This window comes from Scomber japonicus, chromosome 1 (assembly GCF_027409825.1).
Source record: "Scomber japonicus isolate fScoJap1 chromosome 1, fScoJap1.pri, whole genome shotgun sequence".
Classification (NCBI taxonomy): domain Eukaryota; kingdom Metazoa; phylum Chordata; class Actinopteri; order Scombriformes; family Scombridae; genus Scomber; species Scomber japonicus.
In genome coordinates, this window is record NC_070578.1 from 7,238,727 (window position 1) to 7,815,442 (window position 576,716).

General features: G+C 39.1%; 3 protein-coding genes across 4 annotated transcripts; 2 read left to right on the forward strand and 1 right to left on the reverse strand.

The window, feature by feature from the left end:
* The first annotated feature begins 19,883 nt into the window (after positions 1-19,883).
* Positions 19,884-41,326, forward strand: znf507 (zinc finger protein 507). The gene is made up of 7 exons (XM_053317990.1): positions 19,884-19,971; positions 21,399-23,807; positions 26,318-26,435; positions 26,614-26,722; positions 34,209-34,313; positions 35,737-35,871; positions 39,036-41,326. Exons 2-7 carry the CDS (start codon positions 21,402-21,404, stop codon positions 39,505-39,507), a joined length of 3,345 nt encoding a protein of 1,114 aa, XP_053173965.1. The 5' UTR covers positions 19,884-19,971; positions 21,399-21,401; the 3' UTR covers positions 39,508-41,326.
* A 14,592-nt stretch (positions 41,327-55,918) lies between these two features.
* Positions 55,919-114,066, forward strand: dpy19l3 (dpy-19 like C-mannosyltransferase 3). Of its 2 annotated transcripts, XR_008321189.1 has the most exons (20): positions 55,919-55,996; positions 56,643-56,772; positions 57,926-58,053; positions 67,590-67,680; positions 72,134-72,255; positions 72,817-72,962; positions 76,603-76,726; positions 76,905-77,039; positions 77,406-77,537; positions 78,113-78,214; positions 78,654-78,727; positions 80,445-80,603; positions 83,008-83,139; positions 87,278-87,389; positions 88,661-88,717; positions 89,031-89,113; positions 99,406-99,538; positions 107,658-107,816; positions 111,061-111,440; positions 113,904-114,066. XR_008321189.1 is itself a non-coding variant. In XM_053316843.1 (19 exons), exons 2-19 carry the CDS (start codon positions 56,652-56,654, stop codon positions 111,262-111,264), a joined length of 2,214 nt encoding a protein of 737 aa, XP_053172818.1. In that variant the 5' UTR covers positions 55,919-55,996; positions 56,643-56,651; the 3' UTR covers positions 111,265-114,066. The 2 variants fall into 2 exon arrangements, 1 of the variants encoding a protein (XP_053172818.1); XM_053316843.1 differs by having other exon boundaries at positions 111,061-114,066.
* A 4,361-nt stretch (positions 114,067-118,427) lies between these two features.
* On the reverse strand, positions 118,428-452,526 carry si:ch211-186j3.6 (neural-cadherin). The gene is made up of 37 exons (XM_053316841.1): positions 451,464-452,526; positions 362,625-362,822; positions 360,533-360,758; positions 352,084-352,288; positions 332,306-332,417; positions 314,816-315,065; positions 301,428-301,570; positions 288,449-288,621; positions 282,534-282,702; positions 281,549-281,719; positions 281,288-281,460; positions 279,310-279,477; positions 276,801-277,050; positions 271,584-271,711; positions 271,227-271,413; positions 266,221-266,364; positions 260,217-260,337; positions 259,750-259,912; positions 257,046-257,714; positions 255,960-256,151; positions 254,119-254,562; positions 253,556-253,886; positions 252,187-252,280; positions 246,692-246,876; positions 238,831-239,060; positions 225,396-225,673; positions 208,598-208,812; positions 195,297-195,424; positions 186,371-186,498; positions 185,310-185,433; positions 179,958-180,138; positions 175,894-176,060; positions 162,633-162,897; positions 150,075-150,255; positions 141,951-142,195; positions 120,393-120,547; positions 118,428-119,173 (listed from the first exon to the last, which is right to left on the reverse strand). Exons 1-37 carry the CDS (start codon positions 452,524-452,526, stop codon positions 118,556-118,558), a joined length of 8,874 nt encoding a protein of 2,957 aa, XP_053172816.1. The 3' UTR covers positions 118,428-118,555.
* Positions 452,527-576,716: the final 124,190 nt, after the last annotated feature.

Here is a 576,716-nt window from a genome sequence, read left to right on the forward strand (position 1 = left end):
AGTAGAGTATTGACTGTATGTCACCTGATAAATGTCAGATATTGGCATTTACAAGGACAATTACGACAATAGAGGCAACGGGTTGTTTCTTAGAATTTTCACACTGCACTACCATTCGAGGTCAAGGTTCAGGTTGCCATTGGATACAAAGACTGTACTAAAGGCATTCGATATCCAAAGATTTTAATAATTATCCAAACTCTTTAAGGATTATCTGCGTCTCATATTAGAGGAAGGACGAGTTGGTGAGGTATCACACCTGCTTTCCTTGCGCTGTCATCAGCTGTGCGTGCGCGTACGTGCACTTGCGTTTTCCTCCAGCTTGTGCGGTTTTTGTCTAGACATGAATGTGAGTGGCCAGTGTGTGCGTCAGCGTGCCTGACTCATTAGGACACATTCACAGTGATTTCATTGGGGCTGACGCCAACGTCTCCGTCTCATCCCCAATGAGAAGGGACGCGATGACAGCGCGCGCTCACGAGAGAGGGATAGCTCCTCTGAAAGACGGGGGGAGAAAAATAGTCCAAGCTGATGAAACAAGATTTTGTGTGTGTGTGTGTGTGTGTATGAGTGTGTGTGTTTCTTTTTTCATCTCTAGATAACAGAATTGCAGTGTGACAAACTCAAAACCCCTCGCTTTCCGCCCAAGGCCACGTTAATTGCATTAATTTGCTCTGACAATTGCACAACAGGAAAAGAAAAGACAAGGGAGTGGGAGTGTGCTCGGGTTTGACTGCGCGCGTGTGTGTGTGTTTGTTACAGAACTGTTCTTGTCATTTTTCAGCAACGATTAAATTAGCAACTAGAGTTCTGTCTGGCTATAATCAATCATTACTCTCACTCCCATGCCACCCAGTATCACCAAAACCATATTTCCTCCACTTGAGGACAAAACGTTTCTTGATTGTGTGGCACACTTGTCTATAAATATATCAGACAGACTGGTCGCTCCCTGCAGTATTGAGTTTGAGGGGGATTTTTTTTCTTTCTTGCAACATGATTGTGTGTGTGCGTGGGTGTCTGTATGAACCCCTCTGTAAATGTGTTTGTTTGGAGTGTGTCCAGGGTTCTTTAACAAGTAAACATCTCTTTCTGCCTTTCCACAGACAGATCAGGGGCCTGAATACAGCGAGGCTTCAGAGCATTCTGTATTTGTTAAAAGCATTAACTGCTATAAATACAAAGTAATCAATAGTTGCAAATATTAGAAAGCACTACAGAATATTCATACTGTGCTAATGTTGTCTAAAATCCTAATAGAAGAATCATACAAAAAAAAAATCATGCAACACTCTCTACCTTTACATGTTCAATTTGGAAAAGGAAAACTCCACAAAATAACCCTTTAATCCTCAGGAATGAGAATCTTTGATCTTTGGATGGATATGCAATAGGTGCGGTATATAGGTAGCAGAGAAAGAGAACAACATTAGGCCTAGCCCTAGCTAGATAAAAAGTGAAGAATAATATAAAGCATGTAATTACTTTCTATCCATTCTATTCCACTGTTCCATGTATCCATTTGTTTTAACAACTTACAGTATCATTATCAATTATTTTAATCACTTCTGAAGGAGTGATCTGCCAAATTTCAGGCATAATATGAGAATTCACACTTGGCAAAAGTGCAGTTTCAGCACAGAAAAAGAAAGAAAAACCTGAAACATGACAACAAAACTCAGTCAAGCAATTCAAAATGAAGACAATAAGACAAAGGTTTGCCGCACATCAAATTCTCATCTTGAAACATACAACTTGATATTTACTAATGGTTAAGTTTAGGAAATTATTGTAGTTTTGATTACAGCAAACATTCAAATAATGTTTTGGTTATATACTGAAATGCATATTTTGCGACTTTCCAGATATGTTCATTAAACTGTTTAATCATTATTTTTTTACTCAAAACATATTTGTTGTCAATGCTAGTATATAAACATTAGTTTTGATGACATGCTTTTGCAATTCCAAACAGTGTGTTAAATCAATTACATTACTTTGCTACTTACTCAACAGAAAAAGTAATTAGTTATATTACTCATTATTTTTGTTAGTGTCCAGTTCCGTCAAATGTGCTAGCTTAACGTTAGCTAACTGCATTAAGTCCCATCTTCTCAGTGAAGCTGCTTTGTTCTCACAGCCTCTAACTCTGAACTAAATCAGCGGACTCCTAAATGTAACGTTAGCAAGCCAGCTAAGAATTCACAACAAATATGACAACTTAGAAACTGCCTGGAGCCACATTTCTTTTCTTTTTGTGGTGGCTAAACATGTCCCTACACCTCTAGTCCCCGCACTAAGCTAGCATGTATCGCACCAAGCTGATATCAATCCTCCATCAAACAATAACTCCCCAACTGTCAAAATAGCAGAGCATTACTGGGATTAATGACTTTAATGTAATGACTGAAAATGTTCATGAAAAAAATCATCAAATACAGTAAAATATATATATATATAGCAAGAAAGGTGCAATGTACATTCACCCAAAAAAGTTTTTAAAAAAAGGTTGATACATAAGCTAGCAGCATATCCTTTTCACATTTATGAAAATAAGTCTGTTGTTGATGTGATTTTGAGTACTTGGGTCCCATTCTGGGTATTCCAAGTCAGATTTGTTTTACAATTCAAACTAATCTTTATGGGACTTGCTTTATCATACTTGTAATGTGTTTTTTTTCTTTTTTTTCTTCTTCACGTGAATATAACACAAATCATTTGGTGCAACTAGTGTGTCCCAGCCAGCAGCGTGGCGCTCCTTTCTCCTGAACCTGCACATAATGTCGCGTCAGAGCCCGTATCAACTTGATCGTTGTGTTCAGGGTCATTGCTGGTGGTGATAGTCAGACAGGGGCCATTGCTCGCTGTGGTGCTGTGGTGCTGTGGTGATTTGTAAGCCGATTTGTTCCTTTATTTCCCCTGGCCATACACATGCAGTCACAGGGCCTTTATACTCACAAACACACACACACACACACATACACACACACACATAAATAGCACGCAAAAACACACAAAGGCCCTCCCAGAGGACAATCTGTTCTGAATCGCATTACAGCCATTTCCCATTCTGTAGGTGGGGACTGGCCCCAGCAGAAATCAAATATTTATCATGTTGTATTAACCCCCACTGCTGCCCTACACTCACACACAAACACACACCGTTGGTCCTTACACTGCGTCTACACACTGAATTCATTATCCTATTAGGCCATAGCTCAGGCACTGCGACTGGTGAGCGTGCAAACAGATGCACGTTCATGAGAATGTGTGTGTGTGTGTCAGCACGGACGTGTACACACACATACTCACACACTGAAATTCTCATATTGCCAGTAGCCTGCTGTTGTTGGGTCATTTAGTTTTAATGCAGTATATGTTATAAATAATATAAATCACATCTAGTTTTTCCACTGGGTCGACATTACTGTCTCTTTACTGAAAGAGTGATTATTTTACTTCTTGACTGTCATGAAGACTTAAAGAAATACGCCACGATTCTAAGATATCAGCATGTTTGTCACACATTAATCAATGATATTATAGGCACCACTTACTGATCACTAATAATATCCAATCTATTTCAGGTAGTTTTTAAGGTGCTGTGTTTTGATAATCATACTTTTTTTGTTTAGTTCTGATCTTGTGGCATATTTTGATTGATCAGTTTTGTGTTATTAGTCTGTAACTCACTATATTTTAATGTCGGGCAGGTTTTTCTGGTTAAAGAAAGCTTAAATTAAAAACTGTTAATTTGGTACTCTACAAAGGAAGACAAAGACTCACACACATCCATAATTGCCAAGAATGACACATTTAGATCCAAATAATTTTTTTTATTGCTGTCCTCATAAATCATGTAAATCAAACAAATAAGTAAAGAAATAAGGTTACATATCTCTTTCTCATAATGATTTGATGTTATTAGCCACAATATTAAAAAGTGTGGTTATTTTTATATGACTCATTGACTACTGACTTTATAAAACAAATCAATAACTCTCAACTGATTCCAATAAATCTAAATCTCTCCTCTAGTTAGAATTGGTATGATTGAGATTGACAGAGCACTTCAAATTCTGTTAACTTGACATGTAGTGACAATTAATGAGTACAAATTCATACGCTTTTGTGTTTTTCAAGGAAAAACTTAAATGTAACCTCAGTGAAAAGACTTGGTGGAGCTCATTTTTTCATTACTGTAACTTTGGTTTTGGGTTCACCTAAGCATATAGTATATTATATTTAGAAATGCCAAAGATCTGTCTTAGGACTGAACACGTTTTTCTTCCTGCCCTTATATTCCTTAACAAAAGGAAAAACACTAATGGCTACGGCTACTACTGGTCATACATTAAAGTACATTAATAATTAAGGTAAAGTGTTAACCGTCTAGATGCAGGCATAGTGTTTGCAAACAAGTGTGTGTGTGTAATTTTAATAAATTATGATCAAATACCTCTTCAAACTTGTAAAGAATAGCAATTATTATTTCATAGATGCAAACACTTGAAGGACTGAAAAACAGTCCCTGTAGTATTTGCTGCCTCTAGGAAATAATTGTATGCTTGCACCCTAAAGTCTGGCAATGACAAAAGCTCTTCTTCTACCAACCATGCTTCTATGTGTTACCACACAGCTACAAACTCACTTAACATTTTGTGACAAACTTTAGCTTTAAGCCGTGCAGGTAGTGACTGACTGATACATAGGCCTGTCACAATAATTACATCATCAACTTATGGTACAATAACATAATTATCAACATCATGTCTATATATGAACTTATCGTATGATACATGGACATGATCATTTTTTACCTCGATATTGCCACACTTCACATTATCAGATAAGAGGCTATTCATGTCATATTGGCTAAGCAAGTAGTGTCCTTCATTCCTCACTGTGTACATCATGAGTGGAGACTGCAGAAGTGAGCAGCGCCACCTATATGGAATTATAGGTAAATAACTTTGTCCCAGCCCATTGTGTTTTTACAGAATACACCCCCTGCCCCCTTGCATTATTATACTATTATATTATCATTATATCAGTGGTAGAAAATGATCTTCAAATGACAATAATATTGTTTATTGCGTTTATTACTGAGACGATATATCGTCCAACAAAGGTAGTTATCATGAAAGGCCTACTAATACATGTTTTTCCATTTGAGTTTAATTTAGCTGTACATGCCCGCTGCAGTTCTAGTACAAACCCGTACCTGAATCCACTCTGCTGGTAATACTGATACCAGCTATTGTACATACTCGCCATCATCAATGCGAAGAAAACCATGACACCTCTTGGAGATTTCAGGGCTTGCCAGATTTATTCATGTACCAGAGTCAAAGGGACTACTTAGCTTGTTACCCTGTTAACCTGTGGATACTCTTCCTGCCACCTGCTGTAGTGTGGTATTTAGTATCAACACAATTATCAGTTAGTAAAACATTCGCTAATTTTAGAACTTAAGTCCTGAAAAATGCACCGCCCTAAAACTTGAAAACTGAAAATATTTGAAAAGTTTGATCTATTTACAGATCCAGACTCAGGAAGCAGGATTGACATTGCATTTTCCATCATGCTTTGTTACTTGTTTTAAATGCAAGAGGGCTGCTTTATTATCTAACCAGAGCCAACAATCCACCAGAGACACATGGATGATTTCAGTGTTTAAGTGATAAGTTCAGCAAAGGGTCCATCTCCCCAAAACACTTACTCTGTATTCATTTAGCTTTTGAAGCAACAATAGAAAGTTTGTCCAGTTTGGCTGTTGAATACATCTGAATGTCTATTGGATTTCTGTGAAGCGGACATTTATCTTCCTCTGAGAGCTCCTGTTGCGACTGGAGAGAGAGAGAGAGAGAGAGAGAGAGAGAGAGAGAGAGAGAACGACAAGATATGAGAACTCAAGTTGTGCACACGCAAACACACACTGCTGTACTCTTTTTTCATGCTCTTCTGTTCTTCCCATACAACTTTTACTGTCATTTTATACTGAAATTTATTTTGCATCCTTAGGCAGTACTGTTCAAGAGATTTACACACATGTTGAATATACAGTTACAAATATGACCATTTTTATAGAATAATAGATATATAGAATATAATACATAACACATCAGTCATGACAATCATACATCACATTATACCCCCTGATTTCAGATCTCAGTTAAAAGCACACTGATTTTGCAACAGGACAGATTGACATTTAAACACATTCTTGAGCCTGTTGTGTTTAAATCCCCTGTTAAAGGGCAGAAGTTGGTACTACATTTAAAACATGAGGAGTTAGAAGAGATACTGAGCATGCTCAAGTCTGAGCTTGAAAGGAGAGTGCCACAGGTGGGCCAATAATCTTCACACAAGTTTGGATTTGATTATATAGTTTAGTTTTAATTTCACAGGTCAGCTGCTGAGCCAGGCTGCACTGCAGTACAGCATGACACTATGAATAACTGATTTAAAAAACAGAAAAATAGTCTGGCTTCTGGCTCAAAAAGATCTGAGTCTGGTAAAGCATTTGAAAACATGAACGCTGCTTGAGTCAGGGTCATGGGCTTTTGAGGGCTTTCGAGTTGATACACTAAAAGATGTACTTAGCTTCATCCACAGTAATGCCAATCCAGTATAATATCCAATAATAATAATAATAACTGTATTTGTATAGCACCTTTCATACATAAAATGCAGCTCATAGTGCTTTAAAACACAAGAAATTGCTTTACATCAAAAAATGACTGAAAAATGATGAAATGTACATGTACATAAAATGGAAAATAAAACATAAGATAAAATAAAGTGAAGATACAATATAAAGAATGTGTGCTTCTGTGGTGGTAATATGAGACCTAATCAGCAAAAACGTAAAAGTATTTCACCTTTGTGTACACAATCTGTAAATTAGTGTCTACGTTCTGAAGCCATAAGCAAACAGAACCTCCCCTTTCTCACAAATGGGTGTCATGTAGATCTGCATATTTCTTTGAGTTGTCAACAGAGTCAAAAACAAGAGAAGAAGCAATTTTAGATCATTTGGAAAGTTCATTGCCCATCACAGTAAGTTTATTTGAAGATGACATTCCTGTCATCCTCTTCCTGTCTCGACCATAATGGCAGTCTGTGTTTATACAGAAGCATAGCGCCCCCTCTCCAATCCCACCCCCCACCTCCCTTGCATTATTATGCTATTATAGTATATGGTATATAATGATCTTCAAATGATCTTCAAATGACGATAATATTGTTTATTTTGCGATTATTTCTGAGACAATATATCGTCCAACAAAAGTAAAAAAAAAAAAAAAAAACTAGTTATCATGACAGGCCTAATTGTACGCAAAAATGAATATGGTCACTGGTTACAGTGTTGGTTTTATCTAAGGAAATATTATGAAATATTCCCCGATCAGTCCAATCGAAGCATGCTTTGAGCCCTTCCCTGCTGTCAGAGGATCATATCCTGACACACTGGAAGTGAAGCAATTTCTGATTTCACCTCACCGTCTCTTTCAGCATCAGTGGTGCATACATGACCCCAGCCACATGTTGTTATAATCAATATGCTGGTTGTTATGGTGATCAAACTGCATCTCTTTTTTTCTCTTTTTTCTTTTCCCCCCTGTAGCAGGTCAAGACTAATGCACCTTGTCACTGCATGTGATGATAAAGTGTCTTATTACCCAACAAGCAGGAATTTTAAGATTACCATGAATATCTTAAGGGATCAATCTGACTCTGTACAGTCGTTGGTGCTTTTGACCTAGTTGGGATAGTTCGTCTGTGTGTGTGTGTGTGTGTGTGTGTGTGTGTGTGTGTGTGTGTGTGTGTAGTGAGCATACTATTCTATATGAGGCCAAGAGAATGTGTGCTTGCATTGTTCTGCGAATGAAACAAATCAAATCAAACAGTTTTGTGTATCTCTGCATGTTTGTATGATTGTGTGTATGTGTGTGTGTGTGTGTTTCTGTAGTTGGGGAAGTTTCCTCCTCTTTGTCCTAAACTCTCCATACTGGAGGGTAAAAAGGCAATTAGAAGCAGTGAAAAACAACAGCCGCGTCTCCCGCCAACATCCATCTCGGTCCCGCTGCCACAAAAGCCAACTGGTCGGGCCGTCCACCCCTGTTAGCTCCGAGGTGTTAAGGACAGATTTATCGATGTAAATATTTTGACTCCTTGACTTTGGAGATAACTCGGGCTTTACGAGGCAATATTTCCACCCCGTTCTTTTTCTACATTAGGTGAATATTGCACTTAAAACTCCACCATTTAATTATTTGCACCGGCTCAATAAACATGACTTTATAGTGTCCATAAATCAACCAAACAAAAACACACTTCACACTGTTAATCTCACATATTCCACCATAAAGCACCGTCTATAAAAAAAGATGTGTTTTACACGAAATGTGTGTCGCTGAATACCTTAAGTAAATGTAATAAATGTGGCAAGCATGGTGTATAAATCTCAGATGCTGCATGTTGTTAATTTGATACATTAGGCAATCATTTGTTATAAATAATTGTTTATTAGCCGGACCATCCTGTACTAAGGCCTAATGATATGTACTTAGCAAGTTTTAAGGGAGGTTCCAATCACCGCACAACTTTCTAGCAGCAGGGACGATTATTAAAAGGAGCGATAAAATTGTTGCCGTTTAACTATTTGTATAATTCAGCACCACTAATCATTAAAAAGGAGGGAATTTAAATTTCAAATTGCTCCTTTTAAACACGGACTTTAAAGCAATGCTGCAGGATTATTCGGATGTTTAAAATTCAAATATATACCTTCAGATTTTAACAGATCAGCATGGTGACCTGAAATTCCCAGTTTTTGCCCCTTTTAAAAAAAATGTATAATATTTGAGCAGAGTTCCACTGTTTGCAGAGCCTGTTTTGGTTGTAATGAAATGGAAAACAAATGGAATCTGCCAACCATGATGTTTGCAAAAGTGAACAAGTAGCCCACCTACGGCCCAGCCTCCACTATCTATTCACTTATTTATTAATTTGCTTCATTTTATTCACCCACTCTCGTGATCAATAAGTAATTAATTTTCCTGGCTGAGGGAAAACAGGCCCTATAATGTCGCTAATGTCGCTCCAGCCTCTTGACTTTTTTTTCTATTTGAAAACTTCCTTGATTTCCCTGAGAAGGGAATGAGTGTTTCTTTCTATCACTATCACTGTTTCTTACTATCTGTGCTTCCCCACTATCACATCTCATGATCATATTGCATCCAAAGATTTTTTGGATCCATATGCTTTTTTTTTACTTCTTTCTGGGTGAAATACTATGTGTAGGTAGTATAGTGCAGTACCTGTATTGTGCTCAGGTATGTAATTAACAGTTTACCCACCTTCTTAGGTTAATTTAGTACATAGTCAATATTGAAATAATTTATAATACAATAATTAAGAAATAATACATCTGTAAAGCTCCGATAAACATTTTAATAGTTTTTTTAATGACAGTAATTTCATAAAACAGCTGAGCTGCATAGTTTTTAGCAAATGTTACAATATAAAATGGGAGTAAATAGTACATTTGGGATCTATTTTCAACTGTGGATTCATATGTTTGGTGCACTACAGCAGCCGTGGTAATAAAGATACAACAGTGTGGTTCAATGATGTATATTTAATAGTTTTTGGACCACAATTAAATGGACATATGAATAAGAGATCAGGCTTTAGATAAACAGACAATACTTGTAGTAGTAGTAGTAGTATATCAATTCATAGTCAGTTTACATCATGGGTGTTAAACTCATTTTAGTTCAAGGGCCACAAACAGTCTACTTTGATCTCAAATGGGCCAGACCAGTAAAACCATTGCATAATAATGTACAAAAAAATATAATGTATATGTATATGTATAAATAGCACATTTTCAACAATATTATGTCTCAGTTTTTTACAGATAATTTTGCACAGAAGCTGCTGATTGACAACATTTTGCACTACTTTCAATATATGAATGTTTTAAATATGACCACAATATGTATTCATTATTTTTTCAGAGAATCGTATTCTGGTCAGGGTGGGAAAAAACCCTCTAAAGCAGCAGAAAAATTTACTTTGCAGAGTTATCCAGTGGGCCAGATTTGGACCCCATGAAGGGCCGGTTCAGGCCTGCGGGCTATATGTTTAACACCCCTGGTTTAGCTGTTTTCAAGGACTTTGTTACAGAATATCTTTGTTTAGTTATTCTCTCTCAGCACCTAGAAAACATTTCTGAATTCACATAGTAACACCACCACTCATGGTAAAAACAGCTTGGCATACACGCTGGCACTTCTTCCAGCAATCACCTCCACTGCTGCAACCCCACACAGCCCGCTCTCCTCCAATTCCTCCGTAATAACATGATTCATACATTTGATATGGCCTAGATAGATCATGAAGACACATTATTTCCCATTCCTCAAGTGAAAGCATTATTATGCCATGTCGTTGTTGTTCTTAGCGCTGGTGTGTTGTTGTAGTGGTCACACTATTTTTCTTTTCCAGGTGAACCGTGGCTGCGAGATTGGCCGGGGCAACAGAAAGAGAAATCACACTGGAGAGGAAGGGAAATCGGATCAGCGAGCACAATAAAGCAGCAACTCCAAAGAAAATGACCTGGGAAGCAAGCCACATGCCCACCTCTCACTGTGTGTGTGTATGTGTGTGTGTGTGTGTGTGTGTGTGTGTGTGTGTGTGTGTGTGTGTGTGTGTGTGAGTGTGTTAGTGGAATATATTTTTAGGGGAAGAAGGACTGCGATACATATAACTACAGGCTGTCGTTTTGTTTGCGCACTCCCGTGGCAAAATGGAGGACATACATCGTCTCTTATTGCCTAAAAGAAGGAAAGAAGGAAAGAGAAAGGGGGGAAAAAAAGGGGGGCGGGGGGGGTGGGCCACAATGCAATTCCAGTTGCCCTTGGGTGTGGCGTGGCGTTGGTCACTCAGGGAGTGTGCTGGGGGAGTCACATGGTTCAGATGGATCACATCAATTTTCCACAAAAACAATATGGGCCTCCCCACCTCCCTTTCATATATTCTTCCTCTGTTCTACCTCTTTCTCTACCTTCTCTAAGCTTTCAGTCCATCATCACACAACACAAGAGAGGAACCAAATCCACTGCCTGACCTCTCTCTTCATCCCCCCTTTATTCACCTTCTCCCTGAGCTACTCTCTCACATCCACTCTGCACATTTTACTTCCAACATTTCCCATTTTCTTTACTTCCCTTCTTATTCTCCCCCTCCTTCACCCTGTATCTCCCTCCCAACAATATGTAGATTTTAAAGGAATAATGCAATATATTCTCCATCCCTTTGTCTATTTTTTGTTTTGTTTTTACCGCTATTTTCTCTGTTCTTGCAGTTTAATATCACTTCATTTCAAATGTGTTGCAATGGTATGTTAAAGAAAGAAAGCTATTCTACTGTATTAAATTCAGGGTTAATATTGTAAACAGATAATTGATGTTAATTTTAAATAATCTTTAAATATTAGTGTTATTAGAAATAATGTGAAAAACACTCAATAACAATTTCATTCAATTCAAATTTTCTTCTATCAGTCTGTCTTTTGTCTCCCTCTCGCTCTGCTGTGCATCTCCCACTGACCAGCAGGTCACTACTGCCACCTTGTGGTGATTTATTAAATGGCACAAGAAGTACACTAAACTGTAGCAGATGAAGACGCTGTGAAGGGGAGGAAATTTGTTCCATTGGACAATAACAATGATGTAATTTTGTGTGGACATGATGAGAGTTTCATTTAAATAATTCAGACTGAGTGTGTTCAAAAAAATATTTATTATACATTCACAGTAAGTCTGACAGCTGCATTTCCTGCTAGTTTATTTTGATTATAGGGTCAAACAGTATCTAAATATTTTCATCCAGTGAATGAGCCAAACATCCAAAACCAATTTTCATTGGTAAATTGTGCCTTCTGTATAATGGTTTAGTGAAATGTAAGAAAAGAACCAGTATTGTATGAATTGTGGAGAGTGTTTGGAGTTGTGGTCACTACATCTCTGCATTTATCTTCAGTCGTAGCAATACACCTGAACAATAGGAGAAAACTAAGTTATGGCACATTTACAAACTCTGCTCAGTTTCTTTAAAGCACAATTTTACATTTGAGCACCTCTCTACCAGCTTCTTCCTATCCATGATGTAGGCATACTGTGCATGAATACATTTTCTGCCAAAGTTGAAGCAGTTTAGGTTATTTCAGGGTTTTAAAATCACACTTGTGGTTTAAAGTAGGTATAGGTTTCAGTAGAAAAAGCATGATGTCATGTCCATGGTGGCCTTCATGCATTCTGAAGGCCTTCATGGACATGACATCTTTAGACTATATTTGTAATTTTCTCCAATTTTTTCCTTAATCTATTCTGATACCAACAAGTTCTAAGGTCTTAATTCCAACAAAATTTAGCGGCCATCTAAACAGACAGAAGAAATGAGGATGGTGACTGTATGTATTCATCTTTGACATCGCAGTCTCAAAAGACCATCGATTTCTTGCGTTTGGGAGTGAGGTTTTTGTGCAGCATGTACTGTGGCTGTGAGGTCCAACCCATGAGAGGCAGACTTGGCCGCAGATGTTCCATTTTTAGACCAGCCCAGTGATGTTGTTGATGTGATGGTGTCCTGTTATTGTTGCATCCGCTTGGTTCTGTGTGCTTCTTGGTGTTGAGCCAAGGTGGTTTTGTATGTCAGCAGCCCACAGAGGAGCGCCTGCTGCCATTGAAGACAGTCCTAAGTAGTATCTTCCCCGGTTGCAGGGTGGATGTTAAAGGGCTCGAGGTCTTGTTTATAGTCATCCTTATAGCATATCAATAGGCAACCAGTTTGCCTCTTGCCAAATGACAGTTCCACATAGAGAATGTCCTTGAGTACATGTACATATTCACTATGCAATAATACAACACTGGGGCAGTGATGAGAATAAAACCAATTATTGAAATAGTGTTTATCCTTTACTGAATTAAAGGGGAACTCAATTTTACACATGAAGGTCAGGTTATGCATTAGACTGTGAAACAGTTGTAGGCATATGTCTTCTGTGGCTCTGGGGGCTTTTCAAAGTCTGGGAAAATAATCCTAATGATGTCATGTATGGAGACTACTAATTTTTAACAGGACTGCCAAACGGGGTTTAAAAAACATGCATAGGTATTTACCAGGCTTTAGATGCTATCAAGTTGCATGACAAATTAGCATTTTGTTTTGTTTTTTGGAGCTTTATCCATGCAGGGGACCATATGTCAGGATATCTCCAATTTTATCGGAGTACACACTATATCTACCCAGAAATGCATATTTAATTCACTGACTTACTAACAGTTTAAAACATTCTCAAGGATGTCCATTCCAACCAAATTTCTGTCTATGTCAGAGCAACACTAAAATCTATGAATAGAAATATGTGTCCTTTTTCTAAATAATGTATAATTTGAGCATGACAGTTGATTCTCTACCTGCAAACAATGGTGTTTGCTCAGTTTTCATGAGATGACCTAGGTTTGGAACTGAACTGAATAGTTTGTTGTATTCATACACAAATCGGCTGAAAGCTGCAGAAAAAGCAAAAAAGTAAGTGGACCTCGAGTAAAGTTGTTTTTAATTATCTTAATCAAACTCGTTTTGCTTATTTTAGGGCCACCTTCCAGCCACTAGTCCAATGCAAAACACTCAACTAAACACAAGTGAACGGAAACTTCAAAACAAATGGGACATAAATTGGCCCACACTTTTGCACATTTCCCTTTTTCATTCTCCACATGGTGTCCTTTTTTCCCCTCTCATTCACATTCAGTCAATCCCCACTCAGCCCTCCAGTTGGAAAAAAAACAAACCCTGAATAATAGCTTAAACTGAAGTATTACTTTAATACTTCAATAGAAATAACCTGGTTCCAACATTTTGAAAGGAGCAGGCTCAGTTGCCTGAGGCTACACTGTAATGTGTAAGTGGAAGTATATGGGCTGTCACTTCAGATTAGAGAACAGCCTCAGTGTGCCTTTGACGGAGAGGCAACAAGGGTAATAGGAGGTGGAAGGGATTACAGTTCATAAAAATCACATGTGAATGGAGATAGCCAACAATGAATGATGTCTTTTTCAGCACAGGCTTGTTTTACACCAATTTGGCTTGAATTGTGTGTGTGTGTGTGTGTGTGTGTGTGTGTGTGTGTGTGTGTGTGTGTGTGTGTGTGTGTCCACATCTACCTGTTCCAAACTAAATTCCTCAGTGAGACCCTTAAGGGTTTAATCTAATCAAAAATGTATAACTCTAAACACCCAAAGTGAAATTACTGCAGTTGAAGTTTAATATTTATCTGGGGTGTGTGCAATTTTGAGATTTTGAGTATCAAATATTTACCAGAACACAACAGCAGAAGTGTATCTATGAGGAGGTACCCTTACTGGTATAAAGGTGTCTTTAAAGAATGCCTAAATGTGGTATACTTTAAAAACTTCAGAAAATAGCGGTTACCTTGCCTCTTGCCCATAGGCTGCAGAAAATCTTCAACAAATAACATACCCTCATCAGTGTCTTAATGGTCTCCCCTCTATCCGTACCTTTCTGTGTGAACATTTTAATGTTTATTCCTATTTCATAGAATTCCTCAGCAACCCAGATCAGCTGAAAAAATGTCAGTTTATGAATGCATTGGTCGTGACCACACTGCAACATGAAAATGTTTCTTTAGAATCTTAAGTAGTAAATGTCTTCAGTTCGTCAGGGACAAAACAATTTGGATTTTCTTCCAGTCCACATGAATTCAAACTGAAACATATCCATGAATTGAAAGTTGCATGGCATTGACAGTTGCATGTCATTGAATCTTATCCATAGTCTAGTTCTTAAAAGAGAAATATTGGTAAAAGAACTTAACCAACCACTGAGATTCAGAGCAAATTTCCTCATTCACAGAACTAGACAAAATCATTACCTCCACAGTGCACTGCCAACTAGCATATAACAAGCAACTAGCAAATATAACTTCAAATCCCCCATGGGTGAGTTGTGCACTAACCCAGTGGTGCTGTTCTGAAACCTCTACAGCTAATCAACCAGGTCTAGAAGGTCTACTGCCAGAGCTCTACTTGTCTTTTTGGCCCCAGTTGGAGCCCTCTTGAATCTTGAAATGAATCATATTGCTATATTTTTCTGTGATAACTTTAATAACAATACAACAATAGTAGCTTCTTGAATGGAAACAAGTATGCCCTCTTTGGTACATGAGGACCAAAAGGGCTTTCAAAAATGGTCTCACCTCAGATAATATACATCACTTTCTCAGTGTTATGGAAACATCAGATTCTGTGATTTTGTCTCCAGTTGTGGAGAACACCCCTGAATGACTCTACCAGACATTCAGCTACTAAACATCCCAGTGGTTCAGAGCCATAAATATGCGGGGGTCTCTATTCACCCCTCTGGCTCCATCCAGTGGTTTTGGAAGAAAACTACATTGAAATCACTAATTTTATGTAGGGGAAAAAAAGAAACACACTTTCAACACTTTCACCCCAGTCTGACTCCTGAACTTCCAGTGGTACTATTAGTCATTTGCGCTGTATCCTCTTTCTAAATGGTTGGATCCCACTGTCTCTGTATACTGGTGCCCTACAGAGCAAAACATTCATCTCCCTCAAAGAGTACAAGAGATAATCTATTTCAACATTTCTCTTAAACACTCTAAAACAAAATTTGGCTCTATCATCATTGAATTGATTTCTGCTTGGCAACCTATACACAAATGTAGCAAAATTACACCCAAGTGGTACCTTCATTCTCCCATATTCCATAACTATGGTCTCCAGCTGGGAGGACGCCCAATATCATTCCCCCAGTGGAGTAATAATGGTGTACGCACTCTTTATTATATTTTTGGCATGGTCAGTCTCCACTCATTCCAAGACATTTAAAGGCAGTTTAATTCAACTAGATTTCAGTGTTTTTTTTGTTTGTTTTTTTCTATCTACAACTGCTCCTACCTTGGGACAGACCATTAGATACTCATCCATTTCAAACGGCATTGGACCCAGTGGTCTAGTCTCTACCATTCATGCTATCCTGGTGAAGGCATCTTCTAAACCTCTTTCCATTATCAGTGTGTGGAAGTGCGGCCTGTCATCTATTGCCAGCAATGTTAATTGGCAACTTATTTCGCAAAATATTTCGCTGTCCTCCAAAAACCCGAACCACCAAGTTATTTACTTTAATTTTATTGATCGAACATACTACACTCTTCACACATTACATAAAATGAAAGCCTTCCTATCTACAATAACGGCTGTTTATTCTTCACATGGTATGGAAATGCCCAAGTGTTGCAGACTTCTGGAAGAAGGTTTGTGACATGTTGTTCACCATATTGTCCAAACCAATCCTCACCATTTGTTATCTTACTCATTGATAGATAACTTAAATCTTTCTATCAGACAGATGCCTGTGGTTGGCCAGCCTCACAGTTGAGAAAAGACTCACAGCCTGCAGACGGAAGCCTCTCCACTCTCTTTCTGTACAGAAGTAGACTTTTTTGACAGCCAACATGGAACACTAGGCGGCTGAAATGCATCATGCTAAATCTGACAATGTTACATCCTGGAATCATATCATTAATACTCACAAGTCTTTTTTATAAACTTATTCTGTTCATCCATGGGATCGTCAGGGTTGGATTGGGAGGTAGGCAAGAATGAGAGGCATAGGGGGGTAGAGGGATAGTGGGAACTAGGGAGGGGGGAGTAAGATATGGTTTTGATATGGCTAGTACTTTGTTTTCCAGCCTCTGTTTAAACTCTCCTTGCCCCCCACCTCACTCCCACTGTATCATGTTTATTTATTCTCTGTTTGTACTGACCCCTGGGACTCCGTCTTTCTTTCCCATTTCTTTTTTTTGATGTTGCTGTTGTCTGTTCTGTTATATATCTTGGGACTTGTGTAATGCAATATGAAAATGTATACTTAACTTCTTTTCTCTGTGAACTCTGAGTTCATAACTAGATCCATGTATCTTTACTCTGAATTTCAATACAAAAAAAACTGATCACAAAAAATAGTAAATCCCTTCTTGGGTGGATTTATGAGGAAAACCCACAACTATGCCAACCTCAACATATGAAAGTTTAACCTCAGTGTTACAACATGAGACAGCTGCCTTTTGGCTTCATAATAACTTTATTGGGAAAACATGTCTTTCTCACAGTACCGTTACTTTCATTTTAAGATGCCATTGTCATCTTGAAAAATCACATCTATAATGATTATCAGCTTGTGTAGCTTTTTCAAAGTACATATTTTATTGTTTAATGCAATTAAATAATAAATCTACATTTTAATTTGTAGTTTCTTGAATAGTAAAGTCAGCTCCATCACTGTAAAACTACATTACAATAATATGGAGTTTAAAAAGCCTAACAGCAATTATGCAAAGAAATAATATTACAACATGGAGATGCTCACAATGTTTAAACATTATAATTGAGTTTTACACATTTATTTCCTGGAATTTGCCCATTTGCTTGTCGCAGTGGAAAATTTATTTGACATTTTCTTGGCCTTCGTAGCCTTTACAGGCAGCAATTTGGAAAATGGAAATATAATTCAATCCATGAAAGAAGCCGTCCTGTTTGATCTTCAGCTGATGTCTGTTTCTGCTTTTGCATCCTAACGAGATACACAAGTTGAGATGTGGATATAAATACAAAGTGAAATGCTCTTAAATTCCAATGGAATTGATTGATATCAATAAATAGCATCAAATAAATGTCTTTTTTTTTTTTTTTTTTTAATCTCAGCCAGTTTGAAACAGTAAATCTACTACAAGGGCATTTTTGAAAGAAATATGAGCTAAAGTCAAAAGTACTTGGATGGTACACCAGTTCAGAAAATTTGAATTCATGTTGTATTCATGTTGTAAATCTAGTAGGCATCATATGAATTATGGCTCTGTGCATGAAATAACTCACTCATTAGTGGATTACTGGGGAAAAAAGAAAAGAGAATGACAGTGGATGTTTTGTATTTAGTAACTTCTCTGTGTCCTGTTCTTTACCATTTATTTTGTGTTATTTAACACTTCTGTAATTGAGTTATATTATGTGATTGTTATTTGATGCAGGATACAAATGCCCCTGCATATTTAGTGAAATGTGGGGTTCTCCTGTTAGTGTGGTAAAGAAAGGCTTCTTAACAGCAGACAAATCAAAGCTATAAAAAAAGACATTTGAGTGGAGAGATTTATGTAGAAAATGTGGCTACAATAGTGTTATTGATAATTGGTAGGACAGGTTATGAGAGATTAACTTTTTACTATCCTGCCATGCAAGTGGTTGTTCTGGTGTGTTGAGGTGCATGTGCATCATGTCATCAGTCACTAGAGGGCAGTGTTCAGTTTGTAACAGACAGAGCTATATGTCTTCTTAAAAGTACCTTTTATATGTAACAGTCCTGCATGACAAATCCTAAAATGTACGAAAGCGAAAGTAGTGGTTTGGTCCCTCTGGCTGACATATTATTATATATGACATCATTAGATTATTAATAGTGAAGCATCAGTGTTAGAGCAGCATGTTACTGTTGCAGCTGCTGGAGGTGGAGCTAGTTTACACTTATATACAGTTAGATAGTTTAGGGCCCCTACAAAATGTCACTAGATGAATGTGTTAGGTCGTGAAATGAGTTTTTAAACAGGAAAGGAAAGAAGAAAATAATATTCATAATTAAAATATTAGATCATTTGAACCTTTACTGAAACCATGTGAGAAGTTTAGAGTTTTGGTGGAGCTGTTAACAACTCATAGACATCTGAAATGTGACCCCCACTACACACTGCTTATTGTAAGATGCAACAGGTTTTTTGCCATTTCTCTTTCTATATGAAGGGTGAGGGTGTCTTGGTGTTGGTTTTAATTAACAGCTGGACGTGACAAATCCTATTTGCACATAATTATACTAAAGGGTTGGCAGGGTGAAGAAAAAGCAGAGGAATACACAAATAAATATCATAATATATGTCACTTAGGCTTGAGCTAATTGCAAGATAAGTTTTGCAGTCAAATATTTTTTACTGTATTCATTGTTGTTGTTTTTTTACTGATATACTGCAGTTATATCACTTATCTTTAGTGGTATTTTTCTCTTTAACTTCCATTTGTTGACTGTTATGCAGCAAAACACCAAGGCACATTCCTCCTGTGTGTCAGCCTACTCATCAACAAACCTGTTTCATTCCCATTCCTTTAGCATGCAATCTATGGCCTCAGTCGGTTAAAATCAGTCTGCGTTAAGCAATTCCAGTGGATTAGTGAGACTTGTGAGCAGCTGGAGCTCAAATGATGAAATAATGATGTGAGACAATCCAACTTTAGTTCAATTTGAATCCCATTCACTTTGTATTGGCCATTTATTAGCAACATCCAGCCTGATATTTACAGTAGACCTATTTATTATAATACAACAAAACCACAAATTGACTTTATTTTAACCTAAACCCATTAAAATCATCATAACATTTGTGAAGAAAAGGCAAGCAACTTGATTATTGGGATTTTTAATTGGACTACTTTAGAAAATATTGTTTATTACTTATCCATTTGTATTTTTTATGTCAAATTGTGTGAATAATTCAAAGCATAAAGGCCTGACAATGCAACGCACTGTGGATGTTCTCTGCTTTATTTATAACATCTCTCCTCTAACAAACCCCTTAAACACACCGAGAGGTTATTTTCCGAGCGGCACGTGAACGCACCATCCCCCAAAACCTGTCGATCATCGGTCCGCGTCGGTCACCTGATCTAAACTGCGAGTCACGTGACTGATATTCCATCCTCGCCATTTTGCAATGTGGGACAGAGAGGGAGGCCACTTTTTTATGGCTAACGAATAAAACAAAAACAGTTTTATGTGTTGAGGACAAAGAGCGTCGAGCCGTGTTACGTCTCAGTGAGTATATTTTTATTCACTTACAGCCAGGCCGTCACTGATTAACCGAAAACACCAGTAAAATGCCCTTTTTACATTCATGTGTGTCACAGCTAACAGTCTCTCTATGTGTGTGTGTTAGAGACAGAGTGGGTGAATAGCAGGCAGCAAGCTATGAGGCTAACTGTGAAGCTAACAGTAGTAACAGGCTCCTGTTGCCTTTTTGCTCCATTTCTTTCCACACACAGCAGCCTTAACATGTCAGCTGACAGCCGGTAAAGAGGTTATTCGGTGTCTCAGTCTGAGTTACAAGGCTGTGCTCAGACTCATCCTGCTGGGGGACTGAAAGTGGCTGAAATATTTTTAGATCCTGACATAACAGGTGCTCATCTGAGACTGGCTGAAGCACATGATCGTGTCTACAGTCACAGCCACGCTGATGAAAATGTGTCAAGTGGATCACAGAAAGCCAAATTGGACCTTTTTGTGTGATTATAAGTCAGTTATTTCCCATTGTTTTGGTCATCACAGTCATAATATACAGTGTTAAAAGGATACAGTCTGACAAAAGGAGAAGTGGGAGAAAAGGGAACATAAGTTGTGGTCAGAAAGCGAGAAAGAGAAACGAGTGGGACTTGCAGAGATGACAGGAATAAAAACTACTATGGTAAATTCCCTCCAGCTCAGTTTGTAAACACATGCACATGGTGCACGTGTGTGAAAGCTTGTGCATTGACCAGCAGTGGCAGGGTTTATTATGAATGAGTTAAGCTGTCACAAAATGTATGGTTCCCCTTTTCTTCTAAAGAGCCGATTTCCTTACTTAACCATTTGTAACTACTGTGGTCCACAGTGTCAATACTGTCTTTTAATCTATATTTAAAAATTACAAATCTTTCTCATTAACAGGAGTAGAATTGCTTTGCTTTCTAGTGTAAATTTAATACCCATACTGTTATTGAACTGCTTCATTCAACAGACTTGAATCACAAACCAGCTTGTTGATATCAAATGGATCCACTAACTAATGTGATAATAAAGTATTTTTTTTGTAATTCATCAGCAAAGATATCAAACATTCACTGACTCCAGCTTTGGCTGCTTTTGTCTGATTTTAATATTATTGTAGTGTAAGTGAGTGACTTTAATTTTTGGACTTTTGGTCGGAAAAAAATAGCAAATTGAATGTCAATTCTCTGTACATTGATGTATAAGAAGGTCATTGTTAAATTCACTCCAGAACATGAGCAGCTAGAACTTTTATGAAAGAAGCTTTTGTCGTGTGGAGTTAGAAATTTGTGCATATGACATGAAAGCACATCAGGAAGAATACTGAGATTTTGTGCTCTACGAAGTTTGCATATCAACTGTAAAATCAGTCAATCAAAACCTGGTGTAATATGTTGTAGTATTGCACACTAAGGTCTGTATTTTCTGTTGTCTTCCAGGTCATGGAGGAGATCAGCAATGTAGCTGTACTCATCTCACACTCCTCCGCTGCCTCGTCTTCCTCCTCCACGCCGGCAGTACTGGGATCTCACTCACAGTCCCAAACCCAGCAAGCTGTTGTGGAGGATGCCTCCCAGAGTTTTCAGCAGAAACAAGCTGCCGATTCTCTCATCCAGGTCATCGAGAAACTCAGCAAAATCGTGGAGAAACGGCCTCAGCGCCGCTGCTCCTTGGTGGGACAGAAAAGAGTGCTTCAACAGGCTTCCTCTGCAGGGGGAGGACGTGAGGAAGGGACGAGAGGGAGCAGAGGAGGCTCCCCTTTTAAAAAACTTAGGAAGGATTTTAAGGAGGAGGAGGAGGACACAGAGGTGGTGAGATTGGATGTCAGCACAGCTGATGCTGCACTTTCTCCGCTTGTGTCAGGTGACACTAACAATAACAACATCACCTCCACGGTGACAGAGGTAACCAGCAATGCCAACAGCGGTGACAACAAGCGGACAGTGACATGCTATCAGTGCAGCCTGTGCCCTTATCTCTCCCCAACGTTACCCCTGCTGAAAGAACACCTGAAACAACACAATGAACAACACAGTGACCTCATCCTCATGTGCTCAGAGTGTCGATTTACCTCCAGGGACCAAGGTCAGCTGGAGGCACATGTCAGGCTGCACTATGACAACGGGGGCAACCTGAGGAGGGACTCCTCTCCATCTGATACCCACAGCGAGGGAAAAGAAGAGGTTTTGATTAAGCAGGACAGTGACTGGTCTGGGAGCGGAGGCCATGTGGGAACAGACATCACCAGCTCATTGGGCGGCTCTAAGGAGCTGCCACAGAAGAAGAAATGGTATAGCTATGAGGAGTATGGATTGTACCGCTGCCTAATCTGCAGCTATGTGTGCAGCCAGCAGCGAATGCTCAAGACTCATGCATGGAAGCACGCTGGCCTGGTTGACTGCTCCTACCCTATCTTCGAGGATGACGACGGGGCTCCAACAAGAAGAGAGGCCCCAACTGCCAACACTGCTTCAAGCAGAGAGGAAATAGTTGTTCTCTCTCCAGTTGTCCAAGATAAAAGCCTACAAAAGCTCCCCACTGCCTTCAAACTCCAGCTGTGCGTGCCGATGGCTGTTGAGAACAAAAGGGATGTTTTAAATGAAGTTTCAACTCAGACTGGGAGTCTAAAAGTAGAAGAGGAAGAGGAAGAAACTGTATACCCCATCAAAGACCTGACCTCCGAGGAACCCATGGTGGAGGTGCAGGTGACGACAGAGGCGGAGACCGAGGTTGAGATTCATAGTCATGATAATGCGTCTGTCACAGACAGCTTGCTTTCATCAGCTCAGAAAATCATCAACAGCGGTCCAAACAGTGCCGGCCACATCAATGTGATTGTAGAGCGCCTGCCCTCAGCTGAGGATTCAGTCATAGCGACTAACCCACTTCTTCTGAGCCCGGACGTAGACGGGGATAAAACCTTACTGGATGCTGAGGAGGAAGAGCAGGATGATGTGGGAGCTGCACATCACAACAAAGGGGGGGATGAGATGGTCCTCAGCAGCAGTACTGGCAGCCCGGATATTAAACCCTCAGTTGTTATTAGTAGTGATTCCCCACGGGATGAAAACATTCCTCCAGCCGGTCGCAAAAGGACTCATTCTGAGTCTCTCCGCCTTCACTCTTTGGCTGCTGAGGCCTTGGTAGCTATGCCTATGAGGACCCCTGAGCTGCCCACATCCAGCACCAAGGTAAGTCTGAAGACCATTACCTCCCCAACACAGAGTCCGAACACAGGCCAGAAAATGGTAGATGTGACTGCAGCTGGTCAAAAGGCTTCAGAAGTAGGGACAACGGCAGCCCTTTTGGACTTTGAGCTACATGGCGAGGGCAGAGAAGGAGGTTTGGCTTCCCTTGGTCTGGGTGAGGGAGATGAGGAGGGTCCTGCAGCGAAAGCTGGCATCAGCCTGTCTCTGCTCACCGTCATTGAAAGACTCAGAGAGCGCTCTGACCAAAATGCCTCAGATGAGGATATCTTAAAAGAGCTTCAAGATAACGCTCAGTTCCAAAACGGAGGTGTGGCTGGTGTGGTTGCAGCGGATGGAGCTGGGAGCTACGTGTGTAGCATTACAGGAATGGATGGGTTGGTTGCTTCCCCAGACGGAGGTTTAGTGGACTACATCCCAGGCAGTGAAAGGCCATACCGGTGTCGCCTATGTCGCTACAGCAGCGGCAACAAGGGCTACATTAAACAGCACCTACGGGTGCACAGGCAGAGGCAGCCGTATCAGTGCCCCATCTGTGAGCACATTGCCTCGGACAGTAAAGACCTGGAGAGCCACATGATCCACCACTGCAAGACAAGGATGTACCAGTGCAAACAGTGTCCAGACACCTTCCACTACAAGGTGAGGAGACTTTAACCCTCTCATGGAGCATTTCATCCCCCCTTTTATAGGACTTAAATTACAAAAGTTGTATATTATAATTTTGAATCTCTCAAGAAAGCTGGTGTTTATGTTAATCTGGACTAGACTAAGTTTTGCCAAGCCATGTACTTGTCAGGGACATTGTTTAGATATTCACAACAAATATAACACTGGCAGTCCACCACTTTGTTTCCCTAGGCTCACTCTTTGTCATTTTTTACACAGGTACTCATTGTTAAAGAGAAATATTTTCAAGAAACACAAACTGGAATGTAAATATTAAGATAAATCAGTGTTAGGCAATGTACACTAAGCAGTTTATGAGGTACACCAGATGTACTTGTATCCCAGGGGATACGGGATGCCTAACTAAACTCAGCTAACATAACTAAGAAACAGAAATTGTGATTTCATTACAACAATGTCCAGCTGCCCATCAACCAAAGTTAGTTGTTACACATTAACACCACACATTGCAATTGAGTGTGAGTAACTAAATGATAAATGGTTGAAATATATCATAGTAACATAATGAGTAATCAGTTCATAGTTCACTAAAGGTAATGAATAAACTGTTGAAACTGAGAGATGGATAATTAGTTTTACAGTTAGCTAAAAGTAATGGATAAACAGTAGTTAGCTAAAGGTAATGGATAAACAGTTATTAGCTAAAAGTAATGGATAAACAGTTATTAGCTAAAAGTAATGGATAAACAGTTATTAGCTAAAAGTAATGGATAAATAGTAGTTAGCTAAAGGTAATGGATAAACATAGCTAAAAATAAGAGATAATTTTTATCTCTTTATTTTTTTAGAATATTTTAAATCGTTAGCTAAAAGAGAGGGATAATTAATATAGTTAGCTAAAAGTAACAGTTAAACAGTTGAAATCATTAGCTTAAAGTAAAAAATGAACAGTTGCTGTAGTTAACTAAGAATAATAGATAAATAGTCAGCTGAAAGTAAAACAATTATCGTTAGCTAGGAGTTACAGCTTGGTTGTATATTGTATAAAATTTACTGTAACAATATCCACTTATAGGTAATAATAATGCTAAATAACACCCGGTATGTAACCCATTCATAAGCATATATTTGAATGCTGATGATGTAGGGACGTTTGAGCTTTTCTAATAGATCTATGAGGGTAAAAAAAGTTGGAAACTGCCAACCTAGATAAAACTAATGCAGCATGATTCAACAGTCCAGTCATAAATCCTAGCTTCATGAAAATTACAATGTTCAGTTTGTCTTTAATCTGTTTCAGAGAAATGTTGATTTATTTTAGAGGTTGTAGTTTGTGGTGCTGTTACACTGCATGGTTATATGGAGAGGTAATATTTTGTCCAACCCATATAAATTAAAAGTAGAGTAGATATTAGAAACACCTCAGTATAACTCCATTACAATTTTAAAGGATAACGCTGGGCTCTACGTATTTTAAATTTGTTGCAGTGTATTACATATGATGATGGATTTTCGTGAAGACATCTTGAATTGTTCTGAATACCCACGCAGAGAAAAAAATACTCTTAAGATTTCTTTGTCTTTGCTTTGTGTTAAGACAGTAGTGGCTTTTAATTAGGTATGATGATCAGTACTCCTCCCAATGCCCCCCAAAAACAAAAAAAGCATGTGCCTACACGTTGAGACAGTATGCAACTGTGTAAAATCGATCCACATCTCTAATGTAATGTTTACTATGACTATGTCTCTCCTGCCTCCACATCTGCTTCGTTCCTTAGCAACCAAATCAGTAAAGTTGACGTAAAGCCTAAAAAGATAACTCAAATGTACCTGTGTGAGGTGATACACCTTGTCAGTGAAAGATGAAAGTTGGAAGAGACTGTTGCAGAGCTCCAGTAAGTTTGCCTCGGTTTGATGATAAAGGCCAAGGAGAAAACTATTGATTCCACTGCTATCATGGGACTCCAGTGCTGATCTGCAGCTGAGATTATTAAGTTCATCCTATTATCCAACAGATTTGGAGTTGGGAGAAGAAAGTTTCTAATTGTGAAGGGTGAAGGCTGGCCTACCCCTATGATATATGCTCCAGAGGTGGTATTACTGTGTCAAAATGCCTATTAAACCTGCAGAATACATCACTGAGCTCTCTGCACGTCAATCAACACTCTGACACAGTCTCAAGGTTTAGTGAACTGTCCCTCAAAGATGACAAGGACCTGAAAAACTGCCATTTGTCATAGAATATTAAAGTATAAGACAATTAGTCTGTTTTTTTCTTTAACCTTGTGTGCTGTACCTTTTTAAAATGTAGCTTCTTATTTCCATGAGGCCTGAAATTGAACATCCTGGGTATTTATCCAATTTACCCTTTCTAAAACAAACAGCCTCTCTTATCTGCAATTAGTCTTATTTGCCTGGTTTTGGTTCTGCTAGCAAGAACTTGGCTGGTTAAAAAGTATGTTTCAAAAGGCTTTTTTAATATCAGCTGAATATATTATCATTTATGTTTTTTCCTGATACAGAGTCAGTTGAGAACTCATGAAAGAGAGCACCATAGCTTCAGTGGTGACGTGGTAGCCCTCACATCAGTCAATGAAACTGTGGCCACGGTGGAGGACACTGAGCGGGTAACAGATGAAGGTAGGAAAGATTTTTATGGCGTCATTATATTTAGATATGCTAAGATTGGTCTAGAAAATGAAATGGGCTTGCTGACACTCTCCTCTCTCATAAAAGCTTTGCTTCCATGCGACAGTATCTACCGTTCCATTCTGTTTTACGAAGGTTGTACACTATTTAATTTGTCCTTTTGATGCAGAATGTGGTGTGCAGAAGATGTTCAAGTGCGATGTGTGTGACTATACAAGCTCTACGTATGTCGGGGTGAGGAACCACCGGCGGATTCACAACTCTGACAAGCCTTATCGGTGAGTTTTTGAAAAGGCTGTAACAATGCACCACTATCACCAAGCTGCAAGTACTCATACAAGTCACTGACCAAACCTGAGTAAATGAAATGTCCTGAACAGGTCCTGAACAAAGCCTTTAAATTAAATCATGTTTGACATTTATTATATCTGATTATGAAGTATTAAATACACTTAACTAAATAATCCTTTTGAATTCCTTATAAAATGAATTTAACTTTTGACTATCTTCTTTACAAATCCTACTTCAATTAAATCTGTGGTTAAAAATTGTTGAATATTCTTAAAGTGTCAGTTCATAGTCAGTGAAAATCTCTACACTATGTCCCTGCCATGTTTGTTCCCATGTGAGTTCCTTTTCTCTAAATTGTCCAGTAGGTGGCAGTATATACATGAGAATAACCAAACCAGTGCAGAGATTTCACAGAGTGGGCACAATCACATTTTCTCACACGGCACCTACACTGTGTCTCCTCCACACTCTGTATTAACACTTGGCCTTTGTGTTAACACATAGCTAGCTGCCGTGAGGTGTGAACACATATGGGTGTTTGTGCCAGCTCTCATGATGGTACGCGGTCGCTTGTGCTCTAAGGTCAAATGTCTGTACAAAAATACACACAGGATTTCTTTCTTCTCTGGAAAAGGTTAGATGGCATCTAATTGCTGTTTCTATATGCTGTTTTCAGCCAGAACGGTCAAAGTGGAGTTATGAAAAATGTTATGATTGAATATAAATATTCCAAGGAGTGTGTTTGAATAGGTAAGGATTGAACAAAGTGAGTTTAATGTCTAAAAGAACTTCAACAAGGACTGTAGTTATCTTATCTGCACCCTTTTGGGGCTCTCATCCTTGAGCTTTCACAAGTCTTCTTGCCTTATATTTTGTGGTTTTAGGGTGTAATTAGAATAGAATACAATGTATTTTCACTAGATTGGAAAATATCTCCTGGCTCAGCAAAACCTTAGAGCTGTAAAAGATCTTGAAACAAGAACAATTGTGGTAACAACATATATGGTATGATATACCTGTATTGGTTTTGTTATTTATGTAGTGTTAAGATGATGGATATCTATGTTGAACATGGTCAAAGTTTGGTCACTTTGAGATGAACTTATGTAGAAATGCTCCCTGCAAGTAAATATAAGATAATATATAACGTAAAATTGTGTTTGCAAGATTTTTGGTTCCCTTTTTTCCAATATAAAATGTTGATTTGGCTCAGAATAACAAGACTTGGAGATATTTTTGATAGACAAAGGCACCCCACAACTCCTCACAGAGCTCAGCGTCTCAAACTGAGGAAATAAAGGATAAGATCTGCCTGTCAGGATGCTTAAGGCTAATTGTGTACAGTTCACTTGGTTTCATCTTGGGCTTGCCAGGTATTTTGCTGGCAATGGAAACTATTCTAGGCTGTTGACTTCTAAAAATCCTGATTTTCAGGTGACAAGGTAAATGCTAAAACTCTCAATCAGGGATTTGGTTAATCAGTATTTTCAGAAAAGCTCAATTGATGATCAGAGCTCTACCAAGGAAACTGTTTCAACAAACTGGCTATCAAATGCAACAGGCACTGCTTGCCGAAAAATATTTCCATCCCCTTATCAACATTAATCTCCAAATTGCTGCTATTTACATTAAGCCTGAAAAGCTTATGTTTGAGCCAAATACTCAGTTTCCCTGAAGGGGTCTGTTTTCTGCAGAGGGCCGCAGAAGAACATATTTACTCAATTTATTCAAACACATTTGCAACATGGAATTCTACACATTTATAGATTTACATTGTGCACCTGAATGGATTAATATCAATTGTGTCAGAAAAATATTTTTTTCTACTGCTTTGGATCTGTACTCCAGCACATTTGAATTGAAATAAAGACTATGAGGTTAAAGTTCTGACTTTCAGCTTTCAAGTGGATGATGACAGGGCCACAGTTCTGCATTATTTTACACTCAGTCTGGATGTAAACATCCTCAAATGAATGCTGAAAATCAATGGTTTACCCTCATAAGTCATTATTTCATTTAATATTTAATGTGCTGTTCAGATCCATCGTCACTCTCCATGTACTTCATTCACATTCACCGCACTGTACTTACAAGTAGTAAAAACATTGGGTCACATGTACTGTCTCTGGTCTGTCGCTTCAACAAAACTGTTATAAATGTTATGTGTGTGCACTGTGCAGTGTGTCTTTAGTTGGCTGTAGCCTAGGAGGTAGAGCATGAGGGATGTCTGTCGAGTAATCGGAAGACTAGCAGTCGAGCAGGCTGGCACCCTGCATGGGAGCCTCTGCCATCAGCATATGTGTGACTAGAAAGGTGCTATATAAGTACAGTTCATTTACGATTTACCATTCAGGCACAATTAAACAATAATAAACAAACATTAGTTGCTGTGTGTCTGTGTGTACCTGTAGTTATGAGACATATGTAGCTGTATGTTAATTATTTCAGTTAAAGGCTTCATGTGGGAACATTACTTACATTACTCCATTACAATGGACTTGGAGCCATAAAGAACTATGAGCTATGGTTAAGGTAAACTTAAAAAAGGGAGTTAGATGTATGAAAGTAAAATGATTTATATAAAGCAGTATAAGAACATGCATGTTGAATAATTTCTGTGTGCTGATACCTTACTATGCCCCTGGGTCAGCTCTGCTACTGCATGAATATTGTTCATTTAATTTAGGGATTAATGACACCTGATGAGATGGGGGGAGCAGACTGCAAAATATAGAAAGGATACTGCTGAATTATTGATAAAGTTTTGTTATTTTTGAAAGTCAGTTGAAGAATATCTTTATTTAAATCTTTTTGAAATACCATTGTTGACTTTGGATCTGCGGTGGCTTAGTGTTTGGATTGCGTGCCGTCAAACCCGCTCAAACAGTGGCTGAATGCTGAATGTGGGAAACATTGGAAGCCATTATATCAAGTCAAAAAACTCCACCAAGACTAAGAAGAAACACGCACTGTTTGCATTTGAAAAGAGGAACACACCGAAGCTGATAGATTGGGCCGGTCATGAGTAAATGAATCCACATACTACACTATTAATGCTTTGTCGGGATGTTTGATGAACATGAACTTGCAAAAAGAAATTATGATGGTGGTTTGGAAAATGGAATGTAAATATCTGGCAACCTGAGCCAGGCTGTGGAAATGTGTTTGTGCAGCAAAGGAGGTTGACAGTATTTAAGTATATTGTTAACTGCTATTTGAAACTGTATGAAAAATGTATGCAACACACAACCTAAAAATAAACGTTCATAATGAAGATTAGAAATATGACTGACAACACTGAGACCTCTGCTGAGGCAGAAGTAGTTAAAAACTAAGATCATGCACAAGAAGTGAATGAAGTAAAACTGGTGGATGGTAGAAATGTTCATCATGTCACTGAAAATTGGGAAGCGTTTAATCAAGCTGTCAATGATTTCAATAATGGTCATCAGTCTGTGCAAATGCTCTTATCAGAGGAGGATCATGTGGGCTGGTGTGAGTCAAGAATACTTAATTTCAAATGCTTTGTGAAAGAGGTTGAAGTATGGAAAAGAGAACAAATTGCACATCAAGGATTGATCCCCCCCCCCCAGGACAGCATTTCTAATATGTCATCAAAAGGATCAAAGGCCTCCTCCTCAGTCTCCTCAGCATTTAAAAAAGCAGCTGCTGCTCTGCCAGTTTCAGCTGCTGCATTGAAGGACAAACATGTACTGCAACTTCAAGAAGCTAAAGTAGAACGAATGAAGCTGGACATAGAAATTGCAACATCGATTGCGAACATAAAAGTTCTCTTAAGACTTTAAATGGATGATAAAACTAGAGGTCAGTCATCTCTCTGACTCCCAGAAATGAATACACACCTCAGGTTCGAGGGGGGCATCTCCCAACCTCAAGCTTCAGCTTTTTTAACAGACGTTCAATGGGATTGAGATCTGGACTCAAGGCATGCCACTTCAGAACAGTCCAGTGGTCCACTCTTGAGTGCTTTTTGATGTATGTTTGGGGTTATTATCCTGCTGGAAGACAGCTTTCTGTCACACTTGGTGAGATTTACCAAAAAGCTCTGATTTTGTTTCATCAGTCCAAAGTACAGGTATGCATCTTTACTGCCCCCACGATTCGATTACGGTTCACCAGTCTACGATGCGATTATACAATGCATCAAGATGCATGTTCTTGATGCATCGAGATGCATTACATCCTCAATTTTCTATATTACCACACATGGCTTTTTCATCAATTAACACAAACGGTCAGATAAATATGCACTCTTTATTTAGAAAGCTGCTTTAAAATTCAGATGTAAACAAATGTCACATGTTTTGTTACATTAAGTTGTAAAGAAAAATAATTCTAGGCCAAGCCTACCAACATGTGTGTGAAATTAAAGCGCAAAAAAAATGCATTTTTCCACCATACAGTAGCTCCAAGCGCACTCTATGAACGTGGCAAACATGACTCTCAGAGTCTGAACACAGCAGACACATCGTCTGCAGCACTTGAGTGATGCTCTGCACTTCCCTTCTTTTCACATCTCCTCCTCCGATCTTTGGCTGGGCTGGGTCAGTAGGTTTCTTTCCGTTGTGACCAGAGGCTAACATAAGCTCAGCGTGCCATCGGCTAATGTGGTTCCTCATATTAGTGGTGTTACCCAAGTATTTGATTTTAGCATGGCAAGTTTTACAAATAGCATGGGTCTTGCCCACTTGTCGTCGCATCCCAGGAATTTCATAAAATCCGAAATGTTCCCAGATGTCCGCTTTTAAGTTGTGTGGATTTTTTATCGCACTACCGCTACTGCTTTCCTTCGCCATGTTAGATGTTGGGTTTACTGTGCTCGTGCACGCGCGAACGTCCGTCGTTCACTCACAATAGAACTTTATTGTCCAGCAGAAACGCAAACAACAATCACCCATGACCCCCCCCCCCCCCCCCCCCCCCCCCCCCCAAGTAAATGGGGTCTTCCACCATGGAGCCCATTTTCATTCAGACAGCATGGTGCGTCTTGAAACAATTGTACTTTAAGATCAACAAGGATCTGTATCTGTAGTTTTCCTTGGTTCTTTCCTGACCATTCATACAATCCTTCTGTTCAATCTCAGACAAATGTTCCTCTTGCAACCACGTCCAGAGATGTTGGCTACAGTTCCATGGGACTTTAAACTTCTTAATATTATTGTCACAGGAACATCTAGCTCTTTGGAGATAGTCTTATAAACTTTATGTTGACCTGTATATTGAATGGTCTACAAACATGCAATGTTAAATACTGTATGGTTAGATATGAATGTTGAATAGTTTCCATGTGTTTATGCATTGCTCTGCCCTTGGGACAACTTGGCTACATCATGAATATTGTTTATTTAAGTAAGGGATTTATTATTAACCTTTACTTCTACAGAAAGAGGCCATTGAGAGCATGCTCATTTTCCAGAAAATAAAAACAGTATTTACAGAATACAAATTCAAGGTAACAAACCAGATCTACAGCAGACATACGAATAGAGACAACATTCAACCAAAAACATTAACATAATTCGTAGAAAACGCATCCCAAAACTGCCAGATGTTTAAAAAAATATTTAAAAGCCAAATGTTCAACCTTAGTACTAACCAGGGTTTTCCAGGTATTCAAGAAGAAGCCAAACTGAACAGGACAGTTTAGTTTAGTCAATCCAGAAACCAAGATATTTCTAAGAGGATACTCTTAAACAGCATACATTTAGTCTTATCTGAGTTTAACAGTAATTTAAGTCAATTTAAAGTTGTAGAAAAGTATTATTTTGAAGCACTTGAGCAGCAGAGGGTGCTAAGGTATAGAGCAGGGGTCTCCAAACTATTCCACAAAGGGCCAAGTGGCTGCAGGTTTTCATTCCAACCAAGCAGGAGCACACCAGACTTGATTCATTTAATCAGCTGATCTCAGTCTTCAGACAGCTGATTGGTCAAATGGTGTGCTCTTGATTGGTTGGAACTAAAACCTGCAGCCACATGGCCCTTTGTGGAATAGTTTGGAGACCCCTGGTATAGAGAATAGCGTCATCTGCATATAGATGAATTGCACTGATCCTAAGGTTTTCTCCTAATTCATTGATAAAAATTGTAACTAAAAGTGGTCCTAAAATAGAGCCCTGTGGTGCACCTATGTTCACATTCATAAAACTGGACTGGTAGCCATGAGCTGCAGTGACTTATCATTTGCATTGCTTGCTATCAATCACCCTTAAACAGTCCTTTACTGAATGTGAAAATTGTTGAAAGCCACTATATATAGTCTCTGAAGGGATGAAACCCTAACAGTAGAACATGAAGGCCAACCACAGACAAATGCTCATGTGGTTATCGAATGAACATTACAGGCATTGAAACTCACCACTACTGCAATCAAAAAACACAAAACATGTAAATGCTCAAGATTCATGCTTAAAATATGAACATAAGACTTACCAGAAAACCAGAGTAAGTGTACTGAATGTAGCAACTGGATTTACTTTGGTAAATCTTGTGGCAACTTTTCTGAATACAGATATTTTTGTGGAATACACAGATTCAGATACTTTTGTGTAACATCTCTACTAAATACAGTGCTTCCACATTGTGCTGTCGTCCTCTTTAAATCTTTCAATCTCTGCTATAAACAGCGTCTATAATCTGTAAATTCACTTCAGTTTCCTGCAGGCAAAGCCATTTTATTCTTCAGATACTACAGCACAGTGAATACACACGGACGTGTTTGTGATGATACAGAAGCTATTTGTTCTCCCTTTGCGTTCCAAATGATCCACAGGGGGACATGGTTGGAATATTAAGATGTGGAGTTATATTAACCCATGTATCAGAAAAGTTTCTGTAACAGTAAAATAACAAATTTGACCCGCAGACTAGTGAACGTGCTTACATTTCCAATTTTTCGTACGAATTAAAATATCTGTTGCGTTCATAATTAGGCGTAACTCAAATTTCTAAGCTGTATTTGCATGAGTAATGCTTAATCTTATTTAGTCTAAATAAAATAAATCCAGCAATGTGCTGTAAGACTGTTTGTTCTAAATAGATTCTACTTGTCTTCAGTTTGTCAAATGTGTCTTGTTGATATTCTGGGCACAGTAAAGCTCACATAATAAAATGCAGCTCTCTTTGTTTGTCTGTCACTGTATTTCTATGCAGTAGGTCCGTGGGTTAAGTGCAGCCTCTGTCTACAATCTTTGTACAGCATTGCCTCTAAGCAGCTAAAAAGCCAGTTTTCATCTTTCAACCGCAACATCTAAAGTGCAACAAAGTCGAAAATGTAATTTCTTCTTTTTTCTTGAAGTGGCTTTTCCCTCTGTGTTTTTGCTGTAAATCCCCCATGTCCCTTCAGGCCACAAGTAAAAAGAAGCAACACACTGACCTCAAAGAGCAGCTTGTTAAACTCTCTCCATGTCCTCTCATCTTTTGCCTCTCCTCTCTCTCTCTCTCTCTCATCACCAGGTGCTGTAGCTGTGATTTCGCCACTACCAACATGAACAGTTTAAAGAGCCACATGAGGAGGCACCCTCAGGAGCACCAGGCTGTGCAGCTGCTGGAGCAGTACAGGTGAGAGACATCAAACATGCATCCTCGCCACAGAGAGAGATGATATGAACCTGCCGTGAGTCCATGTGGGGCCTGAGCCTGCGTGTGACCAAAGCAGTGCCATCCTCATGACTTTCAAGGCTCCTGATTGGTGGATTGAGAAAGTGAATTGGAGTGTATATTCTGTCCTCCTTAAAAGGTCAGGTATATTCAACCCTGATTTGCATTTGAGTGGATGGTTGAGCTCAGATCTTCAGTGGTAAAATAAAGAGAAGGTAAACATGACCACAGCCCAAGAGGGCCGTGATGATGCACAAATCAATACATCAGTCTCTATATCAGTGTCTGATGTGGAATTGCTTTGAATAACTTTAAACCAAATAACACACACGTACGAAAATAGTTTGACTTCTAGATCGACTGAACTGAATTCATTATAAAATTACAATTAGGCACTGGTCTACTCCAAGCCACTGGTGCTCCGGGTGTAAATTTCAGAAAAAAGAAGTATCTGGCTTTTTTTTATCATTAGTCTCTTCCATTTCTCTAGCTGTTCGACATGACAGCAGTTAACAAGGAATGACTTTATACCTGCTCAAAGGAGGTGTTAAGTTTAAGTTATCTCTTAATTGGCTGCAGACTTTGGTGCACAATGCTGGTGGAGTACCACTTCAGTTTCCACTGTCATAACAGGGTTTTGACTGTGGATTAGAAGCAAAAGATTTAATCTATTTTGAATTAAGTTTCATCATTCAGAAACATTTTATAATATGTCATACTTTATCTTCGTGTGTGCTGTTGGTTTGAAATTGAAATCACTGATAGTTGGACTGGCTTGTGGTACCAAAGGGGCCTGACTGATGGAATTAGTGCTTTTATTGCCAGTTGATTTTCTTTAATTCATTGCATTGATTGGATGTGCTTCATTTTGCTTATTCATATTTCTGACTGTTGAAGCCTTCAATAGGCAGGAATCAAAAATATACTTCTAAAGAAGCTCTTTAGTCTGTTGTCTGTGCACGTTTGGAAAGCATTGTAACAGCGTCACACATCAGCCTGTTGGATTACAGCCTGTTCTCATGAGATCATGTCCAGTCTGCTTCATCTTCATCCTGAATGTAAATGAGACTGCCAAGTTCTTCAGCGGATAATTGCTACCTCAAGAATTTGAACTGTTCATAAAGAAAGTATCCATAATTCTATTAGTTTTTGACAAATACGGTCTCCATCCTGCTGTAAATCCTTTCTCCTCTCTCTCTCCACCTCTTGTCTCTGTCTCTCAAACTCAGTCTCCCCTGTGGAGTCTTGAGTCGGGGATGATTCCTCTTGATAGAAAGTAGGAGCCGGATTAGTCGAACCTCTGTGAGCATATTAAATCAACTTAGACTTGATCCTCTCTCACTTGTTTTGCTCATCTCGCTTCTTCTCCCCCTTTTTTCTCCAGGTGTTCTCTGTGCGGCTACGTGTGCAGTCACCCTCCATCACTCAAATCCCACATGTGGAAGCACGCTGGAGACCAGAACTACAACTACGAGCAAGTTAACAAAGCCATAAATGAGGCCATCTCCCAGAGCAGCCGGTAAACATTACTGTAACTCTGCTTTCTTTCTGCTTTTTCTGTATTTGCAAATAGAAACTACATCAGAACTGGAACTAACTAGTATTTAAAAACCCTAAATGTAATTACAAGTTAAATATATTTTTGGAACTGGACAGTCTTTTATAACCCCTTTTTCTTTCCTTTTGTCCACACTACAGGGCACTAAATAATCTAAGTCAGTTATGGCACTTTTCCACTATATAGTTCTAGCATAGCTCGACTTGTTTTTTTTTTTGCGTTTCCATTAGGGATGGTACCTGGTACTTTCTTAGTACCTGCTCTGGTGAGGTTCCAAGCCGAGCTGATACTAAATGTGATGTCAACAGACTGCCCATTATATGCAGTAGGTCATTCTGATAGATATTCCCTACCTGACAGTGTGTCCTACCCATGGTTTTAGCACGATATGATCCACTTCGGCAAGACGATAGACTATCCTGTAGATCCATTTCGGCAAGATAGACTCTCCAGGGTAGGTTACAATTATGGGCGGGTCCTCTGTGAACTGTCAACGCACTGCACATGTGCACATCGTGTAGGTAGGTCATTCTGAGAGGTAGGTTACATTATCAGAACACCGGCAACAGCATTACAGCCATTCAGCAATTTTCTTGGTTTTTGTGTGACAAAAAGCCACACAACAGCAAATACACCATCGCCTCCATGTCCTCCATTGCTTATGTGTTTTGTGTCGTGTATAAAACAAAGCCGTGCTATGACGACCCAGGCGGGGAGTTCCGGTCCTCTGAAATGAGGCCAACACGGAAGTAACTTAGAACTGCATTCTAGCAAAAGGCCACCAGGGGGCGACCGTTTTGGTGTCAAAAGGACTCCATACAAGTCAATGGAGAACTCACCAACTTCTCACTTGATTTCTAACCTCCAGTAAATGTTTTCAAAATGCGTTTATGCGTTTATTTTATATTTGACGATAAAGCAGGGTATGCATTAGGGCGTGGGTACGTCGTGATTGACAGGTTGAATGCCCTATGTCCTTGAGATCTACCCCTCGCAACCTATTGCAACCTCCCCGCTCTGCCCATGGCCCCGCCTCATGCCCATATAAGTAGAATCTGTGTTTTTATTTTTCCCATCATGCACCTGAAATTTTCAAGATGGCACTGCCTAGATTCGAAACTATTGGCTTCCGAGCAGCAGTCCACAAACCAATGGGTGACATCACGGATGTTACGTCCATTTCTTTTATACAGTCTATGTGACGACCCCGCCCACGTTGAGTAGGTACTTTTTCGTAATGGAAAAGGTCGTTCCTGGAACCAAACCAAGTCGAGTCCAGCCGTGTAGTGCTAGAACTGTATAGTGGAAAAGTGCCACTAATGATGGTATATGCAATAAAAATGGAAATATCCTGACTATCCAACACATCCTCATAATTAAACAACAGTATAAGTCTTAAATTCAGCCAGCAAAAAGTAACCTATAGTTACGTTTAGGCCATCTGGTGGTGATAGTAATGGAGAGACAGCACTGTGGTTAAGGTTGGGTTAGATTTTGAGGCACAAAAACCACTTGGTTAGGATTTAAGAAAGATCATGGTTTGAGTTAAAATGATCACATGAAAAAGTTATGCAACATTTGTTGTCATGGCAACAGTAAATACCGCAAGCCATCAAGACTCAGCTCCTCCTACTAAAGCAAAATGGCCTACTGTCACAGCAGCTACAACCCATCTGTGGTGAGTTTCAGTTAGCACGCTTCAGCAGCCAAGATGCCACCTAAACGCTCTAAAGTGTGTCTACACTACACACCTCTTACACCGGATAAAAGCAAGTGCACAAAATGTGTAATGGGTATCAAATGAAGTATTCATGGTATCAGTATCATTTTAAGGGTACTTTATTGGTACTGGTATCATAATTTTTTTTAAACCATGCCAAGCCCTTATGATGTAGTTTTTCTTGTGAGGACTGGCTGGAATATCTACACACTGAAATTAAAGCTCCCATGTGAAATGGTGATGTTTTTACTAGGCAGATAATTCAAAAACCACATAGCCACATACAAAATTACATTATCACCTAACCAATGTGCATCTCTGTCAAGAGATGCCAAAATTAATTTAAATAAAACATAATACATTATATTGTATTGTTTAACTGGAAGAATGTGGCTCCTGAAACGTAAGCCATCAGGCATAAACAGGAGACATCACTCTGTTGAAGTTTTGGGAACTGTTTAAAATCGTAGTGTAGGGGTTGAGCATAGCTCAGCGGGTAGCGCACCCGCCCCATGTCTTGAGGCTACAGTCCTCGTTGCAGGCGACCCCGGTTCGAATCCCGAGCCGAGCGGTCTTATCCTGCGTGTCATTCCCCCTCTCTCTGCCTGTTTCCTGTCTCTCTCCACTGTCCTGTACATTAAAGGCAAAAAACGCCCGAAAAAATATACTTTAAAATCGTAGTGTAATGTTACAAAATGGAGTTTCTGGCTTGCCGACAGCACACAAACCTGACAACTGCCATGTTTAATTTTGGCCTGTTGTGAAGTTACTTACAAGATTAACGTTCATTAGCAACAGCTGATATGATCTGCTGGCGGCAACGTTTGACATTTTAACCGGAGAAAGCGACGGTCACTGTCAGCTGAAAATGAGAAGCTGCTACCTGAACGGTTTGTATTCATCTCTTTGCTGTTAAGGAAAACAGAGGAGAGATAACAGATTTGTCAATGTCAGAGTTCAGCGAATCCGTGGATTTTGAGCCGATTCAGTTTAGCTGATACAGATCTTCTCTTTATTTTTTAATTTGCTGTCATAAGCTGCCTTACAACTATGCACTGCATCATAGAAATGAATTGTGGGTCTTTAAGTTCACTTTTAGTTCAAAAGAGCTGTCAAAGGCAAAAAGGTGAGATCATTTAAAATGTTCAATATGTGCAGAAAAACAGGCACTAAATGGCACCTGGATCAGCAGCTACTCACACTGTTTTCACTATCATGTTTTCAGTGCTTGCAGCATTAAATATGTCACATGTCGTAGGGTAAGTTAGTAAAGTAACTACAGTATAAGTAAAACAACATAAGCCATTTTACTTTTTAAATGTGTGGCGAAACATTAAGAAAAACTCAAACAGTGCTCAAAGAAATCATTTTATCTTGCTCCCTCTCCCATTATGTCTTTCCTCAGTGCTCCTCAGAAGTTGTCAGCAGTTCTGGAGTCAGTGGCAGAGCGTCGTGCAGTGACCCAGCCCTCACAGGACAAAGCCAAGAGCCCAGCAGAGCCGCTGCCAACACCCACAATAACACCACCAACGACAACAACAGCAACCCTGGCTGCAGACAGCTCAACAGGCCCCCCTGCACCCACTACAGATCCTTCCCAGTGGTCAGGTGAGTCTCCAAGCCCCCAGGGGAAGGATCCAGTACAGCCCCATTCCCAGGGCCAGACACGCACAGGCCAGGCCCCTGGCCCAGGCATGGAGTATTGCGTGCTTCTGTTCTGCTGCTGTATCTGCGGCTTCGAGTCCACCAGTAAAGAGCGGCTGATGGATCACATGAAAGAGCACGAGGGAGACATCATCAGCATCATCCTCAACAAGGAGCAACAGCAGCAGCAGCAGCAACCAGAGCCACAAGCTAGCCTGCAAACAGCAGAGTGAGAGCTGCTCTTCCTCTGACACTGCTCCTCTTACAAACCATCCGCTGCCCATAAAAGTATTTCATGATGTTTCTTTACCTCAAAGTGGATATCAAGGTGTTACCATTTCACCATTTTACCATAATGGTAAGGCTTTTATTGTCATTTCTCCGAATGTTTTCTGGCTAGGTGGGTTGTCGTGTCAAAAAGGGTAACAACTGGTGAGGCTGTGATAACAACTGTCCAACCTAGACACCTTGAAAATGAATGAAATGTCTTTGACTAAAAGGAATGTTAAAAAAAAGAACAGTTGGCATCTGTCTCAAATAATTTGACATTGAAGAGACACTTCTGTAGGGAGTGATTTTTGATTCCGAGGGACACTTCAGAGCTCTAATCCAAGTTAGATATTTCACTTTACAGGGACAAGTTCATACCTCACAAAAACCACACAATCCCTCATGAGAAATTGAGTAAAATTCACATATTTTCCAGTATAATTCATGATATCGACCACAAGGCAGCTCTTTTATTGCTACTGTAATATTTAATGTATTTAATCTGACACCGTTTGGGCTCTAGCCAAGTTAAGGAGGTACGTGTGCAAATTCACCATTGCCTAAAAAAAGGGCATGTATCACAGCTTGAATATGATTTAATATTTATCAGTTTATTTGTATGCATGTAAGTTTCCGTTCAGCCGGTTTAAAGAGGCAATGGTTTATTATTATTTGCTGTTTTTGTTTGTTTGTATGAGTGTATTTTTTTAAATTGTTCTGATCATTTATAATTAGCACCTTTTTTAGCAGAGAAAGGAGGAATCGGTTCTTAAAGGTTGACCAGAGAAAGTAGAAATTGGTCTGCAATGATTGTAGTCTACCAGCGACAGAGGTGTTAGTTAAGAAGTGCAAGGTATGTTGACTAAAAGGAATGATAGATGATTTTTTGAAAAAGGGAAGTTGGCATAGGTAATCAGTTCCAGGGTTATTTTAATTGAAAGGTGCCTCGATATATGAAAGCGGTAATATGATGTACAGAATCAGTCACACCTGTTTTCACCTGTGATTGTGGTGCTAGGCTCACTTTAAGAGTATCGTTATGAAAGAGTTATAGTCCGTTTTTATAGCCCATGCGATTTATCTTGTATATAATAACATTTTTTATATAACCTTGTTTTTGTCAGTGTTTTTAAAATACAAACTTTCTAGTGTCAAACACGAGTTGAAATGACGAAACATGCCTGAAAAAAGGAGACGTGGATGTTGATAATAAAAGTTTGTGAGGCGACACGTTCTCAAGGTTTCTTGTTGATTGACAGGATGCAGGAGTGTAACACAATTACTGCAGTTCTCATATGAAAACACTCGACTCAGCGGAATGTAATAAGGGTAGAGCAGAAAGTTGGATCAATGAAGGCTTGTTTGCTGTGATGGATTGCTTCATGAATGGCAGCAAGTTTCTTTTTTTCTGAAAGGAGGAAAATTGAGCTCTGATTTCTCAAATGATGCTGAGTATGTGCAAGAATGTCAAGACGACTGTCAAGGATTTAACTGTGTAGTCACTTGGTTGCATGTTAGAACCGTTGACTGTGTATCAATATCAATGACAAGTATCCAGTTCTTACTGCTCTGCAAAAGTGAAGCCAAAAGATCTCCTTTCCAAGAGTTACCATCTTGCTTGTGTGACTACATTTGGAGCCAGACTATGTACAGTAGATTTGGGTAGCAGGATGATGACAGACAGGACATGCCCCCTTAGCTGTCCTGCCACCTGACGGAGTTCTGAGAGTGGCTATCAAATCCGTCAATCATGATGTCACGCCCCCTTTTTAATATAATCAAATAACTTATAATATAATAAACAAACTTATCCAAAAAATGACCACTTGGAAAACATCAGCTTGATAAGAACGTCAAAAAATGACAGATATTATATTTGGGGAAAATGTATTTGGTATGTACTTTGATATATTTAGTTTGGTTCATGTTCCATCCACTAACATGGAGGGGGTGGGATTTATGACTTATACTGCAGCCAGCCACTGGGGGGCGAATGAGATGTTTTGGCTTCACTTTTGGGAAGCTGTCATGACGTCCATCCTTATCCATATGCAGTCAATGGTTAGAACCCAGAGGTGTTCAGTAAATTTAAACACAAATCTTTAAACTCAACTGACTGCTGAATTAACATCATCACTGACTGAATCTGTAGCTTTTAGCTGCGTAGCTCCACTGACTTACAGACGGCACACAAACCCGACAACTGCTACATTTAATTTTGGCCTGTTGTGATGTTACTTACGAGATAAATGTTCATTAGCAACAGCTGATATGATCTGCTGCTGGCAACGTTTGACATTTTAACAGGAGAAAGCCACAGTCACTGTCTGACTGCTGAAAATGAGAAGCTGCTACCTGAACATTTTCTACTCGTCTCTTTGCTGTTAAGGAAGAGAAAGGAGAGATTACAGATTTGTCAGTGTCAGAGTTCAGCGAATCCATGGATTTTTATCAGCTTTAGTTTAGCTGATACAGATCTTTTCTTTTCTTTTTTAATTTGCTGTCATCAGCCATCAAAGGCAAAATGGTGAGATAATTTAAAATGCTCAATATGTGCAGAAAACAGGCACTAAATGGAATAAAGAGTACAGAAAAGACCTGAATCAGCAGCTACTTTGGATTGCAATCCCTTCCTCAGACAGTGAACACTCTTTTAGTTCACTATCATGTTTTCAGTGCTTGCAGCATTACATATGTCACATGTTGTAGGGTAAGTTAGTAAAGTAACTATAGCATAAGTCAAACACCATAAATATTACATAAGCCATTGCGCTTTTTAAATGTAACTCAATGACAAACAGTGCTGGAATTATTCTAGTTTTGTTCTGAAGTGAACGTAACATTGAAATCAACAGCAACATTGAACTGAGGGCAGTCAGTCAGTGGTTTGATAGGTGATCCTTTCACTTACTGACATACGTGCTGAAGTGCATTTGAAGCAGTGGTTCTATCGCTTAGATAAGGGCACAAACTACACATTCAGTAACTATGAATGTTTGAATAGAACAGAACATCATCAGCAAAAGATATTTCTCACACCTTTAAAGATCTGAATAAGATTATATACTTTCCTGCCAAGAGTAAGCTGAGAAGATTGATACCACATTCATAAATGCCATGTTAAAGCTAGCAGCCAGTTAGCTTAGCTTAGCATAAAGATGGGCTTGGCACATAACCTCCGGTGAAACCACAACATGCTGCTTTATACTTCCTATTTGTGCAGCTTTAACAAGATATGGCTAGCTGCTTCTAGTCTTAATGCTAAACTAACTGGCTTCTGGATGTAGTTTTCATGTTGAACGGACCAGATATAAAAGCGGCATTGCTAACATGCACATTTCCCCCAAATTCTGAACTATTCCTTCTACTCATTATTGAAAGAGAAAAATCTTGTGCTATTCATTCAGGTCACAAATTTAAAAAAAGATTGCTGACGTTTTAATGCTAATAACCAGAGAGCCTTACTGGAGAACATTCCCGCTTCTGCTACTATCTCACCTTGCTGACGAAAGGGAAATAAAAATAGATTTTAAACGTAAACACCCTGTGTGTCGGTCTCACACCATCCAGTGTGTCATACAGAACACGCTGTCATGTTAAATCATCAGTATGCCATCCGTTACTTACATCCACACAGGCAGCGGCTGAGGAAATTAAGATAAAATGGAATATCCATAATTCATGCCCCCACCCGCCCCACTCCTCAAAACGCCTTACATAACAGCTTGAAATTGTGTGTGTGTGTGTGTGTGTGTGTGTGTGTATGGCGTAGTGGATAAAACTAAATTAAATCTCTATCTCAAAGACCTGTTACCTGGCCAGGATTTCTCATTATCATAGCAAATAATTATTGTCTGGCTTTTAATTTACAATCCTACGTGCCAGAATTAAGGAGGATGATGACAGGTCTGAATGAAAAGAAAAAAAAATAAATTAAAATAAAAGCGGGACTCGAGGGTCCCTCCTGTCTGATTAACTTGGCGAGTATTCAAATGAACAGTGAGAGCTAAACACTGGACCATACATGCTGCCTGTCTGTTTTCTATCGTACAGATGTTTTATTGTGACAGCTCGTAATTATTCAACCCCCAAAAATGAGTGCAGCTTTAAAGGATGATTCTGCTTTATTAGTACCTGGAGTCAGATGATCAGACATGTTGTAATAAACCTGTGTACGCAGCTGGTTCTTCAACGGTTGGAGGGATGATTCCGTCATTTCTGAGTTCTTGAATAATGCTGTGTTCATGAGTGGAGAGCAGAAACCAGCAGTCATATGATTAGACAGTATGTGTTCAACACTTCCATGCTTTTAAGTTAGTAAATGACAATTAGTGAAGCTCTCTTATACTCTCGTATACAATTGTTTGCAGTAATGGTTTTTTCTCTTAATTGGAAATTGCTGCTCACCACAATACAAAGATTCAAAGCAATGACATGAAATGCTGCTATTATAGAGTAGATTAGAGTTTACAGCAGCCAAGTATTGCAATCAAAGTGTATAGAGTTGGTATTTATGACAAATCTTCATCATTAAATGTCATATTATCTGGCTCAACAGGTCTAATAACACCTTAAGTTTAGTTTCAAGGGTGAAATTATTCAGGATCAAGCTAATTGTGAATGTCTGCACTTCACACTTCCCTGCTTGAAGGTTTGGGTTTAATTTCATTTTTAATTTGTCTTTGAAAAACCTGAGCAGGGCTCCTTGTCAAATCATTAACAATCAAATCAAGCTGATTGATTTATCTGCTCACAAAGGACTGGGCTCAGGTTAGCTCAACTTATTCGGGACTGAAAACAAAAGACAAATGTTCAAATGATGACTCAAACTGTCAGCTATAAACATCAGCTGACAGTCGAATGTGTGCACACTACTATTAACTGTAGCTGTGCAATGAGGATTCTTAACATTACTTAAGGTGCTCTCATTTTCAGTTTTACCTCCCAATAAAGTGGTTTAGATACTGTACAGCTTGCTTGATTACAACCTGTCTGATCATCTGTCTTTTAGTTGTGTTGTTGCCGCTCCCAAATCTCAGCATTTATTTTGTATAATATTACTATAACCAACAAATTGTCCTTTAAATAATATAATTATACAACTGACTGACTGACTGACTGACTGTACAGTGTTTGTAAGCTAAAAAATAATAACTTGACATGTTGAGATAAAGGTTGCTCATATGTTGTTGTTTTTTCACTTTTACTATCAAAACTGACATTTTTTAGTTATATAAAATATTTAATTAAAACTATTTGCAAGGAAAAAAGAAAGAATATATCAAGTTGTCTGCCTCTGAACACCAGAATCACAACAAGACTAAAATGCAAAACACATCTTTTTTTTGTCCTCAGAAATAAATAAATTCCATTTTGCATTTTTCATAAAAAAAACATTCAGTGTTGGTTAGTAGAAGTCAGGATGGCATGATTTAACTTTTCTTTGGAGCTTTTTGACACATTTGAGTTTGTGTTTTACAGCAAATCAAGCACTGCAATGTACACCAGAAGTGAAAATATAACAAGTAGTCATCTGGCCTCATATTCTGTCATTATAAAATGTAGAACTATATACTATGTACAGTATTACACTATTGTCGTGAATATTCATATACTGGAGACTGGAATGCATATGCTTAACAGCTAATGAAAGAAGAGAAAAATCCATCCCTAATCAAGTCATGTTGGAATTAGTATAAAAATGTGTGCTAACAGCTGGGAAACACATTACATCTTTGGGTCACTCCCCTGGTGGAGAACGCATGTAGGTCAAGTGGGATTTTGCAGGCTGCTTCAGATCCCATTTGCTGCCACAAATTGCAAAAAGTGTGTCAACTCAGCCGGCACTCAACCACAAGAGTTTGGCAAAGAGAACAGATCTTCCCTTTTACATTTCCTGCAGTCCGTTTTAATTTACGCCACAACTATAGAACCATCAATGTGTGCCATATTAGATTATTTAAAAGCAGTAATCTGTGACTGTCATAGTTTTTTTTTTTTTTTTTTTTTTTAGCGTTATTGTGCCTTTATCATTTATGTTTTCATCAAATGAGAATACTGACTTTTCTGCCAAAACTAAAGTCAAATAAATTAAATATATAAACTTTTTTTGTGACAATACTGGGTATCATGTCAAACATACGTTTTCTGTATAGGAAAGTCTTCATTTTCATTTCATTCAATGGTTTTAGGGAAACAGAACTAACAACAAACCAAGTATGTGAAACCGCCCTTTCATATTTTTGAAAGACATCTTACCCAGTAATGAGCTCAATCACTTGGTACTGTATTTTAACTATGTACATATTGTAGAGGAAGACTGTAGAACCATAAAAACTGACTTTTTAAAAGATAAATCTATTTTTTAATGCTCTTGTACAAATAATAATAATTAAAAAAACAACATAAATTAAGACAAAAAAATCCAGTTTTAGGTAGTCTTGGGGCTGTTCTTATTCACTCACAGTCTTTGCAAGGGATTTTAAGGGTTTTAAGCTAAACGCAGTGAAATGAGCTGCGTGCATTTAAACCAAAGGAGGTGGAGAGGATGTAACTTGTCTGTCCTGATCTGTGTTTTTTTTTTTTTTTTTTTTGCTCATAATCACTTTTGTAATTGAGGTTTAATGTGGAGTTGTCTCGGACAGCGGTGTGACGCTCGCTTTATGTTTTATTTATTTCTAGAACATCATAGGCAGTATTATGTCACTATTTTGCCATTGTATTTTTGGTAATAAAGACTGAGAAATAAATGAATGCTTCTTGTCCTTTTTTTATTATTTATGAGATGATAAAAGTTGCATTTCAAATATAAAAGTTGAATTTCAAATATAAAAGTTGCATTTCAAATATTTTACTAAGAATATCTGACCCAGATATTTTTGTTTTATTTGACATCCAAATGTTTTTTCACATCTTTACAATCAGAAACACATTTATTGACCAACTATTTTGACACACTTGTTTGTCGTCATCTTTATTCCACGCTTTCTTCTTCCTTGTCTAAACGTGCCATCGTTATTCACCATTGTAAAAGAGACGTCTGTAAAACTGTTGAAAGGACGCCTTGAACAGCAGACAAAGTCAATTATGAAAACCTTCCTCGTGACGAGAAAAATAATTTAAAAATCCGTAACGTCAACACAATGTGAAGTCTGGGCTGATCAGGACGCTAGAAACTTTTTTGGTGAATGAATCAGTTGAGCAGTTCTCATAGGACTGAATTGACACCATTTTTGGTATTCAGCTCTTATGACACATCCATGGTTAGGCCTAAAAAAGAAAATGGATGTTCAGGCAGGATCAGGTTCTACTTAGTACTCTACTCTTTGCTTGGAGACCAAACTGGCAGTGATCACTTTGATGTTTCAGAGAATTCATTATTTACCATTAAAAATGTTTGGAAAATTAATAAATTAGTTAATATTTGGCAAATGACTATTCAGAAGTAGCCTAATAATTATGCATCTCTCTTCTACTGTACGTGATCCTACATCAGCTTCTATTAATAATAGGCTTAGTTTAGATCATTACAATTGGTAAACAGGGCTGATATTCTTGTATAAATTGATATAAGATAAGAGTTTGATTGGGACTCGAGAAATAAAACTAGAAAGAACATTTTCTTGTGTCTGGTTGCTTCAGCCTTTAAGAACTTTGATATTGGACGCTTCTGGAAAGCCCCAGGATATGTACAGTACAGTAACATCTTCTGATGTCCATTTCTCACTTCTTACACAATCTGGGACATGTGCAAAGTGTGACGGGTATTTCTCTGCCCTAGTTCTAAATACAAGGCCAAGACATCACACTTTGCATGATGCTGTTCCTTTACAGAATTACTCAACAGGCTTATCAGGCAAAGGTCCGAGGGGTCTGGGCCCTTTTATGTGTCTGTGCCTGGCAGGGGCCCATTAGTGCATGTCCTATTTTCATCCATGCAAACCTATTTGTTCTTTGCCTACTTCATGCCACCCCTGGAGGAAGCTCTAACAGAAAGCTTGGCCTCTTGCAGAGACATACTGTGTGGGTTTTATCAACCCTTTAACAAGTTGCAAAAGGGTTAGGATGAAGGATAATGTATGTGAACTCTGCAGTTTTCTGCAGGATACACTATATGTATCCTACAGAAAACTACCTACAGACCTTTGTGCACCAATGTTTGAGTTGAACTCATAAAAGATAAAAGATTTGTAATGTGCTTCAGTGTAACATTATAAAACTCTTGTACAAATATAGTGTAAGGGGGAAAAACTTGTTTGTCCTTACTAATTGCGGAGGGAGTGAGGTAAGCTTTTGTCTTTTCACAAGGCCATGCAGTATTACTTGAAAACATTTGAAAACACTTTAAGATAATCAAGAGAACACTGCATTACATCATCATGTTATGGTTAAAACTTAATGAAATCCATCAGACACATGGGGAAACAATTCAAATCTAGTTCAAATCTTCCTGACAAGGTTAGAGTTAGAAATCAATTGAGGTAAATGTCTCTAAGTGTACTGAAAGCAAAGACAAATCTTAACATTTCTGTAGTTTTTAGTAATTCATTATGAAGCACAATAATTCAAGGTCCAGCGGTGCAGTGGTATGCCAAAATAATGTCCTCCATTACTTCACACACATACGCACAAACACAGAATACACACCCACATGCACATTCTCTCATTTTGAAAAGAAAAAAAAATGTTTCTGTAATCCCTTCACTTTAACACGAAGGCCTGACTGCACAAGCAGGGGAAAAAAACATCATCCCGGTCTATTCATTTCTTTACAGGATCAAGTTTTCTACCTAAACCTTTTAAGGACCTACCATGAAAGTGGAGATCAAGGCAAAAAAAGAAGAGAGAAATAAAATGAGGCAAGGAAATAAAGAGGAGAGAGGACAGGGCGAGTATTCGGAGATAGAGTCTAGAATCAATTCAAGGGACTCTCACGGCCGGTCTCCTTTTCAACTTGTTTAATGGTTAATTCCCTGATTTTCTTGCTCTATGAATCTTGTTTTTCGTTACAGTGAGTAAAAAGGATGAGGATTTTCAATCCCGTGCTGGATGAGGGAGGCCAATTGGGCACACTGGGAGAGGCGAGGGTTATCGTTAATGGGCCATCTTCCTGTGGTCTCACTCTCTTGCTCTGTATGACGAGACTTAGCGAAATGAAAGGAGGGAGGAGTACAAAAAAAAAAGGACAGATTTGGACTGTGTGTCTCTGTGGCCACAAGTAAATGATCCAAGGAGCTAAAGGCCCACCAAAGAGAAGCTAAGGAAACTTAAAAAGAGAGTCAGAGAGGATGGCCATTAAACAATGTTTTCTTCTCCAATAATCCCTCTCTCCAACAAAAATCCTGCCAATTTATTTTGGTAAATCTCTTTGATAATCTTCAGGAACTGTACAAACTCTCTGAGCCTCTTCCCCCAAGTCTGGTTTGCTGTCTTGGGTGCTTGTCTTGTCTAACACTGACCTGTTTTTAAGTGATTGATTTTCTTTTGTAGCAGTTGGGGTTGTGTATGAAAGAAAAGGCTATTTTAAAGGATAATCCACAGAGCAAAGTAAAAAGTAGAAGAGTTCCAATCAAGCTAGCTATTGAAACATTTCCTCCTCCTATGGTTTCAAATTCAGTAGTTATCACTAGGTAACTACTTAAAGTGGTCCTTCAATGATTTACTGCTGCATTTCAATAAAGTCCGGGGTTTGTAAGAGACAGACTTTTGGTCTCTTTTGGTCATAGTAAAAACACTGGATCCTACACTTCCTGTAATGCAACTACATAGTCTTTTTTCAGATCTTTCCTGTAAGGTAAATAGCCTCAAATAGACATGACAAGTAAACATGTGTAAAGTCTGTGGAATGTCTCTTTAATAATAAGCATTTATCAAGACAAAAGTACCCAAATTAATGTGCATTGTCATTTGTCCCCATGATGTAATATGATTTATGTAAAAATGGGATGGTTAGCCTATTTCTAAAAGCTTGTCTTACATGGTTAAAGCCCCTCTATCATTGAACATTGATATATTCCCAGGATTGATTACATTTAAAATAAATGGTATTATTTTAGCACAGTTAGGCTAAACTACCATGTTGCCAGTCTAGTTTGCTCAACTTAAGCACCAATATAATCAAAATGTTCATCACTGTTGTTAAACCTTTTAAAATATTTGTGTCCCTGAGTCAACTGTCCCCCCTGTTACTCTGAGTCTCCCATGAATGCGCTTCCTGTTTATTCCTCTAGTCATGTAGCTCAGGAAGTAGCAGACATTTTTGGCGGGAAAAGTGGGGTACAAGAAGCAGAGTAAGTATCAACCGTTTTCTTCAGTGTTTTAATGTGGTACAGCATAACATGTCCACACTGTTATGCTAATTTCTAGTCATATTTGATCATTTTGGTTGTAAAAAATCTTTTTGTCACCAAGTGCTAGCTTGTTTTTCATCAAGAGTAGTAGGCTAATAGCCGACTTTAGCACAAAATGTCCCCCGTTACTATCCATCCTGCTGCTGTTTAGCACAGTAAGAGGGCTACATGAATAAGTGTTTCCAGCATGTGTTATAATTTGCCATGCATTTATTTGTTATTTACTTTTTAAAGATTTGTTAAAATGGTATGTGTTGTGTGGACATGTGTTACTCACATTGTGGGGACTGCCTTCCTTTTGGGGACAGAATGTAAGTCCACACAATGAAAATCATTACATTTTAGGGTGAAGTCTTGGTTTAAGGTTAGGTTAAAAGAAATGTTAAAATTACTAATATTGGATATAACACTGTGTAGCTTTATAAAGGGATGCTCTTACAATAACAGGTATAAAGCCCAACTCACTTTTGTAAATTGTGACAATATGCTTTCTGTGTTTTAGGCGATATGTTGCTGGCTGGAGGAATGTCAAGCAGAGGAAAAGGAGGCTCCAGAATGTAACTGAACAACTAAAAACTCAAATCGCCACATTCTTCATTAGATGCACTGCATCCTCTCACCCAGGAGATGTGAGAAAAAAACTTACTGCAAAGGTAAGGTGAATAAATAAAGAATGAAATACAGGCTACAGAAAGACTACAGATGGACCTTTTGAAGAAGGGAGGCCAAATAGCAGATGTAGGGTTGATGACCTTTGAAAGAATGTTGAGCCACAGATTACCTGCTGAATGCAAACAGAAAGCAAAGGCTTTCCTTTTAAGGGAGAACAACTGTGGGCAAAGGTAAATTGTCACTCTGAAAAGAAAAGAACAGGAATGTTTGCTAAGCAACAGGATAAAGAATCTGCACCAGAAGTTACTTTCAGAAAATGAAAATCAGGTCTCATGCTCCTGCACCTTAAGACCATCTTGGGTTGTAGTGTCCAGAGGCTGATCACGAAACCTGTGTAGCACTCATGAGAACTTACAGTTCATGACCAACACCCTGTACAGTCCAGGTCTATCAGCTGTCTGTTGAAAAACCTGGAGGAAATGGTAGATAAAATAATCTGTGATTTCCAAATTAAAAGTCTGTGCATATGTCAAATAAAATATATAAAGACTCAATACTGAGAGCTCCTGCAAACACAGAGGTAACCCTTATGCAGTGATCTCGGGAAGATAATGCCAGAGTGACTGAGTGAGGTAACACTAAATGTATTTATACAACAATTAGTTTCGACCAAGTAATTTGATTGGACAAGAGATGTTGCATATGTGCTGATATACACTACAACAACACTGGGACTTTTAACTGCTGATTGTTTAACAGCTTTATAAATGTTCTGGTAACTGTTAATGACATTAACTGTCGTTAATTAACTTAGATTGTGACAAACTTTGTAAGGATAAACATATTTCCACAAATAACATTTGATTTAAATTATGAATGATCATCAGAAGAGGAGGAAGGGTAGGACAGAAGCATGGATACCTCAGTACAAACCTCTACAGTGTGAGTTAGAGTTGGTATGCTCATATGAGATCAATCATCCTAGACAAGATGAGGAGGAGCAAAAATGAAGCTGAAGAAAATCAACAGGGGCTTTGAAATTTGAAATATAAACATCAACATTCAGTCCATTAAGAAGATTGATCTGAATACACTCTTGAGGCAGTTTTATGGATCAATCCGGACAACTAAAGGAGAGCTCTACAGTATCAGCAGATACCTCAGGCTTCAGCTTGGTTTAAATCGTTAAATCAGCGAGCCTCCAGTTAGCCAGAATTTATATCAGCTAATAATGTTTTCAAAGGTGGTGTAAGAGATTAAAAGGGAAGTGAAAGAAAAATCAACAGATGCATAAATATGATATAAAAATGATGTAAATATACAAAACACTACATTTTTCTCAGTCATATTCTGTAAATGCCACACAGAAAGCGTACCAAAGTCAAATACCCTGGATTAGTATCATTACAAAGACAAAACATGTAAATAGTTTGTAGTTTGTTAATATCATGTTAATGTTTCTTTCTTTACATCAGTTTTACACTCTAAACACTAACTGATAAACCCTTCTACCATCTGATACAATACAAAACAATAATATAAAACATTGCTGCAATAAATAGTTCAGTTTCGGTTTAGTAACATTTCATTCATTAAGTAGGAAAGGCTCTATTTGTCACTTCTTGAATGTGCAACCATGGATCCTGTTGTATGGCTAAATGTTACAGTGTGATACACAATATGGCACATGAAACAGTTAGCTATGGACTATGAACTATATACACATACAGTCAAATTAAGATGTGATTACTTGTTTTCTACTGTCATTTACCAGATTTATAAAATGTATCTGGTGGATATCACTCTGGTATTTATTTTGATTGAAAATGTCTCATAAGGTTAGAAAGAAATGGCTTTATCCAAAACATACCCCATAACAGTCCCCTAAAAGTTCCAAGCCCATTGTAGTATTCAGACCATGTACCTATCACAGACTGTTTAGCCGAAGCCGTTGCAGGATGTAAGTCACTGCTCTACCTGGAAAAACACTCTCCTTTTGTTTGTTTGCAGTATTGCTGACTAGCATGTTAAGTATAGTTTACCTTACCAGTAGACAAGAGTCTGGCATAATTTAACACACACACACACACACACACACACACACACACACACACACACACACACACACACACACACACACAACACACAAACACGCAAAGAAACTTTTTTACACATCCACCAACTGTAGGAATATCACTACTTTCGCATTACATTTTGCACTCGTTAAGACATTTGGGGCACCACCACCATGCACAGAGTTGGACATGCTAAGTTGATCACACAATAATAAAAAAAAAGCTGTCAACACATCAGATACATACATACTAACATGCTATATTAACTGTCAAACATCAACATAATCTAAACTACATTTCAGAATCCAGTCCTCTGTACTCTTTGATCTGACTGCACCCAGCAGTTATCTAGTCATGTACTCTGTTTGTGTGTACAGTATGTGTGTGGTGTATATGTGGGTTTAACAGAGAGAGAGACTGGGGAGGACGGCTGTGTGTGTGTGTGTGTGTGTGTGTGTGTGTTAGTATTCGGTTTCTCAGGCCCAATCCCACTGTTCACACTCACAGATTTTGAGGCTGTCAAATCTTAAAGTGCACGAGGGCTCCCTTGCAGGCATTTTGAGACCTTTCTGCACATTTTCTATGTGCTTGCATCTCTGCACACTTTACCTTAGGAAATTACCCACAATTCATAGTGTTGCGATGTTCAATCAGTGTTAAAAACGGAGTTAAGGGGGGGAAGCCCACAAGCACATGCGTGTTCAGCCTGGCATAGTGGGTTTGCTGGTATGCCTACATTTACAAAGAGCCACTACATTAACAAAGATTTAAGATGGTACTTAAAAAAACACATGAAATCAGAGAGTAAAGCAGCATAGGTTATATTACACATCTAGTTTATTCATCAACCTTTTCTTGTAATTTTTGCTCATTGATGGTGTTTTGACAAAAACTAGTAGATTCCTTATTTGACAGTTACCTTTTGTCAGTCTGTTACTTGATTGTCATGCATGTGATGATTTTATGGCAGCATATTCTGTTTAAATATTTTGAATTTGGCCTTATTCTGGATGTAGCATTCTCTGATTGCCACATGTGGGATATGGTGATATTAGTCAGGTTTTGGACAAGTATACTGCTAATTTGGAAGATGTATCTCATTTCAGGTTTTTTACCAACATTTTAGACACACGGCCTCTTGCTTATTTATAGTCAGCTCTGCGCATTGTAAACATACCAACTAACCAACAGTTTGCAAGGTTGGGATTGAGATGCATGACAGGCTGGTTGTTGAATGCAACCCTGTGCAAACAAAATTACATATGCTCTAGCAAGAAAGGTAGATAAAGGAGAGGAATGAGAGGAGAGTGGCAGGTTGGAGAAACAGAGAGCACCTTCTCCACGACATGGACAGAGGGGATTGGTTATTATCCTGACATCCAGCCAGTCTGACTGACAATGACGACTCAGTGTAACACACCAAAACCACTCAGCAGTGTAGTAAACATCATGGGACAACCTTAGTTCTGGATGTGCCTGTAACTATAAATGTATAATATCAGTCATATCAATATAACTTCTAAATATTAGGCAGCAACTTCCTCCTGTTTTTCACATAGCTGGTTTACTTCACTGCCTGCAAATATCTTGTGATTCCCATTCACACAAACCCTGAACACCCTCTGCATGTAAACAGGAATATTAGGGGATTATTCATTTTCATTAGCCATGTAAACAGATTTGTAGGAATAATGTATTTTTCGGATGAAACCAGAATATTTTGTGCATGTAACTATCACTGAAAATGGCTTTTAGATTTGTATGGCTGTGTATTGTAGTGATTTATCACTCCCTGCACCTTTATGGTTAAGATCCTACCTCCTGGTGTTAGATTTTTACTTTACTGGGAAGAGACGCAAATGCTGCAGGGGGTGACAGTAGGGGTCAAGATATGTGGCCCCTATGTGGATTTGATATACTTTGAACCAGACATTAAAAGGACGGAAATAAAATGTGGTTAGCATTTCTAAAAACTTGCCAAAAATGCTCCTTATTTTTTGCATTGCTGTGAGAATCAAATACTTGTAGGGGTTGAGACTACTGAGATGAACACAGGTTGACTCAAAATGATTCCACAACACCTCTTTTTGATCAGCAGAAAGGTTTTCTTAAGACAATTCTTCATTTTAATTTTGGTTCTATTTGCCCTCTATTTCTGTCCTTTTCTAGCCATATCCTCACATATGCTCCAATCTAACAGACATAAAACACAACTGTTTCTGTGTTTCGAGTAGTAGTTTTATTGGCATTTTGAATCCAGATATATACAAACGTAACCCTCCCAAACACCCTTGTTCCTTCCCATCTCCCTCCCCTGGACTAGCCTACAAGAGGCACACGATTTAATCATTTTATCCCCATCCAGATTAGCAGGAAGGATAAACCAGAAGTTAACGGTTGGTCGACATCTCTAGTGAACATGCTTTATGTGGGCATAGGTCTGTGCAGTATATTTTCATGAAGTGGCTTTTTTCTCTTTTTTTGGCTTCATGCTCCACTGAGGAACTTTCACAGGGATGAAGGGGGCATTGCCTCTGACACTATAGCCAATTCTCTTTATACATCCATGGTGGAAAAACTGTAGCTGTTACATCTTCTTCACCAACAACCCCACCAGTTGGAGTGGAGAAGAAGTTGTTGGTTTGTTGTTGTTTGTTGGTGCTAACTCTAGCTAGCTAACTAGGTTAGAAAAAGTTAACACATTTCATTTAAAAAAGAAAAAATTTCTTATTGTGCGTGCTTAGGACTTTTTTTCTTATCAAAGGAAGTATTGAATAACGTTTTTTTGTACTAGTATTTACCAAAGTTAAAAAATCTGGTACTGCAACAACTTCAGTCTTAGTAGCTAACAGAGCAATATGGAAAGAGACAAGAAGGGATGCGTTTGGATGTCAGTGGGAAAAAACAGTTTTCATTTATAAAACAATACTGAGGTCCAATTAATGAATGTGTCCCTTCTCCTCCTGGTCTGACAACAGGTGAGAAGGTGTGTTTAGCTCATTATCATGCTAAACTATGTAAGCCCCGCCCACTCATTTAGCAGTCCAATCATATGCGAATGATGTGATTTAAAGCCCTCTTTTTTCCCCCTCCCTAAATCCTTCTTTTTCAAAATTCCGTTCATTGGGAAATACGTCACAGCACAGAAGCATAAAAACGCTCCAACTTCCGTTTCACTGCGACTTCAAAGTGATATATATTTACTCTTTTATTTTTGAAGGCGGGCTCGCTCGTCTTCCGGTGTTGTGCCACCACAATAAAGCCAGTGCGGTAAGAAGCGGACCGACGAATGTTAACCAACAGGAGAGAGAGAGAAAAAAAGAGGAGAGGAAAGTAAGAGAGAGCGAGGGAGGTAGAGAGGCAGAGAGAGAGAGAGAGAGAGGGACGGACCATCCTACCAGCCGCTGTAGAGGAGGGTGAGGCTTATAAATGTACCGTTGGCTCTAAATCTAATTCGTCTTTGTTGCTGTCAAGACAGAAAAGAAAAGCTGGCGTCCATCACGGGAGCGCGCCTCCGTTAAAATGCACATACAGTTCATTATAAAGAGGCTGTAGTAGTGTGTCCGTACCAGCCACACAATAGGAGTTTGCTCCCATCCTATCGCACTTTAAGCTATCCTGCGCCTCACTGTATTGACAGTCTTTCCTAATATGTAATGAGGGACTTGTAGATATGCGGTAGTGAATGGCATCGCCTATCACCCGCCTGAAAACACGGTAGGATGGATGTAGTTGCCGGTGATGTGGCTGCTGTCGGGGTCGGTAGATGTGATCTGATGTTTCACGTTATTCTGTCAGCGACGTGAGCAGGAAATGCCGCTGTAATGCAGGCCTGTCCGTCCCAGTCTACAGTCTGTCTATGATATGAGTGTTTGACTGAATGACAGAACACAAGCAGGAGGAGGGGGGGCAGGTCTTTGTATGCTTTGGCTCAGATTGCAGTGATGTGCACACTGCAGTGGACATGCTGTGTGTGTGTTTGTGTATATGTAGGATAGATGCCTGTGTGTGTGTTCATCATATCAGTGTGAGTAATCAGACTCACTCCCCCCTTTTCTGCAGTGTTCCAACATGACAGCGTTGCGTCAGAGGAAGGGCAGCAGGGGGAAGGAGCCCCCTCTCGGTGTCTCAGAGTTTCAGTCCCAACAGTCCAACTGTTGCACCGATCATCACCCAGAGAAGATCTTGCACGGTGAGTGAGCCGAGCCATCCTTCAGTCTGTCCCACCCGGCTGCTCTTCCATACGAGCAGATTTGGGATGTCCAAAAGTGCTCTTTGACCAATGGGTGAGCGTTTTTGGCAGCCGCCTATCCCGATGAAGTGTTCAGATCCAGCTGCAGGGGTTGATGCACTGTATGTGACCGTGACCCTGACCTCTGACCTGCTGTGTGTACACAACCAGGAGTTTCCACTGGGTTTTTTTTAATGAAATCACATTTTCATATCTTACCCTGCTGGTTAAAGCCCGAGCTCTTACACCTTTTGCGTCCTCAGAGGACATGAATGCAAGGGGAGGGAAAGCAAATTTATTTGTACAGCACATTAGTCAGTAACAAGGCAATTCAAAGTGCTTTACAGAAAATGCATCAAGAGAGAATATAAAAACAATACATGGCAAAATAAAAACACATTTAAATTCTATTAAAAATGTTAAGTTAGTTGCACATAACGCCATGTTTCCTGAGTGTTAATGTTGATTGACTCGTTCTGGCTCCTCAGTTAAAGATCATGAACAAGACATAATACTGCTTTTTATCTGACTAAGATTGTGGTAAATAAGGAAAAAAATGATTTAATTTATCATATTAGAAAACTGGATTTCAAAAAATAAAGTTTTTCTACTCTCAAACAAATGACACCCAGTTTGATTTCTTCTAGAAGATGTTTTTAATGTGTTTCATGATGTATTCATTTTTCATTCAGCTGGAATCAGATCATTTTTGCATTTTTTTTCTTACAAAAATGTCTCAAAATGACTAATTGAGTATCAATAATGGAATCAATAATAGTTGCAGATTAATTTTCTGTCTAGCTCTAACCACATCAAACCGTATCAAATAATATTCATAATGTCTGCAATCCATGTAAGTTGACCTGTTGTAATGCTCAGATATTGCTCACTCAGCAGTCTGGTTTACTGGGGCACATAGTGGAATGGAGCCATCGTTAATGTTAAGAATGACACCTGTGCTTCTCTGGCTGTGTCAGGCCAGATACATCACACTGCTGAGACAGATGGTGTTAATTTTGAGGAAGAACATATATGTTAGTGTTGCTGTTTTTATAATGTATGTGTTATTTTATTTTTATTACAGTAACATAATAAAATGTTAATGTTGATGCAGGTGATTGGTCATGGGGGGCAATAATCTGGACGTCGGTTGGTTGGTCTGTGGCTGTTGGCCTCGGCCTGCTGTGCTGCATTTACGTGGCGACGCTGCACGAGAACGATCTGTGGTTCTCCAACATCAAGGTAAGCAGTCATTCACTGTGTAGTCTTTAAGTATTCAGGTAGAGCAAGTAAAGACAAGTGAAATGTTGAGAGGATCTTGGTTTTCTTATATCCAGAAAGATGTTTTTCTCTCACTAACTACACATCATTTTTTTCTCCATTTTCTATTTCCGGCAAATTAAACACCACTGTTTTTGTGAGTCACAAGTATTGCAGCAACGGTAGTGTCACTACAGGTGGCAGCCAGCTATCAAAGATCAGCCAGTAATACCATCATGGTTGCTATCTGTGACTTAATGTGACAAACAGAGCAGAATCAGCCGCCTCACTCACAATCTCAGTCAGTGATGGTAGCTGAACAGTTAAAGAAGAGCTGAAAAAGTTGATCATTTTAAAAGGTTGTAGAAATGCTATCTCTTATCAGCTGATTGCTTTTCTGGCCTAGACTGTTGCGTGTATATGTTTTTTTTGTAACTGCATGAGAGCAGTTCAAAGTCACACTTTAGGAACGTAGTATATTGAAAAACTGTGTTCAGAGAAATAAATGCAGTTGGTTTGTGTGGTGACATTTCAGGAGGTGTATTCGTGGGTTTAAGTATGGAGAAAAATCCTGTGTCCCATAAAATATTCTGTGTGTGTCATGTTGTGCTGCATTTGGGGGATATATATATAACGACATATATTTCATCTGCCATAACTGTAGGCTACAGGTCTTTGCTTTCATTAGGACTAATAATACAGGAGCTATTCTTGTGTGCCCTTCACAACAGGTTTTTGTCTGTTCAGCACCAAGAATGAAAAGCATTGTGTAGCATTAATGCTTTGAGGCTTTGTACACTAAAGCAGGAATGAAATGTTTCTAGCTATAACTGGAACTACCTCACACTTACGTAATCTTAATCAGGTTAATTTGTCACATCTGTCTTAACAGTCAGGAGCCCAAATGAACACTGAAATAGGTTTTTCCTTCCATAAACATTCCTCCTCTTCATACTGACCATAAGAAGATCTGTTCATAATGCTTTTACAGTGTTAGTGATGGGGGACAAAATCCAAAAGTTTATCTGTAGCTCATATGAAGCTTCAGTCGTCCAAATGAGTCAAATCAACTAGATATCTTTCAATGTTACAGTCTTTTTTGTGGAGGACTGATTATAGCAAGGAAAACTTCTTTCACTGTTCATATGGACACCTGAAAAAATGTGGACTTGTCCTTTTTAGGACTGGATAGCTGACAGTGTTTCATGGGCACAGCAAGGTGAATTACTGCTAGCTGTCTGAAGGGAGTTTTACTGAGGAAGGGATGACGTCTTAGTGGTTAGTAAGATTAGTAAACTACTGGCTGGACATCATAGTGATTATAGTTAACTGAGCTTGTGCCATCCCAGCAGGACATCAGGGAATGCTGAAAACACATGGAGTCAAACTCTTTTATAACACTCTTGTACGTTTAATAAGTAGCAGAGATGCCTGGATTGATGCAGCTGACGCATTTGTGTGGAGGTTATCTAAGGATTTGACATCCATGTGAGAGACTCATCAACCACGTAGCAGATGTGGAAATTTGCAGATGGAAAATGTCTCCCGGGTTGAACCATTTAAAAGCTAGAAAATTCCACACATCTTTCCTGCTTATCTCAAGAGGAAATGTAGCTTTACCAGGAGTGCCAATCACACCAGTTCCCCTCATTCAGCCCCCTCATCGCCTGGACACACGTCATAAACACTTCATCCTGAAATGGGATGATTGTTTTTCCGTGCGCTGCTGACGATACGATTTTCAGGCCCATTAAATGGTCCACATGAAGTCCTGAAACACTGGAGCGACTGGTTGTTACACTGTTTTCTTTTTTAGAGTCTGTTAACTGTTGTACGGCAACAGAACATTGTGCCCCGTCAGATATGATGTAATTTTTAAATCTCCCTTCCAAGGCTTCAGACTGTGATACACACAGCAGATGTTAAACTGGCTGACATGGCAGAACAGATTGCTCTGTCAGAGTTCTAACTGGGGCAAAAAATTATGTGTATGCTGATTTTTGTTGGTTATTTATGACACATTTAGTGGAGTAGTCATTCTTTTTGATGGATGTACGAGGCAACTTATGCAATAAATAGTCTTATGTATTCTTACTCCATGTAACCGAAGAGTCAGAGATATGGCTACATCGATATATACAACCAAAATTCTGTGTTAAAAAGTTTTTTTCCAAGAAGCATCATAGCTCTTCCTCTTTTTCATAATCTGAGATGGGGCTTTTGACCGGACAGAATGGGCTACGGTGGTATCGGTGTGTCTACATTGCAAACCCTTCTCTGTTAACTTAGCTACTAACCAGAGCACTAGTCTAGGATTTCAGCTACAGTTGAGGTATGCTTCTTCCAGACAAGGTGTGTGTCTTTGCTTAAAATGTTTGTCACCACATTGGTGCAGATGAATCCAGAATCTTCCTTCTTCATGGTGGTAGGCAGCTCAGCAACTGTATCTGTTAGCTAAAAGAGAGAAATGATCTGGAGTGGTAATCGTTAGCTTGCTGGCTCTGACTGAGAACAGGCAGTCCATGACGTTAGCTTGATAGATGAAGCAGAGTTAACGTATGCTAGCTGGTGAAGAAGCAACTTTGTCTTCCAGAAATTAAGTTTGTATACAATTAAACAGTTTGCCCAAATATGCTGCATTAGTTAATGTAATCCTTTTTTCAAATAAATTATTCTTAAGGTGCATGAAGGAGCTCGGGAGTCAGATGGCTAAATTATTATGTTCGTTATTGCATTAAAGTCTAGGAGACTCAACATTAGCTTAACTTATGTTATATCACTGCAACAAAGTGCATTATTCTGGACTTATCTGTGGTGAAACTGGGCATGTTTGTCACCGTAGAAACACCTCATAAGACTTTGATGTTTTTAAAAATTCAGGAGGATTGTGATGTTTATTGCAACTTCAGCAATATCTGCTGCCTTCTATTATCAGGTCTGAGAATAGCAGCTAGTTAGCCATATACTGGTTGCAACTCAGACATTATGACTGCTAAACTATAATGCTACGCTGCTAACAGCTAGATTTGTAGTGCCAAAACCAACTTGCCCATTTAAAAATATTGCCTGTAGGATTTCATGATTTCCTTTGTGATTTTCAGCAATGTACTTTAAAATTGTATTATTTACATATAATATCGTAGTTAGGTAAATTAGCTAACTACACAGTGTTACATAATGATGATGGTTATTAAGAGATATTAATAAGAGATAGGCTGGAGATGTAACACTGGTTAGTTTAGATTTGTCTGAATGTCCTACAATGATTGACAATTTCTCAGTTTGGTGGGAGGTTCTCTGTGTCTGCAGGGAGTGATCCATCAAACCTAGCAATGACCTCATCAGAGCTCAGACCTTCACCTGTACATATCGGGTCAGGTTTGGTAAAAGCATTAAATCACAGAATGGATTTGAATCAAACACAACAACTGAGCAGACTGGCCCTAATAAATCTTTGACTCATCTGCAGAAACTGGCAGAGCCAACAAGTGCTTCATCTGTTTCTTATGCAGATGTGCAGCATGTCTGGACCACAGAGCAAATCTGCACACCATCCACCATTTGTGACTTTTTGTCAGGGAGACAAAGCAGCACATTGTTAATTGAGTGGAACCTGCGCAGACACAGTTTGAGGTCCTATGCTGGGTTGTTTCAGAGTGTGTATGTGTGTGTGTGTGTGTGTGTGTGTGTGTGTGTGTGTGAAGAGAAGAGACAGACAGACAGATGCTTTCATTCATAATAAATGCAGGTCACTTTATAGGCCTGGCTAATATTTCTCTGCAATGTTCCCATAAGTGGGGTCCCGGCTGACATCATTGCACATTGTGTGTGTGTGTATAAAGTGTTTCCTTCTGTTAATGCCATCACAGTCTCTGTCTTAGACTGTGTACACACAAATACAGCTAAGGCTGGCCTTGACTGTAAATTACTCTTCAAACTATTTCACTATGGCAGACAAATTTCCAATACCGGAATAAAATCATGAGCTTTGTTACAGTTGAGGCGTCCCGTCATCTCGACCGTTTGGTATAACCCTTTCAAAAGTCTTAATTTTTTTGCAGTTAATCATTTATTCCCTTCGTCTTCTCCCACTACAGTAGGGCACTAACAGAGGCTGGCAGCCAGTTGAAGTGACAAAATCCAAAATGTGAAGTTCATACGGAAATACAGTTTATCTTTAATGGATTATACTGCTTTCAAATTGACAAGACTGCCGACTTTTGACACCTTTTATCTTGTACTTCTAGAGAGAAGTGTTTTTGCAGACATGTAAGTAATTGTTAATATGACATATTTCTTAAAGGGAGTTTGGCGAGCGTGGGGAGCTTCAGTTGAATTCAAACATTTTCATCACCATCACAGAAACACCAGCTAACTGCTTAAGTATAAGTTTGTCCGACATTGACTGCTGTTAGTTATTGGTTTGGTATTTTACAGTCTAATAATGTGTGTTTGTATTGATTACTGACAGCAGCTGATTGTACTGAGTTTCTTACAGCAGCGTGCAGTAAATGGTTGCCCTTTTGTGCGCGCGTTTTTAAACCACTTTCCCGATTAAACATGATACGCTTGATGGTGTTATTAATGACTCCTGATGAGAGCTCGGCATTCTCGTTGCCCTTTTAGCTCAAGTCGCATTAATATTTATTCACTCAGAAAAAAGCTCATAATTCTCTGTATAATATGACCTCCTCTCTGGCTCTCTGTCAGGTGCAGTGTATTTACTGGTGGTTCACACATGATTTCAGTTAAACCTGTGACTTTCTCCCGCTGTATAATTAGGAAAGCTGCTGCTGTTTCTACTGTATTTCATGCCGTTTGCAGGGTTTCCAAATAGCAGCAGCTATCCAGCAGCTAAGAGTACTGTGTCCAGATAGCTAATGAGTTTATGGATGAAGGTGGTTTCTGTGGGCAGCTGTATAAATTGTGTAGCTTTGTGTAGCTCCTGGAAAACCTTTAAATTTTAAGTCTTTGTTTTTTTAATGTGATTGTTTTAGAAATGTTCACCCACATTTTATTGGTTAAAAAATGAAAATGAGTTAATAACAGCAAAAATCAGTGTTGGTTGTTTGTCTTCACAGTTGTTCATCATAATTGAATGAATTAATTCACATTTTCTTTTTGGCAGTTTTTCCCCCTCTTTTTCCAAATAAACCCACTACACACGCACAAAAGCAGCTTCTGTTTCTGCTCCATCGTTCAACAGTTCTTCTTCTCGTAAATTTTCACCAGGAGCAGCAGGTCGAGAAATCATCTCAAAAAGAATCTAGTTATAGTCTTGCAAATAGTGACCCTGCAAGGTCCCTGGTCTTTGCAAAATTTATAGCCTGTGACAAAAAGACTCAGTGACTTATGACACTTTATCTGCAGATGCGAGAGGGTGTCAGACTATTAAAAGTCTTTTCAAAGTCTTCTAGTGTGTGGTAGGTATAAATCTGAAAAAACATCACCAATACAAGCATATTCAAGCAGTTTCCACACGGACACACCCCAAAAAGTGGGGGGCAAACAACTTAAATATGTGCATTGCATAGGCATAGACTTAACATTAAAAATGAGTTCATTCAGAGAGGGTAAGAAATCTGTGGAAAAAAAGTTAAACCAGTTTCAACTGTTGCTGCAATGTAATCCGACATGATCCGACAAGATCGTAACATGACCGCAGAGTTCCTACTGTTTACCCCGGGATTGTCATAACTTTCCAGAGTTGTAAACTGTCAGTGAGTATTACAAACCGCTGTGCTGTGTTTTGGCAATAATGTTAAGCCTTTAAATGCCTTTAAAATCTGTACCTCCAACAGGATTTCACAGATCACATTTCATCGTCTCACCGGTACCTGCTTTCAGTCTTAATACAGTTTTAAGAAGGGACAGAGGCTGCTGCTGATGCCGCAGTCTGACCTCGCCTTGAACCTCTCGCTGTTGCTCTCTCAGCTAGTTGAGGTAATGTATTTAATTTCCTGCCATCCGAGATCCACCGTCTCTCTCTTTAACTTCCACTCTTCCTCTTACCGGCTCTCACGCACACATGCTCTCTCAAGTGTCTCCAGGTCAAAAAGGATGGAAGGGACCGTAAAAAGAAAGCATGCTGGAAAGTGATTTGTGAGTTTGAGAGTCCCGCCTGCTCGGTGTTGGTACTTTGCGGTTGTTGCTTGGACCCGACCCTATGTCTTTGATGATATCAGAGGGTTAACGGTCTGTGGAGGAGCTGTCATTTAACAGAGAGTGGGACTGGTTTTAATCATCTCACATGTGGTTTCCTCGCCCTTTTTTGAGCGAAGGTGCGAGCAGCGTCAGCCCTGAGTTTAAAGGGTTATTCTTGTTCTTTTTCACTCTTCTTATCCGGCTTATTATCACCAGTCCTCTTACACATGCAGTGAGTCAGCTGGTTTAAACTGGCCTCTCGAATTCATCAGGTGTGAAGTCATATACACGTGGGCTCCCGGTGCCTAGCAAAGTTTATTTCAGACATGTGCTCACAGCTTGATGTTGCTTCCAGATCCGTGAACCCTCTGACAAATGTTCCCTTCTTTTTTCCGAACAATGTTCCAACATGTTCCCCTCACCTACGCCCCCTCCCCTCCCCCATCTTATTCTTTTGCCTTGTGCATGTGTGTTTTTATAGACATGGGGTCACCAGTAGTCAACTCCCCCCCCCCCCCCCCCTCGCTCCCTCTGGCTGCTGCAGTTATCTACAACCCATTCTGTTGTTCTCAGACTTACAGAGGCTCAGTCTTTCTCCTTCATAGTGGCTGCTTCATTGAGGAAACATTGCTGTTGTCTCTGTTCTGTTGGGGTCTGGCCGTGTTTAGCCCTAAAGCGGAGGCAAGACGAAGCAAGGCCAGTGCTGGATGGACTCTAGCTTGGATTCTTCAAGCATCACATCAGAGAGATGGGAGTCATACAAAGACCCATAAAGAGAAAATGGTAACAGAGAGAAACAGAGAAGAGGATCACTGCCTTCTGAGATGTAAACTAGCTTTTCGGGGTAATGAGCAATGTGTGAACTTGTTAACCGAGCCTATTCTCTTTGACCTTAATTTAAACTGAGGATTAGCCATCATCATCAGAGTTCTTGGTGTAAAGCCAAGGCTTGTTTTGTCTCGGGCAAACTCAAAAGGAGGATTGGGAAGGAAAGTAGCTGCTTGCTCCCTCAGAGAAAGCTTTTGCATATTTCCTTTGGCAAAGAACTTGAAGCGATTAAAAGGCAAATTTATTTGGACTGACTTCAAGAAAAGAGAAACACTGCATTTATATTTATTGCGGTAATGGATTTGGATCAGTTCTGTAGCTCAGCCCTGGAGCGTGCTGTTTATCTACCTGGATCCAGCTCATCAAAGGATCCAAGAATTTATTGATAATCTCCGTCTTCTCAGGCGATGGAGCTTCGTAAGAGAGTTAAGTTGAGCAAACTAGAAAATGATTTGGGCCTTTCACAAGATGGGTCGGCTGAGAGGAGATGCAGCGCTAACACGATGTGGGGGACAGCAACGTCTAATGTCACACCGGAGGGGGATTCAGGGGAGGTCTCTGTGCTTGGAGGATCCGCTAATTGTTCCGGTTCAGGCATTCTACTCCGGTGGCCTTGGCGACAGTGTGTTTCCATGGCAGCGGGGCTGTTATTGGCTGGGCTGCTGGCACTGACTCAGGCCTGGTGTGTTAACGCCATACATGAGAATCTGCTGTGGTTCTCTCAGCTAACGGTAGGAGTTATTACAAGTATAATTGTTACTGTTTTAATCTGAATCCTTAATTAACCAATTGCATTGAAGAAAAACTCTCACTCTCAGTAACAGCCTGAGGAATGACCTCCAAGGGTTCAGTTAGTAATACAGTGAAAATATAAACTGTCTCACCTCTCGGCAGTCCAATCTCACCTCCCTAGTAGAGTCAGTCTGGTGACAAAATATATTTATTTCTGAACTGCTATTGTTCATTATCCTCCAATCTCCTCTTCTTCTTTACTGTGATCTGTCTGGTCAATTCAATTTATGGAATATCCTGTAAAATGTTCTTTTTTAATTTAAAAAGCACCCTGCTGTGCTCTAGTTGGGGACAAAGTGGACACATGGTTTCTATGGTTCAAAAAGGTACTGTCATTTTGAAAAGACCTGTATATCCTCACATCCAGATATCAGCCATCACAACAGTATTGCAGATGGCAATTACAGGATAACCTGACATATCACCACACAGGCAGTTCTCATTCTTCAGATTTAACATGTTCTGTGAAGATTATTGATATTCCTATCAGTAATATATTCAAAGAGGGAACAGGTGGAACCGTTCTGGAAGTATGGTGAGGTGACTAAAAAAGGTGTACTGTACGAACAACAGAATTAATGAGAAAGTGAATTAGATGTTGATTAACTTTCCCACACAGTCGTGAGAAGACATCTAAGTAGACACTTTAAGTGAAAACACTTGTGTGGGTTGACCATGACTGTGCAGGCCCATAAGGACAGCCTCACTCAACAGCAGTAGTACCATTCACTGCCTAGAAACTTGTGCAAAATACAAATATGCCTGTAGCATATTGGGACTGAGATCTCTCTTAATGGTATAAACCAGTGCTTCTTTATTTTGCTCCACAGAATTGAATGACTTTCACTCTATTCATCAGGTAGTGGTAAACGAGGTGAATGTGGTTAACTAGCTGGCAGGAACACCCGTGTCTTTTTGGGGCATGATTGGAAACCACTGGCCTGTAGCTACTCTGGATATGGGTGTAAAGTGGAGTGAGAGTCTGCAGAAGGACATTTGGTGACAGATGGTTAGAATATGGAACATTTTAAATGAAATTGAATATCTTTATGGTGGATTTAGTCTTTCATACAACTCTCTCTGTTCCCGTTTTAGCATAACAACTTGAGCTGTAATGCAACTGGAATTAAGCAAGGCTGTTACCTCTCAGTCATTTAGATATCTTGTCAGTCATTAGGGGTTTGGTTTCCATCTGCCACTACAATAATGGTAAGAAATATGCTTTGGTTGTTCATAATCACTAGTTTTTAAGAGATCCCTATGCATGACTGCATTCATCAGCAGAGGAACGATGACACTGGAGAAACAATTTGACTTTTGTTTAAACCACCCCCACCGCAGCAATATGTCAAAGAAATATCTGACTTTATTAAAATGTATGTTTAGTGAAGAGCAGCTGTAAAAACAATTCAAATGTGATAGATTGATGATTGGCTTAATATTCTGCAGGTTGTACTTCAGTGGTTGCTTTGTTTTTACCCCTCAGTGGGAACAGTAATCATGCGTGGCAAGCGGGAAATCTCTTGGGAAGACACACTCAGAACACGAACACACACACACACGCACACGCACACGCACACGCACACGCACGCACTGTGTACCTGTCTTATTGTTACTGTTGAGGATTACCAGTGTATTAGCTGCTCTGCCTCTCTCCTCCATGTTTCTGTCATGTCTTGCCAGGATATCTGTTTTCCACATTACAGACAAAATTGTGTGGTTTTATACAACCAAATTCCCCTTTTTGCTTTTAGGAGGTGGAGCGGGAGATCTCCTTTCGCACAGAGTGTGGACTATACTACTCCTACTACAAACAAATGCTGCAGGCCCCGTCCATACAGGAAGGTATGCACTTTGTTTATGGTCATATGGAATTTTCATATATATATTTGAGACACAGCATAGGTCACTATATATATGTATATATGCACCTCTGTACTTAAACTTAATATTTTGAGAGCATAAGTGTGTTAACAATGAAAAGTATGGAAAAATGCAGTGCACTGAGTACCCGGATGATGCGGAGAGGGACCACTTTTCAAACTGGAAATAGCAGCTGAGGACGTAACTACAGTGAACATCGCCACTTTATACCACTATATTGTTGTCACATATAAGACATCAGTAGGTTTATTGGGTTAATTTAGCAGTCTGTAATGATTTATTACAGCGAACGATAATGTGAGTGCTAACGCTAGCTTGCTAATTAGCTAATCGTCATTTATGGTAAGCGGGCAACAGCCATGTTTGATTTGAGACAACAATCTTACAAAATGTTCACACTATTCAAGTAAGTACATAGTATACACAGTGTACTACACAAAAATGTACTAACTGAAGTATTTTTAAACATAGGGCAGGTGTTACTTCCATGCCCAAAAAACATATCATCAAATAACTACATTGTTTTATGGGGTTATAGGTTTTTAAAAAGCCTGGTTTATGACTTGTACTGTACATCCAGTGTGTAATATTTACTCACTGTGGTGAAGCCTGTTCTGGATGCTACTAGAGTTTAAGCTAACATTAGTTGCTCTGTCGTGCTCTGTATTGGATTAGGGGAAATGTATACCACAGGAACTCTGGTCAGTCAAACCGAGGAAAGCATTTAGCCAAATTTGTTCATATAACCTAAAAGCCCTTTCTATTGTAATGTTACATGTGAAAACATACGTTTTGAAAATGTGAAAAAAATACGTTAGCTAAGAAAGCCAAACAGGGTTATGTTAAGGAAATAATGGTCTGTTCTTGTATTTTTCCTTATCATACTAACTAGCTCTGCACTGCGATAAAAGAACAGTGCTGTTTCTGTAATTCAGTGTCATCTTCATAAACATGTCAGGAGGCTAACTTATTTTTCCTGGACAAACGGCTTCAGCCTCAGTCTTTTAGCGTGTTTATGTAGCTTGTGAAATCACTTTCACATGGTTCTTGTTTTAAAATGAGTCAGCGGGGAACATTAAAAAGCCAGTTAAAGACGACGTTTTCGACAAACTCATGGAGCTATCGCTTAATTAGTCCGCTAGCTGCAGCTGAGAAGAGCTGCGGGGCTCACAATTTCAGCTGGAAAAATTGACGATCACTGGCAAGAGACAAAAGGCTTTTGTCTCTCTGTGTGAAATTAAGGAGCCATTGTTTCAGAAATTAAAAAGGAATTTAAGTGGTAAATCTGCCTCAGACGTTATTGTAAACAGAAAGCTGTAATATATAGTAACTGACGCGTGTTAGAGCCACAACCAGTGGCTGAAAAACATCTAACCTAGAATTTTACACATTTTTATGAATGATTATGTCATGAAACTACTTTAATTATTGAAGAATGAACTTCTAATAGCTCAAAACAACCAATCTTGAGAACATGTTCTTTTCTTTACACAGATAGAGACACCAGATGGCTGTCTCTACCCACTCTTACAAGCAGGAAGAAACTTTTCCTCCCCTCTACATTTTCCAGCCAGAGCAAACAAATCACCACAGTTACTCGTGACACACAGTCTGGTCCGAGGGAAATTAGTTTAATTATTTTGTTCCCATTATCATGTAAAATTCCTAGTTGGAACCGGGCCTAATTTTCCACTAAGGCAAATAAATGAGCTGTAGGCTAATCAGCTGAGGGACTGGCCGACCTCCCCCTCCGTCTCAATCTGTGTGTTCACTTCTTTTCTCGTCACACTTATAAACCACAAGAGACAGCAGAATGTGGAAACTACAGTAGTGTAAAGCTATAAGGTAGGGAGGAGGAAAAATAGGGAGGGAACAACGAACTGATGAGATAAAGGAAGAAATTATAAGAGATTGATGTGGGAAAAGAAAACAGTCAGGTGGGAGAATGGAAGCAAGGATGGAAGGAGGCATGAATAGAGAAAAAAGAAGGAAGATAGAGAAGTTTGAGGAACAGAGAAAGGAAAGAAGGGAAGGGTTTATGAGCTAAAATAGGAAAGAGGGAAAAAATGAGGGAGGAGAGGATAGAAAGGAAGCTTGCAGCACAGGATAAAGCAACCAGTTTGTAGGAAAGAGATAGGAATGAATGACTGTAGTCTAGTGGGTTGTGTGTGTGTGTGTGTGTGTGTGTGTGTGTGTGTGTGTGGGTGGGGGGGTGGGGTGGTTATGTGTACTTTGTTTATAGAAAACAGTGCTGGTTTTTATGGCCTTACATGGATCAAGAACACAGCAGTGATCAGGGTGACACATCCCAGCCTTGAGCAGAAACTCAGCTCTCTGCTGCTATTTTAGTGTCGCACTTTGTTTCAGTCAAACCAAATATATAGTAATGATACTGCACCCAATGACCAATTTGGTATAATGACACCAATGTATGTCCAAGCTCATACAGTACAATGTCAGAACCAGTCTAGATAAAGGATAATTCTGGCTTGTTAGAAGTTAGGTCTCATTTTCATAATGTCAGTAATCATACTGTTGGCTTACTACTGGATGTAAAATAGTAGTCATAATTCATTCAATTCAATTCATTTTTTTTAATGCCAAAACATTGTGAATCAGCCAACATGTCAACTCAATGTAATACTGTCTTTCATTTCACTCATCATCATTACTTTACATGACTAGTTTGAGGTTTGCCCAAACTGCAAAACACCTCTGCCCTACATTTACCCACTTCATACGTGAGTGGCTTTTGGTAGTTTTTCATTAGTTTATTCCTGTTGTCAGTTGTTCACCTTCACCATCCTGTGTCAGAGATGTAATAACGACACATTTCTTTATTTTCATGCAATGTTTCAAATGATCATCCTCTGACCTCCTAAAAAAAAAAAAAAAAACTCTCTGTCTTAAGGTCAACCTTACAGAGTTATGAGTCAAGTGTTTATTATTAGCTAATTTCATTAGCCTTGTCAACTAGTGAGCTTTGAGCTACTCCTGCGTGAATAGTTTTTTCTTGTTTGTTTTCACCTTGAATATTTATCTAAACCATTCAGCTGATCTGTGTAACTTGGTGTAGACACATTTTTCAGAGAATAGCAAAGTGTTAAAGGGACATTCTACCTATTCTTGCACTTCTGAGGGCACAGTGCTGGTGAAGGTCTGGGCTTCAGCTCTCACCAGGTTCAATGATGTACTGGAGACCATGATCTGGACAAAGAAATCCACAGACTTTGCAGGTTTTTGGAGAAGTCTGTTATTAAGGACTTAATATTAGCGTAACTAATATTTGCTTAATGCAGCAGTAGGCAAGGAGGTGAAATCTGTCATAATGAGACGATTGATCAAGACGTAGTGAATAGAGTGAACCATGTAACTGGCTGCGACTTCAAAACTGATGTGAGGTGTGAACTAGGGGTGTCGCAAAATACTGTTATTGACGATAACCATGATGCATGAACAGTTACTATCATTTTAATGATATATGACAATACAATACAACAAATACAATATGATAATATGTTAATAATCAGTGCCTTAAATCATCTCCATGTCTTTCCGTTCTCACTTTGTTTCCCTGTCCCAGTTGAACTGGTAGACTCAGCACAGTCCTGAAGGCTCCATCCTGCTCCTGCACAGAGCAGAGCAGCTCACTAATTGCTGGTGTATTCAAAGTTTATTAATATTTAACGTACTGCGTGTCCAAATTGCAACAAATTGAACACGACTCTCCCCTTTTCCCCCAGCGATGCCCCTGTCAATCTACAAAAATTAGATTGAAACCTGAATTATTTTCTAAAACATCATTCATTCTCATACAGGATTTCCCCTAGAAATGATTCTAGCTGAGATTACAACGCATTTCCTCTTGTTACCAATTTAGTCTGTGAATCCCTAAACAATTGCCATGCTAAATGAAATATATGGCATTTGCTGTATTGCCTGTGTGAAATCGTTCCTAAAGGTTAATACTTCTAATAGAAATTTCCCATCATCAGGTTTCCCATCTCTGCTATAAAACTCTGTGAGAAAACCCTGTCGTATTTAGATGCTGTATGTACTACTGTATGTTCAGGTGTTATGTTATGTAGAAAAAGCAGCTCCACAGAACAAAGGAAGCGATGTCTGAACACATCAGTGCGTTCAACCTGAGCAGACTTCAGACATCTTTTTGTGCTTTCAGCAATTACGGTATTAAATCCCAACTGGTCTTACTGGTTGACAGACACTTCAAACGTCGTTATTGTTCTTCAATAGCCACCAATGCCCACCATACACAGTAAATGAGAAAAGTGAGCTTTGAGGAACATTCATTTCTCTGTGGTTGTCACAAAGCCAATAATAGTTGTTATCAGTCAATGTCACTGTGAAGGAATGGTGGCATTTTTAAAGCGTGTATGTGTGTGTGTGTTTCTAGGGCTCTCGGATTTGATCCACGACAACTTGACAGAATCCAAGAGGACCATTAATCTCCTACAGCGAATGAATATCTACCAAGAGGTCTTTCTCAGTGTTCTGTACAGATTGTTGCCCATCCAGGTAACACATCACTCAGCTGTCAGCTATGCACAGTTGGGATTGTACAACACTAAAGATGCCATAATTACTAAATGATTAACCGCCTCTGTGCCTTTTGTCATTTCTCCCCATGAAATAAAACTTTCTTGTTGTGTACAAAATGTAATGTCACATAATTTTTCTCTCCATTTTTATTAAGTGCTAAAGTTACTGTGATGAAGGATATTCATATTAGAAGAGTGTCAGGCATTTGATGTACTGTGGCATTTTACATGTTGGTCTTTTTAACCGACATGGCTCGGAACACTCGCTCTTGTCACACTCTGGAGGAAAAGGTTTCCGTATCGGCACATCAATTAACCGAGAAACAGCCACTGAGCTTCATCAGCGGCCCCACTGTGTGACAAGTGAAATATCAGACTAAACTTTGAAAATGTCACAGTGCCAGAGTCAGTCACTGTCACCGCAGTCAACTGTGCGTCTTCGTTTACAGCGGCTAATGAACTAATCGTTTCTGTGTGTGTGTGTGTGTGTGTGTGTGTGTGTGTGTGTGTGTGTGTGTGTGTGTGTGTTGTGGCCCAGTCGTATCTGGAGCCAGTATATTTCTACATTTACACAGTGTTCTCGCTCCAAGCTGTGTATGTGATCGCTTTGTACCTCACAGCATGGCTCCTGTCGGGTTCCTGGCTCGCTGGTGCGCTTGCCGGGGTCTGGTACATTCTCAACAGGTGGGTTATAATATTGTGTGTGTGTGTGTGTGTGTGTGAGACACTGCGAGGAGAAAAGGTGTTTCGCCCATTTCAGACATATACTTGACACTTGAGTTATACCTGTCATTATAAGAGGAGGACTCTCATCCCGCTTTGGGATCACATTCAGGAGATTCCTCACTCAGGCTTGACAAACTATATATTGTTTGCACAAAGCCTTATGATCTGTATAAACCATTTTAAGATTGCTGATGTTATTGTGATAATAGGAGTGCACACACAACAGAACAGTACTCTCAAAAGCCTTACATGTTTACCATGTCTCTGTAAATATGGTTTATCACTTCAGCTACTTCTGACTTATTTGCTGTAAAGTCGAATGAGTTGCCTAGAAACTGGGATCATTACTGTAATCAAGTGTTCAAAGATAGTAACCATTTTACTTTCTTTTCAGTCTTCTGTCTTTTCAGGCTTGAGAAGACTATTAACGCTTACTCCACTTATCTTCACAGTCATATTTTCAAGCAAACAACCAAAGATTTGAGTTTTATGTAGAAAAAAGCTGTACTAAGCAAGTTATTTCATATGGGGTCAAAATTAAAGGTTGAATATGTAGAATATTTATTAAATGCTATATTTAAAAAAATAATAATACAGCCACGGGGCGTTTTGAGGGGTACAGAATGAAAGTATTGCTTTTCCATTAAAAAAAAATTTAGTCTGAATTAATATTTTTAAAATTTTTTGACGTGTTCGACAATGACGTTCTGACACGTTGTGTGTACATTGTACCAGCCAATTAGCGGCAGGAATTACGGGTTGCCAGGGTTATCTGTTGTTCCCGCGCAGCTACTGTAGGCTGGCACTGGGTGAAATGGAGTTGTAAACAAGCAGAGCCGTGTTGGACTCACTAAAACCAGCGTTTTTTGCTCTCAAGTACAACTTTTCATCACAAAACTTCGAAGGTAAGACAGAATATCTGTTAGTCGCTGTAAATAAGTGGTTGTTTACCTTTGTATTCTTTGGCTGCTGGTTCACTGAGTTTTTAGCGTAATAATAGTGGTACTGTTGAACTCGGCAGGGTCTTAGCTTTCATATGAGATGCTATTTGTTTGTGTACCATGAAGTATCAAAACGGTAGCAATGGAAATGTGGAGAGTGGGTTGACTTTCTGATGCTATTCGGATTTTGATATTTGATCATTAATATGCTTGGTGTTTGAGTTGTGTTTGGTGTGTGTAAAAATGACGTGCTTGTAGCGGAGTTTCTCCTATTTAATTTGATGTGCAGTATGACAGTATTGCTACATAATTAGGGGATAATAAAAGGCAACGGGAGTTTTATTTTGTGAAAATGACCGGAAGTGCGTTACTCGCTACGGCTAACTTGAGTGGCTCCGAATTCGCAGGAGCAAAACTTTAAGCAGATGTTAATTGGACAAATTAGCGTCACATTGTGGATCTAAAGGGCTACTTCTCGCCTAAAAAGGTTAGACATGTGGATAAAGTGGTATATTTACAGAGTTAGAGCTAAAATAAAATCCGCTTCAGCCTGCTGATTTCAGCTTGGGTAGGAACAAAATGCATTATGGGTTATCGTGTAGTTTACTGACTGGTAAACTACAGGGCTACAGAAACTACAGAAACAAGCAATCATTTTGAGTTGGGAGCTAGCTAGCTAATCGATTACACACCACTCAAAGAAAGACTTCCAGTTGAAGACTGGCTAACGTTAAATACTGTTGTAAAATTAATTGGTCGAAATTAGTCGTTACCCTGTATGATTAATCACTTGACATGACGCTGGCTAATCGACTGACGCACTCGGCACCGGACTTGGCAACCCGACTGCTGGAATTACTTTTTGGTTGTTGCGACTACGATCTCGAGACATTAGATGGCGTTGTTCTGCTCATTCTACATATTCTACCTTCAAGTTACATGAAAAATTACACTAAACTCAATATTTTTAAGCCAATTAAATTTCAGAAGTTCTGCATTACAGTATCTGGGCCCAAGAAAAAAAAAAGTGTTTTTTCGTACTCCAGTTGTAGAAAATGTTGACATAGCCTTTATGCTATTGCATACAGTTTTTGATTGTTTATTTGAATATGGTTATTGCAATTAAAAGAGATACAGCTCTGTGTCATCAGCATAATAATGATCCGGATATTCAAAGAGGCTAATTACACAGATACATCATAAACACGCTCCTTCTTTAAAATAGCAGATCAATGAAGTTCACATTCAATCCTCATTCGTTTTGCGCAAGGAACATAAATCAGTTTGATAAAACTAAACTCTATGAATGATCCAGTTTTAATAGATGTTCTTCCTACATCAGGTAAGATTGTGTTTAGATACCCATTTTTTCCCCCTAATGGTTTAGACCTAAATAATAAAACAATCTCCTTGAAAAATGAAAACCCTGCGAAGCAATCTACTCTCACAATCAATAACACGAGTAGAATATGAATTAACTGAGAGCTAAAACTAAACGTGTTGCCCTTTTTTTTTTTTTTTTACCGTGGCAGCTCGTGACACTGTTGGACTGTGTGGAACAGGCAGTAAAATTCTATATGCAACTTTAAGTAAAGTATTTAATTGATTAGGAACTTTATTGGGTCCTTAATGCTTTGGTATAAAGTAGTATGAGCAGGGTTAAGCACTCAGTGTGAGTATGAGTAGAGTAAGAAAGTAGTAAATGATTCAGTCTGATGTAAACAGGTGAATGATTTGATCTATTAAACAAACTCAGTGGCCTGTCTGCAGCAGTCTCACCTCTGTGGTGTTTGATGGTCAGTGACCGAAAGCAGACTGACACACTAGCAAGTTTTAGTCTGATTTTGTAGTAAAAAGTACATTTTTTGGTTGTGCATTAAATGTAATCTGAATATTTAGTGTCTTCCTGGAGTCTTGTCAGGTGAGGAACAGTTAAAGTGCGTTCTTTACCATAAACCACGACTTTTATAATATAATCTGTTAAAGGTGCAGTGTGCAGAATTTACATCTAGTGGTGAGGTTGCATATTGCAACATATTGAATACCTCTCCCTTTCCAAGTATATAGATATAAAAAGCTCATTCTAAGGTAACAAAAACACCACAATTGTTATTGTCAGGTGATTATACACTAATTAAAACATACACTGCATCTTTAATTAGTCAAATGTAGAGTTTCTGGTAGGTGGTATGTTGAAACTTGACAAAGCCATTTTTCCCTGTGCGGTCACTCTTTATTCTAAGCTAAATTCATCATCCGGCTTCATTCTGAGCATACAGGCATCAGAGTGTTATCGATCCTCTCGTCAAAGTCTCTGCAAGAAAGGGAATAGACGTATTTCTTTTAAAATGTCAGACTGTGGCTGTACTGAGTTAGCGGTGTGAGCTGTTATTTTTGCATTCATAAGTGACATTTTTTGGAGAGAGGTCCGAAAAGTCAAAATAAGCTCCGATACCCTGCTGGCATTTTCTCCGCTGTCCTTTTGGATCAATACAGAAGCGAGATTTCTGTACTGACCCTTGTAAACAGTAAAAAATTAGGGTCACCAGAGAGTTACAGTACAACCTTAAAGAAGTTATGCGAGGAGCTGATATGATGTAGAAGAAAACCGCAAAGCTCAAAGTATGAAACTCTTTTCTGTCTCTCCCTCCTTTCAGGGTAGACACTACTCGTGTGGAGTTCACCATCTCCCTCAGAGAGAACTGGTCTTTACCCTTCCTGGCTTTGCAGGTCACCGCTATCACGTGTTATCTGCGGCCTCAGCTCACCGCCTTACAGCAGGTACGCGCACACTCAACAAACACACTCCAGATCAAAGATATTGGACACTGGCATTGATCGGCCTTGGACTTGACTTGGCACATTCAACCCAACTGCTCAGTAATCTACGGTCTGTATGCTGTTAGGATGCAGGTTAAGTATCTAACCTCTGTGTGTGTGTGTGCCTTTGATTCCTCAGAAGGTGATGGTGTGGTTAATGTACGTGACGACCTTCTGCTTCTGTCTGACGTGGCAGTTCAACCAGTTCATCCTATTGGTTCAGGCTCTCATCATATACACCCTGGACTGTGCTGATTTCATAACCACTACGCAGGTATGGCTGCAACAAGGCAAAGGCACATTTATTTGTGTAGCACATTTGAACAACAAGACAATTCAATATAAAAGCAACAAATGCCAAAATAAAAAGACATTTAACATGATTAAAAGTGTTGCATTGGAAATTAAATGAGAGTAAATTAGAGCTAAAATAGAGTAAGACAGATAAAAGCAGGAGAATAGAAAGAATGGCCTTTATGTGTCATTTCTGGTTGTTGAACACATTTGCATTGTTACTTTTGCTATTAACCCTGGGTGCTTTTGACTGTCATCGTCGTCTTTGAGTCCAGGTCTCCACACAAGACTTTACAAAAATGCTTTTTGAAAAATGCATCATAGTCCTCTGTGTGTGTGTTTCCAGGTGACCACGCTGTACCTTGTTCAAGTGAGCGGCCTGCTGAGTGTGTGGCTCCTACAGTTCTGCAACTCCATGGTACTGGGATCACTGGTTCTGAGCTTCATCGTAGCTGTGCTGTTCATCAGGCACTGCCAGGTCAGTTTGTGTGTGTGTGTGTGTGTGTGTGTGTGTGTCAAAGTCAGACAAATAAATCAAGACAGTTGTGGCAGTCTGTTTACAAAACGCAGATGAGAGATTAACTCGAATCTCATCTGATGTAAATTGGCCTGCGTGACATAAGTTTTTTGTGAGAGATAATTCCACTTTGTATGCCGGAGATTGATTTGATGTGCAATTTAGTTAAATTAGATTGTATCAGTAACAATTACAAAGAAATGTAATGTGACAGGATGAAAGAGGAACGGAGAGAAAAGACGGAGGAAGGTTTAGAATCAGAAATGACACAATACTTGTGTGCATGTGTGTAACATTCTAGTATGTTTTTCAGAGTCTAAACTGATTAATTTGTTTTTTAAAAATGTGTATTTTACAATATGTAATGTGTTATTTTTCTCAGTTTTGGCATTTAATGTGTAGATGGAAAGAGACCTACATGTACAGAACACTGTGTATGCAGTGAATGTGTATGTTGCTTTCTTCAGGGTTCTACATGTAAATCAGTGTTGACAATATTACAGATGTATTAACTGATCCCTTCTCTGCTCACCCAGTCTGGTCTGAAGACAGGAAGCCTGCCAGTTCGTCTGGGCAAACTGCTTCTCCACAGCGCTATGGTTCTCCTCCTCACCCTCACCATCAACTACCTAACCAAGGTGCTCCTCTTCTTCCTCCTCCTCCTCCTCTTCTCTGGCTTCTTTCCCTTCTCCTCAGCTTTATTTTTCCACTTTTCTTCCCCTTATCCTCTTGTGTTTTCCTGTCACTCACCCCAGCCCTCGTTTCCCTCCATATATCCTCTCCTGTCTCCACCTGTCTTCTTTGCTCTTTTTGTTCTCTGCCTCCTCTCCTCTCCTTCCTTTGCTCCACCCTTTCCTCTCTTACGGCTGCTTTGCGCTCTCGTCTTACCACGTTCTCGCTTCCCTCACCCTCCCTTCCTTTACTGCAGCCCCCCCCCTCCTCCTCCTCTCATATGTCTGAAACTCATACGTGTGATGTAAACCGGTTTATTTATTTTATACATGTCAGCGTGCTGATCTTTACACCTGACAAGATGACCTTATCTGTGTGTGTATATGTGTGTGTGTCTATTTACAGAAAGCGCTCCAGCTCAGATCAGATGAACACATCTTTAAATTCATCAAGTCCAAGTTTGCCTTGGGGCCTACGAGGTATGAACACACTCTCATTGAAGAATACGCACAACACAAACATGCTACATTCACTCACTTCTTATGTCGTACACAGTCACACAGCGCTCGTATAAAACACATACGCATATTTTGACACAAGGATGTGCATATGCAAAAGTCTACAGTCTTCTTATACCTCCCCGCACACACGCATGCATACACACATGCCCGTAAACACCTCTTGACTTGATCCAGCGTGACTGTATTATTCACTAAGCGCAGTGTTGTAGCACCTGGAGTGTTAGCGTGTGTGAATAATAGATGGCAGGGGTAACGCCAGCAGCCCTCCCATCGATCAGATACCGTGTGTATGCGTGTGTGTTTGTTGAGCAGCTCAGCCACTGGATAGCTGCTCCGGGGTGGCAGATAACACGGCTCACAACCCAACGCCACACAACTGGCCCTTCAATTATTCAGTAGGCTGTGGAAAATGAAATGCTTACTCCACACTCTGTCTCTGCCCCCCCCCCCCCCCTTTCTTTTTTCTCTCTCAACTTGCCGAGACTTATTTCTTTCACCCCCGTCTTTTTTTTTTTTTTTTTTACTTTTACTTTTCAGTTTTGTGACGTCTCAATTCTCAGTTTAATTATTTATCACCGCAGCTGTTCATCACAAGCAATAATGTCAAGGTATTATGCAAAAGGTGTGTTATAAAGAAAACACAAGTTAATTCATTACTGTGCATTCATGCTATGTTGAGATAATATATGCTGAAGCATTTTCTGTGTTTTTCTGTTATCTTAACAGCTGAAGAAACATGGAGATAACTTGATTTTATTTTAGTTATGATTATATATTTCATTGTATCATTGTAGGAACATGCAAGAAAAATGTGCAACATTTTCTTATTAATGTCCATTTTTCAGCTTTCTGACTCATATAATATAACTCAATTGGCATTCAATTCATGAATGTTTTATCTGTCTGTTGCTGTTCTGTCAGGTAGCTGTCTCCTAAAACCCAAATATGTTTTCAGTTTGTTTGGAATGAGAAAGTATAAGTGCCACTGACAGAAACGTTAAACTTTAAATGACACTGTTACTTTTCAAAGAACCGTGGAAAGTTTACTTTAGTAGCAATAAAATATACCTCTGCTCAATCCACTTCAGTCAGTTCTGTTGTTTCAGTCTGACTTGGTTTGGTGTGATAAGTAGTTTATATTAGCTTCAGCTTTAATGGTTTGGTGTGACCAGTAGCTGATGTTGGCTTATGTTAGCTAATATTACCTTCAGTCTTACTTGGTTTTGTATAATCAGTTGATTATGTTGGGGGATGTTAGCTAATGTTAACAAACTGTAGATACAGTGTATGTTGCTGAATAGCTGACATTACTGAGTTGCTTTGCTAGATTTATCTTCACTACTTGTGCTACTGTTATACTATGTTTTATGTCACAGATAGACATTAAGTATTTTTATATTTTATTTATAGTATATTTTAATAGGATGTAAATGCAGTGTATCTCATTAGGGGACAGAAACATGAGAATCTTATCAAATGTAGGGAAAATTCAGTGTGTAGTTATACTGTGATTGCTTCATTATGGACACAAAGCCACACATTGTCTTTAATATATGGCTATAATGATAGCAAGTAAGACATTTTCCTTTTGTCATTTCTTGTATGCCCCCTTTCCTTTGTTACAATCCTCCTTCTCTCCCCCTCATCACCCTTCCACTGACCTCCACCCCTGCAGAGATTTCGATGCCAGTCTGTATCTGTGTGAAGAAGCCTTTGGCCTGCTGCCCCTTGACACACTGGAGCGGCTGGCCGGCACTCTGCTGCTGTACCCCTACATCTTCACACTACTGCTGCTCAGCGGCACGCTAGCGGTGGCTGTACTGCAGAAACTGAGGTAGGTGACGGAAGAAACACAGAGGGGAGGGAGAGAAAGTGTTAACCTACTTGTGCAACTTCTCACCATCACATGGAAAAAAGCAAATGGTAGCTCTGTGCTGTAGGTCATTTACCTGTAATGTTGAAATGAATCAGTTGAAAGAAAAATCCCTGCTTGATTATTCAAAACTAACTTCAGATTCATTGATGTTGATTATCAAGTGGCAGTTGGGTGATTTCCTTTATTTATTTTCCTGCAATCCTCTGACCTTATTATAGTACAACTAAGGCTGTCAAATGATTACTTATAATTTTTTTGCATAATATAGAATCTTATATAATTATTTTGCATTTCACAACAGTTTTTAAGTCCACATTAACAATGTTACCAGTGTATCTCGTTTGGGAATCAAATTAATTCAAAGAAAGTTACTTTATGAACTTGACTTTTAGATTGATTTCAAATCAAAAGAAGTGTAATGAGTCTTAGGTAACACAATGTCTACTTAAAAAATATAGCTTGCCTTAAACTGAAAAGCAATGCTACAACAACAGTGTGGTCTTGAGGTAGGGGACAACTTCAAAGTGCTTATTTTGTGAAAAACTTTTTTTTTTTTTTGGTAGGATTACACTGTTCCAAAATGAGAAATATGCAGAAGTGCACAAAACATACAGCACATTATAATAAAGTGCAGAACAAACAAAAAATGCTCCATAGCTCCATTATCTTTGAGTTCAGTTGAAAACTGAGGAACTTGCCACATTGAGAAATGAGCACGACATAATGTGGAAACATGAGCCCAGCAATTCTCCGAAATTATAGAGCGATGGGACATTTAAGGAAAGTCACAACAATCAGTGTAGACAGTGCAGGAATATGACAGCAGCAGCAAGACTCCTGCCATACAAACGCATGTCGTGCTTTGTGGACAGTTTACAGAGGTCGATTGCAATGGCAATCTGTGACAGTGGTTTAGAGGGAGGGAGTAAGTGACAATTAACACAATTTGCCCTTAATTGCATTGCGATTAACGCGTTAACACAGACAGCCCTAAGTACAACCTTCAGGTCATACGTTGGCTTTCCTATTAAGGCTCTCCAGTAAAGTAACGTTTATTGGAGACAGTCCTCCCAAGAAAAACGACACACTGTTGTATTGTCAACAAAAATGATTATTATTATATTTCACTAACAGACTCCATCTAGCAGCTGTAGTAATTATGACCTGAAGCAGTGCCCCAGTTCATATAATCATGCATTTTTTAAACATATTTTTAATGGTTATATACTGTACTAAACTTCTTACCTATTTCCTCTCTTTATACAGTATTAATATTCTATCTTACTCAAGTCATATAAATTACATTTTACACAGTGACGACAAACTGTCTGATCTATTTTATGTATTGGGTCATTTGTAAATTAAATCTCCTATTGCGCTTATTGAATCTTGGTCCCTGTTTTGCCCTTGGAGGTTGAAACATGCTTCTTTCATATTCTTGTCCACCAGACAAAAGATGCATCAAAGGTCCAATCTTTAAACCGAATTGAAAAGCGTGTTCTTTTCGAACATATGTGGAATTGTTTTGTTCACAGAAATGATTCAAAAAGTTACAGCTCAGATTGGCTCTGTGTCTGTCAATATTTACTATTTGATCCTCAAACTTAGCGAACAAGTTCGTGTCCATCCTTGTTAGGAGAAGTTGGTCAAAGGAGGTGATACTTTGTATACAAATGAAGAGTTTCAGTCCTGATAGATAATAAAGCTTAGAAGAAGACATCAAGATGTCCATTATGAAGTAGAAACCCAGTCACAGTGGTAGTCTAGCCTCCATATGCCTCCCCTCCACATCACTGCAAAGTTAAGTAATGGCATTGTTGCTTCATATTCTGAAAAACAGAATAGTCTACCCGCAGCCTCTCAAAGCTTTATCCGCCTGTGGTGCAAGGTGAGGGGCCGCACTCAACTTAATCACATTAGCACATCAACTCTCCCTTTGCTGTTGAAGGGCTGGAATACAAACCTCATAGAACAAAGGGCTATTTGCCAATTCAAGAATTAATGTAATCCAGTTTACCCCACCTCACATAGAAGGAAGAGCCAGATTGGATTTGTATTCAAATGGAAGCCGGTGTCCGTCTGGTTAGGTGCGGGAGGCCAGATTGTAGGAGTGACATCATCACCCTCGGGCCTTGTGTTTGTCTACGCGTTGACTCCTGCAGACAGAAAACGTCCGTGGGCGTGCATCATTGCGTGTCCGCTTATGTGCATACAGCTGATGAAAACTGAATAATAGCGAGTGGAATCTGAATAATCTGAATATCAAATCCACCCACTTTCCTTCTGCCTCTCTTCACAACTGTCTGGCTGTAATGTTTTATGTATCGTTGTTGTCTTTTGTCTCGGTTTTTTTGTTCCTCAGCAGGACTAAAGTAGGTTCAGTAGAGGAGAAGAAAGGAGCTGGAGAGGGGCGAGCGGTGGCATTTCGTCCAGATGTGGCCTATAATGTATTGCATTCACTGTTCTTTGGACTTCTGGCTTTCAGCACTATGAGGTGAGCTCATCATACACATGCATGTGTAAAAGTGTGTTCATGTACAGGCAGATACCCAAATTCACAAACAGTTGTCAGTAGTCACATTGGTTTAATTCCTGCACAGGGACTCTTAGTACGTACTTTTCCTCTTGACTGCTTGATTGTGCGTACTCATGAGCAGATACTGAAATCCAAGCGCCACTCAAAAGGCTGTTCATCAAGAGTCTGAATGGTCCACTTTAGCCTTGATCAGCTCTCCACACCAAGCGCCATCCCACAGGACCTCAGTCTATTGGATGGTTACACCACTCACAGCATGAGCTGACAAACCTGGGCAGTCAATAATTAATACTATATATATTATATATTGACCAACACTAGTTTTTTTTACACTACGAAGACCAATATTGATCATTCTTTGACTCCAGCTCACTAACCAGTATCAGCAATAGACTTAGATATTGTGAATATTGACATTTTGTTTTGCCTCTATTCTAAAACCAAGAGCAGAAAAGCAAAAATATAAGGAATGGATTGAATTGTGCGTTTCACTATGCAAACTGCCGTCACAAGCATGCCTGGCTAACCAACATGCAAAAGTACCCCAGTGTGACTTTCAAGGCCAAGAAACATTATCCAACTACATTAGTTTGTGAAAATACAACTTCGATAAAAATACAAGAAGACCAAAAAAAGTAGTAGTATTTTTAGAAGTTGGTCCTGGATGCTATCAGAGTTTATGCTAATGTGTAGCAGCTTTGTCCTGCATTTGGGGTATGCTAACATTTGCAACAAACCTGGCCAACGTTAGCCAAGATAACATTACGTTTTCCAAACACAATTAGTTAGTGCTCATCCTCAAAGTCTTCATCTTGAAATGTTAAAAGTGAAACGTGTTTGAAAATACAAACAAGTATGGAAGTGTGCTACATACAGTCAGTAAGCTAAGCAACGCTAAACAAGTTCATATTCAAATTAAATATCGGTCTGATTTTACATTTTTCCTTCAGATATGGACTAACTAGCTGTACACTTCAATAGAAGCACAGTGTTATGTCTTTATTTACGTCTTTTGAAGAGATTATCGTTAGCTTAATCAGAAAGCTAATTGCAGCTAAAAAAGTCTGCTAATAAAAGCGGTCATTTCAGAGGGAAAAAATGATGGTTGAAGGCTAGAAATGAGAAAGCTACTTTTGTTGTGTGACATTGTTTTTTAAAAAAAGAGAAAAGAACAGTTCCAAATTAGCCTCTGTTGATCTAAAACTTAACAGGTGTAGAAACAGTAAGTAAGTAAGTAAGGCTTAATGGATAGTCATTCTGGGTTATAAAACATGTTTGTTCTTTTCAAAACCTTTTCTTTGGTTGCCTGCATACACAAAATAGGTCATGTGTGAAAAGAAGCTTGTCAGAATATGCACACCTCTGTGGAAATTGACCCACAAGTGCGAATATTGTGGAGTTGGACTGGAAACGGCAAGGAAGTTATCCACTGAACTCAAGTCTGTTGTGCTATTTTTTTGGCACAGTTACTGCATGTCTCAGCCAGACATACCCCTCTATGGATTTTATCCCAAAGTTTCAACTCACTGCAAATATCTTCAGGAGTAGATAGAGGAGAATATTGGTGTTCTGAGGATGTAAAGAAAATATTACTTATATTCACTATTTTTCTGGTGCTGATTGTAATTTCTTGCAATTTTTTCTGTCAGTCCGCAAGACAAGCTGCTCTGTATCGTCCACAGTTGTATTTCTGTGAATTTAGAGGATACTTGAGTAGCAGCATCATACATTGGCAGGTTCCCACTGCTGAGACTGTCTCCAGTTACAGATGCCAGGCCCCAGCTGTGGGGTAAGAGCCCTGACTCCACCGCTGGCACTTGGACTTTGCCATAGAAGAGAAACATCTTTTTCGTGGTCGAATTTCATGTCCAGCCGTTTTTTCTTAATTCCAGATTCAGCTTTCTAAACTGGCAGCGTTTACTGCTGCTGTGACCTGCTGGCTCTTGACGAATTTGCTCTTATTGATCACAACAGGACTTTGACAACCAAACTAAACAGGTTGACTGACCATGACTACTTAAACAAGTCTCTCAGTTTTATATTTGTCACTGTTCTGTTTTCTTTTGCAAAATTAGTTGTTTAAACTAATCTAATATACATTTTCTAATATTGTTTAATATTTTGATTATTTATGTTTTTAAATAGATACATTGATTTATCAGTCCTTCACAATTAAGAATGTGGAATTAGATCATGATTGAGATTTTTAGTTGAGAAATGACTTGGATGATTAATCCATAATCAAAACAGTCAATGAGCTAATTGTCTAATTTGTCTTATCTTTGTAGTTCTAATCAGGAGTCACAATGGACATGTCAATAGCCATTTACAGTTCAAGTGACTGGGTGATATGTTGCTTAATCAGTTAATTATAATCTGTGAATTTTGTAAAGATTTAGCCTTTTTTGTAATAGATATTGTATGCTAAAATTGTAGCTGTGGTTAATCACAAGAGCTAATGAGGCAGGATATTAACTTCACGAGTATTATTATTGCAATTTTGTTACAAATTACATTATAAATGGAAAATTGCTCATATATAGCGAAACAGTTTTATAAATTTGATTACCAGATTATGTTACCTAACGGCAAATCTTCAAAATATCTGCGTACCTTGCTCATCATATCCCGCCTCTCAACAAGGTGTCAATTTTCAGATAATTTGTTAATTAATCAATTTATTAGTTTGCATTGTAGGTCACATTTTAAACAAGCTCACACTGTAGTTCCTCTCCCTGGAAGTTATAATACCAATAATAACTATTCTTGTTTTACTGTCTCACAAGACTCTTAACCTTTAGTAATCAGAGGCTAACATTGTACTTTATTTAAGTTTAGCTCTTCACAAATCCAGACTATCATTACTGTTAATAATTGATTATCAACTAGTAGCACATCCTTTTATAAAAGATAAAACACAATGAGTGGAATACAGTATTGTATTTATTTGCACATTGCCTTCTTATTAGCTCAATAATGTCACACAACTTGATTGTATGCCTTTAATAATGCCTTTTTACATCTGTAATCCCAAGTACAACAACCCTCCCAGTTCCTTCATCTGTGATATTGTCAAGCTGTATTTGCTTCTCACATCATCAGTATACTTCCCGAGCTATGCACATTTCAAAGCTGAATAATTGCCTTTAAGTTTGGGCTCTTTCTGAGGAGTGTCAAGAAAATCCGAGCCATTTTATAGTTGGAATCATTGCTGTATTAAAAGAAACCCTCAATTACTCAGAAGAAGAGAAGAGTTCTGGTGTTTGGTTTAATAATAGCAACATGTAGATGAAGGTTAGCAGTGGTTCTATACATAGTTTAATTTGAGTCAGATTTTGAGTGTGTTGTAGGCAGTTGGGTTTATGTGGTGTGCAGGGTTTGGAAACGCAGATAGTATAAAATGCATTTAATTCATAACGTTTATGTATAATGTATTCCTATTACAGTCACGAATTAAAGTATAGCATGAATTCAGCCAATAAAGGGAGGAAAAATGAGCACTTTTAATACACAGCAGCAGGCAGGTACAGTAGTGCAGAAACTGACACATTTGATTTCAGCACTTTCTCTAAAGTGCTGAATAAGAGGGAAAGGCCAAAAGTGCGGAAAGCCATTCATTTCTGTCAGGCAGCTCCTTTGCATTGAAGAAAAAGTATTGAGATTAATTTCTGTGAGGCTGCACTTCTCTATGCCCCCCCGCCCCCTCTCTTTCTCTCTTATGGCTCCTGTACCTGTCAACAATTTTTCAGCTCATTTCATTCTCTCGGCCTCCTCTCCGCCGCTCACTCCTCTCCACTTAATCTTTTTTCTATTTGTTTTTGGGCTCTAATGTGTGTGCTTTGGATCAGAACTCGGATAATAAGCCCATATTTTAGACACTAAATAAAGCCTAACCACATTGCAACCTTATCACTAAGTCATCCTTTAAACTAAGCATCCTAAAGCCCAGAGGATTAAAAAATAAAGATTATGTCTCTTTAATCTGTCTGTCCTTCTCTCATGAAGATGGTTAAGTTTCTTTTTTTTTCTCCAAACTTTTTTAACACCAAACACAACTTGACATTTTCTCTCCCTCTTTCTCCCACTCTCTAACCAGGATGAAGTATATATGGACCGGCCATATGTGTGTGGTAGCAGCTTATGGCGTGTGTGGGACGGAGCTGTGGACTCTGCTTCTCAACACCCTCCGCTGCAACAGTAAAGTTCTGGTACGAGCTCACAGCTGCACCTCTGTCTCCAGACATCTGCTACACCGTTGTCAGTTTGATATGAACAAAGTGGGACACTCGGTTTTAAAAACTAGATTTACCGCTGTTTGATTCCGTAAAGCTGCACTAATCAATATTTTCTATATTATCTATGGTTCAGATGATTTTAATGTGATAGGTGTGGTGCATTTTTAGCTTCTTCTAGCACATTGTTTTGGTTCTCTCCCCACTCTAACGCACCTGATTTTAAAAATTAGCTTGTTGTCATGCAGCTGAAGTTTGTCAAGGGCTTGATAATGAGTTAATAATCGGAATCAGGTGTGTTAGAGTGGGGAGGTAGCTAAAACATGCAGGGCAGTGGCTCTCCAGGAGCATGATTGGTGACGACAGGGGTAGATGTTCGGTTCACCAACAGTTCTCTGTTTGACAAATCAGTACTCAGTGCTCAAAGACTCTTTTAACAAGATGTTTTTTAATCAATTTGACAGATTTTTTACCTTCCTGTTTTCAACCCACAACCTGTATATGCCTGTAGTGTTTGGATTGAGCAGCTTTTTAAAGTCCCAAATCAGATTTTCTATCCATCAAAGCCAGCCTTCCAAAAACCAAGAAAGTTTAAATTTGTAGCTCGACCAGCTATGTGTTCAGTTTCCCTCATCTGTTACAGTAGAGAGTTACAGGATTTTCTCAGTGTGTTAGCTTTAGAAATATTAAAAAATGTGTTTCTATAAAAGCCTTTTTTTTTTTTTTAGATCAGTACTCACTCAGTTATCAGGACTAACCTCAATACTTTCTAACATCTGTCAGCAGTGTTCAGTGAATCACTCTCTTGATTTTTGATTGAAGAAAGGTGCCTTCTCTTTTTTTTTAATATGCTGATTTGACATGAAAGATGTCAAATGACCAGTTGCATGTTAATCTCCATCTCTGCTGATAACATTGCCACTGAGGCCACTAGGTGTCAGTGTGGTCCTAACTTGACGAACAGCAGGAATCAGATAAGAGAATGATACTTGTGAGCAGTGCTGCCCTGTTTGTCTGTTATCTCATTCTGTGCTTGTCTTCTTTTTCTTTTCTTTTTTTCTTTAGGTCTCTCTCTCTCTCTCTCTCTCTCTCTCTCGCTCTCTCTCTCTCTCTCTCTCTCTCTCTCTCTCTCTCTCCTCTCTCTCTCTCTCTCTCTCTCTCTCTCTCTCTCTCTCTCTCTCTCTCTCTTCCCCCCCCCGATACGATTATATTCTTATATGGCTGTTTTCTTTCTCTCGTTTTTGCAGTTGAGGCTTGTCAGATATGCAGTCCCACTGGCAATGATCGCTTGCCTGTATTACAAGGTATGCCCATTTGTTCATCACTGCATTGTCGGCCTCATTACGGAGCCGAGTCACTTTGTACAAATCTCGTGTGACGATATAAAAAGAAGGAAATGGCAGAAATGGAAGTTGTGAAATCACTGAAATCATTGCCTTCCTTTTATTTATTCTGCCAATGAAAGAGTCTAAATGGTTGTCATGCACGCTATTATGCTCAGGGAAGAAATTAGATGTTATTTAAGATACATCAGTAGTTGTGATACTGTTTTATGGCCTTAATGAATGTTAACGCTGTTCTTTTTCCATCACTTCTTGCCTCTGTTTCCCTCTATAGTTCTGGCCTAAACTGATGGAGGAATTGTCAGAACTGAGGGAGTTCTACGATCCAGACACAGTGGAGCTCATGACCTGGATTAGGTACACACACACACACCAAATCCAGAGCTCACATCAAATTGAAGCAAATCTGATTAGCTTGTTTCCGCAGATCAAGTTTCACTTTGCCTGATGTCCTTGATTAGTCTCTGGGTGTGTTTGTGTGTGCGTGTCCATGTACATGTGCATGTGTATGTGTATGTGTATCAGCGCTTGTTTGCGGGGGAGTCTGGCCGATGAGTGATGAGAGCCGATGGGTCTCCATGAATAAGACATGGGGGTGCTTGGAAAGGACCCAGCTGTTGGCAGAGCTCTAACCCACCTCAGGGTCTCCGTGGCCGGGCTTTCGATCAAGAGCATCAGCCTGATGGGATCTGAGATGGAGCTGTGATTTGGAATGGCTCCGTACTGCGGCTGCGTGTGTGTGTTTTTGGGTTTGCACATCTGTGTGTGTGTGTGTGTTTGTGTGTCTGTCGTTTTACGGTCCTCAGGTTGGATATGGAGCATGGGGCTAGCTGTTGGCTTTAGCTTGTCTGCGTTGCATACCATGTAACTATGTAACCATGACGTCTGGCCAAGGACACATCACATCACAGGCTGTCTCCTGTCCTATATTTCCCTGTTATACTACATTCACATCAACACAACAAAGTGAATTTCAACTGGATGGTCGGTCCATCTGGGAGTTCATCCATACTGAAGCCGATTATATCTGCAAACGCCTCTTTTTATTTCTGTTATTTATGAGCCATAATTAAATCACCCTTTCACCAAAAAATACATAATGGAGAGCAACTAATTCATGAATTTAGGTGTAAATGATCACAGAGAGCTGGAGGGGACTGAGCGGAGGTTGAACAGACCAGCTGTGTTTGTAGCTGGCCAGTCACAGTTGACTGTGTGGCTGTTAAGTTAAGAGGCCAACACTGTGTCCTCTCTTATTAATCTATCACACCGCTGTTTGAATTAACCTGCAGACAGTGTCACCACTGTAAAATAATGATTTGATCAGCAGGATGGTGACTGCTCTGCTGGTGTTGGCTGTGATGATGATACCCTGGAAAAAACCCAACAGAAACCCATTAATCTTTTCAAGTGTAAATGTTTTAAAAATATATTCAGCATACTGTACAGATTTGATTTATTGATGATTTCCTCTTCTTTGCTTGTCACTTAGCCAAAGTCTATAAAAATCTACCAAGTCTCATGACAATAGAATTCAGATTTGTGCTTTCAGTAAAGTGTGACACATGTGGGCGTCCTGTGTGACAGGATGATTGAATATGAAGGCACAAATGTCATTAAAAATAGCTGTAAATATATTAGTGTTGGCAGTCAATGATGAGAAGGATTGTCCAATTATTGTGCTGTTGTTTTAGAGGAAGTTTCACATTATTTTGGACTTCATTGTGCATATTTGACAAGTATATCCAGTTTTGCAGTATGAGTATGTGTGTGGATTGTGAGGTTATGTATGTGTAGTTTTAATTTAAGTCTATGTGTGAAGCTTTGATACACTTGACATGATCAGTCTTACTCACAGGAGGATGTATTCGCCACCCAAAACACGCTGAGTGAGGTTAAGCTGATTTCAACAGCTGATCCCGATGCTTTGGAGTCATTGACGCTGATTCTTATTTAGTACCAAAAAGCACCAAAATCCTATAAGTCTCTGTTTTTTATAGTTTTTTCTTCATGTGATTCTTGTCAGGATTGTAAATCATTTAAAACAGAATCCTGATAATTGTACAAACTTCTCCATTAAAAGAAAATACACATTAAAAAAAGTATAAAAGTGCAAAATTAGAATCATAGATGATAAATCACAGATGATGACTGTACTTCACTTCTACACTGAATAAGTCATAATTCAAAGCTCATTATTCCCATCCGATCATCATCAGCGTGATGACACTAAGTGGACCAGATGCCATTTTTTAAGAAATGGCCAATTTTGGTCTAATCCTATTAGACAGATAGTGAAACGACACAGACCGACAGAGAGAGGAATAGAGAGAGAGATGGATAGTGAGACAGAGGAGGAGAGGTTGGGATTTTGGATGTATTTGTGTGTGTGTGTGACATGGGTTCCCTTCCCTCCGGAGCTAATCCCATTAGGCTCTGAGGATTAGGGGCTGCCTAGAGTTACCTTGGTTTGGGGCTGAGAGCAAGGCGGAGCGCTAAGCTTCTTGCGCAGTGCTAATTACATTCCAGATGAAAGTGTTAAAAACGAGGGAAGGGGGGAGGGGTTTCACGTGACACCATATTCTATCGCCTACTGAGGCCGAGGTTATGAAGTTTTTATATGTAAAGATCACAGGAGATTCTCAAATGGTAGCATAATGAGGGGCAGAACAAAGATGGACACACACATATAGAAGGGGAGTGTATTTCTGGGCCAGCACGTGTATTTATGTAAAGCTGTCAGGAGTACATTGTGGTAATTCTAGCTGCAGGGGATGTGATGCATGTATGAATCATGTACGACTGATAAAGGTTGCAACTGTTCAGAAAATGATTTAATGCGGCCTTCCGTCAAAATCAGAGGAAGAGGGGCGGGGGTTTTAATCTGTGCTGGTGTATGAGGTTGTTTAGAGGCTGAAATGTGTTAAACCCTCCTGTTATTTTTCTGTCGACTGCAACTTTTATCCTCCTGGGTCAAAATTGACTGTTTAAAATAAATAGGCCTGTCACAATAACTATCGACTTATCATACAATAACGTAATTATCAACATCATCATGTCTATATATGGACTTATTTTATGATACATGAATATAACTGTGATCATTGTTTTGATCTCAGTATTGCCACACTTCACATTATCAGCTAAGAGGCTATTCATGTCACATTGGCTAAGCAAGTAGTGTCCTCCATTCCTCACTGTGTACATCCTGAGTGGAGACTTATATGGTATTAAAGTTAAATAACTCTGTCCCCAACCATAATGGCAGTCTGTGCATTTACAGAAGTGTAGCCCCCCTTCTACAATCCCACCCCCGCCCCCCTTGCATTATTATGCTATTATATTATCATTATATCAGTGGTAGAAAATGATCTTCAAATGACAATATCGTTTATTGTGATTATTTCTGAGACAATATATCAAGAACAAAAGTAGTTTTCGTGATTTATAAAGCATATAAAGGTATAAATGATCACCCAACTATGTGTTAGATCTTTTGAGCCAACTTATTACCACAGGTTTTACACTTGAAATTCTGATCAACCGTTTTTGGCCAGAGTTAACGCCTGCTGTTCTCATGGGTCAAAACTGACCCAAGGATACAACATTCTCTAAAATCCTCTTGTGTTATTTGTGAAATGAGTGTTTTAAATCAGAATTAGGATGAGGTTAAGGTGTTGCTTTAGTAAATGGATTTAGAGATTAGATTAGGATTAGATTAGAGCAGAACTGATACATGTCCTCAGTCCTCGTGAGTATAGAAAGAAGTGCACTAAGACAGGTTGATGAGAGGATTATCCTGATTCCCAGGCCAATCATTATGACCCCTGGACTTCTCGGTCTTGAAGAACTATAAGGTGTAGGGTTAATGTGATAACACCCAGTAGAGGTTCATCTGTATGTGCAAAAGCGTAATTCTCAAGTTTCCAGTTGAGGACTCAGCTGTAGGCCGACACTCTCTTCTAAATGGACGGTCAATAAATCCATAGCCATGCCCGGTCGTTCCACCGCCTCCATGTCTGAGTTATAGTTATGAGTGTGCAGTTTTTAAAGTCACAAATATTGTTTCTGTCTTTCTTCATCTCTCTGCTTCTACCTCAATGTTCATCTTAACTTCTTTTTTTTTTTTAATTCAACATGGCATCAATCAAAGAAGGCTACCAGAGAATAAGAAGCACTGATGATGATGATTAGTAGTAGCTTCACTGCTATGCTCTCTGACATATGAAGTGAGTGCTGAGCATGAAGAGTTCAGTGCAGGGAGGAAAGGGGGGAAAGTACATGTGCAGCATAGATAGGAGCAGCTTCAAGTCAGACACATGTTGTAATATCAACAGCTGCTTCTCACTGATCACTGTGGGATGTAGTGACAGAGAATAGATACAGCAAATGTCAAATGTCACATTTGGGTTTTATTGCTTTCCAAAACCAAAAATTGTGTGTCAATGATGCTCCATGTCAAAGTGAATCCGCAAATATAAGCTCCCTTTTTTTTCTCATGTTTTGAAGAATTCCTTATATCACCCCCCCCATTCCTCCTTCCTTCCCTGGGTGGAGATATACAGACTGTGGTCGAGAATTATGAAGGCTGCAGTGGAAATTATTAATGAGAGCTTTGACAGCAGTTTTGCTGCAAATTCAGAAAGGCACATCTAGCTACTCAGCATGGAGACCCATTCAGAGAAGGAGCCGGGCTCAAACGAGGAACGTCAGCACATTTCGTAGAGACGTTGACTTTGTTTATCCCACAAGTCCTCACACCTAAACAAGCAAATACTGTAGGGTTGTTTGTCAGCGCCTTCCAACACGACCCCTAAGACCTTCCCAAAAAAAACGACTCGCATGAGCTCTAGCTGTTGGTTAGTAAAGCTGAGAGGAGAGCTTATTAAACATGAATACAAAACCTTTTTGTTTTTCCCTTTACCACCAATAAGTTTTATCTTTTTATTTATCTTTCACAAACTCATTTCCTTCTTTTTCTGGTTTTAGCACGCATTAAATTGATTAGTTATTCCCGATTCTCCCCACCCAACATTTCCCATGTTCCCAATATACATATGTAATGAAATATATTGTCTGGAATAAAAACAAAAAAACCTGTCTTGCTCAGGATAAAAAGATAATGGTTCCATTACTTGATTATCAAACACAAAAAAGCAGCATGTACAACAACCTTTTAACAGCACTTTGGCTGACCGCCATTTAATGTCAGCATCAAATTGGACTATACTCTATTTGTTTCACCCTTTATCAATGTTAAAATGCTAATGGTGGTTACAGAGGTCTTTATACAAATGTCTAGTAAGATTGAAGATAGTTATATTTGCTCAGTAAAAATGTAATTTTACACTCTTTAGCCCCGTTTAGACCAAATGTTCTGTACACTTTGGAACCAGAGAAACTGATCGCAGGAATTAATCTTGGGATTTAAAGTCCCTGGTGTGCAGTCCTGTTTGCGTTTCCACCACATCTGAGGAACCAGGTAGATCCTGCAAATTAGACCCATGAGGAATTGATTGGAATTGAATTTAGATTTTGATTCCTCCAGTGGAAACGCAGGGAGAGGAAAAATGTTCTTAGTCCCTGGTGTAAGTCCCTGCAGTTGAAGAGCTTCTTTTTGAGTTTCTTACTCATTAACTAGTATATTTATGCACAGCAGTTAGCATTCTTAGAGAAATGAGTTAAATTAACCATAACAGTAGGCTTTTATACTTTTTAAGTGCATATCAGTGGACTACACTTTCATTTAGCAACAGAGGTGTATTCTTAGATGTAATTGGTGCACAGGTGGAGGTCCATTCAAATGAATAGAACCATGTCTGCCTCTGAGGTCAACCTGCAGCCAATCTGTTCATCAACAAGAGCAAATTTCGCACTTACAGCAAATGTGCTGCAACAGTGAAATAATGCCAGAGCTCAGCGCCGTTCGCCGTGTTTCCCTTCATTAAATCACGTGCAGGTGACACCGAGCTGCAACAAATAACCACACACCCCTATGCACACATCACACTGGTCAGTTACAACTCGATATCATGCCTGTTAATGCCGGAGACATAGGATTACAGGAGCTCAACAGCTTTCCATGTTTTATTCTTGAAATGTGTGACGGTGTAAACACTGCTGTGTCACATTTTGCAATATGATCTGACACTTTACAACGTGAGATTCAGTAGGATTAAGACTGAGAAAGCATTGGATTAATGCGACCATATAAACTGCTGTCCATTGCTATTGTAGTAATACCATTATGTTCAACCACCAGATTTTATAGGCTCACCAAGCATGACGTCCATGCTTCTGTGGTAGAAAGTGAGAGAATGAACTCAGCTGATGAGTTGAGAATTTAGAGGGCAGACCTGCTGTCTTGCACGAGGTTCCCTGATAACTGTAGTCCAGTGTAACTAAGTCTCAACCCCCTTTCCTCTCAAACCTGTTTTGTAGATCTGTCTTATTGTGTTCACTTGTCTGTCTAATTAAAACAAATGATTTCCTGTTCACTGGAAATGTGCCAGTGTCTGTATATCTGTATATTAATCCTTCAGTAAAAATCAATTTTTCTTTTCCCTCTGTCAAAGTGTCTTGACCCCCCCCCTTTTTTAAAAACGTTTTTACATCCTCTGTTCACTCTTTCTCACACTCGCTCTCCCGCTCCCTTAATTGTCTTCCTGTCATCCTGCTCCTTGTCGTGTTTTAAATTGTCTAAATTAGCAGCGTTTGGCCTCATACTTAAATGGGGAAAGTGTTCGTGAGTGTCTTTCTTTGAATGCTGACTCATCCAGAGGTAGTTCAGAGAGAGTGAGAGAAGTCCTTGACTGAACTACACACCTCTCAGTCAGAAGTGAGACTTCAGAAAGGCTACAGGCCGGCACGTTTTGTAAGAACACTCCCCATCACTTTTTCAGTCTAGCCGTTACTTAATTGTTAACACAATTTCCACTCCACACCACTTCAATGTGTGTGGTTGCTGGTGTCTCAGTTATTTGCATTGATGCATTATAAGAGCTGCATAGGCCTATCACAATGATTGCTATCAACTTATCGTACAATAATGTAATTATCAACTTCATCATGTCTTTATATGGACTTATATGATTCATGGATCATGATACATTTTTTGACCTCAATATTGGCACACTTCACATTAGCAGATAAGAGGCCTCTGGTCAGGTTAACATTGGTTAAAGCTGTGCTGGGAAATATAGGAGTGCATCTGTAATAATGCAGAGTATGCAGTAATGTCACAGTTATACCCAAGAACACCTCACCAAAGTATAAAGATGCCTGCTCTGTTCTTATTAAAAGTATTTCAGTTTTTAGGTTTAATTCAGAAAAGCTTACTTAATTTTATGCAGCAACTAAGAAAATGGTCAAGCAAGTCTTCCCAACTGCACTTTTTTCCCAGAACATACTGTTAATCTCAGTAGCAAAGCGACCACATATCTGCTGTTTTACTGATGGGGAAAAGGAAGATTAATGAGAGCGGTGAGAGGGAGGGGGCCAAAAAACAGTGAAGTTGCAGGTCATAAAACTTATAGAATGAGTTAAAAGAAGTTAAATGGGTAACTGCACAGTCGGACTATAACTCTCCGTGACTCCTAATATAAGAACATTGATTAAAGCAGATTTAACGTTTGTAATTACACCTGCACTCCTCCTGCGACAAAGATGCAACATCTGCCGTGGAAAAAAGTCAGTTTCTCTGCTGAAATGCTGAAAACTCCAATATGGCTGCCGCCTTTTTAAATTGAAGTGTTATTAGGTGTTTATGATTTGATGCTATTCTATCTGTAATGTTTGTCCTTCGTGGTGCTCTGGAAGTTGAGCAACAGGTGCTAATGAACATGTTTCAATTCAAGTGTATAAGCCTGACTTCATGCACCACTGACTTTGTTAAGAGAAAATACAAACAAGCCAGTAACAACCCCCCCCCCTCTAAACACACACACACACACATACCCCCCACCACTGTATCCTACTATTAATGTCATTATTTCATTTTTATAATGTCAGTGGGGTGCATACTTCTGGCATTTACATATGAGAATATAAACGTGAAATTAAATGTAAATCAGCTTTGGGAGGGGTGGGGGAGTGGGTTAGGAAGCTGCTCCCCAGGATGCAGTGAGCAATCAAATTTACACACTCGCTCTGAGAGAAGATAGACAGGAATGGAAATGACCCACTTTCTAGAGCAGGTCAGAAGGCCAAGACATCACCCACACACCCGCCTGCCTGCCCGCATCAATACACACATTCATATCATTACAGCATTAAGTACTTATATGCCTATAGCCACTCGAGCGTATGCCGCTTTTCATTTATGAGAATATTTCACACATAAAGCAAGTGAGTTGGTCATTATTGTGTCACACACATACTGTATACAGTAATATACAGTAGCCGTACTCTACACTTTGGAACCAGGCAATTTACTGTAGATGTGTGTTACACCAATAGTACTAGAGCACGTTATGTTTGTAATAATTGCATGTGAGAACACTACATGTAACACAGCATTATACCGTGGTGCTGTATTACTTGTTTTTGTGAGCAAATAAAAGCTTTTAGGACAGTAGGGAAAGCATCATTTTGAGGCTTTCATCCATTCAACAATCACCATGGCTAGTTCTCTCATGTTGATTAGATTTCTGGCTTCAAGAAAAAACGGACTAGGTCCTGCCAAAAATGATGTCCTCTGTCTACAAAGTCACTTTTATTTGAGTCCTATTTGTTAGTATCACTTTTTTGTGTGTCTTTGTCACGATTTTCAGAAATGCTCTTTGTTGTTTGAAGAGATATAAATGGTTGTCATGCACACGTGATATATATACGTGATATCATAAATGACATGATAAACAATTTCTGACTTGAAAATTGTGTTCATGAATTTTCCTGAAACCTGTCATATGTCCAACTTGGTGCTTAATAACAAGAAAGTCAAAACCAAGCAGACAAGGATGTCTAACATGAGCCAAAGTCTGTCATTAAGGGTAATTGCTGTCACATTTTCACCATGACACAGCTAACCAAATAGGGGAAACCTTCCCATCTCTGCCATCCATCGCACATCAAGTGTAGACATGTAAAGACAGGTATGTCTTGGGGGGGAAAAATTGATTGATTCATTCTCACCACAGACCTTAATGACAGCAATCAGTGAACCCAGACTCCAGGCTTTCTATGTGGAAATGTACTGTATGGGTCAAGTTACAGAAAATGGCTGAAATAGTTCACTATAGTCCACCTTAAAGGTTATTTGCCATTTGGTAGAGTTGTCTGTTAAAAATTACATCCCAATCCAGGGACAAAAGTGTTTTTCTACTTGTTCCTTCACTGCAATATTTGAGCTTCTCTGTGCAGAATGATGTATGTGCACCTTGTTTTAGAAGCAGAGTGGAGGTTTCTGGCACAACTTCACCTACTTCCAAGATGCATGGAGAAGGGAAAACAGTCTTAAAAAATAAGTCTTAAAAAAGGGTCTAAGCTGCAGCAACATTTGCAGTATACAACAACTTTATTGTTAGTCCAACGTGTTTGGGCTTGCGGCCTTCATCAGGGTCATCATAACACACATTGCAAACAGCATTTTGTGCAGTGTGCTTTCACATTCATCCACAGAAGCAGTTCGTCTGTGCTCACCTTAAATGTGATTGTGAGACATGTTGGATACAAATGCAAGCAGAACAATGTATTCCCAAAAACATATCTGCACAGTGAGATAATATAATTATCACTTCCAAAGTAAAAAAGTAGTGTACAAATGATGAACATGAACCAAGATTTCAAGATAATGCATCGCACTGACGTCTGACTCTAATCCCCTACTTAGAATTCCACACGTAATGGACAATGAATGAGTGATTTCGGGCTCTGTGGACATTCCCATTTTTTGTAGTAATATAGTTTCATCACTAAGACTGGGTAAGATACATCATATTTGCTGTTTTCCAAACTAATACAGGACTTGCGCATCATCTAACTAAAAGAGCAAGGACTCTGTCTGTATGTCCTTTTGGTTTTCTCAACCACAGACACCAACCAACAGATTAAAAGTGACCCCTAGGTTAACACCTTAGGTTAGATATGTGTTTCCATTTGTAAAAGAGGCCATTTGAGGTCAAGTTTGGTTAATAAGCAGCATTTCATGTATGCACATACACCAAGATGTCTTATAACTTGTTAACAGGGCAAAAACCCTCACAAGGCCTGCCCTCACACTGGCAGATTCCTGTCTTAGAGTTACTGCACATCTATTTCCATCTCTCTTTGATTTCATTTGTCTGTATGAAGAATGTCTTTATATCGACTCCTGATGTGGATAGCCAGGCCGTCCTTGAAACCACATCTCTAAAAGATGCTTTTTAAATGCCATCAATATGTCCCAATTATTGCGTCGAATGCAGAGAGCAGCAGTGTGTGGACTGAATAACAAAGCTGGAAGATAAACTGAAGCAAAATTCAATCAAACATTGTTGATGACTGGATGCACCTGTGAATACCAACCCCCCCCCCCCCCCCCCCCTTTTCTTTTCTTACTTTCAACAAGCTCTAAGCTCTTTGAGCAAGCTTTTTGTATGTATGTATGTATCTATATATTTATATTAGTAAGTGATGTGTCTTTCTCTTTCTCTCTATCTGTTTGTCCACAGCACAAAGACCCCTAAGCGGGCTGTGTTTGCAGGAAGCATGCAGCTGCTGGCTGGCATCAAGCTGTGCACAGGCAGAGTTCTCACCAACCACCCCCATTATGAAGATAAAGACCTGCGGGAGAGGACCAGACAGGTACTGTAGGCTGCACTATACTGTCAAGCATACAAAAGGGTGTGGAAATTACCAGAGGGGCTGCGAGATAAGCCAAACACAAGAAATGGAAAAAGTGGAGGCAATGATATGGTAATTACAGTGTCAGCTGTACAAGTGAATCATGTTGATTTGAATGTCAATTAGCAACAAGATTTTTTTCTTTTAATTGTCTTGAAATTCAACCAGGCTCTAACGTGTAACAGTCAATATTGACAATGTGGCAGCTAAAGAGGATGAGCAATTATGAATTTCATTGTTTTCACCTGTATATTAGAAAAGATGACTGAACAAATAATGACAGATAATACAAAGCATCCTATAGTGCTAGTCCTATAGTGCATATCCTTCAAAAAGCAATTGTTCAATCATAGCTTAGCAACTAAGTAGGGACAGCCAGTCAAACTCCAGCTAAAGTGTAGTCAGAATGATACTCATTATTTACAGAATGTGGAGTTTAGTATATTTAAGTCTTTCCAAAATCAAGAAGAGTATACGTGTGTTTGTTTTCTCTAAGGTGAGCTACATTTGTTGCTTGTCTAGCTAACTATCTTACTGCCTCCATAGTAACCTAGCATAACTTCCAGACCTAGATGCTACTAAATCGTACACACTAGTATTTTAACTAACTATATAGTATATAGTATATAGTTGTAACAGGTTATGTTTTTAAAAAAGAAAAAAGAGAGAGAGAGAGAGAGAGAAAGAAATAAAATAAACCCCTGTTCACAACTAGCACATCCAATGTGGAGGACTTTACACACAGTGGGGTAAAGTGCTAACGTTAGCATCTAATATTAGCAGCCATGTCCTGTTCTTGATGTCCATTCTCCAACAACCCTGGTCCCAACATATTATCTGAGATGGTGTTATTTTGCCAAACCAATTAGTTAGTCCTCACCCTAAAACATCAAGATACAATACTGTTACATGAAGATATGTAGAGATATGTAGCTTTAGAATCAGTGTCATGTATGTAGCCATCAGTAATTAAGGGGGAATAGTTTAATTAATGGTTAATTGGTGTTTAAAAGTAAAATAGCTTACATGACAATTTAACAAAGATGGATTCCATCCATAAAGGTGTAGCAAATATTGTGATGTGATATTTAATCCAAAACACAAATGTGGTGATTTTATATTACAAAATCGAAAAAATGGCTCGCAATATCAGTTGATCTACCTATGTGAGCTGGGTGGAATGGGAGGAGTGGCATAGAGCTATTTTTGGCTGATTTTGACAGCCAAAATGGTGTTTCTTTCTTTTGGCACCAATCTTTTGTCTGATAGCATTCAATGAAGGAGTCACCCAACTGAAGCCTAATGCGATAGTTGAAACTGCCAAGCTTATCTTCTTTCTCGTTCTTTTGCTACATTTATGATGTCATTGAATGTTGGAAAAAACACACATTTCCAGCCCACGCACATTTAATGTACCATTACTTCAATTTGACATACCTAGATTGAACTTTTTTCCGTTTGTCTCTGTTCTTGTGTCTCTGTTGACCACATGTGGAACCACATTTGCACTAAATATCACTTTGTGAGGTAAAATGCTACCGAGCAGCAGTATTCACGACATTTGCTAGCTAATGGCTTCCGAGAATATAAGACCAACCAAATTTTTCACTAAAATCTAATAAAAAAACAAAAGTGAAATTCAAAGAGTGAAACTGAAAACACTTAGGCTAAAGCTGGAATTAGTTTCTCCTGTCTGCATATAGGTGAACGTGTGTGTGGGTTGCTTGGAGACGTTGGCTTGTTTATAGAGATGTTCAGGGCCGAACCTGGTTATTTGTATCAATGCCAATACGGACACATATTAATGGACTGGTATCAGCTAAAATAAACACAATGAAGCTCTGATCCTTAATTTACTGTGGTCCAGTGTTTGTCCACTTAGGTCTGTAGTCTGTTGCAATGCAGCTCCTTTACGACAGCCAGGCTCCACAGCGTGAGCCTATCGCATGCGTATTGAGAGAAAATTGAGGTCTGACAGCCTCATTAGCAAAACACACCAATTAGCCAAACAAATCTGTTACGGAGCCATTATCTTTCCACCTGCCGTATTAGGAAAGAGCTTCACGCTACACAGTCACTTAGAAGATTGTAGCTGACAATACTGCCCCCTACTGTTGATTTTGAGGACTGATATTTTGCATATGGGCTTGTTTATCAGTTGTGGACTTAATATAAACATTAATTGGGTTTTTTTAAAATAAGGAGATAAGCAGCACATAAGAGTTTAAATGTATTATTTTCACCTACATTTATTGTTTAGTTTACAGATGTACAAACAGTGCCAGCAGCTGTAGCACAAGTACAGCCTACATTATCTGTCTGTTCACTGTCAGCTAATAGTGTCATATTTTCCATGCTGCTCTTCACCCTTCAACATTCAATCATGCAAATAAACTGTATAAATGAAGTGGCAAACAATCTGCTTGATGTCAGGACCTCAATGACAATGTCCAAACCATGTCTGTGTTAATTAGGGGCTGCGAGACCTCCTGAAACATCCCTAGTAAAGTAAATGATAACTACAGTGCTGTTCATTTTACTGCTATTTGGTATTTGGTCGGAGAAATCAGAGAACTCTGTATTTTACCTCACATTGCCTCTCCCATCCATCTCACTCAGCTCTGTGCTAATGTCTTGCGTGAGGGACCAGGGGAATTGTCTGTAGATGGGGGCCAGTGACCTGCAGTGATTGTGTGAATGAATATGGGATCAGAAGATGCTCTGAGTACAGTGTGCATCCATTAAGACATCCAATAGCAACGTAGGAAAAAAAATGAAGCCTAAAAGCTGCCTTCCAGTAAAGGAGAGATGAATGGTGGCGCTTGCAGTCGAGTGCATCTCAGTAATGTATGTGAGAAACGCTGTAAAAGAGCATTACTTTCTTTTTGTTTTCTGTCATTAATGGCGGTCCAAGCTGAGTAAACCGCATGTTTTTCCATTTGAATCTATTTTAGTCTATACGGCATATTTCACCAATTAAATGATGCTTTTAAATCATGTAAAGATTTGATTGTTTCCTCTTTGTGTTACATTTTCTCTGCACCGTGTCTTATTTGGATTGTGTTTAGCACTTTGTCCTTCAGGTTGCTGGTGTTATTACATCTCCATCAAATATGCATGAATGAGGATATTAGATTAAAAGATTGTGATGTTAGAATTCTTCAAAACTTAATCACAAAATCATATCTAGGTCTGACCGTGCTGTAAACATAAGCACAAATGACTGATGAAGAAACACTGTACCCAATTAGGTGTTCTCATAAAATTGGTTTGTCTCCTGCTTCTGGATTTTGTGTGTGTCCTCTTCAAAATGAGCAGGAAGTATGTGCGGGTCATCTATTGGGTAGCTGAGCCCATGTTTTGCCTCCCAGCGGGGAATCAGCCATGCTGAGCCGCTGGCGAGGCCGGAGCTTAGTGTGGAGCTCATTAATGATCCACGACACTGGTGCAGACCTTCTGGGCTCTGTGTGTGTGTGTGTGTGTGTGTGTGTGTGTGTGTGTGTGTGTGTGTGTTTGTGGTACCAAGAAAAAAAAAGTAAATCTATTTTCAAGCATTTGTAAGAACATTAATGATGTTTCCAGTTTTTCTCAGACTTTAATTTGTGTGTTGCTGCAAAATAATTAATTTTGAACAAATAACATGGATATTCATGGCACCTATGTGGTTATTTTTCCCTTTTTTGAATTAATTTCCATGTTGGCAGGGAAGTAACAGTCAAATTTTAGTTATATATGTGAGTGTGCATGTGTGTGAACCCAATCTCAATAAGGCTACATGCACAGGGTTTCCTCAGCAGAAGATGGAGCAATTTTTGAATACAATTTCAAAACATGAATCTTAGAATGCAGAAGTTTATTTCTAAGAAAAAAGTTTGAACAATAATGCTGGTAGTTATTCGGTTTTTGCTTTTCTAGCCTATTGATTCCTGCTGAGAAAGTAAATCTCTCTTTTTGTAAGTCTGGGCACAAATACATCATCTCTTGTTTCAAAGGCTTGGTTATTTCCTAAAACAGCTGGGTACTGTAGTTTTAGTAAACATCACTCAAACTGGAACAAGTAGGATAAGGAGGATGGCATATAAAGGATTGATTGAAAATAAATGACATTGTATGTGTGATGGAACATTTCATCCATGAAGGCTCACTGATGTCTTTTTAGCCATGAAAGCTTCGTAGCTCTAGGGATGAGCAGTGTCATGTTTGATCCAGATGGAAATATCTTAACAACTGTTGGATGGATTGTTATGACATTTTTCACATATATTTATATTTATTAGGAGGAGCTGTAGTGACCACCAGACATTCTATCATGCGTCATCACAAGGTCAAAATGTTAGTTTACGTGAAAGTTTGATTTATAACTAAACACCTGCAAAACAAATGATCTTCTCATCACCCTCAGCTGTACTTGAGACTGTGCTATGGGCAATCTAAATTTTTTTTAGATTGACAATGTTGTTTTCACCGTCCAGTGCTGCTGCTTTACATTACAGTAATGTTAATGTACTATAGCTTGATAGTTTAGATAATGACTGCTTATACATTCCCACTGTATGTCATTTGTCTACAATTACTGTAATTACCACCACAGGCTACAAGTTAAAATTCTGCGTCATGCTCTTAAAGGCTTTTTACACTTTCAGAGTGAGTGAAGGAATCCAGAGAGAGGAGACAGAAGGAAGGAAGAATTGCAGGATGTAATGGTAGTGAAAACAAAACCTAGGAGAAATTAAAGAACTGATTAAAGAGGGAAGAAGGTGCAACTAATTCAATATTTAAAGAGAAAGGATTGAGGGAAGAGAAACACATAGATGCAGCCCAGGCATCAGGTGATGTAGAGACATGAACACATTCTGTATATAGATGAATTACTGTTCTGGTTAATATTTTTAAAGGCATAATCTGTTATCCAAATGTACACTAAAGGGCATTCCCACTAATATTTTTTTTTTTATCAAAGAACAAGGTTGAAACCTGCTATAAAACTGTGTGTTTTGTGAGGTGTTTAGGGCTGCCTTTAGTGTTGGCCAAAGCAGAGAAAATGATAACAACCAGCAGGCTTAGTGGGTTAAATATAAGCACACCCAAGAAGCCACAAAGGGCAGGCAGGAAAAGGCACCTGGTGATTAGATCTGTGGAGCTGAGAGAGGAAACCCTTTCCATAATTTAAAAATTATGGTCAGATGGAGTCTGGGAAAATCTCCCTTATTTTCAAAGCCCAGTGTTGACAGATACGACTATGAATTGTGACAGCTCAGACTGCACACACACAGACAGGGCAAAGCAGGTAAAAGCACACAATCACTCTCACACACACACACACACACACACACACACACACACACACACACACACACACACACACACACACAGACAGGGCAAAGCAGGTAAAAGCACACAATCACTCTCTCACACACACACACACACACACACACACAGACAGGGCAAAGCGGGTAAAAGCACACAATCACTCTCTCTCTCTCACACACACACACACACACACACACACACACACACACACACACAGACAGGGCAAAGCGGGTAAAAGCACAAAATCACTCACACACACACACACACACGCGTGCACACGCACACAGTGCCACTGCCTGTGAAAAATCCCACACTCAAACTCAACCTAACCTGCTAGTACTCCTGAATGTATTGGATCAAATGAGTGTTGTAAATGTTAGTTTAACTATGGTTAAGCTTTAGTTTATTGCACTTTTTTTTGTCAGGGGTGATGTAGAAAAACACTAATTTCAGAGAGGAGCCACATTTAGCTTCACATGAGTTTCCATCAGCAATCCATTTACATCAACTCAAATTTATTCAATGAAGGGAGAATGACAGACTGAGAAGAATGATCTATGTCTGATAAACCCCCTACCCATCAGCAGCAGAGTACCGTTCCCCACCAGTCAGTGAATGCCATTGTTCCACATATTAACAGATACCACACTTCTACCTTAGAAAAGATATAAATTGGGGTGACTTTGCTAGAATGTTGACCCATCTCTCACCTTTCAGTGGAAGCTCATATGTTGACCCACATTTCTTTTCATTCATTGACTTGATCCAATGTGACAACACAAGCTATGTGATGGATTGTGTGTTTTTTTAAGTCTATAAGCAAACCTAGTGCTGCTTTTGGCTCTAGCACGCAAGTCCTAACCACCTTTACCTATCACCTATTTGCACCATGATACATACAAGACAGAGAAATGTTGTCCATGAGAAATCAATAACGCATGTCTTAGACATGGATGAATTTAAGAGAGTGATGGAGGTAGGTGTAAAGAAATGGTTATATGACTGATTATAAAGAGACAATTTTATAAATGTTCAGATTTTGCCTTGTTGAATGATATATGGTTACATTGAGGTTTGAGTATAAGCTTGATTTAGTTTGTTTTTTGTCACTTTTCAGGTTGAGTTTGAAAAGCCTACCTTTGTTTTATAAGTATTGACTATGGTAAAAAGTCTCCCTTTGATTAGGTTTGAATTGTATTTAAGAACTAAGCTCATCCAATGAAAATAAATGTTATGGAGTTGATTATGTTAAAGTCTGAGGGAAGGATATATTTTTCTTTAATTTTAGGGTAAATCAATCTGCCCTCCGCTGACTCAAGTCTCAAGAAATGCTGCTTCACTACCTCCCAATTTCCCTGCTTCAAATTGTTCTTTATAATTCAGAAAAGAATAGAATAGACTTTATTAATCCCCATGGGTGAATTAATCCTCTGCATTTAATCCATCCAGACACCCTGTACACAAACACACAGCCATTAACTGGAGAAGGCCTGGAGGCACAACAGCATCTGATCTCCACTCTGACAACCCTCCTGTCGCCAGCTGTCATTTTACTAGATTTTTGTGACATCTGGACGGGCATTCGAGGCGTCAACCTTCAGGCTACTATTCTGCTTCTCTCTAACCTCTGGGCTACTTACCGCCCAAGTCCCCCCCCCATATTATTTCTACCAGCCCACCCTAATATAGCAGGCAAAAACCGCCCCTGGTTAGCAGTGTCTTTATGAGCACATTGGCATGTTGGTATTAGCATTTAGCCTCACAGAGATCCTAGCATGAATGAAGACTCATAAACTTGTTAGATAAAAAAAGTCACACTTTGGTTACTACCCAGATGTGATTCTGTAGTTTATTGACATGAATGAACTTCTGGATATAATTTAACTTGAGTTGTGAATTGCAGAACAACAGAACAAAACTCCTTCCCAAGTCTAATGTTCCACTTCCTGTGTAGTACACTATGTACTTACTTGTGTAGTACGCACATTTCACCATACTTCTAATTGCGAATGCGCTTACACACTCGAAATGTGAAGTGTAAGTACAGAAGTACAAGATTTGAGACCAGCACACCTCTTTGAGCACTTACATGAACTCTTTCACTACTCTCTATGATTGACACTCAGTAGATGAGTTTAGTAAATGCAGTAAAACTACCATTTTTGGGTACACTCAAATAAAAAGGTGGAGGGTAAATGTGGCAAACAGGAAGTGATGGACACAGTTATAGTCTATTTTTGCTGTAGAAACTTTGTTTACTTCATTCATGCCAAAACCCGTCCAAAGACTTCTATTTGACTGAGTTTGTCCTCAATAAACATCTGTTTAAAAAACAAACCAAAAAAATCTGTTCTTTGTTGCATAATTTGTCCATTTGGATCTGTGATTGTGTGAAATTGGTCAGGATTTGTATTTCATCTGCCACAAATAAAAAGATTTACCACCACAGATTTTGGAGAGCTGAGGTGTGTTACAGTTAACACTTTTGTTTTTGTTTTCCCTCTGATTTCGTTTCACTCCTAATTGCTTTCATTCAGATTTGTTCCTCCAGTAAACATGATACAATTTAATCTAAACAGACTTTCATCAAAACTGTAATTCAGAGGTTTCCCCTTCTATTGGTGTTAAATTGTGAAGCTAGATTATCTTTAGCCACCAAAAAAAGCAGAGAACCTAAATAAATCCTCTTGTATTCTGTGTGTGTGTGTGTATGTGTGTGTGTGTGTGTGTGTGTGTGTGTGTGTGTGTGTGTGTGTGTGTGAGTGAGCAGGTGTATCAGGTGTATGCCCGCCGCTCCCCAGAGGAAGTCTATGACATCCTGAGAGCTGCGGGGGCCGACTACGTGGTTCTGGAAAACAGCATCTGTTACGAGCGGAGGCACAGGCGAGGCTGCAGACTGCGGGACCTGCTCGACCTGGCCAACGGACACGTGGGTACCATTTATTTAACACTATCCACCGTGGCAGCGTGTGAATGTGTGTGGTCATGTCCCTTCTGCCAGTTTGTGTGACTGGGTGAAAGCTCTCAGCCCTCCACCAAGATCAATAGTCTCACTCTTCAGCGGGCACATCACTGTCTCTCACTCTCTCGCTGTCGCACTCGCTTTCATTCCCCTCTCCCCCCTCCCCCCTCCTCTGTCTCTCCTCATTTTGATGTGTGATACGGTGCACTGGCTATTTGGATTACCAGAGGCAAGTCAAGCTTCAGTCTGGCTGTCTGGCTCAGTGTGGTGTAAGACACATGAAACACAGAGTCTGTAGGTGTCTGTGTTTGTGACGGAGTGAAGTGTCACACAGCGCGCGCAACATCTGACATCTTGACGGCTTTATTGAAGCAACGCTGTGTTTCTGTTTCTGTTTGTTCTGTGTTTATTTCTTTCTTCACTTTGCTTTTTGTGTTTTTTCTTTTCCCTCTTTGTTTCTTTGCTTTCTTTATTTGTTAGTTTCCTGCCTTCCCCTTGATTAACCCTCCTGTTGTCCTCGAGTCAAGGGAGGAAGAAGGAAGGAAGGAAGGAAGGAGGGAAGGAGGGAGGGAGGGAGGAAGGAAGGAAGGGAGGAAGGAGGGAAGGAAGGAGGGAAGGAAGGAGGGAAGGAAAGGTGGAAGGAGGGAAGGAAAGGTGGAAGGAGGGAAGGAAAGGCGCAAGGAGGGAAGGAAAGAAGGAAGGAAAAGAGGAAGGAGGGAAGGAAAGGAGGAAGGAGGGAAAGGAAGGAGGGAAGGAAAGGAGGAAGGAGGGAAGGGAAGGAGGAAGAAGGAAGGAAAGGAAGAAGGAAGGACGGAAGGAAAGGAGGAAGGAGGGAAGCAAGGAAGGGGGGAAGTAAAGAAGGAGGGAGGAAGGGAGGGAGGGAGGACAGAAGGAAGGGAGGAAGGGAGGAAAGAAAGAACAGTCAAAACAGACAGGGTCAATTTGACCCGGGAGGACGACAGGAAGGTTAAAGTAGATACATGGTTTTCTTGTGTTTCTTGGGAGCATTAGTTGTACACATCCTCAGGAATGAAGACTCAGATCATCATATGATGGAAAGTTCTGGAGAGATCCTCACACAGTTTGTCCAATCACCTGCATTCATATGTCTTCATGCTACTTCACAGCACCACAGTTATTGAGGTCAGACCACTTCAGTGTTGCTACTTGTTCTGATGTGATCAACAATATGGTAACATCCTCAAGTGCTTGTGCAAAAGTGATAGTTTATGAGGAAGACATTCTAGTATCAGCCTGTGTGTTTAAATCCTCCAGGTATATACACAGTGTGCAGGTAGACATGTGAGTACAACAGGTGGTACTGCAGCTGTTTTCTACATGGAAAGGTTGGTAGAGAGCAAGTATATCATCAGTCTGAGTCATCCAGGACATCATCATATATCCAATTAGAAAAACTACACATCAACTCCAGCTGCTGTTGAGAAATTGTAAGACGTTATGTTAACACTACTGAGCATGTCATTCATCTTTCATTACTTTCACACACTGATCACTGATTAGTATTAGTTAGAACATTAAGATTAAAAGTTAATTCTTGATTGGAAACAGCAGTAATCAAAACAGGCTCACTACAAGCTCTATTTTTGTATCTGTTCTGTCAACTCATTTGACAACTGCATTAACTCCGTGTTTTGAAGAGCTACAAATGGACCTTGTGATGAGATTGTTTTGACACCTGTTGGAACATGATTCATGTTCTCTAAAGGGTCAAGACTGATAATCAGGGCTCTAGACTCACTTTTGTTCACCATTGTCCTGAAAAAATGAATTTAATCGCTCCGAAGTGAATGTAAACTGTCCCCACATTTGTCTGGGCCCCCCCTCAAATCACTAAATGTGCCCCCCTCTGAGTGTTTTCCTTGCTGCTTTCAGTAATTGTTAAAGTCTCTATAATGCCTTTGCACCACAGTTTGATATTTATGTAGCATACTATCCCTGCTGCCTGCTGCCTGCTGCCTACTGCCTGCTGCGGTCCCATTCCTGCTCTTGGTAACTCATGAGGTCTGGAAAGATAGTAGCCTGCTGAGTGCACCACTTTCTCCAACAATCTCTTATATAATTGTATAAATGATTGTTATTAGTGTCTGTATATATATTTTTAGTATTCCACATTGTTAGTTTGTTTAGTTGTGAGTCAGTAATTTGTGCCTGACAGCAAATGAAGCTGTACAACTCTACACTCTGCTGTGTTCACATTTTAGAGAATTAATATTGTCCTTATTAATAATGTATTTTTTTTCCACCACCCGCGACCCATCAGCTATTAATCACAATGTCATTTTTTATGACCTGACCGGCCCGATTCAGAGGAACCATTGATGCCTGCGGATAGAACTGCAATCCTCACATCACTGCTGTCCACAAACAGTTTTTCATGTTTAAGGCTTAAATTTGAACAAAAAGGACCACAATACTTATTGAGATTGTCTAAAGGTATCACACATAGCCAGGGCAGTGGTGGGTTTTGTTAATCCAGTGCAACATCTTATTATTATTATTATTATTATTATTATCATTATTATTATTATTTTGCATTCATATCCCTGTTACATTAGCCACTGTAACGGGGGATATATGTAGCGGTACCTGAGTAACCGTAGTAACAGCATGAGAAGACGCGCTCTGTTATAGTCAGCTTTCTATTCATTTTGTCACTTGCTAAGCAATACAAATAAATAAATACATTAAAAACATAAAATAAAATTCCTTTTTTCCTGTCAGTGGGACAACAGGACGCGGTTAGTCTCAAGCCCTGCATGAAGAACCATTTTCTTGCATTCTCTTCATCCTTTCATCTATTTTTCCATCAACTTCAATCCATCCTCTGCGGAGCTCTCTTCATATTTTGTTAAAATAAGTCTCGTCTTGTTCCTTCTGTACATTGTAGCAAAGTAGACGTTTTATCAATACATCTATCAGTAATCAAAAGACTTTTATGGAGACTCAGTCATTCTAAATGCTCTGAAGCAGTGTTGCAGAGATCCAGCTGGCAGGGCCACAAAGTGAAATTATTGGCTGTGAGAGACTGTCAATCACTCTGTAGATATTTACAGTGATGATATCTGCACATAAATAAACCTTAGTGATGTATTGATGAACACTGGGCACCCTTTAGAGATGACTTCCAGCCTTCTGTAAGTCTTGACGCTGTTAATGATGACACACTTCATTTTTTCCCCTGTACCATCAGATCATGGACGGATCAGGAGAGAACGAGCCAGACCTCGTCCCCGCCTCCCACCCACGCTTCTGCGAAGCCATCAAGACGGAGGCAGCGGCCTACACCGCCCTGTTCAACTTAACGTTCCAGAATAAAACCTTCCACGTTTACCGGGTCAAGAAGAAACGCAAGAAAAGTGCCAAGAGCTCATCTGAGCCCAGCGCCACTCCGTAGCAGGAGCAGGGCGGCGACAGAAACCCCCGCCAGAGGGGAGAGGGGAGAGAGATGGAGGAGAAGAAGAAGAGATAAAAGCACTGAATCCTCGCTGTTCCTCTGTCTCCTCTCTGCGCTGTGCCCAGCTGTGATCATGCCCATTATTTTTTCAACACATGGTTGTGTGAACTGTGGTGGTGAGCAGTGGGCCTGTTCAAGCTTGGGGGGGCTGCATTGTTTTAGTTTGTGGAGTGTGGAAGCACCTATAGGAGTCCTGCTTTGGGGTGTTGTGTCTCCAGCCAGCCTCCTCCCAGCCCACAGCGGTGCAGAGGAACACACACAGAAACATTTGAACTCTAAGCAGGGCCCAAATACCACGAGCCACCACTAATAATTTAGTTTTATTTGATGTAGTGTGTGTCATTTCTGCACAGCAGCATGAAATGAAGTAAAAAGTAGCAGTCATCGCTACATAGAAACACCTAGAAATCTAGTTCAATAGCATCTATCAAAGCAAGAAAAACCAGAACTTCATATTTAAAAACTACAACATTCAAATACTATATTACATTGTAATAAAAAAGCAGCTTTTCTAGATATATATTACACACTACACGTTTTGTACGTTATTCATCGCCACTGAAAATAGGAAAATAAAAGATTATAAAAGATTTGTTCAGTTTAACAAATCTGAGGATTTTAGTCCATTTGGAACCGGATCTAAAATAGAGCTGGGCCTCATTTCCAATAACAATCAATCCTAGAAGCTGAGAGTGTTTCTACAAATACTCCGTTTCATGAACGTGTGCATCACTCTGTCATCATTTCTGTGTTAGATTTTCTGAAAAACTGTGAGAAGAAACATCATAAACACTATAAATAAAAAGAAGAGCGGATATATACAGGATATACACCTCTGGGGGAGTGATAGTTCAGCCTGAAGACATGAATACATAAGCATGAGAGGATGGTGAAGATCAGTGTACACATGTTCAGTGTTCTTGATAAAATATAATAAATAATGAGCCAAAACAATAAAAGTTACAATGCTTTTGGGAAACGCTTCTTCAGCTTACAAATGTTTGTGAGATGGATTTTTATGATCTTTTGGGAAATGAGGCCTGGCTCTTAAAACAGAAAACTCTAATTCAGTTTTTCAGCTCATGAACTTAATACTTTTTTTGGAAAGTGCAAGTTGCCACGGTAACGCTGACTTATTTCACTCATAAAGTTCACATAGGGTACAAGTTAGATGAAAACGTGCACTGCCAACTTTCTTAAAGTGCTGCTATATTTTAACAGAGTCGATTACATATGAAGCTTTTTTTCTAATTTAAAAAGAAGTTAAAAAGTTTTGACTTTCTTTTATGTAAATGACACAGATCTGATTGGCTGAGATCTTTTATTATTCCAAATGTCAAACCATTCCTTACCATCTCTCCTCAAGTTCCACTTATCAGCTTTTTCCCCCTGCAGCTTTCAATCATATCATGCGGTCTTCACTAATGGGTGGAGCTTACTCAGTTGTCATGTGAACACAGTAGACAGCACTTTTAGGACTTCTTATGTCGGCTTAAAAACTGAGTGTTAAAATGAATTCTCGGAAATAGTAGTTGTTTACAATGACACCAACTCAAAGGTCCCCTTACTCGCTTTTTCCAGAGTTTTCAGCTGTATCACACACTCTTCTAAAAGTGCCATGGACCAACAGATTACTGCTGAAGACTTTTCTATATGGTCTGAAAAAGCAAGTAAGTGGACCTTAAGTCAGGATTGTGTGAACTTTGATGCTAATTCCTCACTTTTTAAATAAGGACATTATGTGACTAATGTGCTAACGTGTCAAAAACTTGTTAGTGTGCTGAGAGAGCTTGAGGTATATTAGTATATAGATATAGGTATATTAGATTTTATGGAGACAGTTTGGAGAGAAGTATTAGTTTAACCTGTTGTGTGGGAGGGAAAAAAAAAACACATTAAATAAGTTTGACCGGCCTGGAGCTCAGATCAGTTGACACCTTTTTTTTTTTTTTTTAGCTTGGCAATGATAGATGTTATCAATTACTGGCCTGAAAAGAGAATCGAAATAATGTTATTAGTTTCGATTCCCCACCCGGGTGGAAGCGAAGCAGGTTCCACTTCTGCTTAAATGTGTTGTTGCTGTAAAACTGAGGTCAGAGCTGCTACCAAGTGATGTTTGTGACAGTGTTGTTGTTGTTGTGAATGCTGTCATGTTTTTCTTTCTGTTGGCTCTGTGATTCTCATCAGCAGCAGTCTCAACCTTTTCACTCTCTCCTCACACACACACACACACACACACACACACACACACACACACATGAATAATGTAAGTGGCTAGGAAATTGCAGCAAGCTGACAACGACGCTGATTCCCCGCCGCAATCCAAAATAGTTTGTGGGAGAGAGAGAGAGAGAGGGAGAGAGAGAGAGAGAGAGGGAGAGAGAGAGCCAACACTTGCATATCAAACCAAGGCTTTATGGTTAGAAAAGAAAATGGGGAGGAGGAGTGGGGAAAGACAGAAGAGGCTCATGTTTAAACAGAAGCAGAGATGAGAGAACATCAGAACACAGATTCACAACGATCTGTACCCTCCTTTCCTCATTTTTTTTCTCCTTTTTTTTTCTTCTTCCTAACCAAAGGGGAAGCAGAGGAGAGGAGGTGATTGAAAGGCTGGAGCTGTGTCATTAATTATGGGTTGGCCAGTCAGAGCCAATCAGAGCTGCCTGCTACAATGAGCAAATGTGGGGTACGACACACACACTCTCAAACACTTTTAAACCCCCTACACACACACACACACACACACCCGCCCCCACCCTCATCTGGGGATATCTGCCTATATTTGTATACTTGTTAATAAGGACCTCTGTCTTTGATAATCCACACACCCGCAGATGCATGAACACTCAGTTGTTGTGCCGCTTCTTTATGAAAACATGTTCGTTAACCGCATGTCCTCATTGTAATGCATACCAATCGGATCACTGAGGAACAGCACTGCTTGTTCTCTGCCTGTAACCACCCCCCCCCCCCACCCCCCCTCCTCAACCCTGCCTTCACATTGGATGTTTAATTTAGAAGATGTCTGATTGCTTTATTTGAGAGCGAAGTGACTCCATTATGTTTGCCTAATAAGAGTGTACTAATGTAATATTTTCTCAGCATTGTTAATTTCCATACATATTGGGATTAGTGGTTTAGTTTGGGGGTACGCTGTCTGACTGCGCCTCTCTTAATGAAAGGGAGATGGAGGAAGCCATTAAGTCGTGTGCATGTATAGAAGTCAGCTCAGATGCTGTATTTAGACTTGTTTTTTAAAGAACTGGTGGATGCTGCTGAAACAAACGCACACACTTGAGGAGGTGAATGGTTTTAAAGGTGCGGAGAGATTTCTGTTGCCTCAAACCACATTTAGAGCAGGACTAAAGACCCAATCACACCTAAGCTTGATTATTCTAAATAGAACGTGTGATTCCCTTACAGAAATCTGCCATAACAATAACACTACACACTATATGGCCAAAAGTACATCAACATTGTCTCATTACCATCTCAATACAATAATGTGTAAAAAACTTCGATTCCATCAGCAATTTTAAGCATATCTCTATCCACTCCTTAATTCTCCTCAGATGTGATTGACAAGAAGGCGCTCCAACTCTCTAGTTTTGTCTTTTGTTGTCACCTGGTGCCAACATTTTAGCAAATATCTGACCAGTTTTATAATAGAACACACAATGTGAAGGACTGACAGACACTTTATTGTGATAACTACACAGCACTGCTATTTTTGGAGAATGCAACAATTGCAAGAAATAATCTGCATCATCATACTGATACACTCTTTTAAAGTTTTCATCATAGAAGCAGCTACACCCACACAAAGCTGTAAGCTACTAAATGCCAAACGTAACTTTGTGCCAAAAATCAGCTTTTTAATCTGATATCTGTGCCGGGTGAGGTCGTGTCAGGTCACAACATTGTAATTACTGTAGCCAGAAAAACAAACAGCAACAGAACAAATGACAAAAATGAAGTGGCAGCATAAGCTCAATAAAGAAGGTTTCCGGTGCAGTTTGATTGGCAAACAGGATGGAGGCTGCAGCTGAATGCAGAACATTCATCTTAAAAGCTACATGATTACAAGAAATAAGCTTGTGACCCTGAACCTTTTATTATGTTCAATATAAGCAGTTACATGTACATCTGATCTCTGGCTAGAGCAGAAACATCCACTTGAGTTTATTTGATTTAAGAGAATAGTATTGTGTGTGAGTGCCTTTAGTTATCTTTTTATTTAATGTTTTTCTTCTAAGGATCTACTGAACTCTGAACCTTTTTCATATCACAAATGATACAAACCTGCTTGTTCTCACACCGAGCATGTTATTGGTTGAATGGATGTGTAAACTATCTTTGTTTTCCATTGCAAGTTATTAGCATTTTGACACATCCATGTACACCGGCAGTGTGAACAATAAAAGTTTTTCTTTTCCAATGATGTAATTCCCTCGTTTGTAATTATGTAAAACCTTTTTTTCTCCCATTTCTTTGAATTCTTCAGTTTGAATTTAGTCACGATTCATCACAGTCACTGGTGCAAATAAATGATTTTTATTGAGAAAAAAAAAAGATCAAAGCAAATACAAAACACTTACATAACTGTTCAAAGCTCATCACCATCATGATGATTAAAAAAAAGATATGTTCTGTTTTTTTTTTTCTCCGAAGCTGCAGATTTTTGACCTATGGTGCTTTTTCTTGACAAAAAAACGATAATCTATTTCTGTATTTACAAATGAGGTAAAAACATTAACTTTGTTCACGACATGTCTGCACCCAGAACACAACATTTAAGAAGCTGTTTTTATGGTACAAATGAATGATGGTGCGGAGGTGGGGGTCGAGTCGGAGAGAGAGGTGAAGCATGAAAGCGTCTTCATCCTTCACCGCTCTGTGTGGTTCAGGCTCGCCGCGCTCTACAGAGGAATAAAAAAACAAGCATCCCTCTCTAGGAAATCCTCATTGTCTGTGTGTGTATATTAAAAAAAGAAAAAAAAAGTGTGTGTCTTACTTTCAGGCATCACCGCACAACATACTGCGCCTTCGCCTAAAAAAAAAAAAAGCTGCATTGTTGGTTCAGCTTTTCAGGATGTTTCTGGAAAGCTGCGATCTGGGAATCGACTCCGCTGCTCGACTTTGTTTTTCAAAAGTACCCACAATCCCTTGGTTCTTTTTCTTTTTTATATATCCAGCACGACAGCAAGCCATCAACTCCTATTAGGATTAGCGGCCTGACGTGCTTTCACACACTCCTACCCTTTAACTGCTCTCTGCTGACAGACTCCGCTCTGGAATACAGTCACCAGAAACGCCAGTAGAAGCCAAGCTGCCTGGTTTTTTGGAGGAGAAGGTGACTTTTGTACCATTTTTCCTGTGCAACAAACAGAAAATCACTCCCAGCACCTCTTCAATCCCTGTGGAGCCACTGAGCTCCATGGTGCACTGGTGGCATATTTTAACCACAGTACCAGGCACTTTGTTAAGATGGTTCCTCTCTAGCTCTGTTTCAAGCCCTCCATCCTGCAATCATCTCTCTTGACTCCTCTTTGCCCTTCACTTCTTTATTACTGTTCTTTGCCTTTTTGGGTCTTATTAGACCAATCGTTTGCATTGGCTCCACAACAGCAGGAAGAAAAGAAAGGAAAAGAGGAGAGAAAAAACAGAAGTCCATCAACCTGATGTGACAAGAAAGCCAAACTAGAGGAACACTCGCCGACCGCGCTGACAGTTCACAGCTTGGATAATAACTGCAGTTATTATTTCCCTGCAATTTTCTGTCAGTCCATTTTCCCCCACAATCACAATTAGAACTGTTTCAGCCAGGAGTGTGCAGTCATTTAGCAAGGAGACAATAGATAAATGTGTGTGTGAGCTGCTGATGGCACAGGTATCACAGCTCACAGTTAGATTATTTAGAAATCTCCTTCATTCCACCGTCACCCTCCCCATTTTTTGTGTGTTTATTGAGTAGTCACCTTGGAAAAGACGTTTGACATAGTTGGTATTCTACCGAGCCGTGGTCTGTTAAAGTAGTCTCTCCTTGCCTGCAACGTTTGGTATGCCTGAGGAAGAGCAAACGTGGAACAGAGACACAGAGCAAGTATTTACTTCCTCTCGCAGTCCACACGTCCACTTCCATTTCTTTGTAATGAAAGCTGTTTGAATCTGTGTGTGTCTGTGTGTGTGTGTGTGTGTGTGTGTGTGTGTCCCTCCGGCGGGGGAGGAAACTGAGCGGCGGGGGGCAGGGACGAGAACAGGAAATCAAATGAAGATGAGGGGCGCGGCGGTATTAAGTAGCTTGATGTCGTACAACCCACGGAGCGTTGAAAGTTGAAACATCCGACCGATACAGAATTACTCAACCCTGCGAAGGACACATTACCAGAATAAAAAAAAAAAAAGAATAAAAAAAAATAAAATCTCACCCTGCAACCCAGTGATGGTCAAAGCACTTTTTTTTCTCATACAAACATTGACAGAAGCTGTGTACAGCCAGGCAGCGAGGACACAATGTGTCAACTATACAAACTCCACTGTGCACTTTATGGGCTACTCAGTATGATCCCCCCTCTCATCTTCAGTCTTCTCGTGGTTATTTACAGCTAACTCACCAGCAACGGGATATAAAGACTTTTTAAGGTGGTTTAGATTTGCACAGGTGTAAAAAAAAAAAACCAAAACCCTCAAAACATTTTCATTTCATGTTTTTGGGCCTTCAGATGATCCGTAGAGCCTCACAATGAGTGTTAGAAAATAGAGCGAATTCAAGGTTTCAGTGGCTCTGACTGGAACAGATTTTTCCGACAGTGAAGCTAAGCTCCATCATGATGAGTAGCCCGAGTAGAGAGTGACGTTCCAAAAAAGCCTTTAACCTGACTGGCAGGTTTGATAACGTCCGCTCCGGCAAAAAAAATTGTCACCCAAGGTAGAAGGAGCGCAGAGAGACAGGCTCTTTTCACAGGGACGCTTTCATGTGTCTGTGAGGCGGTCGTGTTGATTGACTGAGCTCATCGTCCAGTAAATACACCACCGCTGCGTGTCAGTCGTCAGCCAGCGAGTGAGTTTGTGTGGCGAGGAACGCACACAGGGCGAGTGTGTCTCTGTCAGTCGCTATCTTGCTGGTTTCCCGCCTCGCTCGCCGCTAAAGCGTCCGTCACAGTTGATTGTTTTGGGGGCGGGCCGCTAGCAGGGTCCAATCAGAGGGGAGGGGGTTTCGGTCTGTGCGAGTTCAGAGGTCGCTGGCCTCGGCTCGCTCGTAAAGCGCCCGTAACTTCTCGAAGCGAGGCCCCCACTCCCCGAGCGTCTCCTCCCTCCTGCCCTCCCCGCCAGCGTCCCCGCCGCTCCCCGCGTCCAGCCCCGCCGAGCTGAAGGAGCTGAGGGAGCCGGCGGGCGAGCCCCCTCCCTCTGTGGAGAACACCTGCAGGGAGTCGAAAGGCCCCGTGTCGGGGTGCTGGTCGGCGTCACGGATGATCTCGCACAGGTAGCGGGCGAGATCCTGGCTGGAGAAGGACAGGGAGCGGCGGGCCAGCTGAGAGGGCCGGGCCTGACCCTGGGCGGGGAGTCTGGTGGGGGGGACGTCCCTGCGGAGGCTGGTGGTGGTGGTGGTGGTGGCCGTGGAGGAGGTGGAGGCCGCCGACGGGGGCAGGGTGGTGGAGCTGGCCGTCCGGCTGAGGGAGTCCAGCTGCTGGACGGAGGGCGGGGCGGGGGGCGCCTGGTGGAGGAGGTGATGGTGGTGGTGGTGATGGGGAGGCGGAGGGTGGTGCAGGGCTCTGGAGCGGCAGTACTGGACCGACTGGGCCGGGCTCGGCTGGAGAGACTTCTGAAGCTCTGCCATGTCGTAGGCGTTCTGGGCGCACACACACACACACACACACACACACACACACACACGAAAAGTTACAGTTAGCATAGAAAGTGAAAGAGTGAAAGAGTGAATATTTCAGTGGGAGAGATGAGGCAGAAAAGAATGAAATGTGACAGAGAGCGAGCTGAAAAATGAAAAGAGGGCAGAAAACAATCAGGTCTTCCCGTTATGTTTACTGTGAATGTTCCACCTATTTAAGTTTCCAATCTATCTCCATTTACTGTCTCTGAGTAGTCACTGTAATTTAGAGTATCTGTGTGTGTGTGTGTGTGTGTGTGTGTGAGACCGTTAAAATAAAGAACTATGTGGAGGTGAAGGAGAGAGGAGATGAAGGGGCGTCTCTCTTTTCTCTTCATCTCTCATATACAGTGGTGTGTTGAGGGTTTCTTTCACATATACTCTTAACAGCCGCTCACTTCAGTACCGATGCCACTAAAACTGTAACCACGGCAGCAGAGACGAGGAGGAAAAAAAAAAAGGAGGAATGTGGGAGGAGGAGGAAGAAGAAATGACACACGGAGGAGGAGGTGTGGGTCGCTCTGTAAAACTGATTATGTGATGAATGGAAAGTGCTGTTTTTATTCCTCCGGAGAGCTTTCAAACAAGACTCTTGAGAATTAACTGAGGACTCTACTCTGATAGGGAGTGTGTGTGTGTGTGTGTGTGTGTGTGTGTGTGTGTGTGTGGCTGCAGGCGATTTACAGTAGGGAGGACAAGACCTTAAGGGTTTTTAGGGTACTGACAAGGTGTGACAACAATCTGTGCATGTAAGTCTTTTTCTGCTCTCTCTGTGTGTGTGTGTGTGTGTGTGTGTGTGTGTGTGTGTGTCAAAGAAGCCACATGTGTTTGTTGCGATGAAAGCTTGATATTATGCAAGCTCTTAAGTACTGTTGAGTGCTTGTGGGTTACAGTGGCTGTTGGAGAGAGAAGATAAGGATTTTGCGTGGGCCTAATTAAAATTCTAGAAAACACACACACACACACACACACACACACACACACACACACACACACACACACACACACACACACACACACACACACACACACACACACACACACACACACACACACACACACACACACACACACACCAAACACACACAGAGCAGAGGATTTTATTCCAAACTGAACTGACTGGATCGCCTGCTAAGAGTTGGAAAAATGATGTATTACAGTGTGGGTATGTGTGTGTGCATACCTGGTCTTCCTCCCCGCCCCCCTCCTCGTCATAGTTGAGGACGTTCTCTCGGATGTCCTCCCAGCCGTCGTGGTGGGCCGACACGTGGTAGACTCCCTCCTTCAGCCCTTTGTAGCTCCTCCAGCGGGTGTAGAGGAAGATGCCCAGCAGCAGCACTGCAATAAAGATGGAGGAGGCTCATCAGCACGGGCACCGGCGTTACAAATTAAATGATTAAGATCCTTCATCCAATTAAAGGCAGGGCCCCGGAGAGAGGTGGTGTTTGATGGAGTTGGCCTTGAGCATCGTTTGCCAAAAAAGATGTGCGCTGAAATGTGATAAGTTGTAAGAGTTCAGCTGATACTTATGGATTAAGACTCCAGCTAATGACTGGTGATTTATTACTCACATTTGATCACATACACTGGATTTGAGCAGCAGCAGCCTCCTCTTACTCTGTGTGCTGCTGGAGTGAAATGTCTGAGAGTCTCTGAGCTGGCAGAGTTGGCAGAGTGTGCATCTGCATCCCTCAGTTGAGTTTTTTTCTACCTGAGCAGCTGAAAAATTAACTGCACATGACTCACTCATACCATACAGTCTGATCATCCTCCATGATAGAAAATGTGTCTGAACATCAGAGGAGACTGTTTTATGTTAACATTATAGATTTTGTCATTTGGCTTTTATCTAAAGTGACTTTCAGACAAGGCAAATCCAGACATGTTATTATTCAAATGTCAGGTATCAGATGATTTTATATGTTAAATGTTTTGTATATTTTTGACATGTCTTGCAAAATGTAATTTTACTCAAAGTCTCATACTAAATAAAAGCAGTATACTTTGTTAGTACACTGTGTACACCATGTACTTACTGCCGTAGTGCACACATTTCAACAGGTTAGTGTTGTCTTAAATCAAACATGGCTGTTGTGCACTTACTGGAAATGATTAGCTAGTTAGCAAGCTAGCGTTAGCAGTTGTGTTAGCAAATCATTACAGACTACTAAATCAACCCAATAAACCTACTAATGGCTTATATGTGTAGCGCTTAGTGCAGAAAACACACATATATCATGTGTTTCTATAAGTTGGCAATGGTGTGTTCCAGTTGTACTTGGAAGTCGGAATTTCCAAATTCCAAGTCAGAAATTTCAACTGGAATGCCTCCTGAAGTCAGATTCCTAACTCAAACGAACCTCACCAGCCCGACCATTTTCCATACTTCTAAGTGTGACACACAAAAAATATGAAGTGCAGAAGTATTTGAGACACAGTAATAGATTCACAATTCCAACAAAATGTAGTTTAGTAGTATTGTTACACTAAGGAACCCTGGTGGCTCATTTCCTGTCCAGTTGGGAAGCTTTGTTGCATGTATAGATAGGTGGTAAATCAATCAATCAGTCGCCAGAAAATAAAGGAGGAACTGTTTTAATAATCCATTAATGTTCTTTCAAGTTTAACGGCTGCTGGCTCTCAAATGTGACAATTTGCTGCCTTTCTTGATCTTACATTATTGTGATTTAAAATGATTTTTTTGGGATCTGTTGACCAGGTCAAATAAAACATTTGATGACATCACCTTCCTTTAGGAAACCTGAGTTTTCTCATGTTTCACTGACCAATTAATCCATCTATTAGTCGAGATAACTGGCAGATAATCAGTGATGAAAATTATCATTAGTTCCAGCACCATGTAATTCCACATCTCTCTCATTTACTGTCATCTATCCACTGTTACTGTCTAATAGAGGAATAAACTGTCCCAAAATGTATCTATTATAGTCAAGTTTCGCATAAATTTACGCAGAAATATTCAATGTTTAATCATTTCATTTTTGCCTAATGTAATTCGCATTTTACTAATATGTATGATCAATTGATTACAGACCATTAACATGACCAACTTTAAGGAACTGTTTTTCATTATAGTGTATAACATACAACCACTGTGGACCATATATATATATATATATATATATCTTAAACAGCATATAGCTCATTCCAGTCACTCTGAGCAGTTATTAATATGGATTTAAACTTGATTACATCAGCTTTACATGACTATCAAGATTTTCAATAAAATACTAATATTCAATCTGTTGGTTGGCCTGCATGTGGCTAATTATGATGATTCACATCCTTATACTGTACATTCAAATCTGTCAGCATCTCAGCAGCTAAGGGTAATTATAACTGTGGGGTAGTGTGACAGGCTTTGTAGGCACAGAACAGAGATGATCGTATCTGCAGACTGATTGTCAATTAGACCCAAAGACCACTAACGATGCCCTGGCCGACAGCAGCGTGGACAATTAGTGGCCTGATGGCTTATTGGAGTTAGTTACACTGTCATTGCTCTGTGGATGATTAGCATTTCACATGGGTACACTATAGATTGTGAGAGGCGTTAACACTCATTTAAAAAATTTATGTGAGGGGAAAGAAGTGAACGGCTCAGAGGAAGTGACTACTTTCTGTAGCACTCCAGAAAAGAAAAAAAAAAGTTGAGGTGATTTGACTGAAGTAAAATGCAAATTTGAAGGATCACACACACAGACACACAGACACACACACACACACACACCAACCAATCTGCATGTGTTTCTCTCTCTAGCATCGCTGCAACCTTTTCAGTTGTCTAACAAATCTTCTGTGCCTCGTCTCATCCCCGTCACCTCCATCGCCTTTGTTAACACTCTCACAATTCACTAGCCTCTCCATAATATTAACCAACCTGCTTCACACCCACGCAAACTCCGTGTTTGGCTGCGCTCTTCCTCCTTTTTAAATCAGCTGTGCTTTTCTCTCAAATCAAACAACTGAATCAAAAGGAAGTGTTTCTGCAGCGCTGCAAAAGGCGCAGCTTGTAGAATCTGGAGTGCAATGTCGAGATAATACTTAATAATTTACAAACCGCGTGCCATTAATTGAGCCGAGCGGAATTATATTCTGAGTCATATGCTATCTTCAAGTCCCTGTTTAAAAAAAAAAAAATGTATTTCACGATGATTTTGAGTATAAAAATCACATTAGAGAGCAGCAGTGTTAAGACCTGGCTCGGGGAAGTAACATGAACTGAAGTAGATAAAACAGAAGTCGGTTTGTTAGACACACAAAGGAAAGCAAAGAACAAATATGGTGGTGTGGAGGAGACTGCTGCTGCTGCTGTCTCAGAGAGAGGGTGAGGAGGTGGAGGAAGAGCTTATCTGTAGGTTGTTGAGCTGCCACTGATCAGACGGGACCAGTGATTTGTCTCAGCTCTCTTAAACAAAGGGCAGGTACACAGAACACACACAGGACACACACAGGATGCGACAAGCAACAATCACACACGGCAAGCTATTCCAACTGACAGCACTATAAATACCCCAACTGCTCAAATCCTATTAATCCAATGTAAGACCTAACTAGGACCCCATGAAAGATTACAGGTTGTTTTAAGGGGAAGAGATGAGTTGTTCATGAATGAATGAATGGTCACCTCTCCTTGATTATCTCCCTGCAGACTTGAATAACTTACTGTTAAATGGAAGGCTCCTGTCTGAGTGGAGGACATCTCTCATAACCCCAATCATGGGACGCAAATGATATGGTAACTGATGACTAGTAGCTCTAAAGTTAAACTGTCATCCGTAGAGCGGATTGGAGACAATGTTGTTGCTGATTTTTAAATTAACTTAAAAAAAAAAGTTATTTCTTCATTTATTGTTCTTCTCTTTCTTCTGTTGGGTGTGTTTTGTTTAAACTCAATAGAAAGTATCCAAAAATAAACAAAAAAACTAAGTATGATTTCGATACAACAAAAGAAAAAAAAAGAAAAAGGTAGTAATTTTGGTTCTTAATTTTTATAAATGTATTTATTTTAATTTAAATTGAGTTGCTGCAGTGGAAAAAGAAAACAAGCTGCTTTATGATCATATAGACTTAACTGTATATAAAGTAGTCTAAACTAGCTAACTGTATATAAAGTAGTGTAACTAGCTAACTGTATATAAAGTAGTGTAACTAGCTAACTGTATATAAAGTAGTATAAACTAGCTCCACCTCCAGCAGCTACAACAGTAACATGCTGCTCTAACACTGATACTTCACTATTAATAATCTAATGATGTCATATATAATAATATATCACTACTTTTACTGTAATACTGCATACTACATCACTCATAATACTGCAGTACTTTTACTGTAATACTGCATACTACATCACTCATAATACTGCAGTACTTTTACTGTAATACTGCATACTACATCACTCATAATACTGCAGTACTTTTACTGTAATACTGCATACTACATCACTCATAATACTGCAGTACTTTTACTTTAATACTACATACTACATCACTCATAATACTGCAGTACTTTTACTGTAATACTTTAACTCGTTTGTTTTTATCCTTGTTCTGAGCGACTTCACTTAAAGGTGGATTGACCGTCACATCTCATTTCACTACTGAGATAACGAAGCATATTTTAATAATAGTGTTGCTTTCAGTCAGTGTTATATGTCATCAGTCATTCTGACAGCAGTGACATTACAGGGTAAGCAGGCTACCTTGGCTAAACTGGTTAGCATATATCAACACTACAGTTAAGTGGTTCGCCGTCAAAAAGGTTCCAGGTGGAACTATAGCACTCTAGAATCATTGTTCTACTCGTCAAATACTACAGTACAATTACACTACTAGACATCAGCGTGAAACATCTGTGATCTTAAACAAGCCAAACACATCTTGTCTCTCCTCCTCCATCAACCCCTGACTTTTTTTTTCTCTTTTTAATTCACACATCTGCCTCCTACATCACAACTAAAAACACATCAGCCAAATCCATCATGTAAGCACACCAACAGACGGCACTCAAACTCTGCGTGAATCCTTGTGAACACCCCATTAAACAGCCTACCCTCTGACAACTCTGTAAGAATAAATTCACTCAGCCAGAAACTAGCTTCACAGTACAGGAGAGGGAAAAAAAATCAATATTCATTTACTGTCAACTTGTCCCCCTCACCACAACTCCACTGTCTGGCAGATTTATAAGATGATTCACTATTTCATTTTTAGAGTGGCGTTATGGCTTTTAATGGCACTGAACAAGAGGCGAACAAAAGATAAAGAAACTGAAAGCTTTAGTTTTTGTAGGAGACATGGCTGACTGCTGGGGTGGCCTTGATGCTACAGTGGCAGTGAAGAAAAACAAGGTTATAAAAGCAGTCCCCTGGCCCCACGGCAAAGGTCCTCATTTACCTTGGGATACCCCGATCTTTCCAAAGACAAAACACAGAACAGTGTTAAGAAGCAACTGGTCCAGCAGCCTGGAGGTTTCCAAAGCCAATCACAATATGAGGCTTGAGGCTTTGTGCTCTGGGTCACATTAAAGGACTAAAAATAGAAGCATTTAAATAGTAAAATCAATGCCAAAAGAATCCACAACTTACACATTTATTGGTACCGCATTAAAGGATGGATTCATATTTTTTCACATCTGTCTTAAAGGATCAGTGGCATTTAGAGGTGTGAATATCCATCTTCCTCCACTTACAAAACATGCCATGAAAGAAGTGCAAGGCCCTCTCTAGAGCTGTGTTTTTGGTTTGTTCAATCTGGGCTACTGTAGAAACATGGCAGCCTCTACGAAAGAGGACCTACTCTCTCTGTTGATATAAAAGGTTTATTTTAAGGTAACGAAAACACAACCATTCTTATTTTCATGCCCTTTTCACCTTTTCACTTCTCCACTAAATTCTAGACATTGCACCTTGGACATAAGATGTGTTCCTATATGGTCAGTACAATGCTATCATAGTTAGCATAGCCTAAAACACTTGTTATTTGTTCGTTATTTTTTTCTGTTTGAACACAAAAGAAACATCAAACCTGAAGGTGAATAAAAGGATAGAAATCAAGTTCTAGTACAACACCATTTAAGCTACATGGTTGTACAAACAAACAGCAAGACTTCACATGGACTTTCTTTTTCTCACTTGGGTGAAAAAAACACTAAAAAAGCCATGATGTGATATGAATGGAGGCACTGAAAGAAGTCAGATATGGAGCTGCTGTGTGGGCTGTATGGATCAATACCTTCTTTGCATCATGTCTTGGGGCCCATATATAAGTAAAAAACAGAGTCTATAGGTAGACTGTGGCAGATAAACCACAAATATGAGAAGTGTGTTACTGCTTGGTGGTGAGGTTTATGTTTTTTATGTGTTTACACTTGCTTTCTGCTGCTTCCATCTGCTGAGAGGCATGTGTGTGTGTGTGTGTGCGCGTATGAAGAAGTGGCTAGTGTGAGCTCCGTGGGGAAGTGAGCAAGGAAGCTGGAGGTCAGGGCGTACAAGATGAATCTGCTCTGTTCAAAGGCCCTCTCTAGAGGGCAAACAAAGAAATGGAGAATTTGATCGTTATTTCTGACAGTGTGTGTGTGTGACTGTGAAAGAGTGAGGCTGAAAAGAAAGATTATGTGTTTATTTGTTTACACTGCCTCCAAGGTCCCTTACTCTCTTTGACCATCGCTCCGTTTTTTTGATTTAACTTTCTCTCTGCTTAACTCGTTCTCTTACTTCATACTTACCTTCCCTCTAACTGCCTTTAACTATTTTCTTCCACTCACTCCACCTTTATAGCTAGTTTCTATCAATTCCATTGGCCTCTAACAGGAACCACTACATGAAGTCAAACCCCTGAACTACTCCCACATCTCCAGCAAGTATAGGGTATGTGCAGGGTTAGGATAATACCACACTAACACACACACACACACAAATGTCACAGTCAAAAAAATGCACTGGCACTGCTTTAGACAACTGATTTTAAGGGGAGTACGTCCCAATTCCCAATGACTTGTGCAAGCATTGCTAACTACTAGAGGGAAAATGTCTCACAAATGAAAAGACACACGTCAATTGAAAGCCCTTTGAGGAGTAAGCAGTAAGCTGGGGCCTCTCAAGACTCCCATCCTACTCCTTTATTTAAGAGTGGATGGACAGTGAGGCGGCACACTACTATCTAATGAACAGAGAAATCCATTGTACCTTGAGCAGTTCAAATGGCGCTGCATGAGTGTGTGTGTCTGTGTGTCTGTGCGTGTAATGGGATTTCCAGTCAGACAATCAATATCCGAGCAGCCCTGCAATAAGATCAGTGTCTATGAGTACATCAACACAGGTCAATAATATGTTATAGATTTAAGCCTCATCAAACTATAATTCTGTTTACTGCAGCCATCTTTCTGTATGTGCTCCATCTATCACTACCTCTCTGCTGCTTATTTCTTTGCTTTGACCGATACTTGTACTAATAGGTAGGGCTGAAAAAAGTGTCTCTAAATCTTCATTGGTGCAAGTAAATGTGTCCTTGAAATCGTTCTTTAGTCTTTTTTACCTCTAGTAGCGCTATAGAGCAGTTTTTCCTATGAGTGAGTCCAGGTTTTGTTTGTCTCATGCATGTGCTGTTGATGTGTAACAGCCTGCCAACAGTTTCACAGTATTCCACTGACCTGCAGGTGGTGGTTAACGTGCCAAGAAACACAGCAGTGTACCAGCAAAGGCAAGTGAGAAGAAGACTGCAAGCTAGTAAACATGATGAGTAAACACTGATGTAGGGATGCTCGACATTGGCTTTTCTGAAGATATCCGATATTCCGATATTGTCCAACTCTTAATTTCTGATACCGATATCACCCAATACCAATATATGCCCCACTGGATGCATACATAAATGTAACATGGCTTTCCAAATGTAAACACTGTCTGTTCAAAATAAGAGAACAACTTCAACTTAAGTTATGGAAAAAAGTGCCAATATGGCACTGCCATATTTATTATGCTGCTTTGCAGTCATTGCAAATTGCAAATTTACTATCCGTAAGACACATCTGGAAATAGTTCCAAACCACAGACATAAGCCCTGTTTCTGGAGGTGGGACCTTTACAGGAAGTAACATCATATCACTCGGTCCTCTCAGCTGTTGTGTCTCCATCCCTCACCGAAAACATAACAGAGAAAATGACAACGAGGAGGTAAACCTCGTTTCTGGTTTATGTGTTACGCTATGAACTTGTTAGCCACGGTTAGTGACCCACGAGTTTAGCATGTTGTTGTTGTTATTATACGTCATCAAGCGCATGCCGGTAAACGTCCCATGCTGCGTTCATGCAGGCTTGGAAATGCTGAAAACCTACAGAACAAAAAATGGTTATAAAAACCCGATACCCATACTTCCCCATATTACATTTTTAAGTAAATATCGGCTGATAATATCGGAGGGCCGATATTATTGGACCTCCCTACACTGAAGGTTTCAAAGTTGACTTTTCAAATGTTTTATGAGGAAGGAAATGCATCCAACATGTTTGTTAGACTTGCAGGGATAAACTGATGTACACTGATGATTAGTTTTAAAGGAGAGTAAGAACACAATTCTGCACCTGAAGGTAGAAAAAAAAGCAAACAATTATTAATTTCTGTTTTTATATGTAGCTTTGTGGTGAATATACAGTACCAGTTAAAAGTTTGGACAAAGTTTCTCATTCAAGTGAATGTGTCCAAACATTTCAACTAACACCGATATCTGCTCAGTATTTCTGTCAAAATCTGTTCCGAGGTAACAATGCTCAGTGTCTTTCTGTCTTTTTCTCTCTCCATTGGCCTTGTTAAAGATCTAATCCGTATTCTTTATTTAATACACTGCTCATCCTTCTCCTGTACAAGAACTTCAATAGAGTCAAACCTCAATCCGACTGTATCTCTGCCATGATGAAGTGATGGATAGACCCTCACCTTCATAGCACACCACACCCGGGGCATTGTGGTAGTATACCAGGCAGTTACATAAATGGACTTGCACAGTGAGGATGTGAGGTTTTGTTCTTAACTTCACATAGTGCATTTGTTGCTGTGTGTGTGTTCTCTATATACCTCACACCAGCATGTGTCTTGGATCAGTGAACTTTGTTACTGTTACTGTATGGCCACATTAATGATTAAATATAAAAGTAGCATCCAATGCACAACTGCAAAGAAAGACTGTACAAGGATTGGTGAGTTTTAACAAACTGAATTCTAGGTAATAGAAGAGGATGGTGTGGTGTGCAATGAGAAGTTAAATCTGTTTTTCAAGCTGCTTTAACCGATGATTGTGATGTGCGGGTGACTGAGCACTCTTTTGGACGAAGGCATCATTTGGAGTGCTGTGGAGAGCCACAGATATGGGAGGATGTTGCCTTTGTTATTGATGCCTGCTTTGTGTTGCACAATTTCTGTGAGACAAAGAGACTGTCCCTGAGCAAAATGTGCAGCTTTGCAACGTGACAGAGACTTCCAATCACCCACATAGCTCACTAACTTCAAAACAGACAAAAATGAGACTGAGGCCAAAAGAGTAAGGAATATACATACTCAATTCCTTGATCCTTAATGAACCATAAATAAACACACTTATTTTGCTCGACTTTTTGTCCGTGCCTGTTTTGATGGAGGTGGTGACAGTAACAATGCAACTACCCAGGTATACATTGTTCAAATGCAAGTATATAATTCTGAGATGTAACATTTTATAAATTGTCATTTATTGTTGTGAATCTTTGGTAATTGTCAAATCTACACTTTGAGTGTTTAAATATAAACATTTGTGCAAAAATGTTTATATAAAGTTTAATTTTCATTTCTGAGTCCGTAGGTTGTACGCTGCCATTATAAAAATATAAGCAGCTCAATTAAATAAAGTCAAAGAGAAAATAGCTATATCAAACATTTAGTTGTAAAAGAAAACTATTGTCATTTGAAACCTCCATATTCCCTTTAATCAGAGAACCTACTCCGATTACAAGAACAATGTCCAGTGTGACAGTTGTGCACCCGCCTATTAAAATCTTGATAATGTGCCTCAAAATAACAGTGAAATATGCACCAGCGACCTGACCTGTTTTTTTTTTTGACAGTAGCGCAATGGCTTTCCTCTGCCTCAAAATAGCAACGCGCCTGACAACAACTTATTCTGAGACCAACACTCTCTATAGGCTCACAGACTGGTGCAAGTGCATTTGCTATTTAGACAACGTGGGCGCAGGGCGAGAAAATGACAACTGCATCGGGGGAAACTAACAAAGACACATGTGTCACGCCCACAATCCGCTGTGCGCCAACCGCAAGATGGGGCCCTACATGTCCATTGTTGTTAGTGTGTAAATTGGTTATGAAGAGTATTGGGGTTGAACCATCTTCTGCCACATCATATTGTAGTAAATCCCTTCGCAATATGGTTAGCCAGTTTTTCAATACTAGATTCCAACCAAGTAATACTATCCATGAAGTCCTTGTCCGTGGCCTCTATTCGTTCCAGTACATGTTTGTTTAATCTTTAGATCATCCTGGGAGAATGCCATCGGTTGTCTGTTGTTTGGCATTTTTCTTTTGGTCTCTCTACCCTGTAACTGGCAACCTCATGTTCACCCGGTGAGATTAGACCACTTCAGAAATGTTGCCATCATCAGCTGTTGCTTGGTCCAAGTTGGTGCAGCATATTCATCAAAAAAGCGTGTGAAGAGGGAAATTATTTCCAAAGTCGATCATTGCAATCATTATCTGGTCTGTCCTCCATATCACAAGATGCCACTTGGAATGGCTATTGAGGCTGGTGAGTCCACACACAACTCAAAAAATGGTATACTTGTTGGTAACTCTCAAAACTAGTTTGATGTCATTGTCTAACCAGATAATAATTCGGTCAGAGAATCTTTTCTGGTTGTTTTGTGAGAAAGCCATAACTCAAAACATTCTTTCATTGATATTGTAATCTGATAGCAATAAGAATTGAATAATACATTGAAAATAGCAGGAAGCCACCACAGAAGAAGTTGGTCAATAAGTTAACTTAAGTCTTTCTTTGACAGTGTTTTTGGTGCCTGCTTTGCACAATAGCCTTCCACGAGGGTGTGGGTTAGAGTTTCCAACTTTAGCATTTTAATGTGGCGAGATATCATTTCTGAAATGAACTTAAAACCCTGGTGTTTTGCATGAAAAGGGTGTTGAGGCTAGCAAACAACAACCAACACACCAGGTTTGTCTTCCGATGATTAACAACCAAAGACATGATGGACATATCCCTGTCATACAAAATTCTGATCTGGCAATTGTCCAACACTTAGGTGAAATGACATTAACTAACTGCCTGACACAAACCCTTGATATTTATCCAAGTGAACTGTGACAAGCCATCTGCAGAGAGGGGCACCCACTCATTAACCTTGGGCAGTTGAAGTGTGAGCAGAGTTTTCATCAAGCATAAAGCCAATTTATGAAAAACCACAAACTTGTGAAGGTAATAATGAATGAAGTGGTGAAGGTAAGAACAACTTGCAGGAGACAGTGATACCAGTGAAAAGAAATAAGTAAACTTAAGGGAAAAGAATAATCTGTGCCATACAAGATAGAGACAACACAGTGTGTATTTGCAATACCAAGAAACCCTCATCCAAACGCTGAAATCCATAGATCCATGGCCTGTAATCATCCAAAATACCATGTGCTTTTGTCTATTATCCAACACATTCTCTATGGTTCTTTAAATAGTTACTCAGGTATGTGGTGGGGAAAATAAAAAGGCAGAAAAAAAGCCATTCATGGGGATTAGGGTATGGATGATAGTAAACATTCTCAGACAGGAGATGGACATACACTGAACTAAAATACAACATACGTTTTGAAATCTTCAGTATGGATGGAGTAGGAGTTCTCCAATTTTGCAGAGCCAATATGAGGTTGTGGTGCAATCTAAATAAGAAGCAGTGGTGTGCATACCAAAGTACATGTGTGGGACAAAAGCAGAAAAGCAAAAGTTTGGGAAATGTTCCCACTGCATGTTTTGCCTCTTTGGATGCTTCTCCATAAACAAAAATCAGTGATGGAGCCAGTTCATTGTTGGTCCCTAAAGTATTTTGGCAATAATCCACACCTACAGGTGACAGTAGCCAATGTTCCCAAAGAAAAGGGCTCTAGTATCCCACATTGATATGCAAAATCCCTGCATGAAAGGTCCAAGAAATGTGTTCCTTCACTGAAGGATGACATGCATGAGGTAGACTGTATTTCCTAGAATTATGTTGGTGGGGGTGGGGGGCAAAGATAGAGACTGTTTTAGTGGATGGTCTGCCACATTTGCCTTCATTTCTGGAAAACCAAAAAATGTAAATTGAATGTGAGTGATGTCTTATTGTTATTCAACTATCCATTTACTCATTGTCAAAACCTTGTTCTATACTAATCTGGTTTGAATTGTTTCCGTTGAATTTCAGCAATCAAACAGTTAAACCATATCATTGATTTAGTTGGCCAGTGTCATGCCTGACTTCCACTGAAAGAGTAATGAAGTCTTAAATCAGTCTCCATCTATTGTAAGGGTCCAGAGTTTATCCAACCATTCACTGGGGGGAAAAATGAATGCAAGATAATAGGTTATCCATTTCACTGATAACTGCATGGCCTCCAAATTAAATGTCAAAATAATTTGTTTTGCCTTCTAGTATGACACATACAGTAAAAATGATCTGATCTGACACTTTTACTAATGGGACTGGTGTGGGTTAAGATTACTCTGTTAATGTTAAGGACCAATGTGTAAGATTTAGTTGCAACTTGTGGTGAGGTTGCACATTACAATGAACTACCTCTTCCCTCCCCTTCCAAGCATGTAGAAAAATATATGGTGGCCTGAGACTTGTGAAAAACACAAAACGCCCTCTTTAGAAGCAGTGTTTGGTTTGCCTGTTATGGGCTACTGTAGAAACATGGAGCGCACCATGGAAGAGGACCTGGTCCCTATATAGATAAAAAGGGCTCATTTTAAGGTTACCAAAACACAACAACTCTTATTTTCATTAGATTAATTAAATTATTACATTCTATTTCTGCCAAGTCGTTTCTGCTAGATGCCACTAAATTCTACAATACTGCACAGTTAAGGTTAGGGAATGATTGAGATCATCAAGAATTCAACACTGACTACCAGCAGAAAAAGGGAAGCAAACAGTGGTCTCCAAGTGGTCTGAGCTTTTGTTGATCAATCTACCCATTCAGACCTCCTCTTTCTGCTGTCGTTGTCCCACTATTTCTTCCTCTGGTCCTGAAGGACAAGTCTCATAAGTCCAGTGTCCTCACTTGTAAATATACAGTATGTCATTATTTGGCATTTGCTGAAATACCTGATGCTGTCATTTCTCTTTGGAAGACAGTGTGTGCATGTCGGTGGACTGCTTTACATCACTGGGCCTGTATTTACCGTGGGTTTTGAAACTGACATATTTTGAAAACATTGCATTATTGCCTTTTAATGAAACACATCACCTATAGTATAGTGTTTGCTAGACCAAGTCAATCAGACGTGTGTATATATGTACAGCAAAGTTATGTGCACATTTAATGTCTGTCTGCTTCAAATCTGTTTACATAAACACAGTTGGAAGATATATGCATTTATGTTTGAGTGAGGGGGCGATAAGGCATAGGGTCATAACATCCATCTTTCTGAATGCCTCATATAATGTAACAACTGTGTATGCATACATGAACTTTTTCCACCTTCCTTCAGCAGAAAAAACACACTTTCCTATCAGACCAATTATCTTTGACTTACATTGCATTAGGGGATTGTAATGAGCTCACGTCTTTCTCAGCAGTACATCCAGCTCCACATGACTTAAGTACCTGTAGGTATTAATATACATTCAGCTGTAGAGATTTGGGTATTCTGCAGAATATGAAGAAGGATCTGGTGGAAGACTCAATAATGGGCTGTCTATGTTGTGTTTAGTAAAGATTGAAATGGGTTTGGCCCCTTAACTTACAGCGGCTGTTTGGAGCACTTAAACAGAAAAGATTGACTTTGCTCTTATCATTTAAGTGAAATTGACTATGTTTTGCTGTTGGGCATTATAAGCTGATTGTCTTGTTTTTTTTGTGTGTGTGTATTTGTCTTGATGCTGCTGTTTTAGCCAGATTTCTTATGAGAAAAGATTGTGAGTGAGATTGAGACCAAGCTTGTTAAACTTTGTAAATCTATCTGCTTCTATTTCCCATTGTCTGAAAAAATATCTCCAGACGATGTAATCAGGGTTGCTTCTGCTTGGGTTTGGTAAGTACAAATATAGCAGAAAGCTTGAGTTAGAAACTGGATGTTGTGGTCCATTCTATGTAAGCCATGCTTACAACAGATGACAATGCTGCTTCATCCTTTGGTTCACAGCGAACTTTCCAGATTGTTCCAAACTGCAATATCTGAACAACTGTTGAATGGATAGCCATATTACTTTTTAACAGGCATTCATGGTCCTCAGATTGAGGCCTACTGTCTTTGCTGATCCCCTGACTTTTCCTCTAGTGCCATCATGAGGTTGAGAAAGGTTTTGAGTAAAATACTTCAACAACTATTAAATGGACTGCTAATTTCATGTTTCATCTAGTGCCACCATCAGGCAAAAACAACAACAACCCCAAAACAAAACATTTGATCACACTTGCCCAATGATGATATTTCCACCAGGCCTAACTGTACCTTGTGTTAAGCACTACTTAAAAATGTTAACACGCTCAGACACTAAACTAAGATGGAGAATTGTTGCTTGCTAACAAGCTGATGTTTAACAGGTAGATTGTTAATGAAATGTTGTTAGTATGTTGGTGTTAGCATTTAGCTCAAAACGCTGCTCTTCAGTTACAACATGCTTTATGATAAAAAAAAAAATACAATAAATATACAAAGGATTAAAACTAAATAAATCTAATAAATAATCCACTAAAAATAAAATCCAAAAAAGTGGGGCTCAATAAGAAGAAACAGTTTGCAGCCCTGATCTCCTCAGGTAAGTCATTCTATAGTCTAGGAGCCCTAACTGTGAAGGCTCTTTTCACCTTTGAGTCTAGGAAGAACAAGTAGAGAGGCATCTGAGGATCTCAGGGAGAGGGAATGCACACTTAGAAACAAAAGGTCAAAGATATAACCAACTGTAAGCTTAAAAGTAAGTTGTAATCAATTCGAAGGGCAACAGATAGCCAGTAGAGGTGTGAATCCTTGGGAATCCATAATTCAATCTGATTCTAATTCTTGGTTTCTGATTTGATTCAGAATGGATTCTCAATTCAAAAACCTATACTTGATTGAATAAACAGAAAAGGTGGCAATATTATCAGTCTTTTGCTCCAGAATGTATGCCGAACCATTCACTAGTGCCCTTATTCCAATTTGAAACATAACTGGCAAGTAAGATAAATGGTCCAAAGCTTTCCTATTTGCAACAGTTAACTACATTAATTAACACATTAATTAATTTGAAAGCATCTTACAGCCTCCTGCCTGAAGGAGAACAACAAAGTGAGGGAGAGGTGGAGTGCTCCGTTGTGTTGTTATTAATGTCATATCTCCAGCAGTGGAGAGCAGCCTCTCTGCTGGGAAAGCCATCATTGTCCAACATGCTGAGCGGGGGCAGGGTTTTTGAGGTCAAATAGACAAAGCACCAAGTTATTTTCTTCACCTCAGAGTTGGATTAAGCTGTTTATTGCGGCAATGTGTGTGTTTGTGTCAGTCGTTCTTGGGTCTTACTGCTGGCGTTAGCTGTTCCTCTCCACTAATGTTAGTCTTTGGATGTTGATGTAAAAAGTTCTACATTAGAAAACAGGACTGAACAATTGATTTAACATGTCTTAACTGATGCTGCAGGCAAAAATTACACCATGATTCCTGCAATGCTGAATAGGACAGATAACCAAGACTGTTGAAAATGTGGATATTTGTACTATTTTGACCTGTATCAGTAGCAATACTATGGTTGCTATTCTGTCTTGTCAATATTTAACTCAAGGACACTGTGACATCCACTTATGGATGTCTTGACTCTAAATCTGGATATTATCTGATTAAAAATGGAAACTGGTGTTATTTCTATGTATACGGTAGACTAAAGGAAACATGTAGATTGAAAAGAGGATTGGACCAAGAACGGTTGAAGGTTGTGCTTAGATTCAGAAGAGCAGGAATGGATTGATGGCAAAGATTATCTGATAGCAATACTGTACGTCAATCATGACCTTATAGAAGTACTGCCTCATAAAGCCACTAGCATAGCTGTAGCATAGCCTTGTTTAATCTGTTTCTCACAAGTCTCCAAACTTTATGAAAAAGTTATACTAAATTGAACAAGAAACCCTTTTAAGAGCTATTACAACTGTGTGGGTATTATGATTCCAGTAAATTCCTGACACATATCTTTGCTCAAGTATATGAGACAAACTATGTGAGACAAAATAAGTTTTCTTATTTTCTTTTCTTTTCTTTATCTGAGTCTCAGATAAAGAAAATAAAATAGAAAATCTGTGGCTTTCCATTAGCTGCCATACCAATGCCTAGAATATCTTCTGTTGTGTAAACAAAACTTACTGAAGTTTAAATCTCTCTCATGTGCTGTCTTTACTGCTAAACTGTTTGTTCAATCTCCCACCAAACTCCTACCAACACACTGAGATAACCTTGGAAACATCTTCACCTTGAAGGGCTTAGCTGTTTAGTGTGATAGAATCAATGCAGCAATCACTGCACTGACGGCTGAGCTCATCTGCCAGAGGAGATTGAAAGGATATATTCAGTATGTGACTCATTGACAAACATCTGTGTCCCTAATCTGATATCCTTCTTTAATCTCAGTGCTCTAAATCTGTATGACTGCTTAAAGCCACACAGAGGTACCATACTAGTGACTCCTCGTGTCATAAAGTAGATCATCATAAATTAACTACATGTAATGCTGACCATTTTACAAATTATACTCAAGGTTTCTATCTGTCTTTGTTTCCAGGCAAACTTTTTGTCTATTAGTAACTGAACAACTTCTTAGTGAGTGAACAGATCTTTTTAATGGCAACCCTTGCACAAAACTTTAATGACCAAGTCTTAAGAGATGATCACCAAACAAAAACCTTTTTATGTGAGTTATGACAGCTCGCTAAATGATTCTCTATGACATGAAACAAAGGTCTGCTGCCAGAATCGAGCTGCAGGTGTGTGTTAATGTCTGCAGCTTTATTATTAATCAGTGGGCTATTTGAGAGTGCCAGAGTTTTATATTTGGAGGGAAAATAAGATAGCAGGGGTTTGCATCACATTTCCATGTTGCTATTAAGTAGATGCATCAACTTCTCTTGTGTTTAATGGGTTAAAAAGGGAATGTAAGAAAAACAGTTTCAGAAACACAGGCACATATGTCAATGTCAAACTAATAAATTGAGTTACAAATACAGAAAAACAAGGAGATATAAACACAAAATGAGGGCAAGGGTCTGGATGTGAAGAGAGGACGATATTCACTCACTACTACAAATATACTGAAGCCAAAATAAGCAAACAGAATAAATGAATTCAGATCATTGAGTACCAAATCAATATTCAAGCTACATGTTAAATTCAGAGGGCCAGGCTATTAATCATTAATACTGCCAAGAGTTACCTGATTGGACTTTGACTTGGTGTGTGGTTGTGCTGACACTTCTTAAATAGAAACTTTGCTGTGAACTCATAACCCTGGGGACAGACCCTGAGTCAACTCTGCCGCTCTCCTTGTCTAATCAATGGAAGAGTGACTGAGCAACTCCAACACTTATCTAGAAAGTACATCTTCTAGGGACCATGAATGTCTAAAGTTATATTGAATAGATTTCATTGGAAAAGTGAAAACTTTGGCCTGTTTACGGCACTAGATGAAAAATCAGGAGATCAGCAAAGTTATTAGGGTTCATCCATTGGGCACCCTGAACGTCTATTCCAAATTCCATCCAAACCTTGTTGAGACGTTTCATAAAAAACAAAATATGTGAACCTCAAGGCAGTGCTACAGAAAAAGTCTGGGGATCATCTGGAAAAGTTAGAACTTTGGCCCGTTTATGGCACCAGATGAAAAGTCATGAGATCATTAAACACAGCAGAAATCATCATCTGGAGACCATGAATTGCAATATGGGATTTCATGGCAATACATCCACTAGTTGTTGAGATATTTCTAGACTAAAATGGCTAAATAAAAATGTATTTAAAAAGAACAAAACTTCAGTTATGAGATAATTAATAATACATTTTGCTATATAAAATCGCACTGCATCCTCATTTTTCAACGTTGATTATACAATACTGACCAATGAGATCAAATGGAATTAAATAATTGGAATTCTGTTTTACTGTGGATTTTTCTTTAATCTTTGCTCATCATAACAATCTCAAAAGAACAGCCCATCTTTCTTCAGCGCTGCATGAAAACAGTTGCTGCCCTCCTTTTGTTCTTGCTATTCAAACATTTGGAGTCTGCACAAGCAACATGGGATGAAGGCACTTAAAAAAAAAAGAAAAGTCTCTCTTGCTGCTACTTAAATTTCAGAGTGAGGAACGCTTGACCGATCGAGCGAGGAATGCTCTACCGATTGAAATTACTACCAAAGCCCCTGGAGCATTGATCTCAATTTCTGCAGGTTTGGGTAAACAGCACCTTATATGCCTACAAATCAAGTAATTAACACTTAAAACAGAACTGAGCTTCAGTGGGATCAAGGTCGGATGTCGCATTTAATGTGAGCCCAGAGCCAAGTTTGAAGAGAGTTATTGTGGGATGGGGGTGAGAGGAAGAGCAGGAGCGATGATCATTTGAACTGTGTCTGTCTGGTCTCAGGGTGGGAAGGAGGTGCCCTGTGAATCACCAATGAGACAAGCTGATATGGCCGGCAGCACTGTGACATTGACACCATCCTTCTCAGGAGTACCTATGTACCTCCTGCTTTCTTTTCTCTTGCTTTATTTTTTTGACTCCCTCCTGTTTTCTTGCTAGTGCTGGGTGCCTCTTTTCATTCTGTACTTCTCTGATCTGTTTTCCTCTCTTGTACTCTGTTCTGTCTCATACTGCTCTTTTACTGCTCTGTTGTATTGTCCTCAATTAAACAAGGGGAACATGTCATTGTACTGACAACTCATTCTCTGTGTACGGCTGTGCCTGAGGCGCTTTCTCAGCAGAGGATCCTTAAGGAATAGGAATACGGAGCTAAAGGTACAGGCAGATGAATATTCAACAAGCCGAAAAAGAAAGGCAAAGCAGGCAGACAGAAAAATGTGCATTTTAAGAATACAAAACCAGACAAGTGTGTGTTGCAGTCTATCCACCCACAGGCGAGAGGAAGTGCATGTACAGTACCGTACCACTGAAGAAGTTTGGTGGCTATTATGCTAACCTACAATTCCTCTTGGGACTATCTGACCTTTTGCTGAAGAACTCCTGACTGATCAAAAGGACATGCAAATGATGCCAAAAGTCTGCTTTAAGTAGGCTTTTATAGTCTTCCAATCAAACTGTGATCATTGGAAAAGCTATTTAATATGCTTTGCATGTACTTTTGATGTGTTTTCCATACTACATACAGTATGCGGTTTGCTGCTGTTTGGATCATGCGTGCTAATTGCCAGAAGTTATATATTATGGGTATTGTACTATTGTGGGTAATGTTACTTCTTCAATTGAACTGGATAAGTTTAATCACAGTTATCCATTTAATCCAAATATAAAAGACTCAGAGTAAATGTCTTACTGCAGTCCTGATGATCATTTAGTATTATTATTGCATAATTGTTTGTGATTATTGAATAAGTGTATACATGTGAGTGAGATGATGTTCTACGTGTGGGCTGTGGACATATGAATGGCTCTGTTATTAAAAGATACACTGCTCAATGTTTTATACCACCCATAGATAACCCCCATTTAACCCCAGCTCACTGTTTTGTCAATTAAAATGTGAACAATAAGGATGTGTCTACAGTGGGAGGTGTAGAGAGAGGCAAGAGATTAGCAGGAGGTTAAAAGGAGCCTCGTACAGTAATTATTACATCTAATTCAAAGCGATGTACGTTGTCAGATCGCTGCTATGAGTGTGATAATGCTGTCCCTTGGGTCTTGCATCCTTGTGCAACAAGCCTCTAGGGAAAAAGCGAGGTACTAATTATCAAGGAAACATCTATTACATCATTAGAAACATCTGGTACGCGTCGTCATCATATTGTGGTGTGCGTGTGAGTGATTGAGAGAGAGAGAGAGAGAGAGGGGAAGGAAGAGCTTTGAATGAACTAGACTAGGATGTAATAGGTTTTATATTTCAGATATGTGCTCTATTTTCACGTCTGCCATTTTTATGGCTATCCTGCTGTGTAGATGGGAATTCTAGTATTTGTCAACCTATGTAATAACATGGATCCACTTCAGAGCAAACTCGCTGGCTGACTTCATATGCAATGCTCAGGTTGGACTTAAAGACAATTGCTAGAAGTGATTTCTGGTAAATTGCAGGCTTACTTGATTTTACTTATCATGTAATAGGAGGGGGTCTGACTTGCTGAGCTGTCTTACGGTAAATAAATGCATTTATATAGCTTTTTTATCCAAAGTGTTTTACAGGTTGTTTGGGTTTTTCTTTTTTTGCCTCTCATTCATCCATTCAAACACACACTCTGACACCGTAATTGCAGGATTCAGTATCTTGCCTGAGGACACTTCAACATGTGGCAGGGGGAACAAGGGGATTGAACCACTAACCCTGTGATCAGAGGCCGACCCGCTCTACCTCCTGAGCCACGGATCTGGAACAAATCCAACATCCACCAGAGCCTTCTCATTCATATTTCTTTTTTCTTTTCAGCTGAATAAATAATAATGTAATTACTTTTCATGGGTTTACATGTATTGTCAGATTTAAATAATTACTGCGCACATATCACTCCCTCTGCTGTGTGATGACTACAGGTATTAAATAAACTCAAAAGAAACAAATCCTTCACAGTCGTGGGCAACAAACAGAACATGAGTACCGACGCTTCTGCAAAACCCCGGATTACACTCACTGACATGTGAACAACATTATTGGTAAGACTGGCAGGCATTAATCTGACCCGTTACAGACTCTGCCTTAATCCCATTAATAGTCATATTTTGACAGAAATCATATGGAACAGTCAGGGAATTGCAGGCCTGAGAAGACCGATAGAGGCAAAACTCAACATACATAAAAGGCAATTTTGTGATTTTGGAGGTGTGTGTGTGTGTGTGTGTGTGTGTGTGTGTGTGTGTGTGCGCTAAAGCCATACAAACTGTGCTTTTTGCACACTGGAGGCAGCAGCAACAGTGTCCAGTCTGCTTGCTGTCTGAAAGTACGTTCTGCCTGTATGCTTCTAGCTTTGTTACTACCTCTCCCTCCGACACTTCAAGTAAAGTTCTGCTCTGCTACGTTACAATGCCAAGTTTTGAAGAGCAAAAATATTTTTGGGCTTGGCTCAGAATAATTGGCTCTAAAGTTTCCACTGGTTAGATTACTCTTTTTTTCCCCCCTCTACATGTTTAGCATTTTTGGCTCATAGGGAGAGGAGAGATACGATTACTGATTCAAAACACACACACACACACACACACAGAAATGAAGGACAGCCCTCCTGCTGTGCCCATCCTTCTCAATTTTCCCCCATTACTGTATGTATGACATGCTGCTGTTGCAGTATCTACCTAATAGGGCCATGAAGCAGATGCAGATGGCGAAGAGGGAGCTGAAGCTCAGGCCCACGTCCTCCCTGTAGATGGCCAGAGTGGTCTCACAGTGGCGTCCCCTGTAACCTTCTGGGCAGTGGCAGGTGAATTTGGAGGGTGACTGGGCCACGCAGGTTCCTCTGTGACACGGCCGCGTGGCGCACAGTGTGTACACACAGGACTTCTTGGTCCCATTCACGCGGACCATGTGACCGGGGGGGCATCTGCATGGAAAAGGTGGGCAGGGATAACAGGGAGGGGAGGGGAGGGGGGTGGGGAAGGAAGATAAAGGCAAGAGGGTGAATTTAAAAGAAGAGGGAGAACAAGAGAGGGGAAGAAAACAAAAAGGGGAGCACATAGAATCATAAATTAATTTGAGATAAGATCACTTGGATGTACATGAGATGAATTCATTTGAAAGGAAGTGATTCATTACAGAAGCAAATACTTGATACATCAAGGAAAACAGGTGTAAATGAAAGCAGAGGAACTGGCTCTTTAAAACACAACACTGAAAGATAAACTAAAAAATAAAGTATTAATTTATACAATAAAACAATGTTTATTACCATTTCTTACTGCTAAGAAAGTTTATTACTCTTTCTTAGTGCTCTTCCACAGATACACACCTCAATAGAGAATGAACCAGAGATGAAAAAGCTGACTGTGGCAGTGTCAGTAACTAGGATGAGTTTATGCAGACAGGGGCACATTTTCTGCCTCACTTCAGAAAGCGCCATATAATTAAAAGCTCATTTGGGTTTAACAGCTCAAACAAACATTTTATGAGCCCATTAACCCAGTGTCCCATTCAAAGTGTATGGAGCAGCTCCAGGCTGTACATTCTGATGACATCAGAGAGGAGTCTTGCCTCTGGTCTCTGGAGGTTTGTTCATGCTTATAAATATTGACTCCACTCTACTACGAAACGGAAGCCCTAAATATAAAAGTGGTGCTATAATTTATCTCCTAACTGTTTGAGGCAAGACTCTAAAGGGTTAATTTGCCCCATTGTCTGCCAAACTTTACGTTAGCTGGCAGCATTCACTGTCGATGCAGGAAGTACTATTTATACACAAAGTAAGACAGTGGAGATTTAAGATGGTTAATGGGTATGTACGTGTTAATGTACCCACAATAATCAGTTTTAACATTTTTATTTTTAACTGCGATCTTCTCCTCGCCTTTAATTTAGGGAGTCTGTGCAGTCTTTGACCACTAGAGGTGCTGTAGAGTAGTGTTTTGTTAAGCGTGCCACCTAATTGTTAACAGTATATCTTATGGTCTTCCAGCTTGTGCACAAAGATACGTATGTTTGCACACAAACGCAGAGGTGATGTGATATATCACATAGTATATATTCTGCAACTGCAACTCCAACTGCAGGGGGACATAATAATAGACAGCAAATGTCCATCAAAAGAGTAGAAGAAGAAGTAGACCTTGATGTACAACAATAACATATTTTCAACATAATATATTGTAAAGTAATCTCTAAAAGCTATAGTAGTTTATTTGTTTGGCCACATGAGGCAGAACTGTGAGAAGAAACGTGACAGTTTATCAGCTTCTTTTGGTATAGCAGCCTGTTGGCAAACAGCTGTCTGCTTATACAACATATGAAGCAACAATAACATTAATTGGGACTTATGTTACTGGCCAACCCAAAATAGTCCTTCCCCTTTTAGCTCCATTGTGGTCTCCACCAGCTCCTAAGAAAAGCATCTGGGTTTTTATTAGCTCTGCTATGATCATCAAACGTCACTAACTTTCTCTGGTGTTTGTGATGGGCAGGTTTATCAGAGGTTTTTCATTGACAACAGCTGCTGCTGGAAATGATGTTCAAATTATACCATCATGCATGGTCATTTCACCCAATAATAATAATAATAAGAATAACAAGACTAAGAGTCTACAGCCATGTTTGCGGCTTTGTGAGGCTATACTTAGGCACAGCTCTGCTTTCAAATGCTCACACAAACATGATGATAATAATGCTGCTTACATGTTGATGTTTTTACCTCTATGATTACCATGTACATCATCTTAATTGAATGTGTTAGCGCTTGCTAATTAGCGATAAACACAAAGTAGGCCTACAGCTGAGGCTGATGGGAGTGTATGCAAGGTCATAAATCAAATATATTGAACAAGTTGACGGTGGAAACGACAGGGTCATTTTATTGCAATCTAGCCAATATTTTTTGAGATATTTCAATAAAAAACAAAAAGGTCAACCTACCAGTGGGGCTAAAGGAAAAGTCAGAAGATCAACAAAGTAATTCAGAAATATTAACCTCCAAGGACCATGAATGTCTGCTCTAAATTTCACGGCAATCTATATATATTTATTGTTTATTTATTTATTATTTATTTATTTAGATTTATTTTTGGGCTTTTTTACCTTTGTTCAACAGTGGGTGGCATATAGGCTGACAGGAAACAGGAAGAAGAGAGAGAGAGGGAAATAACCTGCAGCAAGGTCCCTCTGCTGGAATCAAACTAGGACATTGGACGCATCTTACCCACTCCGCCACCAAGGCGCTCCCTATCCAATAACTGTTGAGATATTTCAGTCTAGACCGCAGCAGTGGGCTGAGCATTATGCCACTAACATGACTGAACATATTCATTCGTGCAGCATATTAAATTGTTTTAGTTGCCAGACTTGGTGGCTGATCCAATTGAAAGACACTGTGAAATAATAAATACATGTATTAAATACATTGTATTAACTGTTAATTTATCTTTTGGTACAAGCCAAATATGTCCAAAAATATTCTAAAATATATCAGTAAAATAATGTAAAGTAATTATTTGATCAAAATATGTCTTTGTTCTGTTACCATATGACATCAAGCACTAGGTATAACCACCACTAGGTGTAACCGTATACAATACGCACCTTTGTTATAATTTATATCAAATTGGGTGTGATTTTGTATAACTAGATAACCCTGACCATGATATAAAACAGCTAGCTCTTTGCTCATAGAGAGTAGAGCAATATCATAGCTGGTAAAAATGTTGTTTACATTTCCAGAGAAAGTTGTTGAGATCTAATTTATTAATTTTACCTTAACTCTCCTCCTGATTTAACAGCTCTGTTGAGGAAGGAGTGGGTGGAAGCTAACAGTCCTCTGCAGCTCTGAATCTCTCAATATCTGCCAAGACATACTCAATTTTGATCCAGTGAAATATGAAGGATGTGATCAAACCCCTCACATAACTTCTCTGTGCCTACATATTTTAGAAATACATCTTATTATGGAGGCTTAAGATGTTCAAACTGATGTAATACTGTGATTTTAAGAAGCTTAGCAGTGTTCAAAGTAAATAAATGTTCTGTTATTTTAGGTATTGTTTACTCAAAGTATATATTATTACAGATGCTTTACTGTGAGTGGTTTGAACAAATGCAACCTTTGATTTGCATTTCATGGACAGCAATATAAAGTTTAAGAGTCTGACTGATTTTAAGTTGCTAGAACTGGTATTTATGTCTCAATTTCACAAAATAGCAACACTGGTCATCATACAAACTTGAGTCTAAATCAGAAATATATGCTGGAAAATATCACGTCTGATATTCTTGAGAAAGTTAGCTGAGCACTACCTGCTGGTGTAACTGCTCAATTTCTCGTTACCAAAAGCTTCTCACTTGTCTCCATCTTGCACCGACCGCAGGTGTTAGGAGATTTTAACAAGTGCAAAAAAGAAGGGAACATGGTGTAAAATTGTTAGCCACATCACTCTTTCTCTGCTCTCTATCATTCCAGTGTAGTGTGTTTTTGACATAAAGTCCAATAAAAAAAAGTAGAATGACTCCTCAAAGACAACCAAAGTCAAAAACATCTGTGGAATCACTCTCCATAGATATAAATGACTCTTCTTATTGCAGCTATAAATGCCAGCTGAATCACAACATTGTAAAAGGTAATTAACCATAGGTAAGATTATTATGCCACAACAAAAGCTCAGCGTTCAGTATTCATAGGCCTGAAGGTCAATCTAAACACTGCTTCTCTTTTCTCTTGCATGCTCACTCATTAATTAGCTAAAGGTGTCTTATTGTGAAATGTTCTAACAGCTGATTGATTTTGCTTTCATCAACTGCAGAATATAGACAGTGAAGGAAAAAAAGGCAATAAAACAAATGATAAACATTTTACACTGTAAATTGTGCTTTTGTAAAATAATATTAATTTTTCTTTTGTTTTTGCATGATCCATTTTTGATCTTATAACTTTTAAACTGTTTGACCCTTCACTAAAGCCTTAGTTACTTTGCAATGATAACAATGGTACATTTTACACAAAATTCATAATTGTATTTTAGGTAGGATATTTTACAGTTTAAGAATAAACACCATTTTTACTGAATGGCATCAGTGCACTGAAACACTAAAATACACAGTGAATTTATTATGTAAACTTGAATCAAGAAAAAAGGATCAAATATAAAATGGAGCCTGTATTTCTTAAAAAAAAAAGAAAAAAAGAATTGGCACCAGAACCGATAGCGATACATCTATGGTAGGCCAATATTGGCCCATATCTGTTAACTCATATATCAGTTGGGCTCCACATAGAAGTAAACAAAAGCTTCTCATTCACAACTCTGTCAGCTGGAATGACAAACTGTCACTGTTAGCCTACTTCCCTGAAGTTGGCTGAAAATTATTTTTCTTTTAAATATATTACATTTTAAATTTCAAAATTTAAAGAGAAAAGAACTTTGAAGATAAGAACTAACTGATGAGTTAAAAAAAAACATAACACAATTTTAGCTGGAAAGTTAACAAGAGTTGGAGTGTAGACCAAAGTTGCCACTGTTACTCTAAACTCATACTGTGTGCATCTGTCCTGAATGGGGATTTACGTAACTGTAATCCACAGAATAGTTTAGTTAGCTAATGATGTGCTTCTTTGCCTTGGAAGTAATGTAGGTTACTTCTCTAGGTAGTGTGACGGCCCTAGGCCTATGAAGTCTAATGAAGCCTGCACCGTGACAGGAGGAAGTTAATTGGCCAGCCATGCTGCAACCTCCAATGTTGGGGGTTCTTGTTTGAGCAGATCAACACACTGTTTAATCCATTCCATGTACTTTTGTGATACTCATTTTTAGTTTTGGAAAGACTAGGAATAAAGACATACCACCCTCCAAACTCTTTAACTGCAGAGTGTCACTCATTACTGCAGCACCACTCACACAGATTCAGCATGTGGAGAAATACACAGCTTGACACAGCTGTCGTACCTAATTAAGGTTGCTAAGTTACGATTGGACTGTTTGGGGCACGGGTTAAGCAAATGATCATTCATAGATACATATAAATATTTTAACAAGAATCAAATTCATTTATAACTATTTATTTGAGCCCTAGAGAGAAAATAAACACTACGGTACAGTACAGCACAGTTTGACTACTGCACATTTATATTATCTCCCTGTGGAGAGTGTGAGGTATCAATCGTTTAGGATGGAGGACTCACTCCCAAGTGCTTACTACTCTCTAATCATCTTCCAAGGTTCAGGTCAAGCGGTGAAAAGAGAACAAGGCGAACAAGCAAATGGTGTTGGAGATTTTAAGTGTGTGCGTGTGCGTTTATGTGTGTGTGTGGCGAGAGTACAGAGGTGAAAAAACTGAACAGGAGCGAACAAGATGAGAGTCATACAAACCAAGAAATAGAGGGGCAGAGAGCGAGAATGAGAGCTATTGTAAAAAAAAGAAAAAAAAAGAGCCTGGTGGATGGATGATGTGGGTGAGTGGATCAGAGGATTGGGAAGAAGAAAAAAAAAAAGGAAAGGCAAGATTGAAAACTAGGAGGCTGCACAGACTGAATGGAGGCTGATGTTTCCAGTGGCAGAAAAATAGCTGAGATTAGTGTATGTGGCTATGAGCACTTAAGGTTTGATTCGGTCTGTGCCGGAGGAGAAGGGTGTTAGGTTGCTGCAGCTTTTCACTGCACAACATTTTCCCATTACGAGCTGACAAACAAGCTAAACCCGCATACAGAGAGTTGTACAGGAGATGGCACTGAAAATAGTCAAGCACTAGTTTGAGTCCCATCAGTATCAGAGGGCAGGTAAAGTCATTTATTTTCACCTACTGTACCTGTTCAGTCATTTGTCTCAATGACTGAACAGGTGACTTACTCATCACATTTCAATGGCAGAAATGGCAGTTGTTGAGTGCATCAGCTCTCACTGGCTCACATTTAGATTGACAATAGTAACAACTCAGAAACGCAGCTTTCTCATCCATTTTAAATGAGACTGCAGTGATAGTTTAGTTTATCGAGGGTCCTGTGGCAGAGAGCGCCGTCCAAAAACAGCATCATCTGGCAAAAAGTTGATCCCTGGCTAAGCTCACAAAAACTGAGTCAGAGCAGAAAGTTACAGCTGCCAGAGTTTACACTCTTCTTTCAAAGACTGCTGCTCCCACCATGTCATTATGTTTGATAAGCTTTAAAAAAGAGACCTCCTGGTTTGTATTTCATCCTCTCACCCATAACCTGTGGCAACACGCACCCCGCTGCCTTTCTTACAACTAAGCCTCCCTGGTGCAACATCCATGTTTTTCATTTCCATTTTAATGTTGTTAAGTGATGCGAACAAATGATTTTGTGCTTTCGGAGTTTACTTTGACAATTCTGCCAAAATGACAGATGTGTGCAGCGGCCAGTGGCGCCATTGTGATGTCATATGCAATGAAGCACAGTAGGACTGACTTTGAAGCCTCTCCGCAGTATTTTCTCCTCTGTCAGGCAGGCTTTATAGCATCGGCGCAGCACTGATCTGAGTTCAAATGACATTCTTCCCTTGCTAAGAGGCTAAATGAGTTTACTAGCTCATTTGTTTTTCAAACAGGAGATCACTTAGAAAGAACAAAATGGACATCATCATCATTTGCAGCGAGCTTCAACTAGTTTGACACTTGGAGACTTGTGTGGCAGTCCCCTCACATTTTTGTCATTTCAGTTCACAGAGTTTAATCAACAAAGTGAACAATGAGGGCACAGTAAAAGCAATTGCTTCAGGTATACAAACATTCACACTCCTGAAAAGACAGCTAACCAGTCAATCAAACCCATAAAAGGTAGATTAAAGAAACAGAATAAGCTACTATCAGTTTGCGTTCCCTGTCCTGAGTGGTTAGCTTTACTTTGTGGGAAAGGAATCCATCTGAGTCAGATTTAATGTTTTAATGTTTATCCCTCTAAATGTTACCACAGCCATTTACTGTTGCACTTCCATTAAGCTGATGGTTGTTCAAGGACAGAATAAAAAACTAGTAGCCAAAAATGATGCAACAGTCAGACATCCTGACCTTTACTAGAAAAAATGCTGGCTCCTACACTTCCAATAATGCAACATTGTTTTTCTTGGGAGTAAAAGTCCGTAACGTAATTTCATGAAACCTGGTAAATGTTCATGTCCTTATAAACTCCTCATTGTTTTCTATCCTGCCAGCTGGGATTTTGTTTTCTCTAATCATCCCCCTACCTCAAGTGGATGGTAATTGGCACAATGTCCTGTTGATAAACCAACATCTTTATGCACACGTGGTTGAGTGCTTGCAGTGCCATAAAGCAGTTGCCATGGAATTTGCACAGACATTTCACCAGCTTTAAAACAAATAAAGGCTCACGGACGCTTTTTCTTCTACAATTTCCCTTTGTTGCCAAGAGGGTCGGGTTATTTTAGAGTTTATGCATGAGGTTGTGCGGAAAAATAAAAGCAAGGTCAAAAGCCCAAGGATGGAGCACCCTGGTGGTAGAGTGGTTAGAGCGCATGCCACATACGTAGTCGCAGCACTGGTTTGAATCCGACCATGGTCCTATGCTGCAGGTCATTCCCCCCTCTCTCTCTGCTTGTTTCCTGTTGGCATCACTGCCAGATACTATCTAAATAGAGGCAAAAGGCCTAAAATAAATCTTACCAAAAAAAAAAAAAAAAAAAAAGCCCAAGGATGACTTATGTGTTTGTGTCTTTATGCCTTTGTGTCAAAAGGATGAGTGTGTATGTAGAACATCCAAGTGTGAATGTGCTTGACTGTACATGGATAACAGTTGCGTGCGTTTGGGTTTGTGCGTGTACCTGCATTCGTGCACTCTCCACAGGTCAACACAGGTGAAAGGAGGGCTACATTGGTTCCTTTTGCAGGAGTCAGACGAGCACCCCTGGGAGAGGCCCTGCATGCTGACCTGGGAAACCCCATCACGCGGCTGACCGTCCAGTGGCATGTAGCGCCCATTGAGGCGTAGGTCTCTAATGCAGCCTGCAGGGGGGGAAATGGAAAAGAGGGTTTAGTGGAATGAGAAATACAATGCTGTCTATTCACCTACCACTGCAAAGAAATTAAATACGTTTTACCTCGTGCACTTGTTGAGTAGTGGAAACAGAGTATTACAAACATGTTCTTGATAGATTATTGGCTTCAGTTTTAACACGTTATAGACCTGCACAGTGCTGCCCAGGAAAGTGTGTGTTTTATGTTGTTGTTTTTTAATTAGAAAGAGTGTTGCATTGAGCTTGTTGTTGTAATTTGTTTACTGCAGTGTCTGAAAATGCCATTCACAGTCTTCAAGGAAATCACTGCAAACACTGTAGGCAAAGATTTGCAAACATGTTTGATACTGCAGAATGTGCTCCATGGAGCACTGATTGCGGTGCTGTTTACACATGTCACTGCTTCACATTATATTTCTCTACAAAGTACAAACTCTAATCTCTAAGAACAGAGGCTAAATATTTTCACTGGGAACAGGGGAGGTAGAGCAGGTCACCCACTAATCGGAAGATCAGGGTTATATTCTCAGCTTCTCCAGTCTGCATGCCCATGTGTCCTTGGGCAAGATACTTAACCCTGAATTGCTCCAATGGCATATGAATGTGTGTGTGTGTGAATGGATGAATATGACTTCCAGTTTATTACAACTTAGACCTTATTTTAATAGGTTTGGCCAAGAGCTTTTTGGTCAAAACCTAACCAGACCACACCACTTGCTCTGGGTGTTTAAAACGGCAGACAAAGCGTTGGTATTTGACAACCTGGTATGAGATCAAGTTGTGTAATCAACTATGGAATTACTAAAATCTGAGAACATGGTGACATTGCTAAAGTAAAGCCCAATAGAGCAAGAAACAGCAGTCAGATGATAAGACAGATTTTAAGCGAACTCCTGTTAGCCAAACTTCACAGAATGAGAAATAAATTGTGAACCAACACTGTGTCCTACATCCATCACAGTTCATATGTAGACAGACTTCCTGGCTCATCTTTGAACTACTGTATCTACCACACTTCAGTCAGCAGATTACTATGTTAATGTAGAGCATTTAAGTTTGGTGTTGAGGCTCTGACCTTGTCCCTCCCCACAATGAATCACCAAACTCAGCACAGCATGGCCTGGGGAGTGATAATAATAAGAGGGTGGTATATCCTGCAAACACAACCACCAGTTGAATGTGAATGTTTTAACTTTTATTGTTTCTCTGCCTTTGCTGTCATTAACTTGTCTCTTGTCGCCAACTGTTTTTCTATTTAACACTCAGTGGTGATGTTTATCATGTACCTATTGCTTGTCACACTTACTGTCACTGCTAACAGGGTACTCCTTCAAAAGAGAGCTGCCTCTCAGTGAGTTTGCCGTTGTAAATAAAGGTTTCAACATCTCAGTTGAAAGCTTCCCCTTGTAGCGATGTGTTGGAGTGAGAAGAGTATGCCATGTGCAGCAGCAGACTTTACTACTATATCTACTGTGTTTTGCAGGCTCTGCTATATTTCTGCATAGTTTGTTATGCAGTGGGCATGGACACTAATTTCAGGTCTACATTAATAATAACATGAGAAAACAGTCTTTTAACAACATATCTAATCATCTGAACAATGGTGTATCTTACCCTGCCTGAACTTATATAACAATGAGGCTTTGTTCTAATGTTGAAATAAACTAGAAATATCGTATTCCAATCAATTGTACTAACCTGCAATTCTGGCAGCCTTGATTGAAACACAGTGGCATATTATAGTTCTCATAGTACACTGGCATTACCTCAGAAGTGATGGATGTGAAATTGTAGCAGCTTTAAAATAAGTGGTAATTAACATTACATGATTTCTGTCTGATTAGCATAACCACAATGCACACATTGATTTATGATGCAAGTAAGAGCTCATGAGAGTACAGCTGGCACTATCCTGAGTTAACAATCATTCATATCTTAAAGAAACCCATAGAGAAACACCAACATGTTTTTCTTACAAAGAGGTCAGCAGCTTGCAAGTTGTGTTTACCAGCAGCTGAGTTACTGCTTAAGATCTATGATAAAGATGAGGTAAGATAGAAGGCCAGCATGGAGACCCTGTGGAACAGACTGCTGGGTTCACCAACCAACAGGGTCGCTAGGGAAATGGTTTTATTGGGATTTGTCTGTCGGAGGCTAATGTACATCCAAATCATTTGATTTAGTAGGAGGTTGTGGACTTGACATAAAACTATTTCCAAAAAGCAAATGTGGAAGCGGAGGAGTTTAAATTCACCCAATCATGGAAAGAAGTCATTTTGTGAAAGACAAAATGGAGACCTCAATGTTTATTTAGGAAAATTAATGTGAGCAATATGTTAAATATAATTGACCCAAAAGTCAGAGATCACTCTGTGCACAGTTAAGATGTGCTATATTGAAACTGGAAGATACAGAGGTGTGACTGACGATGAAATCATTTGTGAATATTGTGAGCTGGATGAGACTGAGAACCAAACTAATGTAATTCTATACTGTCCATTATATCATGATTTACTACAAATATTGTTTAAAAAAAGTTAATGTTCCTGATTTAGATTTGATAGGTACTGAGAACAGAGCTTTTTGATAATGTCTTTGCATTTTCTGAATATATTACTAAAACATGGAACTGGAGAAAAAAGTAACATGATAGATACATTCCTCAGACTCTCTTCATGGATCGCAGACTATTGGTTTATGAACTGGATCAAATATCCACTGTTCAGCACTAATGTGTGCACATGTAGATTTTGTTTTGTTAGAATTTGATTGTGCTGTTAGATGATGGTGGGTTAATATGCTGAGATATCTGATTTGTTGCTTATTAATGTGCTGAAATAATTCCATGAGGGATGGGTCATGTAAATGACCAGACACAAAAATAAGTCATTAAGTTTACCTCAGTATAGCGTGTGTTGCTAAGGTGTTACCATGGAGCACAAGAGCCAGTAAACTCCTGAGGATATTTCTGCTCTCTTCTGTTCTCATCACATAATTGTAAAGCTGGTGTAGTCCGTTAACATCTCATTCCCCTTTTTTAACTATTTGAAAAGACATACTCACAAAAGGGAATGTAGACCCACGCACACGTGCACTTTCCCTGCCACCTTATATCAGGTCTGCCTCTTTTGAAGGGAAATGCTTTTAAAGTCCATTTAATAAACACATGCATCGCCTCTTAATGCCTGAGGCACAGCTGTCTGCAGCTCTCACTGTCTAACTCCAGGGAGCTGACTTTCTCTCTGTATTTATCTCTCTCCATGGCTATGACCTCTTCCTCTCTCTGTAATCATACAGTGGCTCAGTCTTCTCTATATTTCTCTGTTTCCATATCGAAATTCTCTTCCTTTCCAAATCTTCTGACCTGCCAACATTTGATTCAGGTGTAAATGTATTTCTTATCACTCTCTTTTCCTAGTGCTGTGCGGTAAACCAATATTTTACAGAAATTGACATTATTTGACATCAGTGTGATTAGAGACTAAAATCATATCTAACAAGAGTGATTGGTAGCATGTGTACTTCAGTCCTTTCTGTGGCTAACGGAGAAATTCATATCTCGATTGTTTCAAGCAACATAATTAACCATGAAGGCTCATTCTTAAGTCCAAATACACTTTATACGTAAGTGTACCTGCAATGATTTCCAAAGGTGCACAATGAGTGAATTTTATAATTTGACCATGTTAATGAAGGTCCATGCAGCCTAAAGTTTATGACCCTGCAGACTGTACATGCTGAAAATTATGTTGTGCCTATAATTATGTGCCTATGTAGACCCCTAAATAACCCTTCTTTTACTTAAAATACTGTCTGGGGCAGATACCGTTGCATCACCGTAATGTTTTTATTAAGTGGAATAGTTACTTAAAATGAGCACAGCCATAGTTCATCTGAAATGCATAAGGTACTGCTGTAAAATCTGACGCTGGGCTGTTTTAACATGCTTTGCACATACCTTAAGAAATTGAGCTCAGCAACTCTTTTATGCTTGAACTTGAAAAAACTGGGTCAAAAGAAGAAACAGCAGGGGTGTATGCATTCCAAAAGCTCATCAAAAAGATCAGTGATTAAATGACATGGGAAAAATCAGTGGGAAATTTTTGGTGAAAGTTTTAAATTCGTCAGTTGACATTGTAGGTTAACAACAGCTGGCTGCCTTTATCACTTTAAGCTGGAAGGAAGCAACCTACAGGGCTGAAAAATGAAGCTAACCCAGAAGTGCTTATAACTGCAGTTCCTCGATTAGCAACTTGATGCTGGCTCCAAAAGCAAGTCAGTATTCATCGACCCCTGTGTTTATATGCCCAACTTAAAAGCTAAAATAAACATGTTTACAACTTGGTACAGCAAACAATTTCAGTCTCTGTTGCTAATTTCCATATTTCCACTGTACAGCAATTTTTTATATAATGCACCCTTTTAAATATTATTAATGCATAAAGTTATGCATAATTAAGGACATGCCTGCTTTGAATGACAGGTGGGTGCATTAGCATTATCCCAGTTAACAACAGGCTGCAAATGCACCGTGCTGACCAAGCTCAACCCTTTCATCCATATATGGTCTAACCCTAACCCTTCTGGCTCCAAGATAGTGATGTCGCAATGCAAACTTGAGGCTTCAAAATGGGAGTCCACAACCAATGAGTGACTTCAAGGGGGCGAAGTTCATTATTTTTCTACAGTCTATAAATGGGAAAATCTGAGGTGTTAAAAGTCAGGAAAAATAGAGAGGAGTAACCTGAGGTAAACAGAAAGATAATGTTGTGTGAAAAATTGGGGAAAAAAATACTCTTTTGTTCTTGCTCTTGTGTTTTATGTTGCTGAACAGAGAGCTCTACTAAAGTCACTTTGTAGTGCACTATTTAAACTGTGTCTCTCTGTTATAGTCTCTCTCTCTGTGTGCGCTATAAAACTGCCTCCTATTTTATACCTGCTTTCCTCAGTTTGGGGTAAAGGTGCAAATGAATGAGTGAACATCTGGAATAGAAACAATTGCTGGTCGTGTGGACACAACACAAGCAAACTTGTTCCATCAACTGAAACCTAGCCATAACATAAATAACAATGGGAAGATGACACACTTGACAAGACTATAGTGTTGCAAGGGTGTTGTAGTGCAGCTCCTTTAATGGATGGTGCGGTGCGGTGACAGCAAGTTGAGTCGGTGATTGAACTGCAGTCACACAGATATGCTATGAATCTTCAGGAACGGAGCAGAGTTGCTGAGTTTTATTTACCAGGAGGTGAGTGTAGTGAAAATGTGTTTGAACTCCAAAGGAACAGTAAACTGGTGTCTGCTGTGCTCTCAACCCCCCCAACTACTGTCTGGATGATGAGCAGGACGAGCATTTGTTAATTTCCACCCCAAACCATTAATTTCCCAGAGATGGAATCATGTAATGAAAACCATAAATATGTCTCAGAGTTGCGATGCATCATGTTTTTGTTTATAGATCAGTACAAAAAATGAGTAACAGGTTATTTGCAAAGACGGAAAATCGTGTACACAGGTGTATTCAAAAAAAAATATTGGTTTGCTTACTCTCACTGCAATAAATGTGACATCTTACACACACACACACACACACACTCTCTGAATGATATAAGCACATGACATCCATGCTTTTCTCTGACATGGTTTTTTTTAACCATATTCCAACAAAAGGTTTCAAATGTGTTGTGTAATCTAACACACAGACACACACACCACAACCGCATATACACACTTTACACATGCACACACATAGCACATGCATACACCCAGCTGTGGGGACAGCCATCATCCCAGCTAACAATGAAGATGCATTTGGTTGAATTAGCCATTAAACTGTCATATCAATCATTCATCAACACATGAAAACATCACAATTCTCCTTTGAAAAGAGCACGTATAAATAGATAAAAGGACCTATTTCTGGGAGGGCTTTTCAGGAGAAATACTTGTTAAACTGTCTCACACGCCCTGAACAACAACACCAACCTTTTCACTTTACCCTGTGACACAAATAAAACAACATATTATCTAGTTCTCACACACACATACACACATACACACACACACACACACACACACACACACACATATGCACCAAGATGTTTGGATAGTGCCTAGCAAACATTCTTCAGTGTTATTTTACCATTTTGCCATTGTACGGTCTGTCAGTTCTCCACTGAAAGGGACATTTAGCAAGATTTATACTGTTGTGTGTCATAACCTTTCTTCCATTCTCTGCAGAAAATGTTTACCTCCTAACAATTCAGCCCTGCTAGCAATCATCTGCCTGTGGACGGCTTCTGTCGGACAATGCGGAATGATCACTGCTTTTTGTACTCCCTTTGAAAAGCTGCACTGTGCTGCTTTGTAGGAACACCATAAACTATTTCCTTGCCAAAAGCATCAGGACGACAACACCAAACGAGGATTACTGGGAGGGTTTTCTCTACCAACCAGCATATAAAAATGAAAAGAAAATCCAATATGCACAAGTGGGATTGATGGTTGATTCAAATTATCTATTAATTTGGGTGATCTTCTTTTACTATATGCTGCTCTAAATGCTCAAAAAAAGCTATTTTGAGTGTAATATTTAGGGGAATTGTGTAATACTGAATTTAGTACTAAATTAGTTTTAGTACTAATTACTCTATTCACTACTTTATTTTTTTTACTTTACTACTGGTACTACTGTCTGTTTAATTACTGGCCAAATCCACAAATGGATTGCTGCTACTAATATTAAATTGTGTAGCCCCATTTTAAGGTTCTATTCACAAAAGATGTTGTGCTAAGGATATGACTTTGCAAACACGCCTATAAAGTTTTTTATGTTTCAGGCTTTTCTCCAAATTTTCAGCACACAGATGGATAATAATAATGGTGGATAATAATAACTGCAGAGAGCACACAAAACTCAAATTGTGTGTCTTTAATTAAGAGAGGTGTGCACATGGAGGTAACCAAATCAACTTTCATGTGTTTTGCCTCTTTTAATTCTCCAGTATTTCACATCTATAAAATAATCTAATCTACTGAAATGTCAAATGTCAGAATACAGTTATTAAATGTGATTTAGGCAAGTATGAAACATGATAGATTAATGTCTGAATCTGACAATAATGCTGTTCAGGTGTCACTGAATCCAGGAGACATCAGTACTGATGTTCTGTTTGTTGTCCGCAGCTGGCTGTATGTCACAGCTGGCTGCAGCATTATACAGCTGTGTACATTCATTAACACTGTATAAGTCAGGATCAGATGGTAATTAATGTTCTATGTTCTACTACACATCTACAGGTATGGTGGAATTGTTTGTAATAAAGCAGTCCTTTACTGTATGGATGAAACCTGAGCTCCATCAGCACATATATTATTATTTTTCTAAATAGAAGATCATTCCACAACCCCACTTGATCCCTACTTGTCTGACTGCAGATTTTGCCCTTAATATCAATTTAATATCATTCTAGCCTCATAAGCTTGAAGACTTGACAAGTGAGAGACAGAGTGAGTGAGGAGTGAGGGTGCATGCAGTAAACACTGACTTTCTGAAGATGCTAATAACTCCACCTTAACTGTGTGTGGCAGTTAGAGCTGGTCTTTGTGAATTTGACCGTTTTGCAACAAATGTATGAACATTACTTAAATTATGTACATGCAGATGGCATAGGCGCACCATGATACTATTTGCTTGGCAGTGCAGTTTGTGGTGCATTTCATCCTTTGCAGGAGTAGGAATTACACGCTTTTTTTCCTTTTTCTTTCGTTTGCACAGGTTTTAGTGGCCACAAAAGCTGCACAATCCTTTTGTGATTTGGTTCTTCATTGTGTCTACTGGGTGGTTTGGAGCTCTGAGGACTGAAATCTTAAACACTCTTTACATGGGACTAATATTAACTGGTGCCCTCCAGTAATTTGTAGTAATTGTGGAGGTCATCTGTAATCTTAAATTCTGTGCAAATCTGCCATGTCAGTAATTTGTAAAGTAAAATATTCCACTATAAATTTTCTAGATTATTTCACCAAACACAGGACACATGATAATATTAATCCAGAGCAAATCAGCATCTCTGGTTTGAGGTTGTTCTTTTTTTTGTGGTTTTTGTTATCTCCACACCTTTTTTCAGCCTCTTTCCCACCTGCTATGTATATCGATTCATCAGATCTCCCATCATGCCTGTGAGCTACTGGTTTCACTACAGGCAGATTCCCCTCACGTTACAGTCGGTGGGGAAATAAAATCAATGAATCATTAAATACAAACAGTGTTGATTTTTTTCCCCATGCAGCCAACATGAAATCTATTTTAATTAGTAGTAGTCAGTCAGCCTGTTGAAAGCAGTTTGTCCACTCTCTCAGCTGCTAAAAGACGGGCAGCAACATCTGAACATAGGTCGGAGTCCGTGTGGATTAAAGAAATAGAACGCAGCTGCTCAAGTTTTGTTTTCTATGTGGGTGCCCAGTAATGCAATAAGTTTGAGTAAAATAAAGACTTTGCTTTACATGAAACACATACGTAGGGGGACCAAGTAATATGCCATGCAAATAGGGCTTTAGAGGGTCATTCACACATTGATATCATTTAAGAACTGTCCACATGGCATGTCAGACATGGAAAGGCCAGGCGAGTGGTCAAATTAGGTAGAGGCGAGTGATGGACAGAAATGTTAAGTGAGATGGCCTTAGGCTAGCAAGAAGAATATATTAACAACTTTTAATTCTGATCTGGTAGATGCACCAGAAGAGCTTAAAAGAAGTTGTGAGTTGTGCATATAGCTGAACGTGGTGTTGTTAGTTGTTTGTTGTTAGCTAGCATGATGGTATTAGCCAGTGATATAATAGACAGGAGTGTATGCTTTGATTGCCAAGGTCAAATTATATAATTCAAGAAATGTTTCTCAAATCAGAAAGGTTAGTATTAGTACTTTAGTTCAATTAGCTAAGTGACAGTGGTGGGTCAATTGAGCAGGTCATTGCATTCAGATAAGACTGCCTATCAAGCCAGTTGGACCTGCCACTGTAGTTTAGCCTAAGCAGAAAACATGTAGATATAATGCTGGGACAAGATGCAGAAGATTTGCTTTTTGCTTAGGCTTTCTTTGTAGGATTAGGTGCTATTTGTAAGACTACTGTAGCTAGATACTGTAAGCAGGGACGACAGCTGGACTATTGAGTGGTCCATGACATTTGGATGAAATTGCGAGGCCAGCCAATATAGGTTAGATTAGAGCTGGGTAATTTATTGAATAGTTTTTGCACAATGTGTAGAATGTATACATTGTGAAAACTGAGTTAGTAAAATGTGCACAAAAAGTTTCTTTTTAGACAAAAAAGTAACATTGATGATAATCGCTACATTAGCTATTTTGAGTCAGGACAGTCTTGCAAACTCTGACGTGAGTTACACTATATATGCACCTACTGCAGTTTATGGGACTGTCATGACTCCAACTGGCAAGCTGCTCTGGTGTAGTGAATTTAATAGTGATATCTAAAAGAGGGATAGAGTGAAAATGACAGCACATGGTCTGTGCTCTCCATTTGTGTTTGTTGACGAGGTATCATCTCTGGTTATGAGAACAATTTTCAGATTTTTTTTAAGTCTAGGTCTCTACCTGCCAGATGGTTAATGCTAGCCAGCAGTCTGTGGATATCAGGGTGACGTCTTGTCTAGAAACATAAACAGCAGCAGATCCATTAGTGAGTAGACCTTTTGCTCTATGGTCGTCGAGGTCTTTCATTATTCTTCCACAGTTGTCCAAAAAATTATGTTTCAATCCTGCATTATACCTGCATTTTACAGGCAAACAAAAAACAAGTTTAAATTTTATTTTGTGGCCATATCTATTCAATGTGGGCCAGTCCAAGGCTAAGCAGATACAATGTAGTTATAAGATTGAGTCAAGCCACTAACTATCTGTTCCTTATTTGAGTGAGAATAGGATTCAAAGGCAGTTTAAAGGTATGTTAGATAAGGCTAAGAAGGCTTGGAGAGTGGTGTCATCTGTCAGAGGGCTGTGAAAAAGTGTGCACCCACCCATACTCCCACAATTGGAGGGGGAAAAAAAGAGTCCAGCTTTTGGACAATAAATCATAGACTTCTTGGAATTCAACTTCAAACGACCCGATAACAACAAGGTGCTGCCCAGGTGTTCATGTTCAAAGTGTATTGCCAGTGTTTTGCACCAGGGTGGTTTATATCTCGGCTTTCTGTGTGTTTGACACATTTCACTTATGTTAACTGGCTGTGACTCCTGATGGGTCTTTGAATACCTTATCTGCAGCTCCAGTAGAAATCAGCCTACCCAGCTCTGCTGTGTTTGTAGTGTTGATAACCATTTTCCTTTTAAGCTTTGTCACTTTCTTTTCCTTTTATTTCTTTACGCGATTGCATAATAGTAAAGTGTAATATTGTTTTTATTAACTATTGCATTATGTAGTTTTCAACCCAATTTTGAGGACTTTATTAAGTGAATATCATTAGTAGAGATAATGACGACAGAAAGAGCAGCAGCTTTACATAGATGAATAATTATTTTAGTATTATTCAGCAAGCATAACTCCATAAATCAATGTATTTAGAAATTAATTGAACAAATTATCTGAGAATATTTTACAGTTGTTGATATAGATGAATGTTTTAGAAAGAGGCAACACATAGACACCAGAAGAGAGAGCAGAAGGAAGCAGCCTCCAATAGTCAAGCAGCTGTCCACATCTGGTGAATCAAACTGGGTCTAGAGGACGTTTTGTTAGAAATGTTGGCATCTTACCAAGTGGTTGCTGACACAATGGTACAATTTTATGCTGTTAGACATTTTTAAAAATTCGTACTTATTGTCCACCTAAGATATTGTCCTTCAGTCTCCAGCTGCACCAATGTAGATGTACTTGAAGCTCCCAGGTGTGAATGCAAAGTAAAATGAACTACACTGACAAAGGAAGTGCTGCAAAGAGGTCAGGACTCAACATATACAGACATAGCCAAAATTATTGGTACCTCTTCGACAAAGACATCCTAAAATAGCCTGAGCAAAATTAATAGTACCCTTTAGAAGTTGTAAGAAATAATTGATTTGTAGTGATACTTTAAGCTTACTATGTTGTTTTAAATTAGTATCACAGGTGTTTTCAATCTTATAATCCCTCATGCAGCCAGTTTAAAAAGGAGAAAATGACTCACTCTGCTCTTTTGTGTCACTGTGTGCATCACATTGAACATAGAAAACAGAGGAAAAACTAGAGAGTGGTCTGAAGACATTAGAAAAAGGTAATAGCCAAGCATGGTCCACGTAAAGGTTACAAGACCATTTCTAAAGAGTTAGATGTTCCTGGGACCACTGTTGCCAATATAATTAAAAAGGTTAAGGCCCTTGGGACTGTAGCCAACATCTCTGGACGTGGTTGCAAGAGGAAAATTGGCCTGAGATTGAACAGAAGGATTCCTTGAATGGTCGATAAAGAACCAAGGAAAACTTCAATACAGATCCAAGCTGATCTTAAAGTTCAAGGTACAATAGTTTCAAGTGGCACCATCTCCATCTGTTGCTGTCGCCCATGGTAAAAGACCCAGGAAGATCCCACTTCTAAGAGGGAGACACAAAAGAGCCAGAGTGGACTTTGCCAAAAATGCATGTTGACAAGCCACAATCCTTCTGGGAGAACATGCGGAGAGATTAATACAATTAGAGCTTTTCAGTGAATCACACCTACCCTATATGTACAGAAGAAAAAATGAAGCCTTGAAGGAAAGAACATCATACCTACCATGAAACATTAAGGTGGCTCAGTGATATCTTTGAATGAGTTTACTACCTAAAGCACTGGGTGCCCTGAATCTGTGCATGGCATAATGAAAAACAGAAGACTATCGAGGCATTTTGGAGTGAAGCATACAGCCCAGTGTTAGGAAGCTGATAATGACCCTAAACATACATCAAAAAGCACTCAAGAGTGGATGAGAAGAAAATGTCAGACCATTCTGAAGTGTCCTAATCTGAATCTCACTGGACATTGATGGAACAGTTGGGAGACAGCATTCATCAACCCTGAGAGAACTGGAACAGTTTGCTCAATACAGAAAAAATTAAGTTGTTGTTGTTTTTGTTTTGTTTTTTAAAGGTGGAAGGGTACCCATATTTTCGGCCATGTCTGTTATCCAATTCTGAAACTCCTTCATATTTGCTGTTTGTTAAATGCCTGATGTCTGGAAAGTCCTTCCTGAGAACAATACATTGAGACATAAAACTGACCACAGATGCCCTCCTAGTTCTTTTCAAAGGTGAACAAACATATAATGAAAAGTCCTTAAACCTGACTCAGGCACTGGATGATTATGAGCAGAGTGAGTTGATAACACTTACCCTGAAAGCTCTTGTTGATACCAGATGGGAAGGTATTTCCAAGCATCACCACAGATGGGTCAATGACAATTTCTCGGCTCCGGCCCTGCGATCCCGTCACCTCCCGCTGTCCTCCACCACCATCCAGTCTCAGTGTCATCTCATTATCATGCCGATCTAGGAAGATCTCATGCCATTCACCGTTGTCAAGGCGATAGGTGGGCATGGTTAGGTTGTAGTCCCCATCACCAAGATTGTAGTAAACACAGAGGAGGCCCTGAAAGATCTTCAATTGGACAAGAGGACATTTTTTATCAGGTTTAAATTTTGATTATAAAAATGGGACATTGCTGATGGTTGGTTAGTCTTTTTCAAAATAATTTTAACACAAACCAAACACAAGCTTTATTGGATGAAATTATTGATTTTGACCATTTGGATGTAGACAATTTATGCATTATGTTAAGACATTATGTAAAGACTTGTAATTGACATTAACCACTAGCAAAGCACTGGTTGCTAGCCAGGTTTAGTTAAGTTTACGTAAGTATATTGCATTTATTTTACGACTACCAATTGATTAAAATTTAATTGTGATTAATCGTATGATTGTCTTGAGTTAAATCACAATTAATCACAAATTGCACATTTTTTATTTGTTCTAAATGTATTTTAAAAGGGATATTTTTCAAGTTTTTAATACTCTTATCAACATTGGAGAGGACACATATGCTTGCTTTATGCAAATGTATGTTTATTATTATTATTGAAACAACCAGAACAATGAAATACTGTACTGCATGCTCAGAAAATATGCTGAAAGCAAAACATGACAAACGCCTTGCTGGCCAAGCATACTGCTGATACAGAGAGCCCTGCTCCCGCTCGCTAGATAGTTTGCAATGGAGACACATTTATAACTCTACAAGCAACAAACTTCCAACAGTGATAGCTAAATTGGTGGCTATAGCATGCAGGCCGGTTAATATTGAGCAGGACGAGCTTCCTTGTGTGAAGGTAGAATTAAAGTCCTCTTAGCATCTAAAGAGAGTCAAGTCCCTGTGAGGAAATAGTCCTATGGCAAATCCCAGAAAAAAAAGAAAAGAATATTCAACAAAATGAATGAATTATTGGACAGTTCCAAAATAAATACAATGATGTACCATCATCTGATTTTCATTTTTCACACCTTGAAGACACAGATGTGTAAAATTTATGTAACATGACCGTAGAATAATGAAAATGGTGAATCACTTTGAACTGAATTAACCTGTCTGCTGTTTATTGAACAACTATGAATACAGGAAAGTGCAGTCCTCCATATTTTATCAGGCAATACAGCACTGAGTTCCCTTTTCCCAAACCTTTTTAATACAGCTGATAGATACAGAATACTTAGGAAAAAAATCACTAATGCAGTGATGGCAGAGGACAAATCAATTCTAAAAGACAATGTCTCTCACAAGTGGGATCAAAATGGAAGAAACATGTTGTCTAAATAGAAGTCCTGTATGCACTTATAGTAAGCCCTTTTACACACTATATAGCAAATGTACTTATCCAGCAATGTTGGAATATTGTCATGAAAGACCTTAACAAGAGCGGTCTCAGTGCTGTGGTTTGGTCAAACTATTGACTGGAACAAATCTAAAGTTATTGAGTGTCAAGAAGTTGGAAAACAGGTTTTTCAGGAGGTTCAAAAATGGGCCTATAATTGTTTATTAGTGAGGTTTCTAGGTTGTTCTTTTTTAAGGGTGGTTTGATGACTGCAGTTTCTGAGGCCTACGGGAAGAAACCTGAGAGAAGAGATGTGTTGACAATTTATAGATGATTTGAGGTCAAGCAATTTGAAACAAATGTTTTGAAGAAGCCTGTTGGCAGAATATCAAGGGAGAAGAAGTAGGATTTCAGATGTTGTGTAATATCCTCCAGGTTTTTATGGTTGATCAGATAAAATTGTGTCATACTACTTGAACTGACTTTAGGTGGACACAGGGACAGCTCATACCCTGTGCCTGATATGGAGGCACTGACTGCCTGTCTAATTTTCTGAATTTTGTCCATGAACAAAGAAGCAAATTTATTGCAGGCCCTGTGGATAGAAGTACAGAGGCTACTGACCCAGGAGGGTTTGTTAGCCTGTCGACAGCAGCAAACAAGGCACATGCATTATTGATGTTTTTGGTGATGTCAGAGAAGGAGGACTGCCTTGTATTTCTCAGTTCCAAATCATAAATGTAAAGTCACTCTTTATTGATGTCATAAAGAACCTGGAGGTTGTTTTTCTCCACCTGCAGCACCTCAGCTAGGTGGAGATATTTTCTTGCCAGACAACACCTTCACCTTACTGGCTGCGATGGTATCAATAAAATCTGTAATTTTAGAATTGAAATGATCTACAAGTTCATTGACTGAGACCCAAGAGAGGGCGGGTGTGGAAGGGAAAACCTGAATAAATATTTCACTGGTGTTGTCAGTGATATACTGTTTGGTGATTACCTCTGCTTAAACATTTATGTACATGGTGATAGCACTCTGGAAGAAAACACAGGAATCAATAGAGAGGGCAATATCAGTCACCACAATCTTAGAAATGTCCAGACACTTGAAGGTAATCAAGCCCAGAGTATGTCCCTTGTTGTGTGTGGGCTGTTAAAATAATTCATAGTTAAATTCAAAGTTAATACTTAGTTCCTGTTAATTATATTAAAAATGAACAAAGGAGTGTTTGTGAAAAAAAATGTGTATGTATCTAAATACTAGGGATTGTGTAGATATGTTTATTTAAAGAAAGATCTTCAGTGAGTATCTGACAACACAACTGTAACTCACTGGTTTAATAGGAGATACATGATTTGTAAAATGTAAGGAGGATAATGAGGTGTATGGCTTGATTAAAAACATAAACAAAAGGGGGCAGAATTGACTGATTCATGGTCTGGAGAACCCCATTTCCAAGTATGCCAATGCTTGAGCATTAGTTGTCCAATAGTAATATTTAAGTACTGGAAGACCCAGACATTCATCCAGAGAATGATTGACTCTAGCCTCATAAAAAGTCAGCTGAGTATATTTTGAAAGAGTACCAACATTTCCGTAGATAACCTCTTAATGGCATTTACATTAAGATTTTCTACAATAAATATAAGATCACTTTTAGCCCAATCTATAGTAACCAGAAATTTTACTGAATTATATATAATATAATATATTATAAAAGACAAGGAATGCCAACTTCAGGATTCATTAAGATAACACGTAGATCTGTGTAGAGTATAACAACACATTTGGATGTATCAGCTGGAACACCATTGATGAGTTCTTATTCCAATTACTTAAGGTTCTAGTGCTACATTGAATTACAAAGGAGACAGGCAATCTTCCTGTCTCACTCCAAAATATACACTAAATGGCTCCAATGAGATGGATTAAAAAAATAAATAAATAAATACATCTTCCCAAATCTAACCTTCATACAAATTTCAAACAAATAATGCTATTTGACAGACTCAAAAGCTTTCTGGACATCCACTGTCATGACAGCTGCTTGAGTGTTTTTACTCAAGTCAGAATACAATATATTCAACAAGCGTCAAACATTAAAAAGGAAAGCCTGCGTAGGATATCCATCATGATCTGGGTGTTGCTACTGTATATACTTACTTACTCTAGTGGCCATTACCTACGTTAAAATTATGCAATCAAAATTGAGCAAGGAAAGGGGCCTATGGTAGCAGTAAGGGATATTTCCCCTTTTTCAATAACATACATTTGCATCGTAAAGACAAGGGGGGAGCCTTTTTCTTACAACTTTCTTACTCATCATGAGTAAGAAAGGAATTAAAATCTCATGAAATGCATGGTAGAACCCAGGACATTCACCTGTGGGGAATGCCTTAATTGCTTCTACTAACTCAGCAAAAGAAAACATTGTGTCCAGAGAATGCTGATTGTGTGTGGTTGAATAATCTATCTCTGCTGCTGTGGAAGCAGAGGTATAGAGACCACACTAAAATTCTTTACAATGATTGTTGATATCAGTGAGTATTTTTCCAGTTTTGGATTGTATTTTATGAATAGGAGTCTTTGGGAGTTCAGCTTTAAGTTGTATTGAGAGCAATTTTTGAGGTTCATCTCTCAATCCAGAATGTCTATGCCTCATCTTTAGTAATAGGCTACTAATTTCCCCTCCAAGGATGATTCTTGTTATAGTCAGAGTGTATGTCTTATATTTTTGTTCTGTATGAATCATTTCTCGTTCAATTTCCTTTAGTCTTTTACATTTTTCTTTTTTCCTTAAGGTCTCAAAAGAAACAAATCCTCTCATGGTCATTTTAAGTGTTAACCAGGGAATGTGGGAGACTCCCAGGGAGTCTGAAACCTTTCTATTGTCACTGATCTCTGAAAATACTCTGAGATTTATGTTCATGTACTCCTTAAAATCTGGTAATGACAACAGTGAGGGGTTAAATCTCCAATTATATTTTAATTGGAAAACGATGACTGTTGCTGCAGGGTAACAGGTCTATGATCAGAGATCCATATAGTGTTACAATGTGTGTTACTAATATTAGAGACTGAACCAACCTTTATAATAAAGTAGTGAATCTGTCTAATGCACATGTGAGTAAAATGCATATTCCTTTTTGTCGGTGTGTTGTATTCTCCAAATGTCTACCGCAGTTAAAGATTGAATCAGATTATTAGTGTTTGAACAGAATTAATTGTTGGAGATTTAGAGGATGAACTTTCTAAAGGTGAACACAAATAGCAATTAAAATCGCCAGCAAAAAAAAAAAAATATTGGAAGATCTATCCTCTGGGAGTAATTCCAAAACTTTATGAAAAAATGCAGGGTCATCGGACTTTGGGCCATACATTTTCAACAAAGTGATCCGGAATTAATTGATGTGACCAGAAATCAAAATAAATCACCCATTAGGGTCTATAAATCGTGGACTTAAAAATGCAATGGTATTACAAAACAGGATTGCTACACCCTTCTAGATGTAAAGAGTGCATGGTATACCTCTGAGGTCCAACTGGATTTTTATTTATATTAAGTGACTAGTAATCAATGATCAAAGGCCCACAATATTCCCTAATTGTATGTCATGGCTATTCCAAAAGAGTCAAACATTTAATCCATGGATGATTTGACGTAAAACAAAGTAGTATTTGACCGTTGAAACGAAACAGAGAGAAAAATACTTGAGTTGAAACACTCCTCACACTCACACACCCATACCACCCTCTATCTCCCAAAAGAAGAAAAAAAAGAAAGAAAGAAAAATACCCTAATCAATGAGAAAACATAGCACAAATGGCCAGCAGCTGCAAAGTAGGTCGACTAGTAGGTCAAATCACATGTTGATTGATTCCAGAGTCGTATTGGATATCTTTTCCCACGTATGCAGTGATTCTTCCTCCGCATTAGTCACATAGCCAACAGCTGTGTCAGACTGTTTGGAGTGTTTTGTTTGATGCATATCAGGCCTATCTGATGTTTTTAAAGTTGGCAAACAATTGACTATCACAAAATAATTACTAAAGGTGTTCTAAACTATAAACAGCTCTTTCTTTTGCCATTTTTTTAACTAGTTTGCAGAATTAATAGAGAAACAGATACTTCCACCTGGAGCACTGAGAGACCCAACTACTATTTCACTACCTCAAACTCCCATATAGTAAGCTGTCATTTCTACCATTTGATGATGATGTAAATCCCAAGTAAACCTCCATCATATCGAACAAAAATAAATATGAACACTCAAAATCAATAAAATAAAGGCTAGATTTTAATGCCACATCTGTCACTTCATGATGAGTCATAATTACAGCTGCTAGATATTGTAAACCTAACTATAGGTTGTTTTTGCCAGCTGAATTTGTAACCTATACTGTTGTTTTTCTTGTGAGGACAGGCTACTTTTACCCTAATATGATCACAAAGCACTCGGAGAAAATCTAGATGTGATTTATGCTGTTGCTATGGGCCTAAAATAATTGAGGCAATGTTCTTGTAAAGCTGACATTTTAACTTGCAATTTGTTGACTACAAACATACCCTGCTGTCATTACAGTCAAAAAACACACACCATACACTGGGTCCAGCTCTGGGAGGAAAAGTGTCTTGTGAAGAAATGATGAGGGGCCAGGGACAAAAGGGAGTGAGAGAGTTAGAAAGGAGAGAGAATTTATGGATGATAAGTGAGAGAGAGGGACCAACACTTTTCTTATGTTGACACAAAAAGCTGTATCCCTGTGCTCTCAAGGGCATTTTGGTGGGGCATAGGGTTTCATGACAGAGCAAATGTCATTCTAAGCTGGAGTGCAGGACTTTTGTCTCCCCCTTCTGGCATTGAGAGTAATTATAAAAACACTGTCCACATGTACTGACGTCATTGGCTCTGCTGTAGCCTACTCTGACACATAGTTTTAAGTGTCATATGAAATTATTCATTTTTTTTAATCGGAAGTTGATCCATTCGGTCTAAAAACATTCATAAAGTCTAGAAGATCCACACAATGAAATTATTTGATCCCTATTCAAGTTAGCAGAGAGCTAGCTGCTCTGGGGTGGAAGTCTCTCACTTGCATGCTCTCCTAATGACTAATGTATTCATCCAGCTAGCAAGGGAATATCAAACCTGACACAAGATTAAAATCTCCAGGATACTCTGAAAGACGGAGAGATTTACCTGGCGGCTTAATCAACATCATGTGAACTCGTTTGACAAGGGCTTGACTGTAATGGGCGTTCAATTGTTCGTTAAAGTTCCACACCGGAGGTTTAAATAATTCCAGGAGCCTGGGTTTCTGTATGTGTGTGTGAAAGAGAGGGAGGAAGGGTGAGAAAGAGAAAGGGAATAAGTCAGAAGGCCATTTTAAGAGGGATGGGGTGGTGGGTGGGTCGTCCTCATTTCAATTTCAAACTGTTTCCTCCAAGTGTCCCACTGTGCATAATTTTCTTCCCTCCATCTTCCTCTGCCACCGCTGCCACGTAAACAGAGGACTGAGATGAGATGGGCAGAGTAACAGAGACACAGAGAGAGAAAGAGAGATGTGAGGCAGTAGTGGGTGGCTACCATTAACGCTTCCACTCTTCAACATAATACAAGACAAATGAAGTCTTCCCTTTTTTTATTTTCAGAAGATATCTGAACTTCATTAATACAAATTAACCAATGCCTGTCAAGTCACCCTTTCTCCGCCTCTTCCTCTATCCCTGTCCTCTCACTTCTTATTCCACTACTCTCTGCTTTGTTTTCCATCAAGTCGCTTCATTCCTCCCGTCTTTCCGTTTGCCATCCATGTCTCCTTCAACTGCTCCTTCTCCTCCTTTGATGCAGTGGGTAAAGTGCCGGACGGCTCCAAGGTTGTTTAGTTGGAGAACCGTGGCTCATTTCAAGGCTCTGTGATGAAGTATTAATTATATTTAGAATCCACTGGGGCAGTGATTTTAAACCAGACACACTCACAGCCACCTGATTTTACCCCCAATTAAAGCTGAACGGAATGGAGCAATTTGGCTCCTGCTTTACTCCCTTGGTGATGTGGTGACTCGATGTGTTTGGGAGAATGTGTGTTTCTTTTTTTGCACCAGCGTGATACGGTAGGTGCGTATTGAAGGTGTGTGACATTTTTGAGTAAACAGTCCCACAGCAGGGACAGCTTCATTCCCTCAGACGCTTCCCACCACAGGCTGCTTTTGGCACTGCGGTCTGTCGGTATGACGCAGACGTGTGCAGATGATGTGTTAATCGGCCCTCTTCTCATAATTAAATGATAATGCGAAAATGTACATAATGTGTATATATGATGGATTCATGCATTTCCTTTCACCTTAAATTAGACTGGGTAATTAAACAGAGCTCTGTGCTATCAGCAATACTCTGCCTTATAATTATACAAGTGTTCTTCATTTTCCCCACCCATCTTCAGAGATGTGACTTGTGCTCTGTTGCTTTGGAGACAAGATATTGATTTGGTCATAAAATAAATAAATAAGATGAATAAAAATTTTAAAAACGCTGCTGGGCAAATGTTATCGCTTTGAATTCTTACCAGCCTGAAGGCAGATAAATCTAATTTATGTTAAATACTCTTAAACAGTTGGAGATCCAGCTTGATGTCAGGCTGAAGCGTTACCATGTGTTTGTGAAAGAAAAGTTTCCACACCACCCATAAGTCAATAGTATTAAAAACATAGAGCATATATCATACATTGGCTCCATGTGTGCTCCAGGTTACCCTTTCCACTATATCGCACCACTGAATTGGTCTCAAGTGTCTTCATGTACATTTATTCAAAGTGACAGTCAGCAGGAGTTACAGTGGAAAGATTTTAAGTGATGTCTTTGTTAGATATGGGTTACTGAGGCCAATAATACTACTGAGTCTATTTTTAAATGTATTCATGTCTTTTTACTGTGGCTCCACGTGGTATCTTCATAGCTGCTGCAGCCCCAGGTGTGTAGTGACATTTCTGAGGATGCACACAACAGCTGTGGTGTAGCCTACCAGGTAGCTTCATGCATATGCTCTGTAGCTAAACCAGTCACACAAACTATACGTTTAGCTTAAAGCAGGCTAACCGGCAACTTAAAAGCTGCTAGTGCAGTGACAAGGAAGTAATGTCTCACTGGCTACACACCTGTAAACACTGTTAATTACCACAAATGCAAAGTAGTTCTCTGCAGTGGTTCTCTGCAGTGGTGGGCAAGATTTTTGCCCCTGCATAAAATGAGCACCCTATAATTGTCTCCAATTAGTCAGTAATGTGTTTATGCAAAATGCTATTCACTTTTTTTTTAATTTTTCCCCTTTTTTACGGTCTGTACATATTTATTGGCTGATAGTTAATCAGCTCACCCCCACTGTGAGGTAATGACACTGAAGAAGACCAAAGGCTAAAAAGCATGTGCCGCTGAATGCTTCACAAGATACTATATGACACTGTGTTTTTCATTTGTACTGTGCAACTTCATAACCATTATTGATTTGCATATGTCTCTAAAGTCTGGCTTTTTAAAAAATCCTGTTTGCTTGTATTTAAATTGTCATAATTGTGCATTACATGTCATAACAGTGCATTGTCAACCTCAATTTTAGAAGACTGATTAATCATGTATCTATTGTATACTTATATAGTCAGTCTTCAGTCTGTGTTGATTAGGGCATTCTAGGAGATTATTCATGGTAAGTGGTAATTATCAAGTGTAATTTACTATTTGATCAGCTTGCTTTGTCTGCTTTAATTTCAGTGAAGTGATTCCCTTTATTTCCACGACTGACTTTTAACAACCTCCGATAATGGAAATTAAAACTTTTTGCCTTCAGTCACAGTTGTTTGACTTGCCTGTGTGCTCCACTACAATAAATTCAATTATTTTGTTTTGTTAATTCTGTCAGTCAAAGTTTTGAGGGCGACAGAGAAAAGTGGAATTAAATGAGGGCTATGCTTTGAAATTCAAAGTACAAGTCACAAATCAAAACACGAGAATTTTATTAATTTCAAGACCACTTTTAAAACTGTATGCAAGTGAAAGGAAACAGTGCTTGTGGTTGAATGGTGAGAATAAGTAGTGATGGTTCAATGTTATTCACATTACTAGAATTATGTATTATATTACTATTATTAAAATAATGTTGGAGGTGCACTTTCTTCACACAATGTGACATTAATTATACTTCAGAATGCTTATGGAACAGCAGATTCAAACTGGAAACCATCACAAATAATGAGAAAAAATATCTCATTTTTGCTTTTATGTCTTCTCTTATTCATTTACACTTTGTTCCAGCTGTAAGTACAACGGCTCAGCAAGGTGACAGTCCTAGTCACAGATTCTCCAAGAGTGTGAAACCAGATTAACACATTATCACAGATATTTTCTCATCTGGTGTTTTGATGGTGGCTGTACAGAGCTGTCTAACATATTGGTCCAAAAGGTTCCATACAGAACTGTGGGACCCACAGAATATTATTTACATAGTTTTCATAGTTGTTAAACCATTTAGTGTTCCCTTGTGTTTTGTGTAGCAGAATCTGCATTTAGTACTCCTTTATTTTGTCACTCCTAGCTTTTATGTTTTTACTATTGTGGGGCGATAGTTCCCATCAACAATATACTTTAAATCCAGCAGTATAAATATCCATGGTTGAACTATAATTATACTCAATTTGGTATTTTCTACTGTAAAGAGACACACAAATGGTAAGAATTAGTATTTTGCAATTAGGACACAACTAATACATTTTGTGGCTGCAACTGAGGCTACTCACAGTAGAGTATGGAATACGACAAATATACACTATTGAACAATAAAATAGAACCACAACTGCTGCACCTTTACATGATATATATATATATATACACAATATATATATATATTTTGGTCACCTGAGCTAGCTCTGTCCACTGGTGATTATGTGAGGTGTGGGTGGAAGTTCTGAAAGCTAGTAAAGTGATCTTTAAGTCTAGATTATTTTGTTAGATATGCTATTGCCAAAGACTTAGATTTTTTTAGATGAACGTCTGCGCTCAAATTACACAGTTCAGTAACATACTTGATTTTTTTTGGGAGATGGAGTTCTTTTGCCTTACACAGGTATGAATTAGCACTTTTCACTGTGTGTCCAGTCTTGCAAGAAGACTTCAGCCTTAACAAGAATGTGACTTTAAATTAAGCTGTCTTATAAACTGTTAAATGTGAATGTAAGGACATTTTTATTTTAGTAAAGTATTGTTATCAATTTTAACTTCTCAAAATCACATTATTACAACTGTGTTTTACTACATTGTCATCCATTATATTCATATATTATTTATATAACAGCCTCCATTTATTGGTGCCCACAGGATAAGTTATAATTATTGACAAATACGCACTTGTATCAATCAAGGAAGTAACTGCAGAATGAGAAACACACAAAGGGCTATAATCAGTAACCCAAAGGAGGGGTGGGGGGTGGGGGTAGAAGAACAAAGAAGTGTAATATTTTAACTAACTGTGTTGTTGGAATGCAAGAAACAAAAACAGCAGAAACCTCCTGAAAATAAATCCTCACATTTGCACCCAGTGAAGAGTAACGCATACTAATTCCTTCATCTGATTAAAAGCAAACAAAACTATCAGTGGAAAACATAATCCTATAAAGGCAATGTGGTTATGTCTCTATAATAAGAGCATTGCAGGGTTTCAAATGTTTCACTGAAGAGGAGGGGGGTACTTCATAATATTATACACATTTTCATGCTGTCTGCACCCATGAATAAATGCACTATTTATGGTGGGTAAGTGATGTGAACTCACTCCTCATGTGTCTGTGCTGGGGGAGCAGTATGACATTTAAAAAGGAAATGTATAGATGGATGGAAAGAAGCAGAGACGGACGGGAATCAGAGGAGAGGTTGCACTGTAACAGCAGTGAAATGGATAATCATCATCATTTTTAACGCTGATGTTTGATCAATACCTGTGGTAGCAGCGTGGGGTGAGAAGGTACGGCATGATACCAGAAAGAAAGTCTGGAGCGGAAAAGGAGTGAAAAAAACAGAGGGAGGCTGGCAAATAAACAATTATGAGAGAACAAATTGCAGCCAGAGTGTGAGCAGCCAGAGGAAAAGAAGAGTGGGAGACATGAAGCCTTCGAGACAAATAACCAAATACTACTGTACATCTAATGTAGTAAGTCCTGGCTGTGTGCTTTCAGCCTCAATTCAAATACATTGCACTGCTAATACATCACTACCTCTATTTTCTTCAATGGTAAGTTTAGTAAACACAGACAAATAAAAATGTGAAACCGCATTCAAGTAAAAATCTCAAATATCTGTTTTGTTCTCTTTGGTGACACCTTTGGCGATAAGCAGTAATTACAGGTGTTTTTTTTTTGTTTTTTTTAAAGATTTTATTGGCATAGACGCCTTTATTCATCAGTAGATCGACAGGAAACATGGGAGAGAGAGGGGGGTGACATGCAGCAAAGGACCTCCGATCGGGATTCGAACCGGGGTCGGCTGCGTATATGGCATGCACTCTAACCACTCGACCACCTGCGCGCCACAGGTGTATTTTTTGACCTCACTTCCCAGAGCTTAAAACAGACTGCTAGCTGTGTTTACCCTCTTATGGACCAACCACTGCTTGGTGATGGAAAATGTGTTGCTAGCTGCACGTTGCTTGTGATTTTTCCCAGGAATGTCACTAAGGGCTTTCATCAGTGGGACATAAGCTAGTAGCAGGACGACAGCTAGCCTGGCTATGTGTATATTGAAAAAAATACAAAAACCTGTAATTATTTCTAAAGCTGACCAATTAAAACACTTTGTTTCATGTTTGTTTAAATGGTACATAGAGAAGGTGACTGACTGACGATGTTGGTAAGTAATTAGGATGAAATGTGTGTGTGGGTGGGAACTACATATTGATTGCAATATCACTTACAAACAGCCAAACAGGCCCAAGATTGTCAGCCTCACTTGCTTTTTGAATGTTGTAAAGAGACAAACAATTATTCAGTGTTTGATAACCAAGGCTGTGTAAGCTTGTTGGAAATGGAAGAAAAATGAAGAAAAATGCTGTGCATCAACATTTGTGGGATGAACCTTATGATGTGTAGATTTTGATGGGAATGCAGATTCATTTGTCACTCCGTCAGTACCAAGGGAAACGCCCACTCAGAGGCTTTTAGCTTAAACACTGTTTGCATATATATGTACAAAAACGTTTTTATTCTCTATTTTGAATTATAAAGTTCAGATTTCCTTACACAAAAAATTGAGTTTCAACTCAACTTTAACACAAAGACATGGTATTGATATCAATATTTTAATCTCTGTCTTGAAAATAAAGCAAATAATTCACCCAAAAACTATTCCTTTAAAGAGTTCATATTCACAGGAATGTTTGAAAAATCTTACTTGTGATAGTTTAACAGCTTCTGCTGTCTGTGCCTACTAATAACTGAAGATACATGACAGCAACAGAAACACTACATACTAAGTCTTGTGTGTGACGGGCAAAATGACTGCTTCTTCTCAGGTTAGAGAGACAGGAAGGAAAGAGAAAATAGATTCACTATATTCAGAATTTTGCAAAAACACACTATTACCTGTAGATTTTTTCCTCACATAACCAAAATATGCCAAAAAAAATCCAACAACAAAAAAAAAAAAACATGATATTTCCAGATATGGAGACAATCTTCCATCAGACACACACACACACACACACACACACACACACACACACACACACACACACACACACTCACCTCCAGTCGTAGGTATTCGCTCTGCTCCTTCGAGATCAGACTGAGGATGCTGCTGCTGTGTTTGCGGGTTCGAACCAGAACTTGAACCCACGTCCTCCGGGCTGGCAGTGGGGACGTCAGCTGGTAGTGCACGTGACTGTGCCCATCAAAGGAATACTCTGGGACCTCTGGTGTTGGCGACACAAAACCAAGTCAGTCAAAATGGTGCTATGATTGAGACTAAACACAATTAAAGTTTTAAATGTTACACATCCCGTTTTATCCATTTAGAAGTCGCTTTATTTCAGGGGGGAAGGGGGTGACCTCGAGTAACTTCAAATAAATCAGTTTCACAACTCTTTAAATTCCTCTCAGTATGCAGACAGCTGGTGGTGGGGCAGAATATGCAAAAAACACATGATAGAATATGTATGTGTGGTTTAGCTTGGGTTATGCTTGCTTCGTCTTTCTTAGACCCATGTTCCCAGAAGTGGATTTTTTTTATATGCCAGGCAGACTAAACCAAGCACAGCTAAAATGTTTTTCAAAGCCATTCTTCCATCTCATAGCATATGCAAGTTAGATTTCCTTCCACACCTCTCCGTCTTCGTCTCTCTTCCGTGTAACTTTGAGATGAGTTGATGCTTCGTGAGACCCCGTTTGAAAGCGATGTCAAATTTTGGTTTGTTCTTGGTATGCAATATGCAGCTGATCAGTCGCGTCCTCTCAAAATTAATTTTTATGTTCTTCTGCTTACCAATCCCACCAAGACATTTGGGATTTGTAGATATCAATTCATATTAACATTAATTACACACATTAACATCATGACCCTACTCATAGATAAGTTGAGAATAGAAGAGAGGAATGTGGTGAAGTAAAACAGTTTAAATGTTTATCAATATTTATCAAAGAGACACAAGGACATATTTTCTTTTTGGATCGTGCTTTTATGGACGCATCACTTTTTCCATCATGATGTCATTTGTAAGAAAGCTAAATTTAACGTGTACCAGAAGTGCAGATTAATATCAGGTGTAAATATACTTCAGCTAAAGCATCTTCAGGCACAATCTGGATATGAGGTGAGCATTAGATAAGGTTGTGTTTCTATGTAGAATTATGTCTAAAATGTAACCAGGTAGATCACATGAACATGAACACAGTCTGGTTCTGAGAATTGTGTTAAAAAATATACATAAAACATCTGCTGTTTGTTTTTTTGTTTTTTAAAGACTGGCCTGTTTTTTGTTTTGTTTTTTATTTTTTTGCCAAAATCGAAACCGACTGCAGGGCTTGCTCCTTTTTCAAAGATATGAGTCATTTCATTCATATTAAGAGTGACTCATTCACATTCCTCCATTCATTTATTCATAAATTATGTCTACTTACAGCTTTTAGTGGCTGATGGGAGACATTACAGTGTTCAGAGAGGACTGCACCAACTAAAAAGATCTTTGGCAATATGTCTTAGAAATATTAGAAATACATGAACATATAACTGTGATACCCTAATAAATTAGCTGATTTGTGAGATCTCAGTGAAATCAAGATATTCTCTAATCCTCCAATAATCTACTCTACAGTTTGAGCCAATGCTGTAAGGGAGCATCACCATGCAGTAAACGCAAGTACAAACAAGACTTAAGCCTGGTAGATAGTGCTGTGGTCAGCAGAAAGCATCACTGGAGGTGCACTCCTCAATCTGATCTGGAGGACATGTACAACAGACAGTGGAGGACCAGGGAGAGGTGGGTCATTAAAAGATCCAATCTCACTCCAGCAACAGTCTCTTCCAAACTAGTGTTGTCAGGCAAACGCCTCTGCAGGTATAAGGCCAACACAGAGAGGCTTGTAAGCAACTACTTTCTTCAGGCCATATGGATCTTTAATATAAACCATGCCAGAAGCCCACATGCTGCCCTGTGTACAAGAATTACACAGCCGTAATGAAGAATCCTCAGAGGAGAATCACGCTATACTGTATCAAGGCAAGTGCACGACCTATATATGTGTAGACTTGCAAATAGAGTGCATCCCACCTGCATATGAGATGCCAAGAAGCAGATGGCACTGTATAGCAGTAATTCTAGGGAAGGCATGGAACAGCAGCGGGTGATAGATAAAAAAAAAAAAAAAATGACCTTGGTTGCAAAGATCCAACGATGTCTATAGTCCACTCTACCTTTTTTCTCTGCTTCAATTTACGTTCCATTTTACCAAACGTGTTTATGATTAAAGTTTGTTGTGAAAATAAAAAGGTTGGCTCTTACTTTTATCCATTTCACATTTAATAATTAAAACAGTTCATTTCAATCTGTGACACTATGCTTGTTATAAGGGTGATAATTACTAGCTTGTACATTTACTTACTTTAAAAACAGCAACAAAAAAACAAACAAACATATGAGCTCATTGCAACCAATACATACACTTTATATTTCTAAGTTGTTTTAAGTGAGAATCCATCAGCAGTTGTGATTTTAATTGCAGCAGTTGTTAAACCTGTGATAACACTTTTTTTTTTGCGCCACTAAAGGAAACGGACCAAACTGTGAATATGACACTGATATATCAGCAGCTTTTAAGCTCGTGTGTTTAACTTATTGGTAAACAGTTGCTTGTTTATCCAGCAACAACATTATTGTTAATTTGGAGTCATATTCCCGTCTGCCTGGTGAATGTAAATGCAATATTCACTCTCTTTTTAACTTTGTTTTTGCTCTCTACCAACTCCTGACAGAAATGTCTGGTTCTTTAGCTGCTAAATGCTACACCTGCTAGCTGCTAACTGTCTGCTCTTTTGGTGCTAAGCAGGTAATGTACGGAGGGTTTTTTAGGGATTTTCCCCCTGAAAACAGCTGCCTGCTGAGGCTGAAAACAATGCTATGAGAGAGCTGAGAGAATGAAACTAAAATAATAAAGTTGGCAGGTAAATAATGAAACTTGCCATAAAGCTCTGTTTTGGCTCTCTACCAACTCCTGACAGCAATATATGGCTTGTTAGCTGCTAAGTGCTACACTAGCTAGTTGCCAATTGTCTTTTTGCTGTTCAGTGTCAAGCAGGTAGTGTACAGAGGGTTTTTAGAGTTTTCCCCCTGAAAACAGCTGCCTGCTGAGGCTAAAAAAAGTACCTTGAGATCACTGAGAGCGTACAAAGACAATACATTTGGCAGATAAATAATGAAACTTACTGTGACGCTCTGTATTTTCTCTCTACCAACTCCTGACAGAAATATCTGGCTTGTTAGCCGTTAAATGCTGCACTAGCTAGTTGCTAACTGTTTGCCATTTGGTGCTGAGCAGGTGATGTGAGGGGGGGTGCTGAGTCAAGTGATAATTCTCTACATTACTATGAGCGATGCCTCTCACATTGTCATTTGATGCATTATTATAAAACAGTATCAATTACAGCCACTTTGACATGAAACTCATTTTACGTTTTTTTGGCAACATGTTGTTAAGCTAAGCTACTTATGGGGCTTTTCCATTATATCTAGTTCTAGCACTACTCGGCTTGACTCGACTCACTTTTTTTTGCTTCTCCATTAGGCATAGTGGTACTTACCTGGTGAGGTTCTAAGCGAGCCGAGCCGATACTAAAATGTGACGTCAACAGACTGCCAGCCACTTATTGGTCAGAAAGTGTTGTCACTGGAAGAGTCATGAGCGTAACATCCCACACAAGAATCAAAACCCGCCATTTTTAAACACCAGCAACAATAGTTACAGCAAGTTTCACGCAAGTTAACATGGCTCCTATGCGCAAACTACACCAAGGTCCTTCGGCGGGGTGCGGACGTTCCACCAGTTTCGCGCAGCTGTGCTATGACGACCCTATCCATGTTGAGGAGGTACTATGAAGTAATGGAAAACGTCGTGCCTGGTACCAAACCGAGTAGAGTCGAGCCGAGTAGTGCTAGAACTGTGTCATGGAAAAGCGCCATTAGCCAGCTAATTCCCAGGTGTCACATGCTACCATTCAACATACTCTTTGGTACCAGCATTTAGCCATGGATCATATCAGTACTACTAAATTTGGTGTTTTTCCTTTAATACAATTGTCCAAAATAAGTTTGGCTTACCCTCTTCACACTGGTGTCCTGTGTATCCTGGCACACACTGGCAGCTGAAGGAGCCCCATTCACCATGACAGCGACCCCGGTGGCCACAGGACGGATAACCCATGTTGACACAGCTGCTATCAGTGGTCAGGCAGCCTGGAGAGCTGGACTGGGAGTCAGCCGGGGAGCCCAAATCATACAGCTGAATGGAGGAGATAGAGGACAGGAGATGGGTTAGTAAAAACGTAGAGAGGATGATGTCAAGAGGAAAGGTAGTGAGGTGACGAGGAACAAAGACAACAGAAGAAAGAAAAGGTGAGAGTAGAGCGTTACAAAGGAAGGACACAAAAGTGGGAAAGAGGTGGGAGAGGTTGAGAGGAAGAAGGTGGGAGAGTTGCCAGTAAGTAAGTAGCTTGCAAAGCAGAGACAAAAAAGCAAAGAGACAGCAGATAAAGGGGGATTGGGGAAGACTCAGGACAGACACGTAGGGTGTAAGTAGCCAGTGGGTGAGTCACAGATTGAAGAGAGGAAAATAAAGTCAAACAGAGTAAAAACGAAAGTATAAAGAATAAAGCTTTCCCATGTGTTGAAAGGCATTCTCACCTCTCTCTAGACTAATGCTATTCCCACAGTGATGAAACCCAACACTGGGCCAGTTTTCTAACAGACAAACAGCATGGCCAACTTCACAGAGAGCTGGAAGGACAGGGGGACGCCTAAATTCTGTCCCTCACACAAGCATGTCATAAAAAGACTAATATATTCAATCTCGTCTCTGGTGAACCTGAACTTTATGAGATCTGTTGGTGCAGTGACGAGAAATGCAAAGGATCATAAAAAAACTGAGTCATTCCACCGGGGAGCTGCTGATTGGCTCTGACCTCCAGCAAAGAGGCATCTTATTGGTCGCTGACCTTTAAAAATCTCCCGGGCCCTCTGGTCACTTAGTTTGGACTGATGGTGTTGATTGCTAAGGACTCATATACACAGACAATAGCAATCAGTAACTGAAAGACTCGCTGGGACGTCTGCAATTGATTGATGAATGTGCATCTGTGCTGCTGTGGTGTGTGTTTGTGTGAGCAAAACACTTAAAATACACACACTTCTGCTTAAATTACAAAATGTGTTTGGCATCCCTGCACAGAGACACCGTAGACTGCTATGTTTGCTAGGATTAATTCAGGTGTTGGTTATAAAAAATGCATGCAGCTGTGAGTGTTCTCTTAGAAACCTTTATCTAAACTAAGACGAGTGAAGGAGAACATGCTGAAGTCACAGCTGATGACCAATTAAATAAAAAAAAACAGTTTGAAGTGTGTGCGAGTGTTTCAATCAAAATAAAACCTCTAAATTAGCTGTTAGACAGCCCGTGACTCAGACAAAAATACAAACCATAACACAGCACTGTATAGAAAATACCTGCATGTCTTATGTTTCTCTACTCATTTATTCAGGTTTTTTCTTTTTTTTGCCACGAGTCTGACAGCAGAAAGATATCTTCTGCTGTTGCTCTAGCGGTACAGCAGGTTAGAAATTGATCAGGAGTTTGATGGTTTGACTCAGTCTGGCTCAAGTGTCCTTGAACAAGGTACTGAACTCCCACATCGCTCCTGGTGTGTTTAAGTGTTAAAGAAACACAACGTGGGTCGATTTGGGTATGAGAGAATGTAATATCTAGGCTGTGATTTTCCTTTTTTTTTGTAATGACGACACGTTTTCTCTACAGGGGTCCAGATTATTATAAAATATCTGTTACAAGCTTCTTTTTTTTTTTTTTTTACAAACTTTTTGACAGAAAACTTTGCAAATCCAACTTCAACTCCAAACTAGTAGCATTCAAAAAAGCCATTACGTCAAACTCTGCAAACTCACAAAAACCTCCATATAAAATGGATTGACACCACAAGAAAAAAAAAGAAAAAAGAAAAGAAAAAAACTTTTAAAAAGCAGCAATGTTAAACTGAGAGCTTAAGGGAGAAAGATAAGCAGAGTAACATGACGGGACAAGGATGGAAAGAGAGTTAAAAACAGACGATGGCAAATGACAGCCAGAGGGGGAGAGACCCAACTCCAGAACAGAAACACTATTATAAAAATCTAAATTCTCTTCCTGTCCCTTATCCTGAATATAGCTTCATATTATCCCTGGCTTCAGCCCAGTCCAGTTTATTATGTTCTTCATCCACACACATGCATGGTTTATGTTGGGTAAAACATCACACTTGAATAAATTTAATGACGCTGACATGGCTCTGATGTGCTGTATCAGTCTGGATCCAAAGCATGAATATGGCATACATAATAATGACAAAGCCAAGTATTATAATACATAACAACAAACACACACACTTAACATATTAAAATGTAAATAATACACATAAGGACACGCTGACCTGTAATAAGTGTTCAGTTACGTTCAGGGCTTCCATCAATGTCAAATACCTGAACCACATCACAGGCGCTCACACCTCAAGTGAAACAGATGATGTTACCATAGCAACAAATGTGACACATTAGCACATTCTGTGATAATAAAAACAACAACACCACAAGAAAAAAAAGAAAAAAAGTGAGAAAAAAAAATCATACAATGGTAGAACATGTCCATCAACAATATTAATCATCAGTACGCCCACTGTTGCTTGCTCTTTGGAGAATTATTATCCCCATGTCCGCCTACACGCATCATGCAGATTTCTCTCATTAGTACATAGCTATTGTGCAGCCTCCCGCTACGTCTCCAGCTAAGGTGCACCACATCAACTGCAAGCTCTTAGCTGTGCAGTGGGAAGAAACTTGTATCCTTTTATTTCCTATACTCTTGAGAGTTAATCTTAATAGAGCTTTAAAGGTCTACTGAATGGATACGGATAAATTGTGTTTGTGGAGGTAACAAGACTGAAATTTTTAAAGCCCCATTCACTGTCTCTGGCGACCATGTGGTTTCTTCCTTCTACACAAACTATTAGATAAAAGTGGTTTGAACTAATGGACTGACAAAGTGACCAACTAACTAGGCTATTGTTCATTTGGTGTTGTGCAAGAACGCCTGCCTCCTTCGCACAGAACTATTATTTTCTTTAACTGACATTTTGATGGACGGTGGTCATTTAGGCACTTATAGTCATGAATAATCCATTTTTCACATGAGTGCAAATTTCATAAACGTAGGCAGTTTTATTTTTGTTCATTTGGTAAGCAACAGGTGAATCATTTCAGGCTTTTAGCAGAGTCACTAGAAGTCTTAGCCAGACACTACTTACATTGTTATTTTTCAGAACGAGTAGGGGTGCTCAGAAAAGCCATGAATTTAGATGTGAGCTGTACTGTATGTTTTACAATAGCTTTCATGGAAAAAGAAAAGTTTAAATTTAAAGCTCCCTTTATGTCCAAAGCTTTTCAACGCAATATATTTGTATATAAATGGATAGAAAAACAATATAAGATTCATATTGATAACACATTCTGAACCTTACTGATGTAAAGGGAGTGATAGTGAAAAGAAATATAAAATATGAATTCACTTTGTCACTTCTATTCTTATTCTTTGATTTTTGTTTTGGATCTGCAGTTCCCATTATGTTTTAAAAAGCCAGAAAGTAATGTTGCAATGGAGTCAGTGTGAGTTAGCTGTGGGATACATCTTAGCCCCATTTTTTACATTCTGGCATTTTGTCACCATGAAACATGATGCTGAATGAACTATTAGCAGCTCTAACAGCACTGTGACAATGGATGTAATAACTATCACTATATTACTATGACACTGAATAAAAAACTGTAATTCATAGCAGCACATCACATTGACTGTGTCTGCTTGTTTAGATGTGACTGTATCTGACTCTGAGAGGAAGTGTGTGCTTATTGACACCATTTGCTTCCATTAGGCAAAAAGGATTAAACACATAACTTAGTTCATTGAAAACTGGTAGCATTAAAACAGCTATGTAAATGTTAAAAACAGACCACTGTAGGTCACCTATAATGCATCATGAGCTGCTGATAATAATCAATAAACCCAGCAGTTATCAACCAGAATTGACTGATCTACATTACATCATTATTGTGACCGTTAAAACTGTATTTATGAAACACCTACAACAATATGCACAAGCCAATAAAATTGTCATTGTCTCCATTGTGTAGCTACAGTCTCACAAAAATAATCAGCTCAATCACCTCCACAGAATGAGGTTTGCAGATGTCAAGTCTCTAAAGGAACAGTGATATTGTGCCGGTACACAGTTTTGGCAAATACCCTGAGCTGGTTGAGATAGCTGACTTGAAAAAATGTGTTTAGTACAACTTTGTAGTCATGTAACTTCATTTCAAAATGAGAGTGTGTATGTTTATCCAAGACAGTCCACTGACATTTGAAATAAAAAAAAAAAGAAAAGAAAAAAGTAGCTTCACTGACAGAGTGCAAGAGTCTGCTTCTACCAGCAGCTGCTCATTTCACTTCATCCAATGTGAAGTAGTCTCTGCTGCAGCGTTCAAAACAACTGCAAGCTCCACTAAGAAAAATATAAAAAGAACAACCTGTCATAGTCTCTGTTGCCTCCAACGGACATGTCACATTGATGACAATCCTTTCTCCCCTCCCACTCACCTTTTTTTTTTTATTGTGTGGCAAATGCAAAAAATGCCACGATCAGATTGTAAGCATTTCTGAATGTAGAGCTCATTTTTTTTACCAGGTGTAAGTACGAAACAAAAACTGTAATTGCTACTTATGAAACATTGCACAAGACATTATAATTAGCAGCAGGTAACACAGCTAAAAGTACTTTAAAAAAGATTATTTTGACCTGCCAAAAAAACACAAAAAAAAACACCTGCTCATCCTCCAGTATCTTTTGTTGTAAAATCAGTCCTCTAAACACTAGTCATGACAGGTTTTGTCTGGCAGGGGCGTCATGGGTTAACTAGATGCTTGGTTTAAAGGGAGTGGGTTCACACAAGGCTATCATACCTGACGTCTGTGTCCATGCAGAAGTAATATGGGCTTTATTGAGGTTGGACTGGTTGAGCAATGAGTCCTTGACTTTTAACTCCAATAGAGCAGTAGAAGGCTACTGAAAGTCTTGACTTGAAGCCAGACTGGGCAGAAGTGGAAAAGTTCATCTTCCATTTCACCTTTGTAGTGCACAGGTGTCATATTTGAAAGTGCTTTAAGATTACAGTTAAAAGCATTACAAAAAAAAGCAGCTCTAATATGGCACAAGAGTTCTGTGGCTGTTATTAATCCATTTATCAGCTAGAGTGCAGGTGTGAGTTTGACTTTACTTGCATGCTGGTGTGCTAATGGTTATGTGGTTTTGGTTGTTTGTGTGTGTGTTTGTGTGTCACTGTTGCATGAATGTGTGTTACCTTGCTGTCCACGATGAGATTGCGGATGCAGCCGGTGAAGTGTTTGTGTTGGAGCTGAGGGTAGATGTAGGGAATGTCCTCGTTCACGCCGCCCAGCTGGAGCACCTGGCTCATGTTCAGGTGTCTGGAAGAAGGTTCACACATATTACACATGAAGAGAGTCAATTAGTATGATGTTCACATGTGCACAAGTATCCCTTATTGATTTTGATCATATCCACAGATGAAATATAAACCTGGTTATTTATATTCACATACATGATTTTGACATTATCAAGGAATTGTATTTTGTGTGGGTTTGTGTTTGACTCCTCCACATCTGTCAATTCTCTACCGACTGTGTTAACAGAATGAATTCAGTTTGGTTTCTGACTGTCTGGACTCTGCTGCATCAGTAATGGAAGACGAGAGCAACAATTAAATTTATCCTTCGCGCTGTCAGACTCTCTTATTTTATTTTATTATAAAGGCCATTATTGATTTCAGATCTGCTTATTGCGTGTTTTTGGTTTTGCTGACTAACTGTGTAACTCAAGTTGATGGATGAACTAATCAGAAAATGATGCTGTTTTCTTTTCTTTTTTTTAATTCTCCATAAATAGTTATTTTTTGGATGAAAGCCAATATACAATGAAAAGTTAAACAAAAGGGAGCTGTTTCAGTAGCCTTCAGGTGAAGACCACAAAACGGCAACATCTGTGGACCTTTATTGCATTTAATACCCCTCTCTCCTCTATACTGGTGAAATAAATTAGATAGATAATTAAGATAGAAAATTAAAACTGGGAACTAGAAATGATTTCTTGTACAATACTGGGCTATTTTTGTGGTTCTATAATTACATTTAAATCAGTAAGAATCCACAATCAGCATGGCTTTAATGTAGCCCCACTTCTGATTTATGTTGTGATTAAAGTAATCAGATAAAAGTAAATTCAAGAACTCTGACTCACACTGAACCGCCGCGCACACACACACACACACACACACACACACACACACACACACACACACACACACACACACACACACACACACACACACACAATGACAGTGTGTACCTGTCAGTGTTGGGTGTGATACCAGTCACTTCACAGGAGGAGTGGTCTTCAGTGGTCAGCCAGCTGCCCAGTCCTTCCATCTCCATGACTGCTGCCCCTGCACAGCGATCCAGGGTGAAACGTACTTCCTGGAGAGAAAACACACAGCGCTAACGTTATCAGAGAGAGCAAATTAATGAATAGAGCCCACGTCTCTCTGCATTACGAGTGTACCTCCTGTTGCTGTCAAGTGTTTTTTAAAAAAGCATTATTTCTACAGTGGTACCTGCCTGTGTGACTCACATTAGTTTCATTAGTGCATATTACTTTACTGCTGTGGTGACTCCTGCTGTCTTCTGGTCAACAGTCACCTGACTGTTTTGGTTCAGGTGGCTCTTCAGTGCCAACTGGGAACACCTGGGCTCAGTCTACACAGTCCTGGTTGCTCCTAACAATCTCTCTCTCTCTCTCTTTCTTTCCCTGCAGGAAACTATTTGGTTATGTTGCAGCCTTTGTTCCTTTTTATGTTATATGCAATTACAGCATATTAGCTTCACTTTCATATACTACTGATTCCATTGATCTCCATGTCCATGTATACTTGTGTTAGTTAACCTCAGTTTGATTAAATTAATTACTTTTGTCATATCAGTCATGGCCCAAGAGTCAGGTTGTGACAGCACAAACTAGATCTCAGGTTCAACCAGCATGTTACTGTACAATGATTGGTAATAATAATAATAATAATAATGATGCATTTTATTTAAAGGCGCATTTCAAAGCACTCAAGAAAACCTTACAAGGCACATATAACACACCAACAATACATCAAACAATACAAATCAGGTAACATTTAGTGCAAAGATAAAGAATAAATATGAATGTGACTACAAAGTGCATTAGTACAATAAATAAACAAGAATGTGATTGCATAGTCAGTGAGAGACAGAGTATGCCGCTCTGAATAGGTGCATTTTCAGGCGGGATTTAAAGGTGGAGACAGAGTCAGAAGTGCGAATGTCTGGTGGGAGAGAGTTCCAAAAGCGGGGGATGGGAGAGTTGGGGAAGGTGTGTAGATGTGAATAAGTTCAGAGAGATATGATGGTGCCAGGTTGTGAAGGATCTTGAAAGTGAGGAGTAGAATCTTAAAGTCAATGCGGGATTTGATAGGGATTGGTGTATTTGAAAGCCATGACAACCCAGCTTGATCCAATTATTCCATCCTCTGGTTTACTCTCATATAGGATTCTTCTGGAAATAGTAAAGTATGTAGTTACAAAAGTAAACTAAACAAAGCAACAGGTAAATACTAAAGTTCAAGAAGTATGGTTAGATATTGTTCTGTTTTCATTTGAAATTTGTGAACTAACCTTTTTTGGACAGATGATTAAGAGCAGTATTGTAACAGCACAGGGGCATGCCTTTTCAGAAATTAGCCCATTAGCTTGAGTATATGCCAGTGTTTTAGCATACAGTGCCAGCCAGTAGTTTTTTTTCTCACATCTGTGGGAAAAGCTTTTATATGTAAATACAACCACAAGTGTCACTCACTTACAACATTTCTGTAATGGTTGCCATAAACTTTGGATATCTAAAGTAATTCATTCATGTAAAACATTCACTTTGGATTACTAAAAGGTCTTAGTTATTAAATATGCTGGAAGGAAGGTTGTTTTCATGCATTTCAGAGCTCACATAGATATGACTGTTTCGAGCATTAGGTTTTTTTTTGAGACTGCAACTCATGGATGAAAAAGGGGTGATACAGTAATATTAGAGTACATGACCAAAATACAAAGAGTTAGGACACAAGCTCAATATACTTGTACACACCTCAATATACCTAACTCCATTTCACTTTGGGATGTACTCTGAAGGGAAATTAAATCATGCCTTGGTGTCCTGTACAGGAACAAATCCTTTTTCTAAAATCCCCCAGATTAAATCCTGCGTACTACCACGTTTTGACTACAGTGACACTATTTATCACTTTGCTTCTAAATGTCTCCTGGCCTAGCTCGACAGATTTTTTTCATTCCATTCTCAAATTTGCTACAGGGGCCACCTTATCATACCCACTATTGTGCGTTGTACAGCAAATCCGGTCTCCCACCTTTCTTAATCTGTCAGCAAAAACACTGGTATGCACTTATTTACCAGACTCTGATTGGACTCAGCCTTTTATATCAGCCTACATTGCAACAACTTCATTTCATTCAGTGTTCTGTCAACCTGCACTAATCCATCCAATGTGCCGTTTTCTTTAATGGGAACACACTGCAATAGGACCTGAAATAACCATATCACATTATCACACTTCATTAACATACTAAACAACTCTTACTAATTTATTACCATCTGCTTCTATGGGTATTTTTACCACTGTTTTACAGCTATAACTGTAAATAGATGTCCCTACATACTGTATATTGTTATTCTGTAATCCTGTGGCTGTTTGTATTTGTTTTGTAGTGATTGACTGTGCCATCTAGGCCAGGTCACTATTGTAAAAGATTGGTTCTTTACCTGGTTAAATAAAGGGAATATCCCTGCTTTAACATACAGTAGTGGTGACACGACACACACACCTAGCCCATTTGCTTTGTTTCAAATTCAGCTATACTTTTTTCCTGTTTAAGCTGTCAATCAAACTCTGGTGCTGACTAACTAACCTGACCAAGACCCTCTTTTTCAGGTGGACTTTTTGTGGTGTGAAATGACAGCAGACTGACAGTTAGAGCTTGTATTCTTTGTATTTTAGCTGTTTCCCATTCAAAAAAATGAATGAAACCTCACAGCCACAGCCTCCCATAATATAACATTACAGAATGCCTGCTTTTGTCCTATTTCTGTCTGTTTGTCACTATTTTTATAATCAAAGCCAAGTTAAACTTAATAGAACCTGATCGATATATGTGCCTATGTATATGTGTGTGTGTATATATATATAAAATCACAGTTAATACACACATTTTTTCTGTTCTCTATGTTTTTTTTTATTTATTGTTAATTACAATTATTGAATTCCCAGATTTGTTTACTGTCATTTCATACACTAAAGTTTATTGTTATGCTGTAATATATCAATATCCATAACATATGTTTGATAACCACATTTGAGGGATCAATACAAAAACAAACTGTGTGTTTATGTATATATTCTTTACGTATAAGATTATCGGCCAATATATCCATATTCCTTCCTAATATCGGTATCTGCATTGGCCCCTAAAATCCAGTATCGGTCAGGCTGTAACTACTAATGCTTATAATTATGTTGTTTCAGTTTTGTTTGTTTTTTTAATACGTTATTTTCACAGACACCAGAGATGAAAAATATGGTCACACTAATGTGCAGCATTAATGTTTGTCAGTCACCAGAATTGTTTTTCCCAATGTGGTGCAGGTGATGATGATGCAGGATGACACTTGCCAAAACTGTCCAATCAATGAGTTAGTCATCAGTCTGTATGACATCATGTTTGCAGATCTTGGTTCATCAGTGTGAACATGAACTGAACTAAAAGGCAACAATGTATCAGATGTTTTACTAAATAGACTACAGGCATGAAAGTGCAATTATGGAAGTAAAGCAACTCCATATAAATGTATGAAGCTCATAATTATTTATTGCATTGTTTGACACATCTTACCCAAGGCTGTACACATATTGTATGTTTTATTCTTCACACTACAATGACAGAGGAACGTTTGCCACTGAAGTGTTACTTTAAAATTGGCATCAACAGGAGGTGGATGTGTTAGAAAACAACAGCTAAGATATACCTGATGACGTGCCGGCTAATTGCGCAGTGGCATCAATTAGGTTGATGGTGTCACATAAACAGTGTTTGTTTGTAGGATTTAATACCGATACATACTTTGCAAGATTACATAAACAACTTAAAGGTTGAATATGGAGAATGAGCAGAACACCGTCATCTAGTGACTCGAGATCGTAGTCGCAACAACCAAAAATAATTCCAGCAGTCGGGTTGCCAGATTCGTTGCCGAGTGTGTCAGTCAATCAGCCTGTGCCATGTCAAGTGATGAATCATACAGGGTAACGACTAATTTCGACCAATTAATTTTACAACAATATTTAAGGTTGGCCAGTCTTCAACTGGAAGTCTTTCTTTGAGTGGTGTGTAATCGATTAGCTAGCTAGCTCCCAACTCAAAATGATTGCTTGTTTCTGTAGCCTGATCGGCGTGAGCAGACCAGTCAGTAAACTACACGATAACCCATAATGCATTTCGTTCCTACCCAAGCTGAAATCAGCAGGCTGAAGCGGATTTTATTTTAGCTCTAACTCTGTAAATATACCACTTTATCCACATGTCTAACCTTTTTAGGCGAGAAAGTAGCCCATCTGCTTAAAGTTTTGTTCCTGCGAATTCGGAGCCCCTCAAGTTAGCCGTAGCGAGTAACGCACTTCCGGTCATTTTCACAAAATAAAACACCAGTTGCCTTTTATTATTAAGAAAACCATAACGATAGAGTTGGTGCTTTTATTATGAAAACAGGAAGCGAACATACCCTCGCTGTAACTGACTTGAAACCACCGAGGTACATTACATTGTAACGGCAGTGGGAGTAGCAGTAGCAGTTAAACCTGGGGAGCGTACCTATGTTCCCCGGGTCCTATGTTCCCCGATCGTGGCTAACTCGGTTGCTAGCTCGGCGGCTAACCTGGCTGCTAATTCGGCTGCTAGCTCGGCGGCTAACTCATCTGCTAACTCGGCTGCTAACTCAGCGGCTAACTCAGCTAGCTGGGATAATCCCCTAATTATGTAGTAATACAGTCATACTGCACATCAAATTAAATAGGAGAAACTCCGCTACAAGCACGTCATTTTTAAACACACCAAACACAACTCAAACACCAAGCATATTAATGATCAAATATCAAAATCCGAATAGCATCAGAAAGTCAACCCACTCTCCACATTTCCATTGCTACCGTTTTGATACTTCATGGTACACAAACAAATAGCATCACATATGAAAGCTAAGACCCTGGCGAGTTCAACAGTACCACTATTATTGTGCTAAAAACTCAGTGAACCAGCAGCCAAAGAATACAAAGGTAAACAACCACTTATTTACAGCGACTAACAGATATTCTGTCTTACCTTCGAAGTTTTGTGATGAAAAGTTGTACTTGAGAGCAAAAAACGCTGGATTTAGTGAGTCCAACACGGCTCTGCTGCTTGTTTACAACTCCATTTCACCCAGTGCCAGCCTACAGTAGCTGCGCAGGAACAACAGACAACCCTGACAACCCGCAACTCCTGCCGCTAATTGGCTGGTACAATGTACACAGAACGTGTCAGAACGTCATTGTCGAACCGTCAAAATTTTTTTTAAATATTAATTCAGACTAAATTTTTTTTTTTTTTATAGAAAACCAATACTTTCATTCTGTACCCCCCAAAACGCCCCGTGGCTGTATTATTTTAAAAAATATATAGCTTTTAATAAATATTCTACATATTCAACCTTTAAATTAGAAAGATAATAGAAAAATAGTTTCAGAAGGCTTGGTATTTTTCAATAGCGATGCTATTCTGCGGTTTTAGACCACGATTACCTTGGTTGGGTTATAACTGGTTCATGGCTACAGTGAATCACCACACGGCAGCTCTGTCCTTGTTGCTTTTTGATCTCACGCTGTCATACAACCAGGTTGGATAAACTGCTGGTGACTATTCAGGACAAATGACTATGAAATGTGACGCCGTAAAACACCATTGTGATTCAGAATAATCCCCCCTTGTAATAACAAAAAGTCTCACTTTACTATTGTATTCAATTCTGAACGCCGTTGTGTAACTCTAAATTGTTGGTGCGTTAATGTATTTGTTTGGCTGCTCATGTTCTCAATACTGAGCAAAAGTACTCTGTGTTTATGTGCATATCAATGTGAAGCTGACCCTGAAGAACTGTTTCCTTTAATTCAAAAGACATTTTAAAAGTTAAAGAAAATATGAAAGAAATAGATATATGTGCTTTGTCACAACTGGTACAGGTACTCTAGTAGGTAGCAGTGGTTGTTAGGAGAGGATTCAGAGAAACATCAGGGGTCTTTTAGTCAAAGGCTCAACAATGTTTTGGGAAACTTTGTAGATGATGACCACTTTTTGAAAAAATAAAACTAATATTTTTCCAAAAAGGCTTTTTTCAGAGTGCTGACAAAGTGACTGAAGTGGTCATCATCTACAAAGTTTCCCAAAACATTGTTGAGACGCATCTAGTCCAGCTTTAAGGTGTCTAAAACCCACAATGACACTGTGAGGCTTGAAGTTTTCAGGCTGAATTATATCAAAGACTCTAAAAATAGGCTCACTTGCTCTCTTCTTGATATTAAAGAGGGGCAAGAACTATAAGGCAGTGGGTATGTGTGAGTCCTTGGAGGTGAAGAGCTCCAGGCGGTCCTCAGTCAAATGAAGATTAGCTTAATTTCACTCTAATTTAATTCACTTGAAATTATCCTGGGTAGAGAATGTCAAAGGAGGGCTATTGCAATCATTCGTCTCACTCTCACCACTATTATCTTCCTTTGTACTGTACAGTGCAGACACTTCTATTATGCTAAATCACCAAGTAACATCTTCCACATTTGGATCCCTGAGAAATAATGGTATTAAATAGGCTTACTTGGGTACAAATGGGTGATATTTGGAGTCAGTGACATGAAATAATACCGGAACCCAGTCGGTGACATTAAAGTTGATGCAAACATAATTATGTTGATTATTCATGACAGTATCCACTAATTGATTACTACAAATAAGAGCGTCTAGTTTGAAAATGTGATGTGGTTTTCGTTTGGCACTATCAAGGTCAGGCAGCTCAGCGGGACTTTTTGCTGTAATTAGACTTGTCAAGAATTCCCTGATCTATCCCTTGCTTGGTTTTCAGATTAAATTCCACAGGGTTTTTCACACCCATAAAAATTTACACATTTAGTTCATGTAATTGGGGCAAGAGTTGGTGTAAAGAGAATGTGGTACTGCAAGATGTAAAACTGAACTGAAGAAGAAACTTGCATCTGATTCAATAAAGCAAAGCTGAAACTTGTAGTCAGGTCTGCACAAGGTATTAAACAGTTGGCGAGGTCAAACTCTACCTCACCATCTGTGCGTTACTTGTTCTGAGATATGTAAAAATGAGATGAAAAGGGGTTTAGCAGCCACATAACAGCCTCCTCCTTTTTCCAAGCAGGGTTGAATCGAGGGTAAGTGGACTTCTTGGTTGTAGATACCTGAAGATGTTTCCCTTCTCGTCCAAGAGGCTTCTTCAGTTTTGATAGACTGGTGGTAAATCTAAGGTATTTAATCTCTGCGGGGTCGTTATCATAGTCATTGATACCACTTGATTAGTGTTTCTGACTGTTGTAATGTTCGTCATCGCAGTCGTTGGAGTTACCTGAGGCCAAATGTGAATGGTCGTGAAGTCTCCTGGGAACGGTGAAAGGACAACATTAGTAGTAAGGGGATGAGGGGTATCATAGATCTGGCCCTCTGTTGAGAGATGGTTTCTGTACTTTGATGTAAAAACCCCCTTGAAGCTATTTAGTAGTTAAGCCTCCAATGACTCTAACAACGGTCATTACAACAGCCAGGAGGACTAACAAACCTTGATAATGACCTCACAGAGGTTAAATAACTGAGACTCCCCACCAGTCAGTTGGAACTGAACAATCCTCTTGGATCAGCAGCGAAATGTCTCTATGTCTTCTACATCCAAGAAGTTAATTTGCCCTCGATTCAACCCTCCCTGGATAATCACAACCTGGATGACTAAGAATCTTGATGAGGCTGTTTTTTTGGTTGGTTTTAAAATGAGTTTTGGTGATCCAAACGCAGCTAGTTCCTGTAGTTACTTTCATTGTCAGAACTTGACTCACAGCCTGCTAATTGCAAAAAAAAAAACAGAGCAATTTCAATGGAGGTACTTTGACGGCCGCAATTGTCCCCAAGGACTACATCGCAGTATGTTTCACAGCTGCAGACTGAAGCAATCTTGCTTACTGGAACAATTCCGAAATGTTTTGTCCCCATTAGCCACATACCCTAAATGATGGCGATGTAGGGTCTACTTTGAGAAATGCAAGTCACTCCTTAATTCAGCTATATACAGTATGCAGCAAACTTCAATAGTGAATGAGACAATAATCACAACATGCTGTCATTATAAAAATAAATATGCTGCAGTAGGTGGCCCCTTGTCAGACTTTTTCCAAGTTTGCCGGAGGGGAGGCCCACAGTCTCAGACTTTGAAAACCCCTGACTGAGATTATTTTTAAAGAGCCTATTTTTTATTTTTAAGATATCTTATATGGTCTGTGGGTGAAGTAGTATACATCACTATGAGGGGGAACATTTTTTGTCCAATTTTCCCCAAAAGCAGCTGACTGCATCAGCATCAATGTTGATCAAAGTTTTCTTTTCTTTCCAAAAGTTAAAAATCAAAAAACAAAAGAAAGTCAATTACAAAATAATGCAAGCTCGATCTTGAATGTATCAAGCAGCATTTTGATTTGTCTGCAACACATAAAGAGGAATTTACATAATTGTAGCTGAAATGCACCAGAACTCTTCTCAAAGACAGATAACGACTTCAGATAATCAAAGTGGAAACAGTTACACCATTTAATTTATTCCTTTGCATAAGTGATTAGCCGAGATGATACGGCAGGAGAGGGGATAAATTAAGCCGTTCTACGAATGACAGCTTTTATTTACTGTACATCTCACATCTATTTAACAATCAAAGTCAATATAAATACAGAAAAACACTTCTTGGTTTCAATGACGACACTGTAACACACAATCCAAATAAAAACAGATTTTTCATGTGCAAGTTTAGCTCAGTGTGAATATACTCCGAGCTTATTTGCTAAATAAATCATAGCTGGTGTTAAATGGGTGAAACGTCCCACCTTGCTGTTGCTGCGGACATCCAGCCGATGCCACCGCCTGTCTGCCACGTTCACGTTGCCAGGCAACTGTAGCACCGCTGTGCCGGAGCCATGGTTGATTTTCAAGGTGGGGGTCCCATCTATTAGCTCTGGATGAAGAGAGAGAGCGGGAGAGTGAAAGAGTGAGAAAGAGAGAAAAAAGAGGGAGGACTGGTGAGGGGTGAGATTACTTTCTTTTGAAATCATGAGGTTTTAAACAGTGTGGAGTTTTGAAAGCGACTGTCAGTACTTTTTGGTATGAAGCTGTTGACAGCCAATATTTGGCTCTGGTACTCAACTCTCTTAAACTGCACTGAAACCATAGTAACAGACCGATGATGCCCGAGAACTGAGTAGTGTATAGTGTCATATTATACAGCAGAGTATACAGACTTGCCAAAATTGCTGATATTTTTTGTATATTAGCTTTAATGAGGATTATTGCAAAGTCTGCCGTTATGTTTTTTTCTTCACATCTCGTGGCAGTCAACAAACATCAGACAAATGTTATTACATTCTATTTTCTGACTTACTCAAATGGGAAATTAAAAGTTAATGAAGTGGTTAAGGCTGCCTGTGTGCTCGGCGCCATATGTAAGGAATTATGGGAACGCATGTCTACCAGCCAGCATTGGCAATCTGTCGTCATGCATACTGAACTTCAAAAGTTCACGCAGACACATCATTCCGAACAATGAGCATCTTAGTGTTTAGTGTGCTGGTGCTGGTTGCAGCGACTCCATGCCTCAGCAGCTTGTATTTGGAGGCTGCACCAGAACTGAGGAGCAACTTTCTAAATGTCAATTTCTTCACTTAACAAAACAGAGTTTCTATTATGGTCAATGACTGAATTATTTTTAGGCATCTAATTGCTTCTGCAGAATGTTCAAATATACTCTTGGGTCTATTTTTATGAAGTGTACTTTTAGTTTCTTCCCATTACTATTATTGCCCATTAAAAAAATCTATATCCACTAATATGTTTGCCACAGTGAGAGGTTGCCTTCAGTAATGTGTAGTCCATCATGTTGAACAGCAAGTGTACTGCAGTCTTCTCAAAACTTATCATGCATCTATTAATACATGAAAGCCTGTAACATACTGTACAAAAACAAAGAAAAAGTCGGAGGCAAACACATGGAGTGATCTTTTAACATTGAAATCATGAAATGGGACGGAAAAAGGCAAATCTGACTGCCGTGACTTCTCAGAAAACAAGCTGTAATTATGTTGTTGTGAAATTATGGCTTATGTCAAGCCAGCAGTATGTCTCTGTTGGCTGTATTCAATTAAAAATAATAATAGACCGTCACAGTTCATGTCCAATAGCGCATTGTTTCCAATTCCCCCCACGACAGCCAAACTGAAGCTACACACCCACACAACCTTTTGCCACAATTTCCATTAAATTATTTTGTTCTTATGTTTCACTTTGAGGGGGTCTCACTGGGCGTGGAGGTAGTTATATTACATGTTAGTAGCAAAACTAGAGACACAAAATCCAGAGTGAATTTTGCTAACTTCTGGGTTGTGACATTTGTCTTAATGCTTGAGATAGCTGGGAGTCAAAAGAGTCTGACAAGCATCAAATTCCTGCTCTTCACTCCGCCATGTCTGACATCAGCTGAGCTTTCGTCATCCCTCTTGCTGCATCTCTGGCAATGTCAGTCTGTCTATCAGCACTCTTTCATCTCCTGTCTTTTTTTTTTTACCTCGTGCCTTGCTTCACTCTTTCATTAACTTTTTCCCCATAATTGACATTTTTTTTACATTGTGCGGCTTTCAAATACCTAACAAACGCTTCCGACTGACATTCCGCTTTTAACTGTGACATCATGAAAACCAGAAATCAGGCTTTTTTTTTTTTTTGATGTGTATTCAGATGTGTCGGATCTTAATGTTTGTGTGCAACAGCATTATCGCCCGCCTTTCAAATGATTTCATGTCACGGATCTCACTGCATCTTCACCTTGAGCTAGAAGAAATTAGATGTTGTCGAGCACATGAAATGCTGCTCTTCACTAATTGCCTTGTTAAGGCTGAGATATGCGTTTGCGATGAGTGTCCCATACTTCATTAAGTTGCCTCTCAAATAGGTAAAAAAAATCCAAAACCCTGGCAATGTCATTTTATAAGCTGTAAGAGTGCAAGTTTGTTCTCTTTTTCCCCTCAACTTTTCCTTCAATTACCTTCAAGTTTATTTAGTAGGCTCCAACAGCAAGAGGAGTTCACTGCTGTGCTTCAGGAATCATCCAATTAATTTTAATATATTGGCTGGACCAAAAGAACAGAGCAAATTCGATATATATCAATTCAATCCAAAAGTGCCCTCCTTTGTTTAACTTATCCGTTGTCATCTTTAGGCTCTACCTCTCTCCCTCAGTATCTCGATTGCCTCATTCACTCTCCTCTCTCATTTACTGTCCCACCTGGGACCCTCACCTTTTTTTCTTCTTTATCTCACATATCTCATTTCATTTCCATTCTTCTGGTTGCCCCCTCCCCAACCTCAGAGGAATTTCTTTCTTTCTTTCTTGAATCTCAGTGTATGCTAACACAATCACCCCTAGCCCTCCCTCTACACCCCCACTGGGGCAGCCAGATAAGTCAGAGCTGGCAGTACACTCAAAGCCACAAAGGACACTTGCGTAAGCCTGACAAAAAAAGACCTTTTCCCAGATGTGAATACTTGTACGCATGAATCCGTGTAAATGCATACAGATACATGTACGCTAGATGTAGTGGAAATGTGCAAGTGCACACAGACAGACGCTCAGAAGCAGTTAAAAGGTGGACTGACCAACAGATTGTCTGTCACGGCTAAGGAGCCTTCTTGTCGTGATTGACGTGACATTTTCCCAGGAGATGAAGACAGACTTCAGAGGTCTCAAAGAAGGAACACAGGGGAGAAGAAGTGAAAAGAGATAATAAGAAGTGAGGGGAGGCCACCAGGAGCTGTGAGAGCCAAAAGTAAGGCAGGAAAAAATAAGGAGGAGATGGAGCAGGGAGGTACGATTGAGCACTTAAAGGGAAAGATTAGAAGAAAGAGCAAATTAGAACAAAGTTGGGAAGAAGGCAAAGTTGTAAGATGGCCGATGACAGGTGGAATGATGGACGGTGACCGAAATAAATGAGAAAATATCAATGCAGACAAAAGAGAAACAGAAGGTGATGAGCAGAGAACATGATGATGGATCAAGAAGAGGACTAATAGAAAGCAGAAAGAGGGTGCAAAGAAAGACAGAATTCCCTATTGTCACCAATCAAGTGCAAATCACATTTTTTTTAATCTATTGATTGATTTCTTCATTTTCATTTTTCATTAATGAGTTTAACAAGGTTGTAATCAAAACTGTGTGCTGCTTCACTGCTTTTAGTCTCCAACAAAGAACATTATGAACTTAACATGTCCATCCACCATGCTTCTCAGAATTTGCAATCAGGGGCTACAGACTTTTATCTAAGTGCTGTCTTTGTATCAGTTGGAAACTATGAACTTTGTGACTGGAATCCAAAAGAGATCATGTCAGTTTTATACACAAACACACCAGGAACTGAAGCTATGACTGTTAAACTCTTCACCTAGAGTAAACTAATGGGACACATACGAAACAGATTAAGTATAATTGTTAAAAGGACCAGTGTGTGATATTTAGTGGTATCTAGTGGTGATCCTCCAGTGAAAACATTGTAAAAGGAATCCCAAGAACACTAAAGAGACTAAAAACCAACAATGGATCTGTCCATCTAACAAGTAGCCAAAGCTTGATTTAACACGACTATTTGTGTCACGTTTCATTAGTACAAATGAGTGCAACACCATGAATTCCTCTCAGAATATCCCCATATTTAGAAAGATCATTGTTCAATCAGTTTTCAAATGTGCCGTTCAGAATAGCTATAAATGATTTTTCCCTTTGGTGTGATTGGAAAACAAACTCTTTTTGAGTATAATCAAACCCTAGGGCCACTTTCAGACCAACTTTAGCCCTGCATAAAAAACACAGACCATGATTAATATGAGTGATGCTATATTGGCAACACAGTGGGGTTTCATTGCACAGAGCTGTGTAAAAAAAGGTCACCAAAGTCATTAAGCTTCATCCTATGGGGACCATGAATGTCTATACAAAATATTACAGCAATACATCTGGTAGTTATTGAGATCTTTCAATCTGAAACATAATGGTGGACTGACTGACACCCAAGTTGATAGAATGGGTAAGAACAATAAGCAAAAACTATATGATCAAATGAAAACAAGGAAAATCATGGAAATCCAGATAAATCGAAAATGTGCATAGTGATAGGCCAGATTTCCATGGTTTATCCCTGTTTCCCAATACATGTGGGACCATGCTACAGAGGTTTCCTGAATAGGAAGAAAAGCTTTTAGAGAGGAGATGGGTTGAGTCCCAGAATGATTTTCATTTTCAGTGATACATTAAATTGTAAGATGAACTATTGAAAATGGTGTAATGAAAATCCCACTGCCTCATAGCCACATAAAAGCATGCTGATTCGTGTTCCTATGACTAGCACAGTAACTGTTGAACTTTTCTTTTGATGCTTTGCAGAAGTTAAATGGAACTGAACCGAGTGAAAGAGCTATGCAGAGACACACAAACAGAGACAGACAAAGAACAGAATGATAGAGGCCAGTGGGAAATGCTAGCTGGGAGCAAAGTGGGTTGGTAGGCCAAATGAGAGCATCTTCACAGGGGGCAGGACGCCTTTTTAAATGCTCTGAGTGTACCAGGGTTAGGACAAGACTTTGCTCTTAAAGGGCGCATCCACACGACCAGGCTTCTTCTCCGATACTCATACGTAATTCATCACTTCCTACTCTGAGACGGAGGGAGAGAGAGAGAAAAAGACAGGGAGGGAGAGAGAGGGAGAGCGAGAGAGTAAAAGGGTATTCCTTGTGTGTAAGGAGAGCTTGAACTCCCGCAGAGTTGGGGGCTCTTAAATATGAAAAATGTCCTTCTCTTCTGACGGCCTGAGGATACACAGGAGTCAAACCGAGAGCATATGGACTGCATAAAGAGCATTACAAATCACACTGCTACACACATACACCAACTCATCACCCACACACTGGCAGTCACATACAGTATACACTAATGTCTACTGAAGTCAGCTTGTGTACGAATTGGCAGGCGATGCAGCGGGTGCAGGGCATAGAGCCTCTTGTATAAACGATCTGTCAGCTAGCTAGCCAGCCCCGCAACCGGCACATATTGGATCTCCACATCCAGCAGCAGTTCCTATTTGGAAATCGTTGCAGTGCTAAGCTGGGGGGCACGGCTACAAAACAGCTCTGTGGAAATTGAACTTAATGCCAAAGTGAACCTGTGTGTTTGTGTGTGTTATTGCCTGCAAGATCACTTAGCTTCCCTCTATAATCTTCATTTATCAGCCAATCCCCCTTTTTTCTGATTATGGAACAGTGTGAACAATATTAAGAGTTGAGAATATGCCCCTTTTAGTTCAAGGGATTTTTTTTTTTTTTTACATTCTGTAAGGGTGCTGTAATCATACAAATTTAATTTGTCTTGTTAATTTGTCTATTGATTGGACAAGCACTGGCCTCTGGCTGGTAGTCTCAGTACACGTGTGTGTGTGTGTGTGTGTGTGTGTGTGTGTGTGTGTGTTTGTATGTCAGAGTAGACCTGTGTGTTTGCTCGAGCACCTCGGGGCAGGTCTATCAGTTCCAGCCATGTTTGTCATTTATTGTTGATCTGGCTAGACAGAAATCATTAACGTGACGATCAATCTCACTAATACAACCCAGGTAAAAGTGTGGAATTCATGATCAGTGCAGGCAGTCATGATGATGACGCTGACGATGAAGTGAGTCAGTTATAGTATTGGGTGTGTGTTGTGAGTGGAACTGATGAATCTGTCCATAGCTGACAATATGCAAAAGTGTCAGACTTGGAAAGTTGATGTAGTTAATGTGTTTTTCTAAACATTTGAAGAGGACATGCCATGTGAGGAATGTGAAAACGTTTTGTTTATACAGCTTGGAAATACTAAAATGGTGCTTATTTCAAATTCATTTGTGATTATTTGTCAGTTTTTTACAAATTATTCTTGATTGAAGAGCACCAGACATGTGAAAAAAGCAGATAAAGAGCATAAACAAAACAAGAATAACAACGTTTGAAAAGGAGTAGGAAGAAATATACACTTCTAAATCCCTCCCCCATTACTTTTATGATCTGTGCTATTTGCAATTTAACTAATTATTTAGATTTTATAACTGCCATATTTCCCATATTTATGTGCATAGTCAAAAGCTAGGAAAAAATCACATATGCCCCAGTTGTAATTATCACTACGAGACATTTATAAATGTTTTTTATGCAGTAAGCTAATCATAGGTATGATAAATCTAATGTGACAGGAAGGTGATAATACTTAATTGATACATCCTTACCACAGAACAACCTTAACTACCTTAGACTGTGAGAGAGGTATAACTACCAACTGTAAGTATATTAGAGATCAAATGCTTGCTGGGGAACCCCCCCCCCCAGAGATGGTACCAGTTGGTAGTGACAATGTCACAGTGAATGCAAGTCAGGCAGTACCATACTTGTCTAAAAAGTAATGCCCAAATGGAAGCAAGAAGAGGTCACTAGAAACTTTTGGGTCATAAATATATCTAGAGAATGTGATTGCATATTAAATGTTCCTCAACTAAATCTTTTCTTGACACAAGCTGGACACGAGCCACATGTTAACAACAGGTATAATGGGGACGCTGTTTCGTCCTTCCAAGCTCTGCTGCCAAGTTTTTTATGTGCACATAATAGAAGAAATGACTACCTCTGGTTATAAAGTGAACACAGCTCATGTATTTGATATCAGTGGTGTGAGTCTTGTGGTGGAGAAGGAGCTTCATATAAATAACTGAATATTCATTAGAAATTTTAAGAATGTGTGTGTGTTGTTATTAGCTGTAAATGCCTATTAGCTGTTCCTAAGCGTAAGTGTTGATAATGGTTTCCAGTCAAGCTAATGATAATACCCAGGTAAATAAGTATGTAAATACAATATGCTGTAAGGGTTGCCTGCATATTTGCATTCTGTAACACTGTACTGTACATACAGCAATCAACATAACTGGTTTATCATAACTGGTTTACTCCAAAATCCTTACAATTAGTTTAAGTGTTTGCATACAAAAGCAGCTTGGCTCGGCTGGTGCGATTGTGTTGGATTTTGGTGCGAGCTGTACTTCATGGTCACTGCTTTTAAAAAAGGTTGCCCTTCACTCATGAATAAAATATCTGTGCAGTGTTATGCATTGAAACTTTTGGAAAAACTTGGAAACTTTGGTCTTTGAACTGCTGCTCTTTTGAGCTCAGAATTTGGATGAACTTCATACATGAAAACAAGAGCGTAGCGTGGTACAAACTGACCCTGAGCTGTTGACTAAGATGGCTGTCCTAAACGCAAAATGTCTTTATGGAAATGTAAGGCTTCACAAATTAATAAACATTTGCATGCTGGTAAAAGTAAATGGATTTGAGGGAACATCCAATGTTCTGGTCTTACCTAGAACACATGAGGTCAGCTTAAGTATGGCTATTATTATACCCTATACGCGTACACACACTACACGAGCTCTGTGTTATAACCATGTAATCTCCTCTCCCCCAGAGGCCGAAGATTGGATGTAGTGCGCAGCTATGTTCCCTGTGTGTGTGTGTGTTTGTGTGTGTGTGTGTGTGTGTGTGCCTTACACCTTCTCTGGCCTACGCAGCAGGGCTGGCTTGGTACAGCTGCCCCGCGGCAGGATAAAGGGCGGATGAGTGGGAGGCTTTGGAACAGCAAACCAGCATCTGAATAAGAAGCTGAAGGTCTCTGTGAAAAAAAGTGTGTGAGAGTGTGTGTGTGTGTGTGTGTATGTGAAGCAGTAGGGAATATGATCAGACTCAATGGGCAGCATCACTTAACAAGCCTTAATAACAAGGTGAACACTGTAGCGCACACACACACACACACACACACACAAACACTCTCACACATAAAACCGATGTGGTCGAAATGAAAATTCTCGAGGTACATTAGTGGCATCTCGTGTGCCACTTGACATTCATAGATAAAAAAAATAAAATAAAAAAAAGGCAGTTGTGGTTGTGCAACAGTCTCCTTTGCAGCCACCTGACATTTCTTTTTTGTCCATTTCTACTGCCTCTGTTCCCTCAAATCCATATTTCACCCCTCTCTCCAACCCCCCCACTCTCTGTATCCCCAAACCATTATTGTAACACCCTTTTCAAACTACACTTTCAACTGCAGCACGTTCCACCTTCCATTACCATTTCCAGTGCAGCTCTTGTACTTTTAATACATTCTGTGTCAGGATGAGACCTGGTGTGTTCAGTTCACGGCATGTTTGATTTGGGAGTGAATCACTCAATTTCGTCTGATTTGTCTTGTAATTAAGCATCAATCCAATATGGCTTTTTGAGCATCAGTGTGAGCAGTGGGATGCTTGATGCTGTTTTTCTTAGGTTGAGGTAGAAAAGTGTTTCATGTTCCTCTGTGCACGCTTCCTAATCAGAAAGTTGTTTTTGTTGTTTGAGTTCAGATTCTGGTCAGTGACGCAAATTCTGTATCACCTTAACATACTTAAAATAAACAGTGGTACCACATCAATGTTGTCCTTTTCCCCTTTCTGCTGTTCATCTTTGTTCTTGATGTTATTTGTGGCTCACTGTTTTGTACTGAAAATCAAATAGGCACGTATGCTTTATTGATCATTTTTGTGTCGTTTTACCTTTGTTGACTTTTGCCCTTTACAGTATATGCTCTTCAATTGGTGCAATCTAATCAGCCACATGGTACATAAGGACATCAAAGGTGACTATATATCATTTTTCATTTTCATGTGGCTCAAGTGAACTTACATCTTCTAAATGATCTTCTCCCATCTCGCTCTCTCATTCTAAAAAAATCTATATCTCTACCTTGAATGATAGTGGCAATACAGTGGTGTCCACATCCGCTATGATGGAGGTTCATCCCTGACTGCTGCTGGTAAATATGTTTTTTAATAATGTTGATATATCAGAGGGCTTTGTGCATCAGAAAAAAATCATTTGCTGCATGCTGAGGGTGGATTATACTTAACAATCTAGAAACCCCCCAGTAAACCTTGCCTCACCTTGCTGTAGGGATCAGTTAACCCTGCAAGAGCTTTTTTAGTTGTTCAGGAAGTGGTTGTTGTTGTTGTTGCAGCATTTTGAACGTATAATTTCAGTTTATTCAAATCAGGGTTTTATTATCCTAGTTATGGTTTCACAAACCCTGGGTAAGAAAAATATTTGAAAGAGAAAACACAGGTAAACATATTGCATAAGCCCTTCTTGCAGTTTGGGTACTAAGTTTTCATACAGGTTTAAATTTGACCTACCATATCAACATATGGGGTGTGATCACATTAGGATTCACCTCCAAACTAAATGGTTTAAATAATCTGTCTAAACTGCTGGCGTGTTTACAACCTGACTGATTATATTACTGCTCATATTTTCATCCTTTTAGTAAAGCTGCATTACTAACTGGACACAACATGCAAGGGCCACTCTTAGGGGCCTCAAATGTCCTCCAACTTAGAACTTCACTGCTTATCATTTGGTTTTGGTCATTTGGATCCTGAGTTATTAGCTTAGGTTTGGACTGGTCTTGAAGAGGGGCCCTGTGCTTAGAATCGGTAAATGGTAATGATACATTCAACATAGATTTTACTGGCACAAACGACAATGCATCAGCTGCTTCAATCAATTGTTAATGGAAAAGACCCCTAACTAGGGACGTCACTTCAGACTGATTTTGCAATCAATAGACCAAAGGTTGTGATGTAGCTTTTGTTTGTGAGAGGTGTCTAGTAAGTGGTGGTTAAAAGTAGACATAATGATTGGCAGCATATCTGGCTCAATCATTCGCCACATCAACTGGGTGACAGTCTAATGACTCTCTAAATCAAGTTATGCCTATTAGCATGGTATGCTAACAGTCTGTCAGTTGTGTGACTTTGTATTTTGTCTATGGGCTATACACAGCACGGATATGCTAACAATGCTAGCAATGCCTACTAGCTGCTGGCCGCTGTTCAACTTGATAAAATGGATTCATCATGTCTCTTTGTATGAGCAGGTTGGTGCTGTGTAAAAATAACTGTTAACCATTGACGGCAACAACAAACACTTTTATCATAACACCATTTGGTGCGTTGATAGGCTCATACATATATACTTAAATGCAGTTATATTAAGCTCCAGCACAGTCTGGGCTTACAGATGGATTTGTTACATGCAGCAGGTGAACCTTGAAACAAGTTAATTAAAGCTCTAAATATGTACAGCCTGACTCTAATTACACTCTGTGCAGTGACAAATCAGCCTTTACTCTGCTAACAAACACATTAACTCTATAGCATCCAGTAATAGACTTTAACTTACTTTCAGATGCACACAGGCTTTCTATTATCGACCAAAGCTGAAGACCTAATTCAAAATTTACACAGTAAACCTGCTCATAACACACGCACACAGACACACACACCAATACACACATACATATCACATCCGGCTCTCCAGGCAGACCTCATCTCCCACACATATTACTTTGGCAGTCATGGAACAACAGCATCTCTCCCAAGAGAGAGGACCAAAAGCAAGGGAGAAGTAGCAAGAGAGACAAGGAGGCGTTAGTCTCTCAGATTAAAACATTAAATATACTAAGATTTACAAGACATTTTGTTCTGTATACATCTGTCTGCCTATCGCCCCCAATTCAGTGTGCTTTATTGTCTTCAGAGTTCAACGAAATTGCCAAAGCAAAAAAAAAAGACAACACTTCTCCTCATGAGCTATATATGTGCCTATAAGGCTAAACCTAGTTTAGACACATTTTCAGCTATTTCAACAACATAGATTCACAGTATACATCATACTGAGGAGTACGGGTGTGTGTTTGTGTGTGTGTGTGCGTGCGTGTGCTTGTCCATTTAGTATTATCTTTTTGTATTTTCTGTATTAGCATTCGTGTAAAAAGAATTCTATTTAAAATTGAATCAGTAGCACACATCAAAATGAATGAGATGTCAGCTTTTATCCCTTAACAGTTGAGACTATAAAGTACACAACTATGCTATGTACACATCTGCTGTATTTAATTGGGTCTTCTGAAAGCTAAGACTCTTTGTGATTTGATTGATGGAAACCATTGGAATCAACTACAATCAATACCTGATTTGATACTAGCAATCATATTCAGGACACACTCCTTTATACACTTTCTATAAACATTAACAATTCAACAGAAACTTTATGTGCTTCATTCTTTAAGCATACAGGTTGCGTTAGAGTAAGAGTTACAAATGTAATATTGGCCTGCAGCCTTCTAGTAGAAACAGGCCAACAAAAAAAAATATTTTCAAATTAGAGGAACAGTATGAAATGTCATGCTGTAACAGCAAATACAACTGTGTGATTATGAGTTCTCTTTTTGGTTTGCAATCTTGCAAGTGTGATTGAAACTGTAAGTGTTTCAGGGTTTAAACAAACACTATCTGGTTATATTAGAATAACAACACTGAGTTGTAAAGTGAGGCCTCAATGCCACTGATAATTAAATGTGAAGATATGAGGATCATTTTCTAAAATGTATTTGGTATCTACAGTATGTATCTATGGGGTCTATGTATTGATTTTTGTGACATTCATAAATGTATCCACTTTGTAATGTGTGTAATGTAACTGAGTTGTTTGGGAGAATGGTTCCCAAACTGTGATCTGTAGACTGCCAGGGGTCCTTGAGAGGTTTGCAAGGGGTTCCCAGGAAAAGGACAAATGTATAGATTCATTTCATTGTCTATTCTTCAAATACTTTGAAGCAGGAGTTATTTGGTGTCTGTAAATGGCATTTTTATATATTTTTTTCTTTCCGAAATGCCTGAAATACCTTTAGAAGAAACATGTCAAATATTCATTTTCTGTAGTATTGTTATTAAATTTGAACTTGGACTAGGTAACATAGGTGAAAATAAAAGCCCTCTACTTTAGTGTGTTCAAACTTTTCTAACTCAACACTGATAGTATTTACAGTGATTCTGACTTTGGAAAAAGTGTGTTACCTTCCAAAAGAGACCAAACCATGTATGAACTGTGTTGTTCAAGAACAGCTTTCAATGTACTTCAGGTATGCACTGGATAGGTGTTTTCAGCTAATTATACAGGAATTTAAAGGAATATTAGTGGGTTTTTATAAGATCAATACCCCATGGGGTGTGTGCCTGTGTGTGTGTGTGTGTGTGTGTGTGTGTGTGTGTGTGTGTGTGTGTGTGTGTGTGTGTGTGTGTGTGTGTTTGTGTGTGTGTGAATTGAAGTACAGTGTATTTCTCCAGTTTGTTCATTTGTATTCATGTTTGTGTTTTGGTCACCTGATGAACACATACACTATGCACTTTGCAGTAAGTTGGCATGCGCCTTTATAATTATTAATTACCATCAAATGTTCATCTTTTCACTCTCTCTCTGAAGGTCTAGTCACAGAATGTGGAAGAGCAAACTTATGGGACAAAAAGTTCACACATTTGATTAAAAATAAACAAAATTGTGCCATTGACTCCTGTCTGGTAACTGTGTCTTTCTTGTAGAGTCACAATAGTCACCAGAGTATGTTGCTATTTTCTCTGCACTGTGCTGTTTACTCCCCCTTGGCATTTTATTCTTGAGATTGTACATCAGTTCATTCAATAAAGAGTTTTATTGAAGGTGTGTGTGGGGGGGGGGGGGGCTCTTTCAGCCACCAAACCTGCTAACTGAATGTTGGGAATTCTATTTTGCTCTCAGATGCTAACAGTACTAAAAGTTCACACAGTCTGTTCCAAAGACATAATTGTAGCACCATTCCTCTCTCGTAGCTAGCTGCAAACTATTCCTCTTGTATGGAGCAGGTTATACTGCAACACAACGTTATCAAAAGGGAATTAATGGAGTATAAGATAATGGTAAAACATTCAAAAAATATAGTATTAAAGTTTGATTTGATGTACTGTTGCTATGGTTCCTCAACACTAAGAAGATATAGTTGCTGGAAATATAGTATCAATTTTCTGTTTCCTAGAAGAAGGCATTTACCTGCAAATCCAGAAAGTTTAAATCGATTAAACACAAGAAAAAAATCTATCATCTCATCTCACAGTTGTCGTCCAACAGTGAGGGCCAGATGGGACCCGTTATTGAGCTGAGTTTGTCTCCTACCTATAGCCATGAAGTCCTCGTGGTCCCAGGCCTGCAGCTGGGCTAAGGGGCCGCTGTACAGCAGCAGTCCATCAGTCACGTCTGTGATGAACTCCAGTGACACGTGACTTTCGAAACAGGGCGTCATGGGAGGAAACCAGGCATAACCGTTGCTGTGGAAACTGTGCTTGTTCTGCTGGCATTCAGGCCCCTCGAACTGAGCCGGGCATTGGCACCTAAGGGACAAATCAAGAGCCAAAAATTACACAAGTTAGCAAACGGAATTAATACATGACTGAGTTTTTTTGTGGTAAGTCTTGCCAATTTGGTTACCGTTCATAAAATACTATTCTGATCCCAACCTCTCTCACCTTTATTCAAACACTCACTTACTTAACACTGTATTTCATTCCTTTAACTATATATATTCTTTTCTGCACTCAGACTCTCTAACTCTAGTTGTTTTCTCCTTTCAGACAGCCATCTCCCTTTGGCCATCTCTCTCTCTTTCTCTCTTTGCTTCTCCGTCTGTTTCACTCATGCAGATGTTCTCATTAGTGGTGATACCACAGGGAGAATCACTGCATCAATAGGAACCTCCTCTTTCCATATTTCCACACATATCCAACTACTTATTTGTCTTATTGCTTCCTGTAAAAATAAAATAAAAAAATAAAATAAAATAAAATAAAAATCACCTCTCATCTTATTTAGTGGAAAGTATGTAATCATTGTGTTTTTGAGTACCTTTATCTAATTTCTCCTTCCTTCTTGCTTTGGCATCTGTCTTATATTACAAACACACCATGTAACCTTTTCCAATATTTATTTCTCTGATTCATACTTCACTTCTTCAGGGTATGACATTCATAACAAATGTTGCCATTATGTAAACACTTGCTTAATACGAGTACATTTGACATCCAAGACTGTGGTCAAACAAACAAACACACAACATTTCCAGTTGGGTGAAAAAAACAAAACATCAGTGAAGTGAGTGTTAACAACTCCAATAGAACTTTGAGGCAATCATGGCCCAAAAAGGTTAAGTCAGGCTCTATAAAGACACAAATAAAACTTATATCTGGGGAGGGAGATCAAAAGTAGTATGCTGCAGTTTAAATGCACTACAAGTGGTTACTGATTACCCTAATAACCACAGGAGATTAATGTGTTATGCTGTTGATTCAATTATCTGTTCATCCCCAAGAAAAGATAACTCAAGGGGGGGGGGGGGGGGGGGGGGGCTGAGGTTGCATATGCAAAGGGAGCATGCAACACCTGTTTCTCAGCCTTTCCCCTACTGCATTCCTCTGTGTTTAATGAATACTAATAGAACATGTGTAAACTTTGACAATTTTCTCCGTACATGCTTCATTATATGTATAATTATACAAGTCTCAGATTAGCATCACGGTCCTCCCTCTGATCAAAATGAAACCAATGCAAATCATAATGCAGTTACATCAACCACACACTCTGTATAAGTCACTTTCTCTGTAAGTATTGCAAATGCCAGCACTGATCCTTGCCTAAATGTGGCAATTACCAAGAGTTCAATCACGAGGGGCTAGATGTGACATTACTGTAATAGTAACAAAGTATATATTTGAAAATCGGGTCTTATTAGAAAGTTAAAGCTTCAAGTGGAACTAGGTGGAAATTTAAGGTTGTGATTATGTAAAATAATGAGTTGATCCAACCTAAAGCAACTTCACAGAAATAAATTCTGAGTTGGATAAGCTCAAGGGTGCAAGAAATTAAGTTAATATGTGGAACTTCAAAGTTTGTTGGCTAGACTTTTCCCAGCTTTTTCATTTTTAGAGTGTCTGACTGTGAGCTTGGGAACTACTGCGAAAAAATATATACTTATTATGACTACTTCATGCTGGAAATGAATATTACTGTACTATACTGTTCTTGAAACAATATTGAAATGGGCAGCATCTGATAGTACTAGACTACTACTACTACTACTATCAGACTAGAACACAGGAAATATTTAAACATGTCTGTAAAACACTGCCAAGCACAACATTTTTTATCTGAAAAAGCAGATTTTTAACCTTACAAAAAGGGCTCTGAGTTGGTTTTAATCTAACCCATATCTCAATGATTCTCTCTCATGTATACGAGTCTGTTAAGAAAGCCTTGAACTCTTCCAATGGAATAAAAATTCCCCTCACTCAATACACCTGTTGTTACCAATTATGAAATATACAAATACAGCCTCCCAACTATAAACACAAACACACCACTCAGAGGAACAAGGTATTTCTCCAGGGCAATTCAGCTGCTCTTAATAAGTGAGTTTTTTCCATTGGTTTATGTTATTCACACTTGAGCTGCTTTGCAAAATATTCAGAGTTTGAGCCCCATGGATCTTGCAAAATCACACACAATTGCAAAATCATGTGCATGTACACACACACACAGAAAAGCGCGCACATCTCATTGACGTTCTGTAGGCAGCTCATTTCTCATAAATGTCCTTTCATTCTTTAACTTGTTTTCAAGCCTCTACACACACACACACACACACACACACACACACACACACACACACACACACACACACACACACACACACACACACACACACACACACACATATAAACAAACAAACAAACAGGTTTGCTTAATTCCCTTTTGGGGTATTTACACAGACTTACATTCATTTCCTGGAGGGTCACCCTAGCTCTAACCACTACTTGCCTAACCTTGACCACTGACCCAAAAATCAGCATTTTACCAACTGGGGACAAGGCATGAGTCCCCACTTTTACAAGAAGTCCCCAATTAACTGGTCCGGGGTCTCGTCCCTGACATTGAAGTCAGACTCTCCACAAACACACGCACACATGCAGTTAGAAAATACACAGCTCAATACATGACTGTTGTGCAAATAAAGAACGTCACTTCACTGCCTTGAGACAGAAATATATGAGATGACAAATCAGCATGTTAGGAGAATGCTAATGTAACATGCAGAGAGAAGAGAGAAGACAGTGAGTTGAAATGAAATGAGAAATGATGTGCGTGTGCTACTTCAATTTCTGTTTGACTTCTAGCCTTCACTGTGCTCACATAGAGCCCGTAATATGTGTGTGTGTGTGTGTGTGTGTGTGTGTGTGTTTGTGCTTGTTTGTGTGTATAATTAGAGACACAAGCAACACATCCACGCCTGTATTTCCATTTTGGCAACATCATCCTAATTCTCTGGGCACGAGACAATCTGAGACATAGTTTTAGTCACAACGGCCAAGCCCTCCAATCCTCTTAAGGCAGCTTTGTTTTGCTCATTCTCTGTCTGCTGGGAATTGTGTTTGTTAACGTCAGACCGGGAGCTGTAATCCCTCCCTCAACCCATAACTCCCCCCCTCCCCAACTCACCAAATCTCATTATTAATCCCACTGCCTCGATTATCTGCATGTTCCTCCTTCAATCTTGGGTCATAATCTATTTGTATGTGTGTGTTTGTATGTGTTTGGGGTGGGGTCATATTTAAAAAGCCCCCCCCACCCCCGGAACAGAAAACTATCCTACAGCAATTCTACATTGTATTCCTCTTATCTACATGTATTATTTCTTCTGCCTTCACTTCTCCTCTCTTCTCCTGTCTTTCCAACCCCCACCCCTTCAATTTTCTTGCCTGTCATGTTCTTTTACCATTTCCTTTTTTCCCCTCTTTCTTCATACTCTCCTTTCTACTCTGCGCTGCTTTTCCCCACTTATGTTCCTCAAGCCTGGATTTCTCTACTTTTAACTTTGCCCTGTCTTCAAACGTCCTCTTTTTTTCTCTCTTTTTCTCCCGTTTTCACCCTCACATTTCTCTAACTATCTTGAATTTTTTCTTTGGTTCCACCTTACCTCCCCCCTTCTATTCTCACTTTCTCCCTCCCTGACATCCAATGCCTTGCCTTCTTACCCTTTTCTTAACCTGGAGAATCACACGGCAGATGTCAGGGAGCTCAGGTACTGTATTTTGCGATTGAAAATGTGACAATCATACATCATCTCTTCTTCTCTTTGACTTGACTTCACCTGCTTAGCGTTGTTCTCTCCCTGTCATGTATTTGGCTGATACTTAACAAAAGAAACATCTCCCACTCTTCCATTTAACCTTTGGCCTGAATTCCATTTTCATGATATGTCACACCATTTGCACCTGCTCATGAGGATGAAAGGGGGATTTTTTTCACATTCATTTTTGGCAGTTGAATCAACTCTGATTTCGAGGTAGGTATTTACAACAATGTGGCCAACAGGAAAAGCTTTTGAGCAAGGATGAATGGCTTTAAAGCAAAACTTCAGGGTGAGTAGAAGTCTTCTTTCATGGTCAAATCTCCAAAATCGAAGGCAGAAGAATTATCTACACACAAACACAATGCTCTTGAGCCTTAAATATGAATTCTGCCTCAAATGCGCTGAGTGTCAAATAACTGTGTTTAAATGAAAATGAGAATGTGTCTGATTTTACTGGAGAGAAGATGATCCAGTCTGTGGAGAGGATGGTCTGTAAGCCCACTCAACATGGTTCAGACAGGAGGAGGAAGAAGTGTTACAGTAGGCGAAACAGACAGAGCACAAGAATGAACGTAGGCGGTGAGCTGCGAAACAAATGACAGGTGATAAATGTAAGGAAAAAGCTAGTAGCTTAGTAAGGTGTTGGACAGCAATTAGCCTTCAAACCAGATTCAGTGCTCCTATTACATAGAGACTGTGTGGCTCTACTGGATTGATGGACAGTGTTGTTCCAAAAGTTGATGATATTGGTGGTAATAAGTATTGGATTGGGATGAGATCGGAGAATTGTGAGGTCCAGATCATACTTTTTTTTCCTTCTGATCTTCATACTTAGCTCTCATGCTCTGTATGGAAGTGTCTGCATTTGTTCGTTTTTTCCACCCTCACTGAATAAAGCTTTAAATTAATCAAAGCTGTGCATTTCAGAGCACTTGCAAAGTTGTTGAAGTTAATGCAAAATCGTTAATTCTTTTTATAAACTGTGATCAAGCCTCATCTAGCCATATCAATTATGGAAATACAGATTTCCTAATATATGAGGATGATATATGCAAAAATCTGACTAAAGAGATTATGATGTTGTAATATTGTAAGACAAAAAATCAAATAAATATGTCGTCAAAACTTTTACTCTGTTCAATAATGCAGTGGTGTTCATCTTTATCAAACCAGATGCAAGCTGGACAGAATTCATACGGCATGACTGAAACAAGCTTTGTTAAAGAACTTCATATTTCATATTGAGACTTTCATTTCATGATTAACTATCTGATCCACACAATCATCTGCTTTGTTTTTGAGGGGTGTGTGTAGCTATTAAGACATCTGCTTCATCAGTACTGTGAATTAATTTATGGTGTCCAAATATGCAAAGCAATGCTACACTGTTTGCAGATTAGATTAACAGAGTAAATGAGAGGAGGAAAAGTCCACATCGCTAATTGTGTATGCATATGTGTGTGTGAATGTGTGTGTGTGTGTTTGTGTGCTTGTGTGTAATCCAGGGATTATGTCTAACGTGGATCCAGCCAGTCATCCTGCTCTGGTCCAGCGGTGAGCCACATTACACGCTGTCTCCAGCCAGCCAGACTCAAATCCTGCCCTTTTCACTTGCTGCTTCTAATTAAATGAAGCTGAAGGGTAAAATTAACTTCTACAAAACACAGCAAGGAAAGGTTAGGGTTAGGGTAGGGTTAGGACTTTATGTTCATCTGCTCTCACATATGTTCAGAGGGAGTATATGAGTGTGTGGGGTTGGGGCTGAATATGCATATGTCTGTGCTGATGCTTCAGAATTAAAAAGTATTCCAACATCTTAGGCAAAGAACACCTGTAGCAGCAGCTGCTACTATGATTTTTTCCCCTGTGATGTCTAAATCCTGCCAGGGTCTGACATCAGTTCCTTGCCTGGCTAAAGCAAATGTAGATGTACCTTTTCACATTATCACTTCAAAGCCAAAATCAATTATTTATTTCAGTCGTAATCATAATTTTACAGCATTTGCATGGTTGAGCGTTGTTCGATGTTTATGTCAAACAGAAATTAAACTGTATGTTTTTATTCTGTTACAGCATATAGATCTGCTCTGTAAATGATTTGATTGTCCATGCTTTGTTTTGATTGTTCAGTGTTGTGGTCCCCACTGGCTAAGCTGTCAATCAGAGGCTTAGAGGCTAAAGAAACATTTCAGATGTATTCTTATCTTAAAGGCAACATATTATGCATATTTACAGGTCCACATTTTGATTCTGGAACTCTACTAGGGTATCTTTGCATGATTTACAGTTAAATGTATTTTATACCGACCTTATATGCAGCTCCTCAGTTCAGCCTCTGTCTGAAACAAGCCGTTTTAACTGCTGTCTCTTTAAGCCCACCCTTCCTATGACCCCACTCTGTTCTAACCCTAGATTCCAGAAGCTGCTTAGATTTCCGTTGACTCCATAAACAAACTATAGTGGTAAGATTTAACTATTTAACGATCTCATTCTTTCCTCAAAATAGCAACTTCTCAAATACATCAGTACATGTTCAAGCTGGTATCTGGTCTGAAATATGCCAGTAGAGAATGTGATCAACCCATAGAACAACCTTAGCAAAGAAGACTGCGGAACAACTGTTTCTGAGCATGTGTGTCAGCAAGGTAGAATAAAGGCTGCAAAAAAAAGTGTTCGGGGCTGGTTAAAGTTTTGGAGCTTCTACTATGTTTAACATGGACATCCAGCATCATAACAGTATTATATAAATAACAGTAAACTGCAAAAAAACATATTATATCCTATTTAAGGTAGGAAAGTTATTTGATAATGATTTCTGACTACATAGCCTTTTAAAATCATTTTTCTATGGCCCGTTATTTCTAACCTGGGTAGAATCTTTCAGTCATCACACAGTAGGTGCACATACATTTAGTGCCATTTTTGTAATTTCACCCAATGACATGAGGAAAATAGTAGAGTATGAACATTTTAGCCATGCATTGATCTAGATATGATGAAGTCATCGGTTGGTCAGTCAACCACTTTGGTCCAGACTGAAGTATTTCAACAATACTGGATTTGCTGCCAAAAGATTGTACAGACCCAAATGGTTCCCAGAGGATGAATCCCAATTACTTTAATGAGCTCTTGATTTTTCCCCTAGGGCCACCAACAAGTACACATTGCTTGTTCTAAGTCTAATGTCTCTATAGGTATTGGAATAATTTAAACAGAATTCCATGCCAATATTCATGGTGAATCCAAGATAAACCCTAATGACTAACTTTTTATCCAGTATAAACAACATGTCAAAGTTTTCCCTTATGTGGTGAATCACCTACAAATCTACAGGAATGATCAGCTGACAAACTTATACAAACATCCTTAGTCCCCAGACTATGTATTGGTGATCCCTTGACTTTTCCTTTAGTGCCACCACGAGGTGTTTCAGTGAAATGTCTCGACAACTTTGGGATTAAGTGGCATGAAATTTGTACAGACATTTATATCTCACTCTGGATGAATTGTATCCCATAATAACACTTTTTTTTCTAGTGCCACCATCAGGTCGAAAGTTTAATTTGTCCAATACTTTGGTTTATGACCAAATACATGCTTAACTAATGACACTCTCATTGGCCTCAGCTGTAGTTCAAATTTACAGCCAACTAGCAAACATGAAAGAAGCAAAAAGGAGGGAGATATATCGGTTCCTGCAATAAGCTCATAGTCTGGATATAGAATTGACTTACAAATCAAATCACATGAATGAGAATGGTAAGTTGCAGTTTTCATGTGTCTACATCAGTAATATGAGTTCACTTCATTAACATTGCATGTGATTCTCGATGCTCTGTTTATGCACATTGTTGTTCATCTTTGAATATAATTGTATTTACCTCCAAAGACCATACAGGCAAACAATGCATATAAACAGATTAAAGCTTTATGCTTGAATCATTCCGAGTGTGAGGACCGACTCTTAATTTCATCAACATTCAAATTGTGCATGGAGTTACAGGTTACAGTTAAGATAGTGATAAAAGCTTAGATCCACACACTGGTATTTTATTTAATTGGTTGCAAAGTGCCCTTCACTATCACCATTAAAGATCCGAGCCTGAGGATACACAGAGCATCAGGCTGAATTACACAAATTTAAATAGGGTCATCATCTCTGCTCTACCACTAGAAACACCAAAAAAGCTTATTTCATCATCATGTTTATAGTTAAAAAGATTTGTTGAAACACTCTCACCCCACTTTTTAGCCTTGTTTACAGAGTGTTTTATGCTAATGAAGACACTTTCTTTCAGTTCACTTGTTTGCCTGGGATTCGAAACAAGACCTGGCAGTATGTGACAGCTAACATGCTAGATTTTTCATCTACTAGGATGTTGTGAAAGGTTTGTTTCTATTTATAACCTGAGGGAACACAGGAGTAAACAAGAGCTGTATTTTGAGTTTGACTACGCAGAAAATATTCTGAAAATCTCATTTTTCATCTGCATGTCAGACTCTGTAACAGTAGAAAGGCCAAGCAGTTAAACCCTGTCAGGCACTACTGCACTGATGTCTGCATCAGTGGAGGTCTTGTAAACTGGATGTTATGAAACCAAAGACTGTAAAATCAGAGTATGGTTCTCTGACACTTGATGTCTGAAAAATAGAGGCACGTGTTTTATATTGGAAAAGTAGGGGAAATAAACTGTAGCTTTAACCATGACATAGTTGGATGAAGTACAAAGTTAAATGTAATTGTTACAGTTTGTAGTTCAGAATCATTGAATTTAAGAGTTTGTGGTCCTTTCACAAAACCTTTAGAGACTACTGGAAATCATCAGCAGACAGGTTGGCAGAAGGAGATATATGATAAAATTTAATTCAAAATAAGGTTAAGGTATGAGACATATTTTAATAACCCTTGCAAAAACCTGATGAATTACAGCTATTTAGGAGAAGGAGGTAGTCAGCAAATCTCAACCAGACAGGTGGAATTTTAGGCAGCCTTACTTCACCTTACCCTTTGTAGACCTGCCTGACATTGTGGTGTCATCCCTGTATTGATGGCAATGGCTTCTCTGTCAACATGTCAAAGTGGCAAAGAAAACTATCGTTCCATTTTCACATCCTTTCTTGCCTAACCCCACTTACTTATGCTGAACTCTGCATATTTCTCATCATGCTGTTTTTCAGTGCTTGTAAGGTCTCGTCTGCAAAATTAGATGCTGTATAGTTGGGCTATGGCATTGGTATTAAAAGATAAATGCAACAGCCATTCAAGTGTTGAATTGTTGCTGGAGGCAAGGGAGACACATTCAGACTTGGGCACCAGGACGTTGGAGCCTTCTGGAGCTAATGAGGGTATTTTGTACTGAGGAAATTGTCAGACCTGTCTCCAGTCATCCGCTAGCTTTTTCCGCCCAAAATTCCTGAAATCCAATAATGTAAAAGAAGGACATTTAGGACAGGTGTGTGAAGAATTTAAAATAGTAACTCTTGACAGATCTATATTCCGTGCTGCATTTAATCATGCCTGGTGTTCATACCAATATAACTAATGAAGACACATTGGAACTTTTAGCCTGCTAGTTGAAAATTGCTGTATTTGAGCCTAAACAGAAAAGCTATAATGCTGTCAAATAGGGCTGGGCAATATGGGAAAAAATCCTGATACAAAATTTTTTTTTCATATCAGTCGATATCGATATATCACAATATAAATCAAATTACTATGTTTGTCAAGCTTAAATGTTCCGTTACTCATAAGGGAGTTGTAAAGACATCAAAAGGTTATTTTTGATTTAAATATTTATTTTCTGTCAGATGTACAGAAGAAAACACCTGAAACAGTTGTAACAGACAGTGTTGGGCAATTACTTATAGTTACTCATTATTTAGCAGTAAACACAAAATGCCACTGAGGCTAATGGGAATGTCACTCATTGTACAGGTATTATGTCCCAACAATTGTACTAGATCAAAAGTTGATGGGTCACCAAACTCAGTACAATTCTTCTTGAGAAGTACATGAATGGGTGTACCAAATTTCAGTGTAATCAGTCCAATAATTGACAAGACATTTAAGACAAAGCTCAAGGTGGGAAATTAGGGGATCACCAAAGTCAGTAGGAAATATTGTCTGGGCACCATGGATATCTGTAACAGAATTCATTTCAATCCATCCAATATTTGTGGAGGAACTAGAGGAAAAGTCTGGAGGTATGTTTCTTCCACTGGGGACTATGAATTTCTGTACTGTATAAAATCTCACAACATCCCAACTAGCACTGATTTTGATACTGATTTTAGTCTGGACCAAAGCACTGAACCAACAGACCAACAGCCATATCTGGAGCTTTGGTGCATCTTTAGCATGGTTAAAAATGTTGGAAGAAAACATTTTGCAGATATACTATGTAATTGATATGTTGATATTATTATATATTTTTTTATTCAATTCAATTTCATAAAGAGCAGTTCGGATAAGCAGTGCTTTAAGAACAAACCACACAACCAAACATACTGTACAGATACATTGTGTTCATTTAGGAAAAAGCTTTAGTGAAAAGGAGGGTCTTTAGTTTGGTTTTGAAAGAACACAGTATTAGAGTAGGCCTAAGTTCAGCAGGCAAACTGTTCCATTCTTAAGGAGCATAAATACTGAATGCCATCACAGACATTGAAAGTGCTCTAGGCACATCGAGTTCTTTAGCTCCTATTCTACTGTCTAGTCCGCTTGTCTGAGATGTACTCTTTAAACCAAAAGGAGAATTTTGAATTGAATCCTGAAAACGGGTAGCCAGGAAGACTGTAGTTACATGGTCTTTTTGTCCTGGTTAGAACTATTGTGGCTGAGTTCTGAATAATTTGTAATCTATGGATTGTTTTGTTTGTAAGGCCCACGAACAAAGGTAAAAAATTTGAAAATAAAATAAAATAAAAGTGATATGTGATAGTTCTAAAATAACGTTTCTTAAAATTACATATGGCAAAGTTACAGTGGAAACTGCTTATATGGATCAAAAAAGTTGGGACAGAATCATTCCTATACAAATGCTGTTTAAATAATTTGCTTATAGAAATGAAGTGGTCTGTCTACAGTGCTCATTTGGGATCTTTTCATACGTTATTTTACTCTCATGACACACATATGATACAGTATGTACTTAGTGGCTGCAGCACAATCATTATCGCACTAACCCATCTTCTTCCAGCTGATTACCAACGGTTGAGGCTGGTGTTGCGTGCACATTGAAATCATGACAGGAAAAAGAAGGTTTTGCTCAATGAAAAACGCAGTCTCCTTGAAACTTGTGACAAACTGCCAAAAACAAGCCAACGAGATGCAGCAGCTAAATAATGAGTGTTTGAAACAGCTGTACTGTATTTTAAAACAGTCAATTAAATCCAGTAAATTGCAACGCTGTCCATTTCATTACTTTATATTTACGTAATAAATATACAAATGGCAATTGGTTTGTAATCTGATTGAGAAATAAAAAAATTAAAAATAATTTGGTTTGAAGAATCATGTGTTGATGGGGATTAATTTGACCTGGGCAGATGATAAGTGCTATGTACAAGGAACAGTAGCTCATTATAGTCCTGATCTCTTTTGACCAAGAAAATCAAACTGAAGGTTTGCATGCGTTACAAGTTTCAGTAAATTGCTCCAAACATGCTTGGTATAACTCCACTTTTCTTGGCTCATACTGTATCTGACAATTGCAACACTGCCAACACTTCCCCTATTCAAATTTTGTAATCCTCCACTTGATGAAGATGTACATTCAGCTGTAACAGCTGTAACTGGGTTCAGGAATTCCCTTTAGCATGAATAAAAACACTAATTGCAACTTCATTTTCATTCAACCTTATCTACAGTTTCAACACACCAGTGAGAAACAACATACTCTGCTGTTAATGAGCAAAATCAGTGTAAAAAGACCTGGGAGTTAAAATTAAGAGCTCAGCGGTAATGGGATTATTAGAACATTTGCTGCCACAGGATTAAATAAAAGCTTCCTTTAGTGACACTGGGCAGGTCGTTTGTTTTGATGTGTTAATTTCCTTCACATTTCTTAATCGCCGGCATCATTTGAGACATAATTTGCCTCTAAACTAAATACAGCATGAACACTCAACACCTTCATTGCCCCAGCATTGTCTCAAAAGCATATGGTCTGAGGCTGTATTCACTCCTTTAATTTCCCTCTTAATTCCTCCCTTCTATTCCATCTTCTCCCCTGCCTTCATCCACTTACCTAAACACCGCCAGAAGCTGGAATCAAGTGTGTGAAAGTGTAGCTACAATTCTCAAGTTTAGAGTCACAAATGCACTGGATGTAATAAGTGTTCATTGTCCTCTCTCAGTTTTCCATTTCATACCTTTGAGCATACCTTTTATAGTTGGGACATGAACAAAAATAACATCAGCCAATCTGGAATCTGATTTACTGTCTTCCTTCTAAACAACCAAACAACACATCCCACATTCCCCAGCTTCATAAGTCTGCAGGCCAGGTATCAGACCTAAGCTAAGCTACAGTATTGGGAATTCTAAAGAGCTGGCATGAAACTAACACTACAAGATGTTTACTGATCTTGAAGCACCAAGAGAGAGCATTAAAAACTCAGGACAGGCCAGAAATGTCAGTATGTGCTTTCTTTACTATGACAACATGAGCTGCTTGGGATTTCTCGATATCTCTTATGCCCGCTCTCCCTACCTGATCCTGCACACAAGCTGTAGGATTAGCTAAACAGTACAGAGGCTTACAACTATACCTATGTATTAGTCATACAAACACATCTGATATCTTAGAGATTATTCATTCTGTAAAGCCGTTCCAATTAGTGCATCACCATCTTTGATATGACATTTGATTTTAAGCTTCTCAAATAGCTGAGATTTCACGTCTTTCATGGTGGGAAAATCTTTCAGCTAATATTAAAGTGCACGTCCGAGTGTGTGTCCAGAACTGCTATGTCAACTGATGTGTTAACTTAAACATTTAGACAGCTTCTCTCTTAAGGTGTTAAAGTGGAACGAGAGGCCTCAGCCTTTGTATACCTACTACTTTATTTGCAGATTGGTGAATCATGTGAGAAGAACCCAACAATGAAGTGATTCTCTGCCAAAGCCTGATATGCCTCATCCCTCTGTTCCATCAACCTCTACTGTTGTCTATTAAAAAAACACATCAATGAGCCACACCCATTGCTCTCAGTGACATGTTCCTTTATTACCATGATCACACACGTTTATTTTCAGTCAATCCCTTATATACCCTCCTTCTGTCTGAAATACTCACTAGAGCACCAAATCCCCAACAAATGTACTAGTTCTGTTAGAGTAACGTTTGCTAAGAGAGCTAAAGATTGAAAAATTGAACTCTATCTTTGTGACCTGATTTTAAAGATTGACATCTTCAGTAACAATGTATATGTCTATGATAAGCATGTTGCCTTTCACTTATGGCTGTTGTATCTTGCTTTAAATTCATTGAAATCAGTATTGGCAGATACCAAAAAAACAAATAATTGTAACATATTTGAAGGCAAACTATCATACATACACATCGAATCAACGTATAGTTTCCAACATATATTCATATATTATATTCATACTAGTGGATAAGCAGATTTTACCACCATGTGGGTAGCGAACATACAATACAAAAGCTGTGAAATAGACTAGCTGAGTATATATAAAAATAAATATTCAGGAAGACTGTGAGTAACTTGATGATTTATGGCAGATGAAGAGTACATTTTTCATAATTTGCAGATTGAAAAACTGATACCAGTCAGAGATTTGGCTACATTAATAAACAAGCACAGATCCAACCCAAATTCTGCACAAAATTCAAAAAATGCCTGTAACATCTGTGTGTGTTTGTGTGTTGATGTGTGCAACCCCCCCCCCCCCCCCCCCTTCCCGCTGTCTTGCTACATTTCACAATCACACACCTGGTTCAAACCATCCTCCACATTCCCATGCTGAAAGAAATGTTGGTACCGCTGCGTTCACCGCTGCCTGATGTTTACTTTTGCAGCCCTCAAAACGTGCAGCAGTAACATAAAACACGCTAGGAGAAGCGCAAATGTCCTTACTAATTTATGAAGATGATGTGTGCATTGACAGAAAAGTTGCTGAAAGGACTTTCAACACAAGAGAAGTAGCGCTGGTGTTAGCAGCAGCTGTATAGCAGTTCAACATTTACTGAAAATGCCACTGAGATAGCAATACACAGTGTATCACTGCCATATGTTTACTACTGCTGGTGTGCCAAAAGACTTTTATGATTTAGAATTTAAAATAAGACAAAGAAATAACTGATTGTTTATTTTAGTCACATTAGTTATTAAGCAAGAACACATATACATTCCTAATCACAACTGCATTGAATCATATTGGATCAGCTTTGTATGTCAGTGGATCATATTGTTATAAATTGATATGTATGTTTTTCGTATCAGATCATGGATGGTGTATCTAAATATGTATCAAATCATCAGGGAGGGAGAGATACATGCTCTTACTAACATAGGTCAAGTATAAATGGAAACAGAATAATTTCAGTTTCCAAAAAATCCCTGACATGTCAAAGATGCTTCACATTTAGCTGTTTTAAAATTAACTGACTGTGCATCATGCAAAGAGCTAGTTATTATGCAAATATGAGACTAATCAAGCCAATTTTCGGTTGAATACAGAAAAATGTCAAACCATATGACAAAATGCATACATATATTCAAAGCTTTACGTTGTTGCATCATCATGTATGTTCATTCATCTACAGAAACCACAAGAAATCATTTTCTCCCTGCAGAGCAGAGATGTGGAGTTGTTGCACCTTTAATGCTTTTAGTGTGCACACTGGGTAGTCAGGAAGGCTCAGGAGAGCTTTCCTTTTTTATCATGTACTGTATTTATGAGCACTGTATGAGATTGGGGGGGTGGGGAGGGACAGGATATTTGTGCATAGGAGTATCTATTGCGTCAAAGGACAGAGTTCAACAAACGTCTCATTAAAGGATCCACGTTTGTGCAACATGAATTTAAGTTTAGTGTGTGAAGGAATTATATTATGTATTGCCCTTCATTTTTTCTATTGATGCTGTCTTTATTTTTGCCATTCACTTGCTGCTGCAATAATGTCATTTCCCCCACCATGGGACTAATAAAGGAATATCTTATCTTAAACTTATCTGATTTTGACACAAATTATGACATCTGATGAACAAAAACCTGTATGGTCACATTCTATATAAATTTTTTGTTTGGATATGGTTTTAAATGAGACCTAAATACTTGTAGTTATGGATCATAATTGTTGCAATTTTCTCATGTTAAATGACATGGAATTATACAGCATGCCATTTAATCATTTGAGTGAGTGAGTGTTGCCAATTGTAGGTAGTGCATGCTTCCCAATGGATTCTCTTTGCTCTCATGGCACCCTCCCTCTGCAGAGTAATGCTGCATAAATGTGTTGATACACTGATTTTGGACAGCAGCAGTGTGCTAATTTTCCTGTTGCAATCTCACTATACTAATGAGGTTAATTAAGGGAACATAATTGAACTTCAGCATTTCAAAATGTCTTATTTCCTTCACTAAATTCAGACAATGACAATGCACGACTATTTACTGGTGCATTATTGCACCAGCATAACTCTACTGCAATTTGTGTACTGACAACCATTTTGTGGGAGTGCAGTTTTTCACAAGTGAAATCCAGTGAGGCTCGTTGACTTTATACTCTCTTAATGAGGCTTCAAGTTTAAGGCTAAAAGGGCAGCTCAAACAGACATGCAGGGGGAGAAAGACAAATGTTAAAATCATTTTCTCAGAATTGAAGAAATGTATTCAACATAACCAGGAGACAACAAAGAACAAAGGCAGTGATGGAAAGAGAAAGACTCTCCAATTCCACATTCAAAAGAATAGCCTGAAGTGTTAAATGAGGTGATGGCTGCGACTTTACTCTTTAAACCCACACACAAAGAGAAATATTCATTTACACACAAAGACAGTGATTCTGCTGTATTATCATGTGCAAAATTAGCCTTTGCACTCTGTGATCTTTCCATCACTGACCCATTTTTTCTATTGTCCTAGCTCACCCTGCCTCACTCTGCTGGCCTCCTAAACCACAACTACATTTATGAGGGAAAACGTGTGAAATGAATACTGGTATCATTCTGCCAGGTGATTTGATCAGGGAGATAAAAACAGACTGCAATATAAGAACACTTTGTACTGACAGAATGAAGGAATAGATGTCATATTTTCTTTCCGTGGATGACTCTGATGAGCGATTTAGACTGACAAAGGATCCGTTAGAAGTGAAACAAACTTAATATGTTGTGTGTTTGCACATACTCTATCTGCGTCAAGACCATTTTTCAGTGAAATCAAACCAAATGCATAATTGCACTAACAATGCAACAACATTACTATACATGTAACTGTACATTGCAGAATATTGCATCACTGTATGCATGTAATTATCTATAGTTTTTCTTCAGATTTCTGTTCTTTCTCTTATAAATGTCTGAAGAAGTGAAAATGTCCAATCTTTTAAAAACATATTTTATAATGAGATAAACTCAAAGTGAAAGGAGGATTTTCACAAGAGAAGGAAGGGATGGACTGATATACAGAGAGGCTGAAAACAAAACTATCATAACATAACTAATAAGACATGCATTTTCTGGACTGCTTCATTGGAAAGTTATTGAATTACCATTATGCACTTTCTCCTCTGGCTATGTTTAAGAATTTTAATTTCCACTCACCTGTAGCCATGCTGAGTATCCACACATACGCCACCATTGAAGCATGGGTTTCTGGGATACGCAGCGCAGGGTTGATGGGTCTGCTCTCTTCCCTTGCAGGAGCACAGGGTTGTAGATTCCACCGTTACAGACACAAGACTCATGGTCCCACAATCCACCACGGTGGGTGTGTCCCGCACATTCAGAATGTTGGTGCAGCCCCCAGAGCCGGCACACTCTGAGCTGGGACACTCGTCCACTCGGACCTGGGACACGCTGATCTGCAGGAAAGACTGGAGCTGGAAAGAGGAAAAAAAACAGAGGTGCAGATTAGAGGTTGAAGTAAAATGAGTGTGTTATTATGGCAATAGACCCTTCAGGCGCAATCTTTTTAAGTGAACTGTACCTCAGGGATCATAGTATGTACAGCAGGGCATATTCTCTCTGCAAAGATCCAAAACCTAATTTAAGTTTTTAGTAAAATACTTGAGGGTGATTCTGGTTTTCTGAAGCAAATGTAGTTTATCTCATGCAATTAGCTTTAGTCCTGGCACTGACATGCGATCCAACATCCAGTATAACTGTTCAACACTGGCATATCAGGTCGTTATGTTAACTCATACATAGATAATTATATCTAGTTAATGTTGTTTACACAAACCAATGAACACACACTTACAAACTCAAACAACAGAATGCTGATCTGAAAAGAGTCAATATGTGAATGTTTTACAGTATATAGCTGAGGTCCAAGAAATCAAGCTGTTTTTCTGCACTAGTTCCTGAAGAAGTGGGCTAAATGGTGATGAGGCAGAAAGGAAACTATGACTCTCTAGGTTGAGTAGTTTGATAAAGCACTGAAAAGGAAAATGAAATGGAAATTGAATATGTACTGTGCATGCGTGTGTGCATGTGTGTGTTCATGCTGCCTGCTGTCCTTGGCTGGTAAGAGTGACACTGGTCAAGTACGTTTCCATGGAGTTTACACACATATGCATGCACAGGGTCACACACACACACACACACATACACACATACACACACACATACACACACACACACACACACACACACACACACACACACACAGAAACACTTAATGTGAACAGTGTTGAGCTGAAAGAGGGTCACTTCATGCTCAATGTTCTGGACTGATTGGACCTCATTCAGTGTGACTGGATTGTGCTCACTAACTGTGCAATTCATAACTATTCCACTTATTGCCCCAAATTGGCTGTGCTGCAGTTGTAGCTTTGATACAGGTCATGTTTTATGGATCGTTGCTATTGCTGAGTATTGTCCCATATAATTTGAGCTTTACACTTTGTACACAGTAAAAAAAAAAAAAAAAAAATGAGGGTGGTGAATACAGTCCATGCAAATTGTTTAAATGTTTCTTTAATATATTAATAAGCAAGTGGAAGATATAATAATGGGTACATTCGACGATTTGCAGGCGATATGCTGTTTAAGTTTGTAGTCTTTTCTAGGCTCTGGCAGTTTGTTATTGATCATTTGCAAACTAATTAGCTAGAAGTGAGAATATTCATCTTGAACCAGCTCAAAGATCAAGAAAGGATCCTCAACACTATGATCACAACGGGCCCCACTGTCACCGCCACTGGAACTAGAACTGGCCTCAACCGACCATGCCCAGGCTACAGAACCCTGGTCCCAGCTAAAAGCCAAGCACAAGGCCCCGATTAGCTCCATTCCTAAGCAGAAGGAGCCATGACCTGCTGCTTGAAAGTGTAAACAGGGTGGAAAGTTCCACTTTTGTCCACATCCACCTACGGCCTTCCAGCTGACCAAGAAATGTTCCCTCTGGGACAAGCGTGATTTCCCCCCATCATCTCTAGAGTCTAATGTTACTCTGTTACTGTGCCCACTCTCCATGGCTATGTCCAAGCAGTTTGTCTCTCCTGCCGTGGCTGTGTACGGTTTACCCCTCATCCAGTTTGGGCCTCCCAACTGGAGAGGACACATACTCAATGACAGACCCCCTCTCTTGAGGACATGGAGCACCGTCCTACTTTGGCGCACCATCAGCTAGAGTTTCGAGCCTGGGTCAAGCTCCCCCTTGCCACTGCAATCTTGTGCAGCACTCCAGAGAGATCCACTGGGCTCAAGAGTCCTCCAAATCCTCAAGTCAGCCCACTACCTTAATCTTAGGTGTCTCCATAATCTAAAATGTCAGGGTGAGATGAGCAACAATGCACTGTTTTCTATGACATTGCTGACAAAGCTCCTGAGGTTTTATCTAGTTTGCCCAAATAATTGTTCATTTTGGTTCCAATGATATCTGTAATCAGCAGTCCTAGATATTTAAGTCCAATTCTGTGCACCTATTCAACACGCTGAAAAATCCGGGAGTCACATTTATATATCCTGTCCAATTCCCACTGACAGCCATGGTTACGGATGTTTAAGCAGGCTACTATTGTTGCACACTTGGCACTCCTCGGCCTGCAATTTCCATAATGCCTCCTACATTAACAATTTTAACCTTTATTGGAAATGCAGGCAACTCCTCAGAGATGATGGACTACAACTGAATATTCTGGTGGCTAAAATGCTGTCAGCAAACATTTCATACAATACTGTCCACCCACTTATAGCTTCATCTGGCTGCCAAAAAACTACACCCCACCTATTAACAGTGACCAGTCCTTCTACTGTTGACGCCCCCAGGATCCTAGCCATGCACAGCAAAAATGTGTTCTTAAATTAGAAATGGCTATGAGCACAGATTCCAAGTCAATAGTCTGTTTGTTGCTGACATGAAATTATTATGCATGCACATTGGTATTGATTCTGCATATCACATGATCAAATTCAAATTGTTTCAAAATGGAAGAACATTTTTGCTTGGGGGTGACAGGCCAATCCTTTCCATAGTTTGGGTTAAAAATGGCACAAAAAACACCTGGGTTAGGGTTACTGGGAGATCATCGTTTGGGTTAAAATAGTAAAATGTGACGGTCAAAAAGTCCAGTAAAAATATGCCGTTTAATGACACTAAAATGCCTGACATAAGAGTCAAAACTGTCCCATTTAATGGCACTGAAATGCCCAACACAGTGGTTAAAAATGTCTCGTGGCCTACAAGAAGTCTGGCAATAAATTCTGGAAACCATTCTGTACCAATAGAACAAACAACTCTCAGCATGTGTGTGTGTGGGGGGGGGGGGGGGGGCATCTGAAATAGTCTTCACTCCACAATAAGGGAATGCCCCACATACTCTTCTTTTTCTCAAATCTGATCAAAAATGCGACCACTAACTGGACTTGACACTGACTGAACTTCTTATTACATTGTTGTATCCTGTCTGGATCTGATATCCTTTTGATTGTGTATTGTATTGTGCTGTGTGTGTTTTGTTTGTATCTTATCTATTTATTTGCTGTCTCTTCTACTTGTATTCTTTTTCATATTTATTTTACTCACTAGGGATTACAGATGCAAATTAGCAGCTTTGCTATAATCCAGCATGTTTACAGAGATGTTTTAATATCAATGTTCATCAATATGCCATGTCCCTATCCAAAAATAAAGTATTATTATTATTATTATTATTAGTATTAGCATGAAAAACCAGTCCTGACCAACAGCCTATGAAATACTGGTACTTGCAATGTCAATAGTTAGTAAATTATTACACTGGTTCCATAGTTGTAGCCAGCGCCTATCAATTTACCAGAGAAGTTGTTTTTCTCTTCAAAGAAAGGGAAGCAGTATGCTATTTCAGTTTGGCAAGGGAATACACTTTGATTTCTTTGTGTATGCAATATCAGTGATTTGGCTTTTTTTAGGCAATATTATCTTTTAATCAACAAATCCCATGATAAACCAATTAAAATAATAAAAGGAGAGAATAATACAAGTCTAATCCATTAATGAGTTCACATTGGAACATATGTAAATAAAGTGGAGCATTTTGACTATGGTTCAGCCAGCTGCCTTTTAAATTCAGATGTGCTACTATTACAGTAATTATGGCAGCCTAGTCAAAGCAAAACAAGTGCATTTAGCCTACCGTAATTACTGCAGTAGCAGTGCAACTGAACTACCCAATTTTGTCGATTTGCTCAGATTTAGTTGATTTGGTCATTTTCCCAAATGTGTGTGCTTCTACTATAAGTAAGTAGACTATGTAGTTATAGAGTTTCTTTATTCAAATTGTATTTATTGTTGACATACAATCAGGAGTCTTGTCTACATGTGGTGTTTTATTTTGAAATTTCACATGTATGTTCAGTGGTGCTGAGCAAAGAGCCACATCTGGAATGCCACAGATATGTGCTGCAGCACATCTGGTTGCAAGCATTGACTAGAGTGTCGTGTTCCGGCCCAGTGGGATAAGACCATCAATCCCACTGGTTGTCAAGTAGTTATAAAACAGTCAGTGTCACCCAGAGACTTCCACCACAAAACCACTTTTGATCTTTGTCTTGCAACCCAACCAAACATACATACGGGACAATTGCTATATTGACTGGTCAGTGAAAAAAGCAATGTCATATTCATGCTAGTGATTATTTCAGTATAATCATTTTTTTTTGTCCACCAATAAAGCATTTTATATTATTGACAGTGGAAGAACATACATGTTTTTTCTCTCATCTGTATTCCTTAGTTCTTATTGATGACTAATTGCCAACATCTTTTAAGCTGGAGTTGAGCTCTGAAGCCTTCTATCATTCTTCTATAGTAAGATTTTATTTTGAAATATAACCCCCTTCTCTATACTCCATCTAAATTGTCTTTAGCTTGCATTACAGTCACTTAATCCCTTAATCTTAAATGGCTCAAAAGACATCAGCATGTACCATCTTTTGTATATGGTCTTCCAAAAGCTGAAGAAATGTACGGAGAACCATACATGGACTCTTTCAAAGGTAGAACAGTGTGTATAGAAGCCAACAAAGGAACAGCGAGGCGTATTGTTCCTTGGACTATTGTTCCAATGAGCTCAGAAGCTTCCACAATCTTCTCCATTGCCCTCAGGGCCACATTAATATAATGACAAGATGAACTTTGGTATCTGAGCGCCATACCAATGATTTTTATAAAGTGGAAAAACCAATGTAGAATCATTAAAAGTCAAGTGAAGCATACTGGATTGAAAACACTGAGGGATAAGTTCCATTATTGAAGTTGAGCAGGGAGAAATAGAGAGACACTGGGAATAAAGAATTTTTTTTATACATCTTCCACTTCTGAGGCATTACTGGAGAATTGAGAACATTAATAATAAGCACTGCTTCATCTTCTGCACCCCTCCCCCTCATTCCCACCCCTCCCTCGCCTTCCTTTTTCTTTCCTGTCCAATAGTCCCCCCCTCCCAACCTCCTCCTCTGTCTCTCCGGCTCTCGTTCATCCTCCCGCCACGCTTCACATCTCATTCTGATCAATGTCTTCTCCAGAGAACCTGGCTGAATTCAGATGAAACGCTGCGCGCTCTACTCACAAATCACACCTGAAAGCCTGAGCTACATTACAGCGTCTATATTTCATGCATAACCTGAGACAGTTTAGAGTGGACAGAGATATATTAATCCTTTTCAATCGTTCTTTTATGGAAAGCATTTTAACTTTTTGTTCTATTGCCTGTTTTTTGATTTTAATGCCAGTAAATAATAAAAGCAAATTGCATAAGCTAGTCAATATGTCTAGTAAGATTGCTGGACAACAGCAACATTTTGCATGACAATGATCCGTGAGTCCCGGGTGGTGAGGAAGGGCCAGGCAATTATTAGAGATGTATCACATCCCCTATTTAGCATACACGAGCTGTCGCCAACTGGCAGACTGTATAGGGTGCCATCACCCTGAACCAACAAGGTCACAGATCATTTGTACCTATCAGTATTACATTGCTGAACAAACAGTGAAACAAAAATAACTGAACCTCTTTGTGAGAGGATGCACTTTGATGATATTCCATGCATAAGTCTGTGATTATGTTGAAGTGTTCTGTTGTCATTTTTATTGTTTTTGTAGTTGTCTGTCTATACATCCATCCATTTATTCATCTATATATCTGGATCAAAAAGCGTTGGTAAGAACCACTCCTATACAAGCAAGTAGTCCTCTTACAGTGTTCATTTAGGGCAGTGGTCTCCAACCCTACTCCTGGAGAGATACTGCCCTGCATGTTTTAGGTATCTCCCGGCTCTAACACATATTACACATACAAGAATTAGCTTGTTATAAAGCAGCTGAAGCTTGTCAAGACGTTTGGTAATGAGTTCATTATTAGAATCAGATGTGTTAAGAGTGGGGAACACAGAAAAACGTGCAGGGCAGTAGCTCTCCAGGAGCAGGGTTGGAGACCACTGCTTTAGGGTCTTTTCATATATGACAACATATGGAAAAAAGCTGGTTATCCAATTTTTAAATGTTACTCTTCTGATACACATATGATATGTTCTTAGCAGCTGCAGTACCATTATTGTCTTGCAGTAACCCATCTGCTTCCAGCTGGTTACCTGAGGCTGGTGCTACATGCACATTGAAATCATGACAGGAAAAAGAAAGTCCTTTTCACTCAAAGAAAAATGTAATTTGAAGCTTGTGACAAAGCTGTACCGTATTTTAAAACAATCAATAAAATTAAGTAAATAATAAAGCAGTTTCATTATTTTACACTTGTGTAATAAATATACAAATGTCAACTAGATGGCAATCTACATGAGAAATGAAGAAAAACAGAATGATTATTATAATAATCATTCTGTTGTAGCGATTAATTTGACCTGGAGAGACACAATCACTCTTTTCGCCTTTCACCTCTTTTCTTCACTGACAAAAGTCACATGAAACAAAAATAGGATGCCAGGGAAAGAAACTAAGACAGAAGTATGCTTGAACTGAACTGACCACCATGATGGTAACAGGACTCTGGACTTGTATTGTTTCTCGCCTAACAGACACACACATGCAAATAGAGGCAAATACAGGCTTGCTCATCATTCCCTCTGAGGACACCAGGTCAGCTCTCTCTCTCTCTCTCTCTCTCCCTGCTGGTGAAATGCATACAATTTGACTTTCTCTGGTTCACGCTCTCTCTCTCTCACACACACACACACACACACACACACACACACACACACACACACACACACACACACACACACACACACACACACACACACACACACACACACACACACACACACACACACATGCACAGGTCTCCTACTTCCATTCAGACTTTTGAAACGTGAAATGAGGTCTGACTGAAGCCAGCGGCCAGGGAGCGTCAGTGTGATGAAGTGAAATGTTTGGGTTTCAAAAACTCTCTACAATATACAGATGATGTGTTTTTATTTATCTATTTATTATCTTGCCCTGTCCGTTCTTGTTTGGGTAAAATATAATTTATTAGGACAATTTGACAAAGAGTTTTTTTTTTTTCTTCATTTCTTTCTATCTTACTTCTCGTGACTGGCTAAGGCATTACAGGCATAATCCACACTGTGCATTTCTGTAAGAGTCAAATTGGGTTGGATTTAAAAGGATGTTCCACACTCATGGACTATGAATAAAGTAGGAAATAACAGGGTTTTTTTTTGCCAAGGTTGGCCCAGAAATAACCGTCCAGGACAATGGCCTAAATTTAGGCCAATTCCACCGTGTCCTAAATAACAGAAATGGTTTGCAAGTATATTCTAAGTGGAGGATGATCTGTGGAACCCAGTATATATCACTGACACTAAAAAGAAGTCAAAAATGTTAACTACAGGAGGTCCATACAGACAAACTATTCAAACTGAGTCTTGGCAATATAAGTTGATCTGGGATTTGGCACATGGATTAAGCATCAATTAAGGAAAATTGGCATGGCTTAGAATTTTCTACACAAGGTAGCAACCTTTTGAAGAAGAAGGGCCTAATTGGGGCCTGAAATTCAATGGGGGTCTATATTTTTTTTATAAACCACCTTTGGAGTATCTCACAAAAATGAGACCTTCTTGATCCCTTGAAGCATAATTTTTTTTTTTGCAAGGCCATGTTTGAGCAGCAGGTTGCTGCAGAACATAGCTTGTTTGATTTGATTCAAGCAAACGCCATTGGTAGTCATCATCCTTCCAATCCACTTATTTTTAATATTACGGTTTACCATAATGATCATGCATCTGTTGACTGCATGAGCTAATAGGGCTTTTACTTTTTATTTAAGCATTTGTACATGAAAAGATTTCCCTCAAATGTGGAAGCTGGGACAGAAAAAGAACCAACTTTCTATAACATAGTTTAGGTTTATGCAACGAAGGGTTGCATTCCAATTACTTGTTAGCTCTCATCTCTTCAGACTTGATATTTTGAAGAAAGTGACACCTATAAGAGCCCATCAGTTCATTTCTCTGTAATCATGATACAGATTTCCCTCACCGTGTCACAGCACTTGATGCATTGTCACTTTCTTTTTCCAGATATACTTTGGTAACAACATGATGGATGACGAGTGGCTGCCTCAACTGATGCTTATATCCATCTGTTTGTTCATGAGCTCTTGTGTGGTACAACAAAAAGCCATCATGTGCCACAGAATAACAGGTTAATCAAAACTGTCCAATGACAGCCAAGTTACCTGGCACTGCATGTACAGCTCTTGGTCTGTTTGTAATTAGGTATTGTGCTGCATCCTGTAAATAAGCTCCAGATACAATGAAATCTAAAAGATACAGTGACACATGATTTTCTATTGTTTTGCTTTTGTACTCTAACACACTGATTTTAGAATACAACAATAGCTGTGAGTTTAAAGTGGCGACTCAGCTTTAATTAGAGAGTTTTAACATCCACATGAGACGAAACTTGCAGAAACTATAGCCCTGCATACGCAGTCACACAATTTTAAGGGACAGAAAATAATTGGAAAAGCTAACACAAAGTTACATTTATTATTTGGTTTCAGACCTGCACACAGGCACTTTTCATTGCAAGCAAATCTTCCTGGTGATGCTCTGCCTGGTCTGAACAACAGCCACCTTTACTCGTTACATGTCTGTTGGTCCTCTAAGTCTTCAGCAAGTGAGAGACACCATCATTCAAGAACATATAGCTTTTTTTGTCCAAACATACATCTAGTTTGCTTTGTCTGTATGTTTAAGATCATTGTCCCACTACACTAAAAGTCGGAGGAGTATAATTGATAGACTATAAAAGGTATGGACTAAAAAAGCTAACCAAAAAATATTGTACTAATATTGTGCAGTACTTCACTTTAAACTCAGTCATTCATTTTAAACCCTAAAACAATGAGAGACATTCAGTAAATACTTTCTGACTGCACTGTAGATGTGAACACACCCGTAGGTTCTTATTTCACAGCTGCTGTGCATAGAGTGGCTGAATCAAACTGAACAAACATTGTTTACGCCAGATTCAGTTCATCTGGACAGGTGACATCTGCTCTGACCAAAATCTGGTGGAGAACAACCAGCTGCTCCCTGGTTAGGAGAGCTGCCCTCAAAGCACTTCCGTACCTCGAGGGGGATCATTCAGACTCTGTGGTGGTACTTGAAAAGAATGGTGTACACCTGCTTCTGATCTGCTTAAAATAACTGAGGTACAAAGTGCTACAAAATACCTATACAGTAAATACTTCTACTAATGTCCAAGTACTTCCACTTCAGAGTAAACTATGTGATTTTTTTAAACTAACGGTGCTGGTTGTACCATGTCATTCTCAGTCAGGTATGTTATAGGTAGGTTGATATCTTAAATGGTAAAGTGTAAATGACAGGAAATTCAGGTGGTAAACATTAGTCAGAATCTACTGGTTAAACAGTTTAGAATACACTGGCACATTATTGTTTTAAGGGTGCAACCTTACAAACTGTAAATGGGGACCTGGGTGGCCAATATTAGTTCAAGCTGCACCAATGTAGAGCTGTCAAGAGAATTATATGGACAGCTTCTTTCAGCCTCCGCAGTTTGTCAAGCTATTATCAATACAAATAGCTCCAGTTTTGTTTGACATGATTATTTTCTTTGAAAGAAGGAAGAAAAACATGTAAAATAAGTAGGTTGTACATATTGTCTATGCTTAATGTTAAGCTATTTTATAACTGTTGTGAAAAAAGAAAACAAGTTAGTTTTAACCTCTCAAGGCAGCAATAACTACATATTTTAATCAGATTCCTTTCACGTAGAAACAAAACAAGTGTGTAATTATGCTCGCTACATGTTTGATATTTAAAATACACCCAAGCTTTTAGATTAAACAGGTGTTTATGTTAAAAACAGTGAAATGTGGTAGGTAGACCCTCAAAACACATGTTCTGTCAAATGTATTTGATATCAATAGTTTAAGTGATTGTTAAGCCTAAACATGTATGGGTCCCTGCTGCATATGCAATAGACCAGTCAGGTAGCACGCACACTTTTAATCTATTATATAGTAAAAAATCATTACAAGCATGATGGAGCTGGGGTGGGTGAGTGAATAAAGGCAGTGAGGTTTTCATAAAGGCACAATAGAAAAACAACAACAGGAGCACCAGCCCCAGTGGTGCCATATAAACTAGTGTATGTGTAATTATGTGCAATTTAAAATTCTTAACAACAATGTGTGTGTGTGTGTGTGTGTGTGTGTGTGTGTGTGTGTGTGTGTGTGTGTGTGTGTGTGTGTGTGTGTTTCCACACTGTTTCAACTGTGGAGGTATGCTGCTGCAATCAGTTAAAGCTACTGCAAGTTTTCTGCCTGGTGGTTTTATGTATGTATGTATAAGAACTCAAATTCCACTGATGTATTGATGATAATAGTGATAATAATTTGCTAAAAAAACATCATCAATAAGCCTAAGATGACTGAAGGATGCCTGGATCCTTTATATAGAGAAAAAGTTCAGCAATGGGATGGCATGGGTGTCCATGTTGCCATGGAAATGTAAATGAGGTGCACAACCTTGTACTTATAAAAAAACATCAATCAAAATGTGAAAGCTGAGTAATGCATCCTTTACAGAAAAGTTCAGGGGAAGCAATGAAGCTGATTAGCTTGGAGGTCAAGGCTGGCATGTGTCATTCACTATACAGATTGCTTGCTCTTAAAAAGGGAACCTATTATGATTTTCCTTATTTTCAGTCATATACAGTATATAATGTTACAAGTTGTTCATGTTCATATTACTGTGGCCAAAGTGTCAAATAATGAGGTAAACGTGTGTAGTAGTAATCCCTTTTTTTCTACTTTCAGCTAAAGCCGACATTGGCTTGAGATGGATTTCATAATACTGTCATCTGACCACTGCTCTACTAACATTATGGGATTTTTCCATTGTTTTTGGGGGTATTAACGCTAAGCCATGACTCAAGTCGAGTTGGCATGCTGTGAGTGTTTTCCCATTTCAGAGCAGGGCAAAGTAAAATAAGTAATTTACCAGTTGGAGATGTGCTGGTTGTATGCAGCTCTTCATCAAATATCATCATCACTGTGGCTGTTTCTCCTTATACTTTTTCTCCTTGCATTATTTCTAACTGATCTGCTGAACAAAGAGCTTCAAATATCTTGTTGTGTCGAGGAACACATTTTATTTCTTGTAAATTCTCCACAATAAATGTCTCCCATATTAATTAGCCATTCAAATGCTTTTAATATGAAGCAGTAAAGCATGAAATGTTGAGTTTGCATCAGCGGTAATTTAACACAACTCTGATATGACTCCCCCATAGCAGGCCTTTGAGAAGCTGGACAGTTAGAACAGAGTAGGCTCATTGAGAGAAGGGCCTTAAAGAGACAAGAGCTACCATTGCCTGTTAAGACAAAGAGAATCAACTAACAGACTTATGGGCCCCTTTAATGAGACATGATTCATATCTTTCTCAGCAAGTTTTGATGCTAGCTTGGCCTTGGCATCATGTCAGATACAACGGTGTGCAAAGTCCTGCAAAATAAAGGAGGGGTTGTAATTGAAAAGAAATGTAAAAAAAAAGTCGTCTGGTCAAATAACCATCAGCATGATGAACAATTCATATTTTTGATGTTTTGGGGTTGTTTTTTCTTGTATGTCCATTGGTCTGTTAGGACTGCAATGGAAGTGTAAGTTTTCAAACAAGATCAAAGCAGAGAGTCTGATTAAATGGAATGGAGAATATTTTTCCTGTGTATGTGTATGGCAGCAAAGAACAAGCACAATGTGTTGATTCTGTAGTAAAAACAGATGCAATCAATATTGTATCTGATAAATAAAGACTTGATTATCCATGTGTAGAAAACAAGTTGTCAGATTCCATGGATCATTGCATACACACATTTAAATACATACATTTTTTGCATGCAAGCTTTCACACACACTTAACCATCCAACCAGGTATCAAACAAAGATACTGGCAGTAAGAGGTGAACATTATTAACACATAGTACAATTAGAAAGTTGCTTTGTTAAGAGATGTGCAGGTATATGATACAAAACACCTGAGAAACTGGGCCCCTTTTCAACATTGGTGACCTAAATCTGCTACCAGGTGCACTGGGTCATGTAATATAGTATACTGTATGTGTGCAATAGCTTTATTGTTGAGGTATGTACACCAGTGGCTTATGATGCGCATGAAAACACTTGCCCCCACAGCCCACACATGAGTGGCGTCCTGGTGTGTGTCACCGTGTCAGGATATGCCACTGTCCTATTTCTAAGCCCCTATGTGCCTGAACAAGCAGTGGTTTTTATCATATGCACTCTCTGGATCAGTACTTCAGAGCTACTGTACCTTGACTGCTTCTTCAGGCTGTTCGTTCAGTGTGTGCTATGGCCGTCAAATGACTCAGCAAAACATGATGCGGTCAGTGAAGAAGGTTAGTGATTTTGAATAAGCTGTGAGCGATGCTGTTGAGTTCAAAAGTACAGAAAGTGCTTTGAGTTTCTGAATGACAGACAGCCTTTGTTTACAGAATTCATCGATGTCAGTAGTGTTGTTTTCTAAAAATGAGTTTCTTGTCCAGGCTGAGTCTAAAATATCTGACACACTTCTCAGTTTTATTACTGACGCAGTTGGGTTTGTGTACCATGTTGTGTGTAGAATTTTGTCTGTCAGTCCCAAATACAACAAGCAGAGATCACATTTTGACTGACATATTTGATTTGTTGTAATTTAATTCAGGCTTCAGCCAAAACATTGCCAGAGGCAAAAACTGCTGCCTGCAACCAGCAAGGGTGAGTGCAGACAGAAAGCACAGACTTGTTTGAAAGGTTCACTCTACCCCATCTGGGATTTCTCTGTAGCTTGGCTTAACCAGTGGGTTTGCAATGCATTTATACACTAGTGTGCATTCGGTTGGATTATGTTATGTAGATGATGTGAATGCCATTCACAGGCTGTGTTGCCAATCAGGCGAACACAGATCAGAACAGATCAGCAAACAGAGCAACCAGGTTGAATTTATTGTGTCATCCTTAAATGTCATTATAGATAAAAGGCTTAATGACATGAACAATGACCTACCTTTTGCTTGTGAGCAGCCAGATAGCCGTGCATTTTCTCAGGCTGGAGGAAGGAGGGGCCGTCGTGCACAGCAAAGCGAACATCCAGCATCCGCTCCTTCACATCCATTAGGCTAAAGATGTTGACATCATCAGGTGGAACGGAGAGCATCTCAGAGAGGAAGTCCACCAGCAGCTCGTAGCGGCTCCGCTGCTTCCCTCTCAGTTCAATGAACTCCTTTGCTGTGATGTCTGGAAAACACACACACACACACACATACATACACACATGATTGGAACAGTAGACTTTATAGTGTGTAGTGTCCTCATTATTTCCACCCCTGCTCAAGGATAAATCCAATTATTTTCAAACTGGGCTCAAGTGCTAAACTAAAATATAGTCCGGAACACTCAAGACTGGTGCTGTGACGATAAATTATTGAAAATGGCTTACTTTATCTGACAAAATCTTTTGTTTGGAAGGTTATTCTGTGTCTGTACTGTATATCTGTTTTCATAATGTGTGCGTGTGTGGAGGTGAAAGTTGTGGGAGTTGGATTTGAATGCCTAACTGTGCCAGTTGAAGGTAATTAAACTCTTTAAACTCTTGACAATTTGTGGTTGAATTTCTAAACATACTTAGTCAGTAAGCCCTTGAGAAATTAAAGGTACAGTGTAAGCATAGAGCTTTATGGTGTTGAGCGCAGGTAACACCCGTTTTGGGAGTGTGTATAGCCTAATACACCATGACTGTAGTTAAATGTGTAATGGAGAGTGACACTAACAGTGTAGACAACTTTAGAAACATCCTGCAGGCATTTGGTCGTAAACCAAAGACAGACTGAAATTTTGACCAGACGAAGGCAAAAGATCAAAGTTCTCAGTCAACAGAGTTAGTATAAATCATTCTATGCCTGCCTATCTAGCTCAAATGCAGGCCGCCTTTGTATTACTGCCCGCTGCCTTTGTGGAAAATAATTGTATGTGATGTTTTGACAAAATGAAAAAGATGGAACTCAATTGTGAGAACAGTGCGGCATGCACATGTCAAGTTGTAGTTCGGCAGAGGTTGCAAGCATTTTTTGATTTAATGACTATATAATTACCTTTGACAGACGAACGAATGATGAATGAAGTATACTGTACGCTGTTACTCAGACACTAATGTTAGTAGAGCAGCAAAGTCCAACCGTAACAAACACACACTGTAGTATTAAACAACTTAGACCAACTCTGAGGTAAAGAAAATAACTCCATTCTCAGTCTGTTTCACCTCTGAAACCGTGCACCCGCTCAGCATGTTGGACAGTGAGAGGCTTCTCTCCACTGCTGGAGACATGACCTTAATAACAGTGGAGCACTGCACCTCCTCCTCAGTTTGTTATTCTCATACTGGCAGGAGACTATAAGAAGCTTCCAAATGTATTAATTCATTAATTAATTAATACAGTTAACTTTTGAAAATAAAAATCCTTTGGAGCATATATCTTAATTGGCAGTTATGTGTCATATTGTATTTCAGTGGAATAAGGACACCAGTGAATGGTTTGGCACACAGTACATTGGAGCAAGACACTGAAAATAGTGCTTCCTTTTCTATTCATTCAATTGAGAATGGATTCTGAATCTAATCAGCATCCAGGTATCATGATAATCTTGTACATTGTATACATATATAGTATATTGTCCCAGGCCTATAAATGTATAAACATTCTTTTTGTCACAACCTTTACTTTGTATCTTCTTTTTCAGTTTGGTATACAATTTAAATCTCTATGGACAATTTTGTTTGTTAAATCATGTTTTTTTCCCACTTAAAACAGCACTCTAAAAGTGCCTTTTGCCATCTTTGTCTAAAAGTAATCCAAGGAAACCCTGATTAATGAGTGTACCAAATCCATTTCACATAAAATCACAAATGTCAACTTCATAGTGGCTCTAGAGGAAAAGTCAGGTGATCACCAAGGTCATTAAGATTCATAGTGTGAGAACCATGAATGTCTGTACAAACCGTAGAGTGAAGAGATATTTCAGTGGATATCTAGCACCATAAAAAGGTAGAAACTTTCTTTGAGCTGATGGTGGAGTTCTCTGTGAAGGTGAATGCCCGGCACAAGACACCAATATTCAGCCGTAACACGTTCTCCACAATAGGAAAATCAGACTATACCCAAGGTAAGAGAAGACCAAAGGCCATAATCAAGAAAAGATCAAGTCTGAGCCATGATGAAGGCCAAGAATGAAAGCAGAAACACATACATAGTTTGCTCAATAACACCACTTGAACCAAATGTATAGAATACCAGATCATACCATACATACCGTAAAGAACAAATTGCTGTATTTGGCCGGTTTTTCTTCCAACAATACATGTAAAAAACAACTCTGCGACTCAAAACTAGCACCTCAAGATCACCGAAGATGAATCTTGTGTACCCTCCTCAACTGTGAGTTATACTATGATGTTATAAAAAGAGGAACACCACGTTGCTCACTGTTTTCCACACAGAACATAATGACAGTTGTCATGGTAGCTAATATTAAAATAATTATGATATCTGAACTGCAAATGGCACGAAGAGGTTCAAAAATGCAAGACTCATGCCTCTGTGAACTTCCAGCTCATTGTCAAGGTTGTAAGAGGGGCTCTGGTAGAGCTAGGTCTGGCCCCAGCACCCCCATCACCTCCACCCCAAAACTGTTTGATGCCATAAAGTCCTAACGTTCCACATTATCTTGCCCATTATTCTAATTTGAAGGAACTAGGCACAAGTGGAGGTTTTGCATAGCCTTTACCTTTTAAATCACAGTATGAAATGAATAGTCCTTAATAGAGAGAGATTGTACTCTGATGGATAAATAACCACAGATGGATAAATGTTTTTAGATATTTTTCTTTAACTGAAACACAGCAACATCAAAGGACTTTAGATATTAAAGATGGTTCCTAGACTAGAATAGGCTGCACTGGGGTTTAGTCACACATAAACAAAGAGGCACATTTGCACAACACTACACAGCGTTGTGGTCGATACTCCTCAGCATGTCTGAGAGGGAAAAAAAAAATGAGTGGGAGGAGTGAGAAATGGAGGGAGCTTTTCATCCTCTATTGGGCCTTTAGTAATGATCTACTTTTGGTGTGATGACAGTCTCCGACTCGGTTCAATACTGTGATCTACATGAGTGTTTAATGTTAATTTTAAATGTGCTACTTGGAAGAATATAATCCTTTGTGAAATATTTGACTATCACAAGACAGATCAACAGGGAGGATCCTGTTCAAACCATGAGTGTAAAACATTTTATGGTTAAGTATTCAGTCTGGTAATTCTGCTGCCTGACCTGCCAATGTTTGCTTCATGCATTGTTGTATGTTGTGAGTAGATTCACAAAGATCCTTGGAAAAACTGAAAAAGTCAAGGCAGGGCCTTGTAAGCTAATGGTTAGCAATGGGAAAAAGAAGAGAAAAACATAGCCTTGGATTTAGGTTCAGCCTGTATGAGTCTTAAAATTACAGGTTGGCTCTGGATTTCTGTTTCAGGCCTATGCAGACCTTCTTCGATACAGGTCCACTTTCTGCTTGCACATAGTCAAAATGGATTTTAAAGTACAGTTACAGTAAAGCTAACACAAGGGTTCAGCAGCCTCAGTTACCCAGATCAACTGGGCTATATATTCCCTTACTGTGTTTCTGCAGACATTATTTCCTTTCTGAGCTGTGGTAGAAAGAAAGTAAAACATATAGGGAATTGAACGCTAAAAAGACTAACTTTGGAAAATACACAAGGACAAGGACTTTAGATTTCATCACCCATTTTTACATTGGAATCACATTAGGGAGGGTTCTAGGGTCTAGGGATTATAGCCCAGCATCGCCACTAAGAAACACATACAAAGACCAAACATTGTTTTACTGTACATACAGGAATATGAGATTGTTTTAAGACAGACTTGAAAACAGGTGAACCTTAGTAGCGATCCCAATCTACTAGAATTCTAATACGTGAGTCTGAACTTGAGTCCAAATCCCAGTGAGCCCTGTTAGGGGATCAAGGACTAAAAAATGTCTTCATAATCAACATTCAGTGACTGGAACTGGTTCTCACAGGGAACACACACACACATATACATATATGTGTGTGTGTGTGTATATATATATAAAAAGGGGTGAGCAGGGTGATTAGGTTTGTGAGTGCGTAGGAAGACAGAGCCTAGGCATTAAGAGACAAGACAGGGGGCTCAGAATGGGCTCAGCGGATACAGCGTGAGGGATCGAGGCTAATGTCAGCTCCCATCAGTCAGTCCAGCGGGAGAAACAAGGACACAGGCAGACAGAGAGACATTCAGCAGGGGTGGGGGCTGGGAGAGAGGGTAGTAACTCCTAACGCAGAGTGGCAGCCTTTGCACCTGGCTTTGATCCAACCTCACAATTCACTACCGCTTTCTCCTTCCCAGAGGCTTTGTTGGAGTTGGGTGTCGAGGCGCGCTCTGGCCTGTAGGCTCATGATTTCACACGACTAAATGAAGAAAGGGGATCTAAATATCTTACTCATGTAGTGGTATGAAATAGCTGCTACAAAAAAGGGAGAGGACACACACTTGTATGGTCTTTCCACTGTTTCTTGATGAAAGCCTTGGCTGAGAGCTTTCTTAAAGATGTTCTTTATAGCAAGCCAAGCAACTGAGAATGTTCTTAAGTAACACTGCCATAATGTATGAATTGAATTATATTATTCTGAGTTGTGTTTATAGGTTTCTTTACAGAATCTACAGAAACCTTTGGCACTGAGCTGAGACATTCCTCTCTCCTAGTACACAATATACTGTATTTAATGTAGATGATGTCTAACATAAATACTCCAATTCATCATTTTAGCTTCAGATACGATGTGATGAATTGTGGAGAACCAGTAAACACATCGATGTGATGCTATGTTGTCAACTAATTTTCAATCAGAACCTGAAATAACCCTCAATTATTAAAGAAAAGGTTAGAGAAATGCACAGAGGGTTAACATCAGTGTAATCGCACTACAGCAACAGATTCGGGGGAGTTTTAGTCTAGCTCAGAACAAAGAGCGCCAGCAACCATTGACAGAAATGATTTGAGGAAAATAACTGTAAATAATCATAATTTTCAGCGTGGTGCTAATCAAAAACTACCAAACATTTACTGGCTCCAGCTTCTTTAATCTGTTGTTTTTGCTTCTTTCTCTGTTCATATTTTACTCTAGATTTAAAACTGGTCCAACAAATCAAGAAATTTAAGAATGTCCTTTTGTGCTCTGTGAACATTATACAACTTAAATGATTAATTGAAAAATATATATAATATATTATCAAAGATAAAATGATATAGTAAAGGGGTATTCTACCAGTTCAGCATTGTATTTCCATAAAGTGGGTGACTTGCTACAGACCATTAAAAATAATGGTTAAAATCAATGCATTTACCTTGCAGATAGATATAGATATAGAAAGTAGGGAATGGGTTTTATTGGCATTTCTTGTACTATTTGCATTTCAGATTCTTTAATGGAGTATCAGGAGAACAGGCATATGAATTGCAAGCAATAGGAACAGTAACAAGGGTGATTTGATTGTCAGATCTGTTAGGCGGGTGAAGGAAATCTCAGGTGTCTCACATATAATCCCTCCAGTGGCAAACTAAGATATTTTCCCAATTTCTGTGTATTGATCCTACAATGCACATACCTCAGAGGAAGAGACAGATGTGGAAAGAGAGATAATATTTAGGTAATATCTCAGTCCAGTGTACCTTTCTTTAAAGGGCAATCTCTTGGCAGGGACAGTGATAAAGTCCACATCAGTTTATCATATAACACAAAATATATCAACCTACTGTACGCAGTGTGCTGTATGATGTGTGTGTACTCATCATGTGCTTCTGATTGAGCTTTCCCCACTGTGCTGTGTATTTCACACTAAGCTAGTGTTATGTGGACATTTCAAGGACTTTCTGTTTACCACACTTTTTACCTTTCCATCAATATTGAGAAAGAGAGAAAGAGAAAGAGAGAGTGAGCGAGGGAGGGAGAATTAATCTCGGCGAGGCAGATTTAACTAGTGCTTTCTTTGTGCATCCTTATTGCATTCCACATTTGTTCTTGAAATGGGATTTAGAATGTCAAGGAGGGTGTAAGTAATGCTATAAGTAGAATATTTTCATAATCCCCGAGACTGAGAATCAATGGACTGTTTACTCCAAAGCTCCACAAGGAAAAATAAAATCCTGGAAATGGCGTTTGTACATATCCTCCGCACACACACATGCGCGCACACACATGCACACATACGCACGCACACACACACACACACACACACCACTGTTTGTTTTGGTAGCTTGCCTACACCTCAGGATGATCTCAAAGTCATTAATCCTTGATAGTGCATTTTCTTTTTGAAACCTCTAACTTACAATTTGTGTGCATTTGTTCATCGTTGAACTGCAGGTTAAAAGCATATGAGTGATTCTGACACTGCATTCACAGTGGTGGCTGACACAGTGCTCTTTAGCTCTCTATGTAAGTCCCTCAGTAACCTACTTCAGGGCCGATTAAATCAATACATTCTGAAGCTAACAGCCTTTTGAAGTGACCCCCCCACAAAACTGACCATATTATTATCAATGAAACCGATGAAAAAAATACAGGTTTCAATCACATTAAAAAAAAAAATATATATATATATATATATATATAGCATAATTGAGAGTAGTTTAATTGAGCAATTCTTTCATTTCTCATCTTAAAAACACATTGTTCTGCTCTACATTTAGCGCATGGGCTCATTTCCTTTACGCACATATTGAAATGTGAGCACCAGCTGTTCTACACCATACCATCTCTGGGTTTGGTGCACATTAATTTACCTCAGCGCTGTTTTCAGAATGAGGAGAAAATCCTTTTATCTACTTATATGAGGCTTGACTCTCGCCTTTCCATCCCCTTCCCCTCTTCATTTCTCTCTCTTTACTCCCTTCCCCATCTTTAGAGTGCACCCTCTGGCCTCCCGCTCTGCTTCTATTTCAATATCTGTGAAATCATAAAAATCCGTCAGCCATGTCCCATTTCTCTATAGCGAATTTAATTCTGAGCAGACAGCCGATGTGTTGTACATCAGGTAATGATGGATGCTGCTCAACATGTGAGGAGAATGTGCTGGCTGAGCAAAAAACCTCTCGACTAATTATTTTTGCCGGCATAAGTAATGGAATGAAAAAAAAAGCCTTTTTCTATGTGTGTGCCGACGACTACTGAGATCCCATGAGTCAGGAGAGAGGGATTAATAATGGGTGTAATCTTTCGCTAAGGAAACATCTTTAACTGAGAGTGTGACAGCCCTTTGAAACACTGCAAACAACTAGAGCAAACAGTAATCAGCACTCATTAATTTTCTACGACTGGAGCCAAGTCTGCAAATAATGACCATGTTCTCAACACTTCCTTGTCAGCAGGGAAGAAGATGGGCACGGTTTTAATATTTAGGCAACTGGTTTTTAATCAGCTTATACACAGTTGGTGTCCTACCTATTGCTGTGGTAACAGGAGTGCCTTGAGCTGTCAATCGCAAGGAAAGCAACAAGTGTGGGTGCAAGTGATGAGTGTTGAAATGGTGAAAACTGGTTTAATAATGTTTGGAAGGCCACAAGTAAATGGGTATGAATGTCAAATGTAAAATGGATAAAAGAAAAATATCCACAAGGACAGTTCTTTGTGGACTTGCATGTATCAATAGTTTTCCTAATTACAGTTTTCATGAAGAGAAAGGTCAGTCTCAGAGTAAGATGTCACACTCCAGAACCGATGATGACATGGCATGACTCAAACTTTGCAGCGATGTTTGAGTAGATTCAGTCTCACCTGCCAGACGGAGGGAGCCAGAGTTATAGATGGCCTCGTCTCGTAGCTCCCTGACGTGCACAGTGACGGTAGAGACAGCATCTGGCCAGACTCCATCTGAGACACGGACCTGGAACTGGTAAGTACCCGGTGGAGCGTTCTCCTTGATGATTAGGAAGCCTGTTCTCTTGTTGAGGATAAAGTAACTGAGAGAAAAAAATGACACACACACACACACACACACACGCACACACACACACACACAAGCACCAAAACAGTTTAAAAGCTGCTCATTTTGTAGATATTGTGAGAGAAATCTTGTTGGGTCATTTGCCACACTTTTTTTGTTTTAGATAACAGTATCTTTTTCACAGAAGTGGAGCCCACTGAATAGGCTTAACGTGTAATCATCTCTTAAAAGTCAACCAGGGATGAGTCTACAAAAAAACAGTTTTCATAAAAAACTGTGTTCTTATGTGTGTGTGAGGCTGGTTCATAATGCAACCGGGCTGCAAGAAGACCCTAACCCTGTTGTTTTTGCCAACATCCCATTTTCACTACATGCATGCAGTTAGCTGTGTGCGCCAGCCTGAGCTATTTGCAAACCACTTGGAATCAGAGCTGCTGAATCTATAGAACTCACCCCTGGCATGGCACTGATTAGTCATTAGGCTATTATTGACATCTCAGTGAGTCTTCAGAGACCAGTTATTTTGGTTGTTTGCCCATCAAATGTCGGCATGGTAACCAGCTAAATGAAAAGAAATGTTTCTTTAGGCAGCATGCTCATTGTTTAGAAGGGCACAGTCATCCATTAGGTTGCTCCTCTTGGGTAGCAACTAACTTTACCCATAGTTCTAATTTGGGTGTCCAGTGTTGGCATCACAGCAGTAGACGATGTACTGTGGTGGAGGCCTCTAACTCCACTACTCTACAAACTCCACTAGGGGCTGATGTGAAAATGCCGGGACAGGTACATGTGGGGCTCATATAAGTTGGACTGTCGAAGGCTGACTGGCTGAGTTTGCACTATGCAAATTTGTAATATGAGGCACAGCTAGGATGAGAAGTGAAACCCATAAAGTCCCGTTTGAGGGCTCTGCCTGTGCTCATAGAACTGGGGATTATGATATAATCATCATTTAACATCAGCCCATACCTTTGACATTACATCCATATTGGATAATTTCACACCTCAAGATTTACATCCAATGCCAAGGTTAAGTGCCTGTGCAGGAAGTGGTAGGCCAAGCACAGAAAGTAAGGGTAAGGAGGTTGGGTTATTGGATGATCACCATAACCAACTGTTAGTAGTCTAACCCTAACCATACTTATTTACATAACTACACACATAACCACAATCTTCCCCCTAAATTTAACCATTCTATAGTTGCAGTGCTCAGATACTGTAAAAAGCGATTTTTTTTATAACTTGTGCATTAGACATAAAACAATGTTGGCATTAAAAGGTAATCTGAGATTTTACAGATCTAACCAAGTGATTGGCTTTTCTGCAAATAAAGCTGCTAAATACAGCTGCAACTCTTTATTATATGATGAATTATGTGTTTCGTGGAAAATAACCATTTTGAATTGTAACAAAACCATTTTGCCAACAGATTGCATTCCCTAAAAGTCTAATATTTGTAATTGCAGATATGAATTAGATGTTTCCTCAAGATGAGGTATAAAGTATGTACACCTCTTTACATGCAGGTGTATCCAATATTTATTTTAAATGATTACTCGATGTGCTGAAAACTTTTATGAACAACAGTATATATGATAGTGACGCAGCAGTGACTGTGTGAGTTATGTGATATGAAGGCTCAACACCTTGTCCTCATCTGGTTGCCTGCAGGACCCAGTTCAGCTGTCCAAACTGAAGACAAACTGATACAAATACTCCTTCATCCCCCTAAAGCAATATATTTTACTCTAAGTTTGAGTGTTTACTCTGTTTCCTGCTGTAAACCAATTGCCCCCTGGGACAATAATAGAAAGTGAGCAGAGACGATGCATTAGGGATCGGGAAGGCAGGGGGGAAAAAATGAAACTGACTAATAGGAACAAAGACGTGAGGAAGCAATTTCACTTGGTCCTTGTCTCCATGCTCCTCTTGTACAGTAAATGAGCTCATTCAAGTTTAATTAGAGAGGAAATCCAAGGCAGAACCTTGGCAAATCAAATCAAACCACTTGTAGAGCCAAGGGCCACACTAACTCATTTTACAGCACATGCTGTGGTGTGCAGATTACGTCTTAGGTCTGACACTTAATTCTGTGTTTCACATCACTGAAAGACAATTTTGAATCTTTAGCAGAACTACACATACTACAATGCACCCCACCCCCCCACACACACTTTGTCCATCCCAGCTTGCTGATGCCTGCTTTTATAGACATTTATGTCAAATGTTCATTCCAGTTTTAGTAGGACGCTTGCAATTAAACTATCCTACATGATGCACTGATGAGCAAAATCAAAATGTAAATGTCCTCTCTGCATGTCTGTATTGCATATATTCTAAGTTAAATTGGTTAAATAAACTAACCAATTTAACTTAGAATATATGCAATACAGACATGACAGATTGGCTAAAATGGATTGACTACTGTTAGTATGCTTTTTATAACTATCCTCCACACATACAGGATACAGTATGCTCAGTGCTTAGAGAAGGCCCTAAGATCAAAAGGTCTCTAAACTTGATGGAGAGGGCGCCAGAAAGCCAGGACAAATATACTTAGAGAGGCCCTTGATCATATATTGTGTGAGGTACCCCCTTTATGTTATGGACAATAGTGGTCATGCCAGGAATCCTTTATAAGATGCCCCTTTCTGCTTGTTCGTTGTCATTTGCACTGCATGTAGTGGTATGACCCAGGCTCAAATTAAACGTGCATTGAAGAAAGCTCATTTGTATCGTCTCATCATTAGGTACTCCAGGAGCACCGCAGAGAAGCATCCTCACAGCTACAATATATACTACTGTGGTCGATTGGTTGCACTAAAATGAAAATATATAAAGCAGACCAGGATTGAGCTGTGACAGGCTCCCCTTTGCGAAAAGTCAGTACCACAATGAATGAATATCACAATGTGATGAAACAACGTGTTCTGAACTCAACTTAGGTTTGAAACACCAAGAGATGAGAGCTGTCATGAAATGGTAATGCCTCATATTACACCCAGTCCTCTGTACAGGCTGAACTTTGACTTTGAGAGAGAAGTGAGAAAAGTTTGTCATTTTGACTTGGGTTCACTTGGGGAGATGAAGACGAAGGTGTCGTGGGATGCTAGATATTCACTTTTATGTGATTTTTGGGGGGACGTGTTAGTCTGTGTGTCTGTGTGCGTGTGTGTGTGTGTGTGTGTGGGTACAAAATGTATCTGCTCATTGCCACGTTCGGCAGAGGAATCTCTCAAGGGAAGCATTTTCAGAGAGAAGCCACAACCTTCAGGTACAGAATTTCCAATAACTTCTCACAAACACATCAACATGGAAGGAAGAACGTGAGAAGGATGTAAGAGGAATGAGGAACCAGCCTGAGGAGAGAAATGAGACAAGATGGAGAGATAATGGAGAAAAAGATGAAAGGATAAAATAGGGTGGAAAAAGGCAGCATAACAAGGAGAGATGGGAGTCAATTTAAAAAATATGTAAAATAGGAAATAAAACAAATCACTGAAGGAATAACAAAAGGGTAAAGAAGGAGATAAAAAAGGGACTGGACCAGAAGATGAGATTAGAATGGATATAAAAGTTTTGACAGATGAGAAGTAAAACAGCAGGTGGAGGTGTGTGAACATGTTAGAGAATTAGTCCGATTTAATGAGGCTGTTTGGTGAAGGAAGTTGTAGCTTAATCAATACAACCACGGAGGAGGCTTGGTTACTAGGTGCTGATCACAGTGCAGAGAAGAAAATAGGCCTACTATTATCAAGTCATACTAAATTCATGCAAAAAAAATACAAAAAAGGGAATTGGGAGCCAGCAAAAAAAAAATTAAGAAATGGCACCAGTTTGAATCCTGTAATATTTAAGGGATTTCATTAGTCGCCTTCCATATGAGTCTTGAGAAACATCATCCAATCTCAGAAACAGCACCCCTGAGAGATATTTCACTCAGGGGTGCTGTTTCTTTGCATTACTTTGATGTTTCAATCAATCACAACAACACATCATATGATATAGATGCAGCGTGTTACCAGGTTGGCTGGAAAGTGCTGGCTCAAGGGAATGAAAGACATGTGTAATGATTGCTTTCGGATTATCTCGAGTATGATCATTCACGAGCGCAAACAACCCAAACACAAACAGTGTTTTTATTGACTTCTATCACAGAAGCCTCCTTTTTTCTCTCCACCTCCTACTGTGCTCTGTGAATCTGTCTGGGAAAATGAGCAGAAACATTTATTTAAGTAAAAAAATACATATTGAGTGTAGTTGTTGGTACATCTAAAATACACTGAAACCGTGTAATAATAGAAAATACAGCTTCACTGACACACTCAAAAGAGTTGTGTAGTGTATGAGGCCAAAAATCATATGATTTGACTATTACTGGATAGCTTGTTTCTTGGAAAAGGCAGATGTTTAACAATCACTGGCACTCACTGTCTATTGTTGAATACACAGTTTGATTAGTTTCAATAAGAAAACACGGACACATACATGTCAATTTAAGCTATCTGGGCAAAACCAATATACAAAGATGGCTTTAGATAAGTTTATGTTTTAGGCTGACAGAATTATTGTATTTTTCATACCTAGAAAAAAGTGATTCATGTGTTTATTTCATCTTGTTTGAACTACTGCAATTCTCTGTACTCTGCGCCAGAAGACGATTTTCACATTTCCAAATAATTCAAAATGCTGCTCCTCGAGTCTTGGCTAACTCTAGAAAAAGGAATCATGTTTCACCAATGCTCGCTTCTCTCCGTTGGTTGCCAGTGAGTTTTAGAATTGATTTTAAGATTTTAATGATAATGTTCAAGGTCTTACAGGGTCAGGCTTGTAGCTACATTATAGATTTGCTGGTGCCCTATGAGCATCAGCTGCCTGAGATCTTCAGACAACAATCTTGTTGTTTCTCCGACCCATCTTCTTGCTACGGGGGACCGGGGCCTTTTCAGTCCAGGCCCCTAAGTTGTGGAACTTGCTCCCTGAAAATCTCAGGTAAGCAGAATCGGTTTCATCTATTAAATCACTTTTATCCAAAGGCTTTCTTATAGTTCTTTTTTTACTAAATATATTCCTTTTTTAGTTGTTTTGAATGCTATATTTTATGTCTATTTCATGGTTTTGTCTATTGTTGGTTTTACTCTTTTATGATATGATCTTTTATAGAAAGCACTTTGTAACGTTATTTTGAAAAGTGCCAATTAAATAAAGTTATTATTATAACCATTATTAAATATAAATATTGCCATTTTAAAGATATTCGACTGCCCAAGCTCTAAAAGGTGAGGGATCCAGCATGACTGGTTCATGAGGAGCTATAATTGTTTACCTTGGTACGTGACCTTCAAAGACATATGTCTTGTTGTCCCAGTCATCAGGATCAGGAGAGTAGACCTTTCCAAGAACTGTGGTTGGCATACGTCCTTGTGAGAAAACACATCAATTCAACAGTTTAACAAACACAAAGTAAACTATTATTTCAAGTGGTAGTGTATGTACGGTATGTGATTCATACAGCAGTACAGCACATCTCGGAAAAATCTGAGTGCTTTGTATTGATTTCATTCGTATTGAGGAGAAGTTTCAGGCTATTGTTTCTCTGCATGTGTATCTCCATGTAGTGAAGTGTGTGCTGCATGTGTTGATGTTACACCATGTGTCAAGGGAAAAAAACCTTGAAAAATATCTCCAATACAGACAAACCGCAGCAGCAAAGACTATATGGACTATATATATGTATATATATATAAACTAAAGCCATGAATGTACATGTCTTAGGCTTCACTCCGTCTCCTTTCAACAGAAAGAGGACAAGTGACATTGCAGGTGGATGGCATACGGAGAATGCTGTGCGAATACGCAATAATTATAATCATGTAGAAAGACTGTTATTGCTATCACTCTCTCCCCTTCAACTTCTCCCACTGAACCATGTGGGAATTATTCTGAGGGTACCCTTGAAAATTTTAAAGGCAGACCTTGACATTTTGGATTTTACCCAAGAACTTCTGAGGAAAAAGTTCTCTGAAACAACTTGTTAGAATTCATGAATTTCAATGGAAAATACAGATAATGCCCTGCTATTTTCCATTTAATTCAGGTGCAAGTATATGGACAAATTATACTTTGCAACAAACAGCAGAAAAGTAACAAGAGCATTTTATTATCTGGGAGGCACAAGGGATCTTAAACTTGCAGATTTTGTGTGACACAGAATTCGAGTAAACTACTGAAATCCTGAGCCCAGACACTTTAATGTGCTGTTTGTTCTTGAGCCTTGTGCCCAACATGCAACAGACTGTGGGAAAATAAACATTATAGCTGTGATTAATTGAATGTCAGATCCAGCAATGGCCTGCCTTTGTGACAATTTGAATAGCACCACGGGAGCCATTCTGACCAGACAATGATCATGCGGACAGTGATTAGGTGATGAGTAGGAGGGGGTTGAGGCAGAGGTGAAAAACACAATCTAAATGGTTGGGGTGCGCGCGTTAATTACTGCATACTGATTAATTTAATTTGTTGGCAGTTCGAGCTTCAGCCTGGTTGTGTCTGTGTATCATCTCTTTGTAGAGACAGACAACTACTGTTAAGAGCTTTTAAACAGATAATAATAACAATGGCTGTCTGTGCTGGTGAGATTCATGTACCTGTGTTTCAAGACCACATCCTAAAGACAAAGATGATCCTCTTACCTCGGTGACTGTTGATGAAAATCTTTTTCTCCCCCGCTATATGCGCATGGTCATTTTGGTCGCCGATGGTTACCGTCAGGGTGCTGGTCACAGTTTTGGCTGGACGGCCGCTGTCGCTCATGATGATGGGAATGAGAAACTCTTTTTGGCGCTCGCGGTCAAACGTCCTCAAAGCTGTCAGTGTCGCCGTGCCGTTCAGGTTGTCCTGGAGATAGAAATCATTGCTATGGCGATATTCCGGGGAGACAGTGAAACGGAAAGGTGGTCCATTTTCTGGGGAGTCCTGGTCCACAGCCCGGATGAGGGTTGATGTTTGGTTCAACCTTACTACCTAAACACGGAGGGAGAGTATGAGGTTTTTAAATCTGATTTCATCATCCTTATCACCATGAATCAATTCATTGAGGCAGTTTTTTTTTCTTTTTCTTTTTTTTACATCTGACCAGTACATTTCCAACTAATGCAACATCTACTTTGCTTCTTTCTTACCCTCTTTCCAAAAAGTCATATCATTATATCAGCATGATACATGTTAACTTGATATCAAACCCAGTCTGGCCTACCTGTGGTCCAGCCACATTCTCAAAGACAATTGGGGAGTACGCCGCCTCAAACTCTGGCCCGTTATCATTCACATCCAATAGAGGCAGCTGGACTGTGGCACTGCCTGTTAGAGGTGGGACGCCATGATCGGTTGCAATGACAACCAGGTGATGCTGGGATATCCTTTCGCGATCCAGAGGCCGGGCCACAGAGAGTACACCGGACTGGTCAATGGTGAACAATCCCTCGGGATCGGAATCCTCTAACAAGCTGTAAGTGATGTCGCGGTTCTGGCCTGAGTCAGAGTCACTGGCCACCAAACGTGCCACGCTGGTTCCCACGGTGATGTCTTCAGGCAGCGGGGCGAGGGATAGGAAGTGCGGGATGAAGACGGGAGCATGGTCATTGTAATCGTCCACCTCCACCACACAGTGCAGGAGGCTGGAAAAGTCCAAGTCTTCAACCTGGAACATGAACCACATACAGTCTGAAAAAGGCTTACACGTACAGTATAGGCGATAGGGGTGTAAATCACAAGCATTGGGAGCTGCGGATGTGCGCATCTACCATACAATTTTTTCACATCCTATAAAAAAAAAACGAAAGAACATTAACTCACTATTTTTTGTAAACTGCGGTGAGAGTGTAGTGGAGGAAAAAAACGAGACGACAAAAGACAAGCAGCAGCACATTTCAGTCTTTCTGTGTGGCTGAGTTTACAGTAACGTTATGTCCGAAGCATCTGATGATAGATTCGTCTCCATAATCCGGCTAGGGACATGTTGCTGCTGCAGTAGCAGTGAAACTTGTCACTCTTTTAGAGATGTGGTTTTTAGTTTTTGTGGGAAAAAAACGGTCACAGACTTTTTTCTGGCCGTTGCCATGGCGCTGCTGGCATTTTGTTTGGAGGTGTGCGCGCCCGGGCGGACAAAGATTTATGATCGATGACGATGTATTGTTACACCCTTAATAGGCAAGATTGTATGTGAAGATATCCATCTTTTTCAGTCAAAAACGAGGTGGGCTTGCTTCCAGGGCACTCTGCAATAATTGTGATGCTGCAGATGAATGGTATTTGCCAAAACTGAGATGTCATGTCATGGATGTGTTCAACATGAGAAAGCAAAAAACACAACTTATAAAAAAAAAAAAAAAAAGAGCCGATGACAACTAGCATTTACAGAAATGATCAGTCAGTATATTGGATCTGTTGTACCTTAGTAATAAAGCAATATCAGACCATCCACATTTGTGTGCTTAAGTATGCTGTTGTGAAGTTTTATCCCAGGGTTTATAGAATTTCAAGCGACTAACTCTCACTGCCACTGATATGAAAAGCTGCCTTGTGGAGCTTTAAAACCACAGTTTCTGTTTGACTTGCTTTATGATATTCTTGTCACCTTGAAATTCTTCATCTTAGCGTTTCAGGTTAGTTTTATTGTATTTGAGAGCACTAAAGAAAAGAAGAAAACAAAACTTCAACACTGAGATTATTGCTTATGAAGATTCCAAACATAATTTAGTTTTTTTTTTTTTTTTTTTTTTTTTTTTTTCATCAGTTTCAACAATGCTTGTACCCAAAGTCTAAATGCTGAGCCAAAATCAGTTTCTTTTTCCTTTTTTTTGCACTTTCACATCAGGCACCACAGCACCATTCATCTTTTGGTTTCTGTCAGTCTTGACTCTGTATCCCCTTCACACATGCTGCATACCCTTCACTGAGAGTTCCCTTTACACAGGAGTGAAATTAAAGCTCCATGAATTACAGAGAGAGACAGGATACAGAAGTTGAATCAAAGTCATCTTCTGAAGTTCACGGCCATGTGTTTGAGGGGGGGCTTTTGGAATAGTTTCCACATACCTTCAGTGTGAGATTGAACCTCTGCTCGCTGTGTCGTTCATAGTCCAGACGTTTTTTAAGCCTCAGGGTGCCTCGCTGCTCCTGCTTGTGACTGACCATGTAGAACTTCTGCTCTTGGTCTCCAGCCACAACACTAAAGGTCAGCTGGGCATTTTCCCCAGTGTCTTTGTCCTCTGCAGTGAGCTCCAGCACCTTAGAACAAGAAACACATCATGTGAACACAGAATATTAGTTTCATCTTACAGGAATGGTTGTGTTTAGACAATATTCTGGTACAATTTGAGCACAAACTTAACATTTTCTTAATACCTTAAAAATAGGTGCAAATACAGCACAGCTAATATGTTGCCAAAGGTGCACTTACCCTTTTTTCTCTTTTTTTCTGAGATGCTAATGACTAATGTGTTTTTAAAACAATATTTTTGTTACACACCCAAGCAGCCACAGAGTAACATGGGTATCTCATTGGAGTATTGACTAAATACCTGATGAATTTACCTTCAGTCCAGGTTTGTTGCTTACACTCTCAAAATCTAGGTTATTGCAGCTTGACAGATTCATTAGTCACTAGTTTCCTTTGGCTACTTGCCATGATGTTGCCATGTTGTCTGAACCTACAGTCTTCGGCTTGCAAAACTAAAACTGTGAGCTTGAAGTGAATAAAAGCTGCACTTGGTGATATTGTTGTAATCATTTGTAATCTGTAACCTTTAAAAGAAAACCACAGTTGCATTGGTTTCTTTTGTTTTTCATTTGTATGTGCATTGTGTCCTGTACTGGGAAAAAATGTCACAAAATAAAAGCAAAGTGTTCCAAGGTTGGAAGAATTGCATCATGTTAGAGCCCCACGTGTGCCTGTGTTGGCTCAGTCTACACAGAAATAGTTTAACTGAAGTAAATATTGGGTTTTCACTGAGGACTGGCTTCTTCTTTTCTCACTTTTAGTAATAACTGTGATATGTGTTATCATAAGTATATCATAATCCACCTTTGAATGTCTACATTTACAGAGGTTATTCAAAATAAGTAAGAGAATGTGATTTATTTAAATAAGGTAATACAACAGTGATGGCTCTACTAACCCACCTCTGCGTTGGGCTCTGCATTTTCAGAGATCCTTGCCAGACAGGGGTGATCAGTGAATCTTGGAGCGTGGTCGTTCACATCCTTGATCTGAATGGTGGCAGTTCCAGTTCCTGTCATCCCTCCACCATCTCTGGCTTCCACGACCAAGAGGTAGGATTCAACCTGCTCTCGGTCCAGGACACTCATTGCTACAGTGATGGTCCCTGTGGTGGGGTTGATGGTGAAAATTTCAGAGAAGGTGGGCACTCCTCCCACATCGATGTTGGTAGCATCCAAACTACCCACAATCCTGTATGAGAGCACAGCGTTCTGCCCCACGGCTGAGTCATCCAGATCTGTGGCTGTCATCTCCATCACGGACGTCCCCACTGCTGAGTTTTCTGACACGTCTCCATGACAGCTGGGGGCGCATGTGAAGATGGGCGCGTTGTCGTTGATGTCCCACACATTGATGATGACGTCGGTGAAGCCTGTCAGACCTTCGCCGCCCTCGTCTGTGGCCAGGACCACAAAACGCCACACGGCACGTTCCTCCCGGTCCAGGGTCCGCTGGGCGTAGATCTTGCCTGTGACCTCATCAATTATGAATTCACTCTCTGCACCCTGGCCATGGAGAGAGTAACGCAGTGCCTCCTGATCAGCATCCTTATCTGGGTCAGTTGCTGTTACCTACAACATCAAAGGCACGGCGAGACAGAACGGGTTATTAGAGTGTAATATAGCTTTTTTACTCTGGGTTTTTTTTTTTTTTACTGTTTAATTATTGAGATGCTGCTGAGTTGGAGCGATGTCTTGACTGGAAGCACTTCACAACTGCTCTGTGCGGTGATAAACTCTCCCGTAGGTAAGCCTGGCAGAGATCCAACTTCCTCCACCCAAAGCTCCACTTCTGATGCCTCTTTTCTGCCTGCTGTTTCTCACTCATCCTCAACACATCAGCCGCAATTACACACCGGGCAGGCCAAAAATGTTTCGATTTAGCGTGGTAATTGTAGTGTGATGTAGAGCCAAAACTTAAGCAGTTAGAAATGTAGGGAGAAAGGAAAGCATCAGGTGCTCTATAATTATATAATAAATATATAGTATATATGAAGTATTAGTCAGAAGTTCACTTCAGTCTGAATGTGTGTCCAAAACCTTTGACTTGTACAGCATAAATGATCAATAACTAAGTGTGATTTTATTTCACAAGTGTGACAATTTATACAAGTTAATGATCTTCACATGTGGCTGATGAAATACAAAGTATGCCCTATTTACCAGAGTGATTACTTGTTAAATACATAGCTTCAGGGTTAAAAGCCTGAATGATCTCCCTGTGGAACACATCCAGGAATGGCTACACAGTAATTACTGGATGAAGACTAAAATCTATCTAAAGACAGATCTAAGGACAGAACTAAATAATGTTGACCACTATCTCAGTTAAATGGTCCTGAGAAGCAATTGCTGCCTTTTAAACTTGCTTCACGGTTTTAGAGGAAGACTTTAATAATGAATAAATAAATAAACGAATGAATGAAAAGTGTGTGAAATGGTTTTCAAATCGAGGCATCACAACCCAAGACATGTCCAAAATTGCACCTTACTTTTATCAACAAAAACTGACTGCAAACAAACTAGTAAAGCAGACACCATCAGAAACATGCAATGAAGTTTCATGAAATATGTAGATTAAGTCTGAAGTTAGGTGTGAAATTGTTACTTGCCAAAAGCCACCCCCGTCAGTTGCTGGTGCTACACCTGTCAAGCATTTTGCTCTCGCACAGCACATATGCAGCTTAGGATGTTAACATTGGCAGATTTGCCATTGGAACTCTTAGTAGGTGTAGCAGATGGCAGCAGGTGGTTATCTAGCTAATTAAAAACACCATAGTTTTCATTTTAAATATTTCAAGATGACTCATTTTCATATATGTTAATGATGGCTATATACGTGATACATGCTAAATGACTGAGGCTTTAACCGTGTATCCCAGGCAAGAGCTCTTAATCCATATAGAAGACACAGAAGAAAAACTATTGTTCTTGTATTGTAGTGTGTAGCTGCTTAGCCCTAGTTTTACAAGTTTAAGGATAAATGTACTTGGACAAGCTAGACAGAGTTAGATATATGCTTTATTATTATTTTATATATATATATATATTTTAAGTAGTATACTTCACCTTTACCATTACAATAGAAACAGCTTTCAGGGTGTGGACTAAGCAGTGTGTTTAGTGAAGGTAATGATACCTTGGCTAACAAGATTGGACAGGGTTGCTAGAGTGTAAACTTTCCCAAATCCCCAAAGGACAGAGATGCTAACTTTAGCCTAAACACTGTTGTAGTAGTATCCAAGACAGCTTCCACACAGTGGGCAAATACTTTATAGTGGATGTACCATCATAAAGGTATTTTTTAGCATAACCCCCCCATAAAAATAGTATAGTACTGTATGAAAAGACAAACAGTAACCATTCTTGACACTTTTGCTCATGTTTTTGGTTTTTGGAAAGGAAATGCCTAAGTTTTAGGCATGTGGAGGAATCCAAAACTTGACGGGCACTTGTGTGTAGTTACATTAGTTAAGTTTTGTTTGGACCATCGTTGTTCTCTGAAGAGGTTTAGAGAAGCGTCATTTGCATGCGATTACACACACATGGTAAGTATACATATGATTCCCAAGCTGCATCACACAGCTGAATAGTCACTAGGTTGTACCTGTAACACAAAGACAGGCGAGCCATCGAGCTCCTCTGTGACACTTCCATAGTACTCGTTGACGGTAAACACCGGAGCCTCGTCATTCTTGTTGACCACGTTTACCGTCACTGTTGAGTAATCCTCCCACTTCCCATCTGAAGCAAGAACGTGAAGCTTGTACCTGGGGAAAAGAGTTAGTTTCATCAAGGACTTCTGAACAAAAAAGCAAAAGAGATTCAAACGCTAGCATAATACTTTGGTACGCTAGTTACAGAAACACTGAATCTATGGAGATATAGTTGATTAAAGTATGAGAACTGGACTTTACAGCTGTAAAACAGTGCCAGTAAATAAGGAAAAAGATCAGGGAAATAGTACCATATATTTCAGGTAAATATATTTGACAAGCATTTACATGAGTCAAAAAAGTGTGAAAAAGACATTTTTTGTGGTTCAAAGGATTCTTCCCTGGAGTGTGTTCCTACCTTTTGTTCTGCTCATAGTCCAGAGGCTGGGCGATAAAGATAGTGCCCACCTCCGGTTCCACATCAAACACCCCTCCCGTGTTCCCTGATGTGATCTGGTAGCGCAGCTTAGCGTTCCCACCTGCAGACCAGGAGAAGATGGAGGTTGAATGAAGAATGACAGTTTAATATAAATGAACCTCTGTTACTGACAAAGCTGAGTATATTGAGAAAGTCTGTGGTGAAAACATAGATTCTCTTGTATTTGTACCATAAAAGAGCTTTGGTGACAGCACGATCCCCTATGGATTTGAAGTCTCAACCTAATCCAAGGCTGTCTTTTTCTGTCAATCAACCAACCTGTCACCCTTAACTGAGACAGATAGCATCGCTCTCCTTTAACTGCTGTAGTTGAATTAGATAGCAAGTCTTTGGAATGGTCTAATTGTTATGAGTCTTTAGATAATAGGCGGCCTCTGCCCTAACAAAGGCAATTACAGTTCTATGACCGCTGAATGAGAATAGCATCGTCATAACAAGAAATCTATGAGAACCTAAAAGTCAGATGCTTTAAAGCCACGCACAAGTGCTAATTGCAGACAGGCCTGTCGAACAACTTGTATGTCAATGGATGTCTATTGGGTTTTGAAGAAACATTAATCTCTGGTAATGTTACATGAATAGAAAGGACTAAATGTCACGCTGAACTGCAAATAACAGTCAGTCGTGAGTTGACTAATTAGCATTCAAGCTCGGAAAGCACGTCAACAATTTATTTTCATTTCCTCTATGAAGTGGTTAAAGACCAGACACAAACATGACTTTAAGAGCTGGTGCATTAATCAAACTTTAATTAAACGAAAAATAAAAGGTATGCACTTTTGTTTACTGCAGTAAGGATTGTCCTCCCTGTTCTACTGGTACTCAGATAACAGGAATACCCAACAATCGGATATTTTTTACTTCAATTTCATATGAATATCCATCAGCATTTAAAAAAAAATCAAAGACCATCTTTTTCTATCTTTCAAAGTACAAGTATTAAATGGAAAAGAATGGTCTGCATAAATGCATGTACACCTCTTAACTAATGTGGGCTTAAATGTGCCTGGAAATACTAAAATATTAAACCAAATGTCATATATTCTGCTTCGAAGGCTATGTGTGCATGTTTTGAACAACAATCACCAGTCAAAATTGTAGCAATTCTGTATTTTTTGTAACAAAAGCTGACAATAATGATATTTAAATGGAATCCTGGTGTGCTAGACTGATGCAAAGCCAGAAACCTGAGTGCAGTACTGAATGGAGGTTTCCCATCTATTCAAGGCCAAGAAAAAAAAAAAAAAGAACGAAAAAACAAAATTGTGCTCCCTCTACTACAAATGAATATACAGAGCAGTTTCAATGGAACTTATCCTCTCTGACACTGGACTGGGCACCTATGTAATTATGTTATGTATTAACTTCCTACGTCTGAAGCAACATGAGAGATCAATAGCACAGCTAACATCCCAGTGCAGTTCTATAAATTGTGGATGGGACTTAACAGCAAACACCTATAGATGGTATCACTGGTGTCCATACTACACCACCATACGTATTCACAGTGAGTTCCTGTGTAAGTTTCTGTGTAGTGTTGCATGTAAACATCACATCAACTCACGACTGTTGTTTGCAGCTCAGCGTGACAAGATCAACAAAATTCTGGGTCACCATTGACTCGACTGGAACTTATGCGAATCCAAGTTGACTACAGCTGTCCTACTCTATGAAGCTGAAGCTACAAACGTGTCTTAACCACCTTTCAAGTCTTAAAAGGGGTGAACATTTGCTACAAAATGGAGTAGTATTCCTTTAAAGCCCCTACATTTCCATTTGTTTTACTCACCTAAACAACACTCCACTCACTTCAGACCAAAAAGAAAAAAACAAACCTAAGAAAAACATTGACAGGTGGTATTTAAAGGTCCTGTTATGTAGCCAAGAATAAAACCTGTACTAGTGATTATATCAGTTTATTGCATGTACATGTGCCACAGCCAGGGTAAACTTGCTTATTTGGAGAGGAATGCACACACAATTAAATTCAGTTATGTTTATATTGACAAAGAGGTAGGCAGAAATTTATGCAAGTACTCTCAAATGTGAGGCTTTAAGAACCAAACACAGTTAAGTGCTTTACCCTGTCTCCTAATAGTCAGTAAAAATGACCTGAATGGATCATAAATGCAGTTAATTTATCATTGAATAATTGGTACTTTATTGTTACAAGTGATTTCAAATCATACTGTTGTGAAGCCCCCCCCCCCCCCCCCCCCGCCCCCAAATCGTCTCCAAAATTCTCCCCTACTTAATAATCTTCTCTTTTTTTTCGCTCTGCAAAGCATTTTTAATAAAGCCTATTAGATGCTGATCAACAAAATGTTCCCCCTCAATGCAATTACTGGTAAAGCTAGGGTCTGCATCTCAATCACTGTAGCTTCCACCACCCTTCGTGTTAATATGAAAGGGATAGGAGAAACCTCTGAAGACGAGAGGAGATTCACAGCTTATTAGCGAGATGAAAGTCAAGGAAGGAGAGAGGAGAATGCTCTAATCCAGATCGTTTTGTACCGTCTGTTTGTTGGCATTTTAAATGAGACATTAGGGGATTTATGCAATTGCATCCCTTCTTTCCTCTCGCTATCATTCTCTTTCTTTCAGTTGTCTCAATCTCTTAAGTATTTAGAAAACTGCTGAGACCCAAAGGACAGAAGAAAAAACTGAGAAAGGAGTAATACAGCGGTTAAAACAAACAAACAAATGGAGGGAAAATGAATGTTTATTCCCAGTTGTACTAATTTAAAAACTCTTTTCATCTCCCAAGTTACTGTATTTAACTGAAACTGGAATATGCAGACACAATAGCAAAGGGGGGAAAAGAAAGGCACATGAAGACACACATGACTCACATTCATTTCCTGGAGACTAAACCTAACCCTAACCATAATCACTATTTGACTAACCTAAAAATCAGCACTTTACCATGTGAGGACATGACTTTTGTCCCCAAACAGATCCTAAGTCTGGTTTGTGCGCCTGACATATCCACACCTACAGATACACACACACAAACACACACAGAGGGCTGACAGATGCCACTAAAAGCAAACATTCCATGCACTTTTTTAAATGGAGTTTGGAGAGAGCTCTGTATTTGGTCAAAAATTGTATCACTATTGCCTGCACTGTTTGTCCCTTTCCTTTCCTTTTGAGGATTATGTGTCACAATTGTATTTATTCACATGCAGATAAGCACCAATATCCAGCTGTCTGAGAGGAGAAATGACTCCTAATATGAAGCTGACATTGGTTGAATGTTTTGTTCAGTGGTTTTGGCTTTCCGACAACCAACACAAATAAATGATGCTTACTTTGAGTCATTTATAAACTCATACTGGACAACTACAAGAATAAACAGACTTTTGGGTGTAAAATACTCTTCTCCAACAGGCTGCACTGAAACATTCTAGATAACACACTGTATCACACCTCCTCGTAGCTCCTATATTTAAGCAGAAGTAGCGTTTCAGCAGTTTATTGGCAAAGTGACAACTGAATTGGAACATACTGAAGAAAAAGATCAACAGAATTCTGGGTCAACATTTGACTCCACTTGAATTTGTATGAATCCAAGTTGACTACATCTGTCCTATATAAAGATGCAAGCAACAAACTGGTCTTAACCACCTTTGAAGCCTAAAAGGGGTGAGGATTTGCAACATAAAAGATAGATTTCAATTGAGTATTCCTTTAAAGCTCTATCCTAAGTAGCAATATACCATATTCCTAGATATGTATGACGATCTATGGAGACAACTAAGCCAGCCTATTTACTGAAATTATTCAATATTTTATATTGAAATATTTATATATAAAATAAATGGATGCATATTTGCAAGTCCAATTTTAGTTGCATCATCTCTAAAAATAGCCACAAAAAGCAACTAGATAGTCTGAAACCTTGGCTGTTGCTTGTGATCATTTATGCCCTTTACGCTTCCTGTTTGTAAGCCGTGACAGCAAAGTCATACCATTTCAAATGTGCAACAACAAAAGAGACTATCATCATATGGTAACCATATGAAATACAGCAAGCTCAAGTTTGAAAAAATGTTTTTTTAAATAGGAATAGTAGTTATTCTTCAATTTGTTCTTCCCATGTTCTGTGACAGATGATGGGATTTCCAAACATCAATCCCAAAACCAGACCAGCAAACTAAATGCTCTGACGCTACCTTGACTAGGTGACATACTACTAAACCATAGATAAATGCTGATTTGTATCCATGTGTAAGTAGACAACTGTCACATTAGCCACAACAACTGCATACTCCACCAATGTGGTGGCTTTATTTTGGTAGTTTTCTGTCCCCTAGATTTCAATACACTTAACAGTCTAAGAAGATAGATTTGTAGGATTTTCTAACTTCACTACCGTTTCCCATTTTGCAATAGCCCACTTCTTACTGAACACACCACTGTCACTTCAATGGGAAGTTCATATTGATTTTGTTGTTGATCTCTGACTACTGGACCTTTTTCGATCAGAGTCCTCTCCAGTTTAGATGCCTTTTGACTTCTCATAGATACTCTGTGAGAGGCTTCATTCCTCAAAGTAATAATGGTCTTGTCTTTTATGTCATGAGTTGACATTTGCCTCTGGCCATGACAGCTGAGTGTGTTGGCATATTCCACCACAGACCTGAATCTTTGTATTTAAGGATCAAGGCAAGCTCTCAGATCCTAACAAGGCCTTCTAATTAGAACCTTATTAAAGGCAGGTGCATTGGAAAGGTCAACCAGTTGGGCTTATGACAATGATCGAGGGCATTATACAATTTTAAATAACTATATAGTATAACTATTAAATCCTACCTAATCCTAATTGTGTGCTTTTTGCCTCTAATTTGAAAAACTGACTGGCCTCTCCTAGACCTCATGCATTCAGAGGTTTTCCCCTGACATTATGGCTCACTCACCTTGAGTTCTCTATAACTGCAGCCTTGTGGAAAGGTATGTCATACAATGAACTCTGAGTGAATGGAAATCTATTTTTAGCCACGGCTGTAGCATGGCTCTAGGAAAGATGTCAGATGGACATTTGAACTACTGGATAGATCACTCTGGCATTTTGTGTAGACATTCATGGATAAAGCTGACTGAACTTGTCTGTTGCATTATTGTTTTTTTCTTAAAATGTCTTGAGAACCACTCGATGGATTGCCATGAAATTTAGTGCAGATATCCATGATGCCCCGACAATGCACCTAATGACTTAGGTGATCCCTGACTTTTCATGTAGTGCCACCAGCAGGTCAACATTTTCTGGTCCAATACTGCTAAAAGTACTAATTAGCAAATATTAAGATGCAAACATGCCAAATTAAGATGGTAAGCATGGTAAACAAACTGTTGTTCATCAAATTAGATGACATTGACAAAATGTTGGCAAAGAATTAAATGTTGGTGGTTTGCTATTGACATTAAGTTGGAAAAATACCGTGAAAGTCATGTCGAAAGATTCAAAGGACATCTACCTGGTGCAGTCAGCTTCACTTCAATATTCAAGTGGGTGCAACATTTTAACAGTTAGAAATGTTTGATGTATGAAGTTATGAAGCCCAAACTGATAAAATTACACATTTAAATGCTTGAGAGCATCTTCCTTTGCCTTGTATCGAAAGGTTATAATAAAACCTTCTAGTGTGCCTGTTTCAAACTCACATATTTCTGTGTTTTCATGGATTCATGATTTGTTTGGAAGTGCAAACATTTTCTTTTTCCTACAAGTAAAAGGGAGTCAGACAAAAGCAGCAAAAATGAACATATTTCTTGAGTGAGGGAAATGAGAAGCACTTTAGCTTACCAGCTTCACATCACTCCTACACTTTCCATAGAGCACTTTCAGTTGCCACATTCCAAGAAACACAAACAAATAGGCACACGCACATGAACATATTTCTTTATCCATGCCACCCACCTTCATCCCCATCATTGGCACTGACAGTGACGATGGCGAAGCCTACATCAGCATCTTCATCCACATCCACTTCATAGGAAGCTTGTGCAAATGCTGGCTTGTTATCGTTCACGTCACTGATAAAAACACGAACATATGCCGTGTCTGAAAATCCAAAAATTATGAGAGTGAGAAAGAGAAAGAGAGGGAGACAGAGAGAGGCGATTATAAACATGAGGTTGTTCTTATTCTGTCAACATGAACATGAACATCTGTCTATCTCTCTTTGCATCGCAACAGTTTAGTCACTTTTCACCCGTGCGCATGCATACACACCCGTACACAAACTGTATACGACAGAAACAAAAATAGATCCCAATTTTTTCCCCCTGCCCTCCACAGTTGTTTACCACTTCTCCATTACATCTGTCATCTGTCTCTACTATCTGTGCCCATTTTACCATTAAATACAGCTGTTTCTTTTTTTCCCCTTCGGCATCCAACTGCGGGCTGAAGCGGAGCGCACAGCACCCTGGGGTGTAGCGTATGGCTCCATAGTTGAGCAACCCAACATGCTATGCCTGCTTTGATATCGGTATGAGCACGAGCATAATTTGCAATACACACTCTAAGATGGGCTAAATTATTTAAACCAGGGTAGAAGAGATGGTACACAGTTCGTGGCACAGATAGCAAACTAACGCAGCGCTTAGAGCTATAACAAAACAAGATGCAGATGCCAGGGCTTTGCACATGTTCAGAATCTGTCAGACGGCAAGGGAGGGAGCCAAAAATGGAAGGAGGGGATGGAGGAAGAACATAGAAAGTGGATAAGCAGATGTAGACTCCATCCTCTCATCCTTCCGCTCATCTGTTTTCACACTTCTGGAGAAATGTATGTGTAAAAAATCACACGTCCAACGCCACCCTGCACACTAGCTTGTAAGTAGCTTGTTTTCTGCCTCTGAAAACAGTAATTATCAAGGTTATTTTTGTGACCACTTGACAACAGTCAGCTGTCTCTAGTTGGCAACTCTTGGTGCTTGGCAGCTGTTTGTATGTGCAGATATGCTAGGTTAGTTTATCATTTCACTTTTTTCAGTTAACGTGTGGATTTGCATTATGTGATCTCTGAAGGGCAGCAATCGTATTATACACATTGTTGGGTGCATTAAAAAACATATAACACCAGTGATGTTATATATAGATAAACTGTCATAGTCAATGGTACAGTCATTCAAGTAATAAGCTTTTTTAGAAGGAAAATACAGGAAGACTTTCAGCTGTCAAAGTACATGATAATGAAGAAGCAATGGGAAACATTGAGAACGAAACAAAACACAATAAAATGAGATGCAGAGAGTCACCAAAGACCAATAAAGTCTACTTCAAGTGAATATTTCAAACAAGATAGCCCATTACAGTCCTAGAGCTCATGATAAGGTTGTGAAAAAGCTGGTGGATGGGATTCACCTCAGATTTTGCCCTGAAGACGTTTCATTGCTTTCCATGTTTCATTAAGAAAGTTTTTGAAAATATATTGTAAGGAGCTTCTGTATCAAGCCGTGCACTATCACAGTATCATCACATATTTAAAGAGATATCAAAGCCTTCAATCAATACTTACTCATAATAATAACAGTGGTGAGAGTGGGCAGCCCTGCCTTATACGCCTGTGGGTGCTAAAAAGATCTGAACATCTGCTGATGAAAAGCAGAGCGAAGGGTTCAATTACTCCAACTCTTACAGGCAAATGCTTTTTCTGCAAGGAGTTAAACCATGAGTCCATCAACCTATTGTCTCAATTATTTTTATAGGCGCCTACATATTTTGATATTAGAGATAATAATGAAACCATCATTTCTGCGAACCAGAAAGTACGCAGGAGAATCGGATCAAAAAATTGTTGTGAAATAAAACAAAAGATCTGTCCATCACTGACTCTCACTATTTTCCATGTTTTGGTCCTCAGAACCTTCATCAAATAAAATCAGCCAGTGCACAATAGTCAGTGCCAGTGATGAAGAGTGTGTTGGATTTTGCAGGCGGTGTTTGAAATGGAATAAAAAAAAGATGCTTGAAACTACCATCTATGTGGCATGGGGCTTTTATCTTTGACACTTGCCCTGGTATTGCTATTGAACACCAAATATGAAGTTTATTTCAGTGTGAAAATACGCATGAATTCATTCGAACATACTGTTAAAAGCAATTCATTTTGAAATAATGAAATACAGTGAATTTCATTTGTTAAAGGAGAGCTTTTATATGATTGTCTAGTCTACACAAATATAATATACAGTCAAGCCCGAAATTATTCATACCCCTGGCAAATTTTTGACTTTTTTTGACATGCCACTTTTTGTTCAAATGTCAAACACGACTGACAAATATTTTTTTTCCACAATGCTTGTACATTGTCTTATTGTCTTCTGGGAGACGCCTGTGTCATTTCCGGTCAAAAAAACAACTTAAAGTTAAATTTTGACTTAAAGTAGCTTTAAGTCAAAATTTGCCAGGGGTATGAATAATTTCGGGCTTGACTGTATATATATATATATATATATATATATATATATATATATATATATATATATATATGTATATATATGTGGGTAGGCTTAAAACCAACTGAAAAAAAATAGTAGAGAAAAACTGCCACTTGAAGTAAGGTCATTATGTTTGTGTCATGATGACTTGTTTCCAACAGTGAAAGAGCATTCCAATACAGGAGAGTATACATTCAGTTCAAAGAATGGTTGTAAGTACACTGGAAGGGACTATCAGGCCAGCATGATGGAGTGCCATCGGCTTTCAATACACCAATACAAGAAGGGACAGTTGCAAGGTTCTTTATCCAACTGTTGACTAGGTGAAAGCACACACTGTGATCATCTGTAGAACTATCAGATTTATACTGTATGTACTGTATCATACATTTTAAAATCGATCAATAATAACCTTTGGGTTGATGTCATCAGTGATTGATGGGGTACTTTAAGAATCTGTCATATTTTCAATGAGAAAATGAAAAAAAAAAAGTTTTTGAAGCAGAGAGCAGCCATATTCTTCAGCCCCTAAGCTTTTAAAAGTGAGCAGCTCCAGTCAGATATGTTTCATTACAGAAAGGAAAAGGATTCAAATATGGAAATTGTTATATTTTAGAGACTGACAACAATTACAATTACAGTACATACCCTCTTGAGTGTATGAATGTGTGTGTGTGTGTGTGTGTGTGTTTCAATGGACGCATTTTGTGCTGAGAATCTGTTCATTTGCCTGTCACCAATCCTTCTTCATGCCACCTCATTCAAAATTCATAACAGAGGAGGAAAAAAAAAATTTAAATAACTCCCACAGCTTCACTGCAGTCTCAGCTCTACTTAATATTTGACTTCTGTTTACGTTGCCACAAATGTCATAGTGAGCCAAACCTTGAGAGAGAGAGACTTAATAATTTATAAGCACATTTATTAAACATATATCCTGGTCTGTCTTAGTGTTTCTTCAACACCTCTCTCCATCCACCCATCTGTCTCAACATCTGTTCATTTCTCAGCCTCACTCTATTCTACCGTCAGAGCATGTATGCATTTCATCTGGCAGTAAATGAGAGAAATGGAGAGACGGAGGAGGAGGAGGAGGAGTAGGAGGAGAGGGCGAGAGAGACAGAGAGAGAGATAGAGAGAGAGAGAGAGAGAGAGAGAAAGAGAGAGAGAGAGTGAAACAGAAAGATGGCCTGTGGTCCTTCAACAGAGAGAGATGAGCAGATGTGTGGAAAGAGACAGAAAGAGGAAAAAAGAGATTATTGCTGCCTTCGATGCAGATTTGGAGCCGCTACAGAGCAGCTGTCGAAAGCTCTCTCCTACATTGTGCCCGTCCTCCTTTTCAGTCAGTACAACAGCAACTACGTTATTATGTAAACTAAATTACAACTGTAATATCTACAGAATCATAATTATTTCTGCAAGTACATCAATCTGTTAGCATGTTTTACATGGATGCTTATGATTGAATAACCAATATAATTAACTCTTATTTGAAATGAATTGCTTTTACAGTAGAATATGCATTAAAGAGCTGAGTGAGTGTCGGTGTGGCGGTCAACAAAATTCTCAGCACGCTCCCTCAGGCGAGCAAAGTGAGCAAAAGAATTTTTCTTTGGGAGCTTCATGACAAGGGTGGAAGAGGAGTGGAAGGCAAAGCCCAACCTCAACTGGAGACGTGTGAAGCGTGCCACTGTGGTATTCTGGAGTGATGAATCATGCTTCACTATGTGGCAGCCTGATGGATGAATCTGGGTTTGGTGAATTCCAGGAGAATGCTACCTGTCTGAATGCATAATTCCAACTGTAAAGTTTGGTGGAGGAGAAATAACAGTCTGTGGTTGTTTTTCATGGCTTACTTCCAATTAATTAATCTTGACAACATGACAATGAAATGGTTTTCCCTGTGTGGTATGATTGTACTTGGCTGGCCTGCACCCAAAACCCCATTCAAACACCTATGGGATGACCTTTTACACCAACTGTGAGTCAGGCCTTATTGCGTAATATCAGTGCCCAACATCACTTATGCTCATGTGGGTGAGTGGGAGCAAATCTCTGCAAATAGGATCAAACATCATGTAGATAGCCTTCCCAGAAGTGTGGGGCCTTTTATAGCTGCAGATCAATGCCTGTCATTTTGGATGGGAACAGAATATCACATATTGTCAGCATACATCTGTAGACTACAGAGGTGATTCATCTTTTTTAAGATAATGCCACTAATAGAATAAAGGGAAAATGTGTGTTAGGGCAACTGAAATGTCAAATGTTCATGCAGTTCAACTCGTCTGTATTGTTGCTATTCTCTATCAGAGACACAGTGAGTAGTTATTCAATGGAACTACTGTAGTTCATGACAGTTTCTATAATTGCTGTTCTCGGGTACTAGAAGTAACAATGGCTGGACAAACCACTGCAATCAAATCTTAACCATGCCTTCAGTTGCAAACTAGTCTCTGTAATACTAAGCTTACTTACCAGAGTTTGGCTGTCCATGTTTGCCAGGTCGTGCTGACTCCCAGCCATCCACAGACTGAACCTCCAACAGGTATGAGCTTTTGGTCTCCCGGTCAAACACAGTCTGTGTGTAGATGAATCCCAACTCTGGGTCAATGCGAAAATACTGGTGGTCCCCACTGCGATCCTCCAGGAGTGAGTATAAGATCTAGGGGAGAGTGAGTGGTGGGACCAGACGCAATTATGACGAGGGTCAGATACTAATATTCACTTAATGACTTCTAATTAGTCAGCAAAGAAAAACACATTTTGGATCTTGAAAAACAGACAGAGAAAGCAAATGATAGATAGTGTGTACGTGTGTAAGTCTGTTTTCACCTTGCCATTGAGGCCCAAGTCAAGATCATTGGCTGAAACCTGGAAAACCAAAGCTCCTGACTCTGCCCCCTCAGTGACCGAGGCCTCGTAGATGGAGGAAGTGAAAAATGGGACGTTGTCATTTACATCTGGAGAAGGCAAAGGACAGGAAGACAGAGTGTTACACTAAAGCATTCTTTTAGCATAGTATATCTGGTGGATTTGATAGAAACGTCATAGATGATTGATGGGCTCTTGGCTACGCACAAACTGCCCGAAGCACTGGGTGATAACATCCATCTGGCCATTCTATGTACCTGCTTATTATGGAGTCTTCGCTGGTAGTACAACAATCAATTAAAAAAGTTTAGGTGTGACTTCTTTTTGAAGTAATATGCTGAGTAGTAACTTTCATTTTATATAATGTGTTCTTGATGAGAAGACAAAAGCCTTGTATGTCTACTGTCAGTGTTTGAAGAAGTATCCAGATCTTAAGTGAAGTAAAAGTCCTGCATGAAAAACCCTATTTAAGTAAAAGTAGTACAAAATTAAAGTATTAATAAAGTAGTAATGAAGTCTATGCAGTGAAATGTAGTTAAAGTATTGGTTTTGGTCCCTCTGACTGTTAAATTATTAGATATGACATAATTATATTATTAATAGTGAAGGATCAGTGTTAGAACAGCATGTTACTGTTGTAGCTGCTGGAGGCAGAGCTAGTTTCAACTACTTTATATACAGTTAGCTAGTTTAGATCAGTGGTTCCCAACCTAGGCCTTTTCTCTAATCTTTGATTGTTACTGAAATATTGGATCATTTGAACATTTATTGAAGTTTAGAGTTTTGGTGGAGCTGTTAACAACTCATAGACATCTGAAATGTGAGCCCAACAGCACACAGCTTTTTGGAAGGTTGGTAAACCACTGGGTTCATCTTTAACAATGTGTTGTATTTCAAAAGCTTGTAATATTATCCATTGGGTTAAATCTTCATCTATAAAGTAACTAAAGCTGTCAAATAAATGTAGTGGAGTGTAGCACAGAATGATCACAGTGACTGTGGCTCATATTGTATCTAAAGGCATCAAGCTCGCTCGAAAGTCCCAAAAATGACTTCAGAATCCTTCGGTACAACCTTGGAAACTCAAAGGATATGCATTTCCTCTCTGATACACTGCACATTTCTACCATATTAGAGCTACTGCTTCAGTTCAATCACTGTTTTTTTTCACGCATACATATGGGAGATGGTCTTGGCGTCCTTCAGAACTAATACTTTAGATCACTGGAACAAAATCCACTATTTAAAAAGACAGTAGAGGAGACCAGAGTGAATATGGGCAAAGTCACATCTGGAAGACAGGTTCATTTTTTTCTACATAAAGGAGCCTCAATTATAAAAAAATCAGTCCATTAAAAGAGACCCATCATTTTTCGATCTTGTTGCTGCTAAAAAGCATAATTCAGAACATCTTTTTATAACCAGTCCTAATACTTCTAATGCTTTAAAAGTCACGTGTACCTAAATGACTATGTAATCTAAGGCTTTTATTCAGCCTGCTATCCTTGTTTATCTGTCCACGTACCCCTGATCAATTCAGCCAAATAAGTTTACCCTACTTTAAATTAATTACTTGACACATCCATCTGTCCTCATCTAATCTAAATGTTCTGCTGCTCAAAAGACTTTAAAAAAGGAGGTTTTAGGAATTATTGCCTCCAGTCGTCTCATCACTGTTAATGAGTCTCTGGTCTCGCCCTGACTATTTCCTGCTTTCTGCAACTAAGGAATATTGCTAAATTTAGTTTAAGGCTGTCTAGAAATTAAATTGGGTAAATTGACTTTATCTCCTCCCCCCTTAGATTGTTTCACCTCTTTATTAGCATATCTAAATGATTCTCTGAGAGCATGTCAACATCTGAACCAGAATACATGAGCATGAGGTTTCTGAGAGACACTTAACACATAGATTATATCTCTATGGTCCTTGCTATGCTACTCTGGCTTTCATTGAAATTCAGAATTCAATTTATCACAATTCAATGTATGATCTTTTTAATTACATTTAAAGCGCTTCATGGTTTCACTCTTCTGTAAATGTCTGATGTTTTAACCCCACGTTCTGCAACTCACACTGCTCCAGATATGCTGACTGAAGGGGAAATGTGTTCCTTCATTTGTTTTAATGGTATTAAGTCAGCTGAGGCAATAAATAAATAAATGCTAATTTGATATTTTATAACTGCGTTTTCTAAGTTTTTAATGGTTTGTTTTTTCATTATGCCTTTTTCTAAATTGCAATTTTTATGTGTAAAATGCATAAAAAGATTTTCTGAAACTAAACTCTGTGTGAAGAGCCATAAGCAATGCACACTTTTAGTGTCAAAGTTAACTATATGCCGACAGCATTTTATTTTTTTTAATCAATAGATTCTTTTCTGAGAAACAAACTAAATGTGTAGGTTGTGGGTATATGTAATAAAACAAAGACAATAAATATCAAGTCCAAAAAGACAACAGCATGTTTCTGAGTAAAGTATTGAGCTGCCAGAACAGCTTCAAGAGTTTTTCCTCCCAGCTGTCGCCAAGTGCTTGTTTGTGTGGGAATGTTGGGTCTCTTTACACTAAATTTAAGAATACGGTCTAGACCTGTTCTATGTAAGAAGTGCCTTGAGATAACTTTGTTGTGATCTGGCGCTATATAAGTAAAGATTGTGTGTTAACACCATCAGCTACAACTGGTCTGTGACTACCAACAACCCTCTTGCCTGTTTTATATGTGTTACTTAACACATTAACTACAGCTTTGACTACTGACTTGTTATTTCTTTTCCAACACCTGTTTGTGTTAAGATAAGGGGAAAATCATGAATTAGTCCAATTGATAATAGAAACAACACGGACCTTTTCTTATGTGTGATACACTGAGCCATAACAACAGGAGAGAAGAGAGAGATTTAAATGCTTCAAAAGAGCTAAAGGAGGGAACACGAAGAACCAGACTCGACGTGAACTTTAAAGTTTGCCTGAATAGCACGAGTCTGAGAAAGTTCATATAAGGCCAAATGCATTACAGAAATTACTTGAATAGAGCAACACATTAAATCTAATGTTTTTCCATGTGCCATTTTTCCTTCCCTTTTCTTCTAGGCAAATGTCTTAATCTATGAATTAAAAATGGGGCTTTAAATCCATTACAGACCTACCTCCCTCCCTCAGCCTCCCTGCCTCTGGAGGAGTCAAAGAGCTTTCTTATTAAGATAGATAAGGCGGAGGAGGAGGGATGGGCAGAAGAAAAAAAAAGAGGAGAAGAGGAAGTTAGGAGAGGAACGGAGAGGCAAGAGAGGAGAGAGGGTCTGTGTGAATTAATTATTTCTCACTGGATTAAGACCAATTTGATGGAATGGAGTATGTGAGAGTGTGTGCGTATGAGTGTGTGTGTGTGTGTGTGTGTCCGTGGACCTTGCAAAGGGATTAAATGCAAGCAAGTGTGGGGCATGTGGGGAAGGCAGAGTTATTTTGAGGGGCAAGGTCAGGGGCTAGCAAATACCACCATATGAAGCAATGATGATGGAGACCTAAGCTACCAAGGTTTGAGCATTAACTGCAACAGAGCGACACAGGAGTCAAATAATCATATTCAGAAAAACCTAGTGAAGTTATGAAAAACTGATATTCTTAGCCAAAGATGAGAGATAATGAAGATTAGAGGATCTGGGGTAAAATGTGGTTGCAGGGGAAGTGTTGCAGGGGGAGTGGGGCAGTGGGAGTGGGGCAGTGGGGTTGAGGATATACGCTGCACTCTTGGCCTCATCACGCTCACAACAGCTGGCGAGCTCTCTGCAAATAATTTGAATCGGTGTAGCTTTGGAATCCAAGCATTAAATGACTCGGATGGAAAATTGGAGCGCAACTAGACTTAGAGAGCAGTACCACATCACCGACCCTGCTGCTCTTCCCCAAATGCTCTTTAATCATCATTCTCTGTGTGTGTGTGTGTGTGTGTGTGTGTGCGTGTGTGTGTGTGTGTGTGGCTCAGTTTTGGAGTGATTGCGGAGCTGTATGAACAGTTTAGAAAGAACTAATATGGTGACACTGTCCATGTTGAATATTGAGGATTAGAGTAAAAATAGGCACATTTTTTACAGTTGTGAATCAAAACAAATTAGGTGATAATGTTCAGCATCAGTCACTAACATGTTATAGGGGTGCAATTTTTCTAATGTATTACCCAGCAAGGCCTTCAATGGATTCTGCAGCCATTTAGTTTTTTGAATGAGCGTGGGGACCTGATGCTGCTCTCCACTGTGTACAAATGACTCCTCTTTTTTTAGTGTTTTCAGTGAATGTTCTAAAAAAAATCCATTAAGCCCATCTCACAAATTAATCAAGTAAAACCCATCCTATGTTTTCCATTATCTTATAGCTCAGGCATTGAAAAAATGAATCACCCAACACTCAATTTGTCCTCTTTTGCCGTAACCTTAAGTAGTCACTATGCTGTTTGGTGTGCTGCAGTGAGTTTTATTACACAATGGCCCACAAAACCTTTTTATTCTACTTTTTTGTGATTAAAGTTGTGTTTTTGGCAGCAGAAAAGTTTTGGAGTTATATGAAAATGGAAGGAAATTGACATATTTGTGAAACTTTTTGTGAGATCAACAGTTCCTGTGTTCACCTAGAATACATTACATGTGTCTTTGCATAACTATTAAATCCATAACACTGTCTTCTTCCTGTCACCCTGTGCATTTAAGGGAGATAATCAACTATATTCTCTTTAATATCAAGTCAAATCTGTTTTTTCTGGAGGATCAAAGTGTAAGGAAACATCATTTAATATTCTGTTGAAAAAAAACAACAGACCCACAAAATAAATAGATATGAAAGTTAAATGAAGTCCCTGCAGAATTTTAAAAAAAAGTGTGCAAATTAAGATTCTGTTGTTGCCACAGCTGATCAGATAGAAATGGAGCTGCTGTTCAGCAGTCTGATAGCCTGTGGGAGGAAGCTGTTTAACAGTTTCCTCAGTCTTTCGCTTGAGAAAGTACACTTAATCTTAGAATTTACTGAACTTTAGATTTATTAATTAAATAAACTTTCTTATCAAGCAATGATGCAAAGTTAAATAACATTTTGGAAACTGCAATAAGCGCAAAGAAACATAGAAAGATAGAAGTTTTGACTGTGGCCACTTGGGGCTCGGTAAAAACAAACCAAAATAAAATGAGCACTCACCTGTGACGTTGATGTACACCGTGGTAAAGGCTGCCAATGGGACAGCTGCAACGTTCTGGGCTCGGACACGCAACATAAAGTTCCTGGTGGTCTCGTAGTCCAGGGGTTCTGCTACCAGGATGGAGGCCGAGCCGTCCTCTCGGTTGGGGGTCAGGTAGAAGCGAACCGGCATGTTGGTCTCCGGGACCATGCCGTCCTCCAAATTATATGTTACCCTAGGATCCCCCAGCGGGGAAGTGGCTTTGATGGTCTGTTTGGAGCCGAGAAGGAGAGACGTTAAAACTGCGGGTGCACTTTTAATTAAATAGAACGTCACATTCATATTAGCCTACATACCCTCTGTGGGACTTTCATGAGAGGTCTACAGTATTTCATGTCAATGTAGAAAAGCACCACCTTCACTCAATCATTAAAAGTAGTCTCCTGTTATTGTCATTATGTATAATAAGAGTGCAGAATACAGCTACACTGAGGAGCAAAAACTAGAATAAAAATGATATCTTTGTCTTGTGTTTAAACTAACACATGACCTTTTATTGCATAAGGCAGTGATGGACAATAACATGCATCTACCTAGTTGACGTTTTTCTTAGTTTTGGAATAAAGTCTGAGGTGACCAACTGAACAAAATCCTAAAAAAAACAAAAAACAAAAACAACTCATTTGTATTTGACAGTAAATTTGCATGTGTCCAATTATCTATTTCAAGAGCTGGAAAAATGCTAAATGATAGCTGTGATCCTCTGGAGCTGGAACGGAAATGAAGACGGCTGCTGCTCAGTTTCAATGGATGCACGCATTCAAAATAGTGAAATATGATGTGGCCGAGCAGAAAGAAATGTGTCTTTTAGTCCACAATAATGAACAGTAAAATACTGCAGCAGTAAGCCTCAAACTGTTAGACTAGACTACAACCCGCTGAAATCCTGAGGGATCAAAAGGAAATCCACTATGCTCTTCATTCTCCCTAAACTAATTAAGGAGAGGCTACTCCAAGTTGATGCTGCATACACCCCAATTAAAATCACAAATGCCACCTTGGACGTGATGCGGCCTGCCTATGGGTGACCTAGCTGTATCTAGTCAACCTTCGGAGCACGGTGCCTACAATAATGAGACGGCCTGGCAGGCGCGTGGAGCTGGCAAACATGCCTGAATACTGTGTGTGATGATTTAGGCCGTAAAAAATCTCAAATTTCCACGGTGGAGCTATTACACCCCACTGAGAGTGATTGCATCTTTGCACAACAGTCAAATCAACACTGAACTGCCATCTAGATTAATACACTGTTCAGTAGGGACTCTATAACTCTATTTTTCTCCTGCTGTCTGCATCTCTCACAACCGCAATTAAACACACACACACACACACACACACACACACACACATATTCTCATGTGAAGTACTCTCCTCTGTCTTTTCATTTCTATCTTTTGGTTTAAAATATTTATCAGCAACTTTAATGGACTTAATTGTTTTCAAGAGATCCTTAGCGAATGCGGTCGATTAGGAAAATGTGTTAGTGGCATGAAACAGTAATGTCTATGAATAATCAAGAGTGACAGATGGGACACATCTGCACTGCACAAATAATGCTTTACCAGTGGAAATGAAGCGTTTCTGCCTCTTATAACTGTGGTTCTTAAACATTGTAACTGCGCTGCCGTCCCACACATTTTTTGTTCACCATTTACTGAGCCTGAGTGAACATGCAAATACACACAGGTACTTGATGAAGAGTTCCACAAAATAGACTGTTGTGCCTCTCCTAAGGAAATGTTGACATTAGAGATGGATGGTGAGCATGTGGTTAGAGAGTGGGAGTCAGTTTTTTTATGTTGAATTTAGTTAGATAGAAATGTTTTGTTCAATTTGCATTAGGGTTCCAAATAACCATTCTTAATTATTTTCTCAAAACGAATCAAACAATTAACTGTTTGGTCTATAATCCATGAGAAGAAAAGTAAAAATGCCCTTCATGCTTTGTTTAGTCTGACTAAGAGTCTAAAGCACAAACATATTCTTTCAGTATCATATAAGACATAGAAAAGCTAGAGAATCACTTCATCGATTATCTAAATAGATGTGATCATTAGTTGTTTCAGCTCTAGTTTGCACTTTCAACAGAGAGTAAGATTGTGTATTTATACACTCTGAGTTACTGTCAATATTTCCTCATGTATATTCTCAATGTTTGAAATTGTAATCAGATTTTCTATATCACTGAATTGACTGGAACTGACTCAGCTTAAAATGTTGAAACTTTAAGAGCCGTATAAAAATGTTGTGTGTTAAGTATTTTGGAAGTGCTCACAATGATGTGTGTATTACTAGTGTGACTAGTGTGTGTGTATTGTATGAGTGCTTTATTTATGTTTGTTAGTGTCAGTATGATTGTGCAAGCTCACAATAATACAAATACTGTTCTTGTGTGTTAAGCTGCTTTCATTTGTGTTTGTGCATCTGTTCCCAGTTATGTGCCAGACCCCACATCCCACCCCAACGTACCACTATGGCCGTGTCTCGGACAGTGTTTTCCGTTATGACCACGCTGTAGCTGTCCTTGTCCCACTGTGGAGGCTGGTTCTTCACGTTGGTAATGGTGACGGCCAGCTCCACTGAGCTGCTCCGGTTCCCACCGTCCGTAGCAACAATTTCCCTGGTGATGTAAGTCCTCTGTGGCAAAAAGCCCACACAGATGAAGAGAAGAGAGAAGAGAGGAGAAGATGGCTTGATGGTGTGCTCTTATGGGGCTGATTAGTGTGACACAGTGATAATTACAGCTTCCTTTAAGACTGATAAACACTGTGAGTCTCGATCACACAGATTTCAGTAAGCAATCCATTTTCCACACTTCTGTGCTGCAAGAAATTGACTGTAAGCTCCATTCGGTTAAAAACAAACATACTTAAAGATAATTGTGCTGTTTGAAGGGCACAGCCCTCCATGGTGCAGCTGAGCTTTGTAACCAACAAGAGCTGCTGTAATCAGGGGAAATGATCCCTGCTTTAGTAAAGAAATACAGAGTCTGTACCCCACTGTGGGTTAATAGATGTGTGTTGGAGAACAAAAACAAGCTATGATATTTACTTTTTTTTAAATTGTTACAAGACCATCTGCTTTAATGCATCATGATGATTAAGATCATGTACACATTCTGCCACTTTAAAGATCTTTCATATCCTTGATTGAATGGATTGCATTTAATAGAGCCAGTTTGTCTCATGACCTGAGATACATTTCTGAGATTATACTGTATGTGGTTGTGCAGTTTGAAAATTCAATCTTTGCCCTGAGCAATTAAGACAAGAGATTGCCACATTGGCAGAGGCTGAAATGAATGTGTAGGCAGTGCCTCCTTGTGTATTATACTTTACGCAGTTGTACTCATTAGTAGAAAAGTTTTGTTTCTTCAAGCACGGATACATCCGAGTGAACCATTCTCTCAGGCGAAAATTTCTTGGCATGGCATGGAGCCAAGTGTTAGTGTAAGATGAGAGGTGCTGAGGATAGAGACGTTCATTCCTCTTGGCACAGGAAGATGGTGAGTTGCTTTTTTGGGGGGCTTTTATCATTGTGGCACTCATCTGAGGTACAGACTTGTTTTGCACACACTACATGGCAATTTTCTCTATTGCTTGTTCATGTTCCCACCAAGATTGTTTTTCTAGCTGGTAATGAAGCAAGGGGTTAGAGGCAGTGAAGTGAGAAAAAAAATATATCAGCAATGTTATTTCTCTTAACGCCAAAGAAAAGGCTCAAGTGAAGACTTTATCGCATATTTAGGCTGCATGTCTGCTGCATGGTTACAGGACTTCTGACCCCTCACTGTCAGCTTTGTTGAAGCTTTTCAGTCAATTTTATCTGTTAGCATTATGAATTTTATTTATTACCATCTCTGGAGTTCTTGATTGAATCTAAGAAATTGCATAATTTCTCTTAAGTGTTTTTCTGCATTTTTCAAGTGGCAGCATAAGCTTGATTAGCACTGAGGACATCCAATTATGATTAGGAAAAAATCAAGAGTTTATGAGGACAGGCTCAACATCTGCAGTATTACAAACAGGTTTTTTTATACATAGCAAACGTCTATGAGAAGAAACTCCCAATATGGTTCAGTATTGAGTAGGGCCCAACCGTTTTTTGGGGCCAAAGCCAATAACAATATTAGGAAGTAAAATAATTCTGATGTCCATATATCGGCCGATAATATATGTGCAGAATAAGCACACGATCTCCCAAATATGGTTACCAAGATATGTAATGGTGTGATATTATATAGTTTAACAATAAACTTTATTGTTTAATATAACATCAGTGCACTGAAACTGTACACTTCACTGGGAATTTAATAAGTATAATTAGCTATGAATAAAAAAAAATATATAGGCACATATCAGACAACAGATTCTCCATATTCACTGATACTGATATATCAGTTGGGCTCTAATACTGAATACTGAGTGTATGCTTTATGTGTGTGTACCTGAGAGATGGGCTGGTTGACAAACACCCAACCTGTCAGGGGGTTGACCCTGAGGTACTCCGGCTGATCGCTGGACATAGAGTATGTGACGGCTGCATTGGTGCCAAAGTCATCGTCATGAGCTGCCACCCGTAGGAAACTAGTCCCAAGCATGGTGTCCTCACGAAGGAAGTCTACAGAATGAGAGGAAGAGATGTGCTTCTCTGAGGTTTGGAATTTCTCATATATTTATAGGTTTAATTCATACTTAAGTCCACTTACACTCATATCGGATGTTCTCAAACTTGGGACTGTTGTCGTTCTGGTCCAGAATGAGGATGTTGAGCTGACAAATGCCTATCAACGGGTCAGCTGCCTGGTCGGTAGCCGTCACTGTCACTGCATACTCCCGTTGGCGTTCGCGGTCAAATTTCCTGGCTGTCACAATTACTCCTAGAGACACCGAGATAACGAGGCTGATCAGGCAGCTAAATCACACCGAAACACAGCTCGGTCTCATGTCCCCAGAGACATTTGCAATTTAACACTAAAAAGATTTCCTCTGCCTTGGAGCTAAACTTTAAAGACAGGAGAGCAGAACAGAAAAGGAAATGAGAGAGTAATTTTTGTCAAATCCAAAGAGAATGATTGTTTTAATTATTTATTTTGGAGTTAATCTTTATAATGGGATTTTACAATATCTCCTAATCAACTAGAATACTGTTGCTACACGAGTAAAAAAAGAATGTTGTTAGGTACTTTTTGACATGATATCCAAACCTTTGACATGACCAAGTAACTTTACTACATGTGAGAAACTTAAACTTAATGTTGTCTACATAAACATCCTTCACTAGAAGTCCTACAAGTCATGTAATACGTTTGATTAATGCATACTGAAACAGCAGCTTTCATGTGGTGCAGCTGCTTCTTTTGTCTTGTTAAATTATATTTGGGACCCATTTTTAAGCCAGAATAGGAATGAAAAATGAAAATGGGAATCTGACAGCACTTAGTATTCAATAGGCTTTTGAGTTGTGATCCTTTATTTTAGCTGCAAAATAATTATATTTAATGTTGAATGGTATTAAACAGGTCCTAAAATGTTAGATGTATAAACTTAAGGACACCCTGCTACCTTTGTTGAGGTGTATCAATCACAGTAGATGAGCTCAAAGTAATTAAGACTCAATTGCAAGAAGTATGTGTACTTTTCTGCATGTGTGTGCTTGTGGAAGTGAAAGGAAGTATGCGTGTGTTCCAGTACCAGTGTCAGGGTGTATGCTGAATGCCGGCACAGTGGAGTCTTTGTGCATGAAGCCGTATGTGACCCTGCCATTGGAACCCTCGTCGGCATCCACAGCGTGAACCTGCAGAACAAAAGTCCCTGCCGGCTGGTTCTCCAGGACTGACGTGCTCTCTCGGTACTGCTGACACTGAGGAGAAAGACACAGCGGGAAGGAAGGTCAGGTGGAAGAGAAAGGAAGAGGGAGGATCATAGAAATGTAAGTGCAGTATGACAAAAACTTAGGTCAATACTCCATTCTTTTGAAAACCGTAAGCAAGAGTGTCTGGGCGAGTTATCCATTTTGAAAGGACAGTTTAAAAGGTAATTTACTGGCGGTATAGTATGGACACAATATGGACACAAAATAGCAAGTGTATAAAAAGAAAGTAGGAAGCCTGGGTCCTGCACCTTCTCCATCCATTTTCTACATTTGCTTAACTGTTAAAGGTAGGTGGTGGTACATGGGGTCATAGGGGCCTGGAGCCTATCCTGGCACCCACTGGGCAAAGGTGTTCAATAGTTGCTAGGTGATTTGTTAGCGATGGTTCCTATGCTTCGGTAAACATAACATTTGTTGATCTTTTGGCACCTGGTGTGTTAACTTGCTGTCAGAAACATGTCTTTTCCATTGGCAATGTGGTCAAAACTTCACAGAGAGCCTTTAGCAGTGAACCAGAAAATAGATGTTGTTGTACTGAGCATGATTATTTTTCAGTGAGATGTTTTTCTTTTACACAAGTTGCTGCTGCTTTTTCTTAAGTTTTATTTTGCAATTTTCAGAAGACAGAATATATGAAGCACTTGACTATATTCTAACGCATCATCTACTATAATGGCCATGTCACGACAACAGGAGCTGTATAAAAGGCAGTGACAGCAGATGGTTTCTAAAGACGTTTTGGTGAAAACCTCCATTGGAGTTGAATTGCAAGAGTCTCATTCCTTGTATTTCCCAGGAATCCTCACCAAAATAGGAAAAAAAAGTATAATTGCACTGGTTTCTTCTGATTACTTTTCATACTATGATGGTAGCTTAGAGTTCAGCTGAATAGCAATATATTTAATCCTATTAAAATAACAAGAAGCACATCGCGGAAGCTGTCAATGAAAAATTTAGTTCAATAAATGGCTCAGACATAAAAGTGATGGAGTGCAGCAGACACCCCTAACATTAAAACTAAAGGTGTAAGAACAATGCATTCTTGCTTCAAAACCTAAAAGCATGTGACTGATTTCCCACTGATAGCAATGTATGCAATACTTACATGTCAGCACTGTAAAGATACTCATATGGTCCAGTAAAACCACTCAGACATATTAAAAGGGGAAAGAGGGTAAGCTGGAAAACAAGTATGTATGAGAACTGTATGACTGACTACAAACACATGCCATAAAATCTAATGTACATGAAAACATAACAAAGAATGGGGATGAAATGTTTTTTGATCAATTGTCTGTCTTGTTGTGTTTGCAATGTCAAAAAATCCATGTTTTCCAGAGGGAGTAGTTATATATTCACGGGTAGAAATGATCTTCATATTCAACCCTAAAATATTAACCCTGGTCTCCATGTAACACAATATAAATTCTTGGAACCATCATTGAGATTCACTCAGAGCTTTCAGTTCTTGTGATGCAAAGCCGCTGCTCCGTGTTTGGATTTTCAAACATACTGTCAATCACTGAACTTGACACAAAGAGTTTTATCATCTTCATTTGGACGCTACCTTGGTACGCTCACTGTCTCTAGTCTCATTGTTCTATGTATGGCCTCTCATCTCTGTTTCTCTTTCTCTCTCTCTCTCACTTTCGTATCCTGTCCCCATGTTGATGTGTTACAGACACAGTGGAAGAGAAGGAATTCTTCAGTATTGCTAGTTGATGCTTTCCTTTGACATCTAATTAATGATGACGGAACAATTTCTTTATCTTCTCCTGTCAGTTCTTGACTCTTATATTTGTTCCTTCCTTCCTTCTTCTCCTCCTGTCATTCAGTCTTCTTTCATGTAACAATACGTTGCCTTTCTTCACCGCTTCACCCTTTCTATCTGTAGTCTTTTGCACCTTATGCATAACATTTTGCGTCATGACTACTATGGAGGGAGGGTTTTGACAAACGCATGCAGGTTCAAAAAGGATTTCACCGATATAATCTGAAGGGTCAGATGAAGAACTAAATGGAGCTCTCCATGCAGAGGGTATGTAGACTTGATATTCAATACCAAACCCATTCAAATTAGTCTAAACACAATAAGATACTGTGATTGTCACAGTTCTGCTGGTTATTTATATGGACAAAATCTTGAGGCAAAGGACAGAGTGTGTCTGGTTTGGTGACCTCAGAATTTATTTTTGCAGATGATTTGGTTCTACTCGCTTTATCGCACCTTGACCTCAGGATCTGTCCAGACAGTTTGCAGCTTGAAATGTTTAGGGTACGATGAAAAATAAGATCAACCGATGCATTATCCTGGACTGTTGTGCTCAAGAAGGATCTGATCTTTAAGGCCAAGCTCTTGATATACCAGTTGATCTATGAACCTATCCTTACGTAGATATGGCCCAAAACAATAAGATTGATTCAAGTAGCCAAAAGGGGTTCCCTTCATAATATGGCTCAGATCACAGGCATTCTAAGGAAACCCTCTAAGTACACCGATCCAACTTTCCCCCTTCCAATTCAGACCCCTCTACTTTTTCCAACATATCACCTATTACCGAGTAGGGCTACTGATCCAACACCAGTGTTCTCCATTTGCCCAAATTCTAATTTGGAATGGCTTGAAGCAAATATCTTTAATATGGTTTCACCTGAAAATGATTCAAAAAATAGATAATCCTTTAACTAAGACCTTTTTTGAAATAGTTGAGCAAGTACACAAACGAAAAGCAATTCATGTACTGGAGCTTCCCTCATGTCAAATTTCGAAAAATTCAGTGTTAATATCAGGGTACGACAATAAGGGCCAAATCCACAAAGAATAGATTGTTCCCACTAATAGCACTGTGCACCCCCAATCTGCCCCATTTTAAGGTCCTCTCCACAAACGATTTTGTGCTAATGATATGACGACGCAGACACACACAGAGTGGAGCGGTCTCCAGTGTTTCAGGCTTTTTTGTCCACATTTCAGCACACAGATTGATCCATAATGAAAACTGCAGAGAGCACAAAAGCCTCAAATTGCTTGTCTTTACTCAGCAGAAGTGCAAATACAGAGCTCTCTACAATCATAAACTAACTTTTATGTATTTTGCTTGGTTCACTTCTCTAGTATGTCACACTTATGACATGGTCTACATGTCAAATGTCAGAATATTCCTATTAATGTGACTCAAGTGGGTCTAAAAATGTGTTAGATTAATGTCTGAATCTTACAATAATGTGTTCAGAGGTCATTGTATGTATCCAGGATTTCACAGAAACACCAGTAACGATCTTCTGTTTGTTGCCCACAGCTGTCTTTATGTCACAGCTGGCTGTGTGTCACACAGCAGCTGAAACAATAAGTGAGTCTCCAAACTGAGAAAGATGCTTTTCACATTTACACACAGCAGCTATACCTTCATTAATGGTTCCCCCTCCAATGTCTGACTGTAGATTTCGTCCTTCACATCATTGGATTTCAATTCAATATCATTCATGCCTCACAAGTTTTGAGATTTGAAGAGATGCTAATGACTCCACCCTAATTGTGTGTGGCAATTGGCGCTGGTCTTTGTGAGTTAAACTATTTTTGCAGCAAGGCTTAGTTGCATAGAAAGGTACCATGCTTCTCTTTATCTATTCTTAAAAAGATATGTTCTCAAAGCTATAAAAAAGGCATTGAAAGAATTACATTGACAAAGAACTTGAGGAAGCAGTGTCAGGGAAAGAAGTTGTCCCTTTACAATACAGGATGCTGGAACACACCTCTTCAACTGCCTCTAGGCTCACTTAAAATGTGTTGGGAATATAAAATGGGTGTGTTTCTAACCACAGCAGAATGGGCAAACATTCTGAAACCTACAACACCGGTATCAAATTGTGTGAGGTATTAAATAATTCAATTCAGGATTATACATAGAGCTTATTTTGCACCCTGTAGATTAAAGAAAATGAATCAGACTACATCAGAAATGTGCTGGCTTGGCTGTAGTGAGGTTGCCACACTGATGTGAAGAGGTTCTGGGGGGGAAGTGACTGATTATTTTTCATTATTGTTGAATGTCCAGGTTGCTTATTGCCCAGCCACATATTTATTTGTTTACACCGTCCAACAATATCACACTGGACCAATTAAATTGTGGACACATCAGCCTGAATTGATCCAGAAAAAAAATGAACATCATAAGACGAATGGGAGCTAAGAACAAGCGCAAAAAGTTCTGAATTCAGTACATATATCATAAAAGGTTTGCTCGAGGGTTATATTTGTTCATGTTTTTTTCAAGACCATAATCATCATCATAAACAAGCAAACAGAAAAGTTTTTGTCAGTAAAAATAAAGACAGGTATGTTCATGAATGTAATATAAGAACGGGTTGAGTATTAAGGTTTATTACAGATATATATTAGATTCCAGCGTGTTTGTGTGTTTTCTGACATTTGCGCCGTTAGGAAATGCAGGATCTGGCTATAAATCTGACAAATCTCGCCTCTCTGTATGTCTACTTCTCTGTGTGAGTCTCTTCTGTCTTGGTCCAATGATTCAGCCCTGGGTTCCAGAGAGTGTACAGTACGTTATAAGACTGAGCATCAAAACAAGATAAAAGGTCCTTTCTGCTTCAGTGTCCTGCTGCTTGCTGCCAGCGACAGAGGAAACACTGACTATTCTCAGATGTCTTTACTCAACTCAGAAACACACACCCTGCTTCTTTTATTTAACTTTTCTCTGAGGAAATCCAGTGTTTGTTTGTTTTCTTACTCATTTTCCACCTAATTTTTTTTTATCATTTCTGCCTTTTTTTTTTTCATTTTCCCTCACACACACATCAACAGCAGTGTTTGTATAAAATTTTCTCTTCCGACAATCTGTTCTTCTATATTTGCTCATTTCATCTGTAGATTTTCTTTTTTTCATATATTCAGTAATCTATCTTTTTTCTTTTTCTCTTTTTTATTCTCTCTTTGACTCAGCAGAGGCATGGATGTTGGGAGGGGAGAGAGGGTGAGGTCAGGGGCTTGTTTGTCCTTTACAATCTTGCCAGTAGAGAAAATAATTAATCATAGACTGGGAGTTTGATGCCAGCAGGAGATTTCTGAGAAAACAACTGAGCATACAGAGCACATGAAACACTGCGGACCAGAGACTCCTCTCTTTTCTCTTGGCTCTCATCTCATCGGCCATCCCTCTGTTTCCTCCTGCTAAGAGGTGAAGCCGAAAGGGAAACACTTGACGCTCACTTTCCACCCAGGAGAGTGTGAGTGAGGTTTACTCAGCGAGTCCCCACTCCTAATCTTGGCTGGCGATACCTCGGGGGGCCTTGAAAGTCACCTCGCTTCAAATTGAGACATGGCTAGAGACATAGCGCTTCCAGAGCGGGTCAGTTGGGATTTCTCCCACATCCCTCAAAGCTTTAATTAAAAGACCGAGATGATGTAGGAAAGAGACGAGAGAGCGGGGATGATGGTCAAGCCAGCTAATCGCTCCTCCAGAGAGGAGAGATAGAGGCTAATAAATAGAGGAGATAGAAAGACAAAGAGTGAGAGAAGGAGGAGTGATGGAGAAGAGTCATGCGAGATAGACATGCTGAAAAAAGCGACTTAGAAAGAAAAGGGACGACTTAAAAGAAGAGAAAAAAATGCATAGCAGGAAAGCAGATGTTTATCAAACGCCCTTTTGAACACAAGCAGATAACAAGCAAGACAAAACAAGGTTGAAGGATGTGAGTGTGTATTTGCTTGTCTCACCTTTTCAAAAACAGGCTTGTTGTTATTCACGTCGTCGACTCCTACTATGACCTGAGCCGTGGATGACAAGGCCTGAGGTCCACCTGAGGCGTTGTCATCCGTTGCTGTTACATTGAGGACATATTCGACACCCTGCAGGCGAGGAGGTGGGCTGGAACGCAGACGGATCAGACCTGCAAGCAAACATATGGATGTCAGGTGTTAGAAGTCAGTCACGCTGTGTGCCATTGTAACGTCAGGAAATACTTACTGTTGTTCAGCCATGGGGTACCAATTATGAGATGAAAAAAGGTTCTCATTACAGCGTCTCGAATGGTAACACATGATTTTGCTTTGAAGCGCTTTTACACTAACATGTCACATTCATCCATTTACGTACATTCATACACTGATGTCAGGGGCTACCATGCATGGTGCCAACCTGCTCATCAGATGGAGACTAGCATTCACAAAACATCGGCGCAGCTATCGGGAACAATTGGAGGTAAAGTATCTTGCCGAGGGATACATCGACATGTGGACTGGAGAATCCAACACTAGATCTTCCAATTGGTGATGACGACTCCACCTCCTGAGCCACAGCTGCCCAGGTCTCCTGTGGTTTTCTGTGTTTTAGATATTTCGTTTCTATGGGATCACACTTTATGTGTATCAATGAAACTATATTTAATGTCCAAAATTGTTTGGACAGTAGCCAAAGTGTTTAATGTGTAAATAACTGTTTTGTAAAGATTTTGTTGGGTTGGTAGTTAAAATCCATGTTCATCCTCTTGATGTATGAAAGTTTCCTTGAGCAAGACGCCAAACTGAAAATTTGTCAATGTGTGTATGTATAAGAAAATCTGCCAAAATGATTGTTATGTGACGGTGGCTATTTGTGGTATACAATGTCTTCCTAATGGTGAAGACACACTTTTGGCCCCTAGTTGAATATTGGCTAAGGATATTGCGTGTCATAACCCCTTTCTTTGTTCCTAATTATTTTGGTATATGGTAGTATTTTGTTGGAGAGTTGATAGTATTGCTGCAGGCAGAAAATGAAGGAGAAGACTTAAGGGTATGATATATCATTGTGGTCCAAGGCTGCAGTTCAATGATGGACGTTATACTGTATAGTATGCATCTTCATTATTTGGCTGCCACCTTTCTCTTTACCTGTGTTTCCTGTCTGAATCCATCTAATAAAACCTTAATATGCTGAAAAAGTGTCAGCTGCCAGTTTACAGACGCCTTTCATTTTCTATAAGGGGAAGTCACATATTTGATGTACACAAAGTTCAAATTAATCCAGTCTGACGATATGAGATTGAGAAATGAGTTAAACTTTAAAGTAAAACATTGAACTTATTTCAGCAACATATTCATGTAAAAGTTAACTTTTAAAGCTTCTACATTTTAATGCAATCTTAACACTGTAGACTGCTCCAATTTAACTGTCTGACTCAAAATTCTGGGGTCGACATCAGCGGCACGTCCTTCACAGTAACTGGTGCTACTCATACAGCTCACATGGACTAGAGCACATAATCAAATAGAGGTCAAAGACATAGAAACAGAGATTCTTAGTTATAATGTGGGCAAAGGCTGGCATTGAATCTAGGGGGGGAATAAAGATGGAAAGCAAATAAAAGGACTGGTGTTTCTATGTAACTCATTCTCAGTCCTTCAGCTCTTTTCATTGAAGTGAAATTCTTGAACAAAGACAGCCTGTGTTTTTTAATGGAGGCATGGGGTTGAGTAGGTCAGTCATACAGTAGCCAAAATCTGTATGCAAGAATAAGTACTGCTATATTTCTTTATTAATAAGAAGAAGGAAGAAAGCTAAGCCAGACAAATATGTTTCTGAGACTTACATAATGTGTTTTTTTTTTTTAACTTTGGGAGATTTCATTAATTCTGGCTGCGCAACATATGAATAGTTAAACTGATTGGTATTCCCTTTTTTCACACCATTAATCTATCATTCCATTTCATCCAGCGTCTTTGTTTCTCTCTTACTGACTCTCTCTCGGTCATTCGGTTTTGGTTAGTTGTTTATCTGCATCCAACTCTGCTTTGAATGACTCTCTGCCACTCTGTATTCCTCTCACCTCTTGGTGGTCTGTTTACTTTGTGAATGTGTGTGGTGTGTGTGTGTGTGTGTGTGTGGGAGGGGGGGGGGGGGGCTAAAAGTGTGAACACGCTTATTACATCCTCCTTATCTTCAGCAGCGGGGGTAGGTGCTATCGTTGTCGTGTTCATTTGGTTGGTGTTTCACAAGAGACCCGGGAATTGTATTCATGCACACACTTATCGTATATATGTATATGGGCGTGAGAGTGTGTGCATTCATCCTTCTATCTCTGTTTACCAGACCAAAGGAACTGATGAGATAGATAGCAGCCAGAAGATATATGATTTTTATTTTATGCGTGTGTCTAGGTGTGTGTGTGTGTGTGTGTGTGTGTGTGTGTGTGTGTGTGTGTGTGTGTGTGTGTGTGTGTGTGTGTGTGTGTGTGTGTGTGTTCATAGAAACTGCAAGAGCATATGTGGAATCAAGTGGTTTGCTGATGGGTCATTGGACATTAACAAAAGAGGAAGCAAAAGACGAGAATTTCTGCTCTACTCAAGTTAAATTTCATCAATTTTAACTGCAATTGTACAGTATGTCCTCTCTGTTTGTATTGGAGTGTGTGCATGTGTGTGTGTATGTGTGTCTATGCTGTTGCACAAGAGATGGAGGACTGCCAAAGAGGGGGTGTCTGCCTCGAGGTGTTTGTCACAATGGCTGGTTCCCTGGCACTGCTGTCCATGGTACTGGGTGCATGTAGGTGTGTGTGTGTGTTCTGTGTGTGTGTGTGTGTGTGTGTGTGTGTGTGTGTGTGTGTGTGTGTGTGTGTTAGGGACAGAGAGAGAGAGAGAGATAAAAATAGACAGTGAAAAAAAGAGAGGGAGAGAGGTGAGAGAGATGATTCCAATTTACCAATGTAGGGATGTAAGAGGAGGAGGCATCGCCTCAAGAAAGACGTGTCACATGCATTGTGTCAGACACATATGAATGCAAAAATATATTCACACACACACACACCTACACAGTAAAATACACACAAGCACACAAAAACACTTATGTTCGGCAAACACTCCTGCAGAGGTTTATGCCGAGTACAATACAGTCCAAATACTTTTTGTAAAAAAAGTCAGGCCAGAGTGCAGCCAGACAGCACTCTGTATGCAGAGAAACTTGAGATGATGTTTTGCAAAAGCATATATGTAGATCATTTATATGCTTCTAGACTTTTTTTTCCTAATATTTCATAGGGGCAAAATGTATCCTGTTTGTTTTAAGGGAGTCCAGATAGTGCATGAATATTTTTTTACAGCTGTTTTTGACTTGTTGTTCAAAGTGTTGACATGCTCTGCTGGCTCACAGTTACTCTTTACCACTGTGAGGCACCAATAGTTCTAATATTGAAGACACACACGTGCTATAATTCATGTGTGCCCGCTATGAGAGCATGTTTATTGTGGATATATTCATAGAATTAGCTCACAAAGCCTTGACAATACAATAATGCTATTTTTTTAGTGTCATGTTAGACACAGCTTGGTTTAACCACCTATTTCAGTTTGATGTCACAGACTTGTGATCCTTGTAATAATGCACAGTATTACAAATAAAAAAGATGACTTGAAGATAACTTAGCTGCCAAAGCTGAAGCCATAACTTTGTTACTGTATGCTGCTCTTTAATTTTGATTTTGCTTCAGCTTTATATTTAAAATAGACAATACAGGACAGGTAAGAAGAAGTAGGTTAGCTGCTGTACTGTGGGGTCAAATATTCTCTCAATACAAATCAATATTTATAATGACTGCAATATCTCACAATAAAAAAATTGTAAAGGCTCGGGCCAAGCTCCTATATTTAAGTCCAATTAGCATACTGTATGATCCATGACCCTCTGAATACACTGATGGCTGCATCACATTTCTTTCTATCTCACCCCTGACTCTTGGTGGACCCTCCCTTCAGAATACAAACGAGGTCTGTGTTTAATTCATTCTACTTCTTCTTCATGTAGGGAGGATTTTTTGTAATTATGAACATTTATTCTGTGCTGCTGTTGTAGACTTTAAGTTGGACCTTGTCCACTTCAGCAACTGGATGTTTTCCCCTGCCCCCAAACCTTTCCACCTGGACATCCCAACTACGATAAAAAAATAAATAAAAAAGCAATTTGCTCACACTCTAAAACGATAGTAGGCTGAATGGTTTGCACACAATTTCTCATTATCCAAACACAAATAGGCTATTGTACAGTGTGTGGCTGGGGCTGATAGGGGTTGAATTGTAGAATGGGTTTACGAGAGATTCTGATAAATAAAAAAGACAACAACAAAAAAGAAATACATGGAGACACAATGAGGCTAAAATTAGTTCAATTGTTTGCAACAGGGGGAGCGACCAACTTGGGTGGATGAAAACTGGCTGCAAAAGATAAATAAATTAACTATCCATTTAAATGTAGATTTTTCAATACTAAAATTAAGGCTGATATTAATTTTGGCTTCATGAGGAGTCATTATAAACAGCCACTGGTACAACAGGTGCTAAATATACAAGGAATGTTATGTGCAACACAGCATTTATAAGTGCTCTATGAATTAAATTAAAGAGCTGGTTCACCGAAATAAGACTAAGAGTCTACATCCATGCTAGTGGCTCTAAATGCTAACATCAGCATGCTAACATTCTCACATTTCCAATAATAACATGATGATGTATATCATGTAGGTAGGTATACCATGTTTAACATCTAGTGGGGCGGCTGTGTTTATTATTTACCTACATTTTTATTCTGAAGTGCAATAACACCAAGCACAATTTTTGATGGTGGCACTTTAATGACAGATGAAATGTGAATTGTTGTTTTTGTGGTATTTTGTAATTATTATTGAGTCGATGCATTGAATGTGTTTTTTATGCTTGCACTGAACTGAGAAAGCTCTCAAAATCTCGTTGTATAGTGATGTACAATGACAATAAAGGCTTTCTATTCTATTCTATTCTATTTGATTCGATTCCCAGCTCCTCCAGTCAACATGTTGATGTGTCCTTGGGCGAGATACTTAACCCCAAATTGCCCCTGTGTGTGTGAATATTAGTTCCATCTGATGAGCACATTGGTACCCTGTGTGGTAGCCTGTGTGGTAGCCCCTGTGTGGTAGCCCCTGCTACACAGGGTAAAAGCACTTTAAGTGGTCAAAAGACTAGAAAAGCACTATATAAGTACAGTCCATTTATCATTACTCCACATTTGCTAAGTAGCACGAATGGCAAAGCTGAGGCTGATGGAAATGTCTTCACTTTCATCTGCATTTGCCCATGAACAAGAGTACTGTGACCAGATCACTGTGCTCGATAAAAAGTTATGAGCTCACCAACATAACTAAAATTCATCCTGAGAGAAACATGTACAGTACCAGTATAAATGTTGGAGACATTTTTCATTCAAGGGTATGGAATAAGGTATGTCCAAACTTTTGCCTGGTTTTGTTTATATACCAAATTCCACATTAATCCGTCCAATAGCTGCTGAAACTTTTCACTTAAAATCATGAATTCCAGTGAACATCTCCATCTCTATAACTGTACTTATAATGGATTAAAGCAGCTAGTTTTGGTATTATTTGTCCCAGAATTGAGATATTTCTCTGAGATTTATGTCTCTACACTGATAAAAATGGAGATGAATACAACCTTAAATACTCCACAGTGAACTACAATGGCACACCTTTCTCCAAAAGAAATAGTCCCTTTGAGAACTGTTGACAATGTGCTTTGGGGGTCGGCCAGAATAATAAGGGCACTATCTGCTGAATCTTTTTTAAATGTTTTCAGTGCCATTAATAACATAAATGAAGTGTCATTCAACTTCACTGTATTGGGGTGAAGGCAGAAATATCTATGTCTCAAAAGGCATTTACACCAATTCTACATTATCTACACTATCTGCAAGGTTAGACACCAATAGATGATAAATATAATGGTAATAGTAGTATACCACAGCAGTGAACAAGCCTTAGCAATGATAGCAACAGCAGCAGCAGAAAGTACAGCAGTAGTGGTAAAAAGAAATAATAGCAGCACTTAAAGTTGTAATTGGATTTCTAATAATGCAAAGTTTAGGTTTTGGGCCCTAAAATTACATAACATAATGGAAAAAACATGTATATCCATAGCAAAGATGCATTAAAAGAGTAAGCAGTAAGTAGAGTATAATACAAGGCATGTCCACCCTTCTCTCTCTCCCTCTCCACCCACGCTGTTCCAACAGTGCCGGGGAGTGCACTCAAGCTTAATGAATTGAGACAGAAGGCCAGATAAATGTGACCAGTTCAGTAAAGGCAGTAGGCAGACACTAGGAGAGAGAGGCTACAGCCTGCTCACTATGTTACATATAAAGGGAGCACCGGAGGCGCCCTGAAGTCCGATCCCTGCTTTATTCTGCCTCTGGTTGGCATAAACATCTAATAGGGCCTAAAAGCCTGGGATGGGAGCAACACATGCTGGGTAAGTGGTTGAAAATGGGACATGGAAAAGGTTTTAGGACATTCCAAGAACAAAGCATACAGCGAGCGTCTGTTCTAATCTATGAGATATGTGGCCCTGTGGTATGGGTTATGGTCGTGTGTGTGTGTGCGTGTGTCCTGACATATATGCATGTGTGTAGGCGTCAGTGTTTGGCTCTGTGTGTTCGCAAGTGTTTGTTCCTGTTTATAGTTGTGTCTGTGTGTGTCTTGTGTGCATCCTTTAGGTGTGTATTTTTTCCATGTCTACATATATGTTTGTTGCTATGTCAGCATGTATTTGTTGAATGTGTTTGTTTCATGTGTGTCTGTCTACCTGAGTGTCGGGTGTGTGTATAGATTCACTGTACATTTGACAGGCTCTCTGCCTTTGTGTTTTTTTTCGGTGTGTTTTCATGACTGTATGTATGACAGAATTCATGTGTGTTCCTCCTTCCTTCAATGTACATGTCAAAGTTTATATGTGTAAGAATTGTTTTTATTATTATTCAGTGATAAAAGAAAAGTGACTTTGACAATGTGTGTGTGTGTGTGTGTGTGTGTGTGTGTGTGTGTGTGTGTGTGTGTGTGTGTGTTGCTGCTAACAGGGCCAGCACATATCATCGCTTATTGGAGATGGAGAAGATGTTTCCTTGGGGTTCAGCGAGCAGCCGTCACTTCACATGAAGGCAGGCAGGAAGAGGAATGTGTGGGGGGGGGGGGGGGCAGAAAGACGATGCAAGGGATGGGTGAGAGACAGGACAAGGGAATGGAGGACAAAGTGGGGTGGGAGAGGTGGCAGTAAGAGGAGGAGAGGGGATGGAGATGGAGGGAATGCTTCCTTCAGTCAGTGTCACAAAAAAAAAACAAAAAAAAACTGCACAATAGAGCTAAGAGAGAAGGATAGGAGGGAGTATTGAGGGGAAGGGGTGAATAAAAAGGTTGGGAAAAAAAGTAGTAGGTGAGGGGGAAAGGAAGGGGAGAATAACAATATATTTGCCACAGGGAACGGGGGGAAATGAATGAGGGCAGAACAATGTGGGTTTGTTACATAAAGTTGGGATCAGACACAGGTCAGCACATCGAGACCAAAACACAATAGATAGGAGGCGAGCAGTTCAGGAGGAAAGATTAAACAATAGAAATAAAACAAGACAACAGGGCAACAAACACTACACCCCAACCCCACCCCGTCACCTGTTGTGTAGGAGCCTTCACCGAAAACAAGCTCACCTACTGCCTCCCTCCTCATGAAAGGAATGTTTTCCAAAATGCCATAAAACTCAGCCGAGGAGGGAAGGAAAAAAAGAAAAAACGGGAAGTGATCGAAGTCGTGTTTATTGGCTCCTGCAATCGCCCCCCCCCCCCCCCCCCCCCCACCCCCCCTTTAGCTGTCAGTACAGTAAATACTTCCTCCCCTCCAACACATCGGGTGTTTCTGTATTTATGGGTTTTAATAGGAAGAGCGTGATCATTGCATTGACCGGCCCGCTCCAATCCTAATGGGCGCCTTAAATCTCATGGAAACACACTTGTATTGTGCGGTGAGTTACCGGCAAATTAACATGGAGAAGGGGGAGAGAAGGGGAAGAGAAGGGGGTGAGAAGGGGGAGAGGAGGGGAGAGGGAGGCCGGCCGGTGGGGGACCACTCCCGCCGGAAGGGAGGTAAACAATCGCTTGAGTGATTGTCGGACGTTTAGGATGAGTGGGAAGGAGGGAGGGGCGGGGTGAGGAAGGCAATGAGAGAGAGAGAGAGAGAGAGAGAGAGAGAGAGAGAGAGAGAGAGAGAGAGAGAGAGAGAGAGAGAGAGAGAGAGGTGGAAGGAGGCAATAAACAATTTTCATCAGCAGCCGGGAGAGCGAGCGAGATGGGTTTGAGAGGGTGAGCGGAATCCAATGTGCTCGCCTTCCATTATAAGAATCATAAAATACTTTTAATGACTAAATATTGGGCTCTTTGAAACAAGATACTGGATCATATTACCATCATTATGGTGTCACACTTTGGCTCGCACGCTTTGGTGCAGACGAATTGGGTGGTGCTTTTGCATGTGGCTATATTAGGCTTCCTTGTGTCTGTGTGTGAGTGAGTGTGTGTGTGTGTGTGCCTGTCTTTGAGTGCACGACTGGTTGCCAGTTGATTTACAGTAAACCCATCACCACTAAAAGGTGTGTATAATAAAAATGTGCAGTAGGATGTGAGTGACAGAGAGGGAGGACACAGCAGAGGACTCACAGCAGAATGTTTCTCATCTTTTCTGTTTAATGAGCATTTTTCTACACTTAAACGTTGGCTATTTACACAAATGCTGTTCTCAGTTATTTGTCATTTGGACAGTGTCTTTGCACTGTAGCACGCAATTAATCAAAGTACTGACGAGCAATTAAATTATGAATTTTAAATGAAAATTAATCTTAAACTGTTTTGACAACTGACAAATTGTTTTATATTCTTCTTATTGTCAAAAAATGGTGTGATTGTTAGAACATGTCTAGCCTGCCTGTGTACAAGCCCATTTCCTCCTACTGAAAATGTTCATGTACAACAACAAAAAAAGGGTTACAAATATATACTTTAAACCATTGTGTCGTCCTCCCGGGTCAAATTGACCCCCTTCTTTCCTTCCTCCAACCCCCTTTCTTCCTTCTTTCCTACTTCCTTCCTTCTTTCGTTCCTTCCTTCCTCCCTTCCTTCGTTCCTCCCTCCCTCCTTGTCTATTTCTTTCCTCCCCATTACCTTCCTTCTTTCCTCTGTCTTTCTTTCCTCCCTTCCTCCCTTCCTTCCTTCCTTCCTCCCTTCTTTCCTTCCTTCTTCCTCCCTTCCTTCCTCCCTCTTTTCCTTCCTTCTTCCTCTCTTCCTTCCTTGACTCGAGGACAACAGGAGGGTTAAAAGAAGCTCTATAATTTCTTAAAACAGCTGGATTCTGTAGTTTTTAGCTTTTTTCAGGTGTGGATTAACAAAAATGTGGCGCATTATAGAGTATTTCCAGCATTGGGACGGTGTACGAGTGACTGAGTCAAAATAAACTACTGTGTGTGTGCGTGCTAGTGTGTGTGTGTGTTTGTTGTAATGAAGCAACATGTCACCTGGTGCAATGGTGTGGCTCATTGATGTGACTTTAATTGTTTTTGGACAACAAAGGAGGTCCATGGCACAAGGGAATAAGCTTCAGGCTTCAGCTACACAGACAATACTTGTTCAAATGTTCAACTCACCGTTTTATCTCTTTGTTGACAATAAGAAAAATGTCATCAGTCTTATCCTTTTAGTCATTTATTAAACACACATTTCAAACATACTTTTCTCTGTTTTATAATACTATATTTTTAATATTCTTGGGTCCAAAACAAGCTATTTGATGATATCACCTTGTAAAGGGAAACTGTATTCGGTGGACACACTTTGGCAGCAGAACATTTGCTCTAAAGCTACAATTAAAAGTTATTATGAGGCAAAAAAAGGAATTAATAAATAAATTACCTCGAATTTAGTGCAGCATGTCTATAGTACAACTTTCAGTCAATCCCTATCATGGCCACAACAGCAAGGTATTGATTCTGAACAAAATTAGGCCATCAGTACACCAGTTTACTACTGGTTTCATCAATAAACCATTAACTAATTATTTGGAAAACTTGTCAATAGGATTAATAGACAGTGAAAATCACTAGTAGCAGCATCTATTGTGCTGTGTTAATATAGGAAACAGTTTTATCTTCCAACATGATGATTTACTCCATCTACAAACACTAGTGATCCTATGGATTAACAGCTAAACTGATTAGTAAATCAGTGTGTACCAAATACCGATAATGTGCACACAGGACACCGCCATCCAAATTGCAAACACACACAGCGCACATATAAGTAATCAGGCAAAGCTGCAGCAGGCAAAGGCGCCGACCGTCCATACAAATAAAAGTTGCTTCGACACTGAACTTTTAATACAAAGCCGCTCGCTCTGGGAAAGCAAACTTGAAACACAAAGTTAACCTTTAATGACCGGCTACAGGCGCAAATTTGGTCAATGTGACTAAATGCAAATGAGCGCCAAACAATATAAATGGCAAAGCAAGTCTGCGCTCATCATCTGATAGCCGAAGGTATCGAGTTTATACGCTACGAGTCCCCCCCCCCCCCCCCCCCCCCTCCTCCCGTGCTTGATAAAATGACTGCCACTATCAGCTGACAGTGAATGTCATTGCTGGTGAACAGAGGAAATTGTGCCTTGAAGTTTGGAGTAATTGAATTTGTAAAAGTCATCGTATTACCCTATAATGCGATATGCAGATTCAGAGGGGAGGGGGGTTGCAATTTACAAAAGAGTCCAACCTCTATGAAAGTGCCACCATCCTCACCACTTACTGCACACACACACACACACACACACACACACACACACACACACACACACACACACACACACACCCTGCTTCATTAACCCAGTTTCCTGTTTCACATTGCGTTTGGCGATTGCTGCTTCAGCCTCAGAGGAAGTTGAGAAGTGACTGTAAACCTCAGATGGTATTTTGTTACAAAGGCACTGTGAAAAAGCATCGCACTTTAGCTGATTATACTAACGTCTCAGTGACATGACCCGTCAGGATTTAAATATCCTTGGGAAAAAAAGCTCCTCGCACAGGGAGGATCCTCATCTGCCGAATAGTGGATATGGCGAAGGACATAAAACACTAAACATATTTTGTGAAGCACACTTCTGAGGCACGCTTGACAAACTGCAAAGCTTTTACATTTATATGGCGTGCATAAATATAGCAGGAAGGGCAGGCACAGAAGCAGGGGGTAAATAGCTGTGGGAAAAAACAACAATCTTTGTTGATATTTCTGGGTTTGTGGTAAATGTGCGTAGGTGAAAAGCACAATAATAACAGGGCCCTAAGCTGGCTAAAGGTCTAAGATTCTTCACCTAAAATGTTAAACAGCGAGCGTCCATTTGTTTAAAGTGTGTGGTTTTTATATATTGTAGAATATTATATCAAATATTGTGTTTATAAAAGTTTCCACACACAGAGAGACAAACAGATGGCACTGTGATTACACACCACCTCATATAGTGTCATGTTGTGAAGAGACAAGAGTTGTTAAAGAGCAGCGAGTTGCATTAACTGTTAAATGTTGACAAATGACTGTTTACAGACTACATGCTGTATATTTAATTTGATGCTAAATTATGAACAGTGACAAAGCATTTCATTTGTGTTCCACAAATCCATGCATATTACTTCTGAAGTTAGAGGCGGTACTCAAGCAATCTATTATTGGAGTTCTATAAAATTGGGGAACTTGCCAAAGATAGATTTTTAAAACATGATCAAAATTGAAGAATCTAATTGGTGTATTATTGATTTTTTTTTTCTTCTTCCATTCTTCAACCCCAGTTCATTTTTTAATTATCCTAAAGGACTACATTCACAGGCAATTTAAGAGCGACCAATTAACCTAAGCTGCATGTTTTTGGTCTATGGGAGGAAGCTCGAGTACCCAGAAGGAAGGAACCCAAGCACAAACGAGAAGAACACAGAAGGCCTTTACACAGAAGGGCCCCAGCCAGCCGGCAAGTTCAAACCAAGAAACCTCTTACTGTGAGGCGACAGTGCTGACCACTGCACCACCATACCACCATATTCCACTAATATTCCAGTTTAAATGCAGCCAAGCATACTCTGCTGATCACATCAAAATATGGAAAAGTGAAACAGATGGAGCCGCTTGTGCCATTTTGCTTCTTTGCATCAAAATAGAATATTTTCAAAATTTTCCAATGGTGGTGAACTTGATCGACTATGCAAACACAACCTGTGATATTTGAGCATATCCAAAAACCTGTTGATATCCAAGTCTTCCAAAATGTTTAAAAGTAGGTGTGTTGCGCCTGCTGACCAGAAATATGGGCTTTTGTTTTGGGCTTGCATCTTTACTCCAGCATTGCAAAATATTGGCTAGCTGACTGTAAATAGGCACGCACCTATAGTTTGTCTCTAAGCCAAAGCTAAAATGATGACATCTTGAAGTACTTAATTGTTAGACTTTAAAAACTCCCATCAAAAGCCACAGAAGACATTTTACAACTGCTCTTACAGGCTGAGTTAAGAGAAGAAGAAGTAGTAGTAGAAAAAGGAGAAGCTTTAGGCATATAGCACCTTTCGTGACATGAAATGCAGCTTGAAGTGTTTTACAAGAAGGTATAGCTATAATCCCTGTGCCTAGTAGTGATGTGCATGTGTAAAATCTGTGGGGTGTCCCTTAAACTTTGAGTCTTACAAGAGAAGACCATTCATTTTCACAGAAGTTAAGAGAATCAAGAGAATGCAAGGCAAGAAGAAGAAAAGTCAATACTAGTGAAATATAGACAAACAACAAGAAAAAGAAACAAATAACAAACAGAACTTTAAATAGCCATCATATCTAACCTTTTTGGCTGTCGATAACAAAGTTGCCTTCCTCGTTTCCAGTGTTGATCTTATACGTAATCCCGTCTCCATCTGGGTCTTTTGCCAGCACTGTGGCAACAAGTGTATTTGGTCCCGCATCCTCTGAGACGAACGTCCGATATCTAATGGAACACATAGAAACATACAATTAACACCTAACCTGGAAAACCTGTGTCATGGCACAAGAGTGTAAAGGTAAAAATGAGACACATATAACAAAGTTTTGTCAATATTTCAAATCAATACCATCTCCTTCATGTTTGAGAACTTGTTCAAAGCATCTGATATCATATACGTGTGTCAGAAAAGCACATACATCACAGAGCAATCAAATGCACCACTGCTCTACCCTCATTATAAGTCATTTTCATCCCTGCATTTTAAATTGATATAAGAGGAATATATATTATAAGGGATGATGAGATAAACTGTAAAAGAAACAAAGAACGAGAGAATATGAGGTGAAGAAAAATAGGTAATGTACTGTAGCAAGTCTAGGGTTGCAGGCAGATGTTTAGGCAACACCCCTTAAAAAAACAATCATAGCGTTGGTCATGTTACCCTGAGATTTTTGTGCCATTTGTTCAGTCTGACAGTTGGTAAGAAGACTTTGTTCAGTGTGCTGAGTGATGGCTGAACCAGTGGTTGCGTTGCACACTGTGACCAAAGAGAATTTTTATCAAATGTTTACGACTGCAGCCACAAGAAACACAACTGAAACTTTAGAAAAGAAGAAAGTGGTTCTTAGATGTGATCCTAGGGGTACACAATACTGATCCACATTGGGAAGTGATTTCCAGCATGGTGAACAAACGGCATGTTCCAGAGATATGCTGAGCATTACGTGCTTTGTGTTAAACGGTTAAAGTATTTACTCTGAACACAGCAGAGCCGGTTTTCTGATATAAAAGCTAATTAATTGGTTTTGCTTTGAGCCCCAGGTGTTAATGAGTCCCTGGGTACATGCAAAACCACAAAAACTTCAATAATCCACTTTTAGATTCATGTTTTGTTTACCGCTGTACCTCATGTGAACATACAGAAAGACATAAAGAAAGTTTTCCAGCAACATCACAGCTTTGTGACCCCACCACACCACTCGTCCTACATCGCACCTCCACTCACAGAACACCCTCAATCTCACAACTTTCAAAGTGACAAAATGAGAATGTGGAAAAGGCGGCGGTGGCTGTGGTGGTGGTGAAAACTAGCTTTGTTTTCCTGTGAGAGTAAAAAAAGACACAGCGGAACAGTTGTCCAACAGGCAGTGCTCGCAGCTCGATGCTCGAAGCTCGAGGCTCGAAGCCTGGCCGCTGGACTGCATCACTATCCTGGAGGACATTCAGAATGGATGAACACTAATCAAATTTTAAGGGTGTGTGTGTCTATTGCTGGCTTTCAAATGAGAGGACAAGGGACAGAGAGAAAGACTGCATCCTTGAAACAAGGTAGAGGAAGGTAATATCAGCTTTGACAGCAATGCTTTTACAATCCTGTTTAAAGCTTTTAGGCATGTAAGTGATGCTTTCCCAAACAATAGAAGGAGAGTCATGAGATCAAATCTTACTATACAAACCAGAGGGGCCAAATACACAATACTAATGCAGTCTATCAATTATAATATAGTGAGACTGCTACAGAACAAATGCTATCTGACTGAAATATTATACATATGCAAGGTTAAGGACTTTTGTGACGTATCATCAACCATATCTTAGTATTTTAGTATATATTGTGTACTCTGTTCCATCTAACTCAGTCGCTTGCTTTGACATGCATTTTTTATCAGCCCCTGCATACCAAACTGAGTTTATCTTCTTGCTCTGAAATTCCCCTTCAGTTTTGTCTTTCTATCTTAGTGTAACTCTTTGAACTTCAGCTTTGAACTATCTTTTGGCCTTACACATACATTTCTGAACCACTGAGGTGCTTGAAAGCAAAAAACTTTTCTTGAAAGGCTGGCCCCTATACCTTGTTGACGTGAGTTTCACACTCTCACTTTCTTGGGACAGATTTCAGTCGCCCATCTCTGCGTCATTAGAACAACATCAAGAAGTGCATCTTGACTAATAAGCTAGTCAAATCTTCATAAATTAATGTGGTTCTCCAGCGAATATGTGAAAATGAGTTTAACCTAAATACAGTGTTTACAGTGCTATATGGACTCTGCTGATTAAAAGTACAATACCATGAATATTAGAAAAGCTAATTTGGCATTCTCAGTGTTGTATATTGGAAAAGAAGCATCAGAATAGTTTGGATGGATAAAGCCTTTTTGACTTTTCCCAGTAAACTTTCCCTTGTTCTTTTCTATCAATGAAGTGTCAAAACAATCAAAATAAGGAAGACAATGTAATTCAATTATAGAGATTGCTAGTTGGTTTCTTGTTAAACATAAGCAGCAATCTCAACCATTTTTCCACGTCTCATCTTTACACTGCTTTTATTGTTACTGCTTATTATTATCAATGTGCCTTCTGTGTACAATGCCTGCTTGCAAACCAAATGTATTGTGGAATCATATTTACAATAGAAAAGCTGAAATTGTATTAGTTTGAAGATGCAGATAGTTTTGGTTTAGGTGTAGAGTTATCCATCTATGAATCGTCACTGTCAGCCGCAACCAAAATACTGTGGAGTTCATTTAGTTTGTCATGCTCACAGCATTGAAAAAGTAAACTCAACAGCAGCCTTTTATTTATAATTTTGTAAAATTCATATAACTGCAATAGCGGTTTTCTTTCCCAGAGAACAGTTCCAAATAAAACTATTGAGAGAGATGGGCTACCATGAAGGTTAAGTGAGAAAAACATCCTGACATTTGGGTGACCCTTGCAGCCATATTTCAGTCTAGACCGAAGCATTAGAGAGACAGACTGATAAACAGACACAAAAAGCCACTTGACCACCTGACACGGCCATTTCTTCTATGTGTGTATGTGCCTCTCCCTCTCCCTTTTGCATAGTGCTCAGATTAAAGCTCAGATTAAAAGATGAGCTCTATCTGCTGTCATTTATCAATGACTCATTTCCTGCCCACATGTTCAAGCACATTCAAAATAGCGGTCTAGTAGCTCTGACAGCCTGACATCAACGTATATCCATCTGTCACTGTGCCTTGGTGACAAAGTCTGTTCATTCTTCAGGGAAAACAAGGTACTCTCATTAGGGGTTGAACAGTGTGATCATTTTCTGTCACTGCCGTCTTCTTTGCCTCAACAATTGTTAGACTGGTTCTTCCTTGAAGATCAGTGATGTGCCACTCGTTTGCTATCTGCTTGTGTAGCATTTTTTGAAACAATACAGCAATTACAAAATGATTCACAGAGCCGTGGAACACGAAAGCTTACATAAAATGTAGAATAAAAGAAAAACGAAACAAAACAAACAAAACCATGCAAAATCCAAGCACATAAAATATAAGATAACCTAACAGCAGACTATAGATAGAGAACAGTTTGTCTGAAGAAGGGACTTAAAGGTTGAAACTGATTTTGGTCTAGGAACAGCCAAGAGATCCATGCCATACTTCAGACTGTGATTCAGTTCATAAGAGGTGAGGAGTTCAGAGATATACCTTGTTGAGCTTGAACACAATTAGTAAAATATTAAAAAAAGATTCTAAACTGAATAGGCAGCCAGTGAAGAGAGTCCAAGATGGGCACAATAGGAGTGATGTCATCACATTTCCTTGAATTGGTTAAAATCCTTGCTACAATATTCTAAACTGGCTGCAGATGGGAAAGAGAACTTTTGCTCAAGCAAGAGTACATGGAGTAACAGTAGTGCAACTGTGATGAGATAAATGCTTGGATGAATTTCTCCAGGTCAGCAAAGGTTAAAAAGGACCATATTTTTCTGATATTCTAAGATAAAGAAAGCCAGATTTGACTCTTGCATCAAAGCTAAGGTCAGAGTTAAAAAGCACACCTTGATTTTAGCATGTATTGATAGCTTAGTGTGGATCGACTGAATCGTTTGGGCAGCCAAATAAAACCATCTCCTAAGTTGAACATCCAACACTTCATCTCATTGAGGCAGGATTTGTTCTATATATATATATATACATAATAATGGACTCCTGGGGTTTGAGGGAAGACTCCTGGGGTTTGTGGGTATGTGTGGGTAATGCGCCTTTGATTGTGAGATCTAACGAGACCAGTGGAAAATCCAAGATGGCAGCCCCACCCCTGCTAGACAAATTACAAGCAGATATGTCTTTTACAAGAAATTCATACATCCAATTCGTACTTTTATAGATTAAGAACACCAAAATGTAATCTTCACCCTTTCAACTCCAGGCAAAGATGGGTATATTTTAACACACAAACACATCTAACTGTATAATGCTGTAAGCTGTAGAAATGCAAACCAGCCAATTAGTGTAGTAGATGAACTGCGATTCATGTACTCCATTTAAGAGATCCCAATATTTCAAATGTGGAAAATCAAAAGTCAAGTTTTCTCATTATTTTAGGACTTTTTTCCCCTCTTTTTATTGTTTATGTTGCAGGGATTGTTCAACTCTACATCTTACTAGTGGCAATACTACAACAACTTCTCAATCAACCAAATATGGTCTCAACTCCTCAACATAGTAGGCATAACCCATAGCTTTGTGATGAGAGCTGATGCTGAATAAGAAACTATTTCCTTAGAGAAGTTCATTTTCCTCTGTTCCTCTGTATATTATGACTTCTAGTCACATACTTCACTATGGCCCACTGAGTTAGAGTTCATATTATTGAAGTCTTTTAATCATTTGTTTCATTATTCTCTTTGTCATGTATTATCCAGATGTTTAACTATTAAATAAAAGTTTTAATTTATCATCAAGAACTTGTTTGTGTTCTTTGAGAACAGAAGACAGCTGGTCGATGTATTGAAAATAACTTGTGCTTAAGAGACTTACTGAGTAATTAAACATATTTGTTCGCTTCTGTTAAGGAGGGCAGTGACCTAAAATTTAACATAACATAACCCCCCACCACCACCAGCATCAGAGGCAAGCAGGAAATTGTCTCTAAGAATGGCAGTTTCTGTGCTGTGAAACCAGATTGAACATTTCTCAAAAATGTCATTCATTAACAGTAATAACTGATATGACACTACTTTTTTTAGAGAGGAATGGTAATGGTCTGTAAATATTAGGGTCCAGGGCATCAAGATTTGATTTTCTTAACAGCAGTTGGATAGTGGTGTGTTTTAATTAAGAAGGAACACGACCAGTAGCTGGTGAGTTATTTATAATGTAAGATGTATGGGCCAAGAAAGTCAAAGACCTGTAATAGAAACCTAGTGGGTATGATATCTGGGGGACATTATTTTGGTTTCAAGTGTATAATTATCTCTTCTAAGGATGGAAGAGATATGGGTTCAAAGTAGGTGAGATGAATAAAGTTCTGGTGAATTATGCCGTTTCTCTAAGGGTACATGGGGTGCACTGATCAAATGGCTTCCACTTGTGGTCTAAAGAAGGTATTTGAAAGATCGTTAGATATTTGTGTGTATTTATCTCACCTGAAAGCCTGAAAGAACTAAAGCCCCCTTGTTCATTTCTGCTTGCAGCTTGATGGCAAAATGACAGATGCTGTCTGTGCGGTTGAATTTATGCATGGCTCTTTATGCAAGTCTCTTTTGTCCTGATTCCTCAAATTAACTTGACTTCTACATTACAGATGCAGACAGAGTAATCATTATAGATGCAAATGGAGCTTACAATTAAGCTTATGATTACAAAGAGCCTAAATCTGCACTGATAGCTAATGCTGGTCTGCACATTATGTCAACTTTCTGGTAGTGCAAGGGCAATGGAAACCAATCATTAGGTCAGTGGACTGACAGATAATTAACATTTAAGTAATTTATCAAGTAATCTTTCAGTCTGCTTGTTTCTGTTTTATCAGTCTTAATAATTGTCTGACTAAAGAGTAATCATTCTAAACAACAACAAAAATACAAATTATGTCATCCTTGATTAACAGATTAATCAATGATGGAAATAATTGAGGAAGCTATGCTATGAAGCCCAAATTATGCTTTACACATCCACAATGAATGTGTTACTTTATCATGTGTTCATGTCCCCAAGTGTCTTACAGTTGCCCAAAATCTATAACTGTACTGACTGTGAATTATGCACCTATAAGAGTATCTGGAACAGCTGTGCTTACGCAGATACCTAGTGAAGTATGTTGAGTGAGTCAAAAAGATAAGACTGTGTGCCAGAGTGAATCATGTCAGTTTCAGCAGTGATAAGGTAGAGTTGAACGTGATAATGGAGTGGTATCGGAGATAAATGGACAACCTCTGTGCACTGCATAGCATGAAAGTACACCTATACTTTCTTGGCCATATCGCAAATAAACCAAGAAGATAATGATGGTCCACTGCTATAGCAAATTTCACAGCAAGCATTTTAGGGTTAATCCTACGTGACACTTAAATCAACCTAACTTCAACAAATACCTCTCCCTAATGCTTTCAAGCAGATGCTTGTGGGCGTCTACTGCATGAAGGACTGCTCGTGTGAGTGTCTGAGAGAGAGAGGAGAGAGAAGGATCAGGATGGATCACTGAAAGGAAGGAAAAAGCCCAGCAGTCACGAAACAGTGAGATGCCTTTTGCAATCACATTTGAGCTCTACCACAACTCTAATTTGGCCAGATCAATGCTGCAATCAATTGAAAAACCACCTCAGACATACACCACCACACACAAATTACTTTTTAACCTTTTTGTTTTACTTTTTGTTGAAGTTTGTTTTCATTCAGTTGATTCAGGGAGAAAAATGGATGTATAAAATAGCCTGATGTCAATTGTGAAAATTAATTACTGAATTTAATTATTGAGTTCATTTAGTTTATCCAGATAAGGCATAGATGGAGAATGGGGAGGGGAGAGATTGGGTAATTGAGTGTGCGTGTGTGTGTGTGTGTGTGTGTGTGTGTGTGTGTGTGTGTGTGTGTGTGTGTGTGTGTGTGTGTGTATGTGTTGAATAGCTGGGGGTCAGGACTGCCAGTCGATCCATTCATCTGCTGTTGACTGATTGTGTTATTTATTTGCTGGGACGCCCCTCCACTGTCCACCTTATTAATCTGTGTTTACAATGGGACATTTCCATTGGCTTATCTGTTTAATTACTACTGGAAAGTATATTATGTAAGTATGCAATTTCATCAATGAACAGAGTTGTTACCTGAGTCCTTTATCTTCCGTTGAGCATACATTGTGAGGAGCAGGGAAAGTTGGCAGTGAGCAACCCCCACTGAGAGGAAATCTAGAGACTACAGGTGGAAGCGGGGTTGGACAGAAGGCTGTTGATAAGCAGCAGCAACAAGTAGACATGGCTGTAATATGAGCCAGATAATTTGTGGGTTCTGACAGCTTTAAATAGTTGGTGTTGGATGTGTGTTTCATGTTAACTAACTTATGAAATTAGCCTCTGTTGATATTCTTATCATGTGTCTGCAGGGCTCTGGTCTAGAGTATGGAGGCTTGATCTGTTGAATTTTTAGTATGTTTTTCAATGTGAACCCAACAGATTGAGGGGTGAAGATAACAATCGCCATTTATGGGTTTTGATCACAGAATCTAAAGTAACCTGGTTATTAACATGTTCACATGATGAACCGACTTCTATGATCATTAACAACACCAGTTTCTGAGTACTAATTGTCAGGTTTTGTGTTATCATTTCAGCATATAAATACAAAGTTTATTATCATATATTTTTAGGGACTTTCTGCCATGGAAAGTGAGCTGAGGATGAAAACCTGGGGATGTTTACATACCAAAGTATCTCAGGTTCAGGCCAAACATAATTCAGTCTAAATAACGATAAGGGCTTATCCAGGTCACATGTGCTAACAAACAACTAAAGCACTCCTAGAGATAACCATGATCTTAATACTAGTATCTGTGTAAACACACCTTGTGTCTGAGAAAAATGTTCCCTGACCTTTCAGTGCGAAATACAGGTATGACTATCATAAGTTAAGATTTAAGGTTTCTTTGGTACAATGCAGTGCTGGACGACTATGTTGTTGTATGACATTGCATTTCTCTGTTGCTTAGGATAGGCCTTGTATAAATTAGGTTGGAGCATTTTAACATTCCAATAAATCAGTTATTTTTCCAAGCTGTAAATAGTTTGTACTTTAAGTGTCTTAAACTTTTCATTCTAGTAAATGGACTGCACTGCGGTGGGGTTTTTTTCGACCTTAGTTGACAAAGCGCCATACAATTTGCCACCCATTCACACACTCTGACTCCAATGATGACCATGGCCTGACCATTATGAGTAATTTGGTTTTAAGTCTGTTCAGGGTCTTGCTTTTTTATTTTATTGATATTACTTTCTTTTTTTTTAAAGATCATGAATAAGAAATTGGAAAACAAACATAGAATAGAGTAACAGAGGCGGCCCTGTACAAAGTTTATACATGATGAGTTATGAGTATGTTGAGGGTTACTTTTTCAATTTGTCAAAGTAGAATAAAGTTTCCTTCAGTTCTCTTCAAATGTATGAATTATTTTGTATGAATTACTAAATGTATGAATTAGAGTTTTACTAAAGAATATGGATTTTTGTTATTTGCCAAAACAACTGAAACTCTCCATGCTGAACTGGATAGGAACACTTTATTGCTGGCAATCTGCCGTGATAGTCGGTCAACCAAGCCAAGGATTTACTATATATATCCACTTTTGTTCACACACACACACACACACATATATATATATATATATATATATATATATATATATATATATATTCACTGCTGTCTGAAATCAATGAATGTTGACTGGTACATTTTATCACATCATAATGTATCATGTATCATGTTCAAATGAGCATTAGGACACACCTCCACAGTACTTATCTAACAGTTATGATTAAATTAAATGTTCTTCACTGGAATAAAAGTCACTTTCATGGTGAAGTTTGAATACGTTTCCTTGGAAATATATGAGTAAACATGCGCACAAATATATACATACAGTATAACAGGTGTACACACACACACACACACACACACACACACACACACACACACACACAGCACAAGAAATGTTTCAGGGTGGTTTCCCTGGCAACAGTTAGGTAATGGTAGATACAGTAATAGTCTCCTGATGGTATAGTGGCAATAACATGAAAGCTGGACATTTTGTCTCTCACCAGGTAGTGTGGCTCCACACAGTGAAGAAGTAGATCTAAGAATTATTGTAGTACTTATCAAAACATGAAAAAAACATGTTGTTCCTTCCTTCCACAGGCAGTCCGTAACACACATCAAACACAACTGCCAGTTTCCAAAAGAAAGTAGCAATAAGACTAACTTCAAAATAACACTGTTCAATATGATTTTGAAAAGTGTGGCCTACATTCTCTCTCACACACACACACACACACACACACACACACTAGGGATGCACATTTTGATTTTTTTTATGACATATAACTGACCCTCATTAACCGATTATTAACCGTTAACCGATAAGATTTAAATGCTCTATTGAATGTCTGTGACCCAATCAAAAGTACGGGGACAAATGTTTTTTGTTTTTCTTATGGGCTTTATTTTTAAATGTGTAAATACCAGCCAAATAAACAATAACAACAAAATATTAGGATTTTTCACATCTCAAACACCTGCAGCGCTGCTGAACAGAATTCACAACAAGGAGAAAAAAGACAGCAGAGCTGTAACGTATCGAAACACTTCAAATACCAAATATCAAATAGTTACCAGACTTTCTAATGAACAAGAACAGCTTTACAAAACGAAAACACCCGTTTAATCAAACAGTATATAACAATATAATATATATATAACAATATATCTGTATACTGGCACAAAGTCCTCCCGTGTTACCAAGAAAATAAGTCTGAGCAGTGTATCAAAATGTTCTAAATAAAATAAATAATAGCCACCAGATAAACAAATAGATAAATAAATAGCAAATAGCCACCAGATCAACAAAACTTACGTGAATCCGCTCGGTGCTATAGCTGGAAAAAATCCTTTTTAAAGAAATTCTCAGCCCACAAAATAAAATAAATGGCCCAAGCCAACCTCAGTCCTCTCTAGCCATAGCGGATTATTTTTTATTTTTTACTGGTTTTTATTCAGAAAAAGCAGCATGTGGACATGGTCTGGGGTCAGCCTGGTGCGCAGTCTGTTTACTGTGAGACCCACAGCGGAGAATACGCGCTCAGATGGCACCGACGTCCCGGGAATGCAGAGGTAGCGCCTGGCCAGAATGGCCCATGAGTTGATTGACATAAATAGCTAAATTAAAAATATATATAAAAAAATTAATCGTTAGTATTAATCGGTCAAAGTTCCTGTTATCGGTTAACGGTTAAATGGTTAAGCATGTGCATCCCTAACACACACACACACATATTATAGCACGCTTCCAACCCTGAGAATCGATACAAATAGGCCAGATTTTCTGCTTGGATAATGATATACTTAATGACCTCTCTCTCTCTTTCTCTCCCCTTCTCTCTGTCTTTTCCTCCCTGTCCATCACATGAATTGACTCAACACACGCATGAACACGTACACTTTCCCACACGCACAGCCAGGCAGAAACAGCATATCTACAGGGAAAGTAATAATTTTATGTTTATGAGTCTTATCTTCCCAATCCATCCTTGCTACATCTGTTTCCTCAAAGACATAACAGATGTGTTTGCTCATTCCAGCCATCATGAGTGTGTGCATATAAATGCATTTACACAGGCATGCACGTGTGTGTGCTCCTGCATGGATGACTCTGGAATTCAGTGTATGTGTGTGTGGACATGTGTGTTTGTCTAAGTGATACATTGAAGATTGTCCAGTTTTTTTTGGGGGGGGGGTTTTGTTGTTTTTTTGGCCAGCTGCAGTAGGGGGCAACAGAAGAAAAACTGACTGATTATTCTGTCAGTAAACACACGCACATACACACACACACATAAACACGCACACAAATCCCCTCCCGATATAAACAACATAAACACATGCATATCAGATGCATGATGCATGAATGCACTTTATAACTACATCACTCTGTCCATACCAACACTCCACTTCTCAATTACTGAGAGCCTACGCACACATACACAGGAGCAAACACACACACACGCACACACACATAAGCGCAGGCTCAGGGCCTCCTGAGGGTGCTGGTGGACATGGCTGATTGACCCTGCCTCACCAATCTGCCCAGCTCTCTGCCAGAAAATCAACCAATTAAAAGATGCAGGCGCCACAGCGGCACTGGGGGGGAAAAAAACCCTGGAATTGTGGGTAACGGCAGCTGCAATGTTGAATTGGGAAGCAGCTGTGAGGAGCTGACCTGACAATGCAGGACAGTCGAGCTCTCTCCTCTCTCCAAGCACTTTAGTTGTCTGTTTATATGCTTAACACCATTTAGTATGCATTGACTTTGTATATAAATATTACTTACTTTAATAAATGATATCTTTGCCACAGATGATCTATTATAAGAACATGAATACACACACACACACACACACACACACACACACACACACACACACACACACACACACACATACACATAGATACAAACACATTTAAAATGCTCAATAAAATGTTTCCAAGGAGTGACAAAGTGGGTGAGGCTGCATCTGTATCTGCATGTATGGTTTAATCAAAAGAGACACTTATTGTTTAATGACATCAGCAGTTAAATTTCTACTTAGTTAAATGTTTGGTTTAGTATCTATATGATTTATACTTATTTTGGCTTAAGGTGAGGACTATGCTTTGGATATACGTTGGTGTAAACAATGTTGGCTGATAAGGTAAGGTAGCATTGTTTACCTGTTAAAGGTGGGAGATTGAAACACCCAAATGAAGTGAATTTAAAGGTACACTGTGGAGGATTTTTCAGTTGGTGTTTGTAAACACAGTAATCAAAGTTGGCCCCTCCTCCCTGGCTCAACCACAACAAGCTAATAGCAGAGAGAGAGAGCAGCGATGAATGAAGAGAGCAAGTGGCGTTGGCGAATCAAATAAATACAAAGTTATTTTCTTATTGTCTGATGGTGGTTACCATCTAAATCTACAACTAACGCTACAAGTCCTGAACTTATGGAAACCGTAGCGGACCATTTGGTTTGGCATGTGCATTAAATATGCCAAATTAGTAGATAGAAAAAACTCTGTTTACGCCAATCTATTCTGGATTTCTTAAGGCATTAAAAATCGGGTGCTATTACTGTATCAGTTTCTCAGGGCTAACGCACACAAAGCACAGTCATTGCAAGAGGTAAAACAATTCCATACTCAGCCTACTTTGACGTGTTGGCATGGTATTTGTGGCCATCTTAAAACATACAAGTTTGACATATTAATACAAATGCCAAATTAGACATTTTGGTCCAATCCGCATTCAATACGACCTAACATCCTGCATGCTGTTATTGGCTTGGGGCTACACAACCACTGCCCAAAGGTTGGGCAAAATCATAAGAAAATACAGGTAGATGGCAGAGTCTCCACAGACACTGTCACACACTTCTAGTGATGATTGAAAGGGATTATTATTATATGAGTCACATTGTTCACATCCTGCGTAGATTACCTTTCAAAGGGGAAAGTCATTAGTTTGAGAGAAAGCAGAAATTAAAGGATGCCCACATAGCTGCGGGTACATGAGTATGCATAGGTTTGAGTTACACTGAATTAAACCAGCTAAAACAAGTTTAATTTGCTTTTGCTTATTTCATTTTTTAAGACACTTGAAGAAACTGGTCAGAATACTTTTTTTTTTCATTCAACAAGTCTCTGAGTCTGCCTCCTATCAGCTTCCTTGCCACTATGGTCAGGCTTCCTCACACATAGGATTGTATTTTTTATTGTCTATTTTAAACCACTGCTGAATCACGTAAACGGGTGCTGAAGCGCATCAAGACAACTCAACCATCAAACCACGGTTACTGTAAGGGAGGCATGCTGAATTTGGGGCCAGTTTATCTCTGGTGATCACTCAGGTGGAAAGGGGTTATAAAAAATATATATTTTCACCATACATCCTGTTATTTGTAGGTGTACATGAGAAAGATGAAAGATTATGTTTGGAGATGGTGGTTAAAATTTAACTGGGGCAGCATCTAACAATTATTTTCAATTAATTCCAATTATTTTTCAATTAATAAATCATTGACTTTTTACTTTATTAGTATTATTATTATTACTTGAATAATTATTTAGTCTAGCAAATGGAAGAAATCAGTGGAAAAAGGAGGTAAAAGAGGGTGCTTATAACAGCTCATCAAAACTGTCCCTAAGTTTAATTCATCTATTGTGTTTTATCAGTTTGACACAGAAAATAGTTTGAACTTACATGTGTTGGGAGAACTCCGGTGCCTCATCGTTGACATTAGCCATCCGAATCCGTACCGTAGTGGTGCCAGTTCGAGGGACGTCCCCCTTGTCAATGGCCATCACCACAAACTCATACAGATGATTGGGCTTCTCGTAGTCCAGAGGGCCAGCAGGAAAGATGGTCCCATGGGAGGAAATGGTGAAGTCTGGACTGAGGGTGTAATAGGTCAGTTCTGCATTCTCTTCAGAGTCGCAGTCACTGGCCGACACTAAATATGAGGACATAAAGATGGAAAGCAGGGAAAAGAGGTTAGAGGGACTAAACAGACAATGAGGACCAATAGATCCCCAACTCTTCTTTTCCTTCTAAAATATCGACTAATAGACCAACTGATTTTCCCACTTTTGACATCATCCTGACATAGTCAAACTGACAGTAGTGACACTGAAAGTATGGGTGTTTGGATTGATTGCAGTAAACTGATGTTTAGCCAAAACAAGAGTTACTCAGCTGCAAAACACAAGTGGAAAATTGGCTAGAGCATAGACTCTAGGAGAAAAAAAATTACATTATTTTTAACTAAACAGGATGGATGTTAAAGTATGTCAAAGACTGCTATGCTTATGTTGCAGAGATATACTAAAGTTAGCTTGCTAATCAGTTCGCCTTATTCAGTCCTGTCCTGTAATACAAATATGTACATCAAGAAAAGCTTGTCTATGCCGAAGAAATCTTTAAAAAAAAGATTGTAGGTCACTGTAGTGTCCAGTCTGAGTAGTCCTGTCCTGAGGGTGTATTCCAACCTCTTGTCAATCATGTTGAAGGTACTGACTCCAGTTTGTCAATAGGTGTGTCCTGATGACGGAGATTTGGAGTTTACTTTAACTAAATTACTTCTATTATTGTGAGACCAGCTAGTTATTTTGGCCATTAGCAGCCCAACGCCTGAAATTATCAGTTGGTCAATGTCTGCCGTCATATCAGGGAGAACATGATCTGATGAACTGCCCTGCTGCTCTTTGGTAATTTACCACTGGTTCTAATGTCTCTGTAGCTTTTTGATATCTTGATGACATCATAGCATAGATTCACTGTAAACATTGAGGTTACACCATATACAGTGAGCGATAATTCTATGAGAGTGGTGGTGACAGCGGCTTGATGCAGTTGGGGGGAGTGGGTAGGGGGAGGAGTGGGGGAGGGAGAGGGGACTAAAAGACCTATGGGAGGGACTGTGCATTTCCTTATTTCTTTGTTTAGAGTGTGGAGTACAAATTTGACAAGTAGCCAATTCTAAAATATAGCACCTTTAAGCAAGATTGGATTGATCAATATTAACATCAGCAAGTAATCTATAACAGTGCTAGTGTTCATAGACACCATTGACTGTGCTGTTGCCAGAAACACTGGAACATAGGAACACAGTGCCAGTCACTGAAATGTGTTTTTGAAACTGGGTTGCTTAAAGGAATAGTTTGAATTTTTGGTAATGTTTATTTGCATTCTTGCTGTGAATTATATGAGAATGATACCAGTCTCATATCTGAACCTTTAATAGGAAATTCCAGTTAAATGCAAGAGAAGTTTAATGGCTACTCATACAACACATTTCTCAAACTGTTGTACTCTTTCTTCAAGACTGTATGTTTGAAATTACCTTGCTTTTTATTATCTGTATTAATTTGCTGCAACAATAATAAACTAATTTATTTGCCAGTAAAGCGATATAAAGTTATGGTTAAAAAGAAACAGTGGCTGAATCATACAAGAAAGTACAACTTGTAATCTTTAAGTACTTGAGCAAAAGGGGGTAAAAAATCTCAACATGAACACAAGATCTCATTGCGATGTGACCAAAGTGAAGATGGAAAAAGGATGGAAGAGAGACTCCTGCTGACTTACATGTTCAGTTGTATAACACAAGGGAAAGCGAGTGTTATTTGCACAGCATGCATTGGAAAGTCTGTCATTTTGCAACATTTCTGTTTCTGCATTACACATTGGGAATCCATGGAGCCAGTACTCGCTCAGACTCAAATTGATTGCCTTGCTAAAACTGAAAAGACCACCGGGGATTTGAATAAGCATATTTTCCGCTAACAAGAACATTTCACCATCAAACTCTCAATTCTCCAATTCACCTTACATTGCATTTGGCTTACGTGCTCATACACACACACAAAACAAATAAACACACATACACATGGAAAAATACATGCAAGAGTACAAACACAGCGCCTGCTTCAAAAAACTGTACTTCTTTATTGCCATGGAACCTTTGGGAAATGCTAACACATTTCAAATGAAGTGTTTCAACAAAATATGAACAAAACAGAATACTCAGTTTATTAAAGTAGGATTTATTCACTTGATTTGTTTTATTTTATTATTTGAATACAATTCCACTTTAACTTAGAATACATTAGATTAACTGATTTTGCAAGTGATGTGTTAATTTAAAGATATACTATGCAGGATTTTCCTTAAAAAAAAAAGGTTAATCCTGCTCAATCATCATTTATGAGCCACTAGAAGTGCGTGGTCGTGTATTTATCGGCAGACTCTGCCTGTAATTTATTATTCTGCTGTGTTCAGGATGTTTCTGGGCTTCAACCTTTGGGTAGTGGGTGTGTAGCCCCCAGCTGATAACAGCACACAGGATGTGAGGTTCATAGTGTAGCGACCAGGTTACATCACTGTATTTTTGTTTGATTTAGTGCCTTCCCTGCTCTGCTGTGTGCTGCTCCTCTGCTGTCACTGTGTCTGTTTGACCATCACACACACACACAGAGCAGCGAGTGGGTGTGTTTATGTGGTCATTAGAACGTAACAACTGTGAAACAATCAGAAAATAACCTTTTATGTCTCTGATTCATGACTTTGTTCTTGCCAGCAATGCTCGCTCCTCCTTATTCACTCTGTAGCTTGCTCGACCACCTCTCTGTCTCTCTCTCTCGTTGGACTGGGGAGGAGGGGCCAATTTGAATGCTGTGTAATTAAAAAAACACCAACTGAAAATTCCTGCATAGTAAACCTTTCAATGCTGATGGACTGTGGCCTCCAGTTTTTCATAATCCTGAACAACCTTCAAACTAAAGTAAAATCAATTACACTTTGGAAAAAGCATCCGCTGCTTATCCCCTCAAAGCTGCATAATACAAATATAAAATACACCTTCTTAGTGCCCTAAATCACAGAGTTCAACTGCAATAGAGTCCCCAATTATTATTACTGGAGACAGTGATACAAGTCAGGTAATAGAGCCTCGAAGGATGTGACATGAATGCTTTCACACTTATAGTCCTCTTTGTTTAAGTTGCTGGATGCCTATTTTGATCTAATACTACAGTACACTACATTATACAAGCTGCTCATATTTATTAATTGTATTTATTGTATCATGTATTCAAGCATTTTTAGTTCAGGGATTTCTGAAATTTAATGAAGAGAACAGTGGTGTTTTTGGCAAAGATGCACCTTGAACGAGTCATTTTCCACCTCACTAACTTTAAAAGCTAATTGACTATGTTCATATTTGAAAATTGGAAACTCTGGAAAAGGTTTGAGTATTAATACACTGTAAAATATCATGAAACACTAAAAGAGTCGTTTTTTTAAATACTATGAATTTTATCTACCCTGATATGTTTTTCACTAAAAATAGTCACAGTGGTACCAACGACCATCAAGCCACCCATATGCACAGCAAATGCACACACAGCAGGGTGAAACTTCTCACCTCCCTTGGTGCACCTGTTGATGGCTGCAAGCTGTGCTTTCTATCTCAAAGCTGCATGATGCAAATGTAAAATACACCTTTGTTGTCAACACAGGGTGCGTAGCAAAAGCAGCTTGTTAGCTGTGTGTAGGTCACTCGTGTTTTGGCAGCTCCTAGAACCCAATCCACAATGACTGTTGTACATGCATTAGACTGAAGACAATAGAGTTTATCCATTCAAAAAACTCTGTGTAAACAAAATAAAAGCATATTTGATTGCTTACACGCTTGTGAGATAGACTGAAAACTCAAGTGAAATGGGACATTAACTCAGGTAAAGGACACTAAGAAGAAGTGATAAATTAAAAGATAACACTAAGGCTGTACTTTCACGCCTGATCTGTTTGTTTCGGCTCATTTGAGCTAATATGAAAGCTGTCAACCAAACTGTGGTGCAGATAAAACAACTGGACTGAGACAAGCACAGAAGGAGATGACGTCATGCTTAAAGCTTTTAGTTCACAAGCCAAGATTAACACAAAACAGAGCAGAACTAAAAGGCAACAATGTATCTTTTTTCTTCTTCTTTGGTTTCAGACCAAATGAACCAAATTACAGGTTTAAAAATGTGGACTAATCCTCACCAATGCTGGATCTTTAGCCTCTTTCCTTCTTTTTGTGTAAACCATCTCTTAGTGGTCTGGCTGGCAAACATGAGCATTCTGTGTACCCATTGACTCTTGTTATAGGGTGTATAGGAATGTTAAAAAGTCTACATTACTGCATGCACAAAAAAATGGTCACCTATCTCTAAAACACACTGTTTGATTTGGGGGAATTCTTCCAAAAAACACCCTGATATCCTTGGTTTTAGCTCAAAAGCAAACAGCCTGCTAACTACAGCAGAAGGTCTGGTGAGTGTGAAAGCTTATAGCAAGTCAGTACAATCCCAAAACTGCCTGAGCCTGAGTCCAAGGTACTGCAGATGCTGAGCAGGATTTTACCCAAAAGACAGGAGACAAAACACTTCCTAATGTAATGTCAACACAGTAAGCGTGATGGATATGTCATCATTAAATTGCTATAAACATTAGTTTACAGCTGCAAAAACTTTGAGCTTTAATTCTCCCAAAGGCTTGTCAGATAGCTTCTGTATATGTATAATTTCACATTACTTGCCTTTCCAGCGGGAGAAATGTTGCAGCGCACAACTGGAAACTGCATCAAATCAGGTGTGGAAATTGGCCATGTTTGTCCCGAATAGGCCACACTTATTTTATCTGGCTCACTATGGTGCCTGTAATTCCTTTTATTTAGATTTATGTCAGCCTCGCAAGTCGGATAAAGTGAGTTGATACTCGGCTCGGCGGACCCGCTTTACGAGGAATGACATTTTTCTGAATTGTTGTTGAAATGCAGCTGTTTCACTGCTGCAAAGTGATGAACTCACCCTCTCACCCAATAGCAATGAGCGCAAAATGAACTGCAGCTCTCTAGTCTCCTTCCTGAAGTCTAATCCTCTGATGCCTCAGCCAAACACATGTCACATATGAGTCAATATTTAATTTACTAAGTACAGATTTGTACTCTTCAGAGCACCATTTGAGCATTTAGTTATCAGCAGGTCCGTCTGTAATCTTGAATCAGCATTGTTGTGTTGGCATCACACATATGGGTGGGGGGCTGGGGGGCTGGGGGGGGTGCAGTACCTCTCTAGCTGCATCTCATGTCTTTCTGGCATATAATGATTTTGTACTGAAGATGGAGACTGCAGGAGCCTCAGATCTCTATGGAAAGCAAGATAATTGGTTTGCTTGGTACACTGCAGTTTGGCTTTTCTTCTTTTTTTTCTAACTTGGCAAAGTACACATTTGTCCACTCTCACGATGGAACTGATTATGGGATTACTAGCACATGATGTAGCAAAACAATGCTTGATGCACAGTTCTCCCTGCTCAATTCATTTAAGTCTGTATCTTTTTAACCTGTTTAATCAGAGTAAGTGAGAGAAACATGTCTTCATTTTAGGAGGCGTCACTGTCAAGGTTTGGGTACACTCAGAACTGGATTGGCTAGTATAATCTCATCCACTGTATAATGCATTTAAGCATTTTTTTTTTAAGGTTTCCTGAAATTTATTGAGGAAAACAGAGGTGATTTTGGCAAAGATGCACCTTGGATGAGCAATTCTCCACCTCACTAACTTTAAAACCTAATTGACTATGTGCAATATGAAAATTGTTTACAAAACTCTGTAAAGGATGTTTATGGAATACTAAAATACTTCTTATTTTATTATTGTGAAAAATTCCTCCAACAGCTTTTAACATTTATTCTGTTTTCTCATAAAGGTAGTCACAGTGGTATAGTAGACCCTCACCCCACTCAGACTCGCTCACAGCAGGGTGAAACTTTCCTTCTCCCTTGCTGCACCTGTTGATGGAAGCAAGCTGAGCGCCTGCTGTGTCTCCTGCACCATACATGCTGATTCACTCATTTACTCTCTCCCTGCCTCACTCACTCACTCACTCTTTCTAGCTTACTATAGTTACCGCTGGTGCTCCATAATGATGGTACAGATTGGCTAATAGATTTATATGGTTCTAACCAACAGACCAACATTGATCTACGGTTGTCAAATGTCTATCTGTTGGTCAGTTAAAAACAGATATTCAATGAATTACCATGACATTTGATACTGATATTCATGGTTCATGTCTAAACAACTGTTGGATGGATTTCTGTTAAGATGAATTTGAACAACTTTGATGTTCCCCTGACTTTTCATCTAGTGTCATCATCCCTTAAAGTTCCATTTTGTCCAGTACTTTGTTTTATGATCAAATGCCTGTACAACCTACAGCAACCCTAACAGCCACAGCTTTTTTGCACAAGTAAAAACATTTTCAACTTGCACAGATGCATATTTGTGTCAATTTGTGTCACATGGGGCGAATTTGGGCCTAATTGCAACTTTGCATTGACTTCATATTTAATCCTACTGAGCGAAAAATGTCTCTTTGCTTTCCTTCTGAACAAATCATTAGTCTTGTTCAAATAAACTGTTGTGCATTGGTACATTTTTAAATCCTCAGTCTCTGCTTTAGTATCACAGTCTGTTATTGCTTGTGTTCAAAACAGGCAAAAGAAGGTGTGAACCAGCATGCACTGTACATCCATGAACTCCAATATGTTTTTACTTTTAAGGCATCTGCTGGTTTCTGTGTATCTGACTGTGATGACATATTCAATAGAGTCAATGAGTTTTCTCAATGTGACACTGTCTAGTGTCATAGGAGGTCTACTCTAATCTTGTTTTTAATCTTAATTAATAATCTTTTAATCGTATCAGATAGTATTAGTTCCTGTTGAGGGCTTCTATTCCTCTACTGTTGATTTGGTTGGCTAAATTGCTTGCTCAGTAGCTACATGGGTTTGAAATCATTGTTTTTGTTTGTTCTGAATGAATTTATTGCACATGACCTCTCTTGATGTAGTATTCATCATGCTGTGTCCCACAGCTATTCACTGTGGGCTTGTTGTGGGCCTTGTGAGTGCTCTCCGCTAATTGTTTCAGTTGGACTTTTTTTTTTCTCCAGTGTTTGATTTATACACAACATGACTTTGTCGCGTATTAAAATCCTGTGGAGTGCTGTGACACGGTGTTCCACCAAACACTCATCTCCTCTCACTCTCCCAAGTACTATATTGGCAAAGCACATTCCAATACGCAACATCAGCAGAATGAAAAACAAGGGATTAGCATTACGCCTATACAGGGAAAAAATTAAAATATTATATATTATTATGTTTTTGTTATTCAAATTCAAATTTGCTTCATTGGCTTGAACATAACAACAATACTGCCTAAGCATCAAAAATCAATGGAACAAAATAACATTAGCATAACATGATTTGGATATTCCCTGTCTCTTTCGCCAAATAGGGCTGTGTATCGGTACTCAATACCTTTCAGGAATCCACCAAAATAAATCGATACCAAGTAGTATCGAAACGTCTCCTGTCAAACCATACCTGCAATCCATCCTTTTTGCACCCGAGTTAGAAAATATGATTTGTATAGACTTATTCACAGCCAATCAACCCAAGCGTAATTTGATTTAATGAGATGTCATTGGCCCACGGTCACAGCAGCTACAACCCGTATGTGGTGGCATTCTATGCAATTGAATGCTTCTATTCACATGATGGTATCGAAAGAAGTACTCAATTGGTGGCTTTATCACTTTAAGCGTACTTGGATCGGTATGATACCCAGCCCTATCCCTGAGGAGTATTTTTACATTTGAGAGGTTATTAAGCTCTTTAAAAACTGTAATTACAGAATTGAACTTGAAGTAAATGCTCCATATTTCATTGAATGTTCATTGAATCACGAGCTGACCACATATTCTGTTTTTCTTTGGTTGCCACGATTATTTGTGTTGTCTTTTTTTTCGATTGCCAGTTCATGGCCACTGAGCCTGAACTTGGTCAGAATTTGTCTCTGCTGTTTATCTCAGGCAGTTGAGAGATATTCTGCCAACTCATAATCTCTTTTTAGGGCCAGACAACATTTTAATCTATTTTGGCTTTTAGTTTCTTCTTTCTCAAGTTCCAGATTGGTTTCTTTACATTTGGTTTACTTTGATTGTTGTTTGCACAGCAGTGTTGGTGTGAGACTGGTCAGAGTGTGTCTATGGGGAGGTAAGTCTCAGCACCAGCTGACACAGGGGACTCTTTTCTGGGCTCACTTCTTGAGATTGGAGGGCTTTGGAGTGGACAGTATAAGGGGGCTGGATTGAAGGTGATTAAAACATTTGAATGTTAATTATCAGTGTGGATCTGCCTAATTCTGCTCTACATGCATGTGCTGGTGTATTTGTGTGTATGTGTAACATATGTCCCAGCAGGTATAACCACACTATCACAGAACAGCACAATGGGCAGGATGACACTATCAAACATTTTACATTTTTAATTAGAATTAGGAAATTACAAAATGTTCTCTTAATTGCAATTAGAGCTCTTCATCTTTTCTTTTAGTTTATTCCCTTTGAGACTCCCTGATGCTGTTTTGGTTACACTTAGGTCATTATATCTCATACTATGCTCAATGTTATGATTATCTATGGTAAACTGGTATTTCTTCTCCTGACATCTGGGGCATTTTTTGAAAAATCTGTAGTTTTCTTCATATTTACTGCTGGGGTCCAGTTTGGACGGTATTTTTCTACTATGTCCAGCTGTTTCTGTAGTGCTTGTTCAGTAGAAGACAGTAAAATAAGATCATTATCAGAGACTTCACCTCTTTATCTAGTAGGGAGAGTCCAGGAGCAGCACATTGATCCAACTGAACAGCAACTTCATTTATATACACATTAAATAAAGTCGGACTTAAACTGCAACCTGGATGAACGCCTCTTGTCTGGGTGGAGAACTCAATTTGTCCCCAATTTTAACAACAGATTCATTTTCCAAGTACACTGATGTAACTAAATCACACATGTTGCCCCCTGTATCACAATGGAGAAGTCTGTAATCTTTGTTAATGTTAATTATCTTTGCCTTCTTCAATTCCTGTGTGTGTGCAGATCTGCTGAGGCATGCTCATATTAAAGCCTTTGGTAGTTTAAGCACAACATACTTTGATATTTTGTTGATATTCAGCCAATTTGGCTTTAGAAAGAAATTCTTATTTCACAACAGCTCTTTTTATCAAGCAAAGCCAAATTGAAATTGTCTGTAAAGGAGTGAAAGAAGATACATGGAGAAAAATAAATAAAAAAACAAAACACCAATAGATTTTTGCAATTTTTGTCCCATTTGATGTTTTTCCCCATATGAACTGCCCTCTCATTAAAAGAAGCTTTGAGTGTTGCACAGTACAACTAGCGTGACAAACCAAATGTTGTATTCCTTCACTTGAGTGCAGTAAATAAATAAATGAAACACCTGGGGGACATTTCCTAACTCTGCATCTTGGTGAGTCTTATTCTGTATGACACATTTGACACCACTGTCTCCCAAGTCTCCATCCTGAACCAAATTTTCATTCCCAATGTTACGCCATCACTAATGATGTTTTGAATTATTCATTTAAAGAAGTGGAATAATTAGGTCTTAGTGCAGGTTAACATTTATATACAGAATCAATGTAGTTGCCATTCTTAAAATGCACATACAAGTGATTTAAGAACATTTGTGGCAGTCAACTATTTTCTAGCACAAGTGGTTCAGACCAGTCATATGTGTGTCATGAATAGATCATCTCTGCCTTTCTCGTTCAACTTAGAATCATAATGTCCTAACACTGGCCATCCAGATAACAGGTACTACAAAGCCGGCTAACAAACAGCTCAATCACTCTGGGTTTTCCAGCTACCAGCACTTTCAAGTGAAAGAGGTGCAGTGGTTAATTACCAGCAGCCAATTAAGTATTTCATACGATATGAGATGAAGCAGTGATACCAAGTACCTGTGGGAAAACTTCTGTTTTAGGAACAGCAAGAAGTCATATTCAACAAAGTAAAACAACAGCCTGCAATCATACAACAGAATAAGAAGATGTAGAAACACTAGAAGTAATCACCACATGTTAAAAAGAAGGTTACGGCTTTTTAAAAAATGTAAGTTTTATTATGTACGACTTAACTAAAGAGTAAGTATTTTTTGTTATTTAGTTGGATGATGAAGAAACCATCTGAATATGTTACATAGAAACTACTTTAAAGTAATGTCAGACTGTTTTTACCACTGAAGCAAAGAGAGGAAAAGTATGAGGTCTGTTTGACTGAAATGTTACATTTATAATCATGGGAGCCAATTAACAATGTGTGGATTATTTTTCTAATAAAAGACAATCTCTCAGTTTTATTTTCAATTATCATCACACAGTTGTCTCATGTTATTCTTGGTTGCAGTGATGTGAGTGTCAGCTGTCACCCTGGGGATAAAAGAAACTTTGCACAATTAAAATGCTGCTAAAATCATCATTATGTGTTTAGTGTCATGCACGATCTCTCTGTCTGTTTAAAGCTCTGATTTAAATCTAGAGTGGAAATAAAATGTTTCCAGTGACCTACAAAAATTGTACGTTGTTTTTGTATACTTGTCACTTTATTGTAACTCAAGACTTTCGTCCATGTTGGGGATCCTGTAAGGATGACGACTCCTGATGGCATGACTGGTCAGTGGAAGGGGTGTTAACAGGTTATGATCTGATCCTCTGAAGGTAACCTGCTCCAGCATGAGTTGCCATGATGATGTACTCATAAATTGCCAGCATATGTTGCCATGGTGATGTACTCTGCCCAATAAAAGTCAACTACCATTGTAACCCTTAACACCCAGAGTTAAACCCTGAAGTTACCTCATTAACCCCAAAATCCTGCTTCATAGTACAGGCCTCAGGATGTGAAGCTGAACAGTATTATATTTACTTGGGGAACTTTTTATGAATGAAAATCACTGTCAAACAAAGTAGAACATGAAGCCTTCTATGTCAATTTTAGGGGTATTATGGTAATAATCACATCACACAAACATGCATCTCCTCATGAACAGGTGACATTTTCAGGTTGAAATAAGAAATTTACGCCAAGATCAGTTTGTTGAGAGAGTTTGTTGAATCTCACATAGGATTTTCTCATTTTCTTCTTATTGCTTCGTGCAAGAACAAATATAAGAGAAACAAATAAATATTCATGCATGAGAACCACTCTCTGTCCAATCCAGTGTTTTACATTTTTGAAATCATGCTGTTTACAGACGGTGCACTTCCACTCTTCATTCATAAGATTGGAAACACAACCATCACATATTTTATGATTATTTTATGGCACCAAATTGATTGTCTTATTAGAGGTAAGCTACAAAAACTGAACAAAATGACTTCACAACTTCAGCTTCACTTCAGTGAAGGAGATTGAGACTCAACAAACATGTTATTCAAATCTTGAATCATTTGCACAACTTTATGTTTAATTTGGCGCAGTTTTATATATTGCTATGAGATATTTAAGCTGTAAAGACAGTGGGACTGTTTTCACAGGATACAACAAGGTGATGACACAGGTCTTAGCTGTAAATGTAGCACGGTACATTGTATGTGTTAGTAAGGTAGGTGTGTCACTCATTTTTCCTATCATAACATAGCCTGAGTGAGTAATGGTGGTAATGAAAGTGATGAGCATGATTGCAAAGATCAAAACAGTGTCAGTAAGAACGCTGCACAAGTGCAAAAACAACAAAGCTTTGTGATCTGAATCCAACCCGAGTTTTTTTGCCTGCAGTCAAAGCTAATGAGCATTTCCAAAGAGGTGTCATAACTGCAATCATTAATAATTTACCAACTGTTTTATTTCTCAGCGTTTTGTACTTGTCAACACTCATTTGCAGCACTGCTGGCGTTTCCATTTTTAGCCCTACAGAAAGTGAATCTGTTTATTAAATTACCTGTTTATTTATTAAAACATCACTTTGCTTTGAACTATAAACACAATGGACCCCATGCATGAATATTTTCTTATTTTCCTATCGTATTTGTTGTTGCATAAATCAATGAGAGGAAAATAAGAAAATCCTATGCGGGACTCAACAAACTCTCTTAACTGCCTGAACGTGTTGTCGTCTGTTGACTGTCACGTGTTCATGAGGGGTTGCATGTGATATGATCAATAGCATAATCAACATCCCTTAAATTGGAATATAAGACTATAAGACTCGAGTGTATGTACAGATGTATTAGCAACACAATTAAGTTAAAATATTAAAGTGAAAGTAGTGATTTGCTCGCTCTGATAAATATTATATATGACATCATTAGACTATTAAAACTGAAGGATTAATTGGAGAAATTTTTTTCTCTTGTCTTTGTTTTTCGGTGTAATATTGGATCATTTAACTTTTTATTGAAATGAAACCATGTGAGAAATTTAGAGGGATAAATCAGTATTTGGTGGAGCTGTTAATAACTCAGACATCTGAAATGTGAGCCGACTACACACTGCTTATCGTAAGACGTCAAAAGACAAAAAGGTTGGAAACCACTGGTTTCATCTTTAACAATGTGCTGTATTTTGAAAGCTTGTTATATTATCCATTGTGTCAAATCTTCACCTGAAAACTAACTAAAGCTGACACTGAATAGCTGCAGAAAGTTTCTATTTTAGCAGCAGAAAGTCATATTCAACAAAGTGAGTGAGTACTTTTTGTTATTTAGTTGGATGATGAAGAAACCATCTGAATATGTTACATAGAAACTACTTTAAAGTAATGTCAGACTGTTTTTACCACTGAAGCAAAGAGAGGAAAAGTATGAGGTCTGTTTGACTGAAATGTTACATTTATAATCATGGGAGCCAATTAACAATGTGTGGATTATTTTTCTAATAAAAGACAATCTCTCAGTTTTATTTTCAATTATCATCACACAGTTGTCTCATGTTATTCTTGGTTGCAGTGATGTGAGTGTCAGCTGTCACCCTGGGGATAAAAGAAACTTTGCACAATTAAAATGCTGCTAAAATCATCATTATGTGTTTAGTGTCATGCACGATCTCTCTGTCTGTTTAAAGCTCTGATTTAAATCTAGAGTGGAAATAAAATGTTTCCAGTGACCTACAAAAATTGTACGTTGTTTTTGTATACTTGTCACTTTATTGTAACTCAAGACTTTCGTCCATGTTGGGGATCCTGTAAGGATGACGACTCCTGATGGCATGACTGGTCAGTGGAAGGGGTGTTAACAGGTTATGATCTGATCCTCTGAAGGTAACCTGCTCCAGCATGAGTTGCCATGATGATGTACTCATAAATTGCCAGCATATGTTGCCATGGTGATGTACTCTGCCCAATAAAAGTCAACTACCATTGTAACCCTTAACACCCAGAGTTAAACCCTGAAGTTACCTCATTAACCCCAAAATCCTGCTTCATAGTACAGGCCTCAGGATGTGAAGCTGAACAGTATTATATTTACTTGGGGAACTTTTTATGAATGAAAATCACTGTCAAACAAAGTAGAACATGAAGCCTTCTATGTCAATTTTAGGGGTATTATGGTAATAATCACATCACACAAACATGCATCTCCTCATGAACAGGTGACATTTTCAGGTTGAAATAAGAAATTTACGCCAAGATCAGTTTGTTGAGAGAGTTTGTTGAATCTCACATAGGATTTTCTCATTTTCTTCTTATTGCTTCGTGCAAGAACAAATATAAGAGAAACAAATAAATATTCATGCATGAGAACCACTCTCTGTCCAATCCAGTGTTTTACATTTTTGAAATCATGCTGTTTACAGACGGTGCACTTCCACTCTTCATTCATAAGATTGGAAACACAACCATCACATATTTTATGATTATTTTATGGCACCAAATTGATTGTCTTATTAGAGGTAAGCTACAAAAACTGAACAAAATGACTTCACAACTTCAGCTTCACTTCAGTGAAGGAGATTGAGACTCAACAAACATGTTATTCAAATCTTGAATCATTTGCACAACTTTATGTTTAATTTGGCGCAGTTTTATATATTGCTATGAGATATTTAAGCTGTAAAGACAGTGGGACTGTTTTCACAGGATACAACAAGGTGATGACACAGGTCTTAGCTGTAAATGTAGCACGGTACATTGTATGTGTTAGTAAGGTAGGTGTGTCACTCATTTTTCCTATCATAACATAGCCTGAGTGAGTAATGGTGGTAATGAAAGTGATGAGCATGATTGCAAAGATCAAAACAGTGTCAGTAAGAACGCTGCACAAGTGCAAAAACAACAAAGCTTTGTGATCTGAATCCAACCCGAGTTTTTTTGCCTGCAGTCAAAGCTAATGAGCATTTCCAAAGAGGTGTCATAACTGCAATCATTAATAATTTACCAACTGTTTTATTTCTCAGCGTTTTGTACTTGTCAACACTCATTTGCAGCACTGCTGGCGTTTCCATTTTTAGCCCTACAGAAAGTGAATCTGTTTATTAAATTACCTGTTTATTTATTAAAACATCACTTTGCTTTGAACTATAAACACAATGGACCCCATGCATGAATATTTTCTTATTTTCCTATCGTATTTGTTGTTGCATAAATCAATGAGAGGAAAATAAGAAAATCCTATGCGGGACTCAACAAACTCTCTTAACTGCCTGAACGTGTTGTCGTCTGTTGACTGTCACGTGTTCATGAGGGGTTGCATGTGATATGATCAATAGCATAATCAACATCCCTTAAATTGGAATATAAGACTATAAGACTCGAGTGTATGTACAGATGTATTAGCAACACAATTAAGTTAAAATATTAAAGTGAAAGTAGTGATTTGCTCGCTCTGATAAATATTATATATGACATCATTAGACTATTAAAACTGAAGGATTAATTGGAGAAATTTTTTTCTCTTGTCTTTGTTTTTCGGTGTAATATTGGATCATTTAACTTTTTATTGAAATGAAACCATGTGAGAAATTTAGAGGGATAAATCAGTATTTGGTGGAGCTGTTAATAACTCAGACATCTGAAATGTGAGCCGACTACACACTGCTTATCGTAAGACGTCAAAAGACAAAAAGGTTGGAAACCACTGGTTTCATCTTTAACAATGTGCTGTATTTTGAAAGCTTGTTATATTATCCATTGTGTCAAATCTTCACCTGAAAACTAACTAAAGCTGACACTGAATAGCTGCAGAAAGTTTCTATTTTAGCAGCAGAAAGTCATATTCAACAAAGTGAGTGAGTACTTTTTGTTATTTAGTTGGATGATGAAGAAACCATCTGAATATGTTACATAGAAACTACTTTAAAGTAATGTCAGACTGTTTTTACCACTGAAGCAAAGAGAGGAAAAGTATGAGGTCTGTTTGACTGAAATGTTACATTTATAATCATGGGAGCCAATTAACAACGTGTGGATTATTTTTCTAATAAAAGACAATCTCTCGGTTTTATTTTCAATTATCATCACACAGTTGTCTCATGTTATTCTTGGCTGCAGTGATGTAATCAGCTGCCACTCTGGGGATAAAAGAAACTTTGCACAATTAAAATACAGCTAAAATCATCATTATGTGTTTAGTGTCATAAATGATCTCTCTGTATATTTGAAGGTCTGATTTAAAGCCAGAGTATAAATAGGAAGTCTGGAAAAATAAAATCTCTGCTGAACTATGAAAACAAATATTGTCCTTTTTCACATTATAGTAAATTCAATACTTTTGTCCTATTTAGAATGCTGCAGAGATAAAGAGTCTTATTTTATGATGCACCTTGGTAAGAGGTGAACCACTGTCTTAACCCTCAAAACCAAATATTAAACCCGAAGTTACCTTGCTAAAACCCAAATCCTGCCTTATAGTACAGTTTTCTGCTATCAGAAGTCAGAAGTTACAAGAGACAGTAGGAGACCTGAAACAATTAGAACATTTGGATCTAGCTGACATATCATCAGAGCAGCTCTCTGACAGTGACAGAAGTAAAGAATTAATGATTTGATGTAAAATTAGATGCTGAAAAACATTTTTCGAAAGCAAAGAGCTTCATGAGAAGAGATATTAGAGGACAATATTATAGTCTATGATGATGTTACAGTCAGCAGGTCAGTTTCCTAACTACTACTGAAATGTAAAAGTTGTGCGTCAAAATATGGCAACATAAGTCATGAAATCTAAAAAAAACTAATTTTAGATTTTTTTTTATTGTTAAATGCAGCAAATGTTTTTAAATCACTGCATTTTAAGAATGAATCTGTTCATAAAAGTACTTGACGTCCAATGTCTCTATGCTGCTTTTAAACAACATTCTCTAAAAAAGTCACACTGACTCTACATGGAGAACGTGGCTGCCCGGGAGACTTTATGTAGAGTGTAGAGTGAAAGAGAAGTGTGAAATGCTTTGCTGTCACTTTTGTTGGCACTTTGTCAGAACCTAAAACAGACTGGACCTCTCGGTATTAAGTCACACTGTGACAGATCAAATTGCGATAAGTCGTAAACCACAACAGTTTCCATTACCATTTCCTCACATTAGATGAAACATAAGTGATCCCTGTGTGGAAATTGCAAAAAGAAAAAAAAAGGCGAGAGCAGTCGCACTGATGGAAGCGGCGACGATTTCACGGCTGCCGGTGCTGACAATTAGCTGCTCAGTTTCCTGACCAGTCAAAACGCGTGTGAGCGTTAAAAAGAAGAAAAAAAAGCAGTCACTTTTATTTTGTTCTGAAGCCAATACAGCAGGATTTCTTACTCATTAACATCCCAGACTGACACTTTTGAGCCACACCTGCTTCAGCACTAGCTAATTCCTCTTCTAACTCAAAGTGATTGTTGACCGTGATATTCATTCAACCCCAAGTTTAAACTTTTTTGTTTTAAAAGCACACCACTGCGGCATCCTCGCCTCAACAACATCATGATTTATGCATGCTCTATTGTGTTTATCAGGTAGCTTTTAAGGAATAATCTTAATTAGGACACCCTCACATTTTCAACATAGCGTGGGAGTATTTAATTAGTGAGGTTCAATAATAAAATAACACAAAAGCAGCTTCATTTAGTGTCCCTGTTTATAAAAAATGGAAACCAGTAACTGAAAATATGATAAAGAGCACCTCAAATTCCCTCTGCAATAATGTGGAATGGGTGTGATTTCATGTTGTCTGAAAACTAGTGAGGGCACTAACATGACGGATGGATTGTAAAGTAAAGATTGTGTATATAAGAATAAGAACTATTTGTCACTTTTACTTTATTTTTCGAGTGTGCAGGGACTCGTTAGACGTCTCACCTTGCAGCAGGGAGGTAGCTGTCGTCACGGTTTCCGGTACGCCATCCTTGCTGTAAATGGACTGGAGGAACTCTGGGACGCAGTCGTTTTCATCGACGATAACGACTCGCACCTGATGGAGGGAAGTTGAAAAGGGGGGGAGGGGAAGAGAGAAAGACAGAGAAGGGGGGAGTAAGATAAGAGCAAATAACATTAACGACTGACTTCCATTAAACATACTGTACTTTTCACTTAATGTGCATTAGTGCACTGACAATTTCCTGTCATACTTTAGTCATCGTCGGTGCCATTAAGTCTTAGTGTGTAATTATTACACCTATTGGAGATGAACAATAATAAGTCTTACATGATTCTTTAATATTCTAATGGGTAGCTTTGATTTCCGAAGTAGGGAGGATGTAATGAATTTAGTTTAATGTCTTTTCTGGGAGATTACAGGACTTATTTTTAGCCATGAATAGTGTCTGCAGTGTTTTTTCTCAGGTTGCATACAGACTCAACCCCAACCACAAGGACAGCATGTATGAACTGTAGCCTGTGAGGTGAAGCCCAGAAAGAAAAGAGTCTATAAATCATTCCCTACTGCTCACAAACTCTCAACTCCCTGAAGCAACAGTAATACTGATGGACAGTAGATGGACAGAGAGTAAGAGGACACATTATAGAGAGACTGGAAATCAAACTGACAATAGAAAAGAGGGAGGAATTATGGTATTATTCTGTCTTTCTTCCAACCATAATGAAACTCCATTGGGAAAATGTGCAATGATGTCAGCACACATTAAAAGCATTTTACTAAATCTAAAAAGAATAAAAACAAGTATAGATGGTGAGTGTCTACTCATCTGACCTCATACATGTTTCAGTTATCATGTTCTAGTATGTACTGAGACAGTCCAGGCAAGCTAGAGATTCAAAACCACACTGGGTTGGTTTTATGAAACTGTGAAACCCATAAATTTGCAATTATATGGGGCCGGAACATCAAAAATGAAATTTGGCATTGAAACACCAGTATTGGAAAAAGTTGTACTGGAGATGAAAAAAGTTCCACTGAAAAATAAAACGAAGACATTTAAAAAAAAATGTACAATCTTTTTTTTTACTTAGAAGTTTGTTGCATTATGATGTGTTTTTCAATGTCAATCATCACATTTTTTCATCATGTCTGTCTTTTTACAGTCACAGATTTTTTTTTTCCCCCCACAGTGTCACTGGTTTTCAGTTTCAACTGTCTGACAGCGTTTTGACAAAGAGAAGAGGGCCCTTGCTGTGCCTTCATTACCCACTATGCCTTGTGGTCCAACAAAAATTGGACACCAGAGGGTGATGATATGATGGTGGACTTGTAATTTTTACTCTAAGACTGCTATTATGTCACGTTATTAAAGTTAAAGATCCTATATTTTACAGTCTTTGTGGTATTAAGTAGGGGTGTGACGAGATCTCGTACCACGAGACGTAAACGTGACAATATTTCTCGTCAAAGTGAATTTTGTCTTGTGAAGCTATAATTAAGGGGCGCACCAAAAAAAAAAAAAAAAAGATGATCAGTTTTCTATCGCTCATTCGCTCGTTATGTCTTCTTTTTATAAAGTCACGTGTGGATCATTAACCTTGTTACAGCTTCTACCTGCTGAGAAGATCTCAGTCAGAAGTATGAGATGAGGAGAGGAACAGCAGGTTAACCTCAGGAGAGCCTGAAGTAGGAGGAGCAGCTATGGAAGCCTAATGATGCCAAAAGTAAAATGAGTCACTAACAAATTATAACACAGTTTATATGTTTCACATATTTCTGTGTTTTTTTATTAGCAATATGTTATAAAGAGTCTTTATTTAATTTATATTTATATATTAGAATTGTTTCTACTCTTTATAATTTACTTTTTAGTATTTGTGATTGTATCTAACCTTTGTATTTATGGTTGTTATTTCCATAAATACCAAAATGATCCATCTATAAAATATCTATATGGAGAAACCTTTTACAGTGCTGCATATGATAATTATATATTTAGAAAGTAAAACTAAAGTGATTCATTACAAGATGATTAGTTAAAACATTTCAATTCAATTTCCATTTTGTGAATTTCAAATAAAACAACAGTCATTTATTTCCTTGGAAGTTTTCTTAAAAATATAGTTAAAGTCTCGTCTAGTCTTGATCTCGTGAACCCAATATCATGTCTCATCTCGTTTCGTGAGCGGAGTGTATCGTCACACCCCTAGTATTAAGTAGTAAAGACCATCTCAATGTAGTTCTATTTCTCCTCTCTGGAGCTCTATCATGAACAGGCCTGTTTTGTGTCTGCTCAGTGCCTTTCTCTTCTGATTGGCTGACTGTTATCTGAGTGAGGTGACAGATTGTAGCCTGCTGTAGCTACTCTAGGTAAAACCAGGATGGAGGATAATGATGATAATGTTATCCAACCTGTGGAAGGCTGTGCAGTGTCAAATTTGCTTCCTGACATCCAACAACTGTACAACGTTTCTTCTGATACTAGCGTCACTATAAAAGAAAGCAAAATGCAGTATAGACTCTTTAAATTAACCAAAATGGAAAAGTGCACAGAAATTAGGTAAATATAATAATAAACATATTTTGTTACTTTCAGGATTGGCAAACGACGAAAATATAAATGTGATATCACAACCTTACAGAAGTCAAAATGGATTGTTTAAAGGAACTTTCTGAATAAAGGCTGAGTGTGTTTTAATACTATCGCAGGATTTATATAACAGCTACAGCTGCTGTGCAATCAAAAAGGAAATGTAACCCTCCTTGATCAGTCTATATTAAATTTTGTTTTATTTTATTAAGCTATGGAACAGTTTGGACTTTTATTATAGCTATATTACAGACTGAATAATGTCATTTACTGCATCTCTTTGTCAGTGGAGTTTTGAGTTGAGAATATTTAGACTCAGAAGAACAAACTTCTGAGTACACTTGATAAAACAAAACAAAATTTAGCACAGACTGATCTGTTCATTTAAATACATTTATATGTATGTAAATGTGCAGATATCTGTCTATATAGAGCCCCAGAGGCAGAACTGTTGTTCTGTCCAGTAAAAATATGAAGCTTCATTTTACATTCAAACTAATGTAGCAGCTACAATTGTTAAGATTTCATCTATGAAATCAACATTTATCTTCGAAAAGGAATTATATCATACATCAAAATGCTGCAGAGACATCAGAGGCAGCAGTAAACCACCAAAGAGCTGCACAGGTTACTTCATGAGATCATGTTCTCCCTGGGATAAGGATGCAGGATTCTTGCTGCTAGTAGCTGAGATGACCAGCTGGTGTTGGCCAACAGCTCCTCACATCTCCAAAAACATCACAGCAGGCTATCAACAGGTGTTATTTAGATAAACTGACCACATATTGGGAAGCTACTTTCTACCTTCTCATCTAGAAAAATATGAAATCTTAACAAAGTGACGTATAAACAGTCCTAGAGAGATATTTACAACAGTCTGGCTCAATATCTCCTCCATGATGCCATCGCCTTCAGATATATAGGATGTGTGCGAGATCACTCCTCATTTACCATATAGCACACTACATTTACCCAGAGCCATTTTATATTTTTTTGTGTCCCAATGCTGAATGTGTAAATATCTCCACTTTATAGAGCCCTCAACTGTTCCACAATGGAATAAAAGAAAGTAGTGTCCATGGCATCATATAGGGAGTAATGAATGAGTGAATAAGGGAGTGATTTTAGACACAGCCCTGGTCTTTGTTCTGAGTAATGTAGGCCCAGTAAGGGAGCAGTAGCCAAAAGTTGTAACTGAAAACCAGTAACACTGAAAAAAACTGTCAGTGTCAAAAACTGAAGATTAAAAACAACATAATGGAAAAAATATCAAAATAAAAAAAGATTGTAAGATTTTTTTTTTAAGTCTGTGTTTTATTTTTCAGTGGAACTTTTTTTAAGCCCCAATACAACTTTTTCCAATAAGTGTTTCAATGCCAATCTTTCTTTTTTTTATTTAGCTTTCTGTTGCATAATTTGATCTTTTCTGTACCAACATTTAACAGTCATTGTCACTCCGCAGCATTACTACTTCAAGCACTGTCCAGAATTGTTTTTTCATCTGTGAGTAACCCAAATGAACCCTATCCCTAACCAAAAGGAATCATCCTCATCCCAACCTCCTCCTAAGGCTCACCCTGACCCTGATCCCTCTGGTTTATTCCCCCTCTTCCCAGTGAGAAGCTGCTGCAGAGTCGGCACTGTGCTGCCTTCAGTAGGTCAGTGCAGAATGCAATCTAGTGCAGTTTTTCAGAAGCCTGGAGCTGACAAATGAGAGTGGATCAGTGTGCAGAGATGAATTTGTATGGTGGGAACATGCAGGTGTGTGTGTGCGTGCAGGGGTGCCATATTATTACAACATTGGGGACATTTTTTTAATGAAATTGTTAACCAAACAGGATTAATACAATATTTTATTTGCAACGGTTTCTGTTAATTTTCTGACTTTTGGAAAAAGTAAACATCCAGAGAGTTGTTGTAGTGCCCACCATCCTCCACTCCTCTATATACATGAAATGGTTTGATCCTGCAGTGACTACCATGTCGCATGTCTTTCAAAAGACACAGAGAGAAAAGAAAGAGCCACCTTTTTTTCTTTTTACAAAAAACGGTGGGTGTAGTCCATGGGTGGTGGAAACATGTTAGCTTAGTCCATAGTGAAATAGGCTACTTTTTCTTGGCTAGCATCAGTGAGAAAAGAAAATGTGTGTTTATATTTCATTCCTCTTTTAGTTGACATTTTATCAATGCAGGCAAACTTTTAGAAAGCTCTTCACACTATTTCAGCTGTTCCTGCTGCCAAACCCAACAGATGAAGCTTCAGGCTCAGCAGCCATGTCTCCCCATCCCCATCCACCTACCAATGAACCCTGACGCCTGAAGTCAGTTGGCATAATTGCAGGGTGTCTGTGGGAATGTATTTTTAATATAATTATTATGAAAAAAGAAAAGTATTAAATACTGGTACTGCTAGTATACTTAATTTTAAAAATCTACAGCTGATTTCATTATTTGTGTTTATTATATCACTATATAGCTGATAATGTTAATTTATTTTATTTATTTTAACTGAAAAGGTTAATGTGTCTTTAGGTTATATTTATTTTAAATAAAATAATTTATATTCAAGAATTTTAAATTACAGTTTAAAAGTTGGCCTTTAGCACATTTCTTATATAGAGCATCAGTCTTGCATCAAATGGTGAATCTTACTACAGTATATGCTGAATGTTGCATGCATGTCTGCACAGTGTTATGTTTTTACAGCTCACTGTCAGTAAATATCGTACAGTAAGTATTACACTGCAGGAGAGTTGAAAGCCTGCACAGGTGGAGTTATTTGAATAGGTTTGTTGTTTTTTTAGAAGTGTGGTTACAGCAATTGCACAAGGTTGGTGATGCCTGTGGTGGTGTGGAGGTGGGGGCCCAATGTGATATCTTTTTTTTTTTTTTTTTCCTCTTAATGGGGCCTAAAATCCCTGGCGGCTTCTCTGTGTGCGTGAGACACTGTAATGCTGCTCAGTTCATTAGGGACATTAAGGCAAACACAGCATCCTCCACCAGATGTTGACTGCCTGCTCGCAGCATTCAGAAGGAATAAATACAGACATGCGCTGGCAGGCAAGACTCTGTGACCCCCAGCCCACTTCTTCTCTTACGTATACACTGAGCAGTACACACACACACACACACAAACACACAAAAATCTACAGATTGCTCTGCGATACAAACAAACACACAAACACACTGAGAGTAGTGTGTGTGGTAAGAGTGTGAGAGTGCTAATACCAGTGGTATTAAATCCTGGTAGGTAAGATGAAATTCTGTAATATCAGTTAATCCTTCAGCAAAGATCAGCTTCGAAGCAACGGACAACAAAATAAAATCCAACCATGTCAACTCCCCGAGGTTACTTGTGTGTGTTTGCCAGTGACTGTCATTCTATGTTTGCCTGTATATGTGTGTGTGTGTGTGTGTGTGTGTGTGTGCGTGTGTGTGTGTGTGTTTGCATGCCAGAGCGAGTGTGTGTATGTGCCCGTGTGACAAAAAACTGCGAGGCTTTGGCAAGATATATGAATGTACAGTATTTGTCTGTACAAGGCTGAGGGAAAGCAAGATTGAATGAGAAGGTGTGGGGTTAGGGAGGGGGGGTCGGCCGTAAAGCGGGATGAGCTCAAAGACGCAGGTGGGCACGTGCGCACATGCACACACACACTCAGGGCAGCTGCAGGCAGGTCTCAGGCTGGTTAGGTAACTAATGGTGCCGATGAGCTATCACTCCTGGAGGGAGAAACTTGGAAACTACCTGCAAATTAAAGTCATGCTCAGTGACTCCAGTCCACACAAATACACCACTACTGTTCACTATTCTGCCAGACGGAGAGAGAGATTTCAAAAACAGCAGAATGAAGTAAAAACCGAGGCTAGACAGATTGAAGCTGTGGCATTATATATTTCTAAAATCCAGTGGAAAAATGCTATGATAAACTTTAATAAGAGAAAGAGGAGAAAACAGAGCAGCTGAAATATGAAGTAGTGGTTTATGAGATCCATATGAAGTGTCTACAAAAATGAAGAAATTCTGATGCTAAATTTTTGCCTTTCTCTGGAGACAGTCAGGCTGTCAGTCACCATAATTGCACTTAAGCAAATGTATCCAACATAAACATTTTCAGTGCAGATTCATATACCTGCATTGCATGTATAAAATCAAACATACTCAACCCCCTCAATCCTGTGACGTACTCATAAAACACAGAAACAAGTCACACCCTCATCACAATCTTATTAATCCTTGAGCGAAGGAGAAAAAGTTCAAAATGAAACTGGTACCTACAGCAGTGTAAGTGTTATGGGTAGGTCTTGGGGATGGGAGTGGATGGACCTGTGCAAGTCAGACTTGGAAGTGTACACCTCATGTCTCTTAGGAACTAAAAAGAGGTTGTTCATATCATCACGGCATCACAGTCTAGAGTGGCTTGAATATTCCAACAAGTGGGATGCTGCTGTCTGTTACCCGTGCAGAAATTTGTTTCTCTTCTCAGTCCAAATGTGATCCAATTTTTGCAAGCCAAGACTTCACTGAGTGGAAACATGCGGAAGACGTGTGGGACTGGCCATGGGACTTCCAAGTAATATTAAGCCAGGTTCATTCAGTGGTAAGAAGCAGAGCAGTGTATAGAGAAAGGGAATCAAATCTCAATGCTAGATAATGCAGGTAAGCTCTAGAAAAACTGGTACTACATTTCTATTATTAGTTTCTAGTTTTCTTTTGGGGGTAAATTAGATGCATTTGTTGATATGTCAGAAAGAGGTAGCATTTTTATTTGACTTCAACATAAGGAAAGACCTTCTTGTTGGCCCAAATTGTGAAACCGATTCCTCGAAATCACATACACAAGTCATGAGATGCAAAATGCATAATGGCCAGTGTTGAGATGGAAGCAGTTGTGAAAGAAACAAGAGATTCATGGTTCATGGTAGAAAGTAGATACAATAAGGGATCCTACTAGAAAAGAAAATGTCACCAACATGTTCATTTTGTCACCAAACAAAATGACTGCTTGTGATAGCCATAGCAGACTCAGGTGATGAGAAGTTCTGTGTGCATTAGCTAAGACAGGTCTGAGTCCAACCTAGAGACGAGTGTATAATGGAGCCTCAGTGATGTAAGGAAAGCATGGAGGTGTCCAGCAGCTTTTCCAAGACAAACTTGGTCATGAGGCGCCTTATGTTCACTGCTTGAACAATCAGCTACATCTTGTTATTTCCCATGCGCTGTGGGCAGAGAAAGCCAACAGTGACTTCAATATACTGTGCTCTACAACCTTTTCTGTAAGGTTTCCATTAGCATAAATTATAGTGGTAAAAAATGTAAACATTTGCTGGACCACAGATGGATAGGGCTTCTAACAACTGCTGCTGTCATTCTTTGTTCATTTAAGGACATATGTGGGAGGAAAAAAGATTTGCCACACTAGTGCTGTGCGATATTAACAACATCTTATATCCCAATATAGGTAATTTTATATCCCGATAACAATAATTTGCTACCACAAAGTAGTAGCGTTGCTGCAGTTACATTAGTTGTTGTTCATACAACATGAACTCACATGATACATTTGGATTATCCGATGGTCATTCCCACGTGGAGTTGTACTTTACACTGCATACCTAAAACACAACCGTAGTAATGTTAACGTTGGTTAGCGGTGTTAGCCGCTAAAGTTAACTTTAGTGTAGCAACAGGGCTAACCCAGTAACCCACACATTAAAATTACGATATAAAAAATAGGGGGTTATATCCTACGGTAGACATTTTTATATCTGTGAAGTAGTGTAGCTCAAGTGACAAAGAAGGTGGTAGGCAGGTAGACTCAGGCTGTCATTTGAATGAGTAAAAACTGATTGATTCAGTCTGGCATAACAACACAAAAGAACAAGTGTCCAAAAATGAAAAGAATACAAACAATCAAAAATGAACTGGCTTAACTCAAGATACTCGACTAAGGTATGAACAAGTGCACACAGCTACACCCTCATCCTCTGAGTTCCTCTAAACCTACACCTCTCCCCTTAAATAGGCCCTCCACTCAATTAGGCAGAACCATTACTGCAGGGGTGTTCTCTCCCTCTTACCAATTGGCACTCAACAATGCTACTGTATCAGTCAAAACTGTTTACCACCCATCATTCCCAACATTTCCATAAGCCAAAATAATAAATCAAAGACATGAAATTAGCTCTTTAACTATGTAAAATAAATCCCCCATGTTTAGCCCAACCCACTGACATCACCAGTGTATAAATACAGGAAGTAGTTGGGTGGTTCTTGCTTTTGTTTGGTAAGCACATGGTGGGTATGGTAAGTAACAAAGAAAGACAATGCTTTACTTATGAAACTCAGAACTAAACCCAATAAAGATTAACCTTATACATGTCTGTTTTACTTTGACCAAAAGTTTGCTGAATGTAAATTGTAACCAAATATAATGCAAAACAAACAAACCCGGGATAGTATGCATCTGCATATGAATACTGGTAAACTAATGGTTGAAACAATTAATAAATTAACTGGTGTTGATGGTGAAAGAAAAAGGTGACAAATGATTGGTACGATATATCACAGTTATCACAAACCGGAGCTCACTCTCCATTTTCCTGAGGTAGTTCACACTGAAGGTACAACTACACTTCATATAGCAGTTCTTAAACCAGAGAGTGATATTTGCATCCATATGTGCTACTGCCCAGAGCACAAGTATTACTTGGGTCTCCTGGTAGAATGGAGAAGTTGTGACGACTTCACAAGGACCCAAAAAACAAGCTGACAAGTTTGTCTTTAAATTATTAATAGAGAAAAAAAGTTTAGCTGGTGATTGTTAAAAAAAACATTTGATGTGTGTACTGGACATCTTGGTGTCTACCAGAAAACTCCAAACATCCTCAATTCCAATCCAGCTGAAGGCCTTTGCTGAATCTGCAGAGATTATTACATACAGGTTATGGGCTGTACATACAGTATTCTAGCTCAGCACAACAGAGGTAACATTTTATTTTAAGTAAGCCTTTGGTAACTCTTTATTTTATAGCTCCTGTAATTTTATACTAATTTGCTGAAAGTTCAGAATAATTCTCAGGTATTTAACATTTACACTTTAGGACATTTTCCTAGACGATGGTGCAATTTGGTACAAATTATAAGAAACCTTTTTCTCTGAAGTTGGTAATTTGTCTTTAATTTTTTTTCTCGTAATTTGTACCAAATGCCCTAAAAGGTAATTGTTCAATACCTGTAAATTACTCAAAAATTCCAGGAAAACAGCCTAAAATTAGGGGACGTGTAAAATAAAGTGTTACTGTGTCTTCTCTTGTTTTTAAAGCAGGGCCTTGAGGATATCTGGTTGTCTGTGGACAGGTTTGTAACAATGGTTTGATTACGACTTTCATTTAGAGAATCCTGCGCTTGGTTGGTCAACCTTACAACCGCCCCTTAGACAGAACCACTGAATGTTTCTTCTCTTTAGCCTTCAGCAGTCTGTAAAAACATATGCCTCAATTTATTCGGAATGTGTTTGTGCAGTCAATTGCACAATGGCTCTTTGCCATTTTAGCTGTGTTTTTAGTGTTTTCTTTCCACGTGAATGCACCGATGCAGAGGAAGGAAACTATAAAATACAGAGGAATTAAAAGTGGACTGCAGTTAGGAAGTTTCTTTTATTAGACTGTAACTTAAACAAACTACACATCTCAATATATTATATCAATAATATTCTGCAGTATGTGACAGTATTCAGTCAAACACATACAGTAACACCTTGTTCTTTCCTAGCATATGGTGCTAAATTGTGGAATTATGTTAGCATCTGAGTGTGAAGTGTATTCCAGTTATGTAAGGCTCTTTGCCAAAGCAAACAAACAAAATCTGCAGCCTCACAGCAAGCTACCACCTACCATCTTCCCTGCTGAACACTGAATGGCATTTTACCCTCTAAGCATTACCTAACTGGAACCAACTGTTCAAGTAGGTATGAGAGTGAACTACACAGAAACCATAATGAACACCACACAATTATAAACTCTGGATTTTTCTGTTCCTGTTGACAGTCACAATCAATTATAAGCACACTAATAATCCATCAAGTTTTTGACTATTTTGAGCGCACCACCTGGGTACTCACAGTGCGCTACATTTTTCCATACTTCTCAGTGTGAACGCCCTTATGCACTCAAAATATTAAGTGTAAGTACAGAAGTGTGCGAGTTGACACACAGCAATATAGACTGGGCTAATCCTGCAAACAAAGATATACCGGTACATATAAACAAACGTATTCACTTAATTAAAAAAACCTAACTGACAAATTAACAGAGACATTTGACAGATAATAATGATGATTTAACACACAAAACAATGAGACTGTTGGGGGGGGGCACATCCCCACACACTGCAAAAAGTGTTGTTTTCTTCTGCAAGAACTACTGTTATTAAGAACAAACCAAAAAGCCTTCCAGTAATAGAAAGTAAAGAGAACCATGGGGAGAAAATACAACCAAGCTGCTGATTATGCACCGGTCTGTCCAAATAACATATAATAAAAACAATACAAGGCTGCATTATATATATGATTATTTCAAGTGCAAATGTTTTGTATTACTGATTTTGTTTTATCTCATGTTCTTTAGAAATAACTGCCAATTACCAAACACAATTTAGTCATCGTGGTACAAACACAAAGTCACAGTCTTGTCAGTGTACACATCACATGCAGGGTCCATTGTCAATGCTAGCACTGTACTCATTCTGCTACTGAATGATCAAATGACCACTGGGCACAGAGATGTAATCTTCATCATGAGTTGCTTCAGACACACACTCATAGTCAGAGATACTGTCATAAAAACCCTCCATTATCAAAGAAAGTGACACTCAGACACTGCTCCCTCATGTTACTCTCACATTCAGTAACAAACAGAGAAGAAATCCTTGCATCTGTTCATTTATCAGTATAAGTTATCTGTACTTTCATGCATGGGTCTTTACAAACCCTATGAACTTTTGGAGAATCTTTTTTTTAAATCTAAAAAATGATGTTCAACTACTATGACACAAGGGAATTATCAAATGATTAAAACAAATAGTTAGGCTTTACAGTATACAATTAAGGAGTTGGATGGGTTGTACAGTAATACTGACCCCCATTACTGAACACAGAGTTATGTGATTAAAGGTTAATATAAATAGACATAATGAGCCCGAATGCTAACAATCTGGCATGAAGCCCACTATGCTAAAGCATTAGTGCGGAACAGGTAGGAAAGGAAGTGTGTAGATTAGTTTTGGTAAAACAGTAGGAGAAGGATGCAGATTGTATGAATATTTAAACCGTTTGATGGAAAGTGTACATCCTGTCTTGACAGCCATACACATTATCAATAAACCACTTTAGCCCATTATCCTCTCAATGGTTCCAATATGATGTAATGATTGATACAGTATCTTTGTTCAGGAGGCAGTATAAGGGGCATTAAATCTCATCTATAGCACAGTGCATCTGTCAATAAGGAGAGGCTGCACAACAGCACAATTCCACTGCTCATCCAGAGCACTAAACACTCAGGAAATCCTTTGGACTAAGTGTTTGAAAAAGAACTCAGAATCAGTAGTTATCCTATTAAAATGTCACATAAATATATAATATATGAATTAAAGAACTGTCTTCAGAGCAGTATTCAGTTCAGTATTCAACACACACAGTTGTGTGTAGTTTCTGCTGGCAGTGTTTAACTGCACAGACACAGGGGCAGCTCTGGGACCAGGGGTTACTGTGTGGAAGGAAGAAGAAGGTGTTGGCTTTTTAGCACTGATGGGGCGGTCTGTGTTTGGGGAAGTTCAAAGAGCTTACCAAGGCTCCAGAGGCAAAGCGCTGGTGCTGAGGAGTCTGGGTACCTTAGGGCAGGTGTGTGGGCTGACCAGGGCGCATACAGAGCTTTTATTTTTTTATTCCACTTCTTTCTTTCTCTCCCCAATATTGAATGTGGTGATGTTCGTCTTATTCTCCCACCACTCTATCTCTTGCTCTCTCCACGAAGACTCTTGGAGCTCTGCAGTACACAGAGGCTCTGAGCGGAGCAGTTGAGGACAGATCGGTACAGCGGGACATGTTTTAGCCAGAGGCCTGCGTAATGATGGAAGCCAGACCAGATGCATCAGTGCCCGCAGCGGACAGGCGCTGTTCTCCCTCACTTCCTGACAATGTGAGGAAGTCATAGGGAATCCCAGTGCAGTCATACCAGACAGACAACTCTGTTATGGTTTGACAGAAGACAATATTCATATAGACTAAAACTGGATATGTACAGTAGTCCAAGGTTGAGGATTGTATTGCTCTGTAGCAGTCAATTCAGGTTGAAAGCTTCCAAAACAAGAAAACCAATCACAAGGCCCTGAAACCAGTTGACCATTTTAACTGCAGCATTCATACCTATTAGTATTACCACCCATACAACTATCAATCCATTAAATTAAATCGACCAGCATTATTTCAGCAGCATAAATGCACATTCAAGTCCAAGGATGTTTTAGAGCTGTCTGGGGTTTTACGACTATGTGTGGTTATTTTATAGTCTGTGAGATATTGTATTTTTATATGTCTATATTTATTTACACCTATTAAATTCTCATCATCATAGAAATAAGCAATCTAAAAGAAAAACACGATGGAAGATTTGCAAGAACCCATAAAACCAACGTAAAAACCAACCTACGGTGGTACCTGGCATTTCTTAGCCAAAGCTTATTTAAGAAATTTTTCCCCGTGATTGAAAAATCAATTTTAATGCTCGACCATCTTAGTAATCGAGTTTGTTATACCGCATAAATAATGCAGTGGCTGAATCTAATAATAACAATGAAAATGTAAAAAGCTGACAGTAACACCTAGTCCTGCTAAAAAGTAATTAGCTTAGCAGAGCAGCAGTAACAGTCCTCTCTGCAGCCTTTGACTTGAGCAGAGTTCACATAATTAGTTGTGATTAAACTACTTTAAATTCACATATTCAAGATTCATTCAGAAAACTAGCTTCAAAATACACAAGAAAGTTGAAGAAGAAACAAGAACATATTTTGTTTCTTGGACAATCCTTTCTTCTTGAAGTATTTACACTGTCCAAATACAGAGTGCTGAATCTAAAGGTGCTTTTTTTTGGTTTGTGGTGATGATAATGATTTGCCCAAAAAAACATAATAATCAGGTTAATAAACAGTATGTATTCCAGTGTGACCGTTTGTGCTCTTTGTCCTTTTAAGGCAGACTGATAGCCAATAAACCAATCAATTAATAAAATAATAATTCCAACACTAATGCAGATAAATTGCTGCTTGACAGTTTGTAAACTCTTTAGAACCCTTTGTTCCATTTCTGCATAAATATGACCTAAAACACAATCAGATTTCAATCCAAGTCCTGAAACTAGATTAAGAGACATCAGTTGAACAAACCAGTCAAAAACCTTGTACTTTTTTGTTTATTTATTGAGGGAAATTGTGAGAGGCAAAAGTATGTGAACCTTTATGATTATTAATTCATTTGAAAGGGAAATTAGAATCAGGTGTTTCAATCAATGGGATGACAATTGAGTGTGAGTTAGGGAAGCCTTGATTTATTTAAAAAAGAGAAATCTGGGTCTTCATTCTAAAAGTGAAGCCAGGGTAACATCTAGGACATTAAAAGCCTTTCTTACAGTGGCTACAGTCAACATTCATAGGTCCACCATCAGGAGAACATTGAACATCAATGGTGTTATGGCAGAGTTGCAAAGAGAAAGCGACTCCCCAAAAAGAACAATTTGCTCAAGACCATGTAGATAATCCAGATAGTTACTAGTAAAATGTTCTGCGGATGGGTCAAACTTTTCAGATTGAATGAAAAGTGGTTGGTTTGTTGATGAGCAAACACAAGAACCTCATCACATCTGTTAAACATGGTGGTCTATGATTGATAGAGCTTTGAGTTCTGAGTTGTACCAGCAAATTCTACAGGAAAATGTCAAGTTATCCGTCCATGACCTGAAAGTGGGTCATGGAAAAAGACAACGACAACACACACACACAAGTTGTTCTACCAAAGGACGGTTAGAGCAAAAGAAAGTTCATATTTTGGAATAGCTGAGTCAAAGTCCTGACCTTAATCCTACAGAAATACTGTGGAAGGACCTGAAGCAGGCAGTTCATGCCCACTAACATCCTCAAGTTAAGACTGTTCTGTTGGGAGGGACGTGATAAGATTCCTCTAAGCCCATGTCCAGGGATGACAAACAGTTACCAGAAATGTTTTGTTGAAGGTATTGCTGTGACACAAGTTATTAAAAACAAAGGTTCACATACTTTTGCCTCACAAAAATAGGAAAGATAGTTGAAATTATAAATAAATGAATACATGTAATGTGTTTGTCTGGTATGTTTAATTGGGGTTCTACTTTTAGGAATTGGTACAAATCTAATCACATTTTAGGTCATATTTATGCAAGCAGCACTGTACATACAGTATTGGTGGGATGAAAGAATTATGATGGTTTCATGATATGATCGTTTTAAAGCAAGATAAGCACACTTGTTCAGTTTGATGTGACGCTTCATTACAAAATAGCACCAACAATTTCTACGTACCCTTAAAATACAGCTTATAATTGATTATGAATATTGCCACTACGCCATTTGGTTTAACAAGGGATTTAATGTAAGAAGAAAAAAGGTGAGATGAATTGATGATCCTTAAGGCAGAAGTGTGTTTCCTTTTTAGTTCACTGTATAAGGCTAATTAATTCGTAAAAACCAATTTGAACACCACTTTTAGTAGTTTTAGAGATTGTATCACTCATTATTTTTTGTATCCAAGCTGAGAATGACCTGTAGCAAGAAGAAGAAAAAATAGAGAATAATTGCAGAATCTATTAATTTAACATTCATTTGCTTAAATGTATTTTTGCTAAATTAATCACAATATGAATTATCTTCAGAATTGCGAATCATAATGGACGCCGGTGGCCAGAGGACAGAGAAATCTGTTCTGACACAGAGAATAATGAGAACATGTCATCTTGGATGAGTTAGGCAGATGCACACTGCTCTTTAGAGAATCCCATTTTCTAATTCTCTGACAGATGCAGAGGTGGAGCAGAACACATGTACCTCCGCCTCACATACACCAATTACCGCTCAGTAGCGTAGTCAGAAATATTAATTTAGGTGGGCCTGTGAGATATAAGGTGTGCAAGCATTAAGTGATCTGCAGATTAACCATTGCAGTTTTTTACTCTTGTTTTAAGATGTCATTAGTATTAGTTTTGATAGCGATAGTTGAAAATTGCTGAAAATAAGGTGGAAGAGGTGAATTGCAGCATTATTTCATTTAATTCTACTTTGGTTTCCCAATAACATTATAGCACAACTGTTGCATAAGAGCAACGACTGCAGTGCGACTTACTCACTGAATATCTGCATTATTGAACATGTAACTACATCACATCAAATGTTCTAATAGCAACCATATATCTTTTTTTAGGCTAATCCTATAAGCTATTTAAACAGTAGCAACTGATTAAATAGCAAACTGACAGCGTGTCACTTGCATAAATTAAGTCAGCATCTTAAAATATCGAACAATAGTTATGATTACATTCTCAATCCTACAACCTATTTCAAAAATGACTTCTACCATCAAAAAGCCCACAAATAAAGGTTTAAAACAATAAGAAACATGTCTTTAGCTGGGATGTGTCATTTTCAACACTACAAGACTAACAGAATTAGATGTAAAACAGAGAGGAGTCACAGAAATGTAGCTGCAGGATTTTAGTGAAATAAACTCCAGCAATATTTGCATATTACTGTACATACACGACCAACTGCTTGCTATAGGTTTGACATTGCTTAAAATGCAACGACATGCATATTTATTACGAGTGGAGCTTAAAATATAAATGAACTTGTTATTTTTCTGTTTCTGCAGAGATGAACCTTCATCCCAGAGCAAGACATGACAGAACAACACCTCAAGGTTTGTTAGTTTTTGTCTCTGAAAGACCTGATGTGCTCATATATAATTTGGCAGAGTGGGTCATTAGGAGGGAAACAGTGGCTAATTCATCCAGGAAATCAATCCAACCAGGTGTGCAGTCTACATATGATAAGCAGGCAATTGCACAATGCTGTTTATTTATTTGGTAGACAAAATGATGCAGGCTCTGTACTCAAAATAGTCAAAATAGTTGCGGCGGTGTGGCTTCTTGTGTCTCGTAAAAATGATATACGAGGAGGCCAGTCATCAGTACAACTACTCAAAACAGCACAAGCTTATTAAACACCATTAAAATATTTCATATTTTCACTAGCAAAGGTTATACTCTGATACAGGTTTGGTTTGAAGTCTACATTAAAAGATCTAAAACTTTATGTTTACATCAACAAGTATGTATCAGATGCATGTATCAGATGCATTGACTGACATACTCTTGTTTACAGGTGCTGGTCATATAATTAGAATATCATGAAAAAGTTGATTTATTTCAGTAATTCCATTCTTAAAGTGAAACTTGCATAATGTATACATTCATTCCACACAGACTGATATATTTCAAGTGTTTATTTCTTTTAATTTTGATGATTATAACTGACAACTAATGAAAACCCCAAATTCAGTATCTCGGAAAATTAGAATATTGTGAAAAGGTTCAATATTGAAGACACATAATGCCACACTCTAATCAGCTAATTAACTCAAAACACCTGCGAAGGCCTTTAAATGGTCTCTCAGTCTAGTCCTGTAGGCTACACAATCATGGGGATGACTGCTGACTTGACAGTTGTCCAAAAGACGACCATTGACACCTTGCACAAGGAGGGCAAGACACAAAAGGTCATTGCTAAAGAGGCTGGCTGTTCACAGAGCTCTGTGTCCAAGCACATTAATAGAGAGGCGAAGGGAAGGAAAAGATGTGGTAGAAAAAAGTGTACGAGCAATAGGGACAACCGCACCCTGGAGAGGATTGTGAAACAAAACCCATTCAAAAATGTGGGGGAGATTCACAAAGAGTGGACTGCAGCTGGAGTCAGTGCTTCAAGAACCACCACGCACAGACGTATGCAAGACATGGGTTTCAGCTGTCGCATTCCTTGTGTCAAGCCACTCTTGAACAAGAGACAGCGTCAGAAGCGTCTCGCCTGGGCTAAAGACAGAAAGGACTGGACTGCTGCTGAGTGGTCCAAAGTTATGTTCTCAGATGAAAGTAAATTTTGCATTTCCTTTGGAAATCAAGGTCCCAGAGTCTGGAGGAAGAGAGGAGAGGCACATAATCCACGTTGCTTGAGGTCTAGTGTAAAGTTCCCACAGTCAGTGATGGTTTGGGGTGCCATGTCATCTGCTGGTGTTGGTCCACTGTGTCTTCTGAGGTCCAAGGTCAACGCAGCCACCTACCAGGAAGTTTTAGAGCACTTCATGCTTCCTGCTGCTGATCAATTTTACGGAGATGCAGATTTCATTTTCCAACAGGACTTGGCACCTGCACACAGTGCCAAAGCTACCAGTACCTGGTTTAAGGACCATGGTATCACTGTTCTTAATTGGCCAGCAAACTCACCTGACCTTAACCCCATAGAAAATCTATGGGGTATTGTGAAGAGGAAGATGCGATACGCCAGACCCAACAATGCAGAAGAGCTGAAGGCCACTATCAGAGCAACCTGGGCTCTCATGACACCTGAGCAGTGCCACAGACTGATCGACTCCATGCCACGCCGCATTGCTGCAGTAATTCAGGCAAAAGGAGCCCCAACGAAGTATTGAGTGCTGTACATGCTCATACTTTTCATGTTCATACTTTTCAGTTGGCCAACATTTCTAAAAATCCTTTTTTTGTATTGGTCTTCAATATTGAACCTTTTCACAATATTCTAATTTTCTGAGATACTGAATTTGGGATTTTCATTAGTTGTCAGTTATAATCATCAAAATTAAAAGACATAAACATTTGAAATATATCAGTCTGTGTGGAATGAATGAATATAATATACAAGTCTCACTTTTTGAATGGAATTACTGAAATAAATCAACTTTTTGATGATATTCTAATTATATGACCAGCACCTGTATATGCTTAGACATGTAAAAAAATATCCTTCAAGGCATAAAATACTGTACTTAGCTATTAAAATGAACAACATGGGTTGAAAAGTCGTGAATGAAGATATTTTCTGGAGCTTCTGCACAGACCCAGCACAGGTGATTTAATCACTAACAAACAACTTATTCAACGTCCAGCTGGTTCTACACACAGCAGCAACACAACACAACACCTTTAGCATCCAGACAAACCATAAACAGCTCAAAATAAGAGCTACAAACCATCAACAACAAAATAACAAGAGTTAAATAGCATTACACACAAAGAGCCGCAACAGGACATTTAACTGGCGGGAAAGAAACCGAAGTGATCAAAGAGACAAAGATACACACAGACACAGAGTGTATTCCACTCACGTTTTTTAAAGTCCGTGCGCTGTCTCTGGAGGTGTCATTAAATCACCTGTTCTCACTCCTGAACCTGTGCAGGTTTTTCTTTTTCTTTTTTTGAAATCCAATTTATGATGTCCATTTTGTGTGTGTGTGGTGGACTTCACAACAATGATCACTTGAGCATCACTATAAGCTGTCAGTCGGGCTGTGACATTAACCAGGTAGGGACGGGACCGCCGTCAGCAACTCAGCGTTCAAATGCACCAATAATTGGCCGTAGCCCTGTTGTGAGTCTTTTTTTCTTTTCTTTTTTTAATGATGTTGGATGTGCCCACTTGACATGTAGGTGGCACAGGCACACCTGGGCACAGCCAATGAGCAAATGAAAACATGTGTCCGATCAGAGCCACCGTGGGGAAGGGGTGTGGGGATGTAGCTGGAGATGGGGGAGTTCTACATAAATCCCCCTGCACATACACCCTATATTACAATCACCACTGCTCACCACAATATAACAGCTGTTTTCAAGCCAGTTTAGATGTCACTGAAGTGTTTCCGAACTTTTGTCCGAGAAGAGACAACAGCTTGGAATACAACAGATCAGAGTAAAAAGACGACCCTGCTGGTAGAAGACTTGTGTTGCAAATATTACTGACGAGGGAACCTTGTAATGTCAGAAAATCTCTAAGTTCACACACACCTATGAACACACACTAACCTCTGCTGCGCTGCTCATGCTTTCCAGGCCTTCGCTGGCTCGCACCAACAACAAGTAGCGATGCTGGTCGCTCTCATAGTCAATAGGTCGGGTCAGGCTGATTTCACCGGTTTCGGTGGAGATAGAGAAGAGGCTGCTGGGATTGATGAGGAGGCTGTAGCTGATTGGTTTCTTCTGGAAAGACACAGCAGGTGTGACCAGGAAGCTGTAAGACAAGGAGGAAAATGGACACCATTGACTGAACTGTACTGGGAGAAGTAGAAGAGAATACAGTTTACAGTATATATGTGTGGCAGTATATATGTGTGGCAAGTTAGAGTGATGTAGAGGAGAATTCAGTACACTAGTAGAACCTTTTCAATCGTGTAAAGATTTGAATAACCTGAACTGAAGAACTTGTAAGGCTTTGATTCTAGGTAAAGTATATATATGCTCAACACCTAGGATATACAGCACTAGGCGAGCATTAGGTGAATCTACACAGCGTTTTATACATGTGGCCCCAGGAGGTGAAGCTGACCAACGTCATGAACAGATTTGATGGAGTGCAATCATCTCTGAGATTAGGTTTTCCTTGAAGTGAAAATGAAATACAGCAATGTAGTATTTAATTGCACTACTGTGAATAAATATTCCACTCCTGGAAACCTTCTTCAAAAACAACCACACAATCTGTGCATTACTGGAAATAGTGTACTCCCAAACACAGTGCACACAATTTGCAGTTAGTGAGGACAAATTATAACACAGCAAAGCATAAATGTTAGACATTACAAGAGAGAATATTGTCTGCATTGTGAAATCTACATCATTGTAGTGTGTAGCTAAGCACACTACCTGCATTTTCAATTTCATGTAGTGGAAAAAGGCCAAGTGGAGCGAGTCAGGGTTGAGTAGAGAAAAGCGAAATAGATTAGAGCAAAGTGTATTCCTTTATGTGAAGGGACTGTGTAGACTACACATCATAAAGCAGACTTGATTATGGTACATTTCTGTACAGAAAGGAGAGGAGTTCAGTAGGATATTGCTTGGAGCAGATAAGATTTGTGTTGAGTAGATTTGAATATATCATGGTCTGGAATGGAATAAAGGACAGAGTGAGATATGTTTCTGTACAGCAGCGGAGGAGAAAGAGCAAAAAGACTAGTATTGTATGGAGTAATGGCTGGGACATACAGTTGAAAACAATATTATGAAATTAAACATATTTTTCCAATTCCAGTTCATATATCACGATAAGACAGATTAATGTAAAATCACAAAATATTCTAAATGACGCCTGTAGCAATGACACGTGTTCATTATATTAGACAATCATTGCTGTTACTTTGGTAGTGAATAAAGGTATCACCTTTAGATAATAAAAACCATTGTGCAGCACTTTTTGATGATTTATCTAAAGCAGAGGTGTCAAGCATACAACCCAATTTGACCATTGCATCATAATATATATGTATTATAACTTTGCTATAATAAGTCATGTATTCACAAAACAGATGAACAGCCTGTGATGTCTTAAGAAAGATGTGTGCAATTTCAACAAAATGATGTCTCAGTTTTTTACAGATTATTTTGCACAGAAGCTGCTGATTGACAACATTTTGCACTATTTTCAATATATGGATGGTTTTTAATATGATCACAAGATGTATTCATTGTTTTTTCCAGAGAATTATATTCTGGTCAGGGTGGAAAAAAACCTCTGAAGCAGCAGAAAAATTGGAATTACTTTTCTGCAATTTTCATACTTTGCAAATGTATCCAGAGGGCTGAATTGGACCTCTGATCTAAAACGTGTGTTAAATGCTGACAAAATAACGTTCATGCTATTTTCAGAGCCAGAACTATAGACTATAATGATTTTAGTATTTTTACTAGTAATGGATTAATGACTGAGAGAGTCACAGAATATAAATATCTCAGAATCTGGATAGATGAAAAACTGACATTCAAATTCCACATAGATAATCTTATGTGTCGACTCAGACAAGAGGTTGGTTTTGTAGGAAAGGGGTTGTCAAGGCCGTTTTTATGTCAGTCCTGGACTATAGTGATGTAATTTATAGACATGCAACCACTTCAACCCTCAAACCTCTTAACTCTGTTTATCACTCAGCCTTAAGATTTATTGCTGGAGATGTTTATGGTACACACCATTGTATTCTGTACAATAATGTAGGATGGCCCTCTCTCCAAGAGAGACGTGATACTCACTGGTATCTCTATCTATATCGCCCTTGTCGGAAAATGATTGCATTACCTTTCAAAACTGCTTTGTCACCCAGATGGACTCAAACCTGCTCTACTGACTGGCTTTTACTTCATGTTCCACGAGTTTGGTCTGAACTTAGGAAAACTGCTTTTAACTTTAGAGTACCTGACTCATGGAATAAAATGAAGCCCCTCCTTAAAATAAGCACACTTATACCTTTTGGGCATTTTAGAAAATGTGATCTTAAACATCCCAACATCTACAGTACTTTTCTGTCTTTGTAATTGACTCAATACTACTACTACTACTACTTTTACAAACCTAAAACAAAAAACAATCACCAATTTTGCTGGTTTATACAGTTTGATACACTTCCATTCATTCATAACGGATGCCTTTAAGTAAGCTCAGTTCAAAGTCAAGTAGAGTGGAAGAAGAGCAGATAAGAAAAGAACAAGTTAAAGTATTTAAGACCAATGTGAAGTGAAGAGGAGAGTAGCGCACAGTACAGTAGAGACAAGCAGACTTCTGTAGGAGTTTCCACCAGAGCAGCGCTGACTATGATAAAGGAAGGAAGTGGAAAGGGGGCATACAGCCATAAAACACTGAGTGCTTGTTATTTATTAGATGTGCTATCTGGCGTTGAAGTGATTTCCCTGATGAAATCATTGTAAACAACAAGACTGGAATATCCACACTACTGGTTTGCCAAATGTGTCAGTCAAAGTAAAGAAGCTGGAGGGAGATAATGAGACCAATCCAAGGACACTAGTCATAAGTGTAGCACTTTCATCAGACCTGGGGCTCTGTGTATGTGTGTGTGTGTGTGTGTGTGTGTGTGTGTGTGTGTGTGTGTGTGTCTAATGTGTGAAAGGATGCAGGCATGAGTATCTGTGTGACATGCATATTTAAACATATAACACTGATACACAATGACTAAATGTGTTATTAAACTGTGTAGAGACCATGCATTATATCCATCACAGACCACTGCATTCCTAGTTCAGCTTTTACAATGTAACGCTCTGTGTGTGTGTGTGTGTGTGTGTGTGTGTGTGTGTGTGTGTGTGTGTGTGTGTGTGTGTGTGTGTGTGTGTATGTGTGAATCAGTATTTGCAGGCAGCGATTTAACTTGTGCGCCGCATATAATGCTCAAGGCTAAATGTGTCATGCTCAAACCGTAGAAATCTATGATGCACAAACGTGAAATGTGAAGATGTGTTGGCACAGCCGGAAAAAGAGAAATATGTTTACTCTTTTTTTTTTCTGCAAGGTTTGTTCATACGTGACATTTCATCGTTAGCACAATAAACAGCCAAAATTGCCATATAAAAGCGACATGTTCCGCTTCATTTGTGAGGAAAGTTAAAAGAAGAACTTTACAGAAATTTAGCAGCTTCAGAAATGAAAAATGACCCAAAGCAGTTAGAAAATATTAACAACTGAACCGTCAAGTTAGATACTAAAGATTTCTTTCTAAACTGCATGACAGGAGGTAGTCAAGGTGACAGTGACATAAATGTTAAAGGAATGAATATTGCTGTGTACTCCACAGACAGTGATGTTGCCCTGTCAGGTGCAAAGCAAGATGATACTTGGACAAAGACCTGCAGGAAAACCCTGAGGCAACTGTCAGAGTGAGACAAGTTTCCTAAAGCTACTGAACTGGAGAAGTATCCTGTGTTGAAATATGCCAGTTAAAAAATCATAAACTCTACAACCCTGACAGCGAATTGTTTGATAATGATGATGTGAAGTTTTAGTTATAATCTTCCATTTTAGGTCATTTCAGTATCACATTTAAACTCCAAATGTATTCAGATTAACGTGTTATGACTTCAGGTGAAATGAGAGGGTTTTTTGCCCTGTGGAGAAAGAAAACTTTCTATAGGAGAAAGTCACTATAATTGTAACATTTTTCACTCTTTACAAATAACCCAGAGATTTTTTTTACCTACATTCCTAATATTTTCAGGCATGTGTAATATTTATCTGCTATCATATACTACTTAAAGTTTTTCAATAGTGAAGACAAGTCATAACTAAGGAATTAAACTAAAAGCACATGAGAGTCTTAATTGTAACACTTTAAACTGTGGTGGTAACATGGCTAAAAAGCAGCATTAAACAAATTGTTTCCATGGCAAATCGCCAATATTATTAAAACTTTTGTTAGTGCATTACTGGTAATTATAGAGCAGATGAGACCGCTAACTTCCAGTTAGCTCTCTGCTAAATTGACTGGGGATAAAATCATTTAATTGTGTTGCACTTATAGACTTTCCTAATGTTATCCGACTGAATGGATCACATTCTGATAGTGAAACAAATCATTTTGTTTTTTAAGATAACTTCAATAATGAGACATAATGGCAAGGTGTTTGGAAAACCAACCAATCAAAAACAGATACTTTTATAACTAATCTGGATTTACCAACAATAGCAGAGCAAACGATGAATTTAGATGCTCCTCTTACCTTAGAACTCAATAAAGCCCTGAATTTAATGCAAAATAAATCACCTGGACTAGATGGACCTCCAGCTGAATTGTACTGACACTTCTGGGATACGTTATCACCACTATTTATAGAGTAACTGCAAAAATTAAAGATACCTTTATCATACAAAACCATGCACATGAATACCACTGTTATGACACTTCTATTAAAAGCCCAGTAAAGACCTGACCCACCCTTGCAGCTACCATCCTCTCTCTCTAATCAACACTGACTTAACAATGATTACCAAAACCCTAGCAACCAGAATAGAGACAGCCCCCCCCACCCCCATGCTAATCTACTCTGACCAGACAGGCTTGTTAAAAAAAACCATGCATCAGATATCATCCATAGGCTTTTTAACTTAATTAGTACATCACATCAAAACTAAATATTAAATGGATCACACTGCGCCAGTTTGGTTTTGGAGAGTCGTCCATCCATTGTGTAAGAACGCTGTACACTTTACCTCAGGTCACAACAATCATTATAGATAGGGTGACCTCACCGAGCTTGAGAGCTCATCAGGGAACCAGATAAGGATGCCTAATCTCACCATCCCTATCCCAGCACTTTGACAAAACAATAAAAGTGGAGGAATTCAGCTAATTCATAACGCAAAATTAGTCTTTACACAGATGACTTACTATTATACTTACAGAATACATATGTCTCACTATGGGAAAACCAATATCATCATTAAGAAACCATCCATCATCTCTCACTAAATTCTAACAAGTTAACTACTACTGTCTGAAGATGCTGGGGATTCTGCAACCCAACATCCCCCGCCCCCCTCCTAATTCACATTGGCAACATAAAATATTCAGCCATTAATATTTCTCCAAGGCTATCTTCAACCTCAATTACACCCCATTGCTAAAATAACAGAAGATGAGTTCAAACGCTGGACCGAGTTCCCACTCACTCCGGTTGGGTGAATCGCTACAGTAAACCTTACCTCACATTAATCATTTTTTTCCGTGGTTCCCACCACCCCCGCAAACAAGTGGTTCAAAGCTCTCGACTCATTAACTGCCAAATTTTACAAGAAAGACAAAAAACATAGAATCTCACTTTCAATAATACAAGATGAAAAATTACAATGTGACCCAGCCAAACTTTCTCCACTGCTTCTTGTTAAATCAACTGCAATATTTATCCAAATGGACCCAAAACACAGCTACAATAGCCCATGTCTTTCCCACAACAATCAATCAAGTAACTGAACTACTGTGAGAACACAATCTCCTCAACTCTGACATCTAGGTGGAAAACCAATAACATTAATAAATCATCACTAGAACCATGCAGATACGTACCCAATTTTGACACAATCTGGACTATCACCTGCACAACACCCCTGTCTCCTTCACATCATGGCAACATAAGGGAATTATTTGTGTCCATCATTGAAATCTAGGTTTATATCCAAAGTTAACACAACCAACAACACATTACGACCTTCATGACATCACGACATCATGAAAATCAAAAACTCATCTCAAAACTTGATATCTGTCTTAGATACCGCCATAACACTCCTGGCTGGGTTCTAATCTTAAAAAACATTGATCACCACAAACACAAATTTGCAACTTATACAATATAAAACTATCCATAAAACCCATATCATCCAAGGTAAAATGTTTAAAATAGGATAAGATGAAGCAGACACTTGTTGACAATGCACTCTGGGTAGCAAAGACAATTGTTTTTTATGTCACTTGAGCCTGCCAACCAGTTCACTCCCTTTCGATTGCAGTAACTGAGAATCTCTCCGATATCTTGAGCTGCAGAATCCCAATGCCTCCATCCCTCTGCCTGCTAGGAGGTATCACAAATATAAATGCAGAAATCCATTACTAATTTCTCTAACTGTTGCTCAGAAAATCTAGAAAATCTAGTCATATCACGCACTGGATTAACATTCATACTGAACACAACACATTTCAGTAGAGCAAAATAACAGCTTACAGAAAGAACAATATATAAAGTATTTAATGAAACCTGGAAAACATTCTTAGGTCTTCTAAAGTCAAAACATAAATCCCCCATAGAGCAAAGCCTAACAGCCACAAGTCCCTATAATTACCATATCCAATACATTCACCATGCATACAGGTATATTCACAAACACACAATAGAAAAATGCAATCTCCTCTGTTCCTCTTTCTTTTCCTCTTTCTCCTTACTTCCTCACTCACATAATAATGACATTACATTGTATAATTTCCCTGACATTTACTTTGCATTTTTATTATTGTGTTATATATTATTGTTATATATGTGTTATATATTATTATGTTATATATAGTTAATATTACTCATACTTATATATACTATGTTTTCTATTTCTTTCAATCTGTCATAATCTTGTTGTGTATGGGCTTTATAGTGTGTACAGTCTGATGCTGCTGATGTGCTGGATGCCTAACCAGGAAAAGAGATCATATTTCTCCCTTTTTAGCTTCTCTGCACTGGCTTCCTGTTAAATCCACAACAGAATTTAAAATCCTTCTCATCATTTAATGGTCAGGCACCACCATACAGTATCTTAAAGGGCTCATAGTATTCTGCTACCCAACTAGAATACTGCAGATGTACTTGTGGTTCCCACAATCTCCAAAAGTAGAAGAGGAGGATGAGCCTTCAGCTATCAGGCTCTTCTCCTGTTGAACCATCTTATAGTTTGGCTTCAGATGGTAGACTCTCTATATTTAAGAGTGGGCTTAAAACTTTCCTTTTAAAAATAAATAAATAAATAAAAAACTTATAGTAACTGCTGGCCAGGCATGCCTTAGACCAACCACTAGTTATGCTTGGACTGCTTCCCATGATGCAGTGAGATCCTCTCTCCTCTTCCCTCTCTCCATCCGCATGCATTCATGTACCATTAATGCATATTACTAATTTAGCTTATTCCCCAGAGTTTGAGTTTATGTTTGGAGTGGCAGGTCTGCTAGTGGTGAAGGTAGAAGGTAGAATCACTGAATCACAAAGCGAAAAGGAAAAAAGGAAAGACAAAAAGAAAAAATAGAGAAGGGAGGGAGAAAAAGGGTTACAACTCAGAAAGACCCTCAGATAATTAGCTCCCTCATTGGGGGTCTAGAAGCTGTTCAGGTTGGGAAACAGGGTCTTCTCACATGATGGTTAGTCTTCTCCCAAGGGTCTGGCACACATCCATTAGCCACTACAAACATTTTTATGTAGAAAACCCACCTCCCACCTCTGCCCTGTTCTACTGGTGGATGGTGCTCTCTGCTACTCCAATCCCAGCTCTACTTCACCTGCCTAAGTCTAAAAGAACAGCTGCCTAGTCTCTTTAAAAAACCTGCCAACCATCCAACAACCTTATTTTTTCCACTCAAGTATGAAATATAAATAAATGTAGAAGGGGAACCTCGAACTATAAAAGTGAAAGGAAATAGCTGTCAAGTTGTTTTTCTTTTGTTCTTTATTCCCTACACAGTCATGAACCGTATCAATTTGTCCTTTACACTTATTCTCTATTTTTGGTCAATATAACTGTAGTATTATGTGCATTGTTTTGTGTGTGTGTGTGTGTGTGTGTGTGTGTGTGTGGTATTCTTTTTGGGTGTTTTTTTTTTTTTTATTGACCAGAGACAGAGGTCCACACTTGGTATGTGTACAATGAGAGTCTGTTAGTAAAGCAAGTAGGTATGTGTGTGTGTGTGTGTGTGTGTGTGTGTGTGTGTGTGTGTGTGTGTAAACTCACGGCTGTCCTTCAGGGGTGTTTTCCGGTATGGCGATGGTGAAGGAGGCGTTGGTGAACTGTGGCGGCCGGGCTCCAGCCACCACAGAGACGACGGCGGGGGCGCTGCGGCTGCCCAGCCTATCAGCTGCCACCACTGTCAGCAGGTACTCCCTGTCCCGCTGCAGAGGAAGACCTGTAGTTCGTACCTGGCCAGTCTTCCTATCGACCTCGAAACGCCCATCACCACCTGCAGACATAAATCAATCTGTTTGCTGATATGACCACTGTGTCCTTTTGATAAAAAAGAATCAGTCAAAGATTCAACACCCCTTGTGCCACCTTCAACAGGAAGACCATAATCTAAATGAGTTTTGATGCATCATTGCACACAGATAAAATCATTTGATTTGTTGGAAAGGAGATGGAATGAAAAATAACCAACTGCAAAACAACCTTTTATCTATACTAGATAACCTGACGTAGGTGAGGTAAACAAAACTTAATTAGTCATTAGATGGAAACACAAAAAACTCCAAGAGGTAAGAGCTGATGTTTTAAGATATGACTGAACCACAGACATTTTGACTTATCAAAGAAGGAAAAGCATAGATGTAAATAATAACGCTAGCGAGTACGCACCGTAACAGTGGCTCACCTAAATACAATGCAGCTCACATTAATGTTATCAATTCCACTCATGTTTTTCCTGCTTTGACAAGTCAAAATGTCTGCTGTGAGAAGGATCTATTAGCAGCATAATGATAAGTGTCTCTCACTAAAATGATGAACTAATGAACTTTGGAGATGAAGAGATTTATAATTATGATGCAAGTTCATCCAAGTTCAGCCCAATCCTTTTCTTCCACACTTTTACCGATAGTTTCAGGTTGAGAAGGTTTTTAGCATAAAAGGATAGATAGTGGGATAAATAACAACCTCTGAACACATCATTTCCTTCAGTAAAAGCTCAGAGTTGACCCATGTGAACGACTTTGCGTGTGCAAGGCGAGAGGCATTTTAAATACTGCTGCATTCAAGCGCTGTCACAGAAATACATGAGAGCATGAGCCAATAAAGTGACAGATGTGCCTTGACAGTCAGTTTCCCCAAGTAGCTGAGATGCACGAGGGCAGACAGACTGACACTTTGATGTTCAAATTCATGCACTATATGTAACATAACAGAATGTGATAAGACCTTCATCCAAACTATATTGCATGTATTTTTTAAAAAGTTATCGTTATTGACTCTTATCTCACAGTTCTGCATCCACAAAATAATTCAACACAATGCTCAGACGAGGTACACAAAAGGACTGTGAGAGATGTGTTTAAGCTTTTAATGGATAAAACATCAATTGAAAGGATTGTAAAGTTTGGTCTAGACAGTAACATCAATGTTTATGTTTTTTTTGTGTAATTTCTATTGTTAGTTCATTTTTGTCATCCTCATGGGGAAAATTGGAAGACTTGTCTCTTTATAGGTAATGCTTTAGCAGACTGCAAAAAACGGGCAGAAGAAATCATTACATGCCAGACAATAGGAAAAGCAATTATTTTGGCGGAGTGGAGAAATGAATTACATTATACTGGAAAAAGAACTACATGCGCACCAAATGGTTATTGGCTTGGTGGGAGCTCACATTTCAACAAGCGACAGAAACTAACTTAATTCTACAACATGGGAAACAAAACACAAGAAGTGTTGACTATGATATGTCCATTCCCTCCATATTACACACACTAATGATCAAACACTGATGTGAACTCAAGCAGGCCACAGATATTATTTTATTTTGAAATGGGACAACCTGTGACAAATGGCCTCTCCAGAGGTTTTCTAAATAAATGAATGAATGGTGGTGTGGTTACTCTCACAGGCTTATATATTTCACTGACTATTTCACTGCAGACGTTTTCATTTCTCATAGCAGGAGAAGCACAGGTGTTATTAATAACATTAAGAATCACTCTGTTCCGTTTAAGTGCCCCGGCAAGCACAACCCCAGCATCCTGGCACAAACCCACTTCCTCTAACCTTGTGGTTAGAAAAAATAATCTGATATCAACTTATTAAACCATAAGGCATGCGGCTAAAGCAAGAAATAACTTACCATCAGACAGGAAGTACTCCACTTCACCGTTGTTGCCTTCATCCCCGTCATGAGCGAGGAGCTTGTACACCAGCGAGCCAGCGGGGGTATCAGGGGAAACCACAGCGAGGTAGGGAGCAGGAACCATGCTCCACTCTGGGACATTGTCATTTACATCAGTCACAGTCAGCTCCACTCTGACCAAGTACCACTCTGAACCTGAAGGAAGAGGAAAAGGAGAAGAGAGCAGCTTAGTTAGGGTTCATTGGTGCTGACTGGCATACCAAATCTAAGGCAGATGCCACATTTGATAAGATTGTTGAACAGTCATTTTGAGTAAATGTGAAGTAATATTTAAGTTCTGGTAAATACGTAAAATGAAAAGTCAAGGAACACACTATTACAATCCGCCAAATAAGAAAAGATGTTTTTCTGTTTAGAGTAAAGACCTTTTTGTTCTAAGTACAACACTTCAACCCCAGCTTGATCTATTCTAACACATTTGATAGGCTCTTACCATTATACAACAAACAATGACAATATTCCTGCAGTTGTCCTGGTAAATGAGTAAGATGAAAAAGCAAGGAACACACTATTGCAAAAGGTAATTTTCAGTAATGTGTCTTGTGTGTTCCCTGGGAATTTCTTACAAATTGTTGAGCGTCTACCCCAAACACACTCCAACCTCCCGCTGGGTCTATTTATTAGCATGATCAATGTCTAATAAATGAAAAACACAGTGCTTGATGTACCATTACCTTTAAACAACAAACACTGACAACATTTGTGCACTTGTCTTGGTAAATGAGTAAGATGAAAATTTAAGAAATACGCTATTACAATCTATCCGATAAGAACATGTATTTTGTAGTTTAAACATCCTTTTTATGAAGTGTCCCTGAGAATTTGTTAAAAGCTGTGGAGAGTCTACACACTCCAACCCCCACTAGGTCTATTTATTAGCTTCATCATTTGTGTCTAATACAGTACTATGTTTCTTTCTTTGTGTTTAGCTTAAAAACACAGTGCTTAATGAACCATTACCATTATACAAAAAACAATGACTATATTGGTGCAGTCGTCCTGGTTTTGCAATACACCCAACTAAAGCTATTTTTCTGTTTAGAGTAAAGATCCTTTTTTTTCTGTCCCTGAGAATGTGTTACAAACTGTTGAGAGTCTCTCCCAAACACACCCTGACTCCAGCTACATGTAGGTCTAGTTATTAGCATGATCACTTGTGTCTAATATAGTACAACCTTTCTTTGCATTTGTCTTACAACGTACATTGACGTACCATTACCATTGTACAACAAACGATGACTATATTCTAGCAGTTGGGAAGAGATAGTTGAAGGAGGTGACATTTGGACTTTGTTCTGTGAGCTAGCCAAAACAGCTAGTGTCAGCAGCTATGTCAGCCAACATCAAGAATCGAGCTAATGGAAGTCCCCAGAAAAAGATTTCAGAAACACTTAAAAGTTCACAACAATATCCACATGATATTGTTTTGATGTTTTCTCTGGTTTGTGTTTCAAGTTTGGAGCACCCTTATCACACACAGACACAATGAATGACAAAAAGGTGAATGTGTTTGTACTTTCCTTTCCAAATGCAAAAGTCCTTATTATCTGTCAAGTGTGTTTGTTTCTGTTTTGTCTATGTGTTTTTGTGAAGTGTTTGTCTCAGTGGAGCACCACTCTGTTCTCTATCAGGCCAACAACTCTTTCAGCAGAACATGCCATGTGACATTGAACATTGAGTGTTTTACTCTAGAGAATATCATTCCAGCAGTCAGTACAGATGACTAGCAGGCTAAGGTAGCGGTGCTGCCAGTTTAAAAAAGAAATAACTGTAAACAAACCGGTGCCGACGAGAAGGGGACGAGAGCAGTTTACACAAGTATGAAACCTAATGTGTATGTTTTGAGTATTTGTCAGGTTACAATGCTTACACAAGCATAACAAGTTCCAAATACTTGTTCCTTCACACAACACTTTATGAAACTCCATAACTCAAATTAGTCAATCAACATAAAAATCTGCTAATATTTCAAAAATTATAATTTTCTGCTTTTCTTTGTCATATAATAGTGAACTAAATATTGTCACCATGGGTTCTTAGAAATTGTGACAAACTTTTTTTTCTCCAATTTTTTTACATTTTATAGACTGAATGAACAGTTAGTTCATTGAGAAACGTGGCAGATGAATCTCTAATGAAAATAATGATTTGCATCCCTAGACAATCTGAGGTGTTCTCAAAGCCCACGGGAGCAATTTATAACAAATATTGATCATTACAGCTCCTACTATTAAGCATTTAGCAAAGCAATGAATGAGAAGCAAAACAGAATTTCAGCAAGAAGTGTTTTCAATTCATTTCTCATTTTTTATGATTTCATTTTTGCAAAGATTAGCTTTTATTCAAACCAAATACCAAAAGGTATTCAAAACTCATCCAGCATTCTTCCTCTCTTACCGCTCTTATTCAGTTACAGTAATTTCTATTTAACTGTTATCCGCCTCAGTTTCTTTCCTGAATGTGACATGTGGACGCAAACATAGGAAATATGATCCAAAAGAAACTGAGAGAAGGCCTTCTCTGCATCTCAACTAGTAATTATAATCAGGGCTGTGCTATCGCCAGGCACCCATAGTAAACAGCAATCATACTGACACATGCAAAACACACCAAGGTCCCACAAAGACCTCATCAGTACATCCACCATCACCACACACACACACACACACACATCCACACGCAGACAATACAAGAAATACTGCACAGTGGTGTTTGCTGGCCACAGCAGGGGAGCCGAGGAGCAATTTCAGATCTGGAGCCAGAGGATTGCTCTCAGTCGTGTCACTTTTAGTACCTGTTGAACAGAAATGGCTCCATAACAAACTATTAGCACTGTAATTGTTCTGTATTTAATTACCGTTGGCTCAACAGCGAGTCCATGTGATGCATTTTCTCAGTCAGTCTTTACATTTTACCTTCCCTGACTGCGACAACACACACGAAAACAGGATGAAGATGCACGTGACTACACGGTAAATGATGGAATAGTGGATAGACGAGGGAGAGCGAAAGAAAAAAAGCACTATTCTCAAAGGGAGGGGGTGCAATCAAGTAATGTAGAGCACAGCGAGAAAAAAATGGAAAAGAAAAATAAGAGTTGAGTGTCGCATGAAAAGGATTAAGAGTGAAACACAGGGGCTGAGGAATGACCCTGTGGTTGTTATAGAAACAGCAGAACGACGAAAAGTGGAAGATGGAAGAATTAAGAAGGAAAAGAAGGGAGAAAAAAAGAAAGCAACAAGCAAGCAATTGCATAAATCAATGGCATTAGAGAAGAGAGCAAGCAGGGGAACGTTACAAGGAAAAAACATAAGCGGACATCAAAAGAAGACAGAAGAGCCGAATTAACCAGCCAAATCTTACAAAATATATAGCGCTACTTGACTCTGGGGTTGGACCAATGTATTTGTTGATGATCTCTCTCTTTCTTCCTCCCTCTCTCTATCTCCCTCCCTCCCTGTGGTCGTAACAGATTCAGAATTAATTGGCAAAAGGACAATGCAGCTTTGGGGAAGAAGGGAAGGCATTACCCAGATAATAAATCACCAGGCTAATATACAGAGCACTATGCCAAAATGTGTCTAACAGCCACGCACACACACATACAGTATGCAAACGTGCACGCACACACATACACACACACACACACACACAGTCCTTTTTCACTAATAATGATCATCAGTGGATTAGTGGCTAATGAAGGACCATAGGGAGATACAGCTTGGTGCTAATGCCATCCCTCACACTAATGCATCTCACTGGATCTAATGATATGTTGCAATCTCTAGAAACAGTGGGACCGGCAATACTAATAATGCTACAGAAGGCTTTTCCTTTGGCATTGACCTCACTGCTCCAATTGGTTGGCAGTACAAGCATTGCTACAAGTTCATTTTTCTCACAGCGCTTTCTTGTTATCTTGTTTGCAGAGCACCTTTATATAGAGTCATGAAACTCTATGCACAAACACAGCAGAGTGGAGCAAGTCAGTCTTTTCTCCCATTGTTGGCAATAAGGTGGATATGACCAATCCACCACACAATGTTGGCATTTAAAAGTGCTGAGCGTGCTGTAAGATCAAGTGGCTTCATTCTCAATAGACACAAACCAGGTTGTGTTGTAAAGATCACAGGCGCTGTCGTAATCAGTAACCACAATATTACTTCATCAGGTATATTAAGGATGTGCAGAGAGCCCAGTATGTATCCGTATTTGTTTAGTCAGCAAAATTATATGTATCCCTATTCAAATAAAAGTTAAAAAAAATGTTGTTTTTATGTTTACTACACTTACTACAGCATATTAAAGTGTCATAATACTATTATAATAATTATAAATACTTCATATTGGTTTATGGTTGTCATAAACCCAGCAATAAAAACATATAACCACGAACATCATTGAAAAGAAATTAGTTTAAAGCTAACATGCTAAGCTAAGTTAACATTCTAATACTAACTTAAATCAAACCTCAAACTGCCTGTTACTGTTTTGAAAAGAGAACAGCTATAAGGACGAACTTGCTAACAGTTGTTAAAGCTCAAAAACAGGTGCTAGCTAAGCCACGTATCTTATATAACCCATATCGCTGGCACCAACACGTCCAGAAACTGCTCAGTCAGCAGCAACCTAAACATAACGTTAGCAGTTGCTAGCCCCAAACCGAGTGCCAAGCAAATAGCATTTTGTTGCTCCTTGACAATTTGCATGTATGAAAATTGGTTAACATGCATATGTTTGGTGAAAAAATGTCCCCTTTCCATGCAATTCAGCCTCATTGCGTAAAGAATCTGAGTCATTCTCTTCTGCATTAATAGCCACATGTAAATTATTAGCTTCATCTGAGAGTTGGCGGTAAATGAAGGGCACTCACTCATTCACTCACCCACGCTCTCTCACTCTTTAAATCTCCAACCTTGTGAAGCTTGAATGATATTGAATTGATATTGAATAATACAGTATCAAGGGAAAACATTTCAGTCAGACATTAGGAATATCAGGTAGGTAAAGGGGTTTTAGGCTTACCTTGGACTTTCACCTACTTAAAAATAAAAATGTCCTGACAGCTCTGATGGAGCTCAGGATTCATCAATAAGGGCTAACGTCAGCCTGGTGCCGCATGCACAAGGCGCACAACCTCTTTCCCAGTTTGGAGACACACTTATCATTTCAACTGCATCCAGTTACAAAACATCAGTATGTTTCTGCAATACATTGAGTATCCCCTGAACAAGGGGATACAGACATGAATATATCATATAATATCATGTTTCAGACCTGCATGAGTCACATTAATAACTGTATTCTGAAATTAGACATTTCAGTGGATTATTATGTTGCAGATGTGAAATACTACAGTTTTTTTTTCAGTTTTTTATACACCAATTTGTGTGCTAGAATGTGGAGAAAAAGCTTGAAAACACTGGAAACCACTACACTGACACTAAACAGGGTCAAGCTGCTCTGGTAGTTGCTGAAATGTTCAAGTCTGGACCAAAGTGGTGGACAAACTGACCAGCCAGCATTGTCATCCCCGTGGGTACACAGCTAGCATTGCTTTAACATGTTCTTGCTCATTCTTAGAAAAAGCAGTTTTCTTTTAATGTGGTTGTAAGTTAAACTCACTGGTTATGCCATATGTTCCTGACATTACATACCCTGCAAAGTCTGATTTTAACTGATTGTCAGCATATCATTTTGATTGGGGGGAAAAAAAAGAAAAGAAAAGAAAAACTAGTTAAAGATAAGATACCTGAGTCAGCTCTGAAGTGTTTTTGGGGGAAAAAGGAAAGATAGGGAAACAAAGAGTGGCAATGAAGAAATCCACTTGTACTGCTGAATACTGAGTTTGATTATCAATGTATATTTTCTTTCGATTGCCATAAAACTCACTATTAAATACAAATTGTATCCAGTAGGATGAGTAATTTTTGGCATCGTAAATTCTGAAGACTACTAGTGTTGCTTTTAGAATGAATTTCTGCTATATTTCTATGAAGAAAATATGTTGCCAAGTCAAATATTTTGCTATGACAGCTGATAAGATAAAATGGGACAGTCACTGCCAGTTAAAAAGGACATCAAATGATTCAGCTTAATTAAAGAACAATTGAATTTTATGTTTGTTTGTTTGTTTGTTTAATGGTTAAATCCAATTATCAGTTCAGTAAAGGCTAATGTAGTAAATTGGTGTTTTATTGCACCTGGTAGCTTAGGAGCATACCAGTCTCAGTTCAGAAAAATGTCCCATTTTAGTGTTTTATTTATGTATTTATTTGTTTGTACCATTTTACCCTAAGCATTCCATTAAAATGGGGCGATCACTCAAACCTTTCCCCATAAAAAGGGTTAGGGTTAGCATACTGTTGGTCAAGTTCATACAATTCAAAATTTTATAATAATTGTTGTTGTTAAACCCATCATTTTAGCTGTAGTACTGTTACCAAAAAGAGAAAATCACCACATATCAATTCCTTAAACCAGTGATTTTGTTCAAATGTTTGCTCCATCCATCTTAATTATCTCAGACCAATCAAAATTATTGTTTCATTGTTTGTAGCAACAATGCAATAACATGTTTGGTGAATGGTTGCTAATAATTAAAGAGCCCAAGATGTAAACCTTACTTGTCCCAAATTACCTGATGTCCCAAAACCCTAACCCTAACCCTAACCCGAGAAATATAACAAAAAGGTGTTAATGCTATGATCTACAACCTGCCCCTACTGGCTCGCCATAGCTTATATCAGACTAAAGACACTGAGTTAAAAGTCAGCTGGTCTGTTTCTTGGTAGCCAACAATAAAGTTAACCTTGACTAACTTTTTGTAGTTTTAGTTGAACCATATGTAAAATAATACATTTCTCATCTACTCTACACTGTCATTTAGAAAGTGTTGCCAGGCTCCCTGGTCTTTTTGGTTATTTTAGTAACAATTAGGTGGGTTAGGATGCTGCCCATAGGTGGTGATTATAATAATACCCAGGTGATGCAATGTCCTAGCTAGTGTTTTATACACAGGTGTCGGTCATATAATTAGAATATCATGAAAAAGTTGATTTATTTCAGTAATTCCATTCTTAAAGTGAAACTTGCATAATGTATACATTCATTCCACACAGACTGACATATTTCAAGTGTTTATTTCTTTTAATTTTGATGATTATAACTGACAACTAATGAAAACCCCAAATTCAGTATCTCGGAAAATTAGAATATTGTGAAAAGGTTCAATATTGAAGACACATAATGCCACACTCTAATCAGCTAATTAACTCAAAACACCTGCGAAGGCCTTTAAATGGTCTCTCAGTCTAGTCCTGTAGGCTACACAATCATGGGGATGACTGCTGACTTGACAGTTGTCCAAAAGACGACCATTGACACCTTGCACAAGGAGGGCAAGACACAAAAGGTCATTGCTAAAGAGGCTGGCTGTTCACAGAGCTCTGTGTCCAAGCACATTAATAGAGAGGCGAAGGGAAGGAAAAGATGTGGTAGAAAAAAGTGTACGAGCAATAGGGACAACCGCACCCTGGAGAGGATTGTGAAACAAAACCCATTCAAAAATGTGGGGGAGATTCACAAAGAGTGGACTGCAGCTGGATTCAGTGCTTCAAGAACCACCACGCACAGACGTATGCAAGACATGGGTTTCAGCTGTCGCATTCCTTGTGTCAAGCCACTCTTGAACAAGAGACAGCGTCAGAAGCGTCTCGCCTGGGCTAAAGACAGAAAGGACTGGACTGCTGCTGAGTGGTCCAAAGTTATGTTCTCAGATGAAAGTAAATTTTGCATTTCCTTTGGAAATCAAGGTCCCAGAGTCTGGAGGAAGAGAGGAGATGCACATAATCCACGTTGCTTGAGGTCTAGTGTAAAGTTCCCACAGTCAGTGATGGTTTGGGGTGCCATGTCATCTGCTGGTGTTGGTCCACTGTGTCTTCTGAGGTCCAAGGTCAACGCAGCCACCTACCAGGAAGTTTTAGAGCACTTCATGCTTCCTGCTGCTGATCAATTTTACGGAGATGCAGATTTCATTTTCCAACAGGACTTGGCACCTGCACACAGTGCCAAAGCTACCAGTACCTGGTTTAAGGACCATGGTATCACTGTTCTTAATTGGCCAGCAAACTCACCTGACCTTAACCCCATAGAAAATCTATGGGGTATTGTGAAGAGGAAGTTGCGATACGCCAGACCCAACAATGCAGAAGAGCTGAAGGCCACTATCAGAGCAACCTGGGCTCTCATGACACCTGAGCAGTGCCACAGACTGATCGACTCCATGCCACGCCGCATTGCTGCAGTAATTCAGGCAAAAGGAGCCCCAACGAAGTATTGAGTGCTGTACATGCTCATACTTTTCATGTTCATACTTTTCAGTTGGCCAACATTTCTAAAAATCCTTTTTTTGTATTGGTCTTAAGTAATATTCTAATTTTCTGAGATACTGAATTTGGGGTTTTCATTAGTTGTCAGTTATAATCATCAAAATTAAAAGACATGAACATTTGAAATATATCAGTCTGTGTGTAATGAATGAATATAATATACAAGTCTCACTTTTTGAATGGAATTACTGAAATAAATCAACTTTTTGATGATATTCTAATTATATGACCAGCACCTGTATATGATTCCGGGCTTTCCATCATAAGACACCGGTAGTCCTTCAGTGATAAAAGTCCTTGCAAACATTCCTTTTCACTAGGTAAGACCTGAGCTGGGTCAAAATGTCACTAATAAAAGCTTGAGGGAGCTGTGAGTTTTGTGTACACACACTTTTTTAGTTGTTTTGTTGCAAACATCCAACATCATATCCAGTGAGAGGGGTTGACTTACAGGTTTTAAAACCTAAATCGTGTCCAAGTCTCACTCAATAGACTAAATCACTTACACTCACACCTCTTTACCCTTTTCTCAAACTTGGGAATTATTGTGTAGTCTGAGGCCGTTTGATCTGACAGACAGTGCTGCATCTTGTCCAGTCACATGCTCCTACAACTGTCTGAACCAGAGCAGACAGCACTATTTTCATTGCTCGCTATAGCTATAGCAAGAAATTACACAAACAGTATTGTACAAACAGCAAATATTAAAGAAATTGTATTTTAGTACTTTCAATTCTTCCTATTCAGGCTATCAGTGAGGTGTAGCAAATTGCCTCATTGACCATAATGAAATTGTATAACAAAGTGTCTGGGTTTTGTGCTTTTACACACAATGTGAAGCACATATTACATTCCTGTGTTGTTATTGCCTTTTCTTTATAAGACAATGGCTGACAGTAAAGCTGACACTGTTAAGTCTTAACACTGAGGTATATCTGAGAGCTCCACAGACATCAGTGTGGACTGCACTGATAAACTGCAGCTGTTTGCTGCGGGCTACATCCAGTGGTGTGCAAATGAGTCTGCTTACTTACAATAAATATGCGATTTACTTGATGTAATTTCATTTTATGATTGTTATGAAAGCTTTCATTGTCCTTTTTTATATACTGAATATGCAGTTATTTGTTATTTCATCATTCACTACTGTTGTTTGCATGAAGCTACACATAATGGGATAGACTTATCATCAGATTAGCAAATCAATCTCATAAACCTTCTTCACAGTCTTGGGGAGGAGGAGGATGAAGATGACTGGGAGTCAGCCATCTCACCTCATTGCACTGTTTTTACTAATCACACTGACAGAAAGCTCCTCATACTTCTGCTCTTTTGATTTATTATTTTATTTTTTTCATTGTTACTTTTATGTTAAGTTTTGATTCTCTTTTTTGTTTGGGTTTTTTTAACTTTTGGAATAACAAACCTGCCCCAATTTACAGACAGTCTATGACTGTGCTGATGATTATTTCACATAGACAGAAGTAGAAAAGTGTTCATTCTGAGTCACTCTGCTTTTAGTTCATCACAGGGTTATCACTGTTATTTTGGATGAGTGTCTTATTAGAACAGAGTGCAATATTCATACTACATTTGGTATTTTGTCTGTAGCCTTTCTACAACTCCATCACATCTCTAGTGTGGTTCCAATCTCCTCTGAAACTGTTCAAACAACCTGTTCTTCTTTCTTCTTTTAAACTTCAATTGTGCATTACTGACTGAATCTCTCCCTCCCACTGCCTCTATTTGTTAAGATGAAACACTACTTTGATGATGCACATTAAAAACATGATAAACTGTGTCTTATATTTATATATCTTATAACACATGAAGTGTATCACTAATTAATTTAAGGCTGATCAATCATGGAATATGGAAGAGAAAGAGAGATGTGATTCAGCAAAAGGACATAACTGAAGCCCAAAAAACAGATGAACATTCACAAAATCTGACTGCTGAAGATGACTAGATACTGATTACCGTGAAAATGTATCATTAAATATTAATTTTATGTCAGTCATGAATAAATCATATACACATTTATATGCATTTAAAAGTGAATTCCGTGCTTCTGAGACAAGACATGAACTTTAGACAGCCGGAAATATTCCAGTTTTCAGTCAACGCCTGCAGGTGTTTCAATCACACAAGTATTCTAAGTAGAGATGTCATGAGGCGGTCCACAGGACTGGGACCTAGACTGATCCAGGCAGGGTTTGATGAATCACAATGATCCATTTCTGCTCCTCTGTTAACCAGACAACACCAAAAACATAGACGCTACATGTGCTTATTTGCCTAACAATAATTTAAATCTTTGTATGGGCTCTATTTTTTCTGTTCAACTTAAATTTAAATTAAATTTAACTTCAAATATCTATACAGATGTGTATTATAAGAAAGGCAGAGTTGGTCAATAAGACCTTCTCTAAAATAAATCTGTATTAAATGTACCATATGACAATACATATTCTAAAATTGCATATGGAATATTTTAGTAGTGGCCGTCCCTATATTGCCCACCTGTACTCACATTTATAAATGTCTGTACAGGTAGAAAATAATAAAATACCCCTGAAGGACTTGAAGTTAGTTGGACTTCAACTGACTTCAATTCTCCAGCATTCACAAAGTTAAGAATTACAGGTTTAATTTCATATTGAATCACCTCTTAGCTCCACAGGATTCTCAACTAAAGCCCCAGACATCCACTAACACCATAAACACCCATGCTAAACTTCATTCTGCTCTTGCAGCAGGATACTGGAACAAGTTCCAAGTGTATCAGATTGATAAAGTCATGCATATACTGTATAGACATGGTTCTGTTTTCACTGTTAAATGATGTACACACACACACACACACACAAGTTTGATTTCCATTACATTGATTTTCACGGTTCATACGAGTGTGTCTGCTTCACCAGTCTCTAAACACACAACTTTACCATCTGACCATATCACAGCTGTAGCTATAGAAGCTACAGGTTCTTGCAAATGAACATCAGTGGTTATATCTCCGTTATCATCAACAATATCAACTGCCGGGAAGGTAGTCTACAATATTAAAAGTAAAAAATATCCGTCACAATTTCCTCAGATGCCTTTTTTAGTGTGTGACCAACAGTCTTAAACTTAAAGAGAATCAATTGACTGTGTGTGTATACACAGTTTAAGTGACTGACCTCCAGGGCTGCTAAATCTCTCACCATCTTCACCATTGTCTAACACAAACAAGACCCACTTCCTCAAACACAGTCTGGACTGAGCCTCTTTCCTTCCAAATTGAACTTGTTGTTCAGCCAGTGTCATACTAGCTACAAGTTATATTCTATCTCATATAATAACTATGACTTTTTGCCGACTTTAGATTGAGTGCCTCATCTACCATTTATCACACACTTTCATCCTGTTTACACCTGGCATTAACATGCATCTCAGGTGATCTGACCACAGCTGAATATAAGTGTAAAAGACCTCTGAGATGCATTGTGATCTAATGACTCAAACCACACGCCAAGGTGGTCTTTTGTAGTGTCAATGCACTATACACTTTAAAGTCTTCTGATGTGTCTCCTGGAGACACATCAGTCTCCAGCCAGGACATAAAAGCAAAATACGTCATCAATGTGGGACGGTTGTTTTGGTCAGCGGTTGAAAGACTGGAGATGAGCACAGATCCTAGAGCCTGGTATCGGTACTCAAACAACAACCAAAATAAATCAAGTACTATCGAAACATCTCCTGTCATACAATACCTGCAATCAATCCTTCTTGCACCCATAGCTAGAGAGTATGACTATTTGTATGGACTTGCTCACAGCCAATCAACGCAAGTATTCTTCGATTTAATGCAACCTGTGATTGGCCCACTGTCACAGCAGCAGCTACAACCTGTCTGTGTTGGTGAAGTCACTGTGAATTTGAGTTAGCGCACTTAGCATTTCAGCAGTAGCAGAGATGCCTCCTAAACAGTCTAGTGTGGATACACTACACGAACAAAATGTGTGATGGGTATCAAATGAAGTACTAAATTGGAACTGGTGTAATTTTAAGTGTTTGGATTGGTACTAGTATTATAATCTTTTAAACGATACCCAGCCCTAGCTATCAGTTGGAACAGCCCATATATGCATATTAGCTCTTGAAACATTTTTATTAGCTCTTAGGTCTTTATCCTACACTAAATACAAATCTGGCACTTGTTTGACTGACATAATAACTGTGCACGGGACTGTTTGACCTCCTCACCGCAGGGACGTAGGTAGCAACTAAATCTGGACACAAGTGCTCAGCTCGAGATACATAACAGAGACAAGTGTAAACAGCAATATGTCTCAGAGGTCCACTTGTGATTAAATCACCCAAGACACACGTAAAGCCAGGTGTAAACAGTTCTGCTTTTGTGTTCAAACTGAGATGTTCTATGGAGAATGAGTTGAAGCTTCATTTACTTCCTGTAGCACATTCTGTGATTACAGTTGATCTTTCAGGATGATCTGATGCTTCCGACTCTGAACTCATGTTGTGGTTCTAATCAAGAACAATTAGCAGTAATGCACTGCAGGTCACTCTGGGTAAGGGCATCTGTCAAATACCATGCATATATGTAAATATAATATATGCCTGAGAGTGTGTATAGGTGTGAAGAAATGTAATTTATTTGAACTTATAATTGCTGTGGGGGGATTGTTTGCAGCAAGGTGTATTATGAAGCCAATAAAAAACACTACACTAATTCACTGCGACGGACACTTCTTCAGTGCATCAACATTTTAAGGATACGCAGTAAATCACAGAGCTCTCGCTATGCCATCACAATAAACAGGAGATAGTCAGGCACTTATTTAGACAAATAAGTATCCAATTCTTTCTTTTATTTCTGTCAAACAAGAACACAGATGTATGAGTCATACAATTCCTTATGAGAGGTGTGAAGGATCAGCAGCAGCCAAATGGGTTTTTTCAAGTATGTATAAGTGGTACATAGTTCATAAGTGGACAGTAAAGGTGGTAAATGAGAATCTTTTTATTTCCCAGTGCTGTTGAAGTCCAAAGATCATTATGTGTTTGTCTGTGCAGGTCTATATGTAACTAGATGGTTAGACTCTATATAATGTGTCTGCACTTGTAGAGGCCAGTGTGTGCATGCAATTGTGTGTCTAATATTTTGATTGGAGCTTGAGGACGTCACACCTGAAGACACTCGGTTAACGCTTGATGAATCGCATATAGACACCCCCCCCCCCCCCCCCGCCCCATGTTTCCATCCTCTGCTGTTCTCCTCCATCCTTTTACTGACCCCAATCAGCACCTTTATAATTCTCTGCTACCTCATTTTCTCAATCTCTCTCTCTCCTCCTACTGCTCTACATTGTGCTGACAGTTGTGAAGGGAAGGCATAATGTGGAACTCTTCATTTAGCTTCTCTCTCTTTCTCTCTCCGTTTCTCATTTAGCATTAACATGCAGCACTAACTATTCCACGCCTTTTAGCCTCAGAAGAAAAGCCTTTCAATATACCTGACAACACCTGCACTCGGCGTGTGCGTGCGTGTGTGCGCGTGTGTGTGTGTGTGTGTGTGTGTGTGTGTGTGCCTGTCCTCAATACACACATACACAAGCACATATTTCTGAGGGAGAAATGGAGTGAGACACAAAAAAACAAAGACAAGAAAAGGGAAGAAAGAATTAGACGGAGAGGGACAAAAAGAGTGAAAAACAGATGACGAGAGAGAGAGAGAGAGAGAGAGAGAGAGAGAGAGAGAGAGAGAGAGAGAGAGAGAATAGAAAAGAAGGCCAGTTAATTAAATGTCCTCTGTGAGGATTATAAAGGGCTATTTGGCCCTCACTGGTAACTGTTCCATCCATAATCTGTTTAAATGGAAAGCTGCCGCCGTCTTAGTGACTTTTTCACATTTTTACATGGAAATGCCAATTAGACCATGGAAAGGGCGAGAGACGGAGAGAAGAAAATCAAGCTTAAGTTTTTTGCACTAATTGCAAATGATACAAATGGTTAGCCAATAGCTTCACTGCTTATTCTTCCAGGACAGCTACTCATAATTGAAAATCCGCTCACTGCCAATATTGCACTCGAATAGATACACACACCAACTGGCGTGTAGTCTTACAGACATTAGTGTAACAGTTTCTTTGAGAAGTGACGTATTTGCTGGGGATAGGTCAACTGTAATCAATATTGCAAATAACTGTCACATGTACCTCAGTAAAGATACATGAAAAATGTTTTTCAATACACTTGACGATAAATTCCCCATCTTGCATTGGGTCTCTTATCTATTCTTTGAACTGATCAAAAGACTCCTGAAGTCTGACTGAAGACATTTGTTCAATATATTTGGTATTTTAAAGCTGCACCAATCAATATTTATATCTTTACAATGGATCAAATGATGAATAATGATGCGTTATGTGGAAGGTGTTGCTTGTAGTGACAAGCCCACAGAGAATTATCAGACTCTCTGCTCATTTTTGGGGTGTTACAGTCTTCAGCTTTACTGTTTAGTTCACTCTCATGGCTCTTACCAGTGTTGTGATGGTGGAGACCAAACCAGAGCTAAAAGGTGGCCAAAACCAGGACAAATACTAATGTGACTCTGTAAATAGCTGTTTGTGTTTAAAGCAGTCAGCTATAGCTCCCAGTCTGATAAGTGCCTTAAAAATTATTTCTCTGTAAAGGCCAGCAGGGGTCGACTCCATTGGCTACAAAAAGAAGTCAGTCTTATGGAAATCTATGATAAATTGACCCTACTTCTAACTTTGACCCCCCCAAAGCCTGGTTCTCCTGCTATGTCTAATTACAGTACATGTCCATGATTTACAACTGAACCACATGCTGCCATTTTGAATTGTTTGGATCCAAGTTAGACTATGCACTCCTGTTTAATGGCATTATTACTTCAATAAAAAAGAGCTTCAATAATGCCAGCTCAGCTTCTTCTGTTTGAAATGAGTGTGCAGTGAGCGCAAACAAACACTGGCTGACAGTGAACTAAAAACGTAGGTTTGAGTCTGCATGTAATCATGTATCCTATCAATAAGAAATCTTAAAATAGGTTGGTTTGAGATTTAACATTGCGGTTTTGGTAGATTTTCCATGAATTCCAGAGTGAAGGATCGAGCAGTGCAAACCTCTCACAACCTGTTCTAACTTCTCCCTGCAGGAAAGTACTGCAGAACACTGTACACCCAAACAACCAGCCATGAGAACACTTTCTTTCCACACACTTATGAACAGATCAATCAGACAGTAAACACTCCCTCTGCAATAACCATGCATTACTGATACATCTACTACTTATATAACACATTCACTCCATATTCAAGTCATGAAATAAACATATCGGACAAAAGCCTGAATAAATCTACATAAAGTGTCCACTGAACGTAAATTACTGCATTACCCATACTATTTGCACTGCATAGATTTCAGAGGAAGTTTGAACTGTATATTGATGTTGCATGTATGTTGTCTACTATTGTAGTGCATATACTTTGTATTCTATTTATTTTTTAAATACTGTATATATTTTATCATTCTTATTTTTTCCACCTGCATACTCATACCAGCTCAATATGTCTCTGTTAGACTGCTGTGTTTGTTGAGCCGTATGATGTCTTCTGTAAATATCTTTCAGGACATTGTGAGTACATTCAGAGCCTCTGTAAATAAGACTCATATATCCTGTGTGTTGGAACACACTTCACCAGTAATTCTGATTCTGAATTGGACAACCCTAATTGCCTTCCAAAGCCAATAATTGGTCAATCCCTTCCTGAGATTACTCTACTTACCATCTGGATGTAAGACCCTCTTACCAACTGTGATAACAGCTATTGTTTACAGCCTCCGCACTGTTGCTCTAGTTAGAAGGTATTAAGTCTTGATGCCGCAGGTGACGCAAACCTCACTGTACAATGAGAGAGACAATATGTCCCCTACTTAAGATTCTACTAATTACAGAATCCTTTAATGACCTAAGAACATGCTACTTCAATTGTGCGTGTGTGTGGGCGTGTGTGTGTGTGTGTGTGTGTGCGTGTGTGTGCATGTGTGTGTTGTATGAGTTCAATTTACAGTTCAGCTGAGGTAATCCCAATGATCTCCGACTTTAGTAAGTCCTATTAAGGTGTGCTGGGATTCAGCAGGGATTACAACCTTCTGTCTCCTGTCCCTCTCATACTTTGGCTGACCATTCAGTGCGAAGCAGAAACTCACATGAAAATCAATCCAACTTTTTTCATTTTAAACTTTTTTGTTACCATGAGTTTAGCAGCAGCTGTTCAGATAGCGTCCGTTGCTCGGAGGGAGGCTGGCTGATGCCGTTGCTGTTGGTCTCAAACATTATGAGATCAAGCTTCATTTTATGCCACTCACTTTCCTAACACCAAAATATCCTTTTTTTTTTTTTTTTACCCCAGCCGCTTACCAAAGCAGCCTTATTTTCTCGCCCCCAAACCAGATTCTCCTCCCTCGCTTCACCAAACTTCTGCTTTCAGACTATCTTGTTCTCAAACACTCCTTTTTTTAAATATATTTTCTTCAATTCAAAAACACTTTAATATAATTGCAAACATAAACCAAAACTAACAGCTTCTTTTTTTTCCTGCCATAAAAGTTTTCAGTCACAAGGTTAAAAGTGGAGTTTGTGTTTATCACGGCGCTGCAGCAGCGTCTGGTCAAACGCTGAGTTGCTTGTTATACAATTTCTCCCATTAAAAAAAAGTTGCTGGCAGGTTGAAGGTTTCCGTTGCCTGGTGTGACTCAGACACTATTTTCTTTTCCAGTAAAAATGTACACATACACAGTGGGAGTAAAGGTAGAGAATAACACTGGAATTAACACTGAGGAGTCTCACCAAAAGCTGCATTTTTCTGTCATTTCTAGAACTTTACTTAATGTGATTTGTAAGTCTTATAATCATGTATTTCTGTATGATCTATGAGTAGTGATGTCCTGAGCCACTATACTGGATTGGTACCACTAATCTGGCAATTTTAATGGGTCAGTATCGACTATGAAAAGCCTGATCTTTTTCTTTTTTTCCCTTTCCTTTATTTGTTTGTTCCCAGTGCAGCAGTTCCAACAATAGAACCTAAAGCGCAGCATTTGGAGTGAATGAGCGAGCAGCGAATGAACTGTGGAGCCCACAAAATAAATAAACAGCAGCCAAGCAGTTTCAAACGGTGATGTGTGTGCCAGGATGTGGTAGTGAGCCGTGCAAGCAAAAAAACAAACAAACAGTAAAATAATACATAAATAAGTGCTGCTCTTGGCTAAAAATGATTGGACTTTAGTTCCTATGACCCTGAGATGAAAGTAGTCCAATTTTTGTCCGAAGCACAATAAATTCACAATGACACCCTTTTCTCCACACCTGTTATACAAATAGTTCATCCTATACAAAATATTAGAGGGGAGCTACAAAAGAAAGCATGCAGGATTCTTAATGCAGAGTTGTTTACACTATATTTCACATGTATTTAATATCAAGTACCTCACCTGGTATCAACACTTGAATGACTCCAGATCAAGGGCACAACACATCATTATTTATACTGTATGTGATTTATAGAGTATTTTATGGGATGTCTTTTGTATTTTGGCTACTACTCACCGTGGTCTAACATTTTAAAAAAAGTAACATTTGTTGATTGACTGAATCATAGAAGAATCTCAACCGCTGTCATCATTTTAATCATTTGTTTCCCTTGAAGACACACAATAAAGTCAGTGAAATGAGTTTTCCTGCCCCTGAGCGACATCGTTTATATCTCAAGCCCTGCTATATGAGTATAGGAGGTTTTAATAGAGTCTAGCCCCAAGAACTTCAATTAAAGACAAAACATGTCCGCCACCGCCCCCCGTCTCCCCCCTCACTACATGCAAATCTGCTTCCAACGTGTCACTAAATCAGCCGTCTCATTAAAAGGAGCTCCATCAAGGTGAGGACGCGCAGGCTCGTCTTAGATAAATTCACAGAGGTGAAAAAGAAAAAAATTGTGTTGGATTATGATGGTAATGGGGAATTATAGTGTAATACATCTGTGATGTGGTAGATGCATGTACTACATCTAAAATACTCTTTTCATACAGTTTTTTACATTTAATCACACGTGGAGTCTCTGCACAGCAGTGTAGTTTTATTAAACAGCGTTATCATCTGAGATAAATCATTTTCACATAGACTACATGTAGCATTTCTCATTCTTGCAGGAGTCAAACAATCCTTTGTTTTGATGGATACTGTGCAGTGGATTTGTAGCTTTTATCTGAAAATAATTCAGTAATGCCATCTACCAGAACTCTGATTTCAGTCAACTAACCATCAATATCTGCACCAAATATTGCTCCAGACAGATCCAGTTTTTTGAGCTTGCTAACACATTGTTAACACTGTTGCTACAAACTGTGGCCCTCTTTCTTCTTCTGACCACCATATATTTATCTGAAAGGATGTTTTTTAGACATGCCTTCTCTTCAGACCTTTCCAACATAAACAGCACACACTGACTCAACCATAGATGGATAGATGGATAGATAGATGAACTGGACAGTGTTTCCTTTGCTAGAAGTGTTTAATTCAAGTTACTTAACGTGCCAGCCGGGTGGTGCAGTAAATCAGTGATAGGTAAAAACAATAAGAATCAAACTTTGTCACCTCTACTTTCTGCTGAAGTAAACTAACTCTCCAACCTAAATGTTAACCATAAAGTATAACTTATGTAAATCTCTTTTTCTCTAGAACAAAAAGTGTTTTTTTTTTAATATGTTAACATTTGAGTGAGCATAACGCTACACGGCGCCATCTTCCAAAACCTATTATTGTTTCTGCCTATCTTCTAAACCTCGGCAATAAATTGCATCCTCACTATAAAATTTGAGTCCAACATTATATTTTTAGCTTTCAGCAACACTATCACACTCTTTGGCAGCTGTGGTTGAGTTGTAAAGCAGGGGGGACTGACATAATTGCTAACTGCTAACTTAGCAATTATGTTAGGATTGACAAAACTGCAAATTTGGACGTGCTAAGTTGGGTGATGAAATGTGCTCAAATGTGATGCATTTAAGTGAGAGTTCTGCGAAATTCCTGAAGCTGATTTTGACAAAACCTGAAATTAAGTCTTCAGTTAAGTTACAAAGAAAAAAGAAACCTGCAACACTGTAACACACACAGACTGTTATACAATTGTAAAAATGAATACTTTAAAGCAATTTGTTGCCCGGTTTATTTGAATGACTTTGCTTTTGGTCTTAATTAAAAGATAGGGAAAATCACTGGGTTGCATGGATCATTTTAGTTGACTCGCATTAATAAAATGGAAATAGAGGACAGACATTATTTCTGATTGCCACCAGCCACAGAAGTTATAACCCATTCATCCATACAGCTATCCTTCCTCATGTTCTCTTTTTTGGTATTTTTAACTAAAAAGCATGGAGACAGACAGACATGGGCCATAAATACTATTTCCATGTGCTCTCTCTTTCTTACTGGTTATCCTGTCAAGTTCTCTCTGCTGATTATGGAAAATGGGAGTTAATTGTTTCATCTCTCATCTGCACTCTGTTCCGACTGTTACAGAGGCTAGTCGAGGTGGGGGGGTAAGGGAAGGGGTGGGGTGGATGTAGGAGTCTTAGAGATAATGAGAGATAAAAACCATGATAGATCTGGCAGAACCTGCTTGTTTGGGTCTCAGCGGGAATGGCAGTTTCGCGCCGGTGAGTTCTATAGAAATACGGGGACTCCGCTTTTTAAACCTTGAGGCTGGCTTAAATCCATCTGTGAGAAAAAATAAATAAATACAATGAGAGAGTAAAGGAAAGGGGAAAAAATGGGAGTGGGAAGATGAGAAAGAGCATAGATGATGTAGAGTTTGTGTCATTATGCCGCCTATCCTTGGGCTAGTAACTTATTAGAGGCAGGCAGAGAAAGATTTTTTACACACATGGTTGTAAAGCGCATTATTATTATTTTTTATTAAGCTTTGAATAAGGAAAATCAATACATGTGGGAAAAACAGGTGTTGTGGAGGCTTTGATAAGTGTCTGACTGAAGTGAAATGCACCACAAATAGACAACTATCGTCATTAAATGATGGTGTGTGGGGGTGGGGGGTGAGGGGGGGGGCACCTTCGAGTGTAACACCATGACTTCTCTCTTCACTTTTCCCCGCAGCACCATAATGCCAACAAACAGCGCAGCATGAAAAGCGGCTAAACGGATTATTAACCGGATTATTAACGAGCAGGCGTGAGAGGATTAGCCGTGTTGCTTTGAAGTCAATCTGAGGAAAAGGAGAAATTGACTTGGAAAGCGCTACCTCTTCTTTTCTCTCATCCCCTCCTCTTATTTTTTTTCTCTTACTCGCTCTTTTTTTTTTCTATTTTTGAGAAAATGAAAGGGGTGAGAAGAAAAAGAAACAAAAGACTGATCAAACCCTAAGCAGCAAACTTAGATGCACACGTGTAGTTAAATGGAACTATCTCACCTGCTTCAGAAACAGCAGGTAATCATGATCAACATTTAGTCAGCTATTTTCTTCCTTATTTGAATTTCTTTGAATTGTGTTTAATTAGTTGGACGTCAAGTCTACTCAAATTAACAGTCCTGGACGTCAAGGAGGGTTCAGACTCAATGACACACTCATTTAATGGCTTCAACAATGCAGACGTTCAATAAATATACAAGTATTCTCTCGTAGGTTTTGGTTAACAGTACAATGTGAGTGATATATTCTGCAAAAACACATGATTGTATTTGTTGATATAAATTATTAAAATTGATTTTACTACATTAAATTACCCTTTGAACTAATGATACAAGAAGTAATTATAATTTAAACCCTCATTGACTCATTTTCACGGTGTCTGGAGTTGCAGATAGTTTTAGTTTTATGTGCTGATGCTTTAATAGATCATAGATTTCTGCTTTCACCCTAACACAGTAAATATGAAAAAAGTTCTGAGTTCAGTTACAGTCAATAAACACTAATGGATTTTCAGCTGTTTGGCACCAACAAACAAATCCAGCGGAATAAACTTGTTCAAGTCCCATAAGCAAAAATTTGCTTTGCGTTCTGTCTGGGCAAACCTTGAGAGTAACCTTGGCCCAAATCTATCAAACTGTGAAATGTGGACGTAATGAATGATAAAAGTAAAAAGGGCCAATTGAAAAATTAGTAAAATTAAGCACCGTGGAGGTGTTAAGTCCTTCTTAAATTTCTTACAACTTAATACAAATTTAACAATGCTGTAAAGTCTCTTCTTACATTGGCTAAGAGTAGATCTAACATGCCTGTAGTACAGACAAAAGAGGCAAATATTTTGGGTATTATTGTACAAAATATCATTGTCATTTTGTATGAGACATGTTTGCTAAAACAATGAACACAAATTCTGCCACATGCTTCAGTTTAGTTTTCTTTGTTTCCATGTCAGACCACTACCCCTCTCCCATCCTTCAATTTATATCATTCAAATATTAGAATGAGACAGACACCTTGCTGTAAGTAGAAGTAGAGTTGCCTCATCAAAAGCTTTTAAAAACAGCTACAAGAAGTCTCTTACTTCACTGTTAAGTCCACTCTCAGTGTTCATGTAAATTTCAAGTTTAAACATCACACTTCTGTAAGTTGTATATTGGTCCAGGATTGGCTTCCAGACTAGCTGTGAAGTCACAAATCATACTCATAGGCCCGCCCTTTTAAGTCTGAATTTCAATGAGCAGAGAGAAAATTTCCATTTTCAGCAGATGAATGTGAAAACAAACTCTGCACATACATCATTCTGCACAGTGAAGCTCAAACATCCAACTGTAGGAACATCAAGACAAACAGATTTTTGAGTTGAAGGGAACTTTTAGTGTACATTTAAGAAGTTTTTTTAAATGCAAGGATCCGGAAAAGCAAATTTGCTTTTGAGTTTAATGTAATTTGTGCACCACAAAATTCATATGCATGTAATCTCAAATGTGAAACAAATATCGCAAAACCTGGTGAAATAAAACCAAACCTAACACTATCAAGCCATAAGAGACGTGTGGGTCATGTGGGTCTTTGTAATGTGGGTGAACTGTCCCCTTAAGCTTACAAGATCAACTTTCAGTCTTGGATTTGAATGTCAGATTGGGGCATAACAAAGACACTGTGAAAAAAGTTATGCTGAGGGCATCCTGCTACTGTACATGCCACATAGCTGCTAAATCCCTGGTTCCAGTCCAGCCAGGGACCTTTCTTGCATATCATATCCATCTTTCCCTCCCTTTGTTTCCTGGCTGCCTCTTCAATGGTCACTGTCCAGTAAATCCTTAAAAGAAAAGCAGTGTTGCAACTGGTCTGAAGTCAGTCTTGAAACTGTTCAATCCAGTCAGCAGGTTGGATCCCGTTCAGTCAATTAGTGCAAAAAAAACAGCTTTCAACTACAAACTCTTGACCATCTTTTCAAGTAGTGTGCTGCTATTCTTTAATCTGATCTGTCAGCAGGCCCTGTGAGAACCGGAACCTCACTGAATTCTCACTCACATGTTATGATTAAAAAGAAAACACATGATCAGCTTTCTTAGGAGGGTTAGGGTTATTGACAACCTGACAGCTCCCTTTCCAACATCTCGCCTAAAGCAAACTTTTAACATATGGAACACTAAAATCACCCAAAAACCTGACAAGTTGTTCAGTCAGAGTATGTCACAAGTGGTTCATTATCCCAGTTTTTCCCTCCCTCTTTCTCTTTCTCTCTTTTCAGAGTGATGATATGTAACGATGTAATACTCCCTGAGCATCACAGTGTTTTTACAGCAAATCTATCTCATTAATTAGAGTCAGAATTTTAATTTATTTCCTTTTTTTACAAAGCCCTGTTCTCATTACTCCAACACTGACATTAATCAGCACTCTGATGTGTCAGAGTGTGTGTTTGTGTGTGGTTTGCTCTGTGCCGTATGCGTTCACGTTCCAGCAACATCATCCAGTGTTTGTAGGTCATCCTAATCACCTCCCCGCTCTGAGGTGCTGTGTTAACCATATCTGCCTGAGGGGAGCACATCACCCAGGAAGTAAAGGTATACAGGGGTCGGCAGGGGTCAACGCACGCTGTCCAACATTTCACTGAACTTTAAAATTACTCAAGGCACAAGAAAACATCTCACACAGCCACACACACACTGACCTGAGGTCTACAAACACACACACACAAACAAAACACATGAAAACACTTCACTTAAATTGGTCCTTATTAATCATCAGTGTAAGAAGACTTTATTATAATCAAAGCAAGTTATGAGTAATGCACAAACACTTAGTCAAGTGGATATCTCAAAGCACCTGCATAGTTAATATAATTATACTGAAATTGATGTAAATGTTTCATGTTTGTTTATCTTTTAAAGAGTTTATCTGAGCCTCTAATTAGTTTATAATGTGCTCTCAATGAAGATTTATTACCAACAAATATAAAAATGTTGTAGACTGGAAATACTGTATATTAAACAGCACAAAAGGCTGTGTCCACTGAACTGGGCATCTTAACCGTATTTGTTTCAGTCAATGAAAATGCACTTTTATAATCTGACACTGGCCAAGTCTTCAAGTCGATACTATAAATCCAATAAATGTCAAGTTTTGACAAAAGGCCAACATGGCAGAGGGACAAAACGGGGTAGAAATATGTGCTTTTTTCCCCCTCCTATTTTTAAATTTCATTAATATACATGCAGCCCTCACTTAATCTCACTTTACTGAATAAATCTTATTAAAAATCATTTGCAGATTCCTTAAATGTAGATGATACAGAGTTGTTTTGAAGCTGTATACCACTTCTGATTATATTACTCTGCTGGATTTATGGAGCTAGAACTTAGATTTTTAACAATTTTTTTTCTTTAAAAGACAAAGATAATGTAGTGCTGCCTGTGTGTATAGGTATTAAAGTCAAATATACGTTTCAAACAACCAAAAAACATTTTACATTTTACACTTGAGCCTCATTTTACATAAGTTTCAGTGTCTTCTGAAAGAACCTGCTAACAACGTGTATGTAATCGATTGTAATGTCAAATATTTTGCAGGCTGTGAATAAGTCCCTGTAGTCTGTGCATGGCTGAGACTAAAATTCAATATATCAAAGTCTCAGTTTTTCAATCCCTGCAGAAGAAGAAGAAGGGGAATCTTTGTTTACACTCATTAGTCAGTATTGATTTAACACCTGTGTTTGAAGTAATGCCTGAGCGATTTCATTGTTCGCTGCTTGAACATAGAGGCACATATGAAAAGCCCTCTTACTGCAATGCATTCTCCAAAAAATAAAAAAATAAAACATGTTCAGTCCACTGCTGACGGAGATTAAAGAACTCCACTATTGTGTCAACCTGGCACATCCGAAAGTGGATAACCAAGCCTTAAGTCCACTTCAGCTTAGCTCACCCTGCTGTGATCCAAGATTAGCCACCTTGCAGAGTTAAGACTATTTTAGAAATTTAACCTACTTAACCCTGGGCTAACCGGCAAGAGAAGAAGAGGGGGCTTATTTAGTAGCCGTAAGCTAGCCAGTAAGAATGTCCTGTGATTTTTTACAATGTGAGTGGTGCTGATGTGGTAAAACCCCCCCCTAAAAAAAAAATACAGCATCCTTTCTTACGGATGCTGACTCCCATCTCCGGCTTGCTATGATCTAGTTCTGGCTTCCAGCTTGGACAGTCCTCACTGAGGCTTGAGGGATCCATGTCTCCGTTCCCACAATCTTCTGGCTAGAATAGATGTGCTGTGTCACAGCATCAACATCACTCAAATCATGAGACTTTCTTTTATTATAAACATCATCTACATCCATGTCAGTGGGTCTTGTCTTGCCTCTCCATCTGTATGGTTTGGAGCGATATCATGTTTGTGTCCCTTTCGTCCCTGCGGAGTGATGTGAAATGGCAAGTCGTGAGACTGACAATCAGCTGTGGGCGAGGAGTGTCTGTCATTACAGTGGTACCCAGTTGCAGTATATGTGTGTGTGTGTGTGTGTGTATGTGTGTGTGTGTGTTGATGTGTTTCAGGCTTGTTTGTGTGACTGTATGTGTTTGTGTGTATGTAAGGACAATGGGGTTTAGTTTTTCTGACCTGCAAACCAAGCTGGAGTGATGATCTATAACCACTGGCACAGCTGGCGCCCATCCGAAACACTCCTGAGGTGCACACGAAGCAAAGTCACTACGGCAGCTGGCGGACGTAGGCACAATTTCTAAACTGGTTCATCCATATTTATGTCCGATTGCTACAATGCCACACGCTTAAAAAAAAGGTGCCCTGTAGAGTTTTCTTGTAAATGGGCAAAAAAAAAGAGCTATGTTTACGCTGACTGTTACTCACCAGAACACAAGTGTAACCTTGAGGTCTATGGCCCCTTAACATGCTCAATGCAGTTGCACAAAGGGAAATGGCAAGACCTGGCCCAGTAGGGGGTGGGGGGGGGGGGGGTCAGACGCATCACTCCCGGGGGCCCCGAGGAGGCGATATAGGTTACTGAAAGCTAATAAGAGTTTTTATGACCAGAGCAGTGAACAAACATGGCATTCATGGAGGATGTGTATCGACTGCAGGTGAAGAAAAAAGAAAGAGGAAAAGAAAAAGATGTGATGTGTGACCTTTGGATCACTCATGGAGGAAGGACGGAGAATTCCTGCCTGAATGAAGAGGTGGAAAAGTTCAAGTAGAGCTTCTTGAAGTGGTCAGCGTGATTGTTTTGAGGGGAGGCGAACCCAAACAAAAGCTTTCTCTTTCACTTCATGCTATAGAAACCCTGTTGCAACACTCAGACTGCGGCTCGCGCCTACGCAACGTTGAGACATTTCAGCTGACACATTCCTGAACATGACAACGTGTGAGATAGGTTTCACATCACTCACGGCGCAGAGCACGGAGCATATTTGGAGCCTAACAAAAGTGTTGAAGTCACTTTCGTTTTAACAAAGTCTTTTTTTTAACGTATTTAAAACTTTACAAGCTTGCAGTCTTCTTCTTTCCCATTACAGCAAACTGAAAATCAAAGGAATAGTCTGACACCATTGGCATAACTGTATAAACTGTGAGACAAACAACACAGGGACCATCTCATTAAAAAACTGCTCCAAAGTGCTACTTTAGGTCATAAACTCCACAGGGAACCTTCAAATACAAAGCCAAGCCAACAACCTTGTTTGCTCAGAAAACAAGCGTATAATATTGGTATAAACTATGGTCAGATTTTATGCTTTAATCTTTTGTTTTCACTTTGAGAAGCTTAATGTATTGATTTGTATGTTTTTTTTCATGAATTTATTCATTCATTCAGTCGTTTGTTGCTTTGTCTCCATCTATGCTACACTTTACTTGCTGTTGTACTTTTGCATTGTCCTCCCCAGGGATGACCTGTCAGTCAAAACATACATTCATGAAGCATTGTGACATCTTTTCCACTGAAAATCTTTGATTTAGTTTCTTTACATGGACCTGTCATGCATGAGACTCTGAATGACATGACATAAGTAGGTAGTGTTTCAGCTAGTTAAGCTACATATTAGCTATTTAGCATGCTTGTGAAAATGTACAATATTAATGTGTTGGTATTGTTACACCAGCCAGTATTTACTAGTAATGTTGATTTTTTTGGCCACATGGGGGCAGCACTACAAGCTTTCATGACAATGTTGACATATCGCTTTATCAAGTTCATAACGTGAATGTGTTAGCAAACAGTTACCTATTTGCACATCAAGCAGATGCATAGCAACATTATCATTTCTCTGGAGTCATGTTTCTGACCACCTGATGAGTTTAAGTAAAATATTTACTCTTCTTTTAGTTCTATTTTGGTCTCCTGCCTCCTCCTGGGGAAAATGTCTGGCTCTTTGATTGCTATACCTTTGATAAACTTGCTGTACAATACCTGCCAGGCATAAAACAGTAGGTGGACATTGCTGATGAGAGCAGTGAGAGCTACCCTAAGCAGTAAAACTACAGGCCAAAAAAAGAAAGAATAGATTTTGGTGACGCATTAACCGTGTGAATTGGTCAAATCCCTTTAACAAACACATAGTAAACAAATCCATTGTTACTGTTACTAATATTAATTATTGCAGCTTTAAGTCTTACAGTATTAGTTGACGCATGAGATCCATTAAATGCACAATTCATGTGTAAGTGTAGCAGCAGTCATTGTGGATGTGTGGGTTTGTCCTTCTACTTCTACTCTATTTACAATGAATACATGTCAGTGCTAAAATTAGGAGGATTTATCTGTTGTGGAGGTAGAGATTGGAATTATAAAAAATAAAAAAAGAATTGTAGATTATTATTAAATAAAATGGGGCTAATTCTTCTTTAGCGTACAATGTGGCCAAGACGTACTGTTTAATATATATTTTTAGCAGGTGTAGAATACAAAGTGTTTATTATAACGTGATAGATTGCCTTACAATGAAGGTTCTGGCATTCAGAATGACATGACCACCATTAAATGGCCATGATCTTTCTGAGATTCATCTTCAATACACGTTTAGGCTCGGGTAAAGCAGCCTATCCCGTGCAAACTATGAACCCATTAGTGCCTTAACTTCACATCCCATGCACGTCTCTTGAAAACATAGTCAACACAGATAAAAGGCAAAGGTTTCCAATATCGCCTGTTATCTAAAAGTGACAACACGAGTACACTCAGATTATAAATGTCAACCCAAAGCAGCTGCATGTGCACGGTGAAGTCCATGGTGCTGAAACACAATCAACTTCTTTTAAATGGGATGATTCTAATTCAGTTTATATGTAACACCACAATACAATGGAAGCATTTTATCTCCTCAGAGTCATCACACTAAGGATAATATCAATAGTATGAAAAATAATAATAAAAATGCAGTTTAATGTTCAGTCAACACAGTCTTCAAGCTTCTACCTTGCTGAATTGTATTACTTGGTAAAAAAAAAAAAAGTACTTGGAGGGTTTCTGCAATGGGAGTAACATCTACAATCCATGCAGGTGTTTTCATTCTGTCAGGAACTTTCTTATATCAGACCGCTGTCTGCAACCCAGAAATACTCTGTCAAAGAAGACAGATAAACAACAGACAGAACAGAAAAGGAGAATATATAGAAACAGGCTGACATAATACTGGGGTAAAATCTTGTACTTGTTTCCTAGATTCAAGGCCACGCTGACAAATAAGGACAAAATGAAATATAGGGTGGCGTCGGCTAAAAACAGAAAAAGTCTAGCAGCCAAAATCTTGCACATGCGCACTTGATTCTGTACATGCCGGCGATGGGGAGCCAGACTCAGGATCATTCGAGGTGCTACTTCTTGAGGCTTCCTGCCACTCTGTTCTTTCATTTTGTCCTGGGGCACGTACGAGTAAACTGCACTCCCTCCGATCAAGTCTCGAAGCAGACTGAGTGCTGCACAGGTGACAACAAACAGCAGCATTGATTTCACCTCCACCAAATTAATGATGACAGAAAGAACTGGTGTGAAAACAGCATTTCACCTCCTGTGGCTTGTAATCTACTCTCACTTATCTCTCTCTAACTGCAATTCATTCTCTCTTTCCTTCATTCTCTCTTTTACTTTCATTTTCTCTCGCCAGCTCCAGCTATTTTTTTTTTGTCCTGATAAATAATCCTGCAGCTGTGCAATCCAGTAAAGCAGGTAAAGATTTGGTTTGTGTTTGTGTGTTAGTGTGTGTGCTTGTACATGCATATTGCTTTGACAGGGAGAACAGTTTTGGAATGTAAGTTTGGCTTGGTGTTCTTTCCACTGTTTAAGTGAGGATATTGTGAGGTATGTTGTTGTCAGTCCACATATCAATACATATGATTTTTACAAGCAAAATGAGCTTCCACTGTTGCATGTAAGCCCTCTTTGGTTGTTGCTGTATTTCCAAACATCAAGTTTGGTTGTGTCTTTTATGGCAGTCAAGGTAGCTATTGCTAAAAGTTCATTTCAGAGACCTTGACTGTAATTTGTCACATCAGATGTTATTTTGAGACCGGAAATGTACAATATATTGATATCTGAAGTTACTGTAAGCAGCTTAGCGGAGCAGTTGAATGGTACAATAATACACAGTTTTAATTCATAAACATAAAAAAGAGATGTCATCCGACAGAACCCTGTCAACTTCAAACCAGTAAGGAGGGCACAGACCAAAGCACGAAAAACAGAAGGTCTCCCATGCAAAATGACACTGCTGTAGCTTTTGACAAAATTGTATTTGTTCATGTGAGACCCCATCACATAGAAGATGATTTAAAAAACAAAGGTCTTCAAGGCCTTTAAGGTTTGGCATTAGGCCCGTAGTTGTGATACATAAGGTTAGGGCCAGGAGGTAAGAAATATAAAAATAATAAATATAAGTGTTTGTGTGTGTTTGTTTGGGGGGTGGGGGGCATCTGCCTCCAGGCTACATAGCAGTTGTGCAGGAAAGAATACCAGAAAAGTTAAAAGAAAATCATATATATATATATATATATATATATATATACACACACACACACACACACACACACACACACACACACACACGTATATATAAAATACAATTAATATAAACCATACAATCAGCTTTGTCTGCATGATTGGCCAAGTTCAGTACTGTAAGAATTTCCAGTAGCTCTCAATTGAGACAATGATGTATAAGTCGATAAGTATATTCTGAACGGTTTCTGATATTGAGTATATACTCAGTATGACATAAACATTATGCACCATCACCATTTAAATGACAGAGGCAGTGCAAAGCACAAACAAACACAAATCAGCCGATAGTAGACACACACTCACACATATAGACTGTGCCTAGTCCCAAGCTCCAAGTCCCCTAAGAAATGGCCATCACTGTCAATTAGGATCATTCTGCACAGTGGCCGATGTACTTCACCACTAAAAACCATTACACCATCTCCCTCTCTTACTTTCTCTGTCTCTCTCTCTCTCTCTCTCTCTCTCTCTCTCTCTCTCTCTCTCTCTCTCTCTCTCTCTCTCTCTCTCTCTCTCTCTCTCTCTCTCTCTCTCTCTCTCTCTCTCTCTCTCTCTCTCTCTCTCTCTCTCTCTCTCTCTCTCACTCTCTCTCTCTCTCACTCTCCCTCTCACTCTCACACACACACACAAAGAGAAGAAATAAGACACACACATTATGAATAGCAAAACCTCATGGGATGCTAAGCCACTGACAGCCCATTACAATTCCACTGAGACTGAGGATGGTTTACAGGCACTTTAAGCTCTAGAGACGCAAGCAGACACATGCACGCACCCACACACACACAGAGACAGACAGACACACACACGCATGCATTAAACAAAGACAAAAAATGCACGTGCGCACACAGACACAAATACAGAGTACACCATCCAATCTACCCAGGGAGATGTACAGCATATCTCTGTTTAGCACTGTGGTGTGCAAGGCACCGAAGGCACTTTAATATATTTAAAATCAATCGTGACAATAGTGCTGCCCTGTCAGCTCTGGACACTGAGAATAAAGACCCAGTTAGATACACTTACATTAAAGCTGCACTAAGGCAAGATTTCTTGTTATGATACACCCATCATATAAGCTTAAGTCTCTACACCACAAGACTAAACGCTGAAATGCCATAGACTCATTCTGCTTACACAAACGCATATCTAATGTCTGATAGCTCTGTGAAACCCAACTGAAGCTCCATTCAGAGAACATGGACCCCTCAGTGTTAGATCTGTTGCCTCTCTCTTCCATTTGCCATCCTTTGAGGGAAAACAAGGTAGGTTTACTTGTATTGCACATTTCAGCAACAAGGCAATTCAAAGAGCTTGAAGACAAAATGTAACAGAATTGATACGATTTCAAAAAGACTTAAATAAAAAATAAGCTAAAATGGAATAACAAAACAGGAGAATAAAAAGTTCTATCACACACAGGATCCGCCCTCAATTGGACTCTATGGGTAATACCCTCCTCCAATCACACGTATGCCATTACCTACTGAAATTTGCATACGTACGTTTGATTACGTAGCTGGCCAATCAGAACAAACCTATCAATTACACGTGTCTCATACTGCAAATAAGGCAGGATCCCACTGCCACTCACAACCTTCTCCCTTCAGTGACAGTACATCTGTTCACTGTTCTTACCTCTCCACGGATGTAGTCTCTACTCCCTTAAGATCATTCCAGTCTATCGTGCCCTGGCTTCAACATCACCGGGAAACAGGATCTCTCCTGCCATGGATAGGACCACCCATAGAACAGCATGATGCACTGCCAAAGACTGATTCAATGCTGGCAATGGTGAGACCATTTTCAGCTGTGTGACATTTTGCTTTGCTGTGTCAAGGGTGATGTGGATTTGAGATAGATCCTCACATAGATGACAAGGCCGTCGCTTCCTTTGGATGCCTCGGAAATCCCCCTCCTACTTCAATTCACCAGGCTTTCCCAAAGGTTATGGCCTCTGCAGTGGCTCATGTAGGGCTCTCTGCTCCCACTTGTTACACCGAAACGTTGTTACCTGACTAAGTGAAGGCTTTAACAGCTCAGCTCATCCAGCTCAACCAGCCTTTATTTCCCCCTCCTCTCCCAGACATTTGGCAGTGTGTCCAAGCATCCTGGAAGGAGCCACTGAAAACGAAAACCAGTTGCAGAACTGATTTCCTTTCTAAGAGTGCCAGGCCAATCAGAGACAGGCTTTCCCTGATCCTGATTGTTGACTCAAGTGGCTGAGCAGCAACCAGGAAGCCCCAGCCTCAGCAGGTGTATGATAGGAACATGCTGGAATATTTTAAGAAAATATTCTGGCTGGGCACACAGGTTGACATAGCAGCAAACAACCTAAGAGTGAAGGGTGCCGCTACTGCTGCTGCAGAGCATGTGATGTCACCTACCACAGTGAACTCAAGTCACATATGGCTGGGACTCACTGCCCTACAGTGCACCACCTGACAGACATTTTGCAACCTATCCATCCTGAGATTGCTAAAACTGGTTCACCACCATTGACCTGAGATGCTTATTTTTCTAGTTGAGGTGGTGTCGAAACACAGGAAGCTCCTGAATTTCTCTTTTCAAGGGATAGCCACAAGTACAACAGGCTACAATTTGGCTTCTTCCTGGCTCCCTGCAGCTGTTTCACAACCAGGGTCATCTTTTACTCGGAAGACCTCACTGTCATGGCCAAGTCCAGAAAATGGACAATGTTCCACACAGCCTTACACGGTTAGGTTTCACCATCGACAGGAAGAAAAGTGCCCCCCAGCCAGGCCAACAGGTTGAGTATCTAGGAGTTGTACTTGACTTGGTCAGTCTGTGTCAGTTTTGTTGGAACCCAGACCCAGTTCTCAGACTGCAGCAGGGAACAGCAATAACAGCTTTCACTGTCATGCTGTCTGAGCTTATGGTAGCGAGACATCCAGTGGGTCCACTGGAACTCCTACACATGTGCTGCCTGCACTTGGATCCCAAGAGCCACAAGCACCGCATGGTGAACATTCCCCCATGAGTGCATTATTGAGGTCCCCACAGCACCATCTCTCTGACGCCACAAGACAATCCCTTGGGCAGACGTGTTTGCAGACATACTGTCTTACGCCTCTCGTCTTCTTCGTCTCATTGGGATTCCAATGCTGATGTGAGGACAGGAGATTATAGAAAGCAAACAATTGGCTGCCTCATATACTACTGTATGTGAGACACATGTCATTTGTAGGCGCATCCTGATTGGCTTCTTACATGCAAATTTCAGTGGGCGATTGTATGTGTGTGATTAAAAGAGTGCATTACCCATACAATCCAGCAAAGGACTCCTTTGCTTATAGAACTAGGGTTGAAATATCACAACCTTTGTTACAGTGCATTGTAAGATATTAATCAAATGCCTCAAATTTGATTTAGTAAAAAGCACTAGCAAACAAAAAAGTCTTCAGCCTTGATCAAAAAGAAGGAGGAGGCCTCTGGGATTTTGTGGAGTTTGTTCAATATATGTGGAGAATAGGGTTGTCAAGATACTAAACTTTCAAACTCGATATCGATACCCAGGACAATAATCGATACTCGATACCATTTTTGATACTGTGGGGATGAAAAATGACAAATACTTAAAGGCATAAAAAATATTTTTATTAACATTTATAAACTAAGAAAAAAAAGCTTTTTCAATCTCAACATGGAATATGCTTTCTCAGCAGAACCGCAGATGCTAATTAAATAATAATAATTAAAAATGAAAGAAAAACAACAAAAAAAAAACAAGACAATCACGTTTTGTTCACTTCACATAAATGCAAAATAAATAACCCAAATATAACACAATTTGACAATATTTTAAGGTTATCTGAGGTATTATTTTTTTAACTAAGTGCAAATAGGGGTTGAGCATAGCTCAGTGGCTACAGTCCTCGCTGCAGGCAACCCCGGTTCGAATCCTGCACCAAGCGGTCTTATCCTGCATGTCATTCCCCCCTCTCTGCCTCCTGTTTCCTGTCTCTCTCTACTAACCTGTACATAAAGGCAAAAAAGCCCAAAAAATATATACTTTAACTAAGTGCAAATAATCCAAAAATCTAAAATTAATCTAAAATAAAAAGCAAAAATATGCAAACAACACTGGTAGTGCAAAAAGAAACTGGTTTTCTGAGGTAATGTAAACTGCAAAGAACAAAAATAGCAACAATGACAACGTGTTTGGTTGTCTGAGGTAACACAACACACAAAACAACAATTAGAACAATATTTTAACAGTAACAACAACCAGTAAAAATGAACATCACACAATTGAAATGCTGTATTCTCAGCTACACTTTAAAAACAAAAGGCTGAAATTGAAAGGTGCACATTTATTAAGGCACACAAGAGTTCAGAAAGTGCACTTTACTCTATGAGTGACTATCTTGGGGTCGCATTTTCATTGCTTCTCAAACAGAAGTGGTGGAGTTGGCTGTGCTTGCTTCTTCTGTTTAGTTGCAAGTCGAGTTTTCTCTGCTTCACTCTGCTACTGTAAGAGAAAACAACACGTTTGAGTAACGTTAGCCAGCTAAAGGCTGCTGGCCGCGGCTAATGACTAATAAAAAAAACAACCAACATTAATTGAGCAGCAAGTTAAATGCGGCTAGCGCTGCCTAGTAGCGTGCTAGCCACAGCTAATCACAAAACAATCAACATTAATGCGGGCCACCAGCTAAGCTAACAGTAATCAGTAATAAGTTTAATACATACAGTTAAATGATGAACGGGAGCTTTACTAACCTGTCCGAATTAATCATGAAGCCCAGGGTGTCGGTCCTTCAGATGTTTGGCCAAGTTAGTTGTGCTGCTCAACTTCGTTGCCACCGTTTTAAAGCACTGTTCACACACAAGCTTCCGATTTCCCTTCTTCGTTTGCCTTGTATGCAAAATATTTCCAAACAAGGCTTTTGCCTTTTTCATTTTCAACCAAGACTGACTGGTCTGGCCTTCCTGCAGCCACACTGGTCATACTGTAGCAGCAGAAATGTGCCGGATGCTGTCTTACCTGCTGCACTGCCTGTCAAGTGTGCGCACACTATAGTATCGATACCTTGGCAAATTAGTATCGTATCCGGATACACCGTTTGAGTATCGGTACTTTTCAGAGTATCGATATTTTTGACAACCCTAGTGGAAAATAGAAAACGAACGCTGCTTCCCAAGATATTTTGGGTATCCTATTTGATGATTCTTACCACATCCTTGCCACGGACACTCACTTCTGCAACACAATTTCAAAACTGTTCAGAAATAAATGCTGAAACATTACATAAATGATGTGAAGATTCCTCCATCATGTCAGGATTTTGTGACAGAAGCATTTCAGTGATATGAAATGTTTAATAGCTTAGTTTAGATATTTTGTTCCTGGTTAAATCAGAAAAAAATTCCACCACCAAATTTCACCAGTAAACTGATGTTATGGCATGGAATACATATTTTCATTCTAAAATATAATTTCACAAACTTTCTGGATCCTATTTGATAATGTAAACTGTGGTTTCTTGCTCCCATTTAACGTTGGTTGTAACTTACTGTTTATATTTTATTACAAAACACTATTAACTTTGTGCTATAACCCTTTTTGGTGCTACAAGGAGTGCATATCCTGTATTATCATGCACAGTTTGTAAAGAATAATTGAAATCAGTTTTCGAGTCAATGGGGAACCATTCAAAAATGCATCTTCCCCCGAATAACCTTGAAAAATTCCTTTTCCTTTAAGTGCACATAAAATCTGAAAGGGCTATATTTTTTAGGACATTGCAATGAAAAGTTACCTTATCCCCAGGTAGCCTGCAGCAAGCAAACCTGCTTTAATATACAATAAACACAAAACGGTGAAGTATTGCTCACTTCTCTGTGTCCCCCCCACCCCACCCCCCCACTCCCTCACTAGAGACTGTCCTCCAAAGAAAAACGACAGAATTATTCATTTCAGCAAACACCCTAAAACGACAGAACAAAGACTTCTAGCAGCTGTAGTATTATGACTCATGTAAAGAAGCGAGGTGTACACACAACTGCAACTGAGTTTTTTAAAAAGTAGCAAAATATTAGAAACCTGTACACATCTGTATTCTGGATATGATAATGCACTAATCCTTCATGTAATACCATTGAGTGACCTAGAAAGAGACCTGATACTTTATGATACATAATGTTTTAATCCAACCATCAAAGCACTAAGCTTCACCACCTAATTTCACTCTAGTGTATTTGTTGAAGAATATCAACTGTAAGTAAACTTTATTAAACATTTTCCTTTTGTCTTCCTCAGGAGCAAAACAGGAAATACGGTGAGGTTATTTTAGAGAGACAGAGTAGGTCAGGGTGAATGCTCAAGTCTACGTATGAAACAGGGCTGGGCGATATGGCTGAAAACTGTATCACGATAAAAGTGTTTCATACAGTATCTGTGGATATCAATAATTATTGATTTTTTTATGACTCATTTCAAATTAGAACTAGGGGGAAAATATTCAATTTAAACATTTTCATTGTAAACTTAACCTTTTCTAGTGAGTGAAGCACTGTATATCATATGTTTTGAAAATTGCTATATAAACACATTATTAGTATTATTATGGCGGTTTGCACTTTAGATGTCAAATTTAAATGTATTTTTCTGTGAAATGACAGTTGTTGGCTAATCTAATCATGTCATCTATTTTGTTTTTATTATTGGAGTTATTATTGTGATAAGAGTTCAAAAAGTCAGGAGGGGGGGAAAAAAACAAAACTATGAAAGACAAAATGAGAATGACTTCCATTCCTACATAGGAACAAAGCAACTGCCTCCCAAACACACACACACAGTAGAAAAAAACATTGCCACAAACCACATCATTGTTTTTGCTTTCTTCACACTCTGTGAGCTCTCTCTCTCTCTCTCTCTCTCTCTCTCTTTCTCTCTCTCTCTCGCTCTCTCTCGCTCTCTCTCTCGCTCTCTCTCTCGCTCTCTCTCTCTCTCTCTCTCTCTCTCTCTCTCTCTCTCTCCACAGACACACACAAACACAAGTGTGCAGACCTCCCTGTCTGCACTTTTTCCTCAGAGAGAAGAGCAGGAATAAATACACAAAACACCATGCCTCTGAGTGTGTGTGTGTGTGTGTGTGTGTGTGTGTGTGTGTGTGTGTGTGTGTGTGTGTGTGTGTGTGTGTCCCCGTCAGTGAGCAAACATGCAGCAAACAATGTGAAATCATGACAGCAAAACAAGAACCGAGACAGAGAGGGAGAGGAAAAATTGAGTCTTCGCAGGAAACTAAAAATGTTTGAGAGCATCCGTGGGATGGATCACATCCTCTACCACTGCACTGTAACTGACAACCCCCCCCCCCCCCCCCCCCCCCCCCACACACACACACACACACACACACACACACACACACACACTTACAGGTGTATTGTGGCACTGAGCAAGCTTCAAATACCCTTATCTTCATCCTTCTACTCACCTGTCTATCTTTTACGTAATGATAATAATTTTAAAGAACTACAGTGTAACACCACCCACTGTATACTGTGATATTCTCTCATCCATCCCCATGACTGTCACATCCCTTTTGTGCTCAAACAACAGTGAACACATGTCCTGCTCAGGTAAACATAAACACTGATCATTTATTAAACATTGACACACACAAACATGTTATTTTCCTGCTCTTTTTTTTAAAGGATGGTTTTGAGAAGTCATTTAAAAGCTTCAGATTCTCAGATAATAACTTCAGGAGTTGAGGAGCCCAGACTGCAAAAGCTCAGTCACCTTTCCTCTGCAATCAGAAACAGGCAGAGGAGCCCAGCCTGAGGATCTGAGGTTGCCCTGTGGCTCAAAGGGCGCCAATCCAATATAGCCAGGAGCCATCCAATAAAATGCTTTTAAAGACCATGAAAACCTGTTTCCTCATCTTATTAATATATATGAGAGAAGGGTTCCAACATGGAGCCTCCTCTCACATATATTTGGTGATTTTACATGAAAGGTTTTCTGGATTTGTGTTTTTTGTCTAATAGTTTTGAGGCCCAGGCTCAGCTGGACAAAGGACAACATTTAAATCAAAAGTCTAGCATATTTTAGGAGAACATCGGCTGTAAATAAAAATATAAATTAAACATGGTCCTTTTTAATCACCAAAAATCATGCAGAGAAGGCATAGGTGTTTATTTTAGCCTGGAGTAATGCCTGTAGGTTTTCCTTTCAGGCTGCATACCCCCTCAAAAAAAACTCCTTCCCAACAAGGTAAGGCAGAGTGTATGTAGCCTAAAATGCTAAATCCAGGGCATAATAACATGATTTAAAACTGACTCTGATCAGCAGTACCAACATCAACCATTTTCATCAACTCTTCTCTGGATTATTATGATAGGACAATAAGGAAACAGTGGAAACTACAGGCTTGATGTAATTAAGAAGTCAGGAATCAAATCAAAAATCAAGTTTTCAGGGGATTGGAATGTTATTAGTAATATGTTAACATCAACTCTGATTGGTCAGAAGAGGCAAGAGAAGGTATAATATGATCTTGTCTCTTTAAATTTGTTAAAAGATGCAGAATTTTGTACCAGAATGTTTTTTTTAATGATTTCTGCATTTCAGGTGTGATTATATAAAAGCATTTATCACCTCCTGGAGATCAGCACAACAAAGGGAAAGACCTCATTTCGGAGTTGTTCTGCAGTTGGAGGGAACATGATCCGTGTCCCAGCCCTCCTCCTCCACCCCCCTACATCCCTTTCACCGTCCTCCGGCAACTACTGGCACCCCCCCGACCACCGATCCCAAACACCCCCAGCCAGCATCCCATTTTCGTGCCATCGACCTAGATAAGTGTGAGTGAAGACTATTGTTTAGAACAGCAGCCTGTGTAATTTCACCATTAGTCTCAATCAAAGACAACCAGCCTTAGGGCTCAGGACAGTATGTGTGTGTGTGTGTGTGTGTGTGAATGTGTGTGTGTGTGTGTGTGTGTGGCTGGACTAACTGGTGTCTATAAGATAAAGTAATAAGACACCCACCACCACCAGCAGCACCAGCACCACCACCCTGGGGTTATAGTGCTGAAGGAAAAAAAAAAAAAAGATGAAAGGAAAGTAAAGGAAGAAATCGACATGAAAAGCGAAGGAAGGAAGGAAAGGAAAGGAAGGAGGAGGGCAAGAAAGAGTATTAAAAACAGATGCGAAGATAAAAAGAGATAGAGAGAGTTGAGAAACAAACTGGGAAGATGCATACATAAAAAGAGTACAAGTGGAAGTGCTGTGGAGGAGTGGGGGGACAAATGTGAACTAGAGCACCTTAAAACCATTATTACACACACACACACACACACACACGTTTATGTCTCTAACACTTCAGAGGACATTACACTGACTTACCCTAACCATAACCTAACCCTAAACTAACCTTAACTTTTAAAGTCTTCACCCTAAAATTAACTATTTACATTAAGGGAACTTGTGTTTTTGTCCTCACAATGCCCGTGAATCCCCATGATATCAGTGTAAACAGACTTGCGTCCCCACAACATGAGGAATAGCAGGCACACACACACACACACACACACACACACACACACACACACCACTCAGAATGGCTGCTAGGCATTCAGCATCTTAGTGTTGCAGGATTGTGTATCTCCCATTTCTCTGAGCGTTGTGCCATGCAGCCTTAATCTGTTATAGGCCGCTACTTATAACCTCTCCCCTGCACAAACATAAGCGCACACAACATTTCCCTGCGGCTAAGTAGTATGTAGGTGCCATGGGAAATTCAGATGGATAGCACGCGCAACCGACGCACAAGCACACACACATTAACAAACAATCAGGCGGGCAGGCGGGCAGCGGACGGGGTGGAGGGGGGGGTGGACAGAGCTTATGCGACCTTCGGGGATTTAGCCGCTCCTTGGTTGTATTGCAGCTTCCAGGAGCCCGGGGATTTGATTTAATAAAGGGATTTGTGAGCTGGGAATAGGAGGCAGGGTGGGAGGAAGGATGGATGCAGGAAAAAAAAAAGGCAGGGAGGAGGTGGCAAAAACAAATGACAAAGAGAAAGGAGGATGAGTGAGGATGAGGATGATGATGATGACGATGACGATGATGACGGCAGTTATAATAATGATGAATGATGATGACCCCGCTTTTGCTGATACTGATACCCGGCGTCGACTGGAATAATGATAAAGATTATTACAGTGATGATGTTGCTGATGATGATGGTGTTGATGACGATGAGAATGATAATAATGATGACAATGGCAGCAGTGATTATGATAATAATGGCGGTAATGGGATGAGGATGAAGGCTGGAAACAAAAACTATAAACTCTATTAACACACACACACACACACACACACACACACACACACACACACACACACACACACACACACACACACACACACACACACACAAATGCAAAGCCTCATTCTCTTTCTCTGACAAAAATGCGACCTCGTACCTCTACTTTTGCCTAATTTTATGTTTGCTCAAAATTAAGAGTTGGTGCCGTTTTCAATAACTCTTAAATATTACTACTACTCGGCAAAATGAGACTGACATTTAACATAAGATTGCAATGGGGAAATCATCTGTTTTCCTCTCTAAATCCCCCTAAAGTGGGCTTAACGGTAGACAGATGTGGGTGTTTTCAGGACGCTTGTCAGTAGGAGGGTTCGGACAACATGTCATTTCATCTTCGGAGAAATCGCTGTTCTTAGCTCGACAACGGGAACTTCCCATCAGCCCGTGGGCTCGAGGACAACAAATTGGATTCTAATCCCAAAATTTACTGACACACTCCCCACACATACACACACACACACTGACACTCTCTCTCTCTCTCATCCAGCTCTCTCGCACAAATTCTTTCCGTTTTGAAAACAAAAGCAGTATTCTAAACACACAAACCAAATGCACTGAATTCAAGAGGGTAAAACATCAATGATTTTTCCTCCATCAGCTGGAAATCTGGTTTCCAGCTGATGGAGGAATGTTGGGCCCAGATTAACCTGTAACATGAAAGAGTTTACAGATCCAATCTTAAAACCTCCAGAACTGCTTACAGACTCATCAAGACCTCCTCGCTACTCTTAAACATTTCTAGATTTAGATTTAGATTTTAAATCTGGATGATTACATAACTACTTTCTGAGGGGGAACCACACACACACACACAATCACCAATGAGAGAGACAAGTTTACAATGTGTTGACTGTGATGCTGATGGTGTTGCCGAGCAACGATCAACATCCTAGGGCTTGAGGCTAACATTAGCAAGCATATTACTGTTGAAAGATATGAAATTTGACAGTTAAAATCTTACAACCAGTTCTTGCTGAATAACAGACAACCCGTACTGGCTACATTTCCCCAGCCTGTTTTTCATCCATACTCATACTCATTCTGATTTAGCTTTTTCTCTCACTGCAAAGTGATAAAAGCAAACGGTTGCATCATGTCAGTCTCCATTGGCAGTTTAGGTCTGCTTCCCCATGAGATCATGCAAATCACGTGTGGTGGTGCATTTCTCCTGCTGGCACAATAATCTTAATAGGATGCTAGTATTTTCAAATCTTGTAGTGAGTTTATTTATAATAAAGATTAATATAAAGATATAAACATCTCTGATATTTCTTCTTATGTGTGTGATACAACCCAACTTCAACATCGGTTACGATTTTAAAACTCTTCTAGTCTGAGCCTGGCTTTAATGAATATGAGCATCTGAGCATTCAATCTCTGTCTCATAATAGAAAGACAATAGTGGAAAAATCTAGAGTAACAAATATGTCTTTTTTTACATTCTGAAACAATTCAACCTGTTTTGAGAGTTGTTTTCAAGGTAAAAAGAGAACAATCTGTGCATACACTGCAATTGAAAGCCAGAGAGTGTAACCTTTGAAAGAAGAACCAACACATTTTTCCACTTGTAAAAAAAAAGTAACAAAAGGCGTCCTTCCTATTTGCTGATTCTGCAGCTTTTGTAGAAGTGGCTTATTTTACTGTACAGTCAATTTGATGACTTAAAAACTTTTAGCTGATTGATTTAACATTTTATTTTTTAGCAAACGTAAAACAGCAAATAAACACATTGAACTTCATCAGGATTGCTGTGTCTTACTTAACAGTGGCTTAATTCTATTCTAGTGAAAGTCGTGACAGTGTCACAGTGAGGCAGGACCCTTAAACAACTGAAGCAGCTAAATGGAGTTAAGCCATTGTTAACTGGATCATTTACACCTGTGCTTTTCCTACTGTGATACATCAAAATGTCTTTAACGAGGAAGGCCTGTGAGGATGCTACAAGTGACTCACGGAATCATAGGAAATGGTAGAAAATTAGATATTTAACATCTATGCTTCATGTTCAGGTGATTAGCAACTTTTCAGTAGCACATAAGGAATTGCTCATCAGCAAAAATGGTAACCAAGTTGAGTTAGAAGTATATAATTAAATAAAGCAATTCATTATTGCTCAGTTGGTATGAAAATGCCAATTGGGCTGAGCAATGCTAGAAATTAAAAGTGCAGTGTGTAGAATGTACAGGCTGAGAAACCTGCGAAAAACATGAAAGGCCCTCTCTTGATCCAGTGTTTGGTTTGTCCATTCTGGGCTACTGTAGAAACATAGCGATGCAACATGGCAGGCTCCATGAAAGAGGATGCGCTAAAGGGCTCATTCTAGGGCAGAGGTCTTCAACCCGGGGTCCGTGGAGGTACTACAGGGGGGTCGCTAAAGTTTTGGTTGATTAGACATTTTTTTTATATTCCCCCTTGCTATTTTTTCCACAAATTGAAATGAAAATGCACATTAATATGAATCCAACACACTGTAGTGAACAGATATATGGAGGCAGAAGGCGTCTTTCAGTCAGCAATGCACACATTCAGTGACACACAGGAGCTCTTTCAAGCTGGGCACCGGTTCATTCACAACACCTGTCCCGCCAACGAGGAGGACCCGCCCCTATCGCTGCTGTGCCAATCACAAGGCTGTACCTTGCACAGGTTTAAAATAAAAACATGAGTATATGAACCTGTGTATTACAGACATCCCAGCTCTCCTGGAAGTTCCCGGGAGTCTCCCGCATATTGATAGCGGCTCCCTGACGCCCGCAAATGAGATCCAATTTCCCAGAATCTGGAACGAGCAAGAAGGCAAACTAGAGATGGACTGTGCATGCGTGTGTGTTTGTGTGACTATAAATGCAGCGTGTGTGTTTATGTGACTTCAATGCAGCGTGTGTAAGAGAAAAGCGTCCATATAGCTCTGTGTTGCCGCTTATTAGACTGGTCTAGGGCATTGGGTGTCAAACTTATTTTAGTTCATGGGCCACATACCGACCAATTTGATCTCAAGTGTGCTGGACCAGTAAACCATTGAATAATAACCTATAAATAATATATAATACATGTTATAACTTTACTATAATGAACCATCTAGGGGTAACCTGCTAAGAGATACAGATACATGTGTTCAAGCCCACCGAGGCAAATCTGTCCTTCAAATCTGAATTACATTGCAAGTCAATTATCCCAAGTTGGATTTCCACAGGAAGATCAGAAGCCTTCACTGTAAATGGCGAGTGAAAATAAGCAAGCATAGAAAATACTGAAAAACTAAATTATCCAGTGGGCCCCTTGGTGGGCCGGTACTGGCTCGCAGGCCGTATATTTGACACCTTTGTTCTAAGGTAACAGGTTTCAGATTATTATACACTAGTTTGCTACGCTATTTCTATCCAAGTCCGTTCCACTAGATGCCACAAAATTCTATATATTGCATCTTTAAGTGATGTCACCAAAACACATAATCAGAATGATGAAAAATGAAGGACAGTTATTCAAGCACAGTCTGTACAACCTGAAGTCCTGACAAAAGGTCTAATCAGAGACAGTGAAAACATCTGCATAACTGATTTAAATAACTTTTACATCGATGCAAACTTCATGTGCAGAATGACTTTTTTTTTCTATGCGAGTTGGTTTTCAATTAGCTTTCAAATTACTCTTTCAAAGCCCCTCTCTCATTGAAGGCAGTTTCACAACCCGTGTCCTCCAGACCTGAGGGTTTGGACATGAGCACAAAATGGAGTTTGTGTTACGTGATGTTTTGTGAGTTCATCAAGGGCATGATTAAAGGATGTAAGCACTGGTCTACTTGTTTAATCAGTTTTGTTAATCAGTTTTTAATAAACTGATTTACATAACCATCAAAACAGCCACTTAGTAATTACCATGTGGTAAACATGGTAATTTCCTCAAGAGGCTTCATCAGATTCATCAAACTCCTTCAGTCATTATGAGCAAAGTTGTTATTTATGCTGCTGTATATATTTTTTTCCCCCTGGAATATCAAAAGAAGGATTATAGGTTGTTTTTCCTCCTTTTTTTCTGGTGATAACTTTTTTTCCTACCGATGCAATACATGAAAAATCTGAAATATAAATAAAAAAATACTCAGTGAGTCCATTTCTTTCATAAAACATGATTCAGATAACCTTAACATGTTGATTGCTAATAACGGTGGTTAACTCTGACCTTCCTCTCAGCATCCTTTCTCCTTAGAGATGCAAATATAACCTTGACCAGCACATACATTCATGACGAGGTATCTTAAAAATCAAGGCTATGAAATTCAATGTGGATTTATACGCTGGTCTCAGGAGAAATTCTAACCCTTTAGGTGAATTCCTGACCTTTTATCTATCATCATCAGGTCAAAACGTCTACTTGTTTACAAAAATATGCAATCTAAACATTAATCTTAATCTTACATTGGTCAATATATTTATGGAAGAACTGTTTATCTTGCTGTAGAGAATATGTAAAGAATGCTTAATGCCTACGTAAAGTACACCCTTTACATGAGTGTGTGTGTGTGTGTGTGTGTGTGTGTGTGTGTGTGTGTGTGTGTGTGTGTGTGTGTAGCCATAATTGTACTCGTGGTGCAGAAGAAGACAAGCTGACTGGTAGCTTGTTACAAAGTTGGAATGAGCTTGAAGCAACTGTGGATGGAACTGTCTTTCACTGTGTACGTGTCTCTGTGTGTGTGTGTGTGTGTGTGTGTGTGTGTGTGTGTGTGTGTGTGTGTGTGTGTGTGTGTGTGTGTGTGCAGGCTTCCTCCGGTGTATTTCACCCACACCAGGTAAAATGATCCTAAAATCTCCCCTCTTCCTCTCCTCTTCTCTCCATCTTCCTCTCTAGCCCTGCATATGAGCTTCATGTCCAAAATGCCAGAATGCACAGACACACACACACACAAATTCTATTCAATTTACACATTGCTTTTACTTACAGCACACCTAATATGAAATATACATTTTTAAGCCACTGCCATCTATTTTTCAATCATTTTTCACAAGAATTTGTCCAATGCTATCCTACTTTTGCAGCTAGAGCCGCTATTCTGCTCTGTTCAACTCTTAATTACATGTGTCAAACTTTCCTCAAGGCAAAGTCGAGTGTAATGTCTTCTAAAAGTTTCTAAAAGTTTCTAGGCATGGGGGTGGTGGATAAAATAAGAAGTAGCCAGACTGTTTTGTACTTCCTGCTACAGTGTATGGCTGTCTATCCTTGCTCACCATTACATAACAGCCTGTAATGCAGATGGGACTTTGAATTCAGCTCAATCTTCCAACGTCTCTTTCTTTGTTCAGACTGTGAGCTGTAAAATGCTTCTTACTTTTTTTTTTCTCCTTGATTTAGTTTTAGTTTTTTAATTTTAGATGATTGAATGTGACTATAGAAACAGTTTACACTCTTTATAAAGTTCTATTCACCCCATCATGGACAATAAAAGGACTATTTATGAATATATCCAACTATGAATGTCTGACAGAAACCTGCTCTCTCCTTCCCCCCTCTCTAATTATATGGATTCATTACAGTTTATCAGCTCAGTGAAACAAGTTCATTATGAGAGTGTGCTGGCAAATGCATTATGTTTTCACAATTATTGCTGAATACTCATTTGTCACTATTGTTTCTGTTATGCTGTTAAAGTGAATGAGTGGGCAACCAGGTGGCCCTGGTTGCCTGCTAGGGGTGAAGCCGAATCTAAATACACTATCCAGAAACAAACTGTGGATTTTTATTAATATTTATTTTGTATAACTGTTTTAAAAATTAGTTTCAGGAAGAAAAAAAATGTGTCAAATGGTCAGTGCAGTTTTTTGTGTTCTGGGAGATCAGGGGTTTGAGACCCGGTGTTGGAGCTTTACTTTGCAAAAGTTTACTGAAGAACGCTTTTTTAACACTTCAATGTCCTAAAATTAGAAGTGTAATAAAAACAAAAATAGGATTTGTACTCCTATTTTACTTTCCACTTTTATATAAATATTGTAGCCAAGGTATAGCAATGACAATAGCTGAAGCAAACACATAGATTCAAATTTTGCAGCAGCTCCTGTGCCCCACACATCGCTCAACCACAGAAGTTTACTACTTTAACAGAACACTCCTTTAACACTACACATTGCACTCCACTCCACTAACTACACGGTGCAAAATGCCTACTTATAATATGGCAAACTGTAACCTACTAGAAACATTGTAGCAGTTACTGAGGATCAGTAGCACTAATCACTGTTCAAAAGACAACAACATTCATTTGCACACCACACAACTGCAATGTCCGTGGTTCAGTTCTGACTTTAGACCTTTTGCTGCATGTCACATCCCTCTCTATACCCATGTTTCCTGTCTCTCTGCTCTTCCAGCTGTCAAATAACAAAAACATTTCAAAAAGAGAGTGAGAGGAAGGATGTTATGTTATTTCTGTTGTACGATTTGTCTATATGCTGCATAAATGCCTTTTTTATGTTATCTATATTTGTATGTGTCCATACACATAAAAAGCTAATAGGTAAGAATGGTAACAATCCAGCCTGAAAGCCATGCTTTTAAGATTGTTGCCTCTCTAACTTGAAAAAAAGAAGATTGCATTTTCTATGGTTGCTTGTTCTGCACCATTTTTAACCATTCCTCCTACCCCTCAACTCCACTCTCTTCTTATCCCCTCCGACATATGTCCTGTGCTCAGCAAACCTCCTGTTCTCCTGCTCCTGTACTTCTACCTCTCTCTCTCTGCTCAGCACTTTTCTTTTTTTTCCATTCTCCAAATGGTGTATGTTTTTTAACATAATGCACTCTTTGTTACCTTTTTTACAGGCCATTTCCCTTGTGATGCTCTGCATTGGAAAGGGTTGCAATTTGTGCAACTATTGAATAAAGGAAATTTAATGGAAGCTTGGTGCCAAGGCGGAGGCTGTGGTACAAAGATCCATCAATGTATCCAGTAAAATCAAGAGTCCTTACATTACCTGGGGCCAAAGTACAGTTCCTAAAGGATTGCAGCAGGAAACTTCTTGTCTATATCTATGATTACTTCTATGGGTTCTCTCTGTGTAGTTTGTATAATAGAGGAAGGTGCTTGCAAACAATTCTAAACCTCATCTAATAAGTTCTCATTTTATCCAATGCTGTATTTCCAATATAGTAGAACTGTCTCCAGAGTGCAATGTCATATTTAAAGGGCAACTCCAGTTATTAAAGTAAAATGTCTTCATTTTTGATCAACTGTGTTATTTATGTACTGCTGCATTAAAAGCTACAACATCAAAGTCAGACAAGTCAACGTAAATGAATGACTAGACATTTATTCAAGTTAGTAACATTACATAAACCACTTCTTTTTTTTTTAGAAGAACACAAAAGTGAGTGTATTTAAAAGTGTGTACACAGCTGTGGTAAGTACGCTAGGTCTGAGTCTTGGGTCAGTCTGTAATGGATGTTTATCGGTGATTATTCTTCTATATTCCTGTTTTTTAGTGTAGTTGCCGTGTTCCAGTATCTCAGTATTAAAAATGTCTTATTATTAAAAATAGGGGGATTCTGATTCTGTTACAACAGAAAAAGGTCTGTACACTGTAACTCCTAATGCAGGTATAATTGTGATATCCCATTTAATTGTATTGAGAGTTACAGTGTGCAGACTTTTTTCTGTCGTTAGCTCCAGAAACATGCACATTATAACATTATGTATGCTTATCTTTGAACATAATTATATACTTAGGTTACTGGCATAGTAAAGACACAACAGTGGTTCATTACTTTTCACTAAGTGAGAGAGATCTTTTGTCCAAGTATCCTACATTTCTGAGATAATTATCTTGCTATCTACAATCTGCTGTAAAGTCTATAAGAACAATGCAGTGTTTGAAATAGAGGAATGTATGTTATTTGATTGAAAATCTATCTAACACCATCTATCTAACACCAGGCTGAACAACATTGTTTCATTGATCTGTCTGATTGAAAGTTTCAAGCTACTTTTGATCTCACCCAACTGCACCCATTAGTGATGCTGGGTGTGGTTGGTAGTGAAATGGGCATGAAGCGTTCAACCAGACAGAGCAATGAAACGAATGAGAATAAAGAAGAGGGCTCTGTTGCGCCTGTAACTACACCTAACGATGATGTCATGGTGTCCTCGAGTACACCTGCACATCAATGCAGTGAGGTGAGAAGTTAAAACAATGGAGTTCAGCAAAAGCAACATTTTCAGTTGGTGTCAAGTTACCCTTTAAGCTGCAGTTCCTCTTGATTTTTTGAAAAACAGCTAAATCAAGAGTTCACAAAGTCAACTTGTCTTCTGGATGCTTGTTTAATTAACAGCTGAATCATGTCTTCAAATTAATTGAAATGATTAATTTAAATATTTTTTTAGAAGGTCCCTTAAATCTACACAAAATTCATCATTAATCATGAGCATATCATTATTTTTCCTTTATAACTCTGAGGCCAAACCAGGTGACTCTGGACTCACATATGTATTGTATTTGTGATTATCATGTGATGTCTTTGTCAAAAGATTTAAATATTCTATTCTACTCACAAAGCAGCAGTGTTTTCCAAGTCGGCGGAACACAAATACAGAATGATTCATTCACTACCAACGATCCTTTGAAGTGTGTGTGAATGTATGTGTGTGTGTTGTTCACACATCTGTTATCCTGTCGACGTATGACAGCAGGGTAAGATTTCTCACATACACACAAACCTGCACACCATCACACACAATAATAACAAGTTGCACATCTGCACTCTGATCATGTCCCTGCCAGGCAGCCGTACAATCAAAGTTTAACGAGACTGATCCATCACACCACCTCTGATGGCACACACACACACACACACACACACACACACACACACACACACAGTAGCCAACAGATAATGTAGCTCCATAACTCACCAGCTGACTTGTCCTTTACTAGATAAAATATGGGTTGTTCATATACATGTGCGTTCACAATGGATATGCTTGTTTGATTTTTTTTTTATTTTACTGAAAGGGAAAGAGGTGAAAATGATCAAGCCAAAAAATGCAGAGAAATCAAAAAATTGTATATCTTACACTACTTCAGATCATGTTCACAGTGTTTGGCACTATGCATGATCATAAATGCATTAATCTGAGGAGAAACACTTAAAAATAAGGAGATTAAACTTTTCATAAGTGGCTTGTTTCACCAAGTTTCCATGTACATATAACTAAACTTGATTGACTCATGAGTAACATCAGTTTTACAATTTGAATGAAAATACTGGCACATGAAAGTGGACATACTTCATTATATGCAGATGATGCTTTGAATTTATTTCATGTGTGTGCAATCATATGTTAAATCATATCTCAAATTCTCCCCAATGAGCAATGAGCTGTCTGCCACATCAGACACAAATACACACTGATGCCTCACACGCTGTCAACACAACTACAATTTCCAACATCCCTTGCATGCGTACAATTACAGAACACTGATGGTTACACACAGCTGTGCCTGAGAAATCAATGACAGGCATGACATGGATGGTAAAAAGAAAAAAAAGTTGACTAGATAATCTACAAGAGCACAAATTAGCATTTTGGCAGGAGTAAGTTTCTTTGTACTCCCAACATGTTTGGTAGTCAATGACATGAGCATCATCAGGAATCTTATTTCTATTCAACCACTCAAACAAACCGCTGCACTCATGAGTCTGTTTGAGTCTGGCTCTGTTGTTGCAATTGGTAAACAGGTTTCAAGGAAGCTACATAGCATGAAATTAACTGCTATTCAGCTATGAATATTAAGAGAAAGGGTGGGGTACCCCTAGCATTTCTTATAGGATATAGCAAACAGCTCAAGGAGGAATGATTAACACGAGGTCTAAGAAGAGTTAAAGATCTTACTATCATAAATTATGACCTTTTTTGACTCATCTATTTTAAACATAGCTATGACATTTTATTCACCAAAAGTTGTTTACATTTCTCTAAATTCATTTTTCCTTACAGCCCAGATCCCTCTATGTCCTCCAGCAGGCCGTTTCTGAAGCTATTTACATAACATTTGCATTATTAATGACCACCTACTCTGATTGGCTGGAGATGTGGCCGAGACCTTCACCCCAGCCAATCATAAAAAAACCTCATGAATTATTGTTGCCTTATGCTGCACCTTTACCTGCAGTAAAAGCTGCAGCTGGAGACATAAGACAGAATATACTGGTGTAAGAAGTGGTGTCTGATATTGAATGGAGAACCTGCTGTTGCACAGGTGAGATTTCAATAGGAATGTTTCAGAATAGGTAACATCATGGCCTCACCAAGTAAGAGTCTTTTTTTTTTTTTTCAAATATAGCCGGAGGTCGCTAACTTAGCTTTAGCACAGATACAGTCCTTTAGCTGAGTAACAGAAAGAAACAGTGTCTTAAAACTTTATCAAAAGATTGAAGATAAAAAGAAGTTGAAATTCCTGCGGCGTACTGAGTCTCGTTAAGCAGACAGTCGACTGTAAAATGTGCGGAACACACACACACCCATAACCACTTGCCAGTAACAGAGGGAAAGATTGTCTCCAAAAATGAATTTCAGCCATTCCTGACGTATATTTCCATCCTCTAGAAGGCTGTTAAAAGACTTTTTGGCTGATTAACAACCAGCAACACTTGTACCACATTACTCGTCATCCGGCTGAAATGCAAATTCCCACCACAGAAGAAACGACAGGGTTGGGCTCAAGCTAAAGTTTCCTGCGTATTTGATTTGACTCTTTTGGTGCGACAAAGTAACAAGTTCTACCTCAACGCTAGCGACTCTTCAGATGTGAATTTCAAAATTTCAAATAACATAAAAAGATAAAGGTGATAGAATTGCGTCATTTCACAGAAGAAGGGCTCACCATCACATTAATCCATCCCGAAGCTCATTTTTCTTGCTTCCTCCCTGCCTCCGCTTTAAATCATTTATGATGAATTGGTTACATAGAAACACACTTCCAGCCTATATACACCCAAGGTCAATTTATTTTAGGTGTATATTCCTCACTCATGTTTTCTGTATCACCTTACAGTCTAGCAAAAAGGCACAAGGCTGGAATCATTGCCATTGAGAGAAATGATGTACTATAAGTTGAAAAAGGACATATTGAGTGTTTTCAGCACTTGTGTCTCATTGCAGAATGAAGGATTGACAGTTATTAGCTACAGAAAGTTGCCCATGTCTCCTGAGGGAGGAATCCTTCAAGCATGCGAAAGACTTTTAATAAACAAAATAGAAGACTATGTATAATTATTCGTTTTTAAAATGTGAAGTGTTTCAGTGCAAGTACGCTATTGAATGTGCATATATCTCATAAACCTTACACTACACAAACATAACATTTTTGACCTGTTTGGGAAATTTTACCTACTACATGACATTGTCCATCTACTGCAGTGACCAAGCCTCTGCAATGCAGTGTGATTGGTGCTGAGACAGATCTGCAGCTGTAACTTTCTTGTTCAGCTTTTTAAAAAAGGAAGACTCGAGTCTTTCCAGTAATATCTTTCAGAACTTTCAGAAACACTCATTAACACTGGAATGCACTGACTAGAAACACTTTTTGTCTTCTACGATTCACTCTGAGCCATTTACAGGTAGTTAAGAGCCCTAGAGCTAATCATAAATGAGTATTCATTCAAAAACAGCGTTACAATTATCACATTTCAGTATTGCTTAGAGGCCAATTAAACACATATGAGCCCTGTGCACTTGCAGCAAGGAGCAGACACACATATATACACACACACACACACACACACATAAAGATATGCGATACATGCCATTTTGAAAAAAATGTGCGTCATGACTCCCAAGCACGGGTGGTAATGAGACTAGTTTTACTAAAAAACAATTATCAGGTAAGACAAAATCATTTGAGCTGTAATGAGTTTCTCTCAGACCCAACATACTGTAGTTCTGTTGCAGAAAAACACTTTTTTCTCTGTGATTTCAGACATGCTCAAGGCTCTTGGTAAAGTACAGGAACCCAGGAGTCAGGATGTTCCTGAGGAATTCCCTGAAATTGCTCTTGCTAGTTGTTTACTTTTAAGAGGAGAAGAAGAAGGATTCAATTTCCTCAATCTCATCTCTGAACAATATCTAAACTGTAAGCCATGTGAGGACCTCTGTAAGCAATTGCAGTTAACAAATTGCTAAACCTTGTTGAAGTAGAGCATAAGAGGCGCGCACTTGAAGACGCAAGCAGCTGCATCCATATGCAGGCTGACAGGACTTAGGTCACAGTGACTAACTGAGCTAATGCCATGATGATATGAATACCATTGCTTACAACTGTTTTAAATACGTTCTGACCAGGAGATCCCGTTGAATAAATGTGTGTTTTTTGGTTCCATCATCACCACACTCCTGGGCATTGATAAGAGGAACTGATAAGCTTGGAGGCATACGATTCCCATGATTCAGACAATTTAGAACCTGTTCTCAATTCCCGGTACAGGAACCGGTTTTTGATTACTATTCCTAATTACAAAATATAAAAACTACAACCTGACCTTGAGTACAAACATTATATGTATTAATTTCTCTTCGCAAAGATTGAAGCAATGCAATCCACTGAACCTCTGTATTTACACATTTGTATCACCATTTAGGTCTGCTATGCCATGGCCACCCAACTCTGTGGTTGTCTCTCCAGTCTAAATGTCTTGGACACGCTTTAAACTTAAAATTGCTAGGTCACTTCTTGTCGAAATTAACATGAGGATTAAATGTTGTGGTGACAAGAGATTGCATTCCAGCAGAGGGGACAGGTCTATCATTCCGACCTCATCAAGGCTGGCCTTGAAAAAAAAGGATCAAATCTTATCTTGTGAGGAAAACAAAACAACTTCCACTGGGGTTAATGAAACACATTCCTTAGGCCACTGATGGTTAAAATAAGGTGTTTATAATAAAAGAAAAGCCTTGGTTGTTGCAAATAGCTTTAGTAGATCCAAAATTGTAAACATTAAGATTTAAATGTTTCATCGTGACGGAATGAGAGCAGTGATGAAAAGGCCTCGTGCACTGGACCTCAATTAAAAGAATGAAATTTATCATGCCTTTCAGATCGCAGAGCGCTAAAGGGATGAATAATCTGGCAATGTGACAGGACAAGGTGTTGCTGACTTTCAGTACTTACTGTTAGCCTACGATATACAGTACATACATTAAGATTATCTAGGTGTTAAAGTGATGCAAGTATTGTATAGACTCTCTGCCTTCCCCAACTTTCCCTTATTTGACAAAAGGCAAAAAATGTCCTTCACACGAGACAAACTATGGTCATGTTTTTTTAAGACGAGTTCTAAAAACACCTACTGGAGCTGCTAGTTGTCAGCAGCTGGTTGAACATTTGTGGGTGTGCGGTGTTTAAATAAGTAACCACACAACAATTTCAGCCCAGCCATGCATGAAGCAGACTGCAAGGACAAACAGCAACATGTCTCTTCTATAGAAAGGCTTCCTGGACACAGCCACAATGTCTCTCACACACTTCCTAACCTATCTGCAATGCAGAAGACGGTGGGTCGAGCCAAAGCCCCCAGGAAGAGCACAATGCTTTCAAGCAAATTTGACTTAGCGGCCAAACTATGAAATTACAGCATTAAGGGATGCTACTGGGCCCAAAAAAATGTTACTTAAACTGTGAAAGAGAAGTCTGTCACAACCTCTGCAAAATGACTTGTTTTACTATCAGAATTTGATCTGCTCAGTCTAGTCACTCTTCAAAGTCCAGAGGAGCTGTACGATTAGATCGTTTTGTCCTCATTCAAGTTAGCCAGAGGGTTAAACCAGAAGTAGCCAGATGTCACTAGTTCATTTACTCCATCGGCCAAGTGATGCAGAAGCAAAGCAGAAGAGGAAGAACCTGGAAGAACATGTTTTAGCTTCATGCGCCACTGAGCAGCTTTCATAGGAATAAACAGGACCTGCTTCTGATGCATTATCCTGTTCTCTATATACATCCATGGTAGAGCTGCTACCATGATGAACGACAGCATGAGAAGAATCAGCTCTGAAGCACAGATAGTGATAAACAAGTGTCAGTCAAGTACAGCACTGAGGAAGACATTCAGTTGGCTGGAATTTAGTAATTTTATGGAGGCTGCAACAAGCATTAGCCCCAACATAAAGTAAATGAAGAATGAACACTGTGGGAGATGACATGAACCCAAAACATGTCACCAAATATTCACAATGTAATGTATCAAACCATCATTATACTTTACCCAAGGACAGACAGTCCAGTGTGATTCATTACACAAATGACAGCGTGTTCACACACACATACACACACACACAGTCAGTGAATGAACAAAAGCCTGTTCAGTGATGATGATAATGACTTAGCCAATTCATTATGACACTCATAAAGGTTTTTCTTTTTTAATTACAGCGTCATGCTGATGGCTTTATGACATTTAAAAAGCCTCTAATTATTCTGAACAATGGAGGGACCATTTGAGGGGCTAAACCAAAAGCGTTTTTAACATTTTAACATGGCCCTGTGGTGCCATTCACAGTTTGGCTCACAGCAACAGATAACAGACAATGATGTCTAGCGGGGGGGATATTTTCAATAACTCCATCACAAGATTACAAAAGTAGATCATCTACAAAGTTAACATATACATCTCCAATAGCAACTTTTGAATTGGAGAGTCAGGTAGGCTTTGTTGTGTAGATTGTAAATGCCTTTGAGGGAAATTTGAGATTTGCGATTTTGGGTTTTATTACTAAATTTGATTTGACTTATAGGGTAAAATTAAGATAAAACTTGGTTCCTGATCAAGATAAATAATAGAAGGAACCTCAGGAGGCGAAACAGAAGAAAGCTCCTCTACCAGGATGGGAGAGGACAGACATGCAATAGGTGCTGTATGCACAGAATAGAACAAGAAAGACAAATGACAGAAATACAGCATGAAAAACAGGATGACTAAATCAGAGTGGATTTATAACATATATAAAGAATGTGATCAGGTGCTGCCAAAAACAGAAGAGCCATGTGGCCTCCGTCACCATGGAGACCTGGGAAGACGACGGACTATACATGCACACAGGAGAGACAAGAAGCCACACACACAGTGCAGTGTTTCCCCAATAATTGTACAGAATGAATGGTTATTTTTGGCATTATTTTTTAGGCCTGGTGGGTGTCCTCATTGGTCTAGTGGCCCACCAGGCCTAAAAAATAACGCCAAAAATAACCATTCATTCAGAAATCAATAGTGTTTGGGGTCCTCTCTGTGTAGCGCTGTTCTGAAACATGAGTCAACTTCTGTACCGTTGCCTGGGAAACTCTTTTTCCGCAAGCAGCAGAAAAGTGACATGAATGTGAATGGAGGAAATGGATGGCGTCAAGTTATCAACCTTACATTAAATGTATAGTATATGCAATAGTGTGTTAGTTAATAAATCAAGACAAAGAAAAGTCACGTCTGTTGTTTACATGCTGGAAAGGGGTTAGCCCTGAAGTTAGCAACAATGGGTTAGCCTTACCTGACGATGCTAAATAGAGAAGTGTGTGTGTGGCTGCTAGTCTCTCCCGAGTTTTGCTCATTTTCCATAATGCAACCAGAATCATCCTTTCATTAGACCCTACTGGCCTGTTACATTGTCATATCTTTTAAATTCGAACCAAGCGGAGACAACCATGACTCATCAGAGTTTTTCTCTCAGACTTGATAAAGCTCCTTTAGGGCCAGAGAAGACATTACATGCATTCTGAGAACCCCCCAATCAAGTCTCATTTAAGAGCATTGAAAGCATCTCCAACCGAGTTAATGCCTACTTTAAGCCAGTTGTAGTGTTTTCCATATTCTACCATACAGATGCAATAAGAAATACCTACACAGATTTCAACACACACACACAAAATTATTTTTTCTCCAGCATCCATTTGCAACATAAATTATTCAAAACAAGAATACACACTCAGCTACCAACAGCTGTGTGTAGGGACACAAATGAGTCATGGAAAAAAAAACAAATACAAAAAAGAAGAGAAGCAAACAGCTGCAGAGGTTTGATCTCCACCTCATGGAGAGGCACTGCTCTGAAGTGCAAAACGGGCAAAAAAAAAAGAAAGAAAGAAAAAAAAACATCAACATGGATGAGGTGAAATTAACACGTGAACGAAGGCTTCACGACCTTATTATACAAAATAGCCAAATGTACCTTTTGTGCCGAGCTTTTAGCAATTATGCGAGGTAATGCTTGTTGGCGGTCGGCGGCAGATAGACAAGGTTAATGGTTACGTCGCTGTATAGGAGAGGAAAGCAAATCAGGATGTTGGCAGTATGATCAAAAAGGTGGCAGCTGCTACAGCCAAGGACAGCTGTTGGTGCGAGACCTCTGATTTGAGCCTCCATAGAGTATAAGGGTTTGGGTTTTCTCTTTTTTATTGATTACACTCTGCATCGTACAGTAATGGGAGGCTGTATAACAAGCTGTGCTACCTACCATCATGAAAACTTGGGAGTGCTTTCTCTCTAGAAGGCACCTGAGAATCAATTTGTTCTCGTTGGCAGATTTATTGTTGAAGACTAACGAGTGTTCAGATGTCACTTGCCGTCTTGAGGTGTTTTCACAACCACGTTGCGAGAGGTGGGATCCAAAATTCATATCTGTCTGCCTCTAAAAATACTTTCTCTTCCTGCACTCCTCTCGGATGTCTGCTTGGGATTGGAAAGCGATTGTGGCGTCGGAGACAACAAACACGCAGTAAACAAATCATTCAGAGGGTGAGAACGTTAAATTCCTTAACTCCTGAAAATCGCTACAGAAAAAAAAGAAAATGAAATGCCCTGACATGGTTAGAGCATGCCTCTATCAGTCAAAGACCAGAAAAGAAAGATGGGGGGGGGGGTGAAGAATGGGTGAGCACAAAATAAGAAAATGGAAAACAAAAAAAAGTTGAAAAGGTTGTGTAAGGAAAAGAGTTTAAAAGGAAATAAAAATGGATAAGAACAGTCAAGTTGATTCAGAAAAAGAGATCATTTAATTAGATCTCACATCAGACAGACACACATTAGTTTGAATATATTGCAGCGAGACTTAAATCAATGCCTGCAATAAAGTGAAGGCTATTTTATCCGTTTATCTGTCTTCACTGTTGATTATCATATTCAATCAAGCTCATTTTTACCAGAGATGCTGGGAGACAGTTTCTGCAATGTATTTAGAGGAACAGGATATTACACATTCATGTACATACACACACACACTACACCTACACTTCAGAGAGCTGTTCAAGCACATGAGGGAATATGTTAATGTAACTGAAGTGACTGGCTGGAGGAAGAAAGTGAAACAAACTAAAAGAAAACAAAAAAAAGGTCCAGAGAAAATGGAGGACCTTACAGAATCGAGCTTCGGTGAAGATCCACAGTCAGGTCCTGTCTCCTCTGATTGCTTTTCACACAAGATGGTAGAAAAGAAAGCAATCAGTGAGAAAAAAAGGCCGGCATCAGGAAAGCGGCAAGAGACTCGGTATAATCAGAGAATGGAAGCAAAATGCTGTGGGACCAACTGAACGCACTTCAAACAACACGAAAATAAAATAAAATAAAAAAACCTCAACTGATGGCACCTGGCTCTTAAGCAATGTGGCGTCTCACACACACAAAAAAAAAGTATGAAGCTTTTATGATCAGAGGCAACTGTTCTCTTAACGCACCGTCCCACTAGTGGCTGATATTATTGAGAAGACAGATAAAAGGTCTGGAGGGATTTTGACAAGTAGACAAGTGCTGTTTAACAAGGCAATCTACAGGGCAAACGGTTCGATGTTCCCTGACCGCATCGACTCCGCATCCCTCTGCAACAAAAGGCTTTGAACTCATCTCTCTTTCTCACACACACACACACACACACACTGACACTCACACACATAAGGAGGGCCATGGATTTATCCCCTCATACGAGACCATTAAGTGTTTGAACTGGCTGTGTCTGGGAGGCTGTATCAAGGACTATTTTTGGGTTTTTTTAACCTAAACCGTGAAAAAGAGATGCTACAACTAAAACTTTTATTTAAGCTTGCAAGACACTTTCCAACAAGATACTAACCAAGCACTGCAGAGGTAAGCTCGAGGTCAAAGCAAAAAGCTCATAATTGTATCAGTGCCGACGAACAATCGTATGAGGGACACACAGATTTATCAGTTAGTTGTAGCTGGTGAGTAGTGACACTGATAGTACATTTATTTCCAACTCTGGATCTGTATGTAGATAACGCAGTTTAATTATATTGAGTAAAATGGTAACTTCAGTGTGCCTTTACATCATCAAGAGTTTCCCGTTTGATCAGATTTCCTATATGATGGATCCAGCCAAGTACATCATTCTTGTACCAACAATGTGTGCTATTCAACAGTTTGAAGGAGACAGTTTTCGTCAGATCAGGGGTTTACCTGCCAATATAATTAGCCACCACCTTTGCTGAAAATTCTGGACGGAGCAAAAAGGGTGGAACTCAACACTACAGTTATCATGGAGCTCTTCAAAAATGGCAGTGGATGCAAGAATATTTTGATTTATCCACTTAATAATTACCTTTACGAGATGATTGCAAAGTACATTGTGAACTTTCTATGCTACCCACCAGAGACTGACGTTAGTGGAGCGGAGCAGCGATCAGCAGTAACAAACGACAGCAGCTAACCAACACACACTGCAGCATTTGACAACTTAAACCAACTCTGAGGTGAAGAAAATAACTCGGTGTTCAGTCTGTTTCACCTCAAAATCCCTGCCCCTGCTCAGCATGTTGGACAATGATTTCTTTCCTTGGAGCCAACAGTGCAGCAGAGAAGCTGCTTTCCACTGCTGGAGTCATGAGGTTACAACACTCCACACTCTGTCTCCTCCTAATTTTGTGATTGTCATTCAGGCAGGAGACTGTAAGATGCTTTCAAATGAATAAATGAATAATTAATTAATTAATAAAAAGGCTCTGTTCCATTTATCTTATCTGCCAGTTCTGTTTCATATTGTACTTGAGTGTAATAAGGGCACCAGTGAATGGTTTGAATACAGTGAACTAATATACTTGTTGCTGTGGGTCATCTTGTTTGCTTGTAAACAGAACTTTGTAGCTGCTCGTTAAGCAGCCATTAGCATCAATGACAAATAAGCTAACTCCCCTGGTTCTTTCATCTAAATGACCTGAGAACAGCAACACACTGGGCCACCGTACGCCACCATAGTCCCACTGTGTGTCCAGCATGGCTGCCTGAGACAATGAGGCTTGAGGCTGCATCAGTAGTACTCTCCATGCGCTCCCCAGCAGTGTCCTGCCTTTACCCTCTCACTGTTGAAGCATTTTAGTGAGAATTTCTATCATTCCAAAAAGGCAGAAAAATTGTTTTATAGATGATACAGATATTTAATACTGGTTTATTTCAATCAATTACTTTTATATTTTGATCATCTTCCTCTTGCCTCTTAAAAATAGAGGATGAGCACCCTCCTCTGCCTCCATGGATGAGCCTCCTCTGTCTCCAACAGTATTATAGTTGAGTCATCCCACTATATGTTTCTGGAAATTGCAAAAATAAAATAACCTCTTCTCTCAGTAGAAAGTCTGGTGTGTTTTTCATCTATTTTTGGACTTTGATGAAATATTTTTGCCTGTCCTGAGGTGCCTGCGCAAAGTCAACACACTAATAACAATACAGTCTATTTAAAGATACGAGTATCTCCCAATGTTTCAAACCAAAACCAAAATAAAACTGGAAATCGAGCTCTCAAGAAGGAAGGGGAGCTTCTATTAGGATTTTTGAGGTATCTCATTAATTCAGAAAAACAGGAGATTTTTTTTTCTCCATGAAAACTTTTCTCAGAATTCTGAGATAATTATAAGGTTATTTCAGAAAACAGGGCTTTTTTGTTCTAAAGTGAATGCATTTCACTTCTGTACTCAGTCACATCAGACAGTGAAAGTCAGAGTCATGATCACTATTTCACATATACAAATTTGAATAGAATTTCACAAAACATGCACTTATTTCTTGTGGTTCAGTAAGGACAGTGCCCGTGTCTGATTTAAGGAAGCACCCAACCCATGTAGCTATGTAATTAGTACTGTCTATTAAGTGTTTTAGCATTATGGGCGTGGTTGACTATGCTAACCTGTTTAACAGAAATTAGATTACTAGTCTAACCTAATTATAAATTACAAATAAATGACAGTGCCTCCACTTAACAGTAAGGTTGGTATGAATCACTCATTTTGAATCCCACGAATTAATGACTATTTCCTTTTTAAATTCAAATCACACCTTAATGAAATGTAAATATGACACACACACACACACACACACACACACACACACAGAGTACTGTGGTGAGAGTTAGAGGAGGCTCCTCTAGGGAGTGACGTCAGGAGCAGAGACTGCGTGATTAATGATTTAATGCACCTGTGACTGATGGCAACACAGAAGGGGACAAACAATGAAAAGGCGGGCAGATGCGGCAGGACGGGGGTTGGAGCAACACTGGCACAGCACTCTGGTAGGAGGACGGGTATTGTCCGCAGTTAGATAGAGCTGCCGACCAACCAAAACTAAAATATTATCCTTTACACCAAAAACAAAACAAGCAGGCTCGGAAGCAAGTGACCAACAACAAATAGCTGCTCCATTTAGTAAATAAAAGCACAGGGGCACTGGTTAGTGGCTACTCACAGTTGAAACATTGATGGATGGTGAGGTTACAGGATGGCGGCAACAACAGTCCGGATGAAGTGATAGCTGAGCGGGAGACGTCGACTCTTAGAGTCCAAGGAGTGTTTCCTGGTCCTCAGTCTAATGAATATGCATGACAATGTCTCACAGTAACTTAACTCATTCCAAAGCTCCTTTACTTCTCATGTCGCGTTCATTTTGCGCTTTAAACTTAACATGAACAGAAACTAGCAGAGTAGCAATAGCCGCGACTGCACTGAGACGTGCTAACACAACTAGCACGCTAATGTGCTAACTGCTACTATCTGCATTTTACACACTGCTTCATAATTAAGTCATATAAAAATACACAGACAGAAGTATTTACCTTCTGCAAGTTGTAATGTGTCCTCTACCCGTTGGTAAGACTCTGCATTCACCAAAGTAATGGAGAAAAACACTCACTTATCCTACTTTCAAATATCTCCTGCGTTTTCTCACAGCAGTGAATTTACTCTACCGGGTCATCTGTGCAGCCCGCCCGTCTACCTTTCCGATTGGCTGAGGAGTTGGTAACCACCAATGGAATAAAGCAAATGTCAAGCTGCACAACCTTATGACCTCTAGTGCTAGGTTGTGCACTAAACATGCTTCTCTGTGGGCAGCAAATGAGTGATTGCAATGAACTTCAGTGGCACAATGACAGATTGTTTATCTGCATGTTGCGCTTTTAAATTCACCATGCACTGTATTAAACATTCAAATTAACTGGTTTTTAATGAAATACCATTTAAAATTGTTCATCTCTTAATTATTTATATATTTTGTATAAAATGTCTAAAGTTAGACTGGGCTAAAACCTAAATCAATATTGCCTGAGTGAAAGGCTTGTGCCTCAGTTACCATGGCATCAGTTTCTGAGGTTTGTTTCCCATTTCTAATTGCATCTGCTCAATTCTGTTCATCTGCTTACTAACCCGTGTATAGAATTGTATTGAACTCATCTCTTTGGAGACTAGAGTTCATTGTGTCTGGGTCTGCCAAAACTTTCTAGGAATATTCTAGCTGAGACGTGCATTTATCCAAGTCCTTTTTGTTTTCTCCTGCCTTCTACATAGGGTGCTGCCCTCTAAGCACTGCTCTTATGGATTCCCACAACACCGAATCATCCTCATCTCCTATATCAGTTGTAGCTATAATGTCTGGCAGCACATATATTTAATTTCAATTAATATTTATTTGTGTTATCAAATCTCCAGGTGTATTCGCCTTCACGGTTGTTAAATCTAATATCAAGTGACATGGGGTCATGATCACTTAGAAAGATATTGTGGAATTGTGTGGTCACTACACAGCAGTTCAGTTTAACAGCATGAAATCAATCCCAGAGTAGAATTTATCGACTGGACAAAAAAAAAAAAAACTCTAGTGGTATGGTTAAATAGTCTCCAGATGTCGACTAAATTTAGGCTGTCAATACTATTTTTAGTTCATTGCTAGCGTTACCATTTTTAAAAAAAAACCTTGCTAATTGTTCGTATCCAGTAAAGCATCCATAATTGAAGTCCCCTCTTATTTTTGTATCACCAACATCTGGAATTCTGTTCAACATTATCTGAAAAAAATGCAAAATGTGGAGCATAAACAGACACAATTAAGTGTTCCAAATACAATTATAAATCTTCCATTTGGATCCCTGACTGTACACCTATGATTGACACATTTATCTTAATAATTGCTACCCCTCTGGCTCTGGTGCCAAAATGTGACTGATATATTTGTGATACCCATCTCATTCGTAGTTTGTCTCTAGCTGTATTGTTAATGTGTTTCTTGAAGATACATAACATCAGTTTTCAAGCTTTTCAAATGTGCCATAATCTTCACTCAATTAATTGGGTGATTTATTCCTCATGTTCAAGCTCACTATCTTCATGATGTCCATGTTATTACAATGGCATGTCATATCTCCCTGTTCATGTAACAAATGAAAATTGCACCAATTTGTAATGTAAAAAATAATTGCCATCAGAATACAACCTAACCCTCTGAGAACCAAGTCAAAACCTTCCATGCTTGTACCATACCATGACGGTCTGTGTAGGTTTCTGCTTCCTCCTGTCCTGCAGAACATGAGAAGTGGGTTCATTCATGTTACCCTAAAATGAAAGTCATCTGTATGCTTGACCATGGCTAGCTGGACTAGAGCGACACTGGCTTGTCGCCAAGAACTCCGGAGCATCCTTCGGGTTGTTAAACATGAGCTAGTCTGTGCCGACCGAGACAAAGCATGTCACCTCAGCAGTCCTGCATGTGGTTCTCATGTTATCAAATCACTGCTATCATTGCTGGACCCAGGTATTGGAAAAAATAAATATACATGCTCCCTCATACTGTACATTGAACCTCTGTCAGAAAAGTCTCAATATACATAATGAGTCATGATGGATAAGGCAAATTGAGAAGGAGGGTCATCTGTTGCCTCTGCCAACACATAGACCCTATGTCCACGCTCCACCTTAACAGGTTTGTTATGAAAGTCTTCCTTTCTTGGCAAAGTTGGTATGAATTTTGAAACAAAGTATGTTTGCCCTTTTCTGTACCTTCTTGGACACCCATGATCTTAATGCGTTGTCATCTAGATTGTGAGATAAGGTCATCCACCAGCTCACTAAGCAACTTGGTCTCTTCCACCCTTCTAAAACACAGCTTCTCTAGATTTTAAATTCAGGTCTTGTGCTCATTCAGTCCGCTTTCGTTTGAGGTTACACTTTGCTCTACAATGTCCACTGACTGTTTCAGACAAGCGATGGATGCATTGAGCAACTGAAACTCTGAGTCAACATTTTGATTCAGTTGATTGACACCATGATGTGAATTGTTGTCAGTGCCTTACTGTGGCTTGATCGCTGCAAGCATACATCATATCACTGTTACATTATCTTCACCACTGGTTTCTTCCATTGTAGTTTGATTTTCAGTACTTTTGGCTTTATACAGTTTCCCCATGGCTTCACTGTGCATCTACAACTTATAATGTCAGGTTTTTTAGTCTTCTTACAGCTAAATGTATTCTCAAATCATACATTTTTGGAGGACGAAGAAGAACCTCTCAAATATATCTCGGCCTAGACTGGACAGGCCACTACTATTAAGACACTTTTCATTTGGCCAACCACACAAATTCACACATTCAATGACACTTCAATTAAGCTCTATGCAAAAGCAATATTTAAATTTACTTTGCCTGTGTGAGAAAATCCACTGATAGCAAGTCCATTGGAATACACTGATTTTAGTTCAAAATGTTGCCATTATTAACATTGCTGTGACTGAGTCCAGTTTATCTTCCGTTTATTCCAAACTTAGGAAACATATGAAATTCATCCCTTTCTGTGCAGCAGAGGATTATTTCTTCCTGCAAAGACTTATCAGACGCAGAGTGCAGCAAATAAAAAAAAGCTTTCATGAACTGGCTGCAGGCTGAATTATGATTGTGCTGTAGCCGCCACTTGCACCCACCATAGCAGAACAGACACATGAAAAATTCAAAAAATGACTACTTTAAGAAACAAAATGCTGCTGTAATTGCATGTCTTTTTTCAAAATAAACACAATCTGAAGCCTAAAGAGGTAGTTTTTGATCCTGCAAGAGCTCTTTTAGACTGTAATAATGTGGACGTGTGTAAGTGGATGTGCTCATAAATGATGTCCAGATTTCACCATCCGTGGTAAGAATTTCATGCTTATGTGCTTATGGCTGTGCGGCGCACATGTGCATGTGTATGCATGCATAAATATGTTCATGCCTCCACCCGATCATTCACATCTCTGTGGCTGCTGTGGTGATGGATGAGAGCAGAGCAGCCATTAGCAAATGTGCTTGACACCAAGAGGTCACACTGTAATGTAGACCCCAACGTGGTGTGGTCACACCATCAGTCACGGTCTTTGCGGGTCAGATGGAAAGCAAGTAGGACATGCTCAGGCCTCTAACAGATAAATGACTCCACTGCACCATGGAGGCAGCCATTGTTGCTCTGGACCATTGCTTTCTTCGCTCCTTGAATAGTTGGGCGTGGGGGGGGAGGGCTATTAGCTGTGGGTGGTCATGAAAATAGACACATACAGTGTGAGCACACACACACACACACACAAGGACAACTGTGTGTGTATTTGTATGTGTGCATACTGTAATTTGTAAGTTGTGAAAATAAATTGGAATGACTGACAACCCATTCCTCACAGAGAAGAGAAGAGAAGCATGAGAGAAAGAGACAGGAAGGAGGGGGGAAGAGGTTAGCAAAGACGAGACAATGTGTAAGAGAAGAGAAGCAAGACAGATAGATGCCATGAGCAGAGAGAAGATGTAGCAGAATGAGAAGAAAAGGAGGGCAGAAAGGGGAGCAAAGTGAAGAGATAGAAGAACAGTGACTACCTCTGAAAGGTCAGTGTCTCCTCTCTTCATTTGTCTCTTTGATTGAACTTGCCAATTAGCTACAGAGCGCTACACTCCACAGTGGATGGGAAACAACCTAATCAGGTCTGGGGGAAAGATAGATAGACACAAGTTGGATGGAGAGAAATTTGAACAGTGTATTGTTACAGAACAGCCATTACTTCACATTATTGGAATTGCACTTTATTTCAATGATCTGGCATGGTTGCTTGTCTAACATCGAGTCACATCGAATAGAACCAAATTGAGATGGATTTGATTGAGACCGGTGAAGTGAGTGAAGTGTACTCGAGGCAAAAGAGAAATTAGGGAGGGAAGAGGGGAAAAAAGAGAGACAGACAAAGAGCGAGGCACCCCACATCCTCCAAACACTGACAGGAAGATGGACAGGAGATCGATGATGGGAGGATATAGTCTGATGAAGCGAACTGGCAAGAGGAAGACGGAAGGAAATGAAGAAGAGACACGACAGAGCGGAATGTAAAACAGAGAGACAAAGAGCTCAAGGTTTGAACGCTGCAGATGATCATTTCTGGACTGCTGCCACAGGTGGCAGCTGATATTTTTTTGAACACTCAGTGATGCACACTTTTACCGAGATGTAAAAGTTTCGAAGAATTTCAATTAAGCTTCTGAAAAAGCTTTTTAACTAACATAGGACTCTCCATCCATCCAATGAAAGACTAATAAAATTCTGTCAAGGCTGACAGCTCTTTAAAGAACAATTTTCCACTATTAAAAGAAGCGTACCTTCACTTCTTACCATATTTAGGTTTTTAATTGAGTTTTTGTCTGGTCTCGAGCACATTTAACATAGCCGTGGTTTTTAGAATAGTTTGGGCCAGAATCCAAGAAGTGTGCAGGGAGAATTTTTTTGTAAAAGAGCAAGAGAACTCTTTCTCCGCCAACCACAGCCCTTAGCCAGGAGACAGTTGTGTCTTTAGTTAGGGTGGGGATGTGCAAAAAAATATTAAATACATTTCATAACAAACAATAACACCTGTAACAGCTGTAAATGCTTTCTCTGATTTGGGTTTGGGACCACTACATTTCTGATTCTAGAGATTGCAATGTCACCTGGACAATTGGTCCACCACTTTGGTCCAGTCTCAAATATCCCAGCAACTATTTGATGGATTGGCATTAACTTTTGTACAGACATTCATGATCCCTAGAGGATTAAACTTACTGGCTTCCAATTGGATAGCGCTGCTGTCAGGTGGCCCCTCAAGGGCCCGGGGCACTTGCTCAGATTTCCCATATGGTTGTTGAAATGTGTGGTTTTGAGTGAGGTGTGTCCTCAACTGTTGGATGGGTTTCCATTATATTTGGTACTACATTTCCCACACAGGATTGAATGTTGATTCCATAACTTTTATCTTAAGAAAAAATCTAATCAAAATTTCTGGAAAATCAAAATTCTGATTTGTCCAATAGTTTGGTTTAGTTCCAAATACCTACAAAACTGATCAAAATCCCACCAGCCTCAGCTGGGCTTATTGGCTAATGCTAGCATGCTATCGAGCTAAACTGAAATGGTGAATATGGTAACATTACCTGCGAAACATCAGCATGTTAGCGTTGTCATTGTGAGAATATTAGCCTGCAAATGCCACTGATAACAGCCTCACATAGCCACTAACATGGCTGTCAGTCACATGTCAGTCACATGAAAATCATTAAATATATATAAGTAGCAAAGTCACTAAATACAGTCATAGATGGGCATCCTTCATATTAAATTTTAATGAAAATTATTAATATCTGATTTTTTCATATATATGAAACATCCACCCCACATAGCAGCAAGTGGTACATTCATTCAACCCTAAGAGAGATTAAAAATGAAATGATAGCTGGAAAATAAATATGAAAACAGTGGGAAAAAAGTAAGAGAAGATGAGAAGAAAAGGGGGTCTGAGAAAGATGAAAAACACAAAGGATACAGACCAAAGAGCAAGACAAGATGAATAATTGAATAAAGTTGCAAAAATCTCTCTGTCACAATTCTCTGCCTCTCTCATATTCTGTTATCCAATCTTGTTACTGCATCATAATGAGCTGTATCAGACACTAACCAGAGCGAGAACAAGAAAGAGAGACACAAAGACAGAGAGAGAGAGAGATGTCAGGAAAGTTGGAGCAGAAAATAGGATTCACCATCTCATCTGTTTCCTTCTTTCATTAAACCATCCATCCTCCACCCATTTCTCTGTCATTGGATACTGTGTAACACACACACACACACACACACACACACACACACACACACACACTCAAACACACATGAGAAGTCATTGATGGGCACTAAGCATTGCTGTGATCTCTCAGTCAGTGATATTGATCTATCCCAACTGGCAGCCTCTCTCTCTCTCTCCCTCTCTCTCTCTCTCTCTCTGCCTGTGACACACACACACACACACACACACACACACACACACACACACACAGTGACACACTGATAGGAAGATGGTGATGACAATGACAGAACAGTCTCATCCCGTTGTGGCTGCTGTGGAGAACAAATGGCTGGCAGATAGTTTGCTGACATATGTTTGTGTGTGTTTGTGTGTCTGCACACATGACTGCATGTGGGTGTGCAAGGTTACTTACTGCTTGGGAGTGCTGTGAGCAGATACAGGCAGCTCCACTGGTGATATTCTCTTCCTACATTGAGTTAATATCCAAACACAGACAATAAAACACACCCTCCATTCCACTTTCATCTTTTCAATTTTCCTTTGCCTGTACATCAATGTACTACAGCAATTAAAAGCGTGCCCTCTCTCCCTCTCTCTGTCTCTTCCTCTACATTGAACATGACTGTATAGCAGTAATTAAGAGTGTGTGGTGTTACACATCACTGCTAATCCTGCAGAGCCAACTCAATCCACTGTGTTAGCAGATTACAGCTCACGGCACGGGCTCTTGTTATTGTGCAGATGCATGCACACGCATGCACACACACACACACACACACACACATACACATATATACACACGCACACACTGCAGTCTCCCCGAAAATACACACACAATGAATTGTTTATGTGACCAAGTGGGACTGCTTCTCCTATGACACCTTTGGGCATTATTTGCAATTAGATTACCCTGACTATGCAATTTAGGATGACAAGTGTTCTCTAAATCTTTTTGAGTATATTCACTGTGATGAGTTTCATTTGTGTGCTTGTCTGTGTTTGTGTAATTCAGGGTTGACAAAAATAATGCAAGTCCTCTCTGTTTCTGCCTTCAGCCACAGGCAGAAATGGAGAGGGAGCTGGCAGTGCAGCTGCACTGAGGCCTCTGGCATTGTGAGGGCTCATGTTTTCACTATTTCATGTCAAATGTTCTTTCGAAATATCAAAACTTGAGACTGAGAAACAGATGAGGCTTTTTGGTTACCCATACATGTTTGATATGACTCACTGCAAATCTTTCCTCGAAACTGTCCTCTCAAAGTAATGACAGCATCAGTCATTTCAGCAAAATGTCCAAAAACATAATGTGTTTACATTTACATGACAAAGCCTTTCTGCAGCGTTGGAAGTTATGACTGTTGTCCATCGAGAGCAAAAGACAAAACACTGTGGCATCATTAAGAAGGCACAAAGTCTGCAGAGGGAGGATGTTGGAGTGGTTGTGTTCCCCTTGATCCTTTATCAGCTGTTGTCAGCCTGGATGTACAGTATAAGAATATAATAGCAATCAAAGCACCTACAGAAACATATGATATCACATAACCAGCATAATCTACTTCTTTCTCATGAATCCATGTGCTTAGTGTGTTCCAAACAGTGCTCACTTAGCTTCTAAATCTCTAAAAATACTCATTCTCATGGAGATTCAGGGCTACACAGAAGCAGTAGTGCAACACCAAAGTGTATTTTGTGTATGTACTGAACCTCCAGATCAACAGCAGAGAAGAGGATTATCCTGCAGGGGTGGTTTGATAAATTCCTATAGACATTTTGATCTGATTTAACAATGGCCAGGTATTGAACCTAAATGCTTTTGAAGCATTTCAGCTTCAGCTGGAATGTGTCCAAAGCATAGAATATTGAAAACTGTTAAGTGCTGAAAGTGCATTTTGGCAAAAATGGAGAAAAACCCCTGTTAGTATTTCACAAAGTACAACTCCTCTAAATGAAATGACCACATACTGTACATTACTTGTAACTCCCCTTTAGAACGGGACTCAGGCATCTTCTGATCGGACAACTTTAGGCAGAATTATATCTTCCTTCATCAAACTTTGATGAATGCAAGGTTAAAAAATGAGTAACTGGCAACAAGGGAAGACAATTGACTTTTATCAAAAGCAGTTTAGTAGCTGCTCTGGAGCTTTCAAAGCTATCAATGATCATCCTCAGCAGATAGACACTGCCCCAGCTGGCATGTAGTTGCGGATATTGAAATTGCAGCATTTTGTTTGTTTGTTTGTTTGTTTGTCTCCATATTGAGTACATTCACCAACATTTCCAGTAAATTCCTACCACTACCATCACATTAAAATTGCATTTATTTCAAAGCACATACAGCAGTCGCAGCTTAATGTACTATAATTAATTCACCACAGCAAATTAGTGGAGCATAACAGAACTGCTTTAATGGTGGATCAGTCATGTTGGGCCAACACCTGATCCGTTTCATGATCATCATCAGACAGAGTGAGCTCTTCTTCTTCCTTCTGCAGCTAATCTGTGCCTGCGCTCCACCACCAGTCCTGTGTAGCTCTTTGTTTAATCATTGAACGCTTGCTCCAAAACAAGGACTACTGGCTCCTGGGTGCTTCTCCATTCCACACTCGGCACCATGCTATGTCGAAAAGTAAAAGGAAGTAGAGAAGGAAAGAAGAGACATAACTTTTTAGCCAATTCACTACAAACTATGTATTGAGGCTTTTATACACGACATACATCAAGCTGTAAAATGACCAACAATCACTCGTCATGCCTGTTTGCATCACCTGGCACTTACAGCCTTTTGGAATTATCAGAAAGGCTAAGATAAGATAAGATAAGATAAGATAATCCTTTATTGGTCCAACGATGGAGAAATTTACAAGCTATAGTAATTTCTCTTTATATTAAATAAAGCACAAAGGTCACTTTACTAAAGGTAAAGTAGTGTATAAAAGCAGGCAGTGGGTTTGCAAGGTGAAACGCACATAATTCAACATACAGTATTCAATAAAAACAACTCAAAAACACAAGTGGTTGAATAGTACATCTGTAACTACTTTATCTTTCTGAGGAGGTCTATACTTCAGCTTTGGTTGAAGTACTGCATGCTGGTCCACAGCACAATGCTATGACTCAAGAGTCTCTGTAAACCTTTTGAAACCCTTTCCTCCTAAGGTCATGGTCCTCTTTTCATTCATGAGATAATATGATTTCATGACAATATCACAAGCAGCTGATCAGGTTAATGCGTTTTCTAAAGGCTGCTGGTAGCTGCCAGGTATTACAGATGTTTTCCTCATGCTTTAGACCACAGTAAGACGTATCACTGAAATCCTGCAGTGAATTTCCAAGGCCAGAATGTGTCTGCAAAGTTAATTTCACTCAAGATTTGCCAGTTGAACATGAGCTCAACTCCTGAGTAACTTTATCAATACATATTGACATTTCTTTAAAACTGGAGTGTGGGACTTTTCTATATAAATGAAAGTCCGTTACATTCAAGCCCTCGCTAAATTAGTTCACACAATGCTGATTAAGCCAATCACAGCCGGGTAAATCTCTCTGTATTTCTCAGTATACCAGAGGTTTTAAGTCTGGTGTATGTGGTGACTTTCACTGGTGATGTATTTTACGTCAACAATGATTGGTTCGGTGTGGCCGACAGTTAGTCCTTGCTCTATACAACAAGAAGATTTTCTTTGAGGGCCCTCCTTAGTTTGCCTGGAGAACTATGAAACTTTTTCACTGGTGCAGTGCATTTATTTTTCAGTGTGGTTTCGATTTTCTATCTTGTGAATGACACAATGGCACAAAAACAAGATTAATATGTCATGTGTCTTAGCTGTGACCACTCATCTCCTACAATGGTTCAAAGTATATACACTTTCCAAAGCAACACTAGAAGGAAGGACAGGCGATGTCATAAAGGACAATGCACCAAATATTACTGAGTGGAAATCCACTATAAAGTTCTGCTGCAAGTTGAGAGCCCAAGGACTCTTCAGAGATTTCAGTTATAAAACATGTCCTTAACGATGAAATTCTGCTAAATGGAGTAAAATAAAAATAATTAGAAGCTATGTAGAGCTGGTTTTGGCTTGTGAGGAAAGATAATGTGACAAACAGTGGTACTTGGGTGAGTTAGGGTGTTATAAAAGAGGGCTTTTGGGGCTTGGCATTAGATTTTTTTCTGGATGGAAATTACAGTATTAACATCCAAAATACATGTGTAGAGTGAAATTGCGAGAAACACAGTAATTTTCATTGAAGCAAAAGAGTTTGAGCACTGTAATGCCTGACACCAAAATTACACTGTGCTTCTCAACTGCTGCTGATACACCCTTTTCCTGTGCCTGTCTTCCCACACAGGTGCAGTCACCAGGGAGTCATTGAAATTGCCAAAACATGTGTCACAAAAAAGCCACTTTATCTGTGCCATACTACATATCTGTGCCCAAATATAACCCGAAAGAAGAAAGATGAAAGTTTCTTCCTCACTAAACTTTCCTCTGAGTTATTATAAAAAAAAGCTTATTGCTGATGTAGTGTTAAGAGGGGATGTAGACCTTTAGATCATTGCAGATAAATTAAATATACGTCTCTACTAAGCCTTTATGCTATTTCCTTTCCTGACACTTTTTTCTCTACCTGTCATCACTGTAATACTGCTAGACGGCTACAGCTCTGACCTTTACATTGTTTCTATTGTTACTATTGTATCAGCTGAAGCTCATAAAAGGACCGGAGTGGGGAAATAATCTCAGCTAAATTCATAAAATGTAAATTGAGAATGCTCTTGCAGATGCGGCCATTACACATGTCTAATTTAACTGATTTGCTGCTGCACTCTCGCCTCCGTGCTGGGGCCGTTTCAGCCTGACGGATGATCTGACAAATAATGTGGTACATGATGCCAGCTTTGCTTTCTGCAGTGGCCGCTACTGTCGTGGGTAGATAAGAGATCAGGCACTTGTAGGACATTATTGTGAGTGTGTGTGTGTGTGTGTGTGTGTGTGTGTGTGTGTGTGTGTGTGAGAGAGAGAGAGAGACACACACAAACAGTGGCTCCCAATCTTTAATTCTCAACTTGTCTGTCTTTAATCAGATGAACTGACTTCCTCTGGTTCAGACAGGAAATCAATCACAGTAAAGCACACCAATCACTACCCCTGACCCATACAAATGTCTTGAATGTGTGTGTGTGTGTGTGTGTGTGTGTGTGTGTGTGTGTGTGTGTATGTGTGTGTTTAATTCATATCTAAATATGGATCTATTTATCTTGATTTTTCTAAATGTGACTGTACACACCCCATGTTTGTTTGAGTGTAGCTACATGTGTATCCCTTTGTGTATTTGTTTGCTTTGCATGTGTGACTGGTTGGCTGCTTTTCAATATGTATTTGTGTGAGTGTGTGTGTGTGTGTGTGTGTGTGTGTGTGTGTGTGTGTGTGTGTGTGTGTGTGTGTGTGTGTGTGTGTGTGTGTGTGTTCAGCAAAGTTGGGAGGGGTTTAGAAGACATATTCAGACACTGTCTATTGATCTGTTTGACAGTCTCCTCATGTCTTTAACACGCCGCGGGATTGCACAATCACTCACATTGATAGCATGAGCCCGAGAGAGAGAGAAAGAGAGAGAGAGAGAAAGAAATGAGTCTCCTTCGACAAAAAAAAAAAAAAAAAAAAAAAAAAGTGACGCTGAAAGAATAAATGAAGAAAGGGTGAGTAAAGCAGGCATACATCAACAACTGTGGAAAAATGTAATGGGGTGGGAAGAACGGGGATGGAGAAGGGAGGAAAGGATCAGGATTAGAAAAATGGGAATGTGATAAAAAAAAAACAGTGAGTGTGGAGAGCGAGAAAGATAGATAGCAGTGACAGAAGAGAGGAGCAGGGAGCAAAGAAGGAGAAGAAGGAAAAGAAAAGTGAAAAATTGAAAGAATGAGGAGGGAAAAAACAGAAAAGAAAGATGGGAGAGTTGGTGGTTGAGGTGCGGAAAGCAAATTAGACAGTGTGTGTGTGTGTGTGTGTGTGTGTGTGTGTGTGTGTTGTTGCGTCGTCTTGGAGCGCACACAGCAGCGAGTCTGTCTACGGGTATGACATACACATGTAAGAGCACAGATCAAGATGGTAAAAAAAACACTTACACCATGTTTTACATCAAGGGAAAGGAAGTAAGAGTGAGTGCATGTATCTATGAGAGACAGAAAAAAGGAGAAGTAACAAGAAGGAAGAAGAGCAAAAAAGCAGCTCTCCTGTGTGCTCAGCATATTAGAGGAGGTGCTGCAGGGCAGTGGGTAGAAAGGGGAGGTCTGATCCCACTCACACACACACACACACTCGTTTGATCCAAACACGCGTTTACTGACCCTCCCACACACACACTCGCAATTACACGCAGACACACGCACACACACACACACACACACACACGCAGACATTAATTGATCCCGCTGCAGCGAGAGCCGGCAGAAAGGCTAGACATGAGTAAGCTACCCTGTGTCCTCTACCCACACACACAAATAAATAGGCTCCTCTCGCCATATTATTGCAATGCGCTCTTCAATTAGGGAGCAACTACAGAGGCAACATGACTTAAGCATGGAGGAAGACCTTCACCGAGGAGAGGGAGGCATGGAGGAGAGAGGTTATCGCCACATTAACATCCAATTTCTTTTAATGATGGGATTTTCGTTTGCATAAATACTTGTGAGTGAGCGCTACGGGCTCTTAGACATACCGCCAAAGTCGTTCTATTAACGGCAAAGTTTGTCACATGGTTTTCAGTAGATCTTTCCAAAAAAAAAAAAGAAAAAAAGTCCACCTCACGGTTGATGCAACTGGCAAAGTCTGTTGGAGCATTTTCATGCCCAGTTGGTTTAAAGTAGTTATTTTGAACCCTCAAGCCATTTATTTCTTAGTTGAGTTTGTTTTGGCAAATGAGAAGCCAGCATAGAGAATGTGGTCAGACTCCACGCAACATTGAGAGCATGTGAGAATACTAAGAGGAAAAAACACAATGATCCATCACAGAAGGCAAAAAAAACAACAATTGTGGTGTTCAATTTATGCAAAGACACATTTCTGGGTGATAACTCTCTGTAACATAAACGCCGTATTTCTACTTTTACTTCGTGATCTACACAATAAAAGATAAGATAATTGCAGCTCTGATAACAGCACAGAGTTGTGATATCTATCTCATAGTGCTATAAATCACTGTGCAGTGTTTTGACATATGCTAAGCCTTCAAACTCAAGCTGCTGTTTCTAGAATTTCTGACTTCATATAACATCCCTTCACCAATACCTGAAACAACAGGCCTCCAACTAAGAGGCCCCTCGCTGTTTTCAGTCTGAATGCAGGCTCAAAATGTGTTTCCCACTGTGGGCAAAAACACTACTGTCATATGGCTTTTGTGATAAAGTCAGACTCACTTGAGATGTCTTTTCTATTGAAATATGACTAAGCCTTATAATAATAATAATAATAATAATTATTATTATTATTATTATTATTATTAAGACTTATTAGGACTGTTTCATCAAGCATCTTGCTCCCTGTCTGAGGTCATGTCATACAAGAAAAACAAAAAACAAAAACCAATAATAAAGGAATTTATATAATGAAATCTATCATTGTGAAGTCTTTCTAAACTTGACTGCAGAGCGAGGTTTCATCATCTACCAATCAAAGTCCAAACTGTCTACAGCCTGTTCTATTTTTAAAGCTATGACAGGGTGCCAAGCGGTGCAAGAGGCACAGAAGTAATAATAACTAAATAATGACAAAAATAAAGCAGTCCTCTAAAGGTGGTTTGCTGTTGGATATCAAAGCACTACGTATATTCTTGTCCATTAACATACCCATATGCTTACATAAGGATAATTATCTATTTAGGATGAATATCAATGTAGTGTTTATATGTGTACTTGTTTCAAATAAGATGAAGCCAATGGCAGCATTACTTGTTATCCTGTCAGTTGTCAGTTCTCATTCCCCATCGCCTTCTTTTCCTACTCTCATTGCCAGCGCTGGCAAATATAACTTGTTCACTAGGGACTGAACCGCTAACACAGTGTAAGATATGGAAAATGAAAACCAGTTATTATCACAATAATGCCAACCAGACACCTTGATGACAACATGTGATAGTAATTAATAAGGACATTTTCTGTTGTGTCATTTGTGTTATATTGCTATGATCTGAGCCACACACACACACACACACACACACACACACACACGCACACAAATGGTTTTCCATTGATTTTCTCCTGAATTTATCAAAATTCACATCACATTTTAGAGTTAAGAAGCAGAGATGCTCCAACCAGAAGCATTATAGTCAATCTGACAAATACTTCCACTGTGCAAAAACATACTCAACATTAACTTCTACACAGCACTGCCCCCGTTCACCTCTAAATTTCATTCCCCACTCTAGGTATAAGCATTCATTAATCCATAAACCATGACAGCCTGTGATATACTGAAATTAATCTTCCATTTTCTCAAATCACTGCAGTATTATAAAGGCAATCAGTCTGTAAACACAGGAATAAAGACTACCTAGATTGGTTCCTACCCAACGCCCATTTTATAATAGCTTTTATTTATAAGTCGTATCCAACTACACTGACCTGACATTTTTTGCACGCTATGATAAGTCGAGGAGGTAGAGCATGTTATAACTGGGAATAATCATCAAAATGATTAGCTCCACCTATAGCATTACAGATGTCCTTCAAGTAATTCTTGACACTATGAATTGATACTAAGATATCATTTTTAAAAGTGGGTTGAAAATGAAAGATGATTGGATGGGTATTATCAGGATAATTCATGACGGGGGTAAAAGGTAAGAGAGACAGAAAAGTGGCTCTGAAACAGCTTGGTGAACTGCTTTACAGTCTAAAAAGTGACATTTATGTAATATGATGAAGGTCAATGTGTTTCAAACTGCAATTTAAACTATGCACTAATGTTGAAATATGTTGATTATGAAATAGCGACACAGCTTATGATACTCCTGTTAAAACATATAAACGGCAGACTGTAACTCAAAGGTACAAGCCTGACATAAAAGAAGCAGAGGTAAAATAGTACAATTCCATTAAAAAACATAAGCACAACATTAAAAACCAAATTTATTGCTTAGAAATTTAAATTGATCTTGGCACAAATTGTTGCTGCCAACTACAATGAATTATTCATAATGACTTTTTGGACGATGTAAGTATGCAAATGGCCTAACACATGAAGACTGGAGAACAAGATCACAGGTATCTTTCCAGCTCTGCCTGCACTCATTCATGGAAATTAATTCGTAATCAAGTAATTAATATCAGGAATTTGCATATTCCACTGGAGATGGACAAATTGGTGCGGCGAGGTGTTTGGTGCGGTGCTGATAAGTTTCTTTAAGTAGCAGGTGTGAATCTTGTCAGGGTCCGCTGCTGTCCGGCTCTTGGTGTTTGTGACCTGCTGTTGGAAGTCTGCTCACTGTGACAGTGTCTGCTTCCTGTTGTTGGGCGCCTGCAGTCATGTGCTTTCAGGTCTGTTAACCACAGAGCACTGGTGTTATGTGATGAGTCTCTCTCTCACACCTTTTCCACCACTTGATAAGCTTTTTTTTTTTTTGTGGTGTGGCTGTTGGTTTGTTACTGCACCACAGCTTCTTCTCTGGAGAATAGGGCAGAACAGTACACATGTTTTTTTTTATAGTGTAGTGTAGAATTACATAAAGATTGCATGAACATAATTAGACTAATTAAAATAGATGATTGCGTTACAGGGGCTTAAAGAGATTGTTTGCAAGCTGTAACATATTTTCTAAATTTAGCATTTATAATATCATTGAGGGCCTGTGGTGCATTACTGTTTTTAACCTTAACTGTAGTTGAACAACAAACCAGCGTATGCTCCTTTCATTTAAACCTGACCTGTGTACTTAAAACAAGGCATTCATCCCTTTGGCCTCTGCTTCTCTGGTACATCTCAGTCTGGCTGGTGTGCAGCATCCTCCTTGGCTTCAGTTATATACATTTCCTTACTCACCACGTCCACTCCTTGATCATTTCTGCGCCATTCTGTAGTTGAGCCAGCTAACCTGTTCATCTGTTGTTTTCATCTCGGTTTCAAGTAGCAGTTTCAAACGCGACACCGCCAACGTACAGTCGACTAATCCCCTTTTCTTGATGCATCAGTGCAGTGATAATGCCATTGATGGAGCTGGCATCTCAAATTGTGCTGTGAAATGATCATATCTTACAATGGGAATATGTGTTCTGTACATGAAATGTGTGGAGAATCCATTTCCCCACCGTGACTGAAAAAGAGCTGTCTGCTGCTAACGTAAAGCAATGGAGGGAAACATTGTGACGGTAAAGACACACAGATACAATTGTCTTCAACTCAATGAGGGTTTGGTTCCAGATTCATGATAACATGTTGCATTTGACTAGGTGAGTAGTGAAGTTACTTCTTTTTGGGTTACTTTTACCTGTAATATCATGTGCTTCTTTTTTCTGTTGTTGTTTGTATTGATTTGTTAAGTGTACTGAGATTCGCTGGATGATTTACACTTTAAATAAACTTAAGTTAAAATTTGTCTTCCCAACTTCTAACAAGTAAGAAAGTAAGATTTCATTTGTCACGGCTGTGAGCGGGTGGACCCAAAAAGCAGACAGTCTCGGGAAAAAGGGCACTTTATTGGCCAACAACAAAATAACTCAGGCCACATGGGCAGAGGACACACAGTAGGAACTAACTCAGAGACCAAACAGAGAAAACAGAGATTCGGACAAAGACTGAACTGAAAACCAAAACCTATATAGACATGGGGTAATAACTAAACACATATATAGACATGGGGTAATAACTAAACACATATATAGACATGGGGTAATAACTAAACACCTATATAGACATGGGGTAATAACTAAACACATATATAGACATGGGGTAATAACTAAACACCTGTATAGACACGGGGTAATAACTAAACACCTATATAGACATGGGGTAATAACTAAACACCTGTATAGACACGGGGTAATAACTAAACACCTATATAGACATGGGGTAATAACTAAACACCTATATAGACATGGGGTAATAACTAAACACCTATATAGACATGGGGTAATAACTAAACACCTATATAGACATGGGGTAATAACTAAACACATATATAGACATGGGGTAATAACTAAACACCTGTATAGACACGGGGTAATAACTAAACACCTATATAGACATGGGGTAATAACTAAACACCTATATAGACATGGGGTAATAACTAAAAACATATATAGACATGGGGTAATAACTAAACACCTATATAGACATGGGGTAATAACTAAACACATATATAGACATGGGGTAATAACTAAACACCTATATAGACATGGGGTAATAACTAAACACCTATATAGACATGGGGTAATAACTAAACACATATATAGACATGGGGTAATAACTAAACAGGACACAGGTGAGTGAAACACGACAGGTGAAACACATGAAGCAATCAACTAAGGCAGGGGAAACACAGGAAGTAAAACTAACAAAACACATCAAGAGAATAACTCAAAATAAAACACAATCTACAAGAGGATGTGACATCATTTATATAGCACCTGCTAAAATTCAAAGTTACAAAATGCCGCAAAGGGTACAGATACAGAAGAATATGATATTGATATCGATATACCAGCTGAAGAATATTTTTTGCAGTGATCCCTCAAATGTGGTGTAATGGGAATTCTTATTATTAATCTTCTCTGATCAAATGAGCAACTATGTCATATGATTAGGTGTATGTGTGTATCATGAAATGCTGATTGAGTGAACATCATGTATGTTATAATCTACTGACTAACCATTGTCCTGATTGTACACACATTATGATGTGACTATTGTGCTTACATTGTTCTAATGATAGAACAAGGGCATGCTTTCACAAGATAATGTATTGTATATAATCTGACTATTTCCTCTGCTCCGGGCTCACTGTGCCATCTCACGCTTGAGACAGCAAGAGTCCGTCTGCACTTGAATTAAGAAAGAGGACCAAATATACATAAAATGCTGCCTATATACATTTTAAACATTTTAAAAAAGTATTGGCTTATTTTGGACAACATATACACCAAAATCGGCCAATAATATCGGCTGACCAATATATCTGTGAGGCATTCATATGAAGTTATATACAGAAAAAATGTTTTAAATAAATTACAGTTTCTACATGGAAGAGAAGTTTCTACTGGATTTTGAGAGTTTTTTTTTTAAAGCCATTTACAAACTATCTAATGAAGGAGTGGGATGGGGGGGGTGTTCCAGAGGGTTATACCCTTACAAGAAAAGCACAATCACCCCTTTCAATCAGCCTTGGCTTTACGTTGTGTTTAGAGTTTATTAGGAAATGTTAGCATTGTGACGTTAGCAGTAGCAGGTCAAGGCAAAGATGTGAACAGCAGGTCTTTAACGTTTACAGAAAATGAGCTATATCATAATATGCATCATTATCTGGATATGAGATTCTGGTCATATCACACAGCTCTAACACAGAGAATGTTGGCAGCGTCTCCTGGCCTCTGCCGTGCATTTGGATGCCAATCTACTGAACTTGTCTGTGTCACAAACAGGGAGAAGGCGCTGTTCCTGCAGTACAAATGATGCTATAGCCTTCAGAATTTCTGGCATTGACAGATGGTGGAAGGAGTAAAAAATCTATTCAAAATAAAATCACTTCCATCTTCTTCTGTGAAACCAAACAGAGGAAGAGAGTGCAGTAAATGACAGAAGAAGAAGAAGTATGAGAAATGTGTTGTCTTAGGGTGGAGAATTGACATCACACTCTTGCAAGTGTGAAAAACAGACTGACAGTCACTGATAAAATAAATATATAAATACTAAATTTAAAAATGCTATATGACATATATCACACGTTTTACTTTGTAATGTATTTTCCTGAGAACTGATAGGGGTTACACTTCAAGTGACATTTAAACTCCTTTCACACTCTTTTCAGTGTTTGAGCTTCAACTGATGCTTTACCTTCACGTAGCGCTCTCTCGACACTTCGCCATAATTCAGTCATTACTCCTTTTCAACACTACTTTTATCACTTTAACATCTTTAGTTGCCACTTCAACTACTTTCAGTGCTTCAATGTCAGGTACAGTTTATTTTGATACTTTCAACTTCAGCTGTTACTGACACAAGAAAGTGTTTCTGAACCTCCAAAGGTTCAATCTACATTTTTTTTAATAGAGGATACATGTAAAATGAAGCCTTCCCTAGTTACCATATATACATAAAATGCAGCATAATGCATATCATCCTTAAAATGTTTAATTAACCCTTCATCTTTAACTGCTCTACAGTTGTGCAGTGCAGTTGTTTATCTCATTTACTGGTACTAAAGTAACAGTAACAGTGTTTTCCATTTCCCTCTCTGCACACAACGTGATACAGTAACTCTACATCAGCTATCCAACCAGAGAACTATTCCAGTAAAAGCCAGTAATTCTACAGCATATCTGACAGGATGTGATGCTGAGAATTGGGATTTCTGCGATCTGAAGCTGGCAAACCATTGGTGGAAAACTCTGAGTCACCAACACGAATGCGAGCGAAGGAAACACAAATTGACTGTGTTTCTCCGCAGGCTCTGTATCAACCATCGGAGACGCAGTAAATGTAACTTTCTGTCGAAGCAAATTAAAAGAGCAATTGGAAATGCCTCTGGATGTGAAATAATTGTAGAGACGGCAGCGTACAGACTTTTAAATTTTCATGTTTCTTAATGATCCATTAAAATAAAGGACACACAAACACTAAAAGAAAAACAATTAAAACTGGAAGCAGTGATGAACGAACCCTCGCATGCATCACGGAGTGGCAGCCGTGTTATTGCTACTAAAGATTGGTGGACTCGGCTCTGAATTTTATCGGACACTTTGTCAATGGGTAAAATAATATTTCCTGTGTGCTGGAGATATAGGAAACTGTGTATAAATTTGATGAACTCTGTGTGATTTGGGCTTCACTTCTGGTTGACTCTAGGCAAAACTTCATAAGTAAAATATTAATGCTGCAATATATTTACCAGAGGGAAACTGACATGGATATTCATTTTCATGAATATTAGACATTGCATGTAGCACATAACTATCACTTTCTAACCACCTCAAAGATGCTAAAAGTAATTAGGAGGTGCAATAGGGCTGATGTGGCACGCCCAAGCCCAGCAGTAATGTCACATTGAAAAACTTAGTACTATGAACATGGGTGTCAAGTTTCATGAGTTTTTGCACATCTCAAAGACCTCAAACATGTGTCCTTAAAATGAAAAGTGATGCATGATATCTAAAACGACTGGCCTCCTGTCCAACAAAAAATCAATACTGGCCATGCCTGATCCAGGTCCTGGCCAGGTCACTACAGAACTGTGCAATTTTCACCAGCACTGACATGTATGCCAATTTTCATTAGTTTTCAGCACCCACCCAGCCGCCCCCCCCCCCCCCCCCCCCCCACACACACACACACACAAAAAGCAATGGCATTCTATAATATAAAATACACTTTCAGTGCCAAGGGCTGGGCCTTAATAATAATCTCAACAAAAACCAATAGGTTCCTCGCACTTTCATGCTTGAGCCCAGATAATTCTTCAAAATACAACAGGGCTTTCACACCACTCAGTGCTCAGGCCCTAATAATAATAATGATAATAATAATAATAATAATTCTTCGAAATACAAAAGGACTTTCACACCACTCAGTGCTCAGGCCCTAATAATCATAATAATAATAATAATAATAATAACAATAATTCTTCGAAATACAAAAGGACTTTCACACCACTCAGTGCTCAGGCCCTAATAATCATAATAATCATAATAATAATTCTTCAAAATACAAAAGGACTTTCACACACCACTCTGTGCCCAGGCCTTATAATAATCTCTACAAAAAATAGGTCCCTAATGAATTGTTGGGAGATGGAGAGACAGTAGGAGGAAAAAAAAAAATTGGTCACAGAGTAACTGAAAAAAATGTCTGTTACATGCAGTGTACACGCAGCTGGAGTGAACTCCTCGATGTCACCACAGTGTCTCTCAGTGATGAGCTGAACTGTGCATGTGCTGACTACATGTGTATTATTATATATTAAATAATGTCTGTCTCAGATGTGACTCAGAAGGGTTTGTCAGTGTTAGTATGTGTGTGTATTTGTGTGTCAACGTGCATGTGCATGTTGGCGTGCATGTGTGTTCCTACTGTAGCATGCATGGGATTTTTGTTAATGAAGAGAAACAGCTGGCTTTAATCAAGACAACTGTCGGTTGATCTCACACAGATCTCTGCTTCTTGAACTGAACCAAACACGCACATGCACACACACACACACACACACACATACACACACACACATGCACACACACACTAACTCATGGCAAGGAAAGTGTATTAACACAATAACCAAACTAAACTGTGTTTTTAGGCTCATCAGCCTTGAATTAAACAAGAACGCTTTGGCATCCAATTATTTTACATCTGAAAGACACACACTGATAAACATGCACATACTGTACATTCACCCACAAAATACCACGGAGGGTTTATTGTGAGTTTAGGGTTGCCAAATTACCATTCCATATCCAAACAGATGGCTTTAAGGGAAGCCTGTTAGCCGCATATGTTACTCGTCTTTTGTTTATTGGGATGAAACGCAGTCTGCATCCATTTGTTCCTTCAACGAGCATAAATAGCACTTATTTGGTCTTCTATACACACGCATGTGTGTTGTACACAATGAGAACACATGGTTAGCTGCATTAACCCACACAAATAAAGCAATACATGTATGAAGAATGAAATATTTCTTTTTTGGGGCTCCTTTAATTGCTTTTCCTGTCATAATAGCATACTGGATAATCTCCAAGTGTTCATTTTTCATCTTTAATATTTCTATCAAGATATTAACATATCTAACTTGCAGAAAAATGAATAATTTTCAACATCAGGCAACTAAATCCTAGTGATGATGCTCAAATTTTTGATCGAAAAACTATTAATTCTCTAAATTACATTAGATGAATGAGTTGTTTGTGAGTTATCTGACAGCACATTTAAGCAAGCAATTACATACAGAACATACACAAATATAATCTATTATCAATTAAAGTTCGAAATGAATGACATCTAAGGTAATAGAGTTTTTTATAGTTTAATAGTTTTAATTATTAAATTAATTTCTTTAAAAACATGGATATGTAAATAGACAATGTAATTATACTCTCACTATACGCTCGTATTTTTTGCTTTAATTCACCTGACAAATCCACAGGCACTGTTTAATAACAGCTATTTAACTACAGAAAGAAGGATTCTCTTTCACATATCAAGAGACAAACACATCCTGAGACTGGGTGTGAATGTTTTGTCAAAGAAAATAATTGGAGTGGACAAAATGAAAGAAAGACTTGTTGGCAAAGCAGTGCTGATGCTTAAATTGGATTTCAAAATATAATTCACATATTCTTGAAAAGGATGTATAAATGATGCCTAACACATCACTAACTGAAGCTAAGCTGTGTCAAATGGCTGTAAAAAATATTATTGTTGTTAGCAACACACTGAAGTTATACAATTTAAGTACTGACATAAAGGTCTTGAAATAACTTCAAATTAAAAAAATAATGCTATGAAAACAAGTAGAATTAATTCCCAGCAAACTGACAGATGTTTGTTTCACATCTCAGTTCAGCATTTTTTCTTGTCTCTAGGAATGGCAAAGTCAGCCTGTTAGTCACTCTGTCCTCCACTTTTCTAAGAAGGAAAAATCTAGTTGACTATTAAAATGGAAATCTTAGACACAGAGGATGAGTCCTAATGATTTGCCGATCTCTTGACTTTCCCCCTTGTGCCACCATGAGCTGGACATTTGGGGCTCAAAGAGAAATATCTCAACAACTATCACATGACTTGCCATGACATTGGTAACAGATATTCAACATCTCCAGAGGATACATTCTAATGAGTTGTTAGTTGTCTATTTAAATAGCTCTATACTGATTGCTGTGAAATGATGACTTTGTGCCAACATTTCATTTTGTCCAACTTTTTAGATTACGACCAAACACTTGCAGAACACATGACATCCCTGTCCCCAACAGCCTCAGCTATACTTTAGTGGATCTGTGCTAATTAGCACATTTGCATCATAAACCAACACAGTGAACATAATAAACATGACTGAGCTCAAGTTCAGCCTCACAGAGCCAACGGCTGTGGAGTCGTAATCTTGTTTTTATATTAACATGGGGGAAAAAGACTCCTTGTACTGTGGAGGGGTTGCAAATACAGCTGATCCCACTGAGAATCAACACCTCAGTAGCTCTTTTCAGCTTTCAGCTCATTGTTTTGGGTAATCAGTTCATATGATTGACTCTATAATCCACATAGTACCAAGAGCCTTCTTTTCTATTAAGAAGGAGGAAAAGGAATGCAGCAATTTAAAAATTAAATAGTCTAAAAACTGACAAGTAAATTAGACTACACATCTTACTGTGTGTTGTTGAGCATACTCAACACAGAACAAGTGCACTCATTAGGGTAAATGAATTCTGTTTACAGTCTGAAACACTTAGGTTAAAAAAGATTTGAAAAAGATATGACAAGAGAAAAAAAATGAAGGAAACACTCTGAAAATTGACAAAGGACTTGTGTGACTAACCAAATGAATAATTTAACTAATTAACTAAATGAATCATTTCATTCATCATGATGACAACAGGAGTCACGGCGGTCAAACAACAGTGTCATATTGGCTGCTTCAGAGAAGGAGGAACCTTTGGGGGGAAATTAATGGAGCACTCACATGTTGCTCTTTTAGGTGTTGGCACATTATTAAATAACTCTTTAAAATGAAGGATAGGGATATCAGAGTGTACAAACCAAATGGAAAATAGTACAATCTTATTTGGAATGAAGATCTGTTGGGCGCAAAAAGGAGATGTGGCAAAAATGTGAAAAACTCCAACTATTGACATTCATTTGTAGTTTTTTGCATTTCTTGAACTGACACATATTCATTCTCTGAAGATTTACCCTAACTTTAAGCATAACCACTGCATGCCTAACCGTAACCCTAACCTTAATCTAGTAACCTTAAATTTGAATGGTTTACCTTTTGGGGACACAAGCAAATGTGAGAACTGATTCATGTCCTCACAATGTCGGTAATACAAGTACACACACACACACAAACACACACACACACACACACACATTTTCTGTCCCTCGAAGAATCATGTCAAAAGCTCTCTCTCTCCCCCCCTCTCCCTAGCTCTCTCTCTCTCTCTCTCTCTCTCTCTCTCTCTCTCTCTCTCCATATTAAACTGTGCCTCCACTCAAACTAAATCCCTGGAGTGAGAGTGAAAATAAGTAAGAGAGCAAAGGAGAGAGAGGGAGGGAGGGAGTGAAAGCAAGACAGAGAGACAGAGAGACAGACAGAGAATGAGATGGGATTACAGGGATAATGTGAGCAGATGGAGGGAGGTCGAGGCTCCAGCAGGACTCTCCACTCCAAACGGATTAAAAGACTTCAACCGAGCCACCGACAACCGAACGGATGCTGCGTTCCTCTTGCTCGAGACACCGAGCTGAGCCGGGCTCACCCCCTGCCGCCCTCTGCTAAGCCCGGAAATGAAAACTTGCCGTCTTTCAGTGTGACGCTGTAAACAGTCAGGTCATTGAAATGTATTACCCCTCCTCCCCCCTTCCTAAAAACACATTAAAAAAAAAAAAAAACCCCATCCATTTAGGAAACATTTTGGCTGATCCCCCTCTTTACACTTGGTATTATCAAGCCTCCTGTTAGAGCAAAACGCTTCCAAATTCAGACAGATGCACCAATGGCATGTTGAAGATCCAATCACCCAAACCAGCATTGTTCAGACAGGGATTAGGTCATATAAGCAACAATATGGAATGTGTTGCTAATCTACAAACACACTAAGCCATTTTACACTTGATATAGATCCTTATTGTAAGTGGTTGGCTTTAACTGGTTAACTCAATAAAATGCAATTTCTATGCAATAAACTTTCATTTCATAAAAATGCAGATGCCCCCCGCTGTCACTGCCTCTCATACATAGTATTTACATCTTATAAAGCTGACAATAAAACTTGTTTTGTTCAATCCTCCGCCAGCAATATCCAGACAATCCATTTTTTGACAACAATGTTATTGTCTGAGCTGTCTCCTGTGTGTTTGATTCCTGTTAATTTGTAGGGGGAAAAAAATATATAATAACCGAGTCTGTCAGAAAAGATGAAACTAGTTCAGCTTTTGACAGAATGCAGAGGAAAAACATCATCCTCTAACGTATTTCATCAACTGGTGAAATTTGTTCCACTTGTATAAATGGAAAAAAGGAAAAAAAGAAACCTGGGAGAATTCAGATGTCAAAAGTCCCAACTGAGCGCCTGCTTTAAATCAAACAGAGGCTGAACATAAGCTACGTCTTCTAAAGCTCTATAAAGGAACTCTCTGAGGACGCTGCTGTGGTGCAACGGCAAGGTAAAGTGTCACATTTAACACTGAAACGTATAGGTTTCCCTTCAATATTCATGTGGGGAGAAGAAAATGACTGTGACAAAATAGCCAACTCTGCATGCTGTTACTGGGAGTGTAAATTAGCTTCCTGTGCCAAGAGCAGCCTCAGCTTATTTTCTGCACCAGGATAGTTCACATTACAGAGACCAATAGGTTTCATTGATAAGGTCACTCCCCCAGTCAAATGCAGTTAACTGGTCTTAATGGAACAAGCTACATGCAGACATATGGATAGACACATAGATCCACCTCAATATTAAGCAGAGGATACATATTGTCTTTGCACTCTGTATTCTAGTCTCCAGTGCTCAGTGTCACAGTCAATTAGCCCAGTGTTTCATCCCTTCACATATGCATTCATTAATGTGGTTGTGGCTGCGTGTTCAGTCTCCCTCCGTCTCTCTCCCTCTGGCTCTGCTTTATCCGCAGGTGATAATTAACCTGTTGGTACGGTGGCCGTTCCGCACCGCCCTTCTCCCCTGACATCCCAGCATCTGTGCTCTGCTGGCAGCGGCAGCACGCACATTCCCACTGCCCTAATTTACTCGAGCACATGAATCATCATCAGCGCAGATGAATGTCACTCAATTTAACCTCTATTGTAAACACAGGCCACTTTGACACCGCTCCCTGGCAGACTTCCCCCAATGGGAAAGCCTCAACTTATCTGATCTCATGAGCTAAGCAGGCTTTGGGTTGGTTTGGGGCGTGGATGTGAGGCAGGGAAGGAATTCCAGATGTTGTAAAATGAAGTGGCAAGTTAGTTCAGCAATAGGGCCCCACCAGAGCTAACCTTTCTGGGTCTTTCTGGGTGAGGTTTTCTGTCTGTGTTCATGTGGGTTAAATCATCTCCCAAAACCACACTGCTCTCATGACCTTCCACCAAGATCCTGACCTGAGGGTGCTGCACACAGACCCTGCTCCTAAATTATTCATTGTGAAATGTCCCTGAGGAGCAGTGTGCCCCAATATTTAGCATTACTCAACACAGTCTAACACAATTTATGTTGTCCCCTTGATTATCATGGCGAGGATACTGTATATCTTGTCAGATAGATTGAACAATTATTAAAATCAAGATAATAAAGATGCTGTAAAATACTGTCTCACTATTACAGCTCCACTACAGTGTTGATGAGTTTAGCTTTAGAGGGTACACAATTCCTTCTGGATAATCTCAACAGAATTGCTGTAAATCAAATTCTGCTCTCCAATGCGCAAATTACGCACACTATTAATACAACGTGATGTATTCAGATCATTCGGGCAAACCAGCACAATAAGTATATGAAATAATCATGGAAGAAAATATTTAATCATATTTAGGACAAATTGTGTTTACATGTTGCATGATGTACCAGGCAGGGAGAGCAGACAAGACGAGAAATGCGCGCACAGAGCCTCCTGCTCAACGCCGCCTCCCTCTCTCTCTCTCTCTCTCTCTCTCTCTCTCTCTCTCTCTCTCTCTTTCTCACACACTTTCAAGCACACACCGGGTCGCTCGCTGACACACATGCGCGCTCGACCTTTTGCTCACCTCTTTTATCTTGAACTTTGACGGAGATTTCCACCAGAGGCTCCGTCTCTCTGTCCAGTCTCCGTGATATGACAATATCCCCGCCGTCCCGGCTCACGCTGACCGGTGAGCTCTCCACGTCTGGCTCCACCATCTCAAACGTGGCTGACTGAAACCTCATCGGGTTCAGGTTCATCACCACAGAACCGATCCCAGCATCCTCGGACACGTTGATGAAAACGGGGCTGTCCGATTCCAGTATTGATCTGGATCTCCGTGCAGGAACTTTAATCTGTGGTTTAGTTTTCTGTTTCCCCGCTTCTGCGTTTGGTGAGGGCGCAACGGGCCATTGCCGTGGATTGATCTCCACGGCGATGCTCTGGCTGGTGCGCGGTGGCCATCCACGGTCCCGTGCAAACACTTGAAACTTAATAGGTTCATTCAGACCGAGGATGGAGTCCACCAGGAGGATGTCGCCGGTTTTGGGCACCGCATAGAAACTCCCGTTTTTGGGCAAGACAAAGTAGATAAGCTCCGCATTTTTACCACTATCATCGTCCCGCGCTGTGACCGTGTAGATCGCCGTGCGGAGCGCAGTGGCATCATCCAGGCTCAGTTTCACATCAGCACCGGGGAAAACAGGCTGGTGGTCGTTCGTGTCCAGAACGTCCACCTTGATGGACGCCACCTCGGCAACAACCGGAGACTCCTCTTCCCCCTCCCGGGAGAGTCCCGCGCATTGCCCGCAACACAAACCAAGACCCAGTGCGTATTCAGCCTTCTCCTCCCGGTCCAGAATCCCAGAAGTCTTTAATAAAATGTGGCCCCGTTTGTGGTGCGCAAAGACACGAAAATTCTCGCTCCCATCTCCCATGAGTTTGAAGTGCGCTGCCGCTGAGCCAGGCTCCTCTGTACCACACAGCCTTTGAGAGATGAGCCGCTTTAAGGGGACACTCAGTCCGTTGACCCGGGAGCCCGGAGACGAGTTCTCAAACACATGCCCGTGAAAGAACGGCACCTGCTCCACGGTCCTGTTCCCGAAGGCGCACGAAAACAAAAAGGGCAAAAATGCGACCCAAATCATGACTAGATATCTCATCGGCTCCACTGTACTAAAGCGCTCGTGCCACACAGAGATCCATGGGTACACTCATTCCTTGGGGATATCTCTCCTCTTTCCCTTAAAGATCCAAAAACTTCCATTTAAATTGGAACGCACATATTCGTTGGCACCACACTTCAGCTTGACGCAGGAGAACTTTGCCTCTGTGTGTTTGTGTTGCTGGTCCTCCTCTCCTCCTCTCTCCTCTCTGTCTGCTGTCTCACCAGCAGCGCTCTCTGTCTGTGCGCGTCCCGGCAAAAAACTGCTTCTTACAGCTCGAGTGCGCGCTTACCTCTGCTCTCTTCCTGGCTCTCTCTTGCGTGCGTTGTTTCCGACTGATCTCACACGGGAATCACACTTAATCCATCTTGCGTTTGAGTTGCTGTAAACTGTGCGCAGCCATACTCCGGCATCCTCTCACATGGATCAGTCCTCTTATTATGTGGAAATCGGTTTTCTTTGCAACTCAAATGTACCGATGAGATGTGACTCATCACGAGGATATCACACTGAACCGGTTGTTTTACGCATGCATTGCCAAAGCATCCAGCGCAATGCATCCGAAGCAGAGTGATGCGGCGGTAACGGATTCGCTCATCGGAAATGAACTTCTCAGCACAGGAGCAGCGAGTCGAATCAACTCGTGCTCGTGCGCACGCGTGCACAAACACCCACACTGCCAACTGCGCGCAAGTGTTTCTCTGTGTGTGTCTGTGTATCAGGGGGATCCTCAGGGAAACGACCCGAGCTCTCTTCTCACTTTGATCAATGTCCAGTCTTGCACGTCCAGATCCATCACTCCTCTTTCCAATAGCACGTCAGTCCATTGGATTAAAATAATGTAAAAATCGATCATTTTTAAGCGCCTCCAGGGGAGGCAAAGAGAAAATAAAGGCTTACTGCTCCAGGCAAGGTCTCAGAGAGACTCCATCCTCTTCTTCCGTTGTCACAGGGAAATGCCCTTTTTGAACTTGTTCATCACACAGTGTGTTTGATTTGGAGCTGTGGTCTCCAGGGGTCTGTTAAAGTTGCAGACAGGTCCCCATCAAAATGAAAAACAGTCTCAAATTTCAAAAAACACATATTCACTCTCATTTTTCAACTTTCATTTTCATATCCCCTCCACACACATGGATAGAATTCAATACTAAATTGACAAGATCAGCGATCTTTCCATTTGGATCCCTGCTAATAAATCTGAGTGGGTTTCTGGATCCAAGGCATGCTGCACGGTCATTATCTCATCCAAGGTGCCAGTGTTCTGTGTGCTTTCTGTGCTGTTTGAACTCCTACTCACTAAAACACTGCAACCTGTGCAGTTTTTAAAGTTTAAAAAATCAGCAGTCCTTGGATAACAGTTTTTGGGCTTTAAACCAAAACTGCGTTCACATAGGTGTTGTGTGGGAGTGGGATTCCACTGGTGTTTAGCATAACCTTTAAAATCAGGATGTGAAGGTGAATCCACTCCACATGGTTTCAAAAGTGAATAAAAACCGTTTGGATGTCAAGTGGAAACATACAATTAGGAAGTCATAGATAGGTTTTCCAAAATGTACCACATGATTCTGATGTGTAGAAATACAAATTTGAAGATAAAGCCATTGCCGTGACTTCAACTTTAGCTCTATATGATAAAGTATCATCTCAGTCATCCATTCATTTTATTTACAAACAAATGATAGAACTAAATTGAAATGCTGCATAATGCAGCGCGTGGCCTTAACTGAACATGCTTCTTTTTAAAATGATCTTAGCCTACAGGCAGATTAGCCCTGTTGTTAAAAAAAAAGCTTGACAATATTAGTTTTCATGAGTAATAATTACCTCATATAAATTACACCACTGAACCCCCCCCCCCCCCCCCCGGATCATTTCCTGTCAGATTTCTGTGCTTCTGGCAGGATGGAGTTAATCCATTCATGGATTTGTTATGACAGTAGATTACATATAGATGAGATTGCAACTAATTAAGTAAATGATCTACTTGTCCCAGCACCGTAATTCTTGTAGGACTCATGCACTACAATTATGTCACTGAAAGAAATCAAAAGCAATAATTGTACAAAGTTCAAATTACACAATTCAGTTTCTTTGATTCTAGTAAATTAGTGTTATTCATGTGATTTTGCTCAGTTCTTATAATGGGGAAAATGGATTTGACTTTTCCTGAATAGATTATGGACTTAATGAACCCTGGATCTCAACAAAATCCAACCTGTATAATAAACTTTTTGTTTGAGCTTTGTTCTGTGCCTTTATCACCCCCAGATGTTGTTTTTATTGCATTGTGCAGCACAGCATTACTCTGTATTGTGTTGTTTTGAGCGGATTTGTCCTTTGTCCTATTCAGAAAGTTGAATCTATTAATAGACTCAACAATAACTACTGATATTTATATGCAGTATCATATCTGTCATATGAAGTGCATTGTCATGGGCACATTTTCAAAGTAAAAACAAGCAGAGGGAGGAGAAGAGAGAGGCAGACAGAGATAGATTTGGTCAGCTGTTAAGCCTGACTGTGAAGTAATATTCCCCACTGTGGCAGTGACAATAGCCCAGACTGAATCATCTCTTCCTCTTATCTCTTTGTGCATCTTTGTTGGATTTAAAATAAAACTCAATATGTATAAAGCATCTCCCGTAACTGCTCACAATACAGTCCCAAGCCTGTCTGCATTACAAACAGCCTTTCAGATCACGTCTCTGGAAAAGTCACATAGGCTATTCCAGTCAGCAAGCCAATGGGTATTTGAAGATATGTACACTGAAACCCTATGACAAACAACATTGTTACACATATTATATTAAACCAGACCTTTTCAAGCATTCTCTGTGCTGAAATGCCAGTGGGCAAAATAATATGACTGCAGTTCCTCTTTGCTTCAGCAAACTCAAGGAGGGTTGGCAGGGAGAGCAATGTTCAGACTAGGGTCAAAACACTTGTGATTTTAAGTGTACTTAAGTGAGTCTACTAGGCAGAATAATGTGTCACAAATAAAAGCACCATGAAAGAAAAGCAGAGGGACAACCTCCATACTTCAAAAGCATTAATGGTACTTTTTAGTACATTTAGTACATAGTCATTTTTTCCAGATTGTCTAAAGTGTGCAAAAGAAATTCACTTTTTGCTCCAATCAATTGTAGACAGCATTTAAAAAAAATAAAAGCAAGCTTTCTTTTTAGGGTTAAGGGTTTATTTGATATTGTTAAAAAAATCCAATAAAAAGACCAAAGCCAACAATGTGCTACTCCATCTCCCAGTGCTCTGACTTCCCTACCCTGTTTGTGCCACTTAGTCCTATTTGTTCCCACTGACAATACTAGTCTTAACAGCTCAATAGATTAAAAAGGCTCAGTAATTTTTTAAAACAGCTGGACACTGTAGACTTGAGGAGACAGTTCATTTGTTGAGGACTATTGTCAGCTGCAAACAGAGTCCAATTTGTAGCTGTATTATGTATTTAGAACACCCAGGTGGCATACAGTATGAAGAGCACACACTTATTGTGTGTGCTCTTGGTACAGAAGGAACATGTTATGTATGTTTTGATGATAATTTCAACAGTTTTGGTTGTTTTTGCTCACTAAGGTCTACGACAGAGAAATAAGCTGCAGTATATTGCCACTTGGATACACAGAGAAAACTTGCTTGTAGGATGTATTCATTGTCGGATTTGTTGGTAATTTAAAAACAAGAAAATGACCATGCTTATCCTTAAGTTAAGAGTAAGTCCCAGAATTATAGGTGTCGGCTTGTTCCCATTGAAAGTAATTCTCAGGTTGGAGTCGAGGTTGTTGTCGTGATAAGAGTGGACTCGGAGTCTCCCAGGGTAACTAGAATTACGATCCTATCTGTTCTTTTATGTCTGTGCGGTATCTGATTAAAATGATAGAACATTGTCTCATCAACGTCAAAAAAGAACATCAATACTGGACAAGTCTGCTGAGCCCTGTATTTTGTTCAATCACTTCTTTTTTAAATACCCAATACCAATATTCTCCCTTCTTACAATATCTGTGCATAGCAGGTTTGTTATAGTTATAGTTAGGGAAAGATAGTGGTTACTAAAAAGGTGAACATCAAAATGAGATTGCTTATTTATTAGGAAAATATTATATGTCTGTATCACTATTTTCAGTTAGAGTTAAGATATTTAACATTGAGTCTGCTCTGATTCAGAATTAGAGTTAATTATATTTGATCGGGTTACTTTAATGTATCTCAGCAACAGCTTTGATAGTAATTTAAATGTAAATCCAAATGCATTGTGACACCACATCTACTAAATTGCCATTATCCCTTTTTTCCCCTCTAATCATGATTCTGGCCCACAGATATTGTCATATTTAGATCCCTTGGCTGCCCTTGTCATAAAGTTTGGCCGCCTCCGACAGTGAGCAGCAAAGTGAGAATGGTTGGCACTCAATCTGTCATCTTCCATTCATTATCATGACAACTGACAGACTGCACTGAGGATCATTCAAATCCATGCAGGCCCACTAAATCTCAATAAAGTGGAACGTCAATCTGGCTGTGGCTCTACCGAGCAGAATTCACATCTGGGGTTTGTCTCCCTAGAACAAGAACAAGCTGTTAGATTGACACAACACACTCCCCTAACTGCTATTGATTATTCCGCCCGCCCACTTTTACAACCTACCCAGTCTTAATTCTCTTTCTATCCATCTTTGTCCTCCTCTCACACCGTCTCATTGCACAACCAAATTTCAATTAGTGGATTATCAGCTGTGGAACACTATTGACCCCCAAAATCAGGCTTTTTTGACAAATGAGGAAGCAGCTTCAAGCTTGTTGAAGATGCACAGGCACAGCGATGGCAGAACAAATATAGTATTGCTCTGCTTTATAGAGTGCTTGGCAGAGGGAAGGAGAAAGGTGTGAGTTCATTATCCAGACATACAATTTCTCTCTCTCCCACCTGCAACAGGCTAGCCATCAAGGGAAATATCTTGATAGGATGATAAAGAAAACAGAGACAGGGAATATGCTCAATAGCACTTTGGAGAGGGGCCAATTGGACTTTGCTGCAAACACAATCTGTAGATCCACTGGGCTGCAAATTGGCTGGGTATAATGTCAGCGTGTGTGTGTATGTTAGCATGTGGGTGTTTCAGATAGTGGATAGGGACATTCGGGAATGCTAGCCTGCAGCTTTAAGTCTGCTTAGCAAACAAACAAACATCTATACAGTTTCAGTTGTAGACCCTGTTCACATGAGGCTTAGTTACACATGGTTTTTCATCTGACATGTTAAGTCTTACCCCACAAGCTTTCTTTTCTTCATGTGTACGTTTCATTACATTACAACAATGCTGAAATCTGTTAAAAGAAACATAAAGGAAACCTTACTTGGTTAAGTGTAGTTTTAGTATTTAAATGCTATGCACATTAAATAAAGCCAGCAAGGCTTAAATAGGCTTAATATTTATTTTAAACATTCCACTTTATATGCAAATCCTGTCTTGTTAATGACTTACTGTGCTTGGTCATACATTTATAATTTATGAATTTAAATGCCTGTGGAAACAACATACTGATGATGCATTAATACAGCAAGATCCCTTCCACTGCCTTGTGATCCTACCTGTTGACCAGACAAGCTTTGTGGAGTAAACCCTTAAATTCCTTAATTCAATTTGATATTAATTTATCAGCTTTATAAACTTATATTAACCATGGCCCCTACCAAATTTTAAGACCTACCAGTGATGTGACCTGTCACCTGGGCAACAGTTGTACCTATACATGAACTTATTCAAGCCTGCACACTGGACAGAATACCCCAGCTTCACTTGACAGCACTAACACAACATGGAGGCAGCAGTGTGGCGATAGTATGACAGCTCAAATTGTGAAAAGCACCAGGGTCGCATCCTCAGCTCTTATTCCATGTCAAACTCAGCAGCTCCAGCACATTCAGCTGCCACACTGGCTGCATGGTGTTTCACCTAACTAACAGATTGTAATACCTTGCAACAGTCAAACTCAACTGGACAGCTAGGCTGGTCTTTTTTTCTTTTTGAAGGTTGTTTTTTAGCATTTTGCTTTTGATGGACAGCACAGGAGAGAACAGCAGGAAAATGAATTGAGAGAGAGAGAGAGGAAATTACATGCAACAAAGGACCCAGATCTATGGTACAGTGAACCACCGGATCACCAAAATCAGTGATTTTCCTGAAATTGGCAGCCATAAATGTCAAACTGAGACAACTTCCAGCTGACATCACTACTTTGCCAGAAACATACCTTGTCAACTCAGTGAGAGAACATTTCAAGTTACTTGTGGGAAAGAGTTCAGAGGATGTCAGAGAGCACATTATAGTTTTGCAGTCACTTACAATTTACAATTTAGCACACACTTTTATCCAAAGTGATGTACATTTGAGGGCAGATACAACACAAAGAAAGGATCTAGTCAGGAAAGCTTGTGTCTGATAGAACGTACAATAGGTGTCAAACGGTAGTGCACAGCGGCAATGCATAGAAAGCATACTGTAGAAGCAGATCTTTTAAACTATTATCTGGGCAGCAACTGGGAGCCAGTGGAGGGATATGAACAGCGGAGCGACATGTGCTGTTTTGGGCACAAAACTAAAACACGTATGATAATAGCACATCAACTGGCATCAACTGAAGGGAGCGACTGTTGTTCCATCTGACTCAAGACTACAGATGGTCAAGTCAACCTCATTAGTGACCAGACTCATTTGACATCCCAAAGCAAGCACAACTGCTAGTGCATGAAAGCTTTTACGTGGGAGCATGAGTACTTGTTGCCTGTCTAGGAAAACATGACATTTAGAAAAATATATGATAATAAGTGATACCTCTTAGGGCACCATCAATTTGTTTGACTAGTGCAAACCACAACACAAATGCTCATAGAGAAAACCAAACTTCAATCATCATCTTCCATCACCATGGCCAACAACATAGTGCTTAAATGGGTCTTGCTGTCAGCAAGACTAGTCATTTCCTCAGACAAGGCAGCAGAATGACTTTACCTCCTCAAAAGATTCACTATTTCATACCAGTGGGAGAACATTAAGCCTGAGAATAGTCGAACATCATCCAAACCCTTCTTCCCCAACACATTTCTGATGGCAAAATGTGTCTCTCTATTATCATTCCTCATACAACTACAATAGTTCTATCACTTTTCCTGCAAACAATGTCGTTGAGGAAGAATGGTTTGAAAGTGTGCACTCTTATCCCCATATGAACACGTTTTGCTTCTCAGCCCCTTCCTCTTATAGCAGGCTTTTCACCTTTCGCAAGTATGGCCATGTGGAAAAACTATAAACACTTAGCCTTTAAATTTAAATGCACCTCACGAAAATGAGTGTCAGCGGATAAATATGTTCCCTCAAATGCATCCTTTGGACCTCTAGGTTAAAACATTCAATCTACCTAAGTTGTGGACTGTGCTCAGGCCCTAATAAGCAATCCCCTTGTCTGGAACAAGCTGAGAACTGCCAGGTGCCTACACCTAAAATGTGTATCAACATGCTTTAATTAATGTTTGCATTTTCATTTTACCCTTAGAGGAGCTTGCAAGGCACCATCTGCTTCTGTGCTTGTGACTAATACTTAACCTGCAGTACAGCCAGGTTGCATCTAAGCTCAAGTGGAGCTGGACTATTATAATAAATGGCTATGTGCAATATATTTGCTACATGTTAGAATCAAACGCTTTTTGAGTGACACAAATAACCTGAGTGCCATTAGTCAGAAAACTTTTCTCTACTCAAACTGACAGGCTCAGTCAAGAGTGCACATTTACAAGAAAACCAGTCATCATCATATACACTAACTTCATATGAACTCACAGACTCACCTGTACTTAGCGCTCCATCAGGCTGCCATTGCTGGTGCTGTTCTGTGCTGTCATCCAAGTCTTAATGGTTTATTCACCCACTTTCTTCCTACAGTAACTCCACCTACTGCTGCTTTTATGTACCACAGGGGGATTATGTGCTCCTGCTCAAAGTCTAATGTAAGTGCAGCAGCTAGCCATAAAAAACAGATCTCGCCATCCTTATAGCCACATTTTCACCGCTAATAAACCTTTTAATATTAATATCTGAGCATCCAAATCTAACCATTGCTTTCTGGAGTCTGTTTTATTTTTTTTTACATGTTTCTAAAGACATCAACACCGAAATGAATGAATTAAATCAAAACAAAGGAGTCATCATAATATATCATCTAATGGAACCTAAGAGGGCATTTAGAGGATCAGCCTGGACGAGCAATAAAAATGAACTCTACTGCCTGTCAATTTCACTGGGCAGGATGTGGAAACTCAAACCTTTCTAAACTGCTCTGACTACTAATGGAGCTTCATAATTCCAAACTCTGTCCCCTCACTTTGGAGAATAGAACAGAAACTCAGTAGCTACAGTCCTGTTTTTACTTCCTTTTAATAATGCATGAAAGCGAATAGATTCATTTTGCCCCTCTGTTCAATATTTAAGTGCACAAGGCTACCACTGATCCTCAGTGAATCTCTGCTGCTGCTTATGCTGCATTGAGTGGCTCCTCGGTAAGTTTCCCAATATCGTACTCTTGCTTCTTTGACACCATCTGAAACAGAGAAGTAATATTATATGGAATCCCTAGTAAAAGGAACCCATATATCAAAAGCAGTGGGCCAGCGGATAAATTCCTCAAGCCGTGCTATTGAGGATCAGCCAGCGGGGGTATTAAGGAGAGGCATAGTTAGACTGGTGAATTGAACCCCATTACAGTAGGATCAAGTCTCTCTCCAGACCTCTCTCTGTGGTTTTTCTGTCTACAAAATCCAAGCTATCTAATATTTTACTATTTCTACCTGCTCTATCTGCTTTCTATATCATGCCTTGTTGGATAAAAGGGAGTGCACACTGTGTAGCTTTACAGTTTTTCAGTACGTTTGGTTCGACATTTCATTTTTTCTTACCCATGAAGAGTAAAAAGTTTACAATTCAAGCCATTTTCTGAAAGGATATATATATTTTTTTTACTGTAAATGAAGGGTTCCTCCACATTTCCACCAGAGTTTGATCCCTTCTATGAGATCAAATTAACAGATGTGACTCAACAGACATTTATTCAAATGAAAATCTTCGGAGATCTTTGAGATTGCCACTTTAAAGATTAAACCAGTAGTTCCCAACATTTTTGGCTTGTGAAAAAGCAATTATTAGCCCAACCCCATTGTCACATTTCAGATGTCTATAATTGTCAGCAGCTCCATCAAATAGATATCTTGCCTCTAAACTTTTCAGATGGTTTGATTTAAATAACTGTTTGAGGCCCAAAGAGGTAAAAGTATTCAGTATTTCACCAAGTATTACCCATTACTTATCTCACAACCTTATTTTGTGACCCCTTGGAGGTCAGCCTAATAATATAGTAGGTAAAACTAGTATATACTGCGTATATACTGTTGCATCAGTATTAACAAATGTACTAATGCCATAGGCAATACCATAACAGTCATGGGGAGGAATTGAACTTGGTTGACCTGATAATATTGTATTTTTTCAGGACTTCATTTGAATTTGACACAGTGGGTCTGAGTGGTGATATCTAACTTGAGACTCTCCTTGTTATAAATAAAACCTCAACAAATATGACATCCGAAGAGCAAGCCTTATACTCTTGAGATAAGGAAACTGCAGCGCACGAACACATCGCGATTACTAAGAAGTCCTCATACCAGCTCTTTTTAGGCCCATGAAGATGTCTCACCTCTCATCCTAAAGTCTTCTTCAGTCCCGACTGGCTTGTGGAGAGTCCTAGGCATTCAAGCGGCCACTGTACTCCGTCAGGTGTGCTTGTCGGATGGTTGAATAGCTTCGGAATATCTCTCCCTGTACACCTTTCCGATGTCAGATCAGGGGTGCTGTGCAGGGCCATTTCTATAACTTTGTGAAATGGACAATGCAACTTTTACATCATTATTGATCAGCTGTGTGAGAGTTGAGGTGAGAGTTGTTGTGCTGTTCTCTCTCTCTGACTATCTTTTTTTATTCTTGACTCCACTATTTCTGTCTCTTGTCATGTGAACAACTAGATGCAACTGAATGAGTTTCAGGCGAGACATCTGAAAATATGCACTATTATCCCTGTATTTAACTCCCCTCCCAACTTTTTTATTCCAGATAACACGCCATTTAAAGCAGTTCTTATTGACCACAAACCAACACTTAACCTCTGTAGAGTCATTCAGTATACAGTAGATGCGGTCACATATTGGTTGTTAGTCATCCTGGCTGTCAGCTATTAGAGTTTCTTTTTGGAAAGTACTTTGTAACATTGTTAAGAAAAGTGCTATATAAATAAAGGTTCTAATTAGAGTTAGTTATGAATCCAAGTGTAAATGGATGTTAAATTGCCTGGGAAAGGATGACAGGACAGTTGTAAGTGGCTGATAAGTGGTGTCGGTGTGATGCTTTTCCATTTTGGCATACATGGGTTCCTTCTATTGTCTATCACCTGTCTTCTCTACCCAATATGTGTGTATATTGCTGTCTTCCAAGGAGTGTCTCGTGCCCTTAGGAAGGGCAAGGGATAAATGGCACATGTGACCTCAATGACTGAAGAAGTAAACAACCCCACAGAGGTTAAATGCCTGAGTGTCAACTCCAGTCAGTCAAAACTGAAGAAGCCTTTTTACGATGAAGTATTTTCAAACAACTAAAAAGTCTTGTTTGTTTTGACTCATTCTGAATGTACCATGACCTGGATGACTGAGAATGTTCAGACAATTGGTGATTGTTTTGCATTATAATTTTATCTTCCAAATGTCTCAGCCACATTATATGCCTCTCCTTTGAATTATAGCATTTTTATACTCCAGTAGCAAAGATAAAACAGGGGTCAGAATTGCTAACATTTTCTCTACTAGGTTGGATTCGCTTTCATTAAAAATGAATTTCCAACCAAGCACAACAAACCATATTTACTGTGTCTGAGTCAGCCCCACTTGACATTTATAGTCTTCTGATTTTAAACTGTTTTTGTTTTTAAATTGTGTTCATCTTTAATCATAACTCTCATCATCATCATCATCGTTATACATGATGTATGTATAGCGATGGCATTGCCACATGTTTTTCTTTTTCTACATTCTAACACAGAATTAAAGCACTATATGCAAATGAGATGTTGGAGATTTCAAGACTACAAGACCACAGGGCAAAAAGACAGCCTGACCTTCTGGAAAACACACAAAAAAGGAGAATTTCACATGGAGGAAAGGTAGGGTTAGGTTGACATTGTCACCTCACTTAAAATTTTATTTGCAAAAGCTAGGTTTGCTCAGCATGACTATTCTCTCCTTTTGAAGTGAACAGAACCAGTATCTACATATAAAGCACTACCATGCAGTACTGTATGCAGATACTGATTGTGTAGGACAATTATAACATGGCTAAAATAACACGTGTTTGAGTCAAATAAAAAATAAATCACTGTATCATTAGCTGGTTGCCCTTTTTCAACTGCCCGAGTAATTAATTGTATTCCATTCATTCATTAAGATTTGGTTGTTTTTACATACAGCAGAATGATACTGCTGCCAAAAGCGGCTTGTTTAAGTTGTTTATGGGATTGCTTTTACAGATAATTCGCCATAATTATCTTGTTTACATGAGTATCCACTGTGTTGCGGAATTAGTTTCTTTTCCTGTGACGTTAATTTGTTCATGACTCAACACCATCAAAACTGACCAAACCAATTACAGATGCGACTCCGCTCTATCAGATCCTACTGCAATTAAAAATGACTTTTAAAAATGGAAAATGTAATGTCATTTCAGCAGACATCGTCGAGAAGGCAATGATGCACATAGCTGTGGCCCCAGCTGACCTGTTACAGACTGTGCTGGAGCATTAAGTGGTGCTGAGAGTGAATTTTTAATTGTTTCAAGATCTCTTAACTCGACTCTGAACTGTGTGTGTGTGTATTTCCAATGTATCCCCTGGACATCACTGACTCTCACCTGATGATTTGCACTGTGCATAGTGGGAGAAGAACTAAAACGAACTAGAACTAAACTAATCACAGATATTTGTGAGGCTATTTTGCTACAGCCCAATGTTGGTTGTGCACAATGGATCAATGTGAGAAACGGCGTTCAGTGAAGAAGTGTTGAAATGAGAGGCAGCAGATGTGACACAGATATGTGTCCTGCAGGGATTTCATCAAATAAAGAAGAAAGGTTTCATACAGTCTAAAATAGCTTTGGATGACAGATAGGTCTACATATCAGAAGTATGTTTAGTACCCATATAACGATTCCCCCTTTTACTTTGGAGAAATGGGGCTAAATGTTTGATCTGTCCCATTTTAAGAGTTTCTTCTCTTTTGATTGGTTGATTGATTTGTTGATTGAATGCGATGAGCAATATGGCTGACTAAGACTCCTGATTAATATTAAACACACTTGACCCTTTTCTTGTGTGATACACTATATCAATACACCTACAAGAAATGAGCTTTGGTTCAATCATATTTATTTTACTCTTCCCTATGTGTGGGCCTTTGCAGTGTGTGGAAAAGAAAAAAATTGAAAAAATGTGTAAATAAAATATGTCTAAATAATTCTGTAGATAAGACGGGAGTTCTGTTGTGGGTGTTTGCAAGGTAAAGCTAAAGACGACGCATGTGCAGTATGTTATCAAAATATTAGTGAAATCTAGACAGATACACGGATACATGGACAAATGTACAATGTAATTCTACAAGTTTCTTCATATTTAACAGTCTACTAATGCACTGCTTCTCATTAAATATTGGGGGTTATTTGGGCCTTTGGATTGGTTTTCGGGCAGGTCAAAAAATGCAAATTCTTGCATATGAAGGACGATTGCTCCCAAGTCCTTGAAACTTTCCATGCTTTCATCTTTTCACTGTTTCTCAACTTTCCTCTAGAAGATCACAAAGCATTACCACTGATTGGGGCAGATATTTTTGGGCCAGTGGACTCCTGAGCTGTTTCTCTGGGACCATCATCATCGTCATCATTGCTGCGATGGGACTGTTGTTCTGCCTAAGTGACTCCATTTGGCCAATTAGCCCTCGCCAGGAAGTGCTCCACTATTATTTTTCTCCCCTCCACTCTCATGAAACAATGTCAGGCAGAGGCATTTGTTAGCTGATTATACTACCGTGACATTCAACCGCATGACTCTGTTCAGAGAGACAAAACCTCATAAAACATGTAGCAGAATGAGAGTCGACAGTTGGTGATAGATTGAGGGAGAAAGGGAGAGGGAAAGACAGCGAGAGGACTGAGTGCGTTTGCCCTTGGCTCCACGCGTCTGTTTTTACAATAACAATTAGAGTGTGTGAGATATAAAAGCTAATGATCAGGTCTGTCATATTTGCATATGCAAAGAGCAGTGGGCTGATTGCTTGCACGAAATGGCACTTAGAGAGCGTAATTAGAGAAGTCTGGCGGTGGTGATGTCGACAGCCAGAACAGTGGAGAGATTCCCTCTTAATGAGGCTTGTCACGGTACGCTTTGCCTCAAGTCTTTGCTCCGTGACACACAAACACACACGTGCACACACACACACACACACACATACACAGATACACACTTAAAAAACACACTTTAAACCCCCGTCTGCACTCTGTAACCAAGTTTAGAACGCATTTACTTCACTTATGGATTTTTACATGAAAAGTCTAACAACTCCTCAAAAACTCAAACACACATGTATCAACACACACACAAAAACAGTTCAATTAGGCCCACATGCACATACAGAAACCTTATCCCGCTATGGTCTAATCAGGATATTCCATCTAATTTCCTTGACATGATATGAAACAGAACTCCTTTAAATGTCTTCAAATTGTCTCCTGCTGAATGGAGCTGATTATGTTTTTTTTTCCTTTTAACATATGTAAAAAGAATTATTTTTCTGCAGGGTTTTCTCACTCCGCTCCACATTCTTCATAAACGTCTTTCCCTGTAACAGCTTTTTTCCCTCCCCTGTTCATCAACGGTAGCCGTTACCACTCCTTCTGTTTATTCCAAACACACTAGAGACTAAAAACCTGTCACTTCCTTAGTAGCAAAGTATTTTTCTGGCTCCCAGACACTAGGCCAGACGCATAAAGCTCTGTGGATATTCAAGACTTAATGAGTATATGCACAAAAGCAGAATTATACATATTTATAGGCTGCTGCATACAGGGCGTTCTGTGTTGTACACCTCAGTCATTGTGACATTTTGTGAACATATAGAGAGAAACTCCCACTCCTATAGTGGTCACTTATGAATGACAATGCATTTGAATTTTCATCTATAAAATAAAATGCAAGTGGGCATACATGGTATAAACAGGCTTGTTCTGTCCATGACTCATCTGGCAGTGCCTGCTATTCCCTGGTTTGTGTTGCTACAGTACTGCCATTACCAGTGTGAACAGTATATGCTGACAATTAAAAACTGATACATGACACCTGCAAAGGTAAGTTGAGACTGTCCTTACCAGTAAAATTACAGTAACAAACTGGGTCATTTGCTCCATGCACACATTTATGTATTACCATGCCATCTCCCTTAATCAGCCTCCTGTAACCTTTGCAATCACTATCTAAGAATTCTTGTGTTTAGTATATTATTGGATAAACACTATTTTAGGTAAATTGATGATTATGTTTCTGCATAGACTGATTGTACAGTACATTGAAGAACCTATTAAGACAAATTGTTCTTCATCAGTCAAGAGAAGCATGTCTGTGTAACTGTGTGTGCACATGCTGTCAACTTTAATTAAGTTGATATGAGTTTTAGTTTCCTCAGGTAAGCCTCTTAGACTAAGTTAAGTTAACTTAGTTTTCATTTACACTTTTCTATGTTGCACATAGTAATGGGCAGATGAAGTCTCATGAAGCCATTCAAGATTGAGGCTTAAAGTCCATGTAAAGTAAGAATAAATATGTGTTCTGAGTTTGACATAGCCTACCACAGAAAAGTGTGTTGTTAACCACTCTGCCAAATTTGAATGATTCAAAAAATCTATGAAAATATATGAAATTAGGCTTCAAAGTTGTGTAAAACTCAGCCTTTTTCTCTGCTACCAAACGCTGTGGGAGTGCCCGCCATGTTTTCTGAAACCCCGGCCCCTACCAAGTGTCACCTGTCAATCAAAGTCACCACCTCTACCAGAAACATGGACGCTACGTCTGAGAGCTTTCTGCTGCTAACTCAGCTCCTAGCCCAGCGGCTAACTCAGCTGCTAGCTTTGCGGCTAACTCGGCTGCTAGCTTGGTGGCTAACTCGGCTGCTAGCTTGGTGGCTAACTCAGCTAACTGCCTAAATGTAGACTGTAGTAGTAGTACTAGTGTGTGCTGAATGTATCTACAGCAGCAGAGGAGGGATTATGCTAATCACCACCAAATCTTGAAACACAGCCTAGCTCCACAATTCAAATCTAAATGGTTGAAATGCTTTTTACACCTTTTTTAGAAATACATTTGTGACCTATTTAATGTGTTTAGAAGAAAATGTCTGAATTCACTTTACACACGTCTTACACACCTCACTGATTTCATGTTATTTACTATATCTGTGTACTCTTCCTTACAAGTGCTGCAGTGAAATTATTAATAAAAGTATTATTCAAATAGCTTGTGTATGAAATCATTTTGTCTACCAAAAATATGAATATACCTCATTTGTATGGTGTGACTGTATTCAGTGTGAGCTAAATTTGAACTTTGTTTGATATTTATGTGACATTTCTTGAGTCGTGATGTGTTTGGAAATGGATAATTATTGCTTAAGAAAAGATATTATTTTTATGACCTTATTGTGCAGTATCAGGTCGAAATGTTACACTCATGTTTATCTTTTTCCAGTGTACATCCCTGTCACATGATATTCTTCATTTGACACAAGTTTCAACACAGTCCATTGAAACAGTGTGCTCCACAGGATGGAAACAATCTTCAGTATGGTTCGCTCACCACTAGTTACATATATATCATGATGGCACATGTTAATAATTTTATTTTTTTGGACTTCTTACCAGGCAGCACTGATGGTTCACATGTAGACTTTAAGACGTTTTTTTAAGATTCATTTTTAGGGCATTTTTTGCCTTTATTTGGCAGTACATGGCATAGAGGCTGACAGGAAACAGGGAGAGAGAGACAGGGGACTTACAGCAAAGCTCCCTTGCTAGAGTCGAACCAGGGACATTGGCATTATGTGGCAATATGCGCTAACCGCTCAGCTACCAAGGCGCTCCCAGGACACATGTTTAAGTTTTCCTGACAAATGACCTCATACTGTATGAGGACTGGTGTCTCTCCAACCCTGTCGTCGATATTGGAGGATGCTGCAATATCCTGGATTATATTCAAAGGCCACCTATTTTTTCTCTTAGTGCTACCATAAACACTCTTGCCTCATATATGATCTGTGAACGAAAAACCAAACCATAGTAGTATATAATGAGAACACACAGAATACAACTCCAATCTCCTTCAAGTTGGTTTCTCGTCTAGCCAGAGTTCCTCCCCCTTACTTACTGCTTTGCTACATATAGGACATGCTGCTTCCTGCGTCGTACAAAATGATGGTATTGGATGTAAATTGTGAGGCATGGATTCATGCAATATGGACATAATTTGCAGACACATTGAGATGGTTGCTACTCCAGATGCACTTCAGTCGTGTTTTCGGTCGTCTATTTCATCTGACAGAATAGATCTTCTTTGTTCTCATGAATTCAGCTGTCTGTACAAGCATAGCAAACACTCTTTCAACTTCACTTGTGCATTACCTTTGTAGCTGTGACCTGAACATCTTCTATTCTTTTCTGACTTACACTCTTAACTACATCAATTACCTTTTAGGCTGAGATCTCATCTTCCTCCTATCGTCAACATCACCTATGATCTTAACCAAGTATTTATAGTAGCCCTTAACCTTGACCAAACCCTAACCATAGAGATAGAAGATAAGAAATTGTTGATATTCTTCTTTCTGTGTTGAATATATTGCTATTTTGGAAGACACTGGCCTGAAGTGTTGTTCTGCTGATAAGGGCACCAGACTGGAAAATGGCCACATTGATTCGGAAGGCAATGACAAACAACTTATTGTATTTCTATAAAATTTAGTTAACAAGGAGTTAATATATCGTAATGAGCTCTATTAAAATCAATAAAGGATGAAGAAAAAGGATGCTAATGCTTTTCAACTAATACCAACAACTGTGGAGAATATATGATGGACTGAAAAGGTTAAAGCTTCTCTTTTTCCCATCCCTGCAGTATATCACACTCTCAAATGACTCATTATAAGTCTGGTTATGGTGTGAATCGGGCAGGCGTGTATGTGTGTTGTATGTTCATATCTGATGAAGAGATATTCCGTCTATCGATTTAGGGTGCTCTCTTACACAAACACACAAAGGCTCACTGAGGGGCTGTCAGATCAAGGTCAATATCAGCCACTCACTGAAGCTGTATGTTTGAGTACTCATAAGGAGAGCCATGCCTCTTCATAGACCAATTTCCACTACAAAAGTAAATAACGTGTTTCCCAAAAGACTCACAAATACCAAACACAGCACTAGTCATAAACCACAGATTATTCTCATGTTTTTAGATTTAAAGTCCCAGCAAAGATTTGTAGGCATGTACTTGTGGCCATTTTGCCTTTATTATGTTATGATTGTTATCATTATTATTGTTGCTGTTATTTAATTGTCATTATTAACTGATCCATTTGAGAGTGGAATCATGAGTACATATTTTGCTGTAGGCCTACTGTAAATTTAAAAAAAAGCATAGTAGTTTTGGAGAGGGAGAGAATAGCTGATGATTACATTCAGTGTAATTGTACAATATTATTACATGTTGCAGATAAGAGCAAATATAAACTTCCTGTTACATTTACTTGACAGCTTTTCTCATTCGTTTACTGAAGCTGTATCACAGAAAATTCCATGCATGTGAAAAAAAGGTCCATAAATGTCTTGCACAACAAAACATGCATATGAATGTACAACAAGAACCAAAATGTTAGTATTTATTCAAAACTCTGATGACAAAAATTCCATCATACAGCTGGATCATTTTGAGGCATCCCTTTTCCAACACATATACGCAACTTTTATGTGTAAGTAATGCAGCAGGTAGTGTGACATTCACACAGAACTGTAAAAAGTAACAATTATTTTCCAATGTAATATTGTATTCATGCATCTAACACTTTTAGTCCATTTGCAGGCAGCGTGTTTAAAGCCATGGTTAGGCGTAATTTCAACCTAGCGTCATATGCTAGGTACGTCTATCTAAACACCCCCCCTTTTTAAAAATTTGGTTGCAAATTAGTGGAGTTAGAGCCATCAGCTGAATTGCTTAGTACAGGTGCGAATGGAACCAAAAGTGTATCTCGTAATGACCCCACTAATAATGCCTGGATTGTTATCAAACTTCTACAGTAGTATAAATAGGGTCTTTACTCATAAATTGATGCATTGGAAAGTTTGTAAGTACACCAGGAGTTTATTAAAATAACACTTACCTGATGGCTTTTACTCTGCTGTAAACATTGTCGAAATCTCGCGTGATCACTGAAATACCTTGTGGTCGCGCGAGATCCCGCACAGAGCACATCTATTGCCCGAAGAGACTAGTAGTAGTAGTGAAGAAGGAGCAAGAAGCGAGAGTACAGCAGAAGACATCAACGTGAGTAGAAAGACAGGACAACATGCCATACAGCTATATATATATATAGATGTGCTCTCTCTCTCTCTCTCTCTCTCTCTCTCTCTATCTCTCTCTCTCTCTCTCTCTCTCTCTCTCTCTCTCTCTCTCTCTATATATATATATATATATATATATATATATATATATAATACTGACAACTTGGGTTATAATTTCTTATATAATGTGTTTTTATTATACAGTCTTTACAGTAAATGGTTCAGATACTGGTGTGCACACCTGTATTTGTATTTCTTTAGAAATAATTGGTTAATGGTCTGTACTTGTGTAATGCTTTTCTTATGTACTTATGTCTTCCCACCACTCAAAGCACTTTTACACTACTAGTCTCTTTCATACAGTACTCTAATGGCAGGGACTGCCACGCACTGGGAACACACATATTCACACACTGTTGACACAGTCATCATGTTAAGTATTTTGCCCAAGGACACATTCAACATGCAGACTGGAGGAGCTGAGAATCGAACGCTCTACTTCCTGAGCCACAGATGCCCACAAAACTTATGGAACAGTTAAGCAAGACATACTGACAGTTCCAGGCTATGTTACCCTCTACTAGCATAACACACCTGAAAAATACAATTGAGGACCATGATGAAAGCACCTCACGTGCTGTATGTAAAACTAATTCACACAACAATGCTGTTAGTGTGGGTGCACTCACCTGTGTATTCTGTAATGCCATCTTGATTCCAAATTGGGGAGATTCGATCCTGTCAGTCTGAAACATCATTAGGCAATACTCCAAGAATGGAGAATAGATAACACAAGTGTAGATTCACTCATTGGTTTAATGCACCAAAAGATGTGAACCGTGTGAGAATTATATATACAGTAACTATAAAAATCAGCACTGACCCCTACAGTCTGCTATAATACTAAGAACATGATGCTTCACACCTCAACACTTCTAACCAAAACGTGGTCAAAAATAGCACCACCGGCTTCTTTAGACTTATTATGTCAAATACATTAGAATATTGTTGATATTAACACATTGTACCTAATTTGAACATTCTCAGTACATAACCGCAGAAGGAGTACACACAGTAGATAACATAAGAACCTAATTATCAATGAACAACAACACTAGAAACGGTAATTAGGTTTACATCTACAGCATTTTCACACACTAAATTAGGTTGCTCAAAAGTCCTCTCGACCAATCCAAATGAAGCAGGCACAGTTCCTAAATGTGTAGCAAGTCCAACACCACAAGTCTCATGGCCATGTCCCCAGTGTAACGCTCAAACTTGTTCAAAGCATATACAGAGCTTGAAGAGAAACACAGTCCAAAAAAGAGAGAAAAAATATGGCCTTAAATAGTTGATTAATGTGTGACAAGAGTTTTCATGTTGCACAAGGCAAGCTGCAACTGTCGGGTTAGGCTGGGTGTGTAGCAAATTACAAAATCTCATTGGCCGAAGACCCAAGCAGAGCTAGGCTTTAATATAACAGGGAGAGAGTGTGGCAGACTCAGGAAAAAGATTGGATGGCCTTTAAACAAATTGTAATATTGGATGCTCTTCCTGTGACCTTTTTTATACAATCAAGAAGTCAACACAAATACTGAGGCTTTCAGAGACCCTGCTTTAAGCATCAATAAGTGAGGATGGAATTTAAAAGCTATATCGGTTTGTGTCAATCTGACTCAACAGTAGTGAATAACCTCATATTATGGAGATTTTCACATTCATGCAAAATGCAAAATGTAAATATGGCCACTGTGTACAGTGCAAGAACACATTTATCATTTTTCCTATCTCAGTGGCACAAAAGTCCCTGATTAAAGATTTGATTACATGTCATTTACCTCATGCGGCTCTCATGATTGCCTGGTCATGTTTCCTGACTTACAGATGGTAACCATTAAGGATGTGAATCACTGAATTAGCAAGCAGTAAAGCAGTGTTTTCATGAATAATTAAGACAACACATGGCTGCACCTCAGGTTCTAGTTGTGCGTCACTGCAGTAAGTCAAAACCAGGAACATGATGTGTCCATCCTGACTGACTTTATGACTAGACTGCAAACAGCTTTCGGTTTAATTGTGTACTGATTGAAGGACACCATTAATGAAGGACTGATTGAGGTTGACGGTGGAGGTATGAAACATGCCGAAAGCATGAACACATTCCAACGAACCCCAAATTTTTATCGCGGGGCATAAAGAACTGGGGTCTCATTTATTACCGCTGTGTACGCACAAAACGGGGCTTTAAAGAGGCATATGTCACTTCCCATGCAAAAGTTGTGATCTATAAAAACAGACATGACAGGATAATGTGTGCACCTCTATGCAGACACAGATGGTAAAGTGGTGAATTGAAGGCTTATTGTATAATCATTCCTCTCACACATTTAATTTCCCTTCATTTGATGATAATTATAGATCCACTCAAAACATTCAAAATAGCAGTGTTATTTGTGCTTGTGCCATAACTGTTCCATAAGCACCTTTCAATTTGAAAAGTTATTATCCAACTCAAATTTCAAATCAAAGTGTGTTTAACATGTCCTCAGCGCCGTCTCACACAGAGCACAGAGGAGAGGACCAGCTGTGGAGCAGCACAGCAGCTGCTCAAACGAATGATGTGAGGATGTTAGGGTTAGGGTTAGGGTAAGGGTAGGGGATAGGGTAAGGGTAAGGGTTAATTAGGCCATCAGTCACACAGAGCGCACCGGAGACACCGTGGTGGCTGCCACACACACTGTGCTTTGTCCAGTCACCTCACCAGCACATCTTGACCTACACTAATATATGGACAGTATCAATCAGAGAAACACTTACATGCTGGATTTAAAAAGAAATATAAATGAATATAGTGTTTATTTGATTGTAAATATTGAGAATGTGGTCACGGTGTAAACATTACCTATAAATGGTTAATAAAGAACTGGCCCACTGCAGGGTATAAAGATTTTTTACTTAAGTTTAAACTTCAATAAACATTGAATATAATTATAATAATTATATAAATTCAATAAACAACTTCAAGTTGACTTCAAGTCCGAAAATGGGGAAATAAAGCAGTAAAAGTTCATTAAAATTAATACAGTTTAGAACCTGCTCCATGTGTAAAGTGCCTTGAGATGACTTTGTTGTGATTTGGCGCTAAACAAATAAAGATTGATTGATTGATTGATTGATTGATTGATTGATTGACGGCTTTGAGAGGTCCTTCTTCTGCAGCTTTCCAAGTGCACGTAAAGAGTGAGAATTCCTGATGCACTGACTCTCGACACTGATTGGGCAGGTGTCTCAAGACAGAGACAATGATTGGTCCGGTGAGAGAAACACATGTACATTAATATTTATGAATACTTAGGTGCTGACTATTTATGGTTGAAAGCAGGCATGTGGAAGGCTGGATATGAGGCTGCACACATTTCAAGGTGAGCTATGATTTATTAAAGCAAACATGCATACACACTCTTTTATGAATCCGATTATTTTTTACCCATTTTCAGCTTATGTGCGCACATTTTTATATAGATCCTACACACTGTTTATAAATGAGACCCCAGAATCTGCTTTCCGAACTCCTGAATCCTTTAAACCTGGTATTAACATGGTAATCTGCACCTCAGTGCGGTGTCTGGATAATGACATCTGACCTTGATACAATATCTGGATAATGATTTCTGATCTGATTTTACACACCTAATATTTAAAGATATTCTTGTTAGTATATACAAATTAGGTAAGTGGATCTGGCAGATTTGTCAGCAAACATGATGCTTATCAGGTCATAGGAAACAATGTAGGACACTCTCAAGGGACCACTCTGGGGGAAAAGGTGAGAGTTGAATAACAGACAAAGACTGTTTTGGTAGACTCACTAACAAGGCTAAGGTCACTAGTGTAAAAAGGTAAGCAGAACCAATCAACTTGTTAAGTGAATGTTGTTCTCAAGAATGTGGACAAACACATTTACAGTTAAGTGCATGCATGTATCCAGGTGTGGGGGTCAAAAATCAAGTCTAATTTGAAGCTAATTTGCGCAATCTTTTCTAATCATGTGATGTACAGACCAAAAACAGAATTATACAAAAAAAAAGAGAGAAAAAAGGGGCTGTTTTGGTAATGGTGATGGTCAGACAGTGAAAAACAACCCAGAGTGTCTAGTTTTAAAGATTCATGGACTTGACGCCATATCAGTTGCAAAAACACTGCTAAGATGTTTATAATGCGCTGAGATGGGATTTTACAATTTTGGAAAGTAATAGCAGGAATTATTTGATCTTTAATTGCAACACTTCATTTTTTTGCTAGAGCTCTCTGTGCCTATGAACTGGTTTAGCCTTAGGCTTTATGAGTTGAATGCTTCCTGAGTGCTACTCCAACCTTCTGATGATATTATTCCAACCTGGGTAAAGTCCTACCTTCCCCGGCCGAGTCAAGAAGTTGTTTAAACATTTTTAAGTAGCACCTGAAAGTCATCCACACATCCAAGCGTTTACATCCATTGCTAACCCGCTGATACCTTTCCACTCAGTCCTCTGTGCCAGAAGCCCTCTAGACAATCTCCCTTACTGTGCTGGGATCGACCACTGGGTTGGTTAACCCCATGACAAGCATCATCAAGGAGCCACAGGTCTGCATGTTGGTTATACTTGGAGGATGAACTACCAATATAACCAGCTCAGTGATGGCATTACCAATAATGAATCTTTATCAACTAATATACCGTTTTTAAAAGTATGCATAAACTGAAAATGCTGTGAAAAAAATATTCAACATTCTCTAGACTGCGATGTGGTAAAAACACCTTTTCTAAAAATACAGAGATTGATGGATGTAAAAAGACAATTTACCACCAATCTTCTATCTGAGAATATTAAGCTTGACATGCTGTCAGGCTGATATGAACAATGAGAGGTAGGTCAAACTGAGGAGGAGATAACTGAGTAAAATTGTCATCATTTTCACCTTTGAATTGCTATTTATTATGTTGTTTTTCCTGATGGCTTTGTAGCCTAAATTGAAACTGCAAAACTACAAGAGGAGACAGGAGAATACTCTTATTGAAAGAGGTTTGAGACCCCACCTGCTAGCTTTCTCTTAAGTTTTCCATCCCACTTCTAATGGCTCATACACTCTTGACACCCCAAATCTGCTTTCCCTTCACCTCTTCTCTTGACTTAACATGGCAAACAGACATTTTTCAGCGGGAAGGAGGGATAATCTGTTAATCTCTTTGCAGAGGAAAACAGAGGAAGGAAAGGACAGGCAGATTGAGCTCCAGAAAGCTGATGAGATGCTCTCTAGCTCTGACTGAGGCAATGAAAAGCTGCAGTGTGGGGAGCTGAGAATGGATCCAAATGGGGCATTTTAATACACTGAGAGACAGAGATATGGAGGGGAGGAAGGAAAGATAGACTGAGGAAAGAGAGGAGAGATAAATGGTAGTAAAAGAGACAGAGAGAGATGGATTGAGCAAAGACAGAATAAATGGGAAGGTAGAAGAGGAAGAGAGATGGATGGAGGAAAAGGGGGTTGCAAAGGGTGGGAGAGACAGATTGATAAAGGTAAAGGGGAGGGAAATCAATCTTGTGACATGAATATGCCCCCTGGAGGATAAAAGTCTTATTCCATACCATTGGTGTTCTTTGCTTACAAGAAGAGGTATTTCTGTGGTTCCAAAAGGTTTTTAAGGTAAATTCTAAATATTTGTTGTGAGATTTTTTGTAAATTGAAAGGGTCATTGGTTTGGTTGCCCTGTTGTGTTTGCTTGGCATATTTTCACATGTTTTTACATAGAAGTCAGATGGAGACTGTAAACCACCTATAACTATGAATGTTATTGAATGTTTGTCTATCCTGTCTAGCCTTCCCATTCTCCTTTACAGTGTTCTCTGGAGTAGGCATGTCTAAAATAATAGACATAAAATCAAATTTTGCACAACCCCCCCCCCCCCCCCCGCCAGACCAACACAAACCATAATAAGGAGGAGTGAGGAAGCACCAACCAGCAAACCAAAATTTGCGTTGGAGCCTAACATCCATTAGTCCTTTTCCCACCATCTAAATTAATGCTACAAAAAAGCTGCAAATCTACAATGTACAACAACCACTGTCTTAAACATACAAAGCAAAGTTCCAGCTTGTTATTGGAACAGCTTCACACCTACCAGTGTGGGAGATCACAGGTGGGAACTGATTGCACTTGCAGAGAGAATAGCAGGCGAGATGCTACTTTCACACAATGTCCACAGAATTAGAAAAGAACGGGAACACTTTCCGTATTTCCAATGTATTTGTTTTCAGTCATTATTCTAATAAAGTTACCACCACCTTGTCACACCAAATAAATTAGGTTATTTTGTTGTGTTACATATTTGTAGCAGTTCAATAATAAACAACTAAAACCTACTAAGTTTAGTATAGATAGTCCCGAGGCTTTAGTAGATATAAGAGGCCACAGTTTCACGTGAATGTAACTTTGAGTATTGGGGATCTTAAGGGGTACTTGGAACATTTTAATCACACTTGTGGCATGACTCTAAGGCTGGCAATGTTGCGGTTCGGTACAGGTAAACATAGTCCTTGTGACCTTAAGTTATCATCTAGTGCCATTATAAGGTCAAAATTGTAACTTGTTTAATACTTTCGATTGTTTGGTTTTCTTTACAATGAGCATTACAGCCACACAAAGCTGCTAGTGTGACTGTGGACTCTTATTATTAGATGCAGTCAATCGGGGCAAAACCTGTTTACCAAGAGGGTTTTTTGAATTAGGCAATGTTATTAACTATTCTTTGTACAGGATGGCTTGATGACAACCCCAGTGTCCTGTCTCTTAGGTGTGATCACCACTCAGCTCTGCCTGTACCCCACCTCTGCTTCACCAGGAATGATGTGTCTTTGCTTGGTCATCTGGCAGATGAAACACATTCTGGTGTGATTTTATTTATTTTTAATATATTGAAATTTTGAGGCACCACAGCATAAATAATATTATATATAAAGATATATAAATACAATGCACATCAACAACATAATTACATAAAAGACATCCATACAAGAAACATCCACATTTATACAGACATATCTATAGAACTAGTACAATATACACATAACAGTAATGCTATGGCAAATGGGACAAAACTCTTGCCATAACATGGGCATTGCCAGGCCAGGAATCTGTATCTGTGACCAGATGGAAGCAGTGTGAAAAATGGGTAGAAGGGGTGCCTGTGGTCATGAGCTATGATGCAAGCTCTGTGTGTAATGGCTTTGCTGTTGAGGTTTGAGAGGTGGGGGTGGGAGGTCAATACATTTGGAGGCATCACATATAATGTGTATGGGTTTCTTCCTGTTGTAGGCATGGTAAAGAAATAGGGGAAAACTAGAGGAGAGTGGATTGAATCATACTTTTGTAGAACAACAACAGAAGGTGGGGGACAACAGATAGTGCTCTGACTTGTCTGTGGTGTGTCCTTCAAAGGTCAGTTTCACTACAAAGACCACACCAAAAAATTGTGCTTTGAAATGATTTCACGGATAATGCAGAAGGACGAGAGCTGGGATGGTGTAGAATGGATGGACTGAAGGTCTGGAGGGGGAGAATGAAGGGATGGGAGTGAGAGATGGAGTGTTGAGGGTTAAAAGGATAATGGATGTAGGGTGAGGGATGAAGGAAAGAATCATGGGTGAGGATGGGTGAATAAAAGCGTGTATTGATAAACCAATGTCAATGTAAGAAAGATAGAAGAGCCAGGGGAATCTAGACTCTGAGTGGGGGGAGCTGTCTCTCCAGACAATCTACTTAGATTGAGCCCCCAAAAAGCTTCAAACAAAAACATGGGTGTGAGCATTTCTAATGTTGTTCAGGTAATGGCAGACATGGGTAAGGTATGCTGAAGAAGATCAGTGACTAAGATTTTTTTTGATGGGGTCAGTCTAGAAGATGTGGAAGGAATGCCCAGAGTATGGGTCAGGGGACATTCCAGATCTCAATAAGACTTGGCAAAAGTGATGGTGAAATCAGAAACCTGTGGCCACTTTAACTGTTTCTGGGATGAACAGAGGGTATTGAGGGAAGCTTGACTGGCTAGTCTTGAGTTTATGTAGTCATGAATAGGTTTGTATGGAATTAAGCATGATTCTAGTCCAAGATAGTCCGAGGTAGATGGGTTGAGGTAGGCCGGCTTGGTTGATCTGATGCATTTGAGGTGGTTGATGAGTGTGTTGGAATAATGAATAGGAATGTCAGATATTGTTGTGCTGAGGTGGGTTGTAGTTGAGGGCAGAATCGATGAACTCTGAGCAACTCAATTCACTGAGACAGGGAGGTTTCAAGTGAGAGGCAAACATTTTGGTGTAGGACATGGTCTGGCTGTATGGAGACCTTTGATTAACATGTTGGTTTGTGAGTGGGACAATGCTGGAAATAGCATTTCAGAGGTGGGAGGGTGGGAACAGTTGAGGTGGCCAATCAGATGCAAACCAACTACTAATGCAGTAACCATTAATCCAAAGAATACACTGTGTCAAAGTGCAGCTGGATGCCATGAGGCTAGGGAATGCGGTTATTGTGGACTGGAGAGCATCCAAGGGTGAAAGCTAGTAGATTCATGAAGGACTTGATCAGGGTTGAATACAGAGGGATGAAAGAGGGTTGACAGGTGGGATAAAAAGAGGACAGAGTGGAAACTGTAGGTAGACAAGGAAAAGAGGTTGGATAAATAGAGGACAAGTCATCCGGTTGAAAATGGATGATCCGGTGGTCTGGATGGTTCCTTGGAGCTAATTTGAGGGTGCTTATAGTAATTGGTGCTTTGGAATATGGTGACACCACAAACCATGCTTGGTGGGGTTATGAACCTGATTGGGCACTGCCACAGTTGGAATACACAGTTAGCAATAGGTACAATGTACCTAGAAGAAGTACAATGGTTAGGAATTTAAAAAAAGAGAATTTGAGAAGGAGGGTTAGGGTTAGAGAAGCGCTTAGTGCTTAGAATATGAGAAAAGTCCAGCCTATGATAAAGGCTTGAGGTCATTGAAGGCTTTAGAAGCCTGCAGTACAGACCTGAGGCCATTATGGTCATAGAAGCCTGTGGAATGAAGGGTCAAGGGATGGCATGGACAGGGAGGTGTGAGGACTGAGTGGAAACCGTTAGGTGACCACATAGGCCTGGATGATTCTTCAAAGCAAGAAGGGAAATGGAGTGGATTGGAAGATGGGACCTCAGTGGCTTGCTGCAAGTCAACAGTTGGTCAGACATTCAGTACAATCAATGAAAATGAGGGCATGCCCTCAATGATATCTCAAGATTTAAATAAAGGTATCAATACAGTGAATAAATAAGATGCAGACAGTGTTGATGTAGCTATATTAGTTGTGACTGGAGGAAAGTGGGGTTTGTGATGAATTCCTGTGCAAGTTTCTCTTTGTATTTGAGTTTGGCCTTGATGATGTCCCTTTTTGCTTGACAGCTTTTGAAAATAACCCAGTCCTGCCGTTAAAAGGCTTACTGTTTTTCCCTTAAAACCATAATTATTGTGGTTGGTGATCAAGCATTTGGAGTCTGGATATTTCTTAAAGGTCTTATCTGGTATGGTTGTGGAAATGCGGAACTTAATGTAATCTGTAATAACGGAGACCCTCTCATCTAAGTTACCACCAACATGTTCAGTATGTGCAGGCAAATGAACCCTAAAGTTGTGTGGTGGCAGTAATATTGCTTTAAGTCCAGAATCATTCTTTTCTTTGTTGGAATTACCATATACATTTGAGATGAAGCCAGAACATTGTCAGATCTACAACTGCTCACCAGTAATAAACTGTGGATTGGTTGGGTTTCTGTTGGGGGACAGTGGATGGTTTGATCCTGCAGAGCATGGAAGACTAGAGTTGAAGCAGATCTTCACTGGGTGCAGTTGAGTCTGTTGTCGCCACGAAACCCAGGCTGTAGTGTGCAACTATCCCTGGTGATGATCCATAAGGCAATGAGAACAATCCAGATTGCTTTGTGCAATCCAAAATAAACAAACTCAACACAGTAGTCGACACAGAAAGTTAACAGACATAGGCAGACGGGTTTAGAGACAGTGTTGTCATGGCAGAGCATGTCCCGTAGAGTTCAAGTCTTCATCAGCAAACTGCAACAGTTGATAAATCATTGCAGTGGAGTCCCAGCCATCAAAGCTGTACACCCCCCTGCCCCCCCTTACTCTGTGACAGTCTCTCTGCTGCTCCATCTACCAGTCTCAGCGACCAAGCTACTGCAGTGTCTTCCTTCTGCTGTGCTGTTCACTGTGAACTGCCCCATAGGATTTTTATAAACTGCTGCCATTGAAAAGAATTACAATGCTCAATGTGAATCTGTAATGTCAAAACATTTCATTTCTCTCTTTTACTTGCTCCTTTTATCTCTTTCTTTTCTCTCTCTGCCTCTTTGTACATATAAGCACATGAGATGACAGAGCGATATGACATTACACATGCACAGTGAACATGTATCATCATACAGTATAGAAAAGAGCCAACACAAACACCCCCACAACATACAGCCGATACACAATAGGCTGTTCTTCAGTACAGGCACTATTTGTCACTTCCTATTTCACCGCTGCTCGGTTTAATCTTGGCCTAAGGTGCCGAATGTATTAAAAATCCACTAGAATTTACTCTCACATGCTCTGCTGTTTTTCTCTAACAAAAAAGCAGAAGGGCAATTTTCATATGTGTAGGCTGTGTAGGCGAGCCTCTCTACATGTATTTTGCATCCTGGAAAAACAAGCACCATGAAAGTCAGTGTACTTTCCAGACTCGCATTGCTATAAATTGCATTTTTTTAACTGGTTGCTGAAAATGTGCATCTTCAGATGAAAATCAATGCATTTATGTGTTCTTTTCCATGCACAGCTCATGTTTTTCTGACAAGCAGCGTATAACTAGAAAAACCTTTCTCAAACCTTTTATCTCCTTGTCTGCTTGGAAGATAGAGCCAAACTTACAATAAATTCAATATGTTTCTCAACAAAATAAATACTAGATACATTTGACAAATAGAAACATTTGTTGAATGTTTATTCCAATTGGATAGTTTGTATTTTTGGAATTAAATTGAACTCATCCTCTATATCAATGGATTTAATGGATTCAGCCAGACACAACATACTATTTTGAGTGTATGAGTGACAGCTAGAGAAGCTAATAAACATAATTGTGCTCTATCTGGTACTCTCAACACCAGGGGGTTTAAGGTGATGGAGAGTGCTGTCAGAGTGTTAGTTACCACCTTGGCTTTCAGCACACAGCCTCACACTACGAGAGCACTATCAGCTCATTATCTTCACATATGCATGTACACACACACACACACACACACACACACACACTACACCTTCCACGATGGAGGCAGTATACTGATAGTGTTGTACAGAGAACTAATGAGAACATTCTTCAAGTCCATAACCTTTACCTGAGAAACTATATACATTTGTGTGTGAGTGAGTGAGTGTGTGTGTGTGTGTGTCTACAGACATGCACATTTGTACGCAAGTGTGTGTCTCTTACTACTGGCCGATATCTTGACAGGTGGAGAATAGGTTGTCATTCAAAAAGAAAAATAACAATAGGTGTTTACGGTTTGCCAGCAAATTGAATCTGTAGTAGAATGTTTTTTTAAAAAAAGGAAAGAGAAAGCTTTTTTCTGCATGTATTGTTCCATGTCTTGGGTCTGGTAGGTGATGAATACTGTTACCACCTCATCAAATAGACCTTTTCAATATAATAATTAATATCAGAATGAAACAAACTGTTTGACATACTATTATCTGTCTATTAACAGGTATTTCAACCACAAAATTCAGTATATGTTTAGTCAAAACAGTTTTCCCCCCTTTTCTCTTTCTATATACAGATCCATTTTTTTTTACTAACTTTTGATTCCACCTTCTATCATTTAAAAAAATATATATCTTGAACAAATCAAGCACAAAGCTGCTGCTTCTGTCAACTGCTGAGTTGCTTTGTACTCTCAAAATGATTTGGGACCATCAGATGCCATGAGCACTTCATTCAGTCTTCTTATTTTGTTTACTGCAGTTAAATAACGATTTTGTTGGGCACACACAGTTTGCACATTAAATGAAAAATACTGCAGTGATAATTTCTCTCTTGTGGCCACATAACTGCTGCTCAAAGGACACATATTAAAGAGGTTGTTTGTCAGGAAAATGTAAGCATACATGTAATTTTAAAGTATGTTTTCTTATCTCCTTAAGGAGAGTCTTTATGAATCATAATGAACATAATTCTTTCAGTAGCAAAGAAGCAAGTGCCATGATGTTATATGACAATAAAACGTCTCTCAGGGACTTATGTTCATGGACATGCTCTGACTGTTTGGTTTTTTCCTGACTTTAAAACTCACTTTGCCCAACTGTGTGGTATTTTGGTGACCAGTGCAGGGTGTGTGATGCACAGGTGTGAGGAGAGGCACAAACAGGTGGGAGGTTAATTCAAGTGAAGCAGTGCAAAGCGAGTTGTTGTATTTTGGTTGAAACTAGATATTGTGTTGAGAATAGTTGTCTCAGAACCACATCTCTTTCTGTCTTAAAATCTGCTAAATAAGATACTTTTAATACCTTACTGCTTTCCAAAATCAGTACAGACCTTTAATGTGGTTAAAGTAATAAGTCTGCATGAATGAATGTGGCTGATTCTCACAGTATCTGTTGTCCATAGCTGCTTTATGAAAAACTTCTCCATCAGTTCATTAAATAGCTGCAGCATTTGAAGGTAGCAGGACAGATATGTTGATAAATCTGCAGCTTCTGAGAAGGCCTTCACGCCAGATTGCAGCATCATTCACCGTGTTTACCTTCATTATATCACCTGAAAACGACACCAGGCTGCTATAGTTGAACCACACTCACTTCTACACACATAGGAGACGTGGGGTTTTCAGGGCTCATCATGGCCTCTTTTCTAATTTTCTATTTCAGCAAAAATAACATCTTTTGTTTTATTCTTGAAATAGAGTTGCACAATGCTTTTGTCACAAGAGATCATGATATTAATTTAACATGTTTGTGCACTGAAAATAAAACACAATTCTGATAAAGTTAACTGCCAAGTGAAAAAAAAGAATTATTGATTTGGACTTGTACAGTCTTCGAAATTAAAAATACTCAATTACAAATGCATTAAAATTGCAAAGTACTCTACTTTACTTTAAACGCCTGTATGCGCTCCTCCTCCTTTCACCCATGTCAAAGACATTCTGCTGTATCATGCTTGATTGTAGCTTCTGTAGCTTCTTTATCCAATTTCATGACTGCTGCTGCAAGAGCTGAACAAAAAACAAATAAATAAAATATGCAAAGACAACCTGTGTGGTTATATTGCAGTATGCATGTTCACATATTTGTATGTGAAAATATCCAGTAGGTAATGTTCCTTATACCTACTAATTATTATTCCTACTGTCACATATCAAGTAGCAGGAATGCACAGACCCATGGGGTACACAGCAGCATACATGTGACTTTAAGATAGTGTGAGGATGGTCGCTGTTGACTGCTATGGACGGCGGCCTTGGGTGACAAGAGAGGCATGAATTGAGAGAACCTGAAGAGCTCTGCTACTACAAAATAAAATGAAATATTCCTTTAAAATGCTTGAACAAAGCATGGATTGTATTTAATGTCCCCGTTCTTCAAATTCTATAAATGTAATTATAACTTATAACTTCATTATAACATCATAAAATAAGTTGCTAAGGCTGATTAACATCATAATAAATCATACAGTTTGCTGCTTAGATTCCAGTATTCTCATTCAACAAGCAAGCATACTTGATAAACTTTCATCAAATAAAAATTCCATCATTTAAAGAAACAAAATTCTTGTTGCCATTGTTTATAAAATGCAGCATACTCTGTAATGCAGAGAATGTTGAGATAGTGTATATGAGTGAGAGTTGGTGTTGGACTTAAATGGCATGGGAAAAATACTGTGTACCTTTACACTGCTTATATAAGTTTTAGTTGTCTCCACAGGCAGTTTCTGCTTCATCCGTTTCCCCTTTATATTGAATTTTGCAATCAGCCACTTGGTGAAGAGCCCGTAGTCACTGGGACACCATAGCAACCAATTAAACAAAGCCTCTGATGGGAGGTGACAGATTGATAGCTCCTATGACATACTGTCCCTGCATATGTCAAACCACTTCCTTGTTACCATCCAATTCAAGTTTCTGCACAGGCAACTTACCTTAGTTAAATTAGCTTTATTCACACACCTGCTGTTTTCATTGACTGTGACACAATGAGGTGGTGGGATATGAAAGCACCAATTCATTTCAACATTCATATGTAAGCACACTAGCTTTAAAAAATAAATAAAATAAAAGCAAGTGAATTTGTCATCTGTTCGTCAATATAACCTGCTCATCTTCAGCTCGATCCAGGAAAATAGCATCACGATTACATTTGAGAGAAATAAATATCCTTTTCAGAATTGAGATATTTGATGAATTTGCCTGTTCTTATGAAATATAATCTGGCAGTCAATGCAGTTCTCTGGAGCGCTTCCTGTTTTTCCCACAGCTATTTAGTTTCTTATTTAAGGTGGCAGCCAGGTGATTAAAGTGTATACCATGAGGAGTAGATATGTCACATCCTGTCTATTGGCAAACTGTGACAAGAAATAACATTACCTGTTTGACAAGTTCTATATGTAGGGATACAGTTGAAAATACCTGTCAAGATTTTTTTGCGGACACAGTTCCTTATGTCTTTCCCTCCGATTTATAAGTTGCAACACCTTTCAAATGAAATGGGGGAATTATTCCTGTCAATGTCCAAAAAAAAACACTAGACTATAACAATTTTCTCTGACATACCCCAGAATAATACTGATAAATAAAACAGAGCATACAATTACATCATGTCCAAAGTGTGTTTGACAAAGGTTTGCTTGTCCTTGAGGCACTGCTTCTCTCTCTCGAACTCCTCCATCGTCTCCAACTGCTCGATATGGGTGGATGAAAGGCAAGGCTTGCTTCTTCCCAGCCTTAGCATTTCCATGTGGATATCCTCCAATTTAATCCTCCAACTTGTAAGTATTTTCTTTTTTCTTTTACTGAAAACTCTGAAAACAAAAAGAAACACATGTGTGCTTCATTCATGTTACTGTCCCTCACATCGCAAGGCCTTCACCTCAGCCTTCTATCTTTCCTTTCCTTTTAGCCAGGCAGTCAATAGCCATGCTCCACTATACTACATAAAACATTAAAGTAGCCAAGACAGCCTACATTCATATTAATGTCTGGCTATTCAAGGTAAGGTTAAGTAACTACACACGTGGCCATTTTGCTGCTTTAGTGGTTGATATTTTCACCAGGCTGCACATTCTATCTAACCCCAATCTATGGTGTCATCGTGTCTCTTTCTAGGAAGGCATGTCAGGCACTTCATATTTTTTTTAAAGTGTTACTATTAACAGCCTAGCTCTAAACCATAACACCAACCATTAAACATTCAAGAATCCAATGAATGTGATTTGGTGTCTAACTAGATACACATACACATTTACTGAAGGATAACATTGATATCATCTTTCTTTTGGCTTTTTGCCAGCATCTGATCACATAAAAACTAAACTGACTTTTGGATTCACACCCACCATGGTTGATTAAATGATTTGAAATTAGAGGTGACTGGTTTAATGTGATGATTACTCACTGCCTGTAGACCTGTCCCTGTTCCTGTTCCTGTCCCTGTTCCTGTCCCTGTCCCTGTCCCAGCCTCCACCTGCTGAGATGTGGCAGGATCTGAATATCCAGAGTCTGAAAATAAGCATTTGTAAATGATGAAATGAAACACTGATGTTGTAACCATCTTCATATGCACTCATAAATTATGTGCACAACAAACTAGTAGAGGGAAGAGATGGATACCTTTTGCCTTTTACTAGACCCTGCGGACCCCATCTGGATAAACTTTGCCACCTTTGTGTCTTGAGAATGGGAAAGGAATGCATTCAGTGGCACCTAGATATATGTTGTATATAGCATCAGTCTTTTAAAATTGAATATTTTCCTTGATTTTATGTATTCTATGTCTTCTATTCTTTACTTTATGTTATTATGATTGTTCAGTGGGATTTATTTTTATTTTCTTTTGTTACAATTAATTCAGCATTTTGTCCCTGTTATTATGTTCATTCTGTACCTATTTTCATACGACGCACTCAGCGCATGCAATTTATGTATTATAAAGCTCTATCATTATTAAAATAATGAGCGCTAACCTTATAACTCTTATGACACTGCAGTACTATAAGAAATTAATGATGCTCAGCAAAAGTTCAGACAGGAAGACTATCTTTTTGTATGCTCACGTCATAGTCTTATTTCTCATACTGATCTCTGTCAAAGCTCATCATTTCCTTGCTGTTATTTCTGGAGCATCAATCGACATGTCAGCTGTTGACATCACCTGATCAAGTCTAACCAATAGCACGGTGATACACCTTCACTGTCAGCCTATCATATTGCAGCTGTATGTTCTCCCTCTCTGCTCAGGTGCTTTCTTGATGCTGTTTTGCATGACCCACCACCTCCCCTTCACCACCCACTCCTCAGATTCCTCAATGCAACACTTCAACCTCATCGGCCCGATCAGTCTCAGCAGAGTCAGATTGACATTGTTTGTCTCTGTGCTCTCTTTCCTCTATCCCTTTCCCTCTCTCTCCCCTCAACCCCAGCCGGTCAAGACAGATGGCCGTCCACTTAGAGCCCGGTTCTGCCTGAGGTTTTTTCATTGCTACTGTCGCCAAGTGCTTGCTCATGTGGGAATGTTGGGTTTCTTTCTAAATGAATCAATGAATACAGTCTAGTCCTGCTCCATGCAAAAAGTGCCTCAAGATGACTTTTGATGTGATTTGACCTGATATTGATTGATCGAAGTCATCAGCCATCATCACCAGTGTCTGGACTCCATAGGGGGATCTATCATGCTGCTGCTCAGGACTTCCATCCTTTGATTCAAAAATTCTCCCTGCAGAGTTCGACAAAGACTTCGACAATACCTAATCATTAATATCATCTGCATAATGAACATTCTTTTACTTCATTCTCTGGTCTCTCCTGATTGAACTACTTATGTATGAAATGTCAATGAAATGTCTTCCTCGTCCAAATAATGAGATTCTGTGATTGTACAAATGAATGCATTATCTTTTATAACATACATTCATTTTAAAAGTGACCTGAAATTTGAGGCCACGTATATCAATAAATAGACTTTGATATTCAAGGTACATTCTCATTGAAGCTTAACAAGAACATAGTCATCAAACCTGTGCATTTTTCCTCTTAACTACTTCCTCTTTGACATGGCTCGTCATGTCATAATCATTGCATTCATGAATGTTAAGTGCAAGGTTAAAGTCAAAGACAATACAATTACAAAAAAATGACTGTACTACAAGCATTTGGACTTGATTTGGCTGCCACACAAATTGTACTTTGACAAAGAGGAATGAACCTTATTAGATCAATACTAAAAAATTAATCAGAGGTAATTTTCCATTTTACCAAGGTGAATGTCACCTAGTCATCTGGGGGGTGGGGGGTTGATTTAGGAAATCTGCCTTTTCTCTTGTTTTGGCCATGTAATAGTTTTGTCATAGGTATCAATCTGTTTTAGTTGACATGGGCATTTCTCTTCACTTCCTTGCTGTGCTCCACCCACACAGGTGATATTAGTTCAAACTGAGACTCCTGCCTGAGATGTGATGTTGTTATTTTCATTATTTGTGGTTTCAGTTTGAAGTTAGAGGTTTTTTGGTCGGAGTGTGCTGCGTTTGTTTGGGGAACTTGGTGTCACTTGTAATGATGACAGCTGGGGTTTAACTGGTAAAATAATCATTATTATCAATAAAAGAAATCTGCCCTGTGTGAGGAGTGTATATGGCTGGCACAGACCTCACCATACACATTAGAAAGAAAGCCACTTTCACCTCATATTATCATGACATGGAAAATGGAAAATTTGCGTGCATGTACACGAATCCATAGATTAAATTACGTATTCAATTGCTGTGATATTGGTTGCGTCCGTAGCAACCTGGCCTGAAAAAATCTTCCTAATAACCAACAAACTGAACATTATATACATTCATCTGGCAAGAAATGTTATCAAGAGACATATTGCTTTTTCTACTGATAATAAAAGGGATGGCAGACATTTTTTCCCCTTTTCTCAGAAGGAAAATGACACAGACCTCATAGAGGGTGTCCCTGCAGTGATCCAGTTTATGAATAGATGGTCAACAGCTAACAGCCTTTTGAACCTACTGGCAGGTATAGCTGGACCCTTCTAATCCGTATCAAAGACGTCCAATCAGTCGTGATAACATTCAAAGTGAGTGACATAGGACAGTCTTGTGGCATGTTATATATGTTTGGTTAAAACATCCCCATTCAAATTCAAATGAACTGCAACACATTCAGTGTGCATTGCACTCCTCCATCACATGTTCAGATAAAGAATTCAGTAGAATTACAACCCACTGCATGCACAGAGCACAATGTTCTTATATGGCGCTTTTCTAGTCGTTATGACAACTCAAAGCGCTTTTACACTGTATGCCTCATTCACCCATTCACACCCATTCATACACTGATGACAGGTGCTACCACACAGGGTGCTGACCTGCACATCAGGAGGAAACTAACCATTCACAGCGCTTTTACACTATATGTCTCATTCACCCATTCACATACAATCATACACCGTTGGCACAGCAACGGGAGCAATTTGGGGTTAAGTATGGAGGAGCCGAGAATCGTACCAATCGTCAATCTTCCAATTGGTGGATGACCGATGTACCTCCTGGGCCACAATCACCTGATCACTTCCATTACATGTACAGTGCTATTGGGCCCGCAGTGAAAGAGTAAAAAAAGGTTTGTTGTTGTACAGAGACAACTTCTAATTCACAAAAATGCTAATTATTCTGCACAGAATCTCACACGTTACACAACTCCAAAGCTTTTTGCATACATTCAGTTAGTTTCACAGTTATTGATATTTAATGGGTTTGACTATGTCCTCCAGTGAGGACACTGAATCCTTGTGTTAATCACAACTCAATTAAATGATGATGAAAAAGCAGCAACAGGGATTGCAATAGGGATCGCAATTTTCTCATGTCCATAATTTCATTGAGCTGTAATTAACACAAGGATTCGGTGTCCTCCGATGACATCACTGTAGAACATTCAAACTCATCAACTCTCAACTGTCAGGCTAAATTAATGTGTGTTAAACTGGTAACGTGTGAGATTACGTGCACGCTTTTTCAGTGAAGCATCCCTTTAAAGAGCAACTCATAATTAAAAAGTTATTAATATTTATTTCAAAATTTCTATTACAAAGGTCTGCAATAATGTGTATTAATAAATACAGCCTGTGAAAATAAGTTATATTTCCATTAATTATATTCCCATGAGAAGTTCCAATCTTTTAATGTTCCTGAAAATTTGCAATATTAATTTCTACATTTAATTATGTAATTATGTATTTCACTAAGACATTCAATTGTGGTACATTTGTCCCTCCATACATTTGCACATCCATAGACCATGAATCTAAAATATAGCTCAAATATAAACATCTTTTTGTCACTAACATTTTATTTTTAACCTCTTAAAACACGCAAGCCGGGAATAATGCAATTTGTTTATGGATAACCTGATAGCGTAGTGATATAGACTGTTATCAACTTCATTTCACTGAAAATTTCCATTGGCTGGAACAGCTGTCAATCAAACCCATGTTGTTGTCGTCGGTCACATGTCCTCATTGGCTTTGGAGGCATGTACTGCCTCATAATAAGCACTTATGATGGTGTGTGGTGTCGTATGAAACAGGAGGATCTCACAGACGTGAACAAAACAGTCACGTGTCCCACAGATGAACTTCCAGGTCAGGAAATGATGTAAAAGGGACCGTATATGATTTGTGTAGTATGGTATGTAGCATTATAGCTGTTCTTACTTTAGCTGAGTGGCTAGCAGAGCCAATCGCTAATACGGCTGTGAGCAACCATATAAGTCGCGAGTGGTCTTGAATGAATCAGGAGAATCTAAGCTTTCTAACGATGTACGGCATGAATATATATGTTTAAGGGTTGGTGTTTAACACATTCGGACGAACTTGTCGCTACCTCCCAATACATATATTTTCCGTGATGAAGGTGTCTTTCTATCCATTTTTGTCAATTTGAGAACTCATGTTTTTAAAAGTTGACTTACTTTTCATGTAATATTAATGTAGTTCACTTGTTGTTGCACCTTGTGCATAATCAGCATTTTTCCTGTTTCAGTGTCCAAGCTGTGCTGACTCTTCTTAATCCCTTTCATGGGATTTTATCTTTAGGTGGTGCAACCTCCACTCCCAGCAGAAAAGCTAACAGCAGCTTTGTATGCTGCTGTGAGCTGTCATTTATTTAACCGGGGGGGGGGGGGGGGGGGGGGGTTAAGCAGAAAATCCTTGTTGTACAACAAATTTCAGGATCAAGAGACTAACAAGAGCTGAGGAGTATTAATGATATGTGAAGGACAAAATGCATTTTTTTGAATGGAGAAATGACAGTTGATTCAACACTGGATCTCAATTAAATGACTAGAAAATGGGAACTATTTTCAGTCTCTTGCTCCAGAACTGGCAGATAAGATAAATGGTCCAAGCTTTTTTTATTTTAAAAGGTTAGCTATCCATTAACTAACAATTAATGAATTCATTTGAAAGCTTCTTATAGTCTCCTGTCTGTATGAGAATAACAAACTGGTGGAGGTGCAGTGCTCCACTGTCTTATTAACGTCATGTCTCCAGCAGTGCAGAGCAGCCTCTCTGCTAGGAAGCCATTGTTTTACAACATGTTGAGCAGGCTCAGGGTTTCTACCTCAGAACTGGTCTCACACCTGTTAAATGCAACAGTTTGTTTTGCTCAATTGGTCTCGCTGGAGTTTGCTGCTTTGCTCGGCTAGTGTTAGTCTCTGAGTGACAGCGTAAAAAGATCACAATATACTTCCAGTTTGCCTCGCAAAGGTAATTATTTAGTGATAAATGCATGCAACTGCTGCCTTTTTTGAAGAGGATATTTTTGAAGATATCTCTAACATGTGAACGCTGTAGACTGCAAGGTTCTGCACTGCCCTTGCAGTTTAGAAAATCAATTTTTGACATATGTGAATTGATTTTTTCACACACTCCTCATACTTAATCATTTAGTGAAGAACACGATCATAACAGTGGACCTACAGCAACTGTAGATGTAACTCTATTTAGACAGTAACAGCTGTATTGTGGTTAAATTATGGCACCTTCTAAAAAAACATTTCAAATTCCTTTATTCCCCTTGTCTCTCTCTGCCCTGTATCACTACAGCAGTATGCATGTTCACTTAAGAGAATTTACTTTCTGTATTCATGCTGATTTTGAATTAATTCAGATTCATTTGTGCGATTCATACCTTGATTCTGGGTTATAACCCCAATCCCTAGTTTTTATCTGCCTTCGTCAGTATTAGTCTCAACATATTTGTTTCCACTGACTTGATTAATGTCAAATACAAAGCTAATTTGATGCACGAGAACTCCTCCAGTAAATATGGAATTATTCTGTAATCAATCACAGATCAAAGTTTGCAAGGCTTCACTACAAAGTGAATGCAGAAACACCCTAATAGAAAAATTCTCTCATCTGTATTCTTCTCAAGTAGCAGTTATGGCACATCTGCAATATTCATATCTAAAGAACAAGTACTAATTTTATATGCTCAGAAGCATTTCATCTCAAAAACATCAATCATAGTAACATATCATGTCTGTAAGCAGGCCTGTGATGGCTTGTGATATCTCAGTTCTTACTGGAGGATTCATCTGTTTTCTCCGCTGCGTGACCACCGTCCAACACACAACAGCGTTTTTAAAGTGAGAGTCTCACAGTCCTCACAGCATGAAGATAAATAAAACAGAAAGCGTTTCCAGCTGCATTATCTGAGAAGTTTTCTTCACACATTAATATCACATCCTTGAACTTCTGTGACGTTTTTTTTAAGAGTTGGAGCCTGTTGAGTCTCGCTGAGCTGTCTCTCACACTCACACTGTGATTTGTAAAGGCAATTCAAACTTTCCACACCAACTGGTTCCTGTCCAGTCACCAAAAGCAAATATTAGAGCAGTGACAGAATATTTATTGTGATGGAAGATGGGCTCAACAAAAAAAAAAATTAAAATGCCATTTTTCAAGAGTTCTGTTAGAGAGATTGGAAAGCCATCTTTTGCAACTTCAGTCTTTTTGTGAATATTGTACAGGTTATATAATGTATATCTGTAGATGACAATATGAAGTTAGCCTGGTGGCTATGGAGGCCCACAGTTACTGTTTTTTTCCTCCTCTTATAAACTTTAGAAGTATATAAAAAGATTATATCACCTACAGTATATACAGTAATCACCATAAGTATAAGATGGCAGCTGTAACAGTCATTATCCTCAGCTGTATTAGGTGATTTTATAATGTCAATGATATTAATTCTATAACGTTAAAACAAAAAAATATATAATGTAATTTTACATTTTTAACCCTTACACATTGTTCATATTCTGACCCAGTTTAAATATTCCTTTATAATTATTGCCTATACCAACATTTGAACCATAAGTGTATTTTGCAGTCATGTTTTCTTTAGATTTAACACTATTACAGTGAAAATACATTCACAATCACATTTATGTTATCATCTTCTGTTATCTAAAATGAGAACATAACAGCCATAATTATTTCTGTTAATTTAAGTAAGGATAAGGGAAGGCTTCAAAATAACATTTAACATCTTTTTATCATAAATCATTTAAAAAATATGTTTATTTTTTGGATATTTTAGGCCACTGTAGAAGAAGTCATAAAAACATTTATGTGTTTAAAAAAAATTGCTTTTAATTGTCAAAATGGGTCAAATTTGACCCTAACAGTATGTAAGGGTTAACATTACAGTTGGAGATATGTAGTTCTAATTTTGCCTTCCTGGAAAATATAGTTTGTCATATTTCTATCATGTTTCTCTGTTTGTTATTTCAATTTTGTTTGGTGACCTCTAGCTTGAGTTCAGTGTTGTTGTTTTTTCAATTTTCAATATCTCAGTATAGCACATGTGAACTTGCAGTATACACTGAATGAGTGAATGACCATGGTAGAGGACATTCTGTACTGCGAATATATCTCTTCCAACAATGTTTGCTGATGGAATCCAATAACTTTTCAGATATTTCATGCCACATATGCTGTGTCATAGGCCATAGGCATTTTTTCTGTTTTGTTTGTCATTTGTCCGGTATATTTTCTTTCATGGATTTCATGGCCAACTTTCAGGTATGGAAAGTAGAGTTAGTGCACAGTATAAGATAGTCCAGCAAGCAATGACAGGAAAACACAGCGATAAATCTTAATAAGTCACAGAGAGCTAACTGTTCAATCACATGTTCTACCAAGGCTCATTTCACATGTACGTGACTATTGTTACAAAAGATTCAAATTGCAAAACAAAACAAAAAAATCAGTCTTGGTGGGATGTATGGTTTGGAAGATGGGAAGTTTTTGTGGTCTTTGTAAATTCATACACATTTAAGCCACACATCCACAAAGCCATTTGTCATGTGTGTGTGTGTGTAACCAGTTCCCTGTTTGTTCGGGGGATTTGTTGTTTAATCTCGCTGTGTCCATATAAAATATCCATGTCAAAAAGAAATATTGTCATGTAATTATTCGCTCCTGCTTACACACACTCACACAAACACAGACTGATGATTACAACCCCTATCTGCCTCGTTTTCACTGAGCTTTGCTTGCTGGATAACAAATAATGTATCCCCCCACCCCCACCCCCCCCACCCCCATAGCCATGTCGTCTTGGAATGGGCAAACATTTTATTTTTCTTTCCCTCTTCCATGTCTGCCTTTCAGTCTTTGTGTGTGTTCGTCCCTGAAAGACACACATTCTATACGGTGCAGCTGTGAAATTGAAGTGCTCTCCCTCAAACTGCAAGTTACAAGACATGTGAATCATTACAAATGTTTCTAAATAAATGAAAATGTCTTGATTTCATTGTATTAAACAGACAATGAAGGCTGTGCTGTTTAATGTAAATGGTGTTGAATAAATAAGGCTTGATGAGACCGCATTATCATGCACTGAATCTGAATATTTCAAAAGGTTAACAAAAAGGTTATGAAAATATCTGTCCTCCACACACGCTCAGAAATACAATACCCATTGTTTCTCTGTTAGTCGAATGATGATTTGCTGCTACAATACAATACAATAGCTGGTTCCATCTTGAATCCAGTTTGGGGTTGGCAGAATACCAGAGTTTGCTCTGCCATGACATTAATAAATTGCTTATTTAATCTTATTTATCATTCCTCTTTCATTAAAAAAATTGCAAAAATACAGGAGGCAGGCTTGTCAATTTTTGCCTGAGCTGAAAATCAGTTTTGACAGGTGACATGACAAATGTTGCCGCCAGCATATCAGCTGTAGCTAATTAACATAATATTCCATGATATCTTAAATTAAACTAAAATTAAATGTAGTGTTACGGAGCACGGTTTTATTTTATGGGTGGGTCCCTGTTTTGGGGGGGTAACATGAACGTACCCAATTGTTTAATACTATTCCACTCATCTATGGCTGGTTGAAATCCTCTCAAGAAACACTTCAGTGTGACTGTAGAAGCAGGTGAGAAAAAAACTGCAAACTAAACACAGATGTAAACAAAGCAGGATTTAAAAAAAAACCCTTTCAAATGTTTCATAATGGATGAAATGCCTACAACAAGCTTGTTTAATGGTAAAATGGTTTATGGACTGCAATTATGTAATGCCTTTCTAGTCTTCCCACCACTCAGAGTGCTTTTACAGTACATGCTACTTTCACCCATTCACAAATACACATTCAGATGATGCAAAAAGGTAAACAAAGACCTGCTTCCTCAAAGAAAAGTCAAAGCTACTGTAAGCAGCTGAACCAGTAAACACTACTGAGTCTTCACAGTCTGGGCTCAAGTACAAACCAAACAAGTCAACCTCTCTTTGCATGTTTTTTCACATTAGCGGACATATAGAACCTCCAAGGTTGCACTGTGTCTTGCCAGCTCAATTCAATTCAATTCAATTCAATTCAATGCCTTTTTTGTCATTGCACAGCAGTACAATGAAATTGTGTGATCTGTGTACACATTAAAACAATGAGACACAGAAAATACACTATGGGTAAAAAAAGAGAATATATAAAAATGGCAGTAATAAATAAATAAATAAATAAATACAGATGCAGTGATAAATAAGAGCAGCAGTTCAGACTTAATTGCATAGCTAGCCGAGGACATTTGATGAATAAATGATTTTAATGGATAAAAACTGTTGAACGTGTATTGTCCTTCAGAGGGCAGCAGTGTGCAGTGTGGGTGTCATGGGTGGGAAAAGTCCTTGCCAGTGAAGCAACAGGTATAGAAAAACTTCAAGTATGCTAGAAATGCTGCTAGAAATGGTCTACCAAAAAGATGTCACATTCAACATTCAACAAGTATTAGCCACAGTGAGATTGCCCAGTCTCAACATTTCTAGTCTGTCTACCACCTTACAAACACTATTAAGTGAGCACATTTCATTATAGGTTAAATATATCACATTCTCACAGTACTACTGTACTGTACTACTTTTAATTCTGGTGATTTCAGGTGATGTTCTTGATGCCCGCCTTGCTGATCTGCCCTCACAATACCACACTCACCAACTCGGCTTGGTTGAACAGCAATCCCCCAACAGTTTTCTCACAATTCATCACTGTTACCTTCTAACATCTGGTGTACACCGGGCACGGAAACCCGCGAAGCGCAGCGCTTGGAAATTCTCGCGCGTGCCACAGCCCTTCAGTTCACAGCAGAAGCGTATTTCTCCTCAGGCTGTTTTTTCACTGTCTCTGTTTGCGTGTGTATGACACACCAGCCAGCCCAATCTGTGACCCTCTCTCTTGTGTGTGCGGGGCAGAGGACCGCGGCTCTTCCTATGTGACACCATTGATTAACATGGGCGCCGAAAGGAAAGTAGCTCCGCTCCTCGGTGCTTCGCAGCTAATCGCGGCGCTTCCACGTCCGGTGTGAACCAGGCCTAAAACAGATGCTATAACAGCACCTGCTAGTGCTAGTTTCGGAAATTTAGACCAGTAGTTCCATATTACAATGTGCTATGATGATTATTATTGATCATAGTGTTACCTTAGTGTAATTTGTCTAAATGTATATGTTAATATTTTAAGATCTGTCAAACATCAAGATGCCCCCTGGGACCAACCTAAAGGCTCTGAGGCCATTGGTCTTCCAAAGAAAAGGTGCAGTACTTCAGGAAAACCAGTGCCATTCAAGAATAGGTCAGTAGAACAGCAGAAATGTAAGTTAATTTGTGTGTGCTGAAATGTAGTTTTGATGAAACTGTTTGGGAATTGTCTTGGTTATTGAATTGTACGTTTTATATTGAATTTAGGCTTTTAAGCATTGTCCTTGCCTTGTATTTTCAGCCTTCTTGGACTGGCTGATTGGCTTATAGATTGTGCTGAAGAGGTACTCTAAGCTAAGAAAAAGGTCCAGCTGGGTATGTATTACCTGTTGCTCAAGTCCCCATAAAGTTGATCAATGAAAACATTCCAGTGGAAGCCCTTGTAAGGAGATGTTTTACAGACGCTAGCTGGACCTTGTTGAAAACACGAGGACAGTTAGGACAATACAAGTGTATGGTCTGTAACATTTAGACATAGGGAAGAGAAGGTCAATACAGTACTACTGTCTCCATTGATACCATGTTTCTGTGCAGGAATTGTCTTGTGCTACAACTTGTCAGACTTTGTAGTGGTACAGTATAGTCTATAGACTACTAAGTGCAATATTGTTTGGTAAACAGATTTTGTATTTGTATGTATTAATTGTAATCATTAAAACTGCAGATGTTACAATTATAGTTATGTTACATGTATGCTAAGATGGCGTTAGGGGTTAGGGTAGTGTTAGGGTAAGGAATAGTTCAAGTTCTATAAAAGTGAGATATCTAAATATTTAGCACAGCAAAGTTAAATATTTTCTTGATTCACTCTGCCTTTTTATTGTCATATATTATAAAGACTAAAGAAGAATGGTTGAGTACAAATCATACAAGACATAACAAGAAAAAAAGTTTTAAAATAAGAATCCTAATACTAAGTCAGTGGTTCTCTGGGGACATGATGATTTTCTCTTTTTATTCTCTTATATTGAAACATACTAGAGAAATATTAGTGACGAATTGATGTTTATAAAAACTCTAATTAGATGATAAAGTTTCCAAAATGTTTGTACCAGAAAGTTTTTTTTTATATGACTGCAATTTCTCATTTATTAGACCCACTTTTCAAGTAAAGTGTATTACAAGAAGGCCTTCCTTTGGGGGTTGTGTATGGCACATCCATATGCCCTCCTGTAGCCTCTTGCATACGGAGCAATAACTCTTCTACTTGTTGGCTGATAAAACAGCAATTATTGGTACGGTATATGCTACAAGAGGTCCTGCAAAACATTCTGGAAACTCATTCTGTACAAATAAAACAAACTACTATCGGCACAGAAAAGCAGTGTGGACCAACAGCCCGTGAGCCACTGAATCCTGTTCTGTGTCATCAGTCAGTAAATGATTGTACTGATTCCGTAACCATTGCCAGTGCCTTTTAAAAAGACTTGTGGTTGGAAATGGGAAGAGAACAGAACAACTTGAGCAGCAATTATCTAGCCATCTACCCAACCCGCCCCCTCCTAATGAGGAAGTCATCTGAACAGCATCAGTTCTCAGCGTCAAGTCCCCAAGTCATAATTACTGCAATTATTATTACCACATAGGCAATGATGTCAGCCAATAGCCATAATAGCCCATCCACCATTGTCAGAGTCAGAATCTCCCTAAATAAATTTTGTCATGAAATTGATTTAATGCTATCAATGTTTTCATGTTTCAGCTACAGGCTGGGTCATTTTTTAGCCATTAAAATGTGATTTTACAGATCTCTGTTGAATCGTTCTAATTACAAATGTTAATAGTTGAACCTAAAAACTGCAAACCTGACTCAAACGCAAATTCAAATAATTATTGGATTCTGATTCAATAAAATGCTGTGAAATCCCAACTATAAATTCCATTCATTTATTTCTGTAAGTCAACATGTTATAATTATTGGCTTGCTTAAGAAAAATTACCAAACTCAATTACCAAATTGCCGAAACCCTAACCCTTCTTTTTACATACTGTATATCTAATTGAAGTCTCACATGTTCTCTTAACTTCACTTGCAGGTTAATTGGAGATGAAGCTAATGTTGCAGTGCTTTAGGCTTCATTAAGTTACTTGTGTGTGTTGTTGGAGTTAAGTTAGAGTTTGACCTTACCTAAATGGGAGAGAGTGCTTCACTTGAGATTATTCCAATTTCTCAATTTGTCCTTTACCTGTAATGTTATCCATTATTTTCTCATTGCCTGACTGATTTATTTTCCATTATTGAAACATTTGCCATTGTCACCTTATCATAGTTGCCAGCTGAGTTTGTTTATATTCGATGTTTCCCCACCTTGGGGACAATTACTTCTTGCCAATACCTGTGAAAATGTAAATTAAAACAAAGAATGAGCATAGGGAGCTAAAAATGAAAAGACAAAAAGTGAGAGAAAAGGGCAAACGCTGACAGGTATGGAGCGGGGGAAAAAGTGAGGGTTGAAGAGAAGAGGGGAAAGTAGCATGTGGAGGGTTTGGATTTGATAGAGATGGAGATGGAGATGGAAAAAAAACACAGAAGGAGGCAGTTTCAGTGACACTGATTGCACTGTGAGAGGAGGAACGGTTTTACCCAGCCAATAGAGCAGACGAGGAGAAAGCAAACAACTCTGCAGCTGCAAAAACAGCAATAAGCCTTTCTTGATCACGCAGCAGTGTTTTTACTGTTGGTAGCTTGTATGAGAGCTCCGGGTAATAATGAAGCCCACTGAGTCATCTCAAACCTCAACCTTCCCGGAACATTATCCAGCTCATTTTTAGCTCTACTCTTGTTTTCCAGCTCAACTTCTTCTTCTTCTTGGCGATGATGGCCAGTACATTTACATCTTTTTACTGGTTTCCACAAAGAAGGAAACTGAGCCACTACAGTGAGAGGGTTAGAGGGCATTACCTTGTACACACACATCTGCCTGCTTGGTTCTCTGATTTTGTATTTCAGTCATGATCGATTTAATAACCCAGGTACATTCATAATGGCATGTTTAAAGGACCATTGTGGGACAGCAAACACACCTCAAATGTCCACTCTGTATAATATAATATATAATATAGACATGGTTGTTTCTTGCATCATCTCCTGGACTCTAACAGTAACAATGAATGGTAATTCAATGGTAATAATTGTTCAGAGGTAAATTCAAAATGGAACTACACTGAATAGCTATTGCTGAATGAATAACCAATCAGCCTTCAGTTTTCTTTTTCCTTGAATTGCTTTTATCTCCTTTAAATATGGTTTTGTCTATTCTTGCTTTTCTCTGTATATTGAATTGTTTTTTTTACTGATCAACTTGTTTTTATTTGTTCTCTTTAAAAAAGTAATTATTTTATGATTTGTGCATTTTGCTGCCTTGTGACGCACTTTGTAACTTTTTGAAAAGCACTCGATAAATACAGTTTCTTATATTTGTTATTATAAATACTGAGGATTAAAAATAGGATTTGATTAAGTGCCCTGTTTGCCGGTTGGTTATTGCATGTGCCACATGTCCAAGGTTTGATTCTAGCCAGGGATCTTTGTTGCAAGTCATATTCATCACTCTCTCTCTCTGTGTTTCCTGTCTGCCTCTTCAATGCAATGCCTACCATCTGATAAACAGGGCAACAGGTGTGCTTAATGAAAATCTTCCTCTTCAGACATGTTTTATGATTCAAAAACTAAGAAAAACAGTCTGCTTTGTATAATAGTTTGTGTCTGGTAAGGTTTTTCCACAAAAAAATGAAATTACTGGTGAAAAATGTCTCAAAATTATACCTGCTCCTTCTTCTTCATTGAAAGGTTATGATTAGAATCCAGAATCCACAAATATGTACATTTCAAATCCTTAAATGTTGAGACAAGAAGTCTCCTCTGTCATTTAAAAGGCTTATCTCAGTTTGAGCTGTACTATAAATGTCCACATTTACACACTGTAAATTGAGTATTAGACCCTGATTTGTTTCCAAACTACAGTTGTGATGTCACAAACCATGCTGCACCTAAACTTTTCATCACCTGTCTCTTTTCATATGGTCATTTCTTCTTCAGGCAAAAAACTACCTAGAAAGTCTGCACAGCATGACTTCTTCCTGTGTTTGTATGTTCTTCTACATACTCTCACATCTGTTGTTTTTTCCTGATATGTTTTATTCTTTTTTCTAAAGATTAATTGGAAAACTTTTCTTTTTGTCCCATAGTTTATGTCCTTGTGCTGCTATTGTGAATTCTCTTAGTCCTGTGGGTGGTTATAACACACATATATTGTAAATTTAGTAGTCTGATGTCTATATATTGTCGCCACCTGTGTGTTGATGAACAAACATGCTGAGGAAGGGCTCGGCCTTGAACATCCATCCATTCAACAAGCTTTTTCTGCTTAAGTCAGAGTGTGCAGACTTTCCGGTTTGTTGTATAGATGCTCTAGCACCTGTGCCCTTCATAGGAGGAGAAGAAGAAGACAGTGGAGCATATATCCTCAAATTTCTTTCATTGTTTAATCTATGAGGCTTTAACATCAAGAAAGCTGATATTACTGTTGTATTGAGTTTTCTTTGTGTGAGTTTCCTCTAACAGTCCAACATCACCAGCTGTCTTTCTATATCTCTCTATTATTCCTTTGATAGACTGCGCCGTGTTCCTCTATCACATGCTTGCTGGGATCATAAGTTAGAAAAATAGGAATAAATTGATATTTTGATTAGCCAAGAAGCTTACAATTACCAAGCATGTAGCTGTAATGTTCTGATAAATCTTTTTTTTTATTGTTTTCTGTGAAATGAATTGTTTTAATTAAACTACCGACTAATTGAACACTACATTTTCATACTAATGATCTGATTTTGTGAGCCAATTTGGCACCACTCATGAAAACTGTGTCTACATTTGCTATAAACTATGTTCCTTACACAGCATTCTGACAGCAGCAGACGCTTCAGCTGCAAAGAAAATCCTCCCCAAGTTTTTTCATCTTTAATGTTCAAATCCCCCAGTCATTCAATTCTGCTGTCCCATGTTGTCGGACCCCTTTGGACAGCTGCTATACACACACACACACACTTTATCTCTCACTATGTATTCTCCTCTTCTCCAGAGAGCTTCGTTCTGTCACTTCCTTCCCAGAGCCAAGCTTTTCATCTATTTCGCTCTCATCTTTGCCCCACTCACTCTGCTCTCTCTATCTCTCTCTTTCTGTCTTTTTTTTTTTTTTTTACCTCATCGCGTCTCCCTGTGTCATCTTTGACCCTTTTTCTTCATTGGGTCATTGATCTTTTTTGGCTTTCGCCTTGCTCTCTTCTTCTAAACTCGTCCATCTATCTTTTCTTTCCCTTCCTTGACCTTCCTTATCTTTTATTTGACTCCACCTAAAGAATATTAAAGTCGTTGTCGTATCTGTCGCTTTCCCTTTCTTTCTTTCTTCCTTCCTTTCTTTCTTTCTTTCTTTCTTTCTTTCTTTCTTTCTTTCTTTCTTTCTTTCTTTCTTTCTTTCTTTCTTTCTTCCTTTCTTTCTTTCTTTCTTTCTTTCTTTGTCTGGCCTCCGTGTCCTTCCCTTTCTCCCTTCCTGTCTATGTCTCTCTGCCCAACAGATCATCCAGTTGGGTCGTTTGCCAGGTTAAACTAAACCTTTGCCAGCCAGGTGGCACTCATAGATAAAGAACTCGTGTGTGCGTGAGTGTGTTGTGTTTGCATTCATGAATGTGTGTGTGTGTGTGTGTGTGTGTGTGTGTGTGAGAGAGAGACAGAGCTCACTGAGAGAGAGCTTTGATTCCACTGCATTTCTCTCCTGGAGGCATTTGCTACCTTCTTCCAATCTCTCTGTTTATCAAGCTAAGATGCTCAGCGAGACGCTGCTGAGGCAAGTAGATAACCCCCCCCCCCACACACACACACACACGCACACACACACACACACACACACACACACACACACACAAGCACATTATTCCCCCAGCATCCCTCTTCCTAGCATCCCTCTCAACAGCCAAGCCCAATAATATATAGAAAAGCACACAAAACACACACACAAAACCACACACACACACACACACACACACACACACACACACCCGTACCTCTTCACCTACACACCCTCCCTCTGACGCCCGCTGAGTACTCTGCTATCCCGAGGCGGTGTGGCAGGCATACATAGAGGCTTAAGATGTGAAAAAGGGAAGGTAAAAAAAAGGTAGGAGACATAATAACAGACTCTATCAGCAGACATCCACCCTCCCCTCCGCTTGTCATTCAAACGCCGTCTACCAGAAGACCTAACGTTTTTTCACTCAGATAGAGAGTCACACTTTCAGCTGCCAAATTGAGTTTGCGCCTTGGTTTACGCAGCGAAGCAGCTGCCAAATTCTGCAGAGTTGGCTCCCGATCAAAAAAAAAAAAAGGAGGAAAAAACAAAAACAAAAAGGCGTGATGTTTCAAAAAAGATGCACAGTTTTGACTAATTTAAAGAGGGACGTCTGCAGAATCCTCGGAGGAGAATCGCTGTGTGTCTATATGTCAGAATGCTTGTCAGAGTATTGATTGGGATTGATTTAATAGTTGCAGTGCTGGTTGACTGAGTAAGACTTTCCCAGAGAAAATTGGACATGAAATGGGCGCTAGGAATGTTCTGATAAAGCAACGCTGTCTTTGAGCTTGTGCTTGTCAGTTTTGACAAGAAGATATCACCAAAGTCTTGAGTTGTATTGAAACCAGATTAAAGCCTATTGTCCAACAGGCTTTTATCTGATAATTATCTCCACATCTGTTGATCTGTTTTGCAATGTTATCAATATGCCAATCCAGAGTCATGAAAGCAAAACAGCATGCGAGCCAAAGTAGTGAGAGGTTTGTTTCAACAGGTTCCAATCCATTCTTTATTTTGCCTTTAGCTGGTGTTCTGTATCTCCCTCGTATAAAAATAACCCCACACTGACTGACCAAAGCAAACTGGAGTCACCAGGAAGTTACTGAAGCATTTTGAGTAGAAAATAAAAGTTGAAAGCACAGAGTGTTACTGAATTCTTCCTGCATCTCACAGCCACAGAGTGTGGTTATAGCAATGTTCCAATTCTAATGTGATAGAAATAGGCTATCTGAATTTCCTTATATTTGTGTCTGACCCTCAATATAATGGTAACAAAACTACTGCTACTAAATTCACCAAAGGAAAATAAAAAGGTGCTTATTGTAATGCAGATTCTCTCCTATATCATATGGCGATACTATTTGAGTTTTCAGTGCTTCCAGGTTACAGGGATTTGACTGACCAGCACAGACCCTTAACCTCAACCCTATCCTACACCTCTCTGGCTGAATAGGAGCAAAATCCTGCCACCAGAAGATCAAAATCTGGTGAAAAACCTTTGCGGAAGAGTGTAGGTTACCATAGTAGCATAGTATTATCCATAAACTAAGTGTCCACATACTTTTGGCTATGTAGTGCAAGCTTATGTACCACATCACTTTAAAGCCTAAGTCCTTGTTGCTGCCTGAGCACCAAAGTTTGACATTTTTTCACATTCTGCTCTCAGTTTAAGTAAAAGAGTAAACTACATTCATAATGAAGAAAGGAGACACCTTAACAACAATAATATATGATTGTGTTATTATCTCATGTTTGTCCTATTTTTAAAAGATCCATCAAATCTCATCTTTTGGGTGTACATCATGCCTTTGAGGAAAATTCTAAGTGGGAAAAAGCCCCACTGCACACACACACACACACACACACACACACACACCCACACGCACACATACACCCACCCACACACACACACACACACACACACACATACACACACGCACACACACGCACACACACACACACACACACACACACACACACACACATGCACGCACACGCACGCACACACACACACACACACACAGTATATGACAGGTGCACAGTCACCACAGGAGCAAACTGTTGGTCTGCAGGTGCTAAGGTGTGCATGCAGCGCAGAGAGGCACTGACTTTTTTTTGAAAGTCAGTGCTGATGTTCTCTCCACAGAGTTCAGATTTAACAACAGAAAATCTCATCTTACCATTTCTTCAATTTTAATAGTTTTTTTTTCTTCAGGAGTTTCCTGACTGTTTGTGTGACTGCAGACATTGTTGTGTATAAGGTGTCTGTGTATTCCTCAGACTGACTAACAATCTTACCAGGAAGTGAACTTGTTTCTCTGACTGTATAACCATGTATAACTCCAGATAAACACAATTAAAAAAACATAAACAGACTTTGTTCCATATGCAGGAACTTGGGAGTCTTTCTCATAATGGTATAGTCTTGCTATATATACTTTGTTTGTGTGTGTAGTGCACCTTGGATTCAACCCATTTTCTATAGTGACCTGAAGTAGGATTGTCTCTTTGTAAGCACAGAGCGAGTGAAGGGTGGCGGATAGAAAACCTAAACAGCTGAGAACAGACTTTTAAAGGCTGGGCATCACACAATCTCCACTTACTGAAGCAAATTTGGAGAGCTTTGTTGTTTCATTCATGAACAATCATCATTATAGCTTCCTTAAAAACTAATTTACTCCATTTCCGTTTTTCTTTTTAGATTTACATTTTATAGGATAAAATGACTGGAAGAAATATGGATATTATCTCTGCAGTCAGTTGTTATTGGCTAACACTTAGGATTCAAACAATTTGTCCTGGAAAGTGCCATTCACAAGTACATCTCTCTCTCTCTCTCTCTCTCTCTCTATCTCTCGCTCTCTATATAAATATATAGTTATATATAAAGAAAAAAACATCTTGTGGAAGCCCTTACAAACGCTGGTGTGTATGTGTGTGTACAGAAGTTAATATGAGCCGACAGGCTAAAAACAAACTATATGAATAAAACATGGAAGATAGTCTTTTCATCTTCGCTCTGCTTTTCTAATGCTCATTACTTCTTACTTCCCCTATATCTCTTTGTTGCTCCCTCTCTGTCTACTCCTAACTTCTGAGCAGTCACAGTCGACCCAAGGGCACAACCTTGAAACCATGGCAAACTGTAGCACCTTCATTAGAAACTTTTCCAGACAAACAAACACGACTTTAAAAGCAGGTTATTATTGGGGTGTAGTTTGGCTCAAATTGTTTAATCTATTATTTATTTAAAAAACAAAAGTTTTGTTTTGTTATTGTGTGATTTATTATATGTATATTTATTATTATCTTTTAATATTCTCAGAGTTAGAATTTTGACATTTTATTTTCATCTTCTTGCTTCCATGGTTAGATAAATAATATACTAGAAAACACTAACCCCTGCCAAGGATACGCAAGCTTTCCATTTTGTTATTTTAATCAGAGTAAAAGTTTCCTTTTTATTTGACTTCATAATAAAACACAGTGACTCAATAATGCTGAGTTTTGGAGAATATCTAAATCATGTGAAATTAATATTAATTGTGCAGGAGCTGAAGTGAAACAGACTAATGTCTTACATTTTATGGCCATCTAAATTGATTAGGTTACAGAAGCTTTAATACGGTCCGTTTTTTCTGTCTTGTTCATAGTTAATATGCATCATCTGAATTTCTAGAGATATTTTCTCTACCAAATAGGTCACAGGAATTTGGCAACCACTTACAAGAAAATGATCTAGTGTTAGTTTTTGTGGTCATGCAAATATGTTGTGGAGAAGAATGGATGCAATTTGTGTGAGGAATGGAAAAGTGATCTGTTACATGTTGAACTTTGTACATTTTGGAAAACAGAATACAGTAAAAAGTGCGTTATAAATTGCCTCACAGAAATTGCTCTCTACATGAAAATAAAAGTTTCATTTCCGCCTTGGCACACAGCCACTTATTGATTCTAGATATATCCTGCTAACCAAATAAGAAAAAAGAGTCGAACAAGACTGAAAAGAAATTCACAGGGGCAGTAATGTGGGTTAAGAGGTTAAATTACAACATTGCAAATATACACAAGGAGAGAATTTTGGACCAAAACACTGTGACTTTGAAAAATACACTCTCCATGTAAATAACTCATAGGCTCATAGGAAGCACCAGCTGAATTTTAGAATACAGTGAATATCCAATTTTTGTAGTGTCGTCATTCTGCAAGGATTTCTAGTGACTCTTAACACTTCTATTTACATCTAACGTGAATATCTGGCCTATATCTTACATTTTATGAGTGTAAAACCCTGGATACCCTGCAACCATATCTATAACTCTGGGCTTTTAGGAGTTTATGTCAGTATGATGTCACCCATTCAATAAGAATCCAAATATGGTTTATTAGCCAGTGCAAGCACACAATACGCAACACAGAAGAAACAAAATAGGCAAAAGTAAGGTGATAATAATAATAATAATAATAATAATGAAGTAAAATTCTAATTAAATTAAAATGTTAAAATCAATTGACTTCATGGAATTGTAATAGTTTTAAAAGAGGACATGAAACTTGAAATGAAATGTTGACTGTACAATGAAAATATAAGCAGTGTCGTTGTCAATGAAATTCAATGTATTAAATATATGATTGTGAAAAGAGCAACAATTAAATGTGACATCTGCATAAATGATTAAATTATGTAATAGTAGAGGCTGAATGCAGTTGCTGTACAGTCTAAAGTCCAGTTTGATGAAACATATTAAAGTAACAAGTGCAGGGATTAAATGAGGGATGTAACATGTTAGGTCAAGTTTGATAACCCTGTCTTCATCCAGTCATAACACAAGATTTGATGCACACACACACACACACACACACACACACACACACACACACACACACACACACACACACACACACACACACACAGAGCGTTGGAGTGCTTAATTGGATGACATTGCTCAATATTTAATTGTGGAAAGAAAGATGATTTCATATTAAATATCCATGGCCACATATTGTTGGAAATATAAACTTCACATTTTACAATTACAGGCTGTAAAACGTCTTTTCCTAACAGACATGTGGTGTTTGGATTCGAGTTGTGGTGGACTAGCAGCAATTTGAAATGTAATGAAGCCCACTGACATCAGATAACATAAAACAGTAGTTCAATGTGTCAAGTTGCCCACAACATAATGATGACAAAAGTCTTTATTTCTCAGAATCAAAAGGAGAAATAATTATAACTGACATTTGCTGCATACTTAAACAGAACAGACAACATGAAAAAGACTGAACTGAAAACTTGAACTTAAATACATAAGAGATGATTACAAACTGAACACAGGTGAGTAAAATAAGACACGGGTGAAAACAAAGGAAGTAAAAAGTAACAAAACAATAAAACAGGAACTAAACTAAGACTCCAAACAGAAACAGCTTCACATTCTGGATTTCAAATCGCAGTGCTTTAAAACCTATGTTTTTATCCAAAGAACATCATCAAATAGTTACACAAATAACAGCTCAAATAACTACACAACACAAAGACAATGATTCACACAACATGCAACTATGTGGCTTCAGAGATCGCAGTGTCCATAGCAACCACCATAGCAACATAGAAAGCCTGAAAAAATCTTCATAATAAATGACACAAATTTAAATTTCGTTGTATTGACCTGAATGCAATGACAATACAGACAATTCAATTCAATGAATTTTGCACTGTGGACCAACGTAGCCATTAAACATTTAGATGTGTGACTGGGTTGATAATTACTTACTTATCTTGGTTAGGGTCATGGTGGCAAAAGAGTAAACAAAGCAGCATTTATTTCTCTAGTTAGCAGCGGTTTCTCCTGAGCCTTGCCTCTCTTGGAAGCTCTGATCAATATTACTGTACATTTATTCACTACTTAAAGAAAAAGTTTGGAATGGAGACTTATTTTCTTTCTGCCAAGAGTTAGAGGAGAAGGTCAGAATAATGTCTGATGTCTGATGATCAACATCAGAAAAAACATACATTTGATTAAAATAAGCACTTATGGAAACACTGAGGTTTGCTTTAAAGCTAGGGCCCATCATGGTTAAACTAATAATCCACATGGTTATAAGCTTATTGGAAGATTGTGATGGTGTAAATGTAACTATAGTTTTTTTTCCCGCAGGCTGAACTATAGACCTACATTGTTTTAATTGTCATCTGATTACTTCTTTTCCTCTCATTATATTTACTACAGCCACTACAGGGCTCTTGAACATAAATATATGCGGTTTTAGGGCATTTGCATAAACTTTTGTTAATGGTTTGAATAACATCACATTGTATTGCCTATTGGATGTTGTCACCCAGAAACATCAGGATCAGCTTTCAGAAACCTCTGATGCTCAAACCTTCTGTCTACATTAGCTAATCACTCACAGAGGACATTTCAGTGTGAATTCACATCAAACCAAAACTGACACATAAGAAGTGAGCATGCTCCTTCTCTCAGACAAAGCTGTTCTCTCTCAAGTCTAAATCCCTTCTATGTTCCCTGCCACTGTTGTTCCATCATGTGTTACAACATCTGCTGGTAGCAAACTCCCCATGTAGAGCTGTTGGTTAATGCATCAAAGTCAGACTTTTTGCGCTACGGGTTTCAAATCCTGGTTTGAACTTGAAGAGGCTGCAGAGGGAAAATTTTGTCAGCTCTAAGGTCACAGAAACTCTATGGGAGATAATACTGGGGTGCCAGATGAAGACTCGCGACTGAAAAATGTATTTCTTAAGCTTTGCCTTAACCATTACAATAACATTTCTCGAGTTGCATAGGCTCTCTTTTCTTCCCCTGCCTGGATATTTCTACAAAAGGGCAAAGGTAACTCTGTGAGTGGCTCAGAAAACACATTATCATACCAGTTTGTGCAATAGGATTCATGACGGCAGCATGCTTTAAGTCTTAATGCTTTGCACCTTTAGGGGCTTATCTGCAGGGAAGTTCTGAGAAAACCTGCTCTGTGCCAACTAGCAGTATACCTTTAGAGAATGTATTTTTTACATTTATAGCTCTCTGTCTGTGTGCGAGTGTGAGAGGTGGAGAGAGATAAATAATTTAATTGAATCAATGCTCACTGGGATAGAGGCTGCAGGTTTCAGGGCATCAAGGGCAGGGGTTAGAAAACTCAAATATATCAAAGATATGGCTACAGAACTTACTTTGTCTGCATTTGTGGGTAAGCTGTGTTTAATATCAACAGATCCCAAAAGTGTAACCTATCCCTCTCTTTATTTTACACACACATGCGCGTGCACACAAACACCCACCCACACCCACCCACACACACATAGTCTGTGGGGAACTTGACTTCTGTCATTTGTTAGAGAAAGCATTATATTGGATTTATATGCATGTGTGGAGATGTGTGTACGAGAGAGAGGACAATGAGTCCACGCAATCTCACATGCACACACACACACACACACACACACACACACACACACACACACACACACACACACACACACACACACACACAGATATAACAATGATTTAAAGAGCAAAGGGTTAATCCGGATTTGATTGCACCCTCAGCACATCTTGCATTCCTTTTCCACAACAGGATTTAAACACCTTTTGTTCAAAGCTTGGTGTGCTCACCTTTTATATAAGACAAAGAGGGAGTCTAATCTTTAGACTATCCTTTAACCTTTTTTCCTCTCTCTCTGTCTCTCTCTCTCTCTCACACACACACTGGAGCAAACATACATCTCTGTTTGGACACATCCGTATAGCTGATCTCTTGTAAACTTATATGGATGTTGGATGTACGGTTAACATGTCCAATTCAGTTCCAGTGTTCCATTTTGTGCCAGGCAGACATACACAGGATTATACAATGCTTTGCTGCTCCTCTGTGTGCTACCTTTCTACCTTTTGGATAGCATTGAAATACAATGACATTTTACAAGTATTTTTCACAGAGGTCTCTCATGTGAAGGAGCACCAAAAGGCCATGTGATTCAAATGTAAAACAGACACACTATATTGCCAAAAGTATTGGCTCACCTGCCTTGACTCGCATATAAACTTAAGTGACATCCCATTCTTAATCCAAAGGGTTTAATATGACGTCGGTCCAGCTGTAACAGCTTCAACTCTTTTGGGAAGGCTTTCCACAAGGTTTAGGAGTGTGTTTATGGGAATTTTTGACCATTCTTCCAGAAGCGCATTTGTGAGTCTCCACTCTAATTCATCCCAAAGGTTTTCTAATGGGTTGAGGTCAGGACTCTGTGCAGGCCAGTCAAGTTCATTCACACCAAACTCTCTCATCCATGTCTTTATGGACCTTGCTTTGTGCACTGGTGCACAGTCATGTTGGAACAGGAAGGGGCCATCCCCAAACTGGTCCCACAAATTTTGGAGCATGGAAAATTCCATAACCTCTTGGCATGCTGAAACATTCAGAGTTCCTTTCAATGGAACTAAGAGGCCAAGCCCAGCTCCTGAAAAACAACCCCACACCATAATCCCCCCTCCACCAGACTTTACACTTGGCACAATGCAGTCAGACAAGTACCATTCTCCTGGCAAACACCAAACCCAGACTCATCCATCAGATCGCCAGATGGTGAAGCGCGATTCATCACTCCAGAGAGCGCGTCTTCACTGCTCTAGATTCCAGTGGTAGCGTGCTTTACACCACTGCATCCGATGCTTTGCATTGCACTTGGTGATGTATGGCTTGGATGCAGCTGCTCAGCCATGGAAACCCATTCCATGAAGCTCGTTACGCACTGCTCTTGAGCTAATCTGAAGGCCACATGAAGTTTGGAGGTCTGTAGCGATTGACTCTGCAGAAAGTTGGCGACCTCTGCAAACTATACGCCTCAGAATCCGCTGACCCCGCTCTGTCATTTTACGTGGCCTACCACTTCGTGGCTGAGTTGCTGTCGTTCCCAATCGCTTCCACTTTGTTATAATACCACTGACAGTTGACTGTGGAATATTTAGGAGCGAGGAACTTTCATGACTGGACTTGTTGCACAGGTGGCATCCTATCACAGTACCACGCTGGAATTCACTGAGCTCCTGAGAGCGACCCATTCTTTCACTAATGTTTTTTAGAAACAGTCTGCATGCCTTGGTGCTTGATGTTATACACCTGTGGCCATGGAAGTGATTGGAACACTTGATTTCAATTATTTGGATGGGTGAGTGAATACTTTTGGCAATATAGTATATGATAAATAGAGTGAAGAGTTTGAGTGGATCAACACCGAAGATTTGATACATTCCGATCTCAAGTTTGACAGCCGTCATTAATGTAAAAAAACTATGGTACCAAGAGGTTTTCGGGTACAGCTGCAGAGAGAACACAGAGCATCTGTCGCAGTTTTCTATATTGATTAATATATTTATGGGTATTTGATTGTCCCAGATATTCAGTTGACATCATGTGAGCATTCAAACAAAAAATGAATAAATAATGATGGGGGGTGTTGTTTCAGGTAGCGGAGACAATGAGAAATTGTTTAGGAAGGCTGCTTTTGATAATAGATTTGTGAGTCTAAAGGCCCATCAGACTCCAAAGCAGTACACAGGCAATAATCAGAGTTTCAAATATTTCTACATGCTGCTCTTGTCAGAACCTGGTTTGATGAATATGTGTTTTGTTTTGTTGCATGTGTTGCTTAAGTTGCAGTGTGTTGAGGCTACTGTTACAGTATCTCACAGAAGTGAGTACACCCCTCACATTTTTGCAAATATTTTATTATATCTTTTCATGGGACAACACTATAGAAATGAACCTTTGATACAATTTAACAGTAAATCTATAAGCTATACAAGCTGTATACGCATATCAAAGTTTCATTTCTATAGTGTTGTCCCATGAAAAGATGTAATAAAATATTTGCAAAAAAGTGAGGGGTGTACTCACTTTTGTGAGATACTGTATATATAATTATTCATAAAAGAAAGAAATACTCAACCTTTCCAGTCATCCATCCATTCAACCTTCCATTTTCAAGCTTATTGCCATAAAACAAAGGGCCCTCTATTGGCAGTGCAGCCTCATTGCTCCAAAACATTATTGTTTACATTATTGCATGTGTTGCTTAGGTTGCAGTGTGTTGAGCTTGTAATATAGAATCATTCATAAAAGAAAGAAAAAACTCAACCTTTCCATCCATCCAACCGTGTAACAATACATCAATCCATCAATTCAACCTTCCACTTACAAGTTGCTTATTGCCATAAAGCGCAGGGCCCTCTAGTGGCAGTGTAGCCTAACTGCCACATAACGTTTATATGTGGGGTCTCTTTTGGTCTTGCAGAGGCCAGTTAGTGTTGTTTCGCCGTGCTTCTTGTACTTTTTAAACCTTTCAGTCCTATCTCTTCAGTATCAGTCAGTGTATTTGGCATGCGTCGGTGTTCGCCTGCAGCTATTTGATTATGTTGTGAAATGATCTGAAAGCAGACATAGACAGGTAAACAATGACTAACAGAAAAATAACAATCTCTATTAATTGGAAATCGGGGGACACCTCAATACAAATGGATGAACAAAATCAAAGACAAAAAAACAACAACTTTCTGTCAGGCCAGACACTAATCATCTTTTAGCATACATCGCGAGGATCAGTTGAAATAATAAGGCGATCTAATGTATGGAAAGCCAAGCAGGAGGCTCATTTCAAGAGTATTTGAAAAGGGATCAGCATGAAAGCCATTTCTCAAATTGATAATCGCTCCAAAGAGCATCTGCAGCTGTCCGGGATAACGCAGGACAAACAAATAGAAGTCGAGAGATAATAATACAATAATAAAACAATATTCATGAGCCTCTCGCACTGACACCTGTCTTTTAATGACAGAAACAAAGAGAGGTAGGGTGAAGAAAGGCAGAGCAGCAGAAAGGATAAAAACATAGAAAATGACATTTTGGTGAGAAATTAGAAGGAAATCTTTACTACATTTTCAGTGCTGTTCCATTCGCTGGTTGGAGACTCAAAACCCCCTTTCAATTAAGAGAAGCATATTTGTGCTTTCATTCAGTCATTATTTTCTTTTGTTTGTTCTTTCCTTCACTGATTCTATTTCTGTTTTATTATGTAACAGTGGTGATGTAATGAATGGAAAAGATGGGGTCATTGTTTTCTTCCTTTCTCTTTCTAAGGACAAAGTATATCAGACAGGCGGAAGAGTGGTTCTTTTGTAGGGTGGATCCATTAAAAGTGTTTGCCAAGAGATACAGTATGTAGTGCAGTTATACTCTCATGTGGATGTGTTTAATGGTAAAAGGATGAATGCGTTTCAGTATCAGCATCTCTTTAGGGCATTGTCACGCAGAGGCTGCTCGTTAAATGATAACAGATTTTTTGTTGGCATGTTACCGCCGTGGCACCGGACACTTGGCAATGAATCTGGATTTCCAGACCGTGATGCCAGCGTTCAGGTCCAGATATCTGGAAGTGTCCATGATTCTCAGAGACAGGGGAAGAAACGGATAGGCTCATGAGATGCGGGCTGTTGTGTGAATGTGTGTCAGTAGGTCATAGGCAGAGGGTGTGTACGCTGGCACCTTGGAGGATTTGTCAGAGTGAAATTTGGATCGCTACTCCAAGCGTTCTAGTTACTGCGTTTCAGAATAACTGTAACAGTTTTACTTCTCCAGAAAGATTTGGACTGAACTTACAGGACTTAGAGGTGGAATGAAAGTACAGTCACACTCTAACGTTTTAAAATAAGTTTAAATAACCTTAAGCAAAGTGCTGAACCCCTGTGACCGCTCCAGTGGAGCTGTTCAGTGGCCAAGATGTGGGCACTACCAAAATAACTTCTTTGTCAGCCTCGTCTATACAGTTTGAAAACAGCTGGTGGTTCTAATCTAGAAAATGGTACATATATCCAGTTTTAGGTGTTTGCTTCAACCTAAGCTGCTTGCCATTAGAAAAGCATTTAAATGTGCAACCTGGCTTTACTTATACTTTATATATCAAGTGTACATATTCACACACATATGCTACTATTGCCATCTTCTAGGCGGACCGTTGCCTTCAAGAGTTTTTGTTAACCTGATTTCATATAATTAAAATGATCATTAGCTGGCCCAGGTAATATTTCCACAACACTATTTGTATGTGCTTTAATTCTGTGCATTTGTTGCGGATCTCTCTTTCACTCTCTGGTGTGTGTGTGTGTGTGTGTGTGTGTGTGTGCGTGTTTGAGGGCTGCAGGTGAGCTGGGCTAATTGAATGATCATGACTGTGAGTCTGTAGGTTGTTGGAGGTGGATGACTGGGTCCCTCCTCCAGGCTTGCAATTTTAAGGCCAGCTTCCTCCATCTCCTGCAGCGCTCTTCTCTCCCCACTTCCAACCAACATATGTCAATGTGAAATGTTCTACTTAACTATCCCTAAATTCTGTAGGGGTTGGTAGCATTTCAGATAACTTCAGTTTTCTCCTCTTTTTGTTATGTAAGGAGTTCAGTCCGCGACTTCTCTTTTTCATCGTGTTTGTGTTGTTTCAGTAGGTAAGTTTAGATGCTTCAGTTCACTCTTGTTTGTTTTGCTGTTAGCCCAACCTAAAGCTTTAAAGATTTTAAATAAAACCTTTAAAGGGCTGCGACTTCCTTGTTGGTTGTGGTTCTTGGGAGTTGAGAGGAGGGCACTCTCTTTCTTTCATGTTACGCCAGGGTTTCCCCTAGGCCGGGTCCTAATATTGGAGCTTTAAAGAAATTCTTTTTTCAAGTAACTTTTCACTTATTTACTTTCAGAAAAATGGTCCATATCAAAGCCCCACGGTTTCCAGACATATACTGTGTATATATAGAGTGTATATAGACCCTTCAATGTATGATTCCACCTCATTTATTATTGACCTCAGGTCTATGTTTGAACACAAATACACAGTTGGATGGTATCAAAGGAGGTGAGTATCATCTGCTCTGTTTTCACTGTATGACACATTTGCTGAATACTATATGTGTTGTACTGTGCCAGAAAACACAATAAATATGCTCATTGAGTTTAAATGCATGTAACAGATGTTATCTATAGGGATTCACCCTTCTTCTCTCTAACCTTCTTGCTGTGAGGCAGCAATACTAAACTATCCTAAATCTGATATACTTTAAAAAAACTCACAGGCTACTACTAGTAAAAGCTGCAAACATTTATCAGCTGATAATAAGACACCTCAACTGTTGCTCTGTTTAAAAGGTTAACTTCTGTCTGGCCCACAATCTCCTTGGCCTTACTGTATATGACTAAAAATAACATAACATGAGATCATCAAACAGATGCTGCAGTCTCATGATAATGTGACAATATATAGTGTATATAGGCTTTGTGCCTCCAATTAGCACATTGCACACCTCGATATGCTTGTGCAACTGTTACGTTTTTATAAAAGTGAAGTGATACTTGTCTAACATCAAAAATAGGCTGTACTCTCACAAACATATAAGCTACAAAATAGTAAAACTATTAAAACCGTGCTTAAAACAGTTCAAAGCACATTATTTTACTTGCAGCAGTACAGCTGGAAAATAACATTTGCTTGCCTAGACGTTCCCCTCCAAAACAGTGTTACGGTACATACTTCTAAAAATGTGTCAGTGTAACAAATGAATTCAAAAAGAATGACAGTGAATTCCACTCCTCCACAATCCCACAGATCTAAGCCGGTGGCGATGAAGCTAGTCCGGTGTTGTGATATCACACTGATATTTGACAAAGTCGCAGACACAGAGACACATCGCTCTGCACTGTATGAGTGTCATTAATATTCAGTGGAGAGATTCCTCTTTACCTGCCGCCCACCCTTTCAACTTAAACCCCGTCATTTCCATGGTAACGTCCTCAAAAACATCCCCATGGCCTTTGGGGAAATTGTGGACCCAGGAATGGACCCTTCACATACACTCACTCAGCCTATGACTCACACACACACACAGACGCAGGTTCACTCAAACACACCCTGGGGACCCCAAGATTTATTTTTCGTGAGGGTATGTGTTATTGCAGAGCCTGCATTTGCGTGTATAAGTGTGTGTGTGAGCGTGAGTGTGTGTGTGTGTTTGTGCGTACAATTCCTGCATTATTCATTAATCTCTTTGTTTTTACAGATCCTCCCATCAGACCACCAGTCTACCTGCATTAAGATAAGAGTGAGGGAGCCTCCAATACACATACACATACATTCTCTCTCTCCCTCACACACACACACACACACACACACACACAAATCAGCAGGTATACATCTGAATCCTTATTTCATTAGACAATCCCTAATACTTGTGCATCGGTAAAGGCTCAGTAATTAATTGCCTCAGGTGCGAGCACTGTATACCTGGGGGAGGTACGTGTGGTGCCTGCTTGTCGTTCACTTCACTATCAGCTACATACATAGGAGGGTGTTTATTACTGATAAAACATGAGCGTTCCAAGTTACAATGGTGAAGCCTTGTATACTGTTCCCCTTTGTGTGCGGCAGGTTAATGATTTAGTTTGGAGCTACTTTAATTTGAAGCTTCCACACTGACACGAGATGTCTGCGACAACAACATTTTATGCAAGTCAGGTATAATTTGTTAGTTTGCAGTACATACTGTAGGTATACCAGGGCTTCCGAAGCAGACTCAAGCCATTACCAGTAAATTGGGTTACCAATTAACCTTGGATGCTTCCATCCATCACTTTGCATTAGTGTTTTCAGTACTTTAGACTGCATTGGAAATAACTTTGCTTTATAATCCTGGAGGTTCAGCGTCAGAAGGAGCAAGCGGGATAGCCACCCTGGACCTAAAACCTACAGGGCCTGAGCAGAGAGCATTATCAATCACAGAGCAATTATATTTATAAGTCATAAGTAGAGCCCAAATGTTACATCTCGCTATGGCTCCTGGGAAAACTAATATCTCAGTGACAGATGGTTCCCTTCCACCTTTGGTGTGCTATGGCATGTACACATCTGCCCTGTGTTCCTGTGAGGAATGGCTTCACATGAATAACGTACAATCTAACAGCAACGGTCACAGCTGAGTGTTGCTGGTCACAGGGTGCTGGTTCAGTCGAGGGGGAAAAAAAGCCATTGTCAAAGTCAGTAGTGTGCTCAGCCACAGCTCGACCATTTCTGGAGATTTTACTCCAAAAACCAAAATCTCAATGAGCACCAAACTCAAAATACTAGTTATAATTCGTTACTTGGCAGACTTACGACACGTTTCTGCCAACTGAACAAGAGTCAAGTAATTCTTCCTTTTATTCCAGTCATCAAGCATAGAGCTTCTTTAACAGTCTAAGGCTGCATCTCACAGTGTGTTGAAAATGCAATTTCACCTCACAAGGCTAATTTTCTCCAAGGAGGTCAAATCTATTTTGTTTTTTTTATCATATGTTATTATAATCTTTCGAGCTTTGCCACTCCTTAATTCTCAGGATGGTGCATTATCTCAAACTATTGTTTTCTGCTGGCACATGCTTCAAACAACTCCATCACTTAATTCTTCATTAAACACAATTGAGTGTAGAGAGCAGCTCTGTCTGCAGGTTCAGTAATTACAGAAAAGGTGAAACCAGAAGATAAATAGATAGTGGCTCAACTGAATTGCCTCATTTACATTTAAAACCTGCATAACTTAGACGTGAATTAAAGCTGCACCACTGTATTATATTACAATTTAAAACAGAAATAGTCAGGCTATGCTTAGGTCATGTCCTCAGTATTTCTGTATTAGGAAGTTTGGAGTTTTAGAGACCTGAGTTTGCCTTTAGTGGTAAATTCATGTATTAGCAAAATGTCAACTTTAAAAGGAACAGAGAAGCAGCCTTTTTTGCCTGATGAAATTGCATTTTTGAGATAATCCAGTGGGTTTTGATAAAGTTGTATGTAAGTTTTCCATGGGACAGTGATGACATTTTTAATGTCTAATCTTAATTTAATCTTTAGTTTTAACTTCTTTCTAACTTAATTCCCTACTGGATTAGGGTGGAGGTTTATTTCCTGTTGTTCAAAGATGGCATTTAGGCCATCATACAACGTTGGGTTAAATATTTTAAAATAAACAGTCACTAAGAATATATTAAACAATGAAATGAATAAATAAAACCTGAGGGGAAAAAATTTCTATTATCACATCAAAACTGCAGCTACAGTTTGTGTGTGTTGCCAGGGAAATATTCCCTGCAGAAAGTCTGGGCTACGGCCCTGCACATAATCCACTTAAAATTGCGGTAGCTTAAGCATTTAAAGCTACTTATGGTAAAACTGAAATGTAACAATCCTAATCAAAAGGGAAATCTCCCTTATAAGCACTTAGGACAGCACTGAATATCAAAGTTCTAATCTGCAAAATCGATCAATGTCCAATAAGTAATTTCTCACCAAAGCAGGGACTTAATGACATAATCCAAATACATTATTCTGATTGCATCAGTAAACTACAGAGAATGCCTGAGCAGACTGCTCTCTCTGTCATACACTGCTTGCCCATCGTCTGGTCTCTAATTAACCAAAAAGTGGATGTTGTAATTCAAATGATGACATGTACTAGAGGAACACATCACAAATGAAAAGACAAAACACATGGCCTTGTTACAACTATATGCCTAAAAGTGTAACTTTGAATCTGTGTATTTGCTTCTTTTGGTCCTTTTGGTACGTACCTTGGTTGATGCGCTTTCACAATTTCTTTCTGTTGTCCATTTTCATTCAGACACCTCTGTTATGTTTTTTCTTTGTTTCCACAAACAAAAGAAAGGTTGATGTAAGAGGAGCACACACATCAAATTAAGGGGACCTAAAAATGTCATCAAAGTTACCAAATTTCACCAGTCAAAAAAACATGTGGCTACAAAACCATTTCCAGCTCCTCTCTCACACATACAGAATATATATATATATATATATATATATATATATATATATACATACCAGCTGATTCTAACTGGCCTGCAATTAATTAGCTGGCTGATTGAGTCTGACACTCCCTCTAATCAGTTGAGTGTCCACCCTACACGTCACCACATCTTTTAACTGAAATCACTGAATCCCTGAAAAAAGTAATGATTTTTTAAAAGACAATTCCTCAAATGATCACATTATATTTTTGGCTCTAACAATGATCATTTTAACATTTTATGACAAAGTAGGGCTGAGAAGAGTCATTAGACTGGGATCAGATCATTGTGGAGATTTGCTGGTGGTTATCTTAAAGAATTTAATCTTTGATTCAGATTGAATGAAAGATGATTAGACATGGACATAATAAACCAATATATCCAAATTGGCTGGAATATGCAGAGTTGACATAATTTCAAATAATCCATCTTTTCATCCCACTAGATTGATTTGTTCCTTGTGTGTTCTAGCTCTATCACTTCTTTAATTGCACACAATGATGTACATGAGACCCTATTACCCCCCATAAGGTGCAACACCACCAGTTTTTAAAATGATGTATCTTTTTCTTACCCTTTTATGTAGCCCCTTAGTTCATCTGTCTGAAACAGACTATGTTAGCTCCTGCCCCCTACCGAGGAGCCCACTCTGTTCTGATTGGCCAACTTAAAGAAGTTTCCCTAGGCTCTGCAGGCTATGTAAAACAGCAGCAGTATGATTTCACTTTTTAGTTTTTTAGTCAAAATGTCAACTTCTGAAATAAATCCGCACATGTTTTAGCCAAAATCCAATCTGAAATATGTGAGGGGACAATGTGAACAACCCATGGAACAACCATAGCAACAAAGTCTACTGGATGGACAGCTGTTTGTGGCCATGCACAAATGATCTGATGTAAATTTGATGGAGAAGAAGAGATTACTTTTTTTAATAGAGCACACAGGGCAGGATTAAAGCCTGGCTTTTGGCTTTTGGCAAGTTTTGGAACTCTTTTGGATCTTTTCTGAAAGCACACTTTATTCATCTATTCGTGATTTGAGGATTTTTTTGTGTGCATGTGAGAAATAAGTTCACATGTTTTTAGTGTAAATTGATTGGACTTGTCACAATCTTCCACAGTTACAGTCTTCACACCATCGGCCATGAGGTTCTTTTTCCAGCGTGTTGCAAACATAGCTCCTCTGCACACAAAACATTTGAGCTATCCTCTTTTGATATCAAGTCAGGTGTTCATCTTCCATTCATGTGTTTTCAAGTCTAACCTTCTGACAGCTTCTGTCATAGGCACCTCAAACCAAACCTGCTTTGGTCTCCTCTCCATCTGGGTCCAGCTTTGTGGAGGCACCTCGTTTTACATCCATACTAATAGACATAACTACTAATGTGGTTGCATAGCACATTTGCAGTTTGTCTCATTTCTGAAGTACAAACCAACAGGAGCTATTTTGCTGTGTGACAGTGACACTGTGGATGCTCAGAGCACTTGCATATTCATATATATTTATATTTCATAATGTTATAGACAGAAAAACATTTTGACAGTTACATGCAAATAAATCTCACAGGATCCATAAATACAAAATAAATCATTCCATCTCTGAGTATTATGTATTCTGATCAGGCCATTATCAGTTATTGATAGAGGTGTTCAACTCTTTGTATAGGCCACACATTCACAATGAACGGACTGATGAAGGCTGCATGAGTGAAGCATGTTGGCTGCTGGCTAAAAAGTTTCTGTTAATGCATCATTCTAATCACAGCAAGCACACTGTGTTAGGATCCTCATTTAAAATGTAATTTGTACTTGTGCTTCTGTCTAGATAAGAATCACATGGCTGCCCCAGAGTCAGGATTTCATACTATATTTATATGTGATGGATAGGCCACCGCTGCATGCAGATTCCAATAAGATGACAGGAGACAGAGAGGTAGAAAGAACGAGGTAGAAATAGAACAGAAAGACAAATAACCTATTTTCTGAAGCGGAGACAGGGGAGACAAATGATTATAAATTGTGTGTTGATTAATTGATTGTAATTTTAAGACTGGGTTTTGCTCAATGATTTATCATTCGTCAAGATTGTCACCGTGTTCTTGGGCAAACAGATGCTGAAATATTTCATGCTGATGAAGCTCATTTAAATTTGAGAAAGAGAGAGGGAAAGAAGGCAAGGGTTATCCGACATCTGCAGTGTCTCTGATTTTTAAATAAACACAGATCAACAGATCAGCCAGATGAAACAAATGTGAAAAAGATTCAGTCGCTGTGTGTGTGTGTTTGTGTGTGTGTGTGTGTAAGTGTGCGTGCGCGGCGAGTGTGTGATTGTGTGTGTGCGTGTGCATTTTTGTTTCCACTTATCGTGCTTACTTGCGAGCCAACTCTAAGCGCCTTCTGCTGAATCCCCATTTTCCTTTAATCTTCACTCGCAGTTTATGCTGAGATGAAGCATAATGCACATCAATCAGAAACACACACACACACCAATGCATATATCAAAGATAAAATTAATGATATCAAACAGAGTTATAAATATGTAGATTATGTTCTTACCCATTTCGGTCTGGAAACAAACACAAGACATGTTTGCAATCGCAACAAAACACATTTTGACACCGGCACACACTTTGAGACAGGAATCCAAATCACATTGTTTTGAGCACTGCGTGAACTCGAGCAGGTTTCCTGGTTGAGGTCCAGTGAAGTCCATTCATGCAGGATTTAAAGGTGTCTGTGATTAACTCCCAGACATCTGCTTGTAAAACATCCAGTATCTAATATAGACGAAATATTTACTACCAGATGAGCTTTTGCTGCAAATGAATATTAATCAAATTATTTTTTATACATATGTTTTTAGCATTATGGATGTAAGAAGGTCAGACATTCACATTACACTATATGAAGCTTGGAGTTGTCCCTCATATGCATTGCATGGTGATGCTGGAGCCTTTAGGAGTGTATTTATAAAGTCTCACTTAAATTTTCTCTCTCTCTCTCTCTCCCTCTCTCTCTCTCACACACACACACACACACATACACATACACATATGCACACACGCACGCACACACACACACATAATATGCCTACCTCTCACAAGGACACAGTTCAGAGCTGCATCCACTATAAAATCCCAGAGAGCTCTCACCTTAAAATGGGCTTCATAATTTAAGTTTGTGGCTTCTTTAAACTGAGCTGGGTCTAAAAGAAGTAGTGAGGAGAGCAAAGCTCATAAAATCTAGCAGCTTTCAACACAACAGAGGATATTAAAGCAGTTATTGCAGTATGTCTCGGGTGTTGTATTCTTTCATATTTAAGGGCAGGCATCCTTGGACAAGTAGAGGGCTGCCTGTGCGACAACAATAGCAACAGTTGAAGCGCTGTGGAAAATGATGTGGAAACGTGTGGGAGAAAGAGAGGGAGTTTAAATGTGTGTGTGTGTGTGTGTGTGTGTGTGTGTGTGTGTGTGCATGTGAGAGATAGAGAGAAAAAGCTTTGTATGGCACACATGTCACATGTTTACCCTGAAATTTCTGCCAACAGCATTTGAGAGAAATGACAAAAGTTCAAGACAAAAACTTTCAGCTAAACTCAAGTTTTAATGAATTGAAATGTAGGTGCTATTCTGCTACAGACTGCTTTGTTATAGTTGTCAGTTTGTTGAAACAAAGCAGAAGTGACAAAAATTCAGTGGAATTCTTCACTGTGGTTAATTTATACTGGGAACAAGTGGTGCTGTCACAGTCAGCTGACAGATAAACTTGCTTGGTTTAAGCAATCAAGGCTTTATTACTCAGCACACTGATGAATACAATACACTAATGCACCGATGAATGCTGAAATGTTTTTGCCTTGTATGAGTATGTACAGTATGTGTGTGTGTGTGTGTGTGTGTGTGTGTGTGTGTGTGTGTGTGTGTGTGTGTGTGTGTGTATGTGTGAATGTCTTCCCTCAGGCAGATTGACAAGCTAATCTGAAATGAGAGGGTGCTCCCTAAGCAGATGGTATTGGTGGCTCAGGCTTTGACCTCCTGGGACTAAGTTTTGCACATAACTGGACCAATTAGTGTGTGCCACAAAACATTATCATACTGTACAAGACAGCTGGCAAAGAACCCAAAATTCCAGTAGAAGTGATACACAAAGTAGAAAGAGGTAGACCCACCCACAGAGGTGGTTTAGGGTCTTAAACAGTAATGCCAACCTTCCCTAGTTTGTCATTAACTTAATGTAAAATATCTCTTAATGGAAACTGTGTTTGCTGATTTATTATCTTACAGCCACACATAAAAACTCACCTTCAATTACTTGCAAAATGCCTAACCTGTCTCCTCTAAATCAAAGTCTGTGGTTTTGGTTAAATATCAAATTATAAAGAAATTGTTCTTGATCTCAATCTTTCATTCTCAAACAAGACCTCAATGTTCCCCTTACTTTGGCCAAGTGCTTGAAGTTGTCAAAAAATAACCATAATATAAACACAATAAAGCACATTGTAGGTCAATATTATATTTCACTGTATGATGTTGGGCCTTTTCAAATATTTTCATTTAAATCAGCATCATCACTTTTCTTTCAATAGTTTTTCTTGTTGTATAAATATCATTTGCAGGAGACAAGAATACAGATGATATTGAATCTTTATTGGTGTTTGATATAAAAAAAGATGCTGTGCTCAAAATATACACAGATATTATCTAAACTTTCTAGTTTCAATATAAATTATTATATTGAATATAATTATAATAATGGTACAGTATTTAGACTTTAATGTACACCAGTAGCTGTAAGAGCAGATGTCCTTTGAGTGCCGTGGCCACACTCATTCTCTTTACCATTCAGCTCTTTAGTTCATTATTAAGATAATTACAGTTCTCACCACTGCATATTATCTGATAAGGTTGATTGGTCCATATACATAATAACCACTATTGCTATTAATCTACATAGCTGTTACCATCTTATATCTCATGTTTGATCTGGTTGGCTCAGAGATTACATGCTTCAGTGACTGTCTGATGCCTGAAGAACCGCGTATAACACTAACACTGATCCGGCAAAGACCTGAGGCTTTTTATGAGCAGGGTAGCAGTCTAACGTAATAATCAACAAATCCACCTATAAATTTAACTTAGGATGCTTTCACACGTAATATGTTAGGGTTGATTAGAACTCACTCTGACACATTTGCCCAACAGTGGATAGAAAGCTGATGGATCTACGTATTTGTTATCAGTAAATGTGATATTGGCAGGATTTCCAAAGCTAAACTCTTATTAAATAGTGAACTCTCCAAGAAGTGATCTATATGAGTAATGAGACTTACCCTAATCAATCACACAGTCAATACCACTTTAAATTGTGGTGTGGCATGCTTGTATCCTGCTCTGTATCACTGTCCCCCAAAAAGTGCGTACTCACTTCCCCTTACTGTTGCTATACAAGACACTTTTTTTGCCTCTCTGCCTGTGAGTAATATTATTCACCAGCATGTGGGTGATTTGCAGTCTAATAATACTAATAAGGTTCAAAATCTGTTATTTTTGCATGAGCTCTTGAAGTGACAGTACATAATTTTCTCCCTTGGTCCCAATCGAATTATTAAATTAAGCAACCTACAGGTGTGAAAGCACTCTTAGACACCAGTCTTGATAATCACCCCAAACTGTACCTATGTAGCTGAAACAGTTTTTTCCCCTCTTTCAAACGCGGATTATTCTATTTTTATGTTTGTGTCACTTTCCATTGTACGTACAGATAAAGCTGTACTTGTTGCATTTGAGCAAAGTGTTCACATTACACTTGCACTGTATGTACATATTATGTAATCGAGCTATTTTGTTTAATTCAGCAACATTTCCCACCGTGTCCCTAGAGATTAAGCCTTGGAGAAAAGAAAATCACCCCCATCTTCAAAACGCAATGTTCTGTGTTCCTGAAATGTATCCTGGTCTATTAAGGAGAAATGACTATCTTTGCCTTTTTCTATTTCTCCCTGTATGATTAAATACTAGTGCATTAGGGACAAAGATTTTTTTTTTTTTTTTTGGCACAGCACACAAATACAGATACAATGAGTCTGGGACAGATGGTAAGGTTAAAGAGGATTTCCTGAACAGTAGCAGACGGGCTGTTGCTACGGAGGAGAAGGTCAGCAGGCAGCAGGGGACGATGGGATGGGAAGCATGGTAGTGCTGAGTGTGTTGGACCTGCCAATGACTGAAAAAACAAGTGAGGAGTATGTGGTTATCAATTCAGGTTAACTAGCTGTTAGTTTTCAAGTGGAATACAGACATCTGATTCAATTAGCTATTCAATCATTAAAGGCATAATATGTGCTCTGACCTGTCTGTATTGTCTTACTATTCTGCTGTGTTCAGGATGCTTCTGGACTTCAACCTTTGGGCAGTGGGTGTGTAGCCCCCAGCCAATAACAGCACTCAGGGTGTGAGGTCAGGACTAGCAGTGCAGCGAGCAGGTTACACCGCTGTCTCCGTCTCTCTCCTCTGCTTTACAAACACTCAGAGCAGAGAGGCCAGAGCGGACAGGATGAAGCTCTACATTCACACATGCAGCAGCTTCCCGCAGGGTTGTGAAGAAGCGTGGGCGAGTTTGTTTGTGCTTTAGAACGTAACTGCCGTGAAGCAATCAGAAAATAGTATTTTATTTATCTGATTCAGGGCTTTGTTGTAGCTACCACGGCTCCATCTAGTCATTCACTCTCTAGCTCGTTTGACCATCTCTGCTCTATCACTCTCTCTCTCTCTCTCTTGCTGAACTACCAAACAACAAATCCTATAATGCCTTTAACAATAAGCCAACTATGTTGACTTGTTGGAAATGTGAAATAAATGTCTGTAGGCAATACAGAGCTATGGTGTGATCTGGTCAGTAGCAGTAACACAGCACACCTCCATATTGATCAACCAAAGCAACACTAATTTGGTAAATATGCCTGGAACTGTATCATCCTCTGTTATCTGTATGATAGCTGTAGTATATACAGTGATGGGGAGTAACTAGTTACATGTAACAGCGTTACGTAATTTAATTACAAAATAAATGAACTGTAATCCCCTACAGTTACTGAGATACATGTGTAATTATGAAAATGTTGATGATTACAAAGGAGGTTACATCTGAAGTCACCTTTAAGATTTTTTTCTCATTTTTCATATTTAACATGTTACTGAATATATTTCATAAATATACATATACATATATGCATACATAATTCTTTGAAGTCAATATTTTTTTAATATGTTGTAAATAAATCATGATGTGGGCTTATTTGGAGCACACATGGAGCTTAAATGGTGTCACAGTACCAATTAAACCCACTTTATTCATCATATATCTTTATTTTATATTCCAAAATCTACATGAACTAATGAATACATTTTCAAATGAAAGATAAATGTTGCTTTATAAGGAATGATCTCTCTTATAAATCATGTCAGTATCCATTAAAAAGCACCTGAACTTAGATTTTGGTGCTTAATGAGTAGAATACACTTCCCCTAACAGCTGAAAACATTCATTAGATAATTAGAAAAGTCATCAAAAAGTAATCAAATGTAATAAGTTACATTACTTATTACATTTTAAATAAGGTAACTAGTAATCTGTAACCTATTACATCCCAAAGTAACCTTCCCAACCCTGAGTATATGTACTGTACAGTTTACTTTCCATACACAGAAGCTGATGAACATTTACTTTGACTTTAACTATTTGGCTAAACTGTTGTAGAGGATTTAAATGGCTGTACCTGAATGCCTCTTAGGATATGCTTTTACATTAAAATAGAAATAATGCCTGTGAGTTACACAAAGGTAGACCAGTTTAGACAAAACAATTATTTGACCAGCTTCTCTTTTTCTTCCTTTGGCTTACGTGACCACAAACAGGTCTTTATCTGTTATTAACAAGTTAGCTAACCTTTTATACTTTTTCTGCCTATATGCAGAGTTGGTATAACTCAATTACAGGAAATGAAATGCAGCTCTGTCTGTGCGCAAAATCTCTGAGACACACTTTGAATAAATTATAGGAAGACCTAAGTGGGCATCGAGGTAATTTGGGCTATAATTATTACTAAGAGGGAAAGAGATCACATATGTGTGCTGCGGATGATATTAAAAATCACTGACCAGCACATGCAAATATTAAATTAACCTGACCTTTGAGAAATAAATCTCATTCAAATGGAGCTCAAGGCAGGATAGAGATACAGCCAGAGGAACAGAGGTAGGCATGAGAAGAGACGGGCAGGCAGCATGAAAAACTTGCACGTATTGTAAATCAGAGCTGTCAGACTCACAGGTTAGAAGAACACAACTTGTAGAACTGACAACGGGCGGTCAGAGAGGCTGTAACACTCTGATGCCCCTAGAAGCAGCTGGATAGTAATCAGAGAGATGCAGATGCTGGCTGGGGTGGAGGCAGTGCAGGGGTTGACTCAGGAACTGTCAAGTGATGCAGACAGCGTGACATGACTGTTTCAGCTGACAGTGACACCAAAAAAACCTGATGTCTTTGTTATCTGCTCTGGAAGTACTGACTCTGTTTGACCCAGTTACTATTAGCAATTGGATCAAATTACCTATTTTTGAATGTTGTGGAGTTTTTGGGCTTCACCGGACTAGACACACTCTACACAGACGAAGCCAGACTTTGTTTAAATGTCAGCTATGTTTTTTTCTAATTCAGTTTGGGTGTTGCAATGTGTGTATGTGTGTGTGTGAGTCTATGTGTGTGTGTGTGTGTGTGTGTGAGTCTGAGAGAGACAGTAAGGTCATGAATCTAAATCTTTATGGAGCTGCTGTGTCTAAAGTATTTATTTTTAGATTTCTTCCTCTTGTTTTGTTCTGACATGATTTATTAAGAAACAGGAACAGTCAGTCTCTCATCTCATCTTCTTTGTCTACAGTGCTGTATCTATTTTTCTCTTGACATTAAAAGGGCATTTCCACAGTACTACAGTCCTCTTTTTTCCTCCTCCTCATGTTTTAATGTCCAAGCGATATTGTAACAGACTGCCTAAGGAGGCATGTTTATTTTATGCGTTTGCTTGTTTTAGATCTTCTTTAGATCCTCACATACTGTATGTAAAATAATTCTTAACTTCTGAATTACATCTCGCCCACAGCATCTGACTGGGAATTATCAAGTGATGGTGTTAATTTCATTTGTAGCAATTCACAGAGGTCAATATTGTTTGTTTGTTGGTGCATTCTTATACAACTCATTTAGCAGTTTCCTGCCCTTTCACCCTCACCGTATGATGAATGTTTTGGTAAACACCCAATCCACCCACCCACCCACCCACCCAACAACTGTATGGTCCTCACTCCTCAACCTGATCCTGGCTCATTAAATCACATAAAATAGTGTTTACTTACAACACAATCACACTGTCAAACACTTTGTACCCAAATTATATACTCATCAGATGGATGTTCAACATATAAAATTTTATATTTCACTCAGTATCACATGGAATAAATAAGTATTTATATTGTTCTGTATAAAAAAGAACATAGTATACCAAATAATGCTTTTCTGTTTCATACGTTGTGAATATATACTGTGGTTAAGGTCTGGTTAGGTTCAGGTACAACACCACTTGATTAGGTAAAGGGAAAGATAATAATGAACTTTCTTAAAGTTAAGTGACCTTCATCATTGTTGTCTTTAATAACAACCAAAGGGTTAGGGGATGGAAAAAAAGAAAGAAATGAATACAAGCAAATCAAACTTAATTGGTTTAACTCAGGAAACACAAATTTAGACATGATTGCATGATCCTTTCTCAAGCCAACACCTCTCCGCTTATATAGACTCTTTATATTATTATTTTATTTTATAATTATTATATATTAATCTATCTCAGCAGAACTGTATATCTCGCATGTGTTTCAGTCTCCCACTTATAACAAGATAACAACGATGCTACTTGTATCAGTTATCAGAAGCCAAAATAAGCATATAGATACTAAACCAAACATTTAACAAAGTAAAATAACCCCCCACTCTCCCTATACCTGTGCTGTGGGAATAGAATAGAATGTCTTTATTGTCATTGTACGAAGCACAATGAAATTGAGATGCAGTCCTTAAAAGTGCAGAAAACAATAATAAATGAATAATTGCTTCTTAAAAAAAGAGCCATTATTTAGTGCAGTTTAGTGCATTTATGGCTTTAGCATAAAAAGTGTTTTTTTTTTATTTGTTAGTGTGTGCTCTCGATGTCCTGAAGCGTTTGCCCCAGGGCAGCAGTTCAAAGAGTGAATGTCCTGGGTGAAATGGGTCCTTGAGGATATGGAGAGCTTTCCTGAAACAGCAGGAACTGTACAGATCTTCCAGGGAGGAGAGAGGGCAGCTGATATTCTTCTGGGCTGTGGTGACCCTGTGGAGCGCTATCCTGTCTGCAGCTGTGCAGCTGGAGAACCACACACACATGCAGTAGGTCAAAATGCTCTCTATGGAGCAACTTTAAAAGGACACAAGCAGTTTTTGTGCGAGGTGGTTATTCCTGAATACTCTCAGGAAGTGCAATCTCTGCTGTGAATTCTTGATGATAGCAATGGTGTTGATGCTCCAGGTCAGGTCATCCTCTATGTGAACACACAGAAACCAGAAGTCTGTGACCCTCTCCACACAGTCCCCGCCGATGCACAGGGGTCCTGTAGTGATCAGATCCTTAGTCTTGGTAGTGTTCAGGGTTATGTTGTTTACTGTGCAGAGATGAGCCCCATCAGTAAATTTGTTGATGCTGTTGCTGGAGTGGGTGGGGGTGCAGTCGTGGGTGTAGAAGGTGTAAAGTAGAGGAGCCAGTGCTGTGGCTGAGGGCTGAAGAGATGTGGGAGCCTTCCCTCAGCCTCTAGGAGAGGTCAGACAGGAAGTCCTTGATCCAGAGACAGATGGAGTGAGATATTCCCAGGTCTGACAGCTTGTTCACCTGTCTGTTGGGGAGGATGGTGTTAAACACCGAGCTGAAGTTCACAAAGAGAAGCCGTTTGTAGTTCCCCTACTGATCCAGGTGGGACAGAGCAAAGCGGAGAGCTGTGGCTATAGTGTCCTCTGTGGACCTGTTGGCTCTGTAGGCGAACTGGTGAGGGTCAAACCTGGGTGGAAGATTTGTAATGATGTGTGTCCGGATCAGTTTCTAGAAGCACTTCATCATGACACGTGTAAGTGCTGCGGGGTGGTAGTCACTCAGGCTGCTAACGTTCTTCTTTGGGAGTGGGACAATTGTGGAGGACTTCAGGCAGGGAGGGACGGCAGCCTGAGACAGTGACTAGTTAAAGATCTTGGTGAAGACTCCAGCTGGTCTGCACAGTCCCTCAGCACATGTCCAGAGATGCCGTCAGGTCCTGTAGCTTTCCTCTGGTTCACGGCCCTCAGCATGCACCTCACCTCATTCTCCTCCACCATGAGGATGTGACCAGAAACACAAATGTTGTAGTTCCCGCTGACGTGGAGACGGTGACACAAACATTTTTCCCTTTCACCTCTACAAACGTGAAATGAAAGACGCTATATAAATACAAGTTATTATTATTATTATTATTATTATTATGATGCCTATTTGTCCAATTGTTGAAGGCCACCTTCAAACTCACCCAAGTCGTCATTGTTATGATTACAACCCAGTTAACCAGAGGGGGGATGTGTGACAGCCACTGTGCACGTGTGTGTGCTGTCTTTTCTCGGGCCTTTCCTTTCAACCATGTCTTCAGCATTTGAACCTTGATCTGTCGTTGGGTTGTCATTTTCAGTCACCAGAGGCCTGTACTACGAAGCTGGATTACCCAGACATTCACAATCATGATAAACGGTACTACGACTCGGTAATTGAACCCAGGGTTTTCTAATCTGGATCACTGCGCACTCACATAATGGGGAGGTGTTTGCAGCGTCTGACCAATCACAAACGTGGAGAAACCCTGCAGAGCAGACTACTTTACCATGGAGGACCAGACAATTATTCTTCAACAATATGAAGAATTCAAACATCATCCAGGCCAAAAGCAACTCTGATGCTGCAGCAAAAGCCAGGAAGGAATGCTGGCAGAAAATTGCCGGCATTAAGTTAGTTTAATATTCAACATTCATTTGACATTCAAAATACAAACCTATTATGCACTTCAACTATTTGAGTGAATGAAGTCAAACCAACTGTATAACATACAGACTAATGTGCCACAAGGATTCTTTTTTAAATATATATTTTGGTCATTTTTTACAATTAAAAAATATGAATAAAATTCGTCTTTTCTGCACTTTTGCAGCGATTACTCTCAAGATGTTCTTATTGAGACTTTTTGTCAGGTTTCCTAACACAAGTTCTGAAACAGGAAATTATTTATTTATTGTAATTGTAAAAAATTGACAAAAAGATATATTTTAAAAATAAGCCTGGTTGCACATGAGGGATATTGGTCTGAATGTCATACAGTTGGTTTGACATCATTCACTCAAATGGCTAAAGTGCATAATAGGTTTGTATTTTGAAAGTCAAATGAATGTTGAATATTAAACTAACTTAATGTCGCTTGAAAATCATTCTGTAGCTTTTGTATAGGATGTCATCGGGGACATCTAAAGGATTGCATCTCCCTAAAAACTCTTATCCAGAACATAACCTGCTCCGGAGCAGGTTAGCCGTTCAGCATAAGTTACCATGGTGATTTACCCCGGTAAGAAGTGAACCAGCGTCGTAGGAAGGAAAACCCAGAGTTAACCCTGAAGTTACCTCCATAAGAGAAAATCCAGCTTCGTAGTACAGGCCTCTGGTCGCTCGAGTTCTCGCTTATGATCTCCGCACAGTCCCTCACTGCTGCAGCCGAAACAATAGCACGTGTGCTGTGAGCTTCAACCTGACTTGACTTGCTCCATTCCAGCATGATTGGTTCGGTGCGGCGCTACTTAATTATGATTGGCTATTCTTATGTCTGTCAAAACATGTACGAATGAATTCTATCAAAATTGTCTCATATTTCTATCGAGGAAAAGTTATTTTGTGATATGTATCGTTATGGTTTTATCACCCAGCCCTAGTAACAACTATGCTAAACAAAAACAAAGTGTAAATCAAGTGGGGTCAAGGGTTGTTGTCTCACCCACTTTGTCACAGTTTGTTGTACATGTTAATGCAGGACTATTTATTACTTTGGTGAGATCAGTCAACGTCTCTAATGTTTGATGATGATGATGATGATGGTAACTGAAATATCACTGCCAACAGGCTGATGAATGATAATGTAGTCACAGCCTGGGAACCGTCATGCACAATGACAGATGAAATTGTACTGTTTCTTTTGCGTGTTATTTCATTGAGAGTGACTGATGGATCAGACACAATTATTACCATACATACATGTGATTACAGGTGTGTCTACATCCAATTATGGCAAACTATGGGAGTGGACATCAAGCGATAGTGAGTGATATTCATAAAACCATTGGTCAATATTTCAGTTATTTCATGTTTGAATGCAGTTTTTTTTAAGATTCACTACCTCTAGCACGCCTCTTCAGTTCCTCTTTCTTTCTGTAGTGGATGATGTCACTAAATCATTTTCAAAATCCCAAAAACGCTTCACTTATAAATCTACAATAACCACACTTAACCCACAGCCTGTAATTAGCCTTACTGTTTAAAGCAAGCATTAGCTCCAAGAAATTTTAACGAAATGTGATGAAATCCGTAATGAAAGAGTGAAATAATTAATGCGGATTAGTATTCATAATACTGACCATCAAACATAAACATAGCCTGTGTTCACTGTGCACTAATGAACTGATTAATGACAACCAATTAAGGACAAATTGTTAAACTGTAGTTTAACACTAACACGCTAACTGACAATAACTGCTCAGTAAATCACCTTCATGATGAAAACAAACGACTTACGGTATGTTCATTCATGCAGTAATAATGAAAGGAAGATATGGAGGGAAAGAATGTTGTGTAGATGACCCTTTGACCTCAGTGCAGAGGAGGCAACAAAAGATATAATTTCTTGTAAGGGATCATTGAAGAACATTTGAATTCACTGGGGAATTTAATTAGTCAATTCAAACAGTGTGTGTTTGTGCCTAGTAGGTCTGTAATTTCAATAAAAGGCACAATCCATTTTCTCAGCTCTCCTTTTTTCTAATCTCATGTAAAAGAAATGCCTGTTCAAGAAATTTCCCTCCCTCCAGCTTATGAAGATCTTTAAGCAAAATCCTCTTTAGATCCCCCTTTATTCCTGTGATCTTAGTTCAATCAGTTTTGTAAATTTGAACATTTCTATCCCAAGGCTATGAACTCAGAAGAAGCACGAGGCATTTCTATGTAGTGTCATTAAAAGACAAAACCTGGAGGTGCTTCATTAAACTAGAAATTGTGAGCTGAATGTGAAACTCTCACACAAATATGCGCGAGAAATATGCTTTTAGCTGTCATGCGGCTCAAACAGCAAAGGCACCTATTACGCACAGAATTGATCATGACACCCTCTCTCTTTCTCATATTTTCCTCTTTTGTTGTGATATCATGTTTATTACTTGCTACTGTTTATGGTGTTTAGATTTTTTTGTGAATGAAAATATTGAGAACTCGATGATGAAGTCGTCAAAGCAGAAACTCCAGGAGATATGGATGTCTTCAGCAAAGAGATTTATTAGCAGACGCAAACTTGATCGATCAAGGAGACAACAGTAACATATCAAAGTGTTGGTGTTGACACGGTGAAATGCCACATCAAGTCTGAAGGGAGAGAGTTGAATCACTCTCAGTTATTCAGGCGGCGCCCAGGCGACCTTGTCCTTAGTCACAACATCACTATAAAATTGTTTACTTTAGTGCTGTCTCTATGGCAACAATCATAAAGCCAGTTCGGCTCGACTGCGTAGAAGAAGGCTGTTTGTCCCTCACTGCCTGTGTGTCTATGGGACATTTTATACAATGCACATACATAAAAAATAGGAGCATTTCATATATGAGACATGTATACATTCCTTCACAGTTTACTCCTTTTTGATCCAAAAATGATCAAACAAAAATAACATATTTTTCACAGTTGGAATAACATACACCTGCCTTAATCAGTCAAATATCATTTCAATCAAAATATACAATTATCAATATGAATAGATTACACAACAATTAAGAATTAATAATGCAATGCAGTATTAATAAAGTAATATAATAATGTGATAGATGTAGTGCAGTATAGTGTAATATAATGAATTAAACATGTTAACACCCGACATGAAGATACTTTTAATTCATTAAATCAAAAAAGAGGAACATTTGTTTTAATAGAACACCATTGAAATAAAAATTCACACATTTTGTGTGACTCCGAGACTAATTAAGCTAAAATGATTCACACAAATCAAATATGTGGCTTTAAATGATCAGACAAAATAATCATATAGAAATGTATACTGTCACATAGCATATATGGTTCAGAAGTATTGAAGGAAACTAGTGATTGTAGGGCCTGCAACATGTAGTGATCTTCTGAAATAAATACTTAAGAAACAGGAAGTTGTACACGAGTACATACCACTGTGCATATGAATTGAAAATGTATTTGAATACCTGATTGAATTGATTATATAATAAAGACCCACACAAACAAGAAACCCCATGTCACTAAAAAATGATTTTCCCTCCTTTTGGTCATACTTTCCTGCACTATCTTCTCTCCTGGTTGAAAATCTAAAATAAAACAGGAAGAAAGATTTGCAAGTTTAATGAAATTATAAAAAAGGAATGCAAATTGGATAGTGACATCTCATTTGTGTTCTTTTTTCAGGAATTAAATAGTAAAATTTAAAACTTTCAGGCAATTGAAAATGTTCTGTTAATAATCTTTCACTAAATTATTCCATTTCATCCATTCTCTATTTTATTCTCTTAATCCTTCCCCAAAAAATTGAGATAGAAAACAAAATCATCATTGGAAGAAATACAAATTGTATTCCTTGAATGTTGATTGAAGACATATTATAGTGTGTTTCACTTACCTGTATTTCTTTCGGGCAACTTTTTGGTTATTTTGTGTCCAAGCTATTGCTTTATCTCCCAGTTCCTACATGTGGGGGCCCATGAGCAATATGTACCAGCACACTGAGGATAGATGGATGAAAGAAACTAAATCAAATGTACACAAATTGGATTTGAGGGTGAGGAGTTACAGTGATGTACCATGGAAGAAGAAGAAATGTTTTGTCTATAGAATCAGTCACATGTTACAGGATCACAGGATTGCAACTTTATCTTTGGCTTGAATACATGCTCTTGCGAGTGAGTAGAGTTTAGCTGCCTGTGCCGAAGGACCATTAGGTGATGCTCAAGCTTCTATCACTACCCAGTCTGTCACTACAGCACAGCCAACAGGGCGTTTGTTATCAGATGGTCTACATGCTGAACTGTCAGTGTAGACAATCAGATTACAATGAGGTGTTTGTTGTCTGCAACAAATCAGGTCTTGGTGATGTGCTCGCCTCCATAATAGGGAGGCAATTATGCTCGCTTTCTGCCTCAATCAACATAGAGTGGCTGTATTTAAGGGAGGTGAGTGCTGTAAAGATATGTGAGAACTGGAAAGAATGATCGTTTTGCATCCTGAGCGACTTGCTGCCGTCATACACTGAGTGGCAGAGCATCTGACAGAATTCAAATGTTCAAATTCATTATTTCAAGTGTTAATAGTTAAAAAAAAACAACCAAAAACCCTACACAATTTCAATTAAATGAGGACCATGCACCACACAGTCCAGGATGTAGTACAATGTCTCATTATTGAGAGACAATCTCTCAATAATGGTGGCAACTAAAGCCAATTATGTAAGGTGACCTGGCATGTCAAGGTGAAAGTCAAGAGGAATAATATACAATAGAGACCCATGTTTCTGCACAATGATGAAGTACCACCTTCCCTCTCATGTACATGCATGTGAATTGGCTGAAGAGTGCATGTTTCAGTTCATGGAGCACTTTGTACATTTCCTAAACCAAACCCATAGCACAGTTGGAGTAGCAGATTGGATTGTGGCTGCCTACGAAACCCATAGCAACATACTCATGAATCCATAAGCACTACTATAAACTGGGAGCATCTCTTTATGTGACCATGACCCACCCCTGCTCCCTTACCCAGACTGCAGTGTCTGATTCCACAGCAGTATATTTTTAATAAACTTTCTATTTACATTATATATTTCCTAATCTTATGATTTCAAGCTATTGAACTGTTTTTACAGCTTTATTTTAACAAGAGAGGAGAGCTCGCTCTGCACTCTCCCTACCTTCTCTCTTTTATTTCCACCTAGACAAGTGCACGTCTGCTGCTGCACTCTTCAACTGCACTGCACTGTAACTTTTACTCTGCTTTATTCTCTTTGGAGTTTTACTGTTTCTTGGTGAATTATTCATTGATTCAAGATTTCTCTGCTGTGGATTGATTGTTTACCCATTTTGCAGCATTCACAGTAAGCATTAGACACATAACATACAGTCTGAACATGAAAACGCACACACACATACATTCAATACCAAAAAATCTTGTTGCCGAATCTCGAATCTCCGCTCTTCTTGTTCCATTTTTTACTTTATGGGTAGCAATTTGAGACCTTATAAGTAAAAACTCAGGAAAGATATCACCCTGTGTTCACAATCTATAAATCTGTGCCTATGTCTTTGAAGCTATAAGCATAAGAGAACCTTCCTTTTCCCAGCGCACGAAGACTTGCCACCAGTCGGTTAACCAAAATAAGCCTCTTTCAGCGTACTCCAGAATGTCTTCCCATGGGTTTAACCTCACTGCGGATCTTATCTGTGTCAGGAGCAACCTGACGCCACCACGTAAAAAAGCACCCTTAATGGCGCTGTAGGAATTCAAAAACACTCACCACAGTGTTTTTTTATAAGTCTACCAAACACTGACTCCAGCACTTATTTAAACACACTGGGTTAAACCATATTTACCTCACTTGATTCTTCTCTTTTCTGCATAGTTTAAAAAAAAGGTCAAAACTAAACTTGGCAAAGCAAAATAAAAGAAACTTTACACTAACCAGTCCTTGTTCTCTTGGCATCCAGCCAATATATGAATAAGAGTATTCAGAACTGGCTAATAAATGCAGAAACTCCAGGAGATATTGATGTCTTAAACAAAGAGATTTATTGATCAGCACAATATTGGTCAAAACCTGATCGGTGAACCTCTTTAACTCTGATCTTACCCGAGACAACCAAATCAGATCGGTCTTCAGTCCTCCAGCTAACAGTTGAATCCTTTGGTGATTTGGCGAATTGCCCACACTGTATTTTGAGGCTTCTGCAACTTTCACAAGCAGAAACATCTGCTGGGATGTCACAGCCAAAACAGCTCATTGCTCATTGCTCTGATGCAGCAGGCAGCCCGCTGAGTCAAAAGTTCACCTGAGGACACAAAAAGTAGGGTTAACCAACTTCTCCGGCTCTTCATCTGCTTCTGTGATTAAAGTTTTGGTGTTGCTTGAACTCTTAGAGAAGTTGGTTAGTCAAATTATTTTTACTTTTACTTTAAATTTTCCAATATTTTATATTATCATTCTGACAATTCACCATCACTCATTAATAACTTCTAATTCACCATTTGGAACCTATCACACTCATTCTCTTTGATTATTCATTGATCTGTTTACATAGATGTCTCATTTATTCACTTGTTAATCAGATTAGTAAAACAAATGCATTCATTACGTTGTCTGAGCCTTCAATTTACAGCTGAGAATTAAGGTCCCTTTATTGTTACACATTACCTAAGAGGCGAGATTAATAAAACTAGTTTTCTATGTGTCCTTCAGGCATAGTTAAAAGAAAATAAAGAGGGGAGGTGGCCTGGTTATTACAAGGTTTGTGTATTATTAATGAATTATTATTATTATTATTATTAATGTACTAGTACAATGTTAGTGGTTACATTTGACATCAAAACCAACATATTCACGATGAAGATCAACATTACCACAATACTCCATCCTACTCATTAACATCAGATCATCATCTTCATAATCAAAAGTCAAAGGAAATGTTTATTAAAAAACACAGCAGGTGCAGCAGATTCCTTGGTACCTGGAAATAATAAACCTCTCAATAAAAGAATTCTTCAGCTTGTCCTTGTCCTTGGACATAGGTCCTCATTTAGCATAGCAACCATTCTTTGCTCCATGGTCACTTCTAGCGAGTCAGGGGTCAAGCCAATAACAGATCCCGCCTCCTGGAACTTGTTCCTGTCCTCTGTGCTTAAGCTGTACCTCCCAACAGAGAACAGAATAAAATAGGATACTTGCTAAAATCCCTTTTTAAAACACCTGCAGGAGTGACAGGCTGATATTAAAAAGATTTAAACTTCCTGAGTAAAAACAGCCTAGACTGGGTTGTTTTCAAGGTGGCAATGGTATTCTCTTTCTAGACTGTTATCCACAATATCAGCAAAGTACTTATAAGAGGAAACCACCTAAATAGTCTCATCTTTAATCAGAACAGGCATCACCACAGCCCTTTTCTCTCTAAAATCAATGATAAGCCCCTTGGTCTTACTTATACTTAAATTCAGTGTTTTAATTGCACCGTTTGACAAAGCAATCTACCTCCTGATGGTAAGCTAGGTGGTTGTTGAGGATTTAGCCAATGTGTGTGCATTCATTGGAAGATTTTTGCAGGTGGCAGCTAGATGCTAGAGTCAGCTGGCAGTCAGAGGTATATAAATTGAAACCGTGCCTCGGGACACATCTGTATTGGTAGTAATGGTGTCAGATACCTCCAAACCTCACATACTAAAGTCTACATATGAGGTAGTCCATAATCCATGCAACAATGGTATTTTTTAATGTTCAAATCAATAAGCTTATTGGCTAAAACGTGTGACTGAATTGTGTTAAAAGCCTCAAAAAAATCAGATTTTTGCAGATGCACCAGTTCACTTTAACTGGCTGTAGACTCTGTGAAGCATAAAGAGAGGAGCATCATCCACTCCATCACCCTTCCTATATGCAAACTTTAGTGGATATTCGTATGCAGAAACTGAAATGCCCAAGTAGAACTCTTTTTGAAGCATTTCATGAGCTGTGAGCTGAGAGCTAAAAGCCAGAGGACTTTAAGTCTCCTTGCAATAGTTTTCTGGGCTCAGACACAATACGTGAGGTTTTCTATCTTACAGGGATCTTAGAGCGGGAGAAAGATATAGAGAAAATGAAGTGAGTTGGTCTGCACATACCTTAAGGGCACGTGGCAAGACCCCATCTGGACCAGGTGTCTTGTTTGCCCTGAGCTTCCTCAGCTGGGAGTAGACTTCATCTGAAGTGGCCGTTATCTGTGGAAAAGCAAATATGTAATTTTCTATTTTCTGTTCTTCTTGAAATTTACACAATGTCCCCAGTTGCCCTGTACAAGAATATCTCACACTTTATTCTTATTTATTTCTTTCCACAGTCAATCTACAGCCTACCTGGAGCGGGAATAACATTATTGTGTAACATATAAGTATGCTTGACTTTACCGCAGTGTAAAACAACTCTCATTAAAACAATTTGGCCTGCCGTTGTCCCCAGCATCACATTTTTCAAAAAGTCAGTTGTGCACATGCTAATTCCTTATTCAAAGCCGACCCCACAGGACGTCAATATAGCTGCCAGTTTCTTCCTGCCAAATCCTAGTTTGCACATAATTACCTATGCATGATTAGTACACGTGCAATGTTCCTGCTGTGCAATCTCCATCCACTGCCAGTGGTTGGTGTGGATCATCCAATTGTTTTACATGGGGGTGTAGCATGTAATCAGAGGCATGACAGCCTGAAGTGATGAATTTAGCATATTGAGTTTCAAAGACATCTACAAACATAAACACAGTTTTTAATTATAAATGTCTTATATGATTTTGATTCTATTAATCTAAAGAAGTTAATTAACACATAAACACACACACACACACACACACACACACACACACACACACACACACACACACACACACACACACACACACACACACACACACACACACACACACACACACACACAATCTTTCATCTTTCATGTTTGATTTAGGACTGTTCTGTTTCTGTGCTACAACAAAAAAAGTCAATGTTTCTATAAAGTAGTTTCTTAACCTTGTGTGTGTATGTGTGTGTATGTGTGTGTGTGTGTGTGTGTGTGTGTGTGTGTGTGTGTGTGTGTGTTTGTGTGTGACCACTTAACCCTTAAAGATTCAATAATTAATATGGTCTTCCTGTCCTTCTTTGTGTTACCTGTTGATTTCCCTAGTGAGTGATCACAGCTAGATGAAGAGGATGTGGATCACCAGTCACCTTCTCTGTAGACAATTGCCAGTTTAACCGCCCTATAACTGCATTCTCCTGATTGATCAATAGCTAGTGCAGCACCATCCGGCATGTCTTTGTCTAGACACAGAACGAAAAGACAGATGTTAGAGATAAAGTGAGTAAACACAATGTGAGAGGTGATGGGACAGAGATTTTTGGTTGTTTATATGTCACTCTGTGTGTCAGTGTGTTTGTGAGAGTTGCACTGAATGTAATTTGCTGCAGCATTGCAGTGGAGTGGTGGGGAGTTGCTCTGAGAGCAGCCATCTCACCTCACTCATTAGAGGAGTAATGAATCGCAGACTATAGATCAGTGTCAGGGGGCTACTCCACTCTTCCCGCTGCATCCATGTGGATTGGGTGAGTGTGTATTGACATCCATGGACATTTTTGTATGTGCAGCGTTTTCAGCATCATAGTATGAGTATGTGTGTATAATGAGTTTGTGTGTTATGTCTATGGTTATGATTGTATTTTATTAGTCCCTTATCTTTTCTGTTGCATTATCTGGAATAAACACATTAATCCTGTCTACTAAAAATATTAAAAACCACTAAAATATTTTGCCTACAATATTTTGCTGCTTGGACTGTGTGTCCATGGACAATGTTGTTTTCTTTTTAGTCCACAAAGTGGACTTGTAGCTGGTGGTTGAGGTGGATGGTTGTACAAAGCCCAGGACTTTGACACCAAGGACTTTGACACCAGAGACTAAAAGTCATCCATGCTCTCCTCCTCTGTGAGACTTGGGGCTGTCACTTGGCCATTTACTCAAGCTTTTTATGTGTGGAACGTGTGTGCGATGAGGCACTGCCCTCATCAAAACCTTGCCACAGCAGCCGCTCCTGTAGATTCCTCTCATAAAACATCAGGAGGATTTGCCCTGTACTCACTTGGGAGGCGGCCCAAGCACTTGTCATCCCCTGCCAAGAGCTTGCAACAAAGTCTAGAATTCTGGTACCTACCTGGTGTTCAGCCTCCATTGGGGCTCCATACCACTTCACTTCTCAATTCACAACAGCTCCGTGTTGCAACTTGTAACCGGTTCCAGACTCTGGTGCTAACCCTCAGCCTTCAGCTCAGTCCTATCAAGCTATGATCAAACTCTACATTTGAGTGTCATCATTGTGTGCTACTGCTTCTGAACTCTAAGGGGCCTTTAGTTGCTCACCATTATGTTCTCTGTTATGGCCCCACAATTAAAGTATGAACTACCATACAGTCAGGACAGTCCATGTTTTACCTCAGATTGACAATCCATCATGTCAGACTACATCATGACACCCCATGCTACCTCTTACTATACTTGAGCAGTTGCTCTCTGAAAACACTTTTAGATGTTTAGTTGAGATGGTTACACATCCAATTTTTGATGACATGCAGCTTTTCTTCCTAATGATTTTGAGTCCGCTTATTTTGTGGTGGTTGCTGTGGACAAAAAGCATGCGCCACATGAATATAATTTAGTGAGAGTGCCTCAGATTGTGACTGGTTTTAAGATCTGCCAGGAACTTTCATTATTTCTGTTACTTTGTTGTAAAATGTTCTTTGCAGTGACAGTGAAGCAGAAAAAGCAGCTCATTAATTAATTTCAATGAGACTGCTGCATTAACATAGCAGGGGTGCCACTGCAGAGGCCTCAGAAGCAGTCTAGACTCTACTGCTGCTCAAATATGTCCAACAGCACAAAGTGGAATACCATCTTGTATATCTTGCAGTATTTTGCTAATGTACTGTTTAACATAATCATGAAGATGAAGGAGAAAATGATCACTGCCCAGCGTTGTACAGTCCTCACTGAGAGCTAAACCACCATGCACCATGCACGCAACTGCTGTCCTGCTGGCAACGTTTTTTCCCTCAAAGTGCCTCTTCATGTGTCTGTCCCTGCATATATGTATGTGCATTGCATTGTGTGTATTTTTGGGTGAGTATGCACAACCCCTGAGCATACAAACACACACATTTTGGAAGCCAGTGACTCAGAATGTTGGAGATTTAATTCATGATCTCAAAAAGCTTCTTTTGAGGGCAATCATCATTTCGGCGTCAGCTTCAAAGCTTCTAATAGGTCCTCTCCCTTCAATTCGTGGATTTCACACACATCTCATGAAATGATGGTTTCACCCGTGGAGAGACATGGAGCTGGAATCAAAGGCATGGATCAATTATCCACAGTTACTACAAGAACACAGCTTCAAAGGATACATATCAGATCACAATCTCTGAGGGTTATGCTTTCTCCACCTCCTCTCTGATTTTTTGCAAACACACATACACCAACAGAGCAAGAGTACACAGAGAAAACACACATAAGCAAGAGGTGTGAAAACATCTAATTTTTACTTCCTCGCATTTGATATCACTAATGTCATCAGAGAAGGCGTACTCATTTGATTGATTAATCACGCTGATGAGTATTGTCGTTCGGAGCTGCAGACGAAGAATTAAAAGTGGTTCATTAGTTTGTGAAGCTGACCCACTTACAAGAGGAAGAGAGGGAAAGAAACTGAAAGCGAGAGAAAGAGGATGCTGCTGTGTTGAAGCACCCTTGAAACCAAACTAATGAACATTATGGAAGTGGAGAAACTGTCACACATAACAGATGCAAAACCGTGCAAGAAAGGAAGGCGTACTCCTGATGGTGATGGAAATGTGAACTTATTGAAAGAAACAACCTGAACCCCCCCCCTCCAACAACAACAAATGACATGAATAGGGCCTGAGCAGTGAGCCGCCGAACTCTGGCTCTCGCTGCAATGCTCCGGTTTCAGAGGAGAATAAACGAGGTTGAGAAAAGTGGGCCTCCAGATGTGACTCCTTGTTCTTACGCCCCCCTTGGCATCATCTTCTGACGGCTGGAATGTGTTCAATTATATTCATAAATATAGGATCGTCTCACAGCTGACAAATATAGACTGGATTTGTATTATTTAAATGCAACCTGGGAGGAAAATTACAGCGTGAATATGCAAATGGCTTAAGAAGATTAAAAAGATCAGAAAAAAGTAGGGGTGTATATGTGGCATGGCAAGGCTTCACGGTGATGGAGAGGAGGAGAGAAGACGGGGAGTAAAGAGGAGTGGAACAGTGAAGTAAAAAGAGAGGGAATGAAAGCAAATGAATGCAGGTGAGACAAAAAAAAATGAAGTAGAGAGGGAGAAGAGATCGGAGAGGAAAGGAGATTATAAGAGATGGGAGGAGAGGTGGGATCAGGGGAAAGGAGGCATAGTAGTTTGAGAGAAGATCGGCATAGGACAAGAAAGGGTGAATGCAGTTGAACCAGGATAGAGGGAGGAGATAAAAAAGTGCAGAGGTGTTATCTGTACAGAGGAGTAAGAGCATTATGTGGAAGGAATGATACATGCAATGCGGCAGCAAAGCTCTTTTCTTAAAGAGCAGAGTGGGCCAGGCATAAAGACTGATGTCGATCTTTATTGTCCTTTGCTTGGAAGTTAACCACAATATTTTATTATTCCATCGTTCAATCTTTATTTGTCAAATGTAATCACAGTGGAATGTAATGCATCAGCTCCTTCAATTTGTCCAATGAAACAGCCCAAATAAGTAACTATTAGCAATAAGAAACATATAGCAACAATAAATGTGCTTGATGTAAGTGTGGGGGGGGGGGGGGGGGGGGGGGGCAGTCCTGCAGTCCTAGGCAGTAGCCCCAATCAGAATTCCAGTGATCCAAGGGTAGAAGCTCCTCATGAGCCCTTCAGTGCTGGACCAGTGCACCTGGGATCCCCATAAGATCCATGTGGCCAGGACCATAGCTGGTGTTTAATCCCTCCACATTTACCTTGGTGTTTGTCCGATGTAGACCAGTGCACCCGGGATCCCCAGAAGATCCATGTGGCCGGGACCGTAGCTGGTGTTTAATCCCTCCACGTTTACCTTGGTGTTTCTCCGATGTTGCGATGGATGTAGAGGCGGTCGTGCTTGTCTATAGGGTCAGGATTGCAGCCGGTGTTTAATCCACCTACGTTTACCCTGGCGTTTCCCCCAATGTTGAGATAAGATAAGATAAGATAAGATAGGATAAGATAAGATATTCCTTCATTACCCAGCCAGCATGTCCATGTGGGCCCCATAAGGGTTACATTTGGGCTGGAAATATAGGTCCCAAGTGGGTTTGTCTGGTGGCCCCACCTGTGTTTGCCCATATGGGCTTCAAGAAGGTTCTGACTGGGGTTCAGGCGGGCCCCAATTGGGTGAGGCCCCATATTTTTGCCCATATAGGGCTTACATAATAGTGGGATCACAATGGACCTTAAATGGGGCCCATTTAGCCAGCCCACATGGGCTTTACATGTGGGGCCCATGTTTCTGAAACAACATGGGGCCCACACAATTTGCCCTGTTTATGCCCATGGCTACTTAGCCCGCTTACATCCCTTATGGGGCTCATACAGTCAGCCCACGTGGGCTTCACATGTGGGGTCTGTGTTACTGAAACCATGTGGGATCCGCAAAATTTGCCCAGTTCAAGCCCATGCCCACTCAGTACACACGTAGCCCACATTTAACCCATGTGAGGCCTACATGGACTTGCTGGCTGGGTAGTTCCAAGGTGGGGGATTTTACAGAGATAAATGTATGGTCTTGCTTGTCTATGGGGTTGGGATCTAAGCTGGTGTTTAATCAGGAGGAATGCTTCCACAGTGGTGAGTTGACTATTTCCCTATCCTAATGAGTGATTCGTCGTCACATGTTATCATAATGCAATATTGTCCAGTATTAATCACAAAAGGCGAGTGGACAGGTCTGTGCCTTCTACAGTCCAGGCTGTGTAGAGAGGCTCCAGCATGCATGGATTACATTACCAATGAGGATCCTTTGAGTTTTCTTCTTGTCTTCATAAAATAATTCTTCTGTTGGCTTCTTCAGTGCAGTTTCTCCTTTGGGATGTTGGTAACAGTGGCAGGTAGCAGTTACCAGTTGGCAGCTAGTTGTTTTGATCCTTGCTGATCAATGCTATTACCTCTTGTTTAGAGTCCTTTCTGAAGATCATTTGATGGTTATTTTGCAAAATGTCCCACTTTTTTAGGTTCAAGTTTGAGATGTATTCAGGAGCTCACTTTTGGTGCAGTCACTCCTCTGGAGCCCTTTTTTTATGTTCCTTTGCACATAAGCTGGTTCACTCCGCTATCCCAGTTAAGTACAATTAATCTCATACTGTCATTCCCAGAATAAAAAATAAGAGAGAAAAAAAGAAAAAGGGTGTTTTGAAAAATCCACTGAATAAATCATAGTAAGAGCTAGGCGCCTTCCTCTCTTCCATTGTTTTATGTTTTTGAAATGAATTTCCTAAAAAGAAAAACATTTCTTACAACTATTTCTAACTCTTGTACAGCTAATAGATAAGTTGCCATGGTGACGATTAATGAAATTCCTCCCTATCTTCTCTAAGTGTGGCTCCTCATTACCATGGTAATAAACATAGTCGCTATCATGGAGACAGATCGGCGGTTGCGATATCTGTTCTTTTCCAAAAAAGGGGTGGCGGTGGTAGGGACGGGGTGGGAGTAGGGTCGACTGAAGAAATGAAGATATACGGCGAGACAAAGGCTGTGGGGAGATGAAGCCTAAGTTATGTTAGAAAAGAGACAAGCTATGATGTTCAAACCAGGGTGTTCAAAGCTTTTAACAGTTGCTCTCGCTATCCAGATGTCATTCCATTGAGTCGTCTCATTTCAGGTTCAATCTGCACTGTGGATTTTTTTTGGAACCATATAAAAGTGGATAAATAAAGTGTGTGATATTAAATTAGCATTAAATATTAAGAGTCTTCGGTGGAGATACATTTCTAAAGGGAACGAATTGCTGTTTTACTGTGCTGCTCCAATCTGTTAACTATGCTTCTAACACAGAGATGCATCTTCCAAACTCCCTGTTGATTTAATTGACCTCTATGGGTTCATTACAGTATATTATTTATGCACAAGGATCAGATTTTTAAAAAATTAGTTCATTTCAGTTAATTATTGTATAAGTCTCCTTCTTTCTGAAGACTACATTGAACAGATTTCAGTGTGCTGCTGGAAGAAAATCTCTTTAAATAAGGCACAGACTCTCTTGAGAAGCAAAGATCAAGCGAACAGAAATCCCTTTTTCAAGAAGCCCTGTGATTTTTGTCAATACATTACAGGCCAAATGCTATAGAGGTTTCTTTTTGTGTGCAATTCTCATAATAAATCAATGTGTTGCTTCTTTTAATATTGTCTCAGAAGACTAAATTACCCCCAGTGTGTAAACATCAAGAGAAAATACATCTATCCAGCAAATGATATCTCATACATAACTCTCACAGATATATGAAACAGAGCAGTACTAAAGCTCTTAAAGCCTGTCTTAACACTGTGATTCATAAGGTTTTTTTTTAAACATAATAAAATCTGTGGGGGGATGCTGACAGTATTGTTTATAAGCACCAAAGGTTCATTATGCAGGCAGGTCCTAAGGTTTCTGGCTTTCAAAAATCAAATCTCTTGAGCAGTAATCAGTTTTGAAACAAAACTCTCCCAGTGCATGGGAACATCCACTTCCAATTCCCTCTCTCCACCTAATAGTATTTTTAACCACTCAGTGATTGAAGATGGCGTGATGAGTGATCAAGGAGTAGTCAAAACACATTTCAGCCATAAAAGCTGAAGTAAAAAAAAAAAAAAAAACACAACTTGTTTCCAAGCCAAAAACAGCAAAATGACAAGTATTTTGTGTTATGACAAATTATCTCTTCAACCGATATTTCTGTGGGATTTGAGTTCTAATTAGTTGGCTTATTTGTCTCTATTGGCAAGCTGTGACTGTATTATTTGTGTCAATTACAGCTGTAGCTCAAGGAGAAAAGAGCTTTGTGTGTGTGTGTGTGTGTGTGTGTGTGTGTGTGTGTGTGTGTGTGTGTGTGTGTGTGTGTGTGGGTGTAGATGGTGTGTGATCAAGGCTGTTGTCACTGATTAAAGTTGATGGAGGTCATAGACTATATAAAGATACAGAGAAACAGTCAAAATAGATTTCAAAGTTTGAATCTTGTGTCCCTGTGTTAATCGCTCACTTATCTCTTTGTCAAACGCTCACTTTGACACTCTCGCTGAGAAACATTAAAATATCTTTTGTGACTTATTGTGAACTGTATACATAAATGTATGCATGTTCTTTGAGGGTGACTTACTAACCCTGTCCATCATAAAATAAACCTTTCTTACCTTGTTGGCTTGTAGCAGCTTTCAGCGCTGTTAGGAGCTGTGTGTTTGGATGTCAGTTGTAAAGAATGTGAGTGAGTTTGTGCTATAATTTATTTATCTCTTGCTTGTTCTTCTCTTGCTGATCTGACAACACAAATGGGGAAAGTTACAGGCCAACAATCCTTCACACTTTCTTGAGTTCTTTCGTTCAAGTTCTTTCAGGTTCAGTTTCTTTCTAAAGTTTCTCTATTGTGAGCTGAAGTAAAATCTGTTCAAGAAGTGACAAAATCTCAGGTTGTTCACTCCATACATGTATGTAGATAAAGTTCTGGTCATGACAGCATTTAGCACAATGAAATTACACTGACATAGATCGTGGAATTTTCATGATTACTGCATTCTCTCGTAGGTTGAAGAAAATCTGCGTACATTTTTCGTGTCCACTTTTCTATGCAAATTTACGCTGTCTTGACAGTGCTGACCTTTGAGTAGTCAGAGAGTCGGACTCTGTAGCTCTCTTTTGGCTCAAAGGTCAACAATAGAGGAAGCTATTGTAGTTGTGTTACACTGTCTACTTTTATTTAACCCCTTCTGCTCTGAGTATAAGCTCCTCCATAAAGGAGGTATGGTCTGTAGACATTCCTGACACAGGAGCGGTACAAATCTTCTTTTGAATAAACTGAACATTTTGTCCTGTTAGCCGCCAAATTAAATAGCGTGTGAAATGCTAAATGTTGCAGCTTTACAGTGAGGACTGGATTTCTGGAGTGTGGTGTGTATTCCCTGAGGTTAACCTAGCTGTTGGTCAGTAGATATATAACATTTGCATTAGGCTGGCTGAGCAAAATGTCTTGCTTTGTATTACTAATGTTATACTATGTTCTAACATGTTGTACAGCAGTTGGCTGTGAAATTGTGTGTTAAGTTTAAAATGATCATGTTTTGTGTACTTTTTCTTGGTTTTCCAATTAACAGCAACAGTAGTAGCAATAAAGTGTAATGTAATGAGCAGTTGATTCAATTTTTCAAGTACCTTGCCCAACACTGGTAGCAGGTGCTCATTTATCTTCTATGGATAGTAAATCAATCAAATCCCTCTCATAATTATACTCTTCCATTTTATGTGTAAATATGTCACAATACTGTCATTTCACTGTGCCTTTCACAGGGAGTCTTATTTAAAAAAAACAAAAAAAAAACAAAAAAACATCCTTTTTTCAAAAAAGTTTTCAAGAAACTGTAGAGACCAGGATTGCACTTTATTTTACAGTTCACTAATAAGATGTAATAGGCCATACTTTGTACCAAGTTAGAAAAAAAACTAGAAAAATATGTTCTTTATTAGACAGTAAACAAACACAGCTATACCCTAATTAGACACCATACACCTAAATTATGCTGTAATTACAAACTGCTTATTAGACCCAAAATATAGGCCTAAGACTATTATACCAAATACTCTAATTAGAAACCAAATAGGAGATCATACACTGTTAGACACCATTTTATAAGATCACAGTCTAATTAGAAATCAAAGACCATATGCCATATCAGGTATAAAATATGCTGCAGTAGAATACTATTCTACCCTTACTACCAAATTTTGCTGTAATTAGTCACCACATTTAACGCTACCAGCACGGGCCTGTGATAACTTAATGAGACAACGCAGGCTGTAATTATACAACAAATATAGTGCCATATTATATCGGGCATAGCCTTTGTAATACTCAGGAAAAACAGAGAGCCCAGAGGACAATACATTTATTTGGTCTTATTTAACCTACCTGCACTTTCTTACAGTCATTTGTTGCTCATTAGAAGGAAACTATACTGTAAACTAAAGTCAAACCACATGGGGTCACATCTGGTCATTACTTCACATGTCCCCCATAGCCTGGATATTTTCTAGAGTCTTGTAGAGTTTGTAGGTATTAATACATAGACTAATACATGTTTTCTTAATACTCTACTCCCATACCAGTTAAGGCATTAGACCAAGATAGACACCAGTAACATTAGACACACAATGCATCTTTATTTCCCCTATTTATTTCTTATATGTATCCCCTTACTAGGCTTTCTAGAGGTTCATTTGTGACACATTACAACAGAACTGTACCATAAACTAATATGAAGACATACCAACACCCTCTTCAGCACTGTAATCTAGTCACAAATGCTGCAGGCTACTTAGATATCGGACCATTTCATGCCTTGTCACTATCTAACCCCAGCATGGAAGTAATCACTGAGAAAGTATAGACTTTCTTAGAGGGTAATTGGCAACAAAACTTTACTGTAAACTAAAGAGAAATCATGTATCTGCTGTACATGCTAAAATAGTCCAACCAACCTGACCCAGACATCTGTTATAGACGTTAACGTGTCACTTTCAAGTGATCCTGATAATAAATGATAGATGTTATAACCAAACACAAAGCAAACACATCAAGTATCTTAGTTAATACAATACATGCAATCATTTCTAGAGAAACATACTGAGTCAGTATTGATGTCAATCAATCAATCAATCAATCAATCAATCTTTACTGATACAGCACCAGATCACAACACAAATCATCTCAAGGCACTATATACATAGATGTGCAACAGTGTTTTTTCTGTTGTACATTTCAATTCTTGTAGCTCATCTAACAATGTGAAGTTTTTACTCTTGTAATTTTATCTGATGCACTTTGCTCCAGTTTCCACTTAGGCGATGAAGCAGGCTAATGCTAACTCCAGGAGCCACTGAAAGTCATCGTCTGAACTCTGTAAGGAAAATAGAAGCTCTAAATCACTGATTTCTTCATCAGAATGAGCATTATAGAACATACATGCCAGCATAAATGCAAACGGCTGTGTGTCACATGAACTGTTTACATGGAATACAGCATAATTTAGGTTTATGGTGTCTAATGAGGGAATAACTGAGTTTACTGTCTAATAAAGAACATATTATTTCTAGTCTTTGCCTAATTTGATACAAAGTATGGCCAATTACTCTTACTAGTGTACTGTAAAATAAATTGTGACCAAGGCAAGAAATGTTTATGATTTCATGAAAATTGATGAAAAGGAAGTAAAAAGTAAATATGCTGTTGTCTACTGAAAAACCGAGACCACACTGGGCTTGAACTATCCTAATGAGGCTAATGTTTAGGTCTACAGAACTGAGAAAAAAAACCTGCTTTGTGATGTTCTGGGCTTAATCTGTTAATGAAGGGTATGATTATGCAACATCATCAGGTAGAAGATGAACCAGTTTCTAATCCCACCCACCAAAGCCTCTTCATTGAGTGAATCAGTGGAACTGATTGCGGGAGTACATTGTGGGTGAAGGAGCCAATTGCATTTTCCACCCACTCAGTCCTCCCAAGAGAGCATGCTCCAACTTTCATTCCCCAGAACATCACCCCCTTAAATGTTATTGCATTTACAAATCCATTAAATATGTCCTAATTTTTATCTTTTAAATCTGTAATTGGAGATGCCAGCTCTACACAGTGGCTTCTGCAGCAGCAGCTAGTCAATATAATTGCAATGTACGCGTGACTTGAGTATAATACCAATTAGCTGTGTTACCTCCTTGAAGAGCAAACTGTGTCCAAATAAACACATCTTAATTATGCCCGCAGAGAATAGGAGTTGGAGAACACACAATTAAAGTGGCTAATTAATTCAGTGTTTTATCATCACAGTTTTTCTTTTTTTTTTCCCCCTTCTTTTTCTATACGCCAAGAATCATGCAACTAAAAGATTAATAACGGTTCTCTCTCTCCACAGGACTGTGGGTCAGTCTTTGTAGTTCACTGTCCTGGCAGTCATTAGCCTCTGTGGGCTTAAGAAAAGGGGACCACTGATAAAGAAAGAATGTGCCACTCTCACTGAGTTTCTCAGTCCTGACCAGGCGAGTCAGACCACTTGGCTTTCCTGCTCTTTCAGGCTTGAGGGACTCTCTAACCACAAATCCTTTAAAATCTGACAAAGTTTTAGGTTGTTCAAGTTAAATCTTTGAGCTTTATGTTTGCTCATCTCCTTTCTTGCCTTATATTACTTCATACCACTGCTACTAGCTTTGAGAAGCCTTAAAAACAGTTCGTATTTTCTTTGTCTTTGAACTTACCCACAGTAGTCCAGCCCTATGCAAAACTTCATCTGAATTAGCGACACATAGCCTTGAGCAACAGTGCATGCTGGGGCCTTGTGATAAGGTATTAGAATGGTCTCATGAGGAATATCACTTGCAATCATTTTTATCATACCAGAGTTACTTTAGAGACTTACCCTCTCTATCTAGCAATGGAACAACATCTCAGTTTGGTTCATTTTAAACGCAACTCCGATAGACTTGATTTGATCATTATGAGATTCGTCTGATTGCACAGTAACTGAAGTGAGCGAGATAATAACCAGACATTTCTCAGCAGGAAAAGTCTGTGTCTGCGACTACAGATGTCTGTGAATAGGCTTACATCAGATCACATACACAATTCACAGTGGGCCGAGGCTCAACCGACGCAACACAAATGCAGGTTCAAAGTGCCGGTCCCCAGAGTGTCAGCTGTGCTCTTGACATTAGGTTGTGCGGAGAAGTGGATCACATAGTGAGTCAATGAGTCTCAATGGCTTTGTGAAATAGCATAATGGCAAAGCTTGCATCAGAGAGTGACTGTATAGTCTCTGATGCAAGCTCGTGCAGTACTGTGTTTCAAGCAACAATGCAAGGGTGTAACTACAGACCAAACAAGATTTCCTCGTTATCCATTGTTGGGTGATTTATTTTAAATCAGTCTCCCTTATTGATAATAATTAATCTCACTGCTCAAGACTCTTCCATTCCCATGTAAGTCCTAGAATTCAATAGTAGTTGTGACTGTGAGGAGGCAGACCTCACCTCATCAGTGATCTCAAGCTGCTGTTTAAGAAACTACAGATGCTTCTTCAAGAAAGGAAATATAATTAGAGCCTATGTGTCAGCATCACTACATTACTACAGAAGACTCTTATTGGACTGCTTCATATTACCAACAGGAATAGCCAAGGCACCAAGCTTCCCCACTAGCAATGCTAAACGTCTTAATATAAAATAGTCTGTTCCTACCAACTTTTTCAGGAACTCTTGAACCTTACCTGTGTTTCGACTAGAGGAACGATAGACAAAATGTATTTCCTGCTAAAAAAAAAAAGTCCCTGGGATGTAGATTGGAGTGCTGAAATTCGCAGCTGCTGATGGATGGACATTTCTCATAATGAATGAACATTTCTTTTCCGCTGATATTTCTTTGAGTTCGATTCATACCGAGTCTGCACTGCTGTGTACCGCCTCAAGAAATAGCCATAAGCTTGCACTCCAAAGTCCAACAATAACAAAAGCTCTCGCCTTTTCCTTCCTTCTTTTGTGTGTTACCAAACTCATTTTAGCTTTAAGCAGGGCAGGTGGTGACTGGCTGATACATGTTTGACTTAGTTGTACGTGCTCACTGCTGAGTTCAATCAGTTCTAGTACAAACCTGTACCTGACTGGATTGCTGATACTGATAGCAGCTCTCGTACGTACCTGCTGCCCTCGACACTTCTCATACATGCTAAATTGGTGTCGGTGTGCTGAAGAATACTGAAGACAACTCTCGGAGACTTCAGGGCTCGCCAGATTCATTCATGTGCCAGAGTTCAAAACAATCAGTGCTTGTTGGCCTGCGTGTGGACACAGTGCCTTCTGCCCTAGTGGAGTTTGGTGAAACTCACTGTTGCAGTGTGGTTGACTTTTAGTGCATGCTAGTGTTAATGACTGTTTTGCATTTTGATTTAAATGCTTTTTTCCATCTCCAGTTCATTTCTTATTTCTGCTTCTGTCACAACAAAACATAAAAATAGTTTTTTATTTATTTTCTGTAAAAAATAATACACATGTAGCATCAACACAATAATGATCAGCTTTATGTAGCATGCAGCCTAATATTTTGAAAGGATAATGAGGCATAGACTGCTTTAATACTACTTAATAGTGCACTTTTAGGTCCAGTTTCTCAGAGGCATTAAGACTAAAAACAAGATTCAAAAATATCCATTGAGAAACAGACTTAATCCCTGTCTGGGAAATCAGCCCTGTCTGTGCACCTGTCTGTTATCATGGAGCATGATTGTACACATCACAACTTTTGAGACTAGGCACCCACTGTGTATATACTATATTTAGAGGTTCCGATCTGAGTCAACTTAGGTGAGAGAACACTCTCAACATATGACAATACAGACTGAATCACTGATTTACATATTCCATGTTTTTTAATGCATCGTTCACGTTTTGATGTATGCGACTTGCTGTGCATGAGTTGAAATACTACCAACCCTATACCATATACACACAAATAAACACCTCTAAATAACTCTATGGTAAAGCATGAATGTGATCAAATGAGACTCCCTGCAAGAGATTATGGCACCATCCTGAAAAAGTACTGTATGAGGGAAAGCAGCTGTTACAATTTATGTTTCATAGATGGAAAGATGTTCTTTAACAAGTAAAGTCAGACTTCCAAACGGTTCTATCTACTGTTCTATCTGTAGTGCAGTGTGTGTGATGTTCCAAACTGTATGGGAGAAAAAACAAAAAAATATATAGATATTTATTTATTTATTCCTAGAGGGAGGAACTGCTCAGATGACAACTGAAACATTCAACTGTAACAAAACAAACAAAAAGAAGCTCCACTCTAGGCAATTATTAAAGACAAAACATACTATACCAGCTAAATCCTTACTTTTCTCCCCCTGTGAATGCATGAATGTTGTTGAAACTAAATTTTAAACTGTTGCTGGACATGGGGAGCTGCTTGTAAGACTGTACAGGCTGCTGTGCAATGGCAGCCTCTCCCTGAGGTATTGTTGCTGAGTCTTCTTGAGCAGCTCCTCTCCTCCACTGATAGAAAGCAGGATGACCTCAGCATATTATCATTCAGACACAGCTCGCTCAAAAGTTGACGACCAGCAGTGCTTGGGTTATAAAACTATCAGTATCTTCAAAAGAATAAAGTGATTAGGCATGAAACCAGAAACACACACTACAGTTACATTTGCAATCGTGACAGACAATGACAAGGTGTAAAATATGTAAACAGAACTAACTTCTTGTAATAACATAGTAAAATGTCTCATCTTTAAACATAATTATTAACATGACAAGGATCTACAGGTTGGAGTTTTCGTTTCGAGTGTGACTGAAGACGTCTGCTGGAGAAACTGAACCTGATGTTCTACCATCAGCACCCGAAACTACCTCATCAGACCTCTGGAACATTAAACAGGAGCAGCAAAAAACAATGACCAAAAAGATTTAAGAATAAACCCTTTGCCTGACCTCAGTAGAGAGTTTAGCAACCTCTCTGAACCTCCTCAGTTGTGACAAGTGCTGGATCCCAGATATCAGTCTCTGGAACTCCAGGTGTGGCGATGGTTCCTGCAGAGCGGGAGGCAGATTTTGAGAAAAAAAAAAAAAGTGAATAATGACATTGACTTGAATAGGCGAAAAATGTATTTTTGTAGTCATTTTTCACACCTGTGAATGAAATATGTGAGTGAATTTTCTAGTCAACCTACCTCTTGCAGACTCTCCAACTTCCCAGCTGCATACACACAAACCCAAAACATTAATGCAAAATGTATAATATAAGCAATGGCAGCTGCTGTGAGTACAAATGAGTCTTTTTGCTTGCACTGACTGCTCTCACAAATAACACACGGTACCTTGGTACTGTAGTTGCTCCCTGCTCACAGCCTGCAGGGAGGTCTGATCCTTCTTGTCACCACTGTCCATCTTTTTCCACCTCTGCCTGCTTGGTCTTCAGCTCAGTCTGGATATGCTTCAGGGTCATCTTGAGCTTTGACAGAAAGAAGGAGGAGGGCAGAGACAAGATAAGATATATTATCTCTGTTAGAAATATGTGACAAGAGTGTTATAATAAGAGAGATCAATTCTGTTAAAATTTTAGAAAGGTTGTATAGTATATTGTAACCATCCAGCAAAAATGTTTCTCCTGAAAACTTAACACTGAATATAAACTGGCAACCTGGACCTTTCCTGCCCTGCTTGGCCTCAGTGTTGGCCTTGCAGGTCATCACCTGCAGAGCCAGTGTAGCTTCCTCTCCATCCTCATTTGTACATTAATAACTTTTCCTGATTGAGGATGCCAGGGTGGGGGTAAAGATATAATCTCAACTGAAGAGAAAATGGTCAAGTCTTGTTTTGTATGGGGGTGCAGGGTAATGATAAAGAGTGGAGTAGGGTTTAGATTTTATAGTTTGGGGGTGCCTGTGCAACTTGTCCCACACTTTCAGAGCTCAATCCACTTGGTAAAGGGTTCGTTTTGTTATCCCCATAACCCCAAATCAGTTCAGTTCAATGCAGATTCACAATTATTAAGAAAACCAAAGACAACCCAGTACATAAAATATGCCTAGCAGTAATGTCAGATAAGTTGTACCATCACGTTAATGTATCTTCAAACATTACAGTTATGGCTGAAAATGACAAACCAAATCAACCACCACTTTTCTACCCAGAAGTCGTGTTGTCAGCGCCACAGTCTATAGATCTAATCAGTGGTGGAGTAATCTGTATAGTGATGAGGTTTTTTTCATTTGAGCACAGCTCGGTGTGCTGTCATGCTGATTTGATCACGTTCTAAATGTCTAGTTGACCAGATTGCTTCATCAGAACTAGCTGTTGTATAATTTATCTTTTAAAGGCTGAGCAAAAACAGATGAATTACTTACGGTACTTCTGCTAATATAATACAATGAGACAACAGAAAGAACATTAACAGGGCATTGAGCCAAAAGAGTGTGCCTGTGCTCTTTTTAATCATAGTTCTTCTTGTGTGCCAGAAAGTGCTGTGGACTGGATTTAAGCTTTAGGTTATTCAATTCTGACCAAATCAAATATAATGAAATACGACTAAATTCCAACATCAAATACAATTAGCAGGAATTTAATGCTGGTTTAAAAATGTTTTCCCTCAACTTTATGACACAATGTTGTTTATTAAAGTATTTAACGAGCTGTAAAAATGTTGATGTTGATAGGTTTGAGTAAAATAAGATTAGGATGAACTTGAAAAAACAAACAAACCTATCTTTCAAAGAGTTATAATTTTAAGAAAATATGACATTTAAAAAAACGTATTTACATGAATCTGGATGTGATAATTATGTTATTAGTAATAACAATGAAGGAATTTCAGTGGAATGTCATGTGTATATATTGCCTTGTTTACAAACTGCAGGACAAAAATCAGTGATGTCACTATTTCTGTGACATCATTCAAACTCATGATGTCACTATTTCTGTGACATCATTCAAACTCATGATGTCATAATGGATAGAATCCTTTCATGTTCTGCCTTATGACATCATGTTCTAGAATGCTGATATAGGAGTCTTTATAGGGGAGAAGCAACATTGTGACTCAACACTGACTTACAGGTGAACTGAGAAAGATTTGTGTCTACAGAGATAATCTGTTCACACTAAAATACGTGTTGCATCAACTTTAAAAATAGTCAGGCGTCATGGCAAGAAGAGACAACAGAGCCAATAGGGTAAGATGTTCAAACCAGGAGACACTTTTTACACACATTTTATTCAGAGCTGCACTGCATGTTTTTAATGGCTTCATATTCTATCTGAAGTTAATACAAGTTCATAAAATTATTTGTCATATACAGTTACATAAATGTCTTCATGTATGTTTCTGTTTATGTTTCACAGGACTATCACAGAGGAATGGAGGACATGAGAAGACACATGGAGGGTGAGATGGTGGAGATGGAGGACAAGCTTAAGACAATTGCCAAACTCATGGTCCTAAAGGAGAGAAAGACCTGGGCAAGTGAGCGAGAGCAGCTCCTTAAAGACAAGAGGATGCTACAGAGAAGGCTGTCCAACACAGAGGCAGACCACAACAGGTTAAATGAGATGATGGGACAATCAGAAGAGATCAGCTCTCTGAATCACCAACTCTCCTCTCTGAGGGAGAAACATGAATCGTCCAAAATCCTCTTTCAGAGAGAGCTGAAGAAACAGCGCCATAGGGCCAAGGAGGAAGTAAAGAAGAAAGATGAAATGATCATCTCTCTTCAGCAGAAGGTCCAAGCACTGGATGAGGAAATAGAGAGGACAGCAGCCTCTGCAGATGAATCCAGCTGGCAGGATAAAGTCAGTGAGCTTGAGGCACTCCTGTGTGAAAAGGACAAGCAGGTCAGCACGGCCAATGCAAAAAGAATTGCACGAACACATGCTCACATTGACACTTTGGCCAAGCTGAGTGAAGCGCAGACTGCTCTAAAACAGAGCAAACTGACATTTGACGCGCTCGTTGAAAAACTACAACAGCAGCTGTCTGAGAGGGAGGAGAGCCATAAGAAAGAGGTCTTCGAAAAAGTAGAGAGCTTCCAGAAAGAGTTCTTCGATAGAGAACAGGACTTAAGAAGGCAACTCTCTGAGAAAGAGGGGCTTTCTGAAATGGTGGAGTTGTTCAAAAAGGAGCTCTCGTACCTCACTGAAACCTGGGATAGAAGAGCACTGCGGTGGGAGACGGAAAAGCGGGAGCTGGAGGGGACACTGCAGAGCAGCAAGCAGACATTGGACCAGAAGGAGACCGAGAGGACAGAGGAGATCCGACGTCTGACGGAGGAAAACCTCCACCTTCAGGTACGATGTCTCAACTTGTCTTTTACATTCTAACTACTTATTTCAGATGGCTTGAAGCTTTGGAAGTAAAATCTAAATAATGTCGTCTTTCTCTTTTCAGGAGCTCTTAATGAAGAAGAAGGAGAAGAAGAACTTCTTGAGGTCATGGTTCAAGAAATAAGGGCAGCAGCAACACCTTCTTCCCTCAACACTCTCCCACCCCCCCCCCCCCCACACACCCCTCTACCATTCCTTACCTCACCTCCACCTTTACTCTGGACTTCCCTAACCCTTCCCTCCTACCCCCTAACCCTAACCCCAGTTTTACCATAACCTGCACTTCTTACCCCCTTCCCTTCCCCTTCCTCTTCCCCTTTCCCTTCCCCTTCCCTTAACCCTTTCCCTTCCCCTTCCCCTTCCCCTTCCCCTTCCCTTAACCCTTTCCCTTCCCCTTCCCTTAACCCTTTCCCTTCCCCTTCCCTTCCCTTCCCCTTCCCCTTCCCCTTCCCTTTCCCCTTCCTTTAACCCTTGTATTAAAATCCACAAACTGTGAGAGTTCTGAATTTCTCTTTTATTCATTTATGTTTTAAACTGTGACATTTCTCTCTGACGTGCTGTCACATGTAAACTAAACAGCTTTTTGGGGCCCAATGGTGTTCAGGGATCCACTAAATTAATTGAGGCCCCAAAAGTCCCCTGTAATTGATAAATGATTATATTTGACATCAGTAGATTGTCAATGATGAATCCATGTATGAACAGCTCTACCACACCACAAAGTTGCACAACTACTCATTTAATCATCAGCAATGTGTATTGAGTTGCATATTTTGATAAAACACATTTAATCTTAAACAGCACAATAAAAAATGATCAGTTAAGCAATAGTTCCTGATCTTCAGTCCAGGAATGATCTGAACTTGCACATTTATGGAATTATTACCAAAACATTAAGTGACTTGAGATAACATTTGTTTTGATTTGGCACTATACAAATCAAACTGAATTGAAAATTGAATGAACAGTTTTCTTCATATACAAGTCCATGTGCATAAAAATGCAATCAGCTGAGCACATATCGGACCTGGTTCTCTGAGAGTGCGCATCACACAGTTTCCTTCTCTTCAACCCGTCACGAACAGTGTCGTGATATGTGCATGATTATTTTAATGATTGTTTTGTTTTTTTAATATCCAGTTAATTACTGATTGCTGGGAATAGTTGAACTCATAATTCTCTTCCAGATCTATTTTAATACATATTAAAATCATCTGCTTTCAGAAATAAATTGTGTCAAAAATGTTACAAATCATGCTCATAGGTGTTTGATTTAAACATTAACTTGAACAGTCAATTAAAATGTTCTGTTGGACATCAAAGGCTCCAAAGGTATCTGTAAGTGTGGAGATATTACATCTGCCAACCAAATTTCTTATATCTCCCTGTCTATGTGTGCCTCATCTCTCACCCATGGTATGCTGGGATCCATCAGATGGATGGATAGATTACATACACACACATACAGATGGTGTAAACAGATGATAACAGTTAATATATCAATAAGTACTCCTATTCTCCCGATCTAACACTCCATATATAGGAAACTTTGGTTGTTATTTCAGGCACTTGTAGCATAGTGCACATGCTGCAATATATAACAGTGACCGCTCTGAATTTCCTTACATTGTGTCTGCTATGAATTTAATTATCTTTAATATATTTTGTTAATAGAAAGTCTATTTTCGCATGGTACACATGCTCTTGCCCTGTATATGTTTTGAATCTGGGTGCCCCTTTTCTTTCTCAAAATATCTTGGTGGTGAAATTTCCCCCAAGGTGGCATTCTCAACAACATTTCTATAGTTCTCTCACATACCTGCTCCCGCCACACTTGAAACATTCAGTCAGCATCAGGCAGCGAGTACAGGGTAACATCATCAAAGTCCTAAATACCAGCCAAGGGAAAAGTGAAATAAAAAAAATAAACATTGGGTTAGTATGACTAGTGTTGATATGAGGCATGTATCCAAGGCTTTTAAATGATCTTTTTCAGATAACTGCATTGGGTGTCATTGGAGGACTTGACATTAAGGATAGCATTTGGCAAGTTCTGAAGAATAGTTTTACCATCTCCCTTGCCAAACATTTCAATTGGCGTAATATCAATGGAAAAACAGCTTTCAACAGACTGCAACTGAAAGATGTAATTATTGGTAAGTGTAACCTTGTGATTTCAGTCTAATGAGTACATTCCCCTTTTCTTGTACGTTTGACACAGTAAATACACACTGTTACTAGGTTCAACCAACTCAAATGATTCTCAATAAAAAAGTCAAGTAAAAAGAAAAAAGAAAAAGTCAAGTAAACTGTCAAGCATTGGTACTCTGTCCTTACAAACGGTATCAAAACCAACAGTTTCTCACTAAATGTTTCTTCCTGGAGTAAAAGAACCCACACACAGCCATGCATCACCACACATCTGGGCTTTCATCCAGACAGAGACAAAAACACAATGTGCTTTAGCTGTTGCTTGGTATCTTCAGCCATCATCTCAACCCATCCTGATATGGTTGTGTCTGAAAGCTGTAATCCATCTATTTGTTTCAGGATTGCGTTATCGTTGCTGATGTTGGCATATAATTGTTCAACCGAAGCAAGAAAACACTAAGAATTTCCGCATAGATCTGTGAAAGCTGTATTGTGTTGAACTAAAATTCATGTCTGTCTCTCTTGAGGCACCTGCAGATCTAAGATATCTAAAATATTCAGGACATACAGTGGGGTCCAAAGTATGAGACCGCTTTCCAATTCCATTGTATGGGACACAGTCTAAAGAGCCTACAAAGAACTTGTCAAATTATAATATTAAATGTTATGCTTGTTATGCTAAATACTGTGATAGCACAGTGGGATTTATATATAACATGGATCTAACAATAGAACTGCACATTATTAATACTATTAACTCAATTTAGGCAGAGGATCTAGCAACAGTTAGGAGTCCCAACCCATCAGCCAAGACAAGATGCATCCTTGTCCACATACTAACCACCTCACTGACCCAACAGTTGTGTTGGCAGGGGTCTGACCAGAAGTTGGCATTTGGGTTGGGCATGAATGCATGGGTGGCCTTTATTTTAGCAGAGGAAACCAACTGGGAGCAAAGCCCTCATTTCCACTGGTGCCCTGCAAATTGAACAGGGTATCAACAAAACAAGACATTTCTAACTGCCCTGATACATTTGTTTCTCTGTCTGAAGGTCTGCCAGTCTTTAGAGGATTTTGAGCCTAGTGCTTTTGCCCATACTACATTATTTAACTTTAACATCTCTGAGATTTCAGGTATGAACCAAGGATTCTATCTATTTTTTTTTACCCTGTTTTTCTGAAAAAGGGAGTATGTTTATTTACTAAGGAGTTAGAAACATCTGTGAAATGGCTTATATGAGTGAGGAATAGCACATCATTTTGTGATATTACTGAGGATTAAATCACGAAGAAAAGCCTGCGCAACAACATTTTTAAATCTCTCTTTATTATAATCTTTTTTTGTGTGTGGAATTTCTAATGCAGAAAATTGGGCAAATATCTAGTGCAAATACACCACTGGCTGTGAAATTAGGTGGTTTGTTTGTTAGGATTATATCTTTTCTGTATTTCTAGTATCTGAGTAGATGAAGAAATTTGTTAAATTTGATTCAATACAATGATTTTTTAGCACCTTAGTGGACAAACTTAAGCAACCAAGGTTAAGGTCACCATTGAGCAAAACTACAAAAGAGTCATACTCATATATAAGATTTACCCATTTATAGGTACTTTGATTAGTAGACAGGGGGTGCAACACAGACGACAGCAAAAGAGTTTCTTACAAAACTAAAAAAGCCCTAACCCCCTTGTGGTTCGGTCCAACCTATGTGTATATATATCTGTCTGTATGTATGGAGATATATGATTTGTTTGTTGGTACCAACCTTCTAGCATACATGTGGACCTCTGCAGTTTAGAAAGAGAAGTCAAGAGAAGTATCAACTAAAGCTTGCTTAATGGTCTCATTTCTCAAGTCAGCTGAGGCTTATATATAAAAAGGCAGCACAATTGTCAACAAAGGGGATATCTCTGTGTGTGCACTAATGCTTTAGCTAGATGTGAAGTTACGCTAAGGTAGGTAGTAGTAGGTACAGTATGTAATGTTCATGTGTGTTTAGACCTTAAACGAGGAACAAAATCAGAAATTTGAATCCAAAAGTTTGAAGACCAAATTACAGAATATTTTGTCACTATGCAATATCCAGTTTTCATGTTTCTGAAACAGAGGCATGGTGGTATTTCACAAAGCCAGATTAATCTTAACTTCTGTTCCCAGGCTAGTTTAAAAGGCTCCAATTCTGGATGAACTAGACTAGACCTCTTTTTACAGCTGACATTTTAGCTAGTCATTTAGTCCTTTATGACCAAAAGTTCCAAGAACCATGGAACCAAATAAAATGAACCCAGAAACTAAACAGTAACTAAAAATCCCTTTTGCACATTCCTGTTTCTGTTTCTACTGCATCTGAAGAGGTAGGTTAGGCAAATTAGACAACAGCTTTTACATATGTAGGAGACCCAGTGTCCCTTTTCTTCTGCTGTCCTGGGATGTGTCTAAAACCCAAATGATCTGTGCTTATACAATGATTACCTTTAACCTCAGGATATGGATGTATAGCCTATTTAACTGGGTTTGAAATTACTACAAACTAAACTTAAAGTCCCTTTCTCAACATTTAAGTTTTAGTCTTACACTTCACAAGACTAATCCTCCTCTCACCCATACCTCCAAAGACCCCCAACCGTGTCATGAAGTGGGATTTATGACACAGACTAAAAGCAATCACAGTTTTTCATCAACTCTTCAAGTCTCAGAAAACACTGTATTAAAAGACTTTTTCTTGGAAGAAAAAGACTGTTAGCACAATTTAACCCCATCAGCCTACCAAGACGAGTTGCGACAATCCTATCACCGTCCCGTCTCAAAGTCTTTTTATCTCTCCTCTCCATCTCCTATCCCAACACATACAGACAGACACACACACACACACACACACACACACACACACACACACACACACACACACACACACAACCTCTGTCACATATACACACACCAGGTCCGGTTATAAAATGTGAGATTGCATTCCTGAAGATTCTCCAACTTTACCTCTTTTCTTGAAGTCAAAGCCAATGTATTAAAAGATTAATTACCTTAGAAATGACAGGTTGTTAATTGAGAGAAAATACACGTCACAAATCCAGATCCAATTCTGGAGTCTCTATGAAGCATTCATTTCAGATCAAAGTTTAATTTTGTGTGAAGGATTATTCTGGATAATCTGGATTACTCTGGTTGTAATGAGTGACACCATGTAGCCATAGGATCTAGCAGAAATGCAATTTTGAGTACACATATCAGCTTTATGTAAATTATTTGATTATCTTGTTTAATTATGCATCTTAGGTCTTGTTTTATTTGATAGTTTAACCACTTAACACACGCCCCTGTTTTTTATGCTGTTAGCCTAAACGACATGCTCAAGTTCTGAGCATCACAGATCCCACATAGTTTGAGACTCAGAGATGTGTCTGGTATCATTGGAAAGGAAACACTCTCAGGATTCTTGTAAACGTGTCTGTGTGATTCTGTGACTTACTGACAAAGAGTGGCAGAGGTTACAATGATGGGGTTGTTTACTCGCCCATAGGTTTGCCTATACAATGACATGTACAGACATTCAGGGACCTCTCAGCAGGATATAGACACAATGAGGCCACAGCCACAGGTATTGGCTTCATGCAGTCCAAATTTGGAGTCAAAGAGTTATTTTTCAACAGGTATGTCCATGCGTTTTCCTCAGGTCCTTTTTGGAGACTCCAAATGGACACTTGATTACCAAAGCTGTATAACCACAATCAAACACCTATAACTTTACAACCCCTTTGCCTACAATCAAAATCTTGGCCTCTAATGAAAGCTGACACCATAGCATTATTATTATTATTATTATTATATATTATATTATTATATATAACCTTTTTTTTATTTTTTATTTATCTATTCATCTATTTATCCATCTATCTATCTATCTATCTATCTATCTATCTATCTATCTATCTATCTATCTATCTATCTATCTGTTTATTTTGCTATAAGTCATATGTCAAGTCGAAGAAGAACCAACCGTGTACCAAAATGCAGAGTGCGTAATGATATATGGTTCAACTCTTTTACGCACCAGGCGCACGCCGGTTACGCTTGGAGTTTGTTTATGGACAAACCTCAGACTATTGGCTAAAAGGTTATCAACTTCATTTCACCGAATATTTCCATAGGCTGGAACAGCTGTCAATCAAAGCCATGTCATCATTGTCGTCGGTCACATGTTCTCATTGGCTTTGGAGACATGTACTGCCTAATCCTAAGCACCGATTGGCTTGTGTGTGGTGTCGTCAGATGCAGGAGAGGCTCACGGTCGTAAACATCTAGTCACGTGTACTCTGAGATGGACGTGCAGGTCAGGAAATGACGTAAACGGACCGTATATGGTTTGTTATTTGTGTTATTACGTTACGTGTTGGACTAAATACATGGACATTTTGAGGAAAGTATTTCGGTTTTATGGAAACGGATTTCATATTTCACAAGAATGGATATTTGGCGAGCTGTACAGAAAGTCCTGAGTCATAAGATGATCGTTGTGGATAAAGGGAAGACTTTGAATGTAAGTAGCATTATAGCTTTTCTCACTTAGCTGAGGGGCTAGCCGAGCTAATCGCTAATACTATTACGGCTGTGAGCAACCATATAAGTCATGAGTGGTCTTGAATGAATCAGGAGAATCTAAGCTTTCTAACAATGTACAGCATGAATATATATGTTTAAGGGTTGGTGTTTAACACATTCAGAAGAACGTGTGGCTACCTCCTAACATCCGTCCCGTTCCGTAGATGGAACAGCGTGCGTTACGAGGTTAACATACGTCTAACCTTGTGTGCCTTGATGTTAGGATTAGTTAAAACAGTAAAGAGAATATTTGGTATAATTTCAGTTTAGGATGTTTGGAAATACCCATAGAGTCTTATAGCAGCTTGTGAAATAGTCATGAAATTTAATGTATAGATGCATGTAGCCTAGAAGGACACAAATTTTCCTTTTTTTTGTGACACTAAGCCCGACTTTCAGACTAATATATTTAAATACTGTAGGAAATATCTTTTGTGCCTGCACTACGTCAGGATTGTGAAATCGCTGTTATAAAATAATGATGTTTTGTGGTGTGACAATGCTGTGATCATGGTCTGGTTAGGTTCGGCACACACTAATTGGTTAGGGTTAGGGAATCAACCCAGAGGAGAACTCTCTTTTCCCTCAAAGGATTTTCTGGGCGCACAGGAAAATGTGTCTCTCCACCCTAAAACATGCCATGCCTGAGGCAAAAATAAAACCATGTATCATGTGATCTATTAAATTTAACCTTGTTTGCAGCATTCAAACTCCAGTGAGATAAACTTTGTTAAAAGTATTCAGTATTCATTTTATTTAGTACTTATTTAGTTTTCTATATATTTTCTTCATTTTTTCTTCTAACCCGTGAGTATTCAAAACATATTACTTAGTTTATTACTGCTAATTTCAACACGTGTAATTATTATGCATATGCACTATTAGTTTTTTTCATTGTGATTATATTGCAGGAACAAAATAGGACCAAACTAATTTTGTTATTTGCAAAGGAACCACATAGGGGACAGCACTGTACCTCGTGTACCCACAGTAAAATGCCCAGAGGTTAGAGTGGGTTGAAACAATCTGGAACTTTCTGGCACCATAAATAAATCTGATTGGCAGTTTCATACATAATAATGTCAAGCAAGTTTGTTTTCATGTGCTGGTACTCCTTCCAGCTGATGCCATTGATATATTCACTTAGCAAATCAGAAAGCATGTCACCCCATGGCCAAGCCTCCACACCCAACACATACTTCTTTCATTCTCATGACTTCCATTATTCTGTTATTTAACCCCACCACACTGGTCCCGCTGCTGGTATGAGAAGCATAAAGTGCTCTCACATTGGTATGATTATTTCCCACTACAAAGCACATTATTAACATTAATGAGTGATAATGATCAAATCAAAGCTTGAATACGTAATGTCATTCATTTTGGATTTCTTTTTAACCAGATAGTGGATATGTCCATGATTATCTGGTTAATTCAAATGCAGCACAAACCAGAGCCAGAGCAAGAAAGGGGTGTTCGAAGATGGCCCGGCTGATCACCTAGCCTGTCCACAAAGAAATCAAATCCACCTGAGCTCACAGTACAAATCAATTGCAAAGACTGACAGCAGGGCTGCAGAAAAATGTCTTTATTGCTGGGCTGTGCATGCAAAAAACAGAAGTGCAGAGACAGGGCAGGGCTGATGAGACTGATACATGACAGGTGTGGAGACAAATGGGCTGGGGAGGAGTGCAGGAACACAAAAGTGAACTGAAAATCAAAACCCGGAAAACACCGCCATAACCCAAATATAAATCAAATGAGCGTTAACACACTGGAATCCAAGAGAACAAAGACAAAAACTTCAAAAGACATGGCACTTTATTTCTAATGGGCATGGTTAAGTCTGGTTTGGGCTACTTCTGTGTCAACCACATACATTCCTCACACAGGACGGGTTTTTCATTGATTATATTGATATTCCACCAGTTAAACCCCAACTGTCACTTCTCCAAATGAAGAAGTTCCCTCTGAAACTAAGTTCCTCAAACGAGCCAAACACACTCTGACAAACAAACTAACTGTCAGGAGAGAAACTGAAAACTAAAAAAAAACAACACCAAATCTCCATCTGAAAGCAGGTAAACAACAAGCAGACATCCCAGTTTGAACTAATATCACAGACAGTGAACAGGTGTTGTGAAAAGAAGCTCTGTGTGTCACCAACTCTCTACACTAGAGTTTCCTGCCAGAGAGGCTCCTTGTCCCAGCACAGGTTGATCTGCAGTGGTGGCACTTTATCATTTTTTTGAGTCAGTGTGTGATGTATTCTACAGACATAGATACTGAAATAATACCTTAAATGTGTAAAGTTGCTGGTATTTTATCAATGTGACCATCAACAGTTGAGAACCGGTTGTGTCACATGGAAAAAATAGGCTAGACCCCCAATCTCTAGATGAAAAACTGCAGCAGCCATATCTCACGTGAGCTGTGTGGCTGCTGTAATCTGTTATTAGGGGCACTGAAATGAAAAGCAAGAGATTCTGCGATGCACACATGCTGCTCATGTTGCCAGTGTGTCCCAGCCATTAGGATTCCCACTTGTCAAAACCCACTTTAACCCCTAAGCATCTCCCAGTATTTCCACCAGTATGCAGGATGCCCACAATGGGCCCCAACCTAGAAGACCTTGTGGACAACTGCTTCTACACGTTTTACATCATGAGTCCACCACAAAAACAACCATAATGAGACTGGTCCATCAAAACAGGACCACAAATATTAAGGGGGAAATTAAGGAACTCAAACTCAATTGTGGAAACCACATGTAATGAAAACAAAACTATGAAAGAAGCGATACTCGACCCCCAGAGGTGCAGCATGCACAAAAATCTCATATTCATAGGAATAAAAAACTACTTAAAAACAACCCAGAACCAGCAATAAAATAATTCACACAATTGGCCCTGAAACTCACCTAGACATGCCATAACAGACTCAGAAGGACAGTGTCATGGAATCAGCTGCTTAGGACTGTTTTTGTTTATTCTGTGTTCATCTGATCATTGCCACTCCCTGCCCTGCAATCACCTTGTTCCCCTCTCCTGAGCTTCCCCACCCTCTTCCATATCTGGCCCTTATCATCCTCATCAGCTTCCCTTTCAGTCTCTCTTTCATATACAGCCCTTTCTCAGATTGTCAGTCAGATTGTCAAGCCACATGTCCTGCTTTCACTTTAGTTAGCTTCTTTTGTTTGAAGCCTGGGTTTTGTGGGTAAATACATTTTGTTTGGACTCTTGATTTGCATCTGAATTTGTGCTTTTTGATTTCAGCACTGTCAACACACAGTTCACAACCCAACAGAAGATAGTTCAGCAACCTCATATAATACCAAATACTGGCACTCAACACATAATCAAACTGTACATTATGGAGCTTGTCTTGGCAATAGTTGGAGGCTACAAAACCAGTCAGCCAGGGAATAGATGTCATTCCAGTCCATCACAAATTTACTACTTTTTAACAAGCTATTTTATTATTGCAGATATCTCTGACCACATCATCCATCCAATCACTTTCAGTCATGCCCTAATCCAGTTCATAATGCAAAAACAATCAATAAATAAATAGGAAAAACAACCCAAGTGTTTTAACATGTCCTTACTCAAACATAAAGAATTTGATTCGTACCTCAAGACAGATTGGACATTCTTAACGGAAACAAATGACTGAGCAAAAACCTCACCAACAATCTGGAAAACAGCTAAAGCAGTACTAAGAACAAAAATCATCTCATAATCAACATAATAGTAAAGAAAGAAGTAGAAAACAAATTGGAGGAAGAAAATCAAACTTATCAATTTTCACACAATGCCTTCACAGTGCTTGATTTTGCTCATTTTTCATTCAGCCAGCCCCCCTGGCCTCTTATAGCAAGTTTTAGGACAATCCCCCACCCTTTCCTATTTTTGACTTTTTCGACACTACTGGCCAATTTTTGCCCGCTTATTTAAATTAATTTGACATATTTTACTTATTTAATTGTTTTTTTTCTTCTTTTCTTCGCATGCTGTCATGTTACCCATCTGTGTCCTATTGTGTTTTTTAAACCAATATCACCCTGTTGCTTCTGTATTAGTTAGTATTATTAGTTAGTCAATACTGTCTATACATGTATGCACAAATGGTGAACAAAAAAAAAAGTAGTAGATAAATAAATAAGGACAAAAGAAAAAGAAAATAGGTAAACTGAAAAGGCTTATACATATGCAAATAAAAAAGCCTGAAATAAGATGTCACTGTCCAGACAATCTTCAGATACAGATCACATGTCAATACCAGCTGTAAATGGGGTCAAGGAGACAATTGCAAAATAGCAAATTGCTTCGGTTTCCTAGTTACCTAATCAAACAGTGAATGACAATCGTGACAGACAGTAATGATTCTTATGAAAACACAAAGGTTTAATTCTTTAGTTCCCATAGTCACAAGACATGGTGAGAATCTACGATAAGATATTCAGGTTATATTTAAATATTGCACATAAGCATGAATGGTAATTGGACTGCATTTGTAGTCTGGTCTACTGACATCTCAAAGTGCTTTACAACTCATGCCAATATTCACCCTTTCGCGCATACATTCATACGCTGATGGCAGAGGCTGCCATGCAAGATGCCAACCTGCTCATCTGAAGCTTTTACAATGTTTCTAATGCTCACTCACCCATTCACACTCACTCCGATGCCACAGCCATCAGGAGCAATTTGGGGCTCATTATCTTGCCAAAGGACACTTGGGGTTCAAACCACCAACCTTCTGATTAGTGGACGATTCGCTCTACTTCCTGAGCCACAGCCACAGCAGTATGTAAGAAAAAGAGAGAGGTTAGGAAAGGAACATCATACATCATGTCAACTCCCATTACAGTAATTACAGTACCTAAAAGGACTGCACTGTAGGCTTTTCAGTTATGTGGAACTGATTTGTGAGACTGTAAAAATGAGCTTTAATACTTCATCATGGGACTGATCATCCTCTAATTAGTGTTGTGAATAATCTGCCTGATCAAACCTGGCTGTTTGTTGCTGTGTGTGTTGCCCTTTTCCTCCTCTGAGCAGACTGCCTCTGTGTGGTTGGCCACGGACACAGCATCACCAACAACTCGGCAGCCAGGCTGAGAGAGTAGGGGCCCTTATTGATATGCTAATGCTGTTGTTCATTAGCTGTCTTTAATTAGTGAGTGTGCTGCAGTTGGTTTCTAGCTGAACTGCAGTTACAAATACTACACTACTTATCAACCGACAGGAGACACACACCATTCCCAAACAACTTCGGATAGAGGCAGGAAAAGCGCCATCATGAAGGAGTCATGAAGTTGATAAAAAGTAAAGGAAGTAATGGACTGAGATGATTTAGGTGAATTGAGGGCAGAAAAATATTGGGAAACTGGAAAATAGCCTGTGTTAAGAATAAGGAGGGGATAGAAACAAAAGTGAATCGTTTTGCGAGGGGATGATAGCGTATGCTCTCTTACATCAATCAAGAAACCCAATCACACCCTTGGCACAGTTTGATCTGCTGCAGTTCAACTTTATTATTTTGCTTATTAACCAGGGTCTATGGTAATTTATTTCAGAAATGAGTGGCTTTCGACCACATGCAATCAAAACACTGATGAGTCAACCTTTAATGAGTCAGGGAAATGAGCTGCACTGGCTGAAAACCTGCAGCATGGTGGGTATGGATGAGGTTGGGAACTATGCACTCCAACAGAGTTTTGTATTTTGCACTGATTTATGACCTTTCCTTGCACTCTATTGAGTTATTGACCGCCTGTCTAGTCTTATCAACCAATGTTTGTAAATGTAAATGAGGGCAAAGGAATGATAAAATGTGCCAGGTGCTACAAACAGAGGGACACCTGTGGCATAGGCCACATAGGCATTTTTCCTCATTGACTTGCATGAGTTTTCATCAGGTTTGTTTTTCAAAGCGGTACTGGTCGGTCAGTTTTCGGCCAAAGTTTTACGTGTTACCTCAGGCCATGCCACTAAACACTCATTGAATGGCACTTTCATTCTCTCTTTTTCTTTTTGTCTGGAGGACTTTGTCTGGGTACACTTTTTTACTCTCTAGGAGTGGAGGTACTGCTTCACTTTTTTGCAGTCTCCAATCTACAGTTATCACCTATAGGCACCAACATAGCCAGTCCCCCTGTATAAACATGGGGACTGAAAGTTGGCCAAGTGACTGATAAGTTTTCAAACTTAACTTCAGTTTGACCCCAACTGAAATCTGAGGACAGTCCAGTGGTGCTGCTACTGCAATGAGTCTGAGAGTCAAGACAGGCAATTTGACCTCCATTTTACCTGTACAAATGTTGAGTATTGCAATAACTTGAATTAGTTTCAGCTGTGCAAAGCATTCTAACACCAGGGCTTCACTGCAGTACAAGAACACATTCTAAACTCGAGTATACAGCCAGTCATGAATGGAAAAGATATTGTGACCCAAACATGTTTTTTAGGCATGGCCAGAATTAGGGTGCTCAGGGGTATAATGAGCTGCTAATGCTCATGCTAGCATTGTGATGTTATTGATCTGATTTCATGCTGCCCCCAGTGCAAGTACTTTTCCACAGAACAGCAGGTCACAGTAAAAGGAGCTGGTTAGTTGTCCAAAAATGACCAATAAGTCCAAAAATGAGCAGTAAGGCCTGTAATGTGAGTGAAGCTTTAGACTTAATGTACTTGCCACAGTTTTACACCCTCACTGCTTTTCTGTTGAATAAGAGTTTTATCTACAAAATGGGCTCAATTATCTGGCTGAGCTGTTGGCTTCTTGTACAATTGGTCTATCATCTTACTGCTTGCCACAGCTCCGAAAAGAAAACCCACATTGTAATAGACTCTAAATTCCCTTTACACTCAACTGCAACTGTACTTCACAAACAGCTTTCTAATGGATGCGGAGCGAAGTCTGACAAAGTGACAGCTAAGGTTGATGAAAGTGGAGCCGAATCTGACAAGCAGACCCTGACATGTCCTACCGAGGCCACCACACATGAGACTTATTATTGAGAGGATTCAAAGTCTCAAAACACTCAAGCTCTTGTGTACCAGCAAGCACTAGACAGTTTATATTTTGCTATAATTTCAGTGTATTTGTGTGTTTGTTATCATCACTCTCATCTCATCCCAGTGTCACTTTTCACTGATGTGCTTTCTGGTCGTATTGTTCTTCCTTTGTCATTCAAAGTTGCGGACACGCTGTGAAAGCATACAGCACGTCATTTACCGAGACAGGCTTTCTTTCCGCCGTCAACCTTCTCCTCTTTCTTCCTCCTCTCCTGTCGCCACTCCTCCTCGAGGCCACTCGGTATGCAGACGAGAGGCTCTTGATAGTTTTTCGCTGTGAGCTGAGGTATTCTGTGATTTCTGATTTGGCTTTCAGACGCTTCAGACGATGGAGCCACCGCTCTCCCTGAGAAGCCTGACAGCCATGTTAGGATATGATGAGAGCCACAGAACGCAAGAGAGACTGACATTTTTCTGTCATCCTCTCAGACACCCAAACTCCAGATGTCCTTTTCATCTCCAGCAACCTTGCTTTGTTATTCTATCCACCGACTGTTCCCTCTCTGCTTCCCCACGCCCTCCCTCCATTTTCAATAATACATACATTTAAACATGAGACCTTCCTGATTCATTGTGAGGTCTCACAGTAGGCCACCTATCAGTGTGATCATCAAAACATGTCACTCAGTGGTCTTGTTGCTCCATGATTGGAATTTCATTTTATCACTAGCAAAACTAAATTTCTCTTCATTTTCTTCCTTTTTCCCCCCGCTCTCTCCTCTGCCTCACTCTCTCTTACTCCATCTGTTATCACTTTGTCATCATGCTCTCCCCACTTTTGAAGTTAAAACCTTTTTATGGAAGGTCTTGAATTGATGATTTAAAAGGTTTGAGGCATCACAGTAGCATTTAGGACAGCAGCTGGCCTCACAACAAGGCACCAGACCCCCACTGGTGTAAGAAACTAATGTCAAAGTGTTACATTGACGTAAAATCTCATTTTCACATCTATACAGTATATACATCAACACAAATGCTTGCATGTGCACATTGTATTAACTCTTTGTACTATATAATCCTGGTTAGTATTTTGTATATTCTATTTTCTTCATTTTAAACTCTGTAACATCTCTTTTCACTTTAAAAAATACATATTTGACACATTTTATATAACAGATTTATGTTCTATACTATTTATGATTACTTGACTATGGTGTGACTTGTGTTTTATGTACTTTATATATTTCTATCCACCAAAACATCAAGGCCAGTTCTTTGTGCAGTATCTGTAAACCTAGTTGGCAATAAAATATGTTTAATGAGACAGACAGCAACAAAAAAAAAGAAAGAAAGAAAGGAATGAAAGATGAAAGAAAGAGAGAAAGATAGAAAACAACAGTGTCAAGATAGTGCCAAGATGGTATTGGATCAAGAGAAGCAATCCATGAAAAATGTATGATATTTTCCAGAAGCCAAATTGGAGCCAAAGATCTCTTAGATTATGCAGTTGAACATGACATACAACTGTATGATCTTAGAGTCAGATATAGTGTGTCTGAAAATATTAAATCGCCAAGGTAACCCAATAAGCCGGAGCAATGACCACTGCAAATGAAATACCAATTACTGATGTTGAATGTGTTTGCATGGATTATGTAGATTATGGACTGATGAGACCTTTTCACTATTATTTATATTTGACATTCCCCACGAGCTACAACTAAAATGTCCTTTTCATCCGTTTCTCATTCTGTAAAGCACTTTGAAGTGATTGTGTTGTGATCATGCTCTACAGATAAACTTGAACTTACATCAACAAATTTGTCACGGCAACAGATTTGTCACTGTTTAAGAGAGAAATTGGATACCGTCATCCAAATTTGAGGGTTTACTTAACCTGAAAAAAAGGTAAAATGCAGCAGTCACGCCTCGCAGAGTGTGACGGAAATCTGTATAACGTTCTGATAAACAGCTGGGACAGATGTGTGCTGATAGACAGACTATCTTACACATTGGTTTCACGTTTTTCACACATTCACAGTTGGTATCGAACACATGCCAGGAGACTCGGCTACATGTGTGCCACCTGTAAATGCCAAAATGTCTAGAGTCTTCGATCCTGTTCTGACTTCACTGTATCATCACCCCCTCACCATGATAACCAGCTTCTCTAAAGTAGCTTCTCTAAAAGAGGATAACTTGGCTTCTGAATGAGCACTTATCCACCATTACAATGGATATCTGGCTTGCCGACAAAATGCTTCTTGGCATGTCTGAATCTGGGGCAGGGGAGGCTGGTCCTTCCTGTATGAAACCACTGCACATGCATTCCTCTAATGTCAGTGAGATAGATATGTTAAAAGACTGTTGAACAGCTGAAATAGTGAGAAATATAGTTCTATCCACTGACCTGTGTATTCTGTGAAGGAATATACATTATACAACTCTTAGTTTAGTTGTTTCAAAATACCACAAAATGAAAAAGAAAGAAGGTAAAAAGGGGAAATTTAAGATATCATTTATAAAAGTATTTATAAAATGTTAAAGCAGGAATATTAAAGTTTCAGGAAAATATTTAAAAAATATATGTGCATATAAAAATATGAATAAAATAAGGGATCAACAAGACATAAAGCAGGCAGCAGTGGGAATAACCCAACATTAAACATGAAGTGAAACATAAAACATAGACATTGCTTTTAAAAAAAACTAAGTGCAAGAGTGGAGATGCATAGAAAGGCACAGTTTGTTAGTGAAAAAAAAAAGTGTCTCATGCTCTGATAGTATTGTGGTGGCAGGATACTGGTTGTTTGGCAGAGAGGAGCAGTCAATGGACCATAGAGTAAACTCTGCCAGGACAACAGCTAAAAAAGTTTGGGATTCAGTCAACATTGTTCTTCCAAGCTTATCCAACTCAAACCTGGCCAACAGCAGCCACAGGTAACAACACTGATTATTATCCACTGATGTACTGTTCACCACTATACATCAAGTTCATTTAGTTGTGATGTTAAAGCACCAACACAGCTGTGATCTATACTGGTTCTCAATGTTTTCACCTATGATACCTGATTAAACCTCTTTTCAGGACTGTGTGGATTGGCTGTGCTTGATTGACAGCTGGCTCACTCTTTTGTAAGTGTTGATTTACCTGCAGCATTATAATAGTATCCCTAAAGTATGATGACATCATGTAATTCAAAT

Coding starts and splice junctions, on each gene's coding strand:
- znf507 (XM_053317990.1), top strand. CDS start 21,402: ATGGAGGAGATCAGCAATGTAGCTGTACTCATCTCACACTCCTCCGCT. Junction 26,436..26,613: donor TGAGCGGGTAACAGATGAAG/GTAGGAAAGATT, acceptor CTTTTGATGCAG/AATGTGGTGTGCAGAAGATG. Junction 26,723..34,208: donor AACTCTGACAAGCCTTATCG/GTGAGTTTTTGA, acceptor TCTCATCACCAG/GTGCTGTAGCTGTGATTTCG.
- dpy19l3 (XM_053316843.1), top strand. CDS start 56,652: ATGACAGCGTTGCGTCAGAGGAAGGGCAGCAGGGGGAAGGAGCCCCCT. Junction 67,681..72,133: donor GGCCCCGTCCATACAGGAAG/GTATGCACTTTG, acceptor GTGTGTTTCTAG/GGCTCTCGGATTTGATCCAC. Junction 78,728..80,444: donor TTTGCCTTGGGGCCTACGAG/GTATGAACACAC, acceptor CCACCCCTGCAG/AGATTTCGATGCCAGTCTGT.
- si:ch211-186j3.6 (XM_053316841.1), bottom strand. CDS start 452,526: ATGATTTGGGTCGCATTTTTGCCCTTTTTGTTTTCGTGCGCCTTCGGG. Junction 352,289..360,532: donor AACACCCCTGAAGGACAGCC/GTGAGTTTACAC, acceptor CTTGTCTTACAG/CTTCCTGGTCACACCTGCTG. Junction 180,139..185,309: donor ATCTCATCGTGGACAGCAAG/GTAACACACATT, acceptor TCCTCCATTCAG/CTGTATGATTTGGGCTCCCC.